This window comes from Panthera leo, chromosome D1 (genome assembly GCF_018350215.1).
Source record: "Panthera leo isolate Ple1 chromosome D1, P.leo_Ple1_pat1.1, whole genome shotgun sequence".
NCBI classification, from domain to species: Eukaryota; Metazoa; Chordata; class Mammalia; order Carnivora; family Felidae; genus Panthera; species Panthera leo.
The window spans coordinates 9,602,032-10,105,000 of record NC_056688.1 but is presented as its reverse complement, the minus strand read 5'-3'; the positions used below and the strand labels follow the sequence as shown (position 1 = coordinate 10,105,000).

General features: G+C 42.7%; 12 protein-coding genes, 1 long non-coding RNA gene, 1 other non-coding gene and 2 pseudogenes across 29 annotated transcripts in view; 6 read left to right on the top strand and 10 right to left on the bottom strand.

Annotated features, from left to right (window-relative positions):
• The window catches only part of DIXDC1 (DIX domain containing 1), a 69,930-nt gene extending 65,122 nt beyond the window's left edge, over positions 1–4,808 (bottom strand). The window contains exons 1-2 of the mRNA XM_042903989.1: positions 4,728–4,808; positions 3,520–3,611 (exon numbers count right to left, since the gene is read on the bottom strand). Of these exons, the coding sequence (XP_042759923.1) occupies positions 3,520–3,576 (57 nt within the window). The 5' untranslated portion in view covers positions 3,577–3,611; positions 4,728–4,808. The remainder of the gene's footprint in view (positions 1–3,519; positions 3,612–4,727) is intronic.
• Positions 4,809–5,890: 1,082 nt separating this feature from the next.
• CD1H11orf52 (chromosome D1 C11orf52 homolog) lies at positions 5,891–12,067 on the bottom strand. The gene is made up of 4 exons (XM_042904014.1): positions 11,895–12,067; positions 7,416–7,453; positions 6,371–6,429; positions 5,891–6,148 (listed from the first exon to the last, which is right to left on the bottom strand). The coding sequence occupies exons 1-4, from the start codon at positions 11,924–11,926 to the stop codon at positions 5,900–5,902; spliced, it is 378 nt and encodes a 125-aa protein (XP_042759948.1). The 5' UTR covers positions 11,927–12,067; the 3' UTR covers positions 5,891–5,899.
• Positions 9,530–9,705, top strand: LOC122199197 (annotated as a pseudogene).
• Positions 11,505–21,305, top strand: CRYAB (crystallin alpha B). Its single transcript, XM_042904005.1, has 4 exons — positions 11,505–11,740; positions 18,051–18,449; positions 19,551–19,673; positions 20,961–21,305. Exons 2-4 carry the CDS (start codon positions 18,249–18,251, stop codon positions 21,162–21,164), a joined length of 528 nt encoding a protein of 175 aa, XP_042759939.1. The 5' UTR covers positions 11,505–11,740; positions 18,051–18,248; the 3' UTR covers positions 21,165–21,305.
• HSPB2 (heat shock protein family B (small) member 2) lies at positions 15,904–17,229 on the bottom strand. Its single transcript, XM_042904003.1, has 2 exons — positions 17,046–17,229; positions 15,904–16,547 (listed from the first exon to the last, which is right to left on the bottom strand). Exons 1-2 carry the CDS (start codon positions 17,137–17,139, stop codon positions 16,093–16,095), a joined length of 549 nt encoding a protein of 182 aa, XP_042759937.1. The 5' UTR covers positions 17,140–17,229; the 3' UTR covers positions 15,904–16,092.
• A 13,680-nt stretch (positions 21,306–34,985) lies between the features above and the next one.
• On the bottom strand, positions 34,986–38,685 carry CD1H11orf1 (chromosome D1 C11orf1 homolog). Of its 2 annotated transcripts, none has more exons than XM_042907388.1 (4): positions 38,339–38,685; positions 36,101–36,331; positions 35,540–35,606; positions 34,986–35,285 (listed from the first exon to the last, which is right to left on the bottom strand). In XM_042907388.1, exons 1-4 carry the CDS (start codon positions 38,378–38,380, stop codon positions 35,110–35,112), a joined length of 516 nt encoding a protein of 171 aa, XP_042763322.1. In that variant the 5' UTR covers positions 38,381–38,685; the 3' UTR covers positions 34,986–35,109. The 2 variants fall into 2 exon arrangements, with proteins under 2 accessions (XP_042763322.1, XP_042763321.1); XM_042907387.1 differs by having other exon boundaries at positions 37,112–38,683.
• On the top strand, positions 38,617–144,169 carry ALG9 (ALG9 alpha-1,2-mannosyltransferase). Of its 7 annotated transcripts, none has more exons than XM_042907381.1 (17): positions 38,617–39,011; positions 46,181–46,466; positions 47,316–47,454; positions 48,539–48,673; positions 55,726–55,796; positions 61,016–61,104; positions 63,142–63,277; positions 67,100–67,187; positions 67,368–67,473; positions 74,384–74,506; positions 77,404–77,558; positions 80,641–80,770; positions 81,404–81,551; positions 82,676–82,805; positions 112,906–113,036; positions 140,415–140,533; positions 142,772–144,169. In XM_042907381.1, exons 1-17 carry the CDS (start codon positions 38,840–38,842, stop codon positions 142,828–142,830), a joined length of 2,217 nt encoding a protein of 738 aa, XP_042763315.1. In that variant the 5' UTR covers positions 38,617–38,839; the 3' UTR covers positions 142,831–144,169. The 7 variants fall into 7 exon arrangements, 6 of the variants coding, with proteins under 6 accessions (XP_042763315.1, XP_042763316.1, XP_042763317.1 ...); XM_042907382.1 differs by lacking the exon at positions 142,772–144,169 and adding an exon at positions 140,820–142,531; XR_006194177.1 differs by lacking the exons at positions 140,415–140,533; positions 142,772–144,169 and adding an exon at positions 83,303–83,362 and having other exon boundaries at positions 112,906–112,941.
• On the bottom strand, positions 124,570–125,319 carry LOC122201463 (annotated as a pseudogene).
• Positions 144,170–149,955: 5,786 nt separating the features above from the next.
• On the bottom strand, positions 149,956–150,063 carry LOC122201508. The gene has a single exon (XR_006194212.1). It is a non-coding gene; the product is annotated as a U6 spliceosomal RNA (small nuclear RNA).
• Positions 150,064–156,793: 6,730 nt separating this feature from the next.
• Positions 156,794–190,076, top strand: PPP2R1B (protein phosphatase 2 scaffold subunit Abeta). 6 transcript variants are annotated; one of them, XM_042906944.1, is made up of 17 exons: positions 156,794–156,946; positions 157,764–157,854; positions 158,246–158,346; positions 161,712–161,944; positions 162,256–162,403; positions 167,078–167,233; positions 167,493–167,550; positions 167,938–168,008; positions 168,612–168,746; positions 169,521–169,694; positions 172,312–172,372; positions 176,614–176,768; positions 177,122–177,264; positions 177,658–177,749; positions 182,046–182,167; positions 189,092–189,172; positions 189,932–190,076. In XM_042906944.1, the coding sequence occupies exons 1-17, from the start codon at positions 156,833–156,835 to the stop codon at positions 190,022–190,024; spliced, it is 2,028 nt and encodes a 675-aa protein (XP_042762878.1). In that variant the 5' UTR covers positions 156,794–156,832; the 3' UTR covers positions 190,025–190,076. The 6 variants fall into 6 exon arrangements, with proteins under 6 accessions (XP_042762878.1, XP_042762877.1, XP_042762879.1 ...); XM_042906943.1 differs by having other exon boundaries at positions 167,436–167,550; XM_042906945.1 differs by having other exon boundaries at positions 167,436–167,550; positions 189,072–189,172.
• Positions 190,077–192,501: 2,425 nt separating this feature from the next.
• SIK2 (salt inducible kinase 2) lies at positions 192,502–310,603 on the bottom strand. Its single transcript, XM_042906942.1, has 15 exons — positions 310,386–310,603; positions 291,650–291,766; positions 289,213–289,276; positions 228,519–228,680; positions 215,202–215,326; positions 214,633–214,756; positions 213,053–213,273; positions 211,165–211,317; positions 204,351–204,515; positions 196,709–196,937; positions 195,940–196,224; positions 195,646–195,809; positions 194,554–194,664; positions 193,742–193,833; positions 192,502–193,126 (listed from the first exon to the last, which is right to left on the bottom strand). Exons 1-15 carry the CDS (start codon positions 310,518–310,520, stop codon positions 192,502–192,504), a joined length of 2,772 nt encoding a protein of 923 aa, XP_042762876.1. The 5' UTR covers positions 310,521–310,603.
• A 35,965-nt stretch (positions 310,604–346,568) lies between these two features.
• Positions 346,569–368,773, bottom strand: LAYN (layilin). Its single transcript, XM_042905607.1, has 7 exons — positions 368,486–368,773; positions 365,208–365,505; positions 359,143–359,300; positions 352,625–352,657; positions 351,923–352,006; positions 349,727–349,823; positions 346,569–347,246 (listed from the first exon to the last, which is right to left on the bottom strand). Exons 1-7 carry the CDS (start codon positions 368,568–368,570, stop codon positions 346,883–346,885), a joined length of 1,119 nt encoding a protein of 372 aa, XP_042761541.1. The 5' UTR covers positions 368,571–368,773; the 3' UTR covers positions 346,569–346,882.
• A 3,397-nt stretch (positions 368,774–372,170) lies between these two features.
• On the bottom strand, positions 372,171–399,322 carry HOATZ (HOATZ cilia and flagella associated protein). 3 transcript variants are annotated; one of them, XM_042906434.1, is made up of 6 exons: positions 399,206–399,322; positions 394,684–395,156; positions 393,607–393,677; positions 375,295–375,354; positions 374,657–374,709; positions 372,171–372,357 (listed from the first exon to the last, which is right to left on the bottom strand). In XM_042906434.1, the coding sequence occupies exons 2-6, from the start codon at positions 394,910–394,912 to the stop codon at positions 372,300–372,302; spliced, it is 471 nt and encodes a 156-aa protein (XP_042762368.1). In that variant the 5' UTR covers positions 394,913–395,156; positions 399,206–399,322; the 3' UTR covers positions 372,171–372,299. The 3 variants fall into 3 exon arrangements, with proteins under 3 accessions (XP_042762368.1, XP_042762366.1, XP_042762367.1); XM_042906432.1 differs by lacking the exon at positions 399,206–399,322 and adding an exon at positions 397,267–397,394; XM_042906433.1 differs by lacking the exon at positions 399,206–399,322 and adding an exon at positions 396,496–396,739.
• An 11,090-nt stretch (positions 399,323–410,412) lies between these two features.
• On the top strand, positions 410,413–414,231 carry BTG4 (BTG anti-proliferation factor 4). The gene is made up of 4 exons (XM_042905295.1): positions 410,413–410,585; positions 411,043–411,180; positions 412,001–412,199; positions 414,044–414,231. The coding sequence occupies exons 1-4, from the start codon at positions 410,413–410,415 to the stop codon at positions 414,221–414,223; spliced, it is 690 nt and encodes a 229-aa protein (XP_042761229.1). The 3' UTR covers positions 414,224–414,231.
• Positions 411,681–437,252, bottom strand: LOC122199909. Of its 2 annotated transcripts, XM_042905293.1 has the most exons (9): positions 436,685–437,252; positions 436,365–436,490; positions 436,038–436,230; positions 435,224–435,346; positions 433,091–433,242; positions 425,632–425,718; positions 423,395–423,592; positions 420,239–420,361; positions 411,681–412,268 (listed from the first exon to the last, which is right to left on the bottom strand). In XM_042905293.1, exons 1-9 carry the CDS (start codon positions 437,000–437,002, stop codon positions 412,266–412,268), a joined length of 1,323 nt encoding a protein of 440 aa, XP_042761227.1. In that variant the 5' UTR covers positions 437,003–437,252; the 3' UTR covers positions 411,681–412,265. The 2 variants fall into 2 exon arrangements, with proteins under 2 accessions (XP_042761227.1, XP_042761228.1); XM_042905294.1 differs by lacking the exons at positions 436,365–436,490; positions 436,685–437,252 and having other exon boundaries at positions 435,224–435,395; positions 436,038–436,147.
• Positions 437,253–468,450: 31,198 nt separating this feature from the next.
• On the top strand, positions 468,451–475,262 carry LOC122200237. Its single transcript, XR_006193758.1, has 3 exons — positions 468,451–468,517; positions 470,913–471,494; positions 473,914–475,262. It is a non-coding gene; the product is annotated as an uncharacterized LOC122200237 (long non-coding RNA).
• The last annotated feature ends 27,707 nt before the right edge of the window (positions 475,263–502,969 follow it).

Here is a 502,969-nt window from a genome sequence, read left to right as displayed (position 1 = left end):
ATCACTTATATTAATACAGATAATAACATGTTAGCCTAAGTAAGACTTTGAGCTTTAAACAGAATTGTCATTTGGTAAAAATACCGTGACTTCTGCCTATGTAGAAGTAAAATGTGTGAAATTCATACCTATGTAAATTTAATACATCTATTGTAGGCAATCATTAATGACTATAAAGAAGCAGAAAGGCAGTCTGAATAAACAAATAATTAAAATTGTCAATGGAAATATTTTAAATGACTCTGAAATAATTTCTTAATCTTTTTCTGTTTTCATACATTAGCGGGTTTCGTAATGTATGTTTACAATTTCTACCGCATTTATCTTCAGAGACATCAGCATAAATGTACACAAAAGGGCTCACATCTACCGGCAAAGGCTACAAACGTGTCCTGGCTTCTAAACTGCTCTCTTTGTCTCCAGGCTTTTCTGCTAGTCTACACCCCTTAATCTTCCTTAGACAATGCATTCATCTTGCTGCTCAAATGCTCAAATGTTTTCAAATAATCCCTTTTCCCATCAGATATAAATTCCTCATGCCCTGCTCTTACGGCTGTCCCCCAAATTGCCTATGCTCAGGTTGGCAGGCTCCTCACTGTCTCCCACATTTCCAGGGCTCATTTTTGCCTCCCATGCCTTCATGACTGTCCTGTCTAGAATGTCCCACGCTTCTGCTACTCAAATCCTTATTATGCCTACCTCAAGTTCTGCTTCCTCATGAAACTCCTGTGACTACCTTTGGTTTTTCTTAATCAAGATGGATCTGATTTTAATCAGTCTGGAACCCTCACGCCCCAGATAACCCATGGTTCATTCTTGTTCTTTTTTTCAGGTTTCTGCTCAAATATCACTTTATCTCTTTGGCCTTCTCTGACCACTCTATTTAAAATGACAACACTCCCTCACCCAGGCACTCCCAAACCTCTTTTGCCTGATTTATTTTTATTTTTCTTCCTAGTATTCATCACTGTCCTCTATAGTCTATATTTATTTGCTCATTTGGTTATTGTCAGTCTCTCCCTGCCCAGAATATAAGGTCCATGAAAGCAGGGAATTTTGTTATGTTTTGTTACTGGTTTATCTCTAGAACCAAAAATATTTCCTGGCACATAAGTAGATACTCAATAAATCAATATTCCTCTTTTTATAATGCAAAGGTCATGGGTGCCTGGGTGGCTCAGTCAGTTGAGTGTCCAACTTCGGCTCTGGTCATGATGTCATGGTTTGTGTGTTTGAGCCCCACATGGGGATCACTGTTGTCACTGTGGAGCCCACTTTAGATCCTCTGTCCCTCTCTCTAACTGCCCCTACCCCACTCACACTCTCTCGCTCAAAAATAAATAAGCATTTTTTAAAAGTCTATATAATTCAAAAGTCATCATGATGAGAACAAAAGCAAGAAAATTTAACTAAATAAATCTCACAACTTGCAGCCCACTGATAAATATCTGAGGCATGCAGAGCATGACATTCATCAAGGAACTGATGGCTGCCTTAATGTTGATATTTTATTAGAGACTAAAAGCAACTTCATCTTGACAACAGCCAGATCTCCAAGGTCCTGTAGTCCCTGCTTTCAGCATACAGAAATTCCTTGGAAACTATGCTATCTATACTCCCCCCTGTTCCCTCCACAAACTTAAAAATATATAATCTGTCGCACCTCACAATTACGGGGCAGCTCTTTCTGCTCAAGGGTCCTCTCCCTGTGCTATAATAAAAACACATTTTTGGCACCAAAAATGTCTCAAGAATTCTTTCTTAACCGTTGCTCTCGGACCCAGACTTCAAATCACATCAATAGCATGTTCTGTATTATAGCACTTAGCACTTAATTATAATTTAGAAGTGTGAATTAGGGTGCCTGGGTGGCTCAGTCCATTAAGCATCAGGCCCCACTCTGGGCTCGTACTCTTTCTCTGTCCCTCTCTCTGCACCTCATGGGATTCTCTCTCTCTCTGCCTCTTGCTCACTTGAGCTCTCTATCAAAAATAAATAAATAAATTTATAAATTTATTTAAAAAAAAATAAGTGTGAATCTTTGTCTCGTTCAGTGTATTTCCAAGACAAATATAAATAATTCCTGGTATCCTCCTATATTTTCTTCTCCTTCATCAATGCATTTTTTTCATTAAACATTCACTAGATATATGTTGAGGATCTGTTATATGTCATTATATGCCACGTTCTATTCTTTTAGACAAAAATTCAGGAACTCATAGTTACACATAAATACATGAATACACATAGAGGCAAGAAACAAGACTGAAAAAAAGAATAGTAAAAGGACGACTACTAAAACTGAGAATCCAATATTAGTATGTGGGGACAGAGTGTACAGGGTGAGTGTGACAGACTGAGTGGGTAGAAAAAGGAAAAAAGAGACAGAATGGTAAGAGACGAGTAGGATGTTGCCAAAGTAATCACCAGATGCTAGTGCTTAATATAAACTGTACTTAAGCAGACATGCAAATATATTCTACATGAATTTTTTAAATTCATGTTTCAAAAGTTATCTGCTAGTAATCCTGTGGGTAAAAATTAGATTAAGACTAGCGACATCTGGTGGATATTTTGAAAGTAATCCTTGAATTTCTCTACTGTGTAAACACTACAAGCCCCCATACCTCTGGACTGACATTCATAATATGTTAGGGTTCATAACTATGATGAAATCATCTTTCTTCAGGACCTAAGATCTCATTGCAAGAGGTAGCCAGATTTCTACCAAAAAGCCTTCTATCTCTCAGCTGATGACCCTCTGCTTTCTGGAGGATGTATACATAATTTGACACCAGGATTCTTCCTTTAAAAGGTAACTTATTACTTAAAATGTTCACATTCTTTGAGGTAGGGATTCTACTTCTGGAACTCAACCCTAAGGAAAAGAAGTCTTAACTGAGGAAATCAATTCATTATTTACAATGGGTGAGGAGAACCTAAAAGTCCAACAAACAGAAAAATGGTCAAGAAAATTAGAATCATTATAATGTTTACCAAACATTTGTAGACCTACTAAAACAAATATTTTAACAATTTCATATTAACAAACATTAAGTTAAAAAAAGCAAAAGTCAAAAAGCGTGTGCATAATTTAATCTTAAATATGTAAGTAATATACATATAAAAAGGCTAGAAGAAAATTCTACATTCTAAAATATTAACATTGAGGGCTTCTGGATGGAAGCATTATTGTTTTTTTTTTAAATCATGGTTTGCAATATTTCTTAAATGCTCTATAATTGTCATGAATTATTTCTATAACAAACATTTAAATCTTTTAAACAATGCATATATTCTGATTAATTGCTATAATTTTCAATAAAATCTTCCTGATTTTATTAGTAATGAATCAAGGGAGCTAGAATTTCCACAAGAAGGGGTAGCAAGAGAAGAAAGCAAATATATGACAATTTTGTTCCAGGATCTGAGTCCTGATGGAGAAACCCCAGTTGTAGAACTGTACTAAAATTCCATTAATGTCATCACACTCCTTTCAACAGTACACCAGAAACTTACAGAGGGCTCTGTGGGCAGCAGGGAGTTACAGAGTCTCCTAACCACTTGAGTCCCCATCTTCAGAGTGCCTAGAAAAGCCGGATCAGGGCCACCTTAAAATAGGAAGAGGGAGAATGTGCAAAAATACAGAACAGGAAAAAAACATTCCAAAGATAAACCAATCTATTAGGGTCAAGCTCCTGCTCCAAATCTACCAACATATGCCATCTAGAAGTTTCAGAAATAGTACCCTGATTAGTAAGAAATCCAGCCAAAGATACTGTAATCACAACAGGGCTATCCCAAGGGCATTTTAAAAACTACCCACTTAGGCTTACTAGTAATAAAGTAAAGAGCAATGCTTCCCTATCAGTCAAGCAAGGATGCATTTTCCCTCCTCCCTATGTTTATCAGTCAACGATCATAGGAAGGATTCTGAAGACAATCAGGACAAACACTGGGAGCTCAGCTTCTGCCATGCACTTCTATTCACCCTCAGGAATTCCGTTTTAACGTAGAAAGGCCGCATTTATATTTTAAGGCAGAAATGTTTTACGTAGTACTTTAAGTTTACAAAGTCTTATCACCTACATTGTCACATTTGACCGTCATGGTAAGTTACCGTTGGAAATAAAGTTCACGTTATTGCCCCCCAGTTAATAGTAGCAGGCTAGGGAGTTGCTCTGTCAATTAGTGATGAAGTTTTCTAGTCACTTCTTCTGAATCCACTTGCACTAGGTCTGTGCCAGAGAACAGGGTGGGAAAATGATGATACTGATGATAATGGCAGCCGATATTTGATTACATACTATGTACTGTTCCAAGTGCTTTTTAACTACAAACATTCTACGAAGTTGGTACTATTATTTAACAACTCTCTCGTGCTGTGATTCCATTCTCAGTACTGTGTCAGTCTCAAGGAATCATCCCTCTCGGGGATAAACTGAAGGGCATTGGTATTTGGGCAGGATGGCGTACAGACTGAAAGGGGATTTGCATTACTACTCGGGTCTCCAAGCTCTGAAAGTCTGAATCAGGAACGGCATCCTAAGAACCTGTAAGGCTTAGAGCTGTTCAGAACCTGAAACTTCCGCCTCCTTCTCCTCAACGCCCCCCCCCCCTCCCCCAGCCGCCTCCATCTCACGCCTCCGTGTGTCCCCATTTCTGATCTGGAAGCTCAACCAGTGGTAATTCTATTTCCCAGGCACCTCCCACCTTTTACCACCTACCTCTTAACTCATCGGTCCGTCTGGTTCAACATCTCTGTCCCCAGCCCTTCTGAGCACGGCCTCCTGCAGCTGCAGGGCCGCCGCCGCCGCGTTCCCGCTGCCATGGTGACGCGGAGGCCGGGCCCGACCTGGCCCCGCCCACCACCGGCCAGCGCGAGCCAGCCCCAGTTTACCTGGGCCCCGCCCCCTGCCTGTCCGGCCCCGCCTCCTAACGTCCCCGACCACAACCCCCGGCGGGTCTTGACCCCGCCCCCTGCCTTCCGGACCGGCCTCCTGCGGCCCGAGCCAGCCCCGCCTCCTGACTGCCAGGATCCCGCCCAGGGAGCGCCCCCCTTCCGCAGATGAGAGCCCGCCTCCTGGGCGTGCAAACCTCATCCCAGCTCGGGCTCAGCCAAGGCCTGTGGAGTAGGGCGCGAAGGGTCTGGATTTCCCCGCCGCCCTTAGGCTAAGCGAGACCTGCTGCACTTACGTAGAGCCCGCGGACCCCCACCCCGCAACACGCACCAGGCATGTTCCTTATGCGATTTATTGATCCCAGAGACTTTGCACCTGCGAGAGCCTACGGTCCAGCCAAAGGGAGTTTCCGGGTCATGCAGTGCTGTCAGTGACTTGAAACACGTGTAACCGGTGGTCAGGGAATTGCTTCCTCCACGCCTCACCCCTGCCCTCGTTTGTCTTTTTTAGGTTCTGAGACCTTTGACCCAACCATTGAGGGAATTGCCCAAGCCAGCCCTGGGGGCTGGTATGAGAACTCAGAATGCTTTTCCAGAGCACTTCTTCTTCAGCTTTAGATTTAAGGTGTATAAAAGAGACACCATTAAATTAAGCCTAACAAAATCAACTTAAGTGCTGAGGTAACCTGTTCTTCCTTCACTTTTCTTGAAAGCAAGAGCAAAGGTAGGGGTCAAAAAAATTTTGGCATGCTCCTCCTGGTCCCTCCTTTTGTGGAACTCCATCCGCCCCTAACCAGCCCGAAAACAACTCCAAGCTCGCGGTGGCAAATTAAAGGTAGGCCTAGAGGAGAGAGCAAGAATGGGGGACTCTCACTGGGGTTCTGGAGTTAAGTTGAAAACGTGGCAGCCATCTCTGGGCCACCAGCCATTTCCCCAAAGCAGAGTCTCCCCACAGGAGTAGTGGCGAAATGACGGAAACAGGCCCTTCCTCCCCAAGGCTCACACCAGGGTGCCGGTCTTGCTGTCGTAGCGGGGCGTGGCCTGGGGGAAGCGAAGGGTTGCGTATTCTGTAGCATTTTCTGACTGAAGATGCTTCACTTCCAGAGCAGAGCGTGGCTGGGTACAGCTGTACACTTGAATGTCTGCATAATGTAAGCTGTTCTCCTTCACACTAAGGCCTCGACTCCTCTCCTGAGACGCAGGCTTCTCTAACACCTGCTCATACATACGTCCTGTTGTGTCATGGGCCTGCAAGAAATTGGCAGCATTAAGGGAGGTACTTGGCTTGCTTTTGCCCCTCATCTGCAAAGCAGGGTCAGCTATACTGATGTCCCCTCGCTCTGCTCCTTTGTAGGGCAGAACCAGCAAGTTCTGGTTCAAGATGACCAGATGCATCCCAGGGTGAAAAAGCGGGAACCTCGGATCCTATATCTGAACAGCCCCCTGGAAGGGACGGGGGCCTGTCATTACCTTGGTGCCATTCTGCTGCTGCTGCTGCTGCTGCTTCAATGTCCGTCTTGCTTGGCTTTCTGAGAGGCAGAAATCCACCTTAAATCCATTATCTCTTGAGCTGCCTGAGCTTGCCCTCTTTGAATGTCTGTTAAACTATTACAGTGGGCTTCTAACTAATCCCCCTGCCTCTGGGTTCACCCCTTTCACTGCTACCATCCCCACATCCAAACTCCTTTCACACTCTGCCACTGATATCTTCCATCCTCAGTTTTCACCCACCCCTAACACAGTTCAACAAACATATGCTGAGAGCCTGTTATATGCTGGGCTCTGTGACCCATTCTGGGCATTGAAGGAGGAGCAGGCTATTTTCTCTGCCTCAGGGAGCTTACTGTCTGCTGGAGGAGACAGATAATCACACAGACTATTAGAGTGCAAAGTGTGAGTGCTCAGCTACACCAAACAGTTGGTCACTTTCAATCAAGTCAGTCTCTTTCTCCTTCCTCCCTCCCCTTCTCCTTTCCTTCCTTCCTACCTTCCTTCTACATGAGATGATTGCACTGCCTGAAATACCCTTTCCTCTGCTCCTCCTCCAGCCTGAGAATTTGCTATTATTCCTTCGACATTGGTGTTTTCCCTCATCCTCCCATGGTGTGAGTATGAGTCTGTTACAGCACTAGTAGACTACATTGCAGTTCTCGTTTATGTGTAAACAAGTCTCTCAGACTTGATTTTCAGCTCTTCTTGTGCTCCTCTGCCTCCTTGGGACCCAGCAGAGCACCTCCTATACACTGTAAGTGTTCAGTTAATTTTTGCTGGGTGAATGAAAGAATGAACAACCAAGCTTGCCACTCTAAGATAATAGAAAGAATGAGACCCAGAATCTCAGCGCTGATCTGGGACCCAGTAACCAAAAGATTTTCTCTGGTGTACTGTCTCCCTTTATCCCTTCCAAGGGATACTCCTCCTTTTCATTCTTATGCCCTTTCCAAAAACACTGGTTCTAGTACTTTCTCTTCTCTCATTTGACCACTCCAAGCCCCCGCCCCCAAAGCCCAGTTACCCATTTTCTTTTTCCTCTGGGAAGTTGATGGGCAGCTCCTGTGAAGTGAAACACAGATCACTCACGTGTGAGAGTCCTGGCCTCTCTCTTCCCACCTTTATCATTTGTTCTGTGCCTCCTTAACATTTTGGGATGACCTTCCCTCACTTCCCTCTAACAACGATTCACCCTGAGCCAGCCAGAAAGTGTTTATCAAGGGTACCACATCTCTCCCACAAGGATGGTTCTGGAAGGTGGAGTGGTACAACTGACATAACCAAACCCAAAATACAGCCGCAGGCAATCAGGCACAACACGCCAGGGATATAGCTGGGTTGAGGGCTATTCTGGGATTGTCTAACAGGCTAATCCCAGCAGAGGGTAAGGGAAACCTGCCAAAAAATGGGATATTCCTGGATTCAGAGACCCTCTTGCTACAGCACTCAGTGTTTTATTATTTTTCTTGTTCCACAGTCTCTGCTAACATAGGGTTCCCATTCTGGGAGTCACAGAAGCTGCCACAACCAGGGTTAACTAGTTAGGACCCCTCCAAGCCCTTTTCTAACAGGCAATCTCCCTCCCTGTTTCCATGTCCTTGTCTTTAATTAACAGAGAAAGTGAGAGATATTTAACCTTTAACATCCACAGCACAGGGAGCTCTGAATTTGGTGAGTGACTCAGCTCCCCTGCCCTTGCTGCAGGACAGACCTCATTTCTGAGCCCCTGGGGTCTCTAGTGGAGCCAGGGTGTCTACGTGATTGTCAACTGTTTGATGGCCAGAGAAAAACACTTGTCTGAGGAAATAGGCTGAATAGTTTGAAGCTTACTCCGGATGCTTTTTCTTGCTAGTACATTTCCAACTCTCACCAGCGCCAACCCTATCTGTTCTGACCTCTGTCTCCCTAATGAAATTTCCTTCTTTTGCTAACTAAATAGAAAAAGAGAGAGAGAGGGAAGCTTCTAAATCATGTCCATTTTACTGCTGTGGAAAAATCAGGATTTTCCCACACTTCTGACAGAGTTTTGTGTTTTGGTGTGGCTTTTGGTTTTAATGCAGCTTGATGAGTTGAGAGCAGATAGAGTCACCATCTGAACTTTACAGGTGGTTCAGAATTAAAAAACTCTGAAACCACTTCTAGGTCTTTCTACTTCTATTTTCTGCTTCTGCCACTTCAGCTCTTCCTCTTTTTTTTTTTTTATATATATTTTTGTTATTAATTAATTTATTTTTTACCTCTGCCTGGTCATAGCCTTATCTTAGCCTATAATTCTTTCCCCCTTGTTGCTACTGTTCTCCTATTTACTTCTACTTAAATGGATGAAGAGAATATAAATTTTAAAGTCACAGTTTTGGGTGACCCAATTTTAGTGAATGGAGCCTTTTCCCAAGTTGGATACTATATAATGCCTGGACACAACCTAAATGGAATATTCAGTTAGACTCACAGTTGACAGGATTTTATTTTTAGCTCAGAATTCAGGAAACTAAATGGGCACTCTCCTGTATTGGTAGTATGAAAAAAAATGACTCAATTTTCCAAGAATGCAATTGACAAGAAGTATAAGGAGGCTTAAACATAAAATGTGTATCCTCTGATGTAGCAATTCCATATCCTAAGAAATAATTAGGTGCAAATATGGATGCTCATTGTAGCATTATTTACAATTGCAAAAAATAGGAAATACCCTAAATGTCCAACATCGGGAAAGACTACATAAATGGCATCTTCTATAAATGGAACATTGTACATCCACTTAAGAAAGATGTGCAAGAGGGCGCCTGGGTGACTCAGTTGGTTAAGTGTCTATGGCTCAGGTTGTGATCTTGTGGTTTGGGGGTTTAAGCCCCTCATTGGGATTCTGTGTGTGTGTCTGCATCCCCCACCCTTCTGCTCACACTCTGTCTCCCTCTTTCTCAAAAATTTGAAAAAAAAAAAAAAAAAGAAAGATGTTGGAAGAACACCCAATAGCATGGAAAATCTTAATCGTTGTCAAGTTAGTAAAAAGATAATGATGTTTTGGGATTAAACCTATGCACATAAACATTTCAGAAGGATTGCATGGAGGTGATCTTTCTGAGTCACTGTGCAGGTTGGGGTGGGCTGAGCGGGAGCGGGAGGGGATCCTGTGCCCAGATGTTTCCAACTCTTGTTAAAAATGTTTGGGTCCCCACGAAGCCCTACTATACCCAGTTTTACCAGGATATTTGGGTAGGAATGGGGTGCATAGGCTTCATCGTTTATAAGACCAGGGTAAAAGAAGTAAAGCTTTGAAAGCTTCCAGTCCCGCACCTGCTCATGGTTATCATTAACCCACTTTAGAGTACACGTCAGGTGGAGCTTCAGTCTGGCTGTAAATCTCAGCAAACTGTTAGATGGGAACATGGAGCATTGCTGCACACTTGTGGACGTGTGGTTTCCTTTGTGGCATGAATAAATGTAACTGTGAGGTGCACCAAAAAAAGGAAGAAAGAAAGAAAGAAAGAAAGAAAGAAAGAAAAAAGAAAGAAAGAAAGAAAGAAAGAAAGAGAGAGAGAGAAAGAAAGGATTACATGGAAATATACTAAAATGTTTCAGTCATTTATGATTGCTATAAATATATTTAGTATATTTATGGTTGCTTCTTATTTCCTGCTCTTTGATACTTTCCAAATTTTCTGTGGTGAATGTATTACTTTTGTAATTTGAAAATAATAATAATAATAATGATAAATTTAAAATAAAAATCTTTTTAGTTGTCATACTATCAGTTTCTGTAAGTTTATTGAGATAATGAGAAACAGAGGGAAACAACATTTATCTACTTAAAATATCTACTAATATTGATCTACTTAAAATATCTACTAATATTTTAAGGGGAAAATAGTATATTTTGGTTAGAATATCGGGGGGGTAGTGTTTCTAGCCAGGCTCTAGCGCCAGACTGATGTTATCAGATTAGCTGTGTGAATTTCAGCAAGTTTTTAGCTTAATCAGGCTTTCATTTCTTATTAATAAGGATAATAACAGAACCTAAACCCCATGGATTGTCATAAGAATTACATAAAATAATTAATGTAAAATACTCAGCTAAGTGCCTGACATATAATGAGCATCAGTGAAAGCTGATTGCTATGATTACCACCATCAGAGGAAAAATTAACCAAAAATGAAGAATATGAAAACTTGGAACAAAGGAAGTGAAAGAAGTTGTTACACTCTTTTCTGTAGAAAATCTTATATGTTCCTAAATGTCCTGTGTCTGTGGGATATCTGAGAGTTTAAAAAGTGAATTTTTTCCTCCCAATCCTGATAAAATTCTGGGAAATTTATCATTGTTTCCGTCTTACAGAGAGGTCAACTAAGGCCCTAGAACTTTGGTATCTTACTCAAGGAGGGAGGGGCCAAATTTCCTATTATTGCTACATCCTCTGCGTCTGTCATTATACGTGGTATATATAGGTATTCAATATAATATTTGTTTGATAAATGAATGAGTAATAAGAACTGGACTTGAATCCAATGTACAGATTCCAAATCATATGTGCTTTTCAATGTGCCTTATCTATTTTTCTAAATATAATGATGATTTTTTTTTTTCACAAGCAAGACATCCTCAAGACTGACCCAGGCTTGGAATGTATAGCTAAGAAAACAGTGAACAGGATAAAACCAGGTCCGGGAGTTTGGAGTGGTTACAACTCTGGGAAAGAACAGTAAAAACACTATGAATAATTTACTGTGAGGCTTTCACATATCCTCTGCTCTTCAAACCTATGATCTAAACAACATAGGTCATGCTATCTATATTGTACACATGAGGAAAAAGAGAAGTTACAGGATTTGCCGAAAGTCACACGAGTGTGAAAGCTATATTCAAATATTTCATGGATATTCTCCTTCTCTCCACTTCTACCCCTTTAAACAAACATTTCTCCAAAGTTGATTTCCTTGATTTGAGAGGGCAGAATTATGTAGTGGTTAAAAGTCTGGGCTCTGAAGTCAGACAGACCTGGATTGGAATGTTGATTTATTTGCTCACTAGCCATGTGACTTGGGACAAGTCAACTTCTCTGAACCTCAGCTTCTCAGCTGTAAAAACAGGAGGAGTAAGGCCACCTCCCCTCATAGCATTGTGGGGAAGAGTAAACGAGATTGTTTGAAAAGTGCCTGGAACATAGCAAGCTCGCCAATGCTATAATTAATTATCATCATCATCTGGGGAAGAAGGGAAGGGAGAGAAAGGAAAGGAGAGGAAGAGAAGGACAGAGAGAAACCGTGCCAATTCACCATTCCCATCCTGCTCTGGCCCATTCTACCGTCAGCAGGCTTGGCTGTGTTCTCTGAAAGATGTGAGCACAGAAAGAGGTAATGCTCTGGTGTTGGCACCCGGGAGGTGTGCCAGGCAGAGGGAGGTGGCTGTGGGAGGTTGATAGAGAACTAGCTGCACTCTTTCTCTTATTCTCTTGGCCTGCGTGTCCACGAACAGAGACGTTACCCTCCACCCCCTGCCCCTACTCACCAGTGTCCCCCGCAGCAAAGCCGGTTTCCCATGGTGCTCTGTTGCCGCGGAGGGAGCCCAGCTGTTTTTCTACATAAAGAGGCTTGTGCATTTCCTGGTTCCTGGTTTAGCTTTCAGTAAGAGCTCCCGGGGAGTCTCTATCAGTGTCAGATTTCAACCTAGCAGGTTGGACTTTGGAAGCCACCTGCTGGAATGATTCCCAGGTGACTGTTACCAGCCAAGTGGTAGAGGAACACACGTGGGCTCCAGGTGAGAGCTATCTCACCTTCGGGATTTGGAGCTGCTTTGAAGAAGCCATAACTTTGAGCATCAAGCTTCAGTGAAAAGAAACCTGAGATGGCAAAGGGCTCTGGGTTTCCTTAGTAAATGTTTCTCTACTACATCACACTGTCATTGAAATACATTCTCTACAATGGAGTCAAGGGTCTTACCTTGTGTTTCCCGGCACTACTCAGGTTTAGTGGAGTTTTACTTTCAAGGTAATCAGTATCAATTTCTTATTATCCCTGTCCAGAATCTGGGTTTGAATACTGGAGTCTCTAGGAAATTTAATTTAGGGAAATGGGTTCCTTTCATATCCTCCCTTGCTTTTGGAATTGATGTGAGCAGATCACTTTTTTCCACGATGGTGAAAGAGAGGAGGACTAAACTCATTACCTAATCCCCTTTCTGGTCAGAAATCACATGGTTCTATGACTGGAATGGCCTCTCAGCACATCTTGACCACTCACTTCCTCATGTTCAGTACAGAACTACAGAATCTCTGCTTCCAACTCAACTCAGACTCTCCCTCCAATGACCCAAAGTTAGAAGCATTCTGCACTCACCAGAGAGCAGGGTACAGTCGAGCAAATTCCTCCATAGAAAATGTGGGCTCTGGGAGAATTTGCGAAACCCATAAGGCTTGTCTTCAGGGCTCCCACCCCCACACTGCCCAGATGCCCTGTTATTTGTATGCCCCTTGTGGATGTTCAGGACCCACCACTCAACCCTGCACTCCACAGAGAGTACACTGGGCATTTCCTTCCTCCCCATCCTGTTTCCTTGTGAGAAAGGAGCATAATGAGAGTGACAGTTTTAGAGGATTGGGTGAAGATTACGTGAGATAATGTATACAAAGTTCTAGTCCACAGCCTGGCACATGGGAAGCTTTCAGTAAGTCCTACCTATTGTTATCACTTCTTCTCAGCTAATTGTCAGATGGCAAAGCATCTCACTTTATCATCTTGTGCTGGATCATTGAACTAGCATTTTACTTCATGGCTATGCTTCTTCCTAGCAAGCCCTTCTATGCGCCAGCATCAACAGTATTCTTTTCATCCTGATGTCTGAAGGTCTTAGCCTGGCACTCAAAGCCCTCCAACAACCTGGTCCCTTTTCAGCCACTCTCTCTAATTTAAAGGAAAAATTTTAAGGAAAACATCAAAGAGATTTTATAACCAGAAACTGCAAAGGAACCAACAGTGTATTGTGGTACCCAGAAAACCTGATCTACCTTAAGCAGTATTAATAGAAGCCTACAGTGATAAACAAGGGAATTGATTATTCCACTGAAGTCTGTATCAGTCAGTCCATGACTAGAATAATAATTTTAATCCACATGTTGAATTCCAAGTTACACTGTCAAAAGGCAATGTGTTCTAGAGAAAGTTGTCTAGGTGATAAATAGTTTGGAAAGTTCTAGGGATACCTGGCCGCCTCAGTCAGAGGAGCACGTGACTCTTGATCTCGGGGTTGTGAGTTTGAGCCCCATGTTAGGTGTAGAGATGGTTTAAACAAACAAACAAACAAACATTTTTAAAAAAAATAAACTTTCTAAAAAAGTTTTGTAAGATATAGTTAAAAGAATTAGGCATGTTTACTTGGGAGAGAGAAACTTTAAGAGGATGGGATAGTTATTTTAAAATATCTGAAAGGGGCTTTCCAAGTGAAAGAAGGATTACATTGATTTTCTGGACACAACCACACCAATAAGCAGAAGTTACTGAAATGAAGATTCTGGACCAATAGAAGGAAGAATTTATTAGAATTATGTCCAAAGAGTTCTGATGAAGAACTGTGAGAAAGAACTTACAAAGTTCCCCATCACTTAAAATGCCCAGAGAGGGGTGCCTGGGTGACTCAGTTAGTTGGTTAAGTGACCGACTTCTGCTCAGTTCACAATCTCTCAGTACATGAGTTCAAGTCCCACCTTGGACTCTCTGCTGTCAGTGCAGAGCCAGCTTAGGATCCTCTGCCCCGCCCCCCTTCCTCTCTGCCCCGCCCTGCTCATGCTCTGTCTCAAAAATGAATAAAAAAAAATTTTTTTTAATGTCCGGGAAGAAGTTGACTAATGGTCATAAAAGAGTTTGAATGGTGTGGGGATTTGGACTGAATCAGAGATTTCAATTTTTTTTCTAGCTAAGGAACCCTCTCTTTTATTTTATTTTTTTGATAATTTTTTTAAATGTTTATTTATTTTTGAGACAGAGAGAAACAGAGCATGATTCGGGGAGGGGCAGAGAGAGAGGGAGACACAGAATCCAAAGCAATCTCCAGCCTCCGAGCTGTCAGCACAGAGCCCAACGCAGTGCTTGAACTCATGAACTTTGGTATCGTGACCTGAGCCGAAGTTGGATGCTCAACCAACTGAGCCACCCAGGTGTCCCAGGAAGCCTTTCTTTTAAATAAAGCTCCCGTAAAAATAACAGTTACAGAATAGATCATTGTAAAGTCATTTTGGCTGAAGTCCAATTAGAATCCTTTCTAATCTCCTTTTCTTCACAACTAGATGTAAGTTTCCCCAGAGTAGACAATAAAAGAGCATAGTTTTTAAATTTTATGTTTGTAATGTACATCCTCCATAGTATGTTACCGGGGGTTGATAAATACTCGTTGAATGAATGGATGAACAAAAGAATATATCAGTAGTTTTTTCTCTGATGCATGCTTTCATTTTTAATAGATGGTAATCTTTTAACCAAGAATTGAATTCTTTGAGTGAGGGTTCTTATCTTGGGAATTCACAGATGCCTACGAAGGGGTACATGAGTGGATCTCAAGAGCTGTGTGAACCTATTCAAATTGTAGGGCAAATGTGAGAGCACGTATATTTTTTCTGATAACAGGATCTATTGCTTTTGCTAGATTTTTCACCTGGGTCTGTAACCTAAAAAAGTTCAGAATCAACCACTTTAATGGAAGAATTTGAGGTGACCACCACAATCTGGTAAAACATATATTTTTGGGGGCAGGGGAGCTCGTCTGGACACTCCTCAAATCACACACATGCAATGAACTACAAGGAGGAATTGAGAAGTCAGGCACGCACGCTTTCCTGAACATAGCATATCCCTCGTATTAAGACTCTGCGCCCAAAGGAAGGTTCTCTGGCCATCACCACCACACAAGTAATCCTAGACCCCCTGTATTTAGACTCGGATTGGGTGGGTGATGCAGTGATTCCTCTCTTTAGGATGTTCCAAGACTAGAAACAAAAGGTGTCCCCTGTGCGGAGGTTGGAGAGACTTTGTGGTTTGGTGAGAGTGGCAGAGGCTCCTGTGTCTGTGCCCCGCCTAGGCATACTCCATCGCTCAGAATTAGACACCATTTTCAGCGGACAGACCTTACTACAGGAAAACAGGGCTTTAGGCAACGCTCCCCAGCCTCAAACAATTTCCCCAACCCCTACCCAACACAGGCCAGACAGGCTGGAGACCCTTGTTTTTGTGTCTCTAATCACCAGCTCAGACAGTGCCCTCTGGGCTGTTTGGATGGCATATCCCTTTTCCCTCCCAGGATCACTCTCTCTTTTGTTGCATTGTGAGAAAATTATGGCTAGGAATTTGATCTGGAGCCAGTGTCAGCTTCCGGGTATGATCTCAGCATCCAAGTGTGAGCTCAGGGTGCTGTGACGTTGGGTACATCTAACTGAGGAGCTTTTTGTCTAGCTGGCTGTGACCTCCTCCCTCCCTGCCCATCCCATCGTCCAGGCCACAGAATAGGGAGAAGCACAGACAAGGCCCTGGGATTGGGGTTTATTCAGCTCCACCCAGGACTAAACAAACACTTTGACATGTCTCAAGGGACCAAACCATACATTGTGGGCCATGCACTTTTCCCTTCCCCCAAGGATGCTGCTACCTCTGGGGCGGTGGGCAGCTGCTCCTATCACGGCGGGAGGTGGAAAGGGGCTCACTGGGTGCTGGCTCCAGGGCACTCAGGGCTCCACTCTGCCTGCCTCCTCCTCTTCCTCTGGATCTGGAGGCGCAGGGAGCAGGGAGATGTAGACCTCGTTGACCTCCGTGTCCAAATGGCGGCCACCCCGAGGTGCCTCCAGGTTAAGGATGCCATCGTGGGAGAGAGCTGCGCGGACCCGCCAGGGGTCCACGTCAGCAGGCAGGACATAGGTGCGGCAGAACTCTCGGGACACGAAGCCGTGGCGGTCCAGGCGCTGGGGGTGCCTGGCAGACACCTCCAGCAGGTTGTCCACAGTCCTTACAGTCACCTCATCTGGGGTGAAGTGGCTCACATCCAGAAATGCCTGAAATTTACCCTCACTGAGCCTGAGCTCCGAGGCCCCTGCCCTGCTGCCCTCCCCAGCTGCGGTGGCCCGGGGCCGCACATAGTAGCCGTGGTAGAGGGTGGGGGTCAGGATCTCTTCTGGCAGGAGGCCTGAGGGGCAGAGAAAGAAGGCAAGAGGCAGGATGAGGGAGAATGGGGTGGGAACAAGGGTGAACTGGGGAGATCAGGAGATGAGGACCAGGGAGAGCAGGAGAGGAGTCAGGAGAAGTAGGAAAATGAGGCGGGGGTGGGGGTGGGGGTGGGAATTAGCAACTGGAAAGAGGGGACTGAGATGGGGAAGGAGACTGGGGGGTGGAGGGGGGCAAACCAAAAGGGGGCTGGGTGGACAGAAGGGGAACCAGAAGGCACAGCGAGGGGGTCAGGGACAGGCATGGGAGCCTTGCGGGCACCGCGTCTGCCCCGAGGTCAGTAGGAAGGGGACCGAGCCCTGCTTGGCTGGGGACGGAGGGGGAGTTTGGGGTGGGAGATGGCTCGCCCCAGGAGTTCAGTTAAGCCTGCAGTGGGGTGGAGGCCAGTACCATTGGGAGGTCAGCCCAGAATTTCAGGAGGTGGGGGTGGGAAGCAAGGGGGGTGGCGTCTGTGCCATACCTTCTCCGAAGCGCTGCTCGCCCAGACGGCTGGGGTTGGCGAATTCGTACTCGGTGGTGGCCGGGTGGGCATGTGGCACCGAGCGGCCTGACATGGCTGCAGAGGCGTCGGCGGCCCTGGTCCGAGGTGCAGCGACCCCTCCAGCTGCCTGGAGAGCCGGGGCTCGGTCGGGGGTGGGGGCGGGGTCTACACCACCCAAAATAGTGCCGAGCCTGGGGCGGGGGAGGGGCGGGGAACCGGGGCCCTGAGCGCCAGTGACAAGTGTGCGACCAGCCCCGCCTGGACCCCCGTGCTCTCCCCCCCCCCCCCCCCCCCCCCCCCCCCCCCCCCCCCCCCCCCCCCCCCCCGCCTCACACCCTTCAGCTGTCACAGGCTGCCCGAAGGGACAGCTGGGGGTTCTGGCTGGGCAGCCAGCTGGGGATGGGGAGGCTGGTGTGGGAGGCCCTGGAGAGGCCTCGCTGAAACCCTCAGTTTGTACATTTTCCACATTGCCTCCTCTCCTCCTCCTTCCCAGGCACCTTGCACCCTTCTTCATAAAGCTCCCCTGGTTTAAATGTTCTGTGTGCTATGGAAGGTGAGAGATGCAAGAAACTTTTCCACCTTTTCTTTGGGGTGGAGGGAAGGGTCCCCCTGCCCAGATCAATGTCAGAGTCCTTTCCTGAACCCGGGTAGACCCCGGGCACCACACAGATGCCTGGCACTGACTTGTTGGTGATCACTGCTCTCCTCTAGGGACCCACAAAGAGTTAATGTCCCTGGGGCCCAGCCTAGGAAGATTCCAGTTCCTGCCCAGGCCCAAGATAGTCGCTGGCCCAATTCCCCTGGCATGCTAGGCTGCAGAGGAGGAGGAGGGGCACAGCACCCTCCTGCTTAGGATTCCTGACTTCAACCCAACTCCAGAGAAGGGGGGGGGGGGCGCCATTGGGCGTGGACGGAAAGCTAGTGAAACAAGACCAGCACAAGTCACTGGCCAGCTCAGACGTGTTTGTATTTCTCTTTTCTTAGCTCAGTGAGTACTGGGTATGTGTCACACTGCCAAATCCCCGATCACAAGTCTCCATGAACGGGCGGTGAGCTGGGATAATAAAACTCCTGACATCACCATTCCAGAAGCTTCACAAGACTGCGTATATAAGGGGCTGGCTGTTGCTGCGGCTGAAGGAGCTGACCAGCCAGCTGACCCCCTCCACTCACCTAGCCACCATGGACATCGCCATCCACCACCCCTGGATCCGACGGCCCTTCTTTCCTTTCCACTCCCCCAGCCGCCTCTTTGACCAGTTCTTCGGGGAGCACCTGTTGGAGTCTGATCTCTTCCCAACTTCTACTTCCCTGAGCCCCTTCTACCTCCGGCCACCCTCATTCCTGCGGGCACCCAGCTGGATTGACACTGGGCTCTCAGAGGTAAGTTTCCCTCTGCCAGGACAGGAGAGTTCTTCCTGGAACCTCCTGGAAACCTATCCACCTGCTCTCCTTTTTCTCCTTGCCTACATCTGGCTACATCTAAGTATCTTAGTCACTTGTGTGTCCACCAGGGAAGAAAGACTGGGTTACTGGTTCTTTCACCCAGTTGTCTGTTTGTATCGGGTGCTCTTCTGTATCCTACTTTACTACATTTTTTCCATGTGCTGTGAAAATCACCCTCTATCCCCTAACTTCTAAGTAGGATGCCCCTTTCTGGTTTGATTCATAAAGATCCAGGGAAAGATCTGCCTTCAGACTCCTTTGCTCACCTCTTCTAATCCCTCATACTCCTGATAAATTTTATTACTTCAAGCTTCAGATCAGGAAAACAGTCCTGCCTCATGCTGAGGGTTTCATCTCCACTGCATGGGGCTGGAGACAGCAACCACTATTTTCTTCCTTTCAATTCCTTTGTCTATGATTTCCCAGGTTTCTCAGGGCTGTGACAGGGCACTGACCTGGGCCCATACCTAAGGAGAAAAGAATATAGGCCAATTCTTGGGGCCCCTCCTCTCTTGTCCTAAGAAGGTGGGAGAATGGGGTGAACAGATAAGATTAACAGAGCTGCCACAGATAATACACTGGTTTAAAAATATTCAAGTATGAGTAAACAGGAGCTGAGTGAGCAAGGGCTTTGGAAGGACAATCAGGGCTAGGAGAACATTCCAGATTGAGTGGGTGGGAAACTTGGCAGAGGTCTGAGCAAGAAGAAGGGGCCTTTGTCTCATGGACAAATGACAAGGCCGGGCATCAGGGTCAGAGAGGCAGCAGAAACCTTGCCCAGACCCATCCTTTTGATTGGCCTGGGTGGCCTGTCTTCTTTCCTGTCCCTGTAAATAAAGTTAGGATCTGATGCCCATGTGCTATGCCTTGGGTACCACTGTGGTGACTCCCCTGAACCAGAGAGCCATGTTTATTCAAAATGGGATTTTTTTTAGTCAAAAAAAAAAAAAAAAAAGGAGGATAAAGTCTGCAGAATGATGAGACCGTACTAGTGTAATCCACATTCCTACCATCTTTTCTCCCCCTTGCTATTTCTAGATGCGTCTGGAGAAGGATAGATTCTCTGTCAACCTGGATGTGAAGCACTTCTCTCCAGAGGAACTGAAGGTCAAGGTGTTGGGAGACGTGATCGAGGTGCACGGCAAACATGAAGAGCGCCAGGTGCATAGCTTGCTTTCTCTTCTCATTCATTCAGTGAAAACTATATGCCAGACGCTGCCATCAGCCTCTGAGTCTGGCAACCTCCAGTCTTAAGCCAGAAAGGTCTGGGACAGGGACAGACCTGCTGTTGCTGTTTGGGCCAGAGAAGTGATCTTTGTTGTTCATTCTGATTTGATTGCCTTAGGTGGGATAGATGGGATGTTTACTTCCCATTTAAGCCCGTAGTTTTTGGCCGCCTTAGAATCACTAGGGGAATGAAAAAGTTCCAGTGCTTAGGCATATTACAGACCAAAATTTTTAGGGGTGGGCACCAGGCATCAACATTTTTTAAAGGGGCAAGGTGGGGGGAAGCTCCCTAGGTAATTCTAGCGTGCATTCAAAGTTGAGGACCACTGATTTAGGAATAGCATTTGTTGGACATGTGGTTGCTTTACGTCACTATATGAATTGCAGGTACCCTGAAGACCCTTGACTTTGGGATGTTGTTTTCATATGCTCCTGAATCCTCTCATCTTTAGCCCATCTAAATGCTCAACAACTTGCTTTGCCTAAGTTTCAGAGCTACACTCAGCAGCTAAAACCCTGCAGCCCGTGTGGAAATCACTTAATTGAGAGCCTGTCTGCCTACATGCTGGTATAAAGATTAGAATCAGCTAGTGTTTAGCAGAATCCTAGAATATGGAACAGATTCTCATTAATTTCTGGGAGGGTTTTTAAATGTGGCAGCTGCTGACCAATTGTTGATAACTCCGATACTTGTGCATCAGACAGTAAGGTTTGAGGTCCTCAGGCTGTTTCAGTTTTGCTTATGGGATTTAACTTTGGGTCATAGTCTCCCTGGATGAAGTTTTGTTGCTCTTGTTGTTGTTTTTAGCGGCAGTCCTATTGGTCTGGAACATTCTGGGACATTCCTGAAGAGTCAGGACAATTTTTGGGCTTCCTTAGGGACTCAGATCTTCAATGATATGGATGATATTCTAGATCCTGTAGGCCCAACAAACATTGATCTAAACCTTTGGGAAATACCCATAAAAATATCCATGCCTCAATTTGGAGAGCCTTCAAGGTTTTGCCCTTTGACTTCTCAGACTCTCCTTGGTAGGAGTGACCACCTAGGCAACTTTATCTCAGCCCCAGCCAGAACAGCTGTTAAGTTTTCCTCTCTTGTTGCAAAGGCGTATGGTCACACCTAAGGGGAAGAAGGATGTCTGAGTCCTCAGCAATTGGTGCTACTTCCTGTTCTTACCTCTCTTTTTCCTCATTCCCTCATTTCCTCTCTTGGATTAGGATGAACATGGTTTCATCTCCCGGGAGTTCCACAGGAAATACCGGATCCCAGCTGATGTGGACCCTCTCGCCATTACTTCATCCCTGTCATCTGATGGGGTCCTCACTGTGAATGGACCAAGGAAGCAGGCCTCTGGCCCTGAGCGTACCATTCCCATCACTCGTGAAGAGAAGCCTGCTGTTACCGCAGCCCCCAAGAAGTAGATGCCCTTTCTCTGACTGCATTTTTTAAAACAAGAAAGTGTCCCCACCAATGAATGAAAATCTTGTGATTAGTGCTGAAGCTTATTAATGCTAAGGGCAGGCCCAAATTATTAAGCTAATAAAATACTATTCAGCAACAGATAACTGTCTTGTGTTTGAATATTCTGTGTTTTAAAAAATTAATGTGGAAATACAGCAGATCCATTTAGTCACCGCATTATGATTTAGGGGCTTCTGGGGATATTATAGTCAGAATGACTGTCTCCATTACTTACTAAGAGTGTAAATTTCACAAGTCACTTAACCTTTCTAGCCCTTAGGTATTACATTTGTAACATGTGGCACTGATTTGTAGACTGTTGTGAGGAGTAAATTAAGGAGAAAACAGGTAAAACCCTTGGCAGAGTTCAAGGAATATCAGTTCCTCTGTCTCCTTCCTTGATTTCAGCCCTCATTTCCAACAATAAATCTGAACAAACTCTGGATAACAACGCATGAAAGGCCTTAGTGAGTCTGCAATTCATCATGTTGCCAGGCAGGAGGTAGTGCCCCCAGTAGTGACATTTTCCTGCTGCCTTCAGCTGATTCACAAGAGCAATAACCAGGACTTACTTGGGCGACTATCACCAAACAAGCCTTTCAGTCGTAATCCCTAAATTATTTAGCAATAAATTTTCCTTTGAGAACCAATTCAATGACCGCCACCCACCATAAAAAATTAAGTTTTAGAATTACAATTAATCATTGATCAGTAAGTGATTCTATTATTTAGCTTAAACAAAGACAGTTTACTCTACAAAAACACCCCCATTCCACTTGTGGTTCCAGACAAAACTTCTGACTCAATTAATGAAAAATAGCCCTGGTGTGGGTTATCTGGGATAAATGTTTGCAGACAACTCCTATTTTACTGTAGCAGCATCTACCTAATTTCTGACCTCCCACAACGACTGACCATGAGGTGAAGTGAGATTCCTGCCTCCACAATGCCTACAGATTGGAGGTTGGCCACACTTTTAAAATATTCTACACAAAACAGTTGCCGACATTTTTCATGATGCAGGGGTGTGGAGCTAGGACGATATAAATTGCACATCTATACAGGTTCAAAATGTTACCTCCTGAAAAACAACTTCCTAATAGTCAGAAATGCCATGGTCTAGCCAGCTAATTTTTGTGGCTGTGTTGCAGATACTCTTGGGGGTCTGACCAACCTATGTATCACCTTCAGTCTTGCCAACAGCTCCCCAGTTGGTTTAGGTATCCACCATATACTTCCTCGCCATGTGCTTCAGGAAAGTGAACCCAAGCTCCAGCTTGGTTCCAGCTGGTTCCAGCCACAAGTGATCTTATCTTTTTCCTTTTTTGAGAGACAGTATGAGTGGGGGACTGGCAGAGGAAGGGAGGGAGAGAATCTTAAGCAGGCTCCAAACCAGTGTGAAGCCCCATGCTCATGATGTGGGGTCATGACCTGGGCCCAAATCACGAGTTGGACGCTTAACCATCTGAGCCACCGAGGTGCCCCAGGTGGTCTATCTTGATTAGCCCAAGCCAATCATGGAGATTCCCTTCCCTCTGTCAAGGTTAGTCTTGAAAAGGCCATGACCCAATTATGGCTAATGAGACAGGAGGGCAGTTTGCTGGAGGTGCTTCTGGAAGAGGTTTTGAGTTTTTAAAAAGACTCACCAAAAGAGAGAAAGGGAGAAAAGTGGGAAGGAGAGATATTTTTTTCTTCTTCTTTCGGGTATTGGGGCATGATGATGTGGCACTCAGATTGCTGTAAGCATCTTGAAACCATGAGGGACCATCCATGATATGCTGAGGATGGCTGAGCAAGAAGGTGGCAGGACTCCAGGTTCTTGATGGGTCACTGCATTGCTAAATTGGCCAGCTCTAGACCTTCCTTACTTCAGAATGTCTTACGCCTTATTTTTGTTTAATTTATTTTGACAATGCTTTTATGTTACTGGTACGCAAAAAAATCTTAACTGATAGAGGCTGAATTAAATAGTGTAAAAATCTGAGAACGTCCTGGAAACCATGTGTCAACTTTAATCATTTTAGTGGATTACCAGATTTCTCAAGCAAACATAATCTTAATGACTTGGTGTTAAATAAATCATATTTTGCATACTAGATCTTGATATTTATGTTTTTGACAAATTTGTTCAAAATGTGTAGGGTCAGTTTTTTGGTGCAATTTAACTGGACTCAAGTGAGACTAGTTCTTTATTGTTCCTCTTTTCCAGATTCCCTCTTTTGCTATGGCTGTTCATTGTCATTAGTGTAGGACTTTTCTAGTCCAGTATATTTAAGGATTTTTCCCTCAGTTTTACAAGCTAGCTCATCCATAATTCTGTTTCATTCATATTTGAATTATGCTACAGGTCTGTTGAGGCAATTCTAACTAGCATTTATTTATTTATTTATTTATTTAATATTAACTAATATTTATTGAGCACTTACTATGTGGTTGGCACTGTACTAAGTGCTTTACCTTTATTTATTTATTTATTTATTTATTTATTTATTAAAAAATTTTTAATGTTTATTTTTGAGAGAGAGAGAGAGACAGGCAGACAGAGCATGAGTGGGAGAGGAGCAGAGAGAGAGGGAGACACAGAATCCAAAGCAGGCTCCAGGCTCCAAGCTGTCAGCACAGAGCCTGACATGGGGCTTGAACCCATGTATGGTGAGATCAGGACCTGAGCCAAAGTCCAACATTCAACTGACTGAGCCACCCAGGCACCCCTACCTTTTTTTAAACTATCATTTTTTTATAGAATAATTCTAGGAAATAATGTATAATAAATGCATGTAACTTCAGTAAGATATAACACTTAGAAGACCAGATGGATGTTTTTGACTACTGGTTTAGAGGTAATACATATTTTCTTGTTTAGAAAAATTCTATTTCATACTTTATGTTTTATTTTGAATATTTCACTGGGTCTGATCTTTGTTCTGGAAATTGACAATGCTTAATCATTCAATAAATATTTGAGTGCCCACTATACGCTAAGTACAAAAATAAGACATGTCTGCTCTAAAGGAATTAAGAATTGAGTAGGACAGCAGGCAAATAAAAGGGCAATTCTAAGACATCTTTTCAAGATTCTATGATGTCTCTTTAAAATGTCTGCTATGGGGTCCTTTAAAAGGAATATATTTCCTGGACATGCAAGGAATATTGGAGATGGTTACCCATGATCAAAATTTCTTAACAGCTTTATTGAGATATTGTTCTACACTATTAACCCATTCAAAGTGTACACTTTAATAGCTTTTCATATATTCACACAGTTGGGCATCCATCACTACAACCAGTTTTAGGTCATTTCATTAGCCAAGAGGATACCTTACCCCCATTAGCCGTCATCCTCCAATGCCCACCCCTCAGCCTTAGGCAACAACTAATCTACTTGTTGTCTCTATAGATTGGTATATTTAGGACATTTCATGTAAGTGGAATCATACAATATGTATTCCATTGTGACTAGCTTCTTTCCCTTAGTGTAATGTTTTCAAGTTTCTTCCATGTCATTACATGTATCAGTACTTCATTCCTTTTTAATGCCAAATAATATTTCATTGCATGGATATCATCGTTTATTTACCCATTCATCAGCTGGTGGACATTTGGGTTACTTCCACTTTTTGACTATTATCGATGCTGCTGCTATGAACACTACTGGTTTTTTTGTGTGCATATATGTTTTCATTTCTTTTGAGTATCTACCTAGGAGTGGCATTGCTGGATTATATGATAACTCTATGTTTAAACTTTTTTAAAAGTTTGTTTTTGTGGGGGGAAAGTCCCATGTGCATGTGTGCTTGAGCAGGGGAGGGGCAGAGAGAGAGAGAGAGAGAGAGAGAGAGAGAGAATCTTAAGCAGGCTCCATGCTGTAAGCACAAAGTCTGACTCTGGGCCTGACTCAGGGCTCTCATGATGGAGATCATGACCTCAGCCAAAACCTAGAGTCAGCCACTTAACTTACTGAGCCACCCATGAGCCCCAAACCTTTTTTTTTTTTAAACCATTAGATCCACACTTCCTATGGTACATTACTACAATTCACTACAGGGTACATGTTTATTTTTTATTTTTTAAAAGTAGTCTCTACACCCAACATGGGGCTCAAACTCATGACCCTGACAACAAGAGTAGATTGCTCCACCAACGTGAGCCAGCCAGGTGCCCCAATGTTTAACCTTTTGAGGTACCACCTGGCTGTTTTCTAAAGCAGCCGCACTATTTCACATTCCCACCAGCAGTATATGAGGGTTCTAATGTCTCCGTATTCTTACCGACACTTACTATCATCTATCTTTTTGGTTACAGCCATCCAAGGGGGTGTCTAACTGCATTCTTAGTGGTTTATAAGACTTAGCAAGTTGATAGTATCATTGGTTTATACGACTTCGCAAGGTGAAAAGGAAAGGGAATACATCTAGGAAGAGTGAAGAGCATGAAGTGCCCATGTATTCAGGTTTGGTTAGGGCATCAGATGTATGAGGCGGGGGCCTGTGTGAGAGACAAGGCAAGGGAGTTAGAAAAGGATTCTGCTAAGGACTTTGGAATTTATTTTGAGGGAAATAGAAGTCAATAAAGGGCTTTAATCAAGCGAGTGTCGTGATCAACTTTGTCTTTTTAGAGTCACTTTGGGAACACTATAGAGATTGATATGTGGGGACTGAAATAGAAATTAGAGCTATCAACCAAAAGGGTCTCACAGCAGAATGGATGAGAAATAAGGGAAAATTGGAGCATGGAAAAGGCAACAGAGAGGTAAAAAAGGGGGACATAATCAAAACATAACATGGAGGTAGAGTTTACAAGGCTCTCTATGTTTGAATGGGTTAAGAAAGGAGGAACCAAAATACTCCTTGGTTTCTGGTTTTGACAACTGGATAAACTTATTATATAGTATATAATATTAAAACTAAGAAAGAGTGGTTAAGATACATAAAAGAGGGCTATTGAATTCACCCAGATATGGAATACATTAGGAGGGAAAAAATTTGAGACAGAAGATTATGAGTCCAGTTGTAGGTATGGTGAGTTTGTGGGCCTTTGGGAGTTTGAATGGAGATATTCAGTAAGTAGTTGGGTATGTATATTCAGAGCTCTGGAGACCATCTGGTATAGAAGCAGAGCTTTGGAATATGGAAGCACATAGGTGAGAGCTGAAGGTCTGGGTGTTGATAGTATCATCTAGAGTTAGCCAAAAAGAGTTGTGGGGAAAGTCAACAACAGAATCATTGGAAAGACAAATGTAAGGGATAGGCAGAGAAAGATGAACTATAAAAGAGACAAAGAGGTGTCTCAGAAAGATAGGAGAAAAAGCATTTAGCATGATATCATAGACACCAAGGGAGGAAAGGAGTAGTCAGGCGGATTGTCAAATACAGAACATAAAAGTCAAGTAACATATGAGCTGAAGCATCCATTAGATTTAGCAAAACTTTTCACTGCTGTACAGTTTCAGGAAAGTGGTAGGTCAAAGAGTAAACGAGAGACATACTTCCTGACAAGATAGAACAGTAAGTTCATAGTGATGCAATCTCTTTGTTACTAAGAGTGCAATCTCTTTGTTACATAGTGATGGTAGTTGTTTGTTTGTTTCTTTTTTTTTAAGCAGAAAAAGTAAATAACAATATGGACAAAATAAATATGAAATTATTTAAATAAAAAAATAAAACTCAGGAGAATGGGCATATTGGCAGATATTTGCAAATGATATAATCATCTGCTAAAACAACCCCGACAGAATCAATAGACAAACTATTAGAACCAATAAGAAAGTTCCACAAGTTTATAGATTACAATCTTAATTTATAGAATATTGTTCTGGTGATCTATTCATGCATATCAAACTATCCCAAAACTTAGTAGCTTAACAATCATTTTATTAGACCTTACTATTTATAGCACAGGGCTCAGCTAGGCAATTCTTGAGCTCCTCATGACCTTGACTGGGGTCAGTTGGTGGTATTTAGGCTTTAAGATGGCTTAACCCTCTTTCCTGATGCTTTGGTAAAGACGGTTAGAAGGCTGGACTCACCTGAGCCCCTCTCTCTGTCTTTGTAGTCTGAAGGCCTCTCTATAGGGTGTTTCCATCAGGTGACTGGACTTCAGGGCTCCAGGAAGGAGTATTCCACAAGACAGGAAGTGCAAGCTTCTTAAGGCCTGGGCCTAGAAACCTGCATGGTATTACTTTTGCCATATTTTTGGGGGTCAAAGCAGTTGCAGAGTCTGTCTACATTTAAAAAGAAGGGGCATAGACTTCCACCTTTTAATGAGAGGAGTGTCAAAGAATTTGTGGCCATCTTTAATCCTCCACGGAAGCTGACAGAAAGGGAAATGTATTTAATCTCTAAAATTCATAAGAGATTAGTGACATTGGTAGCAGGAATATACAAAGGACCTCTGCAAACCAAGAAAAGGACAGCTGCTCCAATAAAAAAAAAAAAGTGGACAAAGACTGTACAAAGGAAATGTACAGAAGTGGGAACTAATAAGCAATACAAAGAAATGCTGAAAATCATTGGCAGTCAGTGCAATGCCAGTCAAAGCAACAATAAGCTATCATTTTACAATGGGCTTTCTCAATATTGCATCGGTGATATTTGGGGCCAGATAATCCTTTGTCATGGGAGCTCCTCTGTGCCTTGTAGGGTGTTTAGTAGCACCCCTGGCATTTGCTCAGGGGATATAGTAGACATATCAGCTTTGTCACAATCAAAAATGTCTCTAGACATTGCCAACTGTCTCCTGAAGGGTAAAATTGTTCCCGGTTGAGAACCACTACTTTACACACCTGTCAGCTTCGCAAAAAATAGAAAGTTGGTTAATGCTAAGTATTGGCAGAGATAAGGCAACATAGAACCTTGGGCACTGCTTGTGGATGGGTGGGCAGCACAGTCACTCTTGAGGACAACAGTCAATTTAGATATACCATTACTTCATTAGCCAGAAATTCAGCATGTGGGTAATTTGCACACATCTATAAAGGGCCATATGAGGATGTTCTCTGCAGCTTGGCTGGACAGTGGGGAGTTAGAGGCAATTACAAAGGGGTGGCAGAACCCTCCACCTAACAACAAAGGAATTATACAATTTTTCTCAGTACATGGAACATTCTGCAAGAAAAACCATACATTAGGCTGCAAGCAAGCCTTAAGAATTTTCTTATTTATTTATTTTTGGGAGAGAGAGAGAGAGAGAACATGAGCAGAGGAGGGATGGATAGAGAGAGGGAGAGAGAGAATCCCAAGCAGGCTCTTTGCTGTCAGTGTGGAGCCTGATGTGGGGCTTGATCTCATGAACGGTGAGATCATGACCTGAGCTGAAATCAAGAGTCAGATGCTTAACTGACTGAGCCACTCAGGCTCCCTAAGTCTTGATAAATTTTAAAAGATTGTAAGCATACAAAATATCTTTTCTAATCACAATGAAATGAAACTAGAAATCAATAACAGAAGGAAAAATGGAAAATTCACAAATTGAACAACACATTCTTTTTTTAAAGTTTATTTATTTATTTTGAGAGACAGGGAGAGAGGGAGGGGCAGAGAGAGAGGGAGAGAGAGAGAATCCCAAGCAGGTTTTGCACTGACAGGTCCTAGCTAACGCGGAGCTCAAACTCACCAATGGTGAGATCATGACCTGAGCTGAAACCAGAATCAGATGTTCAACCAACTGAGCCACCCAAGCACCCCTGAACAATGCATTCTTTTTTTTTTTTTTTTAATTTTTTTTAACTTTTTTTTTTTTTTTTTTTTTTTTTTTTTGAGACAGAGACAGAGCATGAACGGGGGAGGGGCAGGGAGAGAGGGAGACACAGAATCGGAAGCAGGCTCCAGGCTCTGAGCCATCAGCCCAGAGCCCGACACGGGGCTCGAACCCACGGACCGTGAGATCGTGACCTGAGCCAAAGTCGGACGCTTAACCGACTGAGCCACCCAGGCGCCCCCTGAACAATGCATTCTTAAGCAACCATTGGATTAAGCAATAAATCATAAAAGAAATCTAAAAGTACCTTGAGATAAATGGGAAAGAAAACCCATTTTATATTAAAACTCATGGGATGCAATGAAAGTAGTGCTAAGAGGGACATTTACAGCTGTAAACACATATATTAAAAAAGAAAAATGATCTCAAATCAATAGCCTAACTTTACTTTGCAAGGGACCAGGAAAAACTAGCCAACTTGTCCCAAAGCTAGCAGACGGACAGAAATAAGATTAGAGCAGAGATAAAATGAATAGAAAACAATAGAGAAAATCAATGAAACCCAAAGTTGGTTCTGGTGAAAAGATCAACAAAATTGACAAACCTTTAGCTAGACTGGCTGAGAAAATAGAGAAAAATCAAATTACTAACATCAGAAAAAAAGTACATACGTTATTACAGATTTTACAGAAATAAAAAGGATTATAAGAATACTATGAACAATAGTATGCCAGCAAATTGGAAAACATAGATTAAATGGATAAATTCCTAGAAAAAATCTAGGTAGAATTAATACATTTGTTAGAAGCAATCTACCAAAATTGAATCATGAGGAAATAGAAAATATGAATATTTCTATAACTAATGAGGAGATGGAATCAATAACAACAACATCCCAGCAAAGAAAATCCCTGAACCAGATGGCTTCACCAATGGTATGGGTTCACTACCAAACAAATAATTAAAACCAATCCTTGTCAAACTTTTTCAAAAAAATTGAAGAGGAAGGAACATTTCTTAACTCATCCCGTGAGTCCAGTATTACCCTGATATCAAAGCCAGAAAAGACATTAAAAGAAAAGAAAATTACAGACTAATATCTCTTGTGAATATTGATACAAAAATCAACAAAGTACTAACAAACTGAATTCAGCAACATATTAAGAGGATTGTATACCACAACCAAGTGAGATTTATTCCTGGAATGCAAAGTTGATTCAACATATAAAAATAAATGTAATATACCGCATGAACAGAATGAGTGGGGAACCCATGATAATCTCAAATGATGCAGAAAAACATTGGACAGAATTAAATATATTTTCATAATAAAAACATTCACCTAGGGGGGCACCTGGGTGGTCAGTCGGTTGAGCATCTGACTTTTGATTTTGGCACAGGTCATGATCTCAAAGTTCATGACACTGAGCCTTGCATAGGGCTCTGTGTTGGCAGTGTGGAGCCTGCTTGACACTCTCTCTCTCTCTCTGTCTCTCTCTCTCTGTTTCTCTCTCTCTGCCCCTCCCCTGCTCGCACTCTTTCTGTCTCTCTCAAAATAAATAAATAAACTTAAAAAAACCCCACTCAACTAGGAATAACAGGAAATTACATTAACAAAATAAAGACCATATATGAAAAACCCATAGCTAACATCATACTCAGTGGTGAAGTCTGAAAGTCTCTCCTTTAACATCAGGATCAAGACACGAAGGTCCACTCTCACCACTTCTTTCAATATATTATTGGCAGTTCTATCCAGAGCAATCAGGCAAGAAAAAGAAAAGCATTGCAAGTGGACAAGAAGAAATAAAATTATCTCTGTTTACAGATGACATGATCTTACATGTAAAGAACCCTAAAGATTTCACACACACACACACACACACACACACACACACAGCCTCTAGAACTAATAAACAAATACAGCAAAGTTGCAGGATATAAAACTGACACACAAAAATCAGCTACATTACTATATGCTAGCAAAGAATAATCCAAAAAGGAAATTAAGAAAACAATTCTATTCACAATAGCATCAAAAAAGGATAAAATAAATATTGTGGAATAAACTTAACAAAAAAGGCAAAAGACTTGCACACTGAAAACAATAAAACATTGCTGAATGAAATTAAAGACACAGATAAATGGAAAGACATCACATGTTCATGGATTAGAAGACTTAATATTGTTAATATATCAATACTAGATAAACTGATCTACAGATTCACCTCAATCCCGACAGAAATTTCAATAATTTTTTAGAAGTGGATAAATTTACCCTAAAATTCATATGGAATATCAAGGGACCCTGGATAGCCAAAATAATCTTTATTTTTTTTTTTTTTAAATTTTTTTTTAACGTTTATTTATTTTTGAGACAGAGAGAGACAGAGCATGAACGGGGGAGGGTCAGAGAGAGAGGGAGACACAGAATCTGAAACAGGCTCCAGGCTCTGAGCAGTCAGCACAGAGCCCGACGCGGGGCTCGAACTCACATACCGCGAGATCGTGACCTGAGCCGAAGTCGGACGCTCAACCGACTGAGCCACCCAGGCGCCCCCAAAATAATCTTTAAAAAGAACAAAGGCATCTGGATGGCTCAGTTGGTTGACCATCAGATTCTTGATTTTGGCTCAGGTCATGATCCCAGGGTCATGGGATCAGGCCCTGTGTCGGGCTCCATGCTAAGTGTGAAGCCTGCTCGGTGGGATTCTCTCTCTCCCCCTCTGCCTCTCTCCCCCGCTCACGCTCTCTCTTTAAAATTTAAATAAAATTTCAAAATTAAAAAATAAATAAAAAGAACAAAGTTGGAAGACTCACACTTCCCAATTTTAAAATTTATTACAAACTACAGTAATCAAAAACACTGTGGTATCACCACAAAAATAGATATATAGACCAATGGAATAGAATACAGAGGCCAGACATAAATTGTCATGTATACGGTTAAATGGTTTTTGACAAAGATACCACGTCCATTCAAAGGGGAAGGAGAAGACAGTCTTTTCAACAAATGATGCTAAGATAACTAGACATCCACCTGCAAAAGAATGAAGTTGGACTTTTACTACCATAGAAAAAGTTAACTCAGCGGGCGCCTGGGTGGCCTAGTTGATTAAACATCTGACTCTTGATTTGGGCTCAGGTCATGATCTCATGGTTTGTGAGATCGAACACCATATTGGGCTGTGCACTGATAGTGCAGAGCCGGTTTGGGATTCTCTCTCCCTCTCTCTCTGACCACCCCCCCCACCTCTTTTTCTCTCAAGAAAAAAAAAATGTTAACTCAGGGTACCTAGGTGGCTCAGTTGGTTAAGTGTCTGACTCTTGGATTCAGCTCATGTTATGATCTCACAGTTCATGGGTTCCAGCCTGGCATTTGACTCTTAGCTGACACTGTGGAGCCTGCTTGGAATTCTCTCTCTCCCTCTCTAGCTCTACCCCTCCTTTCCTCTCTCTCTCTCTTTCAAAAAAAAAAAGTTAACTCCAAGAGGATCAAAGATCTAATTATAAGAGTGAAAACTGTAGAATCTTAGAAGAAAACATGGAAAAAACTTCATAACATTGACTTTGGTGATGATTTTCTGGATATGACACAAAAAGTTTAGGCAACAAAAGAAAAAAAGATAAATTGGACTTCATCAAAATTGAAAACTTTTGTGTATCAAAGGACACCATCAAGAGAGTGAAAGGTCAATCCACTGAATGGTAGAGAAAATTTTTGCAAATCCTATATCTGATTAGGAATTAATATCCAGAGTATAGAAAGAACTCCTACAACAAAAAGGCCAACAACTCAATTCAAAAATGGGTACGGCACAGGACTTGAATAAACATTTCTCCAAAGAAATAGCTAAATGCACATGAAAAGATGCTCAAGATCACTAGCCATTAGGGAAGTGTAAATCTAAACCACAACAGAGACCATTCTACACCCACTAGGATGGTTATTATAAAAACAAAAACCAAAAGAACAAACTACATGTTGTTAAGGATGTGGCAAACTTAGAATTGTTGTGCATTGCTAGTAGGACTGGAAAAAAAACAACGCGGGCACTGTGGAAAACAGTTGGGCATTTCCAAATCGTTAAACACGGAATGACCATATGAGCTAGCAATTCCACTTCTGGGTGTATCCCCAAAAGAATTCAAAGTGGGGACTCAAACAGATACTTGTACGCCCATGTTCATAACAGTATTACACACAATAGGCAAAAGGTGAAAACAGCCCAAGTATCCCTACCGGATGAATGGAGAAGCAAAATGTAGTAAATACATAATGGAATATTATTCAGTCTTAAAAGGAAGGTATGCTATCATATGGATGAACCCTGAAAACATACTAAACAAAATAAACCAGACACAAAGGGACAAATGTGACATAACTCCACATATAAGTGGAAATTCAGGGACAGAAAGTACAACAATGGTTACCAGGGGCTAGGAGAAGGGAGAAATGAGAAGTCAATGTTCAATTGGTCCAGAGCTTCAGTTTGGGATAATGACAAAGTTCTGGAAATAGACAGTGGTGATAATTGTACAACACTGTGAATATACATAATGGCACTGAATTGTACACTTAAAAATAGTTAAAATGGTAAGTTTATGTTATATATATATTTACCACAAATTAAAAAACATACTGGATACACAGGAAACAGAATAGAATATATAACACATATATGTGCAAAAACACGTGCCAAATATTATTAATATTGCAAGAACACATACCAATGAATTATTAGAATTAATAAGACAGAATAACTCAACAATGCAATGCAGTTTCCACCAATACCTTACCAGTATCTTTTTGTGAAACTTGACAAGCTGATCCTAAGATTTGTATAGAACTGCAAAGGGTTAAAAATAACTAACACACTTTTGAAGAAAAACAAGGTGAAATTATCTGATTTATTAGATATTAAGATTTACAAAATTATCATAATTATGATAGAGAGGCATTGTGGCTAAGCTAGCATATGCAATGACAGGCCAATGGAATGTAATAGCCAGCAAGAGGTCTAAGTATACACAGTTGATTTACAATAAAAATGGCACAGGAGAGCAGTGGAGAAAGTATGGTCTTTTCAATAATTAATGCTGGGAAAACTGGACAGTCACATAGAAAAAGATGAAACTTAGTTACGACCTAACTATATACATATACACATATGATGTAAATTCCATATCTGTGTCTGTAACATAAAATAATTAAGGTTTGGGAGGAAATATATGGGAGACCTCTCCCATATGTTATATTGTCATAATAAACAGGAAACAAAATAAAAAAGTAAAATATTGGTAAGTTTAACTGTATTAAAATGTAGACTCTTTCCTCCCTGTGCACACTAACCCTGGACTAGTCCCAAATCTTGTCTCAATCCCTACCAGTTCCTGCTTTGCAAGACCCATCTTAAAGTAACCCCAAGTCTCTAAAGATACCCCCTACCCCTCACAACATTCCCCTTTTGAATTCTCTCCAAGATTTTGTCAACTTGCTCTTGTTTGCTGCAGGCTTAGAAACTCAGCTTTGTTTGATGAGGAGGTTTCTGTGATGGTCTCTGTGAAGGAATAAAAAACCTACAGTCCTTATCTTTTTGAGATACATACTGAAATCTTGACAGACAACATGATATAATTTGTGAGATCTGTTCCAAAATTAATTTAAAAAAATAGAGAAAGTAGATAGGAATAGTTAAGACTGGTCAAATTGTGCACACTGGGTGATGGGAGTTCACTAGACTATTCTAATTTTGCACGTTTTAAATTCACTATAATATTTTTAAAAAGTTGTTTTTCCTTTTCTAGTTCTTAAGAGGAGATGTTCACTAAGGTCACAAAGAAGTTACACTGACTGTGAATGCCAGGCTCACATTCAGGAAGCATCTAGCCAGACATAACCTTATGCTGGATTTTGCAGGTCTGCCATGAATGGAAGGCAGGGAAGAGCAAAGTGGTTGCAGATTTGAAATACTTATTTTGAATCTTCTCCTACTACCTCGTAATGTAGACCTAAGAGCAGATGCAACGAACTTAAATTTGACATTTAAATCTTGATTAGGACAAACAAAAAAGGGGGTAGGGAATATTCTCCATGCTTTCTTTATTCAGATTGTGAAATTGTGCTCTCATCAGCTAGATTCTTAGTTGTGCTTAGAATATGCTCCCTCCTACAATCTATTCTGGAAAAATGAAGCCTCTTATTCCTTCTTAGAATCCTGGCTCCTTAAGTCGGCAGTTATTAGGATTCCACACACATGCAGAGTCATGCCCAATTTGAGGGTCTGAGTAGCTAGTCATATAAGTTGACTTTTCTGTGCATTTGTATCCAGGAGGATCCAGCTCAGGTTGATGTCCTGGGAATGAGTGGGGCTCTCGCTTAAATCCTGAGGGAAGAGAAAAGAGAAGGAAGGTCATGTGGAATCAGTCAACAACGAGGAGCCTTAGTAATTGGCTTCACTCTTATTTCTGAGAGAAGGAAGTCTAGGGAGTCCTGTCAGAACTGACAAAAGAGAGAAATCATTCACTCAGTCATTCACTTCTTCACTCACTCAGTTTACTTTCATCAGAGTTTCTTCTACGTTCCAGGCACTGAGTTAGGTCCTGAGAATATAAGGATTGTAAAGAATAGTCCACCTACTATGTGTTGAAAGTGGCATTTTGTTGTTACAGCTTGTATCATATGTTGTTTCAAAGTAGTGTCCAAACTGGAAAGAAAAGGTAATCAATTAAAAATACAGGAGTCTACACCTAATACTGGGAAATAAAGGACACAATGACATGAATCCTAATGGGGTCTATTATATTTTGGATTGACTAGAGGTCTATACGTTGTCAGTCTACATTCTACTAACTTTCATGTCCTTTATGTGTTTGTGTGTTTAGGAAAGATTCCAGGGCAAGATGCAGATAAATGAAATGCAGGTAGACAGTCTGAGTCAAAAGACACATATTTATGTTGATGAATAAAGTCAAAGAGAATCAAGAGAAAAAGAGTACCCCTTCTTTTATTACTTTAATATTCTACTTCATAGTAAAATATGATAGGAGTTCCAGCTGAAGACTGCTATCCACTCCCAACCACCTCAGTGAACAGAGAAGCCTCAGAGATCTCAGCAAGGAAGTTATCAGATTCCTACCTCTAAAACGGCCACTGGTATTTCTTTTGTTAACGGAAGGAAACAGGGGAAGCTTAGATTACCTGGGAAGGCAAAGGTTTGGGTTGCACGATATTCCTTAGGTCATATCTTTCCTGGTTCCAGTTGCCCATCAGGGTACGGTTTGAATAGGTATTCTCATTAGTGGTACATCTCCATCCATACTGGAAAAACTTGGACATACTATTCCAATCTGTCCACACTTCAGCATGGCCGTCTGCATTAATGATGCTGCCATAGTGTGGGTTTGCAAAGAAATAGGCAAGGGCTTGTCTCTGGGAAAAGGCAAAAACAGAAAAGATAGTTGCATAAACTAGGGCACAGAAAAGGCATTCATCCCTTTCTCACCTACAGCCAAGCATAACATAAGCACACCTTACTAAGGATCTGTGCTCTTCTCCCAATTTAGTTGTGGTTCTGTTTCTTTCCTTCCTGGTCCATGAATCTGTTGACCTACCTTTTCAATCAAAAGTAACAGAGGGCTATGTATATTGAATGGCACCCTCAAAAGAGGAAAACCTTCAGTATCCCAATATATATGGAAAACTAGGTAAATGTTCAGGAGATTTTGAGATGTAAGAGTTTAAGGACAGAGAATAGTGCTATAGTCAAAGAGAACAGGCAGAAGTGAGAGTTAGAAAACTAGGTAACACAACAAATGTTCAATAAGTGATAGCTTCCTTCTTTCTGGACTCAGGCCAAATGCCACTTCTTCCATGATGTCTTTCCTCAAGTTAACTTCTCTCTCCTTTGTTTCACACACAATGATATCCTCATATCTTTAACTTTCTACCGTATTTTAGAGTTCTTCAAATGTGTGTTGAAGTTTGTGTTGAATATCCTATGCTAAACCGTGTACATCCCTTGAGGACAAGACCTGTATCTTATTATCACACCCTCTCCCTTCACACCTGCCCTCCCAGTCAACAGTGCTTTGCACATATCAGATGACTAATGTCTGAATTTCAATTTTTTGTGAGGAAGCAAAAGCCTAGCCATTTTTATTTTGGGCCAAAAGGTGACTGTGGTCCCTTGACTTGGGGGCAAGACAGTACCTTCGCTGAAGACCATTTTGATGTTGAGTGGCTTGTGTTGTGTGAAGATTTCATAGGACAGTGATAGAAAATCTTATTCAGCTCTTCCATTTTTTTGAAGGAAGAGATATCACCAAACCCGGCACTTCCCATTCTCCAAGCAACGAAAGAATGTAGGTCATCCAGATCACCATGGCCAGGAAGCCATGATTTTGGAGTTACAATCCACCGAGCCACTTTTCCACAAGCAGGGGCAAAGCCAACAGTGCAACTTTGAAGGTAGTTGCCCTCACACTACGGGCCTTGGTGAAGATAGATGCATGCACTGATGTCAACAAACAGCATGGTGACTAAAGAGTAGTTGGTCCCACAAAGTCTGACAAGCCTAGTATTCAGACTGTAGACCAAGGTGACACTGTCCTTGGGGCCATAAGGACAGACATCACCATCCACTCAGTTGTCTAGGCCCCAAACCTGAGGCTTATCTTTGACTGATTCCTCTTTCAAGCCCTTACATCCACTCAGTACCTAAGTCTTAACTGATTTTTTAATCAGTTCACTTCCATCCCCACTGCCAAGTTCCAGTTTAGATCACTACCAGTTCTTGTCACCATTATTGCTACAGTTGCCTATTTGATGTCCTTGCCGTCAGCCTTGGTCTTCTCCAATCCTTTCTCCACAGGAAGGAAGAATGTGTGAAAATGAAAGTCTTATTGTGTCCTCTTCCTATTTAAAATCTTTCAGTGGCTGGCCACTGTTTTCGGAATAAGATTCAGGCTGTTAAAATGGCTTACGATGTTCTATATGACCTGGCCCCTGCTTAACGCTTCAGTCTCACCTGCTACTCACTCTCCCTCCAACTACATTTCAGCCAAACTCAACTAATGTGTTTCTCTATCACATCTCTATCTTTTGCATATATTGTTCCTTCTGTCTCTTCAGTTCTCTTTATCCAGGTCAGGTGCACTTCCCCCTTAGCTTTCAACTCAAATTCACTTCCTTTAGGGTATCTTTCCACTTCATCCCAGAACTCGGTAAGGTTCTAAAACCTTCGGTGACTCCACTCATAGCATCGCTTCCCGCTGTAGCAGAATTGCCTCTTTTGCCGTGCAGTCTCCGCCAGACTACAAGCTCCGTGAAATCATAGGCCACACCTTATTCACCCATGTGTTTAGCCTCCATCAAGGTCTGGCACGTAACAGCCACTCAGTATTTCTTGAATGAAAAAAAGGTAGGAGATAGAAGCACCTGGAGAAATCCCGAGCAGCAGAGAGAGTGAGCAGCAGCCATTTCGGACGAGTGGAAGGCTGTTATAAAACCCTCTGTTGACAGTAACCTGCAGGACACAGCCCAACCTCTCGACCTCAGCCCCGCCGCGCTTCTTTCACTCCGAACTCGCCTCGCCCCGGGCCTGCCCCTCTGCGCTAGTGATTGCTTGTGACCTCATGCAGATGTGACGAAGTCGCTCAGGGCAGCCTCGGGCTAAAAGGCATTTATTGCGACACTCCTAAGGGTGTGCGGAATGAGGAGACAGGGTGGTCCGTGTCTAACTTTTGCGCTCAAAGCTATTTCATCCCCCTCCCTCCCAGTCGCTGTACCAGTTTGTCAAAACCACTAGACGCTGCCGGCGCATCATCAATCAGCGACGCAAAAAGAGGCGGCCCGACGGGGACCAACCCCCCCCCCCCACAGGAAGTGACGTAAGAAACTGGCGCCTCGGAGGACGCGAGAGGGGAGCACGTTGAGGCCATGGCCCCTCGGCGCCTCCTGTTGGTTGGGGAGGGGAATTTCTCCTTCGCCGCGGCACTGAGCGAGACCCTGGAAGACAGCACCAGTGTAACCGCCACCTGCCTCCAGCGCCCGGCCGACTTGGCCGGAGATCCGGTGGCCCAGGAGAATCTGCAGCGCCTGCGCGAGCGAGGTAGCGAAGCAAACCCCTCCGCGAAGCCCCGCCCCGCTGCCGGCCGGGCCGGAAGTGGAATGGGCGGGGCGTTTAATTGCATTTGAGCGTCCGGTTACCTAAAAGCAGCCTGTGGGTTTCCACCTGGGTTGTTTTGTACGGTTCACGTTAGGGAGGGATTCAGGCCTTGAGACATCTTCCTGTCTGTATTTCGTGCCAGGTACTGAGGTGCGTTTTGGTGTGGACTGCACCCAGCTGGCAGATGCCTTTGAACTGCACCACAGGGAGTTTGATCGGATTTATTTTAATTTTCCTCACTGTGGACGCAAAGCTGGAGTTGCTAAGAACAGGGAACTGCTTGCCAAGTTTTTCCAGAGGTGAGGAAATGAGAGCACTCACAAGTAACATGTTGAAGATGTACATTACATAGTTACTGCACTGGAAACATTTTAGTTTGGGAAATAAGGCATACGTGTGTAAGTTACTATGATGGGTTTAGAGAGAAAATAAAGCTCCAAAGGAATCCACAATCTAGTTGGAAGGGCAGGCATATAACCCTGAAAGTTACATAAAAGTACAAATAGTAGTTGGGCCTGTAAGGGGAGGATCACCTATTTTGGATAATGCAAAATAACGGTAGCCAGTATAATGTAATGGCTAAAAGCATGGGTTTAGGAGCCAAACTGCCTGGATTCAGATCCCCACCCACCTCTTAGTAATTGTGTGATTTGGGGTAAGCTTACTTGATCCTTACATACTTGTGCTTCTTCATCCATCAACAGGATAGGATATTAATGGTAACTACCTCAAATTATCGTGAACTAAAAACTGTGCTTTACACTATTCTACCAAAACATGTGATACTATTGGAGGTCTCTGGGGGTGGGGGAAGGTCACAGTTGTCAAGAAACTTTTCACAGAGCCAAGATTTTCAGTTAGTATTTGAAGTATAGAATTTTAATAGTCAGGAAGGGAAGTGAATTTACAAGAACAACTCTCTAAACTGGGAAATGAATCGTGTATAGGAACTTTGCAGATATTGACCTTTCTATGACCTGTTTATGATGAACACTGCAGATACAAAGCCAGATAATACCCTGGTCAGCCACGAGTATCAGTTATGAGTTGAACAGTGATTTTACATTCTTACTTCCAGCTGCTTCCTTTGCAGGTTTGAAGTCTGTGGACCTTTGTAAATAGATATGATAGGATTTTAATTATTTCACAGCCAAAGCATGTGTATACAGCTTATTTCCTATGGTAATTTAAACTGGTTTTGATAAAATGCTGGTGTCCTCCTCCCCGTTAGCTGTAAAGATGTTCTCGCACCGGAAGGAGAAGTCTATGTGGCATTGTGTAGAGGACAAGGTGGGACTCCTGCTGATAAGCCCACAAGAGAATGGCATAACAGTTGGCAAGTAGTTGCCATGGCAGCTCTGGGGGGATTCATTTTAAGTGACGTGCATCCCTTCAGCTGTGAGGCTGTGCCAGGGTACAAGTGCACTGGATATAGGTAAGTAATAACAGAGGTCTGAGCCTTTTTCATTTCTTTCACTAATAATGAAAAAAATCTCATAGGCAGACTTTCCCCTACCAATTTCCTGCTTTGGTCCCTAGAGATACTTGCTTTTTAAAAAATGGCAATAAATAAATAAGAAAGAAAGAAGAGAAAGAAAGAGAAAAGACTCACTGACTCCATACTTGGTGACTGTTTTTGCCAGGAGTCAAGATAAGTCCTTTCATGTAGAAGGTGCTTTGAACCATATCTTCACCCAGAGCTTACCCTTTGAAGATTCACAGCCCAGAATCTTCAGGACCAAAATGGGTGGCCGGTGGTTTTCCTTTCCAGAACCAGAAGCACTTGTAGGAAAGCTGAACAGGTAACCTGCTGTTTTACCAGAAGTTACTTCTGTCTCTAGTTGTATCTCCGTTGCTTTGATGGCAACTGTATATTGAATGGATGCAATATAAATTGTTAATGATGTTGATGCTATGAATTCCTGTCAGTCTGGCCCTACACAAACCTTTTTAGAATGAAAATTTGTCACATTTTGTGGTATATCATCGGGATCGTGGCTGTCAGAGGTCTGAAGCACGTGATATCTCTATTTATTATGGTAGATGGTTTTTTTTATTTGCTTTCAGGATCACCTTAAAGATAATTCTTTTCTGTGCTATTTGTGCTTTTAATTTTAGATCCATTCTAACTCTTTATTGTTTCAAGTTTAAAAAGTTATTTTTATGTGTGCTTAAACAGAGGTTTCCTAGAAGCACCTTCATGTCATCCTGTCAGAACCATTAATGAGAAACTCATTGCGGAATTGGGCAAAGTTTTCCCTCTAAAAAGGCTGAAGTGTCCCTTCCCTTTGCTGCCACAGGGAAGCACTAGTGCTCTCACTTCCTGGAACTGTGACATTCTGTCAGCTGCCTTTTGGATTAGTCTCCGTGAAGATGACTCAAATTCTGAGTCCCTGACTGATGGGACAACACAAGACATGGAGGACTTTCTGGCGCTGTTTTCAGAACTTAGCCTTCTCAAGGATCCAGGAAACGACAGTAAGGAAGAAGCTCATGAAGAAAGCTATGGCCGAACCACGGTCTGCCTTAGGCCTTCTCTCCTAGTTCATGTTCAGGCTGTCATCCAAGCACCAGACTTTGTCCCAGGTTCCCTGCACATCCTCAGCGGACCTGTCTTTCGGAAGTGCCGCATCTTGCCTTTCACAATGCCAGCATTTCATGAGACTTTATTTGTCATCGGGTTTAATAAAAATCTGAAGGATGGTTGTCTTCAGTCACTGCTGGAGCACCTGAAGGGTTTTCTTGATAGCCTTCTCACCCACACATTGCTGGAGGGCTCTCAGCCGAGCAGTTCAGTGGAATTTGTCTTTCAACCAAATGGCAAAGAGTATATTATTAATGTGAAGCGTCCTAATTTTGGCCCAGATTGTGCCAAGGCTCTGATTATTGGGTCTGTCGTCACATCTGCTACAGGCATTAAGCACAAAGACCAGTGTTTTATGTTTGTGTCTATGAACTTGGACCTACTAGCCATGCTTGTCTGGGGCATCTCTGACTGGAGGATGCTGTGGACCTTTGATCACCGTTTCCTGAAAAATTTTGTCTCTGGGAGTATAGAACCCTTTAAAAGCTACTCCCTGTATCCTCCATGCTATGTTCATGATATTAGTTTTTGGTTAGATGAGAAGAAAGGATTTGATGAACTAGAATTTCACACGGTGGCCCGAGCAGTGTCCCGGGACACTGTCATATCCATACAGTTCCTCAGTCGTTTTCAGCATCCAAAGACTCAACAGGTCAGTCTCTGCTATAGATTGACTTACCAGACGTGTGACAAAGCCCTCCCCCAGCAACAGGTGTCATCAATGCAGTCGCAGCTTAGGAAAGAGATTCAGCAAAGACTACATGTAATACCTCGGTAGTTTAGTAAGTTCATTTTTCCAGAGTGATCCCCGTGGCTGTGGGTATGGGTGCAGATGCCAATGAAAAAGACCAAGTTATAACTAGTAGTCTTTTCTGAACTGTGTTTTTTGTAGAATCTTTAACCTTGTGACTTTGGCCAGTGTTGGTTGATTCTAGAGACACTTGTGGCTCAGGGCACCTGGGTGGCTCAGTGGGTTGAGTGTTGAGTATCCATCTCTTGATTTTGGCTCAGGTCATGATCCCAGGGTCATGGGATCGAGCCCTGTGTCAGGCTCTACGTGGAGCATGGAGCCTGCTTAAGAGTCTCTCTCTCCTTCTGCCCCTCTCCCTTGCTCATGCACTCTGTCTCGCTAAAATAAAAAGAAATTAAAAATATTAAAAAGTAAAAAAGAAACTTGTGGCTCTGTCACTTAAACTTAACAGACTATAATGTGACTGGTGACCTTTGGAGTTTACAGTATTTTGATGTTGAAAAATGACTAGGAAAACAAATACAACAAAACTGTCTTGTACTTTAGATGCTCTGTTGCTGAAGATGCAGTAGAATTTGAGTGTCTTATATTTTCCACACTGCTAATTCCTCTTCCTTTAACCCTATTGTATTACATCATTACATCAACTTACTAGAGTGGTTTTTGGAGTCAGACCAACATTTATTAGCTTGGGTAAGTTGAAAGGCTCCATAATTAGTATTGGTATTATTATAATATTTATTCCATGGTTGACTACTGTTGAAGTCATGGAACTAGTTAATGTCAGATTAACTAGAGTTCACACTTGGGTCTGACTCTAAAGCCCATTTTCCTTCTGCCATTGTTCTTTCTTGCAAACTAGTCTTCTTCATTAGTAGCCTCTCAACTGTAAACTTAGTCCTCCTATATTTTGGAGGCTTCTGTTACAAGCATCTCTAAGAGACACTGGGAGATCGGCTCAGCCCATTGGCTCAGCCCAGGACTCTACAGAATGATGGAGTACTCTAATATTAATTAATGGATGTTCCTGTTAATGAATAGTTAGTCGCCACAGATTGGACTTATATTGTAAACTCAGTAGGAAATAACTGTCTTATTCTTGTATTTGGAGAAAAACATGTGGGAAGGCAAGAATGGAAGCCAAGAAACATATTAGGAGGTTATTACAGTAACACAACCAGAGATAATGGTGACCTGGACCAGGATGGTAAGACGTTGTTGGATTGAGTAATATTTAAAAGTATTTGCTGATGAACTACATGTGCATGGGTGAAGGGTGGGGGGCTGAAGAAACAGGAATCAAGCAGGACTGACTATGGTTTTTGATCTGGAAGAACAGAAGTATCATTAACGGGGATGGGAAAACTGGCATAACAGTTTGGGGAGTGGGGTAAAGAACAAAGATCTCTTATGGGTACATTTATTGCTTAGCTTTCTACATACACTATAAATGAATAGAGGGCAGGTAATGTGATTTATAGCTTGCTTCTATCCCCAATGGTGCCTAGTACATGGACAAGGTAGCATTTGAGCTGGATCTTAAAACAAGAGTAGCGATGTGACAGGAGGACTGTTAGGCAAGGAGGACTGTCACAGACTATGGAGTTCTTTCTTGTCCAGCAAGAGAGTGGATGCAGAATTGAACACAAGAGAGGCTAACATCCAGGAGGAGACAAGATCCCCAAACAGGCCTTTCATCTCTGTATTTATTGAGCGCTCAAGATCTTACACATGTGGTAAACGTGAAGAAAACAATCAGATAGTAATGATTAACTTGTGTGTGTAAGAAGCAAAGGGTCTGGGGGGGCAAGTGGAGTTTGTCATCAAAGTATAATAGTATATTGGTGTCAGATGGTATGTAATTTCCTGCAAGTATATAACAAGTTACTCGTGATCCCATTACAATATCTTACTAGCTATCTTCAGGCGTTTTCACTCCGTGGTGGTGGTTTTCATGCCCTAAGCGTTTTTCTAACCTATTTATGTAAGTAGATCCTATTTCCCCACAGAGGACTTGCATTCCAGGCAGAGGTACAGATAAGGAAGCATCTGGGGCACTTTTCAGGCTAGTTAGTTGGAATGTAAATGTGTATAGGGAAGTAGTGGGAGATTAGATCAGGAAAGTAGGTTAGGGCCAGATTTAGTTGATGTAAGAAATGAATGCTAGAATAAAGTGTACTTCATTTGGCAGGCAATAGGAAAACTGGTAATTTTTGATTAAGGAGGCAACACAGAATAGTGCATTTGAAAATTGGATAGGGGCGCCTGGGTGGCTCATTTGGTTAAGCGTCTGACTTGAGCTCAGGTCATGATCTCACGGTTCTTGAGTTCAAGCCCCATCTCGGGTTCTGTGCACATGGCTCAGAGCCAGGAGCCTGCTTCAGATTCTGTGTCTCCCTCTTTGTCTTCCCCTCCCCAGCTTGTGCTCTGCCTCTATGTCTCAAAAATAAACATTAAAATCTTTGAAAAAAGTTAACCGGACAGTGTTGTATAGGATGAATTTGAAATGGGAGACCCCTGTTAGGATGCTATCGTAGCACTCCTAGGTAGGGGCAGGGAGGGACCTGCACTGGAGTGAAATGAGAAGAGGTCTCTGTAGGAGATACAACTAGGCTGCGGTGACAGAACTTGGTACCTAATACTTGCCTGTGGGAATTGAGCACTATGATCAATCGCCATTGTCAATAATTTTAGTATTAAATAATAACCTGGGACCCTGTCAAGTTCAGCACTCCCTCTATCTAACATCCTTAGTATACAGCAATGTATATTAACTTGATGGTCATTTAAGTTTAAAGACCTAAAAGAGCTTAATTTTTACCCTCCCTGCACGTTTTATGTATACACTGGCATATTTTACAGCCTTTTATCTTGAGTCTCCCTAACTAATTTTTTTAGATATAATTCACTTTACTACTTTAGTCTTTCAGCCTTCATACTAGCTTTATAAGTGATTACTACCTTTGCTGTATTTGCATTTACTCATGAAATTTTTTCCTTTCATAATTGTCATACTTCAAAAGTGGCTTTTACCCTCCACTTACAGAAGTCCCTTTAACATTTCTTGTAAGGCCCATTTCTGCTACTGGTACAGAGGTCCACAGGATGGGATAGAACTCTGTGGGCAGGGTATCAGGAACAGATGAATAACCCCTGGGAGTCACAGGTGTGCTATCATCTGTTGACATCAGGAGCTTTCACTTCATCCTGGTGGGAATAGTATGGGCTTTGTAATAAGGCAGACGTGGGCTGGAATATGGTTCCACCATTTCCTAACTATGCAACCTTGGGCGTCAATTTACTTACTATAATTTACTTATTGACAAGAGCAAGATTGTTTTATTATATTGGAAATGGATGAATTGTGTAAAATGCTTACCGAATTGCTGTGGTAGCAATGGCAGTGCCTGTCTCGTTGCATTTGTGGCACAGAATTTCTTTGGGCTTTCATTTTTCTTTACATTCTGCCATTACGGCTTCGTCTCTATGGAGCAGATAATTAGCTACAGGTTGTCTCTATCGATGTCACCAAAATAGAAGAAGGGCAAGGTGTCTGCGACCTTTTAAGGACCTCCCCTTTCATCTGCAGCTGCCCTGTTATCTTTAACTGAATAAATAGCTCTGCGTGCTCTGTAGAGTTGTTTGGTTACTTTCCACTTGTGCTGAAAAGTGAAGGAAGGCGGGGAGTGGGGAGGAATAGCCAGAGTTAGAAACATATTGAAGGGATAGCTACGGTTGTGAAAGTCAAGTCGCAGTTCTCGTTTCTTTTCTACTTAGGATTTGCCCCAATTGGCCCAGTAACGCTACAATTCCGTCTTTTCTGCGCATGTCAAGGACTTTTGTCCCTCGGCGGACACCGTTGCCAGCCAAAGCTATGTCTGCGCGCTCGCCACTTTGGTAGGGAGCCGAATTCTACCTTTTCCACCAGTGCCATGGCGAGCCGAGGGGCTCGTCAGCGCCTGAAGGGGAGCGGGGGCAGCGGCGGGGACACGGTTTCGGCCGCCGACAAGCTGCGGGAGCTGCTGTGCAGCCGGGAGGCGAGCGGCGCGGAGCCACGGACCGAGTAGGTGTGCGGGAGCGGCGGGGGCGTGGCGGCAGGGCGGCGCGGGGCTGTCCTCGGGAGGGTCTCCCCTCGCGGCGCGGGTGCGGCCAGGCTGCTTTTTCCCCCAGGTCCTTCTGCTCTTCCTGGACGGGTCACGTCTGGTGTTCGCGCCGCCTCGGGTCCCCCACCATGGGTCCCATTTTGCTCGGGAAGAAAGCCTGGAGTGCCGCTTCAAGGCTGTTTGCTGGCCCAGGCCCACAGTGGGCTGGCGTCGTGGTGTTTGAGTTGGCAGAGCCTCTGTGGGAGACGTTGGCAAGAGCGAAGAGCATACCTTTGTTGGCTGTGTCTCAGTCTCCTTCATTGCCCCCAAAGCCCTAACCCCTTGCTCTAAAAGTGTGGGCCCCGCAACCTCCAGCACCTGCAGCCGTCTCTCCCGGGGCACTGCGGGTTAGGACTGCATTAACGGAGCCGCCAACATACGGAATCGGAGGAGGTTATGTGCTTCGCACAAATTAGGCCTCTGTGCATTTGAACAAGGGGGAGATGAGTAAAGCCGTGGAAAGTAAGGACCTTGTTAAGAAAGAAAAGGAAAATGAGGGCTTTCTGGCCTTCAAGGAGTGTCATGGATACAATGAATTAAAGCGTATGAGTGAGCTTACCCCTTAAAAGTAGGAACTGGAAGGAGTAATTAAGATTAATAAAGTTCTTCATCCCTTGTTTATTTCTACTCAGAACAACTAACTTGTTAGGTGAATTACTTAAGTGTGCTTTGATACCATTGCCATTCCTGTCGTTTCTGTCCAGTTTTAGCCTTTTAGGCCTTCTAGTTGTTGGGTCTTGCTGAGGCATCTTTTCTTTACTTCTGAGCAGGTTGTCTGGGAACAAAGCAGGACAAGTCTGGGCACCTGAGGGATCTACTGCTTTCAAGTGTCTGCTCTCAGCAAGGTTATGTGCTGCTCTCTTAAGCAACATCTCTGACTGCGATGAAACCTTCAACTACTGGGAACCAGTAGGTGATTTCTTTAGTTTTCTTGTTCTCGGTTTCACTGCTTGGGGCCTTGTTGCCAATCAAGATACAAGTAATACACACGTGTGACTGGTAGTAAACTTTATTTTCACTTTTGTATTCTAAGCTGATGATTTTGTATTCTTTTTTTTTTTAATTTTTTTTTTTAACGTTTTATTTATTTTTGAGAGAGGGAGAGACAGAGCATGAACAGGGGAGGGTCAGAGAGAGGGAGACACAGAATCTGAAACAGGCTCCAGGCTCTGAGCTGTCAGCACAGAGCCCGACACGGGGCTCGAACTCACAGACCGCGAAATCATGACCTGAGCCGAAGTCAGCTGCTTAACCGACTGAGCCACCCAGGCACCCCTGATGATTTTGTATTCTAAGCTGATCAGTTGTTGAAGGCCATAGGAAATTGGGCTTCTTGCAAAAAAGACGTAATTTGTAATTTTCTTAAAAATTATTTTAAATCAAAATAATACTTCGAGATACTTTTTAAAAAACCAACAACTGTGAAACTTAAAGGGAAAAAAGTAGCTCTCTGTTCCATTGCTCGTATAGCCAAATCCCAGTCCCTAGAAGGAACTACTTGCTTTGAGCTTTTGAAGTTACTCTGATGTTTGCCAAAATAAAAAAGCTACTAAGTAGTATGCTTATTCTGCTATTTCTTAATTTACACATTTGTAAGTCTGCTGACTTCCTATTATGGAAAATTTAGAGGTGAAATTTTCTAATCCTATTTTACATTTAGAAAAAGGATGTTTAGAGTAGGTAGCTTAAGGACAAGGTAAGATTTAGAGTTTGTCTGTTTTGGCTAATGAATACTAAAAAAAAAAAAAAAAAAAAGTGGAGGGTAAAATTCAAGCTTTTAACGTTGACCAAACAGTCTTGTGGAATTTAAAATGTCCTAAGATTGTTCACTATAGGGTCATTTTGATTATCTATTGGAAATCTTGTTGAGAATGTCAGCATTTTTTGTGTATCTTTGTCTCTTTAATGTTTTTGCTTAGAAACTTCACTTGCAACCTGCTAGCAAGGATCTCTGGCCAATTTAACCCGGAACCTATCTGTTTTGTACTTTCAGACACACTACCTCATCTATGGGAAGGGGTTTCAGACTTGGGAGTATTCCCCTGTTTATGCAATTCGCTCCTATGCCTACCTGTTGCTTCATGCCTGGCCAGCTGCATTTCATGCAAGAATCCTACAAACTAATAAGGTAAGGGCAGGCCAACTTGGAAGCAGTTACAGCTGAACAAGAGGCGAGTCTCTGGAACAGGTTTCAGAAAAGGGAGAAATAGATTGGTAGGTAGGAAAGGACTTTTTTTTTTTTTTTTTTTTTTTTTAAGAATCATTTATTCATTGTTAAGTATTAATGGAGCAACTTTAAAAAATTTTTTATTCCGCAGTAGTTGACCTGCAGCTTTACATTAGTTTCAGGTGTACAATACAGTGATTCAACAATGTTTCATATTACTATGTGCTCCTCAAGATAAGTGTTTTCTTATTCCCTATTACCTATTTGACCCATTCCTCTCCCCCTTCCCCTCTGGTAACCATCAGTTTGTTTTCTGTATTTAAGAGGGTTTTTTTTTTCTTTTGGTTTGTCTCTTTTGTTTCTTAAATTCCACATATGCGTGAAATCATACGGTATCGGCAAGTTGTTGCAAATGGCAAGATTTCATTCTTTTTTATGGCTGAATACTCTTCCATTGTATGTATATATACCACGTCTGCTTTATCTGTTCATCTGTCAGTGGAACACTTGGGCTGCTTCCATAATTTGGATATTGTAAATAATGCTGCAATAAATACAGGGTTGCATATATACTTTTGAATTAGTGTTTCATTTTCTTTGGGTAAATAGACAGCAGTACAATTACTGGATCATTCAGTAATTCTATTTTTAATTTTTTGAGGAACCTCGATACTATTTTCCACAGTGGTTGTACCAGTTTACATTTCCACCAACAATGCATGAGTTCTTTTTACTCGACATCCTCAACAACACTTGTTGTTTCTTGTGTTTGTGATTTTGGCCATTTCGACAGGTGTGAGTTGAGATCTTCTTGTGTTTTTTTTTTTTTTTTTTTTTTTTTTTGATGTTGTTTGTTTTTAAATTTTTTAAAATATTTTTGAGAGAGAGGGGCCAGTGTGCAAGCTGGGGAGGGGAAGAGAGAGAGAGAGAGAGAGAGAGAGAGAGAGAGAGAGAGAGAAAGACACAGAATCTGAAGCAGGTTCCAGGCTCTGAGCTGTCAGCACAGAGCCCGATGTGGGGTTCGAACCCATGAGCTGTGAGATCATGACCTGAGCTGAAGTTGGATGCTTAACTGACTGAGCCACCCAGGTACCCCTTTGCCCACTTTTTAAATTGGATTATTTGTGTGTTGTTTTTGTGTGTGTTGGGTTATATAAGCTTTTCTCATGTTTTGGATATTAACTAGTGGACCAACTTTTTATCCGGTAGGTACTTTGTTAAGAGCTGTGGGTTTAACAGTGACCAAATCCTTGCCCCCATGGAATTTATAGTTTAGTGGGGGAAGATGAAATTGAACAAGGGATTTTAAATGCAGTGGGTTGAGGTATGTGGGTGGCTCAGTTGGTTAAGTGTCTGACTCTTGATTTTGGTTCAGGTCATGATCTTCTAGTTGTGGGGTTGAGCCTGGAGTTGGGCTCCGTGCTGGGTGTGGAGCCTGCTTAAGATGCCCTCTATCCCTCTCCCTCTAACCCTTACCTGCTTGCATTCTCCCTTGAAAAGAAAGGAAGGAAAGAGGGAGGGAGGGAGGAGAGGGGGAAGGGAGGATGGGGGGAGGGGATGGAGGATGGGGAGAGGGGGGAGGGAAGAGGGAAAAGAAAGAAAGAAATGCAGTGGGTCTTACGGTGGAGAAGTACAAAGTACCATGGGACAGCATCTTAGGGGAGACTAAACAGAGTGCTGAAGGGTAATAAGTAGGAGTTAATGGAGACCTAACCTGATGACTTTTTACGAATTTGCTATGATGTGTCTTGGCATGGATTTCTTTGGGTTTGTCCTATTCGGGAATTACTAACCTTCTTAAATATTTAGGCTTACATCTTTTTGCTAAATTTGGGAAGATTTTGGCTATTATTTTACAGAGTACTTCAGCCCTGCTCTGTTCACTCTTAAGATTCCAGTGATATCAATGTTAGATGTTTAATTATAGTACCCTAGGTCTCTGAGGCCCTATTAATTTTTTTCTAGTCCATTTTCTGTGTTGATTGAGCAATTTATAATCATCCAGTTCATCAATTCTTTCCTCTCTTCTCTCCATTCTGCTGTTGAGCCTATCTTTTGAGATTTTATTTTGGTGATTGTATTTTTTCAGTTCTAAAATTTACATTTGGTTTTTCTTTATATGTTCCATTGCTTTACTGAGAATTTCTATTTCGTTTGTTTCCAGTGTGTTCTTAATTGCTCACTGAAGCATTTTTACATTGGCTCCTTTAAGAGTTTGTCAGGTAATTCTGACCTTTATCTAATTGGTATCTATTGATAGACAATTTTCAGTTTGCCATCTTCCAACTAATTTTCAGTTGAAGCCTTGGCCATTTGGGGTATTACATTCTGAGACTGAATCTTCTTCCTGGGCCTGAAGTGCTTCCTCTGCCTTTTTGGGTTTTATTTAAGCCTTCTTTTTGGTCTGGCTGCTTTTGTTACCCTCTAGCAGGAGAAGGGAGAGAGTTCTCCACCTTTGTTATTGCCAGATGGGGGTAGAAGTTGAGGTTCCCCACTAGACCTTCGCTCAAGTGGCCAGGAAAGGGATACTTGACTGCTGCTAGGTGGGGTGAGGAGGTGGAAGTCCAGGCTTACCCAAGTGGTCACCACTGACACTGTGTCCAGAGAGGGAGCTCATTACCACCAGCGAGAATCAAAGTCCTGGCTTCCTACTGGATATTTGATGGCATGGATGGGAGTTGGGCTACATTTCCCCCTCCTCCCCCCGGGGGTGTTTTGCTGGAGTAGAGTGGTTATTGTTTAAAGGCTTTCTGTCTTGTTGGGCTACCCCTTTCCTGGCGTCTTGGCTAGATCAGCCAGGCTTTGGTTGGTGTTAGTTTGTGCTCATTGGCATTTCTAGCTGCCACCCTCTTTAGCTCTAAGTCTGGAATGTGTAAGGCAAAAAGAAAACTTAGGGAACTTACCACTGTGTTTTTCCTCTGGTCCTAAAGTCCCTAGGCAGTCTGCCATCTTCTCTCTACCTTGAGTCTTCTTAGGTGTACTTCACCTGTCATGTGCAGAGTTTTTGGTTTTACATAGTAGGAGGAATAGGGAAAAGTACAACTAATCCACCTTGTATGAAGCAGAAGTCCCTGATTAGAGAACTAGACGTTCAGTAGGAATCAGCTAGGTAAAGGGAAAATGGGGATGAGGGAGGAAAGCCATGAGGCGGGGAAGAGGGCCAGCATGGCCTTATATAAATAGGCTTGATGCTTGGAAGAGAGTGAGTGGTGGAGTGAGTTGCATGATACTGAACGGTAGGAGGAGGCCAGATTTATACAACACCTGGTAGGCTCTAATAAGGAATTAGGAATTTCTCCCCATGCCTACTGGCTCCCCAGGGCATTCTGAACCCATCCAGAGGCTTTATAGGAGAGACAAGATGGCATTTGCGTTTTAGACTCATCAGAAAGATAGCACCTATAGAAAGGGATAAAACTGTCCTTTGCTTCCCTATCTATTAATTCATTTTTTTTTTTTAACTTAGCAGAACAGACGTATACAGGATGAGGTCTTCATAGAGAAATAACAATATGCAGTGCTTAAGGCTTTTATTTCCACTTGTATATCCACTGTCCCTTGCAATTTGACATGTTCAACCAAATCCATCACTCTTTCTTTTAGGTCAATGACACGAGCAGGAAGCAGAACAGGAATGAAGATTTCCCTTCTTGTTCTTTCTTCTAATCTCCTCCCTGTTAGGTTTTGCCAATGGAAGCCACTTGGCAACGGGGAATTAGCTTATAGAGTTCCAGCTCCAGCATCCTGATGCACAGTGGAGAGGGTAGATTGTTGCTGAAAGACCATCTGGTAATAATTGGCACCCCTTAGTGTTGGTTACCTTTCCAACTTCTTGCCACTCTAAACAAGAATACCTTTGTTTTGTCTTGTCGAACTCTGCTCAGGAGTGGGATCCCATACGTACATCCATAGGCTAATTAATTTCATGGGATACTGCCAGATTGCCCCCCAGAATGGCTATTCAACTTCACACTTGCACAACTCTGTTCCACCTTTCAGCCACCTCACACCTCCTGAGCACTTGATATTTCTGACTTGATAATTTTTGCCCTTCTCATGGATGTGAGCTGTTTCTCATTTTAATTGCATTTCTCCGATTAGACGTGAAGTGCAATATTTAATAGTCATTTGGTTTTCCTTTTCTGTGAATTACCTATTCATATCCTTTGCCTGTTTTTCAATTGGGTTTTCTGGTTTTCTTGTCTGATTTGTAGAAGTTTTCAATAGTAACCAAGTACAGGTTTTAGATACTGGAAATCATTTTGGCTGTCCCCTCTGTGTTAACTGTGCTGTGGAACTTTGTTGAACAGAAATCTTTAATTGATACAGTCAACCCAATTAGTTATTCACTTAAGGTTGGTGGGTTTTGGGTCTTTGCAAAAGAAATCGCTCTTCACCACAGTTCACAAAGATATTCTTACATATTTGCTTAGCTTTATAGTTTTGCCTGTCACACATAAGGCTTTAATCCATTTGGATATTTTTTTAAAGATACTTAAAAAAATAATCTCTACACCCAATGTGGGGCTTGAATTTGCAACCCCAAGATCAAGAGTAACATGCTCCACCATACTGAGCCAGGCAGGCACCTCAATTTGAACATTAGTTTTTATAAATGGTAGAAAGATCCAGCTTTATTATTTGTGATAGAGTGAACTGAATTTTTCCGTACCATCTGTCAAGTAATCCATCCTTTCTCTGATTTGTGATAGCATATCTATCATACACTTTATCCCCACATGTATGGGTCTTTGCTTTGGCTTCCTTATTTTAGGTCATTGGTCAAATTGTCAGTGCCATGTTTTTACTATTACGGTTTTGTTGTGTGTGTTAAATATCTGGTTGATAAATTTCTCACTTTGTCCGTTTGAAAATTTGTATTTTAAAAATCATTTCAGTATTTGTTTGCCCCTCCCCCAAATTCTGCGTTTTGATTAGAGTTGCACTGAATTATATATTAATAGGAAAATCAATGTGTATAGGTTTGTCATTTCATTCTTAAGATGATATATTTACCCATTTGGTTAGGTTTTCTAGGTCTTCTAGTAAAATTTTTAAATGTCCCCATTTCAGTCTTAGCCAGTCTTGGGTAGGTTAAGGCTTACATTCTTAATACTTTATCTTGCTGTTGTGAAAGGAATCTTATGTTTTTTTAGTTGGTCATTGTTGATACAGAGGAATACAATTGATTTTTGTTTTTTGATCTTAATCTAAATCTTGCTGAATTTCCTTATTAGTGTCACTCATGTATCAGGTGAATCTCTAGGATTCTCTTTCATCTGTGTGTGGAGAGTTTAGTTTCTTTTATTCCGTATCTAATACCTCATTTCTTGTCATTTTGCAGCAACCAGGACTTCTAGTTATATGTTGGATGTTGTTGTGGGGGCATTGTTATCATACTTGTAAATAAAACTCTTATATTAACTCAGGCTAATTTTTAACTTTGTAAATGTGTTTTGTACTCTCCCTAATTAGACGAGGGGTCCTTAGGCGTGTGGACACTTGGTACTAAAATTATCTGAATTCCTAGGAGCATCTAAAATAGTGGTCAGTGTTTAGTAGGTTTTCAGAGTGTTTTTATTGAGTTAATGAAACTGGTATTTATTGGATCACTTTATTGAACTCTGGAATTTTTTGGTTACAGTGATGAAAACGGCAAGTATTTTTAAGTTATATTATACAGTTATATTAATTATAACCTCTATTTCAGTAGTACTTAGATTCTGAGGTATTCAAGGCTTTTAAACATACCAGTGTGGGGCGCCTCGGTGGCTCACTCGGTTAAGCATCTGACGTCATCTCAGGTCATGATCTTGTGGTTGGTGGGTTTGAGCCCTGCATAGGGCTCTGTGCTGACAGCTGAGAGCCCGGAGCCTGCTTCAGAGTCTGTGTCTCCCCTCCTCTCTGCCCCTCCCCTGCTCATGTTCTCTCTCTCTCTCTCTCTCTCTCTCTCTCTCTCTCTCTCTCTCTCAAAAATAAATAAACATTAAAAAAAAACTTAAAACAACATACCAGTGTGCTATAATATGAAAGCTATTCAATACAACCCTATTATGTTTATTTTTTAAATCGATGTTTTTAATTATAAAATTAATGAAATCACATTACAGTTATTTGGAAGGTAAGAGGGAAAATGTGCACCTAACTCCTACCAGCTTGATTTAGCCACCTTTACCATTTTATTTATTTATTTATTTATTTATTTATTTATTTACTTATTTATCATTTATTTATTTATTTTCTAATATGCTTTATTTTTAGTTCAATTTAGGACACCGCACAATTGAGTGGAAGGTCCAGAGCTTTCCCATATACACCCTGCCCCCACACATGTATAGCCTTCCCCGTATCCACATCCCCTATTAGAGTAATACACTTGTGACAATCCATGAACCTGTATTAACACATCATTGTCATCCAGAGTCCATCCTTGATGCCACCTTTACCATTTTATCACATTTCTTTTCAGCCTTTTCATATGCTTCTGATTTCCAAAGCTGTGATTGTGATGTGTAAATAATAATGTACATTTTTACCTGGTATTTTGTAATTATTGGTAATTATCAATATATAATGATTTAGGAAATGTTTGTTGAATGTAGGAGTTTTATATCCTGTGAATTCTTTGACTGTTTCTGTAACCATAAATTTTATCTGTGTAATAGTACATGAAATGTATGTAGCAGAATTGACTGATTTCCCTGTAATCGGGTATGGTGTAGTTTTTTTTTTTAATGTTCTTTTTCCCCCCTTAAATTAATAGTGCTGCAGTGACCATTTGCATGAGTAGAACTAACCACCCCCCTCCATATTTTCAGTTACTTCTGTGGGCTGGACTCCTAGAAATAGGTACAGTGGATCTAGGGGTATGAAATTGTTTATGATTCTTGATAATACTGCCTTTCAGGAAGATTATACCAGTTCATAGTGTTACTAATAACAAATGAAAGTGGTTTTATCTTGAGTTTTCTTGTTTCTATGACTTCTGTTTTCTTCTTCTTGGTTTCTTTCAGATTCTTGTCTTTTACTTTTTACGATGTCTCCTGGCTTTTGTGAGCTGTATCTGTGAACTTTACTTTTACAAGTGAGTATGAAAGCTTTGCTTCTGAAAGTGCTATGAGAAAGGTCAGTACAGCATAAGATCATTTCTGATAGCATAAGCAGTATTGATAATAGAAAATACTTTTCTCCTGGCTCCTAATAATGTATTTGAAGTAGGACTTAAAATTTTTTTCTCACTTTATTGACCTACAATTGAAATAGCACATTGTGTAAATTTAAGGTGTACAGATAATTGATAAACGTATCTGTAATGAAATATGACAGTAAGGTTAACACGTACCTTACTTGACATGAGTACAACTTTATGTGTGGTGAGAACATTTAAGACTTACTCTTCTAGCACCTTTCAAGTATATAATAATGTATTGTTAGCTATAGTCACCATGCTGTATATTCGCTCTTCCAGAACTTATAGTTGGAAGTTTATACCTTTTGACGAAAATCTCCTAATCCTCCCTGTCCCCGACTCCCTGCTTCCCCAGCCCCTGGCAGCCACCATTTTACTTTGTTTCTGCAAGTTTGGCTTTTTTAGATTCCACGTGTGAGTTATTACACTATGTCTTTTAGTATCTGACTTTTCACTTAGAGTAATGCCCTGAAGGTCCATCCACCTGTTGCAAATGGCAGGATTTCCTTTTTAAATGATAATATTCCATTGTATATCTTTTTTAAGAGTTTTATTTATTTATTTATTTATTTAACGTTTATTTATTTTTGAGACAGAGAGAGACAGAGCATGAACGGGGGAGGGGCAGAGAGAGAGGGAGACACAGAATCTGAAGCAGGCTCCAGGCTCTGAGCCATCAGCCCAGAGCCTGACGCGGGGCTCAAACTCACGGACCGCGAGATCGTGACCTGAGTTGAAGTCGGACGCTTAACCGACTGAGCCACCCAGGTGCCCCAAGAGTTTTATTTTTTAAAAATATTTCCTTGAGAGAGCCAGAGTGGGGACTGGGGGGGGGGGGGGGAAGAAAGAGAGAGAGAAGGGGAGAGAGAGAGAAGGAAGGAAGGAGGGAGGGAGGGAGAGAGAGGGAATCTGAAGCAGGCTCTGCACTGTCATCACAAAGCCCATGTGGGGCTCGAACTCATGAACTGTTAGATCATGACCTGAGCTGAAGTCAGGCACTCAGCTGAGCCACCCAGGTGCCCTATTCCATTGTTATATATGCCACATTTTCTTTATTCATTCATAGATGGACATTGAGGTTGATTCCATGTCTTGGCTGTTGTTAATAGTACTGCAGTAAATGGAGTACAGATATCCTTCCATATCTTCATATAAAGTGAAATTATGTTTAAACACCTCTAACTGGTTTTTTATTTGGTAGAATTTAGTAGAGCCTTATATTTGGTCTCAAGATAAATATGATTTACCTCTTCGCCTTGAGCTTAGATGATGGGAAATTATTCCTGTTGTGGGACTTGCTGCTCTTAAATTTTTTTTTAATGTTTATTTTTGAGAGAGAATGCAAGCGGGGGAGGGACAGGGAGACACAGAATCTGAAGCAGGCTTCAGGCTCTGAGCTGTTAATCCTGAGCCTGACTCAGGGCTTAAACCCACGAATGGCGGGATCATGACCTGAGCCGAAGTTGGATGCTTAACCACCCGAGCTACCCAGGTGCCCCAGGGACTCACTGCTCTTATTTGTACTCAGGACGTGGTCTTTGCCCAAGTACCTGTTGGTTGGTTGAATGTTAGTGGAAGTATTAAGCATTTAAGTGTCGGGGCGCCTGGGTGGCTCAGTCGGTTAAGCGTCCGACTTCAGCTCAGGTCACGATCTTATGGTTCGTGGGTTCGAGCCCCGCATCGGGCTCTGTGCTGACAGCTCAGAGCCTGGAGCCTGTTTCAGATTCTGTGTCTCCCTCTCTTTCTGCCCCTCCGCCACTTGCGCTCTGTCTTTTTCTGTCTCAAAAATAAATAAACGTTAAAAAAAATTTAAAAAAACATTTAAGTGTTGCAGTAATAAAAATAGCCACTTTTTTTTTTTTTTACTTGACACCTAACACATCTTAATGCTTGAAGGGGTATTTAAACTTAATAATCATTATTTAAAAAATCTTGCCACTGCAAAACAGATAAAAATGTCAGATAAAATTCTTTGGTGTTGAGTCGGGGTGGCACAGGGAAGAAGAAAGAAAGCCAGTGCTGTCTTTGAGGATTGTAACCATACAGTGGTCTACTTATGGGTTTAGGATTGAGTTCAAACCACCTTTGTGGTCCCTCAAACCCTCCCTCCACCCCAAGTTGAGAATTTATGTTAAAACTGTTACGGGTTGGTAGTACTCCTAGGCATCTTGCAAAAACAAATGGAAAATTTCTCCAGAGAAATCAATTTTTAATCCAGGTGTCAAAGAACTATGACAAATAAAGTTCTACTGAACAAGAAGTTATAATAAAAACAAATCACAAAGCACAGAAGAGAAGCAGACTTAAGTGAGAACCAGCAGAAATAACAACAGAAAGCTGACCTGCAAAACTTTATTTATTAGGAATTATTAAAATAAGAATATAAAATAAATGATAATTTTTTTTTTATTTATTTTTTATTTTTAAAAAAATTTTTTTTTTAACGTTTATTTTATTTTTGGGACAGAGAGAGACAGAGTATGAATGGGGGAGGGTCAGAGAGAGAGGGAGACACAGGATCTGAAGCAGGCTCCAGGCTCTGAGCCATCAGCCCAGAGCCCGACGCGGGGCTCGAACTCACGGACCGCGAGATCATGACCTGAGCTGAAGTCGGACGCTTAACCGACTGAGCCACCTAGGCGCCCCAATAAATGATAATTTTAAAGAAATAAAGAATTGAAAACATGAATAAGAAACAAGAGCCTAAATAATCCATTGAGTGAAAAGGAACTTGGAGAATGGGAGGAAGTATTTGAAAACCATGATCTGAAAAGAGGTTCAGTTCCACAATATATAAGAAACTCGTCCAACTCAATAACAAACTGGTTAAAAAAGGACCAAGAACTTGAACAGACCTTTTTCTAAAGAAGATGCATGCTTAGCGAACAGGTATATGAAAAGATACAGTGTCACTAATCATCTGGTAAATGCAAATCAAAACCACAATGAGCCATATGACCTCATTCTTGTTAGAATGGCTATTACCAACGAAAAAACAGCTGGTGTTGGCAAGAATATAGGTTTGGAACTTTTGGATCCTGTAGGTGGGAAAGCAAAATGATACGGCCACTGTGCAAAAACAGTATGGAGGATCCTCAAAAAACTAAAAGTAGAAGTACCATGTGATCCAGCAATCCAACTTCTGGGTATTCATCTAAAAGAACCGAAACAGGATCTTGAAGAGGTATCTGTACTTCCATGTTTATTGTAGCACTATTCACAGTAGCCAAGATGGGAAACAAGTTAAGTGTCCATTGACTGATACATGGTGGGGGGGAAATGTGGTATATACGTAGAATGGAATACTCAGTATTAGAAGGAAATCCTGTAATAATGTGACAACATGCATGAGCCTTGAGGATAGGCCAAATGAGCTAACCAATTAAAGATGGACAAACACTGGCTAATTTGACTTGTGTGAGGATTCTAAAATAATCAAACTCATGGAATCCGAGAATAGAATTGTGGTTGCCAGGGGTTAGGGAGAGGGGGAAATGAGGAGTTGCTGATAAATGCATATAAAATTTCAGTTGTGCAAGATGGGTAAGTGCCAGAGTGCTACTGTACAACATCGTGCCTATTAACGATGCTGTAGTTTACACTTAGGAGTCTGTTAAGAGGGTACGTCTCCCATGTGTTATTACCACGATAAAATAGAAAAGCTAAAAGGAAAAAGGAGTGAGACTACAAAAATGGCCCAGCAGATTTGAAAAAAACCAAACACAACTTGTAGAAGTGAAAGTGAACAATTGATATTTAAAGTTCAGTGGCTAGTTGAAACCACCAATTAGACGTGTTAATGAGTAAGTTAGATCGATTGGAAGAAATGAGTAAGAATGAAGTACAGCACGACAAAAAGGAAATAAAAGGAAAATAGGAAGAGATTAAGACACCTACCTCTGTGGTAGATTTGACCGATCCAGTGTTTGTCTAATCAGATTCTAGGAGATGATAGAATGGGGAGAAGGCTGTATTTGGGGAAATAATGGTTAAGAATTTTCCAGAATCCATGAAACCCAAGATCCTAATTCATAGATTCAGGGAGCCTAACCTATCCTGAGCTGGGTAAATAAAAAGGAATTAGTGAAACTACATAGAACACTAAGGGTAAAGAAGATCTTAAAAGTTGACAGAGAACTAATAGAATATATCTACAAAGGAATATTAGACTGACAGAAGCCTTCTTAAAATCCAGAACATTAAAAAAATATATATATATTCAAAGTGCTTGGAGAAAATGGCTTCATCCTAAAATTGTGTACTCAGCTTAATCCTCTTTTAAGACGAAGCACTAAATAAGACTTTTTTTTTGGACCAAAAAAACAAAAAAGAGGGAATTTGCCATTAGCAGATCCTCAGTAAAGACACTTATAAAAGATAGCCTGAGCTGGAAGCCAAGGTAATCCAGAAAGAAGCTCTGAGCTTCTCTAAGGGACCTGAGCAAGAGAATGGTTTACACAGGCATGTGTTGGAACAAATGTTGACCACATGAAGCAGCAGTGATGGCTCATAGTGTTCACAGGGTTAAAGACCTCCACGAAAGAGGTACAGGAAGTGTGTAATTGCTTCATTTTGAGGAATGTGGACTTACTGCCCCGTCGTGTATCTCCTACTCTTCTCTTCTGAGAACTACCCTGTATTGAGTACCTCTGTTCCACGCGCTCCCAGCACTTTCCCATGTATTGTCCTCACACAAATCTTACAAAGTAGACCTTAGCATTACCCTCACTTTACAGATAAGGAATCTGACAGTGTTGTCGCTAGACCAGGGTACCACTGTTAGTAAGTGGCGGAGCCCAAATTTGAACCTGTGCCCCTCTGAATGGGAGGCCTATTGTTTTTCCACTTTGGTGCTGTTTTCCTATTGATCGTCTCCCTACTCTGAGTCCAGAAAGCATGCTTTTCTTTTTAGGTAGAGCGCTTCTCTTCTACTTACAGAGTAAGAGTGTTTGGGTTTGTTAGGCACACACAATTGCTGACAAACCTGTCCAGGCAGTTCTATGTTTGACTTTAAATCTTCAGTGTTCTCTGTGAAGCAGGCATGTTTTTGTCCTTTGATTTGAAATGTCTGTCCCTAAGATTTGCCATGCTGATAATCTTTGCCTTTCTCCTAGGGCTGTGTGCAAGAAGTTTGGGCTGCATGTGAGTCGGATGATGCTAGCCTTCTTGGTTCTTAGCACTGGCATGTTTTGCTCATCATCAGGTAAGTAAACGGGCAGGGGAAGGTGTAACACGTGCACTGATCTTTCACAGCTGAGCTGAAAGGAAGACTTTGTGTAGGTGTAGGTTACGTTGTACAGCATATCAGTAGTTTGCAGAGCACCGTTATCTGCATGATCTTCGTCATCCTTTACGGCAGTCCTGTGTTAGTATGATAAATATTTTCCCATTGTGCAGATGAGGACTCGGAAACTTAAAAAGGTGAAAAGTTATTTTCACCATACTGCTTTCTATTACATGGTTGTAGATTTTTTGTTTTTCTTTTTGTTTTTTTTATCACTTCCTCACAAGGCTGGAAAACACCAACACCTGTTGCCTTTCCCTGCTGTTAGGGGGAGAAAAATAATTTTGTTTTTCTTGTTTGTGTGTAAAAACCCTGTTCTTTATGGTTCTGCTTTCGGTTTCTTACTTGCAATGTATTCTGTAAAGGCATAGTCCTCCCTGTTGGGCTTTTTTTTTTTTTTTTTTTTTTTAAGTAAACTTAAAGAGAAATTACAATATTAGACTGGTGGCTTACATACTGTGCTCCATTGAACACTTGTGTTGTCTGAGCTGAGTCACAGTGGCCTATTGCCAAAAGGTAGCCTGTTTCTGATGCTCTGAAAAAAAATGAAGCTACTAGTTATAATTATGCCAGTTTTAATGTCTGCTTGTGTATACCAGAATCTAGTATATACACTAAATATACACACAAAAATAGCATCCAGCACAAAAGTCTGTACTTAACTTTGTTGACTGTATCAAAATCTGTGTTCTGCAGGGACCTCAGGATTCCACACCTGAATAATTTAAAAAAAAAAAATTTTTTTTTAATTTTTTTTATTACTTTTGAGAGACAGAAACAGAGCACAAGCCAGGGTAGGGGCAGAGAGAGAGGGAGACCCAGAATCGGAAGCAGGCTCTAGGCTCTGAACTGTGAGCACAGAGCATGATGCGGGGCTCAAACCCACGAACAGTGAATAATTTTGAGTGTTACTGTTCTAAACGAGACTGTGCTGTTCCCTCTGAGCTGGCAGAGGCCTCTCATTCCTCTGCTCCCTTTGTTCTCTACATTGGCAGCTGTAATTGATAGCTTTGGATGGCATCAGTATTACTTAGCATTGATCAGTGAAGTTGTACCTTAGGTTTTTTTAGTTATTTTGCTATTCCTAAAACTGATTAAGTGTGGGAGGTGTTGAGGAGTGGCTTTAGCTTTGTCATCTCAGTTGAGGATATTGAGGCACAGAGAAATTCAAGGCATCCTTTTACATACAGCTTCTAAACCCTTGACTGACTTTGTGAGATCATACTGCCCTTCGTTGTGGTCCTTGCCTCATGCTGATTTTTCTTCACTAGTGTTACATGAAGCAGGCCTTGTACAGCCTGGAGAGGCAGATCTGCATTTTTGTGTCACCTTGTTAGAAACACTGATCAAATGTTACTGCAACAGAGACCCTGAAAGTACTCCATCCTCTGCTGTTTACTGTAGTAAACAGTTACTTTGTTGTAACAAAGTAATGCTAGACAAAAGTAATTAGGGGACATCTAAAGGCCAAATTATCCATGTCAGTGGATGCAGGATGTGATATTTGGCCCTTGAGAAGGCTTCTTAGAATTCCTATGGGGTAAAGTTAGTGCCAGGACAGTCTCAGAAGACTACCAGAAGATAAAATTCTTCAGAAATAGTCAGCAATGGGTCTGAGTTTCTTGAAGCATATTCTCTGCCTGGAAATATAACTGGAAATCTGTAAGTTCTGGATTTGGAGTACAGGCCAGGAGAAAAATGGCATGGTTTATATTGTATAAGTAGGCAGCGTTGTTGGTACCTAAAAAACAGGAGTGAGAAAATAAGAATACCCTTGAACTTCATTGTTATTTAAGGAGTATCACTTTACTACACATTTCTCCTACAGTGTTCCTCAAAACCTGTTCCTGGTGATTGACCTCCTGCAATGTGGGTAGATTTTTGATAATACCTAATCAGTCTCCTACTTTTGTCCTCCCCACCCCCCTTCTATTCCCCTTTTCTTTACCCTTGCAGCGCTCCTTCCTAGCAGCTTCTGTATGTACACCACGCTGGTAGCCATGACTGGCTGGTATTTGGACAAGACTTCCATTGCTGTGCTTGGAGTGGCAGCTGGGGCTATCTTGGGCTGGCCATTCAGTGCTGCCCTTGGGTAAGAAACCAACACAATTCCTCTTCTGGTATCATTGGACACACAGTCAACCTGAGCGTTGGCTTATCTCCGTGTTCCTTGGTTATGACCTGAAGTCAAAGGAACGAATCAGACCTACCAAAACTCTGGGAGTTGGAAGAATCTGTCTCTTGGTGTTTATTGTTAGGATTAAATCTAATACCAGTAGTGACTCTTAGGCATCTGTTGTGTGTTAGGTGCCACGAATCCCCTTAGAAACTTTATTCCTAAACCTTAAAACAGCTTTGCAGGAGAAATCCAAGTAGTAGTGCTTCAGAAGGGAGAAAGTAGACTCCAGGAGGGAGAGAAATTTGCCTTGAAGGTGATGACTGCTTTTGGATCCAGGCCTCCCTGACCCCATCACTGATGTTTCTTCTACGCTACACCACTCGGTGACGTGCGTTCCCCACTCCCAGGCCTGAAGTCGGACTTTACCTGCAGGCTCGTGGTGTTAGCTCAGCAACTTTTCCCCAAGCAGCTTTGTTGCTCATGTTCCTTGTTTTTGCCGCTTTGGCTCTAGTCTGTGCTGCATTTGCTTCTCACCTGCACTGCAGGTAATTTGGAAAAATACTGTAGTTTGATGTTAAGGTTATTGTAGTACAGCCGACCCTTGAACGGCCTGGGTGTGGGGGCACTGACCCCCTGCACAGCCCAAAATCTGCATGTAACTTTTGACTCCCCAGAAACTTTACAATAGCTTATTGTTGACCAGAAGCCTTACTGATAACTTAATTAACACGTACTTGGTGTGTTATATGTATCCTATACCGTATTCTTACAATAAAGTTAAGCTACAGAGAAGAAAGTGTTACTAAGAACAGAAGATTTATTCACAGTACTGTACTGTATTTGTAAGAAACAATTGGCATACATGCGGACCCACGCAGTTTAAACCCATGCTGTTCAAAAGTCAACTGTACCAGTCTATTTCTATTGTAAAAAAAATTGCCAGTTTGTTTTAGGTAGAAAGAATTCCTAATTTACTTTGCCCGTAGCCTCATCTTCAAAGGTACTTTTATATACTTTCGTATATATCTTTCTAGAAACTGTCCTCATGTGTAAAGGCACACACATGGACATCCTGGAAATTAAATAGGATTACCTTGTACCTGTACATACTTTTTGTTGTATCTACATTGGTCTTTGTACAGATCGCACAGCATTCCACTTTCTGACCCTGATGTGGCCGTTGCCTTATCGGGAGAGATTTAGTTTTCAGTATTCTCCTATGATGTACAATGCTTCAGTGAATGTTTTTGTCCACATGTCTATACATTTATGGAAATTTATTGATACGGTAAATTTCTGGAATGGGGGTTACTAAGAGGACCAATATTCTACGTTTTCTTAATTGTCTTCTATTTTTATTATTTTTTAACTTTTATTTTTGAGAGAGACAGAGTGTGAGCGGCTGAGGGGCAGAGAGAGAGGGAGGCATGGAATTTGAAGCAGGATCCAGGCTCTGAGCTGGCACTACAGAGCCCAATGAGGGGCTCAAACTCCCAAACCTTGAGATCATGACAAGAGCTGAAGTTGGTTGCCCACCCGACTGAGCCACCCAGGCATCCCCTTAATTTGTCTTTTAAAGGCTGGTTTCCCCACCTCCAATCTTTGATTCTGTTTATCCTCAAAATACTGTACTCAGGATTTTGTGTGAGGCCTTCTTTTATCTCAACCATCTTGATAATTCAAAACTGAGCTCACTATCTTCCCTCCATATCTGTTCTTTTATCTATGTTTCTATCCCAGTAAATGATACCATCATCTGCTCAGTGCTCAGTCGGGAACCTGAAAATTATCTGTGACTCTTTTCTTTTTCCCATGTCCTGTTTGTTATATCTCCTGAATATCTTGAATCTACTTTTCTTCACCTCTGCTCCTGAGTTACTATGCAGACTCCTAAATGATCTTCCCATCTCTAGGCTTGATCTCTGTATATCTGCTTTCTATAATCAAACTAGACTTATCTTCCTAAAATGCAAATAGGGTTTTATCACTGCCTGTTTTGTTTTAAACTCTGTAATAGCTTCCCCATTGGTCTGTGTCACAGAAGTTGGCAGCCTGTGGCCTGTGGGCCCAGTGCAGCTGGTCGTGTTTTGTGCAGCCCAAGAACTAGGAAGTTGTTGTATTATAAAGGGTTGTTAACAACACACCCACACCCAACCCCCCCTCCCCCCCCCCCCCCCACACACACAGTACAGACACAGAACATGAAACAGAGACCATATGTGGCCTGCAGAGCCTAAAATACATACTGTCAGTCCTTTCAATAAAAAGCTTGCCAACCTCTGTTCTATGGTGTCCAGATTCTAACATGACTCAAAAAACCCCAATTCTGCCTCCTTTTTAATTCTCCAGAAAGTAAAAGTATTTTTTTTTTTTTCACTTCCTCCATTCCTTTTACTCTGCCCCATCAACATTGAACTTTATGAGTTCCTCAAATACCTTTAGGTGGCACATATTGATTGGTCTGCCTTTAGGGGAGATCAGTGATTTCAGGATCACAATCAGCAGTCTACCATCATTTATTGAGTACTTTGTGCTACATGCTGCTGATACTGTGATAAAGAAGACACTTACAGTTCCTGCTCTTTGGGAGCTTACATTTTAGTAGGAAAGACCGACCTTGAACAAGTGAATAGAAGTATGATGACTTACCAAAGGAGAAGTACAGATGCCATGGGAATGTCACTGGTTGGGCAGAAAAAAATGAAAACACAAAAAGTTAATGCAAAACTTAGATGATAGAATATGGAAGTTCCTATCACAGAAGAGATGCCTTGTGGTAGCACATGACATTGCTAAGTAAATGATAGACATGATAATGCTATGTCAATTCAGAGACAGGAGAAATAGGTTCTGCAGAGGAGTCGAGAGCAGAGCCTGGGGTGAATTTTGGGTAAATTGTGTCGTATCAGATTGGTGTGGGGAGGGAATTTCTTGTGGCAGGAGCATGGGTGAAGATTCTGGCTAGTGTACCAGATCTGGAAGTCCTGGGCATGAAGGTGATTGTTGATGATGTAAGAGTGGAGGTACCCCCTGAGAAAATGATGTAGAGAAAGAAGAGCAGAAGTTTGCTTTTGGGAAATAGACCATGGTAGGGCACAAAAAGGAAAAGGTGCACTTGGGAAGAGGCCAGAAAAGAGCAGGAGCCAGGAAGCCTAAAGAGGACGAACAGATGCTTTGTGTCAAGTGCCACAGGAAGACCAAGGTAGATGGAGGTAGTGAAGAGATTCGGGGTCTGGCTGAGGGGAGGTGCCTGTCGACCTTATGTCATTCTCCCTGCGTTAAAGCCAGGCCTTCAGGAAGAAGTGGGGAAGGCAGTGTACATATGCGACTTGCTTGTGGAATTGAAGTGAAAGGGAGAAGAGCAAACGGTATTGGAAGGGGGTGTATCAGAACTGACTTACTAAAGTTTGTAGTGTTAGCAAAATTTTTATAAATCATGGAAGAGATTTGTATTTATTCATTTGGCAGGGTCGGTGTAGGACCACAGGGCACAGTTGCTTAGAGTTAATGTATTTTAAATGTCTGTCACACATGAATAGGTATAATAAGGAGCTCCTTGCAGAAGCTCAGCATTAATGTTCCTTGTGCATCGTGGGGTGTGAAGTACTATCATGGGCTCTCTGAACAGAACACTGTATTTTTGAGAAGACATCCTCTTATATACCAGCGTTCTTTCCTCACTATAACTGCTAGAGACATTTTTTTCCCCCTGTGTTCAGCATGAAGTATGTGTGAATCAGACTTGTTTGAGTCTATGTTGTAAGTAATTTCCGACTTTGTTTCTCTGTTAAATAGTTTACCCATTGCCTTTGATTTGCTGGTCATGAAACACAGGTGGAAGAGTTTCTTTCATTGGTCTCTGGTGGCCCTAATACTCTTTCTGGTGAGTTTTATTTTTTTCCCTGTTTTGTTTGAACATTGTAATGAAAGCATGTTCTGATGTAGGAAAGAGAACATTAGAAGTTCATTCTGTTATTTGTTCTGAAGTTTATCCTGTTCCCCCTGGGAGAATGTTTGCAGAACAAACCCCTGCAATTGCTGTTTATTTCCTGCTCTGTTTCAGGTGCCTGTGGTGGTCATTGACAGCTACTACTACGGGAAGCTGGTGGTGGCACCACTGAACATTGTTTTGTACAATGTCTTTACTCCTCATGGACCTGATCTTTATGGTAAGGCCTTAGGGACTCTGGGGAAGGGCAGGAGATGGCTTCATTTGCCTGAACTTTGACATTTCAACGTGGTTTCTTTATTTCATCAGATATTCTTTGGCAAATACAGCATTTCTTTGCTGGTATTCTTTTTAAAAAAGAAATGACATTCGGCTATGGCACAGCGATGATTAAGTAACCAGTAAATGTTTCTGCTTGATTGATGTGATTTCTGTTAGTCCTGTCTGTTGTTCTCGGTGTGTCGTGTGTCGTGGTTCTTGATGCTACTTTTTAAAATGAAAAGCTACTTTTTACTCTTTCCATTAGAAAATCAGTATGGTAACAAAAATAGGAAAATAAAAACATTCATAATCCTGTCATCTCCAGATAGCTGTTGTTAATACTTTGGAGTCTATTCCTCCAGATGTCTTGTGGACATACACACATTTGGTATTAATTTTTCTTTTTAAAATTTGCATTAAGTATCAGGGATTAGGAGAGAAAGTTTGGAAAATGTATAGAAATAGCAGAGCAAATGGTGGAGTCAGCATGAGAAAAAGGTGAGTAGTTTGGCCAGCTTTAAAGGGCTGATGCCTTTAATCTGGGGAATATATTCTGCATTTTACCTCCATCTCCCTCCCCCTCCCCCCACCCCAATGCCTTCTTTCAGCCAGCACTGAGCCGGTTTTATTTGGCCCCCGAGGGCATTTGTGTTGGTGACAGCTATGGAGGATTGTCCTAGAGATCTTCCTGGTCAGATCAGCCAAATCAGTAAACATCTTTTGAGACCATTTTTCATTAAAATAAGTGTAGTTTCTTCTGCCTTAATTTTCTGAAGGTCTTGAAGCATTTTTTAATATGTGATTGTCCTGGGGCTCTGCTGTGAAACAAGTTAATACTACCTCTGTGTCTTACCAGTTTAAGCCATGCCCATCACTTTCCTGTGCCACTTTGTCCACAGGACCAACAGATTTGATGATTTGAAGTAAGCATACAAATAAGATTTAATTGGGCCTGTCAGGATTTGTGGAATATTGTCATTTAGATGGCAGTAGGTAATAGGTCATAATAAACCGTGTTTTGTCTAGTGACTTGAATTTCCACACTGCCTTGTTAGAGAATAATTGTTAAGTGAAGGAATTTTAATGTTTTTAAAAGTTTATTTAGGTAATCTCTGCACCCAACGTGGGGTGCAGAATGCACAACCTCGGTATCAAGAGTCACACACTCCTCTGAGCCAGCCAGGCGTTCCCTAAGTGAAGGAATTTAAAAAGGCTCCTTTAAGACTTCAAGATCCCCAAAATGTGAGAAAAGCCCCAATTTTAAGCTTTTGCCTCTAGATGTCTCCCTTTAGCTGGAGAGAGTTTGTATGTTTTTAATTCCCCCTTGTTTTAGGTTACTTGTAACATTTTATTTGATTGTGTAAGACCATAGAAGGAAGACTCTCCTTTTAGACCCAGATTGCATGTTAGAAACTTATTTACATGGAATCTATGGAAGCAAAATACCCATTATGTATAGGTGAATAAATTATGTTAATTTGAGTTTAATTTTGGGAGACTGTCTCCACTTTTTAAAAATTAATTATTTTTTATTTTTAGAGAGCACCTACATGAGTGGGGGAGAGGGGTGGGCAGAGGGGGAAAAAGAGAGAGAGTCTTAAGCAGACTCCGTGCTCAGCATGGAGCCCATCTCAGGGTTCAGTCCCAGAAACCTGGGATCATAACCTGAGCCAAAATCAAGAGTCAGACACTCCATCAACTGAGCCACCCAGGTGCCCTTGGCTTCATTTTCTAAACAGGTTATTACATAGTGGTATTAAAATAATTTTTTTAATGGTTATTTTAGAGAGCGCACATGCAAGCAAGCAGGGGAGGGGCAGAGAGCAAGGGAGACACAGTATCCGAGCAGGCTTCAAGCTCTGAGCTGTTAGCACAGAGCCCAATGTGGGGCCTGAACCCACGAACCGTGAGATAGTGACCCTAGCAGAAGTCGGATGCTTAACTGACTGAGCCACCCAGGCGCCCCGTCAAAGATTGACTTTTTGATAGATGCTGTACAGTTATCAGAGAGTAAGATAGCATATGTTTTGTCATGGAAGCTTCAGCTGTTTCACTCTACATACACGTCAGGCCCTATTGGGCATCATTTTGACTATTTTGTAAGACTTGACTGCTCCAAGTGCTTCATTACCTATTGTAGGCATAGGTTTCTTCTCTGAAAGTTACAAATGCATCATGCTGATAGTTTCTACATTCATGTCTTAGTGCTGTTTTTTTGGATGTAAGAGCAAATAAGCCTATAATACTTAAACAATTAGTTAAATGGACTTGAGTTAAAGAAACATGGACTCAGCTGCCTTTGAGCATTTGTGTCCTCATAACTTGCTGTCCCATACGGCTGCAGTCACACGAGTAGATAATTATAGTCAATTGTGTTACGTACTACAGTGGAAAGATGGGGAATCACAGGAGAAGTCCATCTGGTGGTAGCAGAAGGACTTCTTGAGTCAAGCCTGGAAGGAAGAGTAGATGTTTGGTGAGTAGATGCTAGAGGGGGCATATTTCAGACAAACACAATGTTCAGGGTAGGGACTGCAGAGACAAAAAAAAAAAAAAAAAGGAAAAAAAAATTAAAAAATTGAATATTGTGAATTTTTTTTTTTTTTTTACAACATTAGCTAATTTTAGATAGAAACTACAAACATGAGCAAGATAAATTCAGTTTCTCTGTTGTGATTATAATATAAATATTTACTCCATTATTCCTGGTTTTCACAGGGACCTTTCTATACTTGCTTGGCCAGAGAGCATCTATGAATGACATATTCCAGACCTGAGCTGGCTCTTTTGAAGCCAGGAGAAAGAAAAAGTACTTTTTCACAACTATAAATTATAATTGCTTCTGTTTATCAAATGCCTGTTGTATACAAGAGATTTTATGTAACATCGTCTTCTCCTCACAAAAACTTTGTGAGAGAGGCATTATTTATGCTTATTCCCAGCTATGGAAACCAAGGTGGAAATGCACATAAAACCAAGGGGCTTGCACATAATTAATAGGTGGCAGAAATGGGATAAGAGCCCAGGGCTGTCTGACTCCCAAGCCTGTGTTTTTTCCACTGAAAACAGCCTTAGCAAAACTCTGGAGTTTGGCGTTTGAGACTCTACAAGAGAATAAGCAAAAACAGATTGTGAGTTGGAGATAGAGGAAGATAAGATTTGATCTAAAGAAGGGGCAGGAAGTTGTGCCTCTGAAGGCCCACACACTGGGCTTGGAGGGTGATCAGGAAGCCTTAGAGAGCTTCGATGGCACAGTGGTATGCACGCTGGCAGGCTCTCTTTCACAGGGGAGCGTTGCTCCATGCTTGTTCAAGAAAAAGAATATTTGGACAAGGAAAAAAGTACTTGGCATTTAGGAAATTTAGTGTAGACATAAAATTGCAAAGTCATAGGCAAAGCATCTCTTTGGTGTCAAAGATCAAGAGGTGAAATTTGGTGTTGCAAAAAACAAAGTGGTCATGGCACTGATTTTGCTTCTTACCCTTGTAACATTTGGCGTTGGCAGATGTCGGGGTTGATAAGTATTTTTATGTGGAGAGTGAAGACTGGTGCTCTCTGAGGAGTTGAGGCCTGGAGAAGGCGTGGGAGGGCGGGTATGAGAAATGCTCTTCCTTCAAAAACAACAGTGGGTCGGCTCAACGATGCCACTTTGCAATTTAGGACGTGATCCCTGCCTGTTGATGTGTTCTATCAACATCTGTCACATCACTGGACAGGAAATTTCAGAAGGCAAAGGCGAATGGCCTTTATTAAAGGCCCAAATTTTCCATTTGTGCAGGAGCAGAGGATGAGGCCCCAGTGGAGTCACTCAAGAGCTGACTGGTGTCAAGATCTGTTCTAGGGCTTTCATTGTTTTGCTGATCATTTTTGTTGGACCTTGGTGTCTCTTTGCTCTGGGTGTTGTAAATTTGACATTTATAAGGATGATTTACTACAATTTAGTTCTTAAGGTTTTATAAAATTATAGGCCTATAAAATAGCTTCCTTTCATTCAATCGGTGGAACAGTAAACATTATCCCTTCTTCTTCTGGCCTCTTTGAAGGTTCCCTTTAGCTCATTTAAATGAAAGGAATTGGTGCATCATTCCCTACAGAGACCCTGCTTCCAGCTTTCACTGCACACTTTGCACCAGTTAAACGCATAGCTTGTCATTCTGACACATTTTTTTTTTCTGCATAGTTGAGCTTTGATAGTTTCTGAGAAGTGGCATCAAATTACCTCCCTGGAAAGAGAGGAAAGTTTTTACTCTTTTTTTCAAGGCAGGTGTCTGATCATGTAGGGGAGGACACTGGGTAAGAGAATTCCCTGTTTTTGTCTCTTTCTGCCCTTGTTTTTAAGACTGTTGTGACTTGAACCTTCCCTGCCTTTGGCTTATCCTCCAATTTTTGCCTTGTTCTTCCAGGAAGCAATAGTCTATTATGAAATGTTCACAGCCTAGCTCTGAACTTGATCTATGAGTTCCTAACACATAAACATAGTTGAGTTTACCAAATTGATGCTTTGGGTTCAGAATTTCAGAGTATAGTACACCTAGGTAAAAAGGTAGTCAGCCCTAGCAGGAGGGTATAGTCAGTTGTGGTAGAGACCAATATTTGCTGGCAATAAAGTGCTTTCCTGAAAAAAACAATAAGTATTTGTAAGGAGCAATGAAAGGCTTTTTTTTTTTTTTTTTTTTCTATAGATGCTTCTTAAGATCTATTAAAGATGATATAAAAGATGATCTCCTTTCTCCCTAGTCACTGTGATTTTTCTTCTCAGGCTCAGATTTCCAGAATTTGGTTGGAAAAAAGTAGGGCCAAGGTTGACAGCCCTGCTTCCACAGTGGTGGTCAGGAGAAGATTATGCAAAAAACTACCTTTCTGGGAACTGGACTCCTAAGAGACTCAGTTTCAGAAATGTGTTATTACATATTAAAATCCAGAGAAGATGGATATTTCTTTTTGAAAATCATCACTTTTCTTTTTTTTTTTCTTTTTTTTATTAAAAAAAATTTTTTTTAAATGTTTATTCATTTTTTGAGACAGAGAGAGAGCATGAATGGGGGAAGGTCAGAGAGAGAGGGAGACACAGAATCAGAAGCAGGCTCCAGGCTCTGAGCTGTCAGCACAGAGCCTGACATGGGGCTCGAACTCAGACCGCGAGATCATGACCTGAGCCGAAGTCAGACGCCCAACCGACTGAGCCACCCAGGCACCCCGAAAATCATCACTTTTCTATAACCCAAACGGGTATTGGTAAAGAATACAGGCTATGAATGTCTATTGAACTTGGCCTGGGACAGGAGCTCTGTTCATGAACATCGCAATCAATGTATTTAGACAGGAAGGAGTGAGCTTTTGCAAAAGGTGACAACAGTTGAAGTGGAGTTTTACTTAGGGTACCCCACCCTCCCTTCCCCTAAATGTTTCTAGCGTTATGGGTTTGGTTTCTAATCTTATTTTGCTGTGCAAGCTGCAAAAATGTCAGTTTTTCTGACTGTTCCTCTGCCTTCTGATTACCCTTTTAAGCAGTGCTGATTGCAGGAAATTGCTGTGGTGCAAGGCGGGTGTCACAACATGCAGTGATTAAAACCCGCATGTGTCATTCACTGCCTGATGGAAGTAATCACACAGAGGGGAAGAGCAGATAAAGAGCCTGCTAAATGTGCATGGGGGGCTGGTCCTGCATTTGGGTTCAAGGATTTTGAGTTAAAGAATCGAAACTGGTGTGGGTAAGCCTTGTGTTTTCATTTTGTTTCGTTCTGAGTCCTCAAAACTTCTAAACAGGATCTGGGGCTCTGAACATTATTTTCCTAAGGAAAGCAAATTGTTGCTTTTTACCAAACACAGGGTCCCATGACAGTAGAATAGTGGTTAAACATATCAAGGGCCAAGATACTGGGATGTAAATGGAATGAACGGGTGAGAATAAAAGGGGAAAGGCCTGAGTAGCTCGGTCCTACAAGACGGCTCCCACTTGGCCCTGCCACAGCCACACTTGAGACGTCAGTAACCGGTCCAGATTGTCACTTCCGACCAGCTGTAGATGGGAAGTTCCAGCAACCCCCTCTTTGGGTTCGCTTAATTTGCTGGAGTGGCTCACAGAGCTTAAAGAAACATTTACTTAAGTTTACCAGCTTAGTGGGCAGGATATTATAAAGGATACAGATGAATAGCCAGGTGGAAGAGATGCATAGGGCAGGGAGTGTGGGATGGAGCTCAGAACTCCCATCCTTCCCAGGTGTACACACTCCTGGCGCTTCTATGTGTTCATCAACCTGAAGTTCTCTGGACCCTGTCCTTCTGGGTTTTTATGGAGGCTTCGTTACACAAGCATGATTGCTGAAATCATTGGCCGTGGGTGTGACTGAACTCTTGCCAGCCCCTCTTCCTTCCCTGGAGGTCAGCAGGGTGGGACTGAAAATTCTAACCGCCCCATCAGGGCAGTTAGGTCACACAATTGGTTCTGGCCATCCATCCCCATCCTTCAACCCCACCTGAGGGCTTTCCCCAAATCTCCTAATTAACAGAAGACCCAGAAGACACCCTATCGCTCTCACCACTTAGGAAATTCCAAAGGTTTTAGGAGCTCTGTGCGAGGGACAGAGATGAAGACCAAATATAAATTACTTATTATAAATCACATTATCACCACTAAGCTATTTAAATTATTTGCTTGTTCTGGAAAAGTAACAAATCCCATTCTCTTCCCCTCATCTGCTCTTGTGCTTCCCCTGTGTGACTGAGCCCTAGTAACTGAGTTCCCATTGTGGACTCATTCACTTGAGGCATCAGACCATCAACATTGCTTGAACAAAGAACATTCTGAATCCAGCATTGTAAAAGATATGGAAGGCATCCACTAATTATCTTTTATTTGTTTCCCCCAGGTACAGAACCCTGGTATTTCTATTTAATTAATGGATTTCTTAATTTTAACGTAGCCTTTGCTTTGGCTCTTCTGGTCCTACCACTGACTTCTTTGATGGAGTACCTACTGCAGAGGTTTCATGGTGAGTGGAGTAAGGGATAAAAGGTTTTTGGGGAGGAAAGAGCAAGTAACAATGTATACCAAGAAGTGAAAATGAATCTCCTTATTCTCTTCTCCATTTTCTTCCCATGGCAATGGTTGGCTTATCAAATTATCATTTTGTGTTTGTAGATTATTTAAATTTATGTGAAGGTTCAGTTAATAATTGCAAGTTAGGCTGACAAAGGGAGGAATTTTACATCCCTTCGAGTGAGGAAGTCAGGATAGCATACAGAACCGCATGGGGAGGCAAAAACAGTCATAAAATCTCAGGAGATGAAAGTATTTGAGTCTTGGGTTTTTTAAAGAAATGTGTAGTAATATGGATAATTGTTTAAGATAATAAGTCATAGAGGTAAATACTCCTTGGGAAATTACTTTAACCAAAAATTTGAAAACTAAACCATACAGGGATTTCCCTCAAATTTGATACTGAAGTGAGAGAAGCTTTGGACTTCCTGAGAAACATTATGCTTCTCTTTGTTCCGTTTTGCTTCTGTGTTTGCCTTATTGTGGAAGGTTTGGTTTGTCATATATTTTGCTTGCTCTGATTCCGTAGTGCACAGCCAGTGTTTTCTCAAGTTGTCACAGATTTGGATATCTGGTGCCCATGTTTCGTTTATGGAAGACAGATTTGAGCAGAAATTCATATGAGCTTTGGAAAGAGATTTAATTTCAGACATTTCAGTCTGATTTGGATGCCATATGATCTCTCCATCCCGCCCCCCATTCTGCTTTTCTGCTATTAATGGTTTGTAGAGTTCACTGTGTTACCCTATTTGAATACGAAAGCAGTCTCCAGTCACTTGTTTTGTTTTAGCATAACCATAATGCCATTATCCTAATAAAATCAGCAATTCCTTAATATCTAATACCCAGTTGATACTCAGGTTTCCTACACTGAAAAACAGCTTTTTATAGTTGTTTAAAAGAGGTTCTAAAAAAGGGTCATATACTGACTTTGATGTTAAGTTTCTTCAGCTTTTTACGAAGTTCCCCCCTCTTGTTTTTCCTCCTGAAGATTTCTAAAGAAATCAGGTCACCCATCTTGCATAATGTCCCACATTTGGATCCAGCTGTCTGTCACCTGGGGTGTTAACTTAGTCCTGCATTCCTTGCATGTCCTAAGGATCACTTTATCTCTCTTTTTTTTTTTTTTTTTTTGAAAAGTAACTTTTTTTTCTTTACTGTAAAGATAATTTATGCTTGTAGAGAATTTGGACATGCTTGTGATGTAAGTATAAAAACAGCATATTAAGCTGTTCTCTACAGTACGAATCCAATTTTGTTTTAAAAATGTGTAATTTGCACACATGTCCACCTAGTAAAAAAAAATGAGTGCTGTTTTTTTCTCTATACTTTCTGTGTATTTTATAATAGAAAAATCTTCTTTTAAAGAGAAAAAACCCAGAAAAACATAAAGAAGCAGGAAAGTTACCTATTTACTCATCATGTGATACAACTGTGGTTATGATTTTGTAATTTTACAGAGTACATTCAAACAGGTTACGCCATATTTTAAGTTTTTTAAATGTTTGTGTAATTTTGAGAGTGAGTGAGATGGAGCATGAGTGGAGGAGGGGCAGAGAGAGAGGGAGACAGAATCCAAAGCAAGTTCCAGCCTCTGAGCTGTCGGCACAGAGCCCATTGTGGGGCTCGAATTCAGGACCTGTGAGATCATGACCTGGGCCGAAGTCGGATGCTTAACTGACAGAGCCACCCAGGGGCCCCAGTAGGCCATATTTTACAAATATATTTGCTAGCCTTGAAGATACAGAAAAGGATTTCATTTTTTTGTAATCAAGAAAATTCCAACCTAAAATACTTCTTGGAAAGATGTAAATCATAGATTATCACCTAAAATCTTAAGGTAAGATCTTAGAGTAGAAAGTTTAAAGGATAAGCCTGGTATTGCATTTGAAGAATTTTCATCCCTAAAGAGTTTCTACAAAGATACTGATAAGTTAGAAACACCAAAGTGGATCGTGATGACAATCCTGAGCTTTTCCTCTAAACTTGCTCCTTGTAGACATAACACCAGGGGGCGCTGTCGATCTACCCTTTGCCAGTGATCTCTAGCACTGCTGATCATCACTCATAGAAGCACAGTAGGGGATGCCTTCACCGTGGGTTTGCAGGTTTATCGGTCAGTGTTCATGTGCCTAACCACAGGAACTTTCCAGCAGGTGCTTGAGTCTTAGAGCTCATTAAATGGCTTTAATTCTTTCACATGCCTTGAGTATATGTTAGTTTCAGTTTTAAGATTCAGAGTGGATGGGTATTGTGAGAGAGGAGAACAAATATCAGTAAACTTCCTTTAAGAGTTGCTTTTATATTTGCTTTGAGACAGACTCTTTTGCCATTTGTAGCTTGACAAAAAACGATGGGTTTGAGAATCCAACTTTTTCTTTCCTTTGGTCTAAATCTATTAAAACAGACTGGTATATAAGAAAGGAGATTAATCTATTAAATAGAGCATAGGAATTAAAACCCAAGAAATGAGTTTATGTTATGCTTTTGGTTAATCTCAGGAACCTTTACCTTAGTGGCAGGACTCACTGAGGAGAGAAGGCTTTTCTTCTTTATCCAATATATTAAGATTTATTACCCAGTCCCTTGACTTTGATTTGTGTTCCAGCCAAGTCCAGTATTGTGACTCACATTAGAGGCTGGCTTTCTTGGGGGAGCTCAGGAGTATATACCTTTTTCTACTGGACCCGTTTATTGCATCAGAGAAAGTATGAATATAAAAGCTGAAACATTTTATGGGGTGCCATACACATAGGGTGTATTCCCATCTGAGATCGAGAGAACACTGAAACTAAATATGTTGTTTTATTCTAACATGGTGAAAGGTGGATATTTTTCTGTGTCTTACAGTTCAGAATTTAGGCCACCCGTATTGGCTTACCTTGGCTCCAATGTATATTTGGTTTATGATTTTCTTCATCCAGCCTCACAAAGAGGAGAGATTTCTTTTCCCTGTGTATCCACTTATATGTCTCTGTGGTGCTGTGGCCCTTTCTGCACTTCAGGTGAGTTTCAGGGAAATGTACATTTGCTTCGTTCTGTTTCACTTGTTAAATTGGTCATAAAGCTTAAAGGCAAATTACAGTATGCTTCCCCCAAGATACTTTATCCATACAATAAACCTGATACACATATTAAAGTAACTACCATTGTTTATGTATTGCTTGCTTGGCTGTTGATCATACTCTTACGCTGATTACATATTTGCACTGTTGACTGGTGTGTTAATTTCTTTCTACTGCCAACCAGAATCCACTTGCTATTAAAGGAATTTGGTTAGATCGTTGTATAGGCCTACCACAAGATGGTGGCGCCATGGCAGAAATAATGGAACGTCTGCTCCTTAGCTATGAGATCAGATTAAAACTTGCTCAAGTGTTGGGATAACATCAGGCAGTTAGCAATATGGGACACTTTGTAATCCTGGCTTAAAACCTGTCCAGGTCCATTCCTTTTCAGAATTTATCTTGGATGTATCTGTATTTGTGGTCTCAGAAGCCTCCAGGCTGTCTCTCTCTCTCTTTATTTTTTTAAGTTTATTCATTTCATGACTGAGGGAGGGGCAGAGAGAGAGGGAGACAGAGGATCCCACTGTTAGTGCGGAGCCTGATGCGGGGCTTGAGCCCAGGAACTGAACCGTGAGATCATGACCTGAACCGAAATCCAGAGTCAGATGCTTAACTGACTGAGCCTCCCAGGCGCCCCTCCAGGCTTCTTTTTGACCTCTGCTACCATTTGCAATTGGCAGAAAAGAGTAATTAGGGAAGCATTTTTTTCCTTAACACTTCAATAGCGCTATAATTCACAAACCATATGATTTACCCATTTAAAAAGCGTAGAATTAAATGGTTTTTAGTACAGTCACAGGTCTGTGTAACCATCACCACAGTCAATTTTAGAGCATTTTTATCATCTCAAAAGCTCTGTACCCCTTAGCTGTCCTATCTCCCCAGCTATAAGCAACCGCTAGTCTACTTTCTGTCTCTGAAGATTTGCCCGTGGAGTCCTAAAATACATGGTCCTCGTGTCTGGCTGCTTTCAGTTAGCCTCATGTTTTTTGTTTTTTGTTGTTGTTTTTTTTTTAATTTTAAAAAAAATGTTTATTTTTTGAGAGATGTAGACAGAGCACAAGTGGGGGAGGGGCATAGGGAGAGAGGAAGACACAGAATCTGAAGCAGGCTTCAAACTCTGAGCTGCCAGCATAGAGCCCAATTCGGGTCTCCAACTTGGGAATGGCAAGATCGTGCCTTGGGCCGAAGTCGGACACTTAACCAACTGAGCTACCTGGGCGTCCCATCGGCATCATGTTTTTAAGGCTCATGCATGTTAGGTTTATAGTTTTAAGAAAGAATTTTAATTATAAATGTAATTGCACTTTATTGCAGATAATAAAGTTTTAATTGTTTAAAATCACTGTCTAAGTTAGCCCTACTATCATAACAAAACCACCTTCCAGCATATTTGCCTATCATGTACCAGACTTGATGATGGTTATAATCTGACCTCTAACTTAATATGTCTTTTAATACAACTACATATCATTTTCAGTGTTGCCAAATCTATACTCATTATTTGAATAGGAGTATGTTCTCAATTTGGCATAATACATAACATTATTGTATATGTAAACTACTGAACTTATATCTATGATTAGATATATAATTTATGGTAGGTTTAAGTTGCTTATTTATTTCAGGATTATAAATAATGTTAGGATGAATATCTTTCTTGAGGTATATGGATTGTTTCCTTAGGACAGATTCTTTAAAATATGAAAGGAGTTCAAACCCACTGATGGCAATAGATTTATTGGCAATATATTTATTGATGGCAATAGCTATAGATGGCAATATTTGTAATAGATTATAAAATTGCTTCCCAAAAGTAGTTGTAGTCTAGGAGGGAAAGAAAGCAATAAATCTAATGGGGAGGTACTCACAGACTGTAGAACTCATGCATACATGTATATATTGTAATAATATTCATCTAGTTTGTAAAATAGTTCAGATAATTAACAGCATTTTCCTGATGTTCTATGAGAGGAATTCTTTTGTTTGGTCATGAGACGTTTTCTTGATACCAAAAACTTTGATGAAAGCTTGTCAGTGGAGGAGAGTAAAGATTAATACTTGTTACATCAAAATAGAGATACTGCATATATCAAAGCAAACTGCTAAAAAGCACTTTTGTTTTTATTTATTAAAAGAAATGTCTTTTGGGGTGCCTGGGTGGCTCCGTCGGTTGAGTGTCCGACTTCAGCTCAGGTCATGATCTCACAGTTTGTGAGTTTGAGCCCCGTGTTGGGCTCTGTGCTGACAGCTCGGAGCCTGGAGCCTGCTTCGTATTCTGTGTCTCCCTCTCTCTTTGCTTCTCCCTGCTCACGCGCTCTCTCTCTCTCTTTGTCTGTCTCAAAAATAAATCAACCTTAAAAAAAAAATGTTTTTTAAGCCGGCTCCACACCCAGTGTGGACCTGCCCTCATGACTCTGGGATCAAAAGTTTCATGCTGTACCAACTGAGCCAGCCAGGCACAACAGCACTTTCATTTAAGTATTAAAAAAACAAATTATTAGGACTTTCTAAGCACTAGAGAGATGTCTATATACTTTTCCTGTGAAGCTGGTGAGAATTCCTCTGGTTGGGCTGACCCGTAGATAATTTAAACAGAGCTTGCTTTCATCTTCGAATTTGGAGTGGGCACTCACTGTTGGCAAATGCTCAGACCCTTGATGGAACCTCTTTGGCTGCTTCTTCTCTTCTTGGTGTTAGGATGTTTTATGATAGTGTTCTGTATATTATGCAAGTTCTTTTTTTTTTTTTCTTTTTTCTTTTTTTTTTTTTTTTTATTTATTTATTTTTGGGACAGAGAGAGACAGAGCATGAACAGGGGAGGGGCAGAGAGAGAGGGAGACACAGAATCAGAAACAGGCTCCAGGCTCCGAGCCATCAGCCCAGAGCCTGACGCGGGGCTCGAACGCACAGACCGCGAGATCGTGACCTGGCTGAAGTCGGACGCTTAACCGACTGCGCCACCCAGGCGCCCCTTTTTTTTTTTTTTTTTTTTCAATACAGTTTTCTTTCCTTCTAGAAATGTTACCACTTCGTGTTTCAGCGATACCGTCTGGAGCATTACACTGTGACGTCGAACTGGCTGGCGTCAGGAACGCTCTTCCTGTTCGGGCTCCTGTCCTTTTCCCGCTCTGTGGCACTGTTCAAAGGTAGAGGCACACAGTGCCCATGCTCGCAAGGCACTTCACCTTGGGTTTTGCTCTGTGTATGATTATTACACTTCAGCGTTAGCTGGGAGGAGGACTTTCCTATAAAGAGAGCCTATGGGCTTCATTTGTGATTGGGCTGTGACTTATCTAAGATGAAAGAGAAGATTGACAATTCCTTTCGCAGTGATTAACTATAAAAGCTTTTTTTCTATTGTGTTTTTTAATTTTATTTTTTAGAGGATGCTTTTTCATTTTGAGGAATGAATTAAAGAAGCCTTCAACATAGGAAGCAAATTTGGGGCTCAATTCCCATGATAATACTCTTCCTATAGTCATTATTTGGGTCCACAAGATTAAAATGTGCTCAAAGAACAGAAGTGAAAAAGGCGGAAGGGTGTACAGAAGGGCAAGAAAGCAAATTATATTTGGTAAAACAGGGTCTCTGCTGTGATCATCTTCCTAACTGTAGAGACGCTGTGTGTCAAGGGAGCCGGCTTCTTGCTGCCATTGCTGGGGGCCTTCACACTCTTAAATTACACATGGATTACAGTGGGACATTAACATGCATCATGATTAAATGTTAGACTCTCATCTTACATGTCTTCAGCTTTCACAAACCTTTCTCCCTTCCAGGGTATCACGGGCCCCTTGATTTGTATCCAGAATTTTACCGAATTGCCACGGACCCAACCATCCACACTGTCCCAGAAGGCAGGCCTGTCAATGTCTGTGTAGGGAAGGAGTGGTATCGATTTCCCAGTAGCTTCCTTCTGCCTGATAAGTAAGTTGTTTCTAAATCCCCAAGGTTTTAAATCCAGGAGTAAAAATAGCAATTCTGTGGCAAAGTCTCCCTAAGTTTACTTTCATTTTGGGGTTTTCACAAAAAGTTTTTGAACAACGGGCCACTTCCGAGCTGTGAGGTCTGCACTGTGCGACCATTTCCTGTGTCCAGTAGAGTGAGCACTGTGTCCGGCTATGCACCCTGCACTACCTGTGACTATAGACATCTGGGAACTTCTAAAAACACTCTGGGACCTAGACTCCTGCTAGTGGCTCTTTCTCAGGATTCATATTTAAATTTCTATCATCTGATATTAATCGATTTCCAAAAGTGGTCCAGAAACTCAGGCTAAAAGGATATTTTTGAAGAAGAAATGTTGGTCATCCAATAACGGTGTAAGTTCTTTACCAAAATATGGACAGTGGGGAAAGCTGTGGTTAAGATATCTGTACCTTTATGCTGTTGTTGGATGATAGCATAGACTGTGGAGTTTCTTGTGTTGGCTTCATGTGGACAGAGAAAGTTCTATTTACGGAAAAGGGAAGTCAGGTTAAGATGAGTCGTGATGCGGCTTAGCCGGTGGAGGTATTTTGTGTGTAGTGCAGATCTAGTATCCATCACTAATGATTCAAGGAAAATGGTTTTAAGTATTAACTTTAGCCTTTGCCTTTTATATTTGAAATAGTTTCCTAACTAAAGATATTTTTGACAGTTGCTCAGGAACAAAGTACGTCTCCCATGGTGTGTTCTTACATCTTACTCTTTTCCTATTTGATGAATTTGCTTTAATTTTGGTAAATGCCTCTGATCATGTGGTAATTGGCGACAGACTGGCATGGTTCTCCGATGTTTGGTGGTATGACCGTTTGGTTGCAAATTTTACTGCCAAGAGTTGGTGACATTGATCGAGAGACTTCTCGATGAAAGTTTCTCAACGATGTTGGACTGAGTTACGACCTCTGCCTCTCTGCTCCCTGGTGGATCGAGGTTTTAGCAGAAATACATTTTTTCCAAGTGAAATGTTTTTCACATGAATTTTGGGGGGGGCTTGTTTATTTCAAGTACATTTGGCAATATGGGCCCCCTGTGTTTTCCTTACTCTCTCTTATTTGTGTTTCTGACAGTTGGCAGCTTCAGTTCATTCCATCAGAGTTCAGGGGCCAGTTACCAAAACCTTTTGCGGAGGGACCACTGGCCACCCGGATTGTTCCTACTGACATGAATGACCAGAACCTGGAGGAGCCATCCAGATACGTAAGGGCAACATTCTCCCGTTACTACTTTGAACAAAGTTCTACCCCTAAAATCTGTTGGCATACATGTTAGAGCATTGATGAAATGGGAATGTCTTAGAAAGTGATTCCTTCAGGGTAAGAGATGTAACGGGTTTGTAGAGAAAGAATAATAGCACTTTTATTTTAAAATTTACTTTTGCTTTCTATGTGAAACATGTAGTGCAGTGTATTTTCTAAGCCAGTCTAGAAAGTTTCTTGTGTTGAATTCGAATCATCATGTTGAAATGCGTTCTGAAACTCTCATCATTCCCTGGCCTATTAAAATATTCGGTGGGGAGCTTTCAAATTCTCAGTAGACCTTTGACCTAACTGCTAGTGCATTCTGGTTTTAGCAAATGGGTAGTCGTGAGTGCAGGCTGTGTTCATGGTGAGCACGTGGAGCGCTCCCTGTCAGGATTGTGCCCTTTTCCCCACTCATCGTCACATACTCCAATATCCCATGTGGTTTTATTTCAGCTCCTTTGAAACAGGACACTTGCGTCATTGATACTTGTAAAATCGTTCATGGTAGAAAAGGTAAGAGCAGTAATGCTCCTGGTTCCCAGAGACAGTAGAAGAATATTTTATAGAATTACTAGAAAACACTTTTTTTTTTTTTTTTTTTTTTTTTTTTTTAGCAATCTGTCTTTTAAAGAAACATTGAATGGTAGATGACAAATACGTTTTGTTTAGGTTTTCCCATGTACTTATTATGTGAAATGATGGGGGCTTGTGGTATTGTGAAGTGCTCCTGTGGCCTTTCAACTCCCAGACAGAGACCTTCAGGGCCGAGCAATGAGATTCTTACCGCGGGCTTTGTAGCCATAAGCTGTGGAGGCTGCCGTTGTACAATACAATGGCCTGGCCCTCTCAGAAGGTGAGATCTTTATTCCACTGAGTGGTTGATTTTAGAGCTTTCTTTATAACTTGAGTCTCTGATTTCTGTAGCATTGAAGATAGCCCGGGATGGGGTAAACTGTTGTTGGTCACTTTTGTTTTAGCTGCGCATACTGTCCCGACAGCAGGCTTTGATGCGTAGGGACTCCCCATGAGGAAACTGGGTAGTCAGAAGGCTAGGCATGTACAGCATGATGGGAGAAAGATACAGATTGAGCGTGAGGTTGTCGTAGCTATGTTTTAGGAAGAAGTAACACAGAGCTAGTAGTAAAAAGGAGCATGGACTTTGGAGTCAGGTAGGCCTGAGTTGAAATCCCAGGTCTGTTTACCTTGGTGACCTTGGGCAAATTGGTTAACTTCTCTGTTCAACTAATATCAGTTTTTATCTGTAAAATGAGAATAATGACGCTCACTTTGGATGATTATAATGAGATACTATATCTGTCATATTTAGCGTAGTATCTGGTACATGGGATTTCCCACAAATGTTCTTTATCTAATAATGGTATATATCACATGGATTAGAGGTAAGGGAGCCCTAAAGAGGTTTTATAATCAGCCTCAGTCTCTCCGTCCATCCTTACTTCTCTTGTTCTCCAACCTGATTTTTGTCCACTCACACTCACATTACCTTTTCCATCCCAATGACTTTGCTTCTTTTGGTGACCACGCCTGGACCACCTTTGTCTCCCTCCTTTGTCTCCCTCCTTCGTCTCCCTCCTTCTGCCTTAGGAGGTAGCCTTTCCCAGCTGTTGAAGCTGAGCTGTGCTCCTTTAAATGCCTTAAATACTTATCTGTACCATTCATTTAGCCATTTAATTTTGTCTTATGTTACTTACGTATTTCTGATATCTGTGTCCTGTCTCTCCCCATCAGCCTGTGCATGCTGTGAGGAGAGCCCTGGTTTTTTTCTGTGTTCACCACAGCCTCTGGGGTAGTGCTGTGCCTGCTTTCCGAGTGGAGAAATGAACATTCCTCATCACTGTGACAGTGATGTGGAGAGAGAGCTGGCTAGAAAATCTGCAGGGGCCTTTTGCACACTTCTTGGGCTTTGGTCCCTGAGTTTCTTTTTTTTTTTTATTTAAAAAAAAATTTTTTTTTAACGTTTATTTATTTTTGAGACAGAGAGAGACAGAGCATGAACGGGGCAGGGGCAGAGAGAGAGGGAGGCACAGAATCGGAAGCAGGCTCTAGGCTCTGAGCCATCAGCCCAGAGCCCGACGCGGGGCTCGAACTCGCGGGGCTCGAACTCGCGGACCGCGAGATCGTGACCTGAGCTGAAGTCGGACGCTTAACCGACTGAGCCACCCAGGCGCCCCTGGTCCCTGAGTTTCTTTGGTTAGGTCATACTTCCGTGTTCTGTGCTACCAGACGCTGTTAAATTCAGTTGAGTGGCTCTGTGTTAGCTTTATCTAAAAAGCAAAGATTTTTCAGAATACCTTTGGGAGTCACCAAAATACTGTCTGATAAAAACAGGGACGAACAAGTCAGATCTACGAGTGTGTAATGTCTTCCATTGTGCTCACCTGCCTTCCTGTGTTGGAGAGTTTTCTGCAAAGTTCTTTCTGACATTTCTTACATGGTAGGGCAAGTGGCCTCCAAATCCAGGGCTGCTCACCTTTCACCCTGTAGAAAGTAGAAGAGACATTGGATGGCCTACTGTGAAATCTTTGTCAGCAATGGTCAGGGATTTGTGTCTTCCAGTCAGCTATTTAAAAAGGTAGTGGTTTTCCTCTGGTGATAAAAGTAAAATATGTTCGTTGTATAAAATAATGAAAGCTATGAATAAAAAAGTCCTATATAATCTTATTACCCAAATATTAAACCAGTGTTAGCACTTTGGTGTTTTTTTTTCCCTTTCACTTTTTTCCCTTGCGTATATGGGTGTGTGTGTGTGTGTGTGTATAAAAGGTCAATTATTTTTTTAAGTGTTAATGTTGTAGTTTAAGAATGGTGCCAGGGAGAGTGCCTGGCTGGTTCAGTCAGTTAACCGTCTGACTCTTGAATTTGGCCCAGGTCATGATCTCACAGTTCTATTGTGGGATTGAGCCCCACCTCGGGCTTTGTGCTGACGGTGTAGAGCCTGCTTGGGATTCTGTGTCTCTTCATCTGCCCGTCCCCTTCTCAGATGCATGCACACATGCTTTCTCTTTCTTAAAAATAAATACACATTAATAAAAAAAAAAAAAAAAAGGTACCAGGATCATGTCTACAATGGCCAAATAACTTGGCCCAGTGTAAAGAAGCACGTGCTGTACTATGTTAACTTTTGTGACTTCTGTTATCAATCCTGGCTTTAAGTTAAGGTTCTTTGAAGAAGGCAAAATAATTATGGTCCCTGTCTTTCCTGAGCATGGTAAATAGCATGCCTGTTGGCTCTGAGTGACAGATTTTATCCAGCCTTCCCCGTCAGTGCTAAGTGATTGGGTCTGTCTCCTGTTTCTAGTCTGCATGGAAACTAGGAAACATGCATGACTTCCTTTAGTTTGCTATTCTCCTTTACCTCTGAGTTTATCAAGAATAAGAGTGTCAAGGCTCTGTGGTTTGTAACACACTGTTAGAACTATATTGCAGAAATATTTTTTGCTCCATATTCTTTCATAATAGGTATCGAATAGCTTTTGAATATCTCATTATCAAATAGGTGGCATTCTTAGACTGGTACATGCCACATCTTCTTCCAGAATCAAGCTCTGAATTGAGAAGATACATTTATGGCACAACAACAGAACACATAGACCAATGGAATAGAATAGAGACTCTAGAATTGACCCACAGAAGTATGGCCAACTAGTCTTTGACAAAGCAGGAAAGAATATCCAATGGGAAAAAGACAGTCTATTTAACAAATGGTGCTGGGAGAACTGGACAGCAACATGCAGAAGAGTGAAACTAGACCACTTTCTTAAGCCATTCACAAAAATAAACTGAAAATGGATAAAGGACCTGGATGTGAGACAGGAAACCATCCAAACTCTAGAGGAGAAAGCAGGAAAAGACCTCTCTGACCTCAGCCACAGCAAATTGTTACTTGACATATCTCCAAAGGCAAGGGAATTAAAAGCCAAAATGAACTATTGGGACCTCATGAAGATAAAAAGCTTCTGCACTGTAAAGGAAACAATCAACAAAACTAAAAGGCAACCAATGGAATGGGAAAAGATATTTGCAAATGACATATTGGACAAAGGGCTAGTATCCAAAATCTATAAAGAGCTCACCAAACTGCACACCCAAAAAACAAATAATCCAGTAAAGAAATGGGCAGAAGACATGAATAGACAGTTCTCTAAAGAAGACATCCAGATGGCCAACAGGCACATGAAAAGATACTCAACATCGCTCCTCATCAGGGAAATACAAATCAAAACCACACTCAGATACCACCTCATGCCGGTCAGAGTGGCTAAAATGAACAAATCAGGAGACTATAGATGCTGGAGAGGATGTGGAGAAACGAGAACCTTCTTGCACTGTTAGTAGGAATGCAAACTGGTGCAGCCACTCTGGAAACAGTGTGGAGGTTGCTCAAAAAATTAAAAAATAGATCTACCCTATGACCCAGTAATAGCACTCTTAGGTATTTACCCAAGGGATACATGAGTGCTGATGCATAGAGGCACTTGTACCCCAATGTTTATAGCAGCACTTTCACCAGTAGCCAAATTATGGAAAGAGCCTAAATGTCCATCAACTGATGAATGGATAAAGACATTGTGGTTTATATACACAATGGAATACTACATGGCAATGAGAAAGAATGAAATATGGCCCTTTGTAGCAATGTGGATGGAACTGGAGAGTGTTATGCTAAGTGAAATAAGTCATACAGAGAAAGATACCATATGTTTTCATTCTTATGTGGATCCTGAGAAACTTAACAGAAGACCATGGGGGAGGGGAAGGGGAAAAAAAAAGGGAGGGAGGCAAACCATAAGAGACTCTTAAAAACTGAGAATAAACTGAGGGTTGATGGGCGGTAGGAGGGAGGGGAAAGTGGGTGATGGGCATTGAGGAGGGCAGCTGTTGGGATGAGCACTGGGTGTTGTATAGAAACCAATTTGACAATAAATTTCATATTAAAAAAAGATTCTTTTAGTGTCTTCTCTTTATTACTTTACAAATCCAGTTTTTTGTTGGCTATTTCAAGGAGAATGCTTTCCTTCTGACTACAAATCTGATACCTAATGTGGGAGCTACAGGAGTAACCAACACCTGTACAGCAGAGAACTGAGACTTTGCTGATTTTTAACTTAATGCATAAGCAGCCTTGTAGGAAGCTTCTCCATCTGTTATCTTAAAAAAAAAAAAAAAAAATGCAAGTGTTCATTGATGACTTTTCCCCAGACAGTGATACAGTCAGTTTGACTCTAACATGACACAGAGTTGCTAAAAATCATTGTGTGCTAAAAAGAGGAAAAAAAAAACCACAAACAAACCCACAAGGCTTATGAGAAAACTGGGATTAGAGAGACACAGTACTCAAAAACTTTGTGACACATAAAAAAAAGAGAACGGAGCGTATAAAAATGGTAGCACAGTTTCACATATGTTAAGCAGCTACAAGTCCCTAAGTACTACAGGCATTTGGGAGTTGACCCTGAAAAAGACCTGAAGTTTGCTTGTGGCTGTGGTGCTGGAAGGGTTGCTGCTTGTGCAGCAGGGAAAGGGTGCTCTGCAATAGGACAGAAAGTCCTAACCCCAGATACAGGTGCATGTGGCTTGGAGCGTATGGTGCACCCCAGAAGCTGGGGGACAGTGGGGTGTGCTCGCGTGCACTTGGCATCCTCCTGCTACCCTTAGTTCAGCCGACTGTGGTTTTCTGGATTCACCTCGTGTTTCTCATAGATGAAATGCCACATGAGCAAAAGCAAAGAATGAATTATGGTCCAACTGTTTCCTAATATATCTGTTGTGTTGGAACAGATTTGCATTTTCAAAACAAGTGTTACGACAGAATTGACTGTATATTCAGTCAAAGCTTCCCTTATTTTGTTACTCCCTGCTTTTCCCTTTAACCAGTAGAAAGAATTACGAATTTGGAAGGGAACTCGATGTACCATAGAGTCCGTGATGTGCTCAGAGGGGTTGTCACCTGACAAAGGTTGGTCCGAGTGTAAGAGGCTAGCTACACTTAAGACTCCCCAGTATGCTCTGAACCCGTCCTCTTACTTCCAAAGCCGCTTGTGGTTTATGTCATATGGTATATCATTTGAGTATATGTTTGCACGTAATAGCTGATCATTCTTCCATGTAACAGGATTGAATAGACTGTAAATAGCAGAGCAGGAATTTTTTAAGAAGTTACTTTAAGCTTCTGGAGCGGGTGTTTTAAGTAGCAGTTACTCTATTTATCTATAGATATCATCCGGGTCCCCACTCCCTTTTCTTTTCTCTGTCATCTTTTTCTCATCCTTCCTCCTCCTTTTTTTTCCTTAAAGTTTATTTATTTTGAGAACGAGAAGTGTATAAGTGGGGGAGGGGCAGAGAGAGAGAGGGACAAAGAGAATCTGAAGCAGGCTCTGTGCTCAAACTCACAAACCACCATGAAATCATGGCCTGAGCTGAAACCAAGAGTCAGATGCTTAACCGACTGAGCCACCCAGGTGCCCCTGTCCCCACCCCCTGCTCTAAGAATGGGAAGTCCTTAACTGCAGGAGAAAATAAATTCTTATAGATATCCTTGTGAACTGTTACCCGCCTGAGTGTCAAAAGAGCAAATTCAGATTGCTCTAATAGGTGCAGCAGAGTGAGGTTGGTATGACTAATAATTTAAGTGAAAGCTGTTCAAAATGCTTCTTGAAAATTAATTCCCTAGTCTATTATGTTGACATTTAGAAAAGTAAACTTGACACTATTTTTCGTGACTAAATGACCAAAAACTTTGACCTGGAAGTTGACATTTTTTACAGTGCGGTACATTTTCACTCTTCATCGTAAAGTTTCAGGTGTCAAACATGCATTCAGCAAGGATGGGAGGTGACAAAACTGTAAAACAGCCTCTGCCTTTAGGTGACAACTACTTAACCGAAGGGGAGTTACTATAAAAGAAGAAATGGAAAGCCAGAAGGATACCTGTCATCTTTTCCTATCAAATCTATCCTCCTAGGCCTCCATGCTCCTATTAAAAAGAAAATACCCTGGGAGAATATTGATGGCTGGCCAGATGATTTAATGGCAAGAGCCCTGGGTGGGAGTCAGAAGAGCTTGTAGTTCTTCTCAGGAAGTGAGTGAAGTATATGTTTATTTCTTAAGTGACTTGGTAACTTTCCAAGGCCCCCGGGATAGTTGAACATGTGTTTCCAATTTGCTGTAACTACACCTGAAATCCAGTGGCTACCTCAGAGTATGCCATTGCCTGTTTGATAATCTAATATTTAATGGTGGCAGATCTTAATCTTGACGCATGATCCCTGGGCCATGGGACCTGATGATGAGCAGAGCTGGAAGTCTGCAAATGCTTCCAAGGGGAGGACTGTGTGTCACGGGCACACTGTGCCGTGTGATGCCACCTGAGTGTGCTGCTGAGTTTGGGGAGTTGGAAAGATCCCTCCACAGCCCCATCCTGGGCTGAGTCTCTGTTACAACTAATGAGGAAGAGCTGCGAGTATTAGTGCCCAGTGCCCCTTAGCTCATTCCTACTCCAGCAAAATGCACACCTTTTATTACCAGTGTGACGTCTGTGTCGGTTTCTTTCTTTGAGAATACATATATTTTTTATGTCTGAGGTGGATTGTCATCCTTAACATAGATTTATTAATAAGATGTAAACTATGTGCTAATGATTGTCAATAAATCAGTTTGGATTCCTTCCCGATACACCTTTTTTTTTTCTTGTGCTTTGGAGGTGCTGATTTGTTCTTCTCCAAAGCTTCTAGTGGGTTCTTAGAAACTGAAAGAAGTCAGATTTCTTTCAAAATGAGTCTTAAATGCTGTATTTTACAAAATTTTAAACTAAGGCATATTTTTAGCTTCAACAGCTGGTTGATATGTAGCCTGTGACTAATGAAATGAAACACATTTTTGTTTCACGATCATGTGTTAATGTCACCCTACAATTTTGTTATTTTTGATGCAAGAAAGAATGATTAAATCTGAGGAAACAAAAAAAAAATGAGCTTTTTGGTTATACTTGAAGGCAGATTTAAATCCAGTCTCTTGGTTTTTGAATTGTAGACGATGTTAGGGAGCATGGGCTCAGATTTTGCAGTTTGAGATATTGACAAAACTGAGAGAAGAAACCATCCTGTCTGATTCTGGCTCTTAGACCTAAGGGGCAGTAGCCACTCAGTGTCACCAGGGATTTCAACCAAGAAAACTCAAACTAAAAATAATCACAGTGAAACAGTCTGTATACAGTATGATCCAGATTTTATAAGGAAAAATCTTATCTGTAGAAAAGAAGGTCTGGGACATAAACAGGTTGATGGGTTTTTTTTTTTTTTTTCTTTTTTTTTTTCGTGGTTGGATTATAGGGGAATTCTTCTAAAAAATGCATTTAAAAATATTATAGTGAGTCATAGCTTACTTTCATTTTTTTTTTTAAAGGCCCTAATAGGGGCTATAAATACCAAATCTTTGGAACTACCAAGATCTCTGGTGTGCTTTCCAGATAACACTCTGCATGCTGTCCCGTTGACCTCGGGTTTCCCAACTGAGCACAAGAATAACCTTCAAGTCAATTGGGAAACAGATTTGCTATTCAGTAATTTTTGCCTCTTAGCCTTCTGACTTCTTAGTTATTTCAATCGTTACATCTAAGACCACTTTTACTTTTCCTGCTGCTAATTGGTTCTAGATTGCTTTTAAGAAATAAAGGTGGGGGCGCCTGGGTGGCTCAGTCGGTTGGGCGTCTGACTTCGCCTCAGGTCATGGTCTCACCATCCGTGGGTTCAAGCCCTACGTCAGGCTCTGTGCTGACAGCTCAGAGCCTGGAGCCTGTTTCGGATTCTGTGTCTCCCTCTCTCTCTGTCCTTCATCCACTTGTGCTCTGTTCCTCACTCTGTCTCTCAAAAATAAACATTAAAGCATTTTTTTAAAAATAAATAAAAGCAGTTTACCTATCAGCTGTGAGGAAAAAGTTTTTTTAAACCTTGAATTAGGACAGCATGCTGCTGTGGCAAATAGACTGTGAAGTAATACGTTAAATTCTTCCAGGCAGAAAGGGAGTTAAAGAGTTAAATAATTCTTTTTCTTTTTCGTTTTCTTTTTTTTTTTTGAGCAGTTCGTGGTTATGCTTTTTATTCTTTTTTTTTTTCCTTTGTATAATTTATAATTTACATCCAAGTTAGTTAGCACATGGTACAACGATTTCGGGAGTAGATTCCTTAAACCCCTTACCCATTTACACATCCCCCCTTCCACAAACCTCTCTAGCAACCCTCTGTTCTCTGTATTTAAGAGTCTCTTATGTTCTATCCCCCTCCCTGTTTTCGTATTGTTTTTGCTTCCCTTCCCTTATGTTCATCTGTTTTGTCTCAAAGTCCTCATGTGGGTGAGGTCATATGATGTTTGTCTTTCTCTGAATAATTTTGCTTAGCATAATACCCTCTAGTTCCATCCATGTAGTTGCAAATGGCAAGATTTCATTCTTTTTGATTGCCGAGTAGTCTTCCATCGTGTATATATACATACTACATCTTTAACCATTCATCCATTGATGCACATTTGGGCTCTTTCCATACTTTGGCTCTTGTCGATAGTGCTGCTATAAATGTGGGGGTGCACGTGTCCCTTTGAAACAGCACACCTGTTTGGATAAATGCCTAGTAGTGCAATTGCTGAGTCATAGGGCAGTTCTATTTTTAGTTTTTTGGGGAACCTCCATGCTGTTTTCCAGAGTGGCTGCACCATTTTGCATTTCCACCAGCAGTGCAGAAGAGATCCTCTCTCTCTGCATCCTCAACATCTGTTGTTAATGTTAGCCACTTTGACAAGTCTGAGGTGGTCTCTCAGTGTGGAGTTAAATGAAATTTCAAATAAAATTAAAAAGTTTGCCTGTTGTTGAGGCTCGTGCAGAAGGCCCTGTCCATCCAGTAAATGTGCCAGATACCGCCTGTTGGTGGGGGCCTTCCCCACAGGCCTGGGCTCCCTGGCCTAAGACGACGACGATCTGTTAGTCTTACCAGCGCAAGAATATTAGTCTCTAATCTTCTGGTATCTTTTTCATAGTCATTTTTAGATGCTTCTTCTGTTCCTCCATTGGTTCGTTCATCTGCCCACTTAATGTTTTATTGTCCCTGACTGTGTGTTGAAAATACAAAGGTGACAAGAAGCATGGTCTTCTGTCATTTAAGAGAAGTCCCCACCAAGGAAAAAGAAAAAAATTGTGGTGGTGGTGGACAGGGAGGAATTGGGAAAAACAGTGTAGGAAACAACAACAACAAAAATGTTAAACTTCTATAATCAGTGTTCCCTGATAGGTAAAAAGAAAAGTTTGGGGACCATTTTCTTTGAAAGAAGAACCATCAGAAAATAAATAGGAGCTCCTAGAAGCTGAGAATACAATAATGGAGATTTAGTTGGAGGAGTCGTCCATACCCTAATAGGAGAAAACAAAACCCAAAGAGATGATAGGAAAGGGGAGAAAGATGAGCCAGCATCTAGCTAATAGGAGGTCCAGAGAGAACAAATGAAATGGAGGAAATTGTCAAGGAAGGTGAGCAAATTCCCCAGAACTGAAGGATACATCTGGCTTCATGGTGAAGAATACCTGACATGGGGAAGTATACCTGACAGGATGGATGAGAAATGGCCCTTACCAAAATGTATTCAAGTATGGAAAGAAGTTCTTGTGTATTATTACTTGATAACGGGGGGGGGGGGGGGGGGGGTGTGTGGGAAGCTACCAGGAGAAAAAACTGGAGGCCTTGGGCATAGCTGCCTCTGGGAAGTGGGACCAGGGAGCAGGGAGGGTTCTGATGTTTTTCATGACCTGCTGGTGCTCTGTAAGTGTTGAACTGTGCACATGTATTATTTTGATAAACCTACAAGTGAATTTAGATTCCAGCAGGAGAGACTGTTCTCAGACGTTTTTCAACAGTGTTGTGAGTGCCATAATATGCAGTAGGGACACAGAGAAAGTAGGAAGGGCTTCCTGCCTCTCTGTCTGGGGACAGCTTCAGATCAGCGGCATTATGAGAGCTGGGTCTCAGAAGGCGATTGGGAACTCGCTGCCAGAGGAAGGGGAAATGTTCTAGCCACGGGGAATAGCATCTGCGAGGGTCGAAGTACAAAAGAACATGGGCTGTTTAGGGGAAGATAAGAGGTTTGGGGTTTCTAGATTTTAGTTAATTGGGCACAGCATTTTTCATTTATTTCCCTGTTTCACTTGTTCTCCTATGTTTACATGACTGTGTTTTCTGTTAAATTCTATATTGATTTAAGGATAAGGGTTTGCATCTTTGTCTTTACTGTTGGAAACCTCCACTGTATGGAACACAGGGTGTGTACACAACAGATGGTTTAAAAAACTTTAAAGTACTTAACCCTTCATTGAATTGTCTTCAAGGGAGGCCTCCCCAAACCTTGATAATAATTTAAACTTTTAGGCTAATTGGGACTCAGGCACTATCATTCTTCAAGATGTAGGCATCTTCCTCTTAAGATACTAGGTTACCAGCTCTGGAAGGACAGGGATCGTGTCCTTTCTATCAGATCACCCTCAGGGCCCAACGCTGCACAGATGTTACCTGATGAACCTTGTCAGTCTTCATTAACTGATCCCAGACTGAAAGAAATACTTAACTCTTCTGCTGCTGCTTGTTTTAATGAGATCCTTAAAGCCCCCAAACCCGGATGTCTATAGCTCTCTCTGCCTGCCCTTAGTAAGGAACAGAACTAATAGGTTTACCTACCAAGGTGCCAGCCCACAATAAAGGTTCGTGTTGATTGCCGTAATATTATAGCCTTTGCTGTTAAGGCTGATTGGCAGTTTGTTGTGTACAAAACAAGATTAACAAGATTAATACCTTCTTCTGGTTACTGTTGTCTCTGTTCTCCTTCAGGTCTCCTCACTGCTTTCCATCCTTTCCATTTCTCCTCTCATGGTGAAGGGTTTTCACGAAGATTTTATATGTTTTTGCTTTTTAGTTCATATTGTCTGAGTTTGTTTGGAGAAAGGCCCTTCTGTTAGCGACACAAGTTAACCAGTTCCAGTCACCTGTACCGTCCTGCCAAATATTGAGGCTCCTTACTGCTTTTTTTTGTTTTCATTTAAAAAACTTCTTATTGTGAAATACTTAGATTCCCAGGAAGTTACAAAGAACCTACAGAGAAGGGTACATATGCCCCTTATCGAGTTTCTCCCGTCGTAAGTGGAGTATACTCACAGACCATGGAATTAGTATGATTCTGTGCCACTTTATCACCTGTATATAGATTCATGTTCCACCACTGGGATCAAGGGGCAGAACTATTCTACTGGCGCAAAAGTCTTCTTGTACCATTCCATAAGAGTTGCATGCTACCTTCTCTATCCCTGACCCCTGGCAACGGTTACTTTGTCTTCCATCTCTATGATTTTGCTATTTTGAGAATTTTACGTGAATGCAATTCTGTAGCGTGTAACCTTTGAGACTGCCTTTTTTTTTTCTTTGCATGTGATGCCCTTGAGATCCATCCAAGTTGTGTGTATCCATTCCTCATTTCTGAGTTGTGTTTCATGATATAGACGTAGTACAATTGGTTTATCCACTCACCTGGTATAAGTCATTTCGGTTGTTTGGCTCTAATAAATAAAGCTTTTGTGAATCTTTGTGCACAGGTTTTTGTGTGGATATACGTTTTCATTTCTCTGGGATAAATGCCCAGTAATGTGATTGCTGGGATCATATGGTAGATAGAGGTTTCAGTTGTTAAGAAACCGCCAAACGATTTTCTTGACTGGCTGTACCTGTTAAGGTGAAGTGTTAGAAATCTTACGTCTCTTTACGTCCCTTTAGCCACCTCTGTTTATAACTGTCTTAAATATTTCTTCTGTGTATGTTGAGAACCGCATCAAAACATGTTAAAATTTTTGCTTCAACCTTTAAACAATAATTTAGAAAACTTGAGAAGAAAAATCAGTTGTTTTATTCCATATCCTTATTCTTTTGTTCTTTTTTCCTTCCTAATTTTCCACAGTTCCTTCTTTTATAATTTCTATTTTAAGAATTTGTGCCATTTTTTGGTATGTTTTTCCTCCGGATATAGCATTGTGGGTTGACAGTTTTGTTCTTTAACTACTCGAACAATCTGGTACCCCTTTTTCTGGCCTCCATGGTTTCTGATGAGAAATCTGCTGTCATCCTACTTATTTTTCCCCTAGACTCAAGGTGTCACTTTTCTCTGGTTCTTTGAGTTTATCCTGTTTGGGATTCATTCACCTTCTTGATTCCATGAGTGTGAGCATCTTTCCAGATTTGGGGAGCTTTCAGCCATTATTGTTTCTAGTGTTCTCTCAGCCCTGTCCTCTTTATCCTCTCCTTCTGGAACTCGGTGACATGAAGGTTCCAGCTTTTGTCATAGCTCCACAGGTCCCTGGAACTCTATTTTTCTGCCCTTTTTTCTTTCTGTTACTCAGATTGTATAATTTCCTTATTCTCTTTTCCAGTTCATTGGTTCCTTGCTCTGATTTCTCCATTCTGCTTTTGAGCACATCTTCTGAACTTTTTTTTTTCAGCTCTTGTCCTTTTCATTTCTAAAATTTCCATTTGGTTCTTTATTTCTATTTCTTTTCTGGGACTTTCTGTTTTGTTTCAGACATGTTTGTAATTGCTCATGGAAGCATTTTTAACATGGATGCTTCAAAATCTTTGTTAGATAATGCTAATATCTTTATTCTCTGTGTGTCAGCATCTGGTGTCATTTGTCACGCGAGTTGAGATCATCCTGGTTGTTACTGTGATGAGTGAGTTTTCATTGATACTGGGACATTTTGGGTATTATGAAATTCTGGCTCTTCTTGAAGTCTTCCATTTTAGCTGACCTCTGACCCAACACTAATGGAAGAAAGGGGGGTTGCCTTGTTACTGCCAGATGGAGTTGGAAATCCAGGTTCCCTTCTTGGTCTCCATTGATAATTGGGGGTGGGCAAGGGTAGATGTTACTGCTGTGTGGCAGCAGTTCAGGGTCACTACTAGGCCTCTACTGACAGCACCTTGACTGAGCCCAGGGGTACCTTGTTACTGCCTACATGTGGCCTCCATTGACACCATGGGTGGTGTTACCATGGGACAGTAGTGAAAGTTCTGACTCCACGAGGCCTTCTCTGATACTACCTCAGCATGTGGGAGGAGAGGTGCCTCATTACTGATAGGTAGAAGGGAAGTCCAAGCTCCCTGTGTGGTTGCCACTGGATGCCACAGGGTGGATAGCAGAGAAAGGAGACTTGTTACTGCCCAGTAGGTCTGTAAGTCTTGACCATTCTTCATTCTTCTCCAATACCATCCAGGCCAGGAGGAGAGGCCCTTGATTTCAGTCTAGTGAAGGTGGAAGTCTGGATTTTCACTGGACATTTGTCGTCAGAGGTATACATGGATGAGACTCTTTTGGGGGGTGTTTGGCTAGTGTTTTAGGGTTCTCCAGAGAATAGACTGATAGAGAGTGGGTGTGCGGGGGAGTATGGGTGTATTAGAGTGACTTAATTTAAGAAATTGACTCACAATTGTGGGGAGCAGTAAGTATGAAATCGGCAAGGTAGGTTGGCAGGCTGAAGACCTGGGGAAGAATTAATGTTGTAGCTTGAGTCCAGAGGCAGCGTGGAGGCAGAATTCTCTCTTCTTTGAGGGATCCTCATTCTTCTTCTCCTATGGTCTTCAACTGATTGGACAAGGCTCCCCCCCACATTGTGAAGGGTAATTGCTTTACTCAAAGTCTACTGACGTAATGTTAACCTAAGCTAAAAGATTACCTTCCCAGCAACAATTGGGCTGCTGTTACACCAAATATCTGGGTACTGTGGCCTAGCTCAGTGGAAACATCAGTATGCCTGGGTGGCTCAGTTGGTTGAGCATCCGACTTTGGCTCAGGTCATGATCTCACAGCTCATGAGTTTGAGCCCCACGTTGGGCTCTCTGCTGACAGCTTGGAACCTAGAGCCTGCTTTGGATTCCATGTCTCTGTCTCTCTCTCTCTGCCCCTCCCTCACTTGGGCTTTGTCTCTGTCTCTCAAAAGTAAACAAACATTAAAAAAAAAAAAACAACAACAAACATCACTGTTAAAGTAGAGTGGTTATTGTCTGAAAGTGTTGTTCCTGGGGTCCTGAGGTTGGTAGCTGGCCTGCTACCTTCTCTCTGCCCTTTGGAGTTGTCTTATGTTTGCTTCATCACATCCAGGGTTTTTAACTGACTGAGCAGAAGGAGTACGTCTGGAAAAGTATGTGCTCTTGCTTTTTATTTGCCACCTTCTTTTAGCATAGCAGATTAAATGCTTCTGATATTCTCCTGATAATATTTCTCCTGATATTAAGGATTATGTAATGCTTGTGTATGGTTTAAAATATTACATCTTTTGTACTAGAGTTTCTGATTTCATGATTTTTATTTGGTTGGTTTTTTTTTTTCCTCTCTTTGCGGTTTTAGTTCAAAATCTTGATTTAGTTGGAAGTTTTTTTTTTTTTAAGTAAGGTTTTATTTATGTTAGAGTGTGTGTGTGTGAGTGGGGGAGGGACAGAGAGAGAGAGGGGAACAGGCTCTGTGCAGGCTCTGCGCTGACAGCAGCGAGCCTGATGTGGGGCTCAGACTCAAAAACCACGATATCATGACCTGAACTGAAGTTGGACGTTCACCTGACTGAGGCACCCACGTGTCCAGTTGCAAATTTGTCTAAGCACATTCACTCTGGTCTTGGTGAGCTGCATTCTGACCCTTGTTGGGAACTCCTTAATCTATAGGCTATAATCCAGAAAAAACAGTTCTACAATTAAAAAACAGTCTTAGGATTTGACTCCATTACTTACATTCTGCCCTGTGCTTCCCTTTATCTTTTGCTTCTGAAGTGCCAACTTGACAAGAAATGGAAAAATCTCCCTTTACTTCAAAGACTTTGAGTATCGCACCTGTGATCTCAGTGTCACTTGACATAAAGCCTTGCTTTCTTCTGTACTTGGTTTCTGATGTGAATTGTCAGGACTCACTGCTTGGCAGACTCGTGTCTTAGCTGTTTGATACCTTGCAGGAAGATGAAATCCTTTTTTTTTTTTTTTTTTTTTTTTTAAACCTGTATTAGGTCTGTTTTCACGTGGATGCTTCTGAACTCCCCAGTCAGGGTCATTTACAGAACAACTCGAGTTCAAAACCTGGGAGCCACAGCCTGCCACGTGTCATGTACTCTCTTGCACCTAGTCTGTGTGCCTGGCTTGCTTACACCCGTGTGTCTTCACAGAGGCGGTTTGGTGTTCTTGTAATGCTACTCTTTTCTACTACTTTCCTTCTGACTAGTCTACCAAGCCACTTTTCAGGCTATACATCTTGTGGTTTTTTTTTGTTTTTTGTTTTTTTTTTTTAATGGAAGTTCCTTTGCAGATCAAGCAAAGGAGAGCTACCGATACTTCTTTCTATCATTGTGACAGTTTTTGCATGGCCATTCAGTCTGCCCGATTGTCCAGAAATTATGCGTTATTTACCTTTCAATGTTGATTTGGTCTTTTAAAAAAATCCATTTACTCTTAACACATACAACAAATACCCCAATTACATATGTTAGTAGAAGAAATAGTACGTACGTAACCTCTCCTGAATATTTTGCTATTAACACTTCAATATAAAAATATTTTGGAAATTCACAGAATTTCAAATACACTAGCAAAGTTACCCATTGAAACTCAATATAGGAATCACTAGAAAAATGGTCACCAGTACCAGTCTGTTTCCCCTACCTAGCTTTTCCCAATATTCCACGTAGGGAACTAGCCCTATAATTTCATAGGTTGATGCAAATCTTAGCCTGGGTAGAGCTTCATCTATTGAATTAACACCCTTTTGAAGGGTGATGAAAATAACTTTGAAAGGTGTGAGTTTATAAAGTCATTCCCTCTTCTTGGATCACAAAATATACTCCAGGAACCAATAATAATGCCAATTGGCTGATTAAACAGGGAGAATTATAATAGCAGATTTTGTGAGCATGTTTTGCCAACTCTGGATGATTAAAATTAATTTCCTGTTAGTTTTTATTTGTATTTTGGCATAATTGCCTTATTCTATTGGCTGAATGCCATTTAAAGTTTGTTTGGTATTGTCCATCTTAAGTAGTAAGCTCCTAAAAGGTAGGTATCTGTCTATATGTCATCTTGTCCTCTTTATTTTATTTTTTTATTTAAAAGTGTTTTTAATGTTTATTATTGAGAGCAAGAGAGCGCAAGTGGGGGAGGGGCAGAGAGATGGAGACACAAAATCGAAGCAGGCTCCCAGCGGCAGGACAGAGCCCGATGAGGGGCTCAGACCCACAAACCGGGAGATCGTGACCCGAGCTGAAGTCAGACACTCAACTGACTGAACCACCCAGGGACCCCTGGTCCTTTAAAATTATAATGACAATATAAAACCTTTAAAGAGAAAAGGAAATATACAGAAATGGTATATGGCTTTTTGTGTGCATGGCTCAACTTAACTCTAAAGTAGAAATTCTCTGAGAGTTGTGGGATTTATTTTTCTTTTATTTCCTGATTTGCTGTTTAATAGGATTTTTTAAAAAGAGTGGCTTCCAAATTTATTTCTTAATCTCCAACGCAGGATGAGAAATACCTCCTAGGGAAGCCTGGGTGGTTAAGCATCTTACTTCGGTCCGGGTCATGATACCAGGGCTTGTGGGTTCGAGCCCTGCATCGGGCTCTCTGCTGATGGCTTGGAGCCCTAGAGCCTGCCTCAGATTCCATGTCTCCCTCTCTCTCTCTGCCCCTCCCCTGAGCTCTCTCTCAAAAATAAAAAATATTAAAAAAAAAAACAAAACCTTCTACAACACAACTCAGAATGGACATACCTGTGTGTGCACACACACACATAATGGGGGCTAAAATTACACAAATAATACTTATTTTTACTAAGTGTAATTCATTCTCATACGTGCTATTCTCTTCTAGTGCATTCTTTTTTAAAATGTTGTATTTTAGAGAGAGCATGCATGAGTGGGGAAGAGGGGCAGAAGGAGAGAGAGAGGGAGAGAGAGAATCTTAAGCAGGCTCCAGGCTCAGTGCAGAGGGAGAGGGAGGGGGAGGGAGTATCTTGAGCAGGCTCCAGGCTCAGTGCCAAGCCTGACATGGGGCTCAATCCCATGACCTTGAAATTGTGACCTGAGCCAAAATCAAGAGTCAGATGCTCAACTGACTGAGCTACCAAGGTGCCTCATGATTTCATTATTTATTACAGATGTGTTCTTAAAATATTTTATATAAGGTGATATTTTAAAAGTCAAATTTATAAAAGAAACCTTGAATTTATTGTTGTAAAAAGTAATAAGCACTCTCCCATGATTTCTTAGTTTTCTAAATGATGGGCTTTGTATAAAGGAACAGGTGTTGTTATTGAGATATGTTGTTGAGAATTAAGTGTTAGGTGGATTGGGCTTCCCCTGGTGGTATTACCACCATCCTGGGCATTCACCCCATGTATTGATTTAGCAAGGAAGGCAAACAATTTCTGTTCATTTGACCCTTCTGGTCAGTTGCTAGTGGCTTACTGGAGCCCCAGGTTGAACAGCATGAGGAGATTGTATCGAGGCTCTGTGAGAAAGTGCCAGAAGTGATTACTGAGGTCTAACAGGAGCAGTAAGAAGGAAGATAAATGAGTTTTCTGTGTGTGCTATCACTCAACTTCAGGATGGGTCTCTGTGGTGATTCTAGGCTCTTTAGGTAAGACATGTGCCATATTCCCAAATCCTATGTTTTATATTGATAAAGTACTTAGAATTAAACCCTGTAAAAATTTAACATTTTTGAAGCACGTGAGCCCCCAAAATTTCCCTAACCCTTTCCATATTTAACAATGTCAGAATAACAATGTTAATATTTTGGCTTTAAATAGCTCCTTCACATCAGCAAATTCAGAGGACTGAATGATGTTATGTTGCCTTTGGCATTTCTGACCAATATGTACCTTCATCTATGCTCAGTATGAGAAGACCGGCTTGCTTTTCTTTTTTTTTTTTTTTTTTTTTAATGTTAATTTACTTTTGAGAGAGAGAGGGGGGCAGAGAGAGAGAGAGAGAGAGAGAGGCAAAGAACCCGAAGAGAGAGAGAGAGAGAGAGGCAAAGAACCCGAAGCAGGCGCCAAGCTCTGAGCTGTCAGTGCAGAGCCTGATGTGGGGCTTGAACTCGGGAACTACGAGATCATGACCTGAGCTGAAGTCAGACACTTAACCGACTGAGCCACCCAGGTGCCCCGAGAAGACAGACTTTGTAATTACCCAAACCATGGCAATACAGAAGCAGATCCTGGCATATTTGTTACCTCCAGTGCAGAGTTGTCTTTCAGTATGAAAATGTATCTAATAATGAGCAGCAGTAGTTTTGAGAAGAGTAGAATTAGCAATGTGCAGTGTGTTTACACTCATGATGAAATTATTTTCTCTACAATGACTTTTTTTAGGGTTGAGAGGGATTTTAGTGGTTTGCAGTCAAAACCCTAAGGAGACCTCGTAAAACCTTTGAGACAGAGTTACGTGACTTGTCTTAGTTACAGAGCTAGAGTCAGAGGTGGAGGCAGAGTATTGGGGCTCCCGTTTTTTGATGGGAAAGGTAATATTACACAAGAGTGCTTGGTTGGGGGCAGGAGGTTCAGAGTATTATTCCACTTTGCTGCTGGGGTCTTTTAGGGGAGTTAGCTGTTTTAAACACTTGTTTGATTTATGGCTGCTTGCTGCTGTAATCTACATCCAAATATAGTAGAAGATTTGTATGTGTGTGTATGTATATACTATAGTATTTCTGTTTATAATTGTATTTTTTATAATAACAATTGTGGCTAAAATGGATTTAAAAGAGATTCTCAGAGAAATTCTGTACATGCAGGCTTGCAGAACTGAACTTAATTGTCTGGAACATTTTGTCTGTGAATTGAGAAGAAGCAAGGAATATCCATGTAGAGTTTTGGTTTGCTTTTAAATGTGATTCTTGTCATTCTCTGTGCTCCGTGTGTTCTCTAATCCGTTCCCAGTAGCAGGAATACACTCGCAGACCTCAAGGGAGTTGTACATTCTCATCACGGTAGTGGGATCCAGGAATAATGGTTTAAGTTGATTTTTCTAGACAACTTCCATACTCTAATCTTTCATTCTATAAAATATCCAAATAAGTCAAATTTTTGTTATGGTGACTGGTCTTACCTTGCTCAAAATAGTTTGCTAGAGCTTGAACTCATTTTGCTAGTTAGAGATTTTTTAGTAGATTTATTACAGTATTATTTGATCTTCATTGTAGGACATTTTGGAGGAAGTAGATTGTCTTCCTGGGGCTGGAAGCTAAGAGAAAAAATTCTTGGCAGTTAAAGATAGCTAGTCTTAGTTTTTATTAACACTTGGCATTTGACCTTGTCCAGCATCCTGGGTGTCGCTGTTGACCATGATTGTCTTCAGCGACCACTTCTGGCCTGCCTGCTGTGTGCCACTGTGCAGGCACCAGGGGTACTGTGCTGGTCAAGACTGACTCTGCTTCTGTCTTCACAGAGCTTAGAATGCTCAGCTGTAAGAAATCCTGGGCCTCACTGGTGTTACTTACAGGGGGATATGAGGAAATGGAATGAATCAAAATTTATTGCATGTTTTGGAAAGAAAGAAGACATTCTGCATGCTGCTTTAAAAGTATTAAATTCATAACCTGGGTCAGCCATTGTTGCTGTTCCGTAGACTCAGTTTATGACAAATTTTACTCAGCCATGTGCACAGCAAACAGTTGTCTCAACTTCAGTCCCCTCCCACGTTGACTTAGAGGTTGCAGGATAATTGATTTTGATTGATTGTTCCCATTATCTCCTTAAAGTCTTAGAGGATTCTTGACTGCATTTGTTTACCAGAGAATTTTTAGTGACATTCGAGAAATGAGAGCTCTTAAACATGGAGATGGTTTCTCTGTGATGTTCCTGAACTTCACCCTGGCCCTTGCCAGAGATCACTGTTTTTACAGCTATGTGCGTCATTGTTGTTTCCAGCCGATAGATGTCTGAAAGCAAGTTCACATCCTTCCTGTCTTAGGACTGGTGGGGCTTGGCCCAGGCAGCTGGATGGACAGTGGGGAAGGTCACTGAGAAAAGGAGGCTGGACTAGAAGTTCTTTTCTTGTCCCCATACAGACCCCTTAAGCCGTGATACACGTATTCTTCAGTACAACTGTTGACTTTGCTCTTGTTGTACCTTCTCTCCGTTGTAAGGCCGCCTCACAGTCTTTCTGTGGCTTCTGAAATCCACCCTCCCTGAGTTTCAAAACCATACTTTGATTCTCGTACAACCTCTCTAATGGCTCCTTCCGGCCTTCCTTCCCCTTCCCCCCCTGCTCAGTACCATAGATGTCCTCCCGCACCTCATCTGTGCTCTTCCGCTCCTCTCGGCTTCGTTCTTCTCTCCTTTCTCCTACCCTGCTGCCTCCCTCTCCCTCCTTTTATTTTCACCTTTTGTCACGCACGCTGTGCACGCTTGTGGCACCTCCGATGCATGTCGTATGAGGCATGGTTTGGGAATGATGAGTGAATGAGGCAGACAAAACTGCATCTTCTATAGCATTGGCTGTTAATTCACAAGTTACAGTTGTGAAGTGTTGGGATGAGGAAGTCCTGGTTTATGAGAGCACAGAATTAGAGGACCTGTCCTAAGGAAATAACTAGGGGCTGGAATCTGAAGGGCTAGGAGGGATTTATGAGGTGGGAGTGGGGAGTGTTGCCGGCAGTAGGAACAGAAAACAGCTGTTAACTCCTGGTGTTCCAGTCACTGGGCCTTCTTTGAATTCCAAGGTGTAAAATGTAGGTGTCAAATGCAAGTTGGCAACTTCTGTCCATCTCCCCCAGGCTGATTCTTCGCTGCAGCCCCCTCTTTTTTCCTGTTGGCTGTGTTAGAAGTCTTGGTGTCACTGATTTCCTCTGAAAAAGGCCTGAGACTTGCCTTTCTTCCTTCCCACCTGCCACACCAGCTCTGGGTGCCATTGCTTCCTCACAGATGGCACTGCCTTCCGTATCGCAGTGCCCACTCCCAGCCTTCGTGTGCCCCCAGCCCTGCCGTGTGCCCCCACCTCTGCACAGCCAGTGTGGATCTCCCTCTCTCTGAGGCCCACTTCTTAATCCTTTGACTTGGTGGTTGAAAAGACTAGATTCCTGATGAACAAAATGCAGATGCTCTTAATTTGGGTTCTCCATTATCAGCCCTCAGACTCTGTCTTCACTTACTCCACACACACCTCTAGGGACAAGGAGATATTTCTCCTAGTTCCCCTGTAAACCATGATCTTCTGAGATCTTCTGCCTTTTTTCCTTTGTTCTAACTTTTACCACCATCTCCAGGAAACTTTTTCAACCACTGCAGCCCCCAGTGATTTCTTCCTCTCTGAACTTTGATTGTTCTTAGAATACTCACTTTCTGTATTTTAATGTGCTAACGTCATTTCCTGACCTCAATTATAAGTTTAGTAACAGAAACATGTCTGCAAGAATTTTGTATACCCAAGTTGAGGATTCACCGACTAGGTACTTCATAAGGGCTTTGATGATGCCTAGAAGATTCATTTTTGTATCATTTAGTGGATGCTGCTAATTCATTGCTAATTGAGGACTCTGTATAGTTAATATTGTAACCCTCCTGTCCTATATGTTGAGCATAACTTGAATTGACACTAAATACCAATCTCAATTGAAAACAACAAATCTGGGGGTGCCTGGGTGGCTCCATTGGGTAAGTGTCTGATTTCGGCTCAGATCATGATCTCGTGGTCTGTGGGTGTGGGCCCCTTGTTGGGTTCTGTGCTCACAGCTCAGAGCCTGCAGCCTGCTTCAGATTCAGTGTCTCCCGCTGTCCATGCTCCTCCCCTACTTGCACTCTCTCTCTCAAAAATAAATATTAAAAAATTAAAAAAAAAATGATTTTAATGGGCCCTAATGCACCAGGGTTCTTTTCTGTCTGTCAGGTTCTCACATTTCATAGAGTTAGTCAAGGATTCTTTCTAACATTATAGCAATTTGTGTAGTTGTTTATAGTTTACAAGTTTTATGTATTTACTTATGAAAAAAAAATTTTTTTAATGCTTTTATTTATTTTTGAGAGGGAGAGTGCGTTTTGAGAGGGACAGAACGCTAGTGGAGAAGAGACAGAGAGAGGGAGACAGAATCCAAAGCAGGCTCTAGGCTTTGACCTGTCAGCACAGAGCCCAACATGGGGCTTGAACCCACAAACCGTGAGACCATGACCTGAGCCGAATTTGGACGCTTAACTGACTGAGCCACCTAGGTGCCCCTATAATTTACAAGTTTTACTTAAATAGACCCTCTCATTCAATCCTCATTATAACTCTTTGAGGTAAATGCTAATCTCCTTATTTTACAGAAGAAGAAGTTGAGGTATAAAAAACTTGAATGAGTATGAGTCCCCCATCTAATTTGTGGTGGAGCCTCGACCAGAATCTAGGTCTCTGACGGAGAGTTCTTTTTTCCCCAGCTTTACTGAGATAGAATTGACACATAACACTGTGTAAGTTTAAAGTATACAATGTGACGATTTCATGTATGTTTCTATTGTGCAGATTACCACAGTAAGGTTTGTTAGCACACCTGTCACCTCACATGGTTAACCGTTGTTCTTTATGTTGAGAACATTAAAAAAAATTTTTTTTTTAACGTTTATTTATTTTTGAGACAGAGAGAGACAGAGCATGAATGGCAGAGGGGCAGAGAGAGAGGGAAACAGAATTGGAAGCAGGCTCCAGGCTCTGAGCCATCGGCCCAGAGCCCGACGCGGGGCTCGAACTCACGGAGTGTGAGATCGTGACCTAAGCTGAAGTCGGAGGCTTAACCGACTGAGCCACCCAGGCGCCCCTATGTTGAGAACGTTTAAGATCTTCTCGCTTAGAGTTCCAGTGTACAATGCCGTATTGTTAACTGTAGTCCTCCTGGTGTACTTGAGGTCCTTTGAACTTAGTCATCCTGTAGCTGAAATTTGTACCCTTTGACTAACATCTCTCCATTACCCCAGCCCCTGGGAACCACCATTATACTGTTTCTATGAGTTCGATTTTTTTAAGATTCTACATATAAGTGAGATCATACACTATTTGTCTTTCTCTATCAAGCATACTTCATTTAGTATGATGCCCTCAAGATTAATCCGTGTTGTCACAAATAACAGGGTTTTCTTTCTTTTTTTATACATGTGTGTTACATACAAACCACGTTTCATCCATTGACGAACATTTAGGTTGTTTCCATGTCTTAGAGGTTATGAAGAATGCTGCAGTGATCATGGGAGTTGCAGGTATCTCTTCCAAAGAGTGACTTCACTTCCTTCAGGAACATACCCAAAAGTGGGATTGCTGGATCATATTGTGATTGTTTTTTTAGGTTTTTAAGGAACCTCCTTACTGTTTTCCATAATGGCTGTACCAATTTACATTCCCACCAACAGTACCCAAGAGTTCTTTTTTCTCCACATCCTGGTCACTAGTTTTTATCTCTTATCATTTTGATAATAGCCATTCTAATAGATGTGAGGTGAGGTGGTATCTCATCATGGTTATAATTTGCATTTTCCTAATGATTGGCAACATTGAGCACCTTTTCATATACCTGTTGGACATTGATACATCTTCTTTGGAAAAGTGTCCATTCAGGTCTTTTGCTAATTTAAAAATCAAATTATTTGTTATTTTGCTGTTGTAGGAGTTTTTACATGTTTTGGGTGTTAATTCCTTATCAGATACATGCTTTGCAAATATTTTTTTTCCATTCCATTGGTTACCTTTTTATTTTGTTGATTGTTAGGGTTCCTTTTTCTTTCTTTCTTTCTTTCTTTCTTTCTTTCTTTCTTTCTTTCTTTCTTTCTTTCTTCCTTATTAATTAATAAATTTTTATTTTTACTTATTTTTTAAACTTATATCCAAGTTAGTTAGCATACAGTGCAACAATGATTTCAGGAGTAGATTCCTTAATACCCCTTACCCGCTTAGCCCATCCCCCATCTCACAACCCCTCCAGTAACCCTGTGTTTGTTCTCCATAGTTAAGAGTCTCTTAGGTTTTGTCCCCCTCTCTGTTTTCTTATTATATTTGCTTCCCTTCTTTTATATTCATCTGTTTTGTCTCTTAAAGTCCTCATATGAGTGAAGTCATAGGATATTTATCTTTCTCTGACTAATTTCGCTTAGCATAATACCCTCTAGTTCCATCCACGTAGTTGCAAATGGCAAGATTTCATTGTTTTTGATTGCCAAGTAATACTCCATTGTATATATATACATATATATATATATATATATATATATATATATATATGTATATATATACCACATCTTCTTTATCCGTTCATCCACCGATGGACATTGGGTTCTTTCCATACTTTGGCTATTGTCGATAGTGCTGCTGTAAACATTGGGGCGCATGTGCCCCTTCGAAACCACATACCTGTATCCCTTGGATAAATACCTAGTAGTGCAATTGCTGGGTCATAGGGTAGTTGTATTTTTAGTTTTTTGAGGAACCTCCATACTGTTTTCCAGAGTGGCTGCACCAGTTTGCATTCCCACCAGCAGTGCAAAAGAGATCCTCTTTCTCCACATCCTCGCCAACATCTGTTGTTGCCTGAATTGTTAATGTTAGCCATTCTGACAGGTGTGAGGTGGTATCTCATTGTGGTTTTGATTTGTATTACTCTGATGATGAGTGATGTGGAGCATTTTTTCATGTGTAGGCCATCTAGATATCTTCTTTGGAGAAGTGTCTGTTCATGTCTTTTGCCCATTTCTTCACTGGGTTATTATTATTTTTTGTCTTTTGGGTGTTGAGTTTGATAAGTTCTTTATAGATTTTGGATACCAACCCTTTATCTGATATGTCATTGGTAAATATCTTCTCCCATTCAGTCGGTTGCCTTTTAGTTTTGCTGATCGTTTCCTTTGCTGTGCAGAAGCTTTTAATTTTGATGAGATCCCAATAGTTCATTTTTGCTTTAGTTTCTTTCCTTTGCCCCTGGAGACATGTTGAGTAAGAAGTTGCTGTGGCCCAGGTCAAAGAGGTGTTTGCCTGCTTTCTTCTCTAGAATTTTGATGGCTTCCTGTCTTACCTTTAGGTCTTTCATCCTTTGTGAGTTTATTTTTGTGTATGGGGTAAGAAAGTGGTCCAGGTTCATTTTTCTACATGTTGCTGTCCATTTTTCCCAGCACCATTTAGTGAAGAGAGTGTCTTTATTCCATTGGATATTCTTTCCAGCTTTTGTCAAAGATTAGTTGGCCATATGTTTGTGGGTCCATTATTGGATTCTCTATTCTGTTCCGTTGATCTGAGTGTCGGTTTTGGTGCCACTACCATACTGTCTTGATGATTACAGCTTTGTAATACAGTTTGAAGTCTGTTGGGGCTCCTTTTCTAAATTACTTATTGCTTCTCTAATAACTTGCCCTTGATCATATCTATTTTCTGCTGGGAGCCTTTGTCCTTATATGTATTAGTTGTTCATTAACTTCTTCCAAGAAAAAAAAAACAACAAAATTCAGCAGCTGCTTCTCATGAAGGATGAAGAGGCTACATATTTTTTAATGGACTGTTACCTCAATTGGTAAAATTTTGCAGTGGTATCTTCCCCAAAACTTTATTTTAGATGTAATTTGCATGTGGGTTGTGTGATGAGTGGAGTGTAAAGCTAACTGGTGTAGTTGGGTGTTAATTACTACCCTGGTGTCTGCGAGACCATGTACCCAGAACCAAATCTAGATAATCAGACCTCTGTAGTATGCCTGGCCAGAAAAGGCTAGGCTGAGGTCAAGTATTGAAATGTCCTGCTGAGAACCCCCTAACGAAAAGAGGTCTTGGCATGAGACCCTAGGAGCTCTGCCCCTTGCTGCTCCTATTTGATTACAGAGGCATGGCGCTTGCAAAGCTTTTAAAAACTTGTTTCATGTTTTTAAAATCCTTGGGAGCTACAGAGTGGGTGTTGAGACCAAAAAGTCTGCTTCCTGAAGTGTTTATGCAAAGAATCATTTTTAGAGTTGTGTGGAATGGAATTGGGTCTGACGTCAATTCCCAGTGTGCTTTCTCTCCCCTGGAAGAATAGCGCATATGTAGGGACAGATGTGAGACTCCAGTCTCTTTTACGTATAAATAATGCTAGGAGAGAGGGAACAGTACTGTGAGTGAGAAGTGGGGGAAGGACAGAGTTTACTGCAGGCTCTAGAGAAGAACAAGTTGTTCTTATAAGCACTTTTTTGAACCTTCAATTGTGTATGATCCGTGAGCCTAAATGTGCACAAAACACAAGTGTACAGTAATCAGTAATATAATAATAGAGCCAGGTACCCATGTAAGCTCCACCAGAGTCAAATACTAGAACATTGCCCCTACCCACAACTCCCCTCCCCCAGCAATTACTTTGGATCACTACCCACCCCCACCCCCCTTCAGAGAGACTCTCTGACTTTTAAGGTAATAACTTCCTTGTTTTTATCTTTAGATTTACCACTTTTGTATGCGCACTCCTAAATGATTAAGTTTTGACTGTTCAATATCATATACTGGAATCCTACTGCCTTTTTTGTGTGTCTTGATCTTTTCCCTCGATGTTTTGTTTCTAGTAATCACACTTGCTGTTGCATATAGCTGTAGTTCTCTTTTATTACTTTGTAGTACTTCATTGTAGGACTATACTACAGTTTATCACTTTGCTGTTGATGGATGTTTGCCTGTTTGCAGTTTGGGCCAACTGCAAATACAGCCACGTTGAGCATTCTTGAATTGTCTTTTCATGTATGCATTTTTGTTGGAAATGTGTTAGCTTGAACCCTGGTGAAATTACCAATTTTGTGGATTAAATAGTGAAATGTTAACGATTTCATATGGTTCAGTCTACTACTTGGGTGTACAAATGTTGGATCATAGCAAATGTATATGTTCAATTTTTGTAGATTATACCAAACAGTTTCCTAAAAATCTTGTGCCAACTTGATCTCCTGCCAGCAAAGAATGAAGCATTTCTCCATATTCTGGCCAACACTTAGTATTGTAATTGTTCATTGTGGTTTTGGTTTGCATTTCCTTGGTTCCTGGTACGAAGTTGAGCCCTTGTTCATTGGTTTTTGGCCATTTAGATTTCTTCCTGTGAAGTACCTATTAAAGTCATTTGCCCATTTTTCTGTTGGGTGATCTTTGTCTTGTTGATTAGCAGGTCTTCTTTATATGTTCTAGATATGAATCCTTGATGGCTTCTTATGTTGCATATTTCTTCTGCCATTTTCTGGCTCATCTCTTCATTCTCATAAGGGTGTGTTTGAATAGATATTCTAATGTAGTCAAATTTATCCATTTTTTGGGTAATTAATGCTTTTTGGGTTTTGTCTAAAGAGACTTTTACCGTAAGTTCTTGAAGATATTCTGTGATACTGTCTTTCAAGAGCTTTAGAGTTTGGCCTTACTTAGTTCTGTAATCCATCTGAGATTGATTTTTGTGAGTGGAGTGAAGTTACGGTTCATTTGCATTTTTCCCCCCATTGTTTGTCCATTTGTGTCAGCACCAGTCAATGAAAAGTCTGTCCTCTCCCCCACTGGTCTGAGGTGTCATTCTATCATAAATCAGGGTCCATGTTGCCTGTATCCATTTGAGGCTCTATTTTCTGCATCAGTCTGTTGATCTATTCCTGCACTAAACACCTCTTGTCTTAATTACTCTAAATGTATAGCAAGTTAAGCTGCCACCTTGCTTTTCTTTCCTGACTGCGTCTTGGCTGCCTTGTACATTTCCCTATACATTTTGGAATCCACTTGTCAAGTTTCACAAAATAAGTCTGTTGGGATTTTTGAGATTGCATTTACTATATCAGTAATTTTAATCAAATTAATAAATTATTTATTTAGACTTTACATCTCTATAGCCGTGAGTGTTTAGGAATAAGGCTTAATGCTGTATTGTCAAAAATTTTTTTGAGATTGAAATGAATCCTTTCAACAGATTTCTATTGTGATAAAATTTACCACTTTAACCACTTTTAGGATATAATTCAGTGGCATTAAGCACATGCACATTGTTGTATGACCATCTCCACTCTCTCTCTAGACTTTTTCATTCATCTCAGGCTGAAAGCTGGTACTCATTAGACAGTTTTTTAAAATCTTTTTAAAATTTAAAATTTTTTAGTGTTAATTTTTGAGAGAGAGAGAGACAGTGTATGAGCAGGGGAGGGGCTGCGAGAGAGACACACACAGAATCTGAAGCAGGCTCCAGGCTACTAGCTGTCAGCACAGAGCCCAATGTGGGGCTTGAACTCGTGAACCATGAGATCATGACCTGAGTTTCTGAAGTTGGATGCTTAACTGACTGAGCCTCCCAGGTGTTGCCCTTGATATGGTTTTAAATGAAATATATTAATATTCTTTTATGAGCATCCATCCAGTTGTAATCAACTGGATGACTGCAGTTTGGCTAATACTAGTATGTATTTTTCATAATCTTCTCCACTCTTGCAGTTCTGATAATTGTTTTACTGATCTTTTGCTGCCTGGACAGTTCTTATGTCTGTCAGTTGTGTTGAAATGTTGGAGATGATGATATAGGATATTTCTGTACCACTTAAAAGGTGTAGGGTAACTTCACAGGTCTCTGTCAGCAGTGACAGGGTTTCACATATTAGCATATGTGGTTAGGTGGTGGCCTTTCCATCTCTGAGATAAGAGGTGATAGATTGGAAGGGAATGATAGCAGAAGAATAGAGTTTTTTGAGTATGTGGTGGACTCAAGCTAGCCTTCAGAAGTGTCTATGAGGCCAGAGGAACTTAACACCCAAAGTAGAGTCAGAACTCCCAAAGCTTACGTACATATTTGTCTGGGTGCGTATTTCTCTCCTGCCCCTAGAAGCCTCAGTAACAGCCCAGCACCCAACACTCCTATCTTGAGTGGAGACAGCACAGATAACATTGTCCTAGGACTTGGATGTTTGTGCTTCTAAGACCCTGTGGGAATTTTTAGGATTATAATTGACGTCCATTACCCTGAAAGGACCTTTGCAATTACTGATGAAGACTTGGCCTTTCTTCATTGCAGATTGACATCAGTAAATGCCATTATTTAGTGGATTTGGACACGATGAGAGAAACACCCCGGGAGCCAAAATACTCATCGAATAGAGAAGAATGGATCAGCTTGGCCTACAGACCATTCCTTGATGCTTCTAGGTATGTGGCTTTAATCCTAAGAGATGTACTAGGACTAGTAAGGGTACAAATTAGAATCTTGATTGAATAACTTCCAGTCTTGGGCTGACTGTAATAGGCATCATTTCATTTTATTTTTATTTGGGCCCAAACACATCTATTCTTGTCCAGTTTCCTGAGAAATCTAAAACAGTGCTCTCTTTTTCTAGGCACCACATGCAAAGTTTATTCAGGTGTCATCCAAATAAAAGAATCTAAATAAAACACATCCACTGAAGACCATGCAAATAAGTGTTTGCAATGGATTACTCTTGGCCATCAACCTCAACTGTCTTTGAGTATTATAACACTGCTAGGAAGATTGACTCTGTCCTTTAAGGAGCTAGAAGTTCATATCTGTTGTTTTTGCAATCCAGGCTCAGTCGAGGAAAGGACAGGCCTTACTTGATCTTAAAGAGAGAGACCAAATAGAACAGGGCCTGTCTGGCTCTTCAGAAGGGCCTGAGAATTAATGACAAGAGGGGAGTCAGAATGTTGAGGTGAGGGAGTCATGGCATTGAGCTGGAGGAGTCAGGTTGTTTGTGGCCTGAGGTCCAGGGAGCCCTGGGGTGAGGGGGGGGGGGGGGGTGGGCAGAGCCCAGGCAGAAAGTGAAAGGTAGAGAACCAGGTCCTGAGAGGCAGGACTGGGACTCAAACAGAGAAGAAGATGTTTTTAGGAGGACAGAGTGATCAGAACCTGCCGATGAATGAAGATGAGTAATAACAACTGTCGGTTGGGTTCGGCAGCTGATGAAAGCAGTTTTGATGGAGTGGTCAGAGCATGGTGACTTGGAAGTTAGGGGTCAAAGCAAAAGCAGCAGGACAAGACCTGGAGGTGGCGAACACAGAGGTTTTCTGGAGAGTTCTGCTCTAACGGGAAGCAGAGAAATAGGGCTATGAATGGTGGTGGGCACTGCAGGGGGAGTGATGATGGATTGTGTCCTTTGGATTTTTTTATATTGTGGCATATGTGTAACATAATTATACACAAAAACCCTACAGTTTGCCATTTTAAGTGTACGATTCAGTGGTATTAATTATATTTGCAAAATTGACCTACACATTTTGTAAATTGAAGGGTGGTTCGATGCATTTCTGTGTTGGCCTGTGATCACAGCAGTAGCATCAACTAACACCATTATCGTGTCACATGGTCATTATTTCTCTTTTCTGTTGACAATGCCATTATCTATTTTGAAACCTTTGCATCACCCCAAACTGTTCATCTTTTATTTTTTTGAAATGAGGGAAATCAGTTATGTTTGTATACTGATGGAAATGATCTCTTACCTGGAAACTGGTCATGTAGGAGAAAGGAAGGAATTGGTGGAGCAGGTGCCCTTGACGCGGGTGAGAGAAGATGTTTCAAGCAGACAGGCAGCAGGTAGATTGTCTCTGTCAGTGATGGAGATGTTCTGTATCCACACTGGCCAACATGAGAGCCACGAGCCATATGCAGCTATTAAGCATTTGAAATGGGACTACTGTGGATGAGGAACTGAATTGTTAATTTTGTTTAATCTTAATTTAAATAGCCACACATAGCTGCTAGATAGAGGGTAGTAATAGGCAGCAGGTGGGTGTGATAATGGGTATCTGGCAGCTTTCCTCTGATGGCCTCTGGTTTCTCTGTGCAGTAGGAAGTAGGATTATCAGATGAGAAGGGAGTTTGTGGGGATGAGGTGTTCAGGATTTGAGGAGAGGGAAATAATTGAGAGTAGGAAACAAAAGGAGCTTGAGAAATACAGTATGATTGGAAGACGGGGTAAAGAACCCACCTGAGTTTAAACTGAGTTAAGCCCTGAGTTAAGCCCTGAGTTAAGCCCTGAGTTAAGCACTGTGGTTGCTTTTTGGTGCTCTGGTGATAATTTACATGCCATCAAATCCACCTACTTTAAGTGTACAACTCAATAATTACTAAATTTAGCAAGTTGTGGGTATATGAATGGGATTATATAATATGTGGGGTTCTGTATCTGCCTTCTTTGACTTTGCATGTTTTGGAGATTGATTCATGTTATAGCAAGTATCAGTTGGTGTCCCTTTTTGTGCCTGAATACTACTCCATTTATGGATATAACTATTTTGTTTACCTCTTCCCCAGTTGATGGATATTTGGGTTGCTTCTACTTTTTGGCTATCGTGAATAATGCTGTTGTGAATGATTATGCACACATTTTTGTGTGCAGGGTTGGAGTTTAGCCAAGAAAGTTCAGCAAAGCATGAAGGGGCAGGGGAGTTGAGTTTGTGTAGGGGAGTGGTCATGGCCTTAAGTTAGGCGAGGAGGGGTGGGGGGTGCTGAGGGAGTGGAGGGCCATGAGAGGTGGTGGGGTCTTGGGTTGATACTCACATGTGGTCAGAATTGGAGTAGTAATGGGAGAGAGCTGGCAGGAGAAGCAGCAGTGATGGTGTGAACGCTCTGCATCACACGTGTTCTTCGTTATTGTTATTCGATACAGTACTTGGGGTAGGTTGCTGTGGTGCCTTCTATTTTGAGTTGAGAAAACTGTGACAGCCTGAGATCTGGCCCTGGGAAGATCTCCAGCGTGGAGGGGACAGCGCATTCCCAGCAGCCTTCCCATTAGCAGAGGACACTCAGTGGTTCACAAATAGTGACAGCAGTACGCTGACCACAGAATGAACTCTGTTTGTAGCAAATGGGACAAGGGCGTATTTTAAGGTAAGTTTTTTTTCCCTTTTGGTTTTGAGGGTTGACATGAGAAGGTGTGCCCATTTTCCCATTTCCCCTTTCGATAGCACACGCACCCTGCAGCTGGTGCACATAGACTGAGAGCCTTCGGGACAAGGCAAAGAAACCATGCTCATACAGTTCTCACTAGAGACTTTGAAATCTTCTGAGGGAAGAGCAAAAGGTGTTGGTCACTTCCCCACCTGTCTTGTGATGAGCAGTGACTGGAGATACTTGCACGGCCACACAAGTGCTGTGGCTCCTCTGTCTTCACCACCCTCCTCATCCTTTCCCAGAGACGTTGCTTGCTGTTCCCCGCTGAGCGTTCTGCTTCCCTCACAAGCTCAATGTTAAGGGCAGAAATAAAGCATAATCGGTTCAATTTGATAAACATTTATCACACACCTTGTGCATCCTAGATTTGAGACTGTGTGCAGAGAGGACGGCTGCCTTGGGGACTTTGGTACATCTGGGGAGAAACACTACACCAGAGAAGTGCCATGGAGGCGTAGAAGGGATGGGCAATTCCAAAAAGGCTCGGGTGGGAGAGGCTGAGGAAGATCCCAAGAGGAGGTGACGTGAGGATTGCATTGGTGATAGTGTGGGTGGCGGACTGGAAGGAGGGAAAGTTGGAGGCACAGAAACAGGATAGGAGACTATTCTGGTTGGCTAGATGAGAGGCAGCGAGGGTGTGAACTCGACTGCCGAGGACTGATAGACTCAGGAGATATATAGTGTCTGGAAGATGAGGTCAGAATTTTTCCCAGTATCGCGCAGCTTTCCCCAGTGGCCTCTATCAAGCTTTTAACATTTTCCTTTGCTGTATTAGAAGCGCAGTCCTAGTCATTGTTGGGGATTGCTTGCTCTGGCTGGGCTGGTCCCTGAGCAGAAGGTTTTGCAAGTTTGAGCACAACTTGCTGGAGAGACAGACCTTAAGCTGATAGGGCATCTCGTTTCTCCTGTTGGTGGGTGGTGGGTGGGTCCCTGCTGCTGCTTCATTTCCCCTCCGCAAGCCTGCCCAGCTCACCCATCACACCGCTAGTGCAGGGGGAGGGAGGGGGCTGACTGGGGAATGCCTTCTGGGGTTTTTCACTTCCCATAAATTGTACTCATTTCCCATAAATTGGCATTCTCTTCATGATGATATGCTGAAAAAGAAGAAAATCTGTTGGTTTAAGAACTGAAAAGGTACAGTTCACTTGAAGGTGTGCAGAGTGTGGTGAAAAGAGCAAGGGGTCAGAGGACAGGTGCATTTAATCCTGGCTGCCCGCTACTTTATGGGGGTGTAGTAAGGATCAATTGAGAGCGCAAATATGAAAGTATTTGTAAATTCTAAAGCATTATGTAAATGTCAGGCCTTTCCATTAATTAGCAGGCAGTATAGTGTTCTAAAATTATGCTGATTATTCTCTCTTAGACAGCACTTCCCAATATACATTGATCTAACCGCAAAAACAGTGGGATCCCACAGCCTAGTTTTGCCACAGCAATTTATAACTGTCAACACCATGACATCTCATGTTGCTGACTTGGGACAATTAAGTTGGACTGTCAGAGGCTGTGGGCCCCAGAGATAACGCGCTGAGGTGGTGTCTGAAATGCTTGTAGGAGCTTGATCCTGGATGCCTTCCCACCTGTTCACTGGGGATGTTACATTTCCTCTTCTGCTGCTTGAGACCGTGGTTTGTGTATGGGAGCAATTTCTGTAGCAAGGAGAAGTACAGTACCATCTGCACCAAATGGCCACTCGTGTCTTAGACCCTAGACTGGATGGGGCTGTAGGCCTAACTGTTCTCTAGCTCTTTCTGAGGAAGGGAGGTTTTAATAAGTCTGTGACCTGCTGCCAGGTGATCTTTTAGAAATGTAAGATTATCTTAGATGTTTAAGTCCCTAAAACTGAAATCTGCTTCCTTTATATTTATAGTTTGAGCTCAATTTTTTCTTTCTTCCGTTATCCATCTGTCTGTCTGGTCATCTGACATGCATCCAATCAGATATTTTTTAAACACTGCCAGGCACTGTCATGGATCTTAGGTATATAGTGACAAACAGTACACACACCTTACAATATAACAGGGAGGCTACCATTGAACAAAAAACCATCCAGATCAATATATAATTACAACCTGTGTTAGCTGCTTTAAAGGAGAGTTCAGGGCACTATGGGAGAAGGAGTCAGCAGAAGGAGGCACCTGGAGACTCAGAGCCAGCTGGTTAGGCAGGTTTGGAAATCAGGAGACAGTATGTCTCTGTCACAGAGCTAGATTTTTTAAGGGATGTGAAAGAAGTAATTAGACACAGATTTTGCCCTTTAAATAACTTACAACTTGTGTAGTTATACACGCAAAAACAACTTGAAAATAGTATTAAGACCATAGAAAGGTACCAGGTTGTAACGCTAGACCTTCTAAGAAAGGAGAGGCCTGTCTGTGGAGGTAGGAGTATACTGAGAAGCTTCCCGGAGGAGGACGTGGTTCCTGAGCTGAGGCTTAAAGGAAAAGGAGGATTTGTACCAGTGGTAAATAGGGCAGCACCACTTCCATAATTCACGGAGAAGAAATCACGAGCGCAAGTGGAAAGATAAAAAAGAAGCCTTTTGGATGAAGCGCCTGAGGGTTTAGTCAAGAAAAATTTAATTGACCTCTTTCACTGGCTTAAATTGGCTTTTAGGTAAAGTGATCTATAATAGATCATCCAAATCCAAATGCTCTTGAAAATTAAAGGTGTCCTGTCCTGGGCAAATCAAGACATATGGTTTATTTAGTGTGACCGGAATACAGGGCTTGCCCCAAAAAGCAGGATGAGGAATGGAGCATGTATGGTTCCTTTGCCCCATATTCATGTTTACTGTGGATTTTCCCATAATTAAGTTATTTGACTTAATCTGCTGACCCTCCTTGGTATTGTAGCCTAGGTTAGGTCTCGGCCATCTGCAAGGGAAACAGCCTGGGTAGTTTGAAGACCGTACAGGCACATCAGAATACCCTCCTGGGTGGAGACTCAGCTCCAGGGGGAGGTAGCTTAAAGATGATTAGAACGATATGGTGACTGGTATACATTTAGACATTCTGAGTATCTGTGACTACATGGGCTTGTTTTCCATGGAAATTGTTGGAAGATAAGTAAGGCCTTTACTGTTGGGCTAGTGAAGAATGACTCCGTAAAGAGGACTAAATGTGCTTAGCCCGTTTGGGCGAATGCCAGTCCAGATGTCCATTCTTTACCAACAGGCTGCTTCTCTGCTTTATGAGAGGCCTAGAGATCCCAGAACCTGTTAGTCTGAGTTGGGACCCAGGCCTAAGATCTTAACCATTTCTATTGTCCCCCCGCCTTGCTTACAGCTGGTACCAGGCTGTGCCTTCCTCTCCTCTCACTGAGTTGGCCATGTCTGCGTCTGGCTAGTTTTATAAGGCTTCTCTGACTCCTAGGATATGGAATCTAAACTAGTCAACAAGATCACTTTTTAAACCAGACACATTTGTTACTCTATGGCCATCTCATATTACATACTTGCTAAAATAAGAGAGGATTTTTTTTCCTTCTTTGAAGCATGATATAATTGCTGCTTGTATAAAATAGCTCGACAAGTGGGTGGATGTAATGCCTACTCTGAGATTCCCCAGAGAGGAGTGAAGGGAGAGTGTTGTAAACTATCGGCTCAATGGTGGGTTCCTCCTAAGTGTGGTGTAGGAGTCTGGTGGGAAGTGCCTCTCCAGGATGTTGGAGCTGGCCTCCTGCACACCAGGGCCTGCCTGTGTGTGGCTTTAGAAACAAGCTGGGAGGCCCTGTCACTGCTTCACGCGGCTGCTTTCCACCCACACTTTCCTCCTTTGTTATAGGTCCCTTTTGTCTGGCTGCTTTGCTTGAAACCTTTGGTTTTTGGATTATGAGATTTCCTTTTCCTTGTTTTGGATGTGTTAGCCTCATCTAACTGAATTTTAGGTTTGCCTGATGAGGGGCTGGGGATAATTTGGGGAGACTTAAAAAGGGCAGGATTTCAAAGCCCTGCGAATGTATAGTTCTAGAAGAAGAGATGCAAGTCGGGAGTTGAAAGTTAACCCCCTCGGGCCCGGTAGGAAAGGGGCCTTCCCTAGTCCTGATAGCCTCTGCTGTGTGTGTTCTTTCAATGCCCAGCACAGGATTCTCAGTGGCCACTGAGCTTTACCTGTTGTGGAGATTGTTTACTGAGACTATGAGTCTTCTTTTAGCCTCCAAGTAGAAGTGAATACAGCAGCCCTGAGGCCTGAAGAGGCCATGACACCTGTATCCATTTTGGTCCTGTGTGGTAGTCTGGTTGATGGCAGCCATGGTGTCCTCTGTCCCTAACCCCAGCATAAGCAGAACTGTTTATTTCTGGGAGATCATAGAGAATCACTGCAAAGGGCAAATTAGTTGGAAGCCCTTGTTCTAGTTGTGGTGGTGTAACAAATCATCCTAAGCTTAGCAGTATGAAAGAATAGCACTTACTGATTATTGTTTTCTCTCATGTTCTGGAGTTGACTGGGCTCAGCCAGACAGTTCTTCAGCTGCTCAGAGTTCTTTATGCATTGGCCATCAGACGGTGGTTCGGGCTGGATGGAGGCGTTGGGAAGGCCTTCTCACATGTCTAGCAGTTGATGCTGGCTAGATCTCAGCTTGGGCTGTTGGCCAGGACATCTACATGTGGCTTCACCATGTGGCCCACGCTTCTTCACAGCATGGTGGCTGGCTTCCAAAAGCTAGTATCTCAAGAGATATAACGTTTTTGATGACCTAGTCTTGGAATTCATACAGTGTATCACTCTTGTCTCATTCTGTTCATAGACAGCAAGCCATTCCAATAACCCAAGTTTGAGGGGAGAGGAATTAGACTTTCCCTATTGATGGGAGAAATATCAAAGGATTTATGGACGTGTTTTAAAACCATCACAGCTCTTTTGATGCCATTCTTCATCCAAATTGAATAGTTTTTGAAATTTTGCTTTTTAAAGGAGATGTCTTGTAGAAGAGACCTGTGGTGCACAAAATAGCCCAGCAGGCTGTTCATCTGCAGCTTTGTGTTACCCAGATGGAAAGGGAGACTATACCCTATGGCAGAATTTGGTTTCAGGCCAACACTTTGACATGCTTCAGATGATGTTCAAGTCCTTGGGGTAGAATTAGTTCTTCCTCCCAGGCAGTAACTGAAGTGCTCTGGTCTTTTCCCCACCCATCAATCATGGTCGTACCTCCAGCTCCTTCATCTATGTTAAGAATACTGAGAAATCGTAAGGAAGAAGAGATCAGAGTTTCTGAACTTGTGTGATTCTTGGTAGTTCATTGTTCTCAACACTTTTTGTTTCTTTATCAGTTCTTGGCCTTTCCTTTTTGTTTGGTTTTGTGTTATCTTCTCCCAGATACTTAGCTGAGACTTTGATCTGGCAGAGCTACTCCAGGCTAGCTTTGGTTTCAGAACACAGCAGCATTTTCCTCATTGTAGTCTTGAGCTGTTTATCATTGAGATCTGCTGACATTTTAAGAAGGACAAACCTGTGTGTGTGTGTGTGTGTGTGTGTGTGTGTGTGTGTGTGTGTATTTCTGAAGGTCGGAGAGTGTGCTTCCCGTTGTTGTGAAATTCGTTCTCTAGAAAGAGACTGTGTACAGACCATCGGTGCTCCAAGTCCATACTATAGAGACTCTCAGATTTGAAAAGTATATACAGTCTTTCAGGACTGCCACTGCTTTTAACTGGCTTAGACCAAACAGCTGGTCTCATCAGAGGTCTTAACTCTGAGTTCCTTGAGAGTTAGAAACCACAACTCTTACTGAATCTCTGTAACTCCTAGCACATAGTAAGGTCTCAGAAAAATATTTATCCATTATTTGATGAATTTCATTTTCTTTTTCTTTTTTTTTTAGTTTGATTTGGCACACAATGTTACATTAGTTTTCAGGTGTACAAGTTCACACTTGGATAAGGTCATATGTTATTTCTACTTTGACCACAGGTGAAACTGCCATCTGTCACCATACATCACTATTACAATGTCATTGACTGTATCCTTATATTGTGCCTTTTATTCCTGTGACTTGTTTATTCCATAACTGGAATCCTGTATCTCCCACTCAGCTTCACTCGTTTTGCCTATCCCCTTTACCCACCTTCCCTCTGGCATCCATCAGTTTATTCTCCATATTTATAGGTCAGATTCTGCTTTTTGTTTATTCGTTTTATTTTTTAGATTGCTCATATAAGTGAAATCATATGTTATTTGTCTTTCTCATTCTGACTTACTTCACTTAGCATAGTACCCCCTGGGTCCATCCATGTTGTCTCAAATGGAACAGTCTCCTCCTTTTTTTGTGGCTGTGTAACATAGTCCATTGTGTAAATCCACATCTCTTTTTAAAAATGAAATTAATTTTAATTCCAGTATAGTTAACACATGGTGTTAGATTACTTTCAAAAATGCACAATATGATTGTGATTCAGTAATTCTATATATGACTCATTGCTCATCACAGTAAGTATGCTCTTAGTCCCCAGCACCTATTTGACCCATCCCCCACCTCCCCTCTGGTAACCATCAGTGTGTTCTGGATAGTGTTAAGAGTTTATTTCTTGGGTTGTGTCTCTCTCTCTTTTCCTTTGTTCATTTGTTTTTGAACTTCCACATAAGAGAAATCATGGGGTATTTGTCTTTCTCTGACTGACTTACTTGTTTAGCATTATACCCTCTGGCTCTATTCATGTCATCAGAAATGGCAAGATTTCATTGAAGTTTACTTTTTTTTTTTTTTTTTTAATTAGAGCATGTGAGTGGGGTAGAGGGGAAGTAGGAGAGAGAATGAATCTTAAGCAGGCTCTATGCTCCGCTCAGAGCCTGATGTGGGACTCAATCCCATGACCCTGGGATCATGACCTGAGCTGAAATCAAGAGTCAGATGCTCAACCAACTGAGCCACCCAGGTGCCCTGGCAAGATTTCATTTTTATGGCTGAATAATATTCCCTTGTGTATATATGCAACACATGTTCTTCATCCATTCATTTGTCAATGGACACCTGGGCTGCTTGCATATCCTGGCTATTGTAAACCATGCTATAGTAAACTTAGGGGTGCATCTGTCTTTTTGAATTAGTGTTTTTGTTTTCTTTGGGTAAATACCCAGTAGTGGAATTACTGGATCATATGGTATTTCTATTTTTAATTTTTTGAGGAACCTCCATACTATTTTCCACAGTGGCTGCACCACTTTACTTTCCCACCAACAGTGCATAATGATCTCTTTTTCTCCACATCCTTGCCAACACTTGTTTTTAGTGTTTTTTATTTTAGCCATTCTGACTGGTGTGAGGTGACATGTCATTGTGGTTTGATAAGGCATTTCCCCGATGATGGGTGATGTTGAGCATATTTTCCTGTGTCTCTTAGCCATCTGGATGTCATCTTTGGAAAATATTTATTCAGGTCCTCTGCCCCTTTTAAAAAAATTTTTTTTTTTTATGTTTAGTTATATGAGTTTTTTATATATTTGGGATATTAACTCCTTATCAGATATATCATTAACAAACATCTTCTCCCATTCCATAGGTTGCCCTTTTGTTTTGTTGATGATTTCCTTTGCTGTGCAAAAGCTTTTTATTTTACTGTAGTCCTGATAGTTTATTTTTGTTTTTGTTTCCCTTGCCTCAGGAGACCTATCTAGAAAAATGTTACTACAGCTGATATCAGAGAAATTACTGCCTGTGCTCTCTTCTAGGATTTTCATAGTTTCACGTCTCAGATTTAGATCTTTAATCCATGGTGAGTTTATTTTTGTGTATGACGTGAGAGAGTGGTCCCACTTCCTCTTTTTGCATATATGTATCCAATTTTCTCAGCATCATTTGTTGAAGAGACTGTCTTTTCCCCATTGTATTTTCTTGACTCCCTTGCCAAAGATTGACTGTATAAGCGTGGGTTTATTTCTGGGTTTTCTATTCAGTTCCATTGATCTGTGTGTCTGTTTTTGTGCCAGTACCATACTGTTTTGATTACTGGAACTTTGTAGTGTAACTTGAAGTATGGAATTTTGATTACTCCACTTTTGTTTTTCTTTATCAAGATTGCTTTGACTATTTGGGGTCATTTGTGGTTCCATACAAATTTAAGGATTATTTGTTCTAATTCTATGAAAAATGCTGTTAGCATTTTGATAGGGATTGCATTGAATCTGTAAATTGCTTTGGGTAGTATGGACATTTTAACAGTGTTAATTCTTCCAATACATGAACCTAGTAGATATTTCCATTTGTTTGTATCCTCTTCAGTTTCTTTGATCACGGTTTTATAGTTTTTTGGATGTAAGTCTTTTTCTCCTTGACTAAGTTTATTCCTAGGTATTTTATTATTTTTGATGCAGTTGTAAATGCTGTTATTTTCTTAATTTCTCTTTCTGCTACTTTGTTATTAGTGTATAGCAATGCTATAGATTTCTGGGTATTAATTTTATATCCAGCCACTTTACTGAACTTATTTATTACTCTAGTAGTTTCTTGGCAGAGTTGTTAGGATTTTCTGTGTACAGTATCATGTCACCTGCAAATGGTGAAAGTTTTACCTCTTCCTTACCAATTTGGATGCCTTTTATTTTTCTTGTCTGGTTGCTGTGGCTAGGACTTCCAGTACTGTGTTGAATAAAAGTGGTGAGAGTGGACATTCTTGTCTTGTTCATGATCTTAGAGGAAAGGCTCTGTTTTTCACCACTGAGAGTGATATTAGCTGTGGGTTTTTTTTTTTTTTTCTTCTTTCTCTCTCTCTTTTTTTTTTGTTGAACTTTAAGGTCAGTTTATTAAGCTGAATGATGAGAGCTATCAGATGAATATTCTCTTGAAAAGTATTTTTTCTCAGAGTAAAAGATCAACACCTCAGCACAGCCACAGATGCTGTGGTAGTCTGGGCTCTCTGCAGTTAGGGATAGTCCACTCGTCTGTCAGATCAGTGTCTTCTGGGTCAGCACGATTGTAGTCTGAGTCATCCTTGTCATCCTCTGGCTCCAAGTCCTCCATTTCCTGCGAGGTTCATCCGCGTCTACTGCTTGCAGCATCTTCTGAAAACTGGGTATCAGATGTGTCAAGATGATGATCTGTTTCAGTGTTTCACATAGCTGTTTCCCACTTAATTTATTCTTTCCTGCTCATTCTCCTTCTTGCATTCATTTCTTTTTAATTTCTAAGAGTTCTGCATCAAACTTGGCCTTCCAACTTCTCATTTGTAACAGGAGTGCCATGAAATAATTGCCTTTCAGCTTTGTCTGCTTCTTTTTCTGTTTTGTTTCTTCTCTTCCAGTTTCTTTTTAAATGTTTATTTATTTTGAGAGAGGGAGCATATATGAACTGGGCAGGGGCAGAGAGAGAGAGAGAGCGCGAGAATATCCCAAGCAGGCACTGCATGGTCAGTACTGAGCCCAATGCGGGGCTGGAGCCCATGAGCCATGAGACCATGACCGGAGCCAAAATCAAGAGTCAGATGCTTAACTAAATGAGCCCCACTGGCGCCCCTCTTCTGGTTTTTATTTGATCTGTTTCATTTAGTTTTTCTCACACAGCTGTCCCTAAAGATCATCACCATACCATAGTTTCCTTCTGCCTGTAATGCTAATTGTGTTAAAATGTCTGAGCCATCATTGTCTTGTAGATTTTCTTGGGAGATTATTTCATAGAGGGGCTTCATCTAGGTATTTTTAACTGTATGTTAACTTGAGGAGTAGCCTGGACAGTTTCTTCATTTTCTCAGGCCTCAGATGTCAGAGTAATGGTGAAACTGGGTGGATTTTCTGATACTACTGGTTAATGACACTCTCAAGCTGCTCTTCACTCATCCCCTTCCTGTCCTCACAGCACAGCTGTACTGCTGGTGAGAGAGAACATGAACAGAACTGGGGCTTGAGGGGGTAGCTGAGAGACCCTTGCCTGTGAAAGGAGTCAGGGTGGATGGACTCGAGAGCCTCCAGCTCATTGTGCTCTGCTGCTCCTCCATAGTCGGTCAGCGTGGCCTCGCTGCTGCCCACGGACCGCCCAGCCACCCAGGTAGAATGCTGCAGTGGGGGCCGCAGTGCACCTCGAGGGCTGGCAGCGGCTGCGTGGGTGCAGGTGCCGAATCCCCGGCTGGGAGGCCCTGGGCCTAAAGCCAGGTCGGGCCTGCTGAGCAACAGTCCCACGTGGGCCTCCGCCTTGCAGTGGGGTCTTCATATATGGCCTTCATTGTGACAAAGGATTTTTATCTCTAAACCTACTTTGTTGGGAGTTTTCATCATGATTGGATGTCGAATTTTATCAGTTGCTTTCTCAGCAACTATAGAGATGATCATGTGCTTTTTTCATTTTGGTGATGTGGTATATCACATTGATTGATTTGTGAATATTGAACCATCTTTGCATCCCTGGAATAATCCTCTACCTAAAGTGGCTTCCAATGTTACCTACTAGTTCTCACGTAGAAATAGCCCAAAGGAGGTCCAAAGAGGAGACACAGAAACATTTTTGAATGCTGTGTAGTGTCTTCTGCACAAGAATGGTGCGTGTAGCATATAATGCCTTCATATCTAAGTAGCCATCAAACAGAAAACAGATGAGTGTAGAGCATTTTCCCAGCACCTTGGTGGGACTAAAGGTCAGAAAATGGCCAGTTGCCTAATACTAGTTCTTTCTCAGTCCCCTCATTCTGAATTTTTGTTTAAAGGTGACTATCAAGAGGTTATGGTATTATGTCAAGTGACCGACCAGGGCCATGAATCAGTTGTACACCAGTCTTGAAGTGCTGTGAGTACACTTTGTGTCTCAGTGAACTTGCAGATCATGATAGGGATCTTTGGAGGTTGCAACTGGGAATATATCTATTTATTGAGTGTCAAGGGTCTGTTGGACATGCCTGCTGGAAATAAAGTTTCATTCAGTAAATCTTACATTAACAGAGACCTGGAGAGGTTACTTGACCTTTTGCATTAATGTTTTCTTTGCTAATATGGATGCCCTCTACATGTCAGTTGTGCTGGAACATCCCATGGGCCATCATAGCTTCTGCCCTCCCCCACCCTCCTACTATAGGCTCCTGCTTTGTAGAGACCAATCTGATGTCTTTAGGACTGAATTGTTTGGGAAGAGAAGAGAAAAAAAAAGCTTTGTATTACTTTTGATAATTGCTTTTTCTTTTAGAAGATGAATATTTCCTGAAGTGAGGGAAGTGAGAGTAGATGCTCACATTTAAGAGGCAGGGCATAGTCATTCTTTCACCCACAGAAGAGGATTTACTGAGTTCTTTCTGTGGTACCATCCTAAAAACTGGAGACTGAGCACTTAGATGAAGTTCTGTCTTCAAGAGACTGGTGTTCTAGTGGAGTATGGCACCCAGCACATAACTCCTGTGTCCATCTCTCTTACTGGGAAAAGAGATACATGTCTACTCCGCAGTACTGACTAAACATTAGTGTCCCTCAACCCATTTCCTACTTAAGAGTATCAAAGAACTGTCACATTTAAAAAAAAATATTTATTTTTGAGAGAGACAGACAGAGTGTGAGTGGGGTACGGGCAGAGAGACAGGGAGACAGTCTGAAGCAGGCTCCAGGCTCTGTGCTGTCAGCCCAGAGCCAGACGCAGGGCTCGACCTCACAAACTGTGAGATCATGACCTGAGCCAAAGTCAGACGCTTAACCAACTGAGCCACCCAGGTGCCCCAGAACTGTTACATTTTTGATGCATACCAGCTTTTTGATAAGCTCTTAAATTGCTTGATATGGGACTGTAGGTTGAGGGTGGCTAAAATTAAACCTTGATGGGATTCTGAGATCTCTTCAGAACTAGAGATAGCTGTGAACGGCCCACTCTACTGCAGAAAATCAGTCACTGAAATATGAACTGAGTGCAGGAGAGCAAGAGATGGAGACCAAGAGAGGAAGCCAGCTTTAAAAAAGAACTGGTGATGTATTTAGACTATAGGTTCACGGGGATATTGATGTTTGGATGGATGGATGGATAGATAAAAATAAAAGAGAAAATCTGAGGACTAGGACGTTTTGTTTTTAACGTGAAAAATTGACCCAGCATTTCATTTATGCCTTTTGAACTGTCAGGCAGTCTTCCATTGACGTCAGCAAGGGCAGATTGAAATCTCCATGGCAGAGCGTGGCCTGGCCCTGATAAATAGGGCTGGTAATTGAATTAGAAAACATTCTGAGCTGTCAGCTAATTATGCTATTCAGGCAATTGCTTTGTCCACGTCTGTTTCATCCTTGAATTGGTTGAGTGACTTTCTCACTGGGAGAGGGGAAGTCGGCTTCCATGACTGAGGCACGTATTTTGTGTCTCCCTAAATTATGCTTCCTGTGCTTCCCTAGGGCAATACTTTGGCGTTTCACATCATTACAGACATTGTTGTAGGAGTTTTGATAGACATTAGTTTTGTTCTCATTTGTATTTCAGTCTGATCTTTGTTTCCAGGTCTGTGAGTGTACACGCACACATTATTCCAGTGCTCAACTGCTCTTTTCTTTCACAAAGGCAAATAACCAATTTGATTTCCCTTTTTCCAGCAACACTAAAACAGTTCAAAATGACCCAGTCGTGCTTAACATATTAAAACTGTTGATGGTAAGAAATTTAGAACAGCAGCTATAGTGTTAGAAGTGAAGAATTCAAGCCAACTTGTCTTTGAGTGTAAAAAAAAAAAAAAATCATTATATACATACAGAGGTGTGTAGATTGACTGTTTATTCATCTTCTAGAAGATAGTAGTGGCTGTAGATATGAAAGGTAGACAGTGCTCTTAAAGACTACAAGCAGATTCTGCAGGAGAAAAGAAGATTCATCTTCTAATAAGGTTTTTTTTCCCCCAATACCAATCTCTGATGATAGATTCTTCTTAGCTTCTACTTATATAGAGTCACCATCTTTTATATAGTTTTGTGTTTCAGGCTTAACTAGAAAGGCCTTCTTACTTCTTGAACACGTGATAGAATTTGATGCTGAATTTCTTAGGATTGTACCCTGATGAAGCATGGCACAATCAGATGCTTTGTGGATCTCTTGATGTTTCCAAGTCAGACCCATGTTTGGCCTTGGCAACATGGTTATTGCAAACCACACAGATGATTGGAGTTTAAATTCCCTGTTGAGAGTAGCAATCTTTTGTCCACTATTGTTTTTCTAACCCATTGTTTGACATGGTGCTCAGTCACTGGTGGCTGAACTGAACTGAAGTCAGGTCTCATTTGTATAAAATCCCTGTGTCACTCTCTTCTTTCTATCTTGCTGCCTCCCTGCTTTCCATTCATCCATCCATTCAACATTTTTTCTTCAGCACTTACTATATGCCAGACACTGTACTGTTGGTAAATAAAACAGACTTGGTCCCAGAAATCTTTGGTGGAGGGTGTGGAGGATAGAAAATAAACAAGTTAGCCAACAAATAAATGTATAATTAAAAATTGTGAGGAGTGTAATAAACAAATAAGGTACGCTGAAAGAGATTAACTGATAGAAATGGAAACCTAGGGTTTCCTAGGATGGTTTCAAGACCTGTTGAGGAGGGTGTCAAGTTGGCGGAAGAGCATGGAAGTTCTTGGCTTTTCTTATCCCTGAAATGCAGCTAGATCAGCATCAAACCATTTTGCACACCTAGAAAATAGATCTGAAGGTTAACAACAATCTGCATAACTTGAGCTAAACAACTCAGCAGGTATGCAGTGTGGAGAGGTGAGAGGATGAGAGAGAAGCCGTGGAGGGTAGGGAGTGGTATTTGTGGACAGAGGACAGAGAAAGGGGAAGGGAGAGAGTACAGGAAAAACAGTCCCCTGAAAGCTGGAGAGAAAGTCGAAGCACCCATAAGTGCCTGAACAAGAAAGGGAGAAAGGAGGAAGGAGAGGGTTTCAATATCATTAGGACTCTATACAGGACAGAGCAGCATTGGGAATCCCACAGCCCAATACCTGGCTGTCCCCTGGTGGGAAGAGCAAATCCCCAGGAGCAGGCAGCGAGGTCTGAGGGGTCTGTGAGCCACACGGAGGGAAGCGGTTCCCCTGCTACCCTGCAAGGAGGGCATTTGGCACGGTCTCACCACAGGCAAAGGTCCCAGTGGACCTCAGAGAATACAATTGTGGTATTGAAACAAAAAACACAAGGGTGTGGTGAAACCTGATGCAGGTTGTGTGTTTACCAGAATCCCTGAAATGCTGCTCCTACACACAAACTTATTCTGGGGCAAACCAGCATCCAGCCACAACCTCTGAGTGTCTATAGCAGCGTGATTGTAGGAATGTTCCCAGGGGCAACCTGGCATCTGACCATTTCTTGGTGAGACTCTCCCCTAGAGGGTTGGAGAAGGGTCTAAGCCGCAGGGCCCTCAGAAGTGAGGGGTTTGGAAACAGCCCCATCTGAGATAAAATTCATGAGGGCACTGCTGCCTGGAAGGCTAATGGCTTGGACATGGACACTATAGAAGCAGGGAGTTGCCAGAAGCTGGAGACAAATGAGGGGTGCTTGATTGCTAGCCAGGTAGAGCACAGAGTTCTGATGCTAGAGACTGGTAAGCTGGGTGATGCCATTTTCACCTCTCCCACGCATGTGCATACATGGGCACATGTGCCACACTGAGCCACCCCAGTAAGCTAAGTAGCACCACCTAGTGGAGAATGGAGCTACTACACCAAGCCCTGCCCAGCTGTACCAAGCAAGCCCTAGAGGACCACCACAAGTCCCTCTGCCTGCTTAGGGTACGGAATATAAAGTGCTTCATAGTTTGACTTCTAGGGGAATCTGGATGTAATTTCATTCAGATTTCATTCTTTTCACTGGTCCAGATGTTGTGTGTGTGTGTGTGTGTGTGTGTGTGTGTTCTTGGATACAGAAAGAGAAAACATTTTTATTTTCCATTTTTATATAAATTTAAAAAAAAATTTTACTATTTTTTGCAGATTTATTTTTTATTCTATTTTACCTTCTCCAATTCATTTAATTCTATTTTATTGTATACATATTCTTAATTTTTAAACAATTTTTACTTTTTTTTTCTTTTCTTTCCTTTTTTCCTCTATGCAATCAAGCTTCTTTCAATACCCAGACCAAACTATACCTAGGAGCTAGTTTCTTTCATTTGATTTTTTGGTGGTGTTTTTAATCTTTTTAATTTTTATGCTTTTTCTTCCTCCAAAATGACAAAATGAAGGAATTCACCCCAAAAGAAAGAACAGAAAGAAATGACAGCCAGGGACTTAACATGAGTAGAAGCAAGATGTCTGAATTAGAATTTAGAACCACGATGGTAAGCATCCTAGCTGGGGTTGAAAAAAGCATAGAATCCCTTTCTGCAGAGATAAGAAGTGAAGTCTAGTCAGGACGAAATTAAAAAATGCTATCACTGAGATGCACTTGGAATGCCACAGCAGCAATGATGGATGAAGCAGAGCAGTGAGTCAGTGATAATAGAAGACAAAGTTATGGAGAATAATGAAGCTGAAAAAAAGGGGAAGTAAGGTAAAAGAGCACGATACAAGAATTAACTCAGTGACTCACTAAAAAGGAATAACATCCGAATCATTTGAGTCCCAGAAAATGGGGAGAAAAAGTGGTAGAAGGTTTTTTATGTGAGCAAATCATAGCAGAAAACTTTCCTAACCTGAGGAAAGACACAGACATCAAAATCCAAGAAGCACAGAGAGCTCCCATTAGATTCAACAAAAACCAATAATCAACAAGGCATATCTTAGTCAAATTCACAAAATACACAAAGAATTACACAACAAGGGAAAAAAAGTCCTTAACCTGTATGGGAAGACAGATCAGGTTCACAGGAGACCTATCCACAGAAACTTGGCAGGCCTGAAAGGAGTGGTAGGATATATTCAATGTGCTAAATTGGAAAAATATGCAGCCATTATTCTTTATCCAGCAAGGCCGTCATTCAAAATAGAAGGAGAGATAGTTTCCTAGACAAACAAAAAGTACAGGAATTTGTGATGACTAAACCAGCCCTGCAAGAAATTTTAAGGGGATTCTCTGAGAGGAGAAAAGATGAGACAAAACAAAACAAAAAAAAAGACTAAAAGCAACAAACACTAGAAAGGACCAGAGAACACCACCAGAAATTCCAGCTTTACAGGCAACACAATGGCAATAAATTCAGATCTTTTGGTACTCACTCTAAATGTCAATGGTCTCAATGCTTCAATCAAAAGACATAGGTTAACAGAATGGATAAGAAAACAAGATCTATTTGCTCTTTAGAAGAGACCCATTTTAGACCTAGAGTCACGTTCAGATTGAAAGTAAGGAATGGAGAACCATCTATCGTGCTAATGGTCACCAAAAGAAAGCCAGAGTAGCCATACTGATATCAGACTAGATTTTAAAATAAAGACTGTTAAAAGAGATGAAGGACATTATATCATAATTAAGAGGTCTACCCACCAAGAAGATCTAACAGTTGTAAACACTTATGCTCCCAACGTGGAAGACCCAAATATAAAAATCAATCACAAACATAAACTCAATGATAATAATACCATAATAGTACGGGACTTTAACACCTCACTTAGAGCAATGGACAGATCATCTAAACAGAAAATCAAGGAAACAGTGGCTTTCAATGACACACTGGACCAGATGGACTTAACAGTTGTATTGAGAATATTTTATCCTAAAGCAACAGAATACATATTCTTTTCAAGTTCACATGGAACATCCTCCAGAATAGATCACATACTGGGTCAAATCAGGTCTCAACAAATTCAAAAAGATCAGGATCATACCGGGCATATTTTCAGACCACAGTGTCATGAAACTCGAAATCAACCACAAGAAAACATTTGGAAAGACAACAAATACTTAGAGGTTAAAAAATCCTACTGAAGAAAATGAGTTAACCAAGAAATTAAAAAGGAAATTAAAAAGTATATGGAAGGCAATGAAAGTAACACAACAGCCCAAAACCTCTGGGATCCAGCAAAGGCGGTTATAAGAGGGAAGTATATAGCTGTACAGGTCTTTCTTAAGAAGGAAGAAAGGTCTACACCTTAAAGAGCTGGAGAAAGAAGAGCAAATAAATCCCTAAACCAGTAGAAGACTGGCAATAATAAAGATTATGGCAAAAATCAATGCTTTGGGGGGGGAAAAAAAGAACAGATCAGTGAAACCAGGAGCCGGTTCTTGGAAAGAACTAACAAAATTGATAACCCCCTAGCCAGTTTGGAAAGAAAAAGGACCCAAATAAATAATAATAGAGGAGAGAGCACAACCAACACAGCAGAAATACAATAATAAGAGGATATTATGAGCAATTATATGCCAATAAATTGGGAAATCTGGAAGAAATGGACAAATGCCTAGAAACATATACACTACCAAAACTGAACCAGGAAGAAGTTGAGAATTTGAACAGACCCATAACCAATAAAGAAATTGAATTAGTAATAAAAAATCTCCCCCAAAAAACCAGAGTCCAGGGCCAGATGGCTTTCCAGGGGAGTTGTACCAAACATTTAAACAAGAGTTAACTCCTGTTCTTTTGAAGCTGTTCCAAAAAATAGAAATGGAAGGAAAACTTTCAGACTCTGTCTAGGAGACCTGCATTACCTTGATTCCAAAACCAGACAAAGACCCCACTAAAAAGGAGAGCTATAGACCCAATTTTCCTGATGAACATGGATGTAAAAATTCTCAATGAGATACTAACCAACTGGATTTAACAATGCATTAAAAGAATTATTCACCATGATCAAGTGGGATTTATACCTGGAATGCAGGGCTGGTTCAATATCCGCAAATCAATCAATGTGATACATCACATTAATAAAAGAAAGGACGGGGCGCCTGGGTGGCTCAGTCGGTTGGGCATCTGACTTCGGCTCAGGTCATGATCTCGCGGTCCGTGGGTTCGACCCCCGCGTCAGGCTCTGTGCTGACAGCTCAGAGCCTGGAGCCTCTTTCAGATGGTGTGTCTCCCTCTCTCTCTGACCTTCCTCCATTCATGCTCTGTCTCTCTCTGTCTCCAAAATGAGTAAACGTTAAAAAAAAATTTAATAAAAGAAAGGACAAGAACTACATGATCCTCTCAATAGATGTGGAGAAAGCATTTGACAGCATCATTTCTTGACAAAAATCCGCAAGAAAGGAGGGATAGAAGGATCATACCTCAAGATTATAAAAGCCAGATAAAAAAGACCTGCCACTAATAACATCCTCAATGGGGAAAAAATGGAGAGCTTTCCCCCTAAGGTCAGGAACACGACAGGGATGTCCACTCTTGACACCGTTACTCAGCACAGTATTGGAAGTCCTAGCCTCAGCAATCAGACAATACAAAGAAATAAAAAGTATCCAAATCGGCAAGGAGGAAGTCAAACTTTCACTTTTCACAGGTGACATGATATTCTATATGGAAACCCCAAAAGATTCCATCAAAAAACTTCTAGAACTGATCCATGAATTCAGCAAAGTCACAGGACATAAAAACAATGCACAGAAATCGGTTATATGTCTACACACCGGTAATGAAGCAGCAGAAAAACAAATCAAGGAATTGATCCCATTTACATTTGTGACAAAAACCATAAATACCTACGAATAACCCTAACCAAAGAGGTGAAAAACCTATACACTGAAAACTATAGAAAGCTTATGAAAGAAATTGAAGAACACACACACACACACAAAATGGAAAAACATTCCATGCTCATGGATTGAAAGAACAAATATTGTTAAAATGTTGATACTACACAAAGCATTCTACATATTCAATGCAATCCCTATGAAAATAACATGAGCATTCTTCAGAGAGCTAGAACAAACAATCTTAAAATTTGTGTGGAACCAGAAAAGACCCCAGATAGCCAAAGCAATCCTGAAAAAGGAAACCAAAGTTGGAGGCATCACAATTCCAGACTTCAAGATGTACTACAAAGCTGTAGTCATCAAGATAGTATGGTATTGGCATAAAAACAGACTCTTACATCAATGGACCAGAATAGAGAACTCTTAAATGGACATGTAAACGTATGGCCAAGTAATGTTTGACAAAGGAAATAATATGCAATGAAATGAAGACAGTCTCTTCAGCAAATGGTGTTGGGAAAACTGGACAGCGACATTCAGAAGAATGAACCTGGACAACTTTCTTACACCATACACAAAAACTCAAAATGGATGAAAGACCTAAATGTAAGACAGGAAGCCATCAAAATTCTGGAGGAGGAAGCAGGCACAAACTTCTTTGACCTTGGCTGCAGCAACTTCTTACTCAACATGTCTCCAGAGGCAAGGGAAACAAAAGCAAAAATGAACTATTGGGACCTCATCAAGATGATCAACTTTTGCACGGTGAAGGAACCAATCAGCAAAACTAAAAGGCAACCAATGGAATGGAAGAAGATATTTGAAAATGACATAAAGAACTTATCAAACTCAACACCCAAAAAACAAGTAATCCAGTGAAGAAATGGGCAAAAGACATGAATAGACACTTTTCTAAAGAAGACATCCAGATGGCTAACAGACACATGAAAAAAGGGTAAACATCACTCATCATAGAAATACAGATCAAAAACCACAATGAGATACCACCTCACACCAGTCATAATGGCTAAAATTAACAACTCAGGCAATGAAGATGTTGGCGAGGATGCGGAGAAAGAGGCACCCTTTTGCTTTGCCAGTGGGAATGCAAACTGGTGTGGCCACTCTGTAAAAGCAGTATGGAGATTTCTCAAAAAATTAAAAATAGAACTACCCTGTGACCCAGCAATTGCACTACTAGGTATTTATCCAAAGGGTACAGGTGTGCTGTTTCAAAGGGGCCATGCACCCCAGTGTTTATAGTAGAGCTACTGACAATAACCAAAGTATGGAAAGAGCCCAAAAGTCTATCAACAGATTGAATGGATAAAGAAGATGTTGTGTATATAAATATACAATGAAGTATTACTTATCAATCAAATAGAATGAAATCTTCCCATTTGCAACAACGTGGATGGAACTAGAGTGTGTTATGTTAAGTGAAGTTAGACAAATATGATTTCACTCCTGTGGAATTTAAGATAGAAAACAGATGAACAGAAAGGAAGGGAGGCAAAAATAATATAAAAACATGGAGGTGACAAAACATAAGAGACTCTTAAATACAGAGAACAAACTAAGGATTGCTGGATGGATTGTGGGTTTGGGAGATGGGCTAAATGGGCAAGGAGCATTAAGGAGGACACTGGTTGGGATGAGCACTGAGTGTTATACATAAGGTGTGAAAGACTGGATTCTCCTGAAATTATTATTGCACTGTATGCTAACTAACTTGATGTAAATTAAAAAAAAATATATATATATATATGTATATTTTATATACATATATATATATTTAAAAGAGACCTCTCAAAGGTTGCCTCTAAGATGAGGAATGAAAATTGAGTTGGACTTAATCATGAGAAGAAGAGGGTGGAAGAGTGTTCGAGGGAGAGGAAGGAACGCATGTGAAGGCTATAGGGTAGGGAGAGACGGAGAGGCGGCTGGCATGGTGGGAGTGTAGTGGGTGAGGAGGGAAATGTGCAAGGTGAGGTAGGGCAAGTAAGTGAGGGCTAGATCTCCTGGGCCTTTGTAGACCATGAGAAAGAGTTTGGATTTTATTCAAGCCATTTTCTGGCTGGTGCTGAGTGGACAGAGCATTTAACCTAAAAGAGCTGTAGATTTGGTTATGAAAGGGCAAGTTGCCTTTCTGTTTAGTATATCTTGGAAATGTTGGATGGGTGAAATGAATTAAGATACAGTAAGTGTGTATCCATACCCATGCAATCCATACCCATGCAATCCTCAGTGTTTGTCCTCGCTTCTCACTGTGTCTATTATCACTTTGAACTTTGGTATCACCTTTTTTTGTTTAGGAAATGCTGTGCCATGGTTACGTATCATTTATATTGTTTCTTCCATGTAGATCACTAGCTCTTTGAGAACAGAAACTTTGGTGTGCTCAGGGACAGTACCCAAAGCCCTAGACATAGTAAGCACATAGGATTTTTTTTGTTTGTTAAGGATTTGATATTTATTTTAAAAATCCGTCTACTGGTTTTTAAAAACTATTATATGTAGTATGTTTCGCCTACTGTTGTATATGTTGTAAAGTTTCTGTTGTAACAAATGGAAAACAAAGTAGGTTGTTAAAAAAGCAGTATGGCATAAAGTATAAGATAAAACCCTTTTCATAGGGACTGCATAGTTTTTTGTTTTAATATGGTTAAAATTGCCTTTCCAAGTGGCTTTGCAGGTTTCACTTTGACAGTATCTATTTCCTAAATCCTCACCGGTATTTGATTATTTGATGCTACTAGACTTTTTGATTCATGCAAACCTGATTATTGAAAAATTGTGCCTAAATTTACATTTCCCTCATTACCGGTAAAATTGAATATTACTTTCTATATATAGTTAGCCATTTATGTTTCTTTTCTTTGTTCATATTCTTGGTCATTTTTCCTCACGGAGTCATTTATCCTTGACTGCAGGAATGCTTTACATACTCTAGCTACTAATCCTCTCAGATGTATTACAAACATTTTGTCCCAATCTCCTTTATCTTTTTACCTTTTCTCAATGCCTTTTGCATTCAACAGTCATGTACAGTGGCCCTTCTTCTATTTCAGGGCAGTCAGTGTTTTTGGTGATGTCCCACTTATGGCCCAAGATCTCTTTTAGAATTTCTGGGCATGACCTATCAGCACACCAAGAAAAATACTCCATCACCGTGTACTGTCTTGGCTCAATAGACACTTTTCATTTTTTACATTTTTTAGTTTATTTTATAAATAGCTTATATAAATAAGAGTAAGAGGATAGATAAATTCTTCATTTAAAATCTTAATAATTTAAATGTAGCGACCCTGACACTTGGTTCCAGGTTCTCCTCATTTGGAATAGATGGACCTAGATAGATACACACCTGAAATGGATGTCTCTGAAAGCATTTGTCATGCGTGAACCTGGAATATATCCATCTTGTAAATACTGGTTCCCGACTTTAAATCTACCTCCAGTAGGTTCTAACTTAGTACTCCTGGTTCTTCTCACTCTTGCATCATCAAAACATAACACTAGAATTTTTTAAATCTTTAATGGGTCATAATTTTGTTAGAGTATAGCTATGTTCTTGGCTCCATAATTCAGACATTTTCATTCTTGAATTTATTAAACGTCAAATGATCCATTGAATTTGCACGTTTGTTTCTCATCCATACTTTCCATTCACCTTTGTATACTAACCTGTCTTCAGCATTTGTCCATTTATGAGCTGTATCAAGTAAAATTTGGACCCCGGCACAAAAGATGAAAGAATCTCATCCTGCACCCTTTTAGCATAACAGGATGGTCCAGCAGGTTTTCGTTGCAAAATATTGAATAAGTCCTTCCTGTGGAATGACTAAGTGAATGAGAGTCCCTTGTTTTCTTTTTGTTCTGAGAGATCTATTGCTCACTCATCAGTTCTTGAGTTTGAGAAGATTCCTCCTTAGATACTGTATAGAATGTTGTCATCTGAAGACTCAAGAGACTCAAGTTTTACTTAGGGTCAGTGTCCCCATCCACGATAGCATTGCAGGTGCTGCTGCCCTTTGTCTCTTTGTGTCCATCTTCTGATTTGTCTAATGATTGTGACATGTCTCCCTCTGTCTGTTGTCTTCTTATTGCCCTTATGGACAGAAAATTTTAAGATTCTCAATTCTCATCTGTGTTCAATGAAAGCTAAAAGCAGACTACCAAGATGGCGTCTCAGGTCTTTCTACCCCATTGAAAGATGATACAATAATTTGGGTAATGCAGTGAGAAAATTGCAGGATGATGCAATAGTGATTATTTTTGTATCATCCTTTTTGGTGATTTCATCATTTTCCTTTGTCTTACTCGTTTAAAAAAAAAAAAGTTGCAAATAACATGAGATAGAGGGGAAAAAAAAAACCCCTACCGAGATCCTATAATACAGCTTAAATTTATCAAAGGTTGCAGTGGACCCGTATGTAATTACAAGGTAGAATTAGTTTTATTCTATTTTTAAAAATAAGTATAATTTCTCTTTGTTCTTAGGAAGACTCTAAAACAAAATCATGAAATAACAGCCTTCCCACGTAGTAAGGAATTGTTCAGAAAAGAAAGTGAAAAACTCAAAGTGGGCCCAGCAGCCCTAATGTTCTCCTGGAGCCTGAAGGACTGAGCTGGCCGGAAATACACGTGGACTGTGCTCACAGAGCTCTTAGTGCAGAGTCCACTGGAACGGAAATGACACTTAATTAGTCTTAGCGTGTCTTTACTACACTTAAGCTCACAGGAGTTTGCTTTGGCTTATGGCTTTCTGTTCTGACCTTCCCCCTATCTGTGCAGCATGGGCAGAAAGAATAAACTAGCTGCTTTCTGACAGAGGTGGGTGCCCCCGCACTCCTGTTCGTTCTGTTAGCAGGCCCGCTTTATCTCGGGTGTCTCTCTTCTAAGCCTCTTTTCTATCAAAGCCCTCGAACTGTTAGCTGTTGAAGTCAAGCACGTCTCTGTTGAGCACCGAGCACTGCCAGCGTCCCATTTGGGGAGAATCTACGAGGTGTGTATGCCAAGCACGATATCATTGTGTGCAGGCACTGCGGGAGTCTGCCAAACCCAGGGGCAGGCTGCCAGTACAAATGCCACGTTGACATGACATTTACAAGTTTAGAGTCTGGAAGAGGACTGCCAGCGGAGCACTCTTCAGCTGCCTCATTTAGGGTGGCGGTAACTGGGCCAACTTTTGATTTTCAGACTCCAGAAGCATAGTCAAGAAGTAAGACTTCATATAGAATTTGAAACTATCACTGCCACATTTTCTAGGAAGTGATGAATTTGGTCAGCCCGTTTCTGGGATGTGGGATATGCCCTGGTGCAGGTTAAAAGTGCATAATCCGTAATCAGATCTGGGTCTGAGTGAGGGCTCCATCACTTACGGTGTGACCCTGAGCAAATCCGTCTGCCTGAGCCTCAGCTGCCCACTATAAAGTAGGGATAATATCACTTTCTTCCTGGGGTAATTGGGTGGATTAAATATCTCAAGAAGTGTGAGCACTTTTTCCAGTGCTTGTCCAATAGTGAGTGCTCAGTGATGTGAGGCATTTTTCACATTCTTCAGAAGCTCGTGAGAAATTCAGGTTTGGAGCTATTTGTATGTTTTAGTCACAAGTGGGCATATTCCAGCCTGCCGGGGACACGAGCTTGTGGGGACACTCCCTCTCTGACTCAGGCATTGCCGGCACACTGTGCACAGGAAGCCCAGCACGTAGTTTTCTTTCTCTCTCTAGGGAAACTTAGAACTGGAATCAGAATCATTTGGGCATTTGGCGGAAGGCAGAAACCATTTGGGTGTTAAGAATTTATTCCAGTAATAGCAGTCCTTTGATTGACCTGGAGCTTTTCTATGGCGTATTCTCTGCAAAGGGAAGGCCTCGGGCTGTTCTGAAGGATATTCTGTGGCTTATTAGGGGCACTGTCTTTTCAGTGTTGGTAACAAGGTACTTGGTCTTGATTAAGTCTGTTTTCATGATCTAGTAGTTAAAGGACAGGTTTTTCTTTGCTACATATACAGGATATGATCCTCACCACCCTGTTTAGTTAACTTCTGTTCATCATTTTCAACACTGCTAGTAAATTATCTCAAACGATAGAATTCTTTTTTCTTCTTTCTTGTTTTTCAGATCTTCAAAGTTGCTGCGGGCATTCTATGTCCCCTTCCTGTCAGATCAGTATACAGCGTATGCAAACTACACCATCCTCAAACCCCGGAAAGCAAAGCAAATCAGGAAGAAAAGTGGAGGTTAGCAACACGCCTGTGACCCCAAAGGACGACCATCCTGTTAACTAGTGATTGCACTGACAGGACGCCCTCCACATCATCATTTGTAACGTTTGTAATAAAGGCTGTCTGACACAGGATTCTAGAATCTGGGTGCTTTGGGCTGGTCAAAGTAATTCCCATTCACGTCTTGCTGTGTCTCTGTTCTGCATGTGAACTTTTTGCAGCTAGGCAGGAAAAGGCCTTAACGTCTGGTAGGTATGTTGCTCTACATCTTACTGTTTTTCTTCTGTTCGATATTTACTAGACCGGAGAAGAGCAGAGCCACCTTACAGGAAGAATTGAAAATCCTTGAACTGGATGGCTGCATTAAACTCTCTCTCCATACTTTGGCCTGGCATCTGAGAACTAGCAAGCCTCTTTTGGGCCACACAGGCTTCTCCACCAAAGCTGTTTGGCAGCTCTTAGCAGACCTTACTCAAGTCCTAGTGCTGAAAATGAGCACAGCCTAATTGCCAACCTACATGTCCTTTTCACCTCGTGCAGGACTAAGCTTCTCTAAAGCACTTCACAGGACGAGGACCCTGTCCTGGAGATATCTCAGGAAAAAGGCAACCATTTGAGGAACTGTAACCTAATTTCATTATGTAGGATGCCTCTTATTCTCAGTTTATTTCCTATACAACAAACTGTGTTAAGTTTTCGCATGCTGTTTCTTGAATTCCAGACTTTTCTGTATAAAAGCATCAGCAGAGTAGACCATAACTGTATAGGACATATTTGGGGAAAATTAATTTGATCACTTGGTAGGTAGGTTTGGATGACCTCACATTTTTAAGTAATGTATTTTGAGGCTATTGATGAATTCCCACCCCCCCCCCTTTTTTAAAGAACCCTAGTGGAAAAGGCCACTGTATATTTACAGCACGTATTTTTGAGTCTTATCTATTGCAAAGCACATTCTGCATGGGGCACTTCTAGTCAAATAGGCAATGATAAGGACTTAATTAAAGTGTAATGAGTATATACTGTTACTTTACATACAGTATTTCACTGTTTACAAAGTACTTTCACATGATCTCGTTTGGTCCTCACGGTCACAGTGTGAGGCAGACAAGACAAGTGGTTTGGTCCCCATTTTATAGATGATGAAACAGGCTTTGGGGGGTGGTGGGGAAGGGCAAGTGGCTTGCCCAAGGCCACAGTAAGTAACAGAGCTGGGACTAGAACGTGGGTTCCTGAACTTCTTACCTAAAGCTCTTCCATACTTCCTCTCTTGACTCTGAAGACATTGGAAGACAGAGCGATGGTGTTGGCTAGAGACCTGACTGATAATGTAACTTTCTATTTTAAGGAAGAATTTTCTCTGTGTTTCTTTGAGTTCTTCAGAGCCTCCATTCTGCCTGTGGGTTAGACCATCACAGCAGTGCCCCGTGGTACGGCCCAGCCTGTGTCTGGAAAGTTGTGCTCATGTTTGGAAGTCCTGCTCTTTTGCAGCCACACAGAATCTCCTATCAGTTTCGTTTCTACATAATCAATCTGGGGTCATATTATAGGTGCCTTATTTCTGTAAAGGTAATTATCTAGTAATCTGCAGAGAGGATGAAGAGATTTTTCAGAGCTTTCATCTTTAATTCTTCAAAGAGAAGGGCTTTTCAACAGGAACTGATCCCAAGAGAAGAGAAAGGAAGTCATAGGGAAAGAAATGGCTAGTCAACGTACAAAAAGTCTCCTCCTTGTCGGGATCCCTCTCATGGAATTTCCAGACTGAGGTTGAAGCGCTGGAGAGGAAATAGGTCTAGACAGTACAGAACAGTAACTGCAAAGTGAAGATAAATTGGGGTTCCACTTGCTGCTTTAAAGATTTCTGGTATTTAATTCTCCATACTTGGTTACTGCTTTCCAAGGCGAATATTGGCACATGTGGTCTGACTACAGGGTAGAGAATTTGCAGTGAAATGTCTTGCCACACCTGCAGTAACCATGTGCTGTCTTTCACACTGGCTAAAGCCTTCTACTTTTTGCAGGAAAATAAGAGTCCCATAATGGAGGTCCATGGTGAGTAGCTTTTTTCCTAATCAAAGTGATACATTAATGGTCTCTTTTCTCACCTTGCATGTTTAAAAAAAAAAAAAAATCCTTCTGAGTGAGGACTTACTGTAATAGAGCACAAAAAAAGGTCATGATTGATCAAGGGATTCCTTGGGGATATCTGCTCCTATCCCTTTTAAAACCTGGTTTTGGTTTCCTCTGTTCTAGGTACATCTTTAGTGAGAGCACAATACATTGTGGAACACTGTGCCAAATGCTGTGGGTAAGGGACGTAAAAACCAATGTTGTTCATTTTGAAAATGAGTATTTTTCATGTGATGTTATATAAACACATTTTTGAAAAGTCTCCATCTCAGCAATACAGGGAAGCCAGCTTTGCCTGGGAAAAAGAGTTTCAAAACACCTGGTCAGACAAGTATTTCTCCTCCAGAGGATCTGTGTTTAGCACGAGCTAACTGCTCTGCTCACTTTAAGGATAAAGTATCTGAGGTACTTGTCTTTTCACAGATTGTTGTGTATTGAGAAATATGGAGGACTTTGTTTATTATTCGTAATAAACTTTGATTATGGAGCTAAATGAGGGAGTAGGTGTACTTGACCATTTCAGGGCTTTCTGATCTCTAAATTTTATTTATTTATTTTTTAGTAATCTGTATGTGGGTCTCGAACTCCCAGCCCCAGCACCAAGAGTCACATGGTCTTCCCACTGAGCCAGCCAGGCACTCCCCCGACCTCTTGATCTTAAGCAGCCTTATCTGAACCCCAGATCTTACAACACTGAGTCCCATTACTGAACCAGACAGTGTGTTAGGCATCTATTATCAAAGTGTACCTGGCACCTGAGGGCTGTCATCTGATAAAACAGAAGACTAGTCATTTTAATCTCTTGGGATAATCACAGAAAATGGGAGCCCATACTCTTTATTATTGAATTCAAGTTTAGAAACATTGTTTTAAATCAGGGTGGTTCTTGATCTCAACCATTTACTTGGGACATTTTTGCTGGTTTGGAGTTCTGGGAAAGAACCTTAAAAACTCATGTGGTTTTGTAGCATTATTACATCTGGAGTGACTGTTGGGTCAAAACACTAGTGGCAATCCTTTATTGTGTTTTTGCATTTCGTGGGATTTGAAATAAGAATTCACTGTGATTATGCTGTCTTCTAGCCAGTGTCAGGCACCTCTGCTTTAATTTGGTTATTTTTTTCCGAGGAGGGAAAAGAGACACAATTTAAACTTTGCCTCCACAGCCTATTAAAGCTCATGTGTCAATTCATTCTTATGTTACTACATTAAATGCCTTGAGTAAATGGATAGATGGACGTATGCTCAGCTTTATTCTTTTGCAACAGTAAGATGAGATTTCAGATGCCCTCTGGTGTTTTGGTAAATCTAAATGAATGTTGCCTTTAATTTTTCCAGCACATACATTACCATGTAATTCATGCTGCACATGAAATCAGGAAGCAGTACAGTGTTGATGCAAGAGTCTTGTCCAGTTCATTTGTCTTCCTGATCCCTGTACTTTATTCCACGTGTCACTATTTATATCACGTACGTGTGTTTTCTGTAAAAGAAAAAGTTAAATAAATCTTGGCAATTTGATTTTCCTTTCTTAGGCTGGTATCTTCTCGTTTGCTTCTAGCTTTTAAATCTTTGGTGGAGGTTGAAACTCAACTCCTTGCATCTCCCCTACTCTTTAAAAAAAAAAATTTTTTTTTAACGTTTATTTATTTTTGAGACACTGAGACAGTGTGAGCAGGGGAGGGGCAGAGAGGGAGACACCAAATCCAAAGCAGGTTCCAAGCTCTGAGCTGTCAGCACAGAGCCCAATGTGGGTCTCAAACCCATGAACTTGTGAGATAATGACCTGAGTCAAAGTCAGACACTTAAATGACTGAGGCACCCAGGAGCCCCAGCATCTCCCCTACCCTGCCTTCTTAAAGGCCAAATAGCACAGAATGTTTCTTCTGAAAACTCCAGGAAGAGGCATTTATTTGTGAAAGTCAGTGAGGATTAGTTTTATTGTACTTGTGGAAAAACCAAGCATAGTGGGAATTACTTCAATGTGTCGGTGTTGTGCATAAAAAGTAATAATCTCCAGATCCATCTTAGGTTTTTCGATTAAAAAGCTCTGGACTGTGATGGTCTTAATATTCATAGAAGTGTGGATTTGGTAACTGTTTAATTTTTATCTATTTTGAGAGAGAGAGAGTGTGAGCAGGGGAGGAGCAGAGAGAGAGGGATACACAGAACTTGAAGCAGGCTCCAGGCTCTGCACTGTCAGCACAGACCCAGATGTGGGGCTCAAACTCATGAACTGTTGAGATCATGACCTGAGCCAGAGTTGGACACTTAACTAACTGACTGAGCCACCCAGGGCCCCCCCCACCTTTGTTTTTAATGTTTTGGTTAATATTTATTTAAAAATTTTTTTCATGTTTATTTTGAGAGAGCAGATGCATGAGTGGAGGAGAGGCAGAGAGAATCCCAAGCAGGCTCTGTGCTGTTGGCATGGAGCCCTGTGTGAAGTGTGATCTCATGAACCGTGAGACCATGACCTGAGCCAAAAACCAGAGTCAGATGCTTAACCGACTGAGCCACCCAGGTATCCTGGATCTGATAGTATTTAACACTTAGGTAATTTCCCCCTTTGTTGGAGGTCGTCAGGATTAGTAAAAACTTTTTTGTGAATGCATTCCTAACATCATTTCCCTGCCTTGCACCTATAGCTAGTAACTTCTAGTAGTTATTTGGTTTTATATGATAGGTTATCTGTTTTCTTTCCATAGGACCCAAAATGCCCACAAAATTTGGTTCGTTTCATTTCTTTAAAGTCCTTTTAGAGAAGGGTGCTCTACCAATATAATTCCAGGGGAAGTCCACAGCCTTAATTAATTTCTTTCTTTTTTTTGGGGCGGGGGTGCCTAGAATGTCCTCATTCTTTCTGTTAATCTTTTCAGGCCAGATTGAGTCTCCCCCTTTTCTATGAAGCTGTTCTAGGCTTGAGGATTACTTCCTTTCCTCACCCTTCATGAGTACCCAGTGTCTTTACTAATGGCATGGAACCTTGACATGTTATCTTTGTAAACCTGTCTTTCAAGAATATTGTTGGCACATCAAGCGGCAAAGACTATATCACACTCCCATTTATTCCCAGGGTTCAACACGGTTCCCTGAACATTTTGGTAATACCCATGTTCATTGATAAGCAAGAAGGAAGAGCCAAAAGACACTTGCAACTAATACACAACTTATGCTTTCAATGTGGCTGATTTTTAGACCATTGAAAATAAAGCAAGTTATAAGCCCTCTGTTACTCAAAGGGCAATTTGGAAGATGTAAATGAGACTCAATATTGTGCATATTTAAGGAATTCTCTTGAAGTACACACACAAAGGCAGATTCCTCAGAGTACTTTCTAAAAGGAGATTTGGTACCTTTACTGAATATCTCTATTTGATTTTGGAAGGTCAGGCTTTGCTCAGGAGACCTTCTGAACTAGTTTGGGGCAGAAAGCTTCCCCTCCAGGTGTGAAGAAGTGCTCCATTCCTATCAGCCCTGCTAGGAAAAGGAAGTTTAACTGCAGGATGGCTTTGTAGTGATACATTTAAATTCAATAATATTGGGGCACTTGGGTGTCTCAGTAGGTTAACACCCAACTCTTGATTTTGGCTCTGGTCACAATCTCTAGGTTTTGTGGGTTTGAGCCCCACATCGAGCTCTTGGGATTGAGTGAAGCCTGGTTGGGATTCCCCCCTCCTCCCCCCCACCCCCCCCACTCATGCTCTGTCTCTCAAAATAAACTTTATTTATTTAAAAAAAAAACCTTTTTTTAATGTTTATTTATTTTTGAGATAGCAAGAGAAAGAGTGCGAGTGGAGAGAGGCAGAGAGAGAGAGGGAGATATAGAATCTGAAGCAGGCCCCAGGCTCTGAGCTGTCAGCACAGAGCCTGACTCAGGGCTCAAATTCATGGACAGTGACATCATGACCTGAGCTGAAGTCTGATTGTTAACGGACTGAGCCATCCAGGTGCCCCTCAAAATAAACTAAAAAAAAAAAAAAAAAAAAAAAATTCAATAATATCAAGTAGTGAGTGATTTTTAAATTTTAATTTTATTTGTTTTTAAATGTTTATTTTATTTTGCGAGTGAGTAGAGGAGGGGCAGAGAGAGAGAGGGAGAGGGAGAGAGAGAATCCCAAGCAGGGCTTGAACTCCGCAACCCATGAGATGATGACCTGAGCTGAAATCAAGAGTTGGATGCTTAACGCACTGAACCACCCAGGCCCTCCCCCTCCCCCTCCCCCCTCCACTGCCCAGTGTGAGTGATTTTTGTATTTTTAAACTGAAGGCTGTTTTGGCTCTCTTCAGCTGTGCAGTTCAACCTAGACCTGACATTGAAAGAAATTATAACTAACAGATTTGATGAATAAAATGAAGCAAATTTAGATAAGGGGTATGAGATGACAGAATTGTAGTGACACAATTTGGAAGATGTAATGACTGACACCTCCATGGAAGTGACTATTCTTCTTAGAATAGTTTGTGATTAAATTAACAATTGGATTAAATAGCATTTTACCTGAGTAGGAACGTTTAAATGTTTTACGTGAACCTTAGGTATCTTCCTAAACTACTTTTGAATGGTGGGGCTTTTTGTTCTTGTTTTTGCTTCCAGTTTCTGGGCTGCTTATTCCGTTGTTACATGCCTGGGGATAGAAATAAAAACAACGGACTCTTGATGGCTCTGACGTGTGAGTTAAAATAACTTTGATCTTGACTGGCCTGCGGAACTGGAGACATTGCCCTGTATTGACCATTTTAATTCTTGAATCTCAAATTGGCAAATGAGAAGGGTGTGCTTTTTGGTCTGCTTACTAGCTGCTTCCGCAGCATCACACTCAGTGCTGGAGAAGATGTGACCTACAGAGCAGTGATTCTCAACCACAGCTGCAGGAGAGGCTCACTGGAGACCATTTAAAAAATCATCCCTATCTTCTTGAGTCCCCCAAGGAATTCTGAGTTAGTAGCTACAGATGGGCCCTGGCATTTATTTTAAAAAACCTTTTTATGTGGTTTTCTAATATCCACCGCAATTGTTATTAGAGGCTGGAAGGCAGTCACACCAAAGATCAAAGGTAATTGAGTAGGCAAAATGTTTGCTGTTCTTTTCCACTTACAGCCCCTGGCGACGCATACTTCCATGTACACTTCTTGCCACTCCCATCCCCCAACCCCATGTTTTCTCTATTTTTTCTGACTTCCAAACTTTACCTGCCCTCTTACCCATTCTCTCTGGGGCCTGCTTTCTGGGAAACAAGTAACTAATAGGGTACTGATGGACACTAATGAATGTTCATAATTTACTGCAGTTCTCTTCCCATTGATCCTCTCAGCACATTTAAATGGGAACACATCTGGAAAAGAGCAATGACTAATTTTGGTCATTTCAGACCCATTCAAGTGCCATTTTATTGATGGATGGGGAGGAGAGTGTTTGAGCAGGCAGATCCAACCTTGAGGAAGACTCAAGATCTTGTAAGTTCAGACCCTATTGATCGGCACTGCTCAGCCTACTCAGAGAAGGACCTGTGGCTCTGGTGAGCAGAGTGAAAAAACGTGCCGGTGGATAGTTAGCCCTGCGCAGGGCACGCTGGGCGAACCTACTTTGTAGATTTCGTATACTATGCTCTGGGGCATGTACAGTGAAGACTTCCCCTTTGTTACTCGCACTGGTCTTTGGCAAAGGTTCCGGGAGCCGCTGCCCTCCCCCCCCACCCCCCCCCCCCCCACATGCACACACAGACACGAGAGCAAAGGTTAATCTCATTCTGAGAGAAATGACCTGAAATGTGCCCCCTCAATCAACAAGAAAACACCATGTATATCATTCAGCAGTTGGTCTTGCTTTTTTCTTGCCTTAATTGACAATACGTGTCTCTTAAGCTTCCCTGGTATTTCCGAGAATATATTCTCATTTTTTTTTCTTGCCTGTGAAATATTTGTGGAGTTCTGTAGGAAAAGGAGGCTGGTTTTACAGTGCTACATTTATAAAAGAATCTTAAGTGCTTTTTTCAACTCAGCCCTTTCCCCTCTACTTGGGCCTTTTCTATAATTGTGTTTTTACAGTCTGTGATTACTGGAGATATTCTAAAAAATAACACCAAAGTTTAAATTTGTTGCCATGTTTTTTTTGTTTTTGTTTTGTTTTTGTTTTTGTTTCTGTTTTTCGGTTTTGTTTTTGTTTTACTTCCAAGTATCATTATTTCTGAAAACTTGCTGAGGCAGCCGGACTGCATGCAGTGCCCTTGTAGAGACTTCCCTAAATCCAGCAGGGGGCAGCCCATTCTCACTGAACATTTCACCATTTCTTTTCTTCCAGGATGCTAATTTGTTTCAGTATTTGCAGTATTCTTTGGTGTATAAATTCCTGTGTAAATGGAAATATCTGAGCTACATTTCTTCAGTTAAAATTTTCTAAACGCTTATTTATTTTTGAGAGAGACAGAGTGCGAGCGGGGGAGGGGCAGAGAGCGAGAGAGAGGGAGACACAGAATCTGAAGCAGGCTCCAGACTCTAAGGGGTCAGCACAGTGCCTGACATGGGGCTCGAACCCAGGGACTGAGATCATGACCTAAGGTGAAGTTGGAAGCTTAACTGACTGAGCTACCCAGGTGCCCCTGAGCTGTATCTCTTTAGAATGCATGGTTACATTGCTGTAATGGCAAAAATTTCCTGGAGAAAACCATGCCCTTAATTTATGGGCGATGGATCATCTACCCCAAAAGTGATTCCTGGGTTGGGAAATGATCCACAGGTCAATTCCTCACAGTTAATGTCACTACTCTTTAACGTGACTTTGGTAGTATTCATAGGTAGTAAAAAGTATGTGTTTGCTTGAAAAGGGGTAGCAGCTACTTTGAGGTGTAATTACCAGCCATTTGCCCATTGTCAGGGTTCCAAACATGAGCAAGCTACTTCATACACACAGTCTTAACTTTGCCTCTGTTCAGTTACTGACCTTGTCAAAGGCAACCCAAAACCTATGTGAGTGTGCACAGTGCTCCCCTCCGTCAGATGCTGACACATTATCCACACGGTGGCTCAAAGGAAAGTAATAGCATGTAGCAGAGGCTGAGCCATATAAAGGCCTTAGAATACCTTTGATTGCTCCTCCTGTGCAGGTCATTAGATGCGAAGCAAACATTTGCAGAACACGGACATTTAAAACAGTAAAGGGTACCCACCTAGGCAGATAGGCCTTGGGGACCAGACAAGGTCAGCTGTTTGAAATAGGAGATTTCTTTCTTTTTCCGTGTGATGGCTGATACCCTCTCTTGAGCTCAAACTTGATGGGGAATGTTTTTTTTGTTTGTTTGTTTTGTTTTTTAATTAGGGAATACTTCATGAATTTGTGAGTCATCGTTGCATGTGCAGGGGCCATGCTAATCTCTGTGTTGTTCTGATTTTAATATAGGTGCTGCTGCAAGGAGCATGGGGGTTTGGGAGTCTTTTAGTATGTTTTTTTTTCTTTTTACTTTTCTTTCTTATACCCTCTAGATTGTCAGATTTGCTCTTCAGAGACATAATATGAATAATAGCTAACATATTAAGCACTTACTGTATGTCAGGAATATTTCAAGTTGCTTTTTTCTTGCATAATCCTTACAACAACCTTATGAGGGTGATAACTGTTAATACCTCTTCTTAAGGTATTCTTCTAATATTCTTCTAATATTACATGCCCTGCCCAAGATCACCTTAGGTGGGAAGTAGCAGGCCTGGGATTCAAACCTAAGCAATCTGTCTGACTCCAGATCCTCTCTCTCAACCATGACATCACACTCCCTATCTCAAGACCTCTTGGAAGTCAACAGCCCTCGAGCTCCTTTTTTGGATGTTATGTTGAGGTACCCAGAATGATTAGACAGGTAGAGATAAGTCAAAGCTGTTTCAGTCTTTTTACCACCTGCTTAATCTGCCTTCAGAAACCACAGCCTGGAGTTTGAGTGTGCAGATAACAGAGTCGGTCTTTCTAGGGGTTAAGAGCTCTGTGTGGTCCAGCTAATTTTAATCACAGCTAGATGAGACAGGGAGCTGATTTCCTGAAGTCCTAGAAGTTAGTGGGAGTTCCGGTTTCTGATTACAGTCCCAGCTGAATTTCTGCTGAGGGCGAGTGACGTGTCCAGGGGGTCTTGGCGTGGGTTTGTTCTCACTCCTGTGACCTTTTTCCTAATAGTTCAGGGCAGGTCAGAAAAGAATGTGGGAAGAAATACTATCTTCAGGGGACCTACAGGGTAAAGCTTTCAGGAGACAAGGAATATTTTAAGTAATCTCTGCTTTTGCTAAATCAAACCTCTGTCTCGTTGCAACTTGGGGACATTGTGCCCAGATGCTGAAAACTACTACTTAGGTTGGCTGGGTCTGGTACAAGACAGGTGATAAAGGCTTAGAAAAATAAAGAAGAAGGAAATGTGAAATTTGTGGACACAGCAGAGCTAGACCGGGAGTAGCTGGCAGGAAAGGGCTATTATACATACTTACGGATGCCATGGGGAAGGTCGGCCAGGGAGAGGCAGAGTCTAGTCTACAGTGTGGTAACTAACCCAGAGCCAAAAGGCTTGTTTGTTTGAATACATAATCTTTTTCATCGTTCAGAAATGAAAAAGCCTAGATATCTTGGATATTGGTATCATAGATTGGGTCCTGAAATGATAAGAGACACTGGGAGAAAAATGGGTGAAATTGATGTAAAATCTGGAATATAGTATATAGTAAAAACAAACAAAAAACCCCACAAAAAACAGAAGGACAAATGGATAGATATACTGAAAGTTGAAAAATCTCCCTTCCATTCTGTTCCCCAGGTACCTAGTTTTATTCCCACTCACCAACCAATGTGATTAGTCGTGTGTTCTTCTAGAGCCTTCTATCTTTAATACTTAAACAAGTGCATGTGTGCATTCTACTTGAAACAAATGGTAAGATACTATATACACCATTCTGGCACTTGCTGTCTCTTTGTCTCAGTCATACAATATTTTAATACTACCTGTTAAGGAGCAATGTATTATTTTCAAACATTTTTGGGTTAAGTAACACCCTGCATCTTCAATAATACTGTGTACCTTGCTTTTGCATTTAACACTGTAACAAAGAGTTTTTGATGAGCTGTGTATAGCATCTGACAAGATAACAAGGGGTCTGCCCTAAGAAAGTTAGAGCCCACAATAGAACTCAAACATCTGAGACTTTTGAGAAAGCTCGCCGTGCCCGTCTGATCTCTAGGTTTGTTGTAGCTTAAGTCTGCTCTTGTGGTTGGAGAAGTACTCATTCTGGCTGGTGTTCTTGGCGAATCAGGGGCTTACGCACTTTGAGCATAGGTCCCCAGATGTTCTCTTCTTTTGTTTGGTGTCGGCACCAACCAGTTATTGAATCCTTGGTGGTCAATAACTTCTTACATTTGTGAAGCATTTTCCATTGACAAGGTACTTTGTGTTATGAATCTTATTCCTCACAAGAACAAAGAGAGAGAGAGAGAGAGAGAGGGAGGAGAGATCAGCTAAGATTTGCCTCTATTTTCCCAATGAGAAAGCCTTCTGGAAGACCTTGAGTCAAGTGTTCTGACTCTAAATCACGTACTCTCTTCATCCTTTCATAGTGGTCCTCTTTGTTCCCAAAGCTCAATTGATTGGAATGTTTTCCTTCCTGCTTCGACTTCCTCAGTAGATAACTATTATAATGGCTAATATTTAAGGGTTGACTCATCATGTCAGTCAGGTACTAATCGAAGCACTATATATGAATTATTTAATCTTAACCACATGAGGTAAGCTTTATAGCTCTACACATGCTGAAACCAAGATTCAGAGAGGGTGATTTATTTGCTCAAAGTCACACAGCTAGTAATTGGCAAGCTAGGATGTCCTTCCAGGTCATCCTGGCTCCAGTGAATACTCTTAACCATTCTGTATTCTGCCCTGAATGAGAACTGGCTGTCCCATGTCTTTGATTTGCTCTTCCCAAGAATTCAAGAGAAGTTGTGCTCTGGAAATCCAATACCAGTTTTATACCTGGTGGTATAAACTGTGGCATGGAGGTAGAGGATGAAGCAAGGAGTAGTAATAATGCATGATTATTAGTGTCATAGCTTCTGCGTTCATTGTGATTCATTGTGTGACTCCAGGCAAAGCTTCATCTTCTTTGTCAAGTATTCCCAGCCTTGTAAAAATGGAATTAAGATTGTGAGGTGAAAATATTTGAGTCCCACAGGATTAAGACAGTCTTTGTATAGGGGCGCCTGGGTGGCTCAGTCGGTTAAGCATCCAACTCATGATTTTGGCTCACGCCGTGATCTCACAGTTCACGGGATCCAGCCCCATGTCGGGCTCTGTGCTGATGGTGTGGAGCCTGCTTGGGATTCTGTCTCTCCCTCTCTCTCTCTGCCCCTCCCCCATTTGCTCTCTCTCTCCCAAATAAAAATAAACTTAAAAAAAGACAATCTTTGTATAAAAGTAAATTCACAATATCCTTGATGCTATGGTGATAATTACTGCTTTGCATTGAATTAAGTGCATATCTGGGAATCAGTTTATCAGGGTCATCTTGATAAATGAAGGTTGTTGGAAAATGCTTGCGTGTACCTCAGGTTTTCTGTGCGTGAACTGGAACATCTACCAGTTCGTATTGTGGTTATTGTTTTTTTCATCTACCACTTTCTTGACGGCCCTTTTAGTGGGATGACGCTTCTGGGTCTGCCTTGAGAGGACCACCTACATTACATGTCTGTCTCTCGCACTTGGCCTAGAGTGGGGTGGCTCTAGAGCCGATAAGCTTGAATGAACATTTACTTTGTAAAGCCCTGTGGATGGTGAGGAGGAAGCGATTAACTAAATTGAGGCAAGAGGCCACAGAGCATGACAGTGACATCATTCAGACTTCTTTGGGACTGATCTTTTCTGTAGTGACACTGGGAGCTAATACATGCACAAGAGTTGATGTCTGTTGATCCCATCTGCTTGTGTTTCTCCATATTCTTGATGCTTTGACAGGAATGGGGGCAAGTCTGACCCTGTCTTCCCTTGGTTGACTAGATGAGTGGGTGTCAGGACTCTGTGCTTTTGCACTGAGAATGTCACACTGTTTCCTGAGTGTTGCTTTAAACTAACCACCGCCTAATCTCAGCTATTGCTTCTGGTGCTTCCTGGTCATTAGTTTCTTGTGTGTCTTGGGGGTGAGGGGGTTGTGTGGAGAGGAGACCAGAGGAGCAAGAAAGGAAAGGGTGTGGAAGCCGCCGAGTTCCACAGTGCTGTATTGGTAGTGCAGCTGAATTCCAGGAGCCCAGCAAAGGAGGGATCAGTTTAATCTGGCAAAAGCCATAGCCAAATAGGGACAGACTTACTTCTTGATAAGCAGTTTTAGCTGTCACTTGCTTTTGCTGGACAAGTTGTGGCCTCCAAAGACTCTCTTCATACTCGTCCTGAGCAGCTGCTTGTTGACATGGAAATTATCTTTGCAGATGTTTTTAAATCAATGACTTTGAAATTTAGTGTGTGCACAATAAAATGCCCCACCCCACTCTCAGGGATTCTGATTCAATTGATCTGGGGTGGAGGCCAGGAATCTGCATTTTTTCTAACACGCGTTAGGTGATTTAGATAGTCCGTGGACCACACTCCCCAAAAGACTTAGATTTTGTTCTAGTTTCCATTTGGCCCAGTTTCTGGAATAGCTTCTTTTCTGCTGTAGTCTGTTTTAGTCGGTTTCTTTATTGAAGGATTTATTAGCATCTCCGTGTTTACTACCTGTTCCTTTCTCACATCATCACAGTAACTAGAGAGGGAACCAGACGCAGTTAACTCCATTTTATTGGGGGTGAGGGGGTGGGAGATGGAACCGAGGCATAGGAAGAGGTAGGTCACAGTGAGTCAGAGGCAGAGGTGGTGGGAATTGAAGTCCTGAATTGATGACTCTCAAACCAGGCAATTTTCTGGGACCTATTTTTTCAGCTTGTAATTTCATATTTAATCATAGTTACTCCTTAGGTATGCCATTCATTGTGCTTGGGTAAGGAAAGCCTATCTGAGCTTTAAACAAAATAGAATTAATTGGTGCTAATTTTTCAGCACAGTGAGGCTCATCTAAGCTTGAGCAAACATGTGGATGATGGTATGTGTGGGACTGGTCTTGATGTGTTTCTGTATTTGCTTCCTCTACCATTTCTGAAGACTTTTTACAGCAAGTATAAGGGAGCAGATTTCTCGTCCACATACCAATAGGAACCCCCTCTGATCTTCTAACTGGTAAAGTGCAAAATCGAAAAACCTTCTAGCCCTTTTCCCCTCAACCTTGCGTGGTATTTGAATCCATTTCTAAAGGAAAAGAAAATCGTGAAAACTGTCAGGCAATTTAAATTATTTTTATTACAATGTTATTTAAACTTGCAAATATACAATAGGAATATAATGTTCTTTTATTTATAGTTCTTATATGCTAAAAAACTGAGAGAGCTCTACAATTTAAATCCAAGTGAGACTGAATTATCCCTTGTATTGTGACTGTTGTCTTGCCTGTGAGAGCTCAGCTTCTTTTGAGTTCAAAGTACAGGTGCCACCAAGTGACCCATGGCACCTGTTTGCTCTACTTTTCTGTTAGAAATGCTGCGACAGTCAAGTTCCATGATGTCATTTGGCTTTCACTGAGTGCATGAAAACCCCATTTTCAGTTTAAATCCACCTCTGCTCTTCTCTCATTAACCTAGAATGGCAAAAGCACTGAAACACACATGCAAATGTAAGGATAGAAATAGTGTGGCCTACTGGCTATAAAGCCGCCATCCAGATAATCCAGAATATGTTCACATCAATCTAAAAGATATTACCAAAATGAAAACCAAATTGAAACCCTACAGAATACATCCGCAGACCTAATTTGAGAGATAACTGTTCAGGTCCATTGGTTCCCAAACTTTAATGCTATCAAGGCTCCATCTACTGTGTCGACTTCCCAGAACCCTGTTTTTTTGTTGTTGTTGTTTTGTTTTGTTTTTTAAGTCTTCTAAATTACGTTTGTTAATAACTTTACGTTTGTATTAATTAGATACATAGAATTACCATTTCAGAGCTTATGATCACCGTATGTAGTTTATCATTCTAAGCTGCTTAAATTGTAGTCGGAAGCAAACAAAAAACAGGGGGACATCCTAGTTCTGTGTGCCCTTGATAAAGGGTGAAGGAAAACTTTCCATTAACTTTTCTAAGAAAGAACTCCAGCACTCTCCCCTCCTCCTCCTGCTGGCTTTGAGGACTCGTGGAGTTCTAGGGACGCCACTTTAGCCTTTCTCGTAGAGCAAAGTAGCCACTCCACCCAATCTGGAAGGATTAAAGCTTGTCCTCGTTTTGCGTGATTGTTGTACTTCTAGCATGCTAAAGACCTAAAAGAGGGAGGAAGAAAAAAAAAACAACAGAAGGCACCATTCCAGTACCAAACTGAAAAGAAACACAAAAACAAGAGAGCAGCATGTTTTTAACAGCTTGCATGGAAAAAGCGGAAAAAAATATTGACTGGGGAGTTTGGACAGCCCCGTTCATTTTCTCTCGCCGCCCGCGTTATTTGTCTTACGAAGCAGGTGCCAGATACAATTCTGGCTCACAGGCCAGAGGAAGAGGTGGAGGGGTTCTGTGAAAGCTAGCGGGGAAATTAGGGCTGGAGACCCGGTGGCTCAGGGCCAGGACGAAGCCGGGGGAGGCGCTAAATCTGTTTTCCTCCTGCCCTCGGGCATCCTCTTTGGTCTGCCTGAGTCCTGGGAGCAGGGCTCGCAACACTCAGGTAGGTCCTTGATCCCTTCAGCCCATCATGAGCAGAATGCATTCCTGCCCCTGTTTCTTTCGGCTGTGTAAAGGATGTGGGGGCTCCATTCGCTTCCTCAGCCCACCCTTGTTCTGGAGTTTAGACGTGCAGTCCCCGCAATGGGGTCCACGTGGGGGCCTCCTTCAGCCGGGCGGGGACTCTACTCCCCCACTTCGGCGAAGCAGGAGCACTGGCCTTAGTTCCGCCGGCCTGGGCGCGGGGCGGGGCCTGGGCGCGGGGCGGGGCCTGGGCGCGGGGCGGGGCCTGGGCGCGGGGCGGGGCCTGGGCGCGGGGCGGGGCCTGGGCGCGGGGCGGGGCCTGGGCGCGGGGCGGGGCCTGGGCGCGGGGCGGGGCCTGGGCGCGGGGCGGGGCCTGGGCGCGCGGCTGGCTGCGGCGACCAGCCGGAGGAGAAAGAACATGGCGGGCACAGCGGGGCCCGGGACCGGCCCGGGGGCAGCGGGAGGAGATGGAGACGATTCGCTATACCCGATCGCGGTTTTAATCGACGAGCTCCGCAACGAGGATGTGCAGGTACTGGAATCGGGCCGGGGAATGGAGTTGGGCCCGGCCGGGCGTGTGGTAGGGGAGGAGGAAGGCCGGCGCCGTGGTGGGAGAGGCCCGGGGACTGAAGGAGCCGGCTTCGGCGGTGGGAGAGGCCCGGGGACTGAAAGAGCCGGCTTCGGCTTCTGAACAGAAATTTAATTGAGAGGAGGGGAAAGTCCCAGGAGGGGTGTGGTGGCTTGACTAGACCTTATCTGGACCTGGGCAGAGCTCCCACTCCCAGCGTCCGGTCCCGGCGGTTGTGGGAGCCCCGGCTTCCCGCCTGGGCGCCCCTTCCGGGCGGTGCAGGGAGGCGGATTCGCGTCCAGTCCTGGGCCGGGAGGAGGCCGACGTGGCCCGAGGGGGCTGGAGCGGGCTGCAGGTGAATGAAAGCTTTCCTCTAGGCTGGGAAACTGGCTGTGCTTGGTGGGTAGAGAGAGAGTGGGGTGGCTTACCTAGATGAGTTGGTGCGTTAGCTCTGCTGTAACTTTTCTTTGGAGAGGCAAGGGTTGTCTTCAACCATTTCACCTGCTTCACTAGTGCCAATGTGCTCTCATTTTGAAATCGTCTCCCTTCCTGTATGTGGTATTTTCTTTTTCTAACGGGCCCTATGAGTGTGGCTCTTAAAAAAATCTTCGTTTGGTTAAAATGAAGGCACGTTCCACTGCTTCTGAGGTTCCTCATAGAATCAAACCCAAGTTGAAGGTTTGCCTCTTTCTCAGTGTGTGTCGTTGTCTCACTTGTTTGTGGTATTCTTGTTTTGGTCTAAATCACAACTGTTTATTCTTTGCACTTTGTATTTTTAAAGCTCCGCCTTAACAGTATTAAGAAGTTATCCACAATTGCTCTGGCACTTGGAGTAGAAAGGACACGAACAGAACTGCTGCCATTCCTTACAGGTATATGAATTTTTTGTTTGAAGAGAGGCATGGCCATTTCCATTTTCCGTGGCTTTCAAGTTTTCCAGTGGCTTTCAAGACTTTGACTCTTTTTTTAGAAAGTGTTACCCACACTATTGAGTACTAAGCTGAGCCTGATGCACTCTGAGGAAACGAGACAGGGCATAGCATAATGGGGCCAGATGTATTCAGTTAACTGTTGAGCTCATGGGAAAGTCATTGATACGGGGTTACCAACTTCTAATTCATTGTGTCATACAGATCTGGAATGCTGTTAGGATTGTGACGGGCCCCTCTAGCTAAATATCGAGTCTATTCCTAGTTCTCTGTGAGTGTCCAGCTCCGGACCTGCTCTCTTTGTTGATGAGTACCTGGTCGTTGTCATTTCCAGATACGATTTATGATGAAGATGAGGTACTGTTAGCTCTTGCTGAGCAACTGGGAAATTTCACTGGCCTGGTGGGAGGTCCTGACTTTGCCCACTGTCTGCTGGTGAGTATATTTTGCCTACCATTCTTCCATAACTTAACCTGTATAAACCATACAGTATTTGTCGATAGGAACACTACATTTTTAATGCAGGTTTTTTTTTGTAGATAGCCTCAGTGTTGGCTGTTGAGAGGACAGATAATGTAGGCGCTTCGGATACAACCCTTTTTCTGACTGAGAGCATCAGAACTTTGTGTGAACTTGCCAGTTGGGAGAAAAAGGGTTCGATTATTTTTATGGGTCTTCTCCCCACCCCCTGAAATTAGAGATCTTAATTCTCATCTAGCAGTGTCTTGAATTTGGAAATGTTTATTAGCTTTTTCTTTTCTTTTCTTTTCTTTTTTTTTAAAGCTCTTATTTCTGTAAGTAATCCTTATTTCCAGGGTGGAGTTTGAACTTAACAGCCCTGAGATCAAGAACTGTATGCTCTATAGACTGAACCAGTCAGGTGCCCTGGAAATGTTTATTAGCTTTTTGTCTTTGATTGTAAGCCTGTGGTTTGCTTCTGATTTACTCTGTGGATTTGATGAGTTCAGCTCAATTTGGTTGACATTTACTGACCACCTGCTATATCAGGCCCTGAAGTTACAGTGTTGCTGTGAAGAAGGCCAGCGTGAATGGGATGAGGTCTCTGCCTTAGGTATCGACAGACAATTACCGTACAGTGTTAAATGGAAGAATGGGAGCACATAAGAGGTACCTGAATAGCAGAAAGGAGAAAGGGATTCATCCAGGGTGATGAGAGAAAACCTCTTGGGGGATGATGTCTGAATTAGGTTTTGAAGGATGACAGCATTTGGACAAGATAGACATATATGCCTCATGGCTCAAATACTGTCTATATGATGTTGATCTCTGATTTTTCTTTCTACCTCTGACCTTTCCATAGAATTCCAGATACATCGATAGAGATATCTGCTTGTATCTCTCTACATTATCTGCCTGTGGCTTTTCCTCTTGGATATCAAACAGGCATTTCAGATTTAACATGCCTGGGTGGTTCATTTGGTTAAGCATCCAACTCTTGATAGTAGCTCAGGTCTTAATCTCAGGTTCGTGAGTCCAAGCCCTGAGTTGGGTTCCCTGCTGGGCATGGAGCCTACTTAAAAAAAAAAAAATGTTAACATGCCTGAAACGGAACTCCATTTTCTCCCCCAAATATGCCTGTCATTTAGTGGTCCCATCTCAGTAAACGGCATCACTGTCCTCCCATTTGCACAAACCAAAACCTAGAAGACATTCTTGAAAATTTCTTTCACTCATTTCCCAGATTGGATCTGTTAGTAATTCCGGTAGATTCCAAATGCGTTCCAAATCAGTTCACTTTCCTTCTTCCCCACTACTACCTAGCTCATCTCTCCTCGTCTTTCCAGACGTCACAGTCTTTCCGCTAGATTACTGCAGTAACATCCTGACCAGTTGTTCTCCACTCCTGCCTCCCACCCTTCCCTGTAGTCCACTGTTCACCTGGCACATGGGTTACTTCCTGCCACAGCTCTTAGAAAATCCAGATTCCAGGGCACCTGTGTGGCTCAGTCGCTTAAGTGACCAACTCTTGATTTTGGCTCAGGTCACGGTCTCATGGTTCATGAGATTGAGCCCCGTATCAGGCTCTGCACTGACAGCTCGGAGCCTGCTTGCGATTCTCTTTCCCTCTCTCTCTGCCCCTCCCCTCTTCATTCTCTCTCTCTCAAAATAAATGAATAAACTTAAAAATAAAGAAAATCCAAATTCCTATCTTAGGTTTTGTAAGCTAAGTTACAAGCTATCTCTGAATATATCTCCTACTGTGTTCCTTCTTGATAACCTCATTCTGTTTACAGGGATCTTCTTTCTGTCCTTTGAATAAACCAAGCTTATTATTACCCTAAGATTATTGCCCTATGTTGTCCCCTCTAATGTTCTCTTGAGCTTCTGGTGGCTGCGTCCTTGTCATTCAGATAACAACCTCAGTGCATCTTCTCAAAGAGGCCTTTCCTGAACACCCAGCCTGAAATTGCCTCCTAGTCACCCCTTATCACATCATCCTATTCTGTTTCTTTACAGGGTACTCATCACCATAAGATTATGTTCTTTGTTAGTTGTCTTCCTGCACTACAATAAAAGTCCACTAGAGCGAAGAACCTGTCTGCCTTGTTTTTTCTCTGTCCTCACTGCTAAAATACAGCAGTAATCATTCATTGACTCGGGTTTGGAAGTATGAAACAGGTTGTGTGACTGGAGTACATAGGAGTGGTGGGCGGAACAGTAGAAGAGGGCCTGGAGACTTAGGCAGAGTTAAAATCCAGAGACAGCTCGTCTTTGATTCTCAGGAGCTTGGCCTTATCCTATGGTAGTGATAGAGATGATCCACTGATACTGTATGAGAGGAGCTCCGAGGAGGCAGACGTAGCTAGTGAAAGGCCTTTCAAGTAAGAAAGCAGTATCCTTTTAAAGGGCTTCTGGAATACCTCTTAGGAATGCCAAGTACTTTCTACTTTTGTGTATTAAACATTTTTTGAAACGTAATATTAGTAGGCACAGTTGTTTTCTTTGAGTCATAATTTTGTTTCAGTCTTTTCGTGAGTCCTGTATTGTGGATTTTTATCTTCAACATTTGCAGCTCATGGCGTATGCTGAATACGCCTCTACCAAATGCAGACCCAGAAAGGAAGAGGTTCAGAGAACCAGCCCTCGTGTGCTTTTCGCTGGGCTGGGTCATGTTCACTTTCTGATCCTATTCCAGACCAACCCCTTTGGTCTCTTCTGTTTCTAAAGCTGCAAACAGGGATTCCTACCATCTCTGTGTTCTTCATTGCTCTGTCCACAACTCCTGCTCTCTGTCTGGCTCATAAAGAGTCTGCAGTGTCTTCTGAAAAAAGTGGTTTCGTACTCAGCCTCTTACATGTTAGGTAAGTTGATGGTGTGGGGCTGGTGGACAGGGCTGCTTCTCCAAAGGTTGTGTGGCCTCAGTGGCCTGATGAGATGTCATCCTTTAATTGTGCTGCCCACTGTTGCTCATGTTTTTGCAGTTACTCTTGAGGAAAAACATGGTCTCATCTGAATTTGGCTACATATCTTTTAAACCTAGTCATTCAGCTCACAGTAATATTAATATTGTGTCGAGTCTCCACGGTGTCGTTTGTAGACACCATCTGGGAATTGCCATCTGGGACATGAGACCTTGGCTGTCCTACAGAAGTCGTGTCTTCAGGTTGGACACACCATATGTTATCACTGTGTGAACTGAAAGTAACCATTTGGTGTGATGTAGCGAACATTCTGGTTACATGTACCACCTCCCTTCAGTCCCTGTAAAAGGTGATAATCTGTATCTACCCTGATTCAGTAAGTTTTCTTTTCTGATTTTTCCTTTTTGGCCTATTCAGCCTCCTTTGGAAAGTCTGGCAACTGTGGAAGAGACTGTGGTTCGAGACAAGGCTGTGGAGTCGCTGAGGCAGATCTCCCAGGAGCACACTCCTAATGCTCTGGAAGCCCATTTTGTACCTCTGGTGAAGCGTCTGGCGAGTGGAGACTGGTTTACTTCTCGCACATCTGCGTGTGGCTTGTTCAGTGTTTGCTATCCCAGGGCTTCAGATGCTGTCAGAGCAGAAATTAGACAGTAAGATACGTTGTTTTTTTGAGTTATTTGGGGTTTTTGGGAACTTCTGGCTGACAGTTACACAATACCCTGTTACCTGTGAGTGGCTGATAGCAGGACACGTGTGATAACATGACTTTTTATCATTCAATTGAATATACGAGTGCTTTTAGATTAGAAGCCTACCTAAGCACTGATACTCATAAAAGAAAACCTCTAAGATTGCCGTGTGTGTGTGTGTGTGTGTGTGTGTGTGTGTGTGTGTGTGTGTGTTGGGGGCATTTAATTCAGTGGTACTTGACAGGAAATACCTTCATTATCATTTGCTTTAGGCACTTCCGTTCGTTGTGCTCAGATGACACTCCCATGGTACGACGTGCTGCCGCTTCCAAACTGGGCGAATTTGCAAAAGTTTTGGAATTAGATAGTGTGAAAAGTGAAATTGTTCCGCTGTTCACTAACCTAGCTTCAGACGAACAGGTAAGTTAGTGATTAGTATCTGAGGTACATAGATTTCCTTTCCTCTAACGTTTTAAGGATTCCTTTGGGAGTTTTGGTTATATGTTAGGATCCTTTTTGCAAAATTAATACTTAATTTTGGGCTAGATAATTTTTTATTTTAATGTTTATTTATTTTTGAGGCAGAGAGAGACAGAACATGAGTGGGGGAGGGTTAGAGAGAGAGAGGGAGACACAGAATGAGAAGCAGGCTCCAGGCTCCGAGCTGTCAGCACAGAGCCCGATGCGGGGCTTGAACTCACAGACCATGAGATCATGACCTGAGCCAAAGTCGGAAGCTCAACCGACTGAGCCACCCAGGCGCCCCTAGATAGAATTTAATATGAGCCATCTTGGTGCCTTTCCATTTCTGTCTTAACCAGACCATGATTTTCTCTTGTGCTGGCAGTGGTTAAAACAAGAGTCAGAGAGGAGATGGGAATCCTCTAAGAAGGGAAGACCAAAGCTGCTTTAAGGGCTAACACACCTTCACGCATTGCAGCCGGTCACAGCGGGGTCATGTTGCCAGGGATTTTTGACTTTCAGATAAACAAGTGTGTTAGGAAGGCTGCCTGAGCCTCTCCCTTCTCTGGAGGACTGTATAGGGGGACTTTGTACGATAGCAATTTTAAGTCCAAGGATCTGGATCTCTTTGGTGTAGAAATAATAACAATAAGGAGCACCTGCAGTAAGTGTGTGATTTTTCTTAGCCTGTCCTAAGGGGTTTTTACGTAAAAGAAATACTGGGGTAATAGTTGCCCCATGAGGTAGATAGCCCATGTTACGTGTTAGGGAATGACAGACACAGAAAGTCGAAGTAGCTTTTTCAGGATGGCATGGTTTGCAGTGGTGTAGATGGGGTTAGAGTCTAGGCAGTTGGGCTTCAGAGTCCAGAGCCTTCATGGCTAAGCCGAACTGCCTTCTTTGTGGCTAGAGGATCCACCCCCAGAGTTTCTGGACCCCAGAAGAATGCGTGTGGGTTTTAATTTGCTTGGTGTCTTCCTGGAATCACTTCACATGTGGAGGATCTGGACCTCTCGATGAGTCTCATATTGAAAGATGGTAAATCTTACCTTAAAATAATTGAAAAAACTTACTGAGATACCATATAGAGGGGAGCACAAAAGATACAACTCTGAATAATAAGAAGGTTAGGAGGCAGAACTTTGACAGCCACCACCCTGGAAGCCCGCCCCAGCTCTCGCCCACACACACCCACCCCCTGCCTGCTTCAGATAACACTTTCTCTTGACTTTTGTGGTTACCAGCTCTTACTTCTCTTTGTACTTTTATGGAACATTATAGTTTAAAACCACACTGTTCAACAAATATAGTGTAAGTTACCTGTTAATTTTTTAAGTTTTCCAGTAGTCACATTTTAAAAACTAGAAAATGGGAAATTAATTTTAATAGTTTATGTTATTGAACACACTGCGTGCAAAATAGTGACCATATGAACATGGGCATTAGCGTATTTCATGGACTCAAGAGCCACATGTGGGTGGTGGTTACATCGGACAGCAGAGGTTTAAATCCTCATTGGGATTTTATTGATGACGCTTCCCATGGTATAATTTAACATTTTCTTTTGTCCTCGGTATTTCCTGCAACTTGAATGCAGTGTGGGGGAGGAGGGTTTGTAAACTTTGCCTGTAAAGGGCCAGATGGTAAATAGTTTCAGCCTTGTGGGCCAGTCTCTGTTGTAACTACTCAACTCTGCTTTCGTAGCACAAAAGCTGTATATGTAAACTGATGTGTGTGGTGTTGCAGTAAAACTTTATTTACGTGAAGTAGCTGCAGTTTTGGATTCGGCCAGTGTTTGCCCCATCCATGATCTAGAGGCTTGATGAGATTTAGGTTTGATATTTTTGGGGTGATAAGACCACGTTATATGTGGGATCGTACACTTCGTTAAGAGGCATATAATTTCTAGTTGTGATACGTTAGAAAAAAAAATAAGTGCTTAATTGTATGATACGTGTATGTGTATTCTGTCTGACCCCTGGTAGAATTGGGGCTCCTGGCTTAGTCATTTTTGGAAAAAACAGTTATTGAGTACCTGCTACATATCGGGCACTGTTCCAGTGCTGGGCTACAGTGTTTAACCATTATAAACAGATCAATAAGCATGATAAATGCTAGGATGAAAATAAAGTAGGGTGATGTAACAGGGACTGATTATAGGGCATTCCTCTAGACTGGTTAGTCAGAGAAGGACTCTGAAGTAGTGATACAAACTGAGAAACAAGAGAAAAACGCCAGCCATACCCTTTCCTGGAGTACCGGAGCTCCACCGGGAGAAGCCACCTAGCGTAAGGGCCGTCAGGTTGGAACAAAGCGGGTGACAGGGACTCTGGTAAGGTCTTCCGGAGAAGATAGGCCGAGGCCAGATCATGGAGGCCCTCTAAGTCAGGGTATGGAGTTTGAAGTTTTTTCCTAGGTGCAGTGAGAATACACCTAGATTGTAAGCAGAGGTGGTGTGACTTGGTGTAATGTACCTTTTAAGAAGAACGTCCCGGCATTCTGGCTTCTGGGTGAAAGCTGAATTGTAAGGGGGTGGGGGTGGGGTTTAGAAGCAGGAAGACCAGTTAGGAGACGTCTGCCGTAAGGTAGGCAAGGCAGGATGGTGAACTAAGGTGGCATAGTGAAGGTGGAGAGAATCTGGAGACAGGTTTAGAGGCAGAGTCACTGGGACGATGGGAAGAGGGGAAAGAGCAGTCAAGGAGACCTTGACCTTTGGCTTTAGCCCAAACCGGGTGGATGGTGGTGTCATTGCTGAGACAGAGAAGAGGCTGGGAAGAGGAGCAGGTATTGGGGAGAAAAGTCATTGATGAATTTAACAAATATTTATTGGTAAATATTTCCAGAGATGATAGTAGTCCCTTGATAGAGCATTGTTTTTGGATTCAAAATTCCTTGTGTAGCCACTACCAGGAACCTAGTTCTGCCTTTTTTTAGCTGGTTTCCTTGTGGGTAGAGGAGCGAGTATCTTGGGGATACAGTAAATTATTGTTCATCGACGATTTTTAAAATTTGTAATATTTTGAAAAGTATGATGTGTAATATTTGTGAAATATGTAATAGCATATGCACACATGGTGTTCAGAGTTTTGGTTCCTCCTGGGTGCTTATGTTTTTACATATTTTTAGTTTCTATTTGTTAAGATTTCCAAGTCTGTAATCTCAATTCCTAATTTCTCATTGATGTGTCTAATTGCGTGTTTCCACTCGGTCAAAAGACACATAGGTATCACATTGGCATTTGGCAGTTTACATTTGGGGAGCTGAGGTCATTAATCTCACAGTTTTCTAAAGTTTTTGGCCTCTTTTTTCTAGGCTTGGTTACCTCAAAGTTATTCTGCCCCTGGTTCTCCACATTTAAATCCAGTGTTGTTGTTGTTTTTTATTACTAACTCTTTTATTTTTGGTGTGTTTCTTTCCAAGTCATCATCTCATGCCCAAACTATTACTGTCACCCCAAACTGAGTGTTTTAAAAACTGAGCTTCCTAAGTGTTTCCCCTAGCCTTATTCTTTTGTTTTTGTTCTGATCTGTTAAACAGCTTGTTCAAGTAGCTTTCATTTTTGTCCTTCAACAACTTATTAGAGGAGGCCTTGAAGACATCATTATAATGTTCTCTTTTTTTATTTAATTTTTACATTTTCATTTGTTTTCCTTAATAAAAGCTCTGCACTCTAGCCAAGGAAATTACTGTTCACTCTACAACAAGGTATTTTGTTTTTGTTTTTGTTTTTAAATGTTTATTTATTTTTGAGAGACAGAATGAGCTGGGGAGGGGCAGAGGGAGAGGGACAGAGGATCCAAAGTGGGCTCTGTGCTGATAGCAGAGAGCCACATATGTGGGGCTTTAACTCATGAACCATGAAATCATGACCTGAGCCAAATGAAGTCAGGAGCTCAACTGACTGAGGCACCCAGGCCCTCCTAGAGCAAGGTTGTTTCTCCCTTTATGGACTTTTTTTTTTTTTTTTTTTGCTTATTTATTTTTGAGACAGAGAGAGACAGAGCATGAACGGGGGAGGAGCAGAGAGAGAGGGAGACACAGAATCCGAAGCAGGCTCCAGGCTCTGGGCCATCAGCCCAGAGCCTGACGCGGACCGCGAGATCGTGACCTGAGCTGAAGTCGGACGCTTAACCGACTGAGCCACCCAGGCGCCCCTCCCTTTATGGATTTTGATACACTGTTCCAGGCAAAGGGATCAGCTGTATGAAAGGAAGGAAGGAAGGAAGGAAGGAAGGAAGGAAGGAAGGAAGGAAGACATGAAGCTGTATGCAGTGGTTTTTTTTTTTTTCTTTCCATTCCATTTTTTTTAGAGTTCATTTATTTTTGAGAGACGGAGAGAGACAGAGTGTGAGCAGAGGAGGGGCAGAAAGAGAGGGAGACACAGAATCTGAAGCAGGCTCCAGGCTCCCAACTGTCAACACAGAGCCCCACGGGGGGCTCGAACTCACAAACTGTGAGATCATGACCTGAGCCGAGGTCAGCCCCTTAACTCACTGAGCCATCCATATGCCCTTTTTTTTTTTTTTTTCTTCTTTTAAATGAACCCCACAGCACTGCCTCGTACCACACGTACTGCCCTGTGGCTCTCGGTAGATACCATCTGACTAACAGAAAGAAGTTCTATTCCTTTAGGATTCAGTGCGTCTCTTAGCTGTGGAAGCTTGTGTCAGTATCGCCCAGTTGCTGTCCCAGGAGGACCTTGAGGCTCTGGTGATGCCCACGCTCCGGCAAGCAGCGGAAGATAAATCTTGGAGGGTTCGCTATATGGTAGCTGACAAGTTTTCAGAGGTAAGGTTATTATAGTGACATCTTTTAAGTACTAAGACAAAAAAAACAAAACCTCTTTTTTGTTGTGTACCAGAAGTTTCTGAATGAATTCTTCTGAATGGGAATGCCTGTAGCAAGAATATACTTGAAGATTATACTGGTTTTGTTTTGTTCATGTTAAACTTGTTAGCGTGCGTTAAAACATGTACAATTTTTTTTATAGCTCCAGAAAGCTGTGGGTCCTAAAATCACCCTAAATGACCTCATCCCCGCCTTTCAGAACCTACTCAAAGACTGTGAAGCTGAAGTCCGAGCAGCTGCTGCCCACAAAGTAAAAGGTTAAGGTGTTCAATTGATGTCTCAGGACATAGCCTTCATTTTTGGTGTATTTTTTAAATGTCAGTGAATTTTGTATGTTTGTTATTGTGCGATGTATCTTTGAGTAAGAGATGATTTCGGTGTGTGGAAATGCCACACTGTGAGACAGAGCTGCTCTATTTATATTTAAAACCAAATAACCATTGTATCTTGTTCCTGTCAAAAAGATGCCTTTTTAGGATTGGTGTATTTGGCGTATAGATTGATAAAAAGTACGCTCAGAATAAGACCTCTTTTCCCTTATTAGCTTAAACATATGATTTGATTTAATTTGCACCTCTTGGTGAACCTGGCATCTTGTAAATGGCTGTATGTAAGCACTATTGTTTTCTATTTATCTCTTTTAGAACTCTGTGAGAACTTACCCACTGAAGGTAGAGAGACCATAATTATGAGTCAGATTCTCCCCTATATAAAGGTAAACCTAACTAGGTTATTTTTTGTTTCACTCTGCCCTGTATGATACAAGGCAGACTTTACCTCCATTTTTCTCTTTCTTTGTTTTACCTTAAAGCTTTTTGAGGGGCACCTGGGTGGTCCAGTCAGTTACTGCTGACTCTTGGTTTCAGCTCAGGTCATGATCTCACGGTTCACGAGTTTGAGCCCTGCATTGGGCTCTGTGCTGACAGTGCAGAGCCTACGTGGGATTCTCTCTCTCTCTCTGCCCCTCCCCTGCTCGTGCACCCACGTGTGTGCTCTGTGTCTCTCTCTCTCTCTCTCAAAAATAAATGAATAAATTAAAAAAGAAAAAAACATAGACCTTAAATTTAGCTTTTTTGAGTGTAAAGGTGGATAGGGAATAATTGGGACAGTTATGTTAATGTGACATTGTTCTTTATTACGTTGGGAATTGTAAAATGCTCTTTGGTGCATAGGTTTGTGTTGTTACACAGATGATCTGAAGAAGTGTATCAGCCAGTGAATATTGAAATAGTGCTGTCTCTAAATTCCTTGGGAGATGGTATGGAAGTCTCTGTCGTCTTGCCACAAAAGAAGGCTTTTAATTTTGATTTTATTTTAGGAATTAGTATCTGATACAAATCAACATGTCAAATCGGCTCTAGCATCTGTAATTATGGGATTGTCTACCATTTTGGGAAAAGAGAATACCATTGAACACCTTCTACCTCTTTTTTTAGCTCAGTTAAAGGATGAGGTGAGTCCGTCTAAAAACTCTGTTGCCTTTGATAGTCAGTGATTTGTTTGGTTTTGGTTTGGGGTTGCACTAAAATAGAACCTGAAACAGGGATGAAGGGATAAAAAAAGGTAGCTTATTTTAAACCAGTGACAATTACTGTGTTTGGGTTTGGAGTTCCAAATTCTGCAGAAAATGAGCACAAGGAGCCATTGATACAGACCTGAAAACGTTTTTATGTCCTCTCTGCCTGATTCCTGCTGATATCCACTGGTGTCATCTCTTTAAAGCCAATGTTTCTTCATTTTAAATGCTTTAAGTTAAATATTATAGTATCAAAATTCTAATGATAGCTATAAAATCTATTGACGAATATAGTCAGTTAGGCGTGATCATAAATGCTTTGCATGTATGGTTATGTTTAATCCTCAAAACAATCTTATGAAGCCCATCTCATTATTATCCCCATTTTATAGATGAGGAAACTGAGCCAGAGAGATAAATAATTCACCCCAAGTCTTGGCAGTGGCAAATCTGGGATTGGAATCAGTGTAATTTGATTCTAGAGCCTATGCTTTTTACTGTCCTATAGACTTTTCATTGAAAGTTCTGGTAGATATCAGTGACATTTATGTGCTTTGAATTGAGTAGTGAGTATTTGTTTTAAGGCTGTACTTTTTTTTCACCCGAGTCAATGCTTTCTTATTTAAAAAAAAATGTTTGGCAGTTGTTAACCTCATCATGATAGTAGGAGAACGTTGGCAGAGACCTTGATGCTCATATGTGTTCTTGCAGTGTCCGGAAGTTCGTTTGAATATCATCTCTAACTTGGATTGTGTAAATGAAGTGATTGGGATCCGTCAGCTCTCTCAGTCCCTCCTTCCTGCCATAGTGGAGCTGGCTGAAGATGCCAAGTGGAGGGTCCGGCTGGCCATCATTGAGTATATGCCACTGCTGGCGGGCCAGCTGGTGAGTACCTTGGCTCACCAAATGATGGGTAGCATCAGATCGTCGGGCACAGTCGCTGTGGCTCATAGGAGCCCCACACAGCTTATCTGATAATGTTCATTTAGATGCATGAAAGTCTGACCTGGTTGCCCGTAGGATGGTTTTGATCTTCTGTAGTGCATTAACTTCTAACAAGAAGGTATTACAGAAACGCCTTTCACCTCCTCACCACCTAATAGCAAAGCCATAGAAGAATGTCGTTTTGGTATGTATAAGAGAGCGTGGTATTTAGTGTCTCCATGTCTGAAGGAATTCTTAACCGAGAAGAAAAGGGAGTGTGGTTTCAAGATACGTCAGCTTTGATTTTTGCTCTGGGCAGCTTCCCTGTTTGCCCATATTCTGAGCAAAATGTCCCTGGTTACCACTTTTCCTACGTTCTGGATACAGGGAGTTGAGGAATCATCATATAGGGAAGGAATATGATGTTTATAGTGTTAGTATTTTGGACAGAGACCACATTATCGCTGTTTATGTTACATGGGTAGTTTTACTCTGATAATCATAGTAATTAGAATTTCAGAGGCGCCTGGGTGGCTCAGTCAGTTGAGTGTCCGACTCGTCATTTCGGCTCAGGTCATGATCCCAGGGTTGCAGGGTTGCAGGACTGAGTCCCGCATCCGGCTCTGCATTGATGGTGGAGCCCACTTGGGATTCCCTCCCCCCCCCTTCCCTCCCCCTCACTCTCCCTCCCCCTCCCCACACTTGCTGTCTCTTAAAAAAAATTTAGCTGGGAAGATGGACAAGTGATCACTTTTAGGGCAGCGACTGTGTTCAGTGTTCTTCCAGAGCCCGCCAGTATCTGGCAGCAGTTAAGCACGTAACTATTTGTAGAATGTCGAACGAACGAATACCTGAATGTTTTTTGAGAAAGCTACTAATACCTGTCCACTTGCAGCCAACATTGCTGCATTTTGTGTCCCCCTCTCCCCCAGACTTCCATTACTGTGAGATCACAGCAGGTGGGATGTAATTTCTCTTTTCTTAGACCCTTAGATGTATATTACTGATTTTGGCATATTTAGTTTACAAAGCGCACCCTGTGCATGTCTGTGGCATCATATATTTTAAAAAATTTGAAGTGTCTCGTTCTTCAGGATGGATGCCAGAGGTATCTGTGTATAGCTAAATAGGGTCAGGTGAAGTCATGTTGTCATCTGTTTTTCCTGTGACTCCCACGTGCTGCTGAGGGTCATCTTCTCTTCTTCACTGGTGACTGTCATGGGTCACCTGTCCGGAGTAGAAAGCGGCAGTGCGTAACTGCTGAAGACTGAAAGTACTGTCCAGAAGGGGGGGTGGGGGTGATGTTTCTTTTAACCTCTGCTCCCTTCAGACCTGTGCAGCTGGCAAAGGTGGGTAGCTCTGTGGTGCAGGAGTCTGGAAGCAGGGCGGGTGGTGGTGAGTTTGGCGGACTCATACCTGTCTGGCGGGGGAGACGTGCAGCAGTTGGGAGCGCTGTCCACGTCTTCAACTTCTTGTTAGTATCATGTTGCCTTGTTACTTATCACCTTACGTGTAAAGATTTTTATATCACGTAGTCAATTTGTAAAATTCTTCCAAGACTTTATATGTGGCCTGGCTTGTGGACCATGGTGAATGTAAAGTTAAGCCACAATAATTAAGATCCAAGAAAAATCCATTATCTGGAGTGAAGAGGTTGTCTTTGAAAGCTGGCATGGTAATCGAAGTGTGTGCTAACACCTGTTCACAGTCTGTGATCATAAAGCTCTTTTATTCAGTCACCATTTTCAAAGCACTGCAATTTTATATTCACTGTCTTTATTTAAAGTACACAGTCACTGGTCAGTAACTTCTTAGCCGCCAGAGAAATTAAAAAACCTGTAAACATGCAGACCCCACAAAGGCACTAGGAAAGCAGATGTCACCTGGCACTGTCGCGCATGCCGCAGAGCCCCACAGGGCTGGGCGTGTGTCAGTCCGCCCGTGCTGGAGTAACCGCCCGTTGCCAGGGAGAACAGAATTGGGACGGCCGGGGTGGTTCCACCTGTGACTCTGTGCTGGGGCCACTTCCCCTGGAGTCCTGTGCCTGCTCCCTTCTCCCTCTTCTGCTTTCTCCCATCATCCCAGAAATTTTTTCTTTAATTGGGAAGCTCTCTATTTGTCGATGTCAGTTTCTTCATCCTTAAGGATTTATTATATCAACCAGGAAGGAAAAAAATGAGAACTGTTATTATGGACAGGTATTTTCGTGGGTAGCTCATTTTTCACAAGTGATCTAGATGCTGCTCGGCACTCCGTCCACGATGCGTTTTTCCAGCACGTCTGCAGTGTCGGGTCTGGCTCCTGGCTACCCTCTTCTCTCCCACCTAGCAGGGCTTGGGCCATCTCATGTACGGTTTCTTTCTTTATGATTGTTGTCTAATAAGATAGTCTCAGAATTTGTAAATCACATTCCATGCTATTTTTTTCTGGCTGGTTCATGCATTCAGCTTATTTGGAAACCTGTTTTTGTTTTTTTTGTTTTTTTTTAGCTTTTGGGTCATTTTGATGTAATGTAAATAGACCATCTTGATCTCTGAACTTTGGAGATACATATTAATGGAATCTTCTGTATCTATAGGGTGTGGAGTTCTTTGACGAAAAGCTGAATTCTTTATGTATGGCCTGGCTCGTGGACCATGGTGAGTAAGTTAAACACAGATTACTATGGAAGGCCTGTGTGTTTGTGTACATCCATTTTGTTCATAGGTTTCCTTTTTTGAAAGGAATCCTAATCTGATCAGACATTTAGCCTTACCTTTGTAGGGACGAAGAAAGGCTTCAGTTAGAGTCTAGTTAGCTCCCCTTGAACACGAGCTTGACGTTTTTATTTTCTGCCAGTTTCTTTTTATCTTAAATTTTATTTTCTTCATTAAACAATCTCTGCCCTGTTTCGTAGCCATTCTGTTATGTTATTTTCAAACTATCTTTTTTAACCCTACACTCCTTCCTTGTCCCAAGGGCCTTTGGTCGAACATGGTACTCTAGTTTTCGGCTCCTTTAGATCGGGTGGGGTAGGGATTGGAATCTGATGAAAGGCCCAGGGGCTAGAAGTGGCTGCTTGGCTTCTTTGAGGTGACATAGGGAAGGAGGTATTCAGGGGCGGGGTCTCGGAGTGGAAGACATCAGCTGTGACTTGGGGCAGGGGAGGGGGGGCACCCGGATTTCTGCTTTTGATGAGAGGTAGGCTTATTGTTCCCTGGCAGCTGGTGATGCCTTGAGCTCAGGCAGGTCAGATGGAGCACCTGTTTTAGAGAATAGGTTTTGAAATAACTTATCTTCTCTGTGTATTTATAACATCATTCAGCAATCACAGAATCCTTTTCTTCTCAGCGCCACAAACTCACTGAAAGCTGGTGCTGCTGCATATCAAAGTATCAAGGCAGTGGATGTTTTCTGTGAAACCACCTTACACGTTGACTCTTTGCTAAGGTCTCAGGTGCATGTATCTCCTCTGGTCTGCTAGGCAGCGATGCGGGGGAGGGGTGCCCTCTGTACCCATGAGATTCACAGCTAGGCCACATGTCCAGGCCTGGCAGCTTCAGTGTGGCCTGACACCTGTTCATATGAGGGCCCTGGGGGCTTATAAAATAAGAAACTTTGGTTGCGTATTTTGGTGGATATGATAGGCATCTTGTTTCAGTACCATAGCATCTTATATGTCCTGTATGTACTCAGGATGTCTGCTCATCTGCAGTGCTTCTGCCTGGGTATTTGGAAGGAGGGGGAAGCTTGTGTCCGCTTGTATGTGGAAGTGGTTGCTCTGAGGGCATGTTTCGGTCACGTGGGAGGTTAAATAGCTAAGAGAGTGAAGAGGAGGTTGTGAAGGAAATCTGCAGATCTTGTAAAAGCATATACAAGTAATTTTAGCGTTTTCAACCTAAATGTGAAGACTATTTTCTTGTCCTCTAAGGTTACCTTTTTATGGCCAATTTATTTTTTTCTTTTTCTTTTTCTTTTATTTATTTGTTTTTTTTAGCGTTTATTGATTTTTGAGACAGAGAGAGACAAAGCATGAACGGGGGAGGGTCAGAGAGAGGGAGACACAGAATCCGAACCAGGCTCCAGGCTCTGAGCTGTTAGCACAGAGCCCGACACGGGGCTTGAACTCACGGTCCGCGAGATCATGACCTGGGCTGAAGTTGGCTGCTTAACCGACTGAGCCACCCAGGCGCCCCTATTTTTTTCTTTTTAAATGAAACTTAAGCTTGGTAAATCGTAGGAAAGAAATTTCTCTCCTTTTTGAAAGAAAATGTTTATTTCTCATAGATATTTAATGTTAGTGGAAAGACACATCCCAGCAGGTCATTCGGTACTTTTTTTTGAAAGCTTGCATTCTAAATTCTGAGGAACTTTTTTTTTTAAATTATTTTTACTGTTTATTTTTTAGAGAGAGGGGGAGAGAGAGAGACACAGTGCCAGCAGGGGAGGGGCAGAGAGAGGGAGAGACAGGATCTGAAGCAGGCTCTAGGCTCTAAGCTGTCAGCACAGAGCCCGACGCGAGGCTCGAACCCACGAACCGCGAGATCATGACATGAGCCGAAGTCGGATGCTTAACTGACTGAGCCACCCAGGTGCCCCAATTCTGAGGAACTTTTAAAGTCCTAATGTTCCACAGAGAATTGAATTCCTGACATCCTTTCCATGTAAGATTGTACTGTCTGTGCAAGTCAGTTATTCTTTTCTCAGTGCTCAGATTTTTTCCCTCCCAGTTGGGGAGTAAGAGGGACCCTTGGCCCTTTTTTCTGCAGCGGCACGCTAGCATGCTAAACTTAAGGCATTGTAAGCGTTCTTTGAATCAATGAAATGTCAGCTCTATAGTTGTTCTGTATGTAATTAATCACATGGGATTTTGTTGTTTGGTTTTGTTCTGCATTTTAGACTAACTGCTATGTAGTGATCACTGTTCAGTTACATTTTTGAAGCTTTTTTCCTGCTTACTAAACTACTGCAAGAATATTGTGAAAGTCCAGAGTAGTATAAAGGAGAAAGGGTCATCACTTTTTCTGAGGTTGAGTGGACAGTATTGATCAGGGGGAGGGATCTAGAAGGGGAATGGATTTCTTACAGGAGAAGGGGGCAGGCATCAGAGTGAGCACATGGAGGGTGTTAGGCATTCAGAGGGACCCTTGAGGGGAAGGGGAGAGAGACGAAACAAGGAGAGCCAACCGGCAGAACTCTGGAATGGTTTGCGTTCTTTTGGCACAAAATTCAGAGGAGCCAGGACCATAGCAGGCGTCTGCCAGGTCCCGTTGAGTACAGCTGAGGTCAGGGCCCAGGCCGAGTGTGTGCGCCGTCTCTGCTTACTCCGGCGCGGGTTCCCTTCCTATGGTAATGGCGTGATGACGAGAAGGATGTCGAGCAAATTAAACAACAGAATCAGACAAGACACAGATGCTCTTGGTGGTTCCACCGTAGCGGGGGAGATGGGGAGGGGGTTGTGCGAAACGCGAAGGCTCTGAATATGGAGGGAATTCGGGTCTTGGGGCGCACGTAGAAAAGTCGGCTTGAGTGCGCTCCACGAATGCTTCTGGCTGTCACTGACAGGTTGCTTCTCCCATAGACCTTGGTCAGGTTTCATATTGGTAATAAATTATGTACTTTCTTGGCTGCGCGGTCCTTCCTGTTGGCCTCAGTTGGCACTGCCTGAGGATCTGCTCACTGGGAAGAGTTGGGTGTTTTCTGTCCAGAAGCCTCACATAAATCTTCCAGGGCTGGGGCTGTGGCTTGGATGGCTACCCTTGCCTGTCCCATTACCCAGGAGGGTTAGGCCTGCCTAGGGAAAGAAGTAGAACAAGGAGTGCGTGCCCCCTGCCCTGGACTCGTTATCTGAGCCCCAGCGTGGCGTCCTCCGGGACCTGCGAAATGCGGTCGCACCAGGCCTGACTTTGGTCAGTGCTGTGCGCAGCAGCGAGTTGTTGAGGAGGTAGTAGCTCAGGCCTGATCATCTAGATTGACGATGTCCTCGATAAATGATCTTACAGGGAATTCTTAGACGTTAAAGCGGGCGGTCATTCACAGAAGACGTTGACATGCTGTCGCACCATCAACATTTTAAGGGCAGAGAGGCAGGTCGTCGGAGGTTTTCATTTGCTGTCATGCAGGGGGCCACACTGGCCTCTAAGCGACCTCCTTGCTGGCCTTGTCTCCCCAGCTGTTGTTGTCGCTGCTGGAATAATCTTGCTTAAATACCACATTGGTCATCAGGTTACAACTTTGCCTTAAAAACTCAGCGTTTTTCTTACAGGGTCTAAATTTAGCTCTCCAGGTGCTGTGTGTTCCGGGTCCCCCCTGACTCTTCGACCTGATGGCTTGCTGAGTGCTGTTAGTCTCCTTTGTACCCTGGGTCCATTTGTGCCCACCAGGAATTCCTCCCTCCTCTCTCTACTTACACAAATCCTCCTCAGTCTTTGAGGTCCAGAGCAAGTCGTCTCTTCCCTGAAGCTTCCCAGACCTCCCTGTTCTTTTTTCTCTCCACTCTGGTACAGCCCTCAGGACCTTTGCCACACACTTTCATTCTTCGTCAGGGTCCGTCTTCCACCACGTGACTTGTCGGCCCGCGTTAGCTTACGTGTCTGATAGAGCACGTGATCTTTGAGGGGAGGGAGCCTCTGTTTTCTTTCCGGATCACCTGGCACATAGTAGGCACTAGAACGAGCTCCCTACCTCCTTTGTCTTGGACATAGGGCACATCTGTAAACTATGATAAGACCAAGTCAGTATATCACGAGTCACGTCTGAGCATGTTTGCCAGTGTGGTACAACTAAATCGGGAGTGTTGGGAGGGTTTGGTTTTTGGTCCCCTTGGCTGACGATGTGAGCGAACGGGGCTGTGCTCCTGACGTAAGTTTCGTGACCGTGTGCTCTGCGCCTCTGCTGCCAGTGTATGCTATCCGCGAAGCCGCCACCAACAACCTCATGAAGCTCGTTCAGAAGTTCGGAACAGAGTGGGCCCAGAACACCATCGTTCCCAGAGTGTTAGTCATGGCAAACGATCCCAATTACTTGCACAGGATGACCACCTTATTCTGCATTAACGTGAGTCTTCCGCAGGATTATTGCTAAGCTAAGGCGGTAAGCAGGTTTTTGGGGCTGTCGTTCGGAATTCTGAATAATCCGTTTCTTATACCGATTAACTTGGACGGTTGACGAGAGAAAACATCCGTTTTTAAATTCATGGTAAAATGTGCAGGAGTGCGGTCAGCCGGGAATTCCGGTTTAACCGAGTTTTCCAATGCTCCTTTGTATCCCGCATTCAGAGGTGCAAACGAGAAACCTTTTCCTGCAGGTCAGTTACTTTCTCATTAAACGTTAATTTGTTGTCTCAGATTTGGGGATATTTAAATACATGAGAAAGTGTTTTAAGTGCGCTCTCTTAATTCTTTTTCTAGGCGCTGTCTGAAGCCTGCGGTCAGGAAATAACCACGAAGCACATGCTGCCCGTTGTACTGAAAATGGCAGGAGACCAAGTGGCGAACGTCCGTTTCAATGTAGCCAAATCTCTTCAGAAAATTGGACCAGTTCTGAACACTGAGTAAGACTTGAGTATTACTCTGGTTTAAGAAGTAGATTTAAATTTTTGCCCTCTTCTGGGGAGTTAGAGCAAAAATTAAGGTCACTGATTTTCCCTTTACCTGAAATAGGGGTTTGTGTAAAGATGATCATTTAACAACCGTGTCTGAAGTGTTCACTCCGACTTCTACATTGAAGCTACTGTATGATTTTGTATGCTATTGATTGCAACAGCAGATCGTTGTCTGAAGCTATTGAGGATTTTTGCGATTACCTAGTTAGTATCCAGAAATTGCCTAAAGAATTAACTTTTTAAAAATTTTAAACTTTCAAAATTACCATAGAACGTGTATATCCTAGAGCCTTTATGTGGCTCAGAGGACTGCCTTTCACAGACAATCCTGTTGGATTTCAGTGCTTTGCGGGAGGAAGTGAAGCCAGTACTGCAGAAGTTGGGCCAGGATGAAGACGTGGATGTCAAGTACTTCGCACAGGAAGCTATAAGTGGTAGGCCTTTCTGTTTCCATCTTGCACCTCGGGCTTTGGCTGTGGGGGTGGGCATGAGCGAGGTGGGCAGGCCATGGTGAAGGGGAGCGGAGGGCCGAGAGCGTCTACAACGCCTGGGCCCCTGGCCCCTGTAGAACCTTTTTGGCCCACTGCTGAGCAGGCCATTTTCTTAGTCCCAGGGATCGGGCTGGGCGGACTAGGATTCTCACTGGTAAGAACAGTTTGTTGTCTGGATTATAATGGTTTTAAAGTTTAACTTGATGAGCCTGGCAGAGTAAAGAAACTGACCACGGTGAGAAGTTAACCATGTCATGCTTTTGGGTCATTGTTGGCATAGTGAACATTTACATAGATAGTTCATGAACTTTCTGTGCCACTAACTTGATTCTGTTTGGAATTTTCCAGTGCTTGCATTGGCATAATGAGGAACAGGAGGGAAAAGACTTTACTAAATTCTTATCACAGATTTCTAGTCAATGTGTTCTTATGCTGGGTGGAGACAGAGTGGAAAACCTTCAAGACTTCATCCAAGCAAATGGCAACAACTTACAAGAGATCAAATTTCAGTGACTTGATTCTTTCTGAAGACGAAATGGGATTGTCTGTCTCTTCACTTTTGGGATAATTACATTTAACGCATTCTTCTTGTTTGTGACCAGTTCCTGACCCTTGGTCGGTCATTTCTTGATTGCCTCCTAATGATTATCCGGCACCGTCGGGGCTCCCGCACACTTGCTGTTTGTTTGGTCAGGCCCCGGCCACTTACTGTCTCCAACCACGACTGGATGGGTTTGGACCCAGACAGGGAGTGGAGTGATTCTCTTGATGTTTACATGTATCGTGTGTGTCTCCCTCCATGATTCCAAAGTTAAATGTACGTGATTTGGAATACCTTATTTTATAAACACTCTGTTTGGGAGCTACACTGACATGTCACCTAGTGAAAGCCACATATTCCTGGATACTGATGGTCTGCGTTAGTGTCTCCCGTGAAAGGGGAGTGTGGAAGCTCAGGGTTCACGTAGAGGTTGTCTTGGGGTTTATTTGCTTGATTTTTGCTGTAATCATGTCCTTCGGAAACCTGAAACACAGATGCCACTTGCTGCTAGCGGGGTGTTGGAAGCTGACTGAATTTCAGTGGCTCACCATGGCAACAGCATTCAAACACCGCTCCTTCGCTCCCTCCCCCCACCTCCTTTCCTGGTCTCTCCACCAGAAGCTTAAAACTTAGTGCCTCCTAACAAGCAGTCGTTTTACTGCTTCGTTGTAAGATTGCCCTTTGTGTGTCTGCTGAGTAGAGAAACCACTGGTCGGCTTCTGGGAGGGATTCCTGCTCTCTAGCTGGCCCTGCTTTCAGCTCTGCTGACATCTGGTCCCTGCTGCCTTGTGCCGCCGGTAGCTACCAACAAGCTTCCTTCCTAACGTCTTGGTGTGGGTGACTCTGGAGACTTACCGTTTGAAATGTTTGTGTTTGTACTTTACGGTAAAACCTCGTTAATTTCTCCTGGAATTTAAGGTAATGAGCCAAGCCGAAGGGTTTGCTGAAGCAAATTAATACTATGTCAGGAAACCCATTGTATCTGAACTACTTAAATCTTTTTAAAAAGCTCTCTTTAAAAAGCCCCCTTTATCCAATTGATATCCAGTTGATATGCCAATTACTGATCACTCTTCAGCTTTATTAAAAAAACTTCCATGAGGATCGTTACAGGTTACACCTTTTTTTTAGATGTATTCATTTTACTCTGTCCCTGAAATATTTATGTATTTCACCGAGAATATTGATACTTATTCTTTGAGATTTCAAACTCGCCTTGTCCTAATAATTTTAATTAATGACGCTTCATTGTAGCTTATGTTTTGCTCCTCGTATGCTTGCTGTGTGGTTTGCTTGTTTCCGTTTGGGTTTTTGAATTGTTTTCTTTCACTCACAACCTTGTGTAAACCCAGTGAGCCCTGTCCTGCTCCGTGAAGGTGAAGACTTACTATAAAGGTCTGCACATGAAACTATTATGTAAAAAACCAAGTTGGACCAAATGCTTCCAGGTTTGTCACACGTTAGATAAACAGAACCTGACTCAGACAGTATCGGCCTGCATTTGAAACTGCCAGCTGCCTTCTAGGAAGTTTCTGTTTTATTACTTTTTGGGCCAAGGATTAAATCTATTGCTATGCAAAAAATTTTCCTGCATTCTCATTTTAATGTCTTTACTGTTATGCTGTAAACACTTTAATTTTAGTTTGATGGTTCTTTTTGTTCTCTGCAGGCTGTGTTCCACTTGGTGAATTGCATGTTTGAGAGGCTGTTGTCTCGATTCTTGATTCTTGAAACAAAGTCACACAGCTATTGCTTTACTCTTTGGTTGGGAATGCCATTGGTTTGGGGACAGACTTTTAAATGCCTTTTAGACTTTAAATGTACTCCTGGGGAGCCCTGAGCACTGGCCTCTCCCTCCAAGACTGTGGTCAAGAGGAGACAGAAGCCCTTGATTTCTCAAGCACGGGTCTGGGAGCTAAGCAGGGCTCTGTCATTTTGGGTGACCCCGTAGGGACTTGATTGACTTTCTGATTAAGCGTTAGGGAATTCCTTCTGTTACTCAGGGGAGCTGTTCTCTGGCTCATAACTGGTCATATTGGCCATGGATTACTTTTCTTATCTTGATTTCATTAGAATGTCAGCTCCAGAAGCTCTGGAAAGGCAGGGATTTTTGTCTATTTTTTTGTCTTCTCCTGTATCGCCAGCACCTAGATCAGTGTCTGGCCTACATAGAAGGTGCTCAATAAAAACATGTTGAATGAATTTCTAAAACCTGTCCTCTGATGTGTTGCGTGCGAAGAACGTGTTGTCGAAGGTACCAGACTGCGTCTCCTCCCGCTGGCCCAGGAAGGACTGTACCACTCTTACGCGAGGGTTGGGCCCCCCTTCCTCAGGCCCCGCTTTGGCAGCGGCCCCGCTGGGGTTTGCGTGATGGCCCCCAGTGTATGTTGCCGGGGAGGAGCGTAGTTCTTGTCCTGCCCCCTTGGCATCCGTTCAGTCAGGGAGGAGAGTGGAGCAGAGACAGAACAGGCTTATGCCAGCATAGCCGTCCCCTCAACCACGGGATTCATCTGTGTGTTTCTTCCCACGTTTGTGTGGCTTCCCCGTCACAGGATCAAGAGGCCAGATCCTGTTTCTCTGCGCTGCTGCGAAGACAGCAACCTGAAGACACGTCCTGTTTCATGAGAACGAACAGCTCAGTGTGTGGTTTTTGACAAGGGCTCGTTGCAGTGATGGCCCTTGGCTCATGGAGGTGCCACAGCTTGGCCACTGGGCTGCGGGGCCCCGGGGTCTTTGCTGGACGGCTCGTCCTGATCAGCACAGCGGCCCGACCTTTGAGCTGTCTGGTCCAGGCCTCCGGGATGCTCACTCAGACCTTTGGGGGAAACGGACGTGTCATTCCTGACGCAGAGGGGAGCCGCAGCGGTGCGTCCTCGGTGCGGCATTACCCGTCACCGTCACCGTGTGGCCGCGGAGTGGAAAGTCGATGCTTTCCTGGAGCACTCACGTGCCGGTGGCCCCCCAGGGACGGCGGGGCAGGGCCGCCAAGCTCGCTGGGTGCGCGGCCCGCCTTCTTGCCTTGTACTGAGCTTGTGACGCTCTGGTCCCCCGCCCCGTGCTCTTCTCTTGAAGCCGCCTCCATCCGCTCTGCCTGGAGCCCAGAGAGCAGGAGCCGCCGCCTCAGTTTGAGGATGAAGTGCTTCTGCGCCGGTGTGGGATTGTCTCCCTGGGATTTGTGTCACCGCCGCCATCTAGGGCCTTGCCCCTCTCTCCCGGTCACTCCTGTGGCGCCGGGCCTTTTTATACCTACAGTGGTCCCACTATTCCCGTTCGCCTCCATGAGCCTCCTGATTCCGGGAAACTACATAATGTTCGGTTGAGACGGCAGTCTTCTGGAGGACGGAGTTGACTCGCTGGGTAGTGAAGCCGACTCCTTCCCTTCTCCAGGTCCCTGAAGCTGACCCTCCCGGTTCCGAGAGGAGTCTGGTCTTTTCTGTCCGGCTGGGGCTCTGCAGGCAGTGACCGCCGTGTGGGGGAAGCATCCAGCTGGCAGCCTAAGACCCCGTGGGGGTGGCGCTCGGTGGCCCTTGAGGGACGGGCACCTTCAGTGAGGTTCTGCGGTGCTTCCTGGGCCCGGGTCCCCGGGGTCGTAGCAGTGCTGGGGCAGCTGGGGGCGGGGGGGTGGGGGGGGTCCTGGCTGGGAGGTGCTGGCCGGCGGGGCCCAGGGCCGGTTACGGGACTGCCGTCTGTGTCTCCGGTGGTGGCCCAGAGGCTGAGGAAGCCAGATTTCCCTGCGAAGGACAGTGAGGAGCCCAGCGCTCCTGGGGCCGACAAGAACCACTTCCTGAGGGCCAGAGGGCCCGAAGAGGACCCAGGAAAGGTAAGCGCCACGGACACCTGGGCTGCAGGTGCGCGTGCAGGGTGGCCGGCGTGGCGTGGTGCTGCAGCAGAGTGGTACCTTTAATTCTCTTCAGGAGACTGATTTTTCAGGCCAACGGCGTGTGGCTTTAAAGCCTGTTGCCCTCCTCCTTGTCCTTCCTTCTGAGGGGCGGGGTGGGGTCTCCAGAGCTCTGGGGCTCCTGTGGCCACAGGCCTCCCGGCCGCCCTCCCCGCTGGGTGGGCAGCGAGGCTCACACAGAGGACGGGGTGGTTGGTGGAGTCGCCTCTGGAGATGCGGGTTGTTCCCACTCCCCTCAGAGACTGGCGGCCATTCTCACTTGCTACGGCTCCTCTCAGGCGGTTCTCTCCATTCAAGGGAAGCACCATTTCTGTCGCTCGCCCTGTGTCGGGGCCCCGAGCCCCGTTTGATGTGTGTCTAGGGGAGGTATACGGGAATTTTCAACTTGAGAGTAACTGCTCATTAATCGAAGCTGGTGCCAGCGCCTGCCCTGGGGCTTTTTGTTGGGAGCGTGGTGTATGGCTCACAAATGCAGCTGACTTGGAACAACACGGGTTGGGGTGCGGACCCCGCCCCCCCGGCCCTGCACAGTTGAAACTCCACATAGAACTTTGGACCCCCCCAAACGTAGCTACTGGTGGCCTTCTGTTGACCGGAAGCCTTGCCGACGACACCAGCAGTCGACGAACACGTATTTTGTACGTTATGTGTATTATTTCTTACAGCCAGGTCTGCTAGAGAGGAGAAGGCGTATTAAAACCCTAAGAAAGGGAGCTACACTCACACCGGATTTAGGGGAAACCCTGCGTGTAAGTGGACCCGCGCGGTGCCCAGGCCGTGTGTCGGGGCAGAGGCCTCAGCCGCCCGCTCTTGAGCTCGGGCTGTGTGTGGTGGATTGGGCCGACGTCGGCCTCCTCGTGCCTGCTGTGGTGGGTTTGCTTGGGGAACGTTCTGACGTGGAAAGCTTGCCTTCCGAATCTCCCTGGCTTCTCTCTCGTTCTAAGTAGACTGAGGCCACGAGAATTTGGTCCTGTTGTCCAGGCCCCGAACTGCGGTCCTTCACCGTAGAGTGTTCTCCATTGCCTGTGGGCTGGAGCTGCCAGGCATGCCCGGTTCGGGCAGCACCCCCCCACCCCCCCCCCCAGCCCGGCCCCGCCAAGCTGTGGTGCTGGTGGCTGCACCCCGGGCTGCGCTGGGGGACATTGTCGCTCACAGCTGCGGCCGGCCGCGGGGCTCCGACACGCGCCTGAATGCTCGGCCCTTTGTGTCTCACGGAACTTGGCCTTGGGGAAGATGCCTTCACTGAAGGGGCAGGACTGAGTCACATATTTTCAGGCCTACGCCGCAGCCTTGCTTGGGAAGAAAGGTGTTAGGTGTTTTCCTACAAAGTCAGGGGCAACTGGCCGTGCCACTAAATAAATGCAGCGCGCACGTCTGACCCGAGCGTGGGACGCTGGAGGCGACCTCGCCGTGGCCGACCTGCTCGGCTAAGTCAGCAGCCCCGCGATGGCCGCGTTAGCTGGCGTTCCTTGAACTTCGGGCCTCGCGAACTGTGCGGACTCTCCTTTGGTCTTCACGGCCCTAAACGGGCGGTGCCGTTGGCTCCGTTTGTCGGCGGGTTGTGAGCCTCCCCCCAAGTCCTGTCTACTTCGGGGTCTCCTGGCATTGGAGGCTGCCGAGGCTGCAGATCACTGAACCCAGAAATACCCCCTGCCTTCCCTGCCTTCGTTTCTCTGAAGGAAAATGACCTGAGGGTGAGATGGAAGGAACTGAGTGTTGCCAGGCAGAGCCCTGCGTGTCAGGGGCCGGCAGCCAAGTGAGTGATCCAGGAAGTCATCCAACGCAAGCCAGAAATTGTTCTTAACCCCTCCCTCGCCGTCCGTGCCGCTGGCCGCCCGGGTCGGCCTTGGGGCCTGGCGGGAGCCGTGGGGCATCCCTGCCGCCTGGGCCGGGGGAGGGGAGCCCGAGGCCAGAGCCGTTTCGGTTCCTCTGGTCGCAGGGTGCCCGCTCGGCCCCGCGCCTGCAGAGCAGACGTCTGTGCTGGACGTCACCCGTGCCCTCCGCGCGGGACCCGCCGGGGAACAGCGCGGCCGCCTCGAGCTCCCGGCCCACCCCAGGTGCGCTCAGCTGCCTGGTCGTCGTGGCAGTGGCGGCGGCCGGGCCGTCCCCCTCCTGCCGGGCAGGGCTTCCCTCCAGGACGCTCTGCGGTCGCCCTGCGGTTGCCCTGTGGTGATGGGGCTGCCCTCCGTCAGGCGAGGGTTAACACAGGATTTGTTTATTGAATCACAAAGTAGCCGTCACATGATTTTAATCAAAACACCATTTCCCTGACAACAGTGATGTCAGTCTTGTTATTGCAGGAAGGAGCAGCTGTGAGGGACATTCGGTCTCCACGCGGCCGGGTTTGGAGACTCAAATCCAGGGAGGCATCCGTAGATAATGGTTGCGGGCGCCGACGTGCCGAATCCTCCTCTTCCTCCGCTCCCCTCGGTCCAGCAGTCCGTCCGGCACAGATCCCTCCTCCTGCACCCCTTTCTCCTTCCGCTCTTGTTTCCACTTGTGGTTTTTCCAGCTTTGCTGATTTCCCCCAGACTTCGCGTCATCTGGGCCCCGAGGACCTCTGGCCTCTGGCCTGTCTTCCGTGCTCTAACTGGGCAGCTCCGGCTAGCCTGAGGTGGGGCCACCGGGCAGCTCAGTCGTCTGGGCTCTTGGGGCCAACCTCCTGCCTGTTCTGTCCTCATTCCCCCCCGCCCGAGAGCTGCCTGGGGGCCTCCTGGGCCATCTCAGGAGCTCAGCTCTGGATGCCTGGAGGGAAGAGGCATGGGAGATGTTGCCGGAGGCCTGGGCGTGGAGGACGCACCGCAGAGACTGGAGCTCTGGCCTCTTCCTGGCACCATCCCCACTGCTGGAGCTTGGGGCCGTCTGCCCCTCTGTCCGGGGGCTTGGCCTGGAAGTTGTAGGTGGATGACACAGGCCTTCTTCTGGGTGGGATGTGGCTTCTCGTGGATGCTCTTCCGGCTGTGGGACCTGTGGCTGGTGCTGCCCAGAACTCATGACCGAGAGTGGAGGAATCCAGGAACCAAAGTTCTCGGTTCTCAACCTGGAGCAGGTGCTCAGAATTGGGCAGCCACCCTCGGCCAGTGCCGAGGTCTCCCAGGTGTCCCACGCCCACGTGGGAGTCTGCTGTTGGGGGGTGAGGAGCTCAGCGAGAGCAAGACGGCTGGAGGGGAGACTGTATGAGGAGCTGTTGAGGGGCTTTCTGCTTGGAGGGCCCGGCCCCCCTTGGCCCTCACAGTAAAGCTAGGAGTTAAATCAGCTGGTGAGTGTCCCCGAGTTAGTCCTGGGAACAACGAGCCTTTGCCATGATGCGCTCAGCACCCTGGCGGGGCTGGCAGTGGTGTTTTGCCACCTCCCACGCTGTCCCTGGCACTGTCCGATGTCGCCTATCCCCGGCAGGCGCCGCTCTGCCTGGAGGGCCTTTCTGGGCGGGGGTGGGGCCTCCAGCAGGTGAGCCTGGGGAAGCGACGCCCTGTTCTCCTGGCCGGGCCCTTCGGTCCCTGGGGCCTCTCTGCTGGCACAACGACCCTGCCCAACATGTGGGCCTCTCTGGTGACTCCAGGGCAGCTCCAGTGGGTCTCACGCTGAGGAGGTGCCTGAGACTTCAGCGTCCCCTGCATGGTGTGCTTCTAGGAAAGGCCTCGGGGCCTCCGCCTCCATTCAGCTGGGCCTCACTCGCAGCTGCGCAGTGGCCCTGGCACAGTAACGGACTCAGTCCTGAGGGTCGGCACCCTCAGACCCGTCCCCTTACAGCGTCTCAGGCCTCATTATTTCCTCCTCCTCTTTGAGGAGCAAGGAGAGATTGAGTCGGAAACTCTCAAAGCCTCCCTGATGCGGAGCTTGACCGGACTCTGTCTGTGAAGGAGCACCGGCTTGGGGTGCGAGGCCTTCCGTGCCTGGGCAGGGCCCAGACGTGTGGCGATGGTGGCGTGCTGGTGAGCGGACTGCAGACACCGTGTCCCTCTGCAAGTGCAGGCAGTGTTGGTGAGTCCCAGCCCCCACCGGGCCTGGCAGAGACCCCAGGCCTGGGGTTCAGCTCTCCCGAGGGGGCTCTCCCTCCTCCACGTGGGCCAAGACTTTGGCTCGCAAAGGCTGCAGAAGGGAAGGATGTCCTGGAGAATGTTTACGTCAGGGGCCCGACTGGCTGGTTTCGGTCACTCTGTGCCAGCAGGTCTGTTATTTTGGCTTGTGCCCCTGGGCTGTTTTTGGCAACACGAGGATCATGGAGAAATTTGGTGGGAAAAGGGATAGTTTGCAAAATGCCATTACTGAAATTGAGTGCTTTCCTTTAAAAAAAAAAAAAAAAAAAAGAGGCAGTTGAACCTCAGGGTCACCAAGTTCTTGGGTTGCCCGACAGGGGTAACAGCTCTCAAGGTCAGGACCGAGCACCTGCATGCGGTGCTGGGGCCGAACAGGTGGGCGCGGAGCGCCGTGCTCTCTTGCTGTGCGTGGCCGCCCCTGCGGACGTCAGGCGATCCCCGCGTGGGAGCTCAGTTCTGCAGCATGGGCTCCGCTGCGACGGTTTGAGTGAAACCAAATCCCCGTTGAACTCGCTGCCGGAAAGCAGGATTTCGCGCTCTTTCACTCGGGTCTACTCGCGGTGCCTCGCAAAGGGATTCTCCGGCACCGGAGGGCGCCGGGGCGGTGTGCGCGCCAGCAGCGGGCGGAGGGCTCCTCAGGCCGAGAGAGGGGGCCACTGTGGACTCGCAGCGGGGGCTTGCGGCACCCCGCCCCTCCCCCCAGTTGCTCTGCAGCTTGAACTGGGGGAGCCCGAGGCGCCCGCCCCCCTCCTCTGCCGGCCTCCGTCTCGGAGGCTCCGGGAGAGCCAGGCAGCGCGGCCCAGGCGGCGGGCTGTGGTCAGCCTGTCCCCGCCAGCCTTCTGCAGTGGCTGACATGGACTCGGGCGATCTCAGAGCAAGGTATTATTTACCCTGCTGACGTCAATGAGAACATATTATCCGCTGTCCTTTTCTGGAGCCTGAAATGGGCACCAGAGCTCAGGGAACACAGCCACCTTCCAGACTTCAAATAAATTCCACTCAAGGCCCGATGAGGTAAAGGCCCCATCTCGTCCCTCTGACATTCAGATCACCCAGGCTCTTAGAAAACAAGTTGTTTTTATTTTAGTTCAATTTTATGTTGGAAACATAAAAACAGTACATTTTCTTCGCAGAAAATTACCCCCTTTAAATTACCATTTGATAACAAAGATCATTTATTAAACTGCATTTTAGGCAATTTTCTAACAGTGAGGGACAGGTTACATTTTGATTTTTTTTTTTTTTTTCACATTGGAGCTATTATGATTTGCACTCAAAATACCAAAGCTATTGAACTCACCATTTTTTCTTAGTAACTTAAAAAAAAAGCACACAGAAAAAATAACTACAATTAGATTTTAATCAAAAGGAACTCTTTCACAAAACCAAAGACCAACCCTCCTCCTTTCAGAAATAAGCAAATAATCTTGCCCTTTCCACAAAGTGCAAATATCTCGATCACTTTTATTTCTTCAATTGCAGTCCCCGAAGAGAAGCGGACCTTTTCTTTCTGCTTCTTTTCCCTTCGGAGATCTTGGCCAAGGCGGGTTTTTTCACCCCTCGTGGGAAGCCATGGCCACTCGCATGGCCTTGATGGAGATGTTGAACCGGCACACACATCACCCAGCCAGCAGCCGTCCGGGTTTTCACTGTTGGCTCATGCGACCGTATTCTAGGCCGGGGTCGTGTTTCTCCAGGGTGCTGTTTTGTACTTCCTCTTTCACAGCTCCCCTCTACCCACCCACCCACCCCGCCTCTGTTCAGAGTGGGTTATCTTTTTTCATCCCTAAAAGTGTCTAGTCAGCACTTGTGTCTGACGGACCTTCCCTGTAAAGAAATGGTAAGGTCCCTCCTCGAGGCCAGGCAGCTTTCCAGATTGTTCTCCAAGGGCCTCCCTGGGGCTGAGCCCGGGGGGTGGGGTGAGCAGAGGCTCCGCCGTCAGGGCAGGGCGGGCGCTGCCACCATCCATCCACTCCTCCTACTCCTCTAGGAAGTGAGTGTCGTGCGACTAGAAGGAACCAGACATGCGGGCTGGGAGTCTGACCTCCGGTGGTTAAGCGGGCCCTTGAAGGATGCGGGGTCCAGGGCCGTGGCCTGTCCCTGCAGGCGCCTCTTCCCCGAAGCCAGGTGGCTGCCAAGGGGAGAACCTGGTTGCAGGGCCAGAGCCCCCTTCAGCTGCTACTTTGCTAAGATGGGGCTCTGTTTGTGGGCTCACCAGGAGTCCGATGCTACCGCGGTGGGGGCGGTGGGGGCAGAGCCTGCGTGAGGAGCTGGAAAACCCCAGAGCCTGTCCTGGCTCCTCCTGCGCGGGCTCTGCTCGCTCAGTCAGGTCACCTCGACTTTGAAGAGCCTTGGTTTCCTCAGCTGTGGGAGGTGAGCCTGTGTCCAGCTGACTTGATAGACTGGTTGTGAAATGGAGGAGAGCCCTGGTGAAATGTGTGTGGATTAACGTACACACGTTCTCACGCGGGGGAGCTGAGGGCTGGGGTGGGAACCGGCGGGGCTCCCGGCTGCGGGGTGGGGGGTGAGCGGGCGGCTCCGTGTGGGGGTAGGACACCTGCCTGCGCCCCCACCCCTTCCGGGCCACTGGCCGAGCAGGGCCACACTGCTGCGCCTGGCAGAGGGCGTACGTCCATGAAAAAAAGGTTTTTGTCTAGTTCAGAAACACAGCTGATGCTGCTCTTGTCTTTCACCCTTCTGAAGATGTTTCGGGAAGTTTTTGTAGACTTAACACGGTGATCAAAGATTCCTGCCTCTACAATGACTCCAACTCACTACCTGTTCTCCAGTTTTTACCTTTGATGTCTAGGTACAGAGAGAGCACGCGGCTCGGGCGGCTTCCGAGGAGGCAGTAGAGATGGCCCGGTTTAGGGGTACAGATGTGGCCAAGGTAAGCCCCCCACACGGGTCCGAGGACACGCTGTACGGTCTCTAGAGGAGGAGGAACGTGAAAGAGATCTGGAGTAGGATATCCTTTAAACCAAAAGGGTGCTTACGTGTAACCGTTGACAGAAGCTCTTAAACGTGATCCATGGACTCGCGCGGCGACCCCTGTACTTAAGTACTGCGGCCTAGAGATGGAGATGGGGAGGGCCCCGCCCAGGAAACCACTCATCTGATGTATCCACGTCCCTGAGCTGGTGGCCCTTCCCCGTGGTTTCTGGTGGGCCCCCCAGGCACCCCCTGGCTGCATACACCCGCTTCTTCCCGATTCCGGGTGCCCCGCGCACCCCCCCTGAGGTGCTAATGACAGCGTGGGGACAGAGGGGGAGAGGCCCGGGGGTGGCGGGAGAGTGGCCCGTTTCCTCCCCAGAAGGGCACACGCCCTGTCCCACCTGACTCAGGAAACAGCCTAAGTCCCCAGCCGGGCTTGAGTTCTGAGGAACAAAGGGAGTCTGACTTTCTCTTTCCGAGGGGGAGGAAGAGTTTGGTACAGGGTCCTTGGTGCCAGGTACTTAGTCCTCCTCCGTGGGCCCCAGACGTTAAGTGGATAGCGGAGACGGGGCGCTGCCGAGAACCTTCTGCCCTGTTCTCAAGATACCGTGAGGGCAGTGCCCGCTGGGGGGGGGGGGGCGGGGGCAGTGTAGCCCCCCAGGGCCTTTAAAAGGGAGGATTTCTGTTGTGGTAACACGGCGTACTTGCCTTACAGGGACCAGCATATCAGTTGCATGTAAATCCCAGAGACACACTTGCCCAGCTGGAAATTGCAGACCTAGTGCATTTCTCCCAAAGCAGAGACTGATACCCCTGGATTAAAAAAGAACATAAAAAATAAAAGTACCACGCGTATTGCACTTTTTGCCGAATGACATTTTTACCTCACGTTCATCTCACCAAAGTCTCTTCAGAGGAGCCTGGTTTACGAGACAATAAAGCGAATGATTACTATACAGTAGTGCACACACTGCTAACGTGAAACAGACCGGAGGATTTCAGAGAAGCCTCATAAACAGAGCAACACGAAGCCTTCTTAGTGTCATCTTAGTGTGTGTGAAAACTCAGAAGCGTACAGAGGTCACTAGTTAGGGGGCAGATCACACGGGGCTGGGAAAACACTTGACCACCACCAGTCTCCGCTCACCAGCTACATTTCAGTCAAGACGATCGTTGTGGAATTTATTGATTGCTGCTTGAAATGAGGAAAGCAAACAGGAGCTTACGACACGGGTCCGGCAGAGTGGTTCACGCTGTTCACCGGGGGAGCGCCTCCCAGACCTGGTGGCTGCTGGGACTGTCCCCCCGGGCAGGCCTCACCTGTCAGCCACAGCTCAGAGGTTTCCCAGGCTCATGGCCCACGGCCTCTGTGTCCACCTCTAAGTGCCATTCTTGCGACCCCAGTTTCAGGCCGGAAGGCATTTTAATTTCACAAATACTACAGCGCTTCTGTAGATTTTGGAAAAAAAATCCTTTAGTCTAAAATCAAACCGTGTTTCATAACTGGCTTATTTTGCAGACTGAAAACAGGTTAGAGATGGTAACACAAGCATCGCTTAAATGAAACGATGTTCTCTATCTTCCGAAACCATGAATCTGAAGCACGAGGAGGAATAAATAATCCACAGAATGAACAGAATTCATTCCTCCTGGGTTTTCATGACTTGTGGCCATCAAAAAAACAACAGTCCTCCACCGCACCCTCTCTTGCTAACCCCGGACCCTCACCCCCCTGCAGAGTGCCTCCCTGATACCGGGCTAGGGGCTTCTCACCTGCTCGGGCAGACTACAAAGAGGAAAGGCAACTTAAAGGTGTTTCTAGATGCAGCATCAGTGTAGTGTCTCTCTTTGTGCTTTGTGATGCTTTGTGCTCAGCCCAGTCACCTGCTGCTAGGACAGGCCGGGCTACAGGACAAACGACCGTCTGTCAGGAACACTGGGTTTGTAACGCGGGGTGGTTACTCGCTCCTTCTAGGTACACAATGAACTAGCTGGTGCATCTAGCTTTGACTTCCTCTGATGAGTGAACTGGAAGGGTTAAGGTTACGTTTCGCTAGTCCTAGAACGTGTTTGGCAGATGGTCTGCTAGATGGTTAACACATCTGTGGTTCTGAATATTGCTGTAATACTTGAACATTTCATTACAAGTTAAAACTTTGAAGGAAATGAAGAACGCGATTCCCACATGGTGGAAAACAAACTCCGAAGGGACTTTGGATTCAGCCTTGACATAAATGGAAAACTGTTGGTTTCTACAGAAAAGAAAGAATTAAAGCACGGTCTGGGCAAAAAAGGCACGGCACTACCACTTCACATGGGAGATCGAAGTTCATTTTTCTTGTCCTTAGAATTGCTAAGCCCTACATGAAACTGTCCAAATGTACAAAGCTCCATAAACTACTAGCAACATAGAGTATAAAGTCAAAGTAGTGACTACATTTTAAAAGCGCCGCAAGGCCCTCTGAAGACTGACCGCCCGGGAGCAGCGGTCTCCACAGAAGACTCTGCGGGAAGAGCCCGTCCTCCCCTAGGCCCAGGGCCGGTGCTCCCCAGTCTCCACTGCGGTGGGTCTCGTGGTTCTACAGGTAACAGAGTAGGAGCCCCAGAAACCTCTGAAAAGGGGAGGGGGGGGGGGAAGTCACTGCTCCAGGTGGAGACGACTGCCAGTATCAAGGCTCAGTCCCGGCTGTCACTCAGCAGCCCCTGAAACAAAGCTCACGTCCCCCTGCTTTGCAGTGGCCTTGGGGACAACCTGCATCAGCAGCTTCAAACTTAGGATTCGGTGACCGAGCACAATTTTCCTTCCTATGCTTCAAATCCCACTACGTAGTCTCGACCTGCCTGAACACGACGGGCTGTCGCTTGGCTTCAGTGAAAAATATATTGCATTTTTTTTGTGTTTCGTTTTGCCCAGATCTAATGGCACACAGCTGTTCACCAAGGTTTCCCCCGGTAACGAACTGCTGTAGGTCTACAGAAAACCTAGGTCTGGATGTCTCACGACAACATCTGTCAGCGCCTCCCACCAGCGTTTCTCCACTTGATCTAAGGGCACGGGCTTCAGCTCCGACGTGTTCCAGGCCCTCGGCCCAGAAGACCGCGGTGAGACAGAGCCCAGAGGAAGCGCTGCGCGCCTGGCCAGGCCCTCTTGACTCCAGTTGGGCAACGTGGGTTTTCTCCTTTTGGGAGAGGGCAGGAAAGTAAGCTCGACACTTAAAAGGCTGGAAAAAAAATAGAAATCCGCATTCTTCCCTCACTTGACCCGCCTCACTTCCTGCGCCGAGGTTAATTTACCAGGACGTAGCCCCCGTGCTGTGGATCCACAGCCTCCAGCATCTCACAATCGAAGAGTCCAGGGAACTCGGCGAGAGCCAGGGGGTCGTAGCTGGAGGCGGCCTCCTGCAGTCCTGAGCTCCTGGGACAGTCCTGTGCGGCGAGGCCGCTCTGCGCGGCTCCATCCATGGGGTACTGACAGGGCGGGGGATAGTCCGGCTCAGGGGACGCCGCCCCCGGCAGCTCGCAAGTCTGATAGGGGAAGCGGAGGGGCGCGGGGGCGGCTCCCGCCTGCGGGGGCGGCGGCGGGGGCGGCGGCGGCGGCTGCTGCTGCTGCTGCTGCTGCAGGTGCACGGGCAGCGCAGGGGCCCGGGGCCCGGGCGAGGAGGGCAGGGGCTGCAGCCGCAGGTCCTCGTACTGGTGGCCGAGGAAGGGGCTGTACTGCATCTGCTCCGGGGCGGGTTCCAGGACGGGGCTCAGGGGCTGGGCCAGGCCGAAGGGCGGGGGCGGCGGCGCCTGCGCAGACGCCTCCTGGCGGGGAAGGGGCGGCGGGAACGGGCTCTCCGCTATCTGCATCTGATTAAAATAGGCCTGCAGCTGAGACTGTTTCTGCAGAAAGAGTCGCTTCTGGTGGAGTCTAAATTGGCAACAGCAAAAGAAAGAAGTTTAAATCTTCCTCAGGGGTAGCAATTTTAATATAAATCCAGGATCAGTCATTCGCTTCCGTCCCTCCCGCTTCTGCTGTCCGCGCAGGAAAAAAACGGGACAGGAACCGACTGTTTGGTTTCTTCTACCTCCTACTTTCTGTCCCCCGATCCTGATCCTTCAGTGCACACACTTTTTGTCTAAGACTGAGCTTTTCTCCCTGTGAAGCAAGAGGCACCTTTCCCACCTGGGGTGTTTCAAAGTGGGGGTGGGGGGTTCCCCACCCAGCTGGCCTCTGGGGGCAGCTGCAGGTTGACGGATTAGGGTGACTCCTGGTCAGGCGTGAGGGCACGGATTACCACCCGGGGCGATGAAGTATAACCCGCTCAAACTGCTTTAGGTCACAGATTCTGAAAGCTCAGGTCTATTCAAACCCGAAAGGGTAAGGAAACGGCACACTTCGGCCGCCGTCTCCTGCCGCCAGTATCCCGGGACACTGGAACATCTAGCTCAGTCATCACTTCTTGAAACCTATTTTCTACTTAGCAGAGGCAAATGCCATCCCGGGCGGGGACGGACGACACCTCCAGCGACCTCCCTGTCTCACCTGTGTTCCTGCAGCTGCTGTTCCAGGCTCCGCGGGGCTTCCTTACAATAAAGCTGACAGGTGTTCTGGGCTTTGGCCAGAAGGCTGGGCTTCTGGAAGAGCAGAAAAAGAATTAGGAGCACGACACTATGATGTCACCTAGGATGCAGTGACCACACGGTCCGCTTGCCCGGAGTTGCCCAGAGGACGAAGTCAACCGTGTCCTCCAGAATCTGCGCGGGGTAATAAAGGCACAGACACTTCCTCCCTGAGACCCGGGGCGGGGACCCGTGCGGCCCAGTGGCCCTGCACCAGCAGGCCTGTGTGGTGTCCGCTTGACCAGTGTGGCTTTTCCGTTTCTAAGAGTCCTCTAGAACTGTAAGGGTCGTGGAGATTTAAAACTGAAAAGGTTGAGTTCAATGTTGACAGCCAAGATCTTAGTGCCTGCTGAATAAACTGGGATCTTTGTGTATCAATTTTAAAGATTTTCAGGCATTAATGCACAGAACTGATACTAAAATTTTGTTGGCTTGAGATTTCTATTACTCACTACGATGCATAACATTAGGAGCAAAGAAACCGGGTTTCTGACTCCTACCGGTGGCCTGATTCTTGCCTGGAGCCTGAGGACAAATCCTTTTCTGCTGCCAATACAAGCACGAGGCTAAGTCTGAACAGGTTTCTAGAAACTACAGATTCAGAGTCCATCTACCAGCCTATAGAGAATACAGCATCTCCCCTGAAAAGTCACCAAGCAAAACAGGTTTCTGCTGTGCTGCAAAGCAGATTCTGGGCGAGCATAGTGAGCGGCAGTAACAAGGGGAACGTCGCACCTGGAGTCTGTGCTGTAGGTACTGGGCCTCCAGGCTTTGCCGTGGGGACAGCTGAGGACGCACACTGCTGGGGACAGTGGAGACCGTTTTCTGCTGCTGAGAAACTTCCTCCTGAGGAGCAAGGGGGATGGAGATATTTTCAATTCTCCACGTGGGAGAAAGTTTTAGTTCCGTGTTTAAGCACCTTGGCAAATGTCGGACAGGAACTCCAACTCTGTCAGACTTAATACCGAACGCTTTTTATGTAACTAGTAGGCTGAAGGTTAATCACTTGGCAAAAAAAGGTATCCGTGTATCATCTGTAGTAGACGATTACCCAGTCAGTACTGTGGCGAAGGCGCCTGACAGCAACAGGCCAGTACATTCATGTGGCCATTAAATGCTGTAATACCCGTGATGCACCGAAAATAGGCGCAGACTAAAATTTATTGGGTAAACAGCAATATTTTTTGGTATTTTTAGCATAAATAATCCACTTAAAATATTTAATGAAGTGAAATCAAAAGTAATGGCATGGGAGCCTGAGTGGTTCAGTCAGTTGAAGCGTTGGACTCTTGGTTTTGGCTGAGGTCATGATCTCAGGGTTCATGAGTTCGAGCCCCACATCAGCCTCTGGGCTGACAGTGCAGAGCCTGCTTCGGATTCTCTCTCCCTCTCTCTCTGCCCTTCCCCTGCTCTCTCACACACACATTCTCTCTCTCTCTCTCAAAATAAATCAACTTAAAAAAAAAAAAGCAATGGCCAGAAACTTCACATTCATGTGAGTTACTGTTTTTGTGTGTAGGCGTGGGGGAGGGGAACTCAAGGGACACTGTAAGAAGTCGTTCATATAACATCTGCCATATGAACCAAACATAGCTTGAGACTCTCTACACCTCCTTAGGGCAGTCGTCACCCGGGCCAGCGGGGGTGGGTCTAGCCTGTCAGTGGCAGGTGGCAGCAACAAAGAAAGGTTCTGGGCTGTGAGTTCTCCAAAACGACCTGTTAGCTCCGGGACTGGAATCGATCTTCTAAATGAAACGACACACCCTTCAGGACACACTCCTGCCTCATCCTCGTAGAGCCCCCATGGGAGGGGCCCGGGGCACCCACCTGAGGGCAAGCGCCAGCAAGGTCCTGGAGCTGGGGTGCCGCTGGGGCCAAGTCCTGGTCTGCCTCTGGCCCTAGCTGTTCATACAGCAGCTGCACTTTGTTCAACTCTAGGATTCCTTTGGTTCTAGCCAGATTCTGAAGATGTTGTCTAAATGCCACAATTCCTGAAAGAAAGAACGATGACCAGACATGTGAATACAACGCAAGGCCTTCCAGTGATGAGACGTGTGAAACCAACGTAGCCACAAACCCCCTCAAGTCCTGCCACAGGAGAGTTTTACGAGCCCCAGTCACCTTGGGTGAGGGAGGTATCCGACGCCCTGCGGCCCTCTCTGAAGCTCACTGGTGACCTGTTGTGAGCCTCTCGCTTCTGGGAGCTCAAAGCCTGCATGGCTGGGTTGGTAGGTCTCAGGCTGATGAAGGGAGAGGTCATGCGTGGGGACGGCTGATTGGCTAACATGATGTCCTTAAGGGAAGGGTTGTCCTCCAGAAAGTTCAGGTCCCTCTGAACAGACCCCATCTCATACTCAGAGTCCACACTGTCAAGGGAGGGGTTGTCACTCATGGAGAAAATTTTCCCTTTAAGAGAAAAAAAAGAAAAAAAAAAAAAGACCAAACCGAGAGATATATGGCCAGCAGCAAACAGCGCCTTCTTTGAACATGGAATACAAAGCACAACTAGCTTGAGTTTGCACAGCTCCGACATTCTTAGTCTCCAATCTCCACCCAAAACGCTCTTCCAGAAACTCTTTCCATGTCAATTTAATCAGCTTCGAATTTAGTGGGGTGTGTGCCCGTAAGATCTCTGACACCCCAGAGAGGCCAGAGTCCTTGATGGATCGCACCGCGCTCACGTGAATCTCGGCAGCTGGGGACCGGCTCAGACGTATTTCACTTGACTCTTTGCGGCTGCTGACCAGGCCTAATCCTACAGCCCGTCGAGCCTGCTCCGTAAAGGACTAAGGCGTAGACAGCATCCTGAGTGGTGGGGTCACTGCGATTTCTTGGGAGACGAGCAGGGTTCGGGCTGGGAAGACTCACCCGGCGCTTACTGATAGCCTACCTGAACCAGGCACCACGACCAGCTGATTGGTCACTTCTGACAGAGTGTGCCGTCTCTGCCCACCGCGCGTGGACTGGAACGCGTCGAAGGCCTGGCTGGGGTCTTCCTCAGCCTCCCCCTCCGTCTCCAGCCCCTCATCGATAGACGTCTCCATCATGTTGCTGGGCAACGACTGGCACCCCTTCCTCACGAGGACGGGAGGCACGGGGTCCAGCAGGCAGCCATTAACCTAAGTGTCGGCGTGACAGGAAACTGTCAGTTGCTGCTCTGCTGAGACGTCAAAAACAAAAAAACAAAAAAACAAAACAAAAAAACCCAACGAACCACACAGGAAAAAAATGGCAAGACTTGGGGCACTAGAAATTAAGTAAAATATTAAAAATGCACAGATCTGCTGCTCATGACAACATGTACGTGATGAGTTAGGGCAAGTCAGCTGCAGAGCTCAGAGACAGAAGCCCTTTATGGCCCGAACCGGCACTACCCCCCAGGTTTCTGTTAGTCATCTTTATTACAATCAACAGTTTTTTTAGTGGCTTCCAGATGAGCACGGGTATATTAGCTTGAGGCCTACCAGTTATTATTATTTTATTTTAAATAAGGGAAACGAGGAGGAGGAGGAAGAGAGAAAAAACAAGAAACCTGCATGGCTCATAGCTAAGAAAAAAGAGTAGTCATTGCCATTCTTTTAATTGTCAACCACAAAAAATTCTGGAAGGTTCTAGATATACTTTTATGTTCATAATTTAAGTACCTGCCCATTTGATTTAGCCTTTAGTTGGTTCTCTGTGCCTGGGGAGTGGAAAAAAGAATTCTTTAAAGACAGACTGATACCACAAAAAGGATCGAGAAAAAAAAGTGCAATGGCAAACAGCCCAAGTCTTCCCTTATAGAACAACAAATGACTCAGAGCCCCGAAATTCCAGCAGAGGTTAATGAGCACCAGGGCAGCGAATTCTCTCTCCTCCAGCAATGCACACAGCATCTAGAGCTTGTACCCCACGGGGGTGAGCTCGGCACAGCCCCGGAGCGAGCGAGAACTCGGCCCTCCTCGGCAGCCCGGCAAACCACCTAGGGCAGGCGGAACCAGCAGACAGAGGGGACTTGGGGTTGCCAGCTTTCCTGGCGGTAAAAGCCCCAGTGAGGAGGCAATTATTTACTTCATTACTGTAACTACTCCCCTGTGGAAATCAATCCGTTCTCCCCTCTGAATAGCTGCTCAGGAACAGCTGGTCACAAGCCGCTGAGTTCTAAGTGCTGCCTGCACCTGGAACACACTGGGCAGAGCTATTGTTGCCTTTGGAAGCCCGAGCAGCTCATGTATGTGAGAGGTGACGTGGGACATCCCAGTGCCAGACACAGGAAAAACTTTCCTCTTATGGCAACCAATCTGAAGCCACTGCAAGGCCCTTTATTTGGAGAGGGAGACTGTGGGTGACTCAGATCTTTGTTTGCTTGGGGGAGGGGACAGTTATTCCACAAAAACTGCTCTGGGGCCATAGCCGTTACTTGGACAAGGTGGCTAATGCATGACAGGGTTTTAAAGCGACAAGTGGTCATTTAAAAGGAAGAGTGGTAGATGCATTCTTCCTACACTAAGACCAGCCTTCTCCACAAGGCACCAGCAAACAAAAAGCTCTGACATCTGGCCAGTGACTCTTTAAGCTCCCTTTGGCCCTTCCCTAGGTAAGTGTTCCCTTTTTTTTTTTGACACACTCAGGAGTTTCCTTGTAGGAAAGAATGGCTCTTTGGGAACTTACACTCATACCTCGACGTTCCTTAACTATCTACGAATACAGTTTTCTAAAAATAGCCAAGGATGATTTAGAAATGAAGAAAGCAACAGAGAAAAGACTTATTAAGTAAATATCTACTGAGCATCTTTACACTTACAGAAACCTGTCAAAATTTTATCAGATCTTTCTTGCAGTATAGCCTTGCAACCAGGTTGGTTTTTTTCCTTAAGAGAGAAAAGTCATCTTTTCAGGAGCACTCAAAAGACCTTGCAGTTCCCCTAAATTTAGGTTCTTTTCTTAAATTGTCTGCTTATAAATTATCTCCTTACCTAGACTACAACAGGAATGATATCTTTCATTTAAAAACATTCCTTAATTCAATTTCATCCTGGAAAATAATGGCCTGGTTCTGATTTTTCAGATGCTGTTTGATGACGACCAATCAGAAAGCACTGTCAGGAGAGGGGGGAGGGCACTCATACATAGTTCCTAGGTGTGAAACACCTTCAGCTAGAAGTTCATTTCCTGAAACGGGTGATAATCACACCATCCTTGCCTGCCAATTTACCAGGGGTCTGATACAACAAATTCAGCCCTAGGTCCTTGTGACTGAAATAGTGGGCTGATCTACCTAGGTGACCTAAGCTACTAGAAGTAAGAATTTTTGCTCTAGGAAATAATCTAGGCTAACGGAAAATTTTAGGACTCCGAAATACATGAGTGAAATGGACATTTTTCAATACAGTGTTTTTGTCTTTCCTTAAAGCACAACGGATCACATCTAGTGAGAGACCACACTGCAACAGGCAGTACTCATGTAGGAGTCACTCTCAGAAACTCTACCACTAACTGGTAACACCCAAGTCCAGCACAACACACGATTCTAGCACAAAAGACTGGTAGACTGTTATGTACTGAATGTTTGTGTCTCAACTGCCCCCCACCCCATACCCGTGCGCCAGATTCACATATGGAAGCCCTGACCTCCACTGAGGTGCTATCTGCAGGTGTAGTCTCTAGGGCGGTCCTAAGGGTGGGGCCCTGACCTGGTGGCATTAGCATCCTTATGAGAAAAGATACCAGAAAGCTCCCATGTGCGAGCTCTTGCTTGCACACTCTCTCTCCCCCGCCATGTGAGCACAGAGGACTGGCCATGGGAGGACAGAGAGAGAAGGTGGCCTTCTGTAAGAGACTGGAAATAAAATTGGTCAGAACCTTGGTCTTCAACTTCCAGCCTCCAGAACTGTGCGAAAATATATTTCTGTTGTCTAAGCACCCCCGGCCTGGGGTATTTTGTTATGATGGCCTGGGCAGACAGGAGACCAGTGCACAATAGTAGCCAGTGGACCTGGAGGCTGACAATGTGTCTTGTCTCACGTGCATCGTCAGTGCCAGGACAGCTGGGCGCGTACTGAGGTGCAGGCTCAAACTTCAGCTCTGTCACTTATTGGCATGTTGTTCAACTTCTGTAAAGCTCAATTTCTCTCATGTGTAAGACGGCTGTTTGGGGGGGGGGGGGGGGATGAACTAAAATATTCTATCTGTTGTTATGATTTCCCGACCAAAAGAGAATACTTTATAACAATAAAAATTTTAAAAGCATGAGAACAGAACTGTACCATTTTCTTTGAAAATATTTTTTACCATCTTGAAGCAAATTAAACAAATAACCAAGTGAGGAAGAAAGAGCTGGATAACCCGTTCTAGAAACTTATCCTAAGGAAATAATCAGAGGTATAGGCAAAGATTTAGACACAAGGATATTCACCTGAAGCACATTTGAGGATACAAAACAAATGAAAGTAGCTGATGTCCAAAAATAGTAAATAAGGGTACATCTAATACAGTCTATTAGGCCAGTGTTATGTTTTCAGACGGCATGATATGGGAAAAATGTTCATGATGTTATATTATGTAAAAACAAGATACAAAATTACATATAACAATATAATTTTGTTTTAACAAGTCTACCTACCAAGACACCCTCCACTCACCCATCCGCCCATCTGGGATCCACTCTTAGAGAAGATGCTAGAATAGGCCTATCTTTGGGTAGTGGGATCGTGAATAATTTTTTTCTTTATCCCTCTGTGAATTTTCCATGTATGATTCTGACTGGTTTTATTTTTTCACTTATAAATCAAAAGTTCAAGTTCAGAACTTAAAAGGTAATCGTCTTACAGAGCCTTAGAGGCATGTCCTTTTCAGACCTCAACAGAGTAAACAGACCTGGGACACTTGCATTTTCCAAGTGTGGCTACCCAGTTATGACGGAGCCTGGGAAATCCTTTTATTATAATGTCTAATACAATGTTAAAAGTGACTAAAACGTGCGCACGTGTGTGTGTGTGTGTGTGTGTGTGTGTGTGTGTAAAACTCACTATTCCCATATAGAAAGGAAATGAAAACACTAACTCAGAAAGGTATTTGCACTCCTGCGTTCACAGAACCACTATTCACCAAAGCCAAGATTGGCAACAACCTAAGTGTCCATCAACGGATGAACGGACAAAGAAGTCATATACGTATGTATCTATATACCCCTAATAATAATAATGAAATATCATTCAGCCATGAAAAACCAAGGAGACCCTACCACTTAACACTATGGATGGACCTTGAAGGCATTATAGTAGGTGAAATAAGTCAGAGCAAGACAATGCTATATGATCTCACTTAGATGTGGAATTGAAAAAAACCAAAAGAACAAAACCATACTCACAGAAACAGAGATAAGACTTGTGGTTACCAGAGGCGGAGGGGGGAGGGGGGCTTGGAGGAGGCGGGTCAAAAGGCACAAACTTGCAGCTGTAAGGTAAGTAGCAGAGGTGTGCTGCACAGCACAATGGCCACAGCTAATACTGCTGTAGGATAGACAGGAAAGTTTTAAGAGAGTATAAATCCTAAGAGTTCTCATGAAAAGGAGAGTTTTTTCTATTTTTTCTTTTCTTTTTGTTGCATCTGTATGAGAAGAGGGATGTCAGCTGACCCTACTGCGGCGATCGTTTACCAACACATGTAAATCAACCATCGTGTATACACCTTAAGCTTACACAGTGATGCAGGCCTATTAGTTCCCAATAAAACTGGAAAGAAATGGATTCTTTTCAAAGAAACCCTTAAAAGAGAAAGATGGCCCCACAAGGTTTGTGCACCTGCCCCTCGATGGTCTCTGTGTCATCTGGGGCTCTCAGCTACTGCTCGGAGTTGGGTGACTGTCTCAAAAAGGGGGTGTTTTTTGCAGGAGCCCCAAACCAATGTTTCAGTGCAGACTCCCTAAGGGATTTTACTGACACTTTTAAAGACTTCTGGGAGAAAGGGAGAGGTGACATCTCTGTGATGGGCAGTATCTGCCAGCAACTGCGAGCAGAAATGAATGAACAATACATGCATTTATGAAGCATCTTTTAGAAGACAAAAAACGGGCGGCCCAGTGAATGAGTAGGAAGTAACAGGAACCACAAAGGAGCCACAGCTCTGACAGCTTTGTGTGTGTGCTCTTACTGATGGGCCACCAAAAAAGAGGTCCTAGGGAGGGAAGAGGGCACAAGCGTTTTTGCTGACATAAACGAAATGGTCCACAAAGAAGACCAGGGGATGTCTCTGGCCTGGCTAAGTGCCAGGGTAGCACTGCTCTTCCTACAAATGCAAATACACCATCTAGCTACTGTCTTTATCTTTCACAAAATCATTCATTTCCTGTCTGTTTCCTAGTTACGGGAACAATCACAAGCTTTAAAAATAGCTTGCCCTATATACCACAGCAGACAGTGCCCAATCTGTGTTTCAGGCCTGATGCCCTCACAGATAAGCTTTTAGCAGGCTGCATTTTAATTTTTTCAAGGGAATTAGATCTTACAAATAAGTGAATTATGTTGTCCCAATTTATGGCTAAATTTCTAGGTGAGAACACAGAAGCTGATGAGGTTATTGGACATTCTAGGCAATCACCGGCAGAGAAAATAGACTGTCCGCAGGAAGTGGCCTCGTCCTCAGAGACAGGGACTGTAACTCACAGTCAGCAGCTAACACCTGCTCGCGCAGCCTCACCTCAAGCTGCCTTGTCTATGGTTTAGCTAGACACGTGATCTAACTTCTGAATCGGCTCTACCTCCAGAGATCCTGGTTTCTGAAAATGGCACTTACCCTCCCAATCACCTAGGCTCAAAACACTGTTATGAGTCTGGACATCTTTTTCCTGGACCATAATATTCTATCAGTTTTTAGCTGCACAATCTCATTCATACCATCCCCTCTTCTATAGTTCCTTGAGCGCTAACAGTCCTGGCCTTCAACATGTCCTCTCTGGACACCTGCTCTAAGCTTCCACTGCCCCTGTCCCCATCAAATGCAGGCTATGTACCTTCCAGGATGATTTCTGAAGCACAATATGGATTTGGCCTAGAGAAAAAGCCTGCATTCTTGGGCTTGACATTCAAAGCTAAGCTACTGGTCCTATTTTCATACAACTCCCCTTCACATGTGCTTTTCCTCACACACACACTGAGCTACTGCTCTTTTATGCACCTAAGCTTTCCTGACATTTGCTTGCTCAGACTCTTCCCTTCACCCAGATGCCATCCACCCCTATTCCATCCCATCCCTCAATTCCCAGCTCTGACAGTTAACCTGGACTGTCCTGGTCAAACTAGCTAAAAGCAACCCCCCCTAACTTTTTCCAGTTGTGCAGCGTTTTGATTTAGGTATCTAAGGGAACAATTACATTTTATCGATGTATTCAGCACCTGGTACCTTGTCTTTAGCTATGCATCGTGTCTCTTCTGCTAGACTATGAACATGGAGGCAGAATTCATGTGAGTTATCTTTTCATTAACTCAAGAGGCTTAAAAGATAGGAAACAAATAATATCGAGTATTTACAGTACGCTCACAATCTCATACACATTATCTCAATTAATCCTCACAAGAGTCTCACAAGAATTGGTGTTCTCATTTTACGAAGAACAGAGGTTCAAAGAAGTTAGTCACCCTGCCCAAGTTCACACGGCTAGGAAAATACCGAGTCTATTTAGAACATACTCCAACACCTATGTTCCAAGATCTGCCCATTAATACGATCCTCTGGACATCACTTGATGCTCAGTATATAAAACGCGTATTAGAAGTGAAATAAGGGGCGCCTGGGTGGCTCAGTTGGTTAAGCATCTGACTCTTGGTTTTGGCTCAGGTCATGATCTTGTGGTTAATGAGTTCCAGCCCCACACTGGGCTCTGCACTGACAGTGTAGAGGCTGCTTGGGATTCTCTCTCTCCTCTCCCTCTCTGCCCCTGCTGTGTTCTCTCTCTCTTAGAATAAATAAACTTAAAAAAAAAAAAAAGTTAAGTAAGCATCCATCAAATGACAGAAGCTGTCATCTTCTATATATTAAAAGCCAACTTCATTCAGCACACAAGGATAAACATACCTCATTTAAACATATTCAAACAAGACAAAGAAAATGCTGGTCCAAAAGAGGTGGCCCATTATTTTGCAGCTACAGCGCATGCAGCAGAAAAGAGGTAATAATAACACAGATGGAAGCTCAACACAGTAATTATATTTCTGTTTTCAGAATTACAATTTGAAAAAAAAAAAAAAAAAAAAAAAATCCCATACCGATGAGGGATCTAGAAACCTGAAGAGGGAAGGGACTGCTTAAGGAAAGAGAAAGAAGGATTTTGGAAAGTACATATAAGGTCTGACAAGTTACGCAACAGCCATAACAGTAAGACCGCAATGAGAGCCAAGTTCGGCCTAGATATTTTTCTCACATTTCTGCAAAAAAACAACACTCCTGAGTGACTTGAGGAAATGACAAAGGTCACCAAAGCCAAAGTACAACACTCGGGGATGAAACTGAAGTTCCGGTCCAACTGCGAGCTCAGAGTCTCTCAAACACGTTCGTACCTTTGGTGTGTCAACACATTCTTCTTCCATAAAGGCTGCTTCTGCCTGACAGCTGGACGCTGGGAATGAAAAGGCCTCCACGTTGGATGCGGGAGGGAGGAGGGCAGACCGCATCAGCCGCACGTTTGGGGAGTGCACGGTCACCGGGAGCCCCACAGTTTGGGCCTGAAAATATGGCAAGAGCAGTTTGGGAACATTAATACATTCTATACCAATATACAAGATTCTTGGAATAACATAACTCTTCCTGGTACAATGAAAGAATAAGTAGTTGGAACCCCAGAAAAAATTTGATGAAACATGTACGTGGTACAGGTACTGATTTGAAGCAGTCTCAGGGAATTGTTCTACACATTTCATTCCTGTTCCACAGGGAGGTGCCTATCACACAGATGACAAGGAAGCTGGTCTCTGTACAGAAGCTAAGAAGGCTCTGTTTCTTAACTCAGCAAACATAGGTGGTCTATGTCCTCAATGCATCACTATGCAAAAATTATAAAGAGAGAAGCCCCTGTGTCTAGGAGCTCAAAACCGAACCAGGGGTAGGTACACACCCACACACCCGCACACCCACACCCCCACACACGCTGGTGGGGTGAGATGGTTATGTATTTCCTGACAAGGGTATGCGTGCAGAGGGAGAAAAGAGAAGTGGCAGCTACTTGGTGGTGACAGGAGTGTCCTCCTTCCAAGGAGATGTGCGGCCTGAACACAGCCTGTTGGCCCAGTGGAAGGAGAGATGCTTCTTGCTGAGCAGCTTATCTTCCGAAAGTCAACCTACTATAGAAAGCTCTGGATGGCTTTAAGCCCATTTTCATGTCTCCTCTGTTAAGAACTCTAAGTAAACAAGCATGATGAACTCTTCTTTCAGAACGTCATACAACAGAGAATCTTGCTTCTTCTTTTTTTTATTTTTATTTTTATTTTAGAGAGAGACACACACACATAATCTTAGGCAAATTCCACACTCAGCACGGAGCCTGACACGGGGCTCTCTATCCCATGACCCTGAGGTGAAATCAACAGTTGGACTCTGAACCGACTGAGCCCCCAGAGAACCCAGGCGCCCCCAGAGAATCTTTCTTTATGACAATTGGCACGAATCGATTTTAAAGATGAAACTACTGGATAATCCTACCCTCCCATCTCTTTAAAATTAGCAGAATAATTTATTTGAAGACTTTTGAATGTAACAGACACTGCCAAACGGTTAAGGAAACAATCATCATATTAGTGTCCAAAAGGCAGAGGAACAACCTTTTTCTCTGCTATACACTTGAAGGGACTTAGGGTGATGAATTTTAACTTCAAACAAATAAAAAGGAACAACATGGTGTAATTTTAGCTTCTCTCTTCCAGAGGCCTGGGTTTGATTCCTTGCTCCATTCCTCACTAACTGTGTGAACATTATCAGGTTACCTACCCTCTCTGAATCCTATTTCCTTCACCTGTATAAGAGGGCACAATTGCTATTTCACAGTGACATCAGGAGTGTAAAAGGTAACATGTAAGGTCTTTCAGTCAGTAATGTCAATTCTGCCTTTCTCCTTCCTTTGAAAGTTTTTTTTTTTTCTTTTTAAATGCTTATTTATTCTTGAGAGAGAGAGAGAGAAAGCACAAGCAGGGGAGGGGCAGAGAGGAGGGAGACACAGTATCTGTAGCAGGCTCCAGGCTCTGAGCTGATAGTTCATAAATGATAGCTCAGAGCCTGCCATGGGGCTCAAACCCACGAACTGTGAGATCATGACCTGAGCCGAAGTCAGACGCTTAACTGAATGAGCCACCCAGGCGCCCCTCCTTCCTTCTGAAGTTGGAAAATGGTTACAAGAATTTAATACAACAATTAGTCTGCAAATAAATACCGTTTTGTTCTCAAATATTATTTAATGTTTCTCCGTTAAAATTTTAGGTTGATGGTTTTTGACGAAATATACCTTATACTTAATATACTTTGAACGTATTTAGAATATGCTTTATATTTGGTTCGTTCCAACATTAACATCATTAGATATGCTGCATGAGACAAAGAATACAATAGCAACAATAGCAGGGACGCCTGGGTGGCTCAGTCAGTTAAGTGTCCAACTTCAGCTCAGGTCATGATCTCACAGCTTGTGGGTTCAATCCCCACGTCGGGCTCTGTGCTGACAGCTCAGAGCCTAGAGCTTGTTTTGGATTCTGTGTCTCCCTCTGTCTCTGCCTCTCTCTCACTTGCACCTTGTCTCTCTCTATCTCAAAAAATAAACATTAAAAAAAAATAGCAATAGCAAAGTGTTGGTAAAAAGAGAAAAAAAAAACCCCAAAAACAAACAAAAAACAGTGTAAACTGTTCTGAGCATGATAAAGAGAACAGCTTTTCTAATATCATCAGTCCTCATGCTTATATCCCAGGCCACTCTTGAGGCTAAACAAGTTTTTTTCCCTTTCAAAGATTAGTCATTTTAAATTAATTTTTTTTTCAGCCCCATGTCACAATATAAAATGTATACTTCCTAATAAGAATATTTCATGCACTCTTCTTACTCTACTCATCATTTTTTCGATAGAAGGCTAAAGCTGAATGTTAATTTCTATTTCCCAAAATTCTTAGGTTGCTCCTCGTGTATGAAAGTAGTCTAAGCTATTAGGGCAAAGCATTACCTAAATGATATGGTGCTGGAAATGAGTACTAACACGATAACTAGGATGTGCTGTTCATTCTCAGTCACCCCTCTTAGGAGCTGTGACTTTTTAAATGGCAGGATCATGCTGCACCAGACCAAGTGAACACATTTTCCTGGACAACTTTCATGTCCAACCTGGATTCCAGCAGCCTACTGTGGACTTGGTGTGGACAGACAAAAAACACATTTTTGTGTGACTACCAATCACAGGAAATAGGATGGAAGGTTTTAACGGTCTACTTTTTAGGATTCTTGCAATCACTGAGGGGATTAAATCGATCTTTCTGGAACAAGGTAGGGTGTAACTATTCAAATGGCATGCTCGGCACTGTAGACTAAAGAATGTGTCATTATAATAAATAGATGGATGACTAATGTCCCAGGGAAGCAGACGTTACCAGTTTCTCCAAGAGTGGCAACAGACAATGATCATGTCCAACTAACTGTAATGACTTTTTAGACCTTATGTTTATGGTCTTGATTCTCGTGATTTTGTGCTCTTTTAGGACCATTAAAATGAAAATCATGTTTTCTCCTATGGGAAAATCTTTACTGCTCCAATAGGAATGTGCCAGTTATGGACAGACTGTGTGTCCTGTCCACCTCCCACACCTCCAGTTCCCCCCCTCCCCCTCCCAAATCCATATGTTAAAGCCCTAACCCCCAACACAACTGCATTTGGACAGAGAGCCTTTCAGGAGGTAATTAAAGTTACATGAGGTCCTAAGGGTGGGCTCCGAATCCGAAAGGACTCCTGTCCCTCTAAGATGAGGAGGAGACACCAGGGATCTCTCTCTCTCTCTGCATATGCAGAACATAAGCTGTGTGAGGGAGGGCACACAGAGAAAGCGGCTGAGAGTTCTCATCAGAAATCAACCCTGATGGCACCTTGACCTTGGACTTGCGGCCTCCAGCACTGTGAGAAAATAAATTTTTGCTGTTTAAGCCCCTCAGCCTATGGGACTTTGTTACGGTGGCCCTGGCCAACTACAGGACGCCTTTCCTTACAGTTGTGGAGGGCAACCTCTAATCAGTAAGCAGAGGAGTACTAGGATGAGTGTTTCATTCTCATCTACTTACAGTTGATAGAAACCTGGAGCAAAGGACTAGTAGTTAGGACTCGTGAGAGAAAGGCAGGACACGTATCGTCTCCAAATTGTTGCCTGTCGTCAACTAGATGTTAACATCTCTTGCAGAGTATATGGCAAATATAAGTACTCTAAATCATTATAAGATAGGAATCTCACTGTTTTCCAAGTAGTAATAATGGGTACTTTATCACTATACCATTAATTCTTTACGGGCAGGGACTGTTTCCTGGTACAGAAGAAGGACTCTATTTGCTGAACTGAGCTGCAGGTAGAAGTTAACTGATTGTATCTTTGTAGCAAACTTATGAAGTAGGTGCTTCTATTTCCAGTTTATATTTCAGGGCACTGCAGGATATGGAACCCAAGGTCTGTGTGATTCCACGGCTCGTGCAATCTCTGCATGGGATCATGTGGTTTCCTTAATTTCTTATCGTTTCACCAACTATAACTGATTTCTCACTTCTTTATTTTAAAAAGAAAATTTTTTTTAATGTTAAATTTTGAGAGAGAGAGAGACAAGAGTGGGGGAGGAACAGAGAGAGAGGGAGACACAGAATCCGAAGCAGGCTCCAGTCAGCACAGAGCCCAAAGTGGGGCTCGAACTCATGAGCTTTGAGATCATGACCTGAGCTCAAGTTGGATGCTTAATCATCTGAGCCACCCAGGTGCCCTGATTTGCCACTTCTTTAAAACAATACAACAAAGAATTAAAGGGAGAAGCCTCCACTAAAACTTTGAGCCCAGGGAAATCTATTTTTTTTTTTTTAACAAGTTCAACAAACCATGAGAATGTGAAATCTCCTAGGGAAGGGAGCATCTTCTTGAGCCCAGTGCCTGCTGCTTAGCATCCAGAAGGCACTCTGGACAAGCCTACTGAATGAACACTGAAGACTTCTACTTCAATTAGACACATTTTTAAGTCTCAGTAAGTAGCTTTCTATGACAATTTGGGTCAGTGCTTAAAATGAAAGTAACTCATGTGGTGCTTGGTAATAAAAAAAACATAAGAAGCTACGTTATAGATCTGAACTCTCAGCCAAATCAGACATAACTTGAGCTCTCCCAGGGAATCTTCTTTAAGCTTCGGTAAGAAAGGCCATCATGTGCAGTAATACGCACGTGCTCAGGGTCAATCATTTACATAACCCCATCCCCTGGCCTGTGTACTGTGAGCAAGAATGAAGAGACCTGGGAGGGAAAGCCTGCCACAGCTTTGGGGGGCCTTTCCTGCTTCCTACCCTGCTCCCTGTCAGCATTTCCCAGAGGGGGGCGGTTACCACTACACCTCACTGTTACTCCCCCAGCTTAGAATTTTCATTGTATCCCCCTCCTGTCTTGAAAGCAATACCATTCAACTCTGGAACTTTGAAGGATTCCAAGCGCTCAGAGAGAATCTGACCCAATATTTGGAACTCTGTCCATACGTGACATCAGTATCAATATTCACTAAAGTATGTATAACAGTGTATATACCATTTGCCTACTAAGATCAAGATGATCTTAGTTTTGTTAGGTCCTCCCGCCTCACATGTTCTGTAGAAGCCAATGCAAAATTGTACTAAATTCTGTAAACTTTGTTACACTGCCAAACAAGAAATATATGGCCAGAACTTCTGCTCCTACTTGTCCTCTGAACAAAGCAGGCACTCACAGAAGCCAACGGGAATCCTGGTAGATCATCTGAATGAACCATTCCTCTCCTCAGCCTCTATGTGGCTGATTTCCCAGCTCCCTTTAGCCTCGGCCTCTATCCTGGGATCCAGCTCTTCTTCCTCTCAAGCAATGGAGTCCGGAGTCCGTGCCACCCCTGACTCTCCCAGCCTCGGGCTTAAGAAAGGGATCATTTCCAAGTCATGGCTGTTCCTTCCTCCCTAACATTTATTACTTTATAAAATAAACATTTACGGAACACGCTCTAAGTGTTGCACAATTATCAACTAATTTAAACATCAGAACATTCTATGATTACTCCGTTTTATAGATTTGGAAACTAAGGCACAGAAAGACCTTGAGAAACCTTCTGAAGGTCAGGTAGCAGGAGGTGGCCCAGTCTGGGCTTGCTCCATAACGACTGCTTTAACCACCGTGTTACGGTGCCTCTGCAAACCACAGCCGAGGGCGTCCAGTGCCCCCACCAGCAGGTCTTAGGTCAAGCCTACGGTATTTACTACTCGTCTCCCAACTGCTCTCTCTAAAGTTCTTCTCTTCCCTGTCCAATCTTTCCTTCCCAATGATGTCACTGATTAATAGATTAAAGCCGGGATATGATTTTATCACTTTCCTGCTGAAGTCTCCCACCGTTCCTCCTAATTTCCTGAACTGTAAGTAAACTCTTTACCTTGGCATTGGAAGCCCTTCACAGCACGGCTCCAACTTTTTCATTTCCCTGGTATGCTTCGGTTCCGGTGGGCTACTCAGAGCCTACCCTGCCCTTGCACACTTGAGTACTTGTGCTCGAGCTGCTTCTGCGGCCTCCATACCAGGCCTCCCACTATCACTACCGCCCCTGCCCCCACCTCCACGTCCCCGAGGATTCCAGATCCGTCAAAATGCTGTCTCTCTCACAAAGCCTTTCCATTCAGAAGTGTCACTTTCTCCTCTGCCCTTAGTTCTTGTCCTGCATTTATCTCTTTCTGTTTCGAATGACGGTTATTTATGATGTTGTCTTACTTTGCTTTTATACTGTAAGGTCTCTGAGGCCATGCCTGGGTTTCGTACATCCTATCCCCTATCGTACCTAATAATAGGAGCCTGCACGCAGTGAATCTGCAATAAAGATCTGTTACATGGAATCAACTATATAGGCCTATTACATTAATTCTCACAATAAGTCAGTGATTAAAAAAATGAGAAGTCTCTTAAACCAACTGAAATAAAATTAATCCTTAGAAATAGGAAGATGTTAAAACATTTGAGAATCTAATAATGACAGGCAGAAACTTTACAGAAAAACAGGGTAGAGGATAAATCCTAACCCTTTGTTGTACTACAAGATGAAAAATGTGTCAAATATATGAATAGGCACCTGAGAGATGAGACCACTGGCTAATATGGTGTTACCTTGGCAACTGTTTGTTCAGCCACGGTACTGGGCCGACGCTGGCGGGCATCCAGTCTCTGCTCCACAGGAAAGCTGCTCCTGTGTGATTTCAGACGCTCCACCAACAAGTAATAAATGGCAGCAAAGTGGTTATAGCTCTTGTTCTGTAAAGACTGAAAGAGAAAGCAAGTGCTGAAGTCAAAGAAGCATGAAAACCAATCCAATGATGTACATCTTTCTGAAAAAGGAGGGAAGAAACCATGTGTTCTTAAACACAATGAACAGTGTGTCTCAAAATAAAAGCTGTTCCAGAATTTAAAATGAGGGGTGCCTGGGTGGCTCAGTTGGTTAAGCGTCCAACTTTGGCTCAGGTCACGATCTCGCAGTTTGTGGGTTCCAGCCCCATGTTGGGATCTGTGCTGACAGCTCGGAGCCTGGAGCCTGCTTCGGATTCTGTGTCTCCCTCTCTCTCTGCCCCTCCCCTGCTCATGCTTTCTTTCTCTTTCTCTCTCAAAAATAAATAAAAATTAAAAAAAAATTAAAATGAAAGAGAGTTTCTCATATTGATTACATAAAGGGTGATACTTTTAAGTGACTCGCTCTTCTACATTCACAGGCTCCATTTATTTCTCTGCATTCAGAAGAAAATACCACCACTTTCTCATGTAGGAAGTCTGCAATGGGGTTGTGAGGTTCCGTCTCCTAGCTGTAACTATGGTGTAAAGTCAGTTAGCAACCTGAGCTCAGAGACTCTAATTCCTTAACTTCAACACAAGTCCAAACTATTGCAAACTCTGAAGTGAATGATTAAAGTCTTTGGGGAAATTCCTGGTGATTATTTTGGGCTGGAGAGTAACATTTGGATGGGAGATTGAGAGACACTGTGTCTCCGTTGTTAGGTAATTTTTTCCCCTTGTTTTTGCAGTCCCACCCTCTTGAAAGCTTGAAAATAAAGTTGCTTCCCAATTTTTCACACCCCTCGCCGGCCAGCTTCCCCAGGACACTAACTGATGGAGGAACAACAGCTCCCCTGCTTCTCACCCCTCCCGACAGCCAGCGCGGGTGCTGTGCAGGGCACCTCGGACGTAGAGCACCCCTGACAAAAATCACAGGCCTGTGGGACTGCACCTACAGCTGCCATTCGAAATCTACCTCATGGACAAGGACACAAACACATTGCTGAGCACATGATGAGCCAGGCAGGAAAGCCAGTCTGGTTTTGCTTAATGGCAGCACGGTTTGGAGCACTTGATATTCCTAAGAAGCATTTTGTGTTCTTTCTCGCTGTGCTTCCTCCATAAAAGCACTGTTTTTTCCTGTTGTGCAGGTAATAAAAACGTATTTCCCTATGGATACGCTACCTACCAAAGGGCAGAAATCAAAGGGATGAGGAACTTCCAAGATTCATGACTCTCTCGGTTCTATGACCCAAAGAACTTCCAATTCTGGAATCCAGCTGTTTTTGCCTTCTCAGTTTCTCCAGTTCACAACCTAAATCCTGAACCTGATGCCTACTCTTGTGGTTTCCTGTTCAGCCCTCAGCCTTGTTCCCTATCTGTATGTATATTTATTCTCCATAGAAAGTAGCTTATGACTTGGATAAAACTCTACCCTTCCCCTTACAAGAAATTTTCTACTTTGTTAAGTTCCCATCTTTGTCTTTTTTCAAACCTACATAAACTACCTCTTGATTTTTTGGCAGATGGGGCAAAGGGAAGAATTTATATATTGAATAAAGAAGCAAACATGAAATAGCCTGATTTCAATCCTCAGGGGAAGCTGGACACGCCGAGGTGATGGGAATGGTCATGCTCTAACACCAGGATGGTGGGTGTGGACACAAGCTTTCATGTTACTGAGCACAGGAGAATCCTAAGATCTCTTCAGTCAAATCTCTCATCACTTTACCTCAATGGTTTTCTGCTGATCTATTCCAAGGCTGTGCATCAATCGCAGAACCTGCTCATTAAATTCCCCAATGGATGGCTCATTTTCTTGCCCTTGTGGATAGAGAACAGGTCTCTGAACAGGAACTTCTACAAGCATCCATTTATGCTCCTTGATTTGAGCTATGGTTAGCCGTTTGGACGGGTCTAGGACCAACATCCTTCGAATAAGGTGCTCACAATCTATGGAAACACAATGTTACAAAAGTCACGTAAATCATCTTGTACTTCAGGGTATTGGCTTCAGTCATGTGACTTTGTACAACAGCATTAATCTCTGTATCCTCCACAGTGCCCACTGGAAAGCAGAAGTTCAAATGAATACATGAAAGCCAGTTGTATTTGTCAGTTTCACGTGGTGAGTGTTGACACAAAAGTAACCATCACGTGAATGAATACTTAAGAAAAACAGGAGGGTGTAGGGCTGTCCGATTCTGTGCTAAATGAACCCTTCCATCGTATTTCTCAACTGAAAAGATCTAGACATGGACTAAGATTCTGCTGAGGACAAAAACAAGCCTTCTTCCTAGAACGAGCACATAAATGGATCCTGAGCCCCTTCTGAGGCTGATACATTAAGGGTAAGTGAGTGAGGCGAAAGCTCTCTGGCAGACTGTTGATCTCCTCTCCCCATTGGTGTAGCTGAGAGAAACGCACGGGAAGCGTTATTCACCTGTGATTACATTTCAGAAACTGCACTGCTGTGACTCAGGCAGCAGCTAATTCTCAGAGCTGACACCATGCTCTCTACCAGCCCACGTGACCGGCCTTATACCCTTCACTAGGCGCCAGACACCCCGCAAGGTGCTTTACAGAGATTAATTCAATTAATCTTCACAAGGCTCTTACAAGGAACCACTGTTATTTCCATTTTAAAGACTGAGGAAGCACGGACAGGTGACATCACTTGTCGATGTCAGACCGCCAGTGAGTGGTGGACTCGGGATTAAAATCAGGCAGTCTGGCTCCAAGGTCTGTGCTCTTCAGTATTGGAGGTTAGCTTCTACCATCACTAGGAGTGACAGAGTTCAGGATGGTCACCCAAAGCTATGGAGTAAATGGAACTGCGGCAACAACCCAGTCGGCTGCATGTAACCTGCCAGCCCAAGACGGGGAGGGGTCAGGGCAACTCCTCTCAATTCAAGAGCTTTGCCAGTTTTTAATTCAATTAAAAAACTCAATTTTTCAACTTTTCACCGAAAGATACGGGAAAATGTACTTCATACTCAGAGTGAAATAGTTGTGACTCTGTCTACAAAGTGCTTCTCTGAGTCTAAAATAAACCTGGGACATTTATAGACCCAGAGCACATGCGAAGACGTGCTGTTCTTAACCTGGAAAACTTTCCGTTTTCAGTCACAAGTAGGAAGGCTGGAGCGTCGCTCACCTACATGGAGGGGGCAGCTTATTTCTATGGCTTCTGAAGTGACTCAGTCACTTTGTATGGCACCAAACTCTTAGAACAAGGGAAGCCTTTCCCAGGCATTTCACTCAGAGCACAAAGTTTGCAGAGCACATTTCTAAGAGGAACAAGTTTGTTACCTTCGGACATGAAATAGGGAATCCGGAATCTTCCTTCTAAAACTCTCTGCCTCAAAATTGGAAGAGTTGGTCCATCAAAAGGCAGAGCTCCACAGACAAGGACGTAAAGAACCACTCCCATGCTCTAGGAAAGAAGACAGTGCAGTCACTTTTCCTCTGAGAACTTTAAACACTCTTTGTTTTCCTAAACATCCCCAGGGCCCTTAAGATCATTTGGGCTGAAAAATTCCTGTTTGGATTTACTATTGTCTCAGAATTTGAAAAGAAAAAAAAAAAAAAAAATCGAGAACTCGGACTACTGCAATAAAATATCCTAAAACAAATACTCAAAGATCTGAATTTAATTTCTTTTGATTACTACTTAAAATTATTGCTGATATTAAAGTAATAACATCTGCCCCTAGAAATTCTTTCCTAGAATCAAATTCAAGATGCTCAAATTACAGTCCAGTGGGCGGGGAAAGTATGAACTACGGCCTATGTGTTAGGTACCAAGAGCTTCGGCGATGGGCCTAAGTACCAAGGGTCATTGTCATAGATGCACTGAACACGGCAAAGCAAACAAGTACCCAGATATCCAGCTGTGGTCCTTCATACTGCTGCCCTTCAAAGACTTCGGGGGCCGCATAAGGAGGGCTGCCACACCATGTTGCCAGCAGTTCACCACTTTTAAAGAAATTTCCAAAACCGAAATCTATTGGGATGGAAATAAATGTTACTTTCATCTGTGTTCTCAAACTATACTGAGTTTCTTGTAACAAATTTTACAATATGCTGTATCAACGATAGCACTACTATTCGCTCTGTGAGGAACAGCATTGATCTTGTGATGTGTCCTCAGCACGGAGCACAGTGACTAGCAAATATCAAGTATTCAATAAATATTTGTGGAATGAACGAATGTATAAATCTATCAAGTTTTTTTTCTCCAAGACAATGAGTGAGAGGCTGGAAAAAGACTTTAGGTCATGTATTTTTAAGGCCGAAAGAAAATCCATTGGTGTGGACAACCAACTTGAATTAGAAAATCTTAGAATTTCAATTACTCCATGATTAAGAACTCTTTATCTTCTTCTTTTTTTTTTTTCTTTAAGTTAAAGTTTTTTTTCAGTAAGTTCTATGCTCAGCATGGGGCTTGAACTCATGACCCCGAGATCAAGAGTCACATGCTCAACCTCGAGCCAGCCAGGGGCCCCATGAGCTCTTTATCTTTTATAGTCTTTAAGGAAAGAAACAAATGAGTAAAAATTTAAGATCTTTACCTAAACACGACGGCTCCGTTACCCAAGGTAGCAAGATCTAGAACCTCTTAAGGCAACTGAGTCCCGTGTTTCTCAGGTCACAATTCTTTAAGAGTTGGCCCATACATTCTGATTTAAGCAGATGTGCATCTGAATAGCTCATTATCATGTGATGGCTCTCTGGCCCAGCCAGCCACAAGACACCTATCACTTACTCATTTACAGAATGAGCGGCATTATACCTCAAAACAGTGAACGGCCTTCCCTTAAATAACATTAGTCATACTGAATCTATAGCTTTGTTACACAGCAGGCACTTTGGCAACACTACTCAGATGCCTTCAATATGCACGAAAAGACCAATTTCAGTGAGTTTCGGTATAAATGCAAGCTTGTGCCCTTTTGCTAAGCCTTCAGGAAACAAATTCCTGTTATTTTGTAAGTTACAGGAATACTGTCTTATGTTGTAAGACTCCTGACCGGAGAACACTGCCTTAGTGACAGAAACTGGCTCTACTCCTGGCTGGTGTAGGGTGCTGCAGGGATAGTGAGCTTTAAAAGGTGTCCCCATGAGTACTGGATCAAATCTCCAGTTCCAGACTCACTGGCTGTGTGACTCTGTATCAGTCTCTGTGAGCCTTGGTTTCCCCATCTGCAAAGTTGAGATAATAAACATCCGTAGTTGGCAGGTTTTTGTGAGGATCCGGTGACTTAACATCAACTCACACTGTTCACACTTGGGAGACTACGGCATATGTGAGTAACTGCAGGCGAAGCGTTCCCTTGGCTCACTGACATACAAACTCGTGGCAAGCAGTAATGACAGTCAACAACAGTCACAACCCCCAACACCACAGCTTCACAGCAGAGCACAATCTCTCCAGTTAAGGAGGATGAGAGCAGACTTCCGGTTTTCCTGCTTTTCTAGCTTCAAGCCCCTTTGGTAGACGACTCAACTTCCCTGAACTTAAATTTCTTCATCTATAAATGTAGTGATAATCTACCTACCCAGACAGGATGCTGTGAGGATTAAATGAGATGAAACACGTAAAGTGGCTAGAGCATGGGAGATGTCAAAGGTCAGCTCCCTTCTCTTTTCGTGAAGCCATCATTACGAACTACTGCCTTTCAGAAACAAAGGTTCTGAGAAAATATACAGGAAGGACAGGAAAGTGGAGAGGACTCTGAGGGTTCCAAAGACAAGTGAGGGTGCACGTGGGGAAGAGCCTCAGGCACCGTCCAGACCTGGTGGAACACTGGCATCCAAGAGTACAAACCAGGCAGGGCGAACCTCTCCCTTCATCATGGGACCACAGTTCAGTCCTACACTCTGCTTTCCCAAAGGACCGTCAGAGAGGTCTTACCTTCTCAACTCCACCTCTATGACTAACTACTCATACCACATCATAACCCGTATGTCCTTATTGATGTAGGTTTCTAAGTTTCCAGAAAAGCTATACTCTCAAATGAGTCAAGGACTAGAAATTCCAGTAACATTTAAAGAGGAAAATGTTAACTTCACTCACGTATTAAAGCCCAAGAAGCTCCAGGATGTGTGTCTGGAGATCCTGAAATAGGTCCAATAACTGTTGTACTTTAAACTTTAATCACAGGAGGAATTTTAGGCTCATGTAAGTTGAGGATACCCTTTGAATAGCATTGTAAAGTTTTAACATCTCGAAGAGTCACTATAGAACTTCAATCTGATGTTCCCTGGGCCCTGGTGGATTGTGTCCTCTCAGAGGAGTGACGGGGCCTGGTGGCCTGGCCTCCTTACTGCCTAGGCTCTCTCACTGGTACATTTCATAGGCAAGGCGAGAGCCAGAGCTGGGAAAGCATCACTGTGCCTATGGTAGCCCAGGCTCAACCACAGCTTTACACATTCAGGACAAAGAAAGTGTCTGTTAACTTATAAGGAGAGTTGCACTAAACAGACGTTTACTTCAATTTCCTGTAGAGAAATGAGGAAAATAGAAACTTGAGCCTGGGGCAACATTAAAAGCAATGCCTAAAGACAATCAGGTTCACTAAAGCTATTATCATAGCACATATGCAGATGTCTTCTATAACCTTGTCAAAACACTTAAACATGGTTTCTACAATCATCTGAGGTATGGGTTCAGGAAGACTATGGAATCAGGAAGATTCAAATCAAATCCTGGGTTGTCCACTGAGTTGTGTGACGTTGGGCAAATTACTTAACCCAAGAGTCAGACGCTTAACTGACTGGGCCATCAAGGCGCTGCAGAAAATGGTTTCTTCTTCTTTTTCTTTTTTAACATTTTTATTTATTTTTGAGAGACAGAAACAGAGCATGAGGAGGTGAGGGGCAGAGAGAGAGGGAGACACTGAATCCGAAGGAGGCTCTAGGCTCTATCAGCACAGAGTCCAATGTGAGGCTTGAACCCATGAACCGTGAGATCGTGACCTGAGCCAAAGTCGGACGCTCAACCGACTGAGCCACCCAGGCACCCTGAAGATGGTTTCCTCTTAATAATCTTATGAGACATCTGTATTTTAGGAGAAAGTGAGGGTAGAAAGTCAACTACCTTGCGTTTACATTGAAAAACTGTAATAGAAACGAAGTCTGACTACAGAGCCCTTGCTGTTAACCACCACCTTTATGTCCCTCCCTGGCACTGTGATATGTAGCTATTTTTGAGTAAGGTAATAATTGTCAGGTTTAAGAAGTGGCAATAGAAAGGCACTTAAAAATGAAAGTCTTTTCACTTCTTCACAGGAACCTAATTTGCTTCATTCACAGTCTGCAGCTTTCTGCCTAAATGCATCTAAGTGCAACGAGGGGTGAGTGAGAACGATGAGATACGAAAATGGCATGGCTGTGCAGGATTTGCTTACTGCCTTTTATTCAAATGGAATGGGTCAGTGTTTCATCACAGTAACCAGATTCATTCCTTCATTCAACATTTGAGGGCCTATATGTCAACTGCTGTGCAAACACTGAAGAGAGACTCCTGACAACAGAGAATAATAAAAGACCCCACATTATCGTCAGACTTTTGGAAACCATTGTGAAAACAGTAACTTGGGCATTCTTCTCTTTATGCTACCTCCAGATCCGGGGTGGCTCTGGCTAGAATGCAAACACCTGTCTAGTTTTGTGTACTCTCTACCTCTGATCTGCAGGTTAGTACCAACAATGATGGCTGCTATGTCCTTCAGTTATTTTTTTAATTAAAAAAATTTTTTTTAAATGTTTATTTATTTTTGAGAGAGACAGAGACAGAATGTGAGTGGGTTGGGGCAGAGAGAGAGGGAGGCACAGAATCCGAAGCAGGCTCCAGGCTCTGAGTTGTCAATGCAGAGCCTGACACGGGGCTTGAACTCACAAGCTGTGAGATCATGACCTGAGCTGAAGTCAGACGCTCAACCAACTGAGCCACCCAGGGGCCCCTCCTTCAGACATTCTGACTCCTGTTTCTCCACCACAGAACTTAGGCCGTGGAATGCTGGATTCACATTGATATTATTTAACTTTCAACTCTAAAGTAATTTTAGATTTTCAGAAAAGATGCAACAATACAGTACAGGTCACATATTTTATAGACTGTCCCTCAGTCTGGTTTGCCTGGTGTTTTCTCATGACTGGGTTCAGATTATGGATTTTGGGGCAGAACTTCAAGAGGTAGAGTGCTCTTCTCAGTGCATCGGATCAGGGGATGCATGGTAGCACGTCTAATTAGTGGTGGGATTATTAACCTTGATCTCTTAGGGTGCTTTCTGTTGGGTTTCCCTGTTATAAAGTTACTATTTGCCCCATTATAATTAATAAACTGAGCTTAACTGAGCCACGCAGGTGCCCCTCCTGGTAGATCTTCACTGCAGCAATGACTACTGTAATGTTCTAATGGTGAGTTTTCATTTCCCTCATTTCTTCTACACTTATTAATTACAATTCTTCTTTAAGGAGGAGTTGTCCCTTCTTCCCCTTTTATTTATTCATTAAATCATTTATTATTTATAATATTATCATTGTATTTATCATGAACATTTATTTTTTGTATGTGTGTTATAATACTCTTGTTATTTATTTTGATGCTCAAATAGTTCTCGCTTTGGCCATGAGAAACTAATTCAGGTTGGTTTCTATATCCTTTCAACACGTCCCCATCTTTTTAAAATGTCATTTTATTTCAAGTATTTCCTTATCTCTGGCACCAGAAGATGTTTCAGGCTTCTTTTGTATTTTCCCTGCCTCCACTCTGGAACCAACCACTTTTCCAAGGAGCTCTGGTTACTTTGATAGAGGAATGGTATGTAGAAAGCAAGACGTGGGTGCCTGGGTAGCTCAGTCGGATGAAACTATCACTCTTCATATCGGCTCAGGTCATGATCTCACTGTTCGGTTTGTGGGTTCGAGCCCCGCATCAGCTTCTGCACTGACAGTGCGGAGCCTGCTTGGAGTTCTCTGTCCCTTCCCTGCTAGGACACCCTCTCTCTCGCTCTTAAAATCAATCAATAAAACTTAAAAAAAATAATAAACCAAGACTAGGACCTACATGTACTCACTGTAGCTGGGATGTCACTTGCTTCTAGTCCGTGTCAGCATCGAGAGTTAGGAAGTATATGTATGAATGCTAAAAGCCATGTATACCCCTCATATCTATTCTTGTTCCTTTCTATATGTATATGTATTTAAAAGAAAAAAACCCAACAACTCATGAATTGACACCAATACTTCTCACTGCAATCCGTGGTTCAGTCTAGTGTTATTTTGATACTACTTTTATTCATACACGATTGACCGACTCTTAGAAAATTTTGAAGATATAAAAACTTTCTTTCCTCTGCAGCAATCTGTCTTGTGTAGGGAGTAACTGAACTCTCCCTCATAACACACCTTGAATTTGTCAGATCAATCATGATTTTCAACATTTCTTGAACATAGTAGGAAAAAAAACCCCCTATCTTTCTCGAAGAATCTCTTAGGTTCTTAATTTTAAGAAAGTTCAGTACGAAATCATTAGAAGTTTTAGAAACAAACGACAACTAGTCCTTCAACACGGTCTAGTTATCATCAAATCCAAAAAACATTTATGTCAAACGTACACTGGATTAGGCATTACACACTTGGTATTTTTGTAACATGTTATTTCATTTAATTGTGATGACAGTTCTATGAAATGTGACTGTCCTTGTCTTACCAACAAGGAAACTGAAGCTCCAAGTGGTTAGAAGACTTGCCCAAGTACCTGTCGCTATGACTGGCTTAGCCAGTATTCAAATACAGGTTTTTTTAAACTGCAAGCCAGGTGTTCTTTTAAACTAAATCACAGATGTTCCAAGAATTTTGCTAGTCAGAGAAGTTTAATCCAACTCACAATGGGAGGTAAGGCTGTCATAAACCCAGGAAAAGTCCTTTACATTAGTAGAGATGAGAGATTTCCTAATTGATCCCTCTGCCAACAGAATTGACAACTGAGGGCTTTCTCTTCTCTATAATATTACCTGATATGTCAACAGCATCCTTAATGAGTAAATGGAAATAATTAAGATGTTTACAAAGTAAATGTCAGAAATATATACTTACATTCATTTTAGGAATCCATACTCTTTAAGATTATCTAATGCTTACTTATTTTTGAAAGAGAGAGAGAGAGCGTGAGAGCGCCTAAGCAGGGGAGGGGTAGTGAGAGAAGGGGACAGAGGATCCAAAGCAGGCTCCTCGCTGACAGCAGAGAGCCCAATGTGGGGCTTGAACCCATGAACTGCGAGACCACGACCTGAGCTGAAGTCGGACGCTCAACCGACTGAGCCACCCAGGCACCCCAGGAACCCATGTTCTTTTTAAGAATGCACGTGTTGAAGAGACCTCTTGCCCTTTCATGTGAGATGGTATGTGCCCAGATCCCAGATCCATGTTCTCCAGGGGTTTTACTCTTAACAATGGCTTTGATATTTCCCAGTATACCCATATTCTCTCACCTGGTTTCTGTGAGGCCTGAAATGTCTACAGAAGAGAGGTTTTGGAGTAGACTGTTTAACCACAGAACAGACGCAATTACTGTTGACGGACTCTCATGGAAATGAACTTGGCCTCAAAAGTGGAGTGCTCTAACAACCTCTTATCTAAGTAACCAGTAACAGACCATGGATATATTTGAAAACTGTACTAGAACTGCTATGATTGTCTGCTTTATACTCTCAAAGTGATTCACCTGTTATCTTACTGACAACAAATGCCAATTATTATTACTGTCATCACTAAATTAAATAAGTTATCTGTGCCCAAATATCATTATCAGAGGGCCAGTGTTTTAGGAATAACAAGGCCTTGCACAGAATAAATAAGCTGATCCTGATAATTGCCGTCTGACGGGAACCAAGCACAAGAGAATTCTGTTGATTGCGGCCATGAAACAGATCGAACGTCAGCAGGCATACGAGCCACCTGGAAAACCTGCTGAGGGGCAGGTGCTGATTCAGCAGGTCTAGGGCTGGGCTTGATATTCTGCATTTCCAACAAGCTCCAAAGTGATGCTCATGCTGCTGGTCCCCAGACCACTCTTCAAGGAGCCAGGAAACAGAATAAAATGAAGGTTGTGAAATAGATATAGAAAATGTTAAACAGTCTGTCACTGTTTATTGTTGCAAAATGATTATAATTATTGAATACTTTCAGGATTTTTACGTAAATGACACAAAGACTAAACAGAAGTCATTAGGTAAATTAATTTTTTTCTGAAAAGGGAAAAAACAAAACATTTAAAACCAGTCTTCAAGCTAAGAAAAAGTAAATGAATTCTAGGAATCAACACAACCAAGGCAATTTTTAATCCCCAGCAGTGTGTTATAATGTCTAATTTATAATTAAAAAAATTCTCCTACAGAGTAGCAGATGGCTTTAGGGTTAATTTTATCCTTGTTTCTAAAATTACCAGTAGAATTCAGATACCCCGTCTCGCTGGAGAGATACACCTCTTTTGTAATTATGACGATAGGAGCAAAGAAGACAATTATGAGGAAATGAAAGGTGACAAATGAAAGGTGGGACGGGGGTAGGGACGAAGCTGACACATTGGGTAAACGGAATACTGACAGGATACTGACATCACCGTGTGCTTTGCTGCCCCCACCCCCACCCTGCAAGAAAAGGCCAGCTGCACAGCTTACTTCCAAACATCAGTCACTCCCTTTCCACCTGACCGGAGGGCACCGAGAGAATGATCACCACAGTTGAGATGAAATGTGATCCTGCTGACCAGTGTGAGACATTTGTCCGATGAGAGGGTTCAGTGGGCTAAGAAGCAAATAGATGGTCTTCCTTAGCCCCAAATGGGGTGGAGAGCACGAAGGGAGAAAAGGAGGGGGAAAACAAAAGAAAACAAAACTCAACAAAACCCTCTGAGCTGTCTTCCACAGTCCCGGCTTAATGTGCTGCTAGTGCTAAGTGGGCTTAAAGGATAAACATGAGGTATCACTGTGTTTGCTGAGGCAAAGCTCTTTTTCACATCCTACTAGTGGCAGAAGGATACCAATGGAAGACTTTTTATAAATATTTTACTAATAAAACCTATCTCAGTCTCTCCCACCCTTTTTTGGTTTCAGGACACAAAACTGGAATTATATATCCAGAAACCCTGTCCCAAGGTCTTCTAGTAAACAGGAAGATTGTTAGAAGCAATAATGAGAGGTGAAGGGCTACTCGGGGATCACGGTCTATTCAGAAGGGAAGCCTTCCTCAAGGGCTGGAGACAAGTGACTTGTGATGCACAGGTCAGATCCATCAGGCTATTACACATTACTGATTACATTTAAGATCGCTCTCAGAAAAATAATTAATTTGTATGGAGCAGAGACAATTTAGAATATAAGTGATAAACTTGTCTTATTCCTCTGTGACTTGTATTAATAAGGCTTTAAGGCCTTGGTGATTAAATAAAAACAAAAAACATGGTAGGGGCGATTATAAGGCTATGAAAATTTTCAGGACTTGTTTTCACATGGAATCAGGTATATACTGAACACAAGTAATAGCTACCTTTTAGTGAGTGTTTACACGGTGCCAGGAACTTTAATTAACAATTTATTTAATACTTAAATGGCATTAACTATGTACCAGGCACTGTTTTAAGTACTTTGCAAATATTAACTGGTAACCAGTATAGATATGAACTTCTATCATGCCCTCTTCAAAGATAAGGAAACTGAGGACAGAGACGTTAGGTAATGTGTCCAAAGTCACCCATCTAGTAAGTGGCAGAACCATGGTTCAAAGCCAAGTGGTCTGGTTCTAGAGACCATACTCTTACCTGCTACCCCTCGTCTGTAACATTATCACTAATTCTCGCAATATTCCTGAGAAACAGATTAATCTGTTTAATATATATGGCAACACAGCACAGTGAGGTTAAATAATCAGCCCAAGGTCACACAGCCACTAAGTGGCACAGCCCGAATTTGCACCAGTCGTGTCTGATAGCACACTCCACATTCTTTATGTGAAGCCTTGTTTGAATTGTGATACTTTCTGAAAACTTCCTCCAAGTAATTCATACATTTTTATCTTTAAGTATTTATTATAAACATTTCAGATTAGGAAAGGTGAAGAATAAAACAAAATGTCCTTCACCTATTTATTGTCAACTTCGTGCCTGAACAGTCTTTGCCAGAACAGCTAAAAGGAAAGAGTACCGCAACTATACAACAAAAGCCAATATTCCTTTGCATTCTGCCTGGTGTTTTGCAAAGGCTGGAGGTCTCATAATCGAGGCAATGAACACACACCGGTATGGATGGACCCATGGCCCATCAGTGGCTGAGGTCTTTACTCATTGGAAGAGCATATATTAGAAACTGATTTCAAAGCCGTGTTTCTGTATTTATTACAATGAAACACTGATACTTCTACGCATTTTATCTCTTATGAACAGAGACAAAAATTATCATTTACACTAGTTTTGATTTGCACTTTCTCAGTTTCAACAAAGAAGATAGCTAAAACAGTTCAATTATTCAACCCATTTAGCAATTAAAGAGATTTTCATAAGAAGAATAAACCAAGTACAATTTGCGGGAATAATTTTGCATTTTTCCATGGAGTCCCATCTTTCCTACATGTGTCGGAATTCTTTAAAATTCAAGAAGAATCCTCAGAGATCACAAGATGATGTTTTTATTTATTTATTTATTTTTTAATTTATTTAAAAAATTTTTTTTAACGTTTATTTATTTTTGAGACAGAGAGAGACAGAGCATGAACGGAGGAGGGGCAGAGAGAGGGAGACACAGAACGGGAAGCAGGCTCCAGGCTCCGAGCCATCAGCCCAGAGCCCGACGCGGGGCTCGAACTCACGGACCGTGAGATCGTGACCTGAGCTGAGGTCGGATGCTTAACCGACTGAGCCACCCAGGCGCCCCAAGATGATGTTTTTAAAGGAAAGCAGGAGTATAAAAAAGTTATAAAATCTATGGATAAAAATAAACATCCTGGAGAAATTCTTTAAGAGCACTGAAACACATCTAAATTTTGATGGGATGTAAAATTCTCCATGATCTGAGTCGGCCTACCTGTCCAGACTCTTTCCCCATCATGTGTCATCAACACTTTGATTCCACTAGTTCTGTCTACACCTTCCCTACACAGTTCGAATTCCTTGGCCTGCCTGCCTTTGCACATGCTGATCTACCTGCTTGGAGCTGCCATCCCTACCTTACCCCTTGCTTCTCTCTCCCCCTGTCCCTCCACAAAGGTCTTCTTCTTAATCAAGTCTTAGCTAATAATTTCCCTGGTTCTTCAGGCAGAGTTAGCCTTTCCTCTAGCCTCGGGGCCTGTATAACAATTATCTTCTTGTGTTATATTTAGATAAGCCTTGGTTCTCGGTTAACTCCTTGGGGTGAGAGCAGAGTTAAACTTCCCCGCATTGTCGTTGTTGTATTCTTGAAATACCTGAATCTCCAGGATTCAAGCACAGTAGAGGCTTAATAAAGATTTGCTAGAATTTGGGGTAAATGGTGGTAAGAATGACAGAAAAAAATGTGGACAAGATGACATTTGAGTGTCTAGATGTACTGTGTGTGCATGCAAGCATGCATGTGTCCCCACTTGCGAGATATGGAATCAATGACACTAAATGCATAAATTCTGAATGATAAAACCCTAAATTCAGCGAGAACCCCTTGAGGAAAAACTGACCAATAATGCTTGGAAACTATAACAAGATATAGGGGAGGAAGCACAGATTCGGAGGTCAAAGAGACCAAGCTGTGAATACCACATAATGAATGACATTAGAAATACTGAGTTTACCTACCTATATTATAGGCTAGAATTAAAGGAGACATATTATAGCCCGGCAAAATTTGGTTACGACCTTAAAGGAGTGCTCTGTATATTTTGTTTGCAAGTTTCTTTGGTGTTCTACTTTGACATTTTCTTTTGAGATGTTAGTGACAGAGCACTCTGTAATTTCTATAGCATATGACTCACACGACTAACCTTTCTCTGCCCAAAAAGACTCCCAGAACTCCTTGGAGGTATTTTTTTTTGTGCGTGAAATTTTTCTTTTAGTGATAAAGGAATGTGATGGTGAAGCAGGGGTTTCCCCTTTCTTTCTACAGAGTTAAGGACTTCAAAAAACAAGAGCCTTGTTTGAAGAGGACAATTTGAGGGCAGGAGATGCTTTCAAGAAGTAAACAAAACGTTCCCGTCAAGTGCATTATAGAAGAATGGCATGGAAGGGCCAAAAGAAGAAGGAGAAAAACAAAAACAAAAACCACAAATGGGAGATGTGAATGCACATTAAAAAAAACGATGGAAACACCAATACTGTGGATTGCATTTTCAAAACAAAAAAGACAAATCAAGACAAATCTTTATATATATACAATGGGAATGTAACAAATTAACTTAAAAAAAAAAAAAAAAAACCACTGTCTTATTCAGGCAATCCCATTACAAAAAAAGTCATAGCCTGCAGAATGGAAAATCCATTACCTCCCTGAACCATACGTAACACTGGCATTTAAAATTAATTATTAAAATTAACATGAAGTAAGTAAAAATTAATTATTTGCTTTCCCCCACATGCCCAAGGCAAAAACTGATGGGAAACGACACAGAAACAAACCAGTTATGGGCACAAATCAGAGGCTTTTGACTTCTATTTTATACCACAATGCCACAAACCAAGGCTGTTGTTTTCTCCCTGAGCCTAGGAGTCAAGTATCCAACCTAGGAAGTCAGCCGGTAACTTCCCGGTCAGCTCCTCTCATCCGGATGTGCCTCTGCCCTCTTTAACAATCCTGGAACAAACCTAGAACAATCCTAGAACAAACACTACCTGCAACCTTGCTGAGCTTTTGTTCCAAGCCCCTTATCTTCTTCAAAACCCTAAGTGAAATAAATCTCCCTCCCACACCTACAACCTCTAGCCCAGACCCACATTCTCTTAATTGGACCACTGCCTGAGATTCCTTACCAATCTTCCTATCTTCAGTCTTACCCACACCTCCTACCCATCTTCACTCTGCTGCCAGAAAGAGACCTCCTTTCAACACGCAGATCTAATCATAGTACCCCAGTCCCACCTGCACTCCCACCCCAGCCTACAATTTTCGATAGGTCACGCTCCCTAACGGCAACAGAACAAACTCTGACACCTCTCATGGCATCCAAGACCCTGCATATCTGCTCTTTGCCTACTGTTCCCCTGTGTCGATCCCCTGGGCCTGCAGATTTCACGTCTCACCAATATGGAGCCACAGTTCCCCACCACACCAATCTCCATCTCTCTCTCTCTCCTTTTATCTGTGGTATTTGCACAGTCGGCCTGCCTATGTGCAATATCCTACTCCTGTTTATCCTCCTGGCAAGCTTCTAATTCCTCTCTCAAGCCTAAGTTCAAATAGCACCTTCTCTGTGAAGCCTCCCTGACTTCTCAGGTAGACCGCTGTTCCTTCACCTGGATTCCTACTGCATTTTGTACATATATTTCTGGGCAACATATTGTATTTTAATTATTTTTCTCTCTCCACTAGACTTCTAGAAACAGAGGATTTGTATTCCAGGACCTAGCATAGCAAAGTACTTGACACATAAATATTTACTGAGCTTTTGACCAGATGGATAAAGAAACCTGACTATAAAATAGAAAACTTTTTACAATCATGAAAAAGGTAGGAGGAAAACTAGTAAGGCAATCTTTACCCTTAGCCTCCATGTTATAAATCAAAACGTTACTGTATTGGAACAAGGCATCTGACCCCTATCACTGTCTTTAATCTGTCTGTGACCTCTCTGCAGCCACCAGCCTTAAGCAGGAGAGCCGGGCTCGTCACCGGCAACCTGTACTGCTTCTCTGGCCAGGCCAGCAGCCCCCTGACACACTCCCACACCTGCACCTCCTCCAGCATAGCACACCAAGGGACCTGGCCACAAATCAGACCCTGGGTGTAGTGCTGCCACTCTGTACATTAATAATGAATATATTTCTCTTACTTTTCCTTACACATAGCGCTAACGAAATAAGGAAGACACACTTTGAGAAAGCGTGATGTCACTGGTAGAAATGCTCCTGAACCTCTGCCTGTGGCACCCACACCCACCCACACCCACACCCACACACACACACACGTGCAGTGGCTCGGGTCTGGTCACGTTTGAGCCAGCTGCATCCCAGCTACCTGCTAGTTTGATGTTCATGTTGCTATCCAGCAGGAGATTTTCAGCCTTGAGATCACGGTGCACAATCTTCCGACCATGACAATAGTCGACAGCAGACAGGATTTGCCAGAATTTGCGCCTGGCCTCAGACTCATTTAACCGGCCATGATTAGCAAGGTAGTCTGGAAAACATCAGAGATTTTAGGATTAGTCACCAAAACCAAAAACCAAACTAACAAAAATCCCCACTATCAGTACTTAGGATTTTTTTCTCCTCAAAAAGCCAGCTCTTTACTTATTTTAATTCCAGTGTGATTAATATACAGTGTTTTATTAGTTTCAGGTGTACAATACAGTGATTCAAAAATTCCGTATATTACTTAGTGCTCATCCAGGTAAGTGCACTCTTAGATCCCCTTCATGTATTCAAAAGCTTTTCAAATGAGTAAGAGTGTTCAAGTACCATGCTGTTTTCCAAGTTCTCTGCCTTGAGAAAAGTAATTCCAATCTTATTTCACTGGAATCCATATAAATGGAGAGAGAGCCCAAGACAAGACAATATGTAAGTGACGTAATATTCACGGTATAATTCCCAATGCTGTTTTATGCCCTAAGCACTCCCTCCACTCCTTTGTTTACAAATTTATTGAATATTTTTCCTAACCACATTTAAAAAAGAAATTTCTGTAAAAAACACCCATGAATCCATTTTCTGACATCTCATCAGACAAGGGATATCTTTCTTTTAAATAATCATTTCATGGAGTTACTATACAAGCCACCTGTAACATAAGATACAGGGATCCCACGTAGTAGCTTAAATAATTCACACCCTGTTTTGTTCAGTGGAGCACCTCTGATCCACCCAAGACTTGTCCTCTAAATCAAACGTGATAGCCATGTTCTCTAAGCACACACACTTTGCAAGATACATTAGCTATATTTGTGCAGTGTTATAATCTCTACTAAAGCGGTTTACCTGAGAATTAATTCTGCGTATGTTTGCATTAACTCAAGAAAACTAAACATTTACAGCTAGTTCAATTTTCGCTTGAAAATCTAAGTCTTTTAAAATGAACTTTTGCAGAAGAAGGTCAGCATGAATCTTGAAAGGCTTTTCTAAGATTTAAGGTTGTTTTCCCAAGTGAGGAATCATATGGACAAATCAACATTCAGTCATCTTCATACATTTTGTGTTCTAGGCTATGTGGTTTACTGACACTTAGATTCCATGGCTTTGGGTCATGACATCCTCAATATTTACTGTAAAACTAACATTTGTACAGCATTTTACAGTTTACAAAACTTGTTCATATCACTTTATGTCACTTAATGTTCCTAAAAACACTCTAGGATAAGGATTATTCTAATTTTCATCTTATAGGTGAGGAAGCTGAAGGTCACAGGGATTAAGTAATCTGGCTGAATTCACACAACTGGTAAGTGAATAGCTGATCTGGAACCTTTGACTTTCTTTTTTTTTTTTTTTTTAAACCGTATTAAGCTTCTTTACTAGACTCCTGATGAAATCCTCACTATCCTTTCGAAACCCTGCTCATATGCCACCTTGCCCTTAAACAGTTCATCACTTCAAGTAGAAATGACCTCTAGTCTGAACTCCTTACCACTTACAACACAGTCTCATACTTTAGTTACCTGCACATATACCATAAATATCTCAGCATGTGTGCATGTTTGGGTGCATACACACACACACACACACACACACACACACACACACACAGCCTAATTCTAACACACTGTGTGTTAGAAAGTAAGATACCTTCATTTACACTTTCTGAGGTAGGAACCGTATCATTCTCTTCTGTACTCCCCACACTGCTTTAATACTATGCACAAAACATCAGAGGTACAGTTTTTAAAAATACTTAGCTGATTAAAGTCTGATCATAGATGGGTGGCATCATCATTAGTGTTGTAAAAATATCGTAGTACTATACATGTTAGAGGCTTTAAATATAAGCAGACAGACCTAAATGTGAGACGTGAAACCATAAAAATCCTAAAAGTAAGCATAAGCGGTAATTTCTCTGACATCGGCTATAGCCCGCCCCCCCCCCCCCCAAAAAAAAGGGCAGCAGAATCAGACCTATAAATGCAGAGAACAAACTGATGGTTGTCAGAGAGGTTGGGAGTGTGGAGTTGGGCAGAATGGGTGAAGGGGAGAGGAAGATAGGCAGAATGATTAAGTCACAGGAATAAAAGGCACAGCATAATGAATACCGTCAATGATACTAAAATAGTTATGTAATGGGACAGACGGTAGCTACACTTGTGGTAAACACAGCATAATGTATAAACCTGTCAAATCACTAAGTTACACACCTGAAACTAATGTGTCTCAACTATACCCAAATTAAAAAAAAAAATGGAAACAGACATTTCGTACATGCTTCTGTATGTGCTGTGATCAGCTCATCACATCTCCCTCCTGCTGTTACAGAGCCTGCATAATAGCCGTTTGTGATTCTAAAGAGAAAAACGGTTCACTTAAGAACATGTTGAATTTTCAGTCAAAATGTCCAAACTGTCATCAGAGTGACTATGTCTAAGTAAACTGGCAAGTGGACAATGTGCTTTCTGCTCATAAGAGTAAATCAGAGCCTCATTTCTATGCTGGATGAACTGGGAAATCCGTAAGGAAGGGTTGGCCCCTTGGGCAAATACAACTGATTGAGGCGAATGCAACATGTCTTCTGTGTAGGATTATCTTTTGGCTAGTTAGCGCTATCTTTCCTGAAATGCCACACCAAATGCCACTTAAACTGCATCTCTAAAGAGACAATTTTTTTCATAAATAAATGATTTATTCAGATAGACAAAACTTCTTTCTGTTGAAAATGCTGAGTCAACGTGAGTTAATGGAAAAAAATGTTTGTGATTCTGGCAACACAGAGAAACCCAAGAGGTCCAATGTGAACAAAGAGAAGTGTATGGAAAAAATCACAACAACCAACTATTGATTACAAAATGAGTCCTGGGAGGGGCGCCTGGGTGGCTCAGTCGGTTGAGCATCCAACTTTGGCTCAGGTCATGATCTCACAGCTCGTGAGCTCGAGCCCCACGGTGGGCTCTGTGCTGACAGCTCGGAGCCTGGAGCCTGCTTCCGATTCTGTGTCTCCCTCTCTCTCTGCCCCTAACCCACTCACATTCTTTCTCTGTCTCTCTCAAAAATAAACATTAAAAAAAAATTTTAAAAAAAATGAGTCCTGGGAAACACAAATCTAGAGTACTATTTTTAGAAGTGATCAGTTCAAATTAATACTACCATGGCCAAAAGGGGAAGAAAAGCTTTGAAGCCAGGCAGGAAAGGGACAGTCTGGGGGGAGAGGGGCAGGTATAGTCTACCTGAACCTAAAATCACCATGTAAAGCCAGAATCTTCACAGGTCAATAAATCTGTAACACACTGTGAGAAAAATGACAACACCCATTTTCCAGAGATGAAGAGACTTCCTGTTTAAAGAGGTTGGTATGTTCACCCTGTAAGTGAAAATCTCAGCAAGTATTACATCATATCTATGACCTTCCTTATTCTGTATGATTTCTGTAGTGAAAACTGAAAACTGTACCTTCTGCTGAGAAATCAGTAACAGATGTAACAGAGGTATAAACCTGTGGCTGAAATAATATTAGTTTAGGTATATACCTCATCCTCCTCAGTGAGGGGCATTGTTATCAATCCAAGCTCAAATTAATACACATGGTCCTCTAGGTAACATGTTTTACATTAAAAACTTAATACCTAATTATGGCTACAGAACAAAATTGTTTTTTTTAATTAAAAAAATTTTTTAATGTTCATTTATTTTTGAGAGAGAGTGCGAGCGAGCAAGCAAGCAGGGACGGTGGAGGGGCAGAGAGAGAGGGAGACACAGAACTCCAGGCTCTGAGCTATCAGCACAGAGCCTGGGCTTGAACTCACAAACTATGAGATCATGACCTGAGCTGAAGTCAGATGCTTAATCGACAGAGCTATCCAGGCACCCCAGTTACACAACAAAATTTTAAGTCTAACAGCAATTCTCCACACTAATTGCCTATATGTGTATTTTTGGTAAATGGGCACAGTTTAAAAAATTATTTTTTCTATTTTACATTTGTCCTGATTAAGTGAAATTAACTTTCTATGTTGACTTTAACAATAAAACTTTTTACAGTTATATTTTGTATATCCTTTCTCCCATTTTGCTTTTATGGTAATTGATTTAAAAAAAATTTTTTTTTAACGTTTATTTATTTTTGAGACAGAGAGAGACAGAGCATGAACGGGGGAGGGTCAGAGAAAGAGGGAGACACAGAATCTGAAACAGACTCCAGGCTCTGAACTGTCAGCACAGAGCCCGACGCGGGGCTTGAACTCACCAACCGTGAGATCATGACCTGAGCCGAAGTCGGACGCTTAACCAACTGAGCCACCCAGGCGCCCCGGTAATTGATTTTTATATTTTACAAAAATCATGGTCTGTGACAAATTGGATAATTAAAAAACTGGTCTCTCAATACTGATAGTTTGAGAAATATTGGTATAGACAAGTAAATAGGCAATTATAATACACTGTGATAAAGGCTAGCACAGGAATAAATAGAACCTAATAAATATTTTTGTAATTTCTTTTTAAATTTTCTATTTTTTATTATGAAAATTTCAAACATATGTGAAAGTAAATAGTATAATGAATCCCCCAGACTTATAAGTTATCAACATTTTGCATACTTGCTTCATCTTTTTTTTTTTTTTTTTGTCCCCATAGTAACCTAAAGCAAATCTTGGCATCATTTTGTTTCACCTTAAATACTTTTGTATCTCTAAAAAATACATTTTCTTACATAACCATAATACTATCACCACACCTAACAAAATTAACAATCCTTAATATCATCTAATTCACAGTATGAATCTCCTCAGTTGGCTTACTGGAATCAGGATCCAAAAAAGATGTACATTCTGCATTTGCTTATTTTGTCTTTGGAATCCTTTTTTTCTGGAACAGTCTTCCTACCCCCACCCCCCATTTTCCTATGCCACTCACTTGCTAAAGAAACTAGGTCAGTCATCCTACATTCTGGATTTGTCTTTTGCTTCCTCATGATATTGCTTAACTTATTCTTCTATCTCCTGTATTTCCTATAATTTGGAATTCAAGTTCAAAGAACAGAATAGATTCAGGTTTATAATTTTTTTGGAGCATGGCAAGAATATGTCATAGGTGCATCAACTTGGAGGAATATAACATCTGATTCTGCTTTTAGGAGTGCTAAGCCTGATCGCTGCATTCTGGGAGTGGCTGCTTGATCCTTCAATTAGAGTCTCAACCCTCTTTTTCCTAATATGGTTCATAAGCTCCAGGGTACGTGAGAACCCTTAGAAGGCTTGTTAAGCCAGATCACTAGGATCTATCTCTAGAGTCTCTGATACAGTAGATGCTGGAAAGGGCCCAAGAATTTGTGTATTTTTCAGAAGTACCAGATGATGCCTAAGATACCGGAACGGGGGCTGTACTTTGAGAACCGCAAAACTAATTTTAGTATTCACTGGTGTTTGAACCTGAACCAGTTACTTCATTAGGGGTTGCAAAACTATGATTTTTCTAATTACTTCATTCCTGCCACATCTATTAAATGAAATTCCTCTGTTGTCAACTAGGGCTATTTAGTTATCCTGAACTATAAAATAGGTCAGGAGGGATGAATGCTTAATTCTTCCTCCTTAAGTACCAATTTCCAGAGTAAGGGGTTGGCACACTAGCTACCTCCAATGATAACTATTAAGATTCGTAGGTCTGTTTGTTTTTAATTTTTTCTTCTTCTATTTTATGATTCTCTTAAGTATTATAATGGTGCATGGATTCCTTTTTTTTTTTTTTTTTTTACTTTTATATACTCAATTTGTTTCAATTAACTACAGTATTATTCTTTTTTTAATTTTTTAAAAATGTTTATTTATTTTTTAGAGATAGAGACAGAGCATGAGCAGGGAAGGGGCAGAGAGAGAAGGAGACAGAGAATCTGAAGCAGGCTCCAAGCTCCGAGCCGTCAGCACAGAGCCCGACATGGGGCTCAAACTCATAAACCACAAGATCTTGACCTGAGCCAAAGTGGGACGCTCAACCGACTGAGCAACCCAGGTGCCCCAAGTATTATTCTTTTCGATGCTCAATTTTTTCATCTTTGACTAGTGAGAACGCTGTTTTGTTTTGTTAACATGACCACAGAAATGTTCATTGCCTTTGTTACTTTCTGGCATAATAAAAACATCTCATGCATAACTGGAACAGTTCCTGCCCCAAACCTGGAATCAGTCATTTTTCCAAGAAGCCTTGGTTCTTTTTACTGGGGAATAGTACCTGGGTGCTCAGGATGCTTTTTATGGCAGGGTTGGCATCATTTCTAAAACTTTTCAGGGACGGAACTAAAAATAAACACTTTTAAATATAAAAAAAAAAAAAAAACTGACTTCATTTCAAATTTACCATTATAGGAATTACTTGTCTTTGATTTTTATATGTATATTTCTTCTTTTCTTATATAAAAGATCCTATTTCTTTATAAGAATTTTTTTTTTTTTTTTTTTTTTTTTTTTTTAAGTTTTAGAGCAAGCACAAGCAGGGCTCAAGAGAGGCAGAGGGAGAGAGACAAAAAATCTTAAGCAGGATCCATGCTCAATGCAGAGTCCAACACAGGGCTCAATCCCACAATCCTGGGGTCACGATCTGAGCCAAAATCAAGAGTCAGTCGCTCAACCAACTGAGCCACCCAGGTGCCCAAAAAGATCCTGTCTCTTAACATTAATTACTTGTTTTATCCTATATTATACATGAAATAATCTCAAAACAGCTACTAACAATAAAGTTAATGGATAAAATTTACACGTTCAAATTTCTTTGCATTTCTTTTTATCTTGAGATTATATTGTCCTAAGGATGCATAGTCCAACTACTATGTTTTAAAGTTATTTGAGGGGCGCCTGGGTGGCTCAGTCGGTTAAGCGTCCGACTTCAGCTCAGGTCACTATCTCACGGTCCGTGAGTTCGAGCCCGCGTCGGGCTCTGGGCTGATGGCTCAAAGCCTGGAGCCTGCTTCTGATTCTGTGTCTCCCTCTCTCTCTGCCCCTCCCCCGTTCATGCTCTGTCTCTCTCTGTCTCAAAAATAAATAAACGTAAAAAAAAAAAAATTAAAGTTATTTGAAAAGCTATCTCTTTGTGGTATATTTCTCCGTTTATTTTTGAACATGTAAAAACACTCACCTGATATTTAAAATGATACAATAAGATACAGTCCAAGAAGTCTTGTTTCCATTCTGTTCCCTCCCTTCCTCTGCCTAAAGGTAACTATTTTTATTAATTTTTGTTTACTCTTTCTGTTTCACTTGTTATGTGCAAATATTCTCCCCACTTTTTACACAAAAACATTTATCCTTTTTCTTTTTATAGCAGTACACACATCTTCCATATTCCTTTTACATCAATGCAGGTACTTCTAGTATTTACCAATACAGTGCTAAGAATGAAGGCTCATGAGTCAGGCTGCTTCAGTTCAAATTCTGTCTTCACATTTGCTATGTGACCTTGAGTTACTTAAACTCCCCACCTCCACCTCCATTTGCTAATCCCAAAATGGGGATAACAATAATAGAATAGAACACCTCACAAGGTCATGTGAAGATTACATGAAAAAAGCAATTTAAAAAAGAAAAAACCCTCTTCATGGTGCCTGGCACACACAGGTTCAATAATGTTAGCTGCTATTATATCAGCTATGATTGCTACTGTTGTTGTTATTGTATTGTTATGTTATCAGGGGTTGACTAAGGCTACCTTCCTTTCCCAACTACTAGCTACCTGAAAGCCCCTTGTATTAGGATTTGTTTCCCACTCTACTGACATAGGTTTAAAGTCACCAGCAACTTCTCTAGGCCAAAGCCAATTACCTTTCCTCAGTTCTCATCTTTTATGACCTTTCAATTATATTTTACACTTAACTGGTTTCCAAAATAAACATTGATTTTCTGTTTATAGTTTTTCTCCATTTCTTTCGCTAATTGACTTTTCTCTTCTAACCACATATAACTATCACAGTCTAATTCTGGCCCTTTGCCTTTTTCTGTACACTGTTCCTCACAGAATTAATCTAAACTATCCCCTCCTTGCAGATCACCTTTGAACTGCCTTATTCTTTAGTTGGATAATGTTAGTTCCCTTTCACACTCTTCTCACTTGGTGCCAATCTCAAGGGTACCTCTTTAGTCACTCCAGCAAAGGTATGTCTTTTTTTTTTTTTTTTTAATTTTTTTTTTTTAACGTTTATTTATTTTTGAGACAGAGAGAGACAGAGCATGAACAGGGGAGGGGCAGAGAGAGAGGGAGACACAGAATCGGAAGCAGGCTCCAGGCTCTGAGCCATCAACCCAGAGCCCGACGCGGGGCTTGAACTCACGGACCGCGAGATCGTGACCTGAGCTGAAGTCGGACGCTTAACCGACTGAGCCACCCAGGCGCCCCAAAGGTATGTCTTAACATTCTGGCATGAGACCTTCTGCTCATAGATCCTACTGAGAAACTAATAAAAATTATACTGACATAAAATATACATATACAATTCTGTATGCATTTTCAAGGGGGGGGGTCTATAAAATCTCAAGTTTAATTAAGATTAAGAACTCTGCCTTGGGGGATTTCATTTATCGATTAGAATTTTTATAAAAATCACCTCCAGATTTGCCAAGCACATCTGACCTTTCAACAATTACTCAATTGTGTATCTACATAGATTTTCTTTGTTACTGCAGTGTTATTATGACTGAGCTCATCTTTCTTTTTATGAATTTCATTACCACCCTTCTAAGTCACTGTAACTATCACCACCCCCCACAACAGTACCACCATCCACCAACTCCCCCCCCCCGCCACCGACTGGCATCCCATCCCATCTCTTCCCCCAGGAACAAGGGGTAGCTTTCCCAGCATCTTATCAAGGTGAAGAAACCCAGCCAGTTGAGTTTCCTTAAATTTCGGGGATGTCTGAATCTTTTGATTACTACCTTTAAGCTTAAAATTCTTCAGTCAGAAATTATTAGGATTCCTTAAAGCTGGATCTGAGTAATAGTCCAAAAAGATTGATAAGCTATGCAATTAAATATATAATGTTATATTAACAGGACTTAATTTGTAATTTCACTGATTTATAATCTGGAAGTAAAAGGGCTGATGACAATTTAATATTTTTGGTTTAACTAGCCTTAAAAAAACAACCCACCTCAGATAATTAAATCCTGGTCAGTGGTTTCAAACCCATAAATCTGCAAAGAATTCACATTTCTTTTTACTAACTTTGAAGAGAAAACTTGTTTTCAGGAATATGACCACTATGAACCCTGACACTCCAATAACATAATCAGAACTGGTTATTTGTTTCCTTCAAAATGTTTTGAAGATTCATTATTTTCAATCCCCATATCCAAATTATCCTCATCTTTTTCTCTAACATGTCTTGCCTCTAATTAGTACAAAATGTCATTGTAAAATAAAACTCTATCTCACCGGAGATCAGGACTCTGATCTTTGTCAACTTAGGTTGTGCTTGTTCTAACCAATAACTCTTGGATAAAATGTAACTAAGAAAGGAAGACACAAAAAATAAAATAAAAACCTGAAAAAGGTTTTAACACATTAACATATGTACCACCTTACATTGTAAACACTGATAGAAAATGGACTAGGTATATGGTCTATATTGAATTAGGATGACATGCGCTATACTAATGTTAAATATTAGATTACAATATTACTTCTAATATTAAAATTACATTAAACTTTTAACCTTGAGACAACTTATGAATAGAATACGAAACTGAAGATTTTTAAACATTTTGCTTTTGTGTTTGCTTTTTTAAGTACACAATCATTTCAAATTGTGTGTTTGACAAAAATTAAAGGAAATTGTTGCTTGTGATATATACTCTGGCAATTTAGTTGTGCTTTCAGCAATTTCCCTACATTAGACTGTTTGCATCTGTTAGACTGAATCAGTTCTTCAAACCTAGTGGAACTACTGAAGCAAACCACAGTCTTCTGAAAAGTCAAGGGAGGTTTTAGTTACACAGTTTACAATTTTAAAGATTACTGACAATTGACTTCTGTACCTACATGTTCAACTTTTCAGCAAAAATTAAAAGCAAATATATCAAACTTCTCTAAAATCGTTTATAACCCCCCCAGAGAAGCCAAATAGGTTGCAATACTGATGACAGTAATGGATATCAGACAGAGGACTTAAACAAATTTTTCATACCTTTAATGAAATATATAAATAAAATAAATATCTCATTTCCTTGGACCTACAGACATTGCAAAAAATACCAGAAATAAGTTCTAGAGTCAGAGAAGCCTGATTTTGAATGCTGTTTACTTCTAACGGCTGTATGACCTTAGACAAACTATTTAAGCCTTGGGCGACTCAAGAGTTCTTAGTAACAAACTTCAAGTTTTGTTCTTTGTGGAAAGCTTATACCTTAAACTGCTCCACACATGAATTCTAACTTAATGGCAAAAAACCTGTTAGAAATGTTTTCTTTCCACATCTATCCTATTGGCTTCAGTCCACACACAGCAATTTCTTTATCCTGTGGCATGAAAGTATGCTGTCTGCAGTGTCCAATAAAAGTCTAGTAGTTACAACATGAAATATGCATTAGAGAAAACTTGCATTTGCAATTTTCATATATTTAATAGGGCAAATCAAACAAGAAGAGCTGTAAAAATAAGCATGTAGAAAGAACATGATTTTTAGTACACTTTCTGAAGTCCTGTACAGATCTTTAAAAGCATACACACACATCATTCAGTTATGAATCAGAATAAAATTAGTTAGAAAAGAATAATGAGCACAGTAGGATACAACTATGTGGGCCTTCAACAATACTGATTCTCTTCAGGTCAGCATCGAAACACAACGCTCTCTCTCCCTTCCTTAATCAAATTAAGGAAGAATGCTTATATTTATGGTGAGTGTCAAGTGTTAACAGACATCCTTTTACTTATTCATTCAACAAGTATCTGAGTGACTTCTTTGTGTCAGCCACTATGCTCAACCTTTGCCCTCCTGAAACTTCTGTTTGGGGGGAAGAGACAATAATAAGTAAGTAGACACATAAAAATGATAATTCCACAGCATAATACATTGCAGGGAAATAAGGTGATCAGCTGGAAAGTATCTGGGGTAGGCCACTGTAGACAGGTGACCTGGAGACGCCTTTATGAGAAGGTATTATTTCAACTGGGGAGAAAAGCACTCAAAGAACAGCTGGAGCACACCCATGAAGCCAAAAGGCCACCAATGAGGCTAAAGCAGAAGAGCCAGGAAGGGGGGAAGGCCAACGGTGGACTGACAAGTGGAAGTCATGCTCTGCGAGAATTTAGAAGCCCAAGGACCAAGAGTCTATTTTACAATACTGGGAAACCACTGAATGATTTTAAGTAGGTGAGGGACCCGATCTAATTTACATTTTAAAAGCACTGGAAAATAATCGGAAACTGTGAACTCTATGTTAATAAACTTTAAGTTCCACTGAGTGAAAATTTACACAAAAAATTTAAGCACTGCTATGGGAATGGTCCTGATTGCTAGCTGATACGCCAGCCACATGAAAATAAAATTCAGTCCCTAATGCGAACAGGTTCACAGTACACGTAAGAAAATTAGGTTAAATACTAAAAAACGTTAATCAGCCCTTCAAGACAAGAATAGAAAGATGTCATGAGGCAATACTGGTTTACAGACATAAGATGAGATACTGTCTGAAACATAAACTCTTGTTAATATAATTTCAGAATGATAGCTTGGTTTTCTTACTGATTTCAATGTATGCAGTAACATTTCATTAACTGTCCTAGAACTGTTTTTTAGGTAGTAATTTAAAAAAATTATGTCAACTGAATAGCCTAGAAAAGTGGCCAGAGTCAAATTTAATACTACCAGATGATGATGTCATATGATGGCAATCAACATTCCAGACAATTCCCTAAACAGGTATTTTCATTCCACCTATTTTTATCATCTCTACAAGACCTCAAAGTCTGTTGTGAATTATTTCTTAGTAATGAAGATGACTGGACTGATAAATGAGTCATTCTAAGCTGAACTACTGATGTTGTGTGCTATTTACTCAATTTATGGTAGTGTTATGATAATATTTATAAATGCAATCTGGTCACACTTCTAACACATTTTTTACACAGATAAATACATCCAGATAGCTACTTTGATATGTAATTATTTCTTAAGAAGGAAAGAAATACAGTTCAAAGAACATACCATCATTTACAAAACCATATAATTTTTAGGAATTAGGAATGAAATGCCAAATTTGGAGAATAACATGATGATGAAGGAAACATATCTGTTAATTTTAATATTTTGATTTCTATACATATATGCCCTCTAACGATATACTTTTAGCAAACATTTGAGAATTAAGACATTGTCATCATTCATTCATAAATCCAAGAGCAGATATATTTCTCTTTTCATTAAGTTCTTCAGAAGAATGACAGTGGAAAACAATGAAGCTAGGAAGAATTGGTTAATTCAGAAAAAGGCACAGATGTAGAGGGAGGGAAGTGGGGAGACAGGTAAAATGGGTGAAGGCGGGTGGGAGATAGAGGCTTCCAGTTGTGGAATAAGTCAAAGGAATAAAAGGTACAGCATAGAGAATATAATCAATGAGATTGTAATAGCACTGCATGGTGACAGATGGTAGCTACATTTATGGTGAGCATAATATAGTGTATAGACATGTTGAATCATTGTGGCACACCTGAAATTAATGTAACATTGTAGGTCAATTGTACTCAAATACAAAAAAAAAAAGGCAAGAGGTTAAAAAAAATGGGCATAGAGAACTCAAGAATGTAGATTAAGCTATACAAAGTAAGAATAATTATGTCAATGAAGCTTTTGCAATTAAGTTAAAGAGCAAATCAAGTTTCCTGGGTAAGCAAGTTCGGAAAAGCCTGTTAATTTATCAGCCAGTGGCTTGACTGACGTTTCTTGGGGTCCCTCCCACCCAGTAAGTAATAATGATACTGTGAAGTCACTTGTCATAGGGGAGAAAGAGTAACAGTCAAAGGGAAGGGTTAATTGGAAAAAAGTAAGACCCCAGTCGTCTGTTCAACTATACAGAGATCAAAGAGGACAGTTGATTCGGTAACTGACATTACAAGGTTGAAATGTTTCTGTAGCTTTTTGTTCCCATTCCTTTACTCCCTCCGCCCCGCAACAGGATCATCTATCCATACCCTCTGTTGTTTGACTCTGCAATGCCTCCCAGTAGCAGAGCTGAGGTATATCCTTACCCTATTGCTTTTGGTCTTGCTCATGGGGAGTATGTGTAGTTTGACTTGATCTCTTGTTGAGATCTCCCATGACAAGCCCCAGAATGAGAGACGCGTGGAACAGATCTGAACTCAACCTACAGTCTGAAACAGAGCCACCCCAGTTGACCCACAGATAATAAAATATTTGCTGGGTGCCTGGCTGGCTCAATCAGTAGAGCATGCGACTCTTGAGCCCAAGTGTGGTGTGAAGTTTACTTACCAAAAAAAAAAAAAAAAAATACAAAAAAACAAAAAAAACTTGTTGATGTAGAACACCGAACTGTAGAGTTGTCATGTAACGTTACTGCAGCAGAATTAGAGTGATAAAATTTCCAATATTAGAAAAGAGAGGTTTGCTCAGCTATAAAATGAAGTGCACTTTCACAAAGAAATCTTTTCAATGTTTTTAACAATTTATGTGATATTTTGTGTTCTTTATTAAACATACACTTATTATTATTTTTGTACATCTGGATGACATCTTCAGGTATTAAACAACCTTATTATTGGCCTTGAATAACTGGGTAAGTGCTCATGTAAACTATATTGATTGTTGCCTCTATTATGTAGGATGATGTAAAAAGACTAGTCTGGTTTCTTTTCAGAGGGAGGTCACTTGATCACTTTTTCTAAGCCAGTTTACCCAGCGCCTAAACTTACCCACTGCCTCCAATTTCAAGGTTAACTACTGCGAAAGGGGGACAACTGGTTGGACACAGTTCTGAAGAACAAAGTATGATTCAGTTCCAAGGAAGATAAAATTGACACAGGCGTTAATTATGGCTAACTCCTAGGTCAAGGGAGTAATTAAAGAAGAGAGCTCCGAAAAGACACGGACTAACGCTGAAAATGCTGGGCTCTATTCTCAGCTCTTATGCAAATCACTTAATCTTTGTAGGCTTCAGTTTCTAAATATACCTAATATAACTTAAAATACTTAATATCACTTCTAAGGTTGCATTTTAATTCAGTATTAATATTTCAATGAATATCACTGGATGTCACTTCAAATTTCCCCTTGGTTTATTTATTAAAAAAATTTATTGAGGTAAAATACACATAAAATTTACCATCTTAACCATTTTGAAGTATACAGTTCCCCCTCGGTTTATTTTTGACTCATCTCTTCCCCTGTAATTTCTGGCACAAAATTCCCTAGGGCACTTATTTTAGGACTGGAGAGAAGTTAGATGTACTGGAGTGGAAGCTCTGAAACTGTTACTCATTTAGCAGCAAGGCAGAGAGGACAGAATCCCAGGTGGGAAATGACTGCCAGAAGCCAGAAGAAAACAGATCCAAGAAGCCCACTGGAAAGATCAAAGGTAAATGGTTCTATTTGGGCAGTATTCAAGGACCGGCAGAGGCAGGGGAGCCTGAATCTCTACCTCTGATAGTTTTAGAAAACAGTATCTGACATTTCATAAAGCTAGTAGTATTGGGCCAAAATAAGAGTACTTGGAATGACAGAATTGTAATTAAGTGAAAGAATGGATGATAAGGACTCTAAGCATGTAGGCAATTAATAAATTAACATCTTTTAACAACACACAAACACCTGTAAATACTGAAATGTGCTGGAGCTAAGAACATAGTGGTGATAAACGTGAATATCAGAACAGGCATAGTCTTGAGCAAAGTTTTCTTCTTGTGGCCTTTCAAAGACTGGTATTCAACAAAGGACACGACTTCATAGAGCTAGGTTTGTAGATTCAACTCCTACATTCAATGATGTCTCCAGGTGGTTTAAGTGGCTCTACAGTCTTGCATCACAGGTGTGGTTAATGAGGTAAAAGATTACAAAGGGTTTTCAATCATTACTCTTAGGAACACCAAATAGGTTATTATCACGTACTGCTGACACACACGTGTTTAAAACAAAACCTCTAGGGGCATCCAGGTGGCTCAGTCAGTTAAGTGTCTGACTCCTAATTTTGGCTCACAACACAAAGCCTGCTTGAGATTCTTTCTCCTGCTTTCTCTCTCTCTCTAAGTTAATTTTTTTAAAAAGTAAAAATAAAAAAATAAAACACTCTAAGAAACAGTTTGGTACACTTCTCACTCATCTCTAAATTTCGTTAAAGCCAGCGTTTGAACTCCTAGTGGTCTCATCTACAGTGTTTAGAAAATATCTGCGTCCTTATCTCAAATCTGCATATCCACCAAAGGCAGAACACGGCTCTAGGACTTGAAAGATGTTAAAAGTCCTTGCATCCCTCCATAGGTGTCGTTTGTTGTCCAAAGGTGTCCTTCCTCTTTGAGCAGAAGGAAAAAAAACTTACCGGTAAATTTTTTTTTTCTAGGCATTTGTTAAGAAATGCTAAATCTGACCACTATTTAGCCAATTATTACAAGAATGCTAACAAGAAAATAGATTCCCTTATAAGTTTGTGCACTTAAAAAACGGCTACTCTAAGGTTTACTAAACATCCTAGGCACAAAGAATATTCTATTGGAGTTTAACATATCTCATAATACGAGGGCCTTTTCGAATGGTGGAGCTCCAAGAGGAGCTAAAGTTAAAGTCCTGGGGAAATTCTGAGGTGGCCCTATTTTTAATTTAAAGTCCATCATGCTCTAGTATTACCAACAGTTCAAACAAAATCCCTTATGTACTACTCAAATATTTGTGGACTACTAAGCTTCTTTATAAATAAGGATGTCTGTTAACCAAACAAATTGGAAAGAGCCAGTGAGATCTGTCAATGCCTTTGGATTTGATTCTTATGAAATCAACAGGATTAAGCAATAAGTGCCAGCATGAATTTATCACTCACATGCAGGGAGTTTCTGGCTTTATGTTTCCTAAAGAAAATTTCATCATGTGGATAAATGACAGGCTTAATTCACAGCAATTTAAACTACTATAATCAGGCTGCAGTTTGTGCCATGAATGGAATGAGGCTCTATCAAATATGGGCATCCCCATAACACACAGATAAAAGGTAGAAAAGCCACTCTGGGAACTGACAGTACGGAGAAGGATTTGGAAATGTAGTCTGTGGTCTATGAAATTTTGGTGTGTGGGAAAACATTTCTAATTTTACATGGAAGTCAAAATGAAGAGGTTTTCTTTATAATCATTTTGATAAAACACAGCAATTCCACAAAGCTAGAACATCTCGATGCAGAAGTTTTAAGATCAACCACTTTCTGAGGAGTGTCATGTCTTAGAAAGAGTCAGGCTCTGAGCGAAACAGATATACATATACAAATGTACTTCCCCCTCATCTTTCCACACTCTTACCAGTTTAGTTCTACTCCAGTTAACATCAGACCTACCTGGAAGCAGAGAGAAAAGGACCATGTATGTGAGTCATAATAAAGGAGTTAACTCTAATTCTTGTTCTCTTTCAAACTTCTGGTTTTCTGAAGTTCCTTCCTGATTTGCTTTTCAACCAATCATTCATTCATTCATAAAATAGTAGACACCCTGATCTCTAGCCTCATCTGCATACTCACCACCTCCGCATGGACATCTAATAAGCATTTCAAACTTAACATGCCCTGAACAGAACTCTGAGAATCTCTCCTGAGCCTGCACCGTCCCCAATCTTCTCAACTCAGGAAAAGGCCACTCTGATCTTAGTTAATCCTAAGACTCTTCACTTCGAACCTATCAGCGAATCCTGTCGACTGGAACTTCACTGAATATCTAGGATCCCTCCATCATTCCCCACCTAGTCCAAGCCATTGCTATCCACTGCCTGAACTATACAGTACCTTCAGACCTGGTTTCCCTATTTCTATCCTTGCCTCCTTAACGTCTGTTCTTAACATGGCAGCCAGAATGATACTAAACGTTTTTATATATCCTGTCAGTCCTCTGCCCAGAATCCACCAATGGCTTCCCTTATCATTCAGACTCCTTCCCACAGCCGAACAAGGGCCCACAAGAACTGAAACTGAAGGTGTCTTTGATGTAATCAAAACAGTGGACTCAGACACTATCCAATATGATGAAATGTGACTAGTCATAGCTCACACCGAAGTTACTTAAATTTGTCAATCTCGACTATTAAAATCAGGGCCTAGCCTTTGACACAGAATTACATTCACAGTTTGCAAGGACACAGGTACAAGTATGTTCAATGCAACATTATTTGGAATAGACTAAACCAAGTAATAGTCAAAACATCTGTTAATAGAGGAATGGTTAAATAATTTATGGCACAAAATCATACTATTGAATATGATAAAGCTGTTAAACAATATGATGAATCTTCATGTATTTACATGGAGGAATCTTTCTCTCTCTCTTAAACTGCATGCAACCTGTGTCTCACTTTAGCTAATTCCAAACTGAGGGTCATTCTCCACACAGGCCATGCAGGCCATTCCCTCTGGGTATCTCCACTCTCCTCACAGTACGAAGTCCTACACACCCCTCACGACTCAGCTCAGAGTACTGTCTCCTTAAAGAACCATTTCCTGACTCTTCTGACTGAGGGGACAAGTGCTCAATGTTTGTTGACTGGATTAAAGAAAAAAATACCTGATTTTCTATATTCTAAAAACTAGGCTAAAACTTCTTTCTAAAAATTAAGTGGTATCTGTTCTCTCCTTTCCTTAGATCCAATGTAATTTATTTGTAGGTCATAAGGACTACCAGTGATACAGAACTATATGGTCTTTCCCTAGTAATCTTAACATCTACCTGGAAAGGTGTGAAGAGTAATTTTTCAATAGCTTTACTGAGATATAATTAGCACAAGAAACAATTTACCCACTGAAATCACACAGTTCAATGTTTTCTAGTACATTCACAGGGAGAATTATTATTTTTAACAATGCTAAAAACTCTCTGGGCTTGGAAACCATCAATTTGTGATTACTAGAAGATGTAACACAGAGGTGGTTAAAAAAAAAACACTAAAAAACGAAAAAAAAACCCAAAACAATTACTACATCTTATCTTATGTGATTGGCTTAATATATTTCATTAAGAAAATCCATCTGTGGCTATAAGCACGTTATTGGGTTTAGGGGAGCAGGAAAGAAACCTGTACAACTCTCAGTCTCATCAAATGTTTAAAAAGACACATTCAGGGTTTGATAAAAGTATGGTGAATGTGTAAGATTTCCAACCAGCTAGTATTTCCAACTGGACATCACCCCAATCCTCCATGTTCGACACGCTCCAAATGGAACCCATTACTTACTGGTTTCCAACATAATTTCCTCAGTCCTATTAATGGCACCAGTATTTCCCTCATAGTCATCTTTGCCATCTGGCTCTCCTCTATTCTGACATAGTCTCTAGTTTTTACTTGTAACTTCATGTCTGCAAATTCATACCATGGATACACTTCCTCTCCTCTCTTCAGCCCACCTGAAAACCTTCTTTAAATCAGTGTTTTAATTCATGTGGTGTGAGCCAGTAGTTTAAGTCAGTCCACTCTGTTCACAAACACAAAGTGGGTGTACCTCATCATTTAAAAATATGACATTCTTTTCCTAAGATAATCAATCATTAATAAATTAAAAGTATTTTAAGGGATGCCTCCTGAAAGAGGCACAAACCTTTGGTACAATCCTGTATCTTTCTCACCAATACTTCTTTTTGTTATTCATGCTACAACTAAATTTTCTTATCTCCAAAATCTGGTTAGAATCTAATTCCATCCTGGACACTGCTTTGTCGTCACGTACTTTTAGAGACTATGTTCATCTTTGGCACTGCAAATCAGTTCCCTATTCAGGGACTTTGCTCTAACTCTCCTATTCTCAGGTAGTAGAAAAGGATAATGAATACATCTTGGAATTCTAATAGGACATAAGTATGTCATGACTATTCTCTGCAATTAGTTCTATTTTCATATCATTTTCTGCCCTTTGCTGTTATTACCCCCAGGATTTACTAATTTGGTGTTTCCTGAGATTCACATTCAAGTTCCTATTGTTAGCCTAATATGGTATCATAAATGTGGACTGGTTAAAACAAAAAAGATTTTTAAACAGGTGCCTCAGTTGATAGAGCATTTAACTCTTGATCTCAGGGTTTTGAGTTCAAGCCCCCGTGTTTGGTGTGGAGCCTACTTTAAAAAAAAAAAAAAGTATTAATCTGATGCAAAAGCCATGAACATGCCCTAAAACTGAAGAGAAAGAGAATAACCACAGAAATAAAAGTGTTTGGATTTTTTTAGAGTCCTGAAAACAAACAATAAACAAAACCAAACCAGATTACTGAAATTAAAGGAGGCTAATCAGACTGAATTTGTATTACAAAAATGTGGTGTAGCTGGCACAGCCTGAACCTACTTCAGCTTTTATAAACCATCTCTAGCATACAGTGTATCTGGTTTACCTCTCAATTACAAACCTTAAGTGCCTACCAGAAAACAACTTTTAGGCAAATCCACCTTCCAAACCCTGCCAAAGAGTTCAGTTAATTTTATGTTAGGTCAGGAAATAACACAGAGAAGCAATGCTATATCCTTAGGAGAAGGCACAAGTGTCTGAAAGGAACCTGAATGTCACCCTAACATCAGTATTTAACAAAAATCCCATTGCAACTATGATGGCTTTGTGCTAGTTCCAAAAGGTCGACTGGAATCCCTAGCCTCATCCACGAGGTTGTAGGCAGACAGAGGCCAGCCTTTTAAATCTTGGAGATTTTAACAGAAAGCAAGTAAGAAGTTTGCTTCATCAGTTGTAAGAGCCTTCATCCTGCCTACTTCATGCCAGTGCAGTAGTTACATGGATATTTTAAAGCTTCTCCTACTCTGTATGGAACTCTCCAAGGTTCTGACCCTTCATGGTGGTCTAATAAGAGAGCAGCACTTGGAAAACCAAAGTTCAGGAAAAAACAGAACCATAGGTGTATTGGTCCTGTGCCATTTCTAAATATTGATTCGAAGTCTCACATTCACTTTGGACTTACTCTAACCATTTAAGCCTATCCCTGAGGTACACCCGCCTTAGAACATCACTGGTACGTCATTAAGTCCTATCACATTCTTAGAGTAGCTGGATCTATTCCTTTCTTCCTGTTCCAACCATTCTCCCAAGTCTGCTATTTTAGAATCAGGGTTCAATGGATTGTGGGTGAAGGGTCAGATTTAATTTAACCTTGATCTGTTTGGCTAGATTAGAGCTGATGTAACTGAAGAAATAAATTTCTCTCAACACTTTAAATATTTCAATCTGCTCCCTTCTTGCTTGCTTGGTTTCTGAAGAGAAGCTGGATATAATTCTTATCTTTGCTCCTTTATAGATAAAGATTTTTTTTTTTTGTCCTGGCTTCTTTCAAGATTTCTTCTTTATTTTTGATTTTCTGCTGTTTGAATATGATATACCCAGGTACAGGTTTTTTGGTATTTATCCAGCTTGGTGTTCTTTGAGTTTCCTGGGTCTGTGATTTGGTGTCTGAAATTAACATGGGCAAAATTCTGAGTTACTGCTTTAAATATTGCTTCTGTTCCTTTCTCTCTTTCTTCTCTCTTCCCCCACTACACGTATTTTGTAGTTGTCACAGTTTTCACATATTTACTTCCATTTTTTTTCACTCTTTTTTTCTGTTTGCTTTTCAATTTTCAAAGTTTCTATTAATATATCTTCAAGCTTGGAGAGTCTTTCCTTAGCCATATGTAGTCTAATGAGTTCAGACATTCTTGATTTTTGTTACAATGTTTTTGATCTCTAGCATTTCTTTTTTCTCCCCCTAACATTTTTTATTCTTTCTCAGAATTTCCATCTTTCTGCTTATATTACTCATCTCTTATTATGTGTTGTTTACTTTTTTATTACAATCCTTAGTATAGCATAGTAGTTTTAAATTCCCAGTTTGATAACCCCAACATCTCCGCATACTTGAGTCTGGTTCTGATACTTGCTATGTCTCTTCAAATTGTGATTTTTGCCTTTCAGTATGCCTTGTAATTTTTCGTTGAAAGCTGGACTTGAGGGGCGCCTGGGTGGCTCAGTCGGTTAAGCGTCCGACTTCAGCTCAGGTCACGATCTCACGGTCTGTGAGTTTGAGCCCCGCGTCGGGCTCTGGGCTGATGGCTCAGAGCCTGGAGCCTACTTCTGATTCTGTGTCTCCCTCTCTCTCTGCCCCTCCCCTGTTCATGCTCTGTCTCTCTCTGTCTCAAAAATAAATAAACGTTAAAAAAAAATTAAAAAAAAAAAAAAGCTGGACTTGACATACTGGGTAAAAGGAACTCTGGTAAATAGTGGTGAACTCCATTTACTCAGTAAAGCAACTGGGGTAACTAGCCTTTAGTAGTGTGGTTGTGAGGTATGGGGGACAGAGAAGCATTCTATAGTTGTATGATTAAGTCTCAGTCTTTTCCTATGTGCTTCTTGGTCCTCCCCCAACCCCCACTCAGGTGGGACAGCATGGCTAGAGTGGGCTAGAGTTGGGTGTTTCTCTTCTCCCAGGTTGGTTAGGTTCCATAAAATCCCAATAGGTTAGGCTCTGTAAAATAGTTTTTCTCTTGAGGGCAGGCCTTGTTAAGAAGAACAGAATATGCTGACACATTACAAAACGGTTACTTCTCCCCTCTCCCACCAGGAGCAGAAGGAGACTTTTTTTTCTGATCCTCATTATGAGAACCCGACACATCTCCTGGAGCTAAGACTCGCAGAAATGTACTCCTCCACCCCCCCTGCCCCATCAAGTTTTTTTTAACTCTAAGACTTGTCCACACTGAGGTTCTAGCAATTCAGCATTCAGTTTTTCCCATCCTGAACTGGTTCCTGCAGAGCTTTCTGCTTGTGGGCTTCTGCTCTGGTAAGACAGGATTCTCTCCACTTGCCTGTCTGTCTAATTTTGAGGGCAGCACTCTGCCCTGTGACTTCACTTCTTTGATGAATCAAAGAAGCACTGTTGAATTTTTAGTTTGTTCAGCCTTTTACTTGCTAGGATGGAGTGATGACTTCCAAGCCTCTTACATGCCAGACCAGAATCTGGAAAAATATTTCAAATGTGTAAATTCCTAAGAGCTTTTTCGCTCCTAGAAAGCACTCTGAAGCCCCAGGCCAAGGAGGAAAAAGGAAAAGATAAGGACAAGATAATGAATAAGAAACAAGAGTTCTCCTGTTCCAATTGTGCCCCTCAGAATCACTCAAAGCAGTTAGGCCATCACGAGCAGGGAAACAAAAGGCAGTTGACGATTTCCTGAGTGCTATCTCATTTCTCTACTGTCAGAAGTAACCCCAAAAGAACACGTGGAATCTTACCTCCTGTCTCCCACACTGCAGTCTGCCCAGCACCAGTTCCTGCTGCCCAATCTTCCCCCCGTGGTGAAAAACAGTAAAAAGACCTGATTTCCCTGAGAAACTGAAAGTCTTTCAAAAACAGTTTTCATAGAAAAATAATGAAAAGGACACAGTTATGCAGAACTAGCTCAAACACTTGATAAGCAGATTAAAGAAGACAAACTCTGATTTTTATTTCTCATGCATTTTGCACATACTGGATGGGTAGTGGAAGGCAGAATAACCACAAGACACAGCGGTCTGCCTTTAGCCACTGCCCAGCGACTCTACCTGTATGCTCTGCTTTAGTTTTCTTTTTAGTGCTCTTCACCATTTCCCATTTTGTGTATCTGTTTACTGTATTTCTCTTGCGATGTAAATAAGCTCCATGAGGCCAACGATTTTGAACTTTCTCCCCCCGCATAGCCTCTAGATCTAAAACAATGCTTAGTATATAATTATGGCTCAATAAGTACTTGTTGAATTAATCCATGAATAAACATTCATTATTATCCCATCTGTATCATCTTCTTCGTACCAAATTACTCCGGCAGCTTCCAAGCAGGACTTTATGCTTCCGGTCTCTCCCGTCTCCAAGTTATCTTATATACAACTCCATTATTTCTACAAAAACACTGCTTTCATAAGGTTATTCCTCTGCTTATGAACACTCCTCTCTGACCTCAGCAGCTCCTCAGTATGATCCATAAAGTGTTAATAGATATTATATGAAAAGAAAGACTTGGTGAGTAGGAAAGTTTGGAAAATACATGATTAGAGATGTTTGCATACAACAGAACTTCTAAGAACCTTTAATGTACTAATGTGTAATGTAAATCTTCTGGAGAAAGATTTAATATTTCCTACCTTGTGACTACAGAATGAATCCTTTTTTCAAGAAGCAGGTCAAGAAAGCACACTTTTGTGAACCACACTGTAGGAAATAGTGGCATATAGAATTATCCAATACCATGTTCAAATGTGGCCCTAAGGGATGTAGGTAAAAACAACAAGAATACAGTTGTCTTTGTGACCATTCCTGTGTTGTATCTCAACCCGCTCCCATATTCTGTGGGTTCTGTCTCTTACCAACATTGCTCACTAAGCGGGGGAAAGAAAACCCACTTCACACTGCAGGTATATGTAATGACATATTATCTTTGAAAAGAAGGGCCTTTCTGGATTTTAACCTACTTTAGTTTTCCTTTTGATCCATACATAATTTTGTTCTTCAATGAACATATGTTATAGTTTGAATCTTTTGCTTGCATACTCTATCAAAGAGTGTATCATAGGAGATACTTTATTTTTAGATTCATTTTAATAATCAGTATGCATAAATTCAGCAAGATACAGGCCATGGGATATGTGACATTCCTACTAAAAATTAATCTTAAAAATCATATTAAATAACACAGCGTGCATATTAAGTCTTTCAGGTTCAGGTTTTGGAAAAATGTCTTTATTGGTACTATAATCTTACATGGCATCCGCACTGTGAACAAGGGACTTTCTCCAAATTATATTCCAAACTTTGCAAAAATTTTCCATGACTCAGTATTTTTTCTTACAGTAGTAAGAAACATTGTTTCACTGAAATCAATGTAGTACTTATTGAAAAGCTCTGAGGAAGGACTGTGTCTACAAGAATTCAGAAAATGTATCCAAAAGAGATATACACCAGATAGATTTCAGGATATCTGCCTACCATGCCCTTTTGGGAGATAACTGTAATAAACTTTCATCCTGACACTTTAATTTTCTTTAGGTAAAATTCCCACAGTAATTTGCATTTTAAAGGAAGAGGTTATATACCAATGTTTATACCTTTGAACCGAAGGATTTTCTTGCCTTCATCAAAAGACTGACATTCCTTTCTACCTTCCTGATATAAGGCTTCCGTCCCAACTCCAGAGATGGGCCTCATTAGTCTCTGGATAATCCCATTCCCCCTTGCCTGTGATGGGTTTAGGGATGATATATTCTGATGGCTTCTCTTTCTTACCAACAGAGATTATTAACACAAACAAATCTCTAATTGCAAATGTGGCCAGTGAAACATGAGGGGACATCTGCTCATTCCCAGAGCAGATTTTAGGAAAACTTTTCTCAGTTTCTCCTAAGAAAAAGCCACAGGAAGAAATGCCCACTTTCCTTTCTGGGCGTTATTATATCTGGATGTGGGGCCTGGAACGGCTGTAGCCATGTCACCGTCAATCCTGACGGTGGTCACGTGAAAGGATGCAGAGAACACAGGGTTCTTTATGACACTGAGTCTCCAACCTACCAACTCTTCAACCTGCCCTTCCTCTAGATTTCCTACTGGAGGAGATAATACATTTCCTCCTTTCTTAGCCAATTTGATTCAGGTTCTTACTATTTGTAGCTGAAAGATTGCTGGATCAGGAAGGGCACTGTGGCTTGGACTGAGTGCGTTGAATGAATTAGATTCCCTCTCTTGGGAAATACAAGGCCTGAGAAACAAAGAGAGAAGCTGCCACTTAGTTGTGAGGAACTGAACTGAGAGAGTCTATAAAAACAGGCAACTCGTAGGAGCATTATAAAAGGAACAAAACCGAGGAAGCCAGCTAGGCTAGAGAGAAGAGGGATACAGACATGTATAGCAAGAAGCAGAGAAGCCATTAGGAAGAACAGCACAGCTCCTCGAAGAAAAAGACACTCTTAGATTTCTAGTTCCCAGCCTGCTTAGTTAAGCTTTTCTTAACCATGAACTACCAGGAGACATCTCTGTAACCTTATACTGTGCTTCCTTTCACCAGAGTTAGATGGAGTATGTTCTCTGCTGCTTAACGAGTCCTGTCTTAGGACATACGAGCATATATGCAAAGGGGAAAGTCAAAATAGACGAAAACTGCAAAATCAAAGGGGCCGAAAATAACAGACAAAGGATGAAAGAATGGCTCCAACAACAGTAAAACTTAACAAGATTGTACAAGTAAATGACAAGTGCACAAAATGATCACATCCGCAGTATCAAACAAATTGGCCCCTGAGAGAGATTAAGCCATGCATCAAACATGTTCTACACATGGCAAAAAGGTGTCCAGATCCAGCATTTGATTTTCAAATCCTTTCATGACACATTTTTCCCTTTTACTTATTTTTAAGCTTCTGGAAAAGGATGCATGGGACTGATGTTTTTGCTCTGGAACCTCTCTCATGTGGTGTCTCTTTCCTCCATTCCTCCCCCCACCCCCACCAATGAGTTTTGCTGTTATTACTCCATATTAGCCCTGACTACATTTCACTTGGGTTACTACAATACTTGTCAAGGTAATCCCCATGGTTGTGGGATGTCCCAATTCCAATACAAATTAATCTTTCTAAGCAGAACTCTATTTCATTCCTCTATTTAAAAATTCTCATGGGGTGCCTGGTGGCTCAAGTCGGTTGAGCGTCCGACTTCGGCTCAGGTCATGATCTCACGGCTCGCGGGTTCAAGCCCCACATCGGCTCTGTGCTGACAGCTCAGAGCCTGGAGCCTGCTTTGAATTGTTTCTCCCTCTCTGCCCCTCCCCTGCTCACACTGTGTGTGTGTGTGTGTCTCTCTCTCAAAAATAAACATACATTAAAAAAAATAAAAAAAACAAAAAACATTCTCAGTGCCTCTTCCGTGTTTATGGCATGAATTTATCCCATATTACTCCTTATCCTAGGTAGTATACAGAAATTCCATGATACATGGTTTTAACACTTCTTTTATGCCTTTCCTATCTCTTCATATTAACATCTCACTGTCCACCTTTCCTCCCCTGTGTGCTCCAGCCAACCTGAACTGCTTTGTTCTCCATGTAAACTTCATAATTTTTCTAAGTCTGAACTTCAGCTCATGCTATTACTTTTACCTGAAGTTTAGCTCCTAAGCAAAATTCTCTTCTACCTCTAAATGTTCTTCCACCCTAGTAGGCAGCACAAAGAAGTAACAGATTTTTAGAAATAGCAACATGTTCTAATTACTAAAATCAGCATATAAATGGATCAGAGCAGATACACGCAAAATCACTTTAAGGACTAACAAGTCAGCAATACTTATCCAAAATAGAAAGATAGAATGCAGTCAGAATGAGAGTTTCCAAGGGCAGCAGCAGTCCAAATGCTATCCAAAGGTGTCAGATACACGCTCTTTTAAATGGTCCTTCAAGTTCCAACTCAAATGCCATCTCATTCAAAAATCCTGCCTTGCCCATTAAGGTCTGTCATTGTTACATGAATAGGTCTCATTTAGTCCAGCAGAACTGAAAGCAGAAAACCACATCTTATTCAATCTATAGTCCACAACACTAAGAACAGTGACTTATAAGTAACAGATGTTCAGCAAATGTCTGTATAAATTTTATTCTCAAGACATTAGAGAATAAAAGAGACGAGATCTCCTTTTCTATCTTCAGGTTAAAATAAAAGGAAAGGCCTTTTAAAGGGTTTCTATTCTCAAGGGGAATCTGAGTTAGCTAAACATCTAGTTTAGAGTGTAAAAACAATCAGTGTGTAGCAGTAGATTGAGGGAGGAATCAAAGTTTCTGAGAAAACTTAAGACAATTGAATGGGAACTGAATTGGGTAACTAGCTTACTAGCAACTCAAGTCAGCGTTTCACAGCTTGATTATTTTATTTTTTTTGGAATACCAAAAATCACTAATAGAAAGGTCATGTACTATGTGCGAGGCATAATGCAAAACAAAATTTCAGATCAGGCATTTCAAAGCGGTAACAAACCAGAAACAAATCGAATAGGTTACTTTGCTTATGAATAACCTGTCTGTTTCTTTCCATGAATGAGTTTCTCTAAAAAGAGATAGTAAGTCCTAACGACTGCTATGCCAGTTATCTTCATGAAGCGGTAAACTATAAACTGGTGAGTGGGGGCGACTGGTGGCTCAGTCAGTTAAGTGTCTGACTTCAGTTCAGGTCATAGTCTCGCGGTTTGTGAGTTGGAGCCCCACGTCCAGCTCTATGCTGACAGCTCAGAGCCTGGAGCCTGCTTCAGATTCTGTGTCTCCCTCTCTCTGCCCCTCTCCTGCTCATGCTCTGTCTCTCAAAAAATGAAGAAAGAAACAAACAAACAAAGTGGTGAGTGGTACCTTTGGAGAAGGTGGGAATGTGCAACAAAGGACCTTCAAGTCCTCTAACAGCCACAACATGGTACCCTTGTGTTAGGCCTATCAGCATTTGATATGCTGAACAAAATTATCTACATATGAATACATTCAGGTCGATAAGCCTTCTGGGTAAACTGAAAAATAACACATTCTCTAATAAATGAATAACTAAAACTATTTATAGCAGAGAAATGGATAAAAGCAATATAAGTATGTTTTGGACTGACTGTCTTGGTCCATAAAAGCACGATTTTTGTTCAAAACAGTAATCATCAATGCTAGATAGTCAATTCTTTCAAATTCTTTAATGAACATTTACATAGTGTTTACAATATACTGTGGGCTAAAGACTGCCACGAGCTAGAAATACAAGCATAAATAAGAAACATTTATTGCCCTCCAAAACTTTAATCTAGTAGGAGAGACAGACCTAGAAGCATACAATTATTAAACGGCAAGTACAGCAATGAGAGATACACAGAGGCTCTTATGATACCACAGAGAAGTGACCTCTTCCCAGCCTACCTAGCACAAGGGGGTCCAGAGAGGATTTTCAGGCCATTGTTCTTTCAGTAACCCCTATCACCACTACCATTATCATCTTCAAAAGCCCCAGTATATACAGCCAGATAGTAAGCAACAGACTACTCACACAGACTTTAAGCAAAAGTTAATATAAAAAATGGAAATGAAGAAATTACTAATATGCCCTTAGCTATATAAAGAAGATGTCAGATTTTACTGGAAGATGAGGTGACCAAAGCAAGAAAAACATTTTTTTAAAATTTAAATATTTAAGTTAAAAAATCTTTAAAAGTCCTGTCCCTCATGTATGTATCATTTGTCTGTGTGTGTGAATATGTATATACATGCACACATATACGAATGAAAGATTTACTAATTAACAAAGAGTTTGCTGTGTTGCAGAATAACGTTTTAAATGTTTTTTAAAAAATTTTTTAAATGTTTATTTAGTTTTGAGACAGAGAGAAACAGCACGAGTGGGGGAGGGGCAGAGAAAGAGGGAGACACAGAATCTGAAACAGGGTCCAGGGTCTGAGCTGTTAGCACAGAACGCTATGCGGGGCCTGAACCCACGAATTGCGAGATCATGACCTGAGTCGAAGTCGGATGCTCAACCGACTGAGCCACCCAGGTGCCCCAATGTTATAAATGTTTTGATTAAATTTTCTCTCAAAGGAATTTGTATTCTGAAGTCAGATTTCATACTCATAGTTATTTTCTAAAGGGTATCGATGGTGAAAAATAAAAACAGTCCTTACCTGGGGAGGCAAATTTCACCTCACGTTAAACACAAAGTCAGATCCTCCATGAAGTTTTTCTACTCTAAAAATGTGAAGCTGATGGGTGTACAGATTCTTAATAAGACGCCACAGATGGACATGGTTAGTGAAACATGGTTTAAGACTGAGGAGAAGAGGCAGTTGATGACAAGCAGAAAAATGTACAGTTCTCACTTACATTTAGGTGTGGGGAACTAATTTAAAAGCTACTGGAGACGCCTGTCTTAGAATTCTAAAACAATGTGTAAAGAAGTTCCTTTATACCGATTAAACTAGCATAATATGAAAGAATTTACCTTTTATTTGAAATAACTTGTAACTGGGTTTTTACATAGATACAACTATAAACAGGGTACTAAACGACAAAATCAAACAACGAAGTCAAGAAATATGTAAAGAAAAAGAGGCACGTGGTTAGTACCTATTTTGGCTAAACAAGCTGACACAGGCCAAATACTGTTTGAATAATAATGACTGAAATCTTGGAGCAGTATCTACCGCAGACAGTAAAAACCTGCAGCGTAGGAGATCAGACATCAGATATTTCAACAAGCAAATGAAATGTGTATCACAATAAACGAAATCAGCTACTCCAAACCAGACATCTAAGTTTCTTTTTTTTCCTTTTTTTTTCCATAAAAATTCATCCTATCAGTAGAGATTCTAAAAGTTTTTTTTGCCCCTTTAAAAATGTTTATTTTGTACTGAAAAGCACTGAAATAACAAAGCAGAAATTCCTCTAAGAGGAAATAATAAGATCATTTTATGGAGCAGATATTTAGTAACACAAACTTTACCATAATCATGTTTTACCGAAACAATTTCTATATTTGCTTTCCCCACAGTTTTTTTTGTTCCAAGTTTTTAACCATGGATCCCAACTTATAATTAACTTTAGAATGCTAAAACACACATGCAGGTGACCATAGAATGGCTAACCAAAAAAAATGGAATAAAGCAAAGTGAAATCAGAAAGGTGTTTATACAGATGACTTAAAAAATTGCAAGTAACTTAGAAGGAGAGGAAAGACAGATCTGAGAAGGAAAAAAGACAACTCACATCAAAGAAACCTCCCAGCTTGTTCCACAGTGGTCCTAAAATTACTGGTGGAACGTTCTGGTACCAGCGTTGAAATTGGATCAAATCTATTTTCTTTGGCATAAGTTGTTGCTACAAGTGACCATTTCTCACTGCTTTAAGTTCTTGAAAGTTTCTGTGCAAGGCAAAATACACAATCACGTCTGTGTTCAATCTGATCTCCATCCTGTGAGGACAACAAGCCTCCATTAAACCAATGTTAGGAGCCTCTTCTCTGAAAATGCCAATTATCTTTCCCAATATCCTTCTTGTTGGATTTTCTTTTTTCTCCTGCTATTGGAACAATTCTTCTGGGGCAGAGGAAGGATGGTACCAGGGTGGAGGATCAAGTTACTCAGCATTTCTGAGCTAAGGAGGAAAAATGACAGGCTGCTTTTCTCACTCTATGGTTTCCAGAATGATTCCAAAAATGACAACATTCAAATGTAAGTATGAAGTTATTTTTATGATGTACAGTATGACTGAAGGATCTCCAACTAAACTGTCTTTTCAGAAAAGAAATAACAATGTCCTTTCCTATTACCTGTATAGTTGGATGATGGTTTCCTGTCTGTTCTGCTCTTGGAGGGGCCCATCTTTCTGGTGGAGGGAAAGGGTAGTCGGTCCCAGGGTTGAGGTTCAAGTTACTGAGCCCTCTACCAGTATTGCTGAGCAGAAGGAAAGACAGACTGCTGTGTCTTCCTGGAAATTTTCTTCTTGGGGCATCTGGAAAGACTCAGGATTCAGCTGGGTTAAAATAAACTTCGTGATTGGTTCATGGAAGCCAAATCACAGCTTGAAGCTCCTCCTTGGATCTGTGGGTCTAGACAGGAAGGTGATGCTCAAGACTCTCAAATTGCTGAAAGTTGGCCCAGAAAGGACTCCCACCAAGTTTCAGCCTTCTAAGAGTTTTAAAAGAAAAAAGTGAGGTAATCTGACATTAAGGATCTCTATGTACTAGAGACTGGGCTAAGAAATGAGGACACAACAATGAATAAAAATCTAGAGTATCTAATTTCAAAAACACAGTGTAATGAAGGAAAGAGACAGGTGAAATATGTTTCAGCATTATGATACAGATGTTAGCATAGTTTTAATGGAGCAGGAAAAGGTAGCACCCAACTCTTTAATCTACTGGGAGCTTCCTTCTTTTCTAAAACACTGTCCTGGGGTGCCTGGGTGGCACAGTCGATTAAGCGTCCGACTTCAGCCAGGTCACGATCTCGCGGTCCGTGAGTTCGAGCCCCGTGTCAGGCTCTGGGCTGATGGCTCGGAGCCTGGAGCCTGTTTCCGATTCTGTGTCTCCCTCTCTCTCTGCCCCTCCCCCGTTCATGCTCTGTCTCTCTCTGTCCTAAAAATAAATAAAAAACGTTGAAAAAAAAATTAAAAAAAAAATAAAATAAAATAAAACACTGTCCTAATTCTTAATGTAGACTTCAAAGTTCTCCAAGTACTCTATATTACAACCTATGTTTTCCAGTATTACAAATATTGCCAGTCCACAGGGAACTTGTTCACCCTTCCATGATTTCATATGTATCATTCCTATTGTCAAGAATATTCTTCCACCTCCTATCCATTAGTCCTTCCTATTTGTCTTTACTCAAACTATGTAGCAACATAGTATGTACAGTGGTTCTCACATGTTAGTTAGTGGTTCATAAGAATCACATTGGGAAGCTTGGTAAAAAGGCCAAGTCTTGGATCCTATACCCAAGAAATACAATTCACCAAGGTCTGGTATGGGACCTAGAAATCTTTTTACACAGTTACCAATATAATTTTGATGTCTGGTCTACGAAACGGGACTCTGAGAAACACTATTGTAATGGTTAAGGGCATGGGTTTTTTAGTCAAGCCTCATTTGAGTTTGAATCCTATCTTTTCCATTTATTAACTATGTTATCACAGGCAAATTTATTTTCCCACTAAGTCTCCCTTTCCTCCTCTATATGAGGATGATGGTAACGTATCCAACTACGTATGTCTTAAATGGGACAAGAAATACAAACAGGTAGCAGAGGGCCTGGGACAAGGTGATTATTCAATAAATATTACTGTTATTAGCATTATTAACAACAATTTAGAAGTCAGCTTTCTGATCAAGGCCATCTGAATCTGGCTGGTTCTGTCTCTCCAAACACTTATATTAGATGCTCTGTTGCAGAAATCCAAATTGCTCTCATTCACATCTAAGTAGTTCATGTTTTTCACGATAACTTGTGTAAAAGTAGAGCAGTGAGCCAAAGGCAGCACAAAGTCCCAAGATCATATTCATGACATACTGTCTATCACCAGGATTCCTGGCAAAATTGCAAACTAGGAGATTTGATTTTGGTGCTCTACCAATTTCTTTCGTTTGTCCTCTCCTGCATCTCCCTCACATAAAAGTGACCCACTGCCTGTAAAGATGTTAAAAAGTCAGAAGGGATTAATTTTGGCCATAGATCCCTAGCCACCAATTTCCCATAGATTTAGTGTATCCAATGATAAGATTTAAAGTTATATGTGTCTTCTGTGTTAACTCAAGATTTGATTACAGTGCTTTATATGTGTGTAAACACACACATTGTTTTATATATATAAAAACAATGTATGTATATACACACATATATAAATGTTGCCTTTTATTACTGTATGTTTTTCAGTATATACTCAATACATGTGACATGTTTTTAAAGCAAGTGCCTAGATGAGATCTTAGAAGTACCTGTATCCTCTTCAATCATGAAGTTATCTGGGATACATAAATATGAAAAGCTGATACTGGCTCCTTGGTATAGCTAGTAATTGCTTTTTTTTTTTTTTTTAGCTAATAATTACTCTTATGTAGCATTTATACAATGATTTTGGAGTAACAAATTATTTCCATTAAAATTATCAGTCCAGTCCATATACCTCAACGTAATAAAGGCCAAATACGAAAAACTCAGAGCTAACATATTCAATGGTGAAAAAGAGCAATTCCTCTAAAATCAGAAAAAGGACAAAGATGTCCATTCTCACCATTTTTATTCAACATAGTACTAGAAGTCCTAGCTACAGCAATCAAATGAAAAAAAAAAAATTAGAGATACCTATATTGGTAATGAAAACTGTCACTACATATAGATAACATGATACTACAGACAGAAAATCCTAAAGCTCCACCAAAAAACTATTAGAATAAATCAAGTCAATAAAGTTGAAAGATATAAAACTAATATCCAGAAATTGGTAGTGTTTCTATATACTAACAATAAAGTAGTACAAAGAGAAATTAAGAAAACAACACCGTTTACAATTGCAACAAAAAGAAAAAATACCTAGGAATAAATCTAACTGAAGAAATGAAAGATCTGTTCTCTGAAAACTATAAAGAGGTGATGATAGAAATTGAAGATAACACAAACAAATGGAAAGATATTCCACATTAACGTATTGCAAGAATATTGTTAAAATGTCCACATTACCCAAAGCAATCTACAGATTCAACACAATCCCTATCAAAACAACAACAGCATTTTTCACATAACCAGAACAAATGATCCTAAAATTTGTATGGAACTATAAAAGGCCCGGAATAGTCAAAGCAAACCTGAGAAAGAAGAACATAGCTTCAGGTATCACAATTCCAGATTTCAAGATACACTACAAAGCTGTAATACTCAAAACAGTTTGGTATTGGCACAAAAATAGACACATAGATCAATGAAACAGAACAGAGGGCCCAGAAATAAACCCACGCTTAATTGGTCAACTAATCTACAACAAAGCAGTAACGAATATACAATGCAGGAAAAGAGTCTTCAACAAAATGGTGCTGGGACAACAGGGCAGGGCAGCTACAGACCCTGCGAAGTCATCCTGGCCAGAGTAACATACTTGCCACGGACAGAGCCAAAATCACAACTTACTATACTGAATCAAATTAATCAAACTAAAGTGTCTGCCACATTACAGGTGTTCAGTGCCTATCTGCTGAATGACTGAATCAATATACGGTTAAGTGGTTACCTTTATATACATCAACCAGACTAAAAAGAAATAAGTGCATTATTTTTTTTATTTTTATTATTTTTAAATGCATTTTTAAAACCTGAAACTAAAAACAAGTGAGTTTCCCATTAGAACTCAGTTAAAGCCTATCTAATTCCTGCAGATCTCTACATGAATAACTCAAATTTCAATTACTTTAATTTTACTTCAGTGAATTAAAGACCAATCTTCCTTGCATGTGGTAGGTGAAATATTAAGTGTTTTAGTGAGGAATATGTAGCTTTAGGCAACTTAACAATATAATAAATCTAGCTCTGAACTCAGAAGTGCTGTTAACAAAAGAGGTGCACTAAAAGCAATAAAAATCAATTTTTATATATACAAAGACAGAAAACACAACTTTTCCTCTATGCCAAAACTCATAATGAAACACTACTATTTCCAGAAGATTCACACCTACGAAGACCACTTGTATTGTACTGTATATATACTATACGTATTTGTATTAGGTAAACATAAAAGTAGAGCTCACTTTGGTTTTAGCTATATTGAATACAATCTTTCTTGCAGTGTTTTTTTTTTTTTTTTTTACTCTCATTTACCTTATATAATTTTATGGTAAGCAGTTTTCCTATTTTAAACATAATAACCTAGGGAAAAACAAACAACACGGTCAATTAAAATAACTGTAATAATAATTTGTATTTTGATGTTTGAATCACTGGAGGTCTGAATAGAAAAAAATGGAAGAGGTTGAAAATGCTTATTGAAGAAGATCAATAAAATGGGGTGCCTGGGTGGCTCAGTCAGCTAAGTGCCTGACTTTGGCTCCGGTCATGATCTCACAGTTCGTGGGTTCGCGCCCTGGGTTGGGCTCTGTGCTGACAGCTCGGAGCCTGAAGCCTGCTTTGGATCCTCTGACTCCCTCTCTCTGTGCCCCTCCCCTGCTCACACGTGCTCTCTCTTTCTCTTGCTCAAAAATAAACAGTAAAAAACTTTTTTAAAGATCTTAAATAACAGCAAGTAGAATATATAACTACTGATAGTCATGTGTTTCTATAAAGAGCAGAGATTTTCTTCTACTTGTTCAGGAAGTTCATAATAGAGATAGTTTAACCAAATCAAGAGTTGAAATCTGGTTGCCCAGAAAAGCCAGAGAAAAAGATAACTCGTTTGCTGAAACTAAGATTTAAAATATATCGAAATAAACGATATTAAGCGATAGCTGATCAGCATACTGACATAAGGTATGTACATCTACTAATCCAATGTTTTATGGGGAAAGGATCTACAGTCAAGCAATAAAGCTTTCAAGACAAATCAACTGTTTGTAGTTAATGTTGAGAAGATACTAAGTGCCTTGAATTAGTTAGTGTTTTTAGTATATCAGTAAATTATATTTTTCTGCCTGTCTTCATTCCCTAGATCAACTTCTGGATGTACAAAGATTTCTAAGTGTTCCTAGAATAGTTAAAATTTTTTTTTTTAATGAAAGAGCTATTCCGGAGAAAAGATCTTCTTAGCTATGAAAAAGTGATGTTAAAAAAGTACTAGCAGGGGGCGCTTGGGTGGCTCAGTTGGTTAAGCATCCAACTCTCGGTCTCTGCTCTGGTCATGATCTCACAGTTCATGAGAACAAGCCCTGCATTGTGCTCTGCACTCACATCAGGAAGCCTGCTTGGGATTCTCTCCTCTCTCTCTGCGTATGCATGTGTGCTCTCTTTCTCTCAAAATAAATACATATTTAAAAAAAAAATAAATAAATCATAAAAAGCCTTCTCTGCTCCCACCATCACCATGACACCGCTATCACCACTTGCACCATCACAAGGACTCCCAATTGGCACAACACAAGTAGACGTAGATGTTGGAACTGCATCTCTATTGTCCTCTGTCATTTATAAAATACTCTCACATACACTGTTATCGCTTAGGCCTCATGAATGAATGTGTATGTTAATTCCCTATTACGTTACTTCAGTAAGCAAGTATTATTAGATGATACAGCAGATGACAGAACTTAAGTACATAATGGAGCTAGGATAATTACATGGCTCTCCTGGTATCTAGTTAAGGGACTTTCCCCCTGTAGTATTATAAACTTCAAGTATTCAAATACGTTCACTTGGTTACCTGTGGTTATCTTGGTAGATGTTACCTGACCTGGGAAAAAATAATTTGCTACATACTTATAATAACAGTATATGTCATTTTAGAACACAGTGGTCACCAGCTCAAGTGTATAGTACATGATTAGCAGATTCAAAGTCAGTATAGACAGATACAAGGAGTATGTGCAAGGATCAACAAAATGCTGCACTCACAGATGGAGAGACAAATGCGCAGAAAAAAGAACGGAACTACGTGACACTACCCTAACCAGTTGCAGTATGCTAAAATATAATAGGCGCTAGAACACTGGAACTGACAAGCTACATAACATATCAATTATACAATATGTGTAGCCTGACAGAACTTAGAGAAGAGTAAAAAGTATTCATTTTGCTGACTACCAATTCAAGAACACAAACACTGACAGGGAGATTATAATTGGTAAACAAGACATATATCCAGCAATAGGATATACTTGTCACAGCCTCCCGTCTAGTTGGACTTTCTCCAAAAGATCTACACTCTAAACTGTCTCCTGAACTTAAACCGCAGAGCTATCTCATAATTTTCCCCATGAAAATATACTTATTTTCACCAATAGTAAAATCTTTGCCTACTCACTATGAAAAAATCTTCAAACCCAGAAACAAAGTACAAATGACAGCCCCCCTATAATCCCACTCCTCAGACGTACACTGGACAGCTCAATTCATATTTTCCAAACTCTTCCCTGTCTTTGAAAATAGGCATTTATAATGAAATATAAACATTGTTTGTATATCTTTGTCATATAAATACGCCATTATCAGTATAAACCATGTATTATATAAATTGCTTCAAATAGTAAACAGTATTAAATAGTAATGATTTGAAAACCTAAATGCAATACCACACTCAGTATTTTTCAATTTATTTTTCTCATAACAATTTATCGTTTAACTTTATTGATTCTCTAATTCCAAGGGCAACTCTTTCACAGCTGCATTTTATTCAGAAAAAGAAATTTCATTTACTACATGATACAAATAGAATAGACCATTTTTTTAAGACTCTAGACTTATTTTCACTTATAATCCACCCCCAAGCTTCATTACACAAAAGGACTATTTTGACTATTTAACATATAGTTCTGACTAATTGTATCTGACATAAAATTAGTATTCAAGTGAAAAAATCTGACAAAGATTTAATCTGTCATATGTCTAGAAAGCAATCTGTAACAAAAGCTTGAATGTTTGGCCCAAAAATTTCATTTCTAGTCATTTATCTTCAAGAAATAATTAAAAACATGTTCAAAGATTTAGTTTCAAGGACATTCATGGTAATGTTGTCTATAATAGTGGAAAAGATCTAAATGCCCATTCGCAAATAATTGGTTAAATACATTACGCTTGACGGATTACTATACAGTGACTGAAAATAATTTTATAGAAGTATATTTACTGACCTAAAAACATTTTCTTGAGATATGGGGGGGGTGGGGTGGGGTGGGTGGGTGTGTGTACAAAAGTATACTTATATTTCTTAGGAAGTTAAATATACACCTATCATTTGATCCAACCACTTCATTCCCAAGTATTCAACCAAAAGAAAAGTATACATCTACACACAGATTTGTAGATTAATGATTAAAGCAATTTTATTTGTAATAGCCAGAAACTGGAAACAAACTAAATATCCATCAACAGGTGAATGAGTAAATATATTGTTATCCAAACAAGGGAATACAACTAAGCTTCAAAAGGAACTACTGATACATGCAACCCTACAGATGAATCTCAAAATTATACCGAGTAAAAGTAACCAGACAAAAATGAGAGTACATAATACATGTAGAATTCATTTATATACAATTCTAGAATTCTAGAAGCTAATCTATAGTGACAGACAGCAAGTCTATAAACCCCAGTGTTTGCCTGGGGTGAGGGGATGAAGAGGTACAGGTGAGAGGGAAGGACTACAAAGGGATATAAGGAAACTTACTGTATGTCAACTGTACCTCAATAAAGCTGTCAAGTAACACACACATGGACTTAAACTTATGCTATCATACCACTGCTTTGTTTGAAATATAAGACCAAATGCAGAAGTCCCTACAACATAAGCATGCAGTTTAATGAAGTACTCTAATCACGCAGAGAACCACCACTAAGATCAAGAAATGCCAAGTGCCACCGCCACTCTCCCCTTCCTCATCACGGCCCCCTCCCTCCTTTCAGAGGCAACCCTATCCTGACTTTTATGGTAATCACTTCTTCTTCTACTTCTTCTCCTTTTTAAAAAAGTTTTATTTATTTATTGTGAGAGCATGCTTGTGAGCAGGGGAGGGGCAGAGAGAGACAGGTAAGAGAGAGAACCCCAAGCGGCAGCCACACTGTCAGTGCAGAGCCCAGCGTGGGGCATGATCCTGTGAACTGGATCCTGAGCCCAAATGAAGAGTCAGACGCTTAACCAACTGAGCCATCCAGGTGCCCCTTCTTTTTCTTTTTTAAAAGAATAATTGTACTAAGTATGAATCCCCAAACAATATAGCTTACTTTTTACATATTTGGGGTTTTTAAACAAACAGAATGTGTTCTTTTGTGTTTTCCTCAGCAATCATGTTTTATTTAAGAGTCATTCATAAAGCGTAGTACATTAGTCTTTGCTGAAGAATATTCTATCGTACGAATATACCACAATATATTTGTCCATTCTGCTGGTGGACATTTTGGTATTTCTGCTTTAGGACTAATAACAACAATACTGCTGTGAACATTCTTTTAGGTGTGCCCTGGTATATGTACATGAAATACAGTGAAATTTTTAGGTCCAGGGTATATTTATTTTTGAATTTATTTATTAATTTACACACTACCAACAGTATATGAGAGGTCCTGTAGCTCCATATCCATGCATTCCCTTTACAGCCCTTATTGCTACCTGAGAATTTGTTACTTTTACTTGTTTACTATCCCTCTTCTCCCACCATAGACTGTAGCCTGCATCAGAGCAGGGACTTGGCCTGTCTTGTCCACTGCTCTCCTCCCTAGCATATACAACAGTGACTGGAACAGTGCCTGACACAACAGCAGCTGAACAAGTATTTGCTGAACTACCAAACAAATAAATGAAAACTCCAGCCCATTAGTGTCTTTGGCCAGAGCGAAGCACAAGGACGAATGGCTTCGCTCAGTGACTCCAAAAATGCTTAGATATTATGTAATAAAAAATGGATGTACAATTACTTAAAAATCATGAGTCAGCCACAGAAAACTATGTACATATACAAAGAATAAAAGTGGAAAGAAACAAATTAAAACTTAGGAATATTTGTCTTGGGGCACTAAAAAGTATTTTTCTCCCTTCTCCTCACCTTCACCCCTACCTTTTACAGATTTTCCAAAATTTCTTCAATAAATACTTTCGTAAAAAAAGGTAAACTTAAAAATACATAATACCAATGAAAAAGAAGGAACTACTGATGCATATGATAACGTGGAAGAATCTCCTGGACATAAGGCAGGGTAAGAAGAAGTGGACACAGAGTACTACTCTATGTGAAATTCAAAAACAGGCAAAACTAACCTATGGTGACAGAAATAAGACTCATGGTTATTCTTGTGGGCATACTGACTGGGAGGAAATTCTAGAGTGATGGAAAGGTTTTTTTATCTTATCTTAGGAGATAGCTACCTTAGAGGATATATATCCAGAAAACGTATCAAGGTATAAACTTAAGATGTATGCACTTTTTGTACGTAAATTCCACTTTTAAAAAGAGGAAACCATGTAAGTGAAGAATGACTAGATAGGAACAAAAAAGGAAAACAGGTTTTGTGAATTTCTATTGTTTTGTAACCACACTATTCGTATTCCAATTAAAATAAACAAGAGAGGCTCAGAAAGCTTTTAAGTGTGCTAGTCACTAAAGCAGAGTTGGATTTGTAAGTCAAATTCCTCATACCACATAGAAAAGCAAACCCTCACTGATAGTTTCTGAGTCTTTTTGCTGTCCTCTTCAGATTCCTCCACATTCTTCAGCATGAGACATATTGTACACTTAGGATATAAGTTTGGAAATAAACTAAGAGGTGAACATGTAGCAGAGCTTTTCTCATTCCAAACAAATGTGAATTTTCTGAAATCAATGATAATAATAACTGCTCTCAGCAAGGGAAATGCTGACAGCAGTCACTTAAAATATGAGAAATATGCCATGTGGCCAATATGTTAGGAAAAATGTTTCCCTCTTCTTCAGTTCCTTTTGGGAAAATAGTATTTCCTATATCTGTTAGAAACCGCAGCAGACATAATATGTCTTAGATATATGTCTTACTATAATGCTGACAGGGTTTTATTTTTGGGGGGGGGGGGGTTTGTCTACTTTTTGTCAATCAGTAAAATCAGTATTCAAAAATTACTAGTCCATTATCATAAAGTTGTTAATGAAAAATAAAATCTATTCACACATTGTAATGACTGCCTGATCACTCTACATTTTAAAATACAACACACCTTAGAAACAAGGCAAGTCGTATTCACTCAACTACTGACTGCCTGTTAATGTGGCAGACACTTTACTGGGTGATGAGGATATAGAAATTGAGTGAGATACAGACTGTGCCCTTGAGAAATGCAAAGCGGAGGAGGAAAAAGATACATAAGCTGATAATGGTACTTGACAAGAGACAAAACCATGAGAATGTGGATGAATTAGCTTTAGATTAAATTGGTAACTGTACACAGGCTAGATGGATAAGGGAGATACCGGAGGCAAGAGAGCACTGGGAATGCTAATCAGGAGCTAAAAGTGAATTAAGGAGGAACTAAAGGAAATATAACGAGCAGAAATGAGAAATATTTCAAAGAAAAAATGTGTAAGACTAGGCAACTAACTAGATATAAACATGAAGGAAGAGTCAAAGATACTCAGTGGTGATAAACATGTCAAACTAGCGACAGAACTCTGGACACAAGAAGAGCTTATTTAGAAGAAGAGAAGGTAATGTGCTCAGCTTTGTAATTTATTTTCCGATATCAAGGCAGAAGTAAGAACCTGGAGTTCAGGTAACGTAAAGGCTCAGGTCAAAGATTTGAGCATCATCTCAGGCAGTAAAGCTTTTGGAATACAGGTTCTCAGAGTGGGAGAATGCACAGAACTCTTTCTCTCAGGGGACAGGAAAATAGAGAGAGAGAGAGAGAGAGAGAGAGAGAGAGAGAGAGAGAAGTCTTAAAAGCAGGAACAGATACACAGAATAGAACTTCTAAGAAAAAGAGAGTGCTTGCTATGTGCCAAGTTCCTGCAGGGAAGATAAAGAATGAGGGCTAAGAAATAGAAGATCTGGCCACTAGATCACTGGTGACCTTTACCAGATGCTATATTGCCTGTGAGTTTGTAACTTTACACTTTGCAAATATTATCTCTGCTTGTTAACGATTGCTTATTTTTTTCTGACCTTCTACAGAATTTTTCTTGTACTTTCTAATAGCACTTACCACACACCATATTAAACCATAGTTGTATCTTTAATTCTCCCTTTAGGGAGTACCCTCCCGCTTAAATACCTAGAGAGAAACCCAATAATTATCTCTTGAATTAAGAGCCAAACAAATGGTCTACAAGGAGATAAAGCAAAGAGAAAATGTTATACTACTTCATGTTTACCAACAGTAAAGCTAGACTTAATTAAAAAAAACAAACAAACCACCCTGATATTTAATGAAAAGCAAGCCTCCTACAAAATGGTTGCACATAGGGTCAAAAGAGATCATTCTGCCTATTTCAAGATGGTAGACTGAGAACTGGCTAGTTTTCCCTTCCTACATTAATCCTGGAAGAGACAGAAAGTTAATTAGTGGTCACACAAGACAAAAGGAATCGAAGAGCTAGAACCTCGGAATAATTCTGTGATGTACAACAGACTAAATCAAATTAAAGAGGACAGTCAGAGACAATCAACATGGATCTTAAGGAAGAACCGAAACACAAAAAAGGGCAACAGAGCTACCAGTGTTTCATGCTCCAAGGTGGAATAGAGAAAAAGCAAAGGACCGAGAGAAAATCAACAGTGTTACTAGGTGGACTACCACAGCGGGGACAGCCAAGTTAAATCAGCCCGGATTCACCCCCTGCACAACACCCCTGGCAGTGAAACAGGCTGTATGATCCCAGGAGGGAGAAATGTGTACAAGATCTTAAAGAGACAGGGTAGTGTCCTGGGTGGCTGGTGACACCTAGAAAGAAGGGAAGCATCCATTCCCAGATCAGCCAGCAGGGTATCTAGCTCAGAAATATTTTCTACATGCTCCTTTATTTTCACTGAAGGTCAAGGAAAACTCCCATGGCAGGTGGCTCTTAGTCCTCTTCCCAGGTAGGGTCAGGAGAAAGTCTAACAAGGAATTTCGTTCATAAAGATACATATCCAATCACAGAATGAGCAAACTCCTGAGGAATGTAAATCTCATTTAAGACAGAATACAGGCTCAACAAATGAAGAACACACCCAAAGAAAAGAGTTAAAATACAATCATAATAGGATTTTAAAATAAGTATGTTGACTCCCACTTCTATCCATAGTGTAGTTCACAAGAATGCGATGTACCCTTCACTTAAATTTTTTTTATTAGTTTTTCTTTATTTTTGAGAGGCAGAGACAGAGCGCATGTGGGGGGAGGGGCAGAGAGAGAGGGAGACACAGAATCTGAAGCAGGCTCCAGGCTCTGAGCTGTCAGCACAGAGCCCGACGCGGGGCCCGAACTCACGAACTGTGAGATCATGACCTGAGCTGAAGTTGGACGGTCAACTGACTGAGCCACCCAGGTGCCCCTGCCCTTCATTTAAAACAACCAAAAAACTGGTCAAAATAGTTCAGACACTGGACAACAGGCAACATAGGACTGTGATCCCTGAGTGAGGGGAAACTAACGAGGTGAGGCCTACAATCTCCTGGCGTTCTGTCTGGAGACACATTTTGGACTTCACAGCAGGGACAGAGAGAGACCATGCAGAGTATGGCTATCTTGAGTAGAGGAGAAGGTACTGGAAGACTGAGATTTCTGAGATGTGGGGCAAAGTTCTGGAGAGAGGGAGCTACGCAGGAAGAAAAGTTTACAGATCTGCGTGCCATTGAATCTTTTGTAAATACTAAGACATGTACACAGGATGAAATCCTATACCGTTGGGCAAAGAATGTGTGGAGTGCTGTGAGCTGAAGGGGTTCCAGAGCTCAGAACAGGCTGATAATTACTCAAATCTCCACTAGCCAAAGTGGAAAGTTCTCACTGATCATTCAAGGCATTCAGTAGAGATCTTAGAAGGATCACACCTCAGCAGTGAGGCTAACCTATCCCTAGTGTTAAAGGTTATATTCTCACACCAACCCTAACAACACTTGAAAGGATCAAATACCTAACTGTAAGTAACTTAACAGTCTACTAAAGCTCAACACTCTTGAAAGGAAAACAAAATCCAGACTTGATGAGGTAAAGTTCACAGTGTCCAGCATCCAATCAAAAAAAAAGTATTAGGCATACCAAGAAGCAGGAAAATGTAACCTATTAAACAGGAGAGAAACAGACAATAGAAACAGATTGAGAAGCGACGGAATTAGCAGAGAATAACATAAAAGTTATTATGCTTATGTTCAAGTATTTAAAAAAGAACATGGTGATGAGAAGAAAGTATCGAGATAAATGTGTATGTTCAATATCTTCCCAGAAATAAGGGAATACATCACATTTAAGAAAAATAGGAAATGGGAGAAAGAACCGATTAGAGAACATAAAAACCAAAAAATCTGTTGAAATACAAACCTCATTTGACTTGAGAAGCCTGAAGCCTCGGCAATGGAAAACACTTTAAATCAACATGATTCACCCAGCAGAATCCACCAAGAATTTCGGACCCGATGGTACAAGGAACTCTGAAAGTTGGCGTTTCGTGAAGCTAAAATAAGGGTGATCAGGTGAAGGTGTTTTAAGAAGCAATTCAATCCTCAGATCTCACCTCTCATTGTATGTAACTGGAGGAGGGCCCTGACTTCTACTCCAATAGAAACCTAGAGGCTTAGTCTCTTGACGAGGCTTGATTTCAGTTTCTCTCTAGAAATACAGGGTTTCTTAACTTAAGGACCAGGCACTGTTGAGGACAGGGATACCAGGCTGAAAACCGGGGGACTGAGTAAACATATGCGTACTAGATACCGACATGCCTCAGCCTTCCTTACCTCTGAAGCCAAAAATATGGCACTCTGGCCCCTTTAATTTCTGGGTAGAAAACTGGAAGAATACTCTCTCAAAACTCTATCTAGTCAAGAATAAAGGTACAAAAATTGACAATCTCTAGTAAAAAAACACAGTCAGGTCACTCCTATAGTAACACTCGCAGCTGACATTCTACCCACTGGCTTAGTTTCCAGTCATCTTCTTAGCTCCTCACTCAACTACAAACTCACAACCAAATTATGTCTGGAAGCCATCTACAAAAACCTCCTAACATAAAACATATAGCTCAAAACATCCATAACAGAAAAAAAAAAAAAAAAATCAACTTGGAAGAAAAAGGAGACTATATAAAGAAAATATAATGAAGTTATTGTTCTCAGCTAAGACATTGTAGAAACATCAAGAAATAGGTGTTAGTAAAAGTTTTTTAAATGTTTGTTTATTTTTGAGAGCGAGAGAGAGAGAGAGACAGACAGAGTGCCAGCAGGGGAGGGGCAGACAGAAAGGGAGACATACAATCCAAAGCAGGCTCCAGGCTCTGAGTTGTCAGCACAGAGCCCAAAGCAGGGCTCGAACTCATGAACCACATCGTGACCTGAGCTGAAGTCGGATCCTTAACCAAATGAAACACCCAGGCATCCCGAAATAGGTGTTATGTTAAAAGGAACAAGCAGAGAACAAAATAAACTCCCAGATATTAAAAATATGATAGCAAAAGAAAAGCTGGAATAAAAAGTTTATGAAATCTCCCAGAAAGCAGAGCAAAAATATAAAGACATGGAAAAGAAGAGGAGGAAAAAAAAAATTACAGGGCCAGGCCAGGAGAGGCAATATCTGAATAACAGGCATTCATGACAAAGAAGACAAAATTAGAGAGGGGAACATCAGCTAAGTAATTCAAGGCAATTTCCTGGAACCCAAGGGTATGAGTTTCCAGATTAAAAGGGCCCACCAATAATAGCCCAGCAGCATGCAGCAAAGCAGACCCACACCAAGGCTCTGTGTGAAATTTCACTGTGAAATTTCAGAACCCTGGGGACAAAGAGAAGATCGTACAAGCTCGGAGACAGAAAACAATAATTTACAACAAAGGATCAGGATTCAGATCACTTGAAGCTTTTCAAAAGCAATCCTGGAAACTACAAGACAATGGCATAATGTCTTCGTTATTCTGAAGGGAAATTATTTCCAACTTAAAATCCTATTCCAAGATAAAGTAGTAAGTATTTTGGAGACATGCTAGATCTCAAGACATACAGGCCTCAAGAAATTTACTCTAATACATCCTTTTTTTGCAGGTTTCTGCTCACACATGTATCACAGAGGCTTTCTCTGGCCACCTTTTCAAAAAAGAACTCATCTTCACCCCCATCCTGGCTTCCCTATCTTCCTCACCTTCTCTAAAACACTGACGTAGTACATTTTGTTTTAATCTCCCCAACCTGAAACACTTTTACTAAGTATCAACTCCAAGAAGGCAAGGACTACACGTTTACTGATGTGTTGAGCACCAAGAACTGTGTCTCATATACAAATGACTCTCAATAAAAAATGTATTGCTTCGATAAAAATAAACTTTTTTTTTTTTTTTACAAAAGTAGACAATGGAGTAATAGCAAAGACTATCTATTCATGTATGAAGATAAAATGCAAGCATTTTCAGAAATACAAGGTCTCAGAGGTCTCACCCAGAGACCTCTTACTGCAAGCAGAAAAGAATATTGTCCAAAATGGGAAAAAAAAAAAGCCATTCCCTATGTGGACTATAATTTTCCCATTTTATTCTAAGTAGGAAATCTTTCTTACCACTTTAATTAGCAGATAAAATCTACCTCTGGTTCTCCCCTTTCACAAACAAAGAAATAGCTTTCTCTGAATTAATTCGATCTTATTGAAATTCCTTAATAGAATGATTCTCTTAATAGAAATTCATCCTAAAAGAAACAGAAAACACAGACTGCCAAAAGCCTCACATTAATAGAATTCAGCTGGGTATGGTTATGGCCAAGATCAGAATAGCTGATGCTTCTCTCTCTCCCATCACTGTAGCCTAGCTGCAGCTGCCAGACATAGGAGAAGCTCGCTGCTCGCAGCACAGAATGTCAGCTTTGAACCATAACTAAAGGCAGGCTGCCAATAATCAGCAGGAGATAGCTGAAATTAAAATAGAAGTTAAGAGGAAAACTGGACTGCTTTTCAGAAACTTGTCTATTCAATTAAGGCCTGTTATGCTTATATTTCCAAACATACGAAGCCTAAAAACAATTTATTTAATCATCTCTGACAAATCCATTTCATTCATCACATGTCCAGAAACTAAACTTTGTTTCCTGAGATTTACAGACAGCAGTTTCTCAGACCTGGAAAATCGACTGTGAACTCTTGTTGTGCAGCGGCCAAGTCACTTCTTCCTTTCTTTTAAATCCCCGGCACTATTCACAGTATCAAGCACACAGTACTTAATAAACTCGAACAGTCCCCTCATTTTCAGGAAACATCGAGGTTTAGAAATGCTATATGGTTTGCTCCAGGATGTTTACACTAAAAGTTAGATCAAGGACTAGCAAACAGACCTCACTCTGGACTTTTCTTTTAACGTCTGAACCAATTTAAACAGAGGTTGAGGGGGAGAGCAATGACAACTTGTTGAATCATGAATCATGCTGGCTCTTTCATGCAGTTATTAGTCTCCCTTAGAAGTGAGCTAGAAAGGTTTACAAATAATCACTTAGACCTGACCTCTTTAAAGGTATCTATGCTATATGTGTCTAACAAAAAATTCAAAAAGAAAGATCCTAAATTTTATACCCAAGGACAGCTTAATTTTACCGGCATGATTCAATGTTTCTATACCCCTTCTGAAGTATACACCGATTTACCTCTTTCTACATTGACATCTCCCATCCCCACACATGTGAAAGCAACAGTCACCTGTACATCTACACAGATTATGTTCACCTAGTGGAGCTCATAAAGCAGGTCACAGGATGGGACTGGAAAGGTAGACAGGGGCTGCATCACCACATCCATTCTATGCTAACTTTTGATTTTATACTGAAGGCAATGGGGAACCACAGGAATATTTTAAGCAGAAAACTACAAGGATCAAATCTGCATTTTAAAAAGACCATTCTGACAGCAACACGCAAGATGGATGAAAAGAAAGACAAATCTTGAGGCAAAGAGACCTGGATGAAAAGAAAGACAAATCTTGAAGCAAAGAGACCTGAGGCTGCTCAAGTAATTCAAGTGAATTCAAGTAATTCAATTTCTCAAGCGAGAAATTATGAGAAGTTATCCAAACTTAAGCAATAATAGAAGACACTGGAGAAGTGGTGACAGATTTAGGCAGTTCTGCAACCGGGACCCAGGCTAATAATTTTAAAACTTAGAGTCATACTAGCGTTATCAAGTGGGTAAAACCTTCAAAGCTTATTTAAACTCATAAAGAAAGGCAAATGAACAACTTCTCTAAAATTGCCTTCATGCTGTTAAGATAGTGACAGAAAGCCACAAAAATTGTCCCTTAGGTTCTCTGAGTAACCAAGTGTCTAAAGGTATTATGCCTAAAACAAAGCTCCTATTCAGTCACCACAGCCAGCATCCTAGTATGTTACCATTGAAAGGGCAAGACAGGAAATGAATCAATAAACCTCAGGCACATGCTTGGCCTGGAAAGACACAGCAAGCGTATCAAGGAGCAGAAATCTGAAAACAAAGGCCCTGGGTAATTTAATTACCAGGCCGGAATCTGCTGACTACCGGTTTAATTGTTTGAACAGTGCCCAAACTGTCTGACAAGGTGACCACCCTATGATTTTTGCACCGTTTACTGCATGTGACCACCCAGACAAATATGAGAAATAGTTCTAAAGAACGCAGGAATCTTGAATAACTTTCATTAATCACACCTATGATTCCGAAGGAAAAAATTTTAAAGAGTCAAATCTTTTTATAAATAACTCAAGGCTCTTTTTAGCAAATTCAATTACCACTACATCCTCCATGCTGTCAGGTCAAGAAAATCGTATCCTTCAGAGATGAGCACAACTGCTATAGAAGAACCGGGTAACAAAAATTACTCAGAACAAATTTATATGCTCTTATTTACCATTATAAATAACTCTGAAAATGTTATTTTAGGGAGGTGTGGGAGTTGGAAGAGAGAATGTTAACTGCAGGGTGGTAACTAGAGGAAGCCAATTTTCTCCCTTGATTCAGTTAGTATTTCCTCATTCATGTTTATCTCCTGAAGAGTAAACCAACAGAAAACTCCTTTCAGAAACTGAACAAAGAAGCACCTCTGACCGCCTAACCTGGCAGTGTGCTTCTCCTGCCTTCACCAAATAAATAAGGTGTATAAGGCCAAAGTAGACTGTTACATTCAACATTCATTCAACAGGTATTTATGTGGTGTCGAATCCTCAGCTCTGAAACTAGTAGAGATAAAAAGATACACACACTTTAAATAATAATGAAAGGTAATATATAAATTCTAAAATGAGTTATACAGGAGAAAGAACTATAATGGTCTCCTAAGAGAAAATCAATGTAGACAAAATTAACTGAGAAAGACTTTATTGAAGATGTGGAACTTTAGCTAGGCCTTTATAAAAGGCAAAATCTGAATATGTAAAGAACAAAGGGCTTTCTAAGGCTCCAGATCCACATGAACGTAGATTTGGAAATTTACACATTTCTATTTGGAGAACCACTATGGAAATCAGCCATATAGATTTTTTGGTCAATAGGTTAGATTGGGTAAGAAGGCCACTGGATGGTTTCCAAAGTACTGGAGATGGGGGCTCAAAGGCTTCCAATTTTCATGAAAGATAAAAAAGAACAGTTATATCCACTAAAGCGGACAAAACCATTACATACTTTGCCTGGTTTTTGAGTTTTAATGACATTACATTTAATGGTATCTATCATAATTCAATTCAATCAACTGACACGCTTAAGGGGATAAAGGGAGGGCAGAGAATCCTTAAGGCAGAAGGAACAGTAACATGCAAAGTCACTAGGACAGAAGAAGCTTAAGTTCAAAGAACTTGAAGAGGACACACAACCAGTTAGTGCAGAGGAGTTGATAAAAGCTCTAGCTCTGAACTCAGATTTCGGCTTCGAGCTCTGGTTATGCCACTTTTCTTGCTTGCTCTGTGAGGTAGGCAAACTGCTCAACTGTCTCCTGTACTGTAAAACAGGGATATCAACAGTCCCTATCTTATAAGGTTTTCAGAGGACGAAATGACGACAGAATGTGTATGGGACTTAGCACAAGGTCTAGCACATGTAAGTGTTCAAGAAATGATAATCCTTATGATTTTTAAAGCCAGGGTGTGTGGAGTGTAATCACGCTTGCTGGCCTTGATAAGAATCCTGGGCTTTATTCCAAAAACAATGGAAGTCCTGCAAAGTTTTAACAGTTTTAATTGAATTTTTGTTTTAAAAAGATGCCTTACTTTGTATCTCTAATAAGAAACCCCAAAGGAAAAATGTACTGTAGAATTTACTACCAAGAAAAGTTCTGCTTTGAGGAATAGGTATCTTTCTTTCTCTTAGATAAACTTCTGTAAATGACTGTATCTCTCTTTCACTTTGAGAGCCAGAAAGCTTAGGGCCAAATGTGAAGTTCTTGGGCCCTACTGCCTGCATATTTGTGTTTCCTCCTCCTACCTCCCACGAGTGCTTTCTACTCTTACATAACATTTTCTGATTCGTTATTAGTAGTAGTATTAGTATTTAGAGACAGAGAGCATGGACATGAGCAGGGGAGAGGGGCAGAGGGAGAGAGAGAGAATGTGAAGCAGGCTCCACACTCAGCACGGAGCCCAAAGGAGGACTTGATCTCACGACTGTGAGGTCACGACCCGAGCCAAAATCAAGAGGTGGACGCTTAACCAACTGAGCCACTCAGGGGCCCTTCAGTTCTTTATCCTTGTTTATATTTTAGAATGATTGTTTTTGTATTATTTTCCTTTAAAGCTATTTCAACTGTTTACAGCATGAGGTGCAATCTAATTAATTAAACCAAAAACAAAGGGCATAAACAGCATAACCTCATGATGCATGAATCATGAGGCATTCCCAGCATGCTACCTAAATCACTCTTTTGGTGTAAACCTAGTCAGATGGAGCAAGAAAACCAGATGGCACAGGAAACCTCTCTCTATGCAAAGAAAGAGCAGATGAGGAGCGTGCAAAGACCTAAGGCCTTTCCGGAATTAGCAGGACACAGTTGGGGCAACCAGTGCCAAGAGCAGAAGAGAACTGGAAAGTGGCAGGCTGCTGAGAAGTTAAGTACTGGTTCAAGGTTAGAGGTTTTGTTTTTGCATATGAATGTTTTTTCCCAAAAGAACTTCACCCTCTTCATTTTGGTGGTTCCACTGTCCTATTCTCTTAGCTCATGAGACCCCTTGGTTGCTTCACTTATCTCCCTCCTGAACTTGGACCTCCTAGTCAGCCATTTCAACCGTGACCTCTCTGGCCACAGCAATGCCTACATGGATTTGACCTTCTGTCATTGCAATCCCTAACCTGGCTCCTTCTTATTGTCTACTTTTTCTCCTGCTGGGTTGGAAAGCACTGATGACTGTGAGTCTACCGTGAACTCCCTCACTGCTGATTACTGATGCTTTTATTCATCCCTTGAATATCATATGAGCACCACCAGCTGCTCTAAACCTTTCCCCACGCTGCAGTGTCTGACATACTGCTCTTTCCCTGACTTTTCATCTGCTACATTACATAATGAATTCAATCTATATTAACCAACTCCTCTTGCTTCTATTTCATCCCAAAGCTACATCCTCAGTCGTGTCCTCAGCACAAACTCTAATTCTCACTGGGACTGCACCTATGCACTACTTTCTCAGAGAAGGAGGAATTCCTCTCGTCTAAGCTAACCTTCCCTCTGTGCTTCTGATCCCATTACCTCCTGTCTACCCTGGGGTCTTGTTCCACCAACCATTCCTTCTTTCCTGCCTATATTCTTTTCTAGCTTCTTCACACCAAGACCACTACCACAAACAAAACCATGACATGGTACTGAATTCTATAGACTCTAATTATCCCTCAAATCTGTCCTTCTCTCCTCCCTTCTACCTTTAAGACCTCAAAAATAAATTTTTAGACCTTTCTTCCTCTCCTCACTATCCAGGCATCTATAAATTCTTGAAATCTGGCTTTATTTCCCCATTTATTGAAAATCACTCTCTTCCAAGTCACTGGTGATCTGACGACGACCAAATACACACCCCCTTCACTCTAGGCTCTCTCCCCTTTGTCTAATCAGGACAGAAACTGTCCTTACTTCCCAAGACGCTCCTCTGCTTCACCAATCCCACTTCTCCCAACTGCCTTTTAAAGAAGTTGTCATCAAAACTCACATCTTATTCTTAGCCTTCTTCTAAGATCTCATTATTAATTACAGCTTCACTCAATCATGTCTATGCAGATAATTCTCAAACCCAGAAGTAGTAAGAGTATAGGGTGGAGATTTATGTGCATAAATGTGATGAGTAAAGCTGTATAACCACCACTCAAATCAATAATTTACCATCACCCAAGACAGTTCCCTCTTGCCACTGGTCAATTCTCCCCCCTCCCCATAAACAGTAAAGAGACCACCACCTTCCAATTTCTATTACTATGTATTTGTGTTGCCTCTTCTAGAGCTTGATGTAAAGGTAACCAACTGTACGGATATGCTCTTTTGCATCTAGCTTCTTCCACTCAGCACCATGTGTGTAAACTTTATTCACACTGGTGCATGTGGAAAGTAGTTCATTCCTTTCTACTGCTGCGCTGTCTTCCTTTCTATTGCTTTACCACAATTTGTTTGGGATACATTCTCCTGCTGCTGGACATTTGGGTTGTTCCCACTTGAGAAAAAGTAGCTATGATAATTCTTGTACAAGTTATTTTACAGACATTTGTTTTCATTTTCCTTGGGCAAATACTTAGGAATGGAATTGCTGGGTAAGAGGTAGACGTACATTTAACTCGATAAGAAACTGAAAAACGGTTCTCTCAAGAACATGGTTGTACCATGTTACACTCCCACCAGCAGTATATGCGAATACTCGTTGCTTCAAATCCTTATTGGCATTTAGTAGTATTATCAGCCTTTTAAATTTTAACCGTTCTAGTTGACATGTAATGTTATCTCATTATAGTCTTTAATTTCTCTGATGACTAATAAGGTTGAATGATTTTTCATGTGCTTATTATTTGACCATTCATATATCTTCTTTTGTAAAGTGTCTGGTTCCAGTCTTTTGCCAATTGTTAAACTGGGTGGTTGGTTTTTTTTTTTTTTTTTACTGTTGAATTTAACTTCTCTTTTGAATGGGGTTTGCTTTCATATCTTCAATGGCCAAAAGGTCACATCAAACTAAATGTCCTGGTGTTATCTCCAACAGCACCTTTAAAGTCTAATTTGTAATTTTTTAGTTGGGAACCAGACCTCTCTATTGCTGTCAACCACATCACAGATATTCTTCAATTGTGTTTGCTTTAAATCCTAACTCTTGAGGTTCTCCTCTTGACAGCCAGTCAATAAGAACTCTCGAGAAGTGGTAAATTATTAACATATAGGCTCTGGGATTGCAAGGGTCAAATCCAGACCCCACCACTTACTGGCTGTGTGACTTTGGACTGTGAGTCTTTCAGTGCCTAACTTCCAAGGTTTTTGTGATATTTAAATACATAAATCATATAAAGTACTTTAAATAGTACCCAACAAAAAGGGAGTACTCAATAAATACTACTTGTTATTTTCAGAATCAGAAACGCCTTTTACTTAAAATCTTATCTCATGATTCCAACAAATAACATTTTCTTTTATTTTTTAAAGTTTATTTATTTGTTTTATTTATTAAAGTTTATTTATTTATTTAGAGAGAGATATAGACAGTGCAAGTGGGGAGGGGCAGAGAGAGAATCCCAAACAGGCTCCATGCTGCTAGCACAGGGCCCAACATAGGGCTCAAACCCACAAAACCGTGAGATCATGACCTGAGCCAAAACCAAGAGTGAGATGCTTAACCGAATGAGCAACCAGGTGCCCCCCAACAAATAACATTTTAATCTAAGCATTTAGCCTCTGACCTCTAGACAATTAAAACAGTCTATTAAATGGTCTCTTTCCTTCTCCTCTAATTCAGACCATGCATCCTTGCTGGATTTATCTTCCTTAAAAAAGTCCTTACACACATCACCACCTTTTGGTTCTCAGACGCCCACTCCAAGAAATAATCTGAACCCTTTATCCGAACACTCAAGGTCTCTCACAACTGGTCTTTACATACACCTCTCAAAGATATACCTCCTACATATAGGACTATGGAAAGAATTCAAAAAGTATTCAAAAGATTATGCCTACAATAGAAAAAGTCAGCAGCAGCAATAAACATATTTTACTTAGGAAAAAGGAGGTAAATCTAATCAGCTAAGAGAAGTGAAAGTGGTTGCCTCTGATGAAGGGAAATGGGGGTGGGGTGGAGGATGGGGAACTTATCTTGTTTCTAACAAATGCTGCAGAATTATTTGACTTCTTACAGGGTACATTTTTAACTTTTTAAAAAATAAAATTTGGAAGAGAAAAATACAGACCAAGAGAGATGAAAAACAAAAACAAAAACAAAGGAAGACTTGTTTATCAACTGAAGTGGACAGCATAATGTGTCGGTTACTAAGGGTAATCCATAGACTTACGAAAGGAATAGTTGGGCACATCCATTTACCTAGTGCAGATACCCTATTTGTAGATGGAAGAGTATGGATTTTATCCAAAAAGCAATGGGAAGTGAAGGTAACTGAACACAGAGGTAATATAATAAGAACAGTATCTAGGGAAGATTAAACAGGAATTATATCAGAAATGCACTTGACTGGAAAAGAAATAGGGAGCGGTAAAACATGAGGTCTTCATAACTGAGACACGAGGTGATGAAAGCCCAGATTAGGGTGATGACTGTGGAAACAGAAGGATTTAATTTCAAGTCACTTTTTCAAGAACACAGGGTATGATTTGCTGGCCAACTAAATACGAAACTAAGGTAATTAAAAAAAAAAAAAAAAAAAAGGAACACAACACCCTCTAACATAAAGTATGCACTAAAGGAATACTTATAAAGTGTAAAGAGTATGTCCAAGGTTGTAAACATTAAAGATAAACTTTCATGTATAGTTCTTAATATATAGTTTAATACTACTTATGTGGTTTTTTTTCATCTAAGCCTCCAATTGATTTAAGACATTTCTGGCTCAGAATTCACTTAAAATCTTATACATATTTGGGGAGCCTGAGTGGCAAGTCGGTTAAGCATCTGACTCTTGATTTCGGTTCAGGTCATGGTCTTACTAAAGTTTCATGAGATTGAGCCCATGTCGGGCTCTGCACTGACAGGGTGGAGCCTGCATGGGATTCTCTCTCTCCCTCTTTCTCTGCCTCTCCCCCTGCTCGCATGTGCATGCTCTCTCTCTCTTTCAAAATAAGTAAACATTAAAAACAATCTTATACCTATTTTTCACTACTTGATTAACGTTCCATGAACTGCATTTTTCACTTGTGTTTTCCTTCCTCACGGGCTTCATGTCCGAAACTGGCTGTCAGTCTCTTCTTTGCTTGCACCTACCTGAAGCTACAGTTTACTCTGTCTTTTTGTCCCCATTTACCCTAGATATTTTATATTAAAAATAAACTATACACATTGAACAATCCCAAAATTACATTTCAATTTCTATAAAAACAATGTGATCCAAACCTTTACCATCAAAAGTCTTGGCAAGAAAGAACAATTCAGAATATTCCCTTTTCACAGAAATGACATCTGACGTGTAATAGCCATTTCTAGTTGACTCATAAAACTACACCTTCAAGCTTTAAAACTATTCCATTGGGTAAAGACTTAACCTCTTGACCCCACTGCTCTTCTCAACTACTTCCTCATTTCTAGTCTCCCTTTTTGAAGGAGAAATCTTTCTAACAGCCATCTCTTCTGGTTTCTCCATTTTTCTTCTATTTGCTGTTAAAGCCCTGCAATGTAGCTTTTGACCCACCCACTCCACCAAAACTGCTCTTACCAACTGCCAGATACAATGGTCAACTATCATTCTTCACCTTTCTTGATCTGACATAGACAGTCATTCACACCACCCTCCTGAGAACACTTCCTTCACTTCCTGGTTCCTTGGTAACCAGGACACTGCATTCTCTTGTCTCTTTTGCTGGCTCCTCCTATTTTCCCAGTCTTTAAATGTTTGAGGGCCTTAGGAATATGACATGGGTCGTTTCTCCAATCATAGTCACTATTTAGGTGGTCTCTACCTAGCAAGAAATCCTACTGATTCTTCTTGCAAAACATACCGTGGATCTGACCCATAGCACTACGTGTATTGCCACTACCCTGCTGAGCCATCGTCATCTCTCGCTTGGACTACTGGAACAGCCTGGTCTGTTTCTACTCTCGCTCACTACAATCCATTCCGAGCACAACAGCCAGAGTGGTGCTTTTAAAATGTCAAATTAGGAGCGCCTGGATGGCTCAGTTGGTTAAGTGTCCAACTTCAGCTCAGGTCATGATCTTGCGATTTGTCACTTCAAGCCCCACAATGGGCTCTGCACTGGCAGTGCAGAGCCTGTGTGGGATTCTGGCTCTCTCCTTTCTCTCTGCACCTCCCCCTCTCACATTTTTTTCTCTCAAGATAAATAAACTTGAAAAAAAAAAGTAAAATTAGATGCAATCACTTCTTTGCTCAATCCCCTCTAATGGTTCCCTAATTCTTTCAAGGTTAAGAGCCAAAGTCCTTATAATGGCCTACAAAGCCCCTATAGTGCACCACTCCTGCTTCCCATTTGCCCTTCTGATCTCATCTCCTACTACTATTCTTCCTCCCTGCTCACTCTTACTCTTCTCTCTTGCTTGCCTATCTCTAGCCAGACAGGCCTCCCCACTATTCCTTGAATATACCAAGCACACTGCTGCCTCAGGACCCTTGCATTTGGTCTCTGCTCTCCCTGGAACACACTCTTTCCCCATATCTACCTGACTGTAGTTTCTGGTCTCTGCTCAAATGTCAGTGTGGCCTTCCCTGATCACTCTATTTAACACTGCAATCAACTTCCCTACTCCCCAACACCCCTTCCTTGTTTTCCTTGTTTTACTATTTCCATAACACTTACCACCATCTAATATGCTATACATTCTACTTAATTTATCTCTCCCCACACTAGAATGTAAAGTTCATAAGAGGGATTTTTGTCTGTTTTCTTCATTGTGGTATTCCTACCAGGTAGAACAGTATGTAACACACGGTTGGTTTTTGGTAAAGATTTCTTGAAAGACTGACTAAACTGAATAGATGAGCCAATATAAGACAGAGTAAGACAGAAATAAAAAGGAAAAGAACAGAAGACAGAAAAAAGGAAAAGAACAAGAAGAGAAGGAATGGAAGAAACTTGTCTTCCTTTTAAAATAGCTAAACTTAAAGATAATTTTGACAGGATTGGAGATTTCTGCTTTCATTCAAGATGGAGGAACAAGGACTGGATGTACCGAGACAATCCCCACAACAAATAAAAGACAAAGATATATGAGACACTGGTTTATAGCACACTAAACATCAGGCAAAGAAGAGTGATCCCTGAGGGGCAGAAAATAAGTGAGGTGAGACCTACGAATACCCTCAACTATGGCTTAAAAGAGGGTCTAGGCCACAGGGTAGGGAGGAGAACCTGAGGCAGCACCCAGCAGAGTCCCTGAGCAAGGAGACAGACCTGAGAGTCTCAGGAGAACGAGGTGAATGGAGGTAACCAAACACAGAGTACCAAAGAAGAGAGTACACACACTGAGGAGCCCACAGCTTTGATCTGTGAGCATCCTGGAGAGAAGACATGGCACATGCATGTGAGAAAACTACCAAAACCCAGAAAAAGAACCATCTGTGAGGATTAGAGAGAACAGTGTCTGGTACCAGGAATGCTGCCTATTCCTACTGACCAGGCTAAAAAAAACACCCCAAGTCCATGGGACATCGGATAGAGGACTCCAAAGTGGGAAATAACAATGCCTAGAGTGAGCACTGCTCCAATCATAAAAGGAAGATTCAGATGACATAAATTATTTCCTAGTAACTTAACTGTGTCCCAGATCAAAGCTAAAGAAGAGGGATAGGAATACAAAGACATATGGCAACCAGTAAGGTAAAAGTGACAATGTCTGACATAATCAAAGACTACCAGGCAGGTAAAGAACTGGGAAAATCTGATCAAAACTGGGAAGAAACATTAACCATTCACAACAGATTCAGCACTGACAGAGACAGGAGAATTAGAAGACATGGACATTACAAGTTACTAAAACTATACTCCAGATGTTAAAAAAAGACAACTAAAGACATGGTAGATCTAAAAAAGAAAAAAAACACAAGGCCTTAGTCAAGCTTACAGAGCAGGAAACTGCCACGTGTGAGATGAAAAATACACTGGATGAGAGTGACGGCAAATTAGACATCGTGGAAGATTCGATGACTTCAAGACCCGGAAAGAGCAACTATCCAAAATGAAACAAAGAAATTTTTTTTACAAAGCCTTTACAAAGGAATTTACAAAACAAAGGCAAACAAAGGAATTTTTTTAAAAACAGAAAAAACATCATCAGTGAGCTGTAGCCTACAGCTGTAGGCTGTATACAGCCTAACAGATGTATAATTGGAGTCTCTAAAGAGAAGGAAACAGAGGTGGCTCAGAAAAACTGGTCAAGAATGTAATGACTGAAACTTTTCTGAATTTGGTGAAAGCTGTACATTCACAGATCCAGGAAGTTCAATGAACAGAAGCATGAAGAAAACCACACAAAGGCATATCACAACCAAATTGTTGAAACCTGTAATGAACAGAAAAAACTGGAAAAGCAGCCAGAGAACAGAGGCACATCACACACAGAGGAATAAAGAAAAAGACACAGCAGGTTTCTTGTCAGAAATGATGCACATGAGAACACAGCGGAGCAACATCTTTCAAGTACTGAAAGAGAAAAACCCAAGCTAGAAATATATACCCAATACAAATATCTTGCAAAAACAGACAAAGACTTTAGACATACAAAAACAAAGATTTCATCAGCAACAGACCTGCATTACAAGAAATGCCAAAGAAAATCCTTCCAACAGAAGACAAATGACACCAGATCAAGGTATGTATCTACACAAAGAATTGAAAATGAAAATGTGCATCTCTATAGAGGGATGTAGCAATGATGAGTCCACTAGGAAATATGTGAGATTCAAAAAAAATTTTTTTAAATCTTTATTCATTTTTGAGAGAGACAGACAGAGCGTGAGCAGGGGAGGAACAGAGAGAGAAGGAGACACAGAATTCGAAGCAGGCTCCAGGCTCTGAGCTGTCAGCACAGAGCCCGACGCGGGGCTCGAACCCACAAACTGCAAGATCATGACCTGAGCCAAAGCTGGACGCTAAACCGACTGAGCCACCCAGGCGCCCCGGAAATATGTAAGATTTTAAAAGACAATACCGAAATCTCTTTAAAACATAACTGACTTTTTAAACAAAAGTAACAACACTGTATTTTGTGTTTTATAAAATAAGGGATAAATAAAATGTCTGAGAAGAACATAAGGCCAGGAGATAGAAAATAAAAGTACAGTACATTAAGGCTCATACCATATGTGAGGTGGCAAGTCATTACTTGAAGGTAGACTGTAAGTTAAAGACTTGTACGTAAATGTTCAGAGCAATTCATGTTTAACAGCCAAAACCAGAAACCAACCCACGTGTCTATTAACTCATGAATGGATACACTGGGATATATTTATACAATAGAAAGCTATTTCTAAACTACTTAGCAATAAAAAGAAATGATATGTTGATATACACAACAAAGTGGATGAATCTTAAAATAATTACACTGAGCGAAAGATGCCAGACAAAAAAGCGTATACTGATTGGCCACATTTATATAAAACTCAAGGAAGACAGAAACTAACATACAGTGACACAAAACAGATCAGCAGTTGCTTGGTGGTGAGGTGGGCCAAGAGAAATTATAGAGGGGCACAAAGGAACTTAGGGAATTACGGGTATCTTGGCTGTGGTGATGTGTGTGTGTGTGTGTGTGTGTGTGTGTGTGTGTGTATGTTATGTGCGTGAAAACTTATTAAATTGTACATGTTAAATATATGCAATTTATTGTAGGTAAATAATTCCTCACAAAGGCTGTTTAAAAACCATTTTGGATTTAAATAGGCAGGTCAGGGGCGCCTGGGTGGCTCGGTCAGTTAAGCATCTGACTTAGGCTCAGGTCATGATCTCATGGTTTGTGGGTTCAAGTCCCACATAGGGCTCTGTGCTGACAGCTCAGAGCCTGGAGTCTGCTTCGGATTCTGTGCCTCCTTCTATCTCTGTTCCTCCCCCGCTTGCACTCAGTCTCTCAAAACTAAATAAACACTAAAAAAAATATTTGTAATTTTTCAAGGGTTAGAATGGATCATAAAACACAATTAATCAAATACTCTCTTAACAGAGATAAAGCAACCAAGTCCCAGAGAGGTGTAGTGACTGGCCCAGGGTCTTAGAGCTACAGTTGGGAGCTTTCTAAACCGTATGATCCACAACAGCAGGAACCATGTTATTTAGGTCACCACTATATCCTCTATACCTAAAACAATGCTGGGACGCAGTAGGAACTCAGTAAGTATTTGTTGACTAATTTTGCCCCTGGAAGGAAAGGTAAAAAATGAAGATAAAAGGAAACATAAAAGGAAAGAAAATCCCCCTTGCAATATGAATCCAAGTTTCCTCTTGTCTGTGATTCTCCCTTCTCTCTCATGCAGATGACAAAATTAAGCAACAGCTTTAAAACAATAAACATCGGGGCGCCTGGGTGGCGCAGTCGGTTAAGCGTCCGACTTCAGCCAGGTCACGATCTCGCGGTCCGTGAGTTCGAGCCCCGCGTCAGGCTCTGGGCTGATGGCTCGGAGCCTGGAGCCTGTTTCCGATTCTGTGTCTCCCTCTCTCTCTGCCCCTCCCCCGTTCATGCTCTGTCTCTCTCTGTCCCAAAAATAAATAAAAAAAACGTTGAAAAAAAAAAACAAAAAAAAAAAAAAACAATAAACATCATGAATACAAGAGAATAAGTTATATTCCATATCTTTGTCATACTGAATATTTTATTGTATTCTAATCCTTAAAAGGTTCTAGTTACCAACTCTTAAACGAGCAGGAAAATTAACAGAAAATACTACATTCGTGAAGATTAGTGACATATTCAAATTAAGAACAAATTTAAAGAACAGTGAAGTGCTTACCAAAAATCTCTCCATTTTTGGCATATTCTGTCACAAGGTACAACATATTTTTGGTCTCCATTACCTATTGATAAATAATTCCATATTAGTCTGACAGGAAAGGATTTTAATTCTATTCTAATTCAACATTCTATGGAGTTACTAAATAAAACTACTAGTAAGAGTACCCAAGTTACGAATAATTCAGGAGGTGGCAAAGTTTACATGACTAACGGTATCTTTATGCTAACTCTTCTGTGAAAAATCTAGGTTCTTTCTTTTCCAGGTTTGGCCCATGGATCAGAGGAAGCGGCACTGCCCAGGCACCTGTTAGAAATGCAGCATCTCAGGCCCCACCCCAGACCTACTGACACAGAATTCCCATTTTAACAAATTTTTTAAACAGAAAATGTGATTGTTACACACGTTCAAGTTTAAGAAATATTAATATAGATAGAAGGAGCTTTGAAGATCAATTTTTTATCACCTCACACACTTTTCTAGCCTTGTGCTATCTGGTAGACTCTGATTGAGGAATAATAAAATAGAGCTCAGTTTATCTGGCCTATATCCTAAATAATCTGGCACAATAGGATGTTTCTCCTACTGTAGTGCCATACTGTTATAAACTACTGTTATTTTAAAAACAATGTTCAAAAGTTTCTTCATAACTTCACTGCTGTACAGTTTTATTTAAATTAGTTTTTCTAGGTTGGAAAAGGAAGCGTGTCAGTGTCATTGACTTGCTATTTCAAACTATAATGAGCCAAAAGGAAATGAATTGATAAGTTCAAAATGAGTGAATTTTAGATTTTCTGTAACACTATCTTTTAATGTACTGGCACAAGCTAACAGTGAAAATTTAACTGCCATCTACTCAAAGGCTGAAGACTAATTTTGCTCTAACATGTAGGTTTAGGACTATTCCCAATCAGGCCAGAAAAGAGCTATCTACAATTTGCATCTAAATAAGCCAAATAGTAAGTCAATTTAACTGATTATTTAGCTCAAATAAAGATGGAATTGTGTGAAACTTGGTAGTTGTAGCCTCAGTTTAGCTTATGGTTCATCAGACTTCTAAGGCTGTGATTAGTTTCTTATAAGTATTCTCTTTAGGAATTAAAAAAAAAAAAAAAAAAATTAAAGGGAGAAATACTGTGACGTAAATATGACCTAAGGCGCCATGTGCAGTTTTAGAACTTTGGGAATTGTTTTGAGTGGCACATCATAGTCTGTCATTCTAATGGTAACACTAATGGTCTCCATGTCTCCACACCTTTTTAATTGCAAATCTCTATCAATAACCAATTGTCTAGCCAGACACATATGTACATAGGCACGTACATGTAAATATATACACGTACCTGCGTATGTTTATATGAACATAAAGAGACACAAATTACATACTTGTGCTGTATAATTGTATAAACACATTATATACATGATCAAGTGCACACAAGAAGATAAATACAAAAAATACACATAGTTAGACGTTCTGGTATTTTCTTATGCCCCAGGGACACTTGTGCTAACCCATGTGAGTATACACAGTGGTGGGCCAGTATTAGCTCTCTGTAGGGGGGAAAATAAAATGGCCCTGACTTGTGAACAGCTTCCTGTGGTATAAATACTCCCACCATTGCCAATTTTGGGCTACTAACATGATATTAATTGACTCACAAAACTTCTGAAAATGTTATAGATATCACAAGCCAGTACAGGCTGAGGACAGCAATACCACTGGGTGCACACATCACACCAGGGAGACACAAGTCATAGGCTAGCATAGTGTAACATTTTAGCTTAAAAATAGTTTTCCAATATAAAAATTCTACATATTAACAAATAGAAATGTTAAAAAAATGTTTTGTATTACATTGTCATTCTTCAACATGAATTACTCTTTAAAAATCGGAGAAAATCTTCCTTTTAAAAAACACAGCTTATACTTTAAATGGGTATAGTTATTTTACAAAATTATATCTCAATAAAGTTGATTTTTTTAAAAAAAATGGCTCATTTACTTTATCTGACAAAATAACCCAAACAAAACATACGACTTGGTTCTAAGTATTACCAAGTATGCCACTAGGTAATATGCTATTTTAACCTTTGTATTTCAAAAAACATAAAGTGTTTTTTTTTTTAAATAAGCAAAACTGCCATATCCCCATTAATGGTTCCACCACCAAAAGACAACAGGCTTAAGTATCAGAAAAGCAAAACTACAAACTTTTGAATTAAATACCTTACAGTCTGAGAGACAACTTAAAATTAAGCTACTAGTTTACTTCCTAGTTTTTTATTAAAATACAGAAAATGGGTGTACCCAGCTTAATGAAACCATAGAATCATCTTTTTTTTTAATAGAGTGAAAAAACTCACACAAAAGAGAAAAATGATGTGAAAGAGAGAATGGGTTGTGAGAAGCATGGAGAAGAATAAGGTTAAGTCCTACCTGGTAAAGTTTGATGATATGAGGGTGGTCTAACATCTTCATTATTTGTACTTCTCGGTAGATTTTCTCAAGGTTCACTGCATCCAGCTGAGATTTATCTATTATTTTTATCGCCACCTGCATTCCGGACACAAATAAATTAGTATGTGATGGTTAATATTTTCTAGTTAAGAATCTTTTAAATATAGGACACCTGCCTCACCCGCTCAAGCTCTGTCCTCCCTCCTTTCAAAATAAACAAACATTTATAAAAAAATTTAAAAAAATACAGCACCCCTGACACTTTGCCTGTAGGTTGCTATGACAACAAAAACTAGTTTAAATTCAATGCTCATTCAACAAATGTTTCTTAAACATCTACCACATGTGAGGCACTGCGGTAGATTTTGTTTAGGAGTGTCTTTAGTGTGCCATGACAAATAACCCTGCAAAGTCGCTTTAATAAAACATATTTCTTTTAGTGTAACTGTAATGTTTTACTCTACTTATAAACTGAAGAAATAAAATCTCAGCAGCTTCAACCAGTTATCTCGCTGCAAAGTACCTCTAAACAAATGATCAGCCGAGTAGAAGGCAATTTCTGCTGTACTGAAACAATTTTTCTAGAAAAGTGATAGATTCCAAAGAATGTAGACATAGCTTTGGTTGGGCGGTGGTGGGGGAGCTAAATATAAAGTATTAAAATCAATTTATATGAAAGATACCAACTGGATTCAACTTTAAAAATCGAAGCACAGGGGCGCCTGGGTGGCCCAGGCGGTTAAACATCAGACTCTTAATTTCAGCTCTGGTCATGATCTCTCGGTTTGTGAGTTAGAGCCCCTGCATTGCCACCCCCCTCCCCCATCCTGCTCACAGTGTGGGGCCTGCTTAGGATTCTCTCTCTCCCTGCCCCTCCCCTCCCCACCCTGTGCTCTCTCAAAATAAGTAAACTTAAAAAAAAAAATTGAAGTCCAAAAACTCATCTGCTAGTAATTACACTAGCTTTTCACTTCCTTAAAAGAATCTGATTTTTAAACAATGTAGCCTCTTTCTAGCGTAACTAGATAAGAACTCAAACCACTCCAAGGTTAATAATTTGAAGGAACTGCATTTGAAGGCGAGTAACTAGGTAGTCAGAAATCAAAAATCATGTACTTTTTTCTACGCAACCTAAGAAGAACTAATTTTTTTAAGTAAATAGTAGCTATTTGGTTAGGAAATAAGCCATCCTGATTTAACTAAAATTTTCAGATCAGTGGGAACCACCCAAAACTTGATTATAACAAGTTCTGAACAAACTCTAAAATGCACTTGGAGCACCTGGGTGGCTCAGTCGGTTGAGCATCTGACTTCGGCTCAGGTCATGATCTCACGGTTTGTGAGTTCGAGTCCTGCGTCGGACTCTGTGTTGACAGCTCAGAGCCTGGAGCCTGCTTTGAATTCGGTGTCTCCCTTTCTCTCTGCCCCTCCCCTGCTCGCTGGTGCGCTCTCTCTCAAAAATAAACATTAAAAATAAATAAATAAATAAATAAATAAATAAATAAATAAATAAATAAAATGTACCTCACATTCTACCAAAATGTATTCTGAACATAACTCAGTTTTATGTTACTTTTCAAGGCAATTATTAATATCAGTTACTGTATGGATATAATAGTTCAATACTCCTAAGGTATCCAAGAAAATAGGACTGAGCTTGTCAATTCACTTAATTCCTTCAAACTCCTGTTTATACAGTTAGTTTTTTCTTCTTTCCTATGGCTGCTTTGTCCTTTGCTCTTGCCTTTTAAAGCTCTACTATAAGGTTTATTTCTTACCCTTCTGGATTTCTAATCTGCTGTCCACAGCTTATTTCCTGATTTGAATTAATTGTAACCCAGAGAAGAACTCAAGCCTCCTAGGGGAAATCAGATTACTAAATATAATGTATCAAATTAAATTTATTGCTGAAGAAGAAAGGGGGCAGGTCCCTCTCTAGACAGTAAAGTGCGTCCATTCTGTGATAATTATTTTATGTTTGATGGTATATTATTTATTTCTACAATCAAAATATTCTAGCAAGTAAAACATGCTAAAATATGCTAGAGAAGGAGACTGATCAATATTGTACTTGATATTAGGGACATTACTGGACCACCTCAAACCTAAATACATTTAAAGCGACCCCCTCCCTCCTCAATCTTATGATACAGTATTATCAGTTACTTTGGGTAAGTGCTGCCACATAAAAGGATAAGTATGTATTTTAGTTTCCCCAATATTATTCCTTAGGAAGGTAATATGAAGTTTCACACATGCTTCTTTTGAGGAAAATGTCTTGTCCTCCAATTTCTAGAGGATGTCTAGATACCTGTACCCACATCAACAAAAAACTTTTATAATGAAATGCGTTAGAACCAGCTAATAAATAGAAAATGAGTATCTTGATTATAATAGCTTTAACATTATGTTAAAGAAAAAATTTAGACACTAAATTCCAATTAAAGCAAGGTATTACCAAGAGATACCTCATACTTTTGAAATCCTGGCCTCCAATAATGAAAAACTGAAAAATATATAAGGTATGTAAATAAACTTTAATAATAATTCATAAATCTCAGGGGGTGCCTGCATGGCTCAATCGGTTAAACATCTGACTTCGGCTCAGGTCATGATCTCACGAATCCTGAGTTCAATCCCCCCATTAGGCTCTGTGCTGACAGCTCAGAGCCTGGAGCCTGCTTTGCATTCTGTCTCCCTCTCTCTCTGCCCCTCTCCTGCTCAATCTCTCAAAAATAAACATTCAAAAAATAAAAAAATAATAACAAGTCATAAATCTCATTATTTAACTTTTCTCAACCAAAAAATTCTTAAATGAAAAAATATTATTCTTTCTTCTATTTTGTTTTGTAAGTACATGGACCACATGTCTATACACTTACAGCTTTAACCTGTGATCCCTTGCTTGTAAGGTTGCTATAAGGATTATGAAAACATAAAGCACTAAAGAAAAAGTAGAGCATGTGTCAGCATGCTCCTTTTAATTGTTAGGAGTAGTCTAACTGCTACGACAAGTAGACCGCAAAATGTACAGAGATTCCAATACAACAGAGGCTTATTTCTTGCTCATGTAGCACAACTGGATGGGTGCAGATGCCTCCAAGCAGGTTAAAGGAGGCTTCACCACCCTTAAAGCCTTCCACAGTTACCCCAGGACTTTCTCCATCCCAACCTGGAGACAGAAGGAGAGAGAAGGAGAAAAAAACTTGGGGAGCCCTCACGATAGGTTTTTAAGGGTTGGGCCTGAAGTGGCACACATTATTTCTATTCACTCCATTGGTGAGAACTCAGTCACATAACCGTATCTAAATGCAAAAGAGGCCAGGACACAGTCCAGTGATAGGTCGAGGAAGAAGAGGAAACACTGGATTCTTGGTGACTAGCTAGCAGGCTCTGGCATATCCTTCCAGGTAATTTCTTAACAATGGGACTCATTACCAAGTACTTCCCAGATAATAATGATCATGAGTTTCACAACTGTACAGTACTTTTGAATTTCGCAAGATACTTTAACATATTTTATCTCATTTATTTCTCAACTTTGTGAAGTAAATGGAAAAAGCAGTGCACCCATGAGTAGATGAAACTGAGGTTCAAAAGATGTCACGTATCTACAAAGGTCCTAAAGCTCAAGTGAATTAATGGGGAAAAAAACACAGGCCTTCTAACTTCAAGTTGTCTTTTTACTTTTTTTTTTTAATTAAAAAAACATTTTTTTAACATTCATTTATTTTTTGAGAGACAGAGGAAGATGGAGCATAAGCGGGGGAGGGGCAGAGAAAGAGGGAGTCACAGATTCTGAAGCCGACTCCAGGCTCTGAGCTCAAACTCACAGACTGTGAGATCATGACCTGAGCTGAAGCTGGATGCTTAACCAACTGAGCCACCCAGGTGCCCGGAGTCTTTTTACTCTTTTAAAGAGCATATTAGACACACATTCACTGAGCACCTGTTGTGTGCCTGGAATAATGCTTAGTATACAAAAATCAAAGAGATGTGATTCCTACCCTCAAGGAATTTAATAGACCTGTGAGAACAAACAGAACATGTTTTGGAAAACAAATTTTATCAACAAAAAAATCTGCACTTGGGGATTTTCCCACTGTGTATAAAAGTTCCAACATACAAAAAGGTTGTGTCCCAACAGCTCATTTTAAAAAAAAAAAAAATTTTTTTTTAACGTGTATTTATTTTTGAGACAGAGAGAGACAAAGTGTGAACAGGGGAGGGTCAGAGAGAGAAGGAGACACAGAATCTGAAGCAGACTCCAGGCTCTGAGCTGTCAGCACAGAGCCCGACGCGGGGCTCAAACTCATGAACCACAAGATCATGACCTGAGCCGAAGTCGGACGCTTAACTGGCAGAGGCACCCAGGCACCCCAGCCAACAGCTCATTTTAAAGATAACTAATAACTTAGAATTCTGGGATCTTACTGTCTGCATCCCTTTTCTACTTAGCTCTGAACAAAGTACCAAGGACAAAATCTGCATGGTCACAACAAAATCAAGCAAGGGACTATAAATTGAGGGATTCCTTTTTTGTTGTTATTCAACTAGCCAAATCCTATATATGCATCAATGTATTTTTTAAAAAATAAACCTTGGGGCACGTGGGTGGCTCTGTCAGTTCAGCAACTGACTGCGGCTCAGGTTACAATCTCGACATTTTTGAGTTCAAGCCCTGCATCGGGCTCTGTGCTGACAGCTCAGAGCCTGGAGCCTGCTTCAGATTCTGTGTCTCCCTCTCTCTCTGCCCCTCCCCTGTTTGCACTCTGTCTCTCTCTCTCAAAAATAAAAAACATTAAAATAAATAAATAAACCTTTAGTGAGTTATAAAGATAGAAAAATTTATATTCCTTCTGCTAGGAGACAAAAGGAAGGTTTCCTATACAATTCTGGAGGGCTTACATATAACACTGAATATTCAACCTCAGAGGTGGAACAACATGAATTAAAAACAATAAAATACCTAATAAGTTATGTAGACTATATCTCAAAAAATACCTCTCATTTCCTCCTATATTTACAAAAATTAAAAAGTAAACACTCTTGTAAGCTAAGGCTCAATAAGATGGCCACTTTTATACATTGCTGGTATAACCATAAAATAGGCTATAATTTTTCTGAAAGGCAATTTGACGTTTTTTATCAAGAACCTTAAAAATTATCCACCCTGAGGGAGTTCTGGAAAGATGGTGAAGGATCCTGAGCTCACCTTGTCCCACACACATACGAAGGTAACAGCCATATCTGTGCAACTACCTTTGAAAACCACCTAAACACTGGCAGAAAAATCAGACAAGGGATTCACAAAATAAAAGGATGTAAAATAGAATATCATAAACATAAAATGTGTGTGTGGGGGGGGCAGGGGTGGGGGAGAGAAAAATGTAGTGCTGTAAGAATGGGCTCAAACTTAAGCAACCATCAACTTAATATACACTGCTATCTGTATAAGATGTTTTTTTATGAATCTAATGGTAACTATAAATCAAAAACCTGTAACAGACAAAAAAATAAAGAGAAAGGAATCCAAGCATAATACTAAAGAAACCACAAGGGAAGAGAGCAAAACAAGAAGGAACAGAGAAGAACTACAATAATAATCGTAAAACAAGTAACAAAATGGCAGTAAGTACCTACCTATTGATAATTATAAATGTAAATGGGTTATTTCTCCAATCCAAAGACACAGGATGACTAAAAGGATAAAGCAAGACCCATCTATATGCTGCTTACAAGAGACTCACTTCAGACCTAGAGATACATGCAAACTGAAAGGGAAGGGATGGAAAAAACATTTATCATGCAAATGAAAGCAAAAAGAAAGCTGGGGTAGCAATAGTTACATCATACAAAACAGACTTTACAATACAAACTAACAAGACACAAAGAAAGACAGTATATAATCATGAAGGGAACAATCCAAAAATAAGATACAATAATAAGTATTTAAGCACCCAACATGAAAGCACTCAGATACACGAAGCAACTATTAACTGACATAAAGGAAAAAATCAATAGTAATACGCTAATAGTAAGAGACTTTAACACATACATCAATGGACAGATCATCCAAACAGAAAATCAACAAGGAAACACTGGCTTTGAATGACACACTAGGCCAAAGGGATCTAACAGATACATTCAGAACATTTCATCCAAAAACAGTGGAATACACAATCTTTTCAATTGCACATGGAACATTCTCCAGAACAGATAACATGTTAGGCCACAAAACAAGTCTCAACAAATTAAAAAAGAATGAAATCATATTATGCATCTTTTCTGACCAGAGGGGTATTAAACTAGAAATCACTCACACACACACACACACACACACACACACACACACACACACCTGAAAAGAACACAAATATATAGAAGCTGAACATGTTACTAAACTGTAAATGGGTCCAACAATTCATCAAACAGGAAATGAAAAAATGCATGGAAACAAATGAAAATGAAAACACGATGGTCCAAAATCTTTCAGATGCAACAAAAGCTATTCTAAGAGGAAGGATTACAGCAATACAGGTCTACCTCAAGAAGCAAGAAAAATCTCAAATAAAAACCTATACTTACACCTAGAGAAGACAGAAAAAGAAGAACAAAACCCAAAGCCAGTAGAAGTGAAAAAAATAATATAGAGCAGAAATAAATGAAATAGAGACTACAAAAACTCTATTACATCAAAGTGAAACCAGGAGCCACTTCTTTGAAAAGATCAACAAAACTGACAAACTTTTAGCCAGACTTAAAAAAAAAAAAAAAAAAAAGGCTCAAATAAGTAAAATCAGAATTGAAGGAGGAGAAATAACCATCAGAGAAACACAAAGAATTATAAGAGATTATAAAAGTTTTATGCCAACAAATTAGACAACCTAGAAGAAATGGATAAATTCCTACAAACATATAACCTTTCAAAACTGAATCAAGAAGAAACAGAATATTCAACAGACTGATAACTGGCAATGAAATTCAATCAGTAAATCAACAACAACAACAACAACAACAAAACTCCCCCCCCCCCCAAAAAAAAAAAAAAAAGTCCAGGACCAGATGGGTTCACAGGTGAATTCTACCAAACATGTAAACAAGAGTTCATAATACCTATGCCTCTCAAACTATTCCAAAAATAGAGAATAGGAAGGAAAACTTCCAAATTCATTGTAAGAGGCCACATTACCCTGATACCAATGCCAGATAAAACGCAATACAAAAAACAAACAAACCAACATACAAAAACTATAGACCACTATCTCTGATGAACACAGATGCAAAAATATTCAAAATATAAGCAAATCAAATTGAACAATACATTAAAAAAAAAAATCATTCACCAGGGTACCTGGGTGGCTCAGGTGAGCATCTGACTAGGCTGAGCATCTAACTTCAGTTCAGGTCATGATATCACAGTTTGTGAGTTTGAGCCCTATATGGGGTTCACTGCTGTCAGGGCAGAGCCTGCTTCGGATCATCTGTTCCCCCCCCCTCCCCGCCCCTCCCCTGCTTGCATTGTCTCTCTCAAAAATAAATAAATATTTTTAAAAAATCATTCAGCATGATTAAGTGGGATATATTCTAAGGATGCAAAGGTGGTTCAATATTTGCAAATCAATCAAGGTGATGCATCGCATTAACAAGAGAAAAGATAAAAACCATATGATCATCTCAAAAGATGCAAAAAATGCATTTAGCAAAGTACAACTTTCATTCATGACAAAAACTCTCAACAAAATAGGTTTAGAGGGAACTACTTCAATATAACAAAGTCCATATACTACAAATCCACAGCTAACATCATACTCAGTAGTGAAAAACTAGGAGCTTTTCCTCCAAGATCAGGAACAAGACAAGCATGTCCACTCTTAACCACTTTTAGTCAACATAGTACTGGATATCCTACTCACTGTAATCAGACAAGAAATAAAAGGCATCCAAATTCGTAAGGAAGGAGTAAAACTTTATTTGCAGATGACATACTTGAAATAGAAAACTCTAAAGGCATCACCAAAAAACTACTACAACTGATACATGGATTCAGGAAAGTCACAGGATATATAATTAATATACAGAAATCTACTGAATTTCTATGGCTAATAATGAAATAGCAGAAAGAGAAATTAGGAAAACAATCCCATTTACAATTGTACCAAAAAGAATAAGATACACAGGAATGAACTTAACTATGGAGGTGAAAGACCTGTACTCCAAAAAGTATAAAACAATGATGAAAGAAAAACTGAACACAACAAACAAATGGAAAGATACTCCACGCTTGTAGATGGGAAGAATCAACATTAAGCTGTCTATATTATCCAAAGCAATCTATAAATTTAATGCAATCCCTATCAAAATACCAGTAATATTTTTCACAGACCTAGAACAAAAAACACTAGAATTTGTATGGAACCATAGAAGACCCCAAGTAGCCAAAGCAATCTTAAGAGAGAAAACAAAGCTGGAGGTATCACAATCCCAGACTTGAAGATATATCACGAAGCTATAGTAATCAAAATAGTATGGTACTGGCACAAAAACAGACACATACACCAACAGAACAGAACAAGAGCCTAGAAATACACCCAACAACTCTACAACAAAGGAGGCAAGGATATACATCGGTGAAAAGATAATCATCAACAAATGGTGCTGGGAAAACTGGACAGCTACATGCAAAAAAATGAAACTGGATCACTTTCTAACATCATACACAAAAATAAAACTCAAAATGGATTAAGTCCTAAATGTGAGACCTGAAACCATAAATATCTTAGACGAGAACACAGGGAGTAATTTCTCTGACATCAGCCATAGAAACATTTTTCTAGATAGGTCTCCTTTGGCAGGGGAAACAAAAGCAAAAATAAACTATTAGGACTATACCAAATAAAATGCTTTTGTACAGCAAAGGAAACCATCAACAAAACAAAAAGGCCACCTACTGAATGGGAGAAGATACTTGCAAATGAGGTATCTGATAAGGGGTTAATATCCAAACTATATAAAAACCCCATACAACTCAACACCAAAAAAACAAACCAATTAAAAAGTGGGCAGAGGACCTGAATAGACATTGTTCCAAATACAACATCCAGATGGCCAACAGACAGATGAAAAGATGCTCAACATCAGTCATCATCAGGGAAATGCAAATCAAAATCAAAATGAGTTATTACCTTACACCAGTCAGAAGAGCTAAAATCAAAAAGACAAGAAATAACAAGTGTCGGTGAGGATCTGGAGAAGAAAGGAAACTTCGTGCACTGTTGGTGGGAATATAAACTGGCAAGGCCACTGTGGAAAACAGTATGGAGGTTAGTCAAAAATTAAAAATAGAAACACCATATGATCCAGTAATTCCACTAATGGGCATTTACCCAAAGAAAACAAAAACACTAATTGGAAAAGATACATGTAACCCTATGTTTATTGCAGCATGATTTACAATAGCTGAGATATGGAAGCAATGTAAGTGTCCATCAAAAGATGGCTAAAGAAGATGTAGTATGTGTGTGTATATGTAAAATGGATTATGCAGCCATAAAAAAGGATGAAATTGGGGCACTTGGGTGGCTCAGTGGGTTAAGCATCCAACTCTTGATTTTGGCTCAGGTCTTGATTTCATGGTTCGTGGGATCAAGCCCATGTCCAGCTCTGCACTGACAGGGCAGAGCTTGCTGGGGATTCTCTCCTTCCTCGTATCTTCCATCATATCTCCAAATACGATACGACTCCACTCATAAGTGGAATCCAAAAAAACCAAAAACAAATGAACAAAAAGCAAAATCAGACCTACAGAGAACAAACTGAGAGGTGCCAGAGGGGAAGAGGGTGGGGCATTGGGCAAAATGGGTGAAAGAAAGAGGGAGAAACAGGCTTCTAGCTATGGAATGAATAAAACATGGAAATAAAAGTCACAGTATAAGGAATACAGTTAATGATACCGTATTGATGATGTAACGGGGCAGATGGTAGCTATATGTAGCATAAATGTAGCATAATGTGTAAACATGTCAAATCACTAAGTTGTACACTTGAAAGTAATGAAGCATTGTGTATCAACTACACTCAAAAAAAAATTAAAATCAAAAGATAAAAGTACACTTATTGTGATGAACGCTGAGTAATGTATGAATTGTTGAATCATTATTAAATGCTACACCTGAAAGTAATAACACCATGTTAATTACACTTAAGAAAAAATCACACACAGCATTTAGCTTAAGGATTCTACTTCTCAGAAATTATTTGAAGGAAATAATCTAAAACGATGATAAAGATTTATTTGTAAATATGTTCAATGAATATTATTTGTAACATAGAAACAGAAACAGTAAGTGGGAAATAATTATTCAAGTTACAGTAAGCTTATATTATGACTGTTACACAACTATTATTAATAGTTCTTAAAAATATAGAGAAGTGCTTAGACTAAAATTTTAAATTAAAAAGATTAGTATTTAGGGGTGCCTGGGAGGCTCAGTTGGTTAAGTGTCCAACTTCGGCTCAGATCATGATCTCATGGTTAGTGGGCTTGAGCCCCATGTCAGGTTCTGTACTGATAGCTCAGAGCCGAGAGCCTGGTTCAGATTCTGTGTCTCCCTCTCTCTCTCTGTCCCTCCCCAACTCATGCTCTGTCTCTGTCTCTCAAAAATGAACAAAAATGTTTAAAAAAATGTTTAAAAAAAAAACCTGGTATATAAGTGAATTCTCAACAGGAGGTATGTATAAAAAAAGACCAGGGAAAATTAGATACAAATATGACAAAAATGTTACCAGTGTGTGAAAAACATTGGGGATTATTTTATTTTTCTGCTTTATACTTTTTGGAAAATTTTTCTTCAATGAGCATGAATTACTTTTCTAATAGGAAAAACAGAAAAAAATGAAATGATTTTATCACATATGCTAACTTCCCCATCTGTGAACTATCAGTCATTTTATTTTCTAAATTCTGTATAAAATGGGTATTTCATAAAATTTAAACATTAATTAAAAGATTATATATAGAAAAATGTTTCCAACAAAGTAAAAGCAATGTGTATATAAGGAATAACGTGTAAAATATAAATTTGTACAGAAGATAAGCAATTAAATGCAAGAGCAGAAAGGAAACAGTGTTAAGCTGATGGATGAAAGACATTTTTTCACTTTTCAAAATGCAATTTAATGGTAATGTTATCCTGTCTTTCTGATAATTTAACAAAAATTATTTTTCACTTCTCATTAAAGAAATATTCATCTTATCCACTTAAAGAAGCCACACATACAAAAGTAACTTTAGGGGAATTTACAAGGAAGTTACACAATAAGAGCTATTCTTCTAGTAACAAATCAGAAGGGATCAACCTATGTTTACTGTCTCAGGTAACATTTGCCTCAGCACTATTTGCCACTAATATACCAATTGTATACAGTTCTTCTGAAGTACCAAAGAGCATTATTCTTACCATATAAATCTTTGAAATTAAACATTAAATGCACTTTACAAGCTTATATATCAAATCATGGGTGGAATCAGAACATTTGGCTGACAAGTCAACATGACTGAGTGGTCCCACAGTGAAAGGGTTTCTGAAAGCAGTAAAAGTCAGTAGTAAAACATGGAGTTCTCTACCTTTTAAGTTTAAATAAATTAGACTTTTTTCCAACTTAAAATTTGACTTTTAAGGTATAAAAATTTATATAATGAAATAAATTCTCATGAAGATTTCATTTGACTTTTCTAATGGTGGGTAAGGAAAACAGATTGGAGAAAAGGTAAATGTCACTACATTTTTAGATCCATAGAAATTGAACCAAGGATTATCAGGACTATAAAAGAAATGATTAAAAATATTCTATCTCAAAAATTATTTAAACAAATCAAAAAAATGACAACTCAATTTTAAAAAATGGGCCAAAGGATAAAAACGCAATTTACAAAAGAAACAACATATCTTATAAAAACCATGTAATTGGGGTGCCTGGGTGGCTCAGTCAGTTATTGTCTGACTTCGGCTCAGGTCATTATCTTAAGGCTCGTTAAGTTGGACCCCCTGTCAGGCTCTGTGCTGACAGCTTTTTCAAGCCTGGAGCCTGCTTTGGATTCTGTGTTTCCCTCTCTCTCTGGTCCTCCCTGCCTGCCCACCTGCTCACTTTCCCTCTCTCTCTCAAAAATAAATAAAACATCAAAAATAAAATAAAACCATATAATCAAAGTAAATAAAAAATATTAAATGAGATATGTGAATTCGAATAAAAAATATTATTTTCCCCTATCAACTGAGAAAAATGTTAAAAATCAATATTCCTGGCAAATGATTTCTTCCTGGTGAAACTTAACAGGTGCTACTTTTCTAGAGGGTAATTTGGCATCTCATGCCGTAACATAGATGTAAGGACATACTCCTTGACCTAGGAAAGTACATTACCATGGGATTACTCTGAGGGAAAAATCAGATAAGCACACAGAGATAGATATAGATACAGATATATAAATATACAGGAATGCTTTCTGAAACATTATCTTAGAAAGTGAAACAGCAAGAGAGGGAAATAATCTAAATGTTCAATAATAGGAAATTGATCAAATAAAATACAGTCATATGTAAGGATACTAATTAGCCACGCTTTAGACTTTTTTTTTTTTTTAACTTGGGGAAATGGTAAGTCATTAAGTAAAAAAAAAAACATATGTATAGACAATATCAATTTCATTACTAACATATAAAATATATGTGAACAACTAAGAGGATATGAACCAAATACTAATAGCGGTGATGTCCTGGTCTGGATGGTGGCACTAAAGATGTTTATTTTCTTCTCTTTTCAACAATGTCTACAATGAACATGTGTTCCTTATGTTATTGGGGAACACACATAAATCCTATGCCTATCTAAGAGGATATGAACCAAATATTAATAGCGGTGATGTCCTGGTCTGGATGGTGGCATTAAAGATGTTTATTTTCTTCTCTTTTCAACAATGTCTACAATGAACATGTGTTCCTCATGTTATTGGGGAACACACATAAATACTATGCCTATCTTAGAGAAGAACTTAAATTTTAGCATCATTTTTCAGTCTAATTCATCCAAGATTTATCACTTTAACTGTTAAAGTGTTTTTAAATGTTTTTTAAAATGATCTTCTGATGAAATCCCCAAAAGTAATTGTCTTTTCATTCTTTTGAAAATCTCAAACTAGATATGTACTGGCTATTTCTCTTTGAAGGGTGAGAAAGCATTCTCCACAAACCTTCTGTATAAAGGCATATAAATACATTTTAAAAAAACCATTTTTTCAAAAATATGGATGTAGAAGGTGAAAGAAGTGCTAGGTACACTAAATAGCAAAGAATGATCTTAGTGAATTTCTGGACTCCAGTTGGCTCCAAGGAAACTGCCTCTGCCATCAGCAGTGGCCCGTAAGTCATATGTCATCATATGAATCCAGGAAGAGAGGCCAGTTTCAGTCATTTCCAAATAAATGTTTTCTTAATTGCCTGATATTGAGAGAGAATTTCCCAGGAGAATTAGAATCAGAACACATTAAACTCTGTTAAAGTTAAAAATTTCTCCAGAATATAAAAATTTACACAATTTCTATTTTGGATGTTTGTCCCCAACTACTCCCTCAAAAGAACAGATCATTTTGAGCAATATTTAGCAGAATAATTTGCCAACTATTACTTGCCTGGGGTGCCAAGAAACTAGAGAACAGTTTCTAATAAAGCATATATATTCCACGACAAATGTAATTTTCGTTTCAACACACTATAAAGACCATACATAGGCCCAGATATAAATACTAGTGATAATACTATTTGGTAAAAACAAGTCCTTCTGTTGTACATAGTACTGCTGCTAAATATTGAATATTTCACTGCACAAGATTATTACTAAGACTATTGAGAGGAGTCTTAAAACTTTAAAGCAAAATATAAAATTCAAATGTATTAAAAAAAAGTTAAGTTCTCTTCTTCAAGAAATATTGTGATCAGAGTATAATATCTTCTCGTTTCTACCCTTGCTCTAAAAATGCAATTTTGATAATTTAACTATTTGGAAAGCTATAAAAATATATTTTAAGGTAGTACAGAATTATGCCTAAACTTAAAAGCCCCAAAATGCACACAGACAGCTTTTCAGTGAAAACAAACAAACAAACAAAGAAACAAACCAGTTTTCAGGCTGTCCTTGCTATCAGTTTTGCATTCCAGGTTCTCTTAAGGATAAGTAAGTAGCCCAACACTGAATTTCAGAACCTCTGTGAAACAGCTTCAAGATTCCACAAACCACACACTTACATGCTCTTTAGCTAAGCAATACAAGAGGAACGGTATTGAGGGGAATTTAATTATCTGTCACAGAAAAAATCTGACAATAACTAATGGTTATTTTGGGGTGGTGATATTATGGGTAATTCTTTTCATTATCTATACTTTAAAATTTTTCAATTATAAACATGATTGATTTGATAATACATATTACTTTTTAATGTGAAAATAGTATCTTCTCACTTGGTAATTTCCCTTCTAGGAATTCACCTCCAAATTTCACTACCCACTCCTGCTCCCTCCCCCAGGAAAAAATGCACAGAGTTACATATACAAAGATTAGTCACTGCAAATTATTTACTCTAAGTGAAAACTGAAAATTATGTAATGTTTAATAAGAAAATTGTTAAATAAGAGGATTCATCCACTAGGTGAAACACTATGCAGCTATTAAAAATATTTTATGAAGTTAGATATATTAAGCAAAATATGCTATAATGATAAATGGAAAAAAGGATACAATTTATACAAGTGTATATAGTATATGATCTCATCTATGGAAAAAAATTTTAAAGGCTAGAGGGAAATATGTCAAAAGAATGATTTACTCCCACTGGTGGAGGAATTACACATGTACTCTTTGTACACTATATGCTTCTTTCTATTTTTTATAGTAAGACTCTATTTCTTTAATACAAAACAAAAAAAAAGTTTAACGGCACAAACAACTTTTCTGGAATTTTATTTAACAGACAAAACCAACAAAAAAAACTAGCCATACAATTAGAAGGAAACAATTCCTTGCTAGCACAGTATTCATAAAATAAAACACTACTCAAGGACACACACAGCATAGCAAACTAGCAACCACTATTGCCTAAAATAGTTTAACAGTCTAAATGCTATTATTCTTTTCCCATTATGCTAATTTTACAAAATTAGCTACTCTAATTCATAAACCACAAACCAACACTACAAAGCTTTTCTGAAGTATTATATTAGGAAGCTGGATTCTACCACCACCTGCCTTGCCTTTTGTGTGCAAAATTTACATAGAGATCTAACATAAGAATACTGCTTCAGATGAGAATGTAATTACATTTCTTAAACAATGTTAAGCTATTTGATAGATTAGACCAAAATGAAGATCTCTTTTTGTGTACTGATTTTTCTTTTCCTAAAAGGCAAACAGTCTTGGATCTCCCAAGCTGTGTAGAAAATACATCATTCTTCCGTGATTCAGAACGAGTGACAGAGAAGTGCCAAGTGAAAATAACAGGGTCCCTGGAGTGCCTGGGTGGCTCAGTTGGTTAAGCAGACAACTCATTTCAGCTCAGGTCTCGGTCTCAGGGTTCCTGGAATCGAGCCCTGCCTTGGGCTCTGCGTTCACAGAGCTGAGCCTGCTTGAGATTCCCTCTCCCTCTCTCCTTGCCCCTCTCTCTTTCTCTCTCTCAAAAAATAAACATTAAAAAAAATAACGGGGTCCAATTTTTCATCACACAGACATTTAAATTAAGTCCTAAAATTTGCCATGGGTTCAAACTTGGAAAACAAGACCTCTAAGTTTTAAAACACAAACTTACATTGATTTTAAGACATACTATATCGAAGAAATTTCTCTAAGCGTAAGTACGATCATGGTATTTATCTGATATTGTTCTTTACACCACTTTAATTTCTCTCACTGTAATTACTGTAATACGTTCAGCAATGAGAACCTAAAATAATAAATAAAACGTTAAGGGTGCCACTAGCCATCTTATTTACAGTATTTGAGGTAGCTGTATTGATTGAAGACACAAATACTTATCCAGCGAAAGAAGATAACAAACACTGCTTTAAAAATCCTCATTAATAGTATACTTTAAGAAACAACTGTCTCAGTGCTGTTGCTAAACAATTCTTAATGCAAATTACAGAGAAAGTTCACAGAGCAACTCTCCAAAACTTCAGATCTACAAGAACTTTTTCTCTTCACTACCTTCCTATTTCCCTCATTCCTCTCAACTTTAAAATCGCCACTCACACCAAATTACCAGGAACATGCACCCATCTTAAATTCACATTATTTCTTATTATATGTTAAGGGCACCTTTTTTAAAAACCTTTTTTTAAGTTTATTTATTATTATTTTTTTTTGAGAGAGAGAGAGAGACTGACAGAGCATGAGCGGGGGAGGGGCAGAGAGCGAGAGGGAGGGAAAGAGCCAGGATCCCGAGCAGGCTCCCCACCGTCCGGGCAGAGCCCCACCAGGGGCTGGAACCCACCAACCATGAGGTCAGAATGTGAGCTGAAACCGAGTCCAAGGCTTAACCGACTGAGCCACCCAGGTGCCCCAAGGCCACCTTCTTTTGAAAAGCAAAGGGAGACAGGTGGGTTCTGTGGACTAGAAATTGAGCTTTTAAATTAAATCATTTTACACATGTATACGAGGATCTGAGCGATCTTTCAGGATCCAACCTGTGCCTTCAATTACAAAGGCATCGATCTCAGTATCTGATAGCCAAACCACCGTACTGCTCCACAGTGCCCCCTAGCTCCACCAGATATATCAGTTTAAAAGGCACTCGGTTTAAACTGTCAACCTCAAGCTAAAGTGTCGCTCACACCAGCTCCACATAAACAGTTCTTAAATCGATACCGTATTATCTAAATTCGACCTAATAAATAACAGCTGAATTAATTAAACTGTTAAAAGCTGATGAGAAAAAAAATTATGAACTAATGGGTTTGGAATTGAACCACATAAAAAATGTTCAGAAGTTCTGTAGACGTTTTCTTTAACGCACAATTGGTTCGATTTTTAGAGTCCGTAAGCAAGGGCTCATATACAGATATACAATTAAAAATGCCTTCTTTTAATGTAATTTATGGGGAAAAGAGCAAGGCATTAGGCCATGGTTCTTTAGAGGGATGGCAACAATTTCTTCATTTTTAGCAATGCTGGGATCAGGATTAAGTAATCTCATTACAGTCCCATTATTTATCATTACAAACTTAGCATAATTGGTAACAATGGTAAATTTGTGACCTTGGTCCTGATACCAAAAAAATAAGTCAGATTCGGAATCCCTCAGGACTAGTGGGGGGGTGGGGGGGTGGGGAGGACAAAAACTGAAGATGACATAAGGCCAGATGCCCCTACTTTTTGGAAATGGACTCCTTCACATTAAGCAAAACTTCCAAGAACAACAGCAACAAAAATGACTCAAGTTTTCAAATGTCCTTCACCTTACATAGCCATTCTGGGGGGAAAAAAAAAAAAAAAAAGTCCTAGGTTATTGCATATTCAAGCTGTAGTGCATTTGCACTAATAAGGGGAAAAACTGAATAGGATGAAAACCGGGTAGAAAAAAAAAAATACTGAAAAAGGACGAAACTCCAGACCAACTACAATAAGGCAGGGTAGAGTACGTCAAAAACACAAGGTTTTATTCTAAAGAATGGTTTTGTTTCAACTGTTTTTCTGAAGTATTTAATTTGCACGTCTTAAAATAGAGACCCTGAGGAGAGCAGCTTGAGGCAGTGAAAGGAAGGGGGGCGGGTTAGGTAAGAACAGAGACTCGTGAGAAGATATGTGCGGTGCATTAGAATGTGCAGCGGAGGGGGGGGGGGGGGATGCAGGATTCGGCGTCGGGAAGCAGTTGAGGGCTTTAGGAGTAGAGAGGCGGCCTCAGATGTGGCTTAAGGAACGCGTCTTCGCAGCCAGAACGCACACCTGGTAAAGGGACAACCTAGGCGAAGAAAGACCGAGCCACCGACTGTGCAAAAGGCAAGGGATGACCATTTTAACACCAGTTCTATTGTCTGGAGTATTAGATGGAAATGCCTCAGGCACGAGATCAAGCGAGGCTGACACCAGATCCGAGACGCTGTCGGGCAAAAGCAGGGAGACGAGATGGACAATGGCCGGCCGGGCATTCCCGGCCACCGGGGGCCCCCCGTCCTCGCCGGGCCAAGGAGGGGCGCCCCGGTCATGGGGGCCGCGCGATGCCCCGTCGCGGGAGTCCGGGCGCAGGCGGCCCCGTCCCTCGCCGCGCAGCCCGGGAGCACCCAGACTTCCCCTCCCACCCCACCCCCAGCTGAAAGCAGGGAAGACGCGGAACTTGGGCTCTGGAGCCGAGGCCACAGACCAGGTCACGGCCCGGGTGGGAGGCTCTGGGCGAAATTCTGTGTGGCCACCGAGGGCGGCGTAGAAAAGGCAAAGCCCCGGCTGGTCGGGTTACTGAGCGGACGACACTCGACTCCGGGGGAGCGGGCCCCGAGCCCTTCGGCGCCCACCGACCCCCTGAACCTCCCAGGTCCTCACTGTCCCAGGCCCCTCGCCTCAGCTGGAGACCCAGCCCCCCCCCCACCCCAACCCCCCGCTGCAGCCGCCCCTCCCGGCCAACAGCTCCTCTCCCGGACCCTCGCCTCGGACGCTCCCGCCGAGCCCCGGGCCGCACCTCCGTCTTGGTGATCCGGTGCCGCCCCAGCTTCACCACAGCGAAGTTACCCTTGCCCAGCGTGCCCTCGATGTCGTAGAACCCCACCCGGACCGGCCCGCGCTGCAAGTGCTTCGGGCCATCCGCCATGACCATGCTGGGCCCCGCTGCTAGACACGGCGGACTGGAGCGCGGGCTGGCGGGCCGGCGGCGCGGCTGGGCTCCGGCGACGCCGCTCCGCTCGCTCCCTCGCTCACTCCCTCCCGCTCCGCAGGGCCCAGCCAGGCGCGCGCCGCCGCTGACGTGCGCCGACGTCAGGGGGCCGGGGCTGGGAGGCGGGGGCGGGCCCGGGCCTCGATTGGTCACCATGGCGACCGGAGCACCGCCGACGTCGGCGGCGGGGAGGGAGGGAGGGAAGACGGGCGGGGCCTGGACGGCGCGTTCTTTCCGGACTCCGGTGCCCGGGGTTCTCGACTGCCTCGCGGCTGCCAGGGGCGGGGTCGCCGCCTGGCCCGCCCAGTTCCTCGGCCACCCAGACGAAGGGCAAGAGCGAGCCCTGGTGGGCGGAACGGAGGGGTGCAGAGACCTGGCCCGGGTCTGCGGTCTCCTTCCCCTGCCTCGGCGTTCTCCGCCTACCTGGGGAGCTTCCCGCCAAAACCGCTCACCTGTGACTGCGTTTGGCACCGGGCAAGAACTGTGGCTGAGCGACGCGTTGCTCACAGGCTCCTTTCTTTGTATCCTTTTCTCGTCTGTTTTTGTAGAAATCCCTCCACCTTTTGAGGTCTCTGAGGAATCATTCTGATAGCAGCAGGGTCGCTTACAGACACACAGAATGTCAGCGTTTGAAAAGACACTAGAGATCACTTAACCCAGGGATTTGGAGCCTCTCATGGGCTTCAGTCTCAGCCCGCCTAAAATGTATGCGAATGTTTGCTTTCTGGAGATGGTCTGTGGGGAGATGGGACCGTAGCTTTTGTCGGATTCGCAAACGTGTTGGTGACCCTGAAAAGGTTAAGAAATACCTGTCTAATCCAATTTCTTTTCAGATGATGAATCAAGCCCCAAAGAATGAAGGGAATTGCCAGGGTCATGCAGATCATGGTAGAATTAGGATTGCAAATCACCGCACACCAGTCTTCCATGTGGCGGCCCAAGGAAACAGGAACAGTGTTCTTGTAATATTTTGAAATATATTACATGGCGCCAGATCTTGCTTTCTAAATGCCAATCGCTACGAAAAGGAACCAGACTCTGAAGAAATGGCTGATTCGAGGTCAGAAAGATGGAAAGTATAAAATGTCCTTGAAGGTCTTGTGCCAGGGAGCAAGATTTTCGAAGAATGGTGAGCACACATCAAAAGGAAACGAGCCGGTTTGACGCTAACTCCACTTACCAAGACTGGGACAATTAGAGCACCATGAATGAATAATGATAAAAATGAAATTCATTGTGTCATAATTCAAAAAAGAATACACAAGTGCATTTTTAAACTGTTAAATAAATATAAAGGTGGGGGGAGAAATAACTTTTTGACAGTTCATGCACTGGAAGAAATGGTAGGAAATCACCATTTTGCAACCATTATAATAATAATTGATTCAGATACGGAATTCTCAATAGATTTAAAAATTATAAAATAGATGTTAAAATCCCTGAGACAGGATATTTACACACTTTCAAAGTATCCTCAGGTTTCTTATTCATTACAAAGTGACAAAATGGCACCTTTACAGTGGAGAAATCTGATAGACAACACCCTAATAATCAAAGTTAACGTCACCACTTATGGGATAAAAATGACATGATGTGCCTTCTGATGTGAGATACTGACAAGGATACAGTGTCTCTTATATAGTATCTCACTCAAAAATCCATGTTCTGAATCTAATCACAATGAAACAATTAGAAAAATGCAAATTAAGATAGTCTACTCATCCATTGGCCTATACTAAAAAAAAAAAAAAAAAAAAGTCAGTGTCATGAATGATAAAGGCTGAAAACCCATTATAGTTTTAAGTAAAGAGACTTGTCACTAAAGCCAACATGTAATTTTGAATTGTAAGAAACGTGCTATAAAGGAATATTTTCAGGACAATTGTTCAAATTTGAATATGGATTGTATAATAGATAATAGTTTTGTTTAAATGTTAATTAAGCCTTTTGAATTTTGTAATTGTGGTTATGAAATAGAGTGCCCTTATTAAGAGACACACACTGGAGTATTTTTGCTATTGTAACTTACTCTCAAATGGTTTAGCAAAGATAGATCATGTGGCAAAATGTTCAACTGATAAATCTAGATAAGGGGTTTATGGTAGATATTGTATTGTTCTTGCAGCTTCTGTTTTAGTTTTTAAATGAAAATTTAATGTGTATATGTATACATTTTATATTATTAATATTCTTCATGTAGGATCAGTTGGTTCTTGGGCCTGCCACCCGCTGTTTTTCTGTCCTTCAATAAGGTATTGTGCATGCAATACCTTATTCCACTGTGAATTATGTTGTTTGCAAAAGTGAGAAGGAAGGTTGTCAGACAGGTTTCTGGATTGAGGAGAGTAGTATGAGGGTTTTTATCACTATACCAGGAGCCCACATCCATACCGTGGTTCAAAAAGAGTTCCTATATACATTTTGCCAGTTAGAGTAATGTGTTATAAATGCTCTGGGGTTGGGTTCCTTTGGGAACCTGATGCAAAGCTATTTACATAAGAACCCCAAAATGCAAATAGAGACCCATCTAAAGCTAACAACCTCTGCCTTTAAAGTACATCTTTTGAACAGAAATTAAGAGTCTTCTCCATCAGATTATTTTAATCAGATAACCAGGCCAACCACTTCCTTGCAGAGTCTGGAAATAGGACTCGATTTGGGGCTGGAAAGAGGAGGAGGAGATGGCAGGGAGTACCAACAGGTTTTTGGCAAATGAGAGATCAGTGCGAGGATGCTGAGTGTCTGGAGGTCAGAGGAAGAGAAGCCATGGATAGGAGAGAAGTAGGAGGAGCTGTGCCAAAAATAAACCTTGCCCCCTTGGAAATGCAGCAGGTGCACCACTGAAAATTACGGTAGGCTGTAAATAGAACCCTGGACAGACTATGTGGACTAAGAGTATTGCAATCTTGGAATCTGTGATTCAGCTCAGTTTCCTCAGTCCAAGAGATCTACTTTTCCCTCTGCAGTTCTTTCCCTAAGTGTCTCTTATGTGCTTTTGCGTCAAATGACAGCTATATACGTTTTAGAAATTATTAATATTATCCAACTCTTGTTTTCCTCTCCTCTTTCTCTCTCCCCCTTTTCCCTCTCCTCTTTTTTTCTCCCCAAACACACACACCACCACCACCACCAATCAGGAAAAAGAAAGTAAGATAAAAGGGAAAAAAGGAGACAAGAGAGGTTTCATACAATTCCCATAGTTTTTCATCTCCAGTTTTATTATCAATGAGGGAGAGCACTCTGGATACCAGATTTCCTACTTGCTTGACCTTTAAAATGCAATATACCCAGTTAATGCTGTGAATCCATTATATTTGCCATTGAGTTAGTAAACAGATGTTAAGATAACATGCCAAAAGGCAAAAGCATGTATATATATAAACAATTAAGAAAGATGATGAGAAGCTGAGATAAGAATGAATTCTAGAACATACTGAACTTAGAACAAAAATGTGGAGAGGAGTTAGCAAAGAGTTAACGCAAGAGTGATTTGAAATGTGAGGGGAAACTTCATGGTTCACAGTGCTGTACGTATTTTGCTGAAACTGATAGTCTGTGAACTTGAAAAACAAGATATGTGCCATGTTTCCTTGATCGTGAACAACATCTGCATTTTTACTGTTTTATTGTTTTAGGACAGAATAAAAGTCAACATAGCAGGCAGCTCAGGACTGAATTCAGATTTAGTTCAAAACTGAAACCTGGTGGAGACTTTATTGGAGGACTTTGCTTAGAAAAAAGAGATTACAAAGCTAAAACGAATGCTTTTCTTTTTATATTACACAAGGAAGAATGTACATGAGAAAGTCCCAATCACTCACCTGTGCCAATTAAAATAGCTTCTGATGCTTATAAAATACAGGTATTCCCCAAATATGCATCGATCTGTCAAGTTAATGAACATGTGGGTGCCACTGTGTTTAAGAAACGATTATGAAAATAAAACTAGAGGATGGACGCTATTTAAACAAGGCTTTCTTTGGTTCTTTTAAAGGATGGGGAGCCATGTTCTGGCTTCAATTTTTCAAGTTTAGTTTTAGCTGTGATGGATCTTCTCTAAATGAAAAACATGGGATTCTCCCTAAACTTTGAAAATAATTTGAAAATTTTTCTATCTCCTCCCAGACAACAGGTTTTCTTAGGATCCTAAATTTGAAAGGGATCTCAGAGTATCATAGGGAGTCTATCTTCCCTTCTGATACAGAAATCTCTAGACACTTGACAGATGATGTCAACCAATGGTTTCCTGCTTCATGCTTCATTACATGTCTCACATGTAATCTATGTGCAACAGTTCATTTCCGTAGAAAATATGCCCTCATGTTAGCTTCAAAGCTGCTTCTGACTTATATCCAGTTTTAGTTCTTTTACCTGGTACAAGACTTTACAAGCAGACACACACCTACCATCATGTTCTTTCTTCGGGGGTCCAAGCAAAACATTCCCAAATTCACTGTCTACTTAATTATGTTTCTAGCCCACTACCCTTCCTTCTTGTGCTTCTCTGGACTCTGGTTTGTCGGTGTCTCTTAAACTATTATTTCCCAAACTGAATACAGTAGCCGAGGTATAGTCTAAGCAGTGTAGAATATTGGCCTGTCTCTCCTTTGATCCAGACGCTGTACTCATACTAGTTCAGCCAAAGATAGTGCAATTTTTCTTTTTAGCAGCTACAGCCCAGAGTTAAGATTAAGGCCAACTGAAATTTCTTGGTCTTTTAAAAATTTTTTTAATGTTTATTTTTTAGAGAGAGAGACAGAGCATAAGTGGGGAGGGACAGAGAAAGAGAGGGAGACACAGAATCTGAAGCAGGTTCCAGGCTCTGAGCTGTCAGCACAGAGCCCGACATGGGGCTCAAACTCATGAGCTGGGAGATCATAACCTGAGTCAAAGTCAGACGTTTAACCAACTGAGCCACCAGGACGCCCCTCTGGGTCTTTTAAAGTAACAATTATTATTACCATTTTCTCGGACAACTGATTTTTCAAAAATATCAATAGAAAATTTTATAGTTAAAATGTCATCTTGTTGGTTTTGCCCATTGTTCCAGCTAATTGAATCGTTTGGATTCTTCACTCTCATGTCTATCCTATTACCTAATCTTAGTTTTTGGAGCCATCTGCCAATTCCACCAGCGTGCCTACTAGATCTTTATTGCAGTAATTATTCTTTGCAATGCTACTCCTACTACAAGTGTGTGGCTCACAGTAGGTTCATAACTGGTATGGTAAACCAGTAAACAGGGAACAGCCTGGACCAGAGTCTTAGAGGTGACCACTTGATATCTTCCAGTTTGACTTCCAACAGTTTACTGGTCAACATCCATTTTATTTGATTTCTCATACAACCATGAGTTCCAGGAAGTTTCCATGTCCATGCTGCTGGGATAAGATGCTAAAGAGGGTCGTCAACGTTCTAATATCATTGTTTCTAAGTATAAGCTACTCAATTCTCAGTTACTTTCTATTTAGTTCATTATATGCTGTTAGTCAAGTGTTTTACCAATCTTCCCTAACCCCACTAGGGCATGAGCTTCTTTGAGGGGAAGGATAGTATCTCAGTCATTTTTGAAATTCCTAAACTCTTAAGCAGAACTCAACAAATGCAGTTTAGTTTGACATTTATTGCATTCATGTGGTAGGCACCATAGCAGAAACTACGGATGCAAACATGAGTAAGGCACTGTCCCTATCCTTGGGAATTTTATGCCTTGGAGTGGGAGCTCTAAAATCTGAGCGCTTAAGTGTGAATCATGGCTCTGCTCCTTACTAGCTGGTGACCTTGCAAAAGTTGCTCAACCTTTCTCTGCCTCAGTTTGTTATCTGTTAAATAATGCTAATAACGGTGCCTACCGTAGACACATAAAAAAAATACCGAAAATTTAACGTGGTGAGAGCCGAGAGATGAAGTTTGTACAGACAGCTCAAATGAGAGGCAATTAGCTCAATTTAACGGTTTGCAGGGAAGGCTTCCAAAAGATGAAACTTGAGCAGAGTTGTGAAGTCTTAGTAAGACTTTGCCAGGTGGGAAATCCTTGGGTGAGCATATGAAGAAGAAACATCATGAGCAATGGTCCTGAAGGTGTGAAGAGGCATGATGTGTTCAGATAACTGCCATCAACTGTGAACTTTGAACCTCAGTGATGAGAGTGTCCACAGATAAAGCGAAAAGATAGGAGACCAGGTCATGGAGGGCTCCCTCTTCTCCTTCCCTCCAGATTGCTATTCCTAAACCCTTCCAAAAAGAAATTCTGAAGTTGCAACTGGTAGGAAGCTGCTAGAGCAATGGATGCCAACTGTAGCTGTGATGAACTGTGAGGGATGAAGAAGAGAGATATTGAAGATTGCTACCAGGTTTTCGGAGAGCTTACCATGTGCTATTTACTCTGCTGGACACTGAACATACAAAGGTGGATAAAATATGAACCCAGTCCTCAAAGAGATATCATCTATTTCATTCAGATATTTAGTCCTTATTTCTCGAAAAAAATATATATAGATAGAGATATTGTGAAGACTATTTAATAATTTGCAGATACCAATATATAATGTCTGTGTACTAGAACAGAATGAGTTGTGCTAGGAGTCATGTGTTCTGCAATGCCATTTACATGCTCTGGATATTTAATTCTGGAGCTCAGTCTAGAGAGCTAGGTGGAAAATTTGGAGATTGTACCATGAAATCAAGGATGTGGAGGGTATCATGCAATGGGAATATCAAGAGTCAAGGAGAAGACATGGCAGCTACTTATTGCATTCTGCTGGTCTAGGAACAGGTTACTCACAGCTCAGAAGGATCCGCCCACAGATTCATGGGAGGCCTGGTTTTGAGTTTTTACCATTATGACTCATTACTGAAGTCAAGAAACCTTACAAGTAAGTAAAGAGTCATTCTTTTCTCATCTTCAGTCTTGGGAAGTTTGTTATATTGTAAAAAGTGGAATCTTATTAGCTAATTTACTAGTAGATTAATTTTTTGTTGGGTTTTTTTTGGCTTTATATTTTGGGAGCAAAGCCTATGTACATTTCAGTTTTTTAATATAATTGTCCATCCAATTTTGGTGACTATTAATTTTAGCCTACTTTTATCAGATCCCTTTAGATTAAGTGTTTATTTAGATTTCTTGTATGTGTAACTACAACAATTATTTTTAAATTTTCACCTATTTTTAGTCTCCAAGACTGAGGAATAGATTTGTTTAGTTCACTAGTTTAAAGATAAAATGCATAGAACAAGCAAAAAAGAAAAAAAATCCCACTACCCCCACCCCACCCCTGCCCTCCAAATAAAAGAGTGAAGGAAAAGACAAAATCTTATTTGTTTACTCACAAGAGTGGGAAAATAAAGAGAAGCATCCCCTCCTTGCCAAGGAGAGGCCATAAAAATGGAAATGGATAGCGATGGGAAAAATACTTTTAGAATCTAGGGATAAAAGAGCTTACAGGAGAAGAAATTCAAGAAGGAGGTAATACTTTCAATCACTGAAAAGATGTCAAGCAAGATAAAGATGAAAAGAATTCATTAAGTTGAGTCATGAAGAAATAATTGATGATTTTTGCACAGAATTTCAGTACTGAGGGCGGAAGCCAAACTTGAGTGGGAAGTGATGAAGAAGAGGGAGTATAGACTGTTCTTTCAAGAAACTGGTCTGTGAAGGAATAAAGATCGACAGGGATGTAGAATCAAGAGAATTTTTTTTTGTTTTTTATTATCTATTTTTGTTTTTTAATTTTTTTGATGTTTGTTTATTTTGAGAGACAGAGATAGGCCATGAACAGGGGAGGGGCAGACACAGAATCTGAAGCAGGCTCCAGACTCTGAGCTGTCAGCACAGAGCCCGATGCGGGACTCGAATCCATGAACCTTGAGATCATGACCTGAGAGGAAGTTGGATGCTTAACCCCCCAGGTGCCCCTGTTTTTGATTTGTTTAACTGGTCGAAACTTAAGGATTTTTGGAAGAGGAGAGGGAGATTGAAATAAAAGTAATGAGAGATCATCTATAAAGGGTAAAGAAATCTAGAACACTTTTCAGTGAGAAGGTGAGATGCCTCCTTTACTATGATGTGGGTGGGGAAGGAAGCAACAGTGCTTTGTCTGCAGGTAAGTGGGTAGTTTGTAGTGCAGGAACTTTGTCCTTGGAATCAGTTTCATCTATAAAAGTAGGAAGCAGGTCATCCACAGAGTGACAGAGTAGAGGATTGGAAACTTTCGATGAAGCATGGAAGTATGCAAAATCTGCTATGAAAATGAGGGGGGAAGTTGATTAGGACACATCGCAAACTTGCTGGGCTATAGGAAGCTCCAAGACGGTCCAAGTGAGGTGGGAGAACCGTGAATTGGTAGAAATACCAATCCAAATGGTCATGGGACTTCTTTTTCTTTTTTAAGTTTATTTATTTTGAGATAGAGAGCACACACACATGAGCAGAGGAGAAGCAAACACAGAGACTCCCAAGCAGGCTCCACGCTGTCAGCACAGAGCCCAATATGGGGCTCAAACTCACAAACCATGAGATCATGACCTGAGCCAAAACCAAGAGTCAGTTGCTGAACCGACTGAGCCACCCAGGCACCCTGGGACTTTGTCTGACAATGTTTGGTAGCCTGGATGTCAGTTGATACAGTGCTAGAATATGCTGGGTGTCAAAGGGTCAAGGAGTAGAGAATTAGGCAAGAAAATTACTGAAAACAAGTACCATGCAGTCTGGATAGAGAAATGCATGAGGGTAAGAAGGGGAGGGGAGACTGGTGGGAAAATGGAGGGCTCAAGGGTTTGGAGATAAAGGAAATGAGAGTGAGGGCATGCAAGACCTTGAGGAGTCATATCTATGCTGGTATGTTTGACTTAGATAATGTTTTAGGTGATAAGATCCAGAGAATATCCTCAAGAATGGGTGATTAAAGAGGGGTGGTCTGCCTCTTTCCCCACTGTATTCCCAGTTACTTAACACAATGCCTGGAACATAATAAGCCTCCAATATTTATTTGCTCAAAAAAAAAAAAAAAAGAATAAAAATGATTTCTTTCCTGCTTTCCAGTATATTATACCAATTTTCCACTTCCCCACATATTTCACTAGTTGGTTATAATTACGGTAAATGTTTGAAAAGAAAAGTACTGCCTGCTATGGGATTGCATAACATGAGGTCCTGATCTAGTATGGTGGTGTAGGGGTCAAGAAATTTCCCTAAGGAAGTGACATTTAAGGTAAGGTCTGAAAAATAAGTAGGAGGAAGCCAGGGGATGAGAAGTGGAGAAAGTTTTACCAGTGAAAGCAAAAAGATTTAGGAGTATCTTGAGGTTGGAAGAAGCTAAAAATGTCACAACTATATAGTTACAATGGCAGCTAGAGGGATGGGCTGAATGTGTAGATTGAGATATTAAATGAAATCCTATATATCCTAAATCATGGAGTAGGTTTTGACCCATTAGACTCGAAATGTGCAAGTTGACTTACAACTACTATTGTTAGCTCATAAGCATAAATACGAATTATTAAAGGGGCACCTGGGTGACTCAATTGGTTAAGTGTCCGACTCTGCATTTTGACTCAGGTGATGATCTCCCGGTTCATGTGAATGAGTCCTGCAATGGGCTCTGCACTGACAGCACCGAGCCTGCTTGGGATTCAATCTCTCCCTCTCTCTCTATTCCCCTCCCCTGCTCTCTCTCTCTCTCTCTCTCTCTTTTGAAAATAAACAAAAATTCTAAGAATTATAATATTACATGGATGTGTGATTCCACACAGTCAAATTTGAAGATCACATTCGCCTAAAATGTCTCCTCCAGCAGCCTGCTACTTCCCTTGTGTAAAGCCAATAAGGAAGAAACCTTTGGATTAAACAAAACAGATGCAATGCCTTCGCAAAACCACTATTAAAATTCACTTTGGTTACCTGGAGAGAAAGTCTCTAGGCCTTCCTCTCCACTATTCTCATTTTTTTCCATTAGTTTCATGATTGGGTTAATTAGGTATTTGCATAGGGAAAAGAGAAGCATCAGTTAATGAAATGAGGAGAAGGCAAGGAATAGCAGAGGCCTCTGTCTGATGATGGGGATGAGAAGCTCACGTAGGTAAGTGTTGTAAAGGAGATTCTGAATCTTGCGCTGTCCTGGTGCAGCAAAAGTCCCAAAGGATATTTGTTTCACAATTTGTATAGTATAAACCTGAATAAAACTCAAAGTTAGCCAAGATAGAAATTACCATAGGATGGGTGCTGACCCCAAGGTCAATCTTGGGGGAACTGTGTAGTACTTAAATGGGTTATCTCTTCATTTGACGGGCCCCCAAATGTGGGGCAACAATCAGGTGGAAGCCTGTGACACGGAAGGTCAAAGAATTCACCTGAGGCAGAACAAGAAGATAGAAATTTACTGAATACACTGCAAGAGGGCTGCAGGAAGGGCAACAGAGGAGAGGCTGTCTGCCATGAGGCAGTGGGAGGGGATGCTTTTAAGGAGGGAAAGTGAGGAGGAATGGTGACATATGGAATTTTCCCTTCTCTGGTAACTGTGTCTAGTTTTAGGTAGCCCATTGGTCATTTAGAGCCTATGGCTATTTCTGGTTGGGCTGTCTGATTCAGCCAGGTGGGTAGCCTGTATTCAGCGAGGTGGTCAATGTGGCCCTTTCTGCATTCCATTGCTCAAGCCTGTTTGTCTAAAAGCAGCCTCCATAAACTGTAGAGGAAAATCATCATGAAAGTAGGAAATAATGGGGGGATAAAACAGAAAAAATCCCCAGGCACAGAGAAGCCTGGTGTGTGTGTGCACATGTATGTGCACTCATGTATGTATCTGTGTGTACATCTGAAGCTTGGGGCAAGACCCTTCTGTGGAATTAGCACCAGGGGCTCAGATTGCTGGTTTAAGTGGCATCAGAACCAGAAGCCAGAGTGTGGAAATCTGGTGGGGATTGACTGACCTTGAGCATTTACTGAACACTCCAGAATAATCTCCTCTGTCCCCAAGGGCTGGCGAATTATAATCTAAGTGTACCTTCTCCTTTATGTTTTTAATGTTTATTTTTTGACAGAGAGAGCAAGAGAGAGAGAGAGAGAGAGCGAGCGAGCGAGAGAGCAGGGGAGGGGTAGATAGAGAGAGGGAGACACAGAGTCTGAAGCAGTCTCTAGGCTCTGAGCTGTCAGTACAGAGCCCAATGCAGGGCTCAAACTCACAAACTGTGAGATCATAACCTGAGCCAAAGTCAAGAGTCAGACGCTTAACTAACTGAGCCACCCAGGCACCCCTAAGAGTACCTCCCCTTAAGGCTGCTTCTCCTTGAGGGTTGGAGGGTAGAGTGGGCCTAAAAATAGGACCGGGACCTGAAGAGTTGCTTGATGGCATGATACCCAGACACAGCAATTAATGATGGTACTCTGGTGTTTGGAGTTCTCTCCCCTGGGGTTATCCCTTCCCCTCTCCTTGATCTCACTGGATGTTGACACAGACTGGGATTTGCCCTTTGGTCTTTTCCCACACCAAATGCTCAGACAGAGTAGCTGATACCATCAGAGAAATATATGCTCACAGGCCAAAGTAATGAGACATTAGGAGCATAACTACTTCAAAAGAAAACAACAGCCTGCATTACAGATGCCACCAGAAGCAAATATGTTAAATCCAATGCCTGACAAATATAAAACAAACATAATAAATAATCAGTAAGAGAATCATTGAAATCAAGAGGAAATACCAGGCATGAAAAAAATAGGAGAAATAACATAACCTTTCAGATAGAATACACATGGCTGAACAACAAGTTAGTGAGCTGGAAGATCAGATTAAGAAGCTCTTCTAGAAGGAAGCAGGGAAGAACATATAAAACACAAGAGATAAAGAAGATTGAATTACAATGCAAACTTCAAACTTACAGATAAGAGGAGTGTCAAAAGGTTGTAGCCGGTTACAGGGGTGCAAGAACATCTGATTCTGAGGGTACAAAGCAGACCAAGTTTGACAATTCTCCACAGACAAACTCCAAAGGCGGTGAAACAAGAAAGGACTTTATTTCAGTGAGGCCAACAACAGGAAGACAGCGAACTAGTCTCAAAGACTGTCTCCCAAGTGCTGAAGACACTTCAAGGTTTACATAAGGAAAACACAAGTTGGTGAGTATATGTCAGTGGGCAAAGTCAGGTGGATCATTGTCTTGGGATCAATCATCGCAGGAGTGGGAGGGCTTGGTGGCTCAGGGAGGGCCTTATTGGTTGAGGTTCCCATCAGGAGATGCTCTACCTGCAGGGTCTCTTTCTGGGTTAAGAGACAAGCTGAAAAGAAGAACTTAATGAATTGTAAAGTTTGAGGTCAAAATGGAGGTAGTTGAAGTCCTCTTTCAAGGAGAGAAAAAGTGGAGAAGAAATATTTGAAGAAAACAAATTTCCCAGAATTAAAGTTTCAAGACTTTCTATTTATGAAGTACCAAACAAGAGTGATAAGGAGAAACTTACCCTGGTATTATTATAATAAAATCAAAGCTTTTACAGGCAAAGATAAAATTCTAAAAGTTTCTAGAGAGACAGAGAGAGAGAGCAGATCAACTGTAATGGAACAAGAATCATCAGGATCTCAGACTTTAGGAGAGCAACAAGAAGACAATGGTAATATTTTTAAAGTATTGGAAAGACAAAAGAGTTTTGAGCCTAACTTTATACCCAGCCAAATTGTCATTCAAATATTTGGGTATAATAAAATTATTTTCAGGTATATAAAGCCTCAGGAGGGTTGTCATACAAAGACCCATATTGAAAACACTATTGGAATAAGGAAGCAATTTGTGTAAAATTGTAATGTTTATTTTAGGGGGCGGGGGGAGACAGAGGGAGTGGGAGAGGGAGGAGACTGAGTGGTGGAGGGGCAAAGAGAGAGGGAGACACAAAATCCAAAGCAGGTTCCAGGCTCTGAGCTGTCAGCAAAGAGCCTGATGCAGGGCTCAAACTCACAAACCATGAGATCATGACCTGAGCCAAAGTTGGACATTAACCAACTGAGCCACCCAGGTGCCCCAGGAAGCAAATTTAAGAGATGCTGCTAGAGATGCATGGAGTAAAGATAATCCAATACCCAAATCCAATTTGGTGTTGTTTTTCAAAAATTAGCCAAGACTGAGGAATAGGAAACAAAGTTTGTCTACAATAGCCTAGACTTAAATTCTACACACTATTAAGAAGTAGTGTCTTTAAACGTTTTTTAAAAATTTTTTCATGTTTATTTATTTTTGAGAGACAGAGCACAAGCGGGGAAGGGGCAGAGAGAGAGAGAGAGAGGGAGACACAGAATCTGAAACAGCCTCCAGGCTCTGAGCTGTCAGCACAGAGCCTGACGTGGGGCTCGAGCTCATGAACTGAACCATGAGATCATGACCTGAACCAAAGTCGGACACTCAACTGACTGAGCCTTCCAGGCACTACTACGTTAAACCTCTTTAAGGTAGGGTGAGTAAAACAATAAATTTAAAGAAAGTAGTAGGGAATAGAGAAGAATAGCCAAAATGAATGAATTAGAAAGTAAAAATACAATACAGAAGATCAACAGAACCAAAATTTGATTTTTTGAAAAACACTAATAAAATAGACAAGCCTGTGGCAAGACTGCTCAAGAAAAAGAAGAAAAACAATTATTAAAAGACTAGTATTTTCTTACCATCTTTTTTTTTTTTTTAAGTTTTATTCATTTATTTTGAAAGAGCATAAGTGGGGGAGGGACAGAGAGAGAGAGACAGAGAGAGAGAGAGAGAGAGAGAGAGAGAGAGAAAGAATGAATCCCAAGCAGGCTCCCTGTTGTCAATGCAGAGCCCGGCTCGGGGCTTGATCCCATGAACCGTGAGACAACCTGAGCCAAAGTCAAGAGTTGGATGCTTAACCAACTGAGTCACCCAGATGCCCCTCTCTTGTTATCTTCAAATCACAACTTTAAAACTTTAAGAGTCTGAAGTATAAATGAAATTGAGGGCAAAGGTATCCATTGTGTTGTTCATAATATCTCCACACTACACTTTTGAAATAGATGGACAGATTCCTAGAAAAATGTAATCTACCAATTGAATTAAGTCCTTAATAGTGCTACAACTAATAAGAAATTAAGGCTATTTATTTATTATTTAATTTATTTTTGAGAGAGAGACATGGAGTGTGGTGAGCAGGGGAGGGGCAGAGAGAGGGAGACAAAGAATCTGAAGCAGGCTCCAGGCTCTGAGCTGTCAGCACAGATGATCTCACAAGCTGCTAGATCATGACCTGAGCTGAAGTGGATGCTTAACCAACTGAGACGCCCAGGTGCCCCAAGCAATTTAAAAATCCTATCACAAAACATTGAGACTGGTAGTTTTATAGGCAAGTTCTATTAAACTTTTATGAGACATACCATACTAAACTTATTGCAAAGTGTAACAGAGAATGGAAAAAGAGGGGATATTCCCTATCTCATTTATGAAGCCATGTAGTCTTGATCCCCAAGCAAGACAAGGATAATATGAAAAAGGAAAATTCCAGATTATTTTCTTGGGAATATAAGTGTAGAAATCCTAAATAAAACATTTACAAACTAAGTCCCACAGAGTATATAGAATAAGATATGCCATGTAGTGTTTTCTTAAGTACACAAATAAATTTATAGAAAATCTGTAAGTGTTACTTACAACATTAACAGCTTCAAGCACAAAAATAACACAATCATCTTAAAAGATATGGAGAAATATTTCATAGAAATTGAGCATAAATTCATGATAAAAATTCTTAGCAAATCAGAAATTTGCTTAACCTGATGAGAGATAATTATATTATAGCACACATTATACTTCATGGCGAACAGTCGTAGCATTCAATTTAAAATCAGGAATGAGACGGGTGCTGTTTATCAACACTGCTGTTTGACTCTTGTATCATCAGTTTTAACTAGTGCAATAAGACGAGAAAAAGAAGGTAGAGGCATAAGCACTCATAAGAAAACAGACTGTCATGATTTGCTGATGGCATGATTGCTTCAGAGACAATCAAGGCGCCTGGGTGGCTCAGTCTGTTGAGCATCCGACTTCCACTCAGGTCATGATTTCATGGTTCCTGAGTTGGAGCCCTGCATTGGGCTCTGCGCTGACAGCTCAGACTTGGAGCCTGCTTGGGATTCTGGGTCTCCCTCCCTGTCTGCCCCTCCCCCGCTCATACTCCGTCTGTCAAAAAGTAAATAAACATTAAAAATAAATTTTTTAAATAAAAATAAAAAAAAATCAAGGACTCCTGGAGCAAGTAGAAGTAAGAAGAGCATTTAGAAAAGTCAATTAACTCCTGTATGACAAAATAACCATAAAATGTAACAAAAGACACCACATATGACGCATTTGAAAATGTCAGATAAGGGGTGCCTGGGTGGCTCAGTCGGTTAAGCGTCGGACTTGAGCTCAGGTCACGATCTTGCGGTCTGTGAGTTCGAGCCCGGCATTGGGCTCTGGGCTGATGGCTCAGAGCCTGGAGACTGCTTCCGATTCTGTGTCTCCCTCTCTCTCTGCCCCTCCCCCACTCCTGCTCTGTCTCTGTCTCAAAAAATAAACGTTAAAAAAAAAAAAATTAAAAAAAAAAAAAGAAAATGCTAGATAAAAGTTTTTAAGAATATGTGCAGGACCTCCATGAAGAAAATGTAAAACTATTGAGACTTCTACAGAAGTTCTAAGTAAACGAAGAGAAATCCTAGGATATTTCTTGTATCTTCAATGGAGAAAACTTTAAGATTTTAAGTACTTTAATTCTCACATTGGTTTGTAGGCTGAATATAATCCCCCCAAATTTCAATAGGATTTTAATGGAACTTGATCATTTATTCTAAAGTTTATGTGGGAGATTCAAGGGCCAAGAAGTCCAGACATTTCTAAAGAACAAGAGTGGGGAGGAAAGATTTGCTTTACTAGAATAACAGGATTTATTTTGAAGCTGCAGTATAAACATAGTATGGTATTTGCTTAGAAGTAGAAAAATAAACCTTTGGGCAGATGGAAAACTCAGAAACAGAGCCATACATTTATGGAACTTTGATATATGATAGATGTAGTATGGCAGATCAATGGGGAATGGATTTGTAAAAAACGTCTATCTATATGGAATATACAATGTCTAATAAATGGATTTGTAAAAAATGACTATCTATATGGAAAAACTGATATGGATCCATGCCTCATATCATTTGTGAAAAATGAACTCCAGATAAATTAAGGACTTGAATACTAAAAGTCAAATTTTATTAGAAAATATAGATAACTATCTTTCTGACTTTGGGGTGGGGAAGCATTTATGAAAGACGCATGGTAAGCCTCTAACTGTAGAAGATCAATAAATCTGACTATATTAAAATTAAGATCTAAACAGCAAAAGAATCTTACAAAAGGAAAAGAGAAGGCACCAACTGGAAGAAAGTATTTACAACCTAGCCAACCAAGAATTGATAACAAGAATTTATAAAGGTTTCTTCAAATTAATAAGGAAATGACAAACCAATAGAAAATGGGCAAGGAATACAAATAGGAATTTCAGAGGCAAGGATACATAGGATCAGTAAAATCATGAGATGGTCAACTTCATTGACTGGGGAAGGCAAATTAAACCACAATGACATACCAGTTTATACCCATTCGGTGGCGAAATTAAGAAGTATGAGAGTGCCAAGTATCACAGCAAGTGTGAATTGACAGGGTGTCTTATATCAACTCTTAGGATTGTAAATGGGGATGACCACTTTGGGGTTTATCTAAACATTGAACATTTCCTTATGCTATAACTCAGCAATCCTACTTCTAGGTATACACCAGAGAACAATTCTATGTGCCATAGGAGACTAACAAAAACATTCCCAACAGCAGCAGGAACATTTAGTAAGATAAATACCTGAAACCAAATACTTATTGATAGAAAATGAAGAAGTTGTGGTGACTTCACACAATGGCATATTACATAGTCAAATAAATAGCTATAAGCAAAAATATGAATAATCTGAGCAATGTGTTTTTTAAAAAAAGGAAGTTCCCAAAGATTTTATAGGTTGATACTCTTTTAGTCATGTTAAAAACAAAAGAAAATTGAACAATCTCTAGAAATAGAAGTGTGTGATGAAGCTGTAATTTCAAAAATAAATTATAATAATATCTGTAAGATTCAAGGAAGGGGCAATAGAAGAATGGATTGAGGAGAAGCCCAGAGGTGGATGTAAAGGAGTGTTAATGTTCTTTTATTGGGTGGCTGGTTAACAAGTATTTTTATTATTAATAATGAACAAATACACAAATAAGTCCATAGTATACATAAAGAAAGACAAGAGAGTGTCATGCTTAGGCCAATGATCAGAGTGTGTCATGAATCAAACATAATCCAATTCTGTGCACTTCAGTGAAAAGACAGCTGTAATATCAACTCCTCTGCCATGTTTTGGTTTGTTTTTAGGTTGTAATTAATCCATATGACAATCCTAGTTTTGATTTCTTCTATAATCTTCTTAAACATGGACCAAATCATAATGAGTTAACGTAATTTGCTCAAGGTCACCAAGCTAGCACGTGGTAGAATCCAGATTTTGAAGAGTCATCTCTTTGATTCCAGGGCCTAGCCTTGAACAAGTGACTGGGTTAGGCTCCCCATCACTAAGACTGGTTTATGCACTACTGTATCAACCAAGATCAACTGTTCTGCTGAGGATAACAATTCTCTAGGTATGTGAGGGTAAGAGGTCACCTAACTTTTAAGTATTTTGCCATGGCAAATTGAGGAAACTTGCACATCTGTGTCCTCATGGATAAGCTGTGTTAACATGAACTCACATACTGAGCAATAGAAATCTGAAGGCAAAAGAGTTCAAGTAAGAAATGTCACACACCACTGGGTTCATTCCTCTAGCATGTGTAATGTTACCTCGTCATAAGCCCACGCAAGAATGCAAAGATAAGGAACGTTTGCAAAATGTTTTTAGCTGCTGTAAATTTGCTCTAGGCCTAATTTATTCTGCTTTATGATCTCATTCTTCTTTTTGGTTTCTTAATTCTTTGAAGAACACCAAACGCGAAGCTCAGGCCCCCTCTACTGGTCAGTCACATTTTGTTGTAAATGTCTTCCTAAGTAGACATCCATCCATCAATCTCCAAGACTAAATTTGATCATTATCAAAAGATTTGATAGCTTTTATAGGGCCCTGATTGTTTTTTTCTTTTGAGGGTAGAGTTGGCAGTGAGAAAGGAGAGAATATATATTTTTTTTTCTGAAGGAAACAGACGTCACCAAGAACTTGTTTTGGGGCCGATGCCAAATAACTTGTACAAATACTTTGGGGGAAAAGTATCAGAAATGTGATCAGCTTGAGAGGCAGCCTGAGCAGCCTTCACTTTATAGCTAAAACAATCTCTTAACTTTCTTCCACTCATCAAGTTAAATTTATTAGGTAGTCTCACAGAGTTCTGTCTTTTTGGGTTTATCTCTCCCCCATTTCCCCCAAAGTTGATGTTTTTCTCTTCTTTCCTGTGTTTACATGTCAAATCTATTCGTCAGAGTAAAATGAAGACCTCTGAGGGCAGAAATCACATTTAATTTTCTGTCAGGTTCAGTCTCCAACTCCCAAATAGTGCATACCTCATGGTAAATAGCAATTATGCTACTTAGCTAGCCATCTCAAATTGCCACGTAACAACAGAAAACCTCCCATCCAGTAGCCCAAGGGAATCTAAATCAAAAGGATGAAAGAAAATGCTGACCACTTCCCAGAAGACTAAGTACAGTGATTGTACTGTTGTGCCCATAATCACTATTTGATCAGAAACATTTCAGGTATGTTGTTTCCAAGAGGCTGAAGTAGTCAAGTTCAGAAAACATCTATTAAAAGGACTTCCATTTTCTCCACGCCTGAACCTCCAAATTCTTAAACACTAAAGAGGGCGAAACAATATGGTTCTTCTGTTCTTTTCAACTCACGTAACATTTTATCACAAAATCCTAATATAAATATAGGATCAACTCTGAGTATCAAGAAGTTGGACAAGAGTCAGCAAGACTCCAGGCGGGAAGCCAGGAGCCCCAGGTTCTGATCTCAGCCCACCAAACTGTAGCCAGATAGTCACTGGAGAGTTGCTTCAGTTGAGTTTGTGCCTCAGTTTCCTCCTTTGTAAAGCAGTAATAATCTTAACTGCTCTATAGACTAACTTCACTGGTGGGTAAGTAACGTATGGGAAAGCACCTTGTAAGTCAACTTTTTGTTCCTAGATGCTCTTCTTACTCTGCATTCTCTCTGGAGAATAAAGGGAACAGGTCACATGCACTTTTTTATACTCCATGATGCATCCATGCACCACTGGGTGCTTCTGACCGCCTTCATACTCACCAGCTATTGACGAGTACAGGGGCCCCCTCACATGGGGGCATTCAGCACGGACATCGTATGGTCATAAGCCCATATATTCACTTTTGTAACAACCACTGTTTGGGGACATTTGAATAATGGAAGTGCCTAGTTAAGAGGCAAGACAAATTAATCAATTCTTCAAATCTTCTCTTTCAACAAGAATAAAAAGACTTTTCTACATCCAATTATTGTTCTTCAATAGTGCTGAGTGTATCATTTGCTTTACTTCTTTTAGGGTGGTTTCACAACTGTTGGATATGGTGGCTCAGCCATGCTTTGCAGTGCGAAATTATTCATATTCTTCTCATATTGTGTATTTGAAGGTCTAACTAAAACATTTATGAAGCATGATACCAATTCTTTGCACTGGCAACTACAAGGACAATCAATTTCGAATGAGGAATCATCTTATTTTTATAAGCCATTTAATGACATTAAATTTTCAAGAATTAGATTTAAAAAGTTTAAAATGTTGATATTATATTTCTGTTATCTTATTTAAAAATTTTTTTTAGATGTTTATTTACTTTTGAGACACAGAGAGAGGGAGAGCAGGGGAGGGGCAGAAGAGACACTGTGTATGTATTCAGACACATACACAGAATCTGAAGCAGGCTCAAGGCTCTGAGCTGTCCTCACAGAGCCCGATGTGGGGCTTGAACTCATGGACTGTGAGATCACCACCTGAGCCTAAGCCGGATGCTCAACCGACTGAGCCACCCAGGTGCCCTTACTGTTATTTTAATATCTATATTATCTTTCCTTTTAACTTTAATCGATGCTTGGTGATTATTTTAGAAGAGACGTTTGACTGTATGTGAAAAATCGACATCTTTAAGTTTTACTTTCGTTTTCATGTTTGATGACAATATAGTAACATTTTATACAGTTTGAATACACTTAGTTTTCTTCCTTGTTGGTAAAATAAAAATTATGTGAAACATCTTCATCATCACAGCTTAGCTAGTGATTTTGCTAAAATAAAAGCAAATATAGTAGATTCTCTATAAACATTAGTTGAATAGATAAAATGCAAATTACAAAAATATTAAACTACCTTTAAGAGCACGAACTCTGCCCCAGAACCAGAAAAATCAATTGTAAAACATCAGTTTCTCAAGTTGGGTTTCTCAAGGGGGAATAGAAGATGTGCCATGACTTGGTGGGGGTGGGGATTTCTCCAAGTCTTCATTAAACATACTGCATCTCCTGAAATACAAACTTTCTCTTTTAAGCTTTCATTTATATATGAACAACAGAGTCAGCATGAGATTTAAACAAATATTTTAAATAAACAGGACCTGAGAGACATGTTTATTACCTAGAGTATGTTGGGTCACTATCCCAGGACTGTGCATTTACACACATAGGTGACTGTGTGTGTGTGTGCACATAGGTAGCCGGCACTCCTCTCTTAGTACTTCGATGGAAAAATTTCAGAAGCACTGACGGAAATAATAAACAACTGACTTGGAAAAGATTAGTGGGCCTAAGGAGGGATTGACAGAACCCTTTAAAAATCCTTCATTTGAACAGGAGTGAGGCATTCTACCCTGTGGCCAACTCATTTGTGTGTGTGGCACTAATGAGACTCCATCATTAATTCTGCTTCTGAGCAGGCTGGTTAATTGCATTCTGTAACTTTGCTAATATAGCCCAACATTGGCCAGGCTGGTGTATCACTTTTCGGCCACTAGCAAAAGTGAGGCAAAGAATGGGAAGACACGGCCCGACCCAACAGTGTTTTAGGAAAACAACCGAAAGCATGTTTTTCGTGGGTGAGGAGCGCTTCGGTCATGGAGATCTGCCCTCTGAGTTCTCGTTCCACTGAGGCACCATGAAATCCCAAGTGAGTGCCATCCTCCTTTTTGCTCCCCTCTGCTCTATTTCCTGATTTCTTCAGTAGGAGAGTGTTGACAGTAGGGAGAAGAGTCAGAAAACAAGAAACAATGTCAGGGCACAGGTGGCCCCGTCCGAGTTCTGCCCAGGGCACCAAGTAGTTATGAAATTTGGAGGAAGTTCACTCAACTTTGCTAGACTCCTTTTTCCTCATTTTCAAATCAGAGTTTTGGTCACCAGATAACCCAAAACATCCGAATTACAAAGAACTTCAGAAGTTATGTTTGAATGCTTTCTTGTCAAGTTCTCTTTCACGTGACCCCCTCAAAGAGTAAACTTAATGAGATTCAAAAAAGACTTAATCAGATACCTTTTAGGAACTTTGGTAGGATTAAGGCATTTCCAAGCTTCTCAAAATCTAAGATTTATACCCATAGTTCTGATTTTCAATTGTAACTCTCAGGAGGAATGAATGATGTGTATTAAAATCATCTTTCTGGGGTGCCACGGTGGCTCAGTCAGTTAAGCATCTGACTCTTGGTTTTAGCTCAGGTCATGATCTCATGGTTTCATGGGTTTGAGCCCCACATCTGGCTCTGCGCTGCCAGTGCAGAGCCTGCTTGGAATTCTCTGTCCCTCCCTCACTCATGCTGTCTCTGTCTCTCTGTCCCCTAAAAGGACCTAGAAATAGAGATGAACCCAGGAGCAGTGAGCACTCTTAGCACCCAGAGTAAGGTCTCTCTATGTTAGTTTTCTTTAAAAGTAATGAAGGCACATAGTGGATGCTGTGTATGTCACCCATACCCTCCCTTTAAAGGGGAAAGGCGTCATTCCTCCTGATATAAGGACATCGGTAGCTGTTGGCTCGCAGCTGAGTCAATAACGAAGCATTGCCCTAAACCAAGGTTTCTCAACCGTAGTACTATTGATATTTTGGACTGAATAAACATTTGTTGGGGGCTACCCTAAGTATCAGAAAATGTTTAGCACAATCCCCAGCTTCTACCCACTAGATACCAATAGCACCCACTCCTGGTTTTGACAACCTAAAATATCTCCAGATCCTGGCAAATGTCCCCTAGTAGAGGGTGGTGTATAAAGTTGCTGTGGTAAAGAACCACTGCCTTAAAATTAAGAGACACACTTTATTCAAGGTTACTCAGTGGGGCAGCCCACATCCAATGCCTGGTGAATGGAAGTTATCGAGATTAGACTCTCTTGCCTCAAACAGGACAACGTGAAAGGCAAAACCATCCCCAGAATTCTGTGGGATATTGGGCGTAGGTACACTGTAGTTCAATTCCTTCCTCTGCCCAGTTCTACTTCTGTCACCCCTACTCGCCTACCCACAGGTGTTGATTCTGAGTGCGGTCCCCAGTAAATCAGTGTTTGGGAAACAAAAGCTGGTATTTGGCTTCAGGATTGGCTTCTTCAGCATTGATACTGGCAGATCCAATTCACAATCAAGTCCTACAACACTTGTGTTGTTTTTTAAAATCCCATATGGACTTATTCTGTAAAACCTCTTGGCGCATTAGCATATTTTTGTTTCCTGGAGGTTCCTTTGGATTTATTTGGCTTTGGTATCATGATTATTTATTGTATTTTCACTTGAAATACAGAAAGAAATAATCAACTTGTTACATTTTGTCATTAATGTATTTAACAAGTATTTATTGGTCTGTGTCCAAGGCGTTGTTCTTGGCACTCTGAAAAGACTTAAGAACGAATCTGACAAATATTATGATCTCAAGGTACTTCAGGCCCAACAATGAAGACAAGTGATGGGCCAGGCATTCAACTAGTTGCTGATAAATAGAGATTACACAAGGCCTTGTGTAGAAAATATCCTGGAAGCAGAAGTTATAAAAAAGGACAGATTCGAGTTAGCCAGACAAAGTGGAGTGGGATAGAAAAAAGCTAGGGGTCCTTTATTTGCTTATCTAGCAACCTGATCCTTCAGGTCTCAGAGTAGACTGGACTCAGTCTGGAGATAGAGCCACAGGAATGCAACAGTAGTGGCCTTACGTATAAACCAGACTAACCCGGTCATCTTAAGGAAATACATAGAATACAGACCAGAATGCCCATAACCTGAGTATTTCTTTTCCTGCCAGTAGATCTAGGTGAGCAGTTTATGTTTACTAAGATTGCGTTGCAGTCCTGGCATCAGAACTGGGGGTTAGTTGCATGATTCATTGGTCCCAGGCTATGATTGCTGATGCATGCATGTCTGCAAAATGGATAGAACCACCATCAGAAATGGACTAGCGTAATTTGAGGGCCTCATCTCTTTGAGTAGTGTTAGATATTACACAATCACTGTATTTTTTCTCTAACTCCTTTTTTCCCTGCTTTTCTGTGTTGACTATCCAGCACAGAATGACTGTAATGGTCATTCTTATTTTTATAGGTCCAGTCAACTGCCAAGTATTAATTAATGTCCTTTGAATTTATATACTTGTTTTAATCCCTATTCTCTTCATTATCTCTTGTCTGTATTATTGACATAATCTCCTATGTGGTCATACTCTCCCCTGGTTTTGTCCTCTTCTAATTTCTTCTTCACATGATGGACATGATGGACTTTCTAACATACAAGTCTGATCACGTGATGCCACCGTTACAGCCCTTAACTGTCTCTCCATAGCCTTTGGGACTGTATCATTAAGAGTCTTGTTAGGAAACAATTTATGTCAGATGGGTCAGTGGAGGAGATTTCAAGCAGAGTGGTACTTGCAGATATACAGATAGGGGTCAAGAAGCTAACAAGGTATGGGAATCTACCAAGAGTCTGGCCACAGGGGGAGGCTGTTACCACCTAGGGCTGAAGGGACAAGGAAAAGGAGTGGATTTACTGTCTCACAGCTTTGCTCTGGAGTTTTAATTGCGCAGGGCACAACTACTGCTATAGATAAGACATCAAAGCGGAAGCGGGTGGGGAAGACATACTATGACCTTTCCTTCCTCCTGCCCACAGATAAGCTGGAGCTTCCCATTATCCAAATTGTAGGGGGAATCAGCTGGCGAGGGAGTAGGATGATGCAATCTGCAGCAGGGGTCAGCTTGGTAGGGTACAGAGCAGGGCAGAGCAGGGTAGAAAATACATCTGTGCAGCAGTGAGGGTGAGATACAACAAGCCATGAATAGTGAGCATGGGGATTCCTAATATCTAGCCTAACAATATTATTATGAAGACTAAAGAACATGTTAAGGCAAGTACTTTTCACTCAGTACTGAGTTAACATCTTGATTATTATGATAAACAGGAAACCAGCCATTGGTGCATAGTAGATGCTAGCTAAATGTTAAGCTAGTTCCATTGTTCTCTTCATGCCATTTGATTATTAGGTCCTGTAAGGAGAAATTCTGGAGTTTCTACACCACTCTCCTTTACCCTCTATCACAAAAAGAGTTTCCTTCCTCATCGGGACTGGAGACCTGTGATTCTTCCTCCTTTTCCCTTCTTTTTAATAAAAAATTTTTTCACTCGAAACTCTCAATCATATATAAAAACAGAATGCTGAAGGGGCACATGCATCCCAAGGTCTATAGCAGTGCTAATGACAATAGCCAAAGTATGGAAAGAGCTCAGATGTCCATCGACTGATGAATGGATAAAGATGTGGTATATAGATGCAGTAGAATATTACTCAGTGATCAAAAAGAACGAAATCCTGCCATTTGCAACAACACGGATGGAACTAGAGGGTATTATGCTAAGCGAAATTAGTCAGAGAAAGACAAATATATGATTTCACGCCTATGTGGAATTTAAGAAACAAAAACAGATGAACATAGGGGAAGGGAAGCAAAAATGTGATAAAAACACAAGGAGACAAACCATAAGAAACTCTTAAATACAGACAACAAACCGAGGGTTGCTGGCAGGGTATTGGGTGAGGGATGGGCATTAAGGAGGGCACTGTGGGGATGAGCACTGGGTGTTGTATTTAAGAGATGCATCACTGAATTCTATTCCTGAAATCATTATTGCACTCTATGTTACATAACTTGGATTTAATTTTTTAAAAAGATGGGGCGCCTTTGTGGCTCAGTCGGTTGAGCGACCGACTTCAGCTCAGGTCGTGATCTCACGGTCCATGAGTTCGAGCCCCACTTGAGGCTCTGTGCTGACAGCTCAGAGCCGAAGCCTGCTTCGGATTCTGTGTCTCCCTCTCCCTGTCCCCCGTTCATGCTCTGTCTCTCTCGGTCTCAAAAATAAACAAACATGAAAAACATTTTTTTAGTTTTAAAGAAAGAATTGAATGGTTTTTATTTTAATATCTAACATTAGAATAAAAAAATAGAGAATGCAATGAGCCTCCCTATGTCTCTCATTCACTCTAAGAAATTGTCAACAGCTTGCTTATCTTGTTTTCATTCATCCTCTCTACCTTTTACCTAGCTAACACATTTTGAAACAAATCTCAGAAATCAGGTCATTTTAGTATAAACCTCTTTAACCAATAAGGACTCTTATCTTTTACCAAACCACTGGCGATTTTCCCTTCTAATAAAACCAAGGTAAATCTTTAATTTTATCTCATGTTTAGTCCATGTTCAAATTTTTCCAAATGTCTCAAGGTGTCTTTTCTGGTTTGTCCATACCAGCAACCAAACAAGATCCCTACATCTATAATTCCTTTTAAATTTCAATCCAACCTGAGTGGTATCTGCCCTGGAAGCAAGTTGTGGCCATGACCTGGGTGTGGGCATTTGGGGACCACCCTCACAGGTAAAATTCCCTCCTATATTCTCTTTATCATCCACACAAAAGAGGTGCTCTAAATCTCCCAAACTGCTGATAGCTCTCCAGCCTACTTAATGGGGCAGAGTCTTTTCTTTGAATCTATCAAGAGGTGATTTGAGGTGAGTTATCTGCCAAGTAGCACACTATGCATTGCTGCCTACTCCAGCTGTTTATTGAAGATTCTTGTTCATTGTCTTGCAGGTAGGCCTGGGGGTGAAATCGTGAGGATCTGTGGCATAGGGTGGGGTTCCTCAGCTTCAATCCTATCTAATTAACTCAGTCTCTCATAAGATTAGCTGTTAGAGATTCTAGAAGAAAAATAAATTACCACCAAGCATCTTTGCCCCGTTTCCTTTTTCAGCTTCTTTGGGGTCAAATGGCAATGGCTGAAATTCATGCACTGGGATGAAAAGGGAGGTTACAGCTTATTAAATCCAAACTTCCAACCAGCAGGACACCACCTATGGTAATAAGAACTAACACCTTTATAAGCAAGTGGTTTAGTGACTCAAAAATCACACCTGGGGGCTCCAAATCCTACCCCCTCTAGGGGTCATGTGGCCTTTTTGTGAGCCTCTTGAAAGAATGAAGACCTTATAATGCTCATGGTCAGCAGAGGTCTTCCTGCATTTCAGTGAAATCTCTCTCCCTCTTTTGGGAGGTTTGCTGTTGCTCCACAGAATATCACAATTTGTTGAGGGGTCGGAGATCTAAATCTATGATAGATCAGAAATGCACTTTAACTTGCAGTAGAAATGGTCTTGTTGCCTCAGTATAATAAGGTCAAAAGTGTACTGGGCTGCCAAGCACAAAGAATCTGCATAGGGGACACCATACACAGAATTGCTTCTTCAAGTTTTGAGGAAGTAGTCAGTTCATCTAATCCATAGAAACAAACACAGAAAGTCAAGCAAAATGAGGAGACATAGGAGTATGCTTCAAAACAATGAACAAGAAAAAAATCTCAGAAAAAGTGAAACAAAGATAAGCAATATGCCTGATAAAAAAATTTTAAGTAATGATCCTAGAGATACTCACTCGGTTAGAAAAAGAGTGGAAGAACTCAATGAGACCATCAATAAAGACAGAAAATACTAAAAAAGAACCAACCAGAGTTCAAGAATACAGTAACTGAAATCAACACACTACAGGCAATCAACAGTACACTAGTGGATGCAGAAAAACCTACCAGTAATTTACAAGACAAGGTAATGGAAAGCACATAACTGAATAGCAAAAAGAGAAAAGACTTAAAAATGAGGATTAAGAGATCTCTTGGATACCATCAAGTGAACAAAACATTCACATTATAGGGGTCCCAGAAAAAGAAGAAGAGACCAATGTGTGGAAAACTTACTTGAAGAAATAACTGAGACCTTCTCTAACCTAGGAAGAGAAATAGACATCAAAGTCCAAGAAGCACAGAGTTCCAAACAAGACAAGCCCAAGGAGGTCCACACCATGGCACATAATTAAAAACACGTCAAAGACTAAAGATAAAGAGAGAATCTTAAAAAATGGCCAAAGAGAAACAAAACATACAAGGGAAAACCTCAAAGCTATCAGCTGATTTTTCAACAGAAACTTTACAGGTCACAAGGGAGTGGCATGGTGTAGTCAAAATGCTGAAAGGAAAACCCTACAACCAAGAACGCTCTACCTGGCAAGGTTCTTATTCAGACTTGAAACAGCGATCAGGAATTTCCCAGACCAAAACCAAAACAAAACAAAGATAAAGCAGTTTATCACCAATAAGCCTTGTAAGAAATGTTTAAAAAAGTGGAAAATAAATGGCCACGATTAGACATGACAGCTATGAATAAAAAGATGTAAAATATGACAACCTATACATAAACGTAGAGGAGGGAGTGGAAAAGAGAGAGGAAAAAAGGGTATTTTCTTTTTATTTATTTAGAATGTGTTTGAACTTAAATAACCTAATTAGTATGGACTGATATTTACTTTGGATGTTATATATGAGCCTCATGGTAACCACAAAGCCAAACCTTATGATATACAAAAAATAAAGAGAAAGCCAAACAAAACACTGTAGATACTCATCTATCACACAGAGAGCAAAAGAAACAAAGAAGCACTACAAAAACAACCAGAAAACCAATTTAAAATGGCAATAAGCACCTATCTATCAGTAATTGCCTTGAATGTAATGGCCTAAATGCTCCAATCAAAAGACAGTGGTGGAATGGATAAAAAAGCAAGACTCTTCTATATGCTATCTACCCAAGACCTAAAGACACTTACAGACTGAAAGTGGGAAGATAGAAAAACATTCACCACACAAATGAAGAAAAAAAAAAAAGTTCATGTAGCAATGCTTTTATCAGACAAAATGGACTTTAAAACCAAGACTAACAGACAAAAAAGTATAAACCCAACACTAAGATAACATTATTATAAAGATCTACATACTTAACACTAGAGCACCTAAACACATAAAGCAAATGGTAACAGACATAAAAGGAGAAACTGATGGTAATACAATAATAGCAGGGGTCTTTAACACTCCACTTACATCAACAGATAGAGCACCCAAAAGGATCATGAGTAAGCAAATAATGCCTCTGAATGACACACTGGACCAGATGGACACAACATATATCTAGAACATTGCATCCCAAAACAGCAGAATACACCTTTACAAGTGCAAATGGAACATTTTCCAGAATGGATCACACATTAGGCCATAGAACAAGCTTCAATAAATTTAAGATTGAAATCATTCTATGCATCTTTTCCAACCACTATAGTATTAAACTAGAAACCAATCACAAGAAAAAAAAACGAAAAAAACCCACGAACACGTGGAGACCAAACACACAACCAATAGGTAAATGAAGTAATCAAGGAGGAAATAAAAAAAATACATGGAAACAAATGAAAATGAAAACATAATGGCCCGCAATCTCTGGGACACAGAGAAAATAATCTTAAGAGTGAATTGTATAGCAATATTGGCCTACATCAAGAAACAAGAAAAAAAATCTACCCTTATACACCTAAAGGAACTAGCAAAGGAAGAAAAAAAGCCCAAGGTAAGTAGAGGAAAGGAAGTAAAGATCAAAGCAGAAATAAGAGACTAAAAAAGTAATAGGAAAAAGAAATCAATGAAACCAAGAGCTGGTTCTTTGAAAAGACAAACAAAATTGACATGTTTATCTAGAATCATCAAGAAAAAACAAGGAAGGACCCAAATCAATAGAATCAGAAATGAGAAAGAAGGAGCAACTGAGACCACAGAAATACAAAGGATTTTATAAGAATATATGAAAAATTATATGTCAATAAACTGGACAATCCAGAATAAGTGCATAAATTCCTAGAAACATGCAACCTTCCAAAAGTGAACCAGGGAAAAATAGAAAATCTGAACAATTTATATGAAAAGAAATTCAATTGGTAATACAGCAACTACACAGAAATAAAAGTCTGGGACCAGACAGACTCACAGGTTAATTCCATCAAACATTCCACTCTCCTCAAACTATTCCAAAAAACAGAAGATAAAGAGAAATTTCCAAATATATTCTAGGAGGCCAGCATTAGCCTGATGCCAAAACCAGACAAAAACACCCCAAAAAAAGAAAACAGGCCAAACATCCCTGATGAACATAGATGTACAAGTCCTCAATAAAAATTAAACTCTCTACAACAATACATTAAAAAAAAGATCATTCACCTCAATCAGGTGGAATTTATTCCTGGGATGCAAGTATGTTTCTGTATTCGTAAATCAATCAACATCTGGCATTGCATCAACAAAATGAAGGATAAAAATCGTGATCATCTCAATATATGCAAAAAAAAAAAAAAGCCGTTTGACAGGATTTAATATTCATTCATGGCAAAAACAACTCTCAACATAATGGGGAAAAAGGTAATGTACCTCAACATAATAAAGGCCACATATAAAAATCTCACAGGTAAGATGTGGTAGATTCCCTCTAAGGTCTGGAACATCACAAGGATATCCACTCTTGCCACTTTTTTTAAAATTTATTTGTTTTGAGAGAGACAGATACAGAGAGACACCGACCGACAGAGACACCGACCGACAGAGACACCGACCGACAGAGACACCGACCGACAGAGACACCGACCGACAGAGACACCGACCGACAGAGACACCGACCGACAGAGACACCGACCGACAGAGACACCGACCGACAGAGACACCGACCGACAGAGACACCGACCGACAGAGACACCGACCGACAGAGACACCGACCGACAGAGACAGGATAATGTGCACATTAGTGGGGAAGGGGCAGTGAGAGGCAGAGAGAGAAAATCCCAAGCAGGCTCTGCACCACCCATGCAAAGCCTGATGTGGTGCTCGATCGCATAAACCGTGAGACCATGACCTGAGCCACAATCAAGAGTCAGATGCTTGACTGACTGAGCCACCCAGGAGCCTCCTCTCTTGTCGCTTTTATTCAACATAGTACTTGAAGTCCTAGACATAGCAAGAAGACAAGAAGTAAGAGATGTCCATATTGGTAAAGAAGAAGTCAAATTGTCACTATTTGCAAACAACATGATACTGTACATAAAACAATCCTAAAGAATCCACCAAAAAACTACAAGTAATGAATGAATTCAGAAAAGGATACAAAATTAATACCCAGAAATCCAGATCTTGAGATGTTTACAGATGAGAGCTTTACAGATCAAGGACAATGAAGAGCTAGATGCAGTGGTGACCCAGCAGCTATTTATTATCCGCTGCTATATGATTGCCCAAGGGGACAATTGGGCAGATCAAGCCAAGTTGGCAGCCTGTACAAAGACTCCCAAACTCTCTAACTAAATGTTAACCCCAATATTCCAAGGAGGATGAGAGGACCTCAGAAGAGCTAAAGAATGGGGATATGGACACCACGCTGCCTCTAAAGCCAGCTGCAAATCTAACAAACCCTTATCTCAGAGTATCTTATGGAAGAAATGATTAACCATATTCATCAACGCACCATTATGGGTGACATACTGCTGTTCGGTGGTCCCACCACAAACCACAGGTTCCCTACATGCTGTTAGCAAGGAGAACATCAAAAAGAACACTGCTTGGACCAACAAGCTTCTGACAGACCTGAAAGTACTATTTACTGGAGGAGAGATCATCTCAAGAAATCGGTAAGTACTACTTGGGTACAACCAATCCCCTCTAAGGCCTTGGATAAAATCCAGTACAAGAACTCACAAATCCTGGAACTGCAGAATGCTGGGTTTCAACCTGGAACTAAGGAATATTTCTCAATGAGTGCAGAAATATTCCCTTCCTTTAACCCCAATCTTCATCTGGAAATAACTAGAGTGATCACAAAGTTGAATTTGGGAAGTATTTCTGAAATATCCACAAGATTTTAAAGCACATGCCTAAATAAGATTTAGATCATTACAAAATGTAGTTATCTATTTATCCAAGGTGGCAATAAGATTCTAGAGGCAAATGCAGAGAGTTGTATAGTTTTCAACAAAACTAGGCTCTTTTAATGTTGAGAAGATTCAACTTTAATAGAAACTTTGTTTTTCTAGGCAGATTAAAGATAAAGAAAAACCTTTGTTTATAACTTAGATCAGTAATCCAAGAAAACTCATTTTAACAGGGAGAAAAGTCAAACTCCCATCTTGTGGGGGATAAGTTTAGCAATCCCCTGGGCTTACACCAATGGGTTAACAAGGCATAAAGAAATACAAAGCCATAAAATGCTCACACCTGAGTCTGGGTAAACCAGATTGGCACCCCAAGAATAGGGGGGTTCAAAGGCACCCCTAGAATAGGGAGGTGCAAATGTGCCAGAAATAGGGGGTGAAGAGCCCCCAGAATACAGAGGGAGAGGCAAAGGCCTAAAATAGGTACAGTGCAAAGGTGCCCAATACATAGGTATATGAAATAAACAAGATTAGATGTTCAGGGTGGAAGCACCCCCAATTTAGTACTACGGCAGAAAGCTGCTTTCACAGGAGGATAGGGCCAGGTTAGGTAAATTGGTGAATTGGACTATGGACCTTGGCGCTGCAGGCAAAGCAGCCCAGAGTCGAGATGGTTAAAAAAAGAAAAGGTTCCTTGTCAACCCTGAGGTTATTTCCCCGTTTCATCCCCGAGGCTCGCTAAGGTAAATAGAGGTGCTGCCTCCTGTCGGCTGGAAACAACCCTCCTCCTGACTACCCAGCACCTGGATTTTGTTTTATATTAACCCAAACCACGAGTATCTTCAAGACCCCCTTTCCCTCACGTCCACAAGTTAATATTCACAGATTCATTGTCCCTTTATGCATATCCATCACCATGTTTGTAAGCCTTCTGATCCTAATAAAAGCGGGGCAAGAGCCCTTATTCGGGGCCCTTGTCTTCCTGGACATTAGCCATCTCTCACTTTCAATCCTGCGTCCCACTGTTTTGCTAGACAAGAGAGAATTTTAGATTCAGAGTCTACAACACCATCTTATACCAGTATACTTCTGACATTAAAACTCATGCATTCCAAAAGATGAATTAAGCTAACTTATGTGGTCTCTGTTTCCCTGCCTGCCATCTTCCGTGTTGCTATAGGATGTTCTGATCAGAATCTCCATCAGGAATGTAGGGCTTTCAGCTGGAGAAAGGCAGCCAACAGTCCTCAATGCTCAGAGATCATCAAGGATTGCCTTGACTGAAGACAGCTGCCTTGCCAAGGTCATGCCCTCTTCTCAGCTGGTCACATACCATGACTATTATAAAAGTGCATGACTTTTGCTCTAACTTAGGATGGTTCCTAAGGGTGAGCCTACTTTAGAACTCCCCAGAGAATCAGTTAAGACTTCTGTTGATCTTGTATCACAGCTGGATATCTCTTACTCTCCCTTCTCTTCCCCAGGTGTTGATCACTCCAAAATCAATTTTTTTTTTTTTTTTTACATATTAGCCTCCATAATCTTAGCCTCAACCATGCAAAAAATTCCTTTCCAAAGATTCCCTTCTCACAAATCTTCTCAACTTTCCTTTTTACATCAGAATTTGTCCTAAGTTTTCCCTCTTTAAACAACCAGTCTCACTTTGCTTGCAGAGTTATTTCCCTTATTATTTCTGGTAGTCTGAATGACATTTATTGAAGTTATTTGGTTGTTTATTTGTTCTTAGATTACCCATAAAACCTCATTAGGCATTAGGCAAAGTACTAAAGTTTTTCTCTAAAAAAACCCCAAACAAACCCAAATGAACAAAATAGAAACTAAAATAACAAAAAAACTAAAACAACAACAACAAAAATGGTGATAGAAAGACCAATACCATACACTTTTTCTTTTCTAACAAATTTTGTAATAGAAAGAACATGAACCTCCTTGGCTTTCAGTAAACACAGGCAGAACAGAAGTTCTACATATAATGCTGACAACTCTAAAGACAGGTCCATTTTAATAGAACTAACAACCTGAAATTAGCTTTAATACCAAGTATTTTCCCAGAGCACATAAACTTGAAAAATGTTTGGGTCAGTTCCCATTTTTCTGAGTTTTAGAATGCCCAATTCTTACAAGCGCTTGCTTTTAAGCCAACTAGAGCTCTCTTACAAATTAAATTTAGGAATACCATCCAGAGGTAGAGAAAGCATTTCACATTTACAATATACACGGACACCCATACAAATACACAGACAAGATGCTAACAAAATCTTAAAGGCTCAATTTCCAGATATCATCTTTTATAAACCAAACCTAATTGCAAGATGGGGTTTTAATTTACAGACACACCACTTGGTCATTTTTCTCAGGAGTCTAACGGATGATGTGGCCAAGTAGTGTTGCAAAATAAATAAATAAATAAAAAATAAAAAAAGATTGCCCAAATTTGGAGAATACAGCCGAAAGGGCAGCATGTGGGGATCAAACGGTCATTTCTCATTTCCCAGTTAGAACATGGCTAGCGTTATTCAAAGACACCAAAAGTTGCAACGACACACAAGCCCAATGAAGCCCAGAGTTCCTCTGTGAGCACTGGTTCCTCCCCAAAAGTCAGAGCTTCACCGATTGAACCAAGAGGGAGGAAGACATAAGGTCACATGCCATTGCACACAAAGTACTCACCAAGAGCCATCCGTCCAACCCAAACTCAAAACGATTTCCTTGCCGCAGGAGCTAAATTTGGTGCCGAAGTTTGGGGCGCCAGTTGGGGTGAGTCCCCTGGGATCAAAAGCCTAAGCAGCTGCTTGGACTCACTGGACTTCCCTTGTTGGCTGGGAGCAGATGAACGGAGGGCAAGGAGCTCCTGGACGGCTTGCCAAATTCGTAACTGAACCCAAGTTCGTCCGCCTGAGGCACAGCTAAGGATAATCGCTGAGACAGCGAGTGTGCGACACCGAAAGGACTTATCCGAGAGGTGACCAAACCAGGAGACCAGAGGGCAAGCCTCAGATCTACCTCCTTCAAGGAGGGTCAGGGAAATGTAAAGGCAAATATAAAGGGCCTGGGTAAAAAGCTGCAGCTGCACTTGAGTCCCGTGAACCTTTAGTTACCAGCTTCAGCGACTTAAAGCAAGTTGTTGACACAATTCACCAACTTCTGTTTGTTGTTGCCATACTTCCTTCTTCCTAGGCAATAGGAATGCTTTTTAAACTAAAATAACTGTTACCTCCCCCACCCAGTTGGAGTATGAACTTTTAAGTTCTACAAACTTTTCAGCTGACCTATATAGACTATGCTATATCAGCCTGAAAAATGAATTGCTCATCCATTCAACAAATATTGATGGTCTACTCTGTGCAAGGCGCTGTCTGGAGTGTGGGAGTTACAATGCTGACAGGGCGGATTGGATCCCCACCCTGATGGGGGTGCAGCCTAACAGGGGCCCCAGTAGGTGACACAGGGGAGGATAAAGGGATAGATTATAGACCCAGGACATCTGAAGCAAAATGGGATCTTTGATGTTTTGGAGCAACGAATCGGTCCTTCAGACCACGGGGTCACTCATTTTGCTTATGTTGTGAGTCCACAAAATACACTTCCTGGGAGCAGGCATAAGTGATGATTCTGTTGTCCACCCTACTCCCTGCCCCCGTGTAGCTGGCCATTGGGCAGTGATTACAACTGACTGCACGTGATACTGCTCGGACCCAGACCAGCTAACTCCGTCTAGTTCAGGGCTCCGTGTGTGAGACAAAGTGACAAACTATGAAAAAAGTAAGATATATGATCAAAGGTTACGGGGCGCATGGGTGGCTCAGTCGGTTGACCGTCCGACTTCAGCTCAGGTCATGATCTCCCAGTTCATGGGTTTGAGCCCCGCATCGGGCTCTGTGCTGACAGCTCGGAGCCTGGAGCCTGCTTCGGAGTCTGTGTCTCCCTCTCTCTCTGCCCCTCCCCCACTCACACTCTGTCTCTCTCCCTCAAAAATAAATAAGCATTGGAAAATTTAACATAATAAGTTAGAAGGGGTTTGCTGATGATATTAGATAAGAGCCTGCAGACCTTCAAAGTGCAAACAGCTGATGTTGGGCCAAGAAACTTTTCTGTGGATTTGAGTCCAAAACTATTTGAGATAAGTCCCATAACACAAAGGAAGAATCATTATCATCATCAGCCAAACCATGTTGCTGCTGCCGTAAAACAAACACACAAGGAGAACAAGAGCACTACCGGGGCTGAGCACAAAAAGAAGCCTAGAAGCCGAGACTCACATTCCAGTTTTAGTTTGCAACGTATTTCCAAGTTGGATATGTCCAAGTTTGGATGCGAGGAGAAAGAAAAAGAGGTCCCCTGAGGTTACATGCAGAGGAAGGGCTGTAGACACAGACAGACTAACATTCTGCTTCCTGCTTTTGATTTGATTTGATTCTTTGAAAAAAAAAAACAAAACAAAACAGATCTAAGATTCGTCCGTACACTGGCCAGCCCGATGCCACAGTACGTGGGCTTTGAAAAGATTCTATAATTTCTGTCTCGTGGTGATTATATCTGCTGCCCAGATATAATATATATATATATATATATGAAACAGAGCAGAGCGAGAAAACCAGAACCCAGAGATGGCTTTCCCAAGTCCCACAGCCTCAAACTTATCCCTGCCAGGGAAGTCACTCTCCCTTGAAAGTCAGTTAGAACCAATCGATTGACATTTATTTTCTACTATGTGCCTGACCGTGGGCAAGGTGCTTTCTCGTAAGGCTGATCTGGGTGAGAAGCTGGGGTTGGGGATTTGGCCAAACTTGGGGATCCAACAGGGGCTAATGGGGGTGACATGCTTACCCCCAAGACCTGAACTGAGCATTTTCATACACATTCTCTTTTCCTCACAGAAAATAGGAGAGTTTTGCTCCCCTTTTCGTTCCCATTTCCATTTGTTCAAGTGTTTTTCATGTGCCCTAATAACCATATATTTCATTTTCCACCCATCCAGACTCCTTGCTCCTCCCCGTTCGGTCTGAGGAGAACTCGTAAATGTCATTGGTCACAAAGCCACTCTCCACGCTCGCCAGAGTCACGAATCCACTTTCGGATGGGTTCACGGCCATGTTGTCATAGTCACAAGACAGGTCATCGGGAGTGGCTTCTCCCGAACACACTCGGAATGAAATGTTCTTCAGGTCTGGCCGGGTCTCAGCCAAATCGGCTTCACTTTGTTTTCGAATGATGTTGTAAACCTCTAGGTCTGGGCTGTTCCCTGCATGAGGAGAGGGCCAGATGGTGTGCTGCTCCTTCGTGCTGGGGCCTGGCTGCTCCCCTTTCCTAGGAGGAGAGAAAAGCAGGGCCAAGTATTTTAGACAAGGGGACTGAGAATATCCCCGTGTCTCCTGTTCAGGCAGGAGGAGGCCAGCCTGGGCAATCACTACACTGTCCTTCTCACCTACCGAAACTTACAGGTCAGGGCTTTGGGGTGGGGTGAGGTGGGGTAACAAAACGGGGAAGTGTTGTATTCAAAGTGATTGCGTAGCTGTCATTCACTGCTGCAAGAGCATAGAACAGAGGTGGTTATCCTGGGATCCTCAGAGCTCCCAGAGGGTCCATGGATAGAATTGGATGGGGAAAAATATCACATTAAAAAAAACCCATCTCCAAGTGAAAGTGAGCCTGTCCTTCAATTCTGAATGTAGGCAACAAACTAGAGTAGAATTAGTAATACCTTTGACTCGATCACCAACAGAAATCACAGGTTATTTTCATATCACATCACAGTTGCCATAGAGGCCTTAAAGTATTTTACGCTCATCTCTGTTTCAAAATTACGGTGATCATATCCACTACTAGATAAGGAAGCATTAATAAAGAAATGCATGTATTACCAAATCACAATCATTTTTGGAAATATTTTGCTAAACTGTGGTATCAGTATAATGGCTTCCCTTGTAATCCAATATATTTTAATATTTTATTGTAATATATTTAAAGATATTGTTCTGGGAAGGAGTCCATAGGCTTCATTTGACTGTTACAGATGTCTGTGGCACAAAAAAAAGGTAAAACCCCCTGAGATAGACTCCAGCTTCAAAGTCACAATTCCCAAATCCTGGCGAGGTGTTAAATAGAGTAAGGAAGGGAAATTAAAACCAACCAACCAACCAACCAAAACAAAACAAACAAAAACAACTGCAGAGTAAGCAGTTGGAAAATATATTTGTAACTTTTAACTGAATTCTTTTTAGATCAAAGAGAATTAATTAATAAAAAATAATCATAGTAAGAGCTAATATTTTTGACTGTTTACTATAAGCCCATTCTGCATGAATTAATCCTTCTAATGATCCTATAAGGAAGTTATTATTAAATGAAGCAGGTTCTACTTCTGACCCTTGAATGATGAAGGGGTTAGGGGTGCCAACCCCCCACACAGTTGAAAATCTTCATGTAACTTTTGACTCCCGGCAAACTGAACCACTAATAGCCTACTGCCGACCTGAAGCCTTAATGATACTGTAAATAGTTGATTAACACATATTTTGCATGTTATATGTATTATATATTGTTTCCTTACAATAAAGTAAGGGAGAGAAAAGAAAATGTTATTAAGAAAATCACGGCGCCTGGGTGGCTCAGTCGATTAAGCGTCCAACTTCAGCTCAGGTCATGATCTCATAGTTTGTGGGTTCAAGCCCCATGTTGGGCTCTGTGATGACAGCATGGAGCCCACTTGGGATTCTCTCTCTCCCTCTCTTCGTGCTCCTCCCCTGCTTGTGCTTGTGATCTCTCTCTCTCTCTCAAAAATAAATAAACATTAAAAAAAAGAAAGTGATAAAGAAGAAAAAAAAACATTTACAGTACTATACTGTATTTACTGGAAAAAAACCCACAACATGTATAAGTGGACCCACACAGTTCAGACCCTTGTTGTTGTAGGGTCAACTCTGCATTGATATCTTACTCATTCACCTTAAAATAGTCATCAAAGGGAGTCAAATCTTAAAGTCCAATCAAGACTATAAACTTAAAAAGTCAAATCTTAAACAAGTCAAAACTTAAAGCAAATACAAAGGTTTGCACAAGTCAAATCTTAAGCATTGGTATTTTACTAATTCATCTTAAAATGGTCATCAAAGGGAGCCAAATCTTAAACCGGACCTTAGTTTTTCTGTTGTAAAATGGGCATACTGGCCTTCTTCTATGTATGGCATGATGATGGGGAATAAAAAAGCAACTGAGAATAGCTGTGGGTCCCTCAAAAATGGTGGCCCATGATTCATAAATAGAGGTCCTCTAGGCTACTTAGTAGAGCTATTTGGTAGCAATCTATAATTGTATATTGAATTAAAAGAAAGTCCATTTAAGAGACTGAGCTATTTCATTTTTAATAAAGTGATTTCATTGCAGATGTTTGCCAGAAGGCTCTGGAACAGTCATATTTCAATGGCTCACTATTTATTCCTTCCCCCAACTAACAAACATTTTTGGAGTGAGAGTATTCATTCATGGAAGTACTGTGCTGAGTGATGTGTGTATACAAAGTAGGCAAATAACACAGTTTCACCCCTCAAGTCATGTAAAATCTTCCTTACACAAAAATGAAAGAATATAAGATCACTCTCTTAGTCACAACTAAGCACAAATGCTTAGTACTTCTGAATGTCCTGAGCCCATCGGAGAATATACTCTCAAATCTGCAATGGTGATTCTCTTGGAGCTGCTATGGCTTTTTAATGAAGTAAACAGAGCAATGTCCAAATCTCAAGGAGTCCAGAAGATACAAAGACTCACACAACGACAGTTTTACTTGCCTCCTTCTATAGATCCAAACCCAACACATAACTGTGATGACCACGAGGAGAAGGACGATGCTGGGGATTAGAATGTAAGCAAGATTTAAGGCAGCTTCTGAAAAGAAAATTGCATATTATCAGCATCAGTGGTCTTTACGTGCTTCAAAACAGGCTTAAAAAAGCATAATCAACATAGAGTATTTCAAAGAGCACATTCCTGGAAGGAAATAGGTATACAGTTACCCAGTTGGCAAAGTCTTCTAGTTTCAATAAGTGAGCGTTTTCTACCTATCTTGTTATCCTAAGTAATAGAGAAAAGAAGTTTAAGTGTTGGAGTCTCTTGCAAAATATCAGAGAGGCATTTTTTGAATTAAATTTGTTTTTTTTTTTCCCCAGAGGAAAGAGATACTCTCTTTTCTTGTCCTTCCTGTCCCTTAACAAAGCAGGAGCTGCTTGGGCAGTGTTGATGTCTTTGGCTCTCGGGACAGAAATGGTAGTTCCCAAGGTGGGGTGGGGAAGAGGGAGGGAAGAAGAATTGAGTCTCAGCGCTGTTACCAGGAAAGAGAAGGTCACATGAAGCCCATGAATCAGACTGTAACCTTCCAACAAATCTGACTAAGACTAATTGGATCCAGTTGGGACCAAGAGCAGTGACTGTGGAGGACATTCAGAGGTCTGTTATCCCGACCTATCCTTTAAGACTTAGAACCAAAGAATTTTCCGTCATGGGGCTTGAGGAGGAATCAAGGACTGGGGCCTGACCCTTATTTTACTCCCACTGGTCCAAGGTTCCCAACCTTCTGGAAGCTGTTGCTTTGTTTTCCTGTGAGGCTGCAAACCTAACAACCACACAAACAAAGAGCCCAAAGCAAAACCCACTTTAAATGCCGCCATAAAACCGATGAGCACTGAAAATGCCACCCACCTCTGTAGAGTCCTTTGTACTTTTTTCAAAGCATTTTAACACATTTTATCGGTTGTATAATAAAATTTGACCTTGCTTCTGGAAGAGAGGCCCTAAATCTTTGGAATTTTGCAGGTAATAGGAGTAACTTTATTATTCAGGAGCCCCTCCGACCATATCAGAGTTTATGCTGGTAAGATGTCTCAGGAAGGGGGCTCCTTGGGGGTCTCAGGACAGGACGGGGCGTGAAGAGTGAGTTCAATTTCATGGCCAATGACCAAATCAATCATGCCTATGTAATGAACACACTGATGTGCCAGGAGGGTGATTATGCATCCTGATTCCCCAGGGAGACGACACAGAACTCCCCACATAGGACCCTCCCGGACCTTACCCTACCTGTTTCTTCAGCTGGCTGGTGGTGATCTGTATCCTTTACAATAAAATGCAGTCCTACGTCTGGTATTTTCCTGAATTCTGTGAGTTGTTCTAGTGAGCTATCAAACCTGAGGGGTTGTGGGCATCCTCTGGATTTGTAGCCAACTGACCAGAAGTGGGGGTGGCCTGGGGACCCCTGAACTTGTGACTGATGTCTGAAGTGACTTGCTGCAGACTGTGCCCTTAACCTGTGGGCTCTGTCCTAGCTTGGCGTGGCTAATGCCAGAACTGAACTGCAGTATTACAATATCCGATTTCATTTGACGGCCACAGTGAGGCTCTCGGATACGTGAGACACATAGCGTTACTTCCGTCACGCAGAACATGAAAACTAAAGCTCAGAGAAATGAAGTGGTTTTTAAAAGTTGCCCAGCCACATAAACCCAGATCTCCCTCTTTGAGACTCCAGGTGAGAGCCCAGGTGGAAATTCCATCAGCGCTCCCAGTTATCACCCCCCTTTTCTCTGATCCTTCTTGATTCCAGTTGTGAAATGTTTGTGTCCATTTCCTCTATTTGTTTCACAAGTGAATGTCAAGGTCGGAGCTGTTGGCTTCACGGCCTGGGTTTTTCCCCTTTGTTCCTCTACAGCCCTTCTCTCGGTACCCCGCCCCCACCCACAACTGCTGGGCGTCCCCCAGCCCTATCTATCCTCATCCTCAGGCAGGCATTTCACCTCCTGGCTGACTACTCTCCCCCTGTGGTTTCACTACAAACCCCAAAACTTCGTGCACTTTCTGCAAAGTCACAGATGCCCTGTCTAGTTCATTTTTCAAGTGGTTACAGGAAAGAACAAAGTAGAAAGTGTAACCTTGGTCATCTGTGATCGGGAGAGTCCCGTCATCTATTTCCCCCAGGAGAGTTGGGTCCATACCTTTGTTTCCTTTAAAAGTCTCTCTGGAATCTTCTTTCCTTGTGTCTTCTGGAAGCATGGGTGTTGCTGGCTCTGTTCCTTCACCTGGAGACAGACACACTGACTCGAGACCCCAGAGAAAAGGCCTCATAATCCAGATAGTCTCTGAGGGTGGCCAGGTTGTGGGTGGGATCCCCAAAAAAGAGGAGCAGTTTGACTCGGGCCATTTAAAAGCATAGAAAAGTTAAGGGTTGAGTTTGCCGGCCTACAGGTTCAACTGCCTTCATCTTCCTGGGGAGATCTTTGCTGCCAAGAATCATGTACTGAAACGGACAGCAGGCAGCTGGCGTCAAGGCACATAAGATACAGAGGTGCCAAAGGGAAGGGCCAATGACTCACTTCTAGGAGCATAAATTATCCGTTTGGCTCACTTCTTTTCTCATTAGATGGAATTATTCCTCTCAGATTGTCAGTAATGACAAGTCACATCCCAAACTGAATTTGTGGTTGTTGCTTTTCAGCTTTGGGAGAAATCGGCAACGCCAGGGAGAGATTAATGAACTACTCGACAGGGCTGCACGCGGCATCTACTTCTCCGAAAGGCATGACTTAACACCCGTGCTCTTTCTGTTGGAAAATCTGGTCTAAAGAACCTGTGGTTCTAAACCCGTAAAGGGGGCCTGTGAAACAGTCCAAATGAACCCAACTCAAATGATAGCTTACCTCCAGGCTTTGTAGAAGGAGCTGTTGGCTTCTCTGTGGCAGAAAGAAACAAATATGAAAATAATAAGTAAATTTCCATGCCATCTGAATGAAACTGGCCAGATCATGGCATCCACGTATTTACTCAGTCTTCCGATAAACTTTATTTTGTGTTACTCAATGCTAGGAACTGGGTTAGCAGGCCAAAAGAATCACTTTTTCACCAAGACTAGCCTTCCCCCAGCTTTACTTGGGTATTTTTAAAAAAGTATTTTAAAATTTTATTTATTTCATTAAGTTTATTTTTGAGAGAGGAAGAGGAGGGGAGGAGGGACAGAGAGAGAGAGAGAGAGTCCCAAGCAACCTCTTTGCTGTCAGCACAGAGCCTGATGCAGGCAGTCACGACCGTAAGATTATGACCTGGGCTGAAATCAAGAGTCAGACGCTTAACTGACTGAGCTACCCAGCCCCAAAGTATTTTAAAATTTTAAATATGGGAATTTTCAAAAATAAACAAGAATAGAAAGGCTGGTATAATGAACTTCTATGTACCATCACCCAACATACGGCTAATCCAGTTTCAACAGTAATCCCTATCCCTCCCCAGCTACACTCAGGCCTCAATTTTAAAACAATCTAAAAAAAAGAAGAAGAAAAGCAAAGAAAAGAAAAAGCAATCCAAGACATTTTAACAACTCTCACTAGGGATGTTTTAGAGGGTAACAAACACGATGTCTAAGCAGTGGAAGTGGTTGTAGGGGGGTAGGTAAGCAGACCACTGCCAGCCCCAAGGCAGACACTGGTGATCCAGAACCTGAGTCATTCAAAATGTTGCAAAGAGCCTCAGGACAATCAGGTTGCACAGAACATCTACACTGAATACTTTTACCTTTGGCTGAGAGTGTGTGACCCTCAGATACTGGTAGTAAATCTCTTATGCTAATCAGATGCTCTGGCATTCATAGGGATGGGGCCCTTAAGGGTGTGATTTTGGAATTCACAGTCCTAAGCCCAGGATGCCAAGGCCATTCTGAAGTTTCATTCAGAAAGGAAACTTTTGACTCAAGGTGGAGGACACAGAACAAGATGGAGTCGGCTGGCCTAGGTCCGCCCTTTCACTACCAAAGAATGACATGATATTATACATGGAAAACCCAACAGACTCCACCCAAAGTCTGCTAGAACTGATACATGAATTCAGCAAAGTCGCAGGATACAAAATCAATGTACAGAAATCAGCTGCATTCTTACACACTAATAATGAGGCAACAGAAAGACAAATAAACTGATCTCATTCACAATTGCACCAAGAATCATAAAATACCTAGGAATAAACCTAACCAGAGATGTAAAAGATCTGCATGCTGCAAACTATAGAAAGCTTACGAAGGAAATTAAAGAAGATACAGAGAAATGGAAAAACATTCTGTGTTCATGGATTGGAAGAATGAATGTTGTTAAAATGTCAATACTACCCAAAGCTATGTACACATTCAATGCAATCCCAATCAAAATTGCACCAGCATTCTTCTCGAAGCTAGAACAAGCAATCCTAAAATTTGTATAGAACCACAAAAGACCCCGAATAGCCAAAGTAATATTGAAGAAGAAGACCAAAGCAGGAGGCATCACAATTCCAGACTTTAGCCTCTACTACAAAGCTGTAATCACCAAGACAGCATGGTATTGACACAAAAACAGACACATAGACCAATGGAATAGAAAAGAGACTCCAGAATTGGACCCACAAAAGTATGTCCAACTAATCCTTGACAAAGCAGGAAAGAACATCCAATGGAAAAAAGACAGTCTCTTTAACAAGTGGTGCTGGGAGAACTGGACAGCAACATGCAGAAGAATGAAACTAGATCACTTTCTCACACCATTCACAAAAATAAACTCAAAATGGATGAAGGACCTGAATGTGACACAGGAAACCATCAAACCCCTAGAGGAGAAAGCAGGAAAAAACCTCTCTGACCTCAGCCACAGCAATTTCTTACTTGACACATCTCCAAAAGGCAAGGGAATTAAAAGAAAAAATGAACTATTGGGACGTCATGAAGATAAAAAGCTTCTGCACTGCAAAGGAAACAATCAACAAAACTAAAAGGCAACCAACGGAATGGGAAAAGATATTTGCAAATGACATATCGGACAAAGGGCTAGTATCCAAATCTATAAAGAACTCACCAAACTCCACACCCGAAAAACAAATAATCCAGTGAAGAAATGGGCAGAAAACATGAATAGATGCTTCTCTAAAGAAGACATCTGGATGGCCAACAGGCACGTGAAAAGATGCTCAACGTCACTTCTCATCAGGGAAATACAAACCAAAACCACACTGAGATACCACCTCACACCAGTCAGTGGCTAACATGAACAAATCAGGAGACTATAGATGCTGGAGAGGATGTGGAGAAACAGGAACTGTTGCACTGTTGGTGGGAATGCAAACTGGTGCCGCCACTCTGGAAAACAGTGTGGAGGTTCCTCAAAAAATTAAAAATAGATCTACCCTGTGACCCAGCAATAGCACTGCTAGGAATTTAGCCAAGGGATACAGGAGTGCTGATGCATAGGGGCACTTGTACCCCAATGTTTATAGCAGCACTCTCAACAATAGCCAAATTATGGAAAGAGCCTAAATGTTCATCAACTGATGAATGGATAAAGAAATTGTGGTTTATATACACAATGGAGTACTACGTGGCAGTGAGAAAGAATGAAATATGGCTCTTTGTAGCAACGTGGATGGAACTGGAGAGTGTGATGCTAGGTGAAATAAGCCATACAGAGGAAGACAGATACCATATGTTTTCACTCTTATGTGGATCCTGAGAAACTTAACAGAAGACCATGGGGGAAGGAAAAAAAAAGTTAGAGGGGAAGGGAGCCAAACCATAAGAGACTCTTAAAAACTGAGAATAAACTGAGGGTTGATGGGGGAGTGGGAGGGTGGGGAGGGTGGGTAATGGATATTGAGGAGGGCACCTGTTGGGATGAGCACTGGGTGTTGTATGGAAACCAATTTGACAATAAATTTCATATTAACAAAAAATAAAATAAAAAATAAAACTCTTAAAAAAAAAAAAAAGAAAGGAAACTTTTAATCATCTTCCTGTAAGTGTGTGTGCAATGCAAATCCATTCATTTATTTAAAAAAAAAAAACCCCACTTATATAGTTCCTGCTATATGATAGAAACATCTTCATGTTCTAAGTGTTTTATAAAAACAAACATGATTCACCCTGATAACAGCCTAATGAGGTGGTTGCTCCTACTACGGTGATTTTGTACATGAGGTGCCTGAGGTACAGGGAGAGTAAATAACTTGTCGGAATCTCATAGCTATTGAGTAGCTGAACTGGGATTTGACCCAAACGACTCAAGTGAAAATTAAAATTGCAAGGAGACAAACTCAGCTAGGTACTGGAGACACAACAGCAAACGAGAAGAGTCCTTACGCTCTCTGGGATGGCCATAGCATATGGAAACACAGGATGATATTAACAAACACTAATTTGTGACATTACATTATAATACATAGTGTATTCAAGAACATCACATGATGTATTCATTTTCTTGTCCCTCCATGGTCCCATCCATGGTGCAGAACTGCATTAAACATGGCACAACACGAATGCAGCATTCCATCACTCCCTACGATGTATCTGCAATGCACCGCCTCAGATGACTTGTCTCTCATTTTCACTGGATACACCTACGCCTTTCGCACACCTCAGACGTGAGCCAGAGTTCAGCCCTGGCTAGCGGGCCACCTGCTCTACGTGGTCATGCTGTCTAGTTTTAGATGTCATTCAACCAGTCTCTTGCTACTCTGGCATAATAGATGGTGTGCCTTCCTGTTGGGACCGCCCTGGATGACCTTCCCCTAGCCCATCAGGTGCAGGGATTCATTGCTCCGAAGTGCATGTTTCCAGACCTCATGTCAACCAGGCAGTGAAAGGCAGAAACTTATAAATAGGCAGTTAAAATACTGTGTGTGTGAGGTGCTCTGATCCTCCCAGGAGGAACACCTAACTTGGTTTTGAGGGGCCCTTGGGAGGTTTCCCAGAGGAGATTTTTTTTAACTTCTTATTTTGAAAAAATGCAGATTTATGAAAATTTGCTAGGATACTACAAGGAATACCCATATAGCCCTCACCCATAAGTTACAATTTTATCATATCATTTATTTAATTATTCTGTCTCTCTGTATCTCTCTATGTCTATCTGTATTCTTACTTATACCTACATATACACCCACGTATGTACAAAGAACACATACAGGACATATGCATATGTGTGGGGGGGTTCTCTTACATAACCACAGTAACAGTGATCAGAACCAAGATATTGTCATTGATAGTCTATTACCTAATCTATGCACCTTATGCAAATTCTGCCAATTGTCCTAAAGCTGCGCTTTATACAAAACCATCATCATCCTCCAGGATCCAATTCACGATCACCTGTTGCACTTAGTTGTTCTGAGAGGTGATGTTCAACGTGAACCCCAAAGGTGAGGATGAGTTGTCTGGGAAAGGGGAGGAGCGTTTCAAGCACAGGGAACAGCAGTCAAGAGCTCTTGGGCAACTTCACAGAGTGCAGAGGGGAATGGGGGGGGGGGGGTGGACAGCTTCACAACGTGCACAGGGGAATGGGGGAGTGGAGGTGAAGAGAGCTGCTCGTGCAGCTTCTTGTATGGCTAAGGTGCGTGAACTCATCCTGGAGATGGGTGGCCACATAAAGACAACGTGTTAGTTTTTCTCCACGTGCTCACCTCCCTCTGCCAGATCCAGTCTGCCCTCCTCTGTGTCCCAGGAGGCTGACGTCTATGCACTGTGTTATTGGGACTCCCTTGCTTTTTCACTTCTGACTGGGCTTAGCTGATGGGAGACAGAGGCAGGAGAGCAGAGAGAGGTCCCAGGCTTTACTCCCCAGGCTCCCTTCCTGCATCACCACCGCGGTTTGACAGTCGCTGCATTTTATGGTTATGGCTTCTGGTGGGTGGCTCCTATTCCATGACTCCAAGCTCATGGGAGCTCGGGGTTCTGCTAAAACCATTCTCTCCACTTGCTCCTTTGGGCTCAGGGGTAGTAACAGCATCCTACTGTGGCTAGTCCCTGGGCACCTCACCGTCTCTTTCTCTTTGCCACACTTCTGTAAATATCCTTTTATTACACTCTCCTCATTAATCCTGTACATCTTTTTTTTTAATCTTTTTCCTGTCAGGACTCGGTGTCATTCAAGTAATAGCAAAAGCAACAAAGAATAGTGTGTGTATATATATGAATATTATATTATGAATATTTCATATATGTACACACATGTACATATACGCACACATATGTATATATGTATGTATATGTATATATACGCATATGCACATATATGTATATATATGTATATGTATATATACGCATATACACATATATACATGCTAGGTTCAAAGTCCAAAAATTAAAAGGTATGAAAAGAACTTTTAAAATCGCACATTTCCTTCAAAAAATGTTTAAAAATTACAACATTTTAAACCACAGAGCTTATAGGACATAATTAACAGAGTGATGGGAAGTTTTGCTTTTACTGCTCTAAAGAGGCAACTTGCTAAGCCAGCCCCGTCTCAGCCACCTCCCTGCCTGAGTCAGCTCTGTGTGGCAGGAAGGGCTAGGTCTCTGTGGGGAGGAGTTCACCTGGGGTGGGGTGGAGGTGGGGGAGAGAGAGGAAAAACACCTTAAGCAGCAAAAACCAGAGCAAGAGCATAGTCCAATTCAAAGAGTTTAGAATGACAGGATTATTCTCACCAGGAAAGGTGAGGACTGGGACCCAGCAGTTGGCTTTAGGGATCTGAGAAACTTCAGGGACAGATAAAAAAAATCATGTAAGTTTAGATCTAAGCCAGTTACGATGGGGGAGTTTGGGAAACCCCAGGAGAGTGAGACTGCAGGCTTGTAGCCAATTTGAAAACCTTAACAGACCTAGAAGCCAACGCCAGGTGAATCTGCAAGGTGGTTTAAGCCTGCTCCTCAAGGTGACCGCTATCTATCCAAGGCCAGTGAAATCGGTGTACTCCATTATCTACCTCCTCGGGTCATTATTCTGTTTCCTTAAAGCCCCAGAAAATAATGTCACATGGCTGTTAGAAGACTTGCAGGAACAATGGCCAGCTTCCTTTCATATTTCTTTTTTTCCAAGTTCCTACAGCCAACCTCACATGTGGAAAGAATAAGAATTTGTCCACTTAGAGGGCTTTTTGTTTCCTGAACTTGTCATGATTCTCGCTTTGTCAGACATAAATTAGACCCTTTCTTTTCTTCATCCCTTCTCCTAGCATCAGACACTCCTCTCCTTTGCTAGAAGTACTCCTCCACGAGGAACTGTCACTGCATTCCCCAGTGTTCAACACCGCTGGCATTCCCAACAAGCTTTCTCAGAGACCACATAACAAATTCTGGGAACTAGCAGCTGCTTATGAAGTTAAGAGAGGCAGCTGGGGATTCAGCCACATGACTTGGGGAAGGATTCATTACCATCAGAATATTTGCAAATGAAATTGTTCTTCATGTTGCATTGGTCGTCATTCCACTGGAACATGTAGCGGCCCCCGATGCCAGCAGGTGCCGATGGCTGATGGTACATGACCACGCAGACCTCGCTGCCGCAAGAAGGCTCATCCACGTACCAGTTCCTGCAGGAAAGGGGTCAACAATGGAGACAATTGGAGAAGGAAGCCCCAGACTTTTCCCATTGAGTTCCAGTGAACCACGAACGTAGGATTCTGCGTCAGGAGACAGTAACACAGGGAGGAATTGAAGCGTTGCCAGTATGTAGAACCACATGCTTTCTAAGATGGACATCACAACCAATCATCTGACATTTGCCACAGGCTCTCTGCGGGGAGGAATATATTACCATATGATGTCTGCAAAGCAATTATGAGAAGCAGTCTGGGATGATCTTATTGCTTGCTTTTTGCGAACCTGCTTTTGTTTCTCTTTGTTGTAGAAATCAGACGCACTGACAAGAGGCATGGCTCATTTCAGCCAGAGCTTGCCTCGCTCCTATCTCTTTATGCTTTTCAACCGTCATAACTGCCTTTCTAGCCCTAGGAAGTAGAGGGAAAATTCAAGCATCTGAGCAAGACTTTCCAAAATGGAGAGGCTGTCAAGGCAGGTGAGGGGGTAGGGACAGAGCAGAGGGCCCACCTAGTCTAATTTCAGCTTTTATCTTGTTTTCACTTCATCAGGCGGATGAGCCCCTCCTTCAGCCTCTGCTGCCACATTTCTTGCCTTTGTCTTCCTAGCTCCGTTAGCAGCCTGAGCTCCACTATCCGGTGGTATTTGGAATTAAATGGTGCTGCCACCCAGTTGAGTATATGGGTCCCATTTTAGGGCCTTGGATTCCACAGAGAGTCTGAACGCTGTGAGCACTCACTGCATGCAGTGATTCAGGGCTGGGTTTTATAGTCTGCGTGGTTACCCACCTGAGCTGCTTCCTTCTGAGGCCCCGATCTCACCCTCATGCTCAGATTATTTAGCTGGGTCCTGCTGCTTTGCCTGGATCTTGTCAGAGCCCCTCCTTAAGAGGCAGCTGAGAGACAGGTCTCCTTGCAGCACCTCAGTACGGCTCTGCTTGAGGGCTGTGTTGCCCTCCACCAAAGGAAAGGTCCTTTGCTATGCCTACGGGGTTGAATTTGCCTGGACAATAACTGAACTTGCAGCACTATTTGGACATTGTGCCTGGGCAGTTGGGGGCCCTGACTTGGGCTGGGCTCTACCCCATTAGTTACCTCCAGGCCATTTTCCAACCCAGTTGGTGGACCTCCTAACTTGACTTGCCTTGTTCTCTTCCCCACTGGCCTTATGGCTTTATGTTATTTCATTTCACTGATGATGGAATGGGTGGAATTTTATGCCTGGCACCTGGTTTGTGGACTTGAGCCAGGTCTCAGGCTTGGAATTCACTGATAGAAGAAGAGGCCAGGTCGTCAGGAGGAAGGACCCTGCAACGCCATGGTTGGTACGCATGGGGATAATTTTCCTGTTCTCCCAAAGGTGCCTATGGCCATTTAGTAGAGTAACCATACACTGGGGGAAAGGAGATACCCAAATATCATAAGGACTGTTGGGCACAGGATGCAAGGTGACATTGATATCCAAAGACTTGAAACATCATCAAGACTACCCATTAGAGTGGGAGCATATTGAGCCCAGGTATTGAGTAGAGCTCTGGCCCAGAACCAGCTCACAGTGGGACCCACCCAGCAGTCATTTACCAGTCTGCAGATATATGACTTGAACTGCCATAGTTGGTAGTTGGTATAGTCCCACGTTGGTTCCTTAGCCTGTGAGGTAAGAGCTGTAATAGTGGACAAGGTCAAGTAGAAGCTTCTGAGACTTTGCTCTTCCCCAACATCTCCAAAGCAGTAAATAAAAAAACCAGTATCTTACCGAGGGGAAGATCACAGAAAATGGTACCACCATTCTAGACAATGCAAGGGTGTTATTCGCCATCGTACCTTTATTTAATTCACTAGTCCGGCTCCTACAAAAACCAGATGGATCCTGAAGGATGACACTAGAACAGCATAAATACAACTAAGTAGAAGCCTCAATTACAGCTTCTGTGCCATCTACGGTGTCTTTGCTAGAGCAGGTTAACTTGCCCTTGGGTACCCACAATACAGATCTGGTAAACACAATATTTTCCATCAGAAAGAGAATAAAAAACCATTTGCATTCACTTGGATGGACAACAATACACATTTATCATGTTGCCTGAGAACTATATTAATTTTCCAACCCTCCGTCATAATGTGGTATGAAGAGATTTGGACTACCTACACATTTTGCAGAAAATCACACTGGTCTGCTATATTTCTGACATCATGCTAATTGAACCAGAAGAGCTTAGGAAGACTCATGTGCTCCAGAGGATTACATGTCAACACTACGAAGATTCAAGAGCCTGCCACTTCATGAAAGTGTGTAGGTTTCGAGTGATCTAGGGAATTCCAGATCATCCCTTTCATATTAAAGGACAAATATTGCATCTTGAAGCATCTTAGAATAATGTGAAGTAGGAAGCGTAACACCTTTGGGTGCTGGAGACAGCATATTTCACATACATATTTGGACATACAGCTCTGGCCCATGTATCAGCTGACACGAAAGACGGCCAGCTTTGAGTGAGGTCAAGAGCAGAAAAAGGACCCTGAAGCAGGTCTAGGCTGTAGTGCAAGCAGACTTATTATCTAGCAGATCCTATTAGCAGAGGTATCCAGATGGGAAAAATAATGCCACACAGAATTTGTAACAAGCCCCAATGCGAGAATCACAATGTAAACCCCTAGGATTCTATAGCAAGGTCATGTCTTCTGAAACGGAGAGATAATCACCTTTTGCAAAGCAGCTCCTGGCTTGCTACTAGGCAGGGAGCACCAAGAGACCGTGCAATTCAACTTACCCATTGTGAGTGAGGTACTATCGGACACACCCAGTCCTGGGAAGGGAAGGCCCAGAATCAATATATATTCAGGACCAAAGGGCACCGTATGAGCAGGTAGAGCGGGCTGCCATAGCCTCTAGCACTGTCATTCCAAAGACTCTCCATCAGCTTACACCGATAGCTGCATAAGGGAACCCCTTATGACTAGTTGATAGAGGTGCCTGAGTTCGGTCCATGGATAGATCAGCCAAGAATGTGAGTACAATTCCAAATGGACGGCTGCTGCACTACAACCCCACTCAGAGTTGGCCTTGAAAGACCGAGTGGTAATGGGACATCCTCCCATCGGCCAGAGCTTAGATGGTATACTTAGTCAACTACCTGGCACAGAAAGAGAAGTTACTAGAGGTCAGAATCTATAGGGACTCAGGGGTAAGGCACAGAACTTGGCCAGCTGATCAGGAGTCTAAAAGGAGAAAGAGGGGAAGTTTGGGGATAGGGAACTCTCGGCTAGGGAGATGTGAATAGACATATGGGAAGAGGCATGAAGTATGAGGATCTATCACACGTTAAAACCCGGCAGAAAGCCTCTAGCACTGAAGAGGCACTAAACGACCAGGGAGACAAACGACTCGGCCCGTTGATGTCAGCTAGCCTGGTATCAGCTGCCTTGGGGCCGGCACAACAGACACTCACTACAGTAGCCGTGGTGGCAGGGATGGAGGCTACGCATGGGTTCAACAGTACCCACTCCCACTCACCAAGGCTGATCTAGCTACTGCCAAACATTGACCCTTCCAGCAACGGAGACCAAAGCTAAGTCCCTAAAGGAACACCAATCCTAGAACGCCGGCCTGGCGTTCGGTGGCAAGTTGACTGCACTGGACTCCTTCCATCCTGAAAGGGGCAAGGATTCACTGACAGGGATAGACGTACAACCTGGGTACGGGTTTGCCTTTCCTACCACAGGGCCTGAGTCAGCACCGCTATCCAGAGCTTACGTAGTATTAGATCTACCAGGACACAATCCCAAATGACACCTCATTGGACCATGGGACCTACTTTATAGCAAAGGAGGTGTGGCAGGGGCTCGTTGCTGGGGCATTTACTAGTCATATGATGTTGCAGCATCTGGAAGTTGCCAGCCTGACAGAATGATGGACGACACAGCTGAAGCACTAGCTTAGAGGCATTACTTTTGCAGGGAGGCAGGATCATCCTCCAAAACATCCTCCAAGGCTCAAGTATCATCCCGTGTCCCCAAGAGCAAGAACACATGGATCTGGGAGCCAGGGGGTGGAAACAGGAGGAGGCTTGCTTATCATCACTGGTAGTGACCCACTGGGGAATCCGTGCTTCTTGTCTCTGCAGTGCTGTGCTCTGTGGGTTTTAGATGTCCCAGGACCCAAAGGGGGAAATACTTCCCCCAGGAGATCTAGGAAAAGTCTTTTTTTTTTTTTAAATATTTATTTATTTTTGGGAGAGTGCAATGGGGGGACAGGCAAAGAGAGGGGCCAGAGGCTCTAAAGCAGGCTCTGCGCTGACAGGCTAACAGCGGCGAGCCTGATGTGGACCTCGAACTTACAAATCGTGAGATCATGACCTGAGCCGAAGGTGGACGCTCAACCGACTGAGCCACCCAGGCACCCCTGGAAAAGTCTTATTAAACTAGGAGTGATGGCTGCCACGTGGGCAAGAGGAGCAGTGATTACCTTTGTAGGAGGAAACGGGCCCCCATTGCAGGAGGATGTAGCTATGCTATCACCTATCCTGGGCAGGGAGAAATGTTTGGCATCCAGGTTGTCTCCTTGGGTTCCTGTGGGTATTCACACACCTAATTTGGATGGCAGATGGAAAAGTGCAGTCACTCCAGCCTGAGAAGTGCACATTGACCGGGGCTTCACATTCCTCAGGGCTGAGGGTCTGGGTCCCTGCCACGAGGTAAGCCATGGAGGTTCCCTGAGCAGAGAGAGAGGGGAATCTGGGCTGCAGTAGAGGAGGGAGGTCACTGAGTATCAGCTGTGGCCCTGGGACTAGCGACAGTGATGGGAAGTACATTTCATCCTAAGAACTTTCCTTTTTCAAGTTTCTCCCAGGAAGAGAGGCCCAGAACCCTGCAGGGGCTACTCCTACTCCTGGAAGGTATGGATGTGGTCAGCACAATGGGTAGACTTTGACAGAGGATGATCAGCTGTCTTAAATGTAACAGGTAAAATCATGTATTTTAACCTGCATTCTTTGTTTTGGTGGGGGGGGGGGGTAGGGGGCAGAGGGAGATGGAGAGAGAGAATCTTAAGCAGGCTCCATGCCCAGCTCGGGGCTCGATTCCATGAGATCATGAATGACCTGAGCTGAAATCAAGAGTCGAACGCTTAACCGACTGAGCCACCCAGGCTCCCCTAATCCGCATTCTTTTGACTGATCATGAGTTCAAACTTTTTTCCCCCATGTGACTGTTCACCAGTTAGATTTTCTATTTTTCTACAGTCTGCTCAGGTCTTGGCCTCTTTATATTTTGGGGTTTTACTGACTTACAGAAACTCTTAGCGTGTTAATGACTTCTATAAACTCTTTATCTAGTAACACTGTAGTTTGTTACACTTTTCCAGTCTATGCCTCTTGACTTTGCTATCTTTTGATGTTTATCCATGCCACTGCATTTCTTAGGGAGGGACCGTGGCAAAGCCATGGTGCCAGGGTGCGGTGTGAAATCACTAAGTCCTGGTGCTGTGGGTTTACAAGGGCCCTCCAAAATGCAGGATCCCTCAAGTCCCCTCTTGGTCCATCCGGGCCCTGTGGTCGGGAGCCCTATATTGAGTCTTAGCTCCACAGACCTTCAATTTCTCATTGGGGTTCTAATCCAAAAGGCTGGACAGCCAGAACCATTTCACTTCAAGCATCACCTGCTATTAAAGCAACGCTTCCGGGCCACGGCCACCTGGACAGAGCTCTTGGGACATGAGTTGGGCACGGATCCCACCACCTTCACCACACCGCTTTGGTCAGTGGCTGTTCTGGTGCTGTCCCCTCAGGGTTCTGCCTGGCTGGGTCCTCTCCTCTTCCCCACTGACCTGGCACCATGGATTCAGCCCAACTCCTTTCTGAGTTACGTCAAGTGAGTTGGCTGCCGTGGATTCCACACACTTACCTGAATGTTGACGTGCTGCCATCGGTCCAAGCATAAAGGTCCTGGCAGGCTGTGCCATTGCTCTGTTTCTCCTCACGCCTCCTGAGCCCGATCCAGAAATCGCCGTCAGACGCCAGGAGGTTTTCAATGAACTTTTCTATCAGTCTCTGCTCATCCTCGGACTCGATGCTCACCAGCTGGCCTCCATCCCTCCTGCAGGCTGCCTTGGCTTCCTCAAAGTTCAGTCTTCGAGAAGCGTCGTGGAAGTAAATGACTTTATAGCAGGGCTTCTGTGTCCCTCCCCGGCAGACCGGCTGCCCTAGAGAAAATAGAAGCCGACCTATTTCAGGACTCCCCGAAGTATACCAGGGCATGGGAATGGAGCTATCCCTGGGCAGGGATTCTGATTACTCATCAGTGGACTGTGTAATGTCATTTAGCTTCTCAGAGCAAATTAACACCCCTTCCGGCATGGAGATGCAGTGATTTAAACCCTGACGCTTATATTGCGTAAGAACTCCACGTTTCGTTCGTTCCATTACAGATTCTTGAAAAGCAGACATTGTTGACTATCCTTTAGAACACAGGTAGATGAAGATTTATGGTTTCACCCCAAGCCACACATCTAACACTGGCACATCATCGGGAAGTCTCAGGGGATAGTGTGGTTCAGCGTGAGCTACCTCTGTTTGGTGCTTCCTTCAGGTAAGAGAGGTATTCTGAAGTTGGGTGTGGGCTCCTCTATCCTGGAACCCTCTGCCTAGATCGTAGGACTGAGATGTCACCCAGTCTGTGGTGTAAGCGGAAGCTAAGAGCATCAGGTCGGTGCGGGTTGTCTGTTGTTGAACTTGCCTCAAGACACAGCTAAGTTGTACTGAATTCCTACCGTGTGGCATGAACTACGCTAAGGGCTTTTGCATTTACATATGTTATCTCACTGAACTCTCCTGATCATCCTGTGCTGTAGATTTGTTTATGCCCCATTTTACAGATGGGAAAACTGAGGCTCAGAGACATTAAATAATTTGGCTAAAGTCACATAGCTATCAGTATCTTCACTGGAGTCGGAAGGCCATTCTGATTACGGAGTCAAGCCCATAACCATTGAACTATGCTGCCCAGTTCCCACGCCACCGCAGTTTCAGGCTGCACTGGGAGCCTATGTGACGTGTGGTATCTGACCGACACCAGAAGGACTGAGCACCACCTCAGACAAATGTGTGGGATTCTACTGAGGAGGAACAATACCCCACCCTAGCTTGCATCTGGGTGCCTGAAGCCTTGCTGCACTGGAACTTTGTTCGACCAGCATGTACTGAGTGTCCACTCTGTGCCTGGCACTGTGCTAGGTCCCGGGAATACAGATACAAATACGAGCTCCTAGCCTGCAGAAGCACACAGCGTATGTTTCTGGACCCAAGCGTACAAGTGAAAACCACATTTCAACAAGGGGAGTCCCTCGCAATGTCAGAGCCAGACTGTGGGCCGTGGGTGTGAATTTCTACCACAGACAGAAGGATGAAGGATTCTGGTTTGGGAACCTCTTCCCAGCCCTCAAGGAACGTTCTCATTTTCCTAATTTGTTTTGCAGCCGTGCAGCGAACAGAGAGCTTTCGTTATTCCCAATAGTGTCCAGAATATGGGGCAAAGGCTACGCTTGACGGCATTTCCAGTGCTAAATGGGAAGGCAGCACATACAGATAACCCAGAAGACTCCTGTGAATTCTTGTTTCTATTGCTTCTTTTACGGCTTTTGTAAGGACATCCTCAATAAGCAACAAGTTATAAGAGTTTTGCATCTCCTCCCTTTTCTTTGTTATTCTTCTGTTATTGCTAGAACTCTAACAGGACTGGCACATTAGCAAATTAGGAGGCCTCAAAAGCAAGACATTTCGCACTAAGAAGGTGTTCCAGGGAGGGTGAGGGCAGAGAGGCTGTGGCTGGAATGCTGCCTGGAGAGGATATTGGCCCAGCCCAGCTCTTGTGATTCTTTAAAGGTGGCTCCAAATGAGGTGGTGGGGGGGGGGGGGGGGGACGGAAAATGAGCCCCAGGGACCTACAACCTGGCCACAGCATGACAGAAACTGGAGTTGAATTTACTGGCAGTCCCCACTTTTCTGCCCTTGGTTTACCAAGGGAAAAAATAACACCTTAAACGAATTTCCTGTATGGTCCAGCCTGGCTCCTCAGCACAAGTCAGCGGGTGAGTGCCAGACAGAGAGCCAGAGCTGGAAGGATGCCTGAGGCGCATCTGGTTCCCCTGCCTTCAGGAAGTGTCTCTCTCTTCTCTTTTGCAGGAAGGGGAAGGGCGAGGGCTTCTGTTCCCCACGACCTAGGACAAAGCCTATGCAGCCCTGACCCAGGCAGCTTTATTCAGATGCACTCCCACCCCCCACCTTCTGCCACCAGGCAGTCCACCCCCATCCTGAAACCAACTGCGGGTCCTTTCCATCAGCTCCGCAAGCAGGGATAACGCAGTGGCGGCTGCTATTCTCCGCCATCCTCTACGGCCAATCTGTCGGCGCCCCGGAGACCTGAGAAAGGGGCACGGACATTCTCTCCGCCCCCCCCTCCCCGACATGCAGAACAAACGCAAGAGGCTAGAAGCCAGAGCACTGTACCTCCTCTGAGGTCCAAGTCCGAGGCTGCAGTGGCACGACAGGAGGAAGGAAGCAGACAGTCATTCCCCTGAGTCAGGCGGGGCTTGTCCCGCGCTAACTAGGGTTCTTTCCCGATCTCTAAGCGCTCTGGTTCCAGAGCTGGATCTGGCCATCCTCCCCCCACTGCGCCCCCCATCACCCCGAGAAGAGACTAGAGGTACCAGGCTGGGTGCCCCGCGCACAGCCGATCCAGAATCCCCACTGTACCCGCCGTCTCCAGGAGCAAGAGATCTCCCCAGTGCGCTGGAGGAGAGTTGGTGAGCCCGGCCAGGGCCGGGGTCCTGGCAACTATTGCGCTGCACTCAGAGCGGGGGCCGAGGGGGCACCTCCTGGGGCAGATTTGCGCCCCCCCCCCCCCCCCCCGCCTATGTCCCCCACCGCCCGGAACTCAGGGCGGGGAAGGGCCTTTGAGGGTTCCAGGATACCCAGGGACTCGCGCTGGTCTTAGCCGCTGGGCTAAGCAAGCTGGGCGCGCAGGAGGGCTGGGTCCACCAGCGGGGCGGGGACGCCCCCAGCCCCTGCAGAGGGCCGGAGGAGAGGCGCCGCGGCCTCGAAGACGGCCAGCAGCAGGTGGGGTGCAGGCGGTGTCTCTGCGGAACCCGACCTGGAACCAGCCCCCGCCCCAACGCGCTCACTCACCGCTTAGCAGGCGACCGGTGGCGCCCCGGGGCCCCGCCAGCAGCGCGGCCAACAGCATGGCTTGCAGCGCGGCTCCCGGCTGCATGGCTCGGCTCGGGTGCGCCCTCGGACGCCGCGGCGCCTCGGCGGTGGAGCGGAGGGACCCGCAGCTGCGTGCACGGCAACCGCAAAGGCGGCGGCGGCGGCAGCATCTCCCGAGGACCCACGGAGCCGGCACCCGAAGGAGGCGGGGAGGGCGCGGAGCCAGCGCGCCGCCCCCCGCCCCTTGGGACGTCACCGAGCCCGCCCCCCGACGGCCTCCTCCGGCGAGCTCAGCGCCAAAGACCCGGCTGGCCGGAGAGGAGCGAGCCGGGGAGCGGAGACCGCTCCCCGCTCCCACCCCCACCTCCCCGCCGGCCCCGCCCCGCGCTGCCCACGGAGATCCTGCGTTTGCCCAGGGCGCAGGGCCGAGGACCGTCCCAGTCTGGTTTATCGGAAATCTGATGAAGAGAGCACTGTGGCTAAGATCACGACCGCATCTCAACCCCACGCCCGGGAGACTTGGCCAGATTCACCCAGCGCCCTGGGCTCTGCAGTGTGGCCCAGAGGGACAGGCGAGGCACCGAAAACCTCCCTGGGGCTGCGTAGGCTGCAGTCCGGGTGCTCAGGGCTACCCCCGAGAGAGGAAGGGTGGGTGCAGAGAACAGATGCTCAAGTGGGCAGTGTGCCAGTGGCCGGACAAGTTACGGGGCAGAGTGGATAATGTCCAGAGGCGGTGGCTAAGTTGGAGTTCTGGCTGAGAAGAGTGTCGCTGCACCTGAAGCCAGTGAGTGTCCCTGAACCCAGCCCGGAAAAAATACCGCTCTTTGTTTGCAGAGCACCTGTTGAGGGTGGGGGCGGATTGTAGGAGAGGGAGGAGCCTCCCTAGGACAGCGATCCCTCTGTGAAGATTTCCTCACCAACTCCGCCCTCGATGCGTGTGCTCCCTCTTCTAAACTGCGCAGTAGTCGTGTTTCACATTTGCTGCTTAGAGTAAACAGTGTTTCCAAACGTACTCCAGTAACGAGGCGAGCCTGCTGTGCCGAAACTAAAGTGCTACTAAGTGGCCGAAGGTGCTTCGGATTTCTTTGCCTTCTCCCCCGTGCAGCTGTGGAGCATGCAGAAGCCCTGTGTCGGCCGCGGACTTCGGGTTTTGGTCTCGGCTGGAGCCACCGCAATTCTGGAGGAAAAGGACTGAATATAGCCCCTGGGTGGGTGGGTGTGGGTGTGGGTGTGGGTGGGAGGGAATCTATTTCAGTCTCAGCTGCTAATGTAAGGAAGCCCTACCACTGTAGAAAAAAGGGTCAGCAGGAGGAGGACTGGCCTTTCATGGCAAGCTTACTTACAGCAGTCTTTATGTCTGAATTAGATCTCATATCCAACCTTCATCCTTTCTAGAAATTCCTGGTTCTCAAAATGAGGAGGGGACTGCTACCGTGAACAGAAACACTCGAGGTGGCATCTGATATTCTGCTTTTCCTCAAAGTCTGTGTGGCCTTTGGCAATTCCTTTGTCTAAGTATCAGTGAACTCCTGGTGTCACTAAAGGTTACCTTAAGAGTTCTGAGAAGGTCTGACGGGGCAAACAGACATGTAAGTGTGCAGATACCAGGTTTTTAAATGTCCATTGAAAAGGATTTATTTCCAGTATTACAGCATCTGTTACAACATAGGGGAGCTGTTATGTTGGCTCAAATAATTAAATTGTGCCCTGACTTCTCCCTTTGATGCTCTGGCCCTTGGTTCACATTGCCTTTGTTAAGGCACGTGGTCAGCCTAATGTGATAGATTACAACAGCAACTCCAATTCTCCACAGGTCCTGTGTCCACACCCTTCACCGTGTGACTTTGCACTTCTCTTACTGAAGGGGCTGAGTGGATTTCCCTACCCCTTGTCTTTGTGTTTGACATGTGACTTCTCTGGCCAAAGGAATAAGTCAGAGGTTTCTGGGCCTAGACTGGAAAAGGCCTCGCATGTTTTTGTTCTTTTGCTTCTCTGCCACGGTCTGAGAGGAACCTGGCTCAGATATCCCACTGGTCCATGTACATCCCAAAGAAGATGACCCATCAAACAAAGCTGCATCAGTCAATCAACAGACCTGAGAAGCAGACCTCCCTGGTAGAGCCGCCAGAGCCAAGCCTAGATCAGTTAGGCACCCCCCCCCCCCCATTACTGTGTGAGCAGTAATAAATGTTGCAGATCACTTTGCTATATCGTTGAAGCAAATACCAACCATTACACCAGGTAATGCAGAGCCCTGCCAACTGGGGAAGGCTAGCTGGCTCACTTGCAAGAATTTTTCTTGGTGAAATTATCTTGGTCCAGGGTCCCATCCTTAGACTGACAAGCCCAAACACAATCTAACAGATGGATATATATACACACTTATATACATATACATATATATATATTAGCCATATATATATACATACATACACACACACACACACACACACATTGAGAAATATTATCGTCAAGCAAACCGATCTTGGCATTAGTGTGTTGAGAACATACTCTACCTCCAGGCAAGAGATTTCTCAGCGAGCATGGAATCACAACAAAGGGAGTTAGTTATATGATTTGAAAGTTTAGGCTTTGACAGCTTGCAATGTCCAACTTTACAAGAGATATATATCTATCTGGCAGACAAATCTATCAATCACCCTGATGGGGTACCTTTTATTCTTGATAGTGCTGAGATGGGATTGCCAATTGGTCATTTTCTAAATTTCCCTTTTCTAGGCCTGACTACCTTCCTTGGTTCAAAACATTTTTCTCCAAAGAGTGTTGTGCCAGAAACAACTAGTTGTCCACCAGTATCCATTTTCCACTTCTTTTAGTGAGAGTCCTAAATATTAATGAGGCAGATGGTCCCCCACTTAAAGACCATTTCCCAGTCTCCCTTGCAGTTTGGCGTGTCCCTGTGATTGAGTTCTGACCAGTGGGTCAGCCACTCTTCTGTGGGTGCTGTTGGGTGGGAGTCGCCTCTGATGGGGGTCATGTCCATCAGTGGCAGGTGGGGGCCAAGAGCGAAGTGAGTGGTGGTCCTTAATAGAGCAGGGAGCTTCGGCTGAGCACGGAGCACAGCGTACAACCCTGAGTTAAGACTGCCAGTTAGGCACCACAGAAGGGACGAATCAAATACCTAACCCTCTCTTTTCCAGTATGTGCCTTTGAAAGTGAGGGAGGTTGGCAATGGGATTACGTGCATGTGTATTAAATCGCTCAATGTTAAGCCAGCTATTTACAGAACTAGACATAATTAATTTCTGACTTCGGACATGTTCCAGAAACTGAGTAAACTAAATTTTTGAAAATGGATTTTATTTTTATTTATATGTATTTTTTACAGCAAGAAGACTTTTTATTTATATGTATTTTTTACAGCAAGAACACTTTAAGGTTTTCAGGAAGGCCCTTTCATCCCCATGTCCTTATGGTTTTTACTAATGGTCTCAAGTTGGGGCATGTGAAGCCCCTGTTTCTTGTTTATCTGATATTCATAATACAGAATCGAATCTGGCAGTTCCGGATATACCCTTCAGATGAGAACAAGATACATGGGAGTTAGAGAAGTGTAAGATGGGAGAGATGATCGTGTAATGCCAAACACAGTAGGAGCCACCAAGTAAAACAGACACAAGCTTTCAATAACTGGTAAAATCCCTAGAAGCCTGCGTATTTAACTTTTATTTCTTTGTCTATTTTAACAAGGTGATCCGAATGATCCTGACTTAGAAGGTTGTTTCAAAAGTAAAGATCTACGTGAGCCATCCTCTCCCATTTGTCCATCAAGTTAGTCCAAGGCTTTGACCTCCTGTTGGTCTTCCTTGTCTGACTCTGGTATCACTTTCCTGTCGGCAGTAACATGAATCAGTTTTAATACACAGAACTCTGTAGTTGTAAACACAATGTAGCATGGAAACAGCTTTTCAAAGATTCCCCAGTAACTGTCTTGGATTCTGGGGATGCATTAGATTTTGCAACCAAGTATCAACGTGCAAGTGGGAGGAGGGGTCATTATGCAGTCACGTGGAATTTGAAGGGCTTGGGAGAAGACTGCCCACCCTAAATATATTTTGCTCACCTGAGAGTGACACTTCTGAGATTTCATCATTGATTATTGATTTCTTTGGATTACCCATTGCTTCTTCTAGTCAGACCTCTTTTGAGATGCAAATATTTCTGGGGTGGGCAATAAACATATTGATACTAAAACCTTAGCAGGAACACACTTTCTAGTTCTTTCTGACCGAAGAGGACCTAGATTATCATCAGATCTGTTGCAGGAGCATGGTGAAGGTGTATCTGTGTGTGCAGGGGGGGCAGGCTGGGCGGACACGAAAGGATGGAGGGAGGAGGAAGAGGGCAAATTTAAGTACTTTACGATTGTATCTAAAATATTTCAAAAATTTTAAAATGTTTACAATGTGCACTATAAAAGCATCACCTTCTAAATTAGCTAATACTGAACTACATGCTCTTTTTGAGCTAAAATTTTTTGTTACAAATATTTTCTGAATTCCCACATGCAGCCAGTGTGTCAGGCACTTTGGGTGGCCCAATTTCTCACTGAGCTTACAATGCAGTGGCAGACAAGCCCACAGTATGTGAAAAGTTAAATAATTTAGGAGTTAATGAGTTGAGTTGATTATAAAACACGGGTGCAAAGTAGCGTGTGGTTATTTGCCAAAAGAATGGTACAGACAATGACTGCAGAAGAAGCTCGGGAAAGGAAGATCCCCGTGAACAGAATGACATTTAAGGCTCCAGGGCTGAGGAGGGAAAATGGGTAAGCTCATATATAAAAGGAGTTAGGCAGGCATGTAAAGCATTATCTGCTCAAGCCTGAAATGATGTTGTAGGTGAATCAACATGGGTGGTAGCAGGAATGTTCTGATCATTCCTGTAAAAATATGCACAGAAACCTGAAGCGCCCAGACCCATGAGCCAATGCTAGTTAAGTACCAGTCTTCACCCATTAGTTGAATCAGATAAATGAATCTTTCCCTTGGACTAGTTTTGCTTCACCCTTAGAAGCTAATTCAAATCATCTGGCTAAAAAGTAAGAAATTAAGTTGCTGAGTATTATGTGGACAACAAAGCCAGGTGATTAAATGATCTTTTCATTTCTTTCAGAACTTAAAAAACAAAAAAAAAAAACTAGTGTGGACATATTTTTATTTATTTATTTACTTATTAAAAAATTTTTTTTAATGTTTTTATTTATTTTTGAGACACAGGATGAGCAGGGGAGGGGCAGAGAGAGAGGGAGACACAGAATCTGAAGCAGGCTCCAGGCTCTGAGCTGTCAGCGCAGAGCCTGACGCGGGGCTCGAACTCATGGACTATGAGATCATGACCTGAGCTGAAGTTGGACACTTAACTGACTGAGCCATCCAGGAGCCCCTAGACATATTTATTTTTAAAAGAGAATTCCTCTGGTAATATTAAAGGGAGTTAGCCTTAATACCAGTAGGATAAGAACCAAAATTCTATTACTCTCTGTTCTTCCCTGAATACAGTATGCAAATAAATATTTATAAAATTAATGTTGAGTTAGCCACATTAGTTTTCAGTCTTAATAACAAAAAATGTAGAGTTTTTTTAAAATAGGGCTTCTTTTTTTAAATAGGGTGTTTCCTTTAAACTCTTCGGGACCAAGTGTCTCCTCCTGCTCTAACATGATTGCAGGGATAAGGCTATTAACCCCTCACCATGAGGCTAAAGCCCCCATTACATGAACCTAGGTTTCGCATCCTTAGATGTGGCTTTGGTGGGATCGGAGCTGGTAATCGAAAAGACCCGCTGAGTTGTTAAAGACGACAGGGCTGCAGGAGCTGAGAGGGCGTGGTGGCAGGTGGGTACTGTAGCCCGGAATGAGAAAGGAGGGGAAGGGAATGTGTACAGAGATTCAGGCTTCATTTGTTGTCCTGTTTGCACCACTTCATGCTGGCATATTGCCCAGATACGCAAGTGGGCACACAGGCTTTAAAGTGGAGGGGGAGAAGGTTTATTCAAGGCCCCGTAAATACAGTGGGTGGGTTTTTAGAAGATTTGAGGGCAGGGGGCAAAGGGAGTATGAAAAAAGAAGTGCTTCTCTATGGGGGGAATCTAGAAAGGTAAGAATATTTTTGACAGAAGTAAACTTACTTTGCTTTGTGTCCTTTGGCCTTTGGCTTGTAAGGAAGGGAAACCAGCTCTTTCTGAAAACAAAAACAAAACAGAACTCAGAAAGGAAAATTTTTAATTCTTGCGCTGACTGAAATTTCCTTACTTGAAAAAAAAATCTGAGGGAGAATTACCATGGATTTTACACAGACTAGCTTCTTAAATCTGGAGACTGTGGGGTTAGAAATGTTCCAGATTAAGAGAGTTAGGGTTCATTCACGAGAGCAGGTGTTTGTACATCTGTAAGTTTAGGGGGTGCTATTATTGTTTTCCTATTTTTATTATGTTTCTCTTCATTTAGCATTTGTTTTGGTATGATCTAAGCAAGACCGATCACTGGAAAACAAAGATCAGCACTGCAGGGGCCCATGGGAATATCCTATAGCCTTATAACACGTGATGGCAGACCCACTGACCATATCACCTTGCTTCTATGCCAGCAGACCTGCGTTCTCTGGAGATGGCAAAACTACCTGATGTCTATATCCTGCCCTCACTCCAGTAGATAGAAGGCTCTGGGCCATGAGTATCCACATATCTGGGGACAATCTATAAACCTCTGGGAATGTGCCATAACTCGCCCCTCCAGATCAATGTATCTGAAAGCCTATCGATCTCACCGAGATCCTTTCTTCTCTTTGTTTTCTTAAGAGTTGGAGAATCTCATCTCTCCTTTTAGCCTGTTTAAAGGAAAAAAAAAAAGTGAGTGAGTCTTTGACTCAATAATAAAGGTTTTGTCTGTGAAGGGTAGATATCATTGCATTTGCCTTCCGGTGTTCTTTGGAAGAATTTACAAGTATTTAATTTCCATGATAGATTCTCATGTGTAACACAGTTTATTCCAGAAGATGCTACTTTACAAAATAATATGATTTTCACACTAAATGGAAGGGGTTTTTTTTGTGCCCATCTAATAATCTAATAACCTTTATTAAGACTTTACTACACAAACTATGCTGAGAACTTCATGCACATTATGCCATTATTTTCTTATAATAACCCAGAAGTTCGTCACTACTGTTACCCCACTTGATAAAGGAGGTAACAAGGTTTAGTAAGGTTCAATAACTTACCCAAGCCATGAAATGGCAGATCTGGAGTCAGTCCCAGCTCTATTTGACAGCAAAGCCCAAGCTATCGTCCACCCCACTAAACTGCCATCAGATGGTAGTAAGCCGCAAGATCAGCAAACTCAGACAGCAGGCCACAACCTAAGTCTGTGACAAGACGGCTCTCAGCAGTATGCATATGGAATGGAACCTCATTCTCTCATCTCTCCTCTGCCTTAGATACTGAGACAAGGACACCCTCAGGTAAGTTTTCCTATGTCTTAAAACACTACTTTAGTGTAGGCATGAAGATTTATCAAGATATAGACTATATAAAAAGGGGCAAGTATGGGTACAAAATTTCTTTCATAAAATCCAGTTATGTTCAGTTTTGGAGACAGCCAGGGAGAACATTGCATCTAGAGTATTTGAGAACGAAAGAAGAACCTGAAAATCAGACAAATAAAATTTGTAGCTTTGAGTGGCCAAATAAAATGAAAGCAGCTCTGTTTAGATCAAGGCTACAACCAGGAAATAACTGGGAACAGACACAGATTTGTCATAGCCAGGTAAAAACTCGGAAGTCACCCATCCATCCGAATTGACTGAACACGGCACTCTTTTCCTAGGGCTGGGGTAACGAAGCACCATGAACCGGCTGACTTAGAACAACAGATATTTATCGTCTCGCAGTTCTGGAGGCTGTCTCACAATTCTGTCAAAAATCAAGGGGCTGGTGGGGCCAAGCTCCCTCTGAGACGTGTAGGGGATCCCCCCGGCCTCTGCCCAGCCTCTGGTAGCTGCTGGCCATCTGTGGCGCTCCTTGCTTGCAGTTCTAGACCTCCAATCTCTGCCTTCATAGGCATGTTGCTTTCTCGCTGTGTATCTCTGTCTTCACATCTTAGAAGGACACTTATAAGGCCCACTTTACTCCAGTAATAACTTACCTTAAGTAATTTCATCTACAGCGACTCTATTTCCAAATAATTTCACATTCTGAAGAATACTGGGGGTTAGGACTCGAACATATCTTTTTTTCAGGGGAGACGCGTTTCCATCCGTGACGAGCACCTGTGATGTAACATCACTGTGCTAGGGGCTGAACAGCACAATTCCTGCTTGCAAGGTAATTGCAGACGATACTTTCAACTGTGCCATGAAGGCGTTTGTATAGGCTGCAATCAAGAGACCTGACAAGGGACCCTTAATTCAGACTCGGGGGGGTGTGTGTCTCTAGGGGAGACTCAAAGATGTCCCAGAGGCGACAAGCTTGTTCCTCCAAGCGGTGGTCACCAGAAAGCAACAGACACAGGATGGGGATAAAAGCTTTTGAGGCGGAGGAAGCAGGGTGTGCCAAGCCCTGGAGGCTGCTGCATTGCTAAGCAGTAGTTCTTCAGGACGAGTCTTCGGCCCGGACGCAGCTGGCAGGCGAAGCTACAACCGCGGGGTGAGCTCCACAGAGACGCTGGAGGAAAGGAGCCCAGGGGGCAGGAGAAATCAGCAGCTGGGCCAGGTCCACCTCTGGCTTGGCTTTGCCTCGTTTTGCTCCCGTCATGTGAATCTTGCCTCTTATAAGCCTATGAAGTTTTTATTTGGGGACAGGATTTCTACCTTTCACTTGAATTTTAGGTCTCACATAACATCACGGTTATTGAAAGAAAACTAATTCAGGATACTTGCAAAAACGAAGCTGAATTTCATAACACCTGTCAAACTTGCTAGGGACTGGATAAAATAATGTCTGTAGATAAGGACTGGGGATGTTTTTAATGTAGCTGTTCAGTGTTGGTTTCTTTTCCAACTTTTCCATTAGGAATTAATGGCTCCCGTACTGTGATTACATAGCACTTTGTACCTTTATTAAGGTATGGATCTTACTTTCCTTGTTTTATCTCATAGTTGCTACCATGACTCTTTCAGGGTATTATCCTTCTTTTTATCCTTCTTTAGAGCCTAGCGGTGCCTTGCAGATGATACTCCATGAAGTTTTGTTACGCTGAATTGATTGAGTCACAACATGTGAATGAAACTATTGCTCTAATACACAATTATTGGCCTAAGGGGGAAATTTAAAAAAAAAAGAAGAGGAAGAAAAAGAAAAATGTTTTAGAAAGTGAAATTAAACAATGGATAGTTCTGAAGATTCTTTATGGACAAAACTACATGATTATTTTGTGTGTAACTATGGGGTAGCCGTAGGCAAGTTGTATTGACATAATGCTTCTCACGTACAGACACATACTTAGTTACAAGATCTAAAACAATAGTAAAATTAAAAATTCACCTGTCTTAAAAAGAGAGATGCGTTTATTCTATGATCAGTCCAGACCAGGTGCATATTCATGGTAGGAGAGTCACTGGCTCTGGAGTTTGGCCAGCACTGAGGCACCAGCACCATGGTGTAGAGTGTGCTCTCATGGCATGTGCAACATCACCCAGGGCTCTAATCATAGAACTTTTTTTTTAAGTGAGGGACGGAGCAAGTTGGCTGGGCTGGTCAGCTGGGCACCTGCTAGGGGGGCCTCTACCTCACTCATATGGTGGCTCCTAGCACCCCCTTCCTTGAATCCCTGCTCACCTCATCCCCTGGCCCTGCCTTCCTTGGTAAAAAGAAAAACAAAAACTCAAATAGATTTTATGTTAAAAAAGAAATTGATTTGTCCTTTTAGTTCAGGTCCTTTTTTTACTATAATGGATTTTAGTGCCTGATCAGTTTTATAATATAATGCACCAGAAACAAAGCTTTCAGATATGATTTGATTTCTGCTTTCTGGATGTGCTTCCTGGGAATGAATAAGAAAAAACTACCGCAGGCAACCGTGTCATCAGAACAAAAACAGTGCCAACTATTCTAATAAATCTCTGCCTTGATAATTAAACAAATTCAGCGGTAAGAGAAAATCTCTACAATTTAACCTACTAGTAGGGATAAATAATTTACTTGTTAATTTCATAACAACAAAAGACTAATCATTTCTACTCACAGTGTTCTGGTCGTATTCATTAATGGGATAAGAAATTTTTGCCATATGATTTATTAGTTCTTCAAATAATAATATAGGGAGATCAGAATTTAAATTTAAATATTTTAACATAGTATTTTCTTCTATATTTATACATTTAATTTATATACTATTCTTAAGAAAATAAAGTATGGACTAAAACTTGGTTCCAGGAAACTAGGATAGTTAATATCTCATAGATGGTTAATACATTTTGGTGTCACTTCAAGAATTAAAGGGCTTAGTTTTCTCTTTTTGGCTTTTCAGAGCCAAACAACATGGGCGGCTCCACAGACTATGGAGTCAAACACTTGGGTTGGAATCTCAGTTCTGCTGTATGATTAATGGCAAGTAGTACCTTAAATAGCCCTCCCTGTTCCTCCTTTCTTCCCTTTGACAGTAATCACTAACCCACAGGTTAGAGGTTTGCGATCCTGGGCAAAACCAAGAGCCACTTTCTGAGTCTCGGATTTCTCATTTCCAAGCAAGGTTGTTGTGAAAACTGGAGATCATACAAACTGCTTTACCGAATGCATGGCATATGTTAACATTTAATAAGCGGTAGTCATTATTATTGTTATTATTACTCTTATAAGAGAAAAATTTTCTTCCAATGCTTTCAAAATGTGGAAAAGTGGGAAAAAGAGGATGGATTGCCCATCCTCTGTGGACAGGAGGATACTGATGATTCCATCTCTGGCCTATGGGTGGAGTTGGATGGAAGAAAGGGAAGATGAGGAGGGTTAGTGAAGAGATTATTTGCCCTTAATTATGCAGTACAAATTCCTCTGCCCACAAAATTTCCAGTGCATTATAAACTTTCTCCCTAGTTAATCTTCAGTTATACAAGAAACTCTTAATAAATACTAGTCTTTGAAAGAAAGGTCCTTTCTTCTCAAGACCTGGTTCTCATAGGAAAAATCCATTTCTTCTTTGGATTATGATTGAAATTTTTTGACTGAAACATTCATCAGAAATAGCATACGTGTGTAATTCTCTGATTACTTATCTATATTACCAAAAGAAGATAGATGACCACAGCATAAGCTGAACTACTGAATTTAATCTTAAGATGATCTTAGAAGAGTACTGAATTGATTTTAAAACAAATTCTTTGCCTAGTTGCCTGGCAACCATCCCAATACTTAGAGAATCTAGAAACTCTTGGAACCAGTAGGGTATAGTAGTTAAGCACCTTGGTTCCATTGACAGATAGACCTGGGTTCCAACTGCCTTTGCTAGATTTTAGCTGTGTGACTTTGAAAGAGTCACTTACATGTTTCAGCCTAAGCTTCTTCATCTATAAAATAGGGGTAATTGTGGTAATTCTCAGAGCTGTTCTGAGGATTACATAAGGAGGTGAATAAAGGATTTACAGCATATGTGCTTTTTTTTAGTTCCCAAAGTATTATATTATACAATGATTTTCCTTTCCTTCTGAAAGGAAAAAAAAAAAAACATGAAGAAAATAGACTAAAAAATACTGGAGTAAATATATTAATTTGCATGGAAATTTAAATTTTTTACAAATTCTTTCCATTGAATATAAATGCAATATATACTCATGGTCCAAACATCAGAAAATGAAAAAAAGTACATAAAAAATAATATTTGAACATATCCATTGCTGGATCTAAAATCTTAATATAAGTTTAGAATTTTAAAACATGTAGAAAGTTTCATGAGAACCTTAAAGGAGCTCCAAAATAAGCAATCTAAGGATTTAAAAAATTATGCATCAAAGGGAGAAAGGCAGCCAGAGGAGCATTGGGGTAACTTAATGACCACAGTAGAAAAAGCATGCTCAGCAATGGCACGAAGGTAACAGGCCAAGTAAAAATAAATGGAGATGTGGAAATAGGAATGAGCTGAAAGATGCTTAAAGATGATGATAAGCCTGTCTTTCCTGGGGCAAGATGTGTGTTTTGGGAGAAGAGGAGTATAAAGCGTAGGATAGTTGAATGGCATCATATTGAGGAACTTGACATAAAGACAGCTCTGGTTAAGCTTGGTTTAGTAGAAAACGGGAACTATGTTTCTGACCACAATATAATTTAGAAAATAAAAAGAGATATCTTAAGAATATTTCAAACATTTGGAAATTAAAAAGTATACTTCTAGATGTGATACACACACACACACACACACACACACACACACACACACTGGAATATTACTCAGTGATCAAAAAGAATGAAATCTTGCCATTCGCAACAACATGGATGGAACTAGAGTATATTATGCTAAGCGAAATAAGTCAGTCAGAGAAAGATGCAGATCATATGATTTCACTCATATGTGGAACTTAAGAAACAAAACAGATGAACATAGGGGAAAGGAAGGAAAAATAAAATAAAAACAGTTTTGTATGTGTTGTTTTTTTTTTTTTTTAGTTTATTTGAGACACAGAGAGAAAGAGAGGCCGAGAAAGAGGGAGAGAGAGAATCCTAAGCAGGCTGTGCACTGTCAGTGCAGAGCCCAACATGGGGCTCAAACCCACGAACTGTGAGATCATGACCTGTGCTGAGATCAAGAGTAGGACACTTAACCTACCGAGCCACCCAGGTGCCCCGCAAACCATAAGAGACTCTTAAATACAGAGAACAAACTGAGGGTTGCTGGAGAGGAGGTGGGTGGGGGGAATGGGCTAAGTGGGGGATGGGCATTGAGGAGGCCACTTGTTGGGATGAGCACTGAGTGTTGTATGTACGTGATGAATCACTGGGTTCTCCTCCTGAAACCAATATTATACTGTATGTTAATTAACTTGAATTTAAATACATAATTTTTTTAAAAAAGCATATTTCTAAATAATTCTTGGGACAAATTAGAAATCAAAATAGAAATTTAGAAATACTTAAAATGGAATAATAATGAAAATACTATCCAGCTTGTGAGGTGAAGCAAAAATAGTATTTTGAGGGATATTTATAGTTGTGCTTATGTTAGAAAAGACATAAAATGGACAATTAAGAAACAAACTGAAAAGAGAAGGAAGGTAGAAAGAAAATAAGAACAAACCCAAAATTGAAGGAAGAAGTGACACAAATCAATAGTAAGGTAGAAGCCAAAAATATGATGGAGAATAGTAAAGCCAAATGTTGGTTTTTGGAAAAAGACTATTAAAATAGATAATCTTTTGGAAAAACCATTGAGAAAAATATACAAATGATTACAAATGAAAAGAAGCAATAACTAGAGCTACAGCAGAGATTAAAAAGATGACTAAAGGGGCGCCTGGGTGGCTCAGTCAGTTGAGCGTCCAACTTCAGCTCAGGTCATGATCTCACAGCTCGTGAGTTCGAGCCCCGCGTCGGTCTCTGTGCTGACAGCTCAGAGCCTGGAGCCCGCTTCGGATTCTGTGTCTCCCCCACTCTCTGCCCCTCCCCTGCTCCCACTCTGTCTCTCTTGCTCTCAAAAGTAAATAAGCACAAAAAAATTTTTTAAAATGATGAAAAAACACTATGAATCCTTTACACCAAGAAATTTGCAAATGTAGACGAAATGGACAATTTCCTAGGGAAAAAAAAAAAAAGAACTTAGCAAACAGATCCAAGAAATAACAAACAGTCTCATCCATCTAGAACACAAAAACAAAATAAACAAGCAAACCAAACCTATACTACTCACTCAGTTTAGGGTCATATTTGTAATTTAAATTTTAATGATGACTGTAACGTTGGTCACCATTTAGCTCATCAGTCGGGTTTGCCTTGGCTTGAGTTGGGTCTAATTGTCGTTGCTATTTACCACCTTTAATAGCGTGTTGGCCTCACTTAGTTAGCTTCTATACTGGAGTCTTTTTCTAGGTTTCCAAGAGCTATTGCAAAGGGTCTGTATAGCTGAAAATATTCCTGTCCCAGTGGATTTTTGATAGGGTTCTGGTCGAGAACCACTGATCCAGACCTTCAGCATGATGTTCACCTCTTAATCTATACTTGCATAGAGAGGCGGTATTTACCTGCAAGGGTTAACTAACTTTGGCCACACGTTTTTGTTGAACTTTCCATAGTTGATATTTCCAAATTTATTTTCAGTGACAATTTTTTTTCAGGTGGTACATAAAATAGGATTATGGGGAAACATTATGAGAGTCTCCTTAACAGTATGGGCAAGCCAATCGTGATTGTGTCTTTTAATCGGGACATGGGTACCTGGGGGACGGCGCCTTTCGTCATCTACTCATCATGTCTGGATGACAATCTACATCATTTGATAATCTATACCATCACCCTTTTACCCTGTTAGTCAAAGCATCTCATTTAATCCTAAAGCTTGGTTTATACCTGGCTGTACTCTAACCTTTCAATTATGGGTTAAAAGAAAATAGAAAGGGAGAGCAGAGAAGATAAAACAGACTTTCACTGAGTCACTGCTGGATGACAGGCCTTGTGCAAGGGATTACTCATTAAACCCTCATAACACAGTGAAATGGGTATTATTATTATTACTGCTTTACAGCTAGAAAGAACTCAACCACACAAAAATTAACCACTTTTCTTGGGGTCACGTAACTAACTAGTAACTGGCAGGACCAAGGATTCAAACTCATTCCCAACACTGTTTGTTTGACTCCATATCCTCTGTTTCTTTTGCTACAGTACTTCGAACACATCCTGGAGATTTTGGAACACTTACACACACACACACACACACACACACACACACACACACACACACCGTGACAGATGGCTTCTTCATTCAGTCTTCATTTTGAAAATGAAGAATTAATTCGGATTAACCATGGTGAATAAGACAAATGTAGTCTGCTCTCAGAAAAACTATATTCTAGTAGAAAATGGGAACACACAGAGTGGGGAGCTAACCCAGCTTGAGGTCAGCTTTGATCAAAGTTATTTATTTTATGCTACCATGTAGCACTTTGCAAAAAGTGGTTGAAGGGCAACGAATGGTTGAATTACAGTAGTACTTTTAAACTGATGAGCTAAGATCCTATTTAATATAAATATAAATATATTTTTATAATATATTATAAAAATAATATAAATTCATGATAGGATTTTTGATTAAAAGTTAACTATTAAATGGGAATCACACTCCAAATTTATAATATTCAGCCAAGGTTCTATAGTTTAACACAAGTTAAGGACATTAGCTGATCTTTTTTCTTGAGACTCCTAAATTTAACTTTTAATTCTATGCCTATGATCAGGAGTCCAACAGGAGCACTAGGGAATTCTAGTTCTTGTTCTACAGATGCAATCCTCAGTAGGTTCCATGTCTCTCCCACGTGCCATGCCAACTTGGGGAAGGTGCAAGTTACCAGCGGCTTTAGGTACAACTAGGTATGGGTAAAAAGTCTCACATCTCGGCTTGATTCCAAAAGGCGGCATGTAACTGCTAGCATGTTGATTTTGATAACAGAATGCTTCAACTATGAATTTACTCTATAAATTTACTACCATCCCCTGTGCCTATGAATTGAACTCTGCTCTGTAGATTCTATAATTTCTGTGTAGTAAATTTATACCTGCTATGTAGTAAGATACTGAACTGTTGGACCTTAAATGATCTACTATGTACTTTCAAAGACAGCGTGAATAATCAAGGAAAAGGCTTTCTCCAGTCTGAATTTTAGGAGGCAAACCCACCAGCAGTAATCCACGAGAGTGGATGGAGGATGTCAGAGGGCTATTAACTGGAGGAAGAACGCTGACTGGCAGGAAAAAGATGCATATCTAAGCACCTTTCCATACCTCCTGGAAATTGCTTGATCCTGGCTCAGTTCCAAGCTCTGACATATATAATTTTCATTTAAAAAATGACAGCTTACTAAAATGAGAAAAACATATCAGTCATTACATAAGAGACAGTCAATACACAGTTTTTCTTAAATGTAGATTCCAATAAAATATTAACTTATCTATTGTGAAGAATAAAAAGAAATATATTTTCTTGGTTCTGTTACACATATTTTAATGGAAATCAGTACTAATTATCTGCAGAGCATAGCTCTTGTTTTAAAACATTCACGCAAAACAAACGCACGAAAGTACAAGTGATTTTTAAAACTGCTTAATGTTGCTTTCAAAGGCACTTATTTTTTAAAAAAAGCAATAAGTGAGATTTGAATTTTAATGTTGGGGAAAATAGGAGCACAAAGTGAACATTGCATTTTAAAACTCACTACAGCATAGATGTATTAAGGGTACTTCTACATGAGATTGAATTATAGACTATTGATGGCTCAGTCTGCGATAATTATTAAGGCTTGTCTTCAGCAAACAAGTAACTACTGAGTCTCTAAGGTTTTCATCATATTGATGCGTATAGATAAGGTGAGTGTGTTCATAGTGCTGGCCTCCTCTTTCAGGAGTGTCTTTCCTGTCCTGCCCATTAGGCTGCAAGAAGGAGGGGGTGGGGGACTTCCCACTGGATGGCTCTCCAATCTCATCCCTGGCCCTTAACTTCCCTGAGTTTCGGGCCTGGCAACTCCACCTGCTTCTCTCAAAGGCACCCCACACTTGTACAGTCTAAGCTGAATTCTCAACCCTTCCCCACTCCAACAAAACACCAACGCAACACCTGAACTTCATCTATCAGACGCTCCTTGTTTCAGAGAACGGCACCTTTTGTGCAATCCAGAGAACTCGGAGTTATCTTCGATAACTTGTTCAGTCTCACATTTCCTATCCAGTATAGGACTTAAGTCTTGGTTATTTTGCTTCCTAAATCTCTTCCAAACCTACTTTTCCTAATCCAAGCTTACCATCACCTCCCAGCTGGATGATAGCAATGGCTTCCACTCTGGTTCGCCCCCTTCCGCTCTGGCCACTTCCAATCCATTCTCAGTTCTGTCAAATGTATTTTAATGGAAACCATTCTCTGTATTATAGTCAGTCTCCTGACTTTTCCAAACAAATCCGATATTATCATCCCCCCCGATGTAAAACCCTTCAGTGCCTTCTTATTGTTCTTACGGTGGCCTAAGCTTTGCATTGCTGGCCATTCAGCTTCTGAAATGCCCTATGCCTTTCGAAGCACAGGGTCTTTGCAAAGCTGCTTCTGCTGTCTGCAATGCTCTCCCCCAAAGCTCCCAACACCCCTGCTTCTGGCCTAATGAATGCCCACTCTTCCTTCAAATCTCCGGTTAGTCTTTGCAGAAATCCTTCCTGTTCCCTTGATTGGGTCAACTCTGCCCTATTCAGTGTCGGCCCAACATCACGTAGAACTCTTTCACAAATATCTCTCTCCCTGATTAGACTGCAACTTTCATATAAGGATAGAATTTGTATCTTTACAACATGTTGGTGACTCCACCACTGGACTCCAGTGCCCAGCACGGTGCCAGGAACACAGAGGTACTCAAAAAATATTTGTTGAGTGAATCTTGGCCAGTTCTTCCAAAACATATTCTCCTAAGTTTTGTCCTCATGATTCATTGTACTGTATGGCTTTGCTTGCCTCTTCTTCCCTGAGCTTGGCCTTGCCTCTTCAGCTATGACTGTTGACTTGCTTACATCTTTTTTTAAGGCTACCAAGTTTTCGGCAGCTTTGGGCGAACATTACGTAAAGTTCAGCTTGGCCCCACCTGACTCTCCATTTCAGTATAGAGCCTTACCTGTATGGGGTGGGCCCTACACAATGTTGAATTCAACCTCGCGTTACAGGCGAGTGTCTGTACCCATACCAACATTTACATTATGTCTGCTGGAAGCATTATGGTCATAAACTCCAGAGAATGCAAAGATAATACATAAAACATGATAAGCATCATTAAAAACTATCTTTTTTCTTTCTGTTTTTAGTTATTCAGTGCTCTAAAAATGTATCCTTTGTAATAAAAGTTTCAAGACTTAGATATACTGTCCTAAATAATAGCTAAGTTTTCTCTAATAAGTTACTGAATTAAGGTAACTATGAAAATATGTCTTTTTTCCTCAAAAGGTTATTTAAGTGTTTATCTCTATAATAGAACAACTGTTTGTAGGTTGATTTTTTAAAATCGTTTTTATTTATTTTGAGAGAAAGGTGGGGGGAGGGGAGGAGCAGAGAGAGAGAGAGAGAGAGAGGGAGAGAGAGAGAATCCTAAGCAGGCTCCACATTGCCAGTGCAGAGCCCAACGTGGGGTTCAATCTAACAAACCATGAGATCATGACCTGAGTGGAAATCAAGAGTCAGACACTTAACAAACTGAGCCACCCAAGCACCCCTGTAAATTGATTTCTGAACATTTTTTGACTTGGCTAAAAAAAATTACCATTGGTTAGGGCACCTGGGTGGCTCAGCGGTTGAGTGTCAAACTTGGTTTCAGCTCAGGTTCTTGATCTCACAGTTTGTGGGATCAAACCCCAAGTCAGGCTCCACATGTCAGTGTGGGATTCTGCTTGGGATTCTCCCTCCATCTCTCTTTGCCCCTTCCCTACTCTCACGCAGTGCACACACATGCTAATAAATAAACTTAGAAAAATGCCATATGTCAATTTGTTTATCTTGTATACTGATGGCTTTAAAGTAGTTTTCTGGGTATGGCAGCGGGGAATAACACAAATGTTTAACGTTGTTGATTGTTGGGGAGAAGGGTTTATGCTTCTAGAACTCTGCTTTCTTGTTTATAGCCAAGGCTTTCTCTTGTATCAGAGTTCTAGTACATGAATATTGCCTTCTCTCTGTGTTCAATTTCTTTCTTGTTTCCTTGTCTAGTACCCCAGATACTCCAGGACAGTGGTCCTGCCTTATTTTCTACTCTTGACCCCGTATTCTAATTCCATTTCCATCTGTTGCCTTTTCCTGGTATCACTTCCTTTGGAAAACATACAATGCTCATCTACTGTGACTTTGTCCTATCAACTGTATTTCCACTATTGCCTTGTCAATTATCTTAAAACCTACATAATCCCATTGTGTTTCATCCTACACTCAATAGTTTCATTTAGTCATGTTTCACAAGCAGATAATTAGTATGGGTTCTTGACCAGGTGTATCTTAGGGGTTAAAATGTTTTTATTCTGTTCCTAAGGTGAATGTATATAGAAGACAAAGTACGTAAATCTTAGGGAAGAAAGAAGAAAAGATTTGGGACATGCATTTGGGACATGTCCCTGTTGAACTCTGGGGCTGTGTCTGTATCAGGCAATGAATTCGTGTAAATGATTGCAAATCTCGTCTATCTGATCCCTTTTCCTCCAAGTATGTTTTCACGGACTGTAGAAGTTGCAAAGAAGATGAACAGGGGAACCTCATCTGTCAGCTGAAAATGTTTCCCAAGTCTGAATAATGTTTGAAAACAAAGTGTTTCTATAGATGATATAAAAGAGTAATTCATACATATTTATGTAATCTTTTCATTATCATTTGCTACCAAAATATTTGCTTGTTACTGTGAATGCACAGTCTATTTTTATGATTCTTTCACTTGAATTCTTTGACAAATCAGGAACAACAGGAATTTAAATGACTAAGTATCTCTTGTTGGTGAAGGAGAAACCTACCATTTCCTAAGGTTCTATGGAGGAAAAGGAACTTCGTTAATATTACATTAGAGCAGGATAGCAAAACTAAAAAAGTACTCGATAACACTGTTACTGAGAAAATTTAGGTTTGTCTGGGTAGCCAATTCTGATCAATTTGACAGCAAAGAGGATTTTTTTTTATGTGAGCATCATGGTAAGGACACTGAGAAAATTTCCTACATCTTTGGTTTGGATCTATGAAACTGATAAGCATCCCTTTTATTACTTTGAAGTATAGGATAGTATATAGGATATATATATATACAGGATATAGGATAATGGAGAATGCCGTTAAGGTTTTCCACTTTCATGCTGTTTCATAATTCAGTGAATAAAAGTATTGTGAAGCTTCTTAGATTCTTCTCCTAAGAATGTTCTCATGGCATGATTTGCTTCCGGTTCATGGAAATGCCATATATATGCAAGCTCACTTTTGAGGAAGACTTACACTATGGTCAGTCTTGGCTGCATAGGTTATGTGATAGGATGGACTAAAACCCCATTCCCTATAAAGAGTATATCTGGGATGTTGTTCTGTAGATGAATAATTTCCTTGTAGAAATCTTCAGTTTATACATACTCATGTCAGAACTCTGATTTCAGATGGACATTTCCAATAAGTCATCTATTTATATGACTTAAAATACTGTTCTGATCTCTTCTTCCTTCTCCCAGCAAATGAATTATTTATAATTCTTTTCATAAAGAGATAATCAGCTAAAGAGCTTTCCTAAAGGTGGCAAAACTAAAAAGCAAATTAGTTTTATGACTTCAAAAAATTAGCTGACTATTCATTTATTATAATGTTTGCAGACTACTTTAGAACTCTCAAAGGAAGAATAATGGTCCAGTATAGTGCTATAAGGTTTCCTTTATGGACAGAGTAAGCCATTTAATCTTGACAGACTCAACTGTTTTTGATTTTCTGCCATGGATATCCATCAAAGAAACAGTAGTTGTGATTAATAGCATTTTGACCACTAACCAAAAGCATTTATAATGCATACCTGGAGAATATTCCAAAATGGAGGATAACGTTACAGTTTTTAAAAAGTTCGACAACCAAAAAAATCAATATCAGTCGGGAGAAAAAGCTTTTATAAAGGTACTTTTAAGATATATGGAAATGAAATTTTTAGATTTTTCATTAATTTTAAGGAACAGCAGAAGAAAAAACCTTTGAGAGAATTGATGGGAAATACTTTCCCCCTATTTTAACATGAAAATCACACTAGGTATTTACTTATCAATGTATATGTTCAAGATATGTAGAAGGTGCTCTGAAATTAAACAGATCATTGTAAAACTTTTATTAGCTAAAAAGAACCACCCACTGCCACTTTTTTTTCTGTCATCCAGCTAAAATTTCTAGAATGGTGATGGCAGCAACACGAATGGGGCACAATAGACTTAGAAAAATGGTAGAATCCAAAAACTGACTCTATGTTTTCATAATTACACGGAGTCACATTCTCTCACATGACATAGAGACCCATGAGATAAAAGCAAAACTGAGAATAGAAGTGATGTGCTAACATACTCCTAAAGCCAACTTGCAAACAGATTAGCTTTGGGGAGTATTCTTGCAAAAATTATCAGCCTAGAAAAATTTGCCAGATGGATATACGCGGAAAAGGCTAAACAAACTGGAAACATCATTGTATAGACCATATGTTCACTCATTAATTCATTCACTTATGCATTTATTTATTCAATCAACAAATATGTATTGTGTTTCAATAACCAGAAAGGCATCGGGCTTAGGCACTATGAAATGACCTCTATTCTCACAGAGGAGAGGTGAATTCACATTTGTCGAAGGCAAACTACGGCCAGGTGCGTCACATGACTTGTATCAGTGTATGAAGTGGCCATCTTTATCATTCCTCTTTTTCTATCTGAGGACGCTGAGCCTCACAGTTAAATAGGTTGTTCTAGGTCATGCAAATAGTAAGTGGCAAAGTTGGACTTCCAAACTGGCTTTGTTTCTGAAGTCCACTACACCATGGTGCCTGTAATCTGGCAGGGAAGACGGGAACACACACAAAGGCCCATAGCACGGATCAGAGACTGTGATAAACGCCGTGAGAAAGATGTACGTGACTTGCCATAGGAGCATGCGGGGGGAAGCCGTTCATTCTTCTAGCGTCTAGGTCGCCTCTCCCGGCACAGAGAAGCTGGCACTTGAGCTAGGTTCTTGGAGGTAAATGGGGAAGAGCATTTCAGGTAGAGACACCAAAGCGCATTGCAGGTTGAAGAAACAGCTTACAGTCTCACGGGGCTGGAAACAGTGTGTCTCACACACGTTTTATTTACACTACAGTTTTGAATTCTAACTTATTTGGGAGCAGAGCCGAACGGTGCCATGGCCAAAATCATAATCACACAAATGAGTCTCATGGGCTTTGAAGTGAGGATACAGGCTTTGAATCTAGGCTCTGCCACTTACCACTTGTGGGAACCAGAAGATCACTTAAGCCTTGTTGGATTAAATGGGAATCATCGTCATGAGACTATTGTAAGGCCAATAGGAGCTGATACAAGGGAACTGCTCAGCTTAGTTTCTAGCACATGGTATCTACTCACTAAACTGGCCGTTATGGACACTACATCACAGTAGTATCTGAAATATACCGCAGGATTCCTTTGCCTTTTGTACCAGGGCACTGTCTGAACAGCATTCTACTATGCTGCACTGACTAAGCTCTTCAATGTACTCACAAGGCATAGCTTCAGTGACATTCTATTTCTTTCCTGCGGGCTTGCTGTTTTGTTGGGCCTCTTCTGCTCTCAACAAATAGAATCTTCTTTACTGCATTGCAGACCTACTTGAGCTGATGTCCAATTTGGCAGATATCACAGAATAATCTGTCTATTTAGGCTCCACAAAAATTATTTTACCCATTCCCCACTTCGCTAGCACCTACGGGGAGGCTATGGAGTGTGCCCTAGCCTAGTGGTTGCGAACCAGTTGTGCAGTGTGGGCTACACTGGGGGTGGGGGAAGGCTCAGGAAGGAGGAGGAGAGTGGTACAAGTCGGTCAGGTTGTGGTCAGATCGAAAAGGAACTTAACATACTGAAGGATTTGGTCTTCATCCTGCAGAAATGGAGAGCCAAGGAAAAAAAGGAAGTAGGTGGATGGACTGAGTCGTTCATCTCCCCACTCCCCGCCCCCACTCCTATGTTGAAGCCTTAACCCCATGTGTAACTGTATTCTGAGAGAGGGCCTTTGCGGGGGGGTAATTAAGGTTAGATGAGGTCATAAAGGTGGGGCCCTAATATGATCAGACTGGCGTCCTTGTAAGAAGAGGAAGAGACACCAGGGTTCTCTCCCTGTGCCATGTAAGGACCCGGTGAGAAGCTGGCCATCTACAGGCCAGGAGGAGAGGTTTCATCAGAAGCCAACTCTGATGGCACCTTCATCTCAGACTTTGAGCCTTCAGAACTTTGAGAAGATAAAATTCTGTTGCTTAAGCCACCTAGTCTGTGCTATTTTGTTACCCTAGCATGCTGATACAGAAGGAGAGAAGCGTGACTGGATTTGGGCTTTAGGAAGACAACCGGTGCACTGTGGAGGACTGCTCTGCATATTCTTTGGTCAAATCGATACATTGTTTGAAACTCAGCTCCTTTGGGGAGATTTCTTGATTCCTTAAGCTTCATTTTGATGCCTTTCAATGTGTTCCCACAGTGTTATGTGCATACAACTATCATGATGATGTATCATAATTCTTGTCTTTAGTTGGCTGTCTCTACCACCAGACTGTACGCTCCTTTAGATCACAGACCACAGCTTTCTCTGTATTCCCAGCATCTGGTATGGTACTTGGCGCTTGGTACTTCTCAATAAATATCTGTAGCATTAAGTAATTAATGTAGAAGAACCCGAGGCAAGGAAACCAGTTCTAAGACTACTGATATAATAGTCCATTAGCAGGGGTGCCTGGGTGGCTCAGTCAGTTAAGCGTCTGACTTCAGTTCAGGTCATCATCTTGTGGTTCGTGGGTTCAAGCCCCACATCAGGCTCTGTCCTGACAGCTCAGAGTCTGGATCCTGCTTTGGATTCTGTGCCGCCCTCTCCCTCTGTCCCACCCTCCCTTGTGCTCTCTGTCTCCGTCTCTTGAAAATGAATAAACATTAAAAAAAATAATTCATTAGCAGAACATGCAACTGTAACTCACATCATCTTAATTGTTTGGCAAAAGGTGATAAAAATTGACAATAGTTTGTCTTTAATCTTTTATTTTTAATATCTTCCAAAAATGAAATTAAAAAGTATTGAGGAAGTTGACTTGAATGATTTTTACCTCACTAAAAATTAGGTTCCATCCCACCCATTAAGTCCTGATATAAATACACAGTACCTAATAGCCTCAAGAAAGAAGAAAATGCTGACTATTTATAATCACCTCATTTGTTTGGAAGAATCACCAAAAATCTATACAGTGAATTAATGTAATCAGCAAACTGAAATGCATTATTCTGTAATCTATGTAGAATTCCCGATAAGTCTTTCAGAGTTTGCCAGTACACCAATGATTAAAGATATTAGGCCCAAACCAATCTTCTATCTTTGCTTTTATAGTGCAGCAGCAGTTACAGGAATGGAATTTATCCATTAACCAAACAAAATGTTCCTATAAATCACCATATTAATTGAGGAGTTAAAGTCTGTGCCTGTGCCATTTAAGCAAAGGAGGGATGTTGCCAAAAAGAGATATGCTCAGTGGATTTGATGGTGCTAATGTGTTCAATTTCACCCTTTAGTCGCTGTGGTTCTAGATGACAGACTCATCCCTCTGATCATTTAATTCTGACCTATTAAGATAGCCATTTATATTAGATTTTTCCAGTTCTTACAACGTTCTTAGAACACTGTATATGGTTTGGGGATTTATTGGATGGCAAATGTGTGAAGCCATTTTCCCCCATTTCCCTCTGATTCTGTGGGCTTTTGCAGAGACTGAGAATAGCCAAAACTTAATAGAAGTTTTTAATCTTTAATTATAATTCTAACAAAGTTTCTCTAATTGTTCAAGCTGGCATACAAGAAGTAGAAAATTTTTACATACTTGTGTTTAGAAAAGAATAACTATATATATATATATAATATATATATATATATGTACTTTTTAAACGTTTTTTAATTTATTTTTGAGAGACAGAGCATGAGCAGGGGAAGAGCAGAGACAGAGGAAGACACAGAATCCAGAGCAAGCTCTAGGCTCTGAGCTGTCAGCACAGAGCCTGACGTGGGGCTTGAACTCACAAACTGTGAGATCATGACCTGAGCTGAAGTTGGGCACTTAACCGACTGAGCCACCCAGGCGAATCAAATGACTAGGCTTATTTAGAAAATAATAATGAATTTCTAATGAAAATCAGATGACCTTGAAATATTGGCCTACCTTTTGGAGATACTTTTCTTTCTCCTCAGATTGCTGAGTCTTTAGGGTGTCAGCAGTGATGTCTGGACTCTCTAAAAGAAACAAAGTCAAATTCAACCTGAAATAATTTTATCCTGATTTTATAATAAGGTTGATATGAAACTGGATAAATATTAAAAGGTAATAGAGCGGGAAGGTAGACACAAATATGTACTGTCTTGAAACTTTATAAACCAGATTCATAAATAATTGGAGACTGAATAATTGGCTATGGCCAAAGGGAACCTCTAATGTCTTTAGAAGGTAAGACAAGAGTCCAGAGACAAGAGAAGGTCTCCAAAGAGAACATATTTGCAGTATCAGAGCTTCCAATTTCTATATTCCTATTCAATGTGGTAGGGAATTTAGACATTCTCCTCTGGGTAGATAGGGTGGTCTCTGAGACAGAGCTTTGGTATGCAATTCAGAAAGTTATGCCAAAGTGTAAAGTCATCTCCTTATACCTAGTACCTAGTTTCTGAAGAATCTAGGAATCAGGATGTTGAAATGCATAAAACTTGGTACTTAATGTTTTTTCCAGCGAAAAAAGGCTGGAAGTAAATTTTCTCTAAAAAATACGAAGGGGAAGTAAAGCAATTATTGGAAAGACGACGGCATGAAAGGTATTTAAGCTCTCTAGACCTATAAAAATTGCATAATAGCAGTTTGCACATCTGCTTACTAATGTCTTACACGTCTGGGAACTTGGCTCCCAATATTGATTCTGCTTTCAACTTTCTCGGAGGCTTTCCTGTGTGAACTTGATTACGTAAACACCCCATTCAGTCAACATGTAACGTTCCCCCAGATTATTCTCTACCGTTTAGCCAAAGAGCTGCCATAACTCAAGAGATACTTTCAGATGTGATGTTAGGTGTAATAAATACACCAGTGGTGCTTTTGGGGAAGGAGTGCTGAGAAGTTGGAGAAGCTGTGGGTATAGGGTTTTAGACATGTGAAACGAAAGATTCTTATTTTAGAATTCGGTTCTGCAGTTACTTCTGGGAGGAGCTCTGCAATCCTCCAGGTTGGTGATTATGACAGGAGGCATCCACTCACCAGTTGCACCGCCCCTGGAGGCCCTGGCCACCGGCAGACGCTGACTGCTACCTCTGGACAGCACCAACTGAGATTCGTTGGTGGGATACATCGACGCGGCCACCCAGAACTGCTTGGCCAAGTTGGAGTCCTGTTCTGAAGATCCCGTGAACACCAGTAATCCCTGAGGGCAAATTTCAACGGACTCCTTTAGGCCAGGGCGACCTCTGCCGCCGGGCTTTGTTTCCATGGCAACTCAGGAGCTTCTCCAAGCTCCCTCGGCTTCTTTCCCAGCCCCGCCTTGTAGAGAACGGTCAGATCGGCAACAACCACGCCAGAAGTCCTTAGTTTTCCTGGATAGGTGTTGGGGTGCAGCGCCTGCACATGGGCTATCCGAAAGCCCACGTCTTCAGGGCCACAGGCTTTAGGGTCGGTCCAAGCCTTGCGAGTCCAGATAGCAGGGTCAAAACATCAAGTTGGGGGCGTTTCTTGTCCTGTTGGGAGTCAGTGGGGCAACACTTCAACGCTCTCACATCCCCAGTCAGACTTCGACCCACCTCCCACCCAGCTCCCTATCCCCCAAATATATCTAGATATCTAAATAAAGCTTTCAATTTCTTTGCTCTGCCACCTGAACCCACCCCCTCCTTCCACACCAGATTGCCACAGCTCAGCATGCCCTATGTGGATACTGGTTGGAGAATCCAACAGGGAGGCCAACCTCCTAGCCCTAGGGGAGCCCAGAGGTCCAAACGGGGCGATAAGCACCTAGGTGTAAAATTTTTGTTAAAGAGTCCCCTCCGCCCTATCCTTTCAGGGAAATCTAATGGAAGAAGCTGAATTTAGATCCTAAGTGCATTTACTCATCAGTCCGGCTAAAAGCTGTGTGCTCTACAAGAGTCTTAAATGATTACTTAAAAGAAGGGGCTATGGCTCATGTGTGGACTCGGTCCAAATAAACTGTGAAAAATGTTCATGTATTCTTATAAAAAAACCATTATGAAGTGTGAGCGAATCACTTTCCTGGGAGATTTCATTAATCTAGGAACAATCTCACTATTTCAGCCAACAGCAAAGTTGTGATTACCATGGCAGGAATTGACATGGATGGCCTACAGCCAACTCAGGAAAGGAAAGGGGACACCTGGTAATAACCACAACTTACAACTTGATGGCACTTTTTAATCTTTCAAAAATTTTCATACAGCCTCACAAAAAGATAGTTTCAAAAGTTGATAATCACAAGTCTATAGAATGGCAATAGATCAACTAAGCAAAAAATTATATTCCCCAATATGTCTAAAATTTGGGGGGGTTAAGCACCTCAAGGAAGTTGAAAAATTATAAAAACATATATATATATATAATACATTGTATATTTAGCAGCTAAAATACTGATTTCTCTCTTGGCTAAGCTATTCATAGGCAATGGGGAGTATCTGCGTATTCCAATCCCCCTCCCCCACCCCAAACACACTGATGCGCATAGGCAGCTCATTTGGACGATTAACAAATCTTTTTACCTGGCCGTGTGGTTAGTGATTGGTACTATTAGCAATCAGCTAACTACACTGCCTAGTAACTAGACTCACAGAGGGGGTAAAAAAAAAAGTTCACTTCCATCACACACTGCAGACCAAGTTGGTGCCCCAACCGTGGTGATAGGCAAATCATGGTGTCAGTTGTAGCTCCCTTTAGTTGGTGGGTTGGTGAAAATGACCTTACTCATGAAAAAAAAAAAAAAAAAAAAAAAAGCACAAGGGATCACATCATACAGCATTAAACGTCAAGTTCGGGGCTCGTCCCCTGAGTCTAGAAGTCATTATAGCTTACATTAATGCCATTCAACTGTCCAGATGTCGCCCTGCTTGCAGGAGATTGCCCACTCTCGCAGTGACGCCCCGGAGTAGCTCACAGTTTAACTGCACGGAGCAGCGGCCGACCCCCTGGGGTGCAGGCATTTCCCCCGAGAGCCGACCATGTGCTCCGCGAGCAGCGCTGTGTCCCGCAAATGCTGACGCATCGAGTCTCGAAGCGCAGCTTTCTCCCAACGCTCGGGATCCGCCGCTTGCCGCCGAGGGTGGCTGGCGTCCTCCGGCCCGCGGGGCGGCGGGTGATGCTGTGCCTTGTTTTGATGGCAGTGGAGTTAGTGATTGTGAGCACCAGAGTACAATCAGCTAATTACACTGCCTACAAACCGAGCACCGGGCGCCCGCGGGCTGCAGCTCCCGGGAAGGTCGGCGGTGCCCACGCCTTGGCCCCGAGAGGGGGCCGGGCCTCGTTTCCCCTCTGGCGACGCCCGACGGTGCCCGGACGCGAGGACCAGGGCGAGGGGTCCCGGACTCCCCGGGTACCCTCGCCCGGCCCGCGGGATGCGCTGGCCCCTGCCCGGGCCCCCGCGCACACTTGGCGTGGCAGGGCCAGCGGGCAGCGCTCCGAGAGGACCTGCACCTGCGGGCCGCGCCCTCCCCCCCCACCCCCCCCAACCCTAGGTGGCTTCATCCCAGCCTCCGCCGAGGCCCCGCGCCGGTCCTCCGTGCCTCCCGGGGCCCTCCCCCTCAGGTTCCCTTCCTTCTCTGTACGCTTTCTGGGGCCGGCTCCCACCTCCCTCACTCCCGGGTCCGGTGCGCCCCAGAAAACGTTTCTTCAGGCCCCAGCCCGAACCCTAGAGCCGGCTCTCTCAACCCCGTGCGCCCCGCAGCTCCGAACGGCCGAGTGACCGTGGCCGTGGCGGGCCAACCGCCCTTGGAACCCCGAGGCGGAGGGGGCGGGGCGCGCGCGAGGTGGGGGTGGATTGGGGGAGGGGCGGAAGCTGCCAGAAGGGGCCGAGGGCGGGTCCTTGCGGGGAAGAAGCCCTGGAGACCGAGGCACAGATTCCTGAGAAGTTTCTCTTCCTGATAGGGCAGGAGGGACAAAGAGCTCCTTTTCCCCTACCCCTCCCCAAGAAGCCCCACACGCCCACCCAGTTTTCATGCCCATCTCCGTCAGAGAAAACAACTTGGCCTCGTACCAAATTGTAGGCTCTAATTTTCCAGATGGAGATAGGCCTGGGTGGCCTCTGGCTTGTGGGACGACTGCCTTTGAGAATCCCGCCCGCACCCTTGCCTTCTCCTTGGGCTCCTCTTACAGTCTTGGAGGGCCTTGCAATGAGGTGGAGGGTTGGATCTTCTAGTCAAATAGCCAGTCAGCCAACTCGTTAGTTAGATCAAAGCTTGGGCCTCACATATTTATTTAATTTCCTGGTATATATTCAGCACCTAAGGTCACTTATTCTACCCTCCATGTGTATAATCTAGGTGGTAACACAAAGTGAACACATTGTTTATCCCTCAAGGCAGTATATAATAAATTACTAAACTGGGCAGAAATAGAAGAGGGTAGGTTGGGTATCAGTGAGAACTGTAATTGTCAGGGAAGGTTCATGGAGGAGCTGAGGCTTGAGTAGGTCCCCCAAGCAAGACTAAATCTGGATATTCAGGGAGAAACAATGTCTTGTGACCAGTTACATTTTTCTTATTCTCACAACTCCACATGTGATAATGTAGATGTATTTATGTGTGTATTTGGAGTAGACTGGACAAAAAGGACAGTTGGAGAGGATTTCTGGGGGACCTGTAGGAATACTTCTTGTCTTACTTACTCCATGCCCTCTTTTCCTTCAATGAATAAGTCAGGAGAGGATAACCTCAGTTTAGTGAAACTCAGTTGGGAGTAGCCCCCCACTCCCCACCCCCAGTATGGTCTTCACGCATCTGGTATAGAACACTCACTGTTGACCCCAAATGCTTGGTTCTAAATTATTTCCCACAGAGGAAAACTTCGCAGCTATAGATTGATTCCCTAAACCCAGCAAATGGTTTCATAGATGCCTCTAATAGCGTGAATTAGGAGCAACTCATCTAGATCATTCAAAACAAATTCTAAACTCATACTATTAAGCCACCAGAAGAACTTTCCAATGATGAGTTTTCAGTATTATAGCATTATCTTTCAATATGAACACACATTTTTTGCCACACGCATCATTTGTTCTGGCAACACCAAAGTGAAGAGTAAGAAACCAACTTTACTGTATCAAATGTATGGTACAGAAAACATTAATTGTCAAGATCAACTTATAAAGTTAAATTGCAAAAAACAGGTCATTTATAACTAACAATAATTTGCATTCATCTTATGGTTGGGAGAGGCACAATGTTGTGGAACATATTACACAAATCCCTCACGCTTCTTTAACACGTACAGTAAACCAAGCCATACTGGGCAATATGCTGGAATCAGAGCTTATTAACCTGTGAGCTTTCTAAAGGTAACTATAGAGCCAATTTTGTATTTTGTAGTTAAATATACACGCATAAATAAGCGCAGGAGCGAAATAGCTTTCATTCCATTAACAACATGCAGACTTACAAGTTTTGGTTAGGACGTAATTATAAAAGCAGTTCTGTTTTTTCAAATTGCGAGTCAATTTACCCAATACAATATTAAATACCTCTTCCTGGTTGATGTTTTAGGATCATTAGTTGCATCTAACATGTCTTACCTGAGTTGGATTGCTGCCCTCCAAAGCACTGGTTGCAGTAGATGCCTTGAAACTTATATTTTTAGAGCTGTTCTTCAAAGATGATAAAAAAAATAAAGAAAACATATGTAAAAGTCATCAAGATGCATTGTCTCCAGAAATAGATTTTTTTTTTAAACGCAGTTCATTTTGCAGGTAGTGCAACTAAAAAAAGTAAAATAACAAGAAAAAAATGTGTCTTTTTTTTTTTTTTTTTTTTTTTAAAGAATGCTTGTTCTTAGGGTTGCTGTTGACTTGGCCTGTAGTTACTAGAGAAACTCCAAGGATCTCATTCCCTTTATGGTTCATGTCTAGGCATGCCTGGAGACCAGGGAGACCCATGATTTAATCTAAGTAAGAATGCTTGTGGTGTTTTAAAATACCAAACAGAAGATTGCATTTGTTTTAGACAAAACCAGGAAGGTACCTTTCAGGGAGAGTGTTTACTGTTTTATTGAATTTCTGAGCTTTTGGTGATTAGGATGATGGGGAAGGAGTGCTAAGGGGAGGCGATGAGAGTTAATGATCAGGAGGAAACCCAGAAGAGTATAGAAAACATACACCTTCTGCTTTAGCTTTAGAGAATTTGCATTGGTTAAATTTACCACTCCTAGATGAAAGACTAGAGTGATGGGGATTGGGAATTACAAAAGGTGGAGACAAACTTACTTTCTTCTTTTAACACACACAGACATACCATCTGAACATATTCTCTGTTCCATAGCTTTTGAAGGATGCCGTTAGAGAGGAAGAAGTGAAAAATCAGACTGATTAGAAATTTATCGGAGTTTAGCAGCTTATTTTAGAAAGATTTTTTTTTAATTTTTTCATTTTTTTCAAATGTTCATTTGAGAGAGAGAGAGAGACTATGGGCAAGCAGGGGAACAGCAGAGAGAGAGACAGGATCTGAAGCGGGCTCTGTGCTGACAGCAGAGGTTCTAACCCACAAACCATGAGCTCTTGACCTGAGTCCAAATCAAGAGTTGGATGCTTAACTAACTGAGCCACCTAGGCTCTGCTTAGAGCTTATTTTTAAACCTATTTTTTAATTGTTTATTTATTTTTGAGAGAGAGAGAGAGAGAGAGAGAGAGAGAGAGTGTACGAGCAGGAGAGGGGTAGATAGAGAGAGGGGGACAGAAGATACAAAGCAGGCTCTGTGCTAAGAGTAGCAAGTCCGATGTGGGGCTCGAACTCACCAACCGCGAGATCAGGACTGGAGCCGAAGTCAGATGCTTAACTGACTGACCCACCCAGGCACTCCTAAACCCACTTTCTAAATGCATATTTTCTCTTAGGAAATATAACACCATGTTTTGATTTTTATATAGACCAATAAATGTCAGACTACCTTATTACCATTCACGCTACTATATTAAGAACTAGTGTGTATGTTGATGCAAGACTAGATTGAAGTCAACCTAGTGCCTTTGAAGAGCTAAAAATTAATGAATCTGTTTAATTATGACAGGAGATTTTCTTTCCAGCTAAAATGAGCTGTCAGGAGTTTTTATAATTTCATACTTGGGATTCCATTTCCTTGTGCTCTCATTAGTAAGAGTGCCCCAGATTCATTAGCTTCTTATTTATATTTATTGATTAATCAATACTGTTGCTTTCAATATGAAAATGTTCAATTAATTTATCTTTTAGTAAATCAGAAACAATCTAAAAAATAGACTTCGTAATTAAAATTGCTTGAGCTCTTTGTTAAGGCTTTAACAGTACAAACAAACATTTTTCTTATTAACCATCTTGAAAGAACACAGTCCAGCGATTTATGGTTTAGTTGGAGAGATAGACAGGTTGTATACACAGCTAATTAAGAAAGGGTTTAGTAATTATATTAATATTAATATATACAATATACTATTCATATATTATTTATATGTTTATATTATATATAATTACTTAAGTACCAAGATGGTTAGATTAATAGATGCTTCAAGACTTCTTAATACTAATGTAAGCTTCATTGTTCTTTTAAAATTAATTTTTAATTTTTTAATGTTTAATTAATAATAGATAATTATCTTGACACACAACTGAAATCGTACGGTATTTGTATTTCGGTCTGACTTATTTCACTTAGTATAATGCCCTCTAGGTCCACCCACATTGTCACAAATGACAAGATTTCATTCTTTTTTTATATGGCTGAGTAATATTCCATGGCATATCTATAGATGCACCACATCTTTTTTATTCAGTCATCTATTAATAAACACTTGGGTTCTTCCATATCTTGGCTGTTGTAAATAATGCTGCCATAAACACAGGGGTGCACTTATCTCTTCAGATCAGTGTTAATTGTTTTCTTCGGATAAATACCCAGAATTGGAATTACTGAATCATATGATATTTTTATTTTGTTTGAGCATAGTGTTTTTTATAGTGGCTGCACAATTTACATAAGTGTCATTATTGCCAGTATTTAGGAAAAAAGAAAAAGCAAATCACCAAAGGTGGGGACATGGAGAAGGCTATATGGAAAATAGGGGATCAATCTGGGTCTAGAAGAAAAAGTCGGATTCAGATAAGGGGAGAAGACAGAGGTGGATGTTCCTGGTAGCAGAAACACCTCATGAAGGAAACATAACGATCGAATTCATGGAGACCGTAACATACACGGTCAGTTGGGAGAGCAATGAGTGTGTCCGCACTTGGGGAAATAAGATCAGAGAGGTGGGTAAGTAAGAAATAGATCGTGGGGGACTTTAGGTGTCAGGCCAGAGAGTTTTAATCTCATTCTTCTGATGGGGCTATGACTTACATGATGTGTTGTTCTATGGAGATTAATAAAGTGGCATAGATTAGAAGAGGAAGAGACTGAGGAGCCTCAACGTCCATTTAGGCAATTATTTTAATGGCCTTGGCATGCAGTGATGTAGAAAATCTGGTATGAATGGGAGGGGCTTGGGGAAGGAAAGTGCACAGGACCTGGTGACTAAAGTGGAGAGAGACCAAGATGAACCTCCAGTTTCCAATGACAAATGAAGACGCTGGGAGGCAAAAGTAGTCAGAGGCGAATCAGGATGCATTTACGGCCAGGCATGTTTAGGCGATGAAAGGACCTTGGTAAAGGTGGATATTTGGGGCTGCAACTCTGGAAAGGAGAGATTTAGTTATTCTAAAGGTGCAATAAAGTGCCCAGGATAAATGAGATCTCTAAGACAGGTATGACGTCTTATTTTTCACTGACCCTCCAGCATCTGCTGGAGGCTTTATAAAACGACTTTATAAAACAGTGCTACTTACTTAGGTTATTTAAAAAATACACTTTCTGGGGCTCCTGGGTGGCTCATTTGGTTAAGTGTCAGACTTCTGCTCAGGTCATGAACTCATGGTCTGTAGGTTTGAGCCCCGCGTCAGGCTCTATGCTGACAGCTCAGAGCCTGGAGCCTGCTTCAGATTCTGTGTCTCCCTCTCTCTGTTCCTCCCTGCTCGTACTCTGTCTCTGTCTCTCTCTCACAAATAAAGAATAAAAAAATTAAAAAAAAATACACTTTCTGTCAGAAGTGGGATTTCTGCCAAAACATCTGTATTTTTTTCTTCATTAGCAATGATGTGCATTTGCATATGGACATCATCTGCAACTTAAGTAAGGGAAGCTAATGAAATCACATCGGTCTGATGATAAGACTGGCTATAACATCAAAAAATGTAGTGAGTGTTATGTTCAACATAGATGACATTGTAAAATTATTTTGCCTATTTTTAAATTATTAAATGCATAAGTATTTTCATCTTATACCGAAGTTTAGCTAAGATCAAGAAGACAAATGCAGAATCAGATTTTCAAGGTTTACTGTTATCGATGAACCTTGGGCTCGAAGGTACCTTAGCGATCCAGCTGAAATTCCCTCATGCTAAAATGAGGAAATGCAGTTCCAGAAACTGCTAACTTGTGCAAGGTCATTTTGGTCATTTTCCTGTTTTCTACCATTTGACTCTCTGTTACAGTCTTAATCAGAAGGTAAAATAGGTCTTTGATATACTTCCCCTTATTTCTGTTCTTCATCTACATTCGAAACCTCATGGTCAGAAACCTCATGTTTGCCCCGTTTCCATGTTTCCATGGTGCTTCCCCTCAGGCTCCCTCCCCTATTTCCAAAACATCTCCAGACAGAACAGGATTCTTTCCTTCTACCGAGGATAACTCGTTTGACATTTTGAGAAGGAAATCCTGAAAGACAACGTCTAGTCAAGGGACTAAATGCCTCATAATGGGAATTCTATTTTATTTTTATTTATTTTTAATTTGCTTAAGGTTTTATTTATTTTGAGAGAGACAGAGATAGCATGAGTGGGGAGGGGCAGAGAGAGGAGACAGAGAATCCTAAGCAGGCTCTGTGCTGCCAACCCAGAGCCCAACCGGTGCCTGAACTCAGGAAACCATTAGATCGTGACCTGAGTTGAAACCAAGAGTCTCACGGTTAACTGACTGAGCCACCTAGGAGCCCTTCATAATGGAAATTGTAGACATGGCATAAAAGCAGTACAAGAGCTGTTTTATTTTTATTTTTTGTCCTTAAATTTCTGCATCCATTTTCTTAAAAAAAAATTTTTTTTAGGTCTGTTTATTTAATTTGAGAGAGAGAAGGAGACTGAGAGTCCCGAGCAGGCTCTGTGCTGTCAGCACAAAACCCGACATGGGGCTTGAACTCCCAAACCATGACATCATGACTTGAGCCCCTCCACATCCATTTTCTATTCTACTTAAATATGAGGTTGGTTTAGGGGTGGCTGGGTGGCTCAGTCAGTTAAGTCTCCGACTTTGGCTCAGGGCACCATCTCTCAGTTTGTGAGTTCGAGCCCTGCGTCATTGTGCTGACGACTCAGAGCCTGGAGCCTTCTTTAGATTCTGTGTCTCCCTCTCTCTCCGCCCCTTGCCCACTCAAGCTGTTTCTCTCTCTCTCTCAAAAATAAATAAACATTAAAAAAATATATGAGGTTGGTTTAGGCTGGCCCAGTCTCAACCTTCTGCAAAATTCTAATATCCTGCCATTGAGCATTATTACTACCTGGGTGTTTAATTGCCATGGAAAACAGAGTACTCAATCTGAACCGAGCACTGTTCCTCTGATCCCAGCTCTTCTGCTGAACTCAGTTATTGCAGTGATAACATTATTGTCTTGGTTACTAATGCTGGAAACTTGGAGTGATTTTTGACTATCCCATTTCTCAAAAGGTTGCATCCAAATAGTCACTTGTGTACATATCTGATTTCCTTCTCCAGATTATAAGCCTCTTGAAAAGAAAATTGAATTAAAAAAAATTTGTTTTAACATTTATTCATTTTTGAGAGACAGAGTGTGAGTGGGGGAGGGGCAGAGAGTGGGAGACACCGAATCCGAAGCAGGCTCCAGGCTCTGAGCTGTCAGCACGGAGCCCGACGCGGGGCTCGAACCCACCAACTGTGACATCATGACCTGAGCCCAAGTCAGATGCTCAACCGACTGAGTCACTCAGACGCCCCCGTTGAATTTTTTTTTTACCCCCATGGCACTTAGCAGCATCTAATATGTAGTAGATAGTCAGTAAATAGTCATGGATTGAATATGAATTATAACAGAAGATATAGATGTCATTATGTATAGGAGGTGATTTAAATAAGGTGTTTAAAATCATCATAAACAAGTAACTGAAGGAAGTGTTGCATGATGTTTAGTTTCTATTTGTTTTTTCTGAACTCTAAGTACATTGTTATTCTGCTGTTCTATTCATAACATTAAGGCCTGCCTGGGCCTGTTTCAGAAAATAATGCTAGGGAGGGTTCAAAGCCTCATCAGCTAATGTGTTTCACCAGCTCAAAATGCAGTACAGCAGTGTGGCATCCGGGAAGGTGAAATAATCAAAGAATGATTAAACACCTGGCACCATTTTAGTATTATAAATGCAAACACTAAACCATTTGAAAAGGAAAAAATGGAGGATATCTTAATGCATATTGTGCCTTTAGTTTTAACGTAAATTTTATTTCAGCAATATGAGTAGTTGTCCTGGTTTTCAATTTTTTTTACTTCGAACATAAATTAAAAAAAAAAAATTAACCTTTGCAAATCCCAGCAAAGCCTAGAAAAGATGAGAAGAAATGATGCAAAACTGTGATAATAATCTGTGTTAACCTTAAGGCATTGTGAAGCAATCAAGAGTATAAAATAAATGGGAAATCTTAATAGCTAGGAGCTCTCTCTCTTAATGCGCTTCTACCTGTGCTGCATATAAGAATCATTTGCGGAAGCTTTTAAAAGTCCTGATGTCCTGGTTGTTCTCTATCCCCCTTAAATCAGAATCTCTGGGGGGAGGAGTCGGGCATCAGTATTTTTAAAAGATATTCAGGTGATTCCAAAGTGCAACAGTTTGCCAACCCTGCAACTGAGTAAGGGGAATAAGAAATATGCCATGGGAAGCCGAAATCAATAAGATGCTATGAAAAAGAAAGATCATTAAGGTCCTGGTTGCAACTTAATTTTATTTTTACATGTTCTGGGCATAGAGTAGATAATTAAATGCTAGTTGAACTAGCCTTATTGAATCACATCATTACTTGCAGGTGCTCAGGGACCATTTCCATTGTCCTTATATTATCATTTCTCATGCCTCCTAAGCATCAAAGATATTACCCTAGCCAGTGCAATGCTATCTGTGTTTCCAATAATAGTATCGATATTTCATCTCAGTTCGTCACTGGTGAACGTTTTAAGTTATACCTTTCCAGCGTGCCCACTACCACTAACAATGAAGTTTTTACCCCAGCCAACAGGGGAGTAATTCATTTCCAAAATTCTACTGTAGAGTCTATTTCCTTAAAACATCTGTCTCAGATTGGCTTCCTCTATTAGAAACAGACTCTGAGATGGGGGGACTACATGCAGAAGGTTTCTTAGGGAGTTCTCTTGAGAGATACACCCGCAGGGGAGTTGGAAACATAGGACGGAGAGAGGGAGAGGCGGACCAGTGATACACTTGCAACTGAGGACTCAGCCTATTTTATGGGGAGCTCTAGAGATGGGACGGCTCTTCAGAAGTGCAAGGGGGCCAGGTTTTCGTATCCCCACATTAGTCCGTCAATGGCTGTGGGTGGCCCCTTGCAGAGGAGGGGAGGATATCTTTTCTGTGAGGTAGTTTCCAAGAGTAAATTCCAGTGAGAGACACAGCTATGAGCCATGAGCATCTGATAGTTCCAGCAGTTGGGAGAGGATGGTGTTGACGCTGAAGAGGGGAACTGGTTGAAGGGCCTCGGTACAGTTACCGAGTGTACAGTGTTACAGTGTCCAGAATGACTTCTCTTTGGCCACTGGAAGCCCTTCATGTACACCCTTGTATCTGTTGACATGACCCACTAGTTTTGTGTAGCTTTCTTGCTTTCTGGTAAAATACTTTCTAGGCTCATCTAATAGATTTCCTGAACTCGAACTGGAATCAGCTGGTGTGCTAAGGGTTTGTTCGTTTGTTTTTTTAAGTGAGAAATGGTATTTAGAGACCACAAAATGAGCCATGGGATTGTTTGTTGACTCTAGGCCTTTCAGTAGGACAGAATTAACATACAAATTTTGGGGGGGAAAAACCCTCAAGTTTATATTAATAATACTATTTCAAATGTAACATAGGATTTTTCTTAATTTCCTTGATTTTACACTTTTATCCTTTTTCCTTACGTTAAAAATCTTAGTTCATAACAATAGTAAATGTTTATATGTCTCTATTCTATTCTTTTTCTATGTAAAATTTCAAAAAAGTAATACTAATATTACCGTAAACAGGCTACAGAATGACATTTAAAAATGTATATCCTGGGGCGCCTGGGTGGCTCAGTCAGTTGGGCCTCCGACTTTGGCTCAGGTCATGATCTCGTGGTCCGTGGGTTTGAGCCCCGTGTCGGGCTCTGTGCTGACAGCTCAGAGCCTGGAGCCTGCTTCCGATTCTGTGTCTCCCTTTCTCTCTGCACCTCCCCCTCTCACACTCTGTCTCTGTCTCTGTCTCTGTCTCTCTTTCCAAAATAAATAAACATTAAAAAAATACTATAAAAAATGTGTATCCATCCAGCTCTCTCTAGAATATATTCCAATGTGTTCTAGAGTCGCTTGGATTTTGTCAAAGCACTTTGCTTGATCTTTATTCCATTCAACTTGTTAGTAGCAAGACACATTCTTGTCAAATTGACAAATAGCAGGTAGTCAAAAGGATGAGAGAATTCACTGAATGACAAAATTAGGGTCACAAATAATCTCGATTCCTTATAGTGATGTTCTAGATTTAACACAATGAAATATGATAGGTAAAACTGCAATATGCAGTTGTCATTTAATCCGTAAAGCATCAGGAAAGACTTAAAAAAATTTTTTTTATTGTTCATTTACTTTTGAGAAACAGAGATAAGAGCACGAGTAGGGGAGGGACAGAGAGAGAGGGAAACACAGAATCCAAAGCAGGCTGCAGACTCAGTTGTCAGCATAGAGCCCGAGTCGGGGCTTGAACTCATGAACTGTGAGATCATGACCTGAGCTGGAGTCGGACGCTTAACTGAGCCACCCAGGTGCCCCAGGAAAGACTTCTAATAAAATAAATATAAAGTTATTATTTATTAATAAGAAAGGCTACCACCTTTTGAGCACTTACTATAAGCCTGGCGTTCTGCTGGATACTTCATATAATTTTATAATTTAATCTTGACAAGAACTCATAAGGCAATAGTAGTAATATCTATCGTTTACAGACCATTTACTGAGAACTTGGTGCTCTTTGAGGCATCTTATACTTAATTCTCATAACAACGCTACAAAGTGTTCTAGATCTGGAAGCCTGATTCCAAAGCCTTAGGTCCACTTTTTACCCCCTTTTTCACAGATGAGATTTTGAAGAGGAGAAAGATTGAGAAACTTCCCTAAATTTCTGGTTAAAGATGGGCTGGGATTCAATCCCAAAGCTTGATTTTACAGCTGATTTCTTTCTTTCTTTCTTTCTTTTTTTAATGTTTATTTTTGAGGGAGGGAGGGAGAGAGGGGGAGAGAAAGAGAGAGAGGACAGAGGATCTGAAGCCAGCTCTGTGCTCACGGCAGAGAGTCCCCTGCAGGGCTCTAACCCATGAACCAGAGATCATTACCTGAGCCCAAGTCAGACACGTAACTCACTGAGCCACCCAGGTCCCCCTAGTTTCTTAACTGCTCTGCCTTCCTGTAACAAGTGCTAGGCAGGCTCTGGACTGGGTGCTTTGACGTGTTATTGATTGTAATCTTGTTAACAACCCTGGGGCGGGGGGTCACTCTTATCCCTCCCATTTCGTAGATCGGAAACTGTTCAGGAGGTAAGCAAGCTCCTCCAGGTTACCCAGACTGTGAGTCGTAACTCACACCCAGGTCCAACTCCAAAGCCCATATTCTTAAACATTATGCTATGCAGAAAGGGAAAGATGTAAACAAACAATCAAACAAACAAACCAAAAAAAAACCCAACAGCACTAGTGAAAAAGACTACTTGCAAGTTCAGCGTGAGGCGGTGGTGGGATATCGCTGCCAACAAGGTGAATGCCACCCGAGGCTGTGTTCTAGAAATACAGTATTTGTAGTAAGGGTGGAGACAGTCCCACTATAATCTGTGATGGCAGAGCTTACCTGGGCCGTTGTGTGTCATTCCAGGCTCCACACTCTAAACGAGCATTACTGACATGCCTGAAATTCATTCATCCACAGGGGAGGGCCGAGCATGAAGTGTCTGAGTAACGTGTCTATGGGAAGAACTGTTAAAAAGTTGAGGTTGGCTGTGCAAGAGAGAAGACTCAGGAGGGATGGAATAGCTAAGGTTTGAAGCGTCTGCATGTGATGGAAAGTTAGATACAGTCAGTGGTTCCAGAGGGAAGAGCTAAGGCTTCCCTTAGAAGGGAGGAGGTACTGCCTGGTATTTGCAGGTTTCTAGAAATGAAAAGGGCTTCCTTGTAAGAGAACGAATTCTTTGTCATTGATGAAGAGCCTGAATGACCTGTATGTCAGGTGCCGAGGTCCTTAAATTTTAGCGGGTATAAGAATCACCTGAAAGCATTTGTGAATTACAGATTCTCAGACCTCACCTACAGAAGTATCAATTCAGTAGATCTGGGGAAAGGCCCACAAATCTGCATTTTTAACAAGCAACCCAGTGGCTCCAAATGAGGTGGTCAGTGAAGTACACTTTGAGAACCAGGGAGACTGGATAAACTCCAAGATCTCTTCCATTTGTTTGACAAATAAACATTTTAGTAAAAAAATGAGCATAGTCAACATAATGATTGTTCAGAGAAAGTTGTCTTACGTTTCAGAAAAGATCCAAGGTGAAATTCTTTAATATGTTGACAGTTACAATTAGAGACAAAAGTATTGGGATGTAGGATGTTAGGATATGGAAGGGGAAAGCTTGATTCTCAATCTGTGTCATAAGAGATAAGATTTTAATAGCAAAACAGAAGAGACAACTCCAGGTGGAAATCTTTGACCATTTTAAAGAACTCATTCTACATATACCAGGGAGCAATCTGAGGGGGACCTGGAAGAAGCTATCTAATTAACCTAAAGGAAAGCACCTGTGTAAGGTTAAACACCTGTCAGGCTTTTGACCCAGGCTTATATAAACTTCAGCCTAAAACTAACAAAACAGGTGTGGGGGAGAGTGTTTTCTAACTCTGGCCCACTTTTATTTTTGTTGTTGTCGTTGTGGGGGCTAAAGCACTTTTTCTGGCAAATACAGTGTATGTTTGATTAACCTTAACTTTTACTTAAAGCATGCAACCTGAGAGTCACATTTTAGAACTACTATACCCTGAAATGTTTTGCTTTCTGTAAATACCTTTTTAAAATAGTGGTGCTCGGGTATAATTTACTGTCCCGTATCCAGACTTTTTTTTTTTTTTTAGCTTAAGTTGCATACTGGTGTTTTATTTGTTTCTTAAGTATATTAAAGTTTTAAAAAGTGGGGTTTTTTTTCTTTGAAAACATTAAAAACTGGCTAATTGAGGAATTGGTGTTTACGGCTGTTTTGGCAGTGGACCCTACTGACACACTTATTTAGTTGACGAAGGACCAGCAAATGATTTCTATGTTTCAGGTATATAAAACTTCCAAATGGCAATTACATGTTGATTGTAAGCTTGATCCTGTTTCTAGTTCATTTATTCTCACTTCCTTTGAATGGTTGCAGTCCTCTTCCTTTCTCTGGAATCATGAGAGATGAAATTGCAACAGCCGTTTTCTTTGTCACAAGATTGGTGAAAAAACATGATAAACTGAGTAAACAGAAAATAGAAGACTTTGCAGAAAAGCTGACGACAATCTTGTTTGAAACCTACAGAAGTCACTGGCACGCCGACTGCCCTTCTAAAGGGCAAGCGTTCAGGTGAGAGCTGGCATATAGGATGACAAGGGGAACTAACGAGCAAGCAATAACCATTGGCAGTGATTCTGTTGGCAGTCTACGAGTAACAAAAGGTTTACGGCCTCAAATTTATTTGAACTTGGGCTTGGAAGAAATGCAGCAGGTGGTAGTGCATAGAGAAAACTATACAATTTCAACATCGTTGAAAACTGTAGTGCAACCCCCCTTACGTGGGGTGGTTTAAACTATCTCTGACTTGTGTTTACCGTGAAAGATGGGCAGAGGACATTCGGCAAAACCAATTGCGTGACTTAGTGATGTAACGTTGTGAGTAGCTGATGTTGATGGTTCTACTCGGAAAGCCGTGGAGGGACAGGGTGGGGGTCAGCGGTATGAGAGCAGTTGGCCCACCACATGATTCCCGTCTACTAAGGCGCCTGTCACCAAGTGTTTGTTTCCCTTTCCTTGCTTTCTAAAGGTGTATCAGGATAAATAATAGTCAGGATAAAGATCCCATTCTAGAAAGGGCTTGTGCTGAAAGTAACGTGGATTTTTCTCACCTGGGACTTCCAAAGGAGATGACCATATGGGTAGATCCCTTTGAAGTGTGCTGTAGGTGAGTAATCTCACTGGAGGTGGTGTGCTCTGTGATCCCTGGAATCACGGGTTATAGAGTCAGTTCTGTGCACCTTTGTGAGAGATGATCCACGAAAGCCCTGCATTAGCGGTGAGGGCACTGGCTGGTTAAGGTTTCAGATGCAAACTTTCTTAGCACAGACTTCCAGTAGGAATGGACACAGTGGAAGCACAGAGACTTTACACAGTACAGTCAAACCTTGGATTGCGAGTAACTTGTTTTGCGAGTGTTGTCCAAGACCAGCAAACATTTCTAATAAATTTTAACTTGATATGAGTGATATCTTGCAATACGAGTAGTATGTGATGCCTAATGTCACATGATCATAACTGAGCCAATGGTTCTTGAAATTCTCTTTGCTATACAAGTGCTTTGGATTACAAGTGTGTTTCCGGAACGAATTATGCTCGCAAACTAAGGTTTTCCTGTATTTGAAATTTGACTTCAATCACTGCACTGTATTGCCAACTATAGATTGTAAGGCCTAAGTATTACAGGCAATATCAAGGGGGCAGAGGAATTGGAACTCAGTTCATTAGTTGAATCAAAAGAGACTAGTTTTTATCTTTGTCAGAGAAATTCACCAAGCTAGCCCTTACAGAATACCCTCACTAATTGCTGCCCCGTGGAAGCTGAAGGTCACAGTGTCTTGCAATTTGCTTTGCTGTCAAGCCATTTCAATTTGTTTCTTAAAATAACTTTCTGCAGATTGGTTGAGCGGTCTGTAGAAAAGGTTAGAAATGAAAAAAAAACTTGGATTTTTGAATCCTTAATAAAGAAATTTTCTTTTCCTACTTAGGTACGGTGAGAAAAATCATCCATTTACAATTGCTTCTTTTAAAGGCAGATGGGACGAATGGGAGCTTTCCCAACAGGTCAGCTGTGCTGTTAATAGAGCTACATTAGACTACGCCTCTGGCATTTCCTCTGATGAAGAAAGTTGTAACAAAGAACCGCAGATCATTCCTAAAGTCAGCAATCCAAAGAGTATTTATCAGGTGAAGTGTGGTCCAGTTCTCAATGCTTTTTTTTTTTTTTCTGTCCTAATTCTGAAAAGAATTTGTTCACTGTAAAAGAAACAAATGGAAAACAGAAACAAAACCATAAAGATTAAAATCACGTTATTAACATTCTAGGAAAATTTTTTTCTTCTTGGTGTAGTTTCTTTACTTGGTGGAGTCCTCAGGAGTTACATAGGACTGTTTCTCCATATTATTTGAACAGAAGTTTCCTTTAATCCAAATTCCTTCATAATTAAATATTAAAATTAGCAGACTTTCTTGCTAGTAGAAAATAACCTACCACTTGTAGAAAATTTGGAATATTAAGAAATGGTCAAAGGTCTATAATCTCACCATGAGAACAGTTGTTCTAAAAAATACATAATTTAAATACATATTAGATTAATAAATTAAATATATATTAAACATATATTCATATTATATATATTATATATACATACTACATACATATATATATATATATATATATATATATATATATATTTAACCACAACCCACAGAAAGGTAAGCATATTTATATGTTGGAAATAGGTTTAAAGAAATAATACTTACCCTTACTTGGCATAATGCCCCCAATATTTTCTACTAAATTGATTTCAATCACCTAAATTGATTTCATGACTCAAAAATGGTTGCAACCCACAATTTGAAAAACATTACTCTAGACAGAATCTTGACTGACACTGTATGTATATACTTGTTTGTACGTTTGCTGAAATTAATCACTTCTGTTGTAACATTAGAACAATTGAAATAACATCTTGGCATTTTTTTCCCTTGTAATTTAACCAATCAATTACTGGCACTCATCTGGATTATTTCCACATTTTTATGATGCAAAAAAAAGCTGATAACTTGTAGAGATAACTGTATTTTAAGTTAGTGTGGAGATTTGATTCTCAGACACGGAGTTACTGGGTCATACGGACATTTCCCTGTTTGCAATATATGCCAAGGTAGCATCTAAAGGTTTTATTTGTAGTCTAGCTCTATGTAATGGAAGTGTCTCTTGTATCATTTTTCCTAAAATTGGTTATTCTTACTTAAAAATAATTTACTAAAGTTGCTACTGGGTCTAGACACGGTTACTTTAAGTAACATTAAAAAACAAATCTCCATGTGCCCAAATGTTTTGGGTACTTATTAGCATACGAATCTTCTCCTCACGAATTATTTGAGGTCTTAATGTATTATTATAGGCTCTTCAAAGGTTAGAAATATTTTAACCCCTTTTCATATTACTGGCAAATAATTTTTCTATAGCTTGTGTAGTTTATAAACTATAGTTTATTGTATAGTTCTATATGTGTAAAAGTTTAAAATCATATATTGAAATAGATGCCCTTAATTCTATTCTTATGCTTAGAAAGATTTCCTTCCACCTAGGGATCAGATCTGTAGTCAGCTATATACTTTGTAGAGCAACGTACTTTAGGAGTGTGATCTGTAAAACATCTGTATTGGTTATTTGGGATGTTGAAAATGTATATATCTAGACCTTAGCCCAAAAGGTCATGATTAGACAGTTTGGTGTTAAGCCAGAGAGGGAGGGTGGGGTAGAGGAGAACCCAAGAATATACACAAATTTGAAGATGTGTTTTTAAGTATTTTAGTTGTATTAAAGATTTAATTTTCTTAAAAGATAGGACTTTATAACCACCCCTCCCACTGGCTATTATCTACTGTGTTTTCTATTCATTGGTACTCTGCTTTGTAAAGGCTTACCTTGTGAGTCATGGGTTTGTGTTTAGTACTTAAGTCTAGCTTCTTAATTTACAGATCTTCATACCTACTTTGATACTTTTTTTTTTTTTTTTCAGGTTGAAAACTTTAAACAGTCCTTTCAATCTTGGTTCCATGTCTCCCGCAAAAAGAATATGGCAGATGGCCGTATGGGCCTCCTAGGAAATGCTTATGCATTGCATAAAAATCATAAGCGTCAGAGGCCTGCTGCTATCTACCGGGTAGACAGGTACCACTGGGTCAACACTAACCGATAATGCAGTGGTCGGGTACTTGTGGGATAGAGCTCAGAGGAGCGGGCTTCATTTTCTCTATAACAAAAGGGAGTCTAAAATTGAGAGGCCCATGAAACAGAAAAAATAACCATCTCAGGGACTAGAGTGGCGTAATGGCAAATCCTCTAGTGCAGATCATAACAGTGTTCTTAGCTATACTTTTAACTCTTAATTTTATGTGAAGTTTTATGTAACACTAATGAATGTACTCAGTAAGGTAATGGAATGAAGATAGTGACCTGTGATGAGATTCAATGAATTATGAAAAGTAACGGTTTAAATAAACGTACTATGTTTTTAATAACTTGCTAGTTCAGTTTTTTGTTTTTGGTTTTTGATTTTTTTTTTTTCTTTTTGTTTTTGTTTTTGCGTTTTTTTTTTTTTTTTTTGCAAGAAAGCTTCGAAAGTTTGTGTTTCTTCATTAGCCATTAAAACAAATAGAACTTCACTTGGCAAAGTGTGAGCCTCATGATACAGTCTCCTGGTTCCATTTTGTTACCTGCCATCACTGCTCTATTTCACAAGGCCATTGGGAGCTTGTTTTAAGATTACTCTTTAAGATACAAAATTCCCTTGCTTGCGTGTCTTTCAAAAATTTTCATCCATTTCTAAAACTCTTAATAGACTTAATTATGACTTTGATAACAGTGACACCTGCTCATTATAAGGATTCAAGCTAATTTAAAATAAAAAAACTTGATAAAAAAAATTCAAGCTAAGCACAAAAACAAAACAAAATGCACCAAGAAAAAAAAATCCCTACCATCCAGCTAGAAACTACCATTATTAACATCAAATGGTGACCATCTTTCCAGTCATCCTACATATATAAGAACTGATACACAATTAATTTAATAAAACCATGCTATAGGAGTTACTAAATTTTTAGGACCTATTTTAATTTTTCATTTTAGTTATCTCAGCAAAATGGAGAAACCGAGAGTGAAATATTCATGAAAGTTTCTACCACAATATATTTTATTTTCCAAAACTTTTCTCCGAAGTTAAAAAAAAAAAAAAAAAAAAAAAAAAAAAAAAAAAAAAAAAACAGGAAAAAAAAAAAACCCCCAGAAAAAAATGGGGGAAAAAAAAAGAAAATACCAGGAGGTTGGAATCATCTTTAAAACTTTGACAATTTTATACAGTATTAATTGTTGCTATCAAGCTGCAGAAAGCATTCTTAATTTTTTTCCTGAAGGACAAGTTGTGAGATATTAAAATCTTGGGTTATGCTTTCTCTTATAATTTCATAAACCTTACAGGAAACTGTTTTTGGCACTATACCGTGGAGAAAGCTGAGACCAGTTTGATTTCCCCAACTCCCCACCACTCATATCAACATTTTCGGTGGCTTCCTTTGCCTGCCAGTCTGAGAACTTTTCCTCTATATTAGAAATCTATGTCCAAGTGTCTGTCAGTCATTTTACATCAGTTTTTCCCAGAATACTGTGTCCCTTTCTCATCTGAAGATGTAATTTTTCTAGACCAATCTTCTACAATATTAATACTTTCTTTGTCCATCCATTTCAGGGATACCAACTCTCCTGATGCTGGATCATTACTTTTGGTCTGATTGCTTTAATATCTTTATTTCCTTTTTTTTAAAACCACAATTGTCTTAAGTCTTCCTTGTGCCAGTTTGATTCTTACTCCTGTCTGGTCTTTCTTGTTTCTATTTCTTAGTTCCATAATGATATTTTAGATTTCAATCAGTGACTTTCTCTGTAGGAGTTATTCACATGTATAGTTTGACCAGAAAATGAAAGAAAACTGTATAAGATAGTTACTATACGTAAAACAACCTAATACTTAGGAAGAATGGGTTTCTAAGAACCTTTACACAAGGATTTTATTAACAAAGTGTCTCTTGAAGTGAGTGAGGTTGTTTTGTTTTGTTTTTTAATGTTTACTTATTTTTGAGAAAGAGCAAGTGAGAGCATGAGCAGGTGAGGGGCAGAAAGAGGGAGACACAGAATCCCACGCAGGCTCCAGGCTCGGAGCTGTCAGCACACAGACATAGACTGTGTATGTCTGTGTATATGCGTGTGTACACAAATTATACCTTGAAGATAACTGAAAACTTTTATTTAAAAAAAAATTTTTTTTTAACGTTTATTTATTTTTGAGACAGAGAGAGACAGAGCATGAACGGGGGAGGGGCAGAGAGAGAGGGAGACACAGAATCGGAAGCAGGCTCCAGGCTCTGAGCCATCAGCCCAGAGCCCGACGCGGGGCTTGAACTCACGGACCGCGAGATCGTGACCTGAGGTGAAGTCGGACGCCAACCGACTGAGCCACCCAGGTGCCCCTAACTGAAAACTTTTAAAAAGAGACAGCAGTAAGTGCACATAATGTGGCAGAAGAGAGCTCATGATCCCCGTCTTGTAATCTGTGGCATTTCCATTAAAAATCGGGTGCTTACCAAAAAGCTGGCAGCTGTTAGCGTATTAGTGGAATCAGATGGAAGGCCCGAGAAGTCAGCCAGGAAGTTAAGAGGATCATGTTTTGGCTGGTGCCCCACTCAGCCAAGAATGAGGAATATAGAGGAAAGCTCTTTAATTCCTGCATGACTTTTTCCTTGTCACCTGTCTCAGAGGCCCTGGACCCTTGGCCTAACTACTTTATATAGTCTTATGCGTCTGGTTTAATTCATCTTCACTCTGCTTTTTTGGGAAATGCAGTTTGTAACTTATGCAAATAGCTAAATAAAGTTCTCGAGAATATGCACCCCTTATTTATCCTATCAAAGTAAGATTTACCTGCTCAAAGTACTGGAGGAATCTTTAACCCTATGAAATTACTATGCTTTGACTTGAGGCGGGGGGCGGGGGGGGGGTGCTTTGTTTATGAATTGCCAGTTCATCAAAGAGACAGGAGAATGGTTCCCTCACAGGCCAATCTTAGGGCAACTACATGTTACTGGTATCTGTGCTACGAGGGCAGTAGATACTTTTAATTGAGCTAATAACTTAGGAAACAGTTTTAAGGCTGACAAATGTGGTACTTCCTTTGCCTGATGGCTAATGTCTTAAACTGAATGAGTCTTTGAGATGACTGAGTGACCAGCCGCTGGCAGCAAAGAAATAAGGACTCACTGTCCGTGTAAGACGGCGGAGATTGAAGATCTGTGTGCAGTGAATTGACTCGGAGATGCTCTCCTTGTGGCTGCACTGAAAACTCTCTGTTAAACCTTAATTACAAATCTTTTTTAAAATTTGTTAAACCTTTTTTATTTTTCATTTTTAAATGTTCATTTATTTTTGGGAGAGAGTGGGGGAGGGGCAGAGAGAGAGGGAGAGAATCCCAAGCAGGCTCTGTACTGTCAGTGCAGAGCTCAACGTGGGACTCGATCTCACGAACGCTGAGCTCATGGCCTGAGCTGAAATCAAGAGTTGGACACTTAACCAACTGAGCCACCCAGGCGCCCCCCGTTAAATTTTCTCGACTAGCCTGCTCCTTTGTCACTTTGCTTGAAAGACTCAATAACAATTGTTACATAAAATAAACCTCGCTTGCTACTCATCTGGGAGTACAATAAAGAGAATTATCCACGTGAGGAGCAGCCTGAACTGCTGTCATTGGATTTGTCTTCCGAGCTGGCTTTTGATACGAAGTTTGTGTTTGCAAAAGAATTTTCTGGCTTACATTGAATTCATGGGACAGTTGTGTCCCTCCTGATTAGCACTTGAACTTCAGTTTCAGATGACTCCTCATCTCTCTGAGGTGTTCCAGCCAGAGTCTCCAAAGTGACTTCTGTGTGGGCCACATGGCCTGTATCTTATCGCCAGATCTCCAAATTCTCATTCCGGATCCCCCGATATTGTACAAATATACCTGACTACTTTGTGTGACTCAGTAACAGACAATTTTACATAAGTTAGTCAGCCTTATATATACAGATACACAAATTGACATTTCTAGAAAGAGGTTCAGTATTTTTAAATAATGAACATTTTAATAAGATATGTGGTCTAATGGTTTTTTAGTCACATTGAAAGTGTCAGCATGTTATCATCTGTGCCAGATATTACCATCTATTATGTTATATATCCACCCAAGATTATGTGATTTACACATGAATAAGTATTTTTAAAAATCCTCTTAATAACTTTGTCAGATATATTTACATATTTAACATGTTTTAAACATGCACACTGAAATATATCACCATTCTCTTTCTAGATCTAAAAATACAACAGAAAAAGAAACATGTAGTTATTTCTCTAAAGACACAATCCAGAGAATGAGGAAAAATAGTTGCAGAATAAGGAATTCCTACAAATAAATTAAATGGGAAATACAGTGAAAAATGGGCAAAATACTTGAATAGGCACTGCTCAAGAGAAGATATTCAAATGATGTATAAATACAGGAATGGTGCTCAGTTTTAATGGCTACCGGAAAAATGCAAATTAAAATCACATACCACATGCCTGGGTGGCAAAGTCATTTGAGCATCTGACTCTTGATTTCAGCTCAGGTCATGATCCTGGGGTCATGGGATCTAGCCCCATGCTGGGCTCCATACTGAGTGTGGAGCTTGCTTAGGATTCTCTCTCTTTCCCCCTCTGTTCCTCTCCCCCGCTTGTGCAGTCTCTTTCTCTCTAAAAACAAAACAAAAACAAAAATACCACATACCCAGAAGGATGCAAGAATGCATAAAATAAAAAAGATGGAAAAAACTAAGTGCTGATAATCTTCTGCTGGCAGTATATATTTAGACAATCACTTTGGACATCCAGTTGTAAGTTTCTACTAAAGTCAAACATATCCACACCCTAAGACCTAGAATTTCTAGTTCTAAGTAATACCTGACTCAGTATAGTCACATATAGTCACCAAAAGGTACACAAGACTATTTGTAATAACCCCAAACTGGAAGATACCTACAGGCACATGAGTATCGGAAAGAGTAAATTTTGACAAATCCATACAATGGGGGTCTTATAGCAAAGAGAATCAACAAACTACAGCTACATGCAACAATATGGATAAACCTCACAAACATGATGTTGAGCAAAAGTAATCCATATTTTATGATTCTATTTATGTGACGTTCATGAATAAGCAAAAAACAGTTTATGGTGTCTGAAGGCAAGATAGTGGTAATTCCTGGGGGGCAGATGACTGGACGGAAGGGACATGGGGGACACTTCTGAGAAACTAGTGATGTTCTCTTTCTTGATGTGGATGCTGCTTATACAGAAATGTTCACTTTGGACAATTCATGAGGAGTGGGTTTATGATATATGCACTTTTAAAAGCTGTGTTATATTTTAATATAGTTTTAAAGGTAGTTTTTACCCAAGACATGGGTGATAACTTTAAATAAAGTAGACTGGGGCCCAGGACCGGAGTCAGTGTTCAGTTATTTTTCCAGCTTGCTAGTTTCTGATCTCAATCTTGACACATAAGGTCACCACGCTGCATGAAAAAATGAAGATGTTTGGGGCTTTTCTCTTTGCTAATTATCCATATGCCTTATGGATATTAATGTTGTATTAGTGAAGTATTAGTGAGGTATTGGTGTTGGTCATTTGGAACCAAAATATTTGTTGGTTTTTAAAGATATAAGATTTTACATGCTTATGATCAAACACCTTTTATACAAGAGCAGCAGGTGTCATAAGGTATAACAAGAGAACCCCTGAATGGGAGGGTAATGGACCCAGTTCTAGCTACTTCCTGCTCTCGTCCAGCTGGGTGAACAGGGAAAGTCTGCGTCTTGGTTCCCACTTCAGGGCTTTATGCACCTGAAGGCAAAGGGTGAAATCTTTTGGCTCCTTTCTAACTGAGATCTAAGATCCACCATCTCCCGGTACTGGGAAAACTCTTAAATAGGGTGATTGATCAGGTAGCCTTTCATACCACCATTAATTTCCAATCCTTCATTCTGCTGACTTTTTCACTTACAAATATGGCTCCAAACACATGATGAAGTGTTTCAAGATGTAGAGCAAAGCAGTCTTAATGCTGTAGATCATAAGGCCATCTCACCTCATCTTCGTCCTCACTCTGATCTCTCCGTTTTCTTGGTATCTGTTTTTCAGCAGCAATGACGCTTTTTAGAAGATGTTCCATATTGGTGAAGAGGAGAAGATCCTTGTTTTTCTTAATATACTGTGGAGAGTGTGGAGGAGAGAGTTAATGCCTTTGCACCCATTTCCTTTAAGTACTCGTGGATATTCTTTTTTTTTTTTTTTTTTAAATATATTTTTGGGACAGAGAGAGACAGAGCATGAACGGGGGAGGGGCAGAGAGAGAGGGAGACACAGAATCGGAAACAGGCTCCAGGCTCCGAGCCATCAGCCCAGAGCCTGACGCGGGGCTCGAACTCACGGACCGCGAGATTGTGACCTGGCTGAAGTCGGACGCTTAACCGACTGCGCCACCCAGGCGCCCCATGTACTCGTGGATATTCTTAGCCAGACTCTGGATCTGAGCATAGTACATACAATTCTGCTTTTAAAATAAAAGCAAGACCTCTCCCTAAATGGTGGCTGACAGAGGACTAGCATTCCAGCTCCACAATGACCTCTGGTGTGGGCAAGTTTTTACCACTCCTAACCCTCAGTTTTCTCACCTGTAAGTTAGGAACAAAAGTAGCATCTACCTTATAAGGGCATAGATGAGATGCGTGTAAAACTCTCAGCAGAACAGCTGGCACGTGACAAGTATGTAATAAACGTCTGCTGTTCCCTGCCCTGGAGTTACCAGGGTGAGGTTGGTGAGATTGGAATGTTTCAGTAGATAGCATCAGGGGTTACACAAACCCCTTCATTAATATAGTAAATATATTAAAAGCCTACTTCTAAGCCTGGAATGTGGGCTATATCAGGAAACAAAACAGACAAACATCTCTGCCCTCATGGAGCTTATGTTCTATTAGGGGAAGAAATGTATTAAACAAGGTTAAGTAAGTAAATTACACAGTAGGTTTAGGAAGTGATACAGGAGAATGGAAATTACAGCCGAGTAGGGAGAAGGTGATGAATGGGAGAAAAGAGGGTTGCAAATGAAGATGGGCTGGTCAGAGCGGGACTCATTGAGAAGGTGACACTTGAACAAAGTCCTGGAAGAGGTGAGGGAGTTGGGCATGCTCTAACTCCTTAGACCAGTGTCTCTCAACCTCAGCACTACTGACATTTGGGGATGGATAATACTTTGTGGTGGGGACTGTCCTATGTATTGTAGGCTGTTCAGTGGCATCCCTGGCCTCTCTCCACTAGTTAACTGCAGTAGCCCCCTTCCTGGAGCATGATAATCAGAAATGTCTCCAGACGTTGCCAAATGTCCTGTGGGGTATAAAACTGCTCCTGGTTGAGAACCAGTGCCGCTGCAGGCAGAGGGCAGTGCACCTGGTGTGAGTAAAGAACAGCAAGGAGGAAAGTGTAGTTTGGAGGTGAGTGACCAAGGGGAAGAGTAGCAGGTGAGGCCGTGAGAGAGAAGGGGACTTGGTTTCCTTGGCTTTGACTCTAAGTGAGATGGGGAGCCACAGCAGGATTTTAAACAGATCCATTTTCATTTGAAAAGGATCACTCTGACCAATGTGCTGAGAGTAGACTGAGGAGAGGCAAGGCCGGAATCGGGGGACCAGTTAGTAAGTATTATAGTAATCCAGGTGAGATGACGTGGGCTTGCACCACGCTGGTAGCACTGTAGGCAATGAGATGTGGTCTTATTATGAATATACTCTGAAGGTAGAGTGACAGGATTTCCTGATGGATTAGTTACAGGGTGTTTGTAACAGAGAGGTTTCAAGGAAGACTTTGGCCTAAGAAACCAGAAGAATACAGTTGCCACCAACTGCGATCGGGAAGGTTTCTAGTAGGGGAGGTTTGGACAGAAGACAGATTGGGGGCATAATGAATTTGAGATGCTTCTTAGACCCGGAAGTGGAGACGGCCCATAAGCAGTTGAGTTGAGTTAGTGAGTTGGGCGGGGCTGGCGATAAAAATTTGAGATTCCTTGACATATGGTTGGGATTTGAAGCTTGAAGATGGGCTGAGATCCCTAAGGGGAGCAAATGTAGACAGAGAAGAGAAGAGGACAGGAATAAATCCTGGCCCTCCAACATGAACAGCCTAGGGAGAAGAGGCAGGACGAGCAAAGGAGACGGAGAAGGAGCAGCCACACAGGTAGGGGCAAACCAGAGGACTCTGGGGTCCCTGGAGCCAAGCCAAGATTGTACTGGGGACAAGGAAGTAATCAGATGGGTCAGATGCTGCTGCTGCTGAATGCAGAGAGAGAACTGAGCATTCTCTGGGGTCTCTGGGGGCTAGGGTGTGATTGATTCTGGAGTCTGGATGACCACTGTCACCATCACCATCAACGAGCACAAAATAAATCTCTGATTGGTAACTAATGGGGATCTGATCATAGATAGGTGTATATGGAACATTTACTAGGAGTCAGGAGATCTAGCATCTGATCTCAGATCTGCCACTACTAACAGCTTCATGATTTGGGGCAAATTGCTTAATCTCTCCCTAAATTCAAAATGTGACTAAAAATATGTCTGCTCCCTATTCTGCAGGATTGCTGGCTGAGAGAGAATATATGAGAGAACATATACATAAAAATGCTTCGAAATTTCTAAAGGTTTATATAAATAATGTGAAAAAAGATGCAACTCAAGAGTGAACTGATCTTTCATGAAGGATAACAATTTCAAGATCCCAGATTTAAACTTTGTGATATTTTTAATAGTTAAATATGATGGTATTCTCATAAAAGCACTTTAAATAACACAGTATTAAGAATACCATTATCAGGCTTGCATGGAAAAGAGCACACTGCAAGTTGGGTAAAAAAGCTATCACCTGGGCATCTAAATTTAGTCACTGAGTCACCGTAGTTTTAAAGATGGAATCCTGCAAATTGATAAATAGGTTAGTGGGATATGAGTTAAGTAACTATGGGGCCACACTGGCAATCCCCGAACTCAAACAGCCAGATACCCACTGTCCGCCTGGCAGGACACAGGATTAAAAAATATATTGTGGTATGTGGTTTGAGGAGCGGCCTGGGTGTCAAGGCAGTGTACCACCAGGGGAGGCCAGAAATATCTGAACAGGTCGGACACCGAGGCCTTTAGTCCATGAAGAAGTCAATCTTCAACCAACATGTGCTACACCAGTTGAAGTTAGTTACCTCTTCTGATGACTCTGGTTCCAAGTGAGACTCACACTTCCTTTCAATGAGTTTCGAGAGAAGATCTCTTCCTCTCGCAGAGACGGGCTGCTCTTCCAGCAGAAGAGCACTTACGCTTCGGTCAAGCTTACCGTCCCAGGAAACCGCTGACATTTGCAGCGCCATAGAGAATGCTTCCCTGAAATAAGCCTGCAAGCCCTGGTCAAGGAAAAGGTGAGGGGGGCCAAATCAGTTCCATTCTAGATAATTGCTGTTATACAGCTTCAAAATAATAGCTGAAAGAAAGATGGGGTTTGATATCCATCATCTTCACTTGCCCTTACCGCGGGTTATTATTGTCATTTGCAATTCTGGTGCGGCTTATGTGTTGGCAAGGAAATAGCCAAGAAAGCTGTGATGCCATTCTCATAGGAAGGCCACTTCTTTTTGAGTTTTTACAGAGTGGTACATGCATTTTGTTGTAGGCTGCCACAGGAAATTAGATCAGGAAAACCTTCCTCCTGGCCAGGCAGTAGGAACCAGAGGCCAACAATGGGACCTAAGTAGCTTTGAAATGTCGCACAGCTTAACAAATCCGTCATTCTGGGAGAGAAGCAAAGAAAACTGTGCATTTTAGAAATACCTTGTAAAATGACCTCAGAAAGGCAGGGTCTGAGTCCTGGTGGAAGTCCTTGGCAGCGATGTGGGCCAGGCAGTGGATCAGCAGCAGAATGAAGCTTCCCACAGATGCCAAAGACTCTCTCCCAACAAACAGTATGTTTTCAGCACTCTTAGTAGAGGAGATACCCAAATACGGAGATATCAACCTCAGGGAACATCTCCACTACCTCTTTCTTTTCCTACTTTCATGTGGTCTAAATTCACTTTTGGAATCATAAAGTCAGAGACTCCCCAGGCTTAATGGAAATTTACTGATGATGAGGTAAAAACTATTGCTTTAGTTCAACTCCCGGAATAAATCATGTTCGAATCGCAAGGGAGTGATACTATTCTGGGGGCCCACCCCAGAATGTCTGGTTCTATTGGTTGGTTTAGGAAAAACCTTGGCATCTCCATTTTTACCCAGCTCCCCAGGTGGTTGATGCACGAGGTCCAAGGACCTCAGTTTGAGAATCAGTGCCTGACAGGGCTCTCTGACTTTGTCTTTCATGCCTTTATTGTAATCAGGTTCTCAAATATCCTCTCTTGTCTAATTGACTTGAAATAACTCCCTTGTTCAGGCAATAGGTTGGCTTGGAAAAAGCATTAAGTAATTTGGAGTCAGATAGTCTTGAGATCTGGTTCTGGAATGAGCTCTGGGGACAGCTCAGAATAGTGGTTAAACAACGAGTTTGGTGTTCTAATACACGTGGACTCGAGTTTAAACTCTTGATAACACTGTGAGCTTGGGAAAATCACTTGGCCTCAATGGGTCTCAATATCTTAACTCATAAAATGGAGGTCACAAGACTAGTCGCCCAATAGGGTTGGGCTGTTGTAAGCTGTAAATGAGTTAATGCACGTAAGGCACGTGGCCAAATGCTGGACACACAGTACTCCAGTAGTCGGTGAATCCTGAGTTTGTTTCCCCATCAGTAAAATGGGATTAAATTCTTGCCTACTTCATAGATAGCTTTGAGGATCAAGTGAAATGATGCCTGGAGGGTGCAGTGTGGGAGTTATTTTTGGTCTTAATTAACTTTCCCAACAACCGAGTGGTCAAGTGTGAACCGCATCCTAGTCCTCTAGCATTGGTTAGCAGTGCCCCCTCTCACAATCACTGTTTACCAATGAACCGTTATCAGTGTTTCAGGTCTGTGTATACTGGCTTAGGGCTACCACCAAGGCACTGCCAATCCTACATATTCGAGGAACTGCAAGCACAAGAACAATTTCGATCCCTTTCTGCAGAAAGATGCTGATTGTGCAGGATTTGCAGAGGCTGGAACCATGACTCTGACGGGAAACACCAGTCTGGAACCACCGACTTTGATGACAGAGATTCATCAACAGGCACAAAGCCATTATGATTCTCTCTCTGGACACAAGCCGGGACATACTCATTTCACTAATTAAGAGAAAGCTTTTACATGGTGACATTTATTATGTCTTACTAAATGACTTATTACCAAGAGGGATAAAGTATGTCAGGACTCGAGAGAGAAAAATGTTTTATAGTGTTTGTTCTTTTTGCTTCTGTCTATCTCTTTAGACCCTGGAATTTTACAAACCCGCCTCTGGGGCTGAATTTGCAGCACCTGAAAGAAGAAGGAGCCTTCGAAGGCATTGTCTGAGGCTTCCATGGCAGGCAGATGAGAAGCAATCTGCAGGGTGATTTCAGGAGCCTGAAAAGAATAAGAAACAAATAAAACCCAAACCCAAACCCATCCTCTTGCTAAGAAATTCTCATGTAGCTCAGCTCCGTAGCACCAACCAAATTAATGGGAAGTAAATGCATTGGAACATCAGTTTAAAGTGTAACAGGATAAGGAGCTTCAGTATACACTAAAGGAAAGTGGAAAGAGTATTTCTGTGTTCGATATTTATGCTAATTATAAGCATTAACTTACTACTTTTCTAACTCGAGGGTGGCAGTCAGGCATCGGGGCTGTGAAGCATGATGCTTGAGTCCTCACCTGGCTCTACCCTTTTGGTTGTGTGATGTTGGGTAAGTTAACTCAACCACTTTGTATTTTCCCACCTTATTTTTAAAATGAGAAAAAAAAATAGATATAGGAGCCTGGGAAGATGACAGAGTAGGAGGATCCTAAGCTTACCTCATCCCACTGATACACTTAGATAATAGCCATATCAATGCAACTGACCCAGGAAATGACATGAAGACTGGTAGAACAGACTCTTCACAGTTAGTCATAGAGAGGAGGCCATATCAAAAACGGTAGGAGGGGTGGGGACATGGTTGGGAATGAAACCCCGGTGAAACGGGGAGAAAACCACACACCAGTTCAACTGCAGCCCCAGCAAGGGTTGGGAGCAGACGTCTGAAATGACTGCTAATCCCACCTACCAACAAAAATCTCACAGTGGGCAGTACGAGGAGAGAGCCCTGTAGTTCGGAGTCACTGCAACCCTAACAGAGGGACGGGGGGCAGACACCTGGTCTGACTGCAGGCCTCACCAACAAAAGCCTCTCAAGGACGACACAGGGAACGCACCCTACAGTTAAGTGTGACTAAAGCCTTGGCAAATGAGCTGAGGGCAGGCATCTGGTCTGATACAACTATAAGCCCAAAGCGGCCCCAGACTAGCCCCTTAAGAGTACAGGGACCAAACCCTGTCCACAACAGGCAAAGTGGGTCATTGCAGCTGAATGGACTGAAGGCAAACACGTCTCAGTCAGAAGAGTAGGGTGCACACCGCATACACAGGAGATACCGCTGAAGCATCTGGTCTGCTAAACAGGGGGCATTTTATTTTAGGGCACTAGAGGACCTCTTCTTCATGTGGCCCCTACTTTTAAGAGCAGGAGACTTAGCTGACTTTCCTAATACATAGGAACAAAACACAAAGTTAGACGAAATGAAGAGACAGAGGAGTATATTCCAAATGAAAGAACAGGACAAAAACCACAGCAAAGAGCCCAATGAAATGAAAATAAGCAATGTGCCTGATAGAGAATTCAAAGGAATGGTCGTAAAGATACTTACTTACTGGACATGAGAAAACAGTGGAGGATCTCAGTGAGACCTTCAACAAATAGATAATTAAAAAAAGAACCAATAATAGAAAAATAACTCAATAACTGAAATTAATAATACACCAGAAGAAATCAAGAACAGATCAGAGGATGCAGGACTAGACAGAGAGCAGAGGACAGAAAACTTATTAGAAGAAATAATAGCTGAAAATGTCCCTGAGATGGGAAAGGACACAGATATCCAGATCCAGGGGGCAAAGAAAGCCCCCAGTGAAATCAGTCCAAGGAAGTCTACACCAAGACACATCCTAATTAAGATGGAAAACAGCAAGAGAAAATAAAAGCAGCAAGAGAAAATAAAACCATTACCTAGCAAGGGTAACCCCATAAGGCTATGAGTGGATCTTTCAGCAGAAGCTTTGCAGGCCAGAAGGGAGTGGCAGGATATATGCAAAGGGCTAAAAAGGAAAAGCCTGCAACAAAGAATATTCTATCCAGCTATGCTATAATTCATAAAGAAGGACAGATAAACAGTTTCCCAGAAAGACAAAAGTAAAGGGAGTTCATCACCACTAAATGAGCCTTACAACAAACATTAAAAGAAATTCTTTGAGTGGAAAGAAAAGGCCACAATCAGGAGTAAAAAAATTAGCAAAGAAAACATGACACAGGTAAATACAAACATAATAAAAATAGGCTAATCACTTATAAAACTGGTATGGAGGTTAAAGCACAAGAGCAGTAAAATCAATTATATCTATAAAAATCAGTCACAGTATTCACAAAGTAAAAGGATGTAAAGTATGGCATCATATAGATAAGATGTAAAGGAGGGAGGTAAAATGTTAGTGCTTTTAGAATAGGTTCAAACTTAAGTGATCATCAACCTAATATGGACTTCTATATACATAGGATGCTATATATCAGCCTAATAGTATTCACAAATCAAAAACTTATAATAGACAGGCAAAAAATGAAGAGGAAGGAGTCTAAGCACATCACTAAAGAAAGCCATCAAAGCACAAAGGAAGAGAGTAAGAGAAGAAAGGAACAGAGAAGAACTACACAACAATCATGAAACAAGTAACAAAATGGCAAAAGTACCTACTTATCAATAATTACTTTGGACGTTCTGGCAGGGAACACAGCTACTTGTATACCCTCAATAATTAGTTTGAATGTAAATGGACCAACTGCACCAATCAAAAGACATGGGGTGACTGAATGGATAAAAAGCAAGACCCATCTATATGCTGCTTACAAGAGACTCACTTTGACCTAAAGACATAGATTGAAAGTGAAGGTATGGAAAAACATTTATCATGCAAATGGAAGCAAAAAGAAAACTAAGGTAGTAGTACTTCTATTGGACACAATAGATGTTAAAACAAAAACTAAAACATGAGACAAAGAAGAATACTACCTAATGATAAAAGGAATAATCCAACAAGGATATATAACAACTGTAAATTTTTATGCACCCAATATGAAAGCACCAAAATACATAAAGCAACTATTAACAGACATAAAGGAAAAAAATCAGTAGTAAGTAATACAATAGTAGTAGAGGACTTTACTACCCCACTCACATCAATGGATAGATCACCTAAACAGAGAATCAACAAGGATACAGTGGCTTTGCATGACACATTGGACCAGATGGATCTAACAGACACATTCAGAATATTTCATCCCAACACAATATTCTTTTCAAGAGCAAATGGAACATTTTTCCCAACAGATCACATGTTAAAGCCACAAAACAAGTCTCAAAAAATTAAAAAAGACTGAAATCATAGCATGAATATTTTCTGACCACGATGGTATGAAACTAGAAGTCAATCACAAGAAAAAATCTAGAAAGAACACAACTATATGGAGGCGAAATAACATGCTGCTAAACAATAAATGAGTCAACCAGCACATAAAAGAAGAAATTTAAAAAAATACGGAGACAAATGAAAATGAAAACACAATGGTCCCAAATCTTTGGAATGCAGCAAAAGCTGTTGTAAAAGGAAGGACTATAGCAATACAGGCCTCACTCAAGAACCAAGAAAAATCTCAAACAACCTAACCGTACAAATAAAGGAGCTTTATAAAGAAGAACAAACAAAGCCCAAAGCCAGTGGAAGTAAGGAAATAATAAATGTTAGAGTAGAAATAAATGAAACAGAGACTAAAAAATTAGAACAGATCAATGAACCAAGGATCTGGTTCTTTGAAAAGATCAATAAAATTGATAAACCTTTAGCCAGGCTCATAAAAATATACAGAGATGGAGAGGGAGGGAAGGAGGGAGAAATGACTCAAATAAATAAAGGAGGAGAAACAACAACCTACACCACAGAAATACAAATGATTATAAGAGAATATTGTGAAAAATTACATGCCCACAAATTGGACAACCTAGAAGAAATGGATAAATTCCTAAAAACATATAACCTTCCAAAACTTCAACAGGAAAAATAGAAAATTTTAACAGACTGATTACTAGCAATCAAATTGAATCAGTAATAATGAAAAAAAAAAAAAAAAACAAACTTCCAACAAACAAAAGTCCAAGACCAGATGGCTTCACACATGGATTCTACCATTTAAAGAAGAGGAAATACCTATTCTCACACTATTCCAAAAGATATAAGAGGAAGGAAAACTTCCAAATTCATTCTATGAGGCCAGCCTTATCCTGATACCAATATCAGAAAAAATTTCTACAACCCTTCCCCCCAAAAAACTATATGCCAATATCTCTGATGAACATAGATGCAAAAATCCTCATGAAAATATTATCAAACTGAATCCAACAATACATTAAAAAAAATCACTCACTACAACCAAGTGAGATTTATTCCAGGGGTGCCAAGTGTGGTTCAATATTCACAAATCAATCAACGTGATATATCACATGAACAAAAAAAGGATAAAAACCATATGATCATCTCAATAGATGCAGAAAAAGCATTTGGCAAAGTACAACATCCATTCATGATAAAAATCCTCAACAAAGTAGGTTAGAGGAAACATACCTCAACTTAATAAAGGCTGTATATAAAAAGCTCACAGCGAATGGCATACTCAGTGGTGAAAAACTGGGAGCTTTTCCTCTACGATCAGGAACAAGACAAGGATATACACTCCCACCACTTTTATTCCACATAGCACTGAAAATCCTAGCCACAGCAATCAGACCAGAAAAAGCAATAAATGTATCCCAATTGGCAAGGAAGAAGGAAAACTTTCACTATTTGCAGGTGACATGATACTATATATGGAAAACCCGAAACACTCCACCAAAAAACCATTAAAACTGATGCATGAATTCAGTAAAGCCACAGGATACAAAATTAATATACAGAAATGTGTTCCATTTCTATAACTAATAATGAAGTAGTGTAAAGAGAAATTAAGAAAACAATCCCATTTACAATTACACTGAAAACAGTAAAATACTTAGGAATGAACTTAACCAAGGAGGTGAAAGATCTGTACTCTGATAACTATAGAACACTGATGAAGGAAATTGGAGATGACACAAACAAATGGAAAGATATTCCATGCTTATGGATTAGAAGAACTAATATTGCTATAATGTCCATATTACCCAAAGCAATCTACAGACTTAATGCAATCCCTATCAAAATGCCAATAGTATTTTTCACAGAGCTAGCATGAATAATCCTAAAATGTCTATGGAGCCACAAGAGACCTCAAATAGCCAAAGCAATTTTGAAAAAGAAAAACATTGCTGGAAGTATCACAGTTCCAGATTTCAAGGCATACTACAAAACTGTAGTAATCAAAACAGTACAGTACTGGCACAAAAAGAGACACATAGATCAATGGAATGGAATAGAGAGTCCAGAAATAAACCCATACTTTTATGGTCAATTAATCTATGACAAAGGAGGTAAGAATATAAAATTGGAAAAAGCTTCTTTAACAAATGGTGTTTGGAAAACTGGACAACTTATGTTGAAGAATGAAAATGGACCACTTTCTTATACCATACACAAAAATAAACTCAAAATGGGCTAAAGATCGAAATGTGAGACCTGAAACCACAAAACTCCTAGAAGAAAACATAGGCAGTAATTTCCTTGATGTTGGCCATAGAAACCTTTTTCTACATATGTCTCCTAGGGCAAGGGAAACAAAAGTAAAATGAAACTATTGGGATTACACCAAAATAAAAAGCTTTTGCACAGTGAAGGAAGCCATCAACAAAACAAAAAGGCAACCTACTGAATGGGACAAGATATTTGCAAATGCTATATCTGATAAGGGGTTAATATCCAAAATATATAAAGAACTCATTACAACTCAACACCAAACACACACACACACACACACACACACACACACACACACACACACACACAATCTGATTAAAAATGGGTAGAGGACATGAATAGACATTTTCTCCAAGGAAGACATACAGATGCCAAAGAGGCATATAAAAAGATGCTCAACATCATTCATCCTCCAGAAAATGCAAATCAAAACCACAATGAGATACCACCTCATACCTGTAAGAATGGCTAAAATAAAAAAAAACATAAATAACAAATGTTGACAAGGACACAGAGAAAAGAATCCTTGTGCACCACTGGTGGGAATGCAAACAGGTGCATCCACTGTGGAAAACAATATGGAGGTTCCTCAAAAAATTAAAAATACAATTACCAGGGTGCCCGTGTGGCTCAGTTGGTTAAGCATCTGACTTTTGCTTTTAGCTCAGGTCATGATCACAGCGGCGTGGGATCGGGTTCTGCATCAGGCTCTGCACTGAGTGTGGTGCCTGCTTGGGATTCTCTCTGCCTCTCCCTCTCTCTCTGTCCCTCCCCTGATCACACACTCTCTTGCTCTCTCTCAAAATAAATAAACAAACATTAAAAAAATACAATTACCATATGACCCAGTAATTCCACTGCTGGATTTTTACACAAAGAAAATGAAAACAGTGATTTGAGAAAATATACGCACCCCTATGTTTATTGCAACATTATTTATAATAAGCCAAGATACTGAAGCAACCCAAGTGTCCATCAATAGATGACTAGATAAAAGAGATGTGGTAGATATAGACATAGATATAGATAGATGCCTATATCTATGTCTGTATCTATCTATATCTATATCTATATCTATATCTATATCTATATCTATATCTATATATCTATATCATGGAATATTACTTAGCCATAAAAAAGAATGAAATCTTGCTGTGACAACATAGAAGGACCTAGAGAGCATTATGCTAAGTGAAGTAAGTCAGACAGACAAACACCATATGATTTAACTCATATGTGGAATTTAAGAAACAAAACAATGAACAATGAGGAGACAAAAAAACCAAATTCTTTTTTTTAAAGTTTTCTAATGTTTATTTATTTTTGAGAGAGAGACAAAGTGCAAGCAGGGGAGGGCAGAGAGAGAGGGAGACACAGAATCTGAAGCAGGCTCCAGGCTCTGAGCTTGAATCCAACTGCGAGATCATGACATCACCTGAAGTCAGAAGCTTAACCGACTGAGCCACCCAGGCGCCCCAGAAACCAAATTCTTAAATATAGTGAACAAACTGGTAGTTGCCAGAGGGGAGGTGGTGGTGGGGATGGGGAGAATTGGTGAAGGGGATTAAGAGTACACTTAGCATGATGAGCACTGAGTCATGTAGAGAATTGTTGAATCACTACATTGTGTACCTGAAACTAATATAACACTGTGTGTTAATTATACTTGAACAAAAACATGAGAAAAAAATAATAGTATGGCATAGGGTTTTCGTGATTGAATGAGTTATTTCACGCAAGTTATTAGAACATTTTCTGGCATGTACAAAGTACTTAATTGATTCTACTCACCATCATTTGAGACATTAGACTGTAGATTGGTAAAATGACTTCTATCAGTCCCCTTAAAAGAGAGATTACTAAGTAATCTATTCCAGCTGCTTAATCCTAAGGTATATCTACCACCTGAAAGCCTCCTTCCTGGTCACCTTGACCTTCTTGGCTGCATGATGATTGCTCCATAGACAGGCAGGCAACCAGATTTACCTGAAGCTGGGGGGTGAGGAGGTCCAGGATGGAGAGGCCATACTGGTAAACCACAAACTCCCTGGCAGAAAGGTCTGTGGCTTGCACAGCGATAAGCTCTTCCTTCAGCATTATCTGAGGTTTCGGGACATCCTGCAAACAGTTTTCTGGGGCTACAGAGATAAAGAGAACACAGTAACGATTCCACTGATTTTTCTGTACAGTGATGATTTTAGTAAGGGCAACAGCAACACAATTCAGCTTAGGAAAAGGTGTATTTGCATCGATCGGTCCATCCACCCATGCCAGATATGTACACTGTGCCTTGGATCCTCCTGCCCATTTTCATGGAAAAGCAAGTGAGCCTCAGTCAATAGGAACAGAGGTGCCCAGAACAACAACAAAAAGATGAGGGTCTGGAGAGGATGGCAACCAATTTTCTACTACGTGTTTCATAGGGTTGTTTGGAGCACTGAATGTAATGTGCTCAGAACTGGGACTGGTACATAGTAAGCACTCAGTAAATGCTAGCTCTATTAACAAAATAATCTTACTTCCTCACAGATTGTCTCTAATGGGCCCCGGGTATTTAAGCATTTTGTATGATCTTTTTATTTTTGAGAAGACAATGAAAAAAGCTTGGGTAGCATGGCATAGCAAAGAATCCTGGGCTAGTAGCTAGAAGACCTGAGTTCTGGTCCAGGTTTTGGAAGACCCTGGGAAAGACACTAAACTTCTTTGAACATCAGCTCTTTCATCTATAAAACGTACGTTAATAATCTTTCGCCATCTTACAGAATTAGAGTTTGGGTTACCAGGTGTAAATAAGACAATGCATGAAAAATTGCTTTCAACATCGTAAAGTCAATACCATCGTAAGACAATGGAGGTTGAAGTGTGGGTGAGAAGCCACTTCTCTGTTCACACTCTTCTTAGTTATCCCCCCAAAGGAGGGGGAATTAATTAATTAGTTGAGCTGTGGGTCAGCAAACATTTTCTGTAAAGGGTCCAAAAAATAAGTATTTTAGGCATTGCTGGCCAAGAGGCAAACCTGGGGTTCAAATTCAGCGTTCCCATCGTTGTGCTGGAAGTGTGGCCTCCCTCTCCCATGGTGCTTTCCCTTCCTTCTCTGAAATTCAGTGATGTGTCCTCCTGGGAACTCACCACCATATACTGCCTGCACCCCCTTTTGGCAGTGCCTTTGTAGCGTTGGATAATTGTCCACATGGGTAGGGAGGTTAAGAGCACAGGCTGCGGGACTGAATTCCAGCTGAACTCCTTGAGTTTTGACAACTCACTGGACCTATTGGGATGCCTCAGCTTCCCTCTCTATGAAATGAGTAAAAGTACCTACTTTACTGGGTTGGTGTAGAGATTAAAGGAGCTAACGTATCCAAAGAGTGAGGAGAGCGCACGACAAATTGCAAAGCCCTCCGTACACATGTTATTCTTCTTTTGACTTCCCCCACCCCAATCATTCACAAATGTAAAATTATTTTTAGCTTGTGGGTCACACAAAAACAGAGAGCTGGCTGGAATTGGCCTGCCGGCCATAGTTTGCAGATCCCTGGTCAAATTCAAGGGTGTTTATGGAACTGCGTTGACTAATGGCTTGCATTGTGGTCAACTGAAAGGCATACGGTATCTCCTCTTAATCCTCTTCCACTTGGTCACTGAGTGGATTGAAACAGATCTAATTCTTCAAGGCAAGGCCAGCCATTGTCTTTTCACTGCGAATGTCAAGGGGTGGTATTGGTAAAGTGATCTGGAGTCCCTTTTTGGTGCAAGGTCTTCCTTTTCTTTGTCTTCTGCCTATCTCCCTGCGTCTCACACTTTCCATTAACTCCTTGTAACATGTGGCTGGCCAGTATGGGGTAAAATCCCAAGATTTAGATTCAGTGTTTAGTGGAAAGATAGAAGGCCTTTAGGAATTCCCTTTTGAAACTGACCATATTAGTATTACAGTGGAACTTTGACTCCTATTTGTTATTCCTTATACAGAAAAATCTCTTAGGAATCTTAGGTTGGGGGTGAGGGGAAAGGGATAATTGGTGACGCAAGATTCTGACATTCCCAGTCCCTGGGGTCACACCATCGAACACATTCAGTGCACCATGAAAGTTCCAAGCAGGGGCTACAGGGAAAGGAGGTTACCTTGTTGGTGATGCAGTTGTGCTTGTAGTTCACCTTCCTCCTTGCGGGCTTGGGACCAGATGTCTACTTTCTTCAGGGTAGAAAAGACTGGTGAGGTCCACGCGATGTCAACTTTATCTGTATCTGCACAGAGACGGGGGGTAGTTGTTGCAGTAAGAGCACAGGATTGGGGCTAAATAAGAAAGAGCCAGATGTAGTGTTACAAGCGACAGGTGGCCTGTAAGATGGCCCCCACGATTCCCCTATGTGTATCCACGCCCTTGTGTTATCCCCTCTGGTTGAGTGTGGGTTGGACCTAGTGATTCATTTCTAATGAATGGAATATGGCTCAAGTAATGAGATCAGGATACGGAAAGGCTGTGGCTTCCATTTTTTTTTTTTTTTTTTTGCCCCTTCCCACTTGCTTGCTCTGAAGGAGGCCAGCTGCCATGTTGTGAGCTGTCCTGTGAAGTCCAGGTGGCAGGGAATTGATTCCCCAGGTGAACCTTGAGATGACCACATCTCTGGCCCAACACCTTGATGTAGCCTGTATGAGACCCTGAGGCACTGGCCCCCAGCTAAACTGCAACCAGATTCGTGACCCACAGTAACTGTGAAATAAAAAATGTTTGTGGTTTTGAGCCACAGAATTTTCTGGGAGTCTGTGGTAACAGCAATATATAACTAATACATTGGGTTTCTCTATATTCCTCCTGAAGAACGTACTGTGACCACACCCTTACAGTGTCAGAAGCCCTAATGGTTTATTAGAACTTATCAAAACATGGCCAACATTGGCAGCAGAAATGAATGCTGGGCCAGTGACCAGCCTTACCTGTTCCTGGCCCCTGATCCTCTGGTCCTGGACCATAACCTTGAGCTCCCACTAGTGCTGCAGTGAGGCTCTTCAGGAAGGGGATCAAGAGTGGGCAGGCAGCAGCCTGGTCCCTTAGAGAAGCCGTGACTGTTCCATAGAATCTGTCTCCAGGGTAATTCTCCAAACACGCAGGGGCTCCTGAGGCAACAATCTAGGACAAAATAGTCAGCACCTGGTTCCGTGCATGGTTCCCACCTGTCCCATGTGGCTGCTTTGGGAGCTTCTCGCTGAAGCCCCCACCAAATTGGACATGCAGATCTCCTTGGCCGAGTCCAGAGTCCGTACCTGGGTGTGCAAGAGGTGGAGGCGGCTAAGCTCCCGTTGGTACTGTAAGTGACCGAGGGCTCGATCGAGAAAGCTCTGTCTCTCCCTTACCACCTCCTGAAACTCATCAGAGAGATGCTGAACCACCTAGAGCACAGGAAATGAAATGCCCGAATGAAAATAGAGCTTTTCTCTCTCATCTTGTTCCCCTCCCAGCCCGTCCACTTCTCCTCAGGGCACCCCCATCCCTGAGTATTACATCGCCCTGAAGAACCACATCTCACGACATAGGAGGATGCACGCATTGTACATGGGTCCCCTCATCAGCCTCCGAGCCTCACCTTCCTGAGACGGTTCCAGATCTGGGGGCTCTGACCCCTACTCTGCTGTAGCCACGTCTCCTCCTCCTGGCCCCGCAGCCGGCCCACCGCTTGCCCCAGCTTCTCTGCTGCGTGTCCTAAACTCTGCAGGACTCTCTGCATGCCTAGCGCCACCTGTGCCTCCTGCTCCCCCTCCTCTCTGTCTGCTGCAAGGGGCAGAGAGAAGAGCCATGTAACGGCAGCCATGTCTGGGGACAGGGAGAAGAAAAGACACAGTGGTTTACTGCACCTGCCAGGTCCGAGCCAGGGCCTGGCTGGGAGCCTGGGAGGTGAGCACATTCAGAGGGCAGGAGGGGCTCCCCACTCCCGAGATTTCTGCTCTGGGGATCTGGGCCCAGGGGATGCTGTCCCACCTCGAGAGAGCAGGCCCCGCTCTGGGCCACTCTGCATGCTCAGGGCTCTGGCTCTCCTCTGAGTCTCCTGCAGGTGGCAGGACTCCAGCGCAGCACAGGCCTCCTCGGCAGCCCTCAGCTACACAGGGCAGGAAGCACAAAGAAAGGGGCCTCGGAGAGGAAGGCAGGAGCTCTGGGCTGGGCCCCCTCATGCTGGCCCTTCCTCCTCCTCTTCTTCTTCCTTCTCCTCCTCCTCCTCTGTCCTGAGACACTTGGGGGTGACCAGAGTCTAGGGCCTGGAGCCAAGGATCCCAGGACTCTGTCTGCCCTGCGATGGGTTCCATGTTTTCCGTCAGCAGGCGTGACAAAGGCTCCACACTTACAAAAGAAACCTGTGTCGTCTGGGTAAAGGTCTGTGTGGGGACCATGAAGTGGCACCTCTGGGCCTCACCTGTCGCTGGGCATCTTTGCCCGGAACGGAGAGGAGCTCCTGGCTCAGGAGCCCCAGGTGGTCCGCTAGACGCACCTCTTCTTGCTCCCGGCGGTGCCAGTACTGCTCCCGGGCTCTCAGCTCCTTCTCCAGGGCGTCCAGCTGCAACATCCAACTTGTTTTAGGCTCGCACATGTTTTCTCCTCGTGGCCTGGGGTCTGGCTGATGATCCCGAGCTTCTCCAGACACGGGCCTCCCTCACCCCTGGGTGTCCATGACTGAGCTTAGCGAGGCGGTCGACTTGGTTGTAGATGGAAAAATCATAACCAAGTGCCTTCTTCAAGTTCCCAGTCTCCTTCTCGCTCCTTCTAATGCCTGGATTCTATGGAGCCACCTGGCCCCCTGTTCCCACCTTCCTCTTGGGAGGCCAGGGCAGGTGGGTGCATGACAGCAGGAAATTCTCATCCCCTCCTATCACCCCTTCATACTCATCTGGGAAACTGTGAGTGGGGGCTACAATTAAAATGTCTTGGCTTCTAGCGAGAATCTTTTACAGCATATCCATCTCTGTTCCTTAAATGCACTAGGCTGAGAACATAACAGGAGGACCCTAAGTTATTTCCATTTTCGTGGAGGCCTGCCAAGGGCTGAATTATTGCAATAACCTCCCGGCGGGGTTCCTGCCCTAGCCTGGCCCTGTTCCCATCCATCCTCTGCACTGCTGCCAGAGGGAACTTTCTAGAATGCTGACTATATGTACACACACCCACACATAAAGATGTCTGGAAGGAGGTATGCCAACCTGTTAATAGTCGCTGCATTTTGTGGGAGACAGGGGTGAGGGGAGTAGTGTCTGGGTGGGGGGCTACTGATGGCAGATGGGATAACAGGAATGAGGAAGAGGGATCTCGTGCTTCTTCATTTACATACATTAAAAAATGTAGGATTACGAGTAATTTATTTTCTTTTTGTGTCGTGCCAAGTTTTCCAAATTTAAGAGTCTTAAGAATATTCGTATCTGATCACATCACATGTCTACTTAGAATCCTTCAGTGGCTCCCCATGGCTTTCACGATAAAGTCGTATCTCTGGGCCTCAGCCAGGCACCCAGGGTTATTTGTGATTTGTTTCCTCCCTTCCTCACTGGCCTCCCCTGCTGCCTTGGCCCCAACACCTCCCTTACTCTCCTGGAAATGTCGTGGTCTCACACTGGCCACCCTTGGGCTTGCCGGCCGCTGGGGCCATTTCTGACTCATGGTTTCAGCCCAAGTGTTGCCTTTTAGGGAAGCTTTCCTTGAGCTCCCCTCCATGTGATTTAGATGCCCCCTGCTAAATGCTCCCTTAACACCCTTACAAACCATGATCATGGTCGGAAGCCATGGCCGGCCAGTTTCCTGAGGGTAGGAGCCCTGTCTAGTATTTTTGTATCTCAACACCCAACACTGTTCCTGGAACATAGAGGGTATTTAATACGCAGCTGCATATTACAGCATAAACTGCTCCTACATACCAGCCTGGGGTCACTCACTCCCCGAGGTAGGGCCTCCAGCATCTGGACAATGGGCACCACCACTCCGGAACAGGGATCTGTCTGAGCACCAATGACAGGACCAGGTTCCCCAGTCAAGGGGTCTATGGCTTGAGCCCCAATCGAGATTGGGACAAGACCTGTGGGAAAGAGGGAAAGAAGGGAGGGGTGGTCATTGAAAGAGGTAGACAAGGCTGGAATGGAGTCAAAGGAGCCCTTAGAACCCTTTTTGCCCTTTGAGAGGTTCTGATCTGGACTGGAGAGCTTCCTGGAGACCTGAGGGTGAGGTTTTTGAAGTGCTGGTTTTGGAAAGGACCCAGTTTTCTCAGTGGGGGATAAATGACCTGTGGTCCTAGGGTTCTGGAATCTCTGAGCACTTTATTTTGGGTCCCAGTAGCCCTAGTGGAGGCATTGGAATGGCCCTATTCTGTGGTTCCTGAGCAAATGGGTTGGGGGCACCCCTCCCGAGCTTTCCAGGGTTTTCTTTCCCGGGGCTAAGTCACATTCCAGATCCCCCTGGGGCTTTCGCAGCCCCCCCAGCTCCCCCCTACCTTTGCCATCCGCATCTTCCATAGAACCCGCCAGGGGTGTGGGGTCACCAGAATTCCTATCAGTCTCCATGCCCAGGATGGGCACCATGAGCCCCGAGCCCTCAGGGTCTGGGATCTCCATCCCATAGAGGGCTGGGACCCACAGCTCTGTCCCTGGATAGCACATCATTCCTAAGACAAGGGGAGGGGGCAGAGAAGGGGAGTGGAGGGTCAAGTTCCAGGCTCAAAGAGCTATATCCCTGACACTGACCATAGAGGCTTCCCTACAAAGACTGCATTCCTTTGGGGCCCAGCTTAGCATTTTGAATTTAGAATGAAGAAAGTGAGTGACGACAGGACTTTTGAGAAGCTGAGAACAATTTCCAGGCCACACTAAAAAGATAAAAGAAGAAAACAAATATTCGTGAGCACTCTCTATATACCAGAAATCTGAGCTAGGAAGTCCACATATATTACATTTTGTTTGGGTGTACAACTAACTCTGAAGTATATACTATTTTTATTTTCATTTTAAAGATGTTAAAACAGAAGCAGAGTGAGGTTTAGTAACTTGCCCAAACTAAATCAGAGAGTTAATAATGGTGGGGCAGAGCTTCAAACTCAAGTCAGTTCTGTCCCCACACCCCGGTTCTTTTTTGTCACATCATGGGCAGAAGCTTCTAGAAAGAATGAGTGAGATAATTTCCAGGAAGATGTCCCTCCTACTTCCTTTCCTTGCCCATCCTCGTCCTCATATTAGGAGAGGTAGAGGGGAGGTGGAGGCAGGGGTGACTCCTTTCCTGAGTTGATGAATGGGAAGCTGGAGGTTATGGTTGAATAAGGGAGAGAGGGGAAGCAAGGACCCAGGCCTGGCTGTGCAGCTCACTAGCTGTAGGACCCTGGTTGGTCAAGTCACTAAACTCCCTGAACCGCCCAGACTCCTCAGTGCAAAGTGCGTGTTATAACACATTATGGTGTTGGGAGCCCTGTGAAATAACGAGAGAATATACACTTTACAAACATAACGTAAGACCCAGCAGGGTTGGCGAGAGAGGGCAGATTTCAAGCCGAGCACTCATGGGGTCGGACATGAAGTCATCACATCCCTTCTCTCTTCCCTTGGTCCCGTGTGTACCTGACCTGTGAGGCTGCAGTCCTGTCCCTGAGCTAATGAGATGAGAGTATCCAAGCACCCGGTCAGCCTGGGCCTGGGATTTCTGGGCCTGAGAGCTAGGTCTAGGTCAACGGGTACCTAGCCTTCCTCCGCTGGCTGCGATGCCACCTGCTGTCTCCAGCTGCCGCTCCAGTCTCCGAGCCTGCTGCAGGACATGGTGCAGACTCAAGGCCAGTGCCTGTCTCATGTCCTTGATGGCAGCCTCTAGAAGCCCCTGCATCCTCGACCCTGGCCTCTCCTGGTAGCTGCGCAGCACAGCAAGCACTCGCCTCTGGGCCACCAGCACGTTGGCATCCAGCAGGGCCTGTGATCCTCCCGTGTGGGGCACTGTCCGGCCCTCCTGTCGTGCAGCTCCCTGGAGACGGACTGTCTTCCTGCTCAGTGGCTCCTCGAAGCTGTCGCCAGGCAGCATAAGGTTCCCCGAGGCGTCTCGCAGCCCGCCCAGGGCAAGCACTTGACCTGGAACCCCAGAGGGTGAGGTAGAAGGGGGTCTGAGCAGAGATGCAGGGATATGAGGAATGAAGGAGAGCTAGGACCTGCACACAGTAAGCGACAGGCGTGGGGGACTAGACGATGGGGGAAGGGGAGAGGGCCGAGGGGTAGAGGGGTGGTGGGAGGAGCAAATGCCCCTTCTTGGTTGAAAACCTCCCCTTACTTTCACTGCAGAGCCAGCTCGGTTCTCTTTCCCCCCTGGACACCGTGCTGGAGATGGGGAAGGGCCAGCGAAGCCGGGATGCAGAACGAAGGTGGGGTAAGAGCAGAGTGAGGAGGAAGGGTGGAAAGAGGGGTTTGGGGTGGAGTTTGCAGCCTGGACCGGAGCACAGAGGGTGCAGGGGGAACGGGAGGCCAAGGGCGGACAGGAGAGGCTGGGAGCACAGCACTGAGGCTGACAGGACACCTGTGTCTTCATCCAACCCGACTCCCAGGATTGGCGAGATGCTTCCAGTGACTGGATCCTCCATGGGGCCCCCCAGCTCTAGAGGGGCCAAGGTCTTGGTGAGAGGGTTGCAGTATGTGCCCCCAAGAGCGAGCCACTGCCTCGTCTGAGGGTGCAGGGTCACAGCCAGCACGGGCACCTCGATGCCAGTTGCAGGGTCTGTCATGACAGCCCCCATCTGTGACGTCCTTCGTGGCTGCAGGACGGGCAGGCAGGCGGTTGGAGGGGAGCCTGTGGCAGGGCAGGTCGGGTAGGGCACATAGGGGAGGATGGCAGCTTCTGACGTTCGGACGACACCTGGACAGGGAGACAGGGAGGTGTTGGTCCTCTTGACATGTCAGCCTCCCTGCCCCAGCCCTGCAGAGCCTTCTTTCACCGAGCTGCCCTCTCCAACCGGCACCCTCTGCAGCCACAATGCTCAAATGAGGAGGGGGAGGAGGCGTTTACTGCTCTGCTCGTCATCACACCCCACCGTGCAAGGACAGAGCCCTGCTCCCTGCCCCGTGCCCCCTGGGGGTTCATTCCAGAGGGCACCAGCAGACCTGGGCTGGGCAGGCGGGTGCTACTTAATGGTCAGGGTCTCACCGGAACCGAAGTCAGTGGTGGGCACCAGGGTAGCTCCCTGCAGATCGTACCCCAGGTTTCCAGCTTCAGGCAGCACCCTCCCGGTGTCAGGGTGGACGAAGTAGCCAGGAGGTATGGACCCTGCATGGCCACTGGCCGGAAGCATTGCACAGTTGGGGCTGGGGACCATCAGCTTGGTGACAGGATTCACACGGATGTCATCGGCGCCCCCTTGAGGGCCTGCTGAGGCTGCGGGAAGTCAAACAACCGCTCAGCCCTGGGTGTGAGGCCAAGGGGGCGGGTTGGGGGCTCCCTGGGCTGGTGCCTGGAAGGAGTTGGTAAGAACCCCATGCACAGCCCAACAGCAAGTGCTCCCAGAGGGCAGGGGATCTTGTCTTTTGCTGAGTGCGGGGCATGCTCTCCCACTGAAGACGTGACATTGTGATAGCATCGTATTGCAGGCTGGCAGTGCCCAGGAGGACCCTGGGAAAATGGTCTTGACAGCCTGTGGGGTGACCTGATGGGGCTGGGGACTCCCTGAACTCGGAGTGCCCACAGAGAGCCCAAGAGGATCCTTTTCCCACCCTTCACTTCCAGAAGTCCAGCATTTTCCAAATGTGGCCTCTTGCACCCATGTGTCAGGCTTGTGCTCTCAAGAAGTGCTCCCTTAGATGTAAAGCTACGCTTTGTGGTAGTTTTGCTGTTTTCCTCCTCTGTCCTTCCCATTTCTGAGGCTCTTTCTGCAGCACAGCCGTTTGCCCGGGGCACCGCACAGGAAGTCCCTCCCAACTTTGGGGGTTTCCACTTTGCTATGCCCTTCTCCTCCCCTCCTCCCTTGCCGGGTGTCTTAGGGGAGGGACCACGTTTCTGCAGGGCCTGCCGCCCTGAACGCAGCGCCACGTTTCCTGGGGGGCCCTGCCAGAGGCCGAGCGGGACGTACCTGGCCGCAGCAGCTCTGCCCCAGTGCCGGTGCCCAGGACGCCCCAGGCCTTCAGGCGGTGGCCCTCCTGCAGCACAGCCTGGGACAGGCGGCTCAGCACGGCATCCAGCTGGGGGGTTTCCCTGCAGGGGCACAGGGGGAGGCCTATCAGGGGAAGCGCAGTTTGGGATGGAGAAAGGACACGTCGGCGGCGTGGCCGGCTCGGGGCACCGCGAAGCCATCCTCGCTTCTCCCCTAAGCCAGATCTCATCACGCCTGCCTCAGCCTCAGTGGATACACACCCTTCGGGGTTGGGCCCAGCCTGGGAGGACTTGGCGGGCCTGGAGCCCGCCTGTGCCTTCAGCAGTCGCCGAGCTGCCATCAGCGCCGAGCAGAAGGAGGCCCACTGCTCCCGCCTGGCACGGAGGTCTTGGCGGAGGAGCCTCAGCTGGTGACTAAGGCTTGCTGCGTACGGGCCCGCTAGGCGCCCCCTGCGCCCCGCCTCCTCCTCCGCGGCCCTGGCAGCAGCCTCAGCAGCCTGGGGTCAGAGACAACACTGCCTGCTTGCCCGCAGGGCTGCAGACGCCAGGGACAGCAGCCCAGGGGTCGGACACCCAGCTTGCTCCAGAACATTCTGGGCAGGCCCTGCAGCAGTGGCAAAGGGGTGACAAAGCCCCAGGGGTGGGGGGTGGGGTGGGGCTGAGAGCCCTGGGGCAGTTGGAGAGGGGTCACGGGGCGGGGAGAAGGTAGGCTGGAGGGGGCGTGGGGGGGGGCGGTGTGGGGGGGAGGGGGGATTAGAGCCGGGGCTCAGGGAGACCCAGGAGTCACATTTGGGCACAGGGACCGGACGGGAAGGTGTGAACGCATCCCAACCTGCTGCAGCTCGCTCGAGGGGCTCCCCGGAAGCCGGCCAGTAGAGGCTGGGATGCGACGCTCAGCACCCCACAGCTGCCGGAGAGAACGGGCTTCACTCAGGAGTCTGAGGCACAGGAGTTTGAGCTGTGCGAGAGGGCGGAGTTCACCTGTGAACCTGCTCCAGAAGCCACGCGATCGCTTTCATTGCTTTGATCACAGCGCCCTCTGCTGCCCGTTGGTGGAGGGGCGCCACGGCCCGGAGCCCCTCAGAAGGAATGGTGAAGACCGGCCCAGGCAGGTCCGGGCGCGCACAGACCGCTGGCCCAGTTAAGACGCTTGGACTACCAGTGTGCTCTGTTTTGCTCCCAACGCCCGTCACCCACCGGCCTGAATTTGTTCATGCCAGTTGGGCAACCGAGGACCTGGGATGGGGATCGGAGAGGCTCCAGAAGTGGCCCTAATAGATTCCCTATCACTGATCTGAGGCCCCCCAGATCTCGTAAAATGAGCCCTAAATTCAATCTGAAATCTTCTGCCTCCCTTCCCTTATACTTTCCTCTTTTTCCTGATTCCTTATGGGTAGATGGAAGATTTCTTCAGGTTCTACACCCTGCAACTAGCTCCCTTCTGAGATGCGTTTCCAGCCCCACCCACTTCTCCAGCTGCTCCCACTTACCTCTTCCTTGGTCTGGCCCAGTTTGGTTGTCACGGACACAGACTGCCTGAGCAGGATCGCAAAGAAACGTTCTGGGTCAAACCACTCCAGGTCTACCTGCTCCTCAGCCTCCCAGCGCCCCCCTGTCAGGGGAAGGGAAACAAGATTAGCCTGAAAGGCAAAGATGAGGCTCCCTGCAGATCTCCACTGTGTCTTCTTCCTGCCGACCGTCAATGGTCTAGACATAGTCTTGCGGCTAAAAGTGTGGTCCTTGTACCAGCAGCTCCAGCTCTACTGAGGACCCTGTTAAATATGCAGAATTCCGGGGGTGCCTGGGTGGCTCCGTTGGTTAAGCATTCGACTCTTGATTTTGGCTCAGGTCATGATCTCACAGTTTCCTGAGTTCGAGCCCCACAGCGTCAGCGCAGAGCAGGCTTGAGATTCTCCCTCTCTCTCTGCCCCACCCCCACTAGTGCTCTCTCGGTCTCTCTCAAAATAAATTAAAACACTGCAAAGCAGAATTGTAGGTTCCATCTCTGACCCGTTGCAGGAGAAGATCCCCAGGTAATTCATAACCACATTTAAGTTGGAGAGGAACAAATTCCAGGGCTGCTATCTGAGGACCATACTTTGAGTAGCAAGGGTAGAAGGTGAAACACCTCAGCGTGACGCATCCATGCCTCTAGGTAGCAACTTGCTCCTCTAGGTAGAATTTTCTAACTTGGGCACTTTGTACGTGGTTACGTTACTTTTCTTTTGGAAAGCTTTTATTTGGATGTCCTTACCCCCCTTCACACTGTGCACTTCTAGAATCAGGCGGTGTCTGGCATACGATAGGTGTTCGATAGATATTTACGGAGCAAATGAATAAATGAATGGAGGAGAAGGGAACACTGAGTAACCTAGGAACATGAAAAAAGGAAGCAGGATCTGGCCAATTGGGTTTGGGGACACTTCTGGGATTCTGGCACTTCCGTCACTCACCGTGATCTCCGCCAACCCTGGGGGTATCAGAGTCTTGGTGTGATGGGCCCCTCCTCACCAATGTCATCCCAGGTCTTGGGGAAACGTAGGCATCCAGGTTGTATCCTTGCTGATGCTTCCTGAAGGTGGGGCTGGGAGTGGCCTTCCTGGCCCAGCTCAGGCGGTGACACTGAATCTACACGGTATATAATGTGGTCATGCGAAGGACGGGGGGAAGCATGTTCTTTGACGACTGGGAGGAGCGAGGTCCCTGCTCAGCCACACTTAGGGAGTGCCTCATCTTCTCTTGTTTGGACTGTTCCAACAGTCTCTCTCTTTGTGGTTTTCCTCCCTAATCCATCTCTATCTTTCACCCCATCGCTAGACTAAAAATAAAAGTCTTGCCAGAGTTTTTCTCTTGCTCAAAAGGTTTAATGAGTCCCCACTGCCCAGCAGGGCCCATGGGACCATGCGGTCTCTCTGGTCTCTCCCAGCTTCAGCCTCATCTCTGTGCTTGCACCCCCGTGTTTGGCTCCCTGAGCAGGTGGATGTTGTTTCATGCCCCTGCGCCTTCACACATAATACTCCCGCCCTCATCCCTACCCCTCCTCCCTAGCCCATTACTCTCCCAGCCCTCAGCTCACCAACCCCTTTTCTCCTACAGGGACCGCATTCTTCCACGTCTCATGTTTCAAGCCTCTTTCAGGAATCACCTCTTGACAAGTCTATCCTGACCCACGGGAGGACAGTCACCTCCTTCCTTCGTGCAGCCGGGCACCCTGGACACGCTTTCATTATAGTGCCCTAATGTTTCCTGACATTCACTTGTTTCCTTGTCTATGTTCTCCTGATGGAACTTTGATCACTAGAGGCCTGAGGCTGTGCCTTTGTCACTTCTGCATCTTAGCAACTATTATAATGCCTACCGCAAAAGGGGCACCTGAAGACCCACTTCTGTGGAATTGGAGAGGCAGTCTTGCCCACTGGCTCAGAGGTCACTGGTCCATTTTACTCACCGACAGAAGCAGGCAGAACCCGAGGAGCAGGACAATCTCCCCCAGGACTTCCGGCCAGTCAGACCTCTTAGGGGGCCTGGGGATCTTGGCAATGCCAGTTTGGATGAGATACCCAGGAGTCGTGGAGGCGAAGGGCCCTTCTCCAAAGCACCGGCCCCCTGGCGGGAGGGTGCGGACGTACTGGGCGGAAAGAAATCTGTTCAGCCTTTGTCCTACTGTCTGCCAGAGACTGGCAAGGGGACGGAGTGGGACCCCGGGCCTGTCAGCACGAACCAAATAGTCCAGATCTTTGTGCATACCTCAGGGGAGCAGAATCTGAGTTTTTCCCAGGACACGAATCCACAGGAAGCAACTGAGCAGCTGTCTGCACGTTCTGGGGCAAGGTCAGCACAGCCTCTTAGGAGCTGCGCAGACAGGATGAGATGCTAAATTCTGTGTGTGACCAAGTCAGTGCACCTGGATCGGTGGTGGCCTCATATGCAGGTCACACGGGTACAAGCTTATGTAGATGGGCTCGGGGTATGTGCCTTCAGGATGAAAGAGTGGGGGAGTGGAGGAGGGAAAATGAAGCAGGGGGCTGGGAGAGATGTCTGGACACCTGGGCTATTTTCATCCTCACGATCTTCCCCTCCTTATACGTCACATGTTGGAGTGAACGCTTGGCACCCCCAGAATTATCTGTTAGCACTGTGGGAGCCTGAAGCTTTGATAGGGACAACCTGGGCATCTCCTTCCTTGGGGATCTGTCTGCGATGGTTATAGAGCAGTATTTTTTAAGGCAAGGGGGAAATGATGGGCTAGGGTCTTAAATGAGGCAAACCATCACAGACAAACCATCTTCCGATGCCTGTTGCTGCTCAGACGAAAGACATAGACCCCAGGCTCCTGGAACTGCTGTAGAAAGAGGTAGGGTTCTTGATCTTGGAGCTGGGACTCCTCAGCGAGGGCCCGGAGGCGCCCCCAGTCAAATCCCCCCAGTGTGTTGTAGAAGTGGCCCCTGGGGACAGAGAAAGGAGGCGGTATGTTGTCTCTTGGAGGCGGCTACGGGCATAGGAGCGTCTCATCTCCGATACTTTGATGGTGGCAGGGCTGTGTCCTCTGGACACTCACAGGTCATACTCAGGGTAATGCTCACGGGTCACCAGGAAGGCAAGCGTATCATTGATCTGGAGGCAGACGGTGGGGTTTCGGATGCCTGGCTCTGGGGGCGGCAGATCCCCACGGCGTGTGGAGTTGAGGCTCATTGACCAAGAGGAGGTCAGATGTCCTTCCCTAGAATTTTCTGGGCAAGCAAGGTACAGAACGTGAAGAATAACAGTCAGGTTTAGGCAGATTCTTGCCGGTGGAGACGGGAGAGGAGACGCAACAAGTGTCAGGTGCGCTGCTCACCTGCATCGTGTCCTCGGGGCCTGGGATCCCTGACGAGCAGGCCGAGGGAACGCAGGAGCGCGTGACCTGGTCTGATCAGGCCCAGGAACCCAGTCCCTGGAACAAGGCAGGGATCTCCCTCAACGCGCAGGGCCTAGCACATGGATACAACAGAAACTGTCCATTCCTGCTTCGAATGTGGTTGGGTTCAACTTTCTAAAAGTCGACGGATCACCTTGGGGGGTGTCACCCTCCAGCTTCTGCCCGAGGGAGCCACGGAAAAGGGCGAGGATCGCCCATGTGCGGTCCTGAGCCTGTGGCCTCCCCTGTGCAGTGGTCTTACCGTCCATCCTGACCACATACAGAGGGACAGGCTTCTGCCTTTGGTCCAAGTTGCAGGGATGGCCCACAGCACGAGGTGGGGAAGGCCTGTCCAGGAGGTAAAATTCCTGGGAACGAGGAGGCCTAATGTCAGGTCTTCCCGTAAGACCTGGTGAGTGACACAGCAGCCCCACGGGGAGGTGGGGCAAGCACAGGGCCTTCCCGGAGCCCTGTCCGCGTCCCGATAGGGATGGAGGGAGGACGCGGTGCCAGTGACCTGAGAACGTCTCATCTGGATGCTATCCTTCACCCACGTGGGAAGATTCCCGAGATAGTTTCCCCCTCCTTCATGAACAAATTACTTTTTCAAGGAGCTTTGCAGGATGAAATTAAATCAACGCTGGGGCCTTTGCTCTGGCACTAGACATTGTGCCTATGATGGGGTTCAGTGAGTAGGTGCCCGGACCCTGTGCACAGGCGTGTCACACACGCCCCTTCTTAGGAAGCAGAGGCCACGAGCGCTGGCTCCTTGAGTCTCTGCTCAGCGTGGGGCTGGGCCTCGGGCACTGTACCTGGCTCCCGGCGCCTTCAGTGATGGAGACCTGCGGGATGCCATCAGAGCAACTGAGCTGCAGGGCGTGTCTCTGTCCCTCTAGGCACAGGGCACCACACATTCCACTTGAGTGTTGTCCCCAGCACCGACAGAGCCCCAGGCCTGCGTCATAGCCGTGGGCATCTCCTGGTGTGGCACACACCTGCACAGAGACTCAACCTTCTTAGGGACACCTCTCTGGGGGAGGGTCCCCCCAACTCTCCAGCTTTAGAGCATAGAGCACAGGTGTCCATGTTTCCATAGATGGGGGAGTGGAATGAGCCCAGAGGCTAGGGGACTGGGCACGTGAACTGTTGGCTGAAGGGCCAGGAGAGCTGGGGGTGTGCTATATATAGACCCCTCCTACCTCGTGGGCACAGTGGTGGCTCCACTGGTCCTTGGTCAAACACAACCCCTCCTGGTTCCAGCTGGCCCCATCTTTGCAGTTCTTATGCTCCCGCTGGACACAGCCCCTTGGCTCTCCAACATCTTGGTAGCCTGGAGGGCAGGGGCACTGCCCATCGCTGGGCTGTGGGTTGCGGAGGGAGGGATGGCTGGTTGCTACCTGGTTGTGGTGAACCACCCCTTTGACAGTGACACTGCCTGAGATGGGCCAGAAGATAAAGGCGGGGGAGGGGAATTAAAGGTTCACCAGGGCTGGAGAGGCGTCAGGTGACAGGGGAAGGCTACCGGCTCATGCTGGTTAGGGTCCAGCTGGTGCTAACACTTCGGTCAAAAAGATTTGGGAATTTCAGGAAAGGAAGGATTCACGTGTGTTCTTTGTTGGCTTACAGGGAAAGTTCGAGGGGAATGATCTGGGTCAGGGTGTGTAATTTGGGAGTGGTCATGATGGAGGACAACTCTACCCTTTCCTCCAAGTAGGGTTACCAGATTTAGTGAGTAAAAATATAGCACACCCCATTGAATTTGAATTTCGAATAAACAAGAAATACATTTTTAGTATAAGTATGTGTCATTCAATTTTTGAGACACGTTATGCTAAGCAATTATCTAATTTATCTGAAATTCAGGTGTAAGTGGGCAGCCTGTATTTTGCCTGGCCATCTTACCCCACGTCACTTGGAAATGTGAGCTAACCCTGGTCAGGTTACACCGGAGCTGAACTTGACCAAAACAGTCCTGGAAATGCAGCGCGTCCTTGGGTCCCACCGCCAGAAAACATACCTGGAACACTCGGCCAGGCCCCAGGCAGACACACGTATCCTTGCCCTCCTCCGGCTGGGTGGCCTCCGAACCACAGGGAAAACAGGCATCTTGGCCGGGCCAGGGGTTGAAGAATCCTCGAGGGCAGAGGTGGCAGAGGGGGGTGTTGTGGGGACCTTCTCTGGAGAGGAAAGTTCCAGGGGGACAGGGGGCAGGTGGTGGGCCAGGGCAGAGCCTACCTGTAGGGGGATGGGTGCACGGCAGTCAGCGCTAAGACTTACCTTCCAGGAGCTGCCCGTCCTCAGGTGACTCCCCCCAGAGGCTCCAGGTAAACACCTGACTATTCTCTTTCCCCACTCGGGGCTTCTGCCCCCCCCCCCCCCCCCCGCCCAGGTGTTTTGTAAGCCAACATCTCCCCTCATAGCTGTTTTTCTTTCCCCACTCCTTAACTATATCCCCAAGTCTTTCGGTGCAAATTCAGCCCCACACCCTACCCTCTGGGCACCCTGGTTGGTGCGCCTCTTCTGCACTGGACGTCTGGTTCCCACAGTCCTGAGGATTGTCCCTGCCGAGGCACATGGCGCTCTGGAAGGTAAAGCAGAAGAGAGCCACGCGGGCCCATGTCCCTGGGATGCCAAAGGGTAGGACCCCCACCTCCTGCGCAGGGGCGATGGTGGCAGGGAGAGAGGCAGACATGCAGGTTGGAGGAAGATGCACACAGAGAAAGACACCGACGAAGACCCAGTGCTGGGTGGGACACAGCAAAGACCCAGTGACAGCAACACTGAGAGAGGACGAGATAGGGATGGGAGAGGTACAGAGAGATCTGGGCACAGGGATCTGCCTGCAGAGAGAAACCCCGCTCACAGAGGCTCCAGGGAGCACTTGCTAAATACTTCATGAAGATGAAATCTGAGATACGGATCCTCTGGGCACCTTTGGCCCAGACAGCTCAGATATAAGATATCCTCTTATCTGTTTCTCCATAGGCCTTTTCCTTCCTAGGGCAACTGGTGGGGTGTGTGTGTGTGTGTGTGTGTGTGTGTGTGTATGTGTGTGTGTGCGCGCGCGCGCGTAGAACGGGGCTCAGGGGCACATGGGTAGCTCAGTCGTTGAAGCATCCAGCTCTTGATGTTGGCTCAGGTCATCATCTCGCAGTTTGTGAGATCAAGCCCAGTGTTGGGCTCTGTGCTGACAGCACGGAGCCTGCTTGGGATTCTCTCTCCTTCTCTCTATGCTCCACCCCTGCTCATGCTCTGTCTCTGTCTCTTTAAATAAATGAATGTGAAAAAAATTAAGAAAAAAAGAACTGGACTCAGTGAGAGCAAAGGATGTTCCAGCTTCCTCCTTGGGCAAGGCAAAGCCAGTCAGCCTCACTTAAGCCCTCTCCCTGTGTAAAATCCTGCAGGAAAAATGCAAGACGAATGAGACACGGGCTTCTGTCTTTGGTGCACGTACAGCCAAGTTTCAGAGATCCACATGATTTTAGTGTTAGAAAGGACCTTAGAGATTATTTAATTTTATCCTCTCACTTTACAGATAAGAAGACTGGGGCCAATAAGATGCAAAGTTTTAACAGATTCACACATCCCATCAAAAGCTCTTAAAGAATATGCATCCAGTGGGGAGCCTGGGCGGCTCAGTCGGTTAAACATCTGACTTGATTTCGGCTCAGGTCATGATCTCACGGTTTTGAGGGTTCGAGCCCTGCAACGGGCTCTACGCACTAACTGTGCTCCCTCTCCCCTCTCTCTGCACCCCTCCCCCACTCATGCTCTCTCTGTCTCTCTCAAAATAAATAAATAAACTTAAATCAACTTAAAAGAAAAGAATATGCAAATGCAAAATACCTGGAAAGTGTAAAACAGGCAGCGAGCCCTGAGAACAACCGTGAACCAGGTGTAGGCCTGGCCTCGTTGTTAATTACCTTCGGAAATTAGATAGTCAGTTAACTTATCACTTGGAAAAAAGTGATAATAAATAATACTGCTTGGCTTTGAAAATCGATCAAGCTAACAGGTGAGGAAGTGCTTGGAGAGCTATAAAGTGTAACAGAAGCACATTCTAATGGCTAAGGTGTGGCTGCAAAAGAAAGGGACCTGGGACTCTGGAACTTCCTAGGCCACCCAGCTCGTAAGTAAGACCTCTGCCTCCAAGTTTGAGGAGTACTGGGTCGGGAGAGCCTTAAGAAAATTTGTCGCATGACTTTGTAATCAGGCTTTGGCTTTGAAAATAATACATGTGTATCTGGTTTGATTTGTCGCACCTAATTCACCAAATTTTACTCTGAATGACTTTGTGACTTGGTTGCCTCTAAAAAGAGATGCACCCATTCAAGACAAGCTGTCCCTCTCCTCGACGGCACTTCACTCACTTCTGCATTTATTCGCTCGTTCTGCAGGGATTTCGTGCGCGCTTACTCTGTACCAGGCTCTTTCCTGGGGCTGCTGATACCTACATGAACCGGATGCCGTTTGCGGAGCTGAGGTCCGAAGGACAATTACCGAGCTGCAGGGTCAGAGGCTCCTCAGAGATGTACCTGAGGCAGAGGACATGAAGATCCCTGGGAATCTATATTCTGTAAAACACAGCTTACAGCCGTACTGTCCAATAAAGATAGAAAGCAAGTCACATATGTCATCTCAAGTTTTCCAGTAGCCACATTATAAAACTGAGAAGAAACAAGTGAAGTTAGTTTTAATAACGCATTTTATTTAACCTAACGTATTAAAATATAACCTCAACACCGAATCAGTATAAAAATTCCTAATATGAAATTTTACATTCTTTTTTTCAATAGTAAGTCTTTGGAACCTTATACTTACAGCGTATCTCAGCTAGGACTAGCCCCATTTCAAGTGCTCAGTGGCCCTACGCGGCCAGTGATTGCCATGGTGGACGGCCCGGGGTGGCATCTTGTGGCAAAGCCCCTTCCCTGCGAGGTCCTCGAGAACCCCCTGCCCTGCACATCACCTCTGTCATCGGCTCCTGTTCTCCTGAGCAGCTCCGACATCCCTCTCTAGTCTTTCCAGAAGGTGGCACTGTGACCTTGCAGGAAATGGTGGTGTTGGCAGTGGTGGGGTGAACGGAGCGAGAAGAGGAAACGTAGCTGCGATGGAGGATGTGTGTGTGTACGTGTGTGTACGTGTGTGTAAATTAGCATCGGTACCTTAGGTATTCTGGCGGAAATTAATATTAACATCTGTGTAATGTTATCATTCTCCTAACATTTTGCTGTTTCTGCCAGTCGCTTGGAATTCTTTTAATTTTAATTTAATTTGCATTCATGTTTTCTCTTTTATATATGCACTTAAACCATGGAAACTGTATATATTCACAGCGTAAAACATGATGATTTGATATACATATGTATTGTGACATGATTACTACCGTCAAGCTAACTAACATATCATTTCTCACATAGTTATAATTTCTTTTTTGTGTGTGTGAGGAGAGCACCTGGAGTCAACTCTCTCAGCATATGTGCAGTAGTTAATACAGTATTGTTAGCTATAGTCGTCATTTTGTATGTTAGCTCTGTAGACTCATTCGTCTTATGTAACTGCAACTTTCTACCATTTTGCCCAAACCTCCTATTTCCCCCACCTTCCTGCTCCCGTAACCACACTTCTACTCTCTGCTTCCATGGGTTAAACTTTTTTTTTTTTTTTTTAGATTCCATATATAAGTGGGATAATACGCTATTTATCTTCCTCTCTCTAGCTCCTTTCACTTAGCTAAATGTCTTCCAGATTCACCCATGTCGTTACAGTTGTGAGGATTTCCTTCTTTCTCACGACTGAATAATCTTCCATCATACGTACTTACCACATCTTCTTTATCCATTCATCATCCACTGAAGGATGCTTGGGTTGTTTCCAGCTCTTGACTGTTGTGAATGAAGCTACAATGAACACGGGAGTGTAGATGTCTCTTCAACGTACTGACTTCATTTCCTTTGGGTGAATACCCAGAAGTAGGATTGCTGGGTCCTATGGTAGTTCTATTTTTAATTTTTTGAGGAAACTCCATATTGTTTTCCATAATGTCCGTATCAATTTACATTTTCACCAACAGTGTACAAGGGTTCGCTTTTCTCCACATCCTCACCAACACTTATCTTTTGTCTTCTTGATGACAGCCATTGTAACAGGTATGAGGTGATGTCTCACTGTGGTTTTGATTTGCATTTCCCTGATGATTAGTGATGTAGAGCATCCTTTCACATACCGGTCTTCTTTTTGAGAAATGTTCATTCAGGTTCTTTGCCCATTCTTAAATTGGGTGATGTGTTTTCTTGGTATTGAATGATTGATTCAGTACTATAGGTGATCTGGGGTGTGGCCCAGGATTCTGCATTTCCCATAAGCTAAGATACGGCGGTGGTCACCACGCTTTAAGTAGCAAAGTTTGTAAGAAGATTTGATATGCACCATTCTTCTTGGTACTCATGACAAATCTTGTGGTTTTTGTCTATCTCTAAAGACCACACTCTTTGATAGTTGGTCTGTATTTGTTGCTCTCAGGTTCCTGTACTGTGTCCCTGAACTCTCCGACTTCCCTGTTCACTGTCTCCTAAAGCTACCTTCTCCGAGGCCCCCCCACAGTGTCCCTCAGCTGGTCTAGATCTCTCTAGATCTAGCTGGAGTTAGATTTTACCTGATTCCTCACTGGTTCTGACAGGTTGGGGACTTCTTCACTTTCATGATTCTGAAGTCCTTTCTATCTCTTATTTTTTCCCCCTCTGTTTTTACAGTTTTACTCAAGTTTGTTTGTTTGTTTCCTGGAAGATGATGATTTTTCCTGAAATTTTTAGAACAGTTTGAGACTTAGAGGCAAATGGCAAAGACATGTAGAGAGTTCTCATATACCCCACACCTAGTCTCCCCTATTATTAACATCTTGCATTAATATGATGTATTTGTTGGAACAAATACACCAATACATTATTGTTAACTAAAGTCCATACTTTGTTCAGATTTCCTTAGTTTGTTTGTTTGTTTGTAGCCAAATGTCCCTTTCTGTTCCAGCGTCCCATATTATATTTGTCAGGTCTCCTTAGGATCCTCTCGGTTGTGACTGTTTCTCAGACTTTTCTTGCTTTTTGATGACCCTGGTGGTTTTGAGGACTCATCAGGTACGTTGTGGATTGTCCCTCCATTGGGATTTGTCAGATGTTTTTCTAATAATTAGGCTGGAATTATGGATTTGAGGGAGGACGCTCACAGGGGTGGAGTGATGTGTACTTCACTTCACATCAAGAGTGCATACCATGGCCATGACGTATCACAGTTGATGTTGACCTTGGCCACCTGGCTGAGGGCATGTTTGTCAGGTTTTCTCCACTGGAAAGTTGTTCTTATTTTTCTTCTTTCCTTAGTATGTTCCTTGGAGGGGATCGGAGAACCATGTTCCACTTCCTTGATGGTAGAGCATCTACACAAAGTATACGGAATTCTTCTTCCTGGGAGATGTGCCTTTTCTCCCCTACTTATTTATTCAATTGTTCACTTAGGTCAGAATGGACTCGTGGGTATTGAAAGCTTTTTTTTTTTTTCCTCCAAACGACCCAGTGTTAGCCATTGGGAGTTCTTTCAGCTGGCTCCTGAGTCCTTTGACATAATCCATCATTGTGGGTTTTGTTTTTTTAAAGCATTTCCTTATTTTCCGGCACTATTAGATGCCTGGGGCTCATCTTGTACATTTCCTTCCCCAGTCTCAGAATCAGCCATTTCTCCCAGGAGCCCTGGTTCCTTTTAGGAAGGAATGAGAATAGAAACCAAGGCCTGGTGCGCTCTAGTCTCTTATTTTTCAGCCACTATTCCTTCCCTTTTCTGTTAGGTCTCCTTTCCCCTGCCCATCAACCACAGAGGTTTCCTAAGAATTAATTATACATTCAAGCCAATAACAGAGTCCTGACTCTGCACAAGAACTTCATGGGAGATGAAAAATGTTAATGTACAGTCATGGAGTTTATGGTCAAGTGTGGGAGCTAGATGGACATAGAGACATATAGCCAATTTCTGAGGAACCCCTAAGGAACTAGTTCCTAATTCGGACTATGGGATCTGGGAAGTCTCTGAGCTCAGGGTTGAAGGAAGGGTCTACATTCTCTACAATCTATTTGCAGATTCTTATCAAATCTACCATGACTGGGGCTCCAAAGAGTGGTCCTCGTTTGGATAGAGCAGCGATTGCTGATGCCAACCTTCCTTCTTCTCCATCAATGCTTCTCCCCCTTCCCTTTTTTGGGGGTGGGGGAAGTTATTTTTGTTTTTTTTTTCTTTATTGCCAGGTTTCAAAGAAGGAAGAATATGTTGGTCCACTGTTACACACTCATTCTCTTTAAAACCCATCCAGATGTTTTAATAAACTCTGTCAGGAGTGGGGGATGGGGGGGTGGGCGGTGCCCATGGTTGTTTCCCTAAGCCCACGGACCCTCCTCTCCCCCTGAAAATATCTGTGGCGTGGAGAACTTCAACAGTGTTGGTAACATTTTATTTCTTAAGTTGGGGGCGCTTGCGCGACTGTTTTTGCATTCCTTGTTCTTTTTTGTGTGGCTTCAGTGTTTCAAAATAGCATTTGCAACACATTAATGAGGAAAATGAAAAAGACCTGTGTGTGGTGTTAGTCTAAGTGACCTACACCCTTGCTCCTGGAGCAAAGACTGACCTGCCAGAGACACCTGCCGTTCCCAGCCGGGAGCCGGGTAAAGGGCATCTGGTTCCGGCCAGATGGGTCTGCTGGAGCCTGTCTGACCAGGTGTTGCTTGGTGTTGATGTGACTCAGTGCCTAGGTGGTGCGGCAGATAGAAGATTGCCCCTTCCCCCATTCTCCTCGCCCCCCACATCCCTGGGGCCCGCCTCCGACTCCCAGAGAGCCTTAGAGCAGTGACACAGAGACAAGCTGTTCCCTCAGCAGGGACTTCCTGCTGGAGCTATTCTTCAAGGGCCAGGCAGGACTTCAGGTCTGGAGCATTACCCCCCCTCCCCGCCATCCCATCTTGTGGTAGCATGTTTGCCTCAGCAAACACGGACTCACACTTCCGTATCTCCCATCTGAAGCCGTCTGCGAACAAAAACTGGAAAAAGCTCCAAGTCTGGCAGCAGCCAAAAAACCCCAGAGGTCCCACCAGCAGCCAAGACAGGTGGAGGACAGGGGCTCCTGGGTGGCTTGGTCGGTTAAGCGTCTGACTTCAGCTCAGGTCATGATCTCACACTCCGTGAGTTCGAGCCCCGCGTCAGGCTCTGTGCTGACAGCTCAGAGCCTGGAGCCTGTTTCAGATTCTGTGTCTCCCTCTCTCTCTGCCCCTCCCCTGTTCATGCTCTGTCTCTCTCCATCTCAAAAATAAATAAACGTTAAAAAAAATTAAAAATAAAAAAAGACAGGTGGAGGACAGACTAAGCAGCGGGTCAGCTGGGGATGCTGTACTGGGGCCAGGGGTGGGATGTTTGCCTGAGTCTCTGGGAGAAAGAGTGAGAATGATGCCAGCAGCTGGGGTGCGCAGCCTGGTAACTGTAAAGTTCTATTTGCAAGGTGAAGCTGTGCAGCCTTCGTGCCCGGGACAGTGTTCCTGGTGGGGTTGGCAGCTCCTGACAAGGAGACGTTAAAGATGTCTGCATCATCCCTCCTCTTGAATTTGCTCGACCAATAAGATGTGGCAGGAATGAGATGCTGGGATTTCTGAGCCCAAGCCCTTTGAAGCCTTGCAGCTCCCATGTAGTTCTTTTGGAACATTCTATCTGGGAGGCTTGTTCTGCTATGTAAGCAGTCTTACTATGTTGAGACAGCCATGCTGGAGAGGCCACGAGTAGGCCCTTTGGTCACCAGTCCCAGCCAAGCCAAGCCTTCCAGCTGCACCTACTAAGGCTTAAGACCTGAACATGAAGAATCATTTGACTCCCATCAGCCTATTCTCCAGCTGAGTACTGCAGAATAACCCCCACTGATGCCACATAGGGCAGAAGAATCACCTAGTTGAGCCCGAAGCAAATTTCTAGACTCCAGCGCTGTGAGACGTAATAAAAATGATCGTTGTTTTATGCTTCCAGCTTTGGGGTTGTTACACAGCAACAGGGAACCGAGACAGCCAAGGGTGCCCCCATCTAGGCCACCTCTCTGATGATCAGCTTCCAAATCCTGCATCAATATAAGAGACAGGGGTCATGGTTCATTCTCAAAATGACATGGCCGAGACTAAAGGTCCTGAGCATCTTTTCGAAAAATGGTATCCTGGAGGCTCTCTGCTTGGGCTAGCCGTATGATACCCCTAGTGCTGAAGTGTTGAAGTAGGTTGGAAAACTGGCTTGGGAGGGGAAGAAAAGGGGACCATGCAGTATGGGAAGCCTAGAGCCGGTGTCTGGCCCAGGGGTTCAAGCAGCCCCCGGGCTGGTGCCCTCTCCCTGGCTCTGCCTCCTGCTGTTGTGCTCGGCTCCCTTTAAAGAGCACCACTAGGAGCCTGGTGATCTCACACCAACAGTGCAGGTGCAGGCCTAGCCCGTAAACCACAACAACCGGGGTCTGTGCGGCCACAATGCACAGGGCAGAGCCTCCAGAGGGGCATAAAGGGTGATTATTTGTTTAGCATCATGAGCAAGAATCCCAGAACTGGTCCGAAGCAAAGCAGAAACTTTTGTATTAAGGAGATTAAACCTTAAACTCAGCTGAGCGGGCTCTGCTGTGTGGAGTGGCTTTGTTGTGCCCGGCATTGTGTGTGATTCTATGCAAATCACCGGAGGCCTCACTGGGGTCCTGACCACAGAGGCTTAGCTGCCCTCCCAGGGCAGGAGCGGGTGGGAGAGGGGGCGATCACACGTGCTGACCAGACAGCGCCCAGCCAGCACTGCAGGCAGGGGAAGCCCATTCTCCCTCAAGCTCAGGAACTTGGGGTTTTGAACAAGTGTTTGCTATGTCATTCGGGGGTTTCTGATGGTTGGATAGACATGTAGGAACAGAAGTGCTACTAGGAAAGTATGCTAGAAATTCAGGGCAATATCCAGTGAGAATGGGGTATGGTTTTTTTTTTTTTTTTTTTTTTTTTTTTTGAGAGACAGAGACAGACAGAGAGTGAGTGGAGGAGGGGCAGAGAGAGGGAGACACAGAATCCAAAGCAGACTCCAGGCTCTGAGCTGTCAGCACAGAGTCTGACATGGGGCTCGAACTCATGAGCCATGAGATCGTGACCTGAGCAGGAGTCAAATGCTCAACCAACTGAGCCAACCAGGTGCACCTTGGATGAGGGATGTCCTTATATCCAGGGTCCCTCTGACCATAATACCTGGGTATTTTCTCTTTTGAAACTCAGAGTAATATATATATATATATATATATATATATATATATATATATATGATTACCAAGAAGATGGGGAAATATTTTGGGTTTCTTTTTCTTTTTCTTTCTTTCTTTCTTTCTTTCTTTCTTTCTTTCTTTTTTTCTTTCTTTCTTTCTTCTATCGTTGTGTTCCTGTGTCAACCACTAGCCAGGATCCCTAGTGGTCAATTGGAAGAACTTGGGATTATCCTGGATTCATTGATCCAGAAAATGTTTCGTGTTTGCTCTGTGCCAGTTACAAGACTGGGTGCTGGGGTTGGGGAGAGGGTAGTGGTTGGTGAGAACAGAGATGAGTAAGATAGCTGTGTTGTTCAGGAGTTTACAGATAAGATGTGTACCCAGATAACTAAAATACCTGCGGGAATTTGGAAAGTGCTGGAAAAAAAAAAGGCCTCAATTAGGAAGGAATCAGGGAGGGATTCCACGAGCCAGCCCTTGAAGGTCTGGAGGCCAGGCAGGCAAGGGGCAGGGGGCTGTGCGGGCCAAGGGATCCACGTAGGAAAGCATAGGGTACAGCGTGGCGATGTGCACGGGGTCACATTTTGTCCCTAGGAACTGGCCAAACCAGCTTCTGCACACTGGGCCCAAGTTCCTTTTTGTGTTAAAATTTGGCCTGCACAAATTGGAGTCAGCAGTCTAACCCACAGACAGATCTAGGGAGCCTGGGACCCTGGGCCAGCATCTGTGGAACTGCGGAACCACCAGGGGGTGGCCCCAGAGACTTCTGAGCCCTACCTGCTGATGGCTCTGTGGGCACAGCAGCACCCCCTTAACTTTTTTCCTGAGCAAAGTCTTCAGCTGCTTCTGGGTCCGTGAGAGCACAGTCAGCTTGGAGTCTCCAAGGGTCTATTCCAGGTGGGCATACAATGCTGCCCAGCAGAGGCCAGGGGTGACAGTCATCAGTACCCTCCTCCTGAGAGGCTGTGGGCCTGGCTGGGGTCCTGCAGGTCTGAGCTGAGCATGAGGATATAGCGAGGTAAGCTCTTGGCTTATCGTGCAAGATGCATTGCTGATAGAGGTCACCCAGGAACAAGACCGAGGCTGAAAAGCAAACCCCGGAAGCCTGGGTGGTCAAGCCGTCAATCGAGAAACTGAATAGCATGGTAGAAGCAGGTAGGAGACCACAGGATGAAAGCTGGGGCACCTAGCCTGCTTTTCTTGTCTTTCTCTTTTTAAATGTTTATTTGTTTTAGAGAGACAGACAGCAGGGGAGGGGGAGAGAGAGAGGGGAGACAGAGGATCTGAAGTGGGCTCTGTGCTCACAGCAGAGAGCCCGATGCAGGACCTGAAGTCATTAACCATGAGATCATGATCTGGGCTGAAGTGGGATGCTTCATTGACTGAGCCACCCAGGTGCCCCCTAGCCTGCTTTTCTGAATTGCTGAGTGGGGATAGGGGTGCAAGGCATGGCCGCAGGCACACACCATTGGAGCTGTAATCTTGTTATGGGCAGCGAGGACATTCAGAGGCTTGCCGGCCTCTCTCTACGGTATTTCTGGAGGGACAGGAACCAGTCCTCAGTGGAGCACAACTTTTGGGGCCAGATGGGAGCACTGAGATTTGGGAATGAGAAATATTAGCTTTGGGAAGAGAGATGCCCAACCCTTTCCAGCACCCTCCACTCCAGTCCCATCCGAGCACCGGCCTCTCGGGGGACCTCTCAGGAGCAGTCAGAAGCTGAGAGTCACTGGGCCCTTCTGCTGAGAGGAGATCTGAGCTCTGGAGGATGAGAATTATCTTCTACCTTCCACAAAGTACAGTCTTCTCCTTTTGTTGGAGGTTTCTGAGAGCATGGGGTTCTTGGGTTCTGAGGGATTGTAAAGGATGTAAGACCCCTGTCCCTTTGCCCCCCCACCAAAAAGAACCAAACTCAAACCAAATTGCTCTTTGGAACTGTGCGTCCTCTGCCCCATCAGAGGAGCAGATGTTTCTGCGAGGGTGGGGGAACTACTGGGGGGCTCCAGGCAGGAGCCAGGCAGGAAGCCAGGCAGGAAGAGCCCCCAGATGAAGGAGGAGTTGAAAAGAATTTTGTAAAGATATTGTCTGGACTTGGGTTGGATAAAAGACACCGGCAGACGGGGCTGTTCACCTGCTAGGCTTTTGTTCTGCTCTGCTGGGACTGCTGTCCACACAGCCCTTGGGGTGGGGTGACGGTGGGGAGGGCGCGCTGTCTGCCATCTGCGGGAGAAATACAACAAACACCCACATTCGCGCCAACGGAAATGCTCAGCAAAACAAACAGCGCGAGGAGGGCGCCCGCCTGGAGGGTGGCAGGGAGGGCGGGCGGGAGAGGCGAGAGGGCACCTGCAGGGGGGCGGGCCGGGGACTCTGCCCAGCGGTGCAGGCAGCAGGCAGCCAGGTGAGAGCCTCTCTCCTTCATTCAGGGTTCGAAGAGCGGTGTTGCAAAGCTAGAGTTAGATATAACCTGCCCCGGTGGAGGGGGTGGGGGTGGGGAAGGGGGCTGGAGTTTCGCAGCAGGAGATGCAGAATTAAGTACCTGGGGGTTCATGGCCCGACTTTGCCTCTGCTGAATGAATACGTCTCTGAGCCTCTTGCTTTCCTACCTGTAAAATGGGGAGATGATAAAAATACCTAACTTAGCAAGTTGCTGGGAGAATGGGCATCATATCTGTGAAAAGCAACTTTATAAAGTACTGAATATGAAGGAATACGGGTTGTTATTCATATGTTACCTCTTTGGCTGACCATTTGCACCACAGGTGATGGCTGCTGGCTCGTGACACACAGCACACATGCACATCGGTGGGGGAGACCTCTAGCCCGGGGCAGGTGGTATTTGGGATGTCCCTCTGCTCACGGGGAAGAAGCCGTGGACTGGCTGGGTTCGGGGACCTGGGTCAGTGAGGAAAGTGGGAAGTGAGCTGGGGGTGGGGTACAGAGTCACATCTGATGGCTTGGTGGCATTAAGCGTTGGGCCCTGGCCTTGCCAGGGGTTGAGACCGGACTACAGATCTTCCCCAACATCCTTGCTATCCTGGGCATCGGTTCCCTCCCTTTCCCCGGCATCCACACCTCAGCACAGTGAGTGGCAGCTGAGGCCGGTGTCCACAAACCTGTTGGGACAGGGCGGGCAGCTTGTTTGTTCTTCCCAGGGCCAAGCCTGGTGGGCTGGACCCAGAAGTATTATGTTACTCAGCCAAAGAATTCCTTTCCTTGCCTGCCTCCATTATAAAGGGGAAATAAAACCCCAAGCTGTATACCCTTGTGGCCCCAAGCCAGGTCCTCAAGTGTCATTTCTGGGGAGCTGCCCTCCCCAGGGCAGGGTGCAGCCTCCAGGGAAATAAGAGCCCTTCTTCCCCATCCCACCGGTGGTGGCCCAGTCCCATCACCCTGTCCCGCCTACCCCCAAGGAGGCCCTGTGTTCTCCAACATGACCCTTGAATGTTTTTCTCATCCCAGGTCTGAGCTCTTGAGAGCAGAGTAGGGCTCGACGCTTTCCTTATCCCAGTGAAGGCTGCTGGGGCTGGGCTGCTGGGTTGATGGGTTTCTGTCGCGGCACCGGGTGGTGCTGGTGCTGGTACGTTCCAGCAAAGAGAACAACCAAAGAGGTCTTTTGCCATTGTCTGTGTCCTGGTGTCCTCGTCTGTGCTTTGAGGACCTGAGATGGGTTTTGGATCCTCCAAGGCTTGTGCTGCTATCGTCCTGAGCTCTGGTCAGAACCAGACAGTCCTGGGCAAATGTGCACCAGTCTTTCTGAGTTGCATCTCCCTGGAGAGTCCCAGGAGCAGGTGAGGTCTGAACTGTACAGATCTGCCAGGTGAGGTCCTCTCATTTTGCAGCCAGAGCTGGAATGCCTGATGGAATGCTTTCCAGGGAATTCTCCCTGGAATGCGAGGCAGGGAGAGCGACAGGTGAGGGGGGTTGGATACAGATAGTGTGCAGGGCTTGGGCTGAGGAGGGCCTCGGAGATTCCCTGCCTCCTCGTGCCGCCTGATTGCATGGTCCTTTTTGATCTGGAGGAAGAGGGATCTAGGAAGCTTGGATCTGAGTGTGCCAATGCTACTTTTCACCACAGATGAACCGTTTCATGTCCTCATGCCTCAATTTCTTCGCTAGTAGAGTAAGAAACTCAGACTGGATGATCTTTAAAATCCCTTCTGTCTTTGATGTGCATTTTTATGACCATTTTATATCCTGTGGCCCATTGCCAACAATAAGTGCTGGTTTGTGAATGAATTCTAGGTATCATCTCCTTCCTGTCTCCCCTCCTGGGCAGAGTCTGCCTGGTTTGGCCCAGCTGCGATGACAGGGCTTCTACCACTACTTCTGGGAGAGACGTGTATTACTTGAGAAGCAGAAGCAATCAGGTTCTATTTCTGAGGAATATGAAAGTTTACATTTGTATTTATTTATTTATTTATTTATTTATTTATTTATTTATTTATTTATAAGTTTTTTAATGTTTATTTTTGAGAGAGAGAGAGCACGAGCAGCTGGGGGTGCAGAGAGAGAGAGGGAGACACAGAATCCGAAGCAGGCTCCAGGCTCTGAGCTTGTCAGCACAGAGCGCGACGTGGGGGCTCTAACTCACAAACCATGAGATCACGATCTGAGCCGAAGTCAGATGCTCACCCGACCGAGTCTCCCAGTTTAAGTTTTTAAACAGCATGAAGCAATATATAATTAAATTTGGCTAAGACGTTCCCCTGCCCCCAACGTGTTCATCTCTCTTCTACCTGGTGGAACGAAACTTTACTTGACTTGCTAGTTTCTCTCATGTCTTTTATTTTCCTTACTCTCAAATATTGGATCGCAAGGTAGATTGCCATGTGTTTGTTTAGTATCCATAGCCCAGCTATGAGTGATTTGGGCAGGGAAGCCATGATTTACATTCTTTCATGCCACCACACAATGAAGTGTCTTACTCATGAGCATTCTCCAAGAGCGTCAGTGCCCCGAGAGCCAGGATTTACCTGTGTGATCACTGCCCACTCCCTCACTCTGGGAACAGTGCCTGGCACCAGTCATACTCAATGAATATTTGTTGAACGAATAGAACATCAGATGAATAGTGGGTACTCGTAAGCGCTTACTGGTTCGCCCTGAGCCATCCTTTGTCTCGCCGCATCCCTTTGACTAACTTGGTGGTACATTTTCCTTGGTACCTCTTTGACAGAGTCTCCTTGGCTCTAACTCTGGGTTCCTTTTTGCTCAGTTCTCTGGCTTTCTGTTCTGATCCCTCTATGTGTCCTCCATTGGGAATCCCAGGCATTCTTTGTGGCAGCATGTAGTACTTTCATGCCGATGGCTATCAAGTATGTGTCCTCAGCTCTGAACTTGGCTGGAGCTAGGTTCTTACATCTCCAGCTGACGGTGGGCTGATGAACAGGATCATGGAGTATGAGTGCTGGAAGGAGCCTTGGCAGTCATGCTCACCTAACTCCGCATGATTCTTCTCTACTCCTGTCACGAGGCAGCCCATTTCGTCGTCGTCCAGCCCTGGTGATTGTCCCCCATGCCACTTCTTTCCCTTCATCTGTCGTCTTGTCTAAATTGTTAGCTTCTGGACAGCAGGGGCCGTATCTTATGCAAATCAATTGACATTTGTTTATAAAAAGTGTATATTTGAGAATATGAAAAGTTGGAATGTTTGAAGTTAGGTGAGAGGTGCTGTTCCCTAGGTGTGGGGCGTCTCCCCTCCGTTCTGGTTTTGGAATAAGAAAGGCCTGGGTTCAAATTCCAAGTCTACCATTTAGCATCTATGAACCTTTAGGAAAGTTCCTTCTCTGAGTCTTGATTTCTTCATCGATAAGGCAGTGATACTAGCAGTAACTACCTTGCAGGCTTGGAATGTGGACTCGTGAGATACTGTAAATTCAGGGTTCAGTGCAGGGACTGACAAGTATTGGAAGGCCCCCAAAATGGAAGTTGTTATTACCAGTTGGCTGACATTAACACTCAACTTGGGCTCTAGGTCAGCCTCTAAGCAATATGTATATAGCTCTTGCCTCGTACTTCTCCAAACCCTCCTCACCTCTGAATACAATACTGAAACCCATAATCCTCTGTTCTCTGGGTGAAGGTACAAGGATGGGTTTCCCTTTCAGACAAGTCCATTAATTTCTGCTTCTGAATATGGAACCATTTCAGTGCTGACACAGACACTATGGAAACACAGAGAAGAAGGAAACTAATCTATACGTTTAGTTCAGGCACTGTGCGGAGCTACGTCACAGTGCCTGCCCTCAAGATGCTTGCAGTCTGGTAGGAAGGAAAGGCCAGGATGTGTGGAGTGAGTAGGAGACGAAGTTGGCTTCTTATGACGAAAGGCTGCATTGTGATGGGCACACCCAGTTGAGTGGCCCATTAATAGGGTGGTTAAGAGATTAGGTTCTGGAATCACAAAGACCGGCCCTCTAATCTTGAGTCTGTCACTTTTTGCTTGTGGGACTTGTGCTTGTGGCACTTTGTGCTTGTGTGCTTGTGGGACTCAGTTACTTGACTTCTCTGGACCTCAGTTTCCTCATCTGGGTTCTCTGGTGAGGATTAAGTGAGGGCATGCACTGAGGAGTGCTCAGCATAGCCCAGCATCGCTCCCTAAGTGCTACTGTTGTTAGTAGGTGCTTTCTGCTTTGGGAGAAAAGAGCTCACCGACGCCTCTGCTAATCAGAAGGGGTGAGGCTCAGATAATTAGAGGGAGGGGAGAATGCTCTGTAGTTGGAAAACAAACAACAAATGACAAAAACTCACAGAACAACAACGGCATAGAGCCAGGAAAGACTCAGGAATGTCTAAGGGCAGTGGGATGTACATCAGGATTGGAACAGAGGAGAGTGATCTGTATGACACAGTAAGCGGGACCAGCCAAAGGACAGTTGGAGTTGGACAGTTGCTTCCTTGTACCCTCCATTATGCCTCTCATGGCACCCGGTTCAGCAAATGCTTATTATTTGCTACTGAAATTCTTGGTCTAAGTAGGTGGGCGTGTGTCTCTTCTGGCTAATGCACTTCATAGGCTGATTGCCTTCTTGAGTGCTTCCATTCCATTTCCTGGTTCAAAGCCCCATAAACGTCCCTTTTTCCTATTCAGGTCTTGTTCGGCAAATTCCGAGGAAACTTATCTGTACTATTTATCATCGAGAAGCTATGAAGCACCTTTCTTCCCAGGCTTTACTCTCCAGACAAGAGCGTCTGCCTCGTTTTGGAGTCACGGAGCTGGACTTCACGGGCTACTGCGTGGCCCGGAGCAAGTTACTCAACCTCCCGTGCTCTGTTTCCTCATGTGTAAACTTGGAGTAATGTGCCTCTTAGCAACCAGTTCCCCTTCTGGTACCTGCTCTGCAATGCTGGCCGGACTGTAAGCAGGTCTCGCTCCTGAGAGCACGATGTTAGACGTCGTCAATAGAGGGTGCTACCTCAGAAGTATGGTCTCGTGAGTGATGGCTTGAAGGGTCCCGGGTTTCTTTTTGGGTGATAAACATGTTCTGGATTAAACAGCGAGATGTGGATGCACTGGCAGTCACATAATCGCACACTTGAACGTGGTTAAAATGGCGGGTTTTATGTTGTGTGACTTTCACCTCAATAAAAGTAAGTAGGTCTCTGTGAAGACAGGACAAATCTGTGGTAGGAAGGGTTGAGAACAGTCCTTGGAACGTGGTGACTGGTCTGGTACAGTGACTAGTTTTGCTTAGTTGTTTAGCGGTCTGTCGCCGGACCTACTCTTCCTTGGACCCTGGCACCTTCTTCTTGGGTGTCAGAGTCTAGCTGCCTCGGAGCTGTCTGTGTCTCGGGCTGGCTCTCTCTCACTGGCTTCTCAGGCAGTGGAGTGAATGCCTGCACTCCTGCTTCTCCCAAATCTCTCCAGACAGCTGATGGCGGGGGGCTAGGAGTAGCCGAAGAGGCCGCAACCGCTGCATAGCTGAGGGGAGTCAAAAGCAAGGAGGTAACGTTAGACTTTGTGTCCCAGGGCTCTGGGCCCCTGAACCGAAGGTTAATTTTGCCCGACTACTCTCCCCAGGTCTCCTCTCTGGTCTGTTGCCCTCCGTGTGGTGACTGTGGAGCCCAAGAGTGCAGTCCCCAGCTCCTTCTGGGGAGAGGAGCTGGACCTCCGGTCGGAGGCTCTGGAACATTCTGTAGGTTGGCAGAGGCGGTGTAGGCTCACGGGACAGGGATGCAAGGGAAGGCTTCAGGAACCACATGGTGGGGTTTGAAGAAATGCTGAGGGCTGGTTTGGGGGAGATCTTCCTTTAGAGTAATCACTGATGATGATGATGAGAGACCGGAGAAAGGTGAGGAGGTGTACACGAAGAACTCCATTCCTTCAATTTCCTCCTCTTCCATCTGGGTAACGGTCCCCACCATACCACCGAGCCCGGAAGACTGGTGTTGCCGTCGCATACAGTGTCGTTCCTCCCAGACCCAGGGTTTTTGGGGCAACCTAAGTCAGACGTTTTCTGTCCTGATATCCCCATCTTACCCACGCGTGTGCCTGGTCACCCGTCCTGCCAAACCCCTCCCACTACGGCTCCATCTTCAGAGGGTGCTGCTTGCCAGGGGACCGTCACAGAGCAGGTGGGGAGCACACGACAGACGGGGGCTGCCTCCCTGCAGGGCTCGTGTGTCCTCTAATGCTGGGGGCGGGGGGCACCAAAAGCACGTGCCTCCTGATTGGCAACTCTGTCACTCTGATGCCATTTTCCATTGAGCTGACTCAGGAAGGCTCAGGAAAGCAGGCTCAGCGGCCGGCCTTCGGGGCTCACACGTCTGACCCCTATCCCCATGGGGTAGCCACAGTCGCTGGGTGGCACTGGTTTCAGGGTCCCCGGGCTGTCAGGGTCTCTCTCTGAGGACTCCCCTCAGACACGGTTACCAAACATGTTTTTCGTGTTTATTAACCTGCTCCTCTTCTCACGTTTCCCTGGGCACAGCTGCATTTCTTATCTGATGGGCTTCCTGCCAGCCCCTCGAAGCCTGACAGTTACAAAGGGCGGGCGGATTAGCTGCAAAAGAATATTTATTAGAAAAAAAAATCCCTTTTATTCTTCTGTCCTTTTTGTGGAATTAGCCATATATTGCCTGGATGAGATAAGAGCAGCCCTTTTGTGAGCGAGGAGCAGAGGTTCGCCATCTGGGTTACTGGCAATGCCAAGGTGAGTGATGATTATTCTTGCCTGCTGTGGACCCTTTCTCTCTCTCGGCCTCTCTTGGAGGCTCCTGCTCAATTTCACAGCTCAGAGCGGTCTGTGGTGTGGCTGGATTTCTCCAGAAAGAGGATAATCTTTTTGTGAATGGATCTCATGTTTCTTCTAAACTCCAGGGCTGGAGACCAGTAGGGAACCAGTCATTTGGTAATGATCTTTCAACTTGGTAGCTCCACTTGCTGGGGTTTGTTTAATGGGGTTATAGAGAAAACAGATGTTCCAATGGAAAAATGCAAGCAGCAGTGGCTTTGCTTATGCATTCATGGAGAAACTCTGCCACTGAGGGAATTCTTGGTTCCCAAGTAAATCAACTCCTTTGTGGGAAGTTGGCTTTCCTTCTGTCTTTGAGACTTTGGTGGTGGGATTGCGAACTGAAGATGTTTGCCTTTGGCTGCTTCAAGCCCGAGGAATGTCCCAATCATGGCACTCAGAGTCCCTGTGAGGTCCCAGAGGACATGTTCTGTGAGGGCACATGCACTTTGTGTAAACTCTGAGAAGATGTCAACTTTCCTGCCCCAACCTGGGAGCCTCTGTGCCAGACCTGCCTGGGCCTGCCTGCCTCTGATGTACTGTGATACAGGGGAGGTAGGTGAGGAAGCCTGGGTGCTGGCCAAGAGAGCGACTTCTGATCTGGTCCTTCTGGTGCCAGTGGTGGTCATCATCTGGTATTCAGGCCAGCCTGGGCTCTTGGGGTCATGGGAAAACCAATGAATCAGGATCTCTAGACCAGGAGCTAGGGTCTCTGAGAACGGAGGGAGAATCATTGTCAAAGAAGAAACTAAGATAAAGTATTAGAGCCACAAGGGACATTGAAGATGGAGACCCTTGTTTGCCCATCACCACTAGAATTCAAATTCCCTTTGATATCCCCACCACATATGTCACACATATTTCTGGTATATTCTCTATTGTGTGGTCTCCTGGAGGAGAGGCTATGGCTTTTAGAAGAGAATCTTTCCAAAGAGCTTTGGTGGCATGAAGAGAGAACAAGGGGTGCTAGGGTCTTGGAGAGATGTAACTGCTCATATCTGGCCCTCTTTTGCTATTTTTTCATTTACTTTTCCTTCCCACTGACCCCTCCTTCCTGGCTTCCTGGCTTCTCTCATCTCTCTTTGCATGGAACACCCCTCGCCTCATAGGTGGGCAACACTGGGCGTAACTCACAGTAACTCATCCTTTCTTTCCCATCCCAACATTCTCCTCTTGACCCCCTGGTCTTGGATGATGGCACCAACATTCTCTAAGTCACCCAGGATGCACAGCCCTGGCGAGTTTGCTACTTTTCTTGCCCCGCTTTCTATATCCAGTCGGTTTCCAAACTGAGTATAGTCTACCTGGGTGGTATTGCTTCCACTCATGCCTTTATTTCGCTTCTTGTTGCCCTGGTTTCGATCATTATTTCTCATCTAAGTTAATGCACTAGCTACCCAGTTGGACTTCCAATGTTTTCCTCTTTCTTCTTAAATTTGCTTTGTACTCTGGGGCTAGATTGCTCTTCCAAAAGGCTCTTATCATGAACTTGCAATATTATACACTGTCACTAGCTCCCCAGTGCCAACCTGAAAATCCTGGAACTAGTTAAGAAGGGTGACACTGGGGGTTCTCTAGGCTTCATTTTTGGCCTTATTCTTGTGTGGGGGGGGCACTTTAAGCCCTGCGAGGGCAGGGACCTTGTGTGTTTTGTCTACTGGTGTATCCCTGTACTCTGTCTGCACAGAGCCTACAAATAGCACATAGGCCCTGGCATGCAGCAAGGCCTCAACGATGCTTGTAAACTACTTCCCTACACGCAAAATACTGCTGCCTACCAGGAACCCTCACTGCTCCCAAAGAACAGCCTTCCTTCCCCATCCCCCCCTTCACCATTGCACATACGCTCCCTGGAATGAAGGCGACATAATTTCTGTTTATTCTACTCCTACCCACTTCCCAAGGCCCAGGCCAAATCTCACCTCCTTCAGGAAGCCCTCAATGATTCCTCAGAGAGACGCCATGGCAGTTCTTACTCTCCTGGGGCACTTGGCATTGTTGGCCTTTATTTGAAGACTTCTCATGTCTTTCTTTACTAAGGTTTGAGTTACTTGAGGGCAGGGATCGTTTTTTATTCATCTTTTGAAGCACCTAATACAGTGTCTTCTCCTGGATGTGCTGAGTCAAATGTATTGAATTAATAAATGAATATCCATATCTTATCTGCAAGCCTGTTTGATTTGTAACCACATGGACATACAGCTTTAATGACGAGGAATGACTTGGAGGCCAATTAGCATCCATTTATGCTACTGCTGCTGGGGGTTAATTAACTCTAATAAATGTGCACAAATTAGCATTTGTTGTTTTACAGCAGAAATCACATCAAGGTGAATCCCATGCCAAGCTCTGAAGCAGAGGGGTGTAGACACCTGAGCTGTGGACGGGAGACGCCCTGAAGTTTAACCCATGAGGACCTCCCGCCATTTCCTCAGCTGACTGCTTTCTCGGATCCTTTCAAAGATGCGTTTCCTAGTGATGGTCAGACAGCAGAAACCGTCACATCCATGAGCCTGTGCGAATTCCCTTTGCCTGTTTTGTGAAGATCTGGGGAGGGCTGCTATGGTGAACTTAGTGCTTGGGGAGGGAAAGGAGCCCCTGCCTGAGAACGTTCCTGGTCCCCAGTGTCCCTCCCCCTCAGGAAAGTGACATCAGAGAGGAGGAGCTGAGCTTTTACCCCCGCGTGTCACCTCATCTCTCTACGCCTCAATTTCCTCATTGGATGGTGGCATCTGCTTTATGGGGAGGGGGGTGTTGCAGTGGCATTGCTGAGGATGAAGTGACATAATGAGTGTCATGGTACTTCGAGAACCATGTATTACTCTGTCACTCACTTCATCGACATCGACAGTCCCAAAAGTTGTCGGCTTCTGTTCAGCTGCCTGTGCTGTGAGAGGTGAGTGGTGTCTAAGAATTCCTTTGGGAAGGGTTTGACCAGCTCTCTGGGGGGCAGACAGTGTGGGCACTTAACTGAGTCGCCTGGCACACACATGACTCTCTGAGGCTGGCACAGAGAGGACTCTGGAACATGTCCCGTCAGTCTGGCCCAGTGCTGGATTAGCAGCCTGTCCTGGGTGTCATTTCAAGTTCTGCTTCAAGTTCTGTGTTGTCTGCGGATCCTTGGCAGTGATACAAGGGCTCTGCTTCTCCAGATCTCCCAGATCAAGCCGCCTCACTTGGGAGTGGCAGGTGGAGGGGGAGCTGGAAGATATTTCCAGATCCTGATTTCACAGCACAGTGACTAGACAGAGAGGCATCCATCCCATCAAGCCTTCCCGGGCCCGGCACCGCGGCGAGCTGTCAGTAGGGGGAGCTCTGTCACTGTGGTGCCTCCTCTTGCCGCAGCTGGGGTGAGGGTCTGCCTGGGGGTCTGAGGAGGGGCTCGAGGAGGCCAAGGGCGCTGTCTTCGGTAGACTGGTACTGAAAAGCAGCTTGGTCAAGAGTTGTGGGCTGCGAGAGCCCCAGCAGAAAAAGAAGTGGAAATCCACTGTGCCTGGTGCCCAGGGGTTAGAAGGGTGCTTGGGTTAAGCACACAAAGAAAACACACAAATATCCCAACTTAGGGTGTCTTAACAAAGAAGGGCTGGAGGGTGTGGCTTCACTAAGACCGAAGCTGCTAGAATTGCCCTCCCTCCCCGTTCCCTCCCACAGGGCCGCCTGTGGGGACCGGCCACAAGGGGGCCCAACATGGTTCCGGGAGCTCCTGAGCGTGCCCTCTGTGGGTGCCTGGGTCTCTCTGCTCACTGAGCAGCCCTCATGAAGCTGGCCTGGCCCTGGCTTATCAGCTGCACCCAAAGGCAGGAAGGTTCTAAATGAGGCTCCTAGCCTCAGACTGGGAAGAGGGGAAGATAAGGTAAGGGAGGCCTCCTTCCTTCCAGGGCCTGGGGTGGCTTTGAGCACTTAGGGGGACAGATGTGTGCCTAGGACTCTCCAGGTGGTGGGGGTGAACAGCAGGGATGTCCACCTCCCTCAGAGGGTCTGACGCTCAGATGGACTTGTCTTGCCCCTCTCGCAGGAGGCTACAGCCATTTCTCCATCTCTGTTGTGTGCTGAGACCCTGGGAAGCCCGAGGACAGGACATTAGGTTTGTCATCAGCCTTGCACGTGTGTGAGATGAGACTGTGTGGTATGCGTCTAGATGTTTGAGCAGGAGTGGGGCTGGGAACCATTTCTCATGGGCAAGTGGGGAGGAAGCCCGGCTTAAATGGGGCAGTGTGGCCTCATCCAGAACTGCTCTACCCTTAGTGGTAACTTGTGAGACACGTCTTTGTGACGGCATTAAGATCAAGGCTGAGGGTCTCTGAGAGGCTCAGTCAGTTAAGCGTCTGACTTCGGCTCAGGTCACGATCTCACGGTTCATGAGTGTGAGCCCCATGTCAGAGCCTGGAGCCTGCTTTAGATTCTGTCTCCCTGTTCCTCTGCCCCTCCCCCCACTCATTCTCTCTCTCTCTCTCTCTCCTTCAAACATTAAAAATTAAATTAATTAATTAAAAAAAGATCGAGGTTGAGATTGGGGTGTCAGGGAGGACAGCTGGCTTAGAGGTAGGGGAGGATTTGCTGTATTTTTTTTCTGAAGGTCTCTGGTACTGGAAGGATCTTCTCTGTATCCCTCCTCCTTGGGGTCAGAGACCAGATCTTCTGGCTTGGGGCAGTTTAGGGGGAATCCTACCAGACGGAGGGATCAGAGATTCCCTTTGGGTGAATGGAGAAGGGGCTGTCTTTCTGTTTGTGATGAAATTTGCAGTGAACCACCAAGCTTCAGAGATGGAGAGAGGCTGATCCCAGCCGCTTCTGTGCCCTGTAGGTCCTGCGCCTTAGCTTTGCAAGCTGAGTGGTCTGGCTCCATTTGATGTGTGGCCTACATGGGAGCCCACAGGGACGTCCCGCCCTTCTGCCCACACAGGTGCAGACCTAAACTTGATCTTTGCAAATCAGTCGGCCATCTCTGCTCACTAGAAGCACAAGTAACCTCTTGAATTGTCCAGATTAGAGTTTTCAGATTATGAGGGACCCAACACAAGTTCAAGTCAACAAAAGGTGAGAGGGGAGGCCTAAGGACTCTTTCCAATCTCAAGGCCTTTACATATATTGCACTCCTCCCCCACCCCCTACCCCCACCGGCATATTCTCCCCTATCCCTAACCCATCCTTTTATCTAGGCAATTCCCATCCATCCTTCAGAGCCCAGCCTAGGTGTGGCTTCCAAGGAAGCCTTCCCAGACTGCCCAGATCAGTCTCAAAGCTCTTGGTCTCATTTGCTACAATTATAAACATTTTGCATCGTGTGACTGATTATTTTCTTCTCCCTCTTGTAGAATGTAAGCTTCATAAGAATAGCGCTGGGAGTTTCTCTTATTTACCACCCATCGAGTCCCTGGCAGAAAGTAGATACTCAACAAATAAGAGCCGAATGAGAGAATAAATGGGGTCACCAGGTTGCCAGTGGAATCCCTCCCACCTTCTAGCGGCCAGACTGCTGTCTCAGACTGTATGGATACTGCTCTGTGTTCTCATCGACTGAAGGGGAGAACCACAGCTGGGCTGAAGTTCTCCGCGCAGCTCCTGGGACTTTTGAGTTCTCGTGAGGTGATCACCGGTCTCACTCCTCTTGTTTGATCTCCCCCGGACTCTCTGCTAAGTTAAGGTCCATTCCCTACCACGCCCACTGTCTTCTTTCTCGAGATTCTTAGCTTCTGGTCTTTGTGTGAAACACGTGGCTCTCTCCAAGTGAAGCCCAGAAAGCTACATGGTGGAGGGAAGGTTGTGGGCCGTTAGCTCCTGAGCTACTGCTCCAGAGCCAGAGTCTCTTAGCATGGTCCACCTGCCCTCGATGCAGTTTCATGATGAGATCAAGGAGCAGGTCATCTGGACTGGTTGGGATGGTTTCAGAAGAAGCCTGAATACTTCCTGAAGCAGTCCACCTCTGCTTTTGCAAGTCCTTCGGAACTTTGTACCTTGAGAGCTGGCTCAGAGGCAGCCGAGGAGCCGGCCTGGAGACTCCCCTTTCTCTAGAGAGCGGGACTACAGCTTGCTGGCTGAGCGCACAGAGCCTCAAGGCCGCTCTACCTGTGTGCCCTGCTCATGCTCCGCCCCCAGCCACTCCCTCGCCGGGCCTGTGCTGAATCAGCAGCATCCCCCTTGCTCTCTTGGCATCGTGCAGCCCGGCTAAGCCAAGTGTGGTTACGATGAGTCGGTTCATCTGGCAGCTCACATCCTGTACCCTTTTCCAATGCGATGTTCCAGCCAACTGGCACCCAAGAGCAAAGAACAACCCTGGGAACCGAGGCTGCTGAGGACTTACAGCCTTGCACAAGCCAAGGGCAAGGGCAACATTGAGGGGAAGGTCGCCCCGCTGCCAGGCCTTTCTCTCTACTCCATCTTGGTTCCTGCCTAGCAGCACATGGCCCCGGCTGGCAGTCAGCGATCCGCTGCTGGTACTTGTTGGTGGCTTGGCTGTCCTCCATCTAGCCAGGGCATTTGGACCTTTTTTCTAATTCTGCTTATGAGCTTGGGAAGCGAGCCAGTAGGTTCCCTTGGAAATTGCCTCTATTGATGTCATTTTCCATCCTAGTCCCCGGGGGAATCTGTTTCTCTATTTCCTCCACATTGACACTACTCTTTCCCTTGGCTCAAATACAGAAGCCTCAGGTAGCACCAATGCCATGGGGAGGGGAAGGGGTGGGGGGGCACATATAAGAGACAGAGGTCATGGGGCACTTGGGTGGCTCCGTTGGTTAAGTATCTGACTCTTGATTTCACCTCAGGTTATGATCTTGCGGTTCGTGAGTTTGAGCCCCACATCAGGCTCTGCACGCACAGCACAGAGCCTGCCTTGGATCTTCTGTCTCCCTCTCTCTGCCCCTCCCTGACTCGAACTCGCACTCTCCCTGTCTCTCAAGAACAAAAAAAATGTTAAAAAAAAAAATTAAAGATGGAGGCGGTAAAATATTTACATCTGGTCAAAGTGATAGATGAAGCTTTGAGCCCCCAGGGTTGTAAAGTCACCCAAGGAGGGAGGGAGTCACAGGCTTATTTCTTAGCCCCCGGACTGATTGGCTATGGCTTTTGTCAGGAACTCTCTGGCACATCTGTGAGCACCAGTGTTGACATTGGTTATGGGCTGAATCACACCCCACCCTCCGCCCACAGATTCATATGAAATCTTAGCTACCGGTACCTCAGCATAGCTCTGTATTTGGAAATTGAGCCTTTAAAAAGGTAATTAAGGTAAAAATGAGGTCATATAGATGAGCCCTAATCCAGTATGACCGGTGTCCTTATAAGTGGAGATGTGGACACAGACAAGCATGGAGAAAAGACCACATGAAGACAGAGGAGAAGGTGGTTGTCTGCAAGACAAGCAGAGCAACCCTGAGAAGATACCAATCTTATCGACATTCCTGTTCTTAGATGCCTACCCCCAGTGTTTCGGGAAAATAAATTCCCATTGTTTAAACCATACAGTCTGTGGGACTTTGTTACGGCTGCCCTAGCCAACTAACACAGCCTCTTCCAGCAATAACAGAGAAGGTGTGCAGAAGGGCCAAGGGACTAGTAGATTAGATGATCCCATTTTGACCATCGTCTCTTGGACTCTCGAGATTACTGGTGGTATGGGGCGCCTGGGTGGCTCCACTGGTTAGGCATCTGACCCTTGATTCCGGTTGAGGTCATGATCTCCTGGTTTGCAAGTTTGAGCCCTGTGTTGGGCTCTGTGCTGACAGTGGGGAGCCTGGTTGGGATTCTCTCTCTCCCTCTCTGGCTCTCTCGAAATAAACAAACATTAAAAAAAATAAAAATAAAATAAAATTAAAAAAAAAAAAAAGATTGCTGGTGTCCCTGTCTTCTCCAGTTCTGCCTTCTTCAGGCAGCCACTAACCTCATCTTGTTTAGGTGGTTAGCCAAATAACTACCATCACTGGTGGCCAATACACGAAGCGTGTCTCTTCTTCCATTGTTTCCCTTGTGATACAAACTGTAGGATCTCATTGTCACCCGGCATGGCAGGTCCTGTCCACTAGAAGCGCACATTCTATGGGGAAGGAAGTCACAAAGGCCATTTGACTGCAGCGTGGCAGGTGCCCTGAGGGTGGTCAGCAGAGGGATGTAAGACAACCTGAGTTGGCCTGGGGAGGTGACGGAAGGCTTCATGGAGGTGGCGGCTGAGCAGAAAGCCTCTTGCTCTAGGAAGGCAGAGACTTGGTCTTGCTCACTTTCCTTCACCCATGGAACCGGCACAGTGCTTTGCGCATAGTAAGCACTCACCTACTTACTTGTCCCCTGGATGGATGACACTCTCATAGTCCCTTCCGGCTTTACGATTCTGTGATTCTGTGACCTCCCTGTCACAGATGCTAGAAGGTACTACTGGCAGACAAGTGAAGATGAACACGTACAGGGTTTTGTAGCATGCAGAGTCACTTATGAACGATTAGACTCGAAGTGGGCGAGGAGAGCGTAATGAACTCCCCTCCTTAGCATTTCTGGGAGAATCCTCAGGCATAACAACGGGAACCCGGCCAGGGCACCTGCCCCACGTGCATGATCAGAGGCGACGCCTCGCTCTCCACAAAGCCAAGGTTGGTCAAGCTCCTCACAGCTGTTTCCCGGAGAGAGGAAAGCCCCTAAGTTCCCAGGCAGTGTAAACTGACCGTGTGTTTATAAAATACGAGCCGCGGCCCACGAACATGAAAAGGCCTCAGATGCACGACGCGGCAGCTGGCGCAGCAGGGATTCGAGACGCCTGGGTGCAGGGAGGAGAGCGTGGGAGAGAGAATGGTGGCTTGCCAAATCGGCGTGGCTCTCCTTTGGAGAACACCCAAACTGATCTAAAACCGAAGTTGAAAAAATAACAAACATACAAGACTTTTGAAAACAAATTGGGCCCAGACATCTTTTAAGGCTGATGGTTGACCCCTGGATGGACCACCCAGCACCCAAATCAGGGGCAGCGCATGCGCCCTGTCTGAGGGTTTCAAGAGCTTAGGCTAAAACCCTTTCCGCCCGGCTTTGCAACAGGGAACTTAAAGAGCCTCCTTGGGAGAGGTCAGGACAGTGTGGAGGGCTGTCCCCCTCCCTGTGCAGACAGCGCGCTGCCTTCAGATGAGCTGTTTTGTTTCACGCCCGCCCGAGCTGAGCTCACCTGGGAGATGACCTTGTGACAAGAATACCAAGCTGAGTCCAGATCAGCAAAGAGAGCACAGGAAGAGGAAGAGGAAGAGAGGCAGAGGCGGCCATGCGAAGCAGTGACTGGCAGAAAGCGAGTCAGAACGGCGGGTTAACATCATTTTTAACCCTTCAGGCAGAGTCAGTACAACTCCGACAATCAAGTTTGCCACCAAATTCTGTCCAAACCCTTGGGCTGCACCGGGCTTTGAGTCCCCTCCGGGTTAAGCTAACATACGGTAAACCTGGGCACTCCGGCCCCCTTCAAGAGCTCACGGGGACTAGGGAAATGCGGGGGCCCTGGCTTCCCTGAGAGCCTCCTCTGAGAGAGCTACTGTGGGCCCAGCGAGGCTACTCATCTGGGGGGAAACAATAATAATGATGATAAAAATAATAAGGATGACTGTTATTTATTGAGCATTTTATCTGCTCAGATAGATGTTGTGCTAGGCACAATGTCTCATGTAGTCCTACCAAGGATCATTATTGTTCCCTTTCTACATTTGAGAAAATGAGACCCAGAGAAGTCCAATGGCTTTCTTAAGGTCACCAAGTACATGGTGGGGCCAGAATACAAATCCAGGAGCTCTGACCCTAAAGCCTGTGCTCTTAATGGTCGTCCTGTCCTGCCATGGGGAAGTACCTTCTGTCCCTTCTGGTGGTTCCAGGCTGTACATGGGGGGAGGCTTGGATACTGAATTAGAGCCCAAGGCTTGCTCTGGATTTACTGCAAGGGCCCCAAATTATTCCATGGCACTGGCATGGCTCATAGCTTCTCAAATCTGTTCTTCTGACTTGACCTCAGGAAGCTAGTGTCCTCTGAGGCCTGGGGTATGTATGTATGGGGACCCCAAGTAAGGGGCACATATTATCTAGGATTAAATATAATGATATATCCAAGACGGGGCAAGAGAGAGAGAGACTCAGTTCTTTCCATCTAGGATCCAGGAAAAGAACGATGAAAGCCATATAGACTCGGTCTATACAACCTCATTCCCCCGACCAGGCTACACCATCAGCAATACCCCAGCGATCCCTCCCCCAAACCCTCCAGGCCCATCTCTTTTTAAAAATTTTTTTTTTTTAACGTTTATTTATTTTTGAGACAGAGAGAGACAGAGTGTGAACAGGGGAGGGGCAGAGAGAGGGGGAGACACAGAATCTGAAACAGGCTCCAGGCTCTGAGCTGTCAGCACAGAGCCTGACGCGGGGCCCGAACACACAGACCGTGAGATCATGACCTGAGCCGAAGTCGGACGCTTAACCGACTGAGCCACCCAGGCGCCCCAGGCCCATCTCTTAACAGCTGGACATTCTAGGGTGCCCAGAATGAAAAGTATCCTGAAGCTTAACATCAAAGGAGCTGCCACATTCCACTGTATTTTTAACCTTTGGGCCTCTGGCTCTTCTGTGTGTCCCCCAGCCCTACCCCTTCCCCTACCCTCAGCCCCCTGCGACTGCTACATCTGCCTCTTCCCCTCTGCAACCAGCCAGACTTCATCTTGGAGGCCAGATTTTCTTCCTTGTTTAATGTGGATGTGTCTCGGGAGTCTGTCGGGCTGGTCATTCAGAGAGGCCATTGCTAAGTCCTACGGGACCTTAAGCCATACTCGCCTCCTTTTCGAATACCTGCTATTTTGAACACCAGAGATCCAAAGGAATCCCAAACTCTCTCTCTCTGTCTCCCCCCACCTCTTTCTTTCCTCCCACCTCCCTGTCTCCTCCTGCCCTCTGACCTCTGGGACCTAAGGCCAGAAGGACATGATTCTTTTTAAAACAAAGAAGAGATGTCTAATTCTTTCTCCCTCTGTCCTTTCGAGCCCTCTCTGTGCAGTGCTATCTTTTTATGCTCACTTTCCCTGATTTCTCAGTGAACTTCAGCATCCTAGTGACTGGTGTGACCAGCGGCCAGCTTATAAGTAAAGGGAGTCTGAAGAGGAGTGGAGGGAAGGCTTCTGTTCTCTCCCGCTGGCAGGACACACGGAGGGTCAGGAACCTGGCCACAGGGTTTTAGTGAGGGGGGGCTAACTCCGCATTCCGCTCTGCAAGGCGGGGCTCTAGAGGCGTCAGCCCACGTAGGGCATCCTGCGACTGGCATCCCATTTGGGAGCCTGCTGGCACACAGGGCTTGTGCACATTGCCCTTTCTGCTCTTCAGCTGTTTCTCTGAGGATATGTGACTTTCCACTCTCCTGTCTCTCCAAGGCAGGCTGCTCCCTCTTCCCAGGCTCCTGGAAGACTTGCACACTTAGTTCTCCTTTAAGCACTCATATCCCCCCCGCCCCGCTCCCCCCCCCCCCCCCCTTAGGGCTGGGGAATGTGGCCTTCACTAGCAACCTCCAGTTGGAGTCTCCCTCTAAGGTGCTGAGCAGAGGAGAGAGGAGCTGCAGGCCCATGCAAATCACTTTTGCCCGGAGACCTTCCGAGAAGAAAGGGAAGCGCAGAGGCATTGATCTTGCTCTGTGTTTTTCTCTGCTGCTGCTTTCAAGTGACCCGGATCTCATTACAGATATTGAAATGGGGTGTGATTTGGGGGAGGCGGCTGAGAAATGGGAGCTTGGTTTCTGTGTTGCCTTTGAGGGTCGGTGGGAGAGAACCGCAAGCCTGTCCAGATCTTATCTCGTCAGGAAAGGGCAGGAAAACAACAGAGCAAACAGTCACTCACCCAACGTCTTCACACCAGACGCCCACGCCCACGTGTGGTGCCGCTGCCATTTCTCACAGAGGCAGAAGGGGAGGGCGAGGCAGGGCAGGGATTCCCTGAGCCCCGGTGGGGGAAGCACGGCCGTGATCAGAACCAGTCACCTCCGCCCCAGGTGCCGTCTCCACCGACCCGGGAGGGGCCGGGCTGCTTCCCTTCTCTGGAGCAGGCCCTCCATCACCAGGAGTGGGTCTGCCTCGTGCTCCGGGGAATCCAGTTAAATAGAAGACAGTCCTGCCCCACGTGGAACTTAATGAAACTCGAGCGGGGGCACCAAGTCCAGATCAAGGCGAGGTTACATAATGTACAGCACGTGCCCGCACATCACACCCAAGAACAGTTACAGGTGGTAAGTGACTAATTGGCAAATGAAAGACACGTTTGCTCTCGGTTTGCTCCCACACTGACATTTCACTGAATGACAGGACAGGACAGCACAGCTCCGCGGCTCGGGGAGCTGGGGGAGGGTGGGGGTGGGGGGTCCCAGAGCAGGGCCGCAAGGCTTGGCGGGGCCACCTCCGCACATGCCCCGCTGTGATGTCAGAGGGACTAATTGTCTAATTGTCTCAACTGGATTCAGAGCCACCTGGGCCGTGCTCTCGGAAGGCTCTGGTTCTATCTTCCTACCAGACACCGATCGTACCTGCTGGCATCTGCTCCCACTGCCAGAGCCTTCCTCCGCTGTTGGCGGCAGGCTTGGGGATGGACTCTGTCCTTTCAGATGGTGCCTGCGGCTGCCTCTGGGCTATTGTCCCGGCCATTCTTTTCCCAGGCTCTTTGTCAGGCTCCCGACTGGGGACCTTGTGCTCTGGAGGCAGTCCAACCCTGGTGTGAATCTCGGTCCCACCGTGACCTGTGGTGCACGTCACTTACCCTCTCCGAAAGGATTCGTTGTCTCATCCAAAATGTGGCAATTCTCCACGCATGGGATTTTATGACGGTTGTAGCAATAATGCTTGTGAAAGCTCTAGCATATTGTCAGACTTCAAAAATAGTGACTGTTCTGCCGTTTCATACCTACAGTAAAACCTTGGATTGCAAGGAACTTGTTCTGTGAGTGTTCCACGAGATGAACAAACATTTCTAATAAATTTTAACTTGATGGGGCGCCTGGGTGGCTCAGTCGGTCAAGAGTCTGACTTCAGGTCAGGTCGTGATCTTTCGTCTTGTGAGTTCAAGCCCTGTGTGGGGCTCTGTGCTGACAGCTTAGAGCCTGGGGCCTGCTTCAGATTCTGTCTCCCTCTCTCTGTCCCTCATCCCCTCATGCTCTCACTCTCTCTCTCTCAAAAATAAACATTAAAAAAATAAAGTTTAACTTGATAAATGAGCAATGTCTTGCAAAATGAGTAGTACGTGGAGTGCCTGGGGTGGCTTAGTCGGTTAAGCACCTGCTTCAGCTCCGGTCATGATCTGACAGTTCCTGGGTTCAAGCCCCGCCTTGGGCTCTGTGCTGACAGCTTAGAGCCTGGGGCCTGCTTCTGATTCTGTGTCTCCCTCTCTCTCCGCTCCTCCCCTGCTCGTGCTCTCTCCGTCGCTCTAAAAAAGAAATAAACATTAAAAAAAATATATGAGTGCTACATGCTGTTGAATGTCACATGATCACAACGGAGCCCATGGTTTTCGAAATTTGCTTTGATGTACGAGTTCTTTGGATTACAAGCATGTTTCCTGAACAAATTATGCTCGATATAATCACTTTCTCCTTGGTGTCACTATAGTATATTATAATAATAATATCTAGTTCCTTTAATAGAAGTAAATATAATAATATGCTATATGTAGGCCATGTGCTATTTATGTTATATACTTATGGAGTGTAACTAGATAGTATATGTTCTCTAGTCTATATGTAGTATATACTATGGATTTACTATATGTTTAATGGTAGGCAAATAAATGATATAATATGATAATAATAGTATTAATAGTAATAATTATAACAACTAACTTCTTAAATCCTCATCATGTGCAGACACCATATATTATTACAACGTGCACTTTGTATCCATCCCTGGGCTCTGGGTCTCCATTGCCCGTGGCAGGTGCATTTTTGTAACCTTCCAGCGTCTTGCGCCAGTTTGGCAGTGGTCTCGGAGTGCCTGTACAAGCAGAGGCCTTCTGCGAATGTGCCCTCCGTAGCTAAGAGCTCAAAAGGGAGGACACTGGCTTCCTGGTACCCAGGTGCCCAAAGCCCAAGCCTCCTGCTCATTTGGAGCCCAACTAAACAGGCTCTCTCTGAGCCTGGCAAAAGATGGCAGATTTTTCTGCCCCAGGGAAGATCACTTAGAGTATACAGGCATGGTGTAATGAGACAAAATGACCACCAAGCCAATTAGAATAAGAAAGGTAGATGTTCACTTTGCAGTTAGGGACTCTATTAGAAAAGTCAGTAGAGGTGAGGTGTTGGGCACAAGCATGGGTTTAATCATGTGGTGGGCAAACAATAGAGAGAGAGGATCCTTGGGATGCCAGCCGAGGACACAGCCTGTTTGGGAAACAGCCTGTTCTGAGCCATCTGCCCCTGCCCCGCTCTAGTCAGGATGGGGCCCGATTGTCACCTGAAGGTTATTAACTGCACCGTCGTTGAGAGACAAGAATGGTGCAGTGAAATGAGCACAGATGGTTAACACTTACATCTTCTGATCTTAAATTTCCTCTTATCTACAGTGAGGATAACAGTAGAATGTGTCTCATGGGTTTGTTGGGAGAAAGTGAAACATCATATGTTGTGACAGTGGTGAAGATACCTTAGATCTGCAAATGCTTTAATAATGATGATAATAAATAAAAATAATAGCAGTAATAGCATCTAACCTACATACAGCACTTGCTATATGCCAGGAACTCTCCTTTTTTTTTTTTTTTTTTTTTACATTTTTAAAAATGTTTATTTATTTTTGAGAGAGAGAGAGACTGAATGTGAGTGGGGGAGGGACAGAGAGAGGGGGACATTGAACTCAAAGCGGGCTCCAGGCTCTAAGCTGTCAGCACGGAGCCCGATGCGCGGCTCGAACCCACAAACCGTGAGATCATGACTGGAGCCGAAGTCGGAGCTTAGCTGAGTGAGCCACCAGGGTGCCCCCAGGAACGTTCCTAAGTGCTTTATATATATTTAGCTCACAACAGTCTTATGAGACAAGTAGGAGTATTGTATGCATTTTAAAGATGAAAAACTGAGGCACAGAGAAGTTAAAGAAGTTGTCCAAAGTCACACAGCTAACAAGGAGCACAACTGGCATCTGAATGCAGATCGGCTCCAGATCTGTGCTCTTAACAGCCGAGCGGTTAAGGCGAATGGGAGCATGTGCACCGGTAAAGCCTGCCTCCATCCACGATCTCAGGCAATCCTCCCTGCTCCCTGAACAGGGAAAGTCTTGGGCACAGAGGAGATTGGGCCATTCTTCACAATGAGCAAAATCTACTTCTTGGAGAACTGTCTTGAGTCTCTTCAGAGACCCAACCTGGCAAAGCTTGACCGGTGCTTGCAGAAAAAAATCAAGAGAGTCATGTTTGTTCTTGTAGGGAGGCCAGATAATCTCACCCAACTGTCCGGGTTCTCACTGTTCCGACACCTCAGCGTCCATCAGAGTCCCCGGGGGCTGACTCTGGCAGCAAGGGAGGTGCTCAATTAAGCACATCACCCAAATTCATTAGGCACCTACATCACGCCCACACTGTGCAGGGACAAGGGGGCATGATGCATAAAAGAAACAAGATTCTTTATGGTCTCCATTCACAAAAAGTTAGAAGTCTGTTCGGAAAGATCAGACAGATGAGACAACAGATTAAGATGACAAAACAATACCGTTAGGTAACAGTGTGATGTAACACAAAATTGTTCAGTATTGCCAACAAAACAGTGGGAGGTGAATGGAACATGTCACGAATTGTGTGACCTTCATGCCCTAGTTCTTTTTTTTTTTTTTTCCCTCAAAGTTCTAAGTTTTTTAGGGACATTGTACCCAGCATGGGTAACCTGTCTTTGCTTCTCAGAGAAGAAAATTCCACGCAAAGAACATTTTTCACCCAGCAGCTCACACCATGTTCATCAAGATGTGACTCTGTCCTTTCCTATGATTTTTTTCAACAGAGGTGCTAGAGAAGGCAGTTTGACTGTTATCCCTGAAGAATACCTGTCCTAAAGATGTGAACAGAGGGGACTTGAGGCCAAGGGATTAAGTCTGTCGATGCCCTGCCCTCTACTCCTTTCTTGGTGTGCTCTTACCTCCGCAGGGACCTTGGAAAGCTTCCTACTCTGGGAATGTAGGGTGTCCCATCTAGGGCACCATCTTGAATCTTTGGTGGGCTGCAGCCCCTTCCCTTAGCTGGGCGACTTTGGGCAAGCTGCTTAATCTCTTTCGGCTTTTGTTTTTCTCGTCTGTAAGATGGATATATAAAAGTGAATGTGAGGAGGAAATGGAACAATTACTGCAGCGTGCTCATCAGAGTGACTGGCACATTACATGTTTTTCAAAGGGGTGTCTTTCTGTCATTATCAGCTCTACTGCCCATACCCCCACATCACTATCACCACCACAATCTTCACCGTCATCACTAACGATATCATCGCTATCACTGCCATCATCATCTTCATCTAAGCAAGACCTCCCGTGACTCATTCCTGTAGGATCTTTTTTTTTTTTTTTTTAAGTTTACCTATTTATTTTGAGAGAGAGAGAGAGAGAGAGAGAGAGAGAGAGAGAGAGATTGGGAGCAGGGTAGAGGCAGAGAGAGAGAATCCCAAGATGGCTCCATACAGTCAGTGTAGAGCCCGATATGGGACTTGAACTCACGAACTGTAAGATCATGCCCTGAGCCGGGATCAAGAGTCAGAGGCTTAACTGACTGACCACCCGGGTGCCCCATCCTGTAGGACCTTTTTAACTGACTGGCTGGCTACTCTGATAAATATCATGTTCTCCTGATGTGACAGTGGCTGGTCACCCCGCTCAGGTAATATCTCTGCGAGTTTTCAGAGGCAAGCAAGTGACTTGCGGGAAATGAATGCTGACAATTTTAGTCCCTGTGGTCGAGCAGAAAGGGCGTTAGTTTTAGTTGGATGGTCTTTTGGATGTCCCTCGAATCACCCCCTCTGCAGCTATTAGGTCTGTCCCACAGAAAAATTCTCTCACTGAGTTCTTCTCATTTCCCCATGAATAACAGCGGCGACGATGCAAGTGAAGGAGACCTTAGCCCACTAAAATCATTTCCCTTTTCCCCATTAATTATAATGTCATGGGAAAGAGAAGATGCTTCATTTCAATTTTAGTCTCTAATAATGGGAGCGCCTGGAGGAGGACAACAGAAATGTTTGAGGTTGGGATTCTGAAGCCTAAAAAGCCGAGTTAATTACCTTCGGCTTCCCAGACAGATTTCTGTGTACACAATTGTGTTTCATCTTTGTGACCCGCGGCTATACTTTGAGGGTTTCTGAAGTAGAGAAATTACTCAGGCTGTGTCCAGAGCCCTGCCCTCATTAAGAGTTGTAAGAAGATGGACATAAATACCACGTGGGACCCCCATAAGAGAAGCCCTTCTCTGGAGAGATGTTTATTTGGCGGTTCACAAGGGTAAAGGGATTCTGAGGGAAATTTTGGCTTGGGTCGGGGCGGGGGGCTCTGCTGAGAAGTTCCACTCTGCAAAGGGGGTGTTCAGTTCCGTTGAATTTCTTCACCAAGTCAACACAGGTTGCAATGTGGAAATGAGCGTGTGGAGACATTTCCGATGTGGTATTTCTTTCTTTCTTTCTTTTTTTGCCTTTGGATAACAACACAGTCAGACCTTTGTGCACAATGTGGATTCTGAAAGGCCGTGGAAGGCAGAGTGGGAGGACCTCGGAGGTATCTCGGGGGAACATTTAGCAGAAACACAGCACGCGCCAACTTGCCTCAAGGCTGAGGAGACTGAGGGCTTCTCTGCCGCGGCCCCTCTTCCTACACGCTCACCCAAAAGGAACTGGAAGGCATCCCCTTGGCTGGTACATGAGGCTTGAGCCATTCATCCACTGAACAAATATTTATTGAGTGTGAGTTAATGCCAAACCTATTCTAGGTGCAGGATACAGCAGGGAACAAAAGTAGGCAAAAATCCCTAGTGATACAAATTTCACTTTTCCTCGGATTGGCTTCACATTGTTATCTTGCTCTCTTTGATTTTATATCTATATCTATCTATCTATCTATCTATCGGCACCTGTATTTTTTATACATGTATGTATATCTGTAGGTTTTATATGCAGATCTTAAATTTATCAGATTTATATATAATACATAATAAAAATGTAAATATACATATCATTAAGTAAAACAATATATAAATACGCCTTCTTAGATTGTATGTTCCAAGAATTCAAGGGTTGAGCTTATCCAACTATCTTTGTACAGAATCCAGAATATCATCATTCATTACTCTTTCATCCATCCACTCAACACTTACTCTCTGAGCGTCTACTTTGAGGGAGGTGATGGCGATACTGTGATGAACAAGACCTAAAATCTCTCACGCAAATTATGGCGTAATTTAGCAAATATCGAGACGAAGATAGTGAGGCCATGGTTTTTTTGACATTTAATCCAGGCTTACTGATGTACAATTCTTAAATCTTACATCTGAAAAGATTTACCTCATATCTAAAGAATAATGCCATATTAATTGCCAGTTGACACATTTTCAGCAATGATGACTTGGCACGTACCACGTAGAGCCTTTTTTAAAAAAGCTTTTTAAGATAATTTTCGTTTTATAGAAGGGTTGCAGAAAAAACGGACAGAGAACTCCTGGGTACCCTTCACTCAGCTTACCCTGATGTTAATTAAGCTCTTCTATAACTGTGGTACATGGATCCAAACTAAGAAATTGACATTGGTATAATACTATTAACTAGATTATACAGACTTTATTAGAATTTCTCCAGTTTTTCATTGATTTTTTTTTTCTTTTCCAGGATCCAACCCAGGATGCCCTTTTTCATTTAGACATCGTATCTCAGGAAACCTTGGGGACTCATTCATACTGGCATGTAACTGACTGATTCCACTTCAAAGGGTTAAGCCTTTAGAAGGACCATTACCTTTCAATGCAGATGAACACATATATGGTTCTCAGTCCTGGTCATGCATTGGCATCACTTGTGGCACATTTGTGATACAGCTCAGGCCTCACTTAAGCTCCGTAACGTCAAAAGCCTCCTCAGGTGTTGCCATGCACAACCAGGGCTGAGACCATTCCTCGTTTAAGCAGAGGTTTTTAGTGTGTGGTCCCTGAATCAGCAGCATGAGCATCGCCTGCAGACTTAGGAATGCAAATTTTGGGGCCTGAATCAGACCTCCTGAATCAGAAAATCTGGGGGTGTGTCCCCACGATCTGTTTTATTAAGTCTGACTCAGATGCATGGTAAGGTTTGAGAACCATTGCCTTGAGCAAAAGGACCGAGGTCTAACCAGTACATTTCAGCCAGGAGTGGAGAACAACGGACGGAGGGCACTGGCTCCCCCGGAAAACACATTCCATAAATGGTCGTCTGGTCTATGTACACAGAAAGCCATCTCTGGTTCCTTGTATGTCGACTGAGGCTGTCTCACATTTGCAGACCATCAGCGGTGTTAGAACCTTTTCTTCCAGGAAGGACAGCTTTGCTTCAAGTGGCAACAGTATACTGGGTAATAGAATTAACTGGCGCTGTTTATGTTGGTGATCACGACTCCCCCCTTCCTTCCTCTTGTGTCCCACAAGCCACAGACCACAAGTGAGGCTGGTGGACAGGGCTGAGGCAGAGAATAAGGTTGTGGTAGGGGAAATAAGTAATTTGATTTCTTAGGCTGAACTGGATTGAATTAGAGGTCAGGGAACTCTTTTTCACAGTACGTTATTTCTTGAATTATAAATTTAATCTCAAAAAACAGTGATCCTAAAGTTTACTTTGAAGGGTAATGTCTTCATGGCCTACAGCACTGTATGTGGGAAAGATGCCTTCAACATTTGGCTGAAATGTGGGGACGTTTCAATGATTCTATTCAACTAGCACTATTCTCGGTACTGGGGTGGTGGACAAGAGGTGCTAGTCAATGAGCAGGAGGGACACTGTCCCTAACCTCAAGATCTACGGGGGGGGAAACAAACATGACTGCCACCAAAGAGGGGACACAGGAAGGATGCTGTGTGCGCATCTGGTACTTTCTCTGATCTGCTCTCTGGGGCTCAGGTAAATCGTCTCTGGGGAAGTGAGGGTTGAACAGGAATCAGCCAGGTGAAGGGACGCAGGGGAAGGAAGAAGAGAGTGGAGAGAAGAACATTCTAGAAAGAGGAAGAGCTCGAGTGAAGGCCTGGAGTCCAGAGAGAGCCTGATGTGAAAGTTTTAAGAGCCGTGCGCTGAATAAACCAGGCCCTGGAGAGCGTAGGCCATGGGATGGAAGGATGAGGTTGGAAAGGCAGTGAGTCCGGATCCCCGAGGGCCTAGGAAGTCCCATGAAGGATTTGGACCGGGGCCTAAAGGCAACTGGAAACCACTGAGGGTTTTAAAGCAGTGGAAGAAGATGACAGATTTGCATGAGAAATAAATCCTGTGGCAACACTTTGGAAAGTGCATTGGCCGGGGGAGGGGGATGAGCCGTAGTATGGGGAGACAGGAGCTGTCTATTGTACAGATGAAACTTATGAATATTTGCTTAGAAAAATATGAAATGGATTAAGAGGTTGTGAGATTCAAATGTATTGCCTCTTGTGTTCTTTTTCAGCCCGAGTTTTGTTCTTTGGATGAAGCACACGTGTGGCATCTATCTTCGGCGTGGATGTGCATTCGACACGTGGAGTTTCTAGTTAGCGGCGTAAGACAGCTAATACTAAGTGGACACTGGCCTCTTGCAAATCACAATGTAAAACACCGTGCCGGATATCATGGGGGATTCCAGGAAGCCTTGGTCCTTGACCACAAGAAACTGATGTTTGAATTACGGAAATAAAAACATACATTTCAATTTTCATCGAAGACTCCATCTGTGTGTTATCAATGATCAAAAAGGGAGGATGGAATCACAGACGCTCTAAGAGGAGCAGTAGTGGAAGCAGTTTTGTGGAAGATGTAGGTCTTGGTCTTTGCACATGGCTTTGAAGGCTCCTGGGGGTGGGTAGAGAGACCAGCTGAGGGAAGACAGTGCAGGTGGCGGAACTGGGCGTTGTGATTGGATCCACACTTGTGGTTTCAATTTGTCTTGATTTTCAGGGACAGCCGATGGGACCTGAGACATGACAGGAAAGTGCAGTAGCTTTGGGCAAAGAATAAGGCAGTAGTAAATGTTCCCATCTTGAGTAGCGGTCACTTCTCTGCCATCCCTGCTCGAACTGAGGCACACTTGGAAAGGCGTGTGGGGTTGACTGGGGATAGGCCTGGGGAGGGCGGGTGAGGGGCCCTCCATGACTCTACCTGCCACCCCAGAGATCAGCACGCTCTACTTTTCTGGATCTTACCTAGCGCCAAGGCAGTTTAGAAGTTACCTGTAACAGAAGGGGCCGTTTCTAAAGTCACAGCCACCAGAAACCCCAACCCTTTGCTTCTTAATCCTGACACAATCTGCTCTTGTGCAGAGTTCAATTGTACCAAAGGGTCGATTTGGCTCTGCGTTGCCCTCAAGTCCTAGGCGCGAGTTGCCACTCGATGGCCACCTGCCACCACCCTGGGCGGGAAGTAGGGAGGAGGCCGAAGAGCAGAGGGGCCGAAACCAGACCCTGTGGCAGCAGAGGCAGGTTGTGGCCAGGCTGAGAGCAGACAGGTCTGCCTCCGGGAGATAGCTGTACCGGCCTGTGGGCCAGGGGGAGGGTCCGTGCAGAGGGTCAGGGTGGTGCAGGGAACGTGTCTCAGAGTCTGGCCGGAAGACATTGGTCTGCAAGGTGAGTTCAAGGGGGAACGTCACGGGGCAGAACATTTCCAACCGTGTGTGTTCTCCGGAGATGGCTTGTGGACTGCTTGACCGAGGGCCAGGGCAGCCAAAGGGGTGGGAGACTCCAAAGAGCCGACGACCTCACTCTGTTTTCACCGGAGTTAGTCCTCTTCTTTCTGTTTTAGACTTTGGGGGATTTGTTTAATAATTGAGATGAAAAAGAAAAGAATTCTGATGACAGAAATCAGTTGAAAACCTTTGTCGGTCCGATGGCCTTCCTACAACATTCTGTTTCGGTCCCTGTTTGGAGGAATGTCCTCAATACAGGGAAGGCACTTGTTGAGCCCCCCGCCTCCGTGGGGGCGCACCAGGGTGGAAGCCCTGAGCCCCGAGGATCTGCTCGGCGTGTGCAGACCAGCCAAGGCTCTGCTGGGGTCGCTGGAGGCAGGGCCGGGGAGCAAGAGCCAGAGAGCTGCCAGCGGGAGGAACAATGGGCTAGTGTGAGCGCCGCCCGAGGGGCTCAGCAGAGGGGACAGTCCACCGGCGCTGCGGAGGCGTGTTTGTCCAGGCAGGAAGCCACCAGGCACACTGAGCCAGGCTCCCCTGGCACATCTGATGCCACCTGCAGTGGAGCCCCGGGCACCTTGAAGAAGGCAGGAGCGGTTGCTGGCCAGCCCCCCTGGCCAGCCACGTTTCTCACTTCCTGCTTGCGTTTGAGGACGGTCCCCCTCCCCGCCCCTGCTCCGTAAAAGGATTCCCTGTTGTGTCCAGGTTGCTCAGCCTTTTCCCCGTAGCCGTCTCATGGCTCACCATCTGGGAGATGTTCCCTGAGCCAGGGAACTAAGATCTAATGCAATCGCTTCTAAGAGGGAAGGGTCTGATGGGGACAGGACACCTCGTAGGCTCTCATCAGCATCTGTGAAATAAGTGATGCTATGAGCGTGCTAGTGTGTTACTATCCCGCTGTGTTAAGACTGTTGGGCCGACACGGGTATAACTATATCATGGTGGGTGGGAGTAATTGTATCACAAGGAGAGACACCGTGCCTGGTGTCAGTCACCTGGCGAGGAGGTCTGCTCAGACCAGGCACGGGCTGTGCACAAACATCTGGAGAGGGAGTCAGGGCGGGCTCACATGGAGATAAACAGTAGCAGTGAGGGGGCAGCGTCGATGAGCCCCACGGTGGCATTAACTTGAACATGACATGTGGAAAAGGCAGGACCATGAGCCACTGGAATAAGCTGGTTGTGGCACTTGGTCGGCTTGGCTTCTTCACCAAGCCTGGCGTCCTTGGGGCTCATTCCCACTGTGGGCTCTCTCGCCCAGTGGTTAGTAATGCAATGGCCAACCTTCACGGGGCATCCACGGTTACTGGCATTGTGGTGTGGCTTTTCATGCAGTGTTCAATTTGATCCTCAATAGCCTGGGAAGGAAGTATTACCTGTATTTTACAGACAAGGAAATTGAGGGATAGAGTGTTCACTGACCTGTTTAAGATTACAGTTTTAAGTGGTAGAACCAGAATTTGAACCCTGGATCTATCTAATTCCAGAGATCAAATTCTTAACTGCTTTTTGCCGTGGAGTCCTCTGGACAATATCGGCCGATCTTCTGTGCTGAGGGTTACTAAGGGGGCGTGTTCAGTTTAAGCTTGGAGGGAACTTTTTGAGAGGTGGGAGAGCTCCCAGGGAGGACACGGTTGCAGTGTATGGTGGGTCTTGGGGTAGGGGCCATGACACTTGCTCACTCACCCTTCCTTCCCAGAGTGTTTCCTTCCCATGCTACACTTTAGACACTCTGTTCTTTCTTTAGTATTTGGGAGCCATCCCCCATGACTTCTTTCTGCAACCTCTGCCCAGTGGTCCTTCCATCTTTGGCTAATGAGAAAATTCTCTTAGGGGTCAGGGGGTGCAACTGAAACTTAGAACTAGAGTAAGTCTCCAAATATACAGTTCTCTGGGTGGCCAGCATCCACACTCAGTTACTGCCTGGTTTCAGCGTGCGCTTCTCAGGCATTCACGGGGACTGAGAGCCAGAGTCACCTGCCAGTGCTGCCTGAGGGTATTCAGAGGGCTGGACAGGGGCAGGTGCTCAAACGTTTGACGTCTGCCATTTGCTCTGGCCGATCTAATCAGTCCAAGCTGTCATCACATCCTCTGACAGGTGAGAGCAGAGGGCTACCTAGATTACATGCTGTGACTCACCATCATTTACAAACTGATTTAGCAACCTGGTTCCTCGACCCAGAGAAATAGCAGGGAGCTCCGTGATCATCCAAGTGGACTTGGAGGAGGCCTTGAAGTGATCTACATAGGATCAGCCCACAGTGATCTCCCTGTTCTTCCAGCAATCTTTGTACTCATTGATATGCATGTTTGTGAATCTAGGTGACTGTATCATGTAATCTAACACACTCTGTTACATGTCCTCATGCCCCTCTGTGGTCTAGGCAAGACCACACGACTCGTCTTGGGGCCTCGGGCGCGAGCCCCGCCACAGCATTGTAAGAGTCATAGCTATCGCTTTTAGAGGCTTACTATCTGCCAGACACTTGCAGTGTTTTTCACATACTAACTAATCTAATCCTCCCCCCAAAATTTAAAATACTCGCACCCAGAGAAGATAACTTGCCCAAGATGTGTTGGCTATTCAAGACTCAAGATGCAAAACTTTTAACAGCATGAGCCTGAGTCTATTGTGAGCCACTGTACCCCTCAGTCAGCATGCTGAGTAAAGTGACCGCAGTTGAATTTGATGCTTAGTGACCGCAGTTGAATTTGACGGGCTACGGAGCTTGCTCTCCAACTTCAGGCGTGGCCACTGTTGTTTGAAAAAGAATAAATGGCTGGCAATCAACCCATCCAGGAGACTTTACTGAGCATATACTCTACAACTGGTGTTGTGTCAAATTTTCTGGATACAAAAGGAACCCGAGATGCTTCCTTAAGGAACTGGTTCTTCTTGGACCAGAAGAGGCGATTTGCCAAGCCTTCTGCATTCCACAGCTTGGTGTCGTCAATGTGTCTGGCAATCTACACTCAAGCTGAGATGGATGTGGGACTTAGCAATCTGTCTGTAACTTGCTCTAAGGTTTGTGCTCTTGCCTGTGAAGGCCGCCTCCCTGGTGCGAAATGCTCACCTTGTTGCAGATATAGAAGTGGTCCGAGTTGCAGCTGAGGCTGAACAAGAGGGAACGCAACAAGGCTATTTGGGTCTTACTGGACTTTCCGTTTCTGGGCGTGGCATCCATACCCTGGTAAAATCCTTGTAGGCATCTGTGAAAGAGTGGAAAGCCCACCAGAGCCCTCGCCCCACCTCCTGCCATATGACTGAGCTTGGACCTCCTTGAACTCAGTGTCTACCTTGCCACGGCGAGGGAGTGGTTCGTGCTCAGTTGATGTTTGTTGAGTGTGCTGAGTGTAGAGTATCTGGGTTTAACATCACTGATGGTTTTTATCTGTATCCTTAGCTGGGTTCTTAGAAATCCTTTTCTGCATGTGCATATTTCTATGGAAACACAAGATATTTATTTGGGAGATGCTTTCTGACCCACTGTTTTCCTTGTTCTGGTGTGAGGACATTGGTGCTGGCTGTCCCTCTTCCACCTCCCCCACCTCCCTCCACCCCCCCCCCCCCATTAGAATATAAGTTCTGTGAAGTCGGGGACTTTCCTTTCCTTGTTCACTAATATATCCTCAGTGCCAAATACAGCCTGGATAATAGTAGAATGACCGTCAATGACTCTTTGCTGAATGAATGGAGAGGTGAATGATTGATTGTTTGGAAACTAACTCTCTCGTGGTGAGGTAGTGTTACATGGCGATAGAGCCGTTCTCATCCCAAGAAGAAACGTGTAACTATACGTGGTGATGGATGTTAACAAGACTTTTTTGCAGTATATACTTGTGTCATTGTGTTGTACATGGGAAATGAATAGGTCAAGTCTACCTCAGTTAAAAAAAAAAAAAAAAAAAGAGCTGTGGAATCCAAGTGTCCAGGTGGGATCCCTGGCTCTCCTTATGAGCTGTGTGTTTTAGCCAAGTTTCTTAACCTCATTCTGTCTGTTTTCTCACCTGTAAAATGAGGCTAGTACTTCAAAGCATTGTTATGAGGATTAAATGAAATAATATGTGCAGAGTACTGAGAAGAGTTCCTGGCATATAGTAAATGTCCATAAATCTCGGCTGTCATTGGCTTTGCAAACTGGAAGGTACACAGGGAGCTCCTGGAGCTGTTTGATCTCTGGCCCCTCCCCTCGCTTTTATTTTATTTTTTCATGGTGTGACTGTGCCCATTTGTGGAACACATTAACTAAGAAAGATTTTTTTTTTTTTTTTTTTTTTTTTTTTTTTTTTAATTTATTTTTGGGACAGAGAGAGACAGAGCATGAACGGGGGAGGGGCAGAGAGAGAGGGAGACACAGAATCGGAAACAGGCTCCAGGCTCCGAGCCATCAGCCCAGAGCCTGACGCGGGGCTCGAACTCGCGGACCACGAGATCGTGACCTGGCTGAAGTCGGACGCTCGACCGACTGCGCCACCCAGGCGCCCCAAGAAAGATTTTTTTAAATATACTCTTGACAATCAATTTCTATTTATTGTGTGCCTATTACATTTCTAACCCTGTTTGTGTTTTCACTTTCCATATTTGCTCCCACAGGTAATGGCAGAGATATTGGGCTCAAGTCAAAAGCTTCCATATTATTTAAAATATTTCATATTAAAAAGAATAATGATGGCCACCATTTATAGATTCTTATTATATGCTGGGCATCATATACTTTGGTGGCTAAGTGCTTGCCCAGGCCAGGGTCAATGACGTGTAGGTACTGACTGTCAGTATCTGACTTTGCCTCTGGGTTCACTGAGCACACGCTTAGTTTACTTGGTTCACTAGTCTCTCCCCGGTGGTACTGGGCCACACGTATGCCATACACTTACTGCCTGATTGAATTAACAGCTCTGTCTTTGGAGGCGGATCTTTTTTCCCCTTGGACGTTTAGGATGTCTACAATTCTGAGTCACCCCTCTCCCTCTTTCTCATCCTTTTCCTCTTTTTCTTCTTTCTCCACTTGCATTTCTATTTCTGTCTCCTTTTCGACTTCTCCATCTCTTCATTCATTCATTCGAGTTGCTCTCCCGCCAAACTACAGCCGCCCGCCTGGCAGTTCCCCGTGTGACCAACAGCTGCCCGGGAGCACGGCATGCATGCAAATAGACTTGTCGGGGCTTGTCTGCAGCCTTTTCCCTTTTGTAGTAAACCAGACCTTCGATTCACAGGGAAACAGGCCTTAGCTTTACCGTAGTTCCGATTTCCACAGTGTTTGGGCACAAATCATGAACTGTACACCTGGTAAAAATCCTGAGTCACCAGAGGGCTTGGTGTTGCAGGAAGAGGATCTTGGAGGAGATCCTTTGTTGCATTTTGGAAGGAAGGATGACTGGCAAACATCACTGGACAAACTCCCCTCCCCTTACTCTTCTGAACCTTCAGCTTAGGGGAACAGAGGCCGAGGGCATCCCTGATGTCCGTTGTTTGGGGGGGGCTCTGGTCACTTGGGGGACCTTTCGACACTGAACGGAAAAGCAGTGAGACTGAGTGGTCTGAGTCATGGGCATGCCAAGTGGGTGCCAGGTCACAGAGTCACCTGACCGCTACTCCTTGGTGGGGCCAAGCTCCCCTCCGTGCGTGGGAAATGATGCTTATTTGCTTCCCTAGACAAAGGATCATCCATGCTACACTTCAGGTGGAGACTTTTGTTTTCCTTCTTAATCAGGGCTTTCTAGGGGCATTCCAATGAATAAGAGTTTGAAAGAGGATAAAAAGGAAAGGAGATCTTGAGAAAGAAGACAGAACTAGTTTTTTGGTTTTAATTTTAATGATGAATGTGATTCATACTAACCGATTAAGAGCAACAGTGTGACTATCTCAGTAGGGACAGGAAAAGAATAGGACAGAACACAATACCCTATGATCATGTACGCTCTCACTCTACCAGAATAGAAGGGAACTTCCATGATTTGGTAAATGGAATCTTTAATAAAGCCTACAGCTAAGAGCACACATAATGGTAGAGATCTAGAAGTTGATAAGGCTGCTCTCTGTCACCACACTCAAGTGGGAGATGCTTGCTTGAAATTTGGCCCAGGAGGGTGAGGGGAGAAGGTGACCCATAAGAGATACTCTTGGAGTGCCTTGAGCTGCAGATGGCCAAGGTCACCAGTCAGAGGCAACAACCATCCCAGGCAGGACCCCTTGCACATTTGCGAAGTCCAGCCAATTACAATCCTCCCTGGAATCAGGTCAGTCATATGGGGCTCTGCCTGGACAGTGGAGTGAGGGCAAAGGATGGTCCTGAGCCTCAGGAAGGACTAGTTTTTGATTGCCTAAGTTAGTGTTTCTTAAACCCCAAAGTAATGTCATCTGATTTTTTTTTTTAACTTTTTTTTTTTTTTAATTTATTTTTGAGACAGAGAGAGACAGAGCATGAACGGGGCAGGGGCAGAGAGAGAGGGAGACACAGAATCGGAAGCAGGCTCCAGGCTCTGAGCCATCAGCCCAGAGCCCGACGCGGGGCTCGAACTCACGGACCTCGAGATCGTGACCTGAGCTGAAGTCGGACGCTTAACCGACTGAGCCACCCAGGCGCCCCATCTGATTTTTTTTTTAAGATAAAAAACAGCCAATAGAGTCATAGGCAGCTCCCAGACCTACTGAACCAGGTTCTCTAAGGGTGGGACTCAAGAACATTTCTTTATAACAATTATCCTGCATAATTAGGATGTGAACCATTCTTTAGGAATTCTTGTAGGACTTTTCATTTAAAAAAAAAATCAGGTGTTTCATATCAGTGATAAGTACTTGAGCACAGGGCCTGAGTCTTCCTCATGCGAAATCCCTAATGTCTAGCATAATTTTCAGCACAGAGTTAGTGCTCAAAAAATATTTGTAGAGGGGAGCCTAGGTGGCTCAGCCAGTTAATTGCCTGACTCGGTTTGGGCTCAGGCTGTGATCTCAGGGTTTGTGAGATGGAATCTCACTGACAGCACGGAGCCTGCTTGGGATTTTCTCTCTCTTCTCTCTCTCAAACTAAATAAATAAACCTTAAAAAAAAAAAAAGCATTTGTAGAAGTATGAGGGAAGCTGTTTCTCAAAGGTGGCCATCAACTGTGTAGACTGTGGGGGAGGTAATGTTAGTGACATGGAGGTTAAACTATCAAATTAAACTTATTATTCAGTGTGAGATGCCAAGGAATGGTAGAGCACGAAAAAAAAAAGTCCCTTTGCCTTGAAAGGACCACATGTGGGTAGAATAGCCTGGAGACTTTTTCTTGTGCAAAGGCTGGTTTTTTAAAGCTCCAGGGTAACAGGTGAATCAAAGGTAATAACCACTAAGTTTTATTGACTATCTTCCAGGATTATTTATGGCAGTCTTGAGCCGTAGATAATAATTAAAGTCACCTTTAAATTCTAGGAACCATCTGTTTAGCATCAAGGGGCATTCAGGAGAGCCATAAAAAGAGGGGGGCATCCTCCAGCTTGTTCCAAAGGCCAGGCTGCTACATACAATAGCTTCTGAATACTGGCACCCACCCAGGCCACTCTGCCCTGGGTCTATGCAATCAGAATGAGTGTGCTTTCCTTTTTTAATTGTACCTAGTCATAACATCTAATTATTTAAGGCATAATAAAGCTGGAAATCCCAGCCATTAATGCTACTCCCAAATAAGAGCCTGCCATATGCAGCTGTCAGCCAGATGCGCAGATGATGGCTGGGAACCGGGGATGACAAGACGTGGTCAGAATCCCACTGCTTCTTTGGCAAAGGTAGCGGACCTGCTCTTCTCTTGGAAAGGTACAAACTGTTCAAGCTTGAAGGGGCCCTGGTGTGCATGAGTTTTGAGAACAAAAACATGAAAGGGAATTCAGTTATGGAGTCTCTTGATCAGAATGAAACAATGAAAATTAGTAGATGTAGAATACTCTACCCTAGGCTATTGCATTCAATCATTGCAATAACAACAGTTATCCTTACTATTACTGTTATTATTATCTTGATCTGGAAGACGAGGGCACTAGAGCTAGGAGAGTTGAAACAACTTACCCAAGGCCACCCTGCTAAAAGTACAGTTAGATTCCACACCAAGCTCTCTGACTCTACATTAAATATTCTCTTCACTATGCTCTGCTGTCTTGCCTGGAGGCAAATTCGATGGAAGACTGAAATGGTATTTATTTGCAGGAGAAATGAGAAATGGGCTTGGCTGACTCCGTGTGTAAAGGAAATATGGGAGATTGCCTGTAGGTAGCAATGAAGTTTGATACTATGCCCACGGATTTCCCATATCACTTGGGGCTCATTAGTGTTTTAGCTGGACTTAGGCAATGTATCTTTCATGTATTTAAAAATTTGATATCATAGTATTTCTCCAAAATAAATAGTGGTTCCTAACCTTGGAATTCTTATGAACTCTACAGACTGTCTCCCAAGGAAAATGTATATAAGCACACACACACACAGGACCCCTCTTTAAAATCACTGGGTCCTCCCTTTGTCTCTCACCCCACCCCTCAGGTTAAGAAATCTTTCTCTAGGGGTGCCTGGGTGACTCAGTCAGTTAAGCATCCAACTTTGGCTCAGGTCATGATCTCTCATGTCATGATCTCACGGTTCATGAGTTTGAGTCCCGCATTGGGCTCTGTGCCTGGAGCTCAGAGCCTGGAGTCTGCTTCGGATTCTGTGTCTCCCTGTCTCTCTACCCTTCCTCCACTTGCACTCTGTCTCTCTCTCTCTCTCTTTCAAAAATAAATAAACAGTAAAAAAAGAGAGAGAGAGAAAGAAATCTTTCTCTAGATATGACTTTACAAATTGCTCTGATTTTCTGGGCCACAGACAATCTTTCTAGTTTAGGGGTTGCTCTAGTCTGTCCGTATCTGCATTGATGATTCGTTCATTGGAAGGTCATATGGATTTTCTGTCTATCCAACACCAAATATCTGGCTATACGATGTTGACAATTTCTGTTTTGTTCATTGTTTGCTTGCATCTAGTTTTGCTGTTAAGAAGTATAGTATTGGGGCGCCTGGGTGGCTCAGTCGGTTAAGCGTCTGACTTCAGCTCAGGTCACGATTTCACAGTCTGTGAGTTCGAGCCCCATGTTGGGCTCTGTGCTGACAGCTCAGAGCCTGGAGCCTGCTTCAGATTCTGTGTCTCCCTCTCTCTCTACCCCTTCCCTGCTCATGCTCTGTCTCTCTCTGTCTCAAAAATAAATAAATAAAAACATTAAAAAAAAAAAGAAGTATAGTATTAATATGATTCTTGTTCCTCAGCTGTTAATATACTCTTTTTCTCCACAGGTTTTTAGAATTTCCTCTTTGTATGAGTTGTTTTTAAACTTCACAATAATGTGTCCAGGTGTTAGTTTTTCTTTACCCCTACAGTTTGACTGTCTATCACTCTTTCAATATTAGATCTTTCATATATATATTAATATAAATATATATTAATTATTATTTATATAATAGATGATATATTATATTGTATACATAATTATTAATATATATAAATCATATATATTAATATATAAATCATATATATTAATATATGTTAATTTTAGGGATTTGTTTTCATCATATCCAAAACAAGGATGAGACATGAATTACCACTATCACCATTGCTATTATCATGGTACTCTCTAACACTATAAAAAAGGGAATAAGAAATGTAAAGATTGGAAGGGGAAAGAGAAAACTGCTACAGTTAACAGGAGAGATGATCATCTACCTAGAGAGACCATCGTAATCAACAGACAAACTATTAGAACCAATAAGAGAGTTTAGCAAGATGTAAGAAAAACTCACAAGTATTATTAGAATTTTTCAATAACATCAACAGCCAACTCAAAAATACAATAAAAAGTAAGATGCTGTTCACAATGTCAACAGGAACTATGAAGCAAATAAAAATTACCTTATGCGGTGTCTGGGTGACTCAGTCGGTTAAGCGTCCGACTTCGGCTCAGGTCATGATCTCGCAGTCCGTGAGTTCGAGCCCCGCGTCGGGCTCTGTGCTGACAGCTCAGAGCCTGGAGCCTGCTTCACATTCTGTGTCTCCCTCTCTCTTTGCTCTTTCCCTGCTCATGCTCTGTCTCTCTCTGTCTCAAAAATAAATAAGCATTAAAAAAAATTTAATAAAAAAAAGAATTACCTTAGCTCAGAATACATCAGACTTCTATGGAGACAATTTTTAATTTCTAGTAATAAAGAACATGGAATATGATCTCAGTAGATGGGGAGCTATCCCATGCTTAGCAGGGCCAAATTAATCTTAAAATGGTATCAGTCCTTCTTAAAGGTATCTACAAAATTCAACGAGAAGGCAATAAAAATTCCAGTTGCATTTTTTTTGGAGGAGCTTGAAAAGCTTGTTCTAGAGTTTTATGATGTACTATAATAAATATTAGAGAAAACTTTCAAGTATTAGTACAAGAACAGACAAGGAGACCAATGAAATACAATAGAATTCAAAGACAGGCCCATGTATATAAATTAGGTGTTTCTACTCAAAAAACCATGAGTGACGTTAACAGATGCCAGGTTAAGAGAAGAAATCTATATTGAGCAAAACTGATCATATCTAGAATTTTATGTATAGAGTATACAAAGTACCCTAATCAATAGGAAAATGACAGCAACCCCATTAGAGACATTAGCAAAAGAAAAAGTCATTTTAGAGAAGAGGAAATCCAGAAGGTTAAGAGGCATAGGAAGAGATGCTCGAATGCATTAGTGCTAGTAACGTAAAACAAAAGCGTAATGAACCATCACTGCATCTATTAGGTTGGCAAAACTTGGAAAGCTGGCTGGTACCAAGTTTGGCGGTGAAATGGAAATACATGAAGCCTTGTGAACTGGTGGTGGGAGTCCTGGAGAGCAATATGGCTGTATCTGTTCCACTTAAATATATGCATATTCTCTGAGGTAGTAATTCTACCTCTGGGCATATAACCCATAAAAGGATATATAGCTGTAAAAGGATGCATCAAAATATTCATTGATGCTTTGATTGTGGAGGGAGAATTCGGAGGCAATCTGGTTAAGTAAAACACAGTGTTTGCATTCCATGGGCTCCTTTCAAGACATTGCAAGAGACGGAGGGAATGTCTACATAGCAATGTGGTTGGATACAACATAGTGCTGAGTTACAAACTAAGGGACAGGGTAAGCACTATAAGACAATACCACTTACATTAATTAAAAATGCATGCATGCCCAGGGCTCCTGGGTGGCTCAGCCGGCTGAGCGTACGACTTCAGCTCAGGTCACCATCTCACAGCTGGTGAGTTCAAGCCCCGCGTTGGGCTCTGTGCTGACAGCTCACAGCCTGGAGCCTGCTTCGGATTCTGTGTCTCCCTCGCTCTCTGCCCCTCCCCCACTCGTGCCATGTCTCTGTCTGTCAAAAATAAATAAACATTAAAAAAAATTTTTAAAAATGCATGCATGCCAAACAGTATACATCTTGTAAGAACAGGCACAAATATCTGCAAATAAAAGGCTTGACATCAACCAGATGAAAATAGCTGCTTTGACTGGTATGTGATGGAGGTGAGTGGGGACGAGAAAAAGAATAGACGTGGCAGATGTGGATGGGGATGAATGAATGAATGAAAGAATGAGTGAGTGAATGAATAAGTAAGAGAGGGACTTTCATGGACCCATGATGATAAAGTGCCATGGCTGAAAAAGATCATGAAGGCCCAAATGGAAAGGGGAAAACAAGGCCTAGTCTAGATGATGGCACATAGTGAGAATTTAGTAAATACTTGTTCACTTGAAGGAAGGAATGAAATCTGTGGTAAATCCTGTTTTGCAAAGCCAGAATTCTTTTGCAGTATGGATCAGAGTTCTTTACTGAATTATTTTGGGAGTTTTGATTTCAATATAGGAAAGTTTAAAAAAAAATGTGAGCATGCCCAAATTTGAGACATCTAGAGGCATTAAGGGAATTTTTTCTTTTCCTCGACTTCTTGAAGTGTCGTAAACATGGACACCTCCTTCTGTTCTTTTGAACGACGCCATGAAGTTTCACTTTGGATTCTTAGCCGCAGAGAATGTCTTCCCAGCAAATATTTGACACTTTGATCAAGTCTTGGTTCCCTTGTATGTGGTCATTGATATCCAGAGTCTTTTCTGGAAGCACTGAGCTGGAATCTACTTCCTGAGCTTCAAGGCTATCAGAGACTACTGGGCTTATAGCTGGGCATGACAGTGGGCTAATCAACGGACATCCTTTTTTATCTGCTATTGTATAAGATCTGACTTGCCAGAGCACCTCTAGATTTGTGTTCTCCCTTCTTTCCAGAGGATAGAGGAATTATCTCAGAGCTTCCATCAACCTGTTCTAGGTTTTAAACATGGCTGACATTTGGCTTTCACTGATTTCAACTTCACGAATATCTGTCAGTGTGATTATTTAAAGCTCTGGCTCCAGTAAGATGAACTTGAGTCTGATGGTCAGCCTATTGCCTAATCCCCCTGTGACTCTGGGCAAATTAAATTTCCTGAGCATTTGTTTCTCTGAAAAATATAGATAGAAGTTTCCCCAGAGTTGTGGAAACTCCACTAGATAATGTC

Excerpts from the sequence above, each read along its gene's own strand:
- CD1H11orf1 (XM_042907387.1), bottom strand. The coding sequence starts at position 37,243 with ATGGGAAGTGCCGGGTTTGGTGATATCTCTTCCTTCAAAAAAATGGAA. Across the intron at positions 35,607-36,100 it reads CCAAACCTTTGCCTTCCCAG|TTTGGACACTACTTTGAAAC; the intron begins GTAATCTAAGCT and ends TTTTCTTTCCAG. Across the intron at positions 35,286-35,539 it reads AATGCCACTTTCAACACATA|GATTTAAGCGAGAGCCCCAC; the intron begins GTAGGTGGACTA and ends CTCTTCCCTCAG.
- LOC122199909 (XM_042905293.1), bottom strand. The coding sequence starts at position 437,002 with ATGTGCTCACCTCCCAGGCTCCCAGCCAGGCCCTGGCTCGGACCTGGC. Across the intron at positions 435,347-436,037 it reads GGATCAGGGGCCAGGAACAG|ATACAGATAAAGTTGACATC; the intron begins GTAAGGCTGGTC and ends GTCTCTGTGCAG. Across the intron at positions 420,362-423,394 it reads AACCAGAGTCATCAGAAGAG|TATATTAAGAAAAACAAGGA; the intron begins GTAACTAACTTC and ends CACTCTCCACAG.
- BTG4 (XM_042905295.1), top strand. The coding sequence starts at position 410,413 with ATGAGAGATGAAATTGCAACAGCCGTTTTCTTTGTCACAAGATTGGTG. Across the intron at positions 410,586-411,042 it reads TCTAAAGGGCAAGCGTTCAG|GTGTATCAGGATAAATAATA; the intron begins GTGAGAGCTGGC and ends TGCTTTCTAAAG. Across the intron at positions 412,200-414,043 it reads ATCCAAAGAGTATTTATCAG|GTTGAAAACTTTAAACAGTC; the intron begins GTGAAGTGTGGT and ends TTTTTTTTTCAG.
- CRYAB (XM_042904005.1), top strand. The coding sequence starts at position 18,249 with ATGGACATCGCCATCCACCACCCCTGGATCCGACGGCCCTTCTTTCCT. Across the intron at positions 18,450-19,550 it reads TTGACACTGGGCTCTCAGAG|ATGCGTCTGGAGAAGGATAG; the intron begins GTAAGTTTCCCT and ends TGCTATTTCTAG. Across the intron at positions 19,674-20,960 it reads GCAAACATGAAGAGCGCCAG|GATGAACATGGTTTCATCTC; the intron begins GTGCATAGCTTG and ends CTCTTGGATTAG.
- SIK2 (XM_042906942.1), bottom strand. The coding sequence starts at position 310,520 with ATGGTCATGGCGGATGGCCCGAAGCACTTGCAGCGCGGGCCGGTCCGG. Across the intron at positions 214,757-215,201 it reads GACCACAGCTGGATATCTGG|AGCATGGGAGTGGTTCTTTA; the intron begins GTACTTGTTTGC and ends CTTCTTTCCTAG. Across the intron at positions 196,225-196,708 it reads GGTCGTGGTGCCTGGTTCAG|GGAAAATTTTCTCCATGAGT; the intron begins GTAGGCTATCAG and ends TTTCTCTTAAAG.
- HOATZ (XM_042906434.1), bottom strand. The coding sequence starts at position 394,912 with ATGGAAACAAAGCCCGGCGGCAGAGGTCGCCCTGGCCTAAAGGAGTCC. Across the intron at positions 374,710-375,294 it reads AAAGAGAAGAAAGGATCTCG|AAAGAGCTGGTTTCCCTTCC; the intron begins GTGAGATCGATA and ends TTTTGTTTTCAG. Across the intron at positions 372,358-374,656 it reads GCCAAAGGACACAAAGCAAA|GAAAGTGATACCAGAGTCAG; the intron begins GTAAGTTTACTT and ends TACTGCCGACAG.
- CD1H11orf52 (XM_042904014.1), bottom strand. The coding sequence starts at position 11,926 with ATGGGAAACCGGCTTTGCTGCGGGGGACACTG. Across the intron at positions 6,430-7,415 it reads CCAGAGGAAAAAGAAAATGG|AAAGCCAAGCAAGACGGACA; the intron begins GTAACTGGGCTT and ends TCTGCCTCTCAG. Across the intron at positions 6,149-6,370 it reads AGCAGCAGAATGGCACCAAG|GCCCATGACACAACAGGACG; the intron begins GTAATGACAGGC and ends AATTTCTTGCAG.
- HSPB2 (XM_042904003.1), bottom strand. The coding sequence starts at position 17,139 with ATGTCAGGCCGCTCGGTGCCACATGCCCACCCGGCCACCACCGAGTAC. Across the intron at positions 16,548-17,045 it reads CGAGCAGCGCTTCGGAGAAG|GCCTCCTGCCAGAAGAGATC; the intron begins GTATGGCACAGA and ends TCTGCCCCTCAG.
- LAYN (XM_042905607.1), bottom strand. The coding sequence starts at position 368,570 with ATGCAGCCGGGAGCCGCGCTGCAAGCCATGCTGTTGGCCGCGCTGCTG. Across the intron at positions 365,506-368,485 it reads CACCGGTCGCCTGCTAAGCG|GGCAGCCGGTCTGCCGGGGA; the intron begins GTGAGTGAGCGC and ends TATTTTCTCTAG. Across the intron at positions 352,658-359,142 it reads CATTTGCAAATATTCTGATG|AGAAGCCAACAGCTCCTTCT; the intron begins GTAATGAATCCT and ends TTTCTGCCACAG.
- ALG9 (XM_042907381.1), top strand. The coding sequence starts at position 38,840 with ATGGCCCCTCGGCGCCTCCTGTTGGTTGGGGAGGGGAATTTCTCCTTC. Across the intron at positions 48,674-55,725 it reads GAATCCTACAAACTAATAAG|ATTCTTGTCTTTTACTTTTT; the intron begins GTAAGGGCAGGC and ends GGTTTCTTTCAG. Across the intron at positions 113,037-140,414 it reads CCATTCCTTGATGCTTCTAG|ATCTTCAAAGTTGCTGCGGG; the intron begins GTATGTGGCTTT and ends CTTGTTTTTCAG.
- PPP2R1B (XM_042906943.1), top strand. The coding sequence starts at position 156,833 with ATGGCGGGCACAGCGGGGCCCGGGACCGGCCCGGGGGCAGCGGGAGGA. Across the intron at positions 161,945-162,255 it reads GTCAGAGCAGAAATTAGACA|GCACTTCCGTTCGTTGTGCT; the intron begins GTAAGATACGTT and ends CATTTGCTTTAG. Across the intron at positions 169,695-172,311 it reads CACTGCTGGCGGGCCAGCTG|GGTGTGGAGTTCTTTGACGA; the intron begins GTGAGTACCTTG and ends CTGTATCTATAG.